This window comes from Thalassophryne amazonica, chromosome 9 (assembly GCF_902500255.1).
Source record: "Thalassophryne amazonica chromosome 9, fThaAma1.1, whole genome shotgun sequence".
NCBI lineage: Eukaryota > Metazoa > Chordata > Actinopteri > Batrachoidiformes > Batrachoididae > Thalassophryne > Thalassophryne amazonica.
The window spans coordinates 62,241,472-62,818,187 of record NC_047111.1 but is presented as its reverse complement, the minus strand read 5'-3'; the positions used below and the strand labels follow the sequence as shown (position 1 = coordinate 62,818,187).

Sequence of the window (576,716 nt, the reverse complement as noted above, 5' to 3'; positions counted from 1 at the left end):
GGCTTCATCCTGGACCCGGCCCTCCTGGCCGACTTCTACCGTCGCCATCCGGACAAGCCCGGTCGTGCGCCAGGAGGCGCCCGTTGAGGGGGGGGTCCTGTTGTGTGAGCCGCTGAAGAGGAGGTACTGCTGGCCCACCACCACAAGAGGGCGCCCTGCCTGGAGTGCGGGCTCCAGGCACCAGAGGGCGCTGCCACCTTACGGGAGCAGCCAGGGTGACAGCTGTCTCCCATCACTGGACACAGCTGTTCCACTCAACACAGAGGTATATCAGCAGAACGGCGTCTCCACCTCAGTGCCGAGATATCGCCTTGAGATTAAGGTAACCTTCTCTGCAAGCATATACTGAAGACTCTGATAAACCTTGTTAAACCTTTTCAGGACAGCTGACTACAGAAAGCTACTTGCTTGGATAAGTACTCACCTTCCTGCTTCATTGTGACAAGAGGTGGAGGCGGCTTCTCCCCTCTCCGTCTACTGGGTGCTGTCGCATCCATACCTGTGTGTTTGTGCTCTTTCCCGCCAGCAGTACCGGATCCGACGAGCGGAGGCAGTGGCCACCTGGGGATTCGGGACTTGGCGGTTCCAGTACTTCTGGGGTTCGGTGGCAGAGGAGATCTGGGTGGTTCCGGTTCGACTAGGACGGACGTCTCCTACCTTCGAGCCTGCCCACACGACACCAGCAGATTTCGGCTTTAAACTCCAAATTATTAATTGTTGTATTGGTTGTGCTCTTTTCACAACAGTAAAACTTGTTATTCACCTTTCTCCATTGTCCGTTCATTGCGCCCCCTGTTGTGGGTCCGTGTACCTACACTTTCACAACAGGTTGGAGGGGAAACAGTTTTGTACAACTGGAAAAGTTCTGCAGATGTGGTGAGGGAAACAGCTAGGACAGTACTGGGTATGACATCTGGACAGTGGGAGGAAGACAAGGAGACTTGGTGGTGGAATGAAGAGGTCCAGGAAAGCATAAGGAGAAAGAGGTTGGCGAAAAAGTTTTGGGATAGTTGGAGAGATGAAGAAAGTAGACAGGAGTACAAGGAGATGCGGTGTAAGATAAAAAGAGAAGTGGCAAAAGGGAAGGAAAAGGCATATTGCGAGCTGTACAAGAAGTTGAATAGTAAGGAAGGAGAAAAGGATTTGTACTGATTGGCCAGACAAAGGGACAGAGCTGGAAATTATGTGCAGCAGGTTAGGGTGGTAAAAGATGCACATGGTAATGTGATGCCAAGTGAGGAGTGTGTGCTGAGAAGGTGGAGGGAATATTTTGAAGAGCTGATGAATAAAGAAAATGAGCAAGAGAAAAGGCTGGATGATGTGGTGAGAGTAAATCAGGAAGTACAAGAGATTAGTAAGGAAGAAGTGAGGGCTGCTATGAAGAGGATGAAGAGTGGAAAGGCAGTTGGTCCAGGTGACATTCCAGTGGACGCATAGAAATGTCTTGGAGAGATGGCAGTAGAGTTTCTAACCAGATTGTTTAATAAAATCTTGGAAAGTGAGATAATGCCTGAGGAGTGGAGATGAAGTGTGCTGGTTCCTATTTTCAAGAACAAGGGTGATGTGCAGAGCTGCAGTAACTACAGAGGCATAAAGTTGATCAGCCACAGCATGAAGTTATGGGAAAGAATAGTAGAAGCTAGGCTTAGAAAACAGGTGAAGATCTGTGAGCAGCAATATGGTTTCAGGCTGAGAAAGAGCACTACAGATGCAATGTTTGCTCTGAGAATACTGTTGGAGAAGTACAGAGAAGGCCAGAAAGAGTTACACTGTGTGTTTGTGGACTTAGAAAAAGCTTATGATAGGGTGCCAAGAGAAGAGCTGTGGTATTGTATGAGGAAGTCTGGAGTGACAGAGAAGTATGTTAGGGTAGTGCAGGACATGTACAAGAATAGTGTGACAGCGGTGAGATGCACAGTAGGAATGACAGACTCATTCAAGGTGGAGATGGGATTACACCAAGGATCAGCTCTGATTCCTTTCTTGTTTGCAGTGGTGATGGACAGGTTGACGGATGAAATCAGACAGAAGTCCCCATGGACTATGATGTTTGCAGATGACATTGTGATCTGTAGTGAGAGTAGACAACAAGTTGAGTCTAGTCTGGAGAGGTGGAGATATGCTTTGGAGAGAAGGGGAATGAAAGTCAGTAGACGCAAGACTGAGTACATGTGTGTGAATGGGAGGGAGCCCAGTGGAATAGTGCAGTTACAAGGAGTAGAAGTGGTGAAAGTAGATGAGTTTAAATATTTGGGGTCAACTGTTCAAAGTAATGGAGAGTGTGGTAGAGAGGTGAAGAAGAGAGTGCAGGCAGGGTGGAGTGGGTGGAGAAAGGTGGCAGGAGTGATTTGTAACCAAAGAATATCAGCAAGAGTGAAGGGGAAAGTTTACAAGACAGCAGTGAGACTAGCTATGTTGTATGGTTTAGAGACGGTGGCACTAACAAAAAGACAGGAGGCAGAGCTGAAGATGTTGAGATTCTCTTTGGGAGTGACAAGAATGGACAAGATTACAAATGAACATATCAGAGGGACAGCTCAGGTGGGACGGTCTGGAGACAAAGTCAGAGAGGCAAGATTGAGATGGTTTGGAGATGTGCAGAGGAGGGACCCAGGGTATATAGGGAGAAGAATGATGAGAATGGAGCCACCAGGCAGGAGGAGGAGAGGGAGACCAAAGAGGAGGTTTATGGATGTGCTGAGGGAGGACATGCAGGTGGTTGGTGTGACAGAGGAAGATACAGAGGACAGGGTGAGATAGAAACGATTGATCTGCTGTTCCGACCCATAACGGGAACAGCCGAAAGACAAAGAAGATGCAATAACTGTAGTAAATTAAATAAATCAAACTCTAACAACCTCAGATAAATAGTCTAGAAGACATAGGCTGCTGTATTTATTTATCTTCATTAAAAAAGTAAACAGTTTAACAAGATGGAGTGCTTTTAAAGATTGAACTTTAGCTCCTAGATATTCATCTACCTTTCCAAACACTCCTTCTAAATCACTCATCTTTTCACGTGTATCCGACTAACCCATGTATCCAAACCATCCTACCCTTCAAACCAAGGGCGTAGGTTTGGTCTCAGCTTTGGTAGGGACAATACCACCCCCCCGGCCCCCCTGCCCACCACCACCACCCCCTAACCCACTCATACCATTAGACGCACAAGTACAGCATAATACATAACATATGACAACATAATGCTGAATAATTTAACACTTTATTTACAATATTAAGCGTGTAGGCAAACAAATAGCTTAAATAACAAAATTGCACCCAAAATCACAAATCTATTCGATAGGCCTACACCTGAGAGAACAAGACAACAAAAAAATACTTGTGGAGCTAACAAAAAAAAAAAAAGTTTTTGCAACCAAGATGTATAATCTATTCTCTTCATCAATAATGCAGTTGTAGGTATCTGGCAACCTAATTTATATAAAAAAAAGGGATTTCCAATGATATATATGGTGTATTACGGTAAACGAAGCCTGTGATGTCATAACGCAGAGGAAAAACACGGAAGTTTCACACTAATGCGCCGCTGATTCTCATTACCGTAAGTTCTCATGTAAGCCCTCACTCTGAAAAATTTAACACTGACAGCAAGCCAAGAACCCGTGCTTTCCAACAGCATGCTATATGTTGCATATATTACGGTAAAGTGCGTTCGGTGACTTTTGAAACGAGGCAAAAGTATGAAAAAGAGCGCAAAACTGACAAAAAAGTACAGAGACAGACAGCAAACATAAATGTAGTAATTTCTGAGGAAAAGGCAGGATGTTAGTGTAATTTGTGAAGGTGTGTGTGCGTGTTTGTGTGGGTGTGCAGTTTATTTTAAGTGTGGCGCACAGCATTGTTCGCAAGCCCTCCACCCCGCCCTTCTTGTTTTTCTGCACCGGATCAGTGTTGCCAGATATGAAATATGAAAGTATCATACCAAAACCTCAAAATTAGCGTATTTTGGGAGAAATGATCGTACACAAACAAAACGCATACAACGTAGCTATTTTAGTGTTTTTTTAATTTCCAAAGAATTTTATGTCACATTTTTAAACAGTAATTATAGTAATGGGGAAACTAGAACACACTACTAGAAAGATTTTTTTTTTTCTGTGAAGGGACACAAACGTGTTAATTACCAGACTAGAAAGAGTCGAATTCAACCTCGAGGTCGCTGTCGTCATCCGATGCCATGGCCACTTGTGCAGATTTTGTTGAACACAGAAAAAATGTTGACACCTCCATAAGGAACTTTTTTTTATTTTTCTTGTATATCTCTTTGCTCTTGTGTTTTGTTTGTTTGTTGTTGCATTTGTTCAAATAAAGTTTCAAAAAAAAAAAAAAGATGTTGGTTGGGGAATCTTCCTGTCCTGCAGAGATTGGATGGGAACTCATTACTTTGTATGAGAGGGGGCGGGCTTTCAAATGACGTTGTCCCGGGCGGCCAAAGCCAGCAGCAGCCCTGTGTGTGGTGTGTCTTTGATGCCGCCTGAGTGCAACGCCTGCAAAATGATTCTTGGGTGTCAGAGAGAGATGCGTGTTTGGGCAACAATTGAAATGATTGTACATTTTGGATTTTTTCCCATTATTGATCGTACATCGTACAGAGGGCAAAACTATCGTACAAATACGATAATTATCGTACATCTGGCAACACTGCACCGGAGCCACCCATCCTCTGCGCTCTGGGACCTCCCACTTTACAAATGAAGCACTGCCTGCCACAAGATGCGCTTTGTTTACGTCCATGTGAGAAGAACGTGAGCCAATGAAATTGCAACATGGGTAACCCTGTCACTCTGGCACGTCGAAAATACAAAACGTGATGACTAAAATTATAGTATCGAGTTCGCAAAAAAATAGTGAATGATTTTGTTATATAAACAAAAATGCTAAATATTGGTAGGGACTATTTTGCCATCCCAAAATAATGGTTGTGACTTGTCCCTATGGTCCATATGCAAACCTACGCCCCTGCTTCAAACCACTGATTGTATCTATGACGCAGCAGCATTTCAAACCTCTTGTCTGTCAGCCTGTTTCTCTTTGGGGTGAAGACCAGCTTCCCCCGGCTGATAGTCTCTCTACAGGGGCACTGGATGGAGTGGCTGCATTGTATTTGAGTGAAATTTTCTTTATTAGTGGGAATCTGTTAAGACTGTCCATCCCTTGTGCTCCTGATTTTAAACAGTCAACCACTTGGCTTTCCACAGAAGCAGTGGTGTCCTCCTCATCCTCAAAGGAAAAGAATCCATCCTCTATGGCTGAGTCGGATTTCATGGACAGTTGAAAGCAGTTTACATACACCATATGACGACACACATTTGATTTTGTTTTGGGTTTTTTTCTCTCTCATTGTCTGACATGAAATCAGAATAAACAGCTCTTTTCGGTCTACCGAATCTAATTACCAAAATTATTTCTATTTGCTAAATGTCAGAATAATGAGAGAAGGATTTTGAGGCATTTTTTTAATGACTTTCTTTATACACTGAGATTTTTATACCTTTAAAAAAAGGAATGAGCTAAAATTCCTGCCAACTATTGTGAGAAGCTGTGGAAGCAAATCCAAAATGTTTGACCCAAGTCATACATTTTCAAGGTAATGGGACCAAATACCAATTAAATGTAGGTCAACTTTTGACATTAAAGAAAGTGATAAAATTTTTGTCTGAAAAAAAATCTCTCTCTCATTATTCTACTATTTAGCAAATAGAAATAATTTTAGTAATCCTAATTTATCAAAAACAGGAAGAGTTTATACTGATTTCATGTCAGCAGTGAGACAAAAAAGTGTCTTTGTATATAGTGTATGTAAACCTCTGCTTTCAACTGTGTGGGAGTATGTATTCAATGTATTTTAAGAAATACTACCTCTTACTTTTACAACAGCCTCTGGAAAGTCACCAATGATTTGGAGGCCAGGGTCTTGGAGATGAATGTCTCCAGTGTGGGTAGAAGGGTGCCATAGAAACAATTGTCTTCACCCTGAAGAATGTCAAGGGCTACTGTTTGTCAAGGGTTACTCAGAGAATACTGTGCAGTATTCTCTGAGGAACTGGTACTCCCGATCTGCGATGGCCTTCAATGCAAAATTGTAGGAAATGGTGTTCAGCTCAGCGATTGGGAATTCACAGACACGAGCTGCGGCATCATGAAAGGAGTTCCATCTGGTCGTACATGGGACAAGGAGCTTCCGTTTAAGGACTTTATCCACGATCTCTGCAGCCACTGTGGAACGGCTGGCTTTGTTCCACAAAGCTGTGCATTTGGAGGTGACACTTCTGTATACAACTTTTATGCCTGGCATTGAAAGTAGCCACTTGTCCACATCAGAGCATGAAATAAGGTTTGCTGTGTGCGATGCACATCTGTGGTGTGGTGGCAAAGTCACAACATCCTCTTCCAAATTCATGCCTTGTTGTTGTAAGGCATCATGAAGGTCAACAAAAGTCACATCATCATTATCCTCCTCCTCCCCAGAGTCATCACCCTGAACGGGTTGGTAAACTTGAAAGGCTTTTACAAAATTTGAACCAATGTCTGTGACAGTAGCTGTGATTTTGTTAGAAATACTAAAGGATGAGCCGATATTGTCCAGTTCTGTAGCAATGCTGTCATACATATGAAGGCCCTTGAAACGTCTGCAGGCCAAGGCTGCTTTCTTTCGCTCTAGGCTGTGTGGATCTAACCAGTGGGCAGTCACACCGAGGTAACTGCGGTTGTGCACAGTCCAAATATCTGCAGTTATAGACAAAAAGTCCAACTCTTCAAAACTTTGGCATACTCTTCATCAATGTATTTAGCAAAGGTCTTTGAACATGGTGTACAGACCCCTGATTTTCTTGGTATTTTAACAATAATGGCTCGGAATGAATTATCCTTCACCGTCGATAATGGCAACATACTTTTAACAACATACCTGCCTATAGTTGACTTCAGCCTGTGTCATAGGTTTTTGTTGTGAGGCAGAAAGATCTAGCTTTTGCTTCTTGGAGGACTTTGCTCCAAGTCTTTCTTTGCTAGTGGATGGCGATTATTATTATCTGTGGTGGAGGTATTGCTGTTTTTACCCACTAGCTTTGTAGATGCGTGTATTGTGAGATGCTTCATTAAATTAGAGCTGCTTACAACGGATGTTGACAAAGTCTTCTCTCCTGGACAAAATGTACACATTACATGCACATTCTTGCCTTTAACCACAATGAATTTGAAGTAGTGCTTATATCTCCACTTTGAAAATGAAAAAAATTTCATCGGAATACTCCTGACATGCCATCCCTGCTGCTTCATGGAATCTGTTTAGTTGTGTGTGTGAGGCGCATCTGCTGCCATGTGTGTAAAAACACTGGCTCTGATTGGCTACCATGAAACATGATTCTGCCTTAGCCAATCGCGTACCTCGTTATTAAACTCATTTCCTTGCTAGCTGTGAGCCCGGGGTGCTCAGATTACACAGTTTATTCAATCATTGTGTAGTAGCGCACCACATTTAACGTCCAGTAATGTTAACCGGTTCATGATACTCATTCCTCGCCCACCGGGGCACGCCTCACAGTCTGAAAACCACTGACCTAGATGAATTGGCCAATGCACACATAAACCTCTGTGTTGTGGTCTGTCCTCTGTCAATCATTCAATCAATTTTATTTATATAGCACCAAATCACAACAAACAGTTGCCCCAAGGCGCTTTATATTGTAAGGCAAGGCCATACAATAATTACGTAAAAACCCCAATGGTCAAAACGACCCCCTGTGAGCAAGCACTTGGTGACAGTGGGAAGGAAAAACTCCCTTTTAACAGGAAGAAACCTCCAGCAGAACCAGGCTCAGGGAGGGGCAGTCTTCTGCTGGGACTTGTTGGGGCTGAGGGAGAGAACCAGGAAAAAGACATGCTGTGGAGGGGAGCAGAGATCAATCACTAATGATTAAATGCAGAGTGGTACATACAGAGCAAAAAGAGAAAGAAACACTCAGTGCATCATGGGAACCCCCCAGCAGTCTAAGTCTATAGCAGCATAACTAAGGGACTAACTCTGTCTGTATGTTTTTTTATTGTCATTCTCTTTCAGTCCTGTGTTCAGGTCTGTTAGTCTTGTTATTTCCATATTTGCACTCTTTTACACCTTTGAGTTCCTTCTTAGTTTTCTGCCTTTGCTTTCTTGGTTTTGTACTTGATTATATTTTGGTTCTCCTCTTACTTTGATTATTATGATATAATGCTTTTGGTTTTTGGATGTATTTGTTGGTGACTCACCCCCCAGAGATCTCTTGAGGTTTGTGTCACTTTGTGTTTGTCACAGTTTGTGTGTGTTTGTAAGCGTGCCTTGTTTTCTGGCCTCCCCTACTCCTGTACATTCTACACTTGTAGCTCGTCTGTTCATTTGTGTTTCAGTACTTAAGACTGCACTGTTTCCTTTTCCGTTTGCCTGATTATTCTTTGTCTCCTTACTTTCATGAGTTGGAAGTACTGATTATCCTTGACACATCCGTGAGTCTTTTTGCTGTTGTTTGACATTCCCTGTATTCTTGGCCCTTCTTTTAACCCGGTTGTGCATTACCTGAGTTGTTTTTCTTTGTGTTCCACATTACTCCTGTTGTTCTCTTTGAACTCCCTCGGTTTGTTTGGACTGGACTCCTGTGTTTTCAGTTAATAAATCGCCTTTGTTTTCCACTTACCTCCAGTGTAGTTACTACCTGCATTTCTGGGTTCACCCTGTACCTGTAAACCAAGCACTATGCTTGAAAATGTTTGAGTTGAAAGAACACAACTCAGATTTCTGAGAACATACATTACACTTTGATAGATTCTGCATTAAAAAGGCTTTGCTTTTCTGGTTGTTGTCATCATATATTTCATTCCTAAACACGTTCCAAGAAAAGTGGGAATGAATTTTTCACAGAATGCATCATTCTTTTGTGTATGACTTAAATCTCACATAACCTGATATAAACATCACAAAAGACAAGTAGACACCTCTTTAATAAAGACCTTGAAGATATTAATAGCTTAAACAAAAATATACTTTAATTAAAAAAATGAAAAACAGAAATGAATAATGAAATGCATAACACATTTTATATATATATATATATATATACAGTAGTGATGAAAATAAGTATTTGAACACCCTGCGATTTTGCAAGTTCTCCCACTTAGAAATCATGGAGGGGTCTGAAATTTTCATCTACGTCATCACGTCTACTGTGAGAGACATAATCTAAACAAAAAAAAATCCGGAAATCACAATATATGATTTTTTAATAATTTATTTGTATGTTACTGCTGCAAATAAGTATTTGAACACCTACCAACCAGCAAGAATTCTGACTCACACAGACCTGTTAATTTTTCTTCAAGAAGTCCTCTTATTCTGCACTCTTTACCTGTATTAATTGCACCTGTTTGAACTTGTTACCTGTATAAAAGACACCTGTTCACACACTCAATCAATCACACTCCAACCTGTCCACCATAGCCAAGACCAAAGAGCTGTCTAAGGACACCAGGGACAAAACTGTAGACCTGCACAAGGCTGGGATGGACTACAGGACAACAGGCAAGCAGCTTGGTAGAAGACAACAACTGTTATGATTATTTATTAGAAAGTGGAAGAAACACAAGATGACTGTCAATCTCCCTCAGTCTGGGATTCCATGCAAGATCTCACTTCGTGGGATAAGGATGATTCTGAGAAAGCTCAGAACTACACAAGAGGACCTGGTCAATGACCTGAAGATAGCTGGGACCACAGTCACAAAGATTACATTAGTAACACATGATGCTGTCATGGTTTAAAATCCTGCAGGGCAGCAAGGTCCCCCTGCTCAAGCCAGCATGCCCGTATATAGAGGGGGTTCAGGGGGTTCAACCAAACCCCCTGAACCCCCTGAGAATTCTGCTGATTTTTTTCTGCTGATTTTTTTCTGATCTGGATATCAACGTTATGTATTTTCTTTTCATTGATAATAAGCAACAAGCACTAACTGTTACACAGCTATTATCACACACCCTCAAGTTTCAATTTCCTCTGCCAGAGTAATCCTTTAAGTGATGAAAGGGGAAACTGCTAGATAAACTTTTCCCATGGGGGTTGAGAATTTTTGCTCCCTGGTTCCTGTCCTCATCTGATATCAAACAGATTAGTAGGCTTGTAAATACCCATGTAGACAAACAATTACACTTGTCTGGTTTGTAAAAACATGTTTGTATGTATAAGCTGAGAAATAAAGGGAGCTTCTCCTTCCTGTTGCAAATACTGTAAAGGTGCAAATATTCGCGTGGGATTTATTATGCGAATTTCGCGAGTTAAACAAGGTCGCCAAATTAAATACCGCTATTTTAATACATAACGTACGTATACGTACATATTCATAATGTAAACGCGAATATTAATACCGCTAAATACGAGGTCTGTTAGAAAACTATCCGACCTTTTTATTTTTTGCAAAAACTATATGGATTTGAATCATGTGCGCTTGCATCAGCGAAGCTTGAACCTTCGTGTGCATGCGTGAGTTTTTTCACGCCTGTCGGTTGCGTCATTCGCAACCGACAGGCAGGTATAAAGTTTGCATTAATGTTATCTTGGTTCTTCCTGGGTGGTTCTTATGGCAACTGATCCAATCCCAAGCAAGGACTATTTGTATATAAAAATGTATTTCCTAAAATGATACATTTTGGGTTTCAAATGAAATTTATGTAGCTTTTTACCCCTCAAAATCCTCAAAAAGCTTCTGCTTCGGGGGGCTTTGCCCCCCCTGAGCCCCCCACAAGGGCGTTGCCCCTTGACCCCACCGGGGGCCCTGCGGCCCACTGGACCCCCAACTCAAGGATTTGAACCCCCCCTTTCACATTCACAAGATCCCCCTACTCAAGCCAGCACATGTCCAGGCCCGTTTGAAGTTCACCAGTGACCATCTGGATAATCCAGAGGAGGCATGGGAGAAGGTCATGTGGTCAGATGAGACCAGAATAGAGCTTTTTTGAATCAACTCCACTTACCATGTTTAGAGGATGAGAACAACCCCAAGAAAACCATCCCAACCGTGAAGCATGGGGGTGGAAACATCATACTCTGGGGGTGCTCTTCTGCAAAGGGGACAGGACGACTGCACCATATTGAAGGGAGGATGGATGGGGTCATGTATTGTGAGATTTTGGCAAACAACCTCCTTCACTCAGTAAGAGCACTGAAGATGGGTCATGACTGGATCTTCCAGCATGACAATGACCCCAAACACACAGCCAGGGTAACTAAGGAGGGGCTCCGTAAGAAGCATTTCAAGGTCTTGGAGTGGCCTGGCCAGTCTCCAGACCTGAACTCAATAGAAAATCTTTGGAGGGAGCTCAAACTCCAAACCTGAAAGATCTAGAGAAGATCTGTATGGAGAAGTGGACCAAAATCCCTGCTGCAGTGTGTGAAAACTTGGTGCATGACACAGCTGCATGACACGGTAGTGCAATTTACTCCTTGCACCATTATATATATATATATATATATATATATATATATATATATATATATATATATGGCGAAGTGGATCTATTTTTGCCGTTATGTAAATCAAATAATGAATGTTTTTACATTCTTTCAATGGAACAAATATTTAATTCGGTGAAAGCTGAAACATACAACAAGCCAAAGCCTCGTTGAATGGTATGTTCCAACTTTCACCTCATGAAATAATGAAATATTCATACCATTGAACTCATAAACATTAATTATTTGTATTTTATATATATATGTGTGTGTGTGTGTGTGTGTGTATCTTGTTCACCTTCTGTACTTCTGTTAGTTGGATAGCTTTCAAGATTTGGGCTTCCATTCATCTACTCCACTGAGTGCTCTCCCTTTGGGGTAAGTACAAGAAGTACAACAAGATATGCATAACTGAGGCCCTGGAAACTGCCAAACAAAGGTTCACAGCTCAGGCTACTCAGCTGAAGAGGTTTACCAGAGAAGCAGAGGCCAAGAAAATAAATGCCCTGTTCTTCAATGACCCACCCAGGGTATACCAAACAGTATCATAAGAACAGACCTGCCCAAAACTGACACTGACCAATACTGGAAGAAAATATGGGAGAAAGAGCCATCACACAACACCAATGCCAAGTGGCTAGAGGACCTAAGTGCACACCACAGCCACCTCCCAGAACAAGAACCAGTCAACATCACAAAGGCAGACATCCAACAATGAGTCTAAGGGGTGGAGAGCTGAAGAGCTCCAGGGCCTGATATGATCCACACCTACTGGCTGAATAAGCTAACAGCACTCCACGTGTGCCTAGCACAGATGGGCGCAAATGGGTGGGCTACTAACAGCAGGTACTCACCCAGACTGGCTAACACAGGGCAGGACAATCTTGATAATGAAGGACCCCTACAAGGGTATGACACCCTCAAACTACCAGCCAATTACCTGCCTCTCCACAACATGGAAGCTCCTATCAGGCAGCTTTGCAACCACGTTTAGTAGGCACATGAGTCAACACATGAGCACACTTGACGAGCTGAAATGTTCAAAAAATCTTTCACGCATAAATGTCATGTGACCTGGCGCGATCTAATCGCCAACACGATGTGCAGCTCATCAAGTGGAGTAAAGAAGTGAACAGAGAAAGTGGTGACGTCAGCGGATCGCATCAGTGCGCAGCTCGTCTGAGCATTACAACAAGACGTTAAATCTGTTATAAAGTAAGGATTAAACAACTCAAAGCCATGCATTATACGGTTTGAATGCACGACGCAGAGGCTAAAACACCACGACACAAAGTGGAGTGGTGTCACTCCGCGAAGTGCATCCAAACCGTATAATGCACGGCTTTGTGTTGTTTAATCCGCTTATACCATGGTCCCACACAGTGAGCTAACACACAAATATTTATTTAAGTTAACAGAACTTGATAAAAATGCGTACATATTTGAGACTATTTTATGCCAGTCTCAAGATATTTTCATCCTTGGTGACCGTTCTCTTCTTCTTTCCCATCTTCAGTCTTGTCCAGTGCGTCCGATGTTAAATCTTTATGCCGTTGCTTTTGCTGTTCTTCTCGTTTGCTCTCCTCCTCTTCCCATTCCTCAAACATTTTATTTTGGCCAAAAATATTAAAATTCACTTGGAAATCCATGTTTTATTGCGTTTCTGTCATTCACCTGTCAAAACACACCTGATCTGCGCCAACTGATTTGCGCATTGCTATGGTGACAACCAGAGCAGAGTGATATTACAGTGACTTAACTGTTCGAACTATGTGTGCATATACACGAAAATAATGCACGCCAGTTAGACATGGAATTCTCACTGACCATGGTATAAACATATTTAACAGCTGCACACAAGAAGGACAGAACACGCAACTGCTTTTACCAAGCCATGACAATGTAAACATGATAAATAATTACCTTTTTAGATGGCTCAAAATACTTTCTGTAGCTTGTTAGGCGCGTGTGTGCACGTGTGCACGCGCATGAGAATGGCTGAAGTTGGAGCGATCCTGTGTGATTCAGGAAGTGATTACAGCCATTTTCAACAGCCAATTTGCGGAGAAAATGATTAATCCGACACAAAATTATTTTATATACGCAGCGTCTAGCGCAGAGTGCAAGGCAGCCAGTAGAACAAACAATGGTGTCCAGCTGTGAACACAGGGGGTGGGATCATCACGATGACGTGTGTGCTACTGCGTGTCAGGGGCCTTTACTTGGCTCTCCTCTGCCCCGCTGAATCCCACACTCAGATGCGTGTTTAGGTTTGTGGGGGCGTGGCTTTGGATGGAGCACTGACGGGGTAGGGGGGAGGGGGTGGAACCTAGAGGAGGTGCTACTTTCAAATCTTCCTAGCTCTCTTGCTAGCTCTCCAAGACTACCAACTCTATCTTTAAATTGGCTGTAGGTGTGAATACAGTTGAGTTTGCTTGGTTATATGTGGCCCTGCAATAGACTGGTGTCTTGGTCAGGGTGTACCCTGCCCCTTGCCCTAAGTCTGCTGGGATAGGCTCATTTGTTAGAAACACCTATAAAGGCGCAGCTTGGACACATCCTCAGTGATGAACCCAGGCTCACAGGGTGTTTCGGGTCTTAGATCATCAGACACCCTCGCCTGGGCGACCCAGCCGGGGTCGATCAGACTCTGACTTGTGTCCAAGCAGCACACTACCCCATGTGTCTTCCCTCTTAATCCACAGCCACCTTGAGGCTCTCTCCACTGCCTTGCTGATGTTCTTGATGGCTTTCCTCTCCTGTAACCCTCTAATCCCAAGAAGCCTGAGTGTCCGGTGCAGGCTCTGTCCTCAGAATCCCTTGCAGCCGACCTCAATTGGCTCACATCAGGCCCTCCACCCATTCCACCTGCAGGCCTCCACCAGTTCCAGGTACTTTGCCTTCTTCCTCTCGTGTGCCTCCTCAATGCGGTCTTCCCAGGGGACAGTTAGTTCCACCAGCACCACCTGCCTTGAGCTCTCCGATGTTAAGACCATGTCTGGCCTGAGTGTTGTGCTGGTGATGTGCTCTGGGATTTTCAACTGCATCCCCCAGGTCCTCCTTCAGCTGCCAGTCATGCGCTGAAGACAGCAGCCCAGTTGAGAGTTTTCACTGTGACTGGGGCTTCTCTCCAGCCCTGACAAATGTTGTGTTTAGCCTTGCTGGAGGCTGGTGACTGCTCTGCTGGATTCCAGTGCAGATGGTGTCAGCAACTGCCTTCAGCACCTGGTCATGGCGTCATCTGTACCTCCCCTCTCCCAGGGCCTTTGGACAGCAGCTTAAAATGTGCTCCAGAGAACCTCTAGCAGGGCACTGCGGACATGCTGGGGTTTCTGCCAGACCCCAGCAGTGCAGGTTTGAAGGACTTGGGAGGACATCATAGACTGACTGAATCAAAAACTTGAGTCTTGCTAGTTCTGACTTCCAAAGTTCTGACCAGGTGATCTTCCTAGCCGATGCGTGGTCCCAGTTAGTCCAAGCTCCTTGTTGGCACATGGTCATGGTCATGCTACGGCGTTCGTCCTCCACCTCTGCCCGGATCTCATTCTGGATGAGCTGACGTCTCTCTCTCCCTTGGGCTCTGTCGTAGCGTGGTGTTGAATGGCTTTCAAGCCCCATTCGCCCAACTGCCACCGACCCCACCAAAACGCCATAACGCAGCCTTGCTTCTGCCCACTGGACTGCATCCTGTGCCTGCCACTTCCTTCCAGTTCTGACCTCTATCCCTGCAGAGGACACTCTGGTGTCAGCTGAGTCTCTGTACAGTAACACCTCCCTGGCTCTTGTTACTTTGAATTCCTCTGTCAGGCCAGAGAAAGGAAGCTGCAGCTTGTTGGAGTGTCCATACAGTGCAATGCAGCTCAGACTCTTCGGCAGACCCAGCCACCTGCACAGGAACTGGCTGATGTTCCACTCCAAACCCTCCACTGCTGTTACTGGGACTTGATACATCAACAATGGCCATAGGAGTCTTGGCAGGATGCCATGTTGGTATATCCAGGCTTTGAACTTCCCAGGAAGGCCTGACCTGTCCACTGCTGATAGCCAGGTTTTGAGCTCTTCCTGCATGGACTCAATTGCTGCTGTGTCTCTCAGTGTAGCGTTGAAGATCTTCCCCAAGCTCTTCACAGGCTTTTCAGACACCGTTGGAATTGGGAGTCCATCCAAGTGGAAGCGGTGCTTGTCCTCCACTCTGCCCTTCCTCAGGACCAGTGACCTGCATTTGGCTGGCTTGAACGCCATTCTTGCCCATGCGATCAGCATTTCCAGGCCCCTGAGGAGCCAGCGACATCCCGGCACTGATGTTGAAGTGACAGTCAGATCGTCCATAAAAGCTCGAATTGGCGGTTGCTGAATGCCAGATCTGGAGAGAGGACCTCTGCACTCTACTTCCGCTGCCTTGACAAGCATGGTCATCGCTAGAGCAAACAACGTCACTGATATGGTACAACCCGTGATGATGCCTTTTTGTAGTCGATGCCACGCAGATGTTATTGCCCCAGAGGTGAATCTCATGCAGAAACTGCTGTAATAGTCCTGTATGAGTTCTGTGACCTTCTGTGGAATGTTGTGGGTTGTCAAGGCTCTTGTCACCAGTTTGTGAGGGATGGATCCGTAGGCGTTTGCCAAGTCAAGCCAGATGACTGACACATCTCCCCAGCTCTCCCTTGCCTCTCGGATTAGCTGGGTGACCACTCCCGTGTGTTCTATGCAGCCTGGGATGCCTGGAACTCCACCCTTCTGTACACTGGTGTCTATATGTTGGGTATTTTCTCCTCCAAGCATTTTTAAAACCTTTAACAAGACAAACAGAGTCAAGAAACACCAGTGAGACAGAAAATCAAATATTACGCGCGGAGTGCGGCCAGGCTGTACACCAAGGCTACACTAAAGTCTGGCCTGCTTTTCCGCTCTTTTTATTAAGAGACGCCCTCATCACATAAACAAGAAACTTGTCCTAAGGGTGGGGGTAATGACGCAAGACAAGTTTCTTCCCATAACATAAACGCATACGTCAATAAGTGCAGCTGTAAGGAAGAACACTTCAGGTCAGCACATCTCGTTCGTCTGTTGCAGGTATCAGCTGTTCTGCATCTGCCTGAAGTGTCCTGTCTTCCACACTCCTTCACACTAAACACCACATCACAAACGTCAAAACAAAATTGAATTCTCAGGATTGCATTAAGACAGGTGCAAAACAGCACATCTCCGTTCTCATGAGAAAGAAGACAAAGCTAAACAAGGTTGAATAACACGTACGTTCTCAGGGTGAAGTGCAAAACAGCACAACACCGTTCTCATGAGAAAGAAGACAAAGCTAAAAAAGGTTGAATAACACGTACGTTCTCAGGGTGAAGTGCAAAACAGCACAACACCGTTCTCATGAGAAAGAAGGCAAATGTACAAACGTTTAACAGTGATAACATGTATACAAAATCTCTAACATTCCCCTCCTGTTTATCGCCTGTTAAAACATACAGTAGGCATCACTCAGCTTAGCACTTCTTTTTGAGATTTTCACTAAGAGGTTCATCATGGTATGTTTTCTCTAGGCTTACACCCCAGAGGTGATGTCATCATTGTCACCATCATCGGTGTCTGGGTCATCATACTTCCATTGGTCTGGGTACAGGTCAGGAGAGCCATCGTCCTCCTTGTCGTCATCTGTCCCCAGAAGTGGATATGATGCTGGACCCCCTCCTGGTCCTGGACTTATTGCTGTGGTTATCATTCTATTTACAAGGCCTGGGAGACATGGAATACAACAACATCCACACAATGTTAGAATTGCAGCAAATACTGCTATAGACACTAATAGTGAAGAAATCAAAGACCTCCATTTTCCCATCCCTTCCAGCCACCAATCCCAGCCTTCGGTGTTTACTCCACTGTGCTCTTTCATCTTCCTGTTCAACGTCCTCAGCCCGTCAATGGCTTGAGTGAGACTGCCGTCTGCAGCTGTGTTGTTGGGAATGAATGTGCAGCATTGTTCTCCGAACATGGCACAAACACCTCCTTTCTCTGCCAACAACATATCCAGAGCAATGCGATTCTGGAAGGCCATAAGGGACGTGGCTTCTAACTGTGAATGGACAGCCTTAAATCCTTCCTCAGTCCAATTTCCTAATTTCTGTACATTGTAGTGGATGTAGTTTATTCTGTCCACGTTTTTATTAATTGAGCACCACCAACAGATGGAAGATTCGAATCCAGCTGCTATTTGATTAACCAGTTTATACTCGTCAGGCACTCCCCTGGGGACTCCTATTGCGTCAATATATGTTGGATTTCCCACTCCTTTCCAATCTCTTTTCACTCTATGTCTGGCTACGCCTTTCTGCCAATCTTCAGGAATAAGAGAGGCTGCATATGTCGTAACGTCTTCAGGGGTCATGGGTATGGCTTCAACTGGTAACAATAATGATATTAATGCACAATAACCTGACACATTTCGTGGCAGTCTGGGGGGCTGTCGCTTGCAAGACGACATCTTTACCCCATCCTGCAGCATCTTCTTCTGAGATGTCAAATGTATAGTAATAGTGGAATGTGGGGTCAGCGCTTTCTTCTCTTACCATGTTAACGCCTCCTGTGCGTTCAACAACTAATTTCCCTTGTTCCACAATTATGGACAAGCCCAATGCAGTCAATCCGTCTCGTCCTAGGAGGTTAACTGGACATTGTGGCATGCTTAACACTGACATAGTACACGTCAGGCCAAATGGATCTGTCAACGTTATGGGTTTGGTGATAGGGACGTCTGATGTTTGTCCATTTGCAGAGCGAACCCTAAAGAGTTCGTTGCTTAATTGATGGACAGGTATGTTGTCATTACATGTGGTTCTACATGCTCCTGTATCACAAAGGAATGTCACTGGTCGTCCATTTACCAACAAAGTCACTTCTGGTTTTGGTACCGGATTTCCCAGCAAGGCACACAGATCCATACATACAGATTCAGACTGCCTATCTGATATGGAATCATGGATTATGGATTCTAGTCATTGTGGATACTGTGGCTGCGGAGGATTATTCCGTTGTGGAATTCTCCCTGCTGCTCCCTCAGTAGGTGGATTTGGACAATTTCTATACATATGTCCCTCTCTTCCACAGTTCCAACAAATCAGGGGACCACGTGGTGGCCCTCCCTGCTGTTGTGGTTGCCATGGTCCTTGACGTTGTGGCTGTCCACCTTGTCTATTTTGCCATGGCTTTTTGGGGCGTTTGCACTGCTTCTGCTGTCTTAAGTTGCCCTGCTGGTAATATATTTCATCATCTCCATGTGCTACATACACTCCTTTGTCGCTGTTTCTTGTCTTTTTCTGTTTTAAGACTTCTTCTGCATGACAGCAGTGTGTATGTGTGTCTTCCAATGTGCCTGTAGGCAATCCAATCCAATGTTTCTGTATCCAAGCTTTTATATCCTTATTGGAATGTTGGATCAGAGCGTTTTTCAATTGTTGTTCATACACAGGTGTTTCTGGCAATATGCCACTATGGACCCTAAACACATTCTCAAATCTGCACCTAAACTCTGTCCATGGCTCTCCTTCTTTCTGAGTTGTCCTGGTAATTTCAGTATAATTTATCTTTGGTCCTAACACTCCTTTTGCACGTGTAATCATAGCTTCCACTCTTGTTTTCAAGACTAGATCATCATGTGTCAGTGGTACGCCTTGTTGATCTGCAGGATTCCAGTCTCCGCGTACCTGACTCCATTTAGGGCCACATGCTTTCATCCACACCTGTTGGACTTCAGGTCCATTAAGGTGGTAAGATGTTCTAATGTTTTCTATATCCTGCATAAATCCCTCAATATCGACATGTGGCGATGGTATCATGTCGACTGCTGCTTTGATATCATCAGCATTCCATGTCCGATAAACGAGCATGGTTGGTAGCTGTCCTGCTGTTCCTGCACGAGGATTTGGTACTTCTATCATAGGATAGGCACCTCCCTGATCACTATGTTCCACCATGGGAGGGGCTGTAGGCACTTTCGCTTGACTGCGTGTTTGTGGTTTTTCTGGTTTTTCTCTTTTTACCTTAGGTTTTACCGCCAAATCATACTGTGGTGGCGGTACATCGTCATCCTCTGGTAGAGGAGATAAAGGTCTCTTTGTCACCGACGATCCAGCCGGCGGTGATTGTTGAGGCTGTTCTGGCTCTCTGTGCTGAATTATCACATCTTCTTCTGCCTTACCTACAGCTTTCTTTTTCCTTGCTTTCTCTAATCGTCGCTTCTCTGCTCCTTTCTGTCTGTTCTCTGCTTCTTCCTCCCAAAATGCCACTAAATCTGCCCCTACTTTCTGCATCTTTTTCTCATCACCTTTATGTTCCCGTTCTAACTCCTTCTTCAGCTTTTGTATGCTGATCAGGTTCAGTCGTCCGTCAAAGTCATGTTTATTTATCCAGGTCTCCAATTTCTTTGTTGCTTTTGGATTTTTTGCCTCCATAACCTTCCAGTCGTCAGTTGATAAATTTTCCTTATTTTTAGACGTCTTACCCCCCATTTTTATTATCCCTTGTTATAATTTGGACTTCAGACGGGGGCACACCTAGGGTGTTCTAAATCTGAAGTTTTCACACTTTCTTTGGACGTGACAATTAATTTGCCGTCGTGTGGTTGATTCCTTTCACCTCCCCGTAGGAAGCGGAATCACTTGCCTCTGCTTCCACACGCACGGTTGTCACTAACGTTGTCCAAAGTATTACACTTTCACACAGTTATTTACACTTGCGCAAAACACTATTTACACATAGAAACACTCCTAATAATCGTACGCGTATTCTTATGTCAGGGGAGCTCGCCCTCCCGTGAAATTTAACTAATGTCCTGCCTTAGGGGACTCTGCCGTCCCTGCCAAATTTAACTGCCTTTTTACAGTGCACATATTTCTACCCGGGATTTCCTGTACGTATTAAAACAGAGGAGTCCGTATCCTCCTTCCGGAATTTAACTACTTGCGTCCCTCGCAACCGTAGAGGAGTCCGTCCTCCTTACAGAGTTTAACTGTGTTTCATTAACAGACGATTCTGTATCATCGCTTACGGAGTTTAACTGTTTTATGTGATCACTTTTATCCCCTACCGGTACGCGTATTAAAACAGAGGAGTCCGCACCCTCCTTACAGAGTTTAACTGCTTTGCATTAACAGGCGATTCTGTATCATCGCTTGCGGAATTTAACTGTTTTATGTGATCTGATCACCACTCACTCAGTACTGTTTACAAAGAAATTTTACTCACTGATTCGACTTCCTGTCTGTCTTCTTCGGGAAAATCTCGTCAACCAGACGATGCCAACGGTGGTCGACAATTGCAGACACGATCAATCGATCGGACCTTGGCCAAGGATTTACGTCTGGACTTGACGACCTCCGCCGGACACCTCCGGTGTTGTTGAGATCCCGGACGTAGCCCCCAGTCAATGTTGGGTATTTTCTCCTCCAAGCATTTTTAAAACCTTTAACAAGACAAACAGAGTCAAGAAACACCAGTGAGACAGAAAATCAAATATTACGCGCGGAGTGCGGCCAGGCTGTACACCAAGGCTACACTAAAGTCTGGCCTGCTTTTCCGCTCTTTTTATTAAGAGACGCCCTCATCACATAAACAAGAAACTTGTCCTAAGGGTGGGGGTAATGACGCAAGACAAGTTTCTTCCCATAACATAAACGCATACGTCAATAAGTGCAGCTGTAAGGAAGAACACTTCAGGTCAGCACATCTCGTTCGTCTGTTGCAGGTATCAGCTGTTCTGCATCTGCCTGAAGTGTCCTGTCTTCCACACTCCTTCACACTAAACACCACATCACAAACGTCAAAACAAAATTGAATTCTCAGGATTGCATTAAGACAGGTGCAAAACAGCACATCTCCGTTCTCATGAGAAAGAAGACAAAGCTAAACAAGGTTGAATAACACGTACGTTCTCAGGGTGAAGTGCAAAACAGCACAACACCGTTCTCATGAGAAAGAAGGCAAATGTACAAACGTTTAACAGTGATAACATGTATACAAAATCTCTAACACTATATAGGAATTCCTCAGGAGAAACTCAGTCATCCGGTTGGCAAGGATCTTGAAAAAGATCTTGCCCTCCACACTGAGCAGAGAGATAGTTCGGAACTGGCTGATGTCGCTAGCGTTCTCCTCCTTTGGTATCCAGACACCTTCAGTGTGCCTCCACTGCTTGGCTACCCTTCTCCTCCACCAGACCACCCTGATAATCTTCCACAGCCTCTCCAGGAGTCTTGGGCAGTGTTTGTATACTTTGTACAGCACACCACTCGGCCCTGGTGCTGCACTAGTCCGCGCAGCCCTGACCGTTTCCCTGACTTCTGCCAGAGTAGGCTCTTTGATTTTGAATTGGGTGGTGGGAGCAGGTGGTGTAATTAGCTCCCTGCAGGGACCAAGATCTTCCTCTCTATGCTTGTCTCTGTATGTGTCATTGAGGTGTTGGTTAATGACCTCTTCTGGGCATATTAAGGTTCCGCTCCGCTTCTGCCCAAGCAGTTTTCTGGTATATCTGAATGGATTTGCTATGAAAGCAGTGCGCTTGCAGGCCCTCTCTCTCCCCTTCCTCCTGTGCCATTCTGCACGATGTAGGGAGATGAGCTTCTTCCTGAGGATACTCTGGAGTTCTGCCAGGGCAGGCCTTTCTTCCTCACTCGCCCTCCTGAAGCGCTGTTTCAGGGTCTTCAGGTCTTTCCTCAGGTGGGTGATCTTGCTCTCCCGTCGGTTTGGCCTAGCTATACTCTTGACCTTTGGCTGCTGGATGCCAAAACACTCAGCACCGATGCTAATGATGAAGGTGCACATCATTTGGAGCTGCTGTTCCACTGCTCCTTTTGATGACGCCTCCAGTGCCGCGTTGATGTCTTCATCAAACTGGCGCCACTCAGTCTCCTTGTGCGCGGCTGGCCACAAGACCCGGCGATGTTCAGATGGTTTGCTAGGTGCAACACACTGAGCTTGGAGGTTCTGGATGCTGTGGGGTGACTCTGGGTCCGGCTCCTCCTCCGTCTCACCAGGGGCAGTCTTATGTGCTGCCTCTGTGCGTTTCTCAGCTTGCTTCCTAGTGCAGCCCATTTTGGTCTGGTGGATCTTCAGACCCTTCAGGTTCTTGCAGTTCTTGCCACACCAACAGGTTGCTCTCATTGTTGATAATCCATTGATCATGTCTCAGACCAGGAAATCCATCTATCTGGGGTGCTCATTGTCCCCCCTCTCGGTCACCCCTGGGGGTATCTTTCAGTAGGGCTTTCTGTAGCTTGGTTGGGTGCTCCCTCACGGGGGCTGCAGTTCGGGGTGCTAACCCTTACTGCTCCTATTGCCGTCTCTCCGTGCTGTCCACTGTCTCTCCAGTTGTCACCACCCTGTTCGTGGTCATCATCCAGCCTTTCCTGGGGGTCACTGGCTACGCCAGTTGTAGAGAGTTAATAGAAACACCTATAAAGGTGCAGCTTGGACACATTCTCAGTGATGATCCCAGGGTCACAGGGTGTTTCGGGTCTTAGATCATCAGACACCCTCGCCTGGGCGACCCAGCCGGGGTTGATCAGACCCTGACTTGTGTCCAAGCAGCGCACTACCCCATGTGTCTCCCCTCTTAATCCACAGCCACCTTGAGGCTCTCTCCGCTGCCTCGCTGATGATCTTGATGGCTTTCCTCTTCTGTAACCCTCTCAGCCCAAGAAGCCTGAGTGTCCGGTGCAGGCTCTGTCCTCGGAATCCCCTGTAGCCGACCTCGATTGGCTCACATCGGGCCCCCCACCCATTCCACCTGCAGGCCTTCACCAGTTCCAGGTACTTTGCCTTCTTCCTCTCGTGTGCCTCCTCAATACGGTCTTCCCAGGGGACAGTTAGTTCCACCAGCACCACCTGCCTTGAGCTCGCCGATGTTAAGACCATGTCTGGCCTGAGTGTTGTGCTGGTGATGTGCTCTGGGATTTTCAACTGCATCCCCAGGTCCACCTTCAGCTGCCAATCACGCGCTGAAGACAGCAGCCCATTTGGGACTTTTCGCTGTGACTGGGGCTTCTCTCCAGCCCTGACAAATGTGATGTTTAGCCTTGCTGGAGGCTGGTGACTGCTCTGCTGGATTCCAGTGCAGATGGTGTCAGCAACTGCCTTCAGCACCTGGTCATGGCGTCATCTGTACCTCCCCTCTCCCAGGGCCTTTGGACAGCAGCTTAAAATGTGCTCCAGAGAACCTCTAGCAGGGCACTGCAGACATGCTGGGGTTTCTGCCAGACCCCAACAGTGCAGGTTTGAAGGACTTGGGAGGACATCACAGACTGACTGAATCAAAAACTTGAGTCTTGCTGGTTCTGACTTCCAAAGTTCTGACCAGGTGATCTTCCTAGCCGATGCGTGGTCCCAGTTAGTCCAAGCTCCTTGTTGGCGCATGGTCACGGTCCTGCTATGGCGTTCGTCCTCCACCTCTCGGATGAACGCCATAGCAGAACCGTGACCATTCATCTATCTATCTATATATCTATCTATATATCTATGTGTGTGTGTGTGTCTGTGTATACACACACCAACATACTTCAGAAGACTTTCTTTTGGGTTGCCAATTGTCCTTTTGTTAATTTTGTTCATATAAGGGATCCCTGATTTTTATGGGAATAACATACTGATGTACTGTAGGATGAAAGCAGTTTGACATATTTAGTGGGTTTAAAAAAGAGCAATAGTATATGTGTGTTTGAGGTGTGTGATCACCATTATGCAGACCACAACACAGAATTGGAACATCCATATAATGTAGGTTAGCACTTATGAGGAAGGAGGACTATTTGTCTGGGATGCATCATCAGCGAGTGTGTGCGTGCACTAGGTTTATGTGTACAGTGAGTACACACATACTACCCACAATTCCTGAGAGAGCACATGAACTGAAGATGCAGCAGTAAGTTAACTGTCAGGAGTAAGTAGCTGCCTGTGGGGTGCTGGGATGCTAAGCAAGGCAATCTAATGAGAACTGTAGACAGAGCAATCACTTGTGCTCCACTTTCTACTGGACACAGTGTTGCGGGAAAGAAGGGTTTAGGTGAGCCTTGTGTCAGAACCATAAATAGGGCAATATTTGTGGATGTTATGTTTGTGAGAACAGAAATGAGCAGTCTGTGTTCTCACTGGATCAGCATTATTCAAATACAATATCATAAAATCACTGGGCACCAGAAAAAAAAAGAGAATTTTGTTAAGGAACAGTATGGTTAATAAAAGGTGCTTAATAATGAATTTGCCATATTTACTACTTTAACCACATGTATTAGTGAGTATCCTTTGTCTCTCATGCCATGCCAGACAGCAAATAGATCCGGGCCAGATGCAGTCCAACATCTGGTACCAATCCTGAAAACACATCCGGTCCAGACAGTTTTTGCACCCTGGCCCAGATCCGGCACGGCTCCGCTTTACAGTTCTGGAACAGATCCGGACCAGATCTGAACTGGATCCGCAAAACACCAACCATTTACAGACCATATCTGGCACGGATCTGGGACAGATGTGGTCCGCATCAGCACTGTGGCAGGAACATGGGGCATAACGATAAGCAATTTTATCTGCACTCGGTAGAAACTATCCATTAGCGGTTGTAAACTCTGTACTCTGTAATTGTGATCGTCACTGAGGCTTTTTTAAATGCTTATTGCAAAGAGGTTTGTTTCTTTACGACAGTCAAGTTTTATAAGTCCAGGGACACTGATCTGTGTGTTAAACGAGTAGATACAAATCAGTTTCCTCGGATCCACGGAACTTACCCCTGTAAAACTTGTTCGTGCCACGGTGCTGTGATGCAGTCCACATCTGCCCCAGATCCGTGCCAGATATGGTCTGTAAACGGTTGGTCTTTTGCGGATCCAGTTCAGATCTGGTCCGGCTCTGTTCCAGAACTGTAAAGCGGAGCCATGCAGGATCTGGGCCAGGGTGCAAAAACTGTCTGGACCGGATCTGTTTTCAGGATTGGTACCAGATGTTGGACTACATCCGGCCCGGATCTATTTGCTGTCTGGGATCAGACTGTACAGCTCCTCACTCAGGGGGAGGAGGAGTAACAGGAAGACAGAGGACGGGAAGGAGAGGAAAAGTAGTAGCCAGTAAACCAGTATTGCTCAGTGTGTCTGGTATTTATATTTATATTTGCAAACTGTTTTTTTTTTTTTTAACTTTCACTGTGTGCTTCTTACCCCGTGTGCTGCTATACATTGTTGCTGGAACCTCAATTTCCCTGAGGGATTCTTCCCAAGGGATCAGTAAAGTTCTATCTAATCTAATCTAATCTAATTTAGTTTACTCTTTCAATCATATAAAAGTGTAGTCCTGCAGTGTGCAAAAAAAGGATATATTTCAGTTTGCCTTGTGAGCTGACAAGCACTATCTTCTTTGCCTTACAATTAAAACATGCTTATTTTTGTATCTCAGTTTGAAATTTCAGGCAGTCATAGCAGCTTACTGTAATTACAGTACTGTAATCTTTTTACAGTAATACACTGTTGTATTTTACAGTAGGCACACTGTAGCATAACAGCATAATGCTGGCAAATCTAGCTGCCAGTAGGTTACTGTAAATTAAAACAGAAATTTGTCATAGTGTATGAGTCTGCGTGAGTTCTTGGTACATTAAGCACCACACAGTCATATTTTGGGAATCATAATGTTGATATAATTAGGCTTAAGTACACAATTACAGGGGAATAGAGGATCTTATCCCAGTCTAACTGGGAGTGAAGTGAAGTGCAGAGACTTTAGAATAGGACACAGTTTTTTGCTTTGGGGTGATCAACATTTTGTACATTTCTGCAAGCTGTAATACTTTATTTATTTTCCAGTACGTATTTATTTATTTATGAGGATGAGATGTTGGTCAAGTGGTTAAGGTAGTGGGCTTGTGACCAGAGGTTCAGACATGTTACAGTGAAAAACCACTCAGGGCCCTTGGGCACAGTCCAAAATAGTCACATTGCTCCTGGTGTATAATGAGCACGTTGCATGGCAGACATCAGTGTGTGAATGGGTGAATGTGAGTCATCACTGTAAAGTGCTTCGATCATTACGTCAAGGACTGTCTGTCTGTTAGGTAGATAATGTCAAAACTACTGCATGGATTTTGACAAACCTCTCACCACAGATAGATGTTAGACCAAGGAAGACTCCATTAAATTTTGGAGGTGATCCACATCCAAATCCGGATCATGATTCTGGATCAAGATTTCACTTTATATAGGCTTTGAAGGATTACATCAAAACTACTTCATAGATTCTCTCAAAATTTTCACCACGGACACATATTAGGGCATGAAAGACTCCACTGAATTTTGGAGATGATCTGGATCTGTATTGGCAGACATCAGAAATCTGTGATTGCTCTTGTTAAGACTGCAAGCATCGTTCAGTTCCTATTTTCTGTCATTTCCAATAGGTGTGAACAAGTTGTTGTGTATCTGTACAAATTAATGTTCTGATTTGTTGTTCTTCGTTATGTGACAGCGGAGTTGATGACCATTCCCCAAAAGTTTTGCCTGTGGTGTAACATGCTGAGATGGTGTCGTCAGCTGTGAGCACAGCTTACTTCTTTGCACTCTTGGATTCAGTCAGCATGTTTATGTGACTGTTTGTTTTTTGTGCATTAAGCGTTGAAATGTGTGTGTTTGCAGAACAAATGGTTTAGTGGAATGTACAAGCATGGTAAGCTGTGTATTTGTTGTTTGTAAACCCACACTGAGTCGCCCAGTGCACGTTTAGTTAAGTGGCTTAAGCTCGGATATTGTGAATTGCAGAAAAATGTTGCAGGAAAAGCAAATGCTGGGTTTGAGGAGACGCTCACATGTGGCCGTTAGGAGGATGACGAAGTTATTGGATGCGGTGGCACGGCTCTTGGAGTGAGGGCAAATATCATTTGTTTGAACAGCTTTAGAAAAAACACAAACACACAAATCCTGCAACAGTGACAGACTGTGTATATGGCCTGTCTTTGTACAGGTGAAGAATCTTGAGGGGATCCAGGTTTGGGAGGACTTCAGCTACTGTGCATCATGACTGGCAACCACCCTCTTAAAAAAGCAACTGCTGTCTCAAGGAGAAAAATGTATGTAACAATTTGCATAATTTTTTATTATTATATTTCAACTCAGTTATTTCAACTTTCAACTGAGTTAATGCCGCAAGGCTTCTCTAGTTAAGGTGAAATAACTTTAGTTAAGTTGAAATAACTTAAAAAAATCTATGCAAATTGTTGCATCACGTTTTCTCATTGAGACAGCGGTTCATTTTATAGAGTGCCATCCCTGTCGTTCAAAAGTAGTCATCTATCTGCATCAAGCAGGATGCACGTGGACTAGTTGACCTCTTCCAGTTGCTGTGTTCCTCAACCTGAGGGACCTGTGTGCTGGATCATTGTCAGAGAACCACTACACATGGCCATCGTGTTGAAAATATCACAAAGTGCAAATGGTACACCTCATCTGGGTCTCCATAATGGCCACTTTTTCCTGCACATCACCATCAATTCTGACAGATGCAAAGAAGAAATTATGGGAAACATTGAGGAGCTCAATGTTTACATTAAAAAGATGCTGAAGAATTTGATACTATCAAGCTGGAATCTCCTGCTTCTTCTGCTGGGCTTCTTATACCATGCACTTTCTGGTAGTATATGTATCAAAGCCCGCAGTCAAAACTACAATGGAGAGTAGACCTTGTGTTTGACAGTCAAACCAGCATTGTCATGCAACAGCACAGTAGTGAAAACAAGAGCAATCAGAAATTTCTGATGTCCGCCAATCTGGATCCAGATCACCTCCAAAAATCAGTGGAGTCTTCCATGCCCTAATATCTATCTGTGGTGCAAATTTGGTGAGACTCCGTGAAGTAGTTTTGATGTAATCATTGAAAGCCTATGTAAAGTAAAACTTGATCAGGATCCAGATCACCTCCAAAATTTAATGGATTCTTCCATGGCCTAATATCTATCTGTGGTGCAAATTTGGTGAGAATTCGTGAAGTAATTTTGATGTAATCCTTCAAAGCCTATATAAAGTGAAATCTTGATCCAGAATCCGGATCCGGATCTCTCCAAAATTCAGTAGAGTCTTTCATGCCCTAATATATATCTGTGGTGCAAATTTGGTGAGAATCGTGAAGTAGTTTTGATGTAATCCTTGAAAGCATATATAAAAGGGAAATCTTGATCCAGAATCTGGATCTGGATCACCTCCAAAATTCAGTGAAGTCTTCCATGCCCTAATATCTATCTGTTGTGCAAATTTGGTGAGAATCCATGAAGTAGTTTTGATGTAATCCTTGAAAGCCTATATAAAGTGAAACTTGATCCAGAATTTGACTGCGGATCCAGATCACCTCCAAAATTTAATAGAGTCTTCCATGGCCTATTATATATCTGTGTTGAAAATTTCATCAAAATTTGTGCAGTAGTTTTGATGTAACCCTGGTAACAGTAATCCTTCAAACCCTATATAAAGTGAAATTTGATCCAGAATCTGTATGCAGATCCAGATTACCTCCAAAATTTAATGGATTTTTCCATGGCCTAATATGTATCTATGGTGAAAATTTTTTCAAAATCCATGCTGTAGTTTTGATGTAATCCTGCTAACAGACAGACAGACAAATAAATAAACACCGATGATTTTATTACATCCTTGGCGGACGTAACTAGGTGCAACTGCTCAACTAACACATAGTCATTCCAGATGACATGGTTTCAAAGTAATCCAATTGTCACCTTAGGTCCCTGGTTAGAGTCCAAGTCTCACAAGCATCCAAAAAACAAGACACACCAGAATGCTAAAGACTTCAACTGTGATCCGCCTGCATAGAATTAACCAGCACCCCTGTCTCTCACCTCATAAGCCAAGTTCCTAGGGACATGAATGTCACTTCTACGATAAGTCATTCTCTTGACAAGTTCAACAGTTTTACGACATATCAAGCCTTTCTGACAGTGTTGGACACATTTGGGTTTCATCAATTCGTGCAGTGTCCTACTTGCAGCAGTAGAAACACTCTAAACTTTCTTACCTTGTACAACAACACAAAATGGGAGGCACAGATGTGGATCTGTCGCTCATTACATCACCCAGGAGGGTTACGTTGCTGTGTTCCAGCTAGCCTGATTTCAGTGGACACCTTGCTCTGCCCCCATCTCACATGCCTCGCTCTCCCACGTCATGTCCCCCCACAATTCAGCCCGTCTTGCGCATCCTGTCTTGTTTTCTTTCTTCCATCGGTTTCAGCAACTGTTTTCCTGCCATCTTTTACGATTCTAAATTGATTCAAAACATTCAAACATTGATCTTGAAAATAACATTCTTGTTGTGGTTCATGTCCCTGTTGTTTGTCTATCCCTGATGTTTTTTCACATCTAGTGGTCCATTCTCAGTTTTGTATTTACCTTACTTCCTGTTTTACTTTGACAATGTATTCTCTGTTCTTGTTTGGTTTGCTTTCTTCCTGTTTGTGCTCACGCCTGAACTCTTTTAGCCATCAATGCACCTGTTGTCAACTGTAATCACCTCCAGTCTATTTAAACTCTGTTTGCCGGGTTCCTCTGGTTGCTGGTTTGTTAGTTGTTTTTGCTTGAGTGTTTTCTGTGTGTTTATGTCTCCCAAGTCAGCTGTCCTGCTTTAGACCTGTATTTTCTTGTGACCTTTGGCCCTGCAGTTAGATTTTTTTTTTTTTTTTTTTTTGGCCCCTGTATATGACCTTTAACTAAAATCAACTTTGATTAAAGAACACTGTTTGAACATATCTTGCTGGCATTTGGGGTCACATCAGAATCCAACTGTAACAATTATCTTAATTTTATTTCAGTTTTTATTTTCAGTTTCATGAGATTTGCACAAAACTCAAATGTACAGTTGTGCTCAAAAGTTTATATACCCTGGCAGAGGTTTTGCTTTTTTGGCCATTTTTAATAGAATATGAATGACAACACAAAAACTTTTTTTTCACTCGTGGTTTGTGGTTGGGTGAAGCCATTTATTGTCAAACAAGTGTTTCCTCTTTTTAAATCAAAATGACAAGCGATCTACCCAAATGGTTGTGTTCGAAAGTTTACATGCCCCTGTTGTTAATACTGTGTATTGCCCCTTTAACATCAACGACAGCTTGGAGTCTTTTGTGGTAGTTGTGGAGGAGGCTCTCTGATGGTGAAGCTGCCACTGAATGTTTCGGACTTTATGTACATCAATTACAAAGAAATACAAACAATATGGTACTCTGTGGTAAATCACATGGAGTAGACAGTTCTCAAAAACTGAGTGACTGTGCAAGAAGTAGAAGAGTGAGGAAAGCCACCAAGACACCCAGACAACCCAGGAGAAGTTATAGGCTTACGTGGCTGTGATTGGAGAAATTATGCACAGTGCAAGCTTTGCATTTTGTATCACCAGTTATCCATCTTCATGATGAAGTGGTATAGACACCATTATTAGTGCACAGGTGTGCCTTAGACTGCCCACAATAAAAGGCCACTCTGAAAGGTGCAGTTTTATCACACAGCATAATGCCACAGATGTCGCAAGATTTGAGGGAGCATGCAATTGGCATGCTGACAGCAGGAATGTCAACCAGAGCTGTTGCACAAACTGTCAGAAACCATCTCAGGGAAGCTCATCTGCATGCTCGTCGTCCTCATCGGGGTCTCGACCTGACTCCAGTTCGTCGTCGTAACCGACTTGAGTGGGCAGATGCTCACATTCGCTGGCGTTTGGCACGTTGGAGAGGTGTTCTCTTCACGGATGAATCCTGGTTCACACTGTTCAGGGCAGATGGCAGACAGCGTTTGTGGCATCGTGTGGGTGAGCGGTTTTCTGATGTCAATGTTGTGGATCGAGTGGCCCATGGTGGCGGTGGGGTTATGGTATGGGCAGGCATCTGTTACGGATGAAGAACACAGGTGCATTTTATTGATGGCATTTTGAATGCACAGAGATACCGTGAGGAGATCCTGAGGCCCATTGTTGTGCCATACATCCAAGAACATCACCTCATGTTGCAGCAGGATAATGCACGGCCCCATGTTGCAAGGATCTGTACACAATTCTTGGAAGCTGAAAATGTCCCAGTTCTTGCATGGCCGGCATACTCACCGGACATGTCACCCATTGAGCATGTTTGGGATGCTCTGGACCGGCGTATACGACAGCGTGTACCAGTTCCTGCCAATATCCAGCAACTTAGCACAGCCATTGAAGAGGAGTGGACCAACATTCCACAGGCCACAATTGACAACCTGATCAACTCTATGCGAAGGAGATGTGTTGCACTGCATGAGGCAAATGGTGGTCACACCAGATACTGACTGGTATCCCCCCCCCAATAAAACAAAACTGCACCTTTCAGAGTGGCCTTTTATTGTGGGCAGTCTAAGGCACACCTGTGCACTAATCATGGTGTCTAATCAGCATCTTGATATGGCACACCTGTGAGGTGGGATGGATTATCTCAGCAAAGGAGAAGTGCTCACTATCACAGATTTAGACTGGTTTGTGAACAATATTTGAGGGAAATGGTGATATTGTGTATGTGGAAAAAGTTTTAGATCTTTGAGTTCATCTCATACAAAATGGGAGCAAAACCAAAAGTGTTGCGTTTATATTTTTGTTGAGTGTACATGCCTCGCAACGGAGCACCAAAATGAACTGTAATAAATTGCATAAAACTGAATTTATTTAATTTAAATATTTAAAAAAATATTACTTTATTTGGAATAAATGGCACCTCACGCAAGCACCAGTTTAATGTAGTGAATAAGTAGTTAAGCCCCGCAATGTTATTGGCCTCACGGAGAGCAACAAATAAGTATTGTTAAACTCCCAAATTGAATTAAATTGGTCTAGACCTCATTTAATGGGTCACCAAAATAATCAACAATTTTAGGGTTTAATAATTATTATTTAATTAGAATAATATCTAACTACCTCAGGGCACCACCTATTTAAAGCATAGGTACTTTAATTTAAACAACCATTAATTAATCAGTCTCAATTTAATGAATCAGTCTCGGGTGTAAAAGTCTGAATTCTGCGATACGATTGACCAAGGGTTTCCTTCTGAACACGAAATGAACCACAGCAGAAATATTTACATTTTATTTGCAATTATACAAGAATTGAACAGTTTACTGGCATTTTTGTGGACAGTGATTAAGTAAGTTTATTTATGGACACAATTTGCTTACTCATGAAATGTTGAAAGAAAGTAAAGAGATGAAGCTTAAAGACTTTAAGTAAATAAATCTGATTAGAATTTAGTGATGAAATTTGAAGCCAATTATTTTTAAGAAAATTATTAAACAAACATATGAATATGTTTAAAAAAGAAACCACTTTGCATCCAAACCCTTTTTCTGGAACCTTTAACTGGATCACTTAGCTGATCCGCTGAAGAGATGGTTCGGATGCACCATCCATCCGTCGTTGATGTTTTAGGCTCTTTGCAGCGTGAGCTCACTTGGGTCAGGGGTTAAACCAGCGGTCTCCCTGGTGATCCCAAAGGCTTCGTGTCAGCTGGATTTACCAACTGGATGGCTGCTTGCAGTTCGTCGTCAGCTGGCTGGACCCCAAAGGTGGAAGGCGTTTGCTGAAAATGGGTTCTGGTAGCTTTTAAAAAGTTTGTTGGAGCCAGATTAAAAATCTTTGTGAAATTAGAAAAAAAAGATAAAACTTTAAGTCGCGTTGTAAAGTACAGAAAAGGAAAGTCGCTTTTCTGTAAATTCACTGTTATTTTGAAAAGTTCAGCTCGGAAGTTCTCTTAAAAATTCGACATACTTGATGAACCTTAAAAACATCAGGCTTGGTAAATTATCAAAGAATAACAATGAATGAAACCACGTGGTAGCTTGTGGTAGCTTAGCTTGGCTAGCATGGGGCCTTGTTGACCCAAAAATAAAGTTAAGCGGTTTGTTGTGTGTTGGGGGGGGGTGTGGCTTGACATTTTGGTGTTCTTTTCTTTTCTTTGCTCTCCAGGTGGTATGAAAACTGATTTGTCTGTGGAGAAGGTGCTGGCTGAAGAGTCCTTCACCCTCATCAACATCATGTGCAGCACCTGTGGATGGTGCTCACATGCAACCTTAAAGACTTTCAGCTGAAGCAGATAATTAGATGGCATTCTGCATTTAAGCCATGTGTGATTCAAGCAGAATTGCCAGGAACTCGACCTTGTGATGTTCGTTTGTGAGACGCTGAGGACCGCGCCTGGGTTTGACACATCATGCCTGTGAAGCAGGAAGGGTGAGGGACACATGCTGTCAGCACACATCAGAGGTGATTAATTGTTTGACTACTTGTTAATAGTAACTTGGTATTTTGTTACGCAGTAGATTTGAATTGTGATGAGAATTGTGCAGCTCGCTTCTCACTGCTGTGGCGTGCGGACAAGTGATCCTTCACCTGTTGTGAGAGGCTGCTCATTTGCATAAAGCTTAAAATACAGACCTGAATGTGTTGCTGATGGTGTGTGTCTTTTGAAGGATATTGGTTGTAACTGCTGACTTATCTCACCTCTTCTATCCTTCACAGAGAGTCGGTTTGTCGTGTCCACCTGGGGGGTGTTTGGCGGTAACAGTGAGTCCAGAAGCGCCGGGCTTCAATCCTTTTGGGCGCTGGAGAGCGTGCCAGCCTTCACTCCACCAGAATGACGCTGTTTTAGTTTCTACACTTTGTTTAGCACCAGAGGGTGACTCAATAAATTGTTTTTGTTATTGGAACCGCTTTCTGGTTATTTTAGTGCTGGGTTCCGTCAGACGCAGGTCCGCTCCTCAACCCGCGTCGACACATAACACGGTTAAAAGAAAGGAAGGGATAGGCAGAAGGAGCAAGAGGCGAGACAGAGCGAGAGACTCCTTTCTGAAACTTTTAAAGGGGGCTTACGTCATTAAACTATGCCCATTTAGGGTGTGTAATTTCACCGAAAACTTCATGTGTTAGAGAGACAAAGAAATGATTCAACTATTTAAACACATTAACTATTTTGGCATACTATTTGTTCTAAGACAATTTTGGGATGAATATAACATTATTAAAGGCTTAAACACATCCTACACACACCACTTGGTTAACAGAATATTCCATTATCAAAACATGGATAAGTCAGAAACATCACATTTAAACACAACAGCAGTTACAAAGAACGCATGTCAATTAAATGGAATAAATGCAAAGCATTTACTTGAATAAACAACACAGACAACCTTAGAAGTTTTTATATATGAATAAAAGAATACTGATGCATTTTTTTATTTTAAGCAAAGGTGTTTTCCTTCATTTAGACCTAGAGATAATAGCTGGTTGTCAAGGCTCAAAGTTTATGGCCACATCTTATCATGGAAGAGATCTTTTTGCAGTGTCTGGAGAAGTTCTATCCTTGGCGTGAAGCCATAAAACGTGGATTGTCCTGGCCTGGAGAAGTTCAGATTCTGATGTGAAGCAATTATAATGTCATGTAATTCACAATGACAGAAATTTAACCGATAAACAAGCAAGAGCTCCTTTGAAGAACTCTGAGTTACAGTTCTGTTGTGATGTGAAGCCACAGTGGAGGCCCTTGGGGGAGGTGTCCGAAGCTTATCTCCAGATAGGAACAGGAATTTCCCAGTTAGGAGTTAAAGGCTGTCTTTGTTCTCAGCTCAAAACCTCAAGTTTTCATTGAGAAAGCATTAAAGTATTTTTTTTAATTCTGACGAAGCGAGGCCATGCGCTACACATTTCATTATTTCACACATAAAACTGCCCTATTTTCTTGCCAGCACCCTGCCCTTTTTGAAAGTTAGCTGTAATGCTGAACTGTGACACCAGGAAGTAGCGGGATTATATGTCAGAAAATGTGCGAAGTGGCCCTTTCTTGTTTGTAGCAAAACCATCAGGTTGTTTTGTTTGTGGCCTGGGAAAAGGAAGTCTGGGGTCCCCTGCTGGAGCTGTTGCCCCCGGGACCCAATCCCGGATAAGTGGTTGAAGATGACTGAATGAGTGAGCATAATACTCCTGCCTTCTGTTTAATATTTTTTAGGTATAACTTTATTTGTTGTTTCATTATTCTAAATTTCCTTTTTTATTTTATTATTATTTTCACTCCCCATGTCAACACAGGTATTAATTTGTCAGAATTATTCATATTTCTCTAACCTCAGAACATTCAACCAAAGATCATAGTAATTTTTTTTTACTTTTATTTATTTATTTATTTTGCTACATATGCCAAGTGATGGCACAGTCCAGACAGATGTCTGCTGTACCAATAGGCTTGCTACTCTGATCAGAAAGGCCGATCCTCATGTCCAGATATTGGACATCTCTTTTTCCAAACTGCTATCTCTGACACTTTGAAGGTGGTGAAAACTGAGAGCAAGAAAGGCTGAAGGAATCTGTGGTATCAGGACTGAACTCCTCCAGGTGGGTGCACATGCAAGAAACCTGTCATTTCATTTAGGAGATAAGTATCTTTTCAGCAGATTGTAAGAATGGATTTGTTTTCTTCCTTGGAAAGGAAAGGGTAAATTGTCTGGACTGACAAAACAGAGAAGGCCTGACCTGACCTGTGTGTATCCTCCAGATGCTGCGTCTGTAGCTCCTGGAGCTGAACCATTAAGTGAGTTTGTATTGTTGTTGCAACAAATCATTAATGTAATAAACATACCATGAGGGCCGTGTTAAAGTGAGATGGAATTCATTAAATTATTTAAGCCCCAGAAGTTAACAAAATGCAAAGACCAGGGCGGCGTGTGGGCAGGCTTTTTCCTTTCAGTTGTTCATGTGGAGTCATAGAGCGCTTTTAGTCTTCAGACATTTCACCTGTTTTTAAACAATTAATCTACTCATTAATCATGAATCCACTTGTGTGTTAGTAAAAACAACCCAACACATTTGTTGTGTGGCAGTACTCCAGCTTGAAACGAGGACCAATTTTTGAAGCAGAGTGCAGAATACAGCAGGTAAAATAAGTATTGAACACATCACCATTTTTCTCAGTAAATAAATTTCTAAAGCACATAACCCACATAATCCACACATACAAAGAAATTGAACCATTAATGTCCATAATTAGGTTATATGTAATAATGTGAAATGACATAGGAAAAAAGTATTGAACATCTGAAGAAAGGAAGGTGCAAAAACACATGGAAAGCCAAGACACCAGCTGAATTTGATCAGTAATTAGAAAACAATCCTGTCCCTTGTCAGTGCAAATTAAAATTTGGGGCAGGATTGTTGGGACCAGTGGTGGGCACAGTTCTGCTAATCTGCTAACCATTAATTATTGAAGCTAATGTTTTCATTATCGGATTAGCTTTTCAAATAACTTTGAAAACCATCATCGGATCAATTATCTTCCAATAAATTTTGGTCTGATAATTTTTAGACTGCTAACATATTATTGCAAGCTTAGTGAATGAAGCTTCAGGAGAAACTGTTCTGTCCTTTGCAATCACAGGAGAGTTGGTCACAGAAAAGAATCAAAATGAAAGCCAAAAAATATATATATATATAATTTCTCTTGACACCCTACTAACTAGCCAGCAATATCACCCAAGTTATCCAGAGGCATACAGTGTAACTTATGGTTAAAATTTTAACCAAACTAATTTTGGACAAGTTATTTAAGTTAATGTCACGTCTGAAGTTTTATAAAGTGAAAATATCAGCTATATGTTATAGTTTTAAAGTCTTGCACTAAATTTAAAGGTTTTAATGTGGACATAGTGTGTGCACAGTGCATTCTGGGTACCGTAAAAGTTCATGACAGAAGAAATGCATTTGAGACACTCTGATCAGGCTCGACACGGACAACAGCATTCAACCCTTTGTATATTGTGCCTAAAACTCTTGTGAATATATTCTCTGGGTTTATAGAATAGGATGAATGGAAAAACATTCCAAGACATTCTTGATAATAATCTACTGGGATGATGAAAATTAATCGAAGGTGGGCATTTTAGCAAGACAATGATCCCGAACACACAACCAAGGAAACTCTCAACTGGTTTCAGAGAATGAAAATAAAGCTGCTAGAATGGCCCAAACAAAAACCTGACTTGAATCTAATAGAAAACCCATGGAAAGAACTAAAAATCAGAGTTCATAAAGGAGGTCCACGGAACCTCCAAGTTTTAAAGACTGTTTATGTGGAAGAATGGGTCACAATCACACCTGAGCAATGCATGCGACTAGTTTATCCATGCGACTAGTTTATCCATGCAAGAGGCATCTTGAAGCTGTCATTATCAACAAAGGCTTTTGTACAAAGTATTTAATAAATTTCAATAAATATGTTCAATATTTTTTCCCTGTATCATTCAATTTTATTACACATCACATAATTTCTGTACTTATTTGTTTTGATTTCTTTGCATTTATTGATTACTTCAGTTGTTACAGACATCTGGTGAAAATTTCATGTCGGTAGCACTTTTTAGGAATATATTTACGCAGAAAAGTGGGAGTTAGGTCATCCGTGGGGAGCTTGGAGTAGAGTCGCTGCTCCTTCGCGTTGAAAGGAGCCAGCTGAGGTAGTTTGGGCATCTGGTAAGGTTGCCTCCTGGGTGCCACCCAAGGGAGGTGTTCCAGGCATGTCCATCTGGGAGGAGACCCCGGGGAAGACCCAGGACTGGGTGGAGAGATTATATCTCCACACTGTCCTGGGAACGCCTCGGGATCCCCCAGTCATGTGGCACGGGAAAGGGAAGTCTGGGGTCCCCTGCTGGAGCTGTTGCCCTTGTGACCCGAACCCGGAAAAGTGGTTGAAGATGACTGAGTGAGTGAGAAAAGTGGTGATGTGTTCAATACTTATTTTACCTGCTGTGTGTCAAGCAATTTTTTATTATTAAGCAATACACAACAAAATTCTATAACTACTTAAGATACAACCACAGAGCAAGCAAGTAGGCGGCCAAAGACTGTAGTACTTACAGTGGGAGACACTTTGATGTCGCACCCAATCACATTACTATTTTGAATAATTTAATTTTTTACTCCACATTGTAAACCCGAGTAGGTTACACGGAGTCGTGGGTGCAGCTAACTTAAAAGCTAACTTTGATAACAGCTAATTCGCTTACTGAAATCTCTAAACTGATAAACCACTAAAACATTTAGCTGAAATAACTGCTAAATTTTATTACATAAATTTAGCTCTGGCTTGCTTGGCTGTAAAACTCTCAAAAACAGTCCTAAAGACCTGAAATATTTATATGTTGAAGCATAAACATGGAGGTTCCCAACCATGCCAAGATCAGATGATGATCAAATGGACATAAATAATTAAATGAACAAATGAAATTAAACAAGAGTTCAGTCAACATACAGTTTATTCAGAAATAAAAAAACAATTGACTGCTGGGGTCAAAGGGATTTTTTTTATTTTATCATACCTTTAATTAAAGTTCAGCTTTGCCATTTATTTATTTATTTTTAAACCATGCAGACACAGCCCCTGCAGTCTGACGTGCTGCTAAATCCGACCAAATCTAACCTTTTTTTTAATGGACATAATGTCCACCGATTATTGAAGGCAGGCTTTATTATTTTCAGAGGAAGTTTTGACCCGGTCATTATGAGGCAGGTCCCGATTCAGGATTCCCATCAGGATCCAGGATTACCATCAGGAGGTGCTGAACCTCCTGATGGTAACTAATCCATTACATACATATAACGGATTTTGTCTGTTTTATACATATAACAGATTTCGATTATAACGGCCAAAAATCACTGGTCCACCTGAATCTATTATATGCATGTTTTACTGTACCATGGCATCCATCTCTGTTCAGAATTTGTCACTAATGCTGCATTTACACATAAGGACGACAAGTCACGAATGCCACAAAGTACACATTCTTGGCCGCTGATCACGAATGTGATGATTCGGGGCAGAGGCGTCAGGTGTCCTCAGGAACTGCTGCAACCTGTTACCACACATTACGATTAATGGCACGTGTTGCTGGAGAATTATCAGGAACCATTATGCACCGTCAAGAATAGTGTTCCACGTTGTTGCGTGCTATTGTGCGTAACAGCGCATCGTTAAGTTCTGTCACGTTGTGAACAAGCTGAATTGTCTCCACACACACACCCATATTCATCCAACCGAATTCAGATCGCTCCAGGTTTTCATAAGATCTTTGTGACTGCATGCGAAGTTGGGTTAACTGTTCATGAGTTGGGGAGCGGGAGGGGGTAAGCCACTCAGGGTGTGAGACGGTGTTTTTTTTTTTTTTTTCTTTTTTTTTGAGAGCCTCACAGAAAACAGGCTTCAGCGTGAGTTGTGGCTATAAACAGCAACTCTTCCTGTTGTTGGTGTTAAATAAAAGTCCTGGATTGCAGCAGCTATTACGTCTTTGTGGATCTACACAGCCAGACCGGCACTGACTGGCAGGTATGTCGCTTTCTGCCACATATAGTAGTTTGGGTTTACGTGACGTGTTTGTTATGCATTCACAGATTGTCCGCAAAGCAGGTGTAATACAAATGCTTTATTCGTGGCCAATCTGTATGCATTCGCTACAACATATTTTAGTTTGTGATGTGGATGTGTTAGGCACGATATATATCTGTTTTACACACTGTCCCAGTCTGCTGTCAAGACGCAAATCCCCATCAGTTGCGGATATCAGCGGTTAACGGCAGGTATACAGTGCATAGAGTGAGTATGTATTGTGTATGAATTGAGTATGTATGGAGTATGTAAGGCGGATATTATCCGCATCCAGATTTTTGAACAGATCAAAAATCCTGGCTGCGGACAGGCGTGCTTCTGCGGATGATCACAGGCGTGTTCGGATGACGGCCGACTCATACAGGCATGTTACACGGATATTGCGGATGTTTGGCGAATATGGGCAATTTTGTGCGCAATCCATACGCAAATCCTCCTAAACGCCAGTGGGACAGGGCCCTTAAGTACCACAACAACAACAATGATGTTGTATTTCTGCCTCGAGGATTTACATGAACTTTCCAAAAATCTTTACGGATACATTGTGTTGTCTCGTGAATCCAATTTGAGGCCATAAACAGCGTGTTCTTGAAAAAAAAAAAAAAACAGCCCCCTGCTGCCTAAAGCCCACCGAGTGGAAGGCATCTGTAGCACACTCGGCTTAGGCTGGCTCATAAAAGCAGATTAAAGTGTTGGATCAGACTATCAGCAGCAAGAAGCCAGGTAAACAGGGAGAGGTTATGAGGAAGAAGATAAGGAGAAATATGACAAGAAGCTCTTTTGTTTCTCCTTTGCAGCTCTATTCCCACAATTCCTCTGCATTGTCCTCCTAACCTACCAGGGTGACCACATTATTCACTTGCACACACATACGTGCACACACGAGGCCACCAATGTTGAAGTCACTGTTCTGCTGGTCTCTCTGCTGCCGTGGTCTTAATTTTCCTAATGCACAGGCTTTAATTAATAAGGGAAACAGATTCCCTTAATTGAATGCATTCCTGAAAATACCAGCTCCTGCTCCTGAGGACTGTTCCATTTTCTCCTCCATGACAACACTAAAAACATTCCACTCTCAGTTCTGATGCTGGATTTTTAAAGGATTAATAAATTTATTTATTTATTTTTGTTCCCAGCACTTGCCAAATTAAAATGTTGGGCTTCATGGGAAAAAGTTTAAAATTAAAAAGCTAAAATTTCTTGCAATCCCAGCTACACATTAACATTGTCTAAACATTGCTACAAATTTATGGTAACATTGTGACATTACGATTTTACATTGCTACAGTGAATTTCGTAAAGTTTACAGAGGTTGCTACAACACTGCATTTATATGTTATTAAACACTTCAGGACCTTCAGCGTGCACTGGGGCGGTTTGCAGCCGAGTGTAAAGCGTCCGGGATGAGAATCAGCACCTCCAAATCCGAGGCCATGGTTCTCGACCGGAAAAAGGTGCTTTGCTCTCTTCAGGTCGGTGGCGTGTCCTTGCCTCAAGTGGAGGAGTTTAAGTATCTTGGGGTCTTGTTCACGAGTGAGGGACGGATGGAGCGTGAGATTGATAGACGGATTGGTGCAGCATCTGCAGTGATGCGGTCGCTGTATCGGACCGTCGTGGTGAAGAGAGAGCTGAGTAGGGGGGCAAAGCTCTTAATTTACTGATCGATCTACGTTCCGATCCTCACCTATGGTTATGAGATTTGGCTCATGACCGAAAGAACGAGATCGCGAGTACAAGCGGCCGAGATGAGTTTCCTCCACAGGGTGGCTGGGCGCTCCCTTAGAGATAGGGTGAGGAGCTCAGTCACTCGGGAGGAGCTCTGAGTCGAGCCACTGCTCCTCCACATCGAAAGGAGTCAGTTGAGGTGGCTCGGGCATCTTTTCCGGATGCCCCCTGGACGCCTCGCTGGAGAGGTGTTCCGGGCACGTCCCATTGGGAGGAGGCCCCAGGGAAGACCCAGGACACGCTGGAGGGACTACATCTCTCGGCTGGCTTGGGAACGCCTTGGGGTTCCCCCGGAGGAGCTGGGGGAGGTGTGTGTGGATCGGGAGGTCTGGGTGGCTTTGCTTGAGCTACTGCCCCCGCGACCCGACTCCGGATAAAGCGGAAGAAAATGGATGGATGGATGGAAATAATCATATTCATAATAACAGAATTATGATGCTAGAAAATGACGTTGCCACAGTGTAGTTCTGTGGACTATCACCAACATTGCCACAATATTGTAGGATGACTAAGTGCAACCAATATGTTACTGGAAAATATTTGCTAGGTTTGGGTTTTACTCAAATAATGCTCAAACATTTATTCACCTTGAAAGTTCTGTAAAGTTTTCTGTGTCCCCACCCAGGACTGAACCAGGGATCTGTTACACAGTAGTGAAATGTCTTAACCTCTGCCCCACATAACAAAAAATGTAATTTTGGAGAACATACAGAGGTTGCCATAACACTGTATTTTTACATCATAGCACAACATTCCCAGCAAACAAGTATTCATTGTCACATCACTTTTTAGTAAGGATGACCTCTCACACATGTCTTCCCATTGCTCCACACTGGCTCTCAGTGAGGAGAAATGGCTCAGAACTATGTGAACTTGTACACATTTGATCTTAAACATTGTACATTGTAGCAATGTTGCTAAGAGTCAACACAGTGATGCTGTGGCAACGTTACTTTCTAACATCATTACTTTAAAAGTGAGGTGACAACACAGAATTTTTTGTTTTTGCTGAGAACATTATGGTATACCGTTAAAACACAATGTTGTGTGCAACCTCTCTAAACTCTATGAAACTGTTTCAGCAGTGTTAAACCTCAACCAAAATGCAACAACGCATTTAAGGAGTGTGTTTGCTGGGATGTAACACACCTGACTGATCTGATTACTTCTGGCACAAATGGAGAATGTGCAGTACTTTGAATCCCAAGGACAAGGACTGGGAAACACTACTGTAAATGATGTGTGTACTTGCTGAATGCCACTTGTCTGGATAGTGAAGGATAACTTATCACATGTCTGTTTTTACATAACGGCTGAGTGGATCCTCTCATTTGATTACTGCTTTGTATGTCACATGACATGAATTATTCCTCCCATTTGTTTTGCATTGCATTTAGAGTGCAATTTGGTTCCATACGTTTAGTACCATTGCACTCTGCACACACACCTACACAACGCAAATGCGCATGCACACACACAACAAATCCACTGCTCTTTAAGCTGTCTGGAGGCTCTTAGCAGGACCTCAGAATGAAAAGCTAGACTAATTTCTGGTGTGATTTTTTTTTTTTTCGCTGCACTGAGGAAGTGCAGTTTTTTTGTTGTTTTGTTTTTTGGTAGTACACGTGCAGTCGTGCACACTGCGTGCACACAGAACAATGACACAAGCAGGATGACGATTTGATTGAGCTAACTGATGGCGCGAGCAGCAGTGGAACACCAAAATGTAAGTCCCTTTTCTATTTATAAATTAATAAAATATCAAATGACAAGGATATATTTTAGCCATTATATAAAACAAATAATGAACATTTTTACATTCTTTCAATGGCATGAATATTTAATTCAGTGAAAATATTAATATTCAGATAATGAGGCTCATCTCTGAGCATGGTACTAATTTCAAGAAGTTCAAACTTTAGCAACTACAGTGTGGGGTTTGTGTACAAGGTACAACCCCAATTCCAATGAAGTTGGGACATTGTGGAAAATGTAAATAAAAACAGAATACAATGATTTGCAAATCCTTTTCAACCTATATTCAATTGAACACACCACAAGACAAGATATTTAATGTTCAAACTGAAACATTATTGTTTTTGTACAAATATTTGCTCATTTTGAAATGGATGCCTACAACACATTTCAAAAAAGCTGGGACAGTGGTATGTTTACCACTGTGTTGCATCATCTTTCCTTCTAACAACACTGTAAGTGTTTGGGAACTGAGGACAGTAATTGTGAGTGCCATGATTGGGTATAAAAGAAGCATCCCCAAAAGTCTCAGCTGTTCAAAAGCAAAGATGGGATGAGGATCACCACTTTGTGAACAACTGCATGAAAAAACAGTCCAACAGTTTAAGAACAATGTTTGTCAATGTTCAATTGCAAGAAATTTAGGGATTCCATCATCTACAGTCCATAATACAATCAGAAGATTCAGAGAATCTGTAGAACTTTCTACACATAACTGGCAAGGCTGAAAACCAACATTGAATGCCTGTGAACTTCAATCCCTCAAACAGCACTGCATTGAAAACGGACATCATTGTGTAAAGGATCTTACCGCGTGGGCTCAGGAACACTTCAGAAAACTATTGTCAGTTAACACAGTTCATCGCTACATCTACAAGTGCAACTTAAAACTCTACCATACAAAGCGAAAGCCATACATCAACAACATCCAGAAATGCCACCGCCTTCTCTGGGCCCGAGCTCATTTGAAATGAACAGACGCAAAGTGGAAAAGTGTGCTGTGGTCTGAGTCCACATTTCAAATTGTTTTTGGAAATCATGGACATCATGTCCTTGGGACAAAAGAGTAAAAAGACCATCCAGATTGTTGCCAGCATCTGTGATGGTATGGGGGTGTGTTAGTGCCCATGGCATGGACAACCTACAGACCTGTGATTTCACCATAAATGCTGAAAGGTACATCCAGGTTTTGGAGCAACACATGCTGCCATCCAAGCAATGTCTTTTTCAGGGACGTCCCTGCTTATTTCAGCAAGACAATGCCAAGCCACATCCTGCACGTGTTACAACAGTGTGGCTTCATAGTAGACTAGAATAGAATGCCTTTTATTGTCATTATACGATGTACAGCGAGATTAAAAGCCAACTCCAAAATCAGTGCAGGCAAGTAAGAAGAAAAGCAGCAATATCAAATATATATCAGAAAAAATATATGTACGATGTAAACATTAGAAGGTAAGGTCCTGGATGGTATGTACATTGTAGAATAAGTATGTTATTATATACATTATTAAAAATAATAAATATTGCACATTATGGGATGGAATGTTGCACATTATCATCGATGTATGCGGGAATTCAGGATGGTTACCACTTTGGGAAAGAAACTGTTTTTGAGTCTGTTTGTTCTGGTATTAATACACCTGTAGTGCTTACCTGAGGGCATCAGGTCAAACAGTTCAAAGCCAGGGTGGGAGCTGTCTTTAGTGATGTTTAGGGCTCTGCTAAGGCAGCGGGAGCTGTAAATGTCCATCAGGGAAGGGAGAGGGCAGCCAATGATCTTTTGGGCTATCTTTATGACTCTCTGGAGCCTCTCCCGGTCTGCAGCAGTACAGCTGCCGTACCATATTGTGATGCAGTATGTCAGCAGGCTCTGAATGGATGCTCGATAGAAGGTCAGCAGCAGGTTGGAGTCTAGCTTGTGCTTCCTGAGGACTCCCAGGAAGTGTAGCCGCTGCTGAGCCTTCTTGGTGACTGCTGTGATGTTCACAGACCAGGAGATATCATCGGAGTAAGTAAAAGAGTTGTAGAACAACTGAAGTCATACATCAAGCAAGATTGGGAAAGAATTTCACCTACAAAGCTTCAACAATAAGTGTCCTCAGTTCCCAAACGCTTATTGAGTGTTGTTAGAAGAAAAGGTGATGTAACACAGTGGTAAACATACCACTGTCCCAGCTTTTTTGAAACGAGTTGCAGGCATCCATTTCAAAATGAGCAAATATTTGCACAAAAACAATAAAGTTTATCAGTATGAACATTAAATATCTTGTCTTTGTGGTGTATTCAGTTGAATATAGGTTCAAGAGGATTTGCAAATCATTCTATTCTGTTTTTGTTTACATTTTACACAATGTCCCAAATTCAATGGAATTGGGGTTGTACTATGAGGATGTTAGAGGCATGTTTGTAGTGAGGACGAGGCTGTTAAAAGCCCATTATCTGAGCACCTGGCGGGTACGAGGATAGGACAGGCTATTTTGGCTCCGGCCTCTCACGCACTTTGTTGTGACAATCCCACCTGCTTTGTGTGCTTGGACACTGTATATAAAATAATTATTTTGTAGCGGATTAATCATTTTCTGTCAGAGTTTGGCTGTTGAAAACACCTAATTGCTTCAGGAATCACTGAGGTTTCATCTGTAGCTTTTCTTTCTCTTTTTCCTGTGCTGCATGAGGTGGAGAATGCATTTGAAACAGTCTAAAAGATAATTATTTGTAATGCTTACATTGTAATAGCTTGGTAAAACAGTTGCATGTTAATTTCTTTTTATGAGCAGCTGTATGTTTATGATAGATTTAACACCTCATTGATCAGCTGAGCTGCGCTGTGTGCGCTGACGCAGTTACTCGCACTCACTTGCAGTGTTTTTAATTGTTTGTGCAATGTTCATATACGTGGCTCATTATTGGAATAATCACTGAAATTTCTGACAAATCCATACGTGGCTCATTATTCATGGCTTTATTATTTCATTTCATTTATTTGTGCAAGGACAGCATACAATTACATTATGCTCATTGAGCAGAGATGTTTGTACCAGATTATAGCTGCAACAGCTAATTTCCATCTGTAGTTCTTGAGGGTCAGGGGGATACACATAGGGCTATTAAATACATCACAAACAACACCTACAAAATATGTAATACTAAATTCATAAAATATATAATATTAAATTCATTCTTATGTCATTCATCTCTAAAATACTGTGCCATATCAAAACGTTTAAAACAGTCATTCATAATTCACCCTGTCACTCATATCATGCAGCATCAAAACATCAAAATTATCAAGACATTTATAAATTCATCTAAGCCTCTCAATTACTGTACAATATCAAAACACTTATGAAAGATATTCACCATTCATACAGTTCATCTCTCAAATCCTATGTAAAATCAGAACACTTATTACACATGTTCAATGTTACCTTTAGCAGTGCTGTATATTTAGTGCCTACATCTTTGGTTTTGAAGGAGCCATGATTTTACCTTTACAGAAAATGTCTTAAAGTCTGGTTGTGTTTTTATTTCTTCTGGTAATATGTTCCACTTCTTTGTGGCTCTGTAAGAAAACGTTGATTGTGCAAATGCAGTCTTACATTTGGGAATGGTACACTGCCTCCGAGTGGTTGCTCTTGTTACCCTTGTTGTTGTATCAGAGGACAGGTGAATTAAGTTCTTGAGAGGTGGCGGAGCTTGATTATGTACTATTTTGTATACCATTTGAACCTCATGGAGATAGATAAAATTTTCAAAGCTGAGTAAGGCGTATTTGCTCAATATATGACAATGGTGATATTGAATGCTTTTTTGATCAAGGATTTTAAGGGCCCTTTTGTACAGGGACTCCAAGGGTCTTAACATTGTTGGATTTGCTTGGGCCCAACTTGTTATACAATAAGTGAAATGAGGTGTTATCATTGCATTTAGAAAGCATTTTGCAGCCTCTGTTGTTAATGTATTTCTGATGCTTTTAAAAGTAGCTAAATTAAAGTTCAAAGTGTTTGAGATCTTTTTTATATGCTTCTTAAAGCTGAGAGTTGAATCTAATGTAAGCCCTAAATATTTAAATTCAGTTACATTTTTTATAATTTGATCATTGATAATACTATTTGGATATACTGTTGTTTTATTCTTAATAGTGAAGTACATGGCTGCTGTTTTTTCTAGGTTTAGTGTTAGACAGGATTTCTGAAGCCAGGCAGAGACTCTTCCCATGGCTATAGTTAGTTTGTTCACAAACTCAGTCATGTTTGTTCCATGTGTGTATATTATTGTGTCGTCTGCATACATTTGTATGCTCACATTGTCACATGCTAAAGGTAAATCATCTATATACAAAGAAAATAGGGCCCAAAATTGACCCTTGTGGTAAACCTATATTACATAGTTTTGTCTCAGATACTACATTATTAATTCTGACACATTGATTTCGCCCTGATAAATAAGATTTTACCCAACTTATTGTATTATCTGATAGTTTGAATCTTTGTAATTTTGAATAGAGAAGTTCATGATTTACGGTATCGAATGCTCTGCGTAAGTCTAAGAAAATTGCTCCAACAACTCCTCCTTTGTCTAAATTTGAGAGATAGCCGCAGGCTGTATCTATAGAATGGTACTTTCTAAAACCAAACTGCATAGGATGTAACAACGCATTTGATTCTAGATGATCGATTATTTGCCTGGACACTACCTTTTCTATGATTTTAGAGAATATTGGAAGGATGCTAATTGGTCTGCAATTTTCCATTTCTTGTTTGTTACCAGATTTGTGTATAGGAAATATTGCTGCAATTTTCATTTTATCTGGGAAATAATTTTGTTCAGTTGAAAGATTCATTAACCTTGTTAGTGGTTTAATTAAGTGTTTCATTACAACATTTGCTTTGTATAATTTCACGTTTTTGATGATCTTTGCCCATCAATTTATTGAGTGTTTCCCATAAGGCTTTATTATTGCCTTTTGCTTCTTTTATTATATTTAGGAAAAAATTTGCTTTAGCTTTTCTGAGTTCTGATGTTACTTTGTTCCTCATCCCTTTAAATACTATGTGATCTGTATTCCGGCCTGATTTTAAAAAGATTTTTAACGCCATAGCTTTAATTTTCATCATTTGCCTCAAGGTCTCATTTAACCAGGGTATATTTTGCTTTTTATTTTGTATTGGTATTGTCTTCCTGTATTTAGACATTATGTCTTGGATTGTGCTTATTATTTGATTTGCCACCTCTTCACAATCAGGTCCTGCAATTTTTCAATCCCAGTTAATCAGCCCACGATCATTTTCCAAAGGTTCTAAATTTCTTTTTGGAATAATTTCTACACATTTTACCTTTATTTCTCTATTTTGGTTTTTAGTCCTAAGTCGGGATAATTTACGTGCAACTAATGTAAGATTGTGGTCAGACATTCCAGTTATTAAATTGTACGTTTTAGAGATACGGTCTACTTTATTACTAAGAATTAAATCCAGTAACGTTTGTGATTTATTGGTGATTCGGGTAGGCTTATTGATTCGAGTTGAATTGTGACAGTTGATATTTAATGCACGTCACTCAATTTCTTTCTTGTTTTTTTGTCCATCCAATTTAAGTTGAAATCCCCCAAGAGGATTATTTCTTTTGCACTGTAAATTTTTTAACAAATTGCCCAGGTCATCATAGAAATTTTCCTTAGCGGATGGTGGTCTGTAGAGGACAAATACAAGAAAGGACATTTCAGGTGATAATGTAAATTTTACACCAATACACTCTAAGTTGTTATTGGGTAAATCCAGTTGTTCACATTGCAGATGTTCTTTGACATATATCATAACCCCACCACCTTTGCGATTTAATCTATCGTTTCTATATATTTTGTATCCAGGTACTGTTATATGGCTTAAGGGGGAGTGAGGTTTTACCACCGCTGAAGAAGTTGAAGGCCTCGCCACTGCTAGGCTGTTGTTAGCCGTGGGCAGGTTCCTGTCAAGGGCCTCTGGCGGTGTTTGCTCCCCTGGTAGCACCGCCGGAGAAGTTGAAGGCCTCGCGACTGCTAGGCTGTTATTAACCGTAGGCGCAGCTCCATCTGGAGCCGCTGGACCGCTACTAGTTGGTGTTAGCGCTGGTAATAGGACCCACTCAAGCACTTGGTATGTCTTGAGAGCTGCTGGTCCTCTGCTGCAAGCCAAGCACATGTCCGCACAATGACTGATCCCATGCTTACTCAGGTCCGCCGCTTCATCAGTATGATGGACTGAACCAGGACCCCGATGGAGGAACATGACTGCTAAAAATGCATAGTATTCAGTGGGACCAAAGCTTTACTTATCAGCACATAACCATCTGCATTTTTTATCGCACCAACCTACTACACATCCTTTCCAGTTCTATCTCTTTGTTTAGCTAGCCAATTGGTACAAGTCCTTTTCCCCTTTTTTAGTGTTTAACACTTCCACTATATGCTGTTTCCTGAGCCTTTGCCACTTCTCTTTTCACCTTACACTGCATCTCCTTGTACGCCTGTCTACTAGACTGTCTGGTGAATTAATTGCTTCATTTGGTTCTATAACTCTCTGGAATAAACTGGTGAACACTCCAGTGAGAAAGACAGCTCTGATTCCCAACACTAACCAATACACAATACCAAACAGCATTTTACAGTTGAAAATCAATAAGATGGTTTTTGTCCTTTGTTACAGGAACAATAAATAATAGCAGTCAGCCGGGACGACATTACATTCAGGTGCGAGATTTTGTGAACTAAGCATCTGCTCGAGGAGGATTTGCAGCCTACATAAGGACCTATTTGAGAGTAATTGTTTAATTTTATGTTAATGAAGAGCATGAGCCTTTTTTTTTATAGTATCAGCTTTTCTATTGGCTACCAATATTAAGTCCTGAAATGCTTTGTTTGGTGATGATAATGTCACTTTAATTGACCTGCTTGCCCAGAGCACTCCTTCAGAAACTTCTTGCATGACATGGGAGGGGTCAGACCTAAGTCCTTCTGCCAGAGGCAGGTTGTTGTTTTAACACCTCAGCACTGGTGAGTTGGAAATCAGTTCAACTTATTTACTTATATAGTGCCAAATCACTACATAATTCAACCCAAGGCACTTCACATGAATAAGATGTAACCATGCCAACCCCCCCCCTCCCCCCCGCCCCCCCAAGCAAGCACATAGGTGGCAGTGGTAAGAAAAACCTCCCACTGGCTTTTTTTTTTTCAGGAAGAAACTTCAAGCAGACCAGACTCAGAGGGGTGACCCACTGCTTAGCCCATTCTAACAGACACCAAATAAACAAAGTACAAACAAAGAATCATCAAACACACAAAACAAAATCTAAAGTCCAATTGTGAGTTGTTGCAAATGTCCCTGTCAGCAGGAGTCATGGATAAGTATGCAGCTGGGTCCTCAACCAGGGGTCCAGCAGGTGGCACTAAAACCTGACGTGTCCTTGGTGGCAGCAGCACCTCAAACAGAGGGAAGGACGACGGAATCAATCAGCCAGAACTAACAGCACATAAAGGTACAAATTCCCACCATTAAACCAACAGAGTAACACAGAGAATTGTAACTGTTAAGCCACTTTCACACCGGACCTGCTGCGTCATGACGACGCAGGAATGTCTTTGTCAGGTGCGTGCAGCAGGGGGGCAGAGAGGAGGTGACAGCACAGAGGAGGACCTGCAGGCAGTTTGGTGGCAGCCAGATTGTGCATTCTGATTTCTCTTCTAGTTTATATTTGTTCTTGTGCAGGTCTGCAGGTCTGCGCTCTGATTTCTGTTACAGTTTATCTTTCTTCCTTTGACTGCAAGCTACATTCGCGCAAGCGCAAACAAACCGTCCGTGAGTAAATGTGGAGATGTCTGGAGTTGTAGAAATGTCTTGTCTTTGTCCTTTATGTTGGGAAAGTGTAGGAACACGGACCCACAACAGGGGGCGCAAATGAACGGACAATGGAATAGGTCAAATAACAAAACTTTACTGTTGCGAACATGCACAACAAACACAACAAATTACAACAATGGACAAAGTTCAATTCACAAAGGTGTCGTGTGGGCAGGCTCGAAGATAGGAGACGCCTCTCCAAAGTAGAACCGGAACCACACGGTTTCCTCCGCCACAGGACCCCGGGAATACTGGAGCCGCCAAGTTCCGAACTCCCAGGTGGCCACTGCCTCCGCGTGTCGGACCTGGTACTGCTGGCGAGGAACAAGAACACAATTAAACGTGGGCGCGTTTGCACCCAGCAACCTGTACGGCAGGGAAGCTACCTCCACCTCTCGTTGGAGAAAAAAGTCTGCAATCACTCACAAAAATCACAAAGGTTACTGTCAAGCAGTCAGCTGAGATTATTACCTTCCAGGTAGAACGATATCTCGGCGATGAGGTGGAGATGCCGTCCTGCTGATATACCCCAGTGATAATTGCCGTCAGCTGTCTCAGGTGATGGGTGACAGCTGTTACAGAGGCTGCTCCTGTGGGGCGGCGGCGCCCTCTGGTGCCTGGAGCCCGCACTCCAGGCAGGGCGCCCTCTGGTGGTGGTGGGCCAGCAGTACCTCCTCTTCAGCGGCCCACACAACAGGACCCCCCCCTCAACGGGCGCCTCCTGGCGGGTGGCGACGGTAGAAGTCGGCCAGGAGGGCCGGGTCCAGGATGAAGCTCTTCTTCACCCAGGAGCGTTCTTCGGGACCATACCCCTCCCAGTCCACCAGATATTGAAAGCCCCGGCCCATCCGACGGACGTCCAACAACCGGCGCACTGTCCAAGCCGGCTCGCCATCGATGATCCGGGCAGGAGGTGGTGCCGGACCGGGTGTACAGAGGGGCGAGGTGTGATGGGGCTTGAGCTTCGACACATGAAACACAGGATGGATCCACAGTGAGGCTGGAAGCTGAAGCCTCACTGCGGCGGGATTGATGACCTTGAGGATTTTAAACGGTCCTATGTACCTGTCCTGTAGTTTAGGGGAGGCCACTTGTAGTGGGATGTCCTTTGTGGACAACCACACTTCCTGCCCGGGGCGATACGTAGGGGCCGGGGTCCGCCGCCGGTCTGCATGGGTCTTCGCCCTCATCCGGGCCTTCAACAAAGCAGAACGGGCGGCGCGCCACACCCGACGGCACTTACGCAGGTGGGCCTGGACCGAGGGCACACCGACCTCCCCCTCAACCACCGGGAACAACGGGGGCTGATACCCCAAACACACCTCAAAGGGGGAGAGGCCGGTGGCTGATGACACTTGACTGTTGTGGGCGTACTCGATCCAGGCCAGATGAGTACTCCAGGCCGCCGGGTGCGCGGCTGTCACACAACGCAGTGTTTGCTCCATTTCTTGATTGGCCCGCTCTGCTTGCCCGTTGGTCTGGGGGTGATACCCGGACGAGAGACTGACCGTGGCCCCCAGTTCCCGGCAAAAGCTCCTCCAGACATGCGAGGAGAACTGGGGACCGCGATCGGAGACGATGTCTGATGGTATCCCATGCAGGCGGACGACGTGGTGGACCAGGAGGTCCGCTGTCTCCTGGGCCGTAGGGAGCTTCGGGAGGGCCACGAAGTGGGCCGCCTTGGAGAATCGGTCCACTATCGTGAGGATCACGGTGTTTCCCTGGGACGGCGGGAGGCCCGTGACAAAATCCAGGCCGATGTGGGACCAGGGGCGATGAGGCACGGGTAGCGGCTGTAGCAGTCCCGGAGCCTTGCGATGGTCGGCCTTGCCCCTGGCACAGGTGGTACAGGCCTGGATATAGTCCCGGACGTCGGCCTCCAGGGACGCCCACCAGAAGCGCTGCCGGACAACTGCCACGGTTCTTCGCACCCCTGGGTGACAGGAGAGCTTAGAGCCGTGACAGAAGTCCAGGACTGCAGCCCTTGCCTCTGGTGGGACGTAAAGTCTGTTCTTTGGTCCAGTCCCGGGGTCCGGGCTTCGTGCCAGGGCCTCCCGGACGGTTCTCTCTACGTCCCAGGTGAGGGTGGCCACGATAGTGGACTCCGGGATGATGGGTTCCGGTGGATCCGACAACTCCGCTTTGACCTCGTCTTCGTGTACCCGGGACAAGGCATCCGACTTCTGGTTCTTGGTCCCGGGCCGGTAGGTGATGCGGAAGTCAAAACGGCCGAAGAACAGTGACCAGAGGGCTTGCCTGGGATTCAGCTGCTTGGCGGTCCTGATATATTCCAGGTTCCGGTGGTCAGTGAAAACCGTGAATGGCACGGACGTTCCCTCCAACAGGTGTCTCCACTCTTCAAGAGCCTCTTTCACCGCAAGGAGTTCTCGGTTGCCGACGTCATAGTTCCGTTCAGCCGGGGTCAACCTGCGGGAAAAATAGGCACACGGATGAAGGACCTTATCGGTCTTCCCACTCTGGGACAGCACAGCTCCTATCCCTGAGTCCGAGGCATCCACTTCAACCACTAACTGGCGACTAGGATCGGGCTGCACCAGAACGGGTGCAGACGAGAAGCGCCGTTTCAACTCCTTGAACGCGGCATCACAACGATCCGACCAGGTGAAGGGGACTTTTGGTGAGGTCAGGGCTGTCAGGGGGCTAGCAACCTGGCTGTAGCCCTTAATGAACCTCCTGTAGAAATTCGCAAAGCCGAGGAACTGTTGCAGCTTCCTACGGCTTGTGGGTTGGGGCCAGTCTCTCACCGCTGCAACCTTGGCCGGATCAGGAGCGACGGAGTTGGGGGAGATGATGAACCCCAGGAAGGACAAAGAGGTGCGGTGAAACTCACACTTCTCGCCCTTAACAAACAGCCGGTTCTCCAATAACCGCTGCAGGACCTGACGTACATGTCGGACATGGGTCTCAGGATCCGGAGAAAAGATGAGTATGTCGTCTAAATATACGAAGACGAATCGGTGCAGGAAGTCCCGCAAGACATCATTAACCAATGCTTGGAACGTCGCGGGAGCATTTGTAAGACCGAACGGCATGACCAGGTACTCAAAATGACCTAACGGGGTGTTAAATGCCGTCTTCCACTCGTCTCCCTTCCGGATCCGAACCAGGTGATACGCATTCCTAAGATCAAGCTTGGTGAATATCTTGGCTCCATGCAGGGGCGTGAACACCGAATCCAACAAGGGTAAGGGGTATCGGTTACGAACCGTGATTTCGTTCAGCCCCCTGTAATCAATGCATGGACGTAATCCGCCATCCTTTTTCCCCACAAAAAAGAAACCCGCACCCATCGGGGAGGTGGAATTCCGGATCAACCCGGCAGCCAAAGAGTCCCGGATGTAGGTCTCCATTGATTCGCGTTCAGGTCGTGAGAGGTTGTACAGCCTGCTGGACGGGAACTCAACGCCTGGAACCAAATCAATGGCACAATCATACGGGCGGTGCGGGGGAAGGGTGAGTGCCAGATCCTTGCTGAACACCTCCGCAAGGTCATGGTACTGCACCGGCACCGTCCCTAGATTGGGCGGGGCTCTGACCTCCTCCCTGGCCTGGGAACCGGGAGGAACCGAGGAACCTAAACATACCCGATGGCAGGTCTCGCTCCACTGGACCACTACCCCGGACGGCCAATCGATCCGGGGATTGTGTTTCAACATCCAGGGAAAACCTAAAATCACACGGGAGGTGGCCGGAGTTACAAAAAACTCGATCTCCTCCCGGTGATTCCCCGACACCACCAGAGTTACTGGTGGTGTCTTGTGGGTGATTGGAGGGAGTAGGGAGCCATCTAGTGCCCGTACCTGCACAGGCGAGGTAAGCGCCACCAGAGGGAACCCTATCTCCCTGGCCCATTTGCTATCAAGCAAATTCCCTTCTGAGCCCGTGTCCACCAGTGCTGGGGCCTTCAGGGTTAAATCCTCATAAAGGATTGTAACTGGGAGTCGTGTGGCGATGTGGGTGTGTCCCACGTGAACGTCTCGGCCCGCCCCTAGCCCAGTGTCTAGGGGCGGGCGTTGGTGTTTAAACCGCTCGGAGGCAGTCTCTTACCTGATGCTCAATCGAGCCACAAACAAAACACGCTCCGCGGGCCAGCCTCCTTTGTGTGACCGGTGCCCTAAATGTTGCCCTACTCGTGTCCATAGCTTCGTCAGCAGGGGGAGCTGTGATCGCACGGAGCGCAGGGGCCGTGGAGCGTGGGGAGGGCGGAACGCGGTTGGAACCGGAAGGGAGAGGGACGACGCGTGCCTGGCCACGCCCTTTGTCTCGTTCCCGACGGCGCTCATTTAACCGATTGTCTAATCGTATGACAAGATCGATAAGCCCATCCAAATCCCGCGGTTCGTCCTTAGCCACCAGGTGCTCCTTGAGGACCAATGACAGTCCGTTTACGAAGGCGGCGCGGAGGGCAGTGCTATTCCAGCCGGACCTCGCAGCCGCGATGCGGAAGTCGACTGCATAGGCAGCTGCGCTCCGGCGCCCCTGTCTCATTGACAGCAGCACGGCTGAAGCGGTCTCTCCTCTATTAGGGTGATCGAACACTGTTCTGAGCTCCCTCACAAACCCATCATATGTCAGAAGGAGCCGTGAACTTTGCTCCCAGAGCGCTGTAGCCCAAGCGCGTGCCTCACCACGAAGCAGATTTATCACATAAGCTACTTTGCTAGCGTCTGTCGCGTACATGACGGGACGCTGTGCGAAGACGAGCGAACACTGCATAAGGAAATCCGCGCACGTCTCCACACAGCCTCCGTACGGCTCTGGGGGGCTTATGTATGCTTCAGGGGATGGTGGGGGGGGTCGTTGGACAACCAGTGGAACGTCGCTGTCACGCACAGGGTCTACGGGAGGGAGAGCCGCAGCGGCGCCTGCGGTTCAGGAGGGCGTTCTGCTCGGCCATCAAGTCTAACCGAGTTGTGAAAGCGGTGAGGATCCGCTGCAACTCACCGATTACCCCTCCTGCGGACGCCTGTGCGCCTTGTTCTTCCATTGGCCGTTCAACAGCCGGTTGACGCCCCTCGGGATCCATGACGCTGGCCGAGATATCCTGTTGGGAAAGTGTAGGAACACGGACCCACAACAGGGGGCGCAAATGAACGGACAATGGAATAGGTCAAATAACAACACTTTACTGTTGCGAACGTGCACAACAAACACAACAAATTACAACAATGGACAAAGTTCAATTCACAAAGGTGTCGTGTGGGCAGGCTCGAAGATAGGAGACGCCTCTCCAAAGTAGAACCGGAACCACACGGTTTCCTCCGCCACAGGACCCCGGGAATACTGGAGCCGCCAAGTTCCGAACTCCCAGGTGGCCACTGCCTCCGTGTGTCGGACCTGGCACTGCTGGCGAGGAACAAGAACACAATTAAACGTGGGCGCGTTTGCACCCAGCAACCTGTACGGCAGGGAAGCTACCTCCACCTCTCGTTGGAGAAAAAAGTCTGCAATCACTCACAAAAATCACAAAGGTTACTGTCAAGCAGTCATCTGAGATTATTACCTTCCAGGTAGAACGATATCTCGGCGATGAGGTGGAGATGCCGTCCTGCTGATATACCCCAGTGATAATTGCCGTCAGCTGTCTCAGGTGATGGGTGACAGCTGTTACCGAGGCTGCTCCTGTGGGGCGGCGGCGCCCTCTGGTGCCTGGAGCCCGCACTCCAGGCAGGGCGCCCTCTGGTGGTGGTGGGCCAGCAGTACCTCCTCTTCAGCGGCCCACACAACACTTTATTTAACACAAATATGAGAGAATTTGAGGGGAGAGTGAGGAACTGCCTGCAGCCAGCCATTTTTTTTTTCTTTTAATTGTTCACATGTGCGCGTGCGAACGAATAATCCATGGTGGACTGGAGATGTCTGGACTTTTTAGTGGATGTGGACATGTCCTGTCTCTGGCAATCAGTCTGTGAGCAGGACTTTTATGGACTTTATTTAAACACAGTTGTGAGAGAATTTAAGAGCGAGGAGCTGCAGCTCTTTGCGCGTGTGGGTTCACTGCTTTGTGTACACGGTATACAGTGGGGCAAAAAAGTATTTAGTCAGCCCCTGACTGTGCAAGTTCTCCTACATAGGAAGATGAGAGAGGTCTGTAATTTTCAACATAGGTACACTTCAACTGTGAGAGCCAAAATGAGAAAAAAAAAATCCAGAAAATCACATTGTAGGATTTTTAAAGAATTTATTTGTAAATTATGGTGGAAAATAAGTATTTGGTCTCCCACAAACAAGCAAGATTTCTGGCTCTCACAGACCTGTAACTTCTTCTTTAAGAATCTCTTCTGTCCTCCACCTGTATTAATGGCACCTGTTGGAACTCGTTATCTGTATAAAAGACACCTATCCACAGCCTCAAACAGACTCCAAACTCAACCATGGCCAAGACCAAAGAGCTGTTGAAGGACACCAGGAACAACATTGTAGACCTGCACCAGGCTGGGAAGACTGAATCTACAATAGTCAAGCAGGTTGGTGTGAATAAATCAACTGTGGGAGCAATTGTAACAAAATGGAAGACATACAATACCACTGATAATCTCCCTCGATCTGGGGCTCCACACAAGATGTCATCCCATGGGGTCAAAATGGTCATGAGAACGGTGAACAAAAATCCCAGAACTACACGGAGGGACCTAATGAATGACAGAATGCAGAGTGCTGAGATCAAAGTAACAAAGGCTACACACAAGGCAGAGAGGGACTTGAATCCTGCAGTGCCAGGCGTGTCCCCCTACTTGAGCCAGTATGTGTCCAGGCCTGCCTAAAGCTTGCCAGAGAGCATATGGATGATCCAGAAGAGGGAGAATATCATGTGGTCAGATGAAACCAAAATAGAACATTTTGGTAAAAACTAAACAAGTCATGTTTGGAGGAAGAAGAATGCTGAGTTGCATTCCAAGAACACCATGTCTACTGTGAAGCATGGGGTGGAAACATCATGCTTTGGGCTGTTTTTCTGCAAAGGGGACAGGACGAATGATCTGTGTTAAGGGAAGAATGAACGGGGGCCATGTATCATGAGATTTTAAGCCAAAACCTCCTTCCATCAGTGACAGCATTGAAGATGCAACGTGGCTGGGTCTTCCAACATGACAATGATCGTAAACACACCGCTGGGGCAACGAAGGAGTGGCACTGTAAAAAGCATTTCAAGGTCCTGGAGTGGCCAAGCCAGTCTCCAGACCTCAACCCCATAGAAAATTTGTTGAGGGAGTTGAAAGTCCGTGTTTCCCTGTGACAGCCCCAAAACATCACTGCTCTAGAGGAGATCTGCATGGAGGAATGGGCCAAAATACCAGCTACAGTGTGTGCAAACCTGGTGAAGACTTACAGGAAACGTTTGACCTCTGTCATTGCCAACAAAGATTATGTTACAAAGTATTCAGTTGAATTTGTTATTGACCAAATACTTATTTTCCACCATAATTTACAAATAAATTCTTTAAAAAATCCTACAATGTGATTTCCTGGATTTTTTTTCTCATTGTGTCTCTCATAGTTGAAGTGTACCTACGATGAAAATTACAGACCTCTCTCATCTTTCTAAGTAGGAGAACTTGCACAATCAGGGACTGACTAAATACTTTTTTGCCCCACTGTAAAAACAATCCTGCGTGATTTATACTTTGGAAACAATGGAACACAGCAGGAATCATAAATTGGCGTTGGGTAACGTATTGTGAGGGTGTGGCTTCCAGTCATGCTGAGTCCTGTTGCTTTGTCCTGATTTGCGTTGAAACCTCTTCCTTTCTGTGTCCTGTGCTCGACGCAGAAAAAAATCAAACATGTTTAATTTTTGGTGTCCGATTCGCTTTGTCCTTTGCGTCCATCATGGTGTTCTGGCATTGAGCTACATGGTCTCAGCACTAGGTTGCACCCATGTGGCATCGTCATGATGCCACATGACGCAAGTCGAAGTGGGTCCAGTGTGAAAGGGGCTGTAGCAGTTAAAACTGTGAGTGCGCCATTCACATTTGTTGATTGCCTTGTTTGCAAGAATTCTTCCTGTGAAAAATTACTTTCGAAATCTGAGAGACAAGGGGGCAACGGTATGGGGAGTTACAAAGTCAAAACAGCAGTGAAATGTCTTGGCCAGTTTATGGTTTTCTTTGTTCTTTCAGAATATATCAGTTTATTTCAATCCTGCATCAGTCTTATGTGATAGTTTAGGTCTATTTGTTTACTGCACATGTGGCACACAGAAATGTTCCCTATGGTTGAATGATATCACGAATATATGTTGCAAGTAAGTATAAATTGCAATATTAACAATAATTATGATTCGTATTATTTATAAAGTGATTTTGTATGACATTTCAAAAGCTTGCACTACACACACAAAATTGAACAATAAAACAAAGAACATATCAAAAGACACAACCACGTGGAAGAACAAGACAAAAATCAATGTCAGAGTCGAACATGATCACAGAGATTTACCGTACTTGTCCTGTGTTGGATGAATTCCTTCTAAAGTGATACTCTTCCTGATGCATGTGGAGACACGTGTTAAGAGTTACGCCTGTTTCAAAGACTTGAAGTTGTTAATTGGAACAGCTGTCCTCATGGTTTATAGAGTGTGCACTGACAAATGACTGAGAGTAGATTAAATCAAGCCACAGGCCACATCCAGTAAGGACTTCACTCAATGAACTGAGGATACATCAGATACGTACTTTAGGGGCCCTTTTACTCACAGAACTACACCGATGGAGGAGTCAATGCAGGAAAACACGATTTGGCAGCTAATTTGTGGAAGGAAATGTAAGTTGTTGATAAAGAGGATAAGGACTGTGTATGTATCAGAATGACAAAATGATGCAATTGAAACCTGCACTCTAGGCTAAGAGGATTACAGCTGAACACCATCCAGCAGTGTTCATGGTCAGATCGAAGACAGCATTGTCCTTAGGCCTGGTTCACACAACAGGATTTTAAAATTATCTTTAGGTTTCCAAAACCTGAGAGACCACACACGTGAAGATAAAAAATCATGGATCTAACAGGTTTGGTCGTACAGTGTGTGGTGTCCAGCCACACGGTAATAACAACACCACACACGAACAGATTTAACACACGAACATTCACAACTCAGACAGGAAATCTCGCAAAATCTCTCGAGATTAAATGTGACCTCAGAGTAAACAAACGGAGGTACTTTGTGGACTATTTAAAACAGAGGGAAAAAAAACAATGCAAAAAGAAAAAGAAAAGGCGTTCTTTAAAGGAGTGGGGACAGCACGACCACTGGATTTTCTGGTAAGTCAGAACAGCTGTTTTGATTTTATTTTCCGCTCCGTATGTCCGTCACCTCGCTTTCTGATTGGCTGAACGTCACATTCAGCAGGCTGCGTGCTCGTTTGTGGTCGGAGGACACAACACGCTGCAATATCGAGCCAAGAAAATCCAACATGTTGAATATCCCCGATTTGTAATCGGAGCGCTCCTGACGCCCTTCCGAGCAGATCAGAGCGCACTTAACACACCACACATGGGAGGAATATCTGATAAGATTATCTTTGACGTCATCACGATTGTTGGGGCGTCCTTAAGATTGTCGGAAGGGGAAGATCGGGTCCGATATCGGCCTAATTATCCTGCCGTGTGAACCCGGCCTTATGAAGGGCAGTGTCTGTATTGTGTTCTCAGGCTTGCTTTGTTCCATTCTTCATGTGCGTATTATACTTTCAAACACTCAGAGTTGTAGTTCTTCTTAGCACTTAGTCTGCTAACTAAAGATTCATTGTCATTCAGAACATTTGGAGGAACTTGCTGAGTTTTATTGTACATTAGACATGTAATCACTTGCCATTGTTACCAACTGCTGCACTGGAACACAGCCCTTTTCACGTTGGGTTTATGCATTTGAGTTTGGTCCAGAGTTGTTTCACCTGCTCAGCTTTTAGTCCCCCAGTTCTAATCTGCAGCCAGTCAAAACAAACAAAGGCATAGAAACAAACTGCAGCTGCTTTTCCATTGTTGCTAGCAAATGCTGCTGGAAATATATCAGGGGCAGAGCAGTTCAACAAACAGGCAAATTTCTGACAGTGCACCTAGAATCAGATTTTTGGACAGGTGGTCTATTCATGAGTTTGGTGTTCAGTTATTCCCAACATACATGTCCACTTCTCTTCTGCGTTGTATCACTAGAAATGGAAAAGTTTGTATTTAACTGTCATTCTTTTTTATTTCTCCCCTTTTGTTCAGTGTATCTCATCAATGGAAGTGACTGACCTGTCACAGAAACACACTGGGGGGTTATTCACAGATCACAGTCTCAAGCAGGAACTTAAGAAAAATGTTTAATTGTATCAAATAGAATAGAGCCTTTATTGTCATTGTACATATACAAATGTGTCCTCTGCATTTATCCCATCCTAATTACAGTTATTCACTAGGAGCAATGTGCAGCCACAGTCCGGCTGGCACCCGGGGACCAACTCCAAATGTAGAGACACTGCCTTGGTCAGGGGCAGCAACAAGAGCAGACCCTAAATAAGCATGTTTTTGATTCTGGGAGGAAACCGGAGTGCCTGAAGGAAACCCACACAGACACGGGGAGAACATGCAAACTCCACACTGAAAGGGCGGGAAGCGATCTCATGACCTTCTTGCTGTGAGGCAGCAGTGCTAACCACTATACCACTGTGCCACCCGAAGAATACTTGAGTATTCTATGGCTGAGTAACTACAAGCCAAAATCTGCTCTCTGGATTCATTAGATTTGAGTAGGGATTTAAGGGAATGTTGTTGTTGTTGTTTGTTGTTGTTTTGGTCAGTACCATTGCAAAACTTAAATTTTGGAACTGACATGGCCATCAGCATTTCCTGAAATATAGCATATTGTCTGTTGGCACATTGGGTAGACAGAGGGACCATTAATGCACTCAGGTCAGGTCTGGGAGTATGCAGTGGTGTCACAGATCACCACCATGTGTCGGGCTGGTGAGGTAGGAGACAATTGCAGGACACACTTACACAGCTCTGTTTGGAAATACGCTTTAATGAGGACGGAAGCAATGGTCGGTGCACGGGAAGGCAGTCCAAAAAATACAGCAGCAGTACCAAAAACATCAGGCAAAAACGAGGTCGGTATAAACAGGCAGGAGGTCGAGTCAACACAGAAGCAGGCCGATCTAGAGGATACAAGAACAAGAGCTGGTATGAAGGCACAGGGTGCAACAAACTGGCAAACAGCTGGTACAAGCTGTGAGCTAATAAAGCCCCAGGTGGTAATCAATGAATCACACACAGGTGTGCACAGCAAGAACCAGAAGAGGGGCATGGCCCGAGAGAGAGAAAGAACCACAGACAGGCCCCAGCAACAAACCTCACAAACCCAGAAAACACAGAAAAGAAATACAAAAGCAAGAAGAAAATAAAACAATCCAAAACCCCAGCAACGGAATACATAAACAGTCAAGACATGACAGTACCCCCGCCCCCACGGCCGACCCCCGACGGCCCAGGGGAGGAGGGATGAGCCACATGAAAGGCCCGAATGAGACCAGGGTCCAAAACAAACCGGGAGGGAACCCAAGACCGCTCCTCGGGGCCATAACCCGCCCAATCAACCAGGTACTGGAAACCACGCCCACAACGGCGAGAGGCCAAAAGGCGACGCACGGCGTAAACCGGGCCACCATCCACGAAGCGGGCGGGGGGAGGGGGACCGGCAGGAGGCCACAGCGAACTAGATTGGATCGGCTTGACCTGACTAACGTGGAAAGTGGGATGGACGCGCATGGACCGGGGAAGGCGGAGATGCACAGAAACAGGATTAACAACCCTAGACACCGAGAAGGGACCAACGAACCGGGGAGTCAGCTTTTTGGGAACCCCTCGTAGGGTCAAGTGACGCGTCGACAACCAAACCTTCTGTCCGAGAGCGTACGGTGGCGCGGCAGACCTCTTGTAATCTGCGGCAGTCTTATAGGCTGCGGAGGAATGCAATAAAGCGCACCTAGCCCGCTCCCAGGTTCGTCGGCAACGGAGGATAAGACTAAGGGCCGAAGGAACAGACGAGCTGTTGTTAATTGAGGGAAAAACGGAAGGTTGGTGACCGAAAACCACCTGGAACGGGGAGTAACCGGAGGATGTGGAAGGCAAACTATTGTGCGCGAACTCGATCCAAAGAAGCTGTGATGACCAGGATGCAGGATGTTGGGAAGCGAGGATGCAGAGACCTTTTTCTAACTCCTGGTTAAGCCGCTCCGACTGCCCATTGGCTTGCGGATGGTAGCCTGAGGTTAAACTAGACGTGACCCCGAGAAGGCGGCAGAACTCCCTCCAGAAATGTGACACAAACTGTGGAACCCGGTCAGACACAACATCCTGTGGCAATCCATGTAATTTGAAAATATGTGTTAACATGACTACTGCCATCTCCTTAGCGGACGGGAGGCGTGGCAGCGGGACAAAATGAACCATCTTGGACAGGCGATCAACAACTGTTAAAATCACTGTGTTACCCTTTGAGGGTGGGAGACCACTAACAAAGTCCAAGGTGATGTGCGACCATGGACTAAATCCTGAGAGAAAATGAGTATATCGTCCAGATAAATGAAAACAAACTTATTCAGGTAGTTACGTAGCACATCATTCACTAAATTCTGAAAGACGGCGGGAGCGTTGGTGAGACCAAAAGGCATGACTAAATATTGGTAATGACCGGTCAGGGTGTTAAAAGCTGTTTTCCACTCATCTCCTTGTTTTATTCGGACTAAATGATAAGCATTACGCAAGTCAAGCTTAGTGAAAACTGTGGCTCCCTCCAACAACTTGAATGCAGAGGAGATGAGTGGCAACGGATAATGGTTCTTAACGGTGACGTCATTTAGACCTCGGTAATCGATACAGGGACGGAGCGTCTTGTCCTTCTTTTCAACAAAAAAGAACCCCGCCCCTGCAGGAGAGGAAGAGGGATGAATTAGTCCTGCTGCCAGTGATTCCCGTATATAATCATTCATCGCGTGGCGTTCAGGTGCCGACAGAGAAAAGAGTTTTCCCCGTGGTGGACTCGCCCGGGGAGGAGTTCTATGGCACAATCATATTTGCGATGCGGAGGTAAGGACTTGGCTCTTACCTTACTGAATACAGTGGCTAGATCGTGGTAACATTCAGGTACCCCCACAAGGTCAGTATTAGTGCCCTGCGGAGAACGTTCGGGTTTTGGCAGGCATGAGTAGCTACAGGCTGGACCCCAGGACGTGATCTCGCCCTTGATCCAATCGAAATTCAGGCTGTGCCGTTGCAGCCTGGGATGCCCCAAGATTAGCGAGTGAGTCATGTTATCCAACACATGAAAACTGATTGACTCTGAATGTGTATGGGAAATCAGTAATTTGACAGACTGAGTACAATGTGTGATTTTGCCCAGGACGTGACCGTCCACAGCACGTACCACCAGAGGCTGAGTGATCCTATATAGTTTCAGACGCAGGTACCTGGCAAGAGAAGAGAGAATCAGGTTGGCGTCAGAGCCAGAATCAATAAAAGCCGAAACGGATATGGAGGTATGGTCAGACGTTAATTTGGCTGGAATTATATTATGTGTAGAAACAGTGGAGATGGAATTTTGACTCACCCGCAATTCAGCGTTTGACCGCTTGGTGGCACCCCTGGCTTTACAGTTGGCTATCAAATGTCCTGCTTGACCACAGTAAAAACAGAGGCCGTCTACTCGGCGTCGCTGTCGCTCAGCGGGAGTGAGGTGCATGCGCCCGAGCTGCATTAGCTCCTCAGTGCTGTGCTGGGAAGACTCAGGCCGGGCTTGGAAGGAAGAGGTGGAACGGGCAGGAGGCGTGTTGGAGGAGTAGTCTGGATGGCGATTCCCACGGCGAGGACGGTCTTGTAGGCGGTGATCTGTGCGGATGGCAAGCGCAATCAGATTGTCTAACTCTTCCAGTAAGTCTACGGCCACGAGCTGGTCTTGGATGTCTGCAGACAAACCCTGGAAAAAAGCATAATGGAGTGCAGCCGGGTTCCATTCACTTTTCGCCGCCAGGATCCGGAAGTCTACGGCGTAATCTGCGACTCGGCGGCTTCCTTGTTTCAGTTTGAGGAGGGATTGTGCTGCTTCACGTCCCGGGGCTGTGTGCTGAAAAACCTGCTCGAGGGCTCTTGAGAACGCCGGGAGCGAAGCACAGGCGGGTGATTGACGCCCCCACTCGGCTGTTGCCCAGGCTGCTGCTCGAGCGGAAAGGTGAGTGATGATGTAAGCTATCTTGGATCTGTCAGTCGGAAACATTGAGGCCATGAGTTCAAAGTGTAATTCACATTGGGTGAGGAATGGTCTAACGTCTCCTGAGTCGCCTGAAAAACGTTCTGGACGTGTCAGCTGGTTGCACACAACTGGCGCCGGAACGGTGGCCGACGAAACAGCTGGCAGCCCCGGTGGTTGGCTGGGATTGCCGGTGGCTGCATCCGACGTAGCCTGATGATCGAGGCGGGACAGTAGTTTGTTCATTTGATCACTAACTGTTGCCATAAAGGTCTCTTGGCGAGTAACAAGCTCACTAAACCCAGAGCTTAGCGTATCTATCTTGTCCCCCTGTTGTGCGAGCTGCTGGCTGTGGTGGCAAACTGCCAGGTGGAACGGGTCTGTGTCTGCTGTCTCCGTCGTTGGCCAGTTTGTTCTGTCGGGCTGGTGAGGTAGGAGACAATTGCAGGACACACTTACACAGCTCTGTTTGGAAATACGCTTTAATGAGGACGGAAGCAATGGTCGGTGCACGGGAAGGCAGTCCAAAAAATACAGCAGCAGTACCAAAAACATCAGGCAAAAACGAGGTCGGTATAAACAGGCAGGAGGTCGAGTCAACACAGAAGCAGAGGATACAAGAACAAGAGCTGGTATGAAGGCACAGGGCGCAACAAACTGGCAAACAGCTGGTACAAGCTGTGAGCTAATAAAGCCCCAGGTGGTAATCAATGAATCACACACAGGTGTGCACAGCAAGAACCAGAAGAGGGGCGTGGCCCGAGAGAGAGAGAGAACCACAGACAGGCCTCAGCAACAAAACCTCACAAACCCAGAAAACACAGAAAAGAAATACAAAAGCAAGAAGAAAATAAAAATCCAAAACCCCAGCAACGGAATACATAAACAGTCAAGACCTGACACCATGATATTCGTTTTTTGTTTTTTTTTCCCTACAAATCTTCCGTTGGATTGAGGTCTGAAATGTTTACATGCAGTGTCTTCAAGTTGATTTGCTTTTCCTATAGAAAACCTTCATTTTTTACTCAGCTGGATATTGGGGCCATGTTTCCTTTTACATCCTGAAATCAGAAATGGGATGGTATAGTATGGAAAATGCAAACAGTAAGGAACAGTATTTGAACACCCTGCGATTTTGCAAGTTCTCCCACTTAGAAATCATGGAGGGGTCTGAAATTATCATCTTAGGTGCATGTCCACTGTGAGAGACATAATCTAAAAAAATAAATAAATCTGGAAATCACAATGGATGATTTTTTTTAAATAATTTATTTGTATGTGACTGCTGCAAATAAGTATTTGAACACCTAGCAACCAGCAAGAATTGTGACTCACACAGACATATTAATTTTTCTTTAAGAAGCCCTCTTATTCTGCACTCTTTACCTGTATTAATAGCACCTGTTTAAACTTGTTACCTGTATAAAAGACACCTGTTCACTACCGCGTGCTGGGTAATCGGGAGAGTCGGGAGTTTTCCCGGTGGGCTGGTCCAACCTGGGGCCGTTGTGAGGGGGTGTTAATATATGCATACATATATGACCACCGCTAACTGTTAGGCTACACAGCAAGACACTTGGGCTGCTGTATCTTAAAGAGAAGACATTAAGTGTTATGAATGTTTTACAATCACAAAAATAACTTAAGACTGCTTCTTTTGCAACGCTGTTATCTTTTCCAAAGCCTAAGGTAGGGATATACCATTACACGTTTAACACCCCTATGCATTCATTACAGTTAGTTCAGTCCAATCAAGCCCTCTGCGTTCAGATGGGACATGCGCTACTAGGAAGTATAGGAGGAGTGGCCCGTGAGTGAAAAGATGGATAGAAAAAAGCCAGGTGGAGCTGAAAAAGCTAGATTAAGAAAAATAAAGCTTTCGAGGAAGATGCTGCCAAGTGTGCAAAACTCACAGATATTTTTTCAAGAAGACAGAGCGAAAAGGGAAATGGTAAATAGGGCCGGGCATAACAGGCTATATGCCAGTTGATGCAACATTTGTAGTACAGTACGACCTCTTCCAGCTATTTACAGACTTCACTGATGATATTTTCAATCGTACTGGCTCCAGCTCAAACTGTGCGACAAAACCGCAGTGTTTAAAAGTTCAGAGCGCACGGTTCATGTTCTCACACTGTACGGCCCGATGCTCTGATGCGATCTGACTGCTCACGTTGTACGTTCAAAAACCACACTTCGGGCTCGTGTTTCCAAAAGCAAAACGTAACAGAAGCTTTTTTTTTTCTTCTTCTTTTTCTGCGCTGTTGAAGCAGCGCTACAAGCGTCTACGCGCTGATTACCTCGTGCACTAGTGTCCATGTGCAAACACCGGAGAGAGCAAACGGTGATCTCATGTAAAGTCTTGTTTTTTTTTTTTTATTATTATTCCATTCCCTAGCAATAACCTAATATCATATTAAAGTTCATGCCTATCAGCACGCGCACACACAGCAGACAGCAGCGTGATTCACGAGAGGACGGTAAAAAAAAAGAAAACAAACATTCATAACAGGTGTTGCTACTTACACTGTTGTATAAATAAACTATATTTCATACAGAGTCATACAGCTGTGCTCATCTGTCGTAAATCCTGTTGTTGTCTACTGTGTGTGTGTGCGCATATGTCTCTGGTGTTTGCACATGGACAGTGCGCGACGTAATCAGCACGTAGACGCTTGTAGCGCTGCTTCAACAGCACAGAACCCTCACGAGCAACGACCGTCGACCAAAATATCAATCAGGTTTAATTTTCATCCGACCATATGATTCCCGATCGGGAGGTGGTCGTGAGATGTTAAACGCAGCTCGTTACTCCATGTAGACTGCACGATGCAGGACGCACAATTAAGCTGAAACTCGGCGCAATCCAAAAACTTCTTGCGCGAGTGAAAAATCGGCTGAAAAAGGGCCAAAACTCGCACAGTGTAAGCCCAGCCTTAACTTTTACTTTCCATTATAAGCCACCCAATTTTCAGTATCAGTCAGCACATAAATGCTGGATTTAAATGCCACAGCAGAACTCTTATTTACTGTGCACTGGCGGTTTGTGGGACGGTTGGATATGAAACTCCGGGGCTGAAAAATGTTCCCAGCACGCCCCTGCCTGTTCACACACTGAATCAATCACACTCCAACCTGTCCACCATAGCCAAGACCAAACAGCTGTCGAAGGACACCAGGGACAAAACTGTAGGCCTGCACAAGGCTGGGATGGACTACAGGACAACAAGCAAGCAGCTTGGTAGAAGACAACTACTATGATTATTTATTAGAAAGTGGAAGAAACACAAGATGACTGTCAATCTCCCTCGGTATGGGATTCCATTGAAGATCTCACTTTGTGGGGTAAGGATGATTCTGAGAAAGCTCAGAACTACACAGAAGGACCTGGTCAATGACCTGAAGAGAGCTGGGACCAGAGTCACAAAGATTACATTAGTAACACATGATGCTGTCATGGTTTAAAATCCTGCAGGGCAGCAAGATCCCCCCTACTCAAGCCAGCACATGTCCAGGCCCGTTTGAAGTTCACCAGTGACCATCTGGATAATCCAGAGGAGGCATGGGAGAAGATCATGTGGTCAGATGAGACCAGAATACCAACTTACCATGTTTAGAGGATGAGAACAACCCCAAGAAAACCATCCCAACCGTGAAGCATGGGGGTGGAAACATCATACTCTGGCGGTGCTCTTCTGCAAAGGGGACAGGACGACTGCACCGTATTGAAGGGAGGATGGATGGGGTCATGTATTGTGAGATTTTGGCAAACAACCTCCTTCCCTCAGTAAGAGCATTGAAGATGAGTTATGGCTGGGTCTTCCAGCATGACAATGACCCCAAACACACAGCCAGGGCAACTAAGGAGGGGTTCCGTGAGAAGCATTTCAAGGTCCTGGAGTGGCCTGGCCAGTCTCCAGACCTGAACTCAATAGAAAATCTTTGGAGAGAGCTGAAACTCCAAACCTGAAAGATCTAGAGAAGATATGCATGGAGGAGTGGACCAAAATCCCTGCTGCAGTGTGTGAAAACCTGGTGAAAAACTGCAGGAAACGTTTGACCTCTAATTGCAAACAAAGGCTACTGTATAAAATATTAACACTGATTTTCACAGGTGTTCAAATACTTATTTGCAGCAGTAACATACAAATAAATTATTAAAAAAATCATACATTGTGAGTTCTGGATTTTTTTTTTAGATTGTCTCTCACAGTGGACATGCACCTAAGATGAAAATTTCAGACACCTCCATGATTTCTAAGTGGGAGAACTTACAAAATTGCAGGTTGTTCACATACTTATTTTCCTCATTGTGTATAATATACATACATACACACACACACGTATATATATATATATATATATATATATATATATATATATATATATATATATATATATATATATATATATATATATATATATGTATGTATGTGTGTGTGTGTGTGTAACTAATTTATTGATTTATTTTTAAAGCAGTGATCCTCACATTAACTTCCATTTCATTGCAGACAGCGTGGACCCATGATATTTCATGTTTTGTGGTCAACTTGATTTCATTTGTTGATATGGGAGAGGTGATGGGCTAGAGGTTAAGCATGGGCTTCAGACCAGAGGATCCTCTGTTCAAAATCCAGCCAGACAAGAAAATCACTAAGGGCCCTTGGGCAAGGCTCTTAATCCCCTAGCTGCTCCTGGTGTATATTGAATGCCTTGTATGGCAGCACCCTGACATCAGTGTGTGAATGGGTGAGGCATAACTGTAAAGTGCTTTGAGCTTCTCATGCAGATGAAAAAGTGCTATATAAATGCAGTCCATTTACCATACATCCATTCCTTGATTTCAGCCCTGTAAAACATTCACCACTTTATAATGTTGTCATTCCTTCTCAAAACACTGAAAAGATGTTGTGGCATGGAGGATACCATGCAATGAAGGATTCCAGGTGTTACTTTGTCCAATTTTCCTGCAAAGTCATCTTAAGGTACCTCAATTCCAATGATGTTGGGGTGTTGTGTAAATGTAAATAAAAACAGAATACAATGATTTGAAAATCCTCTTCAACCTATATTCAATTGAATACACCACAAAGACAAATATTAATGTTCAAACTGATAAACTTGATTGTTTTTGTGCAAATATTTGCTCATTTTGAAAAGGATACCTGCAACACGTTTCAAAAAAGCTGGGACAGTGGTATGTTTACCACTGTGTTACATCACCTTTCCTTCTAACAACACTCAATAAGCGTTTGGGAACTGAGGACACTAATTGTTGAAGCTTTGTAGGTCAAATTCTTTCCCATTCTTGCTTGATGTACAACTTCAGTTGTTCAACAGTCCGGGGTCTCCATTGTCTTATTTTGCACTTCATAATGTCCCACACATTTCAGTGGGTGACAGGTCTGGACTGCAGGCAGGCCAGTCTGGTACCCGCAGTCTATTACTACGAAGCCACACTGTTGTAACACGTGCAGAATGTGTCTTGGCATTGTCTTGCTGAAATAAGCAGGGACATCCCTGAAAAGATGTTGCTTGGATGGCAGCAGGTGTTGCTCCAAAACCTGGATGTACCTTTCAGCATTGATGGTGCCATCACAGATGTGTAAGTTGCCCATGCCATGGGCACTAACACACCCCATACCCTCACGGCTGCTGGCTGTTGAACTTTGCGCTGGTAACAATCTGGATGGTCTTTTTCCTCTTTTGTCCAGAGGACACGACGTCCATGATTTCCAAAAACAATTTGAAATGTGTACTCATCAGACCACAGCACACTTTTCCACTTTGCATCTGTCCATTTCAAATGAGTTTGGGCCCAGAGTGTTTCTGGATGTTGTTGATGTTTCTGGATGTTGTTGATTTATGGCTTTCACTTTGCATGGTACAGTTTTAACTTGCACTTGTAGATGTAGCGACAAACTGTGTTAACTGACAATGGTTTTCTGAAGTGTTCCTGAGCCCACGCGGTAAGATCCTTTACACAATGATGTCGGTTTTTTTAATGCAGTGCTGCCTGAGGAATTGAAGGTCATGGGCATTCATTGTTGGTTTTCGCCTTGCCACTTATGTGTAGAAAGTTCTTTCAGATTCTCTGAATCTTCTGATTATATTATGGACTGTAGATGATGGAATCCCTAAATTCCTTGCAATTGAATGTTGAGAAACAGTGTTCTTAAACCGTTGGACTATCTTTTTCATGCAGTTGTTCATAAGTGGTTGATCCTCGCCCATCTTTGCTTGTGAACAGCTGAGCCTTTTGGGGATGCTCCTTTTCTACCCAGTCATGACACTCACCTGTTTCCAATTAATGTCTTCAACTGTGGAATGTTCCAGACAGGTGTTCTTTAAGCATTCATCAACTTTCCCAGTCTTTTGTCGCCCATCCAAGCTTTTTTGAAACGTGTTGCAGGCGTCCATTTCAAAATGAGCAAATATTTGCACAAAAACAAAAGTCTATCAGTTTGAACATGAAATATCTGCTGTATTCAATTGAATATAGGTTGAAGAGGATTTGCAAATCATTCTGGTTTTATTTACATTTCACACAACGTCAGTGTTGTATAAAGTACCAGGAAAATCACACTTAAGTAAAAGTACAGATACCCATTAAAAAAATGACTTTGGTTGAAGTTCAAGTCACTGATTGAAATGCTACTCAAGTAAAAGTCTTAAGTATCTAGTATTATTGTACTTAAGTATGACAAGTAATGTACAACTAAATGTACTCAGTATTGAAAGTAAAAGTACAAGTAAATGTTAATAATCAAAACGGACTGATTTGTTTTTTTTTATATTACAAAGTTTATCTAGGCTTGTAAATGACTGGTAGCATTAGTCAAAATACCGAAAATTGTGCACATCACACAAACACTCAGAAACAAGGTTTCAAAACCTAAACGAGAGTAGGCTACTCACTAGGGTTCACAGGAAACATTTATTTCTACGAGGGTAGGCTGAAAAGTTCTAAGGCTCACTATGATACAGTTAATGCATTAACTGCATCACAGTGAGCCTTAGAACTTTTCAGCCTACCCTCGTATATGTATTTATTTATTTTCATTGTTACATGTTTTATCTTTTCTGTTGTTTTTGTTTCATTAGTTCTTTTTGTCTCAATCTCTAAAATTGTATGTAACATTATTAGTCTATTATTTATTGACTATTATTGTCTATTATGTAGACTATTGTTGTCCTATTATTATCAATATATGAATAAAAATAAATTAAAAAAAATTACAATTTGACTCTTACGGCAACGAACACTGAGCCATTAATTATACAGAAAACAAATCAACACAAATGTGCTGATGCGAACAGCTTAATGCTAATTTTAACATTGAAAACGCCATAGATATGCTAATGTGTTAGCATCTGTCCCGTTTTTAAGTTATAAAATACATCTATCAACTGTTTCAGAAGACCATAACAGGTTGGTTTAACATAAAAATATTAAATATTACTCACAGACATATGCTGTTCAGGGTTTTAGCGAGGAAGAAATTTAGGATAAAGCGGAAATAGCAATGATTCCAAGAATCGTATATCCGAAGCAACTGCTGCGAACTGTATCACTGCTTCGATTGGTTCAAGGTTCAAGGAAAGCCACGCTGCAGAAAGATGATTATAGACCCCACTGGCGGTCTGTATCAGTGTAGAGAAATGATCATTTTCATGACAAAGTGCTGGCAACTGCAAAAAGCCTGCCAGACGCCTGTCTCTGGGTGAAAACACAACTTTTTTCATGTGTGTGTGTGTGTGTGTGTGTGTGTTTTGTAATGAGTAACGGCATGGCGCATAGAAAATGTATCAGAGTCGAAGTATGCAATTAAGGTCGGAAATGTAGTGAAGTAAAAGTGAAAGTAAGCCGAATTTAAAAAAAACTCAAGTAAAGTACAAAGTCTCCCAAAACGTAATTAAGTCGTAGTGAAGTATTTTTACTTTGTACTATACAACACTGCACAACGTCCCAACTTAATTGGAATTGGGGTTGTATGCAGCAGCACAGGGTCATCATTGTTGCAGTTTTCATTTTAGATTTTTCCACACATTCTCTGTTGGGGACAGGTCAGGACTGCAGGCAGGCCAGTCCAGTAGCCATACCCTCTTGTTCCACAGCCATGCCTTTGTAACATGTGCACAGTGTGGTTTAGCAACATCTGAAAAATGCAATTTACTGTACATCACCGGAAATGTTGTCTTGAAGACGCCCTTTGTTGCTCTAAATCTCAATGTACTTTTCTTCATTAAGCTGCATGATAGAAGTGTAAATTATCTTTGCCAAGGACATTGACGCAACCCCATACCATGACACCCCTGGCTTTTGGACTTGTGCTTATAGCAGTCTGAATGGTCCTTTTCATCTTTGGCCTTGAGCACACAGCTCCATTTCTTCCAAAAAAGATCAGGAATCCTGATTTGACGACAATGCACTTTTCTACTGTGTGATGGTCCAACCCAAATGCATCTGAGTCTGGAAGAGTCTGACACATTTGGACAAGATTTAACAGAATGCTTTCTTATTTGCACAGTAAGGAGCCTCTGTGAATGTAACTCCGTATAGTAGTGCTTGACTCAGGATTCCTAAAGTAATCCTTGCCCATGTGGTATATCAGCTATTGATGAATGAATGACTGTTCTTGATGCAGTGCTGTCTGAGGTGACAACCAGCAGAGGGAAACATACATGTCTCATGTAGTGCAGGATAAGTGCAAGGGTTAGGGTTAGGGTTAGCACAGCAACATAAAAGCTGTTTTTACATGCTTGTAGAAACTATGATGTATTGAGGTTTTTTGCAATATCATCTTTCTAAAGAATTTATTTTTGATTGCTCATCAGTAGAAACACTTGATTAACATGTCGTTAAGGTAGACATAAAGTTATTGAGAGGTGCCTTGAAATTTATGTGATACTGCAAAAGGAAATACTCACTTCTGTTGTATTTTGTAGTATTTGTATTCTGACTTGGTTTATTGCTTTGCTCCATGGTTGCTGTATTACTGCTGATGGCATTTCATGAGAAGCCCACTTATTAGCAGTCACATCACTTCGGCAATGAGGTTTGCGCTGTGTTTTATGCTACCAGCAACAGCAGCTAGTGTTTATTCATTGCTCTGCGTCATATCAGCTGTCAGCCTCAAACGCTTCAAGCAGTTTCCTATACTACTACACAGTGGCATTCTTCACAAATCATAACGCAGATACTGTGATCACTGCTTCCATTTCAAGTTAACTGATTTATTTGTTGCTTGTGCTAAAACGTGACTGTTGTGAGTCAGCACATGGCCTCTGTTCGGTGATTGTGTTCTCAGCAATGCATCGACTAATGTGACTGCTTCTTTGTTCCCACAGAGTTATGTCTTGGTTTGGTTTATGTCTTTCCATCTGATTTTCTACAGGTTTCTTTTGCCTTGTGCACGGTTGCCTCTCACAATAGCTTTATTTCTTCCAAAGAAAAAACAACATATTTCACTGACAGTTTCCTGCCGCCTTCCACTTCAAGATCTTGGTTGATCCTGTGGTCCATTTACAGTACACTCACTCACTCATCTTCAAGCACCTACTCCAATTAATGCTCACGGGGGGCTGGAGCTTATCCCAGCAGCCATAGGGCGTGAGGCACCTACAGACAATTTAATGTTCCCGGTTCACCTAACCTGCATGTCTTTGGATGTGGGAGGAAGCCGGAGCACACGGGGAGAACCCACACTAACATGGGGAGAACATGCAAACTCCCCACAGAAAGTTCACAGGTGAGAATCTATATCATGACTTTGCCATGACTGGTGCTATGAGGCATCAGTGCTAACCACGCAGCCACCGTGCTGCCATTTAGACTCCAGTATTTGGAAAATACCATACTTTGTTCAACATGTTATGCAACCATGTTGACCTGGGCTCAATCCTCAGTCACTCTATCTGTCTGTGTCCTTGCACAAGACATCATCTGCACTGTCTCAGTCTATCCATCTGGGGAAGTAATGTGCATCGGACTGGTGTGCCATCCGGATGGACTCTCACTCCTGTTATGTTACACATGTAGCGGCTGCACTCTGCGTTGTTGTTATGACTCCGCCCATTCGCTCCCCTCGGGACGCGAACTCACGAGCTCTGGCATGGGAGTCAGACTCTCTAACCAGAAGGCTAAACCCAGGGCTCTGGCCTTGTGACCAGATAATCCTTTTTGAGCTGTTGGGAGTGAGATTTACTAACTACACTCAACAAAAATATAAACGCAACACTTTTGGTTTTGCTCCCATTTTGTATGAGATGAACTCAAAGATCTAAAACTTTTTCCACATATACAATATTACCATTTCTCTCAAATATTGTTCACAAACCAGTCTAAATCTGTGACAGTGAGCACTTCTCCTTTGCTGAGATAATCCATCCCACCTCACAGGTGTGCCATATCAAGATGCTGATTAGACACCATGATTAGTGCACAGGTGTGCTCTTAGACCTGCCCACAATAAAAGGCCACTCTGAAAGGTGCATTTTTATCACACAGCACAATGCCACAGATGTCACAAGATTTGAGGGAGCGTGCAATTGGCATGCTGACAGCAACCAGCCTCACAATCGCAGACCACGTGTAACCACACCAGCCCAGGACATCCACATCCAGCATGTTCACCTCCAAGATCGTCTGAGACCAGCCACTCGGACAGCTGCTGGAACAATCGGTTTGCATAACCAAAGAATTCTGCACAAACTGTCAGAAACTGTCTCAGGGAAGCTCATCTGCATGCTCATCGTCCTCATCGGGGTCTCGACCTGACTCCAGTTCATCGTCGTAACCGACTTGAGTGGGCAAATGCTCACATTCGCTGGCGTTTGGCACGTTGGAGAGGTGTTCTCCTTCACGGATGATGCGAAGGAGATGTGTTGCACTGCATGAGGCAAATGGTGGTCACACCAGATACTGACTGGTATCCCCCCCCCCCCCCAATAAAACAAAACTGCACCTTTCAGAGTGGCCTTTTATTGTGGGCAGTCTAAGGCACACCTGTGCACTAATCATGGTGTCTAATCAGCATCTTGATATGGCACACCTGTGAGGTGGGATGGATTATCTCAGCAAAGGAGAAGTGCTCACTATCACAGATTTAGACTGGTTTGTGAACAATATTTGAGGGAAATGGTGATATTGTGTATGTGGAAAAAGTTTTAGATCTTTGAGTTCATCTCATACAAAATGGGAGCAAAACCAAAAGTGTTGCGTTTATATTTTTGTTGAGAATACATCTGCACAGCGGCACCTGCTGGCCTTCGTTACACACATACCAGGGTAAGCAAAGGTGCCAACTGGCCTCAAGGTGTGTTCTCTAAAACACCCTGTATTTAAATGGCTGATGTCCAGAATTCAGGTGGCACTGTGGCTTAGTGGTTAACACTATTGCCTCAACGCAAGAAGGTCATAGGATCGATTTGTACCTGGTCCCTTCTTTGTGTTCCTGTGATTTCCTTCTGGGTGTTCCAGGTTCCTTCCAAAGACATACATGTTAGGTGAGTTGGAAACTTTAATTTGACTCTTTGTGTTTGTCTGTCTATATGTGGCCCTGCGATAGACTGGAGTTGTGTCCAGGGTGTACCCTGCCTCATGCCTTATGACTGCTGGGATAGGCTCCAAAAATAGGCTCCTATTCTGCAAAAATCTATGCACACTTCAGACATCAATATTCAGTAATGAGAAATATATATATATATATATATATATATATGTACAGCAGTAAATAAGAAAGGTCTTTTTTAATGATGCCATTCAGTTTTTTTCCAGAATCTAGTTGGTTGATAAGAATTACTCTGAAAATAAGAATGATGTGTGTTTGTATTGTTGCTGATGCTGTTGTTTAAAAAAATACACTATTTAAATTTGTCAGTGTAAACATGTTTACCTCTAGAGTTAGTTACAGTGACTACCCTTGAACCAATAGAAAAATAAAATGAGTTTTTTTCAACATTTCACAAAAATATTATACTATTATTGTACATATATTTATGGGCCCTGAAACTAGATATCTAGATGCCAGGATCACTTCATTCCAATAAATACAAGTAAAGAGAGGCCATTTTTAGGTTTTCCAAAAATGGAATCGAGGCCATATTGGATTTATGTGAATTAGATGACCTTCCACCATCTCCATTTTTCTCCACTTTAATGTAATTTAAGTAGGCATTTTGAGTAAAGTACAGCAAAATTACATTCTGTTCCATTAATTACTACCTTTAAACCACAGATTGGACTATTGGGCTTCATGACCAACACAACTTAAACCACTAGACTGGTTATTGATGTTCGTGGAATATTATAGAATGTCTGTCTCCCAACCAGCAGGTTTATTACCATTTCCAGTGCATGAGCACTGTAAATGTCCCTGTATATATACAGTATATGTATTTTGTACACTAAGCTATAGCTGCTAAAGTGCTGTGGCTCAGCATCCAGTTGGTCTGGTTGCATATTAAGCTGTTAAGAAAGTGTCCATCAGCTGAAACGAGTCCGATGATGACACCCAACCACTAATAACCAATATATGTTTGACCCAGAGGAGTTAGTGGTGGTCATGTTTGGACACATTTTACAAAACTTTTAATTCCATTTTCCAAAGTACCATCGTTGCGATCTCATTAACTGCTGTATTTTTTGTTTGTTTTTCCAGAAGCAGTAGAAATGAGGAAGGAATGGGTAACATGGGACTATTAAAACAAATATTCTCTTATGACACTACTGTATATTCAACCCGTAACCTACTTTTCCTGGACTATACTGCACTGGGTCATATTTTAATAGTGGTCAAACTAAACACCAACTTCACTGACATCTGCAGTGTATGTACAGACTGTGTGAAAAGAGGGACTAATGAGCCAGACCAAGTGACATTACAGCTGCTGTGACAGCCGACGGTTTGTGCAAAGGTCATTGTTGGACCACCAGCCAGTCACAGGGTTACCAGAGGCTACCCACGATTGTGGGTAGCCTCTGGTAGTGATGGGTAATCTTATGAGATTTAACTGAATGATCAAGTGCAGCGTAAACAAAATGCAAGCATTCAGTGCTCATGCACCAACACTGTTTAAATAAAAACATGCTTCTATTTATTTGCATAAAGTAGCAGCACTGCTTACATACGTAAGCACATTCAGCAGGATCTCGACAACGGACACAAAACCAAACTGTACCCCAAATCCATTTGGGGCTCCTTTAAGCACACACTGCTGTTTAAGCAGCAAAAGATATTAGTGCAAGCAAGGGTGGAATGTGCAGAGGGGCTGGTTTAATGCTGGACATTATCAGGGGCGTTTGTAGATATTTCATTAATCAACCAGAATTGTCATCAGCCTTCCTGAGACACCTGGGAAGAATTTGTGGAGTCATGAGATCACTGGACAGGGGTGTTTGGCAATGCAGATGTGAAACTTGGATGCTAACCAATGACCTAAGTTGACAACCAGATGTCTTTGGTGTTTCGTCTCTTTGGAGTATCCTTGAGTACAGCTAGAAGACTCTGTGTCAAAGGTAGGGGTCTATACCAGTTCACGATATTATCGAAGCACTGGTATAAGATGGGTTTTCCATTCTTCCTGCTCACAGACTGTGCAGGGCAATGGCACAGCCAAACCAAAAGAGAACTGGAATCCCCCCAACACCCTTAGAGTAAAATTCCACTTTTGAAGACCTTTTATTGAAGATAATACCACTACTAATACTACTGCTACAGCAAATAATAGTAATAAAATAATATGTTGTAAAATGTTTATTCATGCCTCTACTCTGTGCCCAAGTTTTATTACAGTTTTGCACAATGTGGAACTGATGAGCCATACAAAAATATGTTTATGTAATTGTACTTTTCTGCATCACTAAAGTGGGATTTAAAGCACTATGTTTTTTTTGTGATGTCTAAGCTAGGGCATAACTGGGTCTTTTTTGGGGTTGTGGCTTCAAAATCAGGTCAGTTAGGGAGAGGGAAGCCATAAATATGAAAATGATTTGTAATCTTATCAAACAAACGTGTAGATTATGATGTCAAATTGGGGTAAAGGCAAAACTTGACTTCCTGTTTCTGGATTTAATGTTTTCTGCGTGTTTGTGATTAATTGTTTGTTTGCCTTTATAACCACTGTTAGAGCATTCCCTCATTGCCAGATTGTCTGGGTTCATTCCTGCTTTCTCACATTCTGATTCCCACTGCTTTCCAGTGTTTTGTCTCTCTGTTCCAGACCTTTTCTGCTGTACCAAGTTCACTAATTTTTTTTCGGCCATCTTTGGATTTGTTTACCTTGTATATCTCTATGCACTGAACTACTGCTTGTGTGTTGGATCATCCTCCTCTGCTCCCTTGAAAAACTGTTACTTGTTGCACTGATCACCCCTGTGCCTGACCTCTGCCTGTTTCAAGTCCAAGCCTGATGACGATTAGTGCACACTTAGGGAATAACCCTGTTGTGTCTGATTTGCGGATGTTCATGCTGTTATACTGTCGCAAATAGAGCTTTACTGGTGACGTGTTAGCAGAGCCGGTAAGAGTTTTATGGCTCCGCTAATGCATCCCCATAACGGGTATTTGCGACCGTATAATGGCATGGCTGTCCGCAAATCATCAGACATAAGGGGGTTATTCCCATTCTAATCATTTGCACGGTTTATTTTTCTGTAGATAATTAGGCAGTGTCACTCCAACAGCGGTCAGGGCGTGGAGTAATCCATCAAACATGAAAATCCATCAAATCCATCAAATGTGAAAGGTTAATTCTGTGTCAGAATCCACCTCAATACTTTTGTATGGTAGCTTAAATTGACCCATTTTGGTGGCGTTGTCGGTATGCAACTTTCGCTCACTCTCAGCTATAAGAGCTAGCAGCACGCACAGCTGGTGTTCTGTTGAATTGTGCGTCTTGTGGCATAAATCAACAGTTCCACATCCTGACAGTTGCGCAGAGGACAGGAATGACATCTTGTCAGAACACCGGTCAGGGCGTGGAGTAATACATCCAAATGTGAAACGGTCGAATAGTTTGCCACCGTTATCCCAATATTATACGGTCTGAAATCTCCCATGCTTAACCAATCATATGCACGGAAAAAAGTAATTGGATTAGAATGTGCATTAACTATTCATGGAACAATAAAATGAGCTTTACCTTTCATTGTTGTGGATCTCTGCATTGGAGCCCTCTGTGCTCAGTTTGTTACAGTTGTGTGTGTGTGTGTGTGTGGTATCCATCTAATTGTCGTATGCATTTTGCTCAAATGGAAAGGCCTCACTTATTTAAGTCACTATTTCAGATGATGAAATACTGACAGTATATCTGATGCAGCATGTATGAACTGGCAGACTTCAAACAAACATCAATCATGTTTTTTGTCAGTGTGCCTCATTTATTACTCATGTGCAAATGAGGACTAACTCCAGCTGTGTACATATTTTTGCAATCAAACATAAATGTTTCCTCTTAAACGCTTATGTTGGACTTGAAAGCAGCTTCAATATGGAGGCATACTGAATAAAGTCGATGCTGAGCGTGGCATGTTGGAGTGTAGAGAGCTGTCAGGAATTTTTAAAAGAACTATGATGAAGTTTTGACTGGAACAGACAGAAGGCTGTTGTTTTTTTCTCTCTCCGATTTATGAAGTCAGAAAGCTGCAGGCTTGTGGTTTCATGGCTGCACATCCCTGCTGGCTCATTACAGTTCCACACTTTGACCTTCTTTCTAATTAGAATCAGATATCTGCTTATAATGAGTGTAATGTAGCCTGAAAAGAAGCCTGCTGTGAAATGGGCCTTACAGTAAGGTAAAGGAGTCAGTGCATGATACACACCACTGCTCGGATGGCAATGAAAACACAAATCAATTGATTCTTTCTTTGAAAAAGACTAGGTAATACTACCTGAGGACATGAAGACAGTAAGGGCTACAGTCTGACGTTTGACCCCTTTTATCTTGACCTTCTGCCAAATAATCGAGCTCTGGGTGATCTTGCCAGAGGAGTTCTGGAATCTACCAAAGTGTGTGCCGCATTTGGTCAAAACTGAGTTAAAATTCCAATTCTTTGACAATTTTGGAGTCAACCTTTTATTGACATACCACGTTTGGTGGGAATCTGCCAAAGAACCTGGAGGAAGGACACAGCCAAGCGGTATTCTCAACTGTTTTTTCTTTTTCCCTCTCGGCCCCCCTCGTTTCTGCTTTTCTTGAACGCAGTCTTAACTCTGGGGACTCACACAGAGAAATCAATTTTGCCTGACCTCTTTGGCTTTGGAAAGGAACATAGGCATCTATAAATATTCACATGCGGCTATGTACTGTATTTCAGATCCCCAGCTCAGGGACTGAACTAGTGGATGAGCTCTTCTACTGTTTGATTATGAAGCCTGTGTACAAGTGTCGCCATCCTTTTCCATGTGCATCCCTCTTCCCACACTTTCCAATTCCCATAATTCTTTCCTTAAACATTCATTATTCTTCCATTGTCTTTTAAATTGATATCGGTGTAAATAATCCAAGAGGAAATTAAGAAGGAATGAGAAACATAAGTTCACCTATAGCGCATTCGGAAAGTATTCACAACACTTCACTTTTTCATGGCTGTAAGCATTGAGTCTGGTAACACTTTATATTTACTGCATGCTATAAAGCATTAGTAAGCATTTATAAGTGTAAGTAAATGCTTAAATAACCACTTGTTTTTTAAATGTGCTTTTAAGAGATTGTTTTAATTTCACTGTCATGCACAGTATTTTTTTTCTGGTGTCATGTACAATGATAATAAAAAATCTATTCTATTCTAATAAATTCTGTTCTATTGTAAAGCATTTACAAAGCATTCTTTATTAGCAAATCATTGGTAAGAACATAAAGAGATGGCTTAATAATTATTAACAAAATATGTAATGTCTTTATAAAACATTTTTAAATGATTTTTTAATTCTCTATAAACCATTCAAGAAAAGTTGATCATTAATAGTTCATCATTTACAAATGTAAAATCAGACACTATTCATTAGTGATAAAAATACTTTACAAATCACATTTTTATTGTCTTAACATTTTTTACTCACAATTAAGCATTCTTTTTTATTAGCTACTTATTGGTAAGAACGATAGAAGTAGAGAGATGGAATGCCAACTCCTGATCTCGGGGGCTGAGGTTGTGCCGCGCATGGCGCGAGAGGAGTTGGGTTCTTCATTTCCGGTCTTTTGCTATGCAGCCAACACTTCATTCACAGGAATTATAAACTCCAAAATTCTGCTGGGAATCAACGATATCAAACATCACAAAATAAGGTTAAAGGTTTTGATCAGTTATTCTGAATATTTTACCAAGCCTTACATTTTGTAGCTGCCCCGATTATTGCTCAGAGTCACACTGCTCTCAGAATAAAAGTGCTTCGTCGGTGCTGCGCTGTTATTGCTGCGAAGGTTTGCAAAGAACTGGTTAGGTTGAAAGATCATGATATAATCCACGGATTCTCCATGTCAGAATTATTGAGATAAAATATATCTTATTTATATTTATTTATATTTATATAGTTTATTCAGTCAGCTAAGGGAAGAGGATCACGCCACCTTTTTATTTATTTTTATTTTTAATGTGACTTCTGGTCCAAAGATGAGCTTATCTTCTCATCCATTATTTTCTTGTCCAAAACGTGGTGCTAATTTGTTGTCTACATTTCTACAGGGATACAGTTGCTATTTATTTAATTTGAGATCTTATTGTTCTCTGTTCAATTTGTACTTATTTTATTTATTGATATCCCAGTGTAAATTGTGTGTGTGTGTGTATATATGTGTGTATATACACACACACACACATATATATATATAAACTATACACTTATTGCTAGTTACATTCATTGATGAAATTATAATGTCTTTGCAAATCTTTACATATTTAATTGAGCTTGTCAGTGTTGTCAAGTTTTAGTCTCACGTGGACCACAATGGAATAAGTTTTTTTTATTTTTGTCATCTGTGTATCATTGATATATTCACCTTTTTGTCTTTATAATGTTTTTACAAAAATTAACTCAATCAATTCTGTAAATACTGATGATTTTTGTTTTACTCTAAATGCTATTTTATCTGAGGGAACAGGGCTGTCCACATTGCCAGACTGAGAACTGCTCGACTCAGCATCCAAGAGCCAGCTGCTGGTCTCCTGTCACCTGCATCCTCCTGTCAGCCGCCGTCTGGTAGAATGCCGCCTGTGAGGCCTCGCAGTTGATCCCAGATATCCTGGACATCTTCATGATGGAAGAACTAACAATGAGCGCAGTTCTGAAACTACAAAACCTTCATGTAATTTTAAATTCTGTAATATCATACAAACCTGCTGGGCTTGCTGGTGATTTTTCCACAGAGTTGGCAGCTTGATAGAAACTGAAGACGGGTGTCAGGTCCTTCATGATGCCTCTCATATTTTCTTTGATTTGTGTAGACTGAAATAAATGATGCATATTTCATCGTATTGACCGTGTGATACCTCAGTGATATCAAAATAATGTATGACTGAAAATAAAATGTGAATTGTTCTCAACAATGAGTTTTGTTATTCAGCAAAAGAACGTGGTTCTTCTGGAATAATATCAGGATCTCCAAGATTGATGCCAGCCAATATTTCTTTGAAATCCTGGGGAAAAAATAGAAATTGCTGCAGTGAGGACAGCAACCTTCTGATATCGCACACATCTCTGCATGTTGCTGTTTGACTTACTAAAATCCATCCCAAATATGTGTGTGTGTGTGTATATATATATATATATATATATATATATATATATATATATATATATATATATAGTGTGTGTGTGTGTGTGTGTGTGGTCTATTAGAAAAGAAACGGACCTTTTTATTTTTTTCAAAAACTATACGTGCGATTACATCAGACAAGCTTGAACCCTCGTGGACATGCGTGAGTTTTTTCACGCCTGTCGGTTGCGTCTTTCGCCTGTGGGCAGGCTTTGAGTGAGGAGTGGTCCACCCCTCCCGTCTATTTTTTCATTGTTTAGGAATGGCTCAGAGACTGCCGCTTTGCTTGATCAAAATATTTTCAGAAACTGTAAGGCACATCCGAGTGGACACCATTCGAGAAATTCAGCTGGTTTTCGGTGAAAATTTTAAGGGCTGATGAGAGATTATGGAGTGTTACTGTCGCTTTAAGGACAACCCACGGAGCCGGAGGGCGCGCCACGCTCCGAGCCGCCGTCGTCAGCCTGTTTCGAGCTGAAAACTTCCAAATTTAAGCCTCTGTTGACCCAGGACATCGTGAGAGAACAGAGAAGTTTCAGAAGAGGTCGGGATCAGCAGTTTATCAGGACATTCCACTGTTAAAGGAGATTTTGTAATGAAACACGTGCGGACGGATTTGCGCGTCGGCAGGCAGCCGCTCATGGCCCGGCGCCACAGAGAAACACTTCCGTGTTGATAACCATTCGTAAAATTCAGGCGGCTTTCGATGGTTTTCAGTCGAGTGAGTATCCAAGAAACTGTTTAACAGCTGGGCATGTTCAAACTTGTCCCGTAACGCTTCCAACGGAGGTTGTTCTCTGCAGAAAAAGTGAAGTGCTGTGAATACTTTCCAGATGCAATGTACTGCATGTACAAGAGACCAAGCTGAAGGGAAGTAGAGCCAGGAGCATCAGAGGTGTGTTCAACAATTGTATCATGGTGTGAATGGGAGGAGAAATCGTGCTGGAGTTATTTGAAGGAAGGGTTATATTAAGACTGTGATGGAGGTTAGTGAGAGTGTCTGACAGGGTGATGAGTGTGAAGCTGGAACTGAAGGGGTGATGATGGATGTCAGCATGTATATGCCACACATGTAGGTTTGAAATATGAAGGGAGAGAATTCACTTCAGATTTCTGGAGTGAGTTAGATGAGGTGGTAGAAAGTGTACCCAAACATGAAAGAGTGGTTTGGAGCAGACTTCAGTGGCCATGTTGGGGAAGGGAACAGAGATGATGAGGAAGTAATGGGCAGATTAGCTATCAAGGAGAGGAATGTGGAAGGGCAAAATCCTCCACCACCAAAGGCTGTGAATAACGCACGTGATTCCTTAGGTTTTTATTTTTAATAAATTTGCACAAAAAACAACCTTTTTTCAGATTGTCATTATGCGGTATTGTGGATAGAATTTTGAGGAAGAAAAATACATTTCCTCCATTTGGATAAGGCTGTAACATAACAAAATGTGGAAAACGTGAAGAGTTGTGAATATTTCTGGACGCACTGTACATTTGTGTTTGTGAATTAGAAAAAGCTTACGAAAGGGTGCAGAGAGAAGAGTTGTGGTATGTATGAGGAAGTCTGGAGTGGGAGAGAAGTGTGTGAGGGTTGTGCAGGATATATACAAGGACAATGTGACAGCAGTAGGACACAGTAGGAATGACAGATACATTGAAAGTGGAGTTGGGGATTACATCAAGGATGGGCTCTGAGCCTTTTCTTGTTTCCACTGGTGATGGTCAGATTGACGCTTAAGATTCAGACTGTAGTCTCCCATGGACTTCATCTTTGCAGATGATGTTGTAATCTATAGTGAGAATAGAGAGCAGGTTGAGATGTGCTCTCAAGAGAAGGGAATTAAAATTTTGAGGCAGTGGCGCTAACAAAATAGAGGTACCACACATCGATCATGCATCTCCATCTCATCTTATCCATCTGCGTCTTCTTCTGTCACACCAATCACCTGCATGTCCTCCCTCATCCCATAACATCCTCTTCGGCCCTCTTCTTCTTCCAAGTGTCTGGTGGCTCCATCATCAGCAATGTTCTCACTACATACCCTGGGTCCCCTCCTCTGTACAGTAGTGTTCATAATAATAGTAGTGCTATGTGACTAAAAAGATTAATCCAGGTTTGAGTATAGTTCTATTGTTACATGGGAAACAAGGTACCAGTAGATTCAGTAGATTCTCACAAATCCAACAAGACCAAGCATTAAGGCTATGAAAATGGCTATTTGTAAAAAAAAGTAGAAAAGGGGGTGTTCACAATAATAGTAGCATCTGCTGTTGACGCTACAAACTCAAAAATTATGTTCAAACTGCTTTTTTAGCAATCCTGTGAATCACTAAACTAGTATTTAGTTGTATAACCACAGTTTTCATGATTTCTTCACATCTGCGAGACATTCATTTTGTTGGTTTGGTTTGGAACCAAGATTTTGCTCGTTACTAGTGTGCTTGGGGTCATTGTCTTGTTGAAACACCCATTTCAAGGGTATATCCTCTTCAGCATAAGGCAACATGACCTCTTCAAGTATTTTGACATATCCAAACTGATCCATGATACCTAGTATGTGATATATAGGCCCAACACCATAGTAGGAGAAACAAGCCCATATCATGATGCTTGCACCACCATGCTTCACTGTCTTCACTGTGAACTGTGGCTTGAATTCAGAGTTTGGGGGTCGTCTCACAAGCTGTCTGCGGCCCTTGGACCCAAAAAGAACAATTTTACTCTCATCAGTCCACAAAATATTCCTCCATTTCACTTTAGGCCAGTTGATGTGTTCTTTGGCAAATTGTAACCTCTTCTGCACATCTTTTATTTAACAGAGGGACTCTGCGGGGGATTCTTACAAATAAATTAGCCGCCGTTAGTTTCCCTCTGGCAGATCCCGAGCAGCCGGGAAAGCAGGCCAACTGGGTGACTGTGAGAGGAAGCGTAGCCCTAACAGACCCCCCGTGTACACCGCCAACCAGTTCACATTTCTAACCGTTTTCTCCCACATCGGCGACACACCCGCCGAGGACAAACAACTCTGGTTATTGGCGAATCTGTTTTGAGAAATGTGAAGTTAGCAACCCAGCAACCATAGTCAATTGTCCTCCGGGGGCCAGAGCAGGCTACATTGAAGGAAATTTGAAACTGCTGGTTAAGGCTAAGCGTAAATTTGGTAAGATTGTAATTCACGTTGGCAGTAATGACACCCGGTTACGCCAATCGGAGGTCACTAAATTAACATTGACTCGGTGTGTAACTTTGGCAAAAACAATGTCGGACCTCTGTAGGTTTCTCTGGGCCCCTCCCCAATCGGACCGGGAGTGATAGGTTTAGCCGCATGCTGGCTGTCTGAGTGGTGTTCAAAAATGAGGTGGGCTTCATAGATAATTGGCAAAGCTTCTGGGGAAAACCTGGTCTTGTAGGAGAGATGGCATCCATCCCACTTTGGATGGAGCAGCTCTCATTTCTAGAAATCTGGCCATTTCTTAAATCCTCCAAACAGGACTATCCAGGGTTGGGACCAGGAAGCAGAGTTGTAGTCTTACACACCTCTCTGCAGTCTTCTCTCCCCCTGCCATCCCCTCATTACCCATCCCTGTAGAGACGGTGCCTGCTCCCAGACCACCAATAACCAGCAAAAATCTATTTAAGCTAAAATTCAAAAAGAAAAAATAATATAGCACCTCATCTGCACCACAGACTAAAAAAGTTAAATGTGGTCTATTAAACATTAGGTCTCTCTCTCTAAGTCCCTGTTAGTAAATGATGATATAATTGATCAACATATTGATTTATTCTGCCTTACAGAAAGCCTGGTTACAGCAGGATGAATATGTTAGTTTAAATGAGTCAACACCCCCGAGTCACACTAACTGCCAGAAACGCTCGTAGCACGGGCCGAGGCGGAGGATTAGCAGCAATCTTCCATTCCAGCTTATTAAATAATCAAAAACCCAGACAGAGCTTTAATTCATTTGAAAGCTTGACTCTTAGTCTTGTCCATCCAATTGGAAGTCCCAAAAACCATTTTATTTGTTGTTATCTATCGTCCACCTGGTCGTTACTGTGAGTTTCTCTGTGAATTTTTCAGAACTTTTGTCTGACTTAGTGCTTAGTCTCAGATAAGATAATTATAGTGGGCGATTTTAATATCCACACAGATGCTGAGAAATGACAGCCCTCAACACTGCATTTAATCTATTATGAGACTCAATTGGCTTTGCTCAAAATGTAATGAGTCCACCCACCCACTTTAATCATATCTTAGATCTTGTCTGACTTATGGTAATGGAAATTGAAGACTTAACAGTATTCCCTGAAAACTCCCTTCTGTCGGATCATTTCGTAATAACATTTACATTTACTCTGATGGACTACCCAGCAGTGGGGAATACGTTTCATTACACTAGAAGTCGTTCAGAAGGCGCTGTAACTAGGTTTAAGGATATGATTCCTTCTTTATGGTCTCTAATGCCATATACCAACACAGTGCAGAGTAGCTACCTAAACTCTATAAGTGAGATAGAGTATCTCGTCAATGGTTTTACATCCTCATTGAAGACAACTTTGGATGCTGTAGCTCCTCTGAAAAAGAGAGCTTTAAATCAGAAAGTGCCTGACTCCGTGGTATAACTCACAAACTCACAGCTTAAAGCAGATAACCCCGCAAGTTGGAGAGGAAATGGCGTCTCACTAATTTAGAAGATCCTTCCACGTAGCCTGGAAAAGAGTCTGTTTGCTCTATAAAAAAAAAGCCCTCCGTAAAGCTAGGACAATCATACTACTCATCACTAATTGAAGAAAATAAGAACAACCTCAGGTTTCTTTTCAGCACTGTAGCCAGGCTGACAAAGATTCAGAGCTCGATTGAGCCGAGTATTCCTTTAACTTTAACTAGTATGACTTCATGACTTCTTTGCTAATAAATTTTAACTATTAGAGAAAAAATTACTCATAACCATCCCAAAGACATATCGTTATCTTTGGCTGCTTTCAGTGATGCCAGTATTTGGTTAGACTCTTTCTCTCGCATAATTGTTCTGTTCTGAGTTATTTTTCATTAGGTTACGTCTCCAAACCATCAACATGTCTATTAGACCCCATTCCTACCAGGCTGCTCAAGGAAGCCCTACCATTATTTAATGCTTCGTCTTAATATGATCAATCTATCTTATTAGTTGGCTATGTACCACAGGCTTTTAAGGTGGCAGTAATTAAACCATTACTTAAAAAAGCCATCACTTGACCCAGCTATCTTAGCTAATTATAGGCCCATCTCCAACCTTCCTTTTCTCTCAAAAATTCTTGAAAGGGTAGTTGTAAAACAGCTAACTGATCATCTGCAGAGAATGGTCTATTTGAAGAGTTTCCAGTCAGGTTTTAGAATTCATCATAGTACAGAAACAGCATTAGTGAAGGTTACAAATGATCTTCTTATGCTCAGGCAGTGGACTCATCTCTGTGCTTGCTCTGTTAGACCTCAGTGCTGCTTTTGATACTGTTGACCATAAAATTTATTACAGAGATTAGAGCATGCCATAGGTATAAGGCACTGCGCTGCGGTGGTTTGAACATATTTATCTAATAGATTACAATTTGTTCATGTAATGGGGAATCTTTCTTCACAGACTAAGGTAATTATGGCGTTCCACAAGTTCTGTGCTAGGACCAATTTTATTCACTTTATACATGCTTCCTTAGCCAGTATTATTAGACGGCATTGCTTAAATTTTCATTGTTACGCAGATGATACCCAGCTTTATCTATCCATGAAGCCAGAGGACACACATCCAATTATCTAAACTGCAGGATTGTCTTACAGACATAAGGACATGGAGACCTCTAATTTCCTGCTTTTAAACTCAGATAAAACTGAAGTTATTGTACTTGGCCCCACAAATCTTAGAAACATGGTGTCTAACCGATACTTACTCTGTATGGCATTACCCTGACCTCTAGTATACTGTGATAAATCTTGAGTCATTTTGATCAGGATATGTCATTCAAGCGCATATTAAACAAATATGTAAGACTGCTCTTTTGCATTTACGCAATATCTCTAAAATTAGGAAGGTCTTGTCTCAGAGTGATGCTGAAAAACTAATTCATGCATTTATTTCCTCTAGGCTGGACTATTGTAATTCATTATTATCAGGTTGTCCTAAAAGTTCCCTGAAAAGCCTTCAGTTAATTCAAATGCTGCAGCTAGAGTACTGACGGGGACTAGAAGGAGAGAGCATATCTCACCCATATTGGCCTCTCTTCATTGGCTTCCTGTTAATTCTAGAATAGAATTTAAAATTCTTCTTCTTACTTATAAGGTTTTGAATAATCAGGTCCCATCTTATCTTAGGGACCTCATAGTACCATATCACCCCAATAGAGCGCTTCACTCTCATACTGCAGGCTTACTTGTAGTTCCTAGGGTTTGTAAGAGTAGAATGGGAGGCAGAGCCTTCACCTTTCAGGCTCCTCTCCTGTGGAACCAGCTCCCAATTCGGATCAGGGAGACAGACACCCTCTCTACTTTTAAGATTAGGTTTAAAACTTTCCTTTTTGCTAAAGCTTATAGTTAGGGCTGGATCAGGTGACCCTGAACCATCCCTTAGTTATGCTGCTATAGACTTAGACGGCTGGGGGGTTCCCATGATGCACTGAGTGTTTCTTTCTCTTTTTGCTCTGTATGCACCACTCTGCATTTAATCATTAGTGATTGATCTCTGCTCCCCTCCACAGCATGTCTTTTTCCTGGTTCTCTCCCTCAGCCCCAACCAGTCCCAGCAGAAGACTGCCCCTCCCTGTGCCTGGTTCTGCTGGAGGTTTCTTCCTGTTAAAAGAGAGTTTTTCCTTCCCACTGTCGCCAAGTGCTTGCTCACAGGGGGTCGTTTTGACCATTGGGGTTTTTACGTAATTATTGTATGGCCTTGCCTTACAATATAAAGCGCCTTGGGGCAACTGTTTGTTGTGATTTGGCGCTATATAAATAAAATTGATTGATTGAAATTAGCTTCACACAGTCGTCTTCTGTCACAGCACTTACAGGCAGTGGTGGGCACACTTGCGATAATCCGATAACAGATAATTACCAAAGATAATGTTTTCATTATCGGATTATCTTTTTAGATAAATTTAAAAACCACCATCGGACTAATTATCTTCCTATGAATTACCATCCGACAACTTTCAGACCGATAATGTACTAAACAAAGCTGAACAGTGAAAAATATTTTTGAAACTGTTAAAGCTGTTGAGACCTACTTGTTAAAAGTTTCCTAATAGGCATGTTATTCTACTCTATGCAATCAGAAACCACTCTATCATCTGTAAGCAAAGGAGAACTGGTGACCAAAAAAAAAAACTCACTTTCTTTAACACCATGCTAACATAATCGCAATGTCACCAAGTCATCCAGAGGCATACATGTTTAACTTATGGTTCAAATTTTAACCACTCATTTTAGACATTATTTAAAATTATTGTCATGTCTGAAGTTTATAAAGTGAAAATATCAGATATATGTTTTCGTTTTAAAGTAATGTGCTAATTTTTAAGGTTTTGTGAGCACATGCATTATGGGTAGCATAAGGTAATCTCAGACGTTCATGACAGGACAAATGCATTTCAGACACTCTGTTCAGGGTCCACAGATAACAGCATTAAACTCTAGTGCCTAAAACTCTCGTGAATATATTCTCTGGGTTTATAGACGTTAGTGTATTTGCGTTTGTTAAATTCCACGCATCTTAAATGTAGCAGACACGGATTATCTGGAATTTTGACATTTTTTTCAAGGCCGCTACTGCCATCTACTGGCCAGGAGTGTTCATGGCAGTATTAAACGTCTGGGTACATGGCTGCTCTCAAAGTGTTGGAACTGTCCATTGTTGTCCAGGCGCTTTTTGTGTGCATATATGTTAACTTTGTATTCTAAAACTACGGTTAGAAGTAATTCCGACTCCTTATCGGTCCACACGAACGAGGTTGGCGCCATGTTTTTAATATCATTATATCATTTACATTTATATCATCATATCTATGAAGCCCACCTCATTTTTTGGACACCACTCAGACAGCCAGCAATTCAAGGAGAACATGCGGCTAAACATGTCACTCCCGGTCCGATTGGGGAGGGGCCCAGAGAAAACTACAGAGTCCGACATTGTTTTTGCAAAGTTACACACCGATTCAATGTTAATTTTAGTGACCTCCGATTGGCGTAACCGGGTGTCATTACTGCCGTCGTGAATTACAATCTTACCAAATTTACGTTTAGCCTTAGCCAGCAGTTTCAAATTTCCTTCAATGTCGCCTGCTCTGGCCCCCGGAAGACAATTGACTATGGTTGCTGGTGTCGCTAACTTCACATTTCTCAAAACAGAGTTGCCAATAACCAGAGTTTGATCCTCGGCGGGTGTGTCGCAGAGTGGGGAAAAAACGGTTAGAAATGTGAACGGGTTGGCGGTGTACACGGGGCTTCTGTTTAGGGCTACGCTTCCTCCTCACAGTCACCCAGTCGGCCTGCTTTCCTGGCTGCTCGGGATCTGCCGGAGGGAAACTAATGGCTAAGCTACCTTGGTCCGCACCGACTACAGGGGCCTGGCTAGCTGTAGAATTTTCCATGGTGCGGAGCCGAGTCTCCAATTCGCCCAGCCTGGCCTCCCAAAGCTACGAATAAGCTACACTTATTACAAGTACCATTACTGCTAAAGGAGGCCGAGGAATAACTAAACATTTCACCCACAGCAGAAAAGTGCGGGAGGACAGGAGAAGCCGCCATGCTAAACCGGCTAAGAGCTAGTAGCTGCGCTAAGCTAGCGGATTCCTAAAAACACACAAAGTGAATAATGTGTAAATAATTTAGAGGTGATTCAGCAGAGGGAGTGCTTTAGTTAAGGCACGTGAAGACTACACTGTGAAACAAATCGTTATCTAGTTAACTAGATCAATCTAACTGCGCAGATTAAACAGCTAACAGATACAGCAAAACACCGCTGTGGTCCGGAACAGGAAGTGATACAATACCGCAGTGAGAGCCAACCACCAGTAGAGGCAAGCAAGAGCCCTCTTTGAAGAGTTTCAGTCAGGTTTTAGAATTCATCATAGTACAGAAACAAGATTAGTGAAGGTTACAAATGATCTTCTTATGGCCTCAGACAGTGGACTCATCTCTGTGCTTGTTCTGTTAGACCTCAGTGCTGCTTTTGATACTGTTGACCATAAAATTTTATTACAGAGATTAGAGCATGCCATAGGTATTAAAGGCACTGCGCTGCGGTGGTTTGAATCATATTTATCTAATAGATTACAATTTGTTCATGTAAATGGGGAATCTTCTTCACAGACTAAGGTTAATTATGGAGTTCCACAAGGTTCTGTGCTAGGACCAATTTTATTCACTTTATACATAAAGTAATTTATGTAATTACTAATACGTAATTACGTACATAATACGTAATTATTGTATGGCCTTGCCTTACAATATAAAGCACCTTGGGGCAACTGTTTGTTGTGATTTGGCGCTATATAAATAAAATTGATTGATTGATTGATGTTTTTAGTTTTTGTGGAAGTGACGACAAGAGAATAAGGCTCCTGATTGGATAGAATTTTAATCAGTTACCACCACCCAAAGGTTTGGCAAGACTAATTACAACACATTTATACGGTTTCAATGTGGATGGATTTTTTTTTTAAAACGACGTAGTGTGGATGAAGTTTTTTCCCCAAACTGAAGGGTAAGATATTCGGTTTACAAATACCCAACAACGTGTGTACATGGCCTTATGTCTGTGAAAGGCACTATATAAATAAATTTACTTACTTACTTACTAATATTGAGTGCACGTTTACAACATCATAAAACTTTTAAAACATGCAATTGCGATGACACTTCCAGGCTCCGTAAAAATGCCTGTTTTTACAAATAAAAATGGAATATTTTACAAAAGCACATTTATCTTTAAACCAACACACGACACACGTCACATTGTGTTGGTTTACATAATGGATTACTGAACCAATCACTGTTTAGCACTTTTACCCAGAATGCTTTGCGGTCTGTGTTTGTTACAAAACCTCAGAATTAGTGCCTTATTCAAGATTAAAAGATATATGTTATATTTTATCTTTTTACAAATGACAGAATTGACATTAATGGAGTTATTCTATCAGTATTTTGAATAAACCATAAGTTAGTATGAGTTTATTTTTCAAGACCTCCGCTTGACCAGAGTGTTGAAATTGATAGGGAGCTGGTCTTATGGCTGCTCTCGGTGTGCCTCTGTGGTGGGAGCGCTTTTGTAAACAAGAGCTTCTAGAATGTTGAAAGAAAAATGATTATGATTAGTAAAGAGTTGATTTTATTGGTGCTTTCAGTTTTTATCTGTGCTGCTTCCTTCAGAGGGCAGCATGGTCAAACATTCTGTCCTATAGTCAACACTCGAATTTATCAGTTTATCGATTATCTGTAACTTCCGATACATTTTTGGGTGGCTTATCGGTTTATCTTTATCAAAGATAACTTTTCAGTTATCTTATTATGTGTTATCGAAGCAAATTTTTTGGTTATCTGTGCCCACCACTGCTTACAGGTAACTCCAGACTGTCTTTGATCATCCTGATGCTGATCAGTGGGTGAGCCTTTGCCATTCTGGTTATTCTTCTATCCATTTTGATGGTTATTTTCCATTTTCTTCCACACGTCTGGTTTTTTTAAAGCATTGGAGATCATTGTAGGTGAACTGCCTATAATTTTTTGCACCTGCGTATAAGTTTTCCCCTCTCCAATCAACTTTTTAATCAAACTACGCTGTTCTTCTGAACAATGTCTTGAACGTCGCATTTTCCTCAGTCTTTCAAAGAGAAAAGCATTTTCAACAGGTGCTGGGTTCATCCTTAAATAGGGGACACCTGATTCACACCTGTTTGTTCCACAAAATTGACGAACTCACTGACTGAATGCCACACTACTATTATGGTGAACACCCCCTTTTCTACTTTTTTTTTACTAATAGCCCAATTTCATAGCCTTAAGAGTGTGCATATCATGAATGCTTGGTCTTGTTGGATTTGTGAGAATCTACTGAATCTACTGGTACCTTGTTTCCCATGTAACAATAAGAAATATACTCAAAACCTGGAATAATCTTTTTAGTCACATAGCACTACTATTATTCTGAACACTACTGTATGTCCAAGCCATCTGTCTTTGACTGTGCCTCCACATTGTCCGACCTGTGCTTTCCCTCTATGCTTATTCCTAATTCTGTCTATCACTGACACTCCCAAGACAAATCACATCTTCAGTTCTGCCATTTTGAGCTCCACCTTCTTTCTTCTTGTTATTGCCACCACCTCTAAGCCATTGTCATAAATCACTCCTGATACTTTTTTCCATTCACTAGAACCTGCCTGCACTCAGTCACCTCTCTTCCACACTACATTACTTTGAACAGTCGTCTCCAAGTATTTAAACTCATCTATCTTGACCATCTCTACTCCTTGCAGCCTCAGTATTTCACAATTCGCCCTACTGACGTATCCCATAATCCCTTGCATGCCAGAGAGTCGCTGCAAACAACATATAATCTACATGATGACAATTGTAAATGAATATTATACTACAAAAATGTAATGTTTTAGGGCTTTTTCATCACGTTAATAAGAAACTACATGCATGATACCCTGAAAACTTGATAAAACAATTATAACAAATAATCCGTGTCTGCTATCGTTTAATCTGCATGGAATTTAATAAACGCAAACCGAATATCAGACACATTATATATATTAGTCTGGAACAAAGAGGACAAACAGTGTTGTAAAGAACAATAATCAAGACATTAAAGAGCAAAACAACATAAAATAACATACATAAAACAAACGCAATAACAACGTCTATAAACCCAGAGAATATATTCATGAGAGTTTTAGGCACAATATAAAAATAGTTTTATGTTGCGATGTTATGGTGTTGTCCGTGTGCAGCCCGATCAGAGCATCTCAATGCAGTTCTCAATGTTACTGAGATCTTGCAGCGCTGCGACCTCTTCGAAGTTTTGCGGGATTTGAAACGTCAATAGGGCGAATGGTCAGTCTCATTTAAGCACATGCACTCCTTCTTGCTCCTACTGACTGTCATTCCCCTTATCTCTAGAGCCTATCAAAGGGAGGTGGTGGCCTAATGCTTTGTATGCTGGACTGTGACACCGGTGATCTGTGGTTCATTTCCTGATTGCAGCTAACTTCAAACCAGGAACTGCCAGAACTGAGTGTGGTGTTGTCTTCAATAGTTTGAACTTTGAAATGGAATGCTGGGGAGGTGGACAGACTCGTGCCATGGGTCCTTCTGGAAGTAATCTTAGAGCTTTCCTTGGCTACCCATGTTCACAACCTTTACCATCGCCACCTCTCCAGGCTAATCTCGGTGTGCGCTCTACTCTCACAACAGATGACAATCTCACCTGCAAAACTATCCACCATGGAGACCCTTGATTTGTCTTGTCCATAAGCCTGTCCATCACCACTAGAAACAGCAAAAGGCTCAGAGACGATCATTGATGCGATCTCACCTCCCTTGAACACATCCATCATTCCTACTGTGCATCTCACCGCTGTCACGCTGTCCTTGTACATATCCTGCACCACTTTCACATACTTCTCTGCCAGTCTGCACTTCCTCATACAATACCACTACTCTTCTCAAGGTACCCTGTAATAAGCTTTCTCAAAATCGCACAATGTAGCTGTTTTGGGCTTTATCTATACTTATACAGTGGCATTCTCCGAACAAACTTTGCCTCCGTGCTCTTTCTCAGTATGAAACCATATTGCTGCTCGCCTCTTTTCTAAGCCTCACTTCCACTGCTCTCTCCCATAACTTCATGCTGTGGCTGATCAATTTTATGCCGCTGTAGTTACTGCAGGTCTGCACATTGCCTTTAATCTTCAAATTGTTACCAGTACAATTCTTCTTCATTCCTCAGGCATTCTCTCACTGGCCCAGACAGCATGTATTGTATACAAGTATATCTGATGTGAAAACGACAGCTGAAAGCCCTGATGAGTTATTGCAGTGACAAGGGCTGTGACAGACAAATGGATGGATGCAAAGCATTTTAATGTTCCCTTTCTGGAGGGTGAGAATAGAAAAACAAAATAACAAATAGAAGCTATCAAGTAATGCCACATAGATTTACAAATGTGGGTATGTAGTCATATTTTAAATTTTCTACAAATATAAAATAAAAAGCCAATTAAAAAAGTTAACTTGTCATGACCGTCCTACTATGAAACCACAAAATCTGACATGCACTGAAGGTGTTGCCAGTTCAGTACAGCCAGATATTATTCTGCTGATGCACAAACAATGTTGCTTCTTTTTTCTAAAATTGGTAAATTTATACTGCAAGCTATACTACTGGTAAACATATTCCATAAACAACAGATTTCAACATAAGTTTGTGAAAAGATGCTCCTTGGCTCAAGTACAAGTTTCTGAAGTTCTAGTGGTGATCTGGAGCTGCAACTTTTTAAAATTACTTCGTTACCTCATTCTCAAGAAAATATAAATTTTGAGAGAATCTCAGTGGATTCGGGACAAATATTTTGGTGGCAATCTGGATTTGCAACAAAGTTTATGCTTCATATTTTACTGTATTTTTTTTATACTGGCAGATTTTTTTTGTGTGTGTGTGTGTGACATCCTGGCTTTATGATATCATAAATATATGATATGGATAAAAGTCAGAATCCCAACTTCCTTCCTTTGACAGTTGAATGTCACTCTAGTTTGAGGGCTGTTTGTTTCTTTTCTAACATGGCCAGTTTATGGATTTTGCTTCTTTGTATGTACCGTATTTTCCGGACTATAAGTCGCACCGGAGTATAAGTCGCACCAGCCACTTTATCCATTATAAAGAAAAATAAACCATAAATAAGGTCCACTGGACTATAAGTCCCATGGACATACAGGTATGTTAACATGAAAAGTTCAGATGATAATATTGTGACGGCTACCGTTTTCGGATGCATATTTCACCAGTCGCAACTTGTAATCTGCAGAGTATGATTTTCTTTTGGTGGCATTTTTTCGGGCCTTCTCCGTTGTCTTATGTTATCAGTAACGTTAAAATTTTTATTTTTCTATGGTAGTCAGAAGTCGCAGGAACAGTTACACAAGCCTCGAGTGCCCTCTCGTGAGCTGCATTTTACCTACGGATATGTTTGTATTTTGCGGACCACATTGCGAGCCGAACCATGCAGCGCCTACCTGCGCAGCTCATGACCACCCAGCGGTGTCGATCCAGCTCCTTCCAAGTGGAGACGTTAATCCTCCGCCGTCGCTCAGTGCTCCCATGCAGCTCCCAGCGTCAACTCTGCTCACACTGATATCCAAGGGTTGAAGCTGTCTTGTTAGCCGTCCCGGAATAAACACCATGTTCGTCTGCTTCAAACGCTTTTCACAATCATCGACGCCAGCTCCTTCCAAGTGCACACGCTAATCCTCCGCCGTCGCTCACCCGGTGCTCCCACGCAGCTCTCAGCGTCAATTTAAACACTCTGCTCACATTGATATCCAAGGGTTGAAGCTGTTCTGTTCGCCATGCTGGAATAACAGCAAGCACCGAGTTCGTCAGCTTCACACGCTGTGGGTGAGGTGAGGAATATGCATCCAAAGTTCTGTTCTCTGATTGGTTATCGCGACCAGCGTGAACTATAGGATGGCCGTCATACTACAGTGCCCATGATGCATTGCATTTCAATATGCATCCAAAGTTCTGTTCTCTGATTGGTTATCGCGACCAGCGTGAACTATAGGATGGCCGTCATACTACAGTGCCCATGATGCATTGCATTTCCTTTTCCGGTGGCCATTTTAAAACATAGATCGACTCTGTCACGTAAAATTGTTTTGTTACAGTAAATTAATTGAGATCCTACCGGTATATTTTTCATTTATAAGTCGCACCGGAGTATAGGTCGCACCCCCGGCCAAAACATGTAAAAAAGTGCGACTTATAGTCCGGAAAATACGGTATCATTTTACACCCTTTATTTGCTCTCCTTTCACTTTGCAACCTGTCACACTACAGCATTCGTCTATTCAGCATCTCTGGGCCGTTATTGTGCTTATAGTGCTTCATAATTGATGCAGCTTTAACCATGCAACTTCTATTTTTGAAAACATATGAATTTTTCATAACTCTTTCTGAATTCGGAGACGTTCCTGAAGCAGAAGGTCTGTGCTCATCACAAGCAGTACATCTAGATGCACCAACTGACCAGATACGACTCAGTCTTACATTTTACAGACAATGCACCTGCATGTGCACATCTCCTCACCTCACCGCCAGTCTGTTTGGTTCAGATGACATCAATTTCATTCCATTATCGCCCCATGGTCTCCACATCCTTGGGACTCACTGAGTGTTTTCTCTTTCTTTCTTCATCAGCTGTTTTCCAGGGTGTGGTGATCTCTCAGAAGTGTGCCTCTCCTTTCACCTGTTCTCTGGTTGGGTCTGGTGTGACAGTGGGCATACGCGGCACACCGGTGGACATACAAATGCATAAATGCAGACACAGAAACAAGCTGGCGTGCTCGATCTGACCTCGCCCTGACACGCCTCCTCACATGCTCACAGCTAATGCAGCTCGACAGGGGAGTGAGCATTTCCCAAGCTTGTATGTTTTATACAAGGCTTGTGATTGCACGAGAGAAACTGGGACATGAAGGGGGCCAAACGTATATTAAATGCGAGCGTGTTTCTCCCCCAGCAGTAGATGAATGAGCATCGTTATTCCATTACCTTTCTTACTTTTTAACCATTTTTCCTTCCTCTCATCACCTTATCACTCAGCCTCAGGGCTCATTTTGGAACTCTATTAGCTGCAGACAAAGCATGCATGCGCCATGACAAAAGGCAGGCGAACAAACACAGTCCACCTCAGCCATTTGAGGACACTTTCTGTTTAATGTTATTTATAAACAGCTTTTGAGTCTGGCATTGTTTGATAAGCACATAGAAAACATTTGGTTGTGCGCAGAAAGAGGGGAGAGAAAAGCAGTTAAGGAGATAGCTGGGGGAAACAGATGAGGAGAGGGAGAAGATGGATGAACAGAAGGAAAGAAACAGGACTGACAAGGAGACAGTGTGGTGTCTAAGCATGTTGTTCATCTTACATGGCTAAAAAAAAAAAAACTCCCACAAAACAAATAAAAATTAAAGTTCCAAGCTTCGAGCTCCCTGTGAAGTTTTCAGAAACTGTAAAGACATGACAGTCATTTTTTTTTCCATCTTTCAGCTTTTTTTTTGTTTTGTTTTGTTTACAAAAGTCCTCACATCAACAAACACAATTTACATCACCTGTGGAGTCACAGCAGCAAAAACAAGGTCACCAATAGGGAGCACTAATCCTACATAGCGGAAGATTGACGCCAGTGACACCAGGCGGTTGTTCATCCCCAGTATTTAGATAGTTATGATTAAAAATAATAATTGCAGGGCTCAGCAGAGAACACAGACAAGCACGGTGCAACACATCCCCTCCCTCGGATTACAACCCAAACGGTATTTTTAGGTTGCCAGCGAATAAAGTCGGGCAATGATTGTGCTTTTGTGAGCATCTGAAGATTGTAGGTTTTTAGCTAGGTCTACATTTGCATACATGAACAGCTCTTGTTTAAATATGTTTAATAACTTTGTAAAGCTGTAAGAAACAGACCTACAGCACTTCATTTCATTATAAATGGCCCGACTAATGTCCTCCAGTGCTTCTGATGGACATGTGCAATGTTAGTTAGTGTTAATATTGGCAACGCCTAGAAATGTATTCTACTCATGTGGGGAGGTGATGGTCTTTAGGGCAGGTGATGGTCTAGTGGTTAAGCGTTGGACTTGAGACCAGAGGATCCTCGGTTGAAATCAGCTTGACCGGAATATCACTAAGGGCCTTTGGGCAAGGTCCTTAATCCCCTAGTTGCTCCCAGTGTGTAGTGAATACCTTGTATGGCAGCACCCTCACATAGGGATGAAAGTGAGGCATTATTGTAAAGCGCTTTGTGCGTCTGATGCAGATGGAAAAGCGCTATATAAATACAGTCCATTTACAATTTAATCAGTTGTAACTACTGTGAAATTGATACTGCTGCTTTTTGGATGACCTATAAATGGCAAGTTTCTACAAGGGACAAATTTGGAAAATGCTGAGATGTTGTTGAAAACCATACCAAAGTACTACTTTTGTTATAATATTCAGCAAAAAAAAAAAAGTATAACTTGACCCATTTGCAATCAGTGTTGATAAGGCTACTTTTACAAATATAATGGGTTACAGATTACTAGTTAAAAGGTTAAAAAAATGTAACATGTAAGTAATGCAATTGTTTTAAAGATTCTTCAGAGTAATGTAACTTATTATTTTTGGTTATTTTTCTAACAAATATTATAAACTGGACAATAAAGCTGAAAAATCATTTAACTTAAACCTAGCAGTGGAGCCCTCACAACGACTATTGTCAACCTATGTTTTACAATATAACCTAAATTAAGATTGCATTGTCATCTGCAGAGAACATCTGCTGCTCCCCAGCATCTCCCAGTTCTCCTCTTTTCTGTTCCCCAAGCAACATTCCAAACAATCCCATTGTGACAAAGCTGACCCGATTGTGGAGTGAATTCACTTGATTTCGCGTCAAGTTTGCTGGGTGTTACAATTCCCTCACTTCAGTTATAGGGTATTGCACGTGTCACGTGGATTTTGAACAATTCAAAGTTGGCGAGGTAACAGAGGTCCTTGCCACACACTCGCAAAGCCCTTGGAATGTAGTCTCCATGACTCATATTGTGCAAGAATTGTGAGAGAACCTTGTGAGGGGTTGGAGAGCCATGAAACTATATTGTGAGTGATTTGAGGAAAAATATGACAATCTGACATTCTGGGTGTGAGACACACACGAGCTGCCCTGGGAGGCACCAACAGAGTGGAGATGATTGGAGAGGAACAGCACTTCTGGAAGTGGCCCAGCGTGTCTGGCAGCCCCACCTGTGCTGGCCGTGGCCTGGCAGTGCATGCAGTTGCAGTGGGCTTCTGGAATCCACTCCACGTGATCTGGACTTATACTTTAAATTCTTTTTCTTTTAATAAAGGAGCCCAGTGGAAACATTTTCTTTATTGTTGTTCTCTGTAATTTTATATACTCATTCACTCACCTTCAACCGTTTACTCCAATTAAGAGTTACGAGGGTGGGGGGGAGCTGGAGCCTCTCCCAACAGTCACAGGGCATGAGGCAGGACCCTGGACATGATGCCAGTCTGTTGCAGGGCCAATTTTATATACTGTATTGTTACTGACATATTTCAATTTATTTTCAATTTATTTTCATTTATATAGTGCCAAATCACAACAGAGTTGCCTCAAGGCACTAAAATCTAACCTTACTAACCCCCAGAGCAACAGTGGTAAGGAAAAACTCCATCTGAGGAAGAAACCACAAGCAGACCAGACTCAAAGGGGTGACCCTCTGCTTGGGCCATGCTACAGACATAAATTGCAAAACAATTCACAGAAACAATTCATAGTATAAAGTAGTATGTAACTATGCTTTTTACCCTTTTAAATTCATTTTATTAGGAAATGGAGCAGGCCGTAGCCTCAACTTTATCTACACTCAACAAAAATAAAACGCAACACTTTTGGTTTTGCTCCCATTTTGTATGAGATGAACTCAAAGATCTAAAACTTTTTCCACATACACAATATCACCATTTCCCTCAAATATTGTTCACAAACCAGACTAAATCTGTGATATTGAGCACTTCTCCTTTGCTGAGATAATCCATCCCACCTCACAGGTGTGCCATACCAAGATGCTGATTAGACACCATGATTAGTGCATAGGTGTGCCTTAGACTGCCCACAATAAAAGGCCACTCTGAAAGATGCAGTTTTATCACACAGCACAATGTCACAGATGTCGCAAGATTTGAGGGAGCGTGCAATTGGCATGCTGACAGCAGGAACGTAAACCAGAGCTGTTGCTCGTGTATTGAATGTTCATTCTCTACCATAAGCCGTCTCCAAAGGCGTTTCAGAGAATTTGGCAGTACATCCAACCAGCCTCACAACCGCAGATCACGTGTAACCACACCAGCCCAGGACCTCCACATCCAGCATGTTTACCTCCAAGATCGTCTGAGACCAGCCACTCGGACAGCTGCTGAAACAATCGGTTTGCATAACCAAAGAATTTCTGCACAAACTGTCAGAAACCGTCTCAGGGAAGCTCATCTGCATGCTCGTCGTCCTAATCGGGGTCTCGACCTGACTCCAGTTCGTTGTTGCAACTTCGCACAACCATTGAAGAGGAGTGAATCAACATTCCACAGGCCACAATTGACAACCTGATCAACTCTATGCGAAGGAGATGTTTGCACTGCAAGAGGCAAATGGTGGTCACACCAGATACTGACTGGTATCCCCCCAATAAAACAAAACTGCACCCTTCAGAGTGGCCTTTTATTGTGGATAGACTAAGGCACACCTGTGCACTAATCATGGTGTCTAATCAGCATCTTGATATGGCACACCTGTGAGGTGGGATGGATTATCTCAGCAAAGGAGAAGTGCTCACTATCACAGATTTAGACTGGTTTGTGAACAATATTTGAGGGAAATGGTGATATTGTGTTAGATCTTTGAGTTCATCTCATACAAAATGGGAGCAAAACCAAAAGTGTTGCGTTTATATTTTTGTTGAGTATAAAATCTGGGTGTTTTTGTGAAGCTTAAGGCTAGTGGTTGGCGATCACCTTAGTATTTCTTCTGTTTTTCATGTTGCTTAATGCTGACAAATTATACTCTATTTGTTGTCTTTCCGATGCATGATTCTGTTTTTTCTCTCTGTTTGAGGTGCGGCTCCATCCAGAGATGGGTGTGGTGTCTGTTTCTGAAACCCTCACGTTCTGTTGTAAATTATTTTGTCAATTGTGTCGGTAGCGTGGCCCAAGCAGAGGGTCTTTGCGTCTGGTCTGCTTGAGGTTTCTTACTCAAATCATCAGAGGGAGTTTTTTTCTTAGCGCTGTCGCCTGTGTGTTTGCTCTGGGGGTTGGTAAGGTTAAACCTTACTTGTGTGAAGTGCCCTGAGGCTACTTTGTTGTGAATTGGCACTATATAAAATAATAATAAATAAAAAAGACTAACAATTTGAAGGAATATTTTTTTAACATGTTACAAGTTTCTGACATTTTTCACACCCACTGTGACTTTTAACCTTTTCATTTATAATCCAAGAACCGTACATCACTTTCTGAATCTTTATGACAAAAGGAATGTTTTGGTATGGTTTCAAACACCATTTGTGCAATTTGGAAATTTACACATATAAATTCCACCCCTGTCATCTATCCCCTTAAGGGAAAAGAAGAGGCAACATTAGTTTTATGGTTAGTAGGACTGAGTAGACTATATTTATATTTCTTGCCAATAATTACAATATACTAAGCACAAATGCCACACCTGACACTATAGTAGAGAAGCTTGAATCTTCGACCACCTGGAACCACTTGGAAACCACCTGGACAACTGAGAGCCTACACAGAAAGCTGACACTATAGACCCTCCACCTTTGAGATTTTTTGTTGTTGCCACTGTGGAGTTTTGCCGTAGACTGTATAAGGGGCAGGAAGACTGTGAAGATGATTGGTTGGGTTGAATTGTAGTTGCATGTGTTTGACCTGCTCCAGTTTGTTTTGAATCAGTTTCCAGAAGAAGAACCCGAAGCATTCAGATTTCAGCCTCCATCAGAATCTAAATATCCAATCGGGGGTTGGAGCTCATCGGGCCCATCTGCTGTGGAGTGTGACAAACACACCATAGATGACATGAAAAAATCCTGCAGCAGTGTGTCAGTACTTTTACCCTGTGCAGTGCTTTTGTTTCCTTCATCTTCAGCAACGGATTATCCGTCATCACTCCCTCAATGAAAGACTCACTCTGACTCATCTCTGCTTGAAGGACATAGACTTCCACAACAGGTCTGGCAGCAACATAGAAATGTGTGGGAAAGTTTTTCAATGTTGGGCACAGGCTGAAGCGTATCCCAGGCCTGACTGTTTGGTAGTCAGTGAGGTTGAAAAGGAAATGAAACCATCTGATTGCTCCAAAATCAGCCCTCATTGGCCGCTGGCTCTCATTAGGCACTCTTACAATCTAGCTGTGAACTACCTTCATGGCTTTAGTGGTTACAAGAAAAGAAGCAAACACACAGAGACTAACACGATAATCCTCACTCACTCATATCAGAGATCACTCAGCCTGAACGGCAGTAAGTTACTTCTGGATGGCTTTTAAATGTTTGGATAAAAGGGTCACCTCTCAGCAGGGCAGGTTTTAAAGTAACATTACCGACACCGATAGATGTGCCTCAACTCCTGTTTGAGAGTTTAGACAGAAATCAACGATCAGACGTGCACAAACTGAAGCTAAATCCGCTGTTTTTAGCTGGTCACGAGAGTTATCACAGCTGAACAGCTCTTCTGATGGCTTGCGCTGCTGCCACAGTCTTTTGTGTTTCGTTTCTAGATGTTGAAAGTAACAATGAGTGTGCGTGATGGTGCTGCATGACTTTTTCACACTCACTGTGTTTGTTGTGTTTTCTATTATTATTTGAAATAATCATTAGCTTATCATTAGACATGGCTGTACAGGTTTAAGACAACACAAAATGAGTGATGAAATTGATACCATGGAGAGAAATGTAAAGTTTTCCTGCTGTTTTCCCTTGGTGACATCATCACTGCAACAGGCTGAAGTTTTCCCTGACTTCAATGCTTAATTATGACTCATAAAGATCCCTGCTTCACACCACAGGCATACTTCAACAATAGCTATTTGATGATGTTCTTTATACACAGTCATGTACAAGCACAGTTATGCACACATGCCTCATTTAAAGAGCCAGGGCGAACAAAAATTAATCAGAAGGTTGCATCATTGGCACAAAAATGTCAATGGCCTCTCTCAGCGTGGGATCACTGAACTGAGTGACAGCAGCAGAGCCAAAGGGAAGCAGATAATAGAACCCAGAAGGTGGGACACTGATTTATTATTTACTCTCTGGACCCCACTTGGTGGACCAACAGAAGTTCTCAGGATGCACTCCCTCTTTCTGGCAGTTGTCAGTTCATTTTTACCTCCATCAGGGGTATAGTCTTTCTCACCCCCCTCCCTTAGTACCTGCACTTCATTAAGCCCCCCTTTTGCCTTGCGGCCCCGCCTTGTACAGTTTCTGCGGCCTCCCTTGGGTGGTCGAGGCAGGGGCGAAGGTGAAGGCAGACTGTACTGGTCACCATGGGGCAAGTACGGCTGCTGATGGTGATTGTGATGGTTTCTGTGACGATTCAGGTGGTTCAAGGACTCACCCTGCTCCAGCTCCCCACCCACGCTGCCATGTGCATGGCCCTCTCCTGACAAGCAACTTGGCAGCTCTTCTTTCTTCAGTGTTTTCAGGTCTTTCCCGGCTATCTCTGGTGGTGACGCGCACATGACCGAGGAGGTGGAGCCTCTGAATCTCCGTAGCCAATCCATTAACCAATCATATGCACGGAAAAAAGTAATTGGATTAGAATGTGCATTAACTATTCATGGAACAATAAAATGAGCTTTACCTTTCATTGTTGTGGATCTCTGCATTGGAGCCCTCTGTGCTCAGTTTGTTACAGTTGTGTGTGTGTGTGTGTGTGGTATCCATCTAATTGTCGTATGCATTTTGCTCAAATGGAAAGGCCTCACTTATTTAAGTCACTATTTCAGATGATGAAATACTGACAGTATATCTGATGCAGCATGTATGAACTGGCAGACTTCAAACAAACATCAATCATGTTTTTTGTCAGTGTGCCTCATTTATTACTCATGTGCAAATGAGGACTAACTCCAGCTGTGTACATATTTTTGCAATCAAACATAAATGTTTCCTCTTAAACGCTTATGTTTGGACTTGAAAAGCAGCTTCAATATGGAGGCATACTGAATAAAGTCGATGCTGAGCGTGGCATGTTGGAGTGTAGAGAGCTGTCAGGAATTTTTAAAAGAACTATGATGAAAGTTTTGACTGGAACAGACAGAAGGCTGTTGTTTTTTTCTCTCTCCGATTTATGAAGTCAGAAAGCTGCAGGCTTGTGGTTTCATGGCTGCACATCCCTGCTGGCTCATTACAGTTCCACACTTTGACCTTCTTTCTAATTAGAATCAGATATCTGCTTATAATGAGTGTAATGTAGCCTGAAAAGAAGCCTGCTGTGAAATGGGCCTTACAGTAAGGTAAAGGAGTCAGTGCATGATACACACCACTGGCTCGGATGGCAATGAAAACACAAATCAATTGATTCTTTCTTTGAAAAGACTAGGTAATACTACCTGAGGACATGAAGACAGTAAGGGCTACAGTCTGACGTTTGACCCCTTTTATCTTGACCTTCTGCCAAATAATCGAGCTCTGGGTGATCTTGCCAGAGGAGTTCTGGAATCTACCAAAGTGTGTGCCGCATTTGGTCAAAACTGAGTTAAAATTCCAATTCTTTGACAATTTTGGAGTCAACCTTTTATTGACATACCACGTTTGGTGGGAATCTGCCAAAGAACCTGGAGGAAGGACACAGCCAAGCGGTATTCTCAACTGTTTTTCTTTTTCCCTCTCGGCCCCCCTCGTTTCTGCTTTTCTTGAACGCAGTCTTAACTCTGGGGACTCACACAGAGAAATCAATTTTGCCTGACCTCTTTGGCTTTGGAAAGGAACATAGGCATCTATAAATATTCACATGCGGCTATGTACTGTATTTCAGATCCCCAGCTCAGGGACTGAACTAGTGGATGAGCTCTTCTACTGTTTGATTATGAAGCCTGTGTACAAGTGTCGCCATCCTTTTCCATGTGCATCCCTCTTCCCACACTTTCCAATTCCCATAATTCTTTCCTTAAACATTCATTATTCTTCCATTGTCTTTTAAATTGATATCGGTGTAAATAATCCAAGAGGAAATTAAGAAGGAATGAAGAAACATAAAGTTCACCTATAGCGCATTCGGAAAGTATTCACAACACTTCACTTTTTCATGGCTGTAAGCATTGAGTCTGGTAACACTTTATATTTACTGCATGCTATAAAGCATTAGTAAAGCATTTATAAAGTGTAAGTAAATGCTTAAATAACCACTTGTTTTTTAAATGTGCTTTTAAGAGATTGTTTTTAATTTCACTGTCATGCACAGTATTTTTTTTCTGGTGTCATGTACAATGATAATAAAAAAATCTATTCTATTCTAATAAATTCTGTTCTATTGTAAAGCATTTACAAAGCATTCTTTATTAGCAAATCATTGGTAAGAACATAAAGAGATGGCTTAATAATTATTAACAAAATATGTAATGTCTTTATAAAACATTTTTAAATGATTTTTTAATTCTCTATAAACCATTCAAGAAAAGTTGATCATTAATAGTTCATCATTTACAAATGTAAAATCAGCACTATTCATTAGTGATAAAAATACTTTACAAATCACATTTTATTGTCTTAACATTTTTTACTCACAATTAAGCATTCTTTTTTATTAGCTACTTATTGGTAAGAACGATAGAAGTAGAGAGATGGAATGCCAACTCCTGATCTCGGGGGCTGAGGTTGTGCCGCGCATGCGCGAGAGGAGTTTGGGTTCTTCATTTCCGGTCTTTTGCTATGCAGCCAACACTTCATTCACAGGAATTATAAACTCCAAAATTCTGCTGGGAATCAACGATATCAAACATCACAAAATAAGGTTAAAGGTTTTGATCAGTTATTCTGAATATTTTACCAAGCCTTACATTTTGTAGCTGCCCCGATTATTGCTCAGAGTCACACTGCTCTCAGAATAAAAGTGCTTCGTCGGTGCTGCGCTGTTATTGCTGCGAAGGTTTGCAAAGAACTGGTTAGGTTGAAAGATCATGATATAATCCACGTATTCTCCATGTCAGGAATTATTGAGATAAAATATATCTTATTTATATTTATTTATATTTATATAGTTTATTCAGTCAGCTAAGGGAAGAGGATCACGCCACCTTTTTATTTATTTTTATTTTTTAATGTGACTTCTGGTCCAAAAGATGAGCTTATCTTCTCAGCCATTATTTTCTTGTCCAAAACGTGGTGCTAAATTTGTTGTCTACATTTCTACAGGGATACAGTTGCTATTTATTTTAATTTGAGATCTTATTGTTCTCTGTTCAATTTGTACTTATTTTATTTTATTGATATCCCAGTGTAAATTGTGTGTGTGTGTGTATATATGTGTGTATATACACACACACACATATATATATATATAAACTATACACTTATTGCTAGTTACATTCATTGATGAAATTATAATGTCTTTGCAAATCTTTACATATTTAATTGAGCTTGTCAGTGTTGTCAAGTTTTAGTCTCACGTGGACCACAATGGAAATAAGTTTTTTTTATTTTGTCATCTGTGTATCATTGATATATTCACCTTTTTGTCTTTATAATGTTTTTACAAAAAATTAACTCAATCAATTCTGTAAATACTGATGATTTTTGTTTTACTCTAAATGCTATTTTATCTGAGGGAACAGGGCTGTCCACATTGCCAGACTGAGAACTGCTCGACTCAGCATCCAAGAGCCAGCTGCTGGTCTCCTGTCACCTGCATCCTCCTGTCAGCCGCCGTCTGGTAGAATGCCGCCTGTGAGGCCTCGCAGTTGATCCCAGATATCCTGGACATCTTCATGATGGAAGAACTAACAATGAGCGCAGTTCTGAAACTACAAAACCTTCATGTAATTTTAAATTCTGTAATATCATACAAACCTGCTGGGCTTGCTGGTGATTTTTCCACAGAGTTGGCAGCTTGATAGAAACTGAAGACGGGTGTCAGGTCCTTCATGATGCCTCTCATATTTTCTTTGATTTGTGTAGACTGAAATAAATGATGCATATTTCATCGTATTGACCGTGTGATACCTCAGTGATATCAAAATAATGTACTGAAAATAAAATGTGAATTGTTCTCAACAATGAGTTTTGTTATTCAGCAAAAGAACGTGGTTCTTCTGGAATAATATCAGGATCTCCAAGATTGATGCCAGCCAATATTTCTTTGAAATCCTGGGGAAAAAATAGAAATTGCTGCAGTGAGGACAGCAACCTTCTGATATCGCACACATCTCTGCATGTTGCTGTTTGACTTACTAAAATCCATCCCAAATATGTGTGTGTGTGTGTATATATATATATATATATATATATATATATATATATATATATATAGTGTGTGTGTGTGTGTGTGTGTGTGTGGTCTATTAGAAAAGAAACGGACCTTTTTATTTTTTTCAAAAACTATACGTGCGATTACATCAGACAAGCTTGAACCCTCGTGGACATGCGTGAGTTTTTTCACGCCTGTCGGTTGCGTCTTTCGCCTGTGGGCAGGCTTTGAGTGAGGAGTGGTCCACCCCTCCCGTCTATTTTTTCATTGTTTAGGAATGGCTCAGAGACTGCCGCTTTGCTTGATCAAAATATTTTCAGAAACTGTAAGGCACATCCGAGTGGACACCATTCGAGAAATTCAGCTGGTTTTCGGTGAAAATTTTAAGGGCTGATGAGAGATTATGGAGTGTTACTGTCGCTTTAAGGACAACCCACGGAGCCGGAGGGCGCGCCACGCTCCGAGCCGCCGTCGTCAACCTGTTTCGAGCTGAAAACTTCCAAATTTAAGCCTCTGTTGACCCAGGACGTCGTGAGAGAACAGAGAAGTTTCAGAAGAGGTCGGGATCAGCAGTTTATCAGGACATTCCACTGTTAAAGGAGATTTTGTAATGAAACACGTGCGGACGGATTTGCGCGTCGGCAGGCAGCCGCTCATGGCCCGGCGCCACAGAGAAACACTTCCGTGTTGATAACCATTCGTAAAATTCAGGCGGCTTTCGATGGTTTTCAGTCGAGTGAGTATCCAAGAAACTGTTTAACAGCTGGGCATGTTCAAACTTGTCCCGTAACGCTTCCAACGGAGGTGTTTCTCTGCAGAAAAAGTGAAGTGCTGTGAATACTTTCCAGATGCAATGTACTGCATGTACAAGAGACCAAGCTGAAGGGAAGTAGAGCCAGGAGCATCAGAGGTGTGTTCAACAATTGTATCATGGTGTGAATGGGAGGAGAAATCGTGCTGGAGTTATTTTGAAGGAAGGGTATATTAAGACTGTGATGGAGGTTAAGTGAGAGTGTCTGACAGGGTGATGAGTGTGAAGCTGGAAACTGAAGGGGTGATGATGGATGTCAGCAGTGTATATGCCACACAGGTAGGTTGAAATATGAAGGAGAGAGAATTCACTTCAGATTTCTGGAGTGAGTTAGATGAGGTGGTAGAAAGTGTACCCAAACATGAAAGAGTGGTTTGGAGCAGACTTCAGTGGCCATGTTGGGGAAGGGAACATGATGAGGAAGTGGGCAGATTAGCTATCAAGGAGAGGAATGTGGAAGGGCAAAATCCTCCACCACCAAAGGCTGTGAATAACGCACGTGATTCCTTAGGTTTTTATTTTTAATAAATTTGCACAAAAAACAACCTTTTTTTCAGATTGTCATTATGCGGTATTGTGGATAGAATTTTGAGGAAGAAAAATACATTTCCTCCATTTTGGAATAAGGCTGTAACATAACAAAATGTGGAAAACGTGAAGAGTTGTGAATATTTCTGGACGCACTGTACATTTTGTGTTTGTGAATTTAGAAAAAGCTTACGAAAGGGTGCAGAGAGAAGAGTTGTGGTATGTATGAGGAAGTCTGGAGTGGGAGAGAAGTGTGTGAGGGTTGTGCAGGATATATACAAGGACAATGTGACAGCAGTAGGACACAGTAGGAATGACAGATACATTGAAAGTGGAGTTGGGATTACATCAAGGATGGGCTCTGAGCCTTTTCTTGTTTCCACTGGTGATGGTCAGATTGACGCTTAAGATTCAGACTGTAGTCTCCATGGACTTCAATCTTTGCAGATGATGTTGTAATCTATAGTGAGAATAGAGAGCAGGTTGAGATGTGCTCTCAAGAGAAGGGGAATTAAAATTTTGAGGCAGTGGCGCTAACAAAATAGAGGTCACCACATCAGATCATGCATCTCCATCTCATCTTATCCTCTGCGTCTTCTTCTGTCACACCAATCACCTGCATGTCCTCCCTCATCCATAAACATCCTCTTCGGCCTCCTTCTTCTTCCAAGTGTCTGGTGGCTCCATCATCAGCAATGTTCTCACTACATACCCTGGGTCCCTCCTCTGTACAGTAGTGTTCAGAATAATAGTAGTGCTATGTGACTAAAAAGATTAATCCAGGTTTTGAGTATAGTTCTTATTGTTACATGGGAAACAAGGTACCAGTAGATTCAGTAGATTCTCACAAATCCAACAAGACCAAGCATTAAGGCTATGAAAATGGGCTATTTGTAAAAAAAAAGTAGAAAAGGGGGTGTTCACAATAATAGTAGCATCTGCTGTTGACGCTACAAACTCAAAATTATGTTCAAACTGCTTTTTTAGCAATCCTGTGAATCACTAAACTAGTATTTAGTTTTATAACCACAGTTTTTCATGATTTCTTCACATCTGCGAGACATTCATTTTGTTGGTTTGGTTTGGAACCAAGATTTTGCTCGTTTACTAGTGTGCTTGGGGTCATTGTCTTGTTGAAACACCCATTTCAAGGGTATATCCTCTTCAGCATAAGGCAACATGACCTCTTCAAGTATTTTGACATATCCAAACTGATCCATGATACCTAGTATGTGATATATAGGCCCAACACCATAGTAGGAGAAACAAGCCCATATCATGATGCTTGCACCACCATGCTTCACTGTCTTCACTGTGAACTGTGGCTTGAATTCAGAGTTTGGGGGTCGTCTCACAAGCTGTCTGCGGCCCTTGGACCCAAAAAGAACAATTTTACTCTCATCAGTCCACAAAATATTCCTCCATTTCACTTTAGGCCAGTTGATGTGTTCTTTGGCAAATTGTAACCTCTTCTGCACATCTTTTATTTAACAGAGGGACTCTGCGGGGGATTCTTACAAATAAATTAGCCGCCGTTAGTTTCCCTCTGGCAGATCCCGAGCAGCCGGGAAAGCAGGCCAACTGGGTGACTGTGAGGAGGAAGCGTAGCCCTAAACAGACGCCCCGTGTACACCGCCAACCAGTTCACATTTCTAACCGTTTTTCCCCACTCGGCGACACACCCGCCGAGGAACAAACTCTGGTTATTGGCGACTCTGTTTTGAGAAATGTGAAGTTAGCAACACCAGCAACCATAGTCAATTGTCCTCCGGGGGCCAGAGCAGGCGACATTGAAGGAAATTTGAAACTGCTGGTTAAGGCTAAGCGTAAATTTGGTAAGATTGTAATTCACGTTGGCAGTAATGACACCCGGTTACGCCAATCGGAGGTCACTAAAATTAACATTGAATCGGTGTGTAACTTTGCAAAAACAATGTCGGACTCTGTAGTTTTCTCTGGGCCCCTCCCCAATCGGACCGGGAGTGATATGTTTAGCCGCATGCTGGCTGTCTGAGTGGTGTTCAAAAAATGAGGTGGGCTTCATAGATAATTGGCAAAGCTTCTGGGGAAAACCTGGTCTTGTTAGGAGAGATGGCATCCATCCACTTTGGATGGAGCAGCTCTCATTTCTAGAAATCTGGCCAATTTTCTTAAATCCTCCAAACAGTGACTATCCAGGGTTGGGACCAGGAAGCAGAGTTGTAGTCTTACACACCTCTCTGCAGCTTCTCTCCCCCTGCCATCCCCTCATTACCCCATCCCTGTAGAGACGGTGCCTGCTCCCAGACCACCAATAACCAGCAAAAATCTATTTAAGCATAAAAATTCAAAAAGAAAAAATAATATAGCACCTTCATCTGCACCACAGACTAAAAAAGTTAAATGTGGTCTATTAAACATTAGGTCTCTCTCTTCTAAGTCCCTGTTAGGAAATGATATAATAATTGATCAACATATTGATTTATTCTGCCTTACAGAAACCTGGTTACAGCAGGATGAATATGTTAGTTTAAATGAGTCAACACCCCCGAGTCACACTAACTGCCAGAACGCTCGTAGCACGGGCCGAGGCGGAGGATTAGCAGCAATCTTCCATTCCAGCTTATTAATTAATCAAAAACCCAGACAGAGCTTTAATTCATTTGAAAGCTTGACTCTTAGTCTTGTCCATCCAAATTGGAAGTCCCAAAAACCAGTTTTTTTGTTGTTATCTATCGTCCACCTGGTCGTTACTGTGAGTTTCTCTGTGAATTTTCAGAACTTTTGTCTGACTTAGTGCTTAGCTCAGATAAGATAATTAGTGGGCGATTTTAATATCCACACAGATGCTGAGAATGACAGCCTCAACACTGCATTTAATCTATTATTAGACTCAATTGGCTTTGCTCAAAATGTAAATGAGTCCACCCACCACTTTAATCATATCTTAGATCTTGTTCTGACTTATGGTATGGAAATTGAAGACTTAACAGTATTCCCTGAAAACTCCCTTCTGTCTGATCATTTCTTAATAACATTTACATTTACTCTGATGGACTACCCAGCAGTGGGGAATAAGTTTCATTACACTAGAAGTCTTTCAGAAAGCGCTGTAACTAGGTTTAAGGATATGATTCCTTCTTTATGTTCTCTAATGCCATATACCAACACAGTGCAGAGTAGCTACCTAAACTCTGTAAGTGAGATAGAGTATCTCGTCAATGGTTTTACATCCTCATTGAAGACAACTTTGGATGCTGTAGCTCCTCTGAAAAAGAGAGCTTTAAATCAGAAGTGCCTGACTCCGTGGTATAACTCACAAACTCACAGCTTAAAGCAGATAACCCGCAAGTTGGAGAGGAAATGGCGTCTCACTAATTTAGAAGATCTTCACTTAGCCTGGAAAAAGAGTCTGTTGCTCTATAAAAAAAAGCCCTCCGTAAAGCTAGGACATCATACTACTCATCACTAATTGAAGAAAATAAGAACAACCTCAGGTTTCTTTTCAGCACTGTAGCCAGGCTGACAAAGATTCAGAGCTCTATTGAGCCGAGTATTCCTTTAACTTTAACTAGTAATGACTTCATGACTTTCTTTGCTAATAAAATTTTAACTATTAGAGAAAAAATTACTCATAACCATCCCAAAGACATATCGTTATCTTTGGCTGCTTTCAGTGATGCCAGTATTTGGTTAGACTCTTTCTCTCAGATTGTTCTGTCTGAGTTATTTTCATTAGTTACGTCATCCAAACCATCAACATGTCTATTAGACCCCATTCCTACCAGGCTGCTCAAGGAAGCCCTACCATTATTTAATGCTTCGATCTTAAATATGATCAATCTATCTTTATTAGTTGGCTATGTACCACAGGCTTTTAAGGTGGCAGTAATTAAACCATTACTTAAAAAGCCATCACTTGACCCAGCTATCTTAGCTAATTATAGGCCAATCTCCAACCTTCCTTTTCTCTCAAAAATTCTTGAAAGGGTAGTTGTAAAACAGCTAACTGATCATCTGCAGAGGAATGGTCTATTTGAAGAGTTTCAGTCAGGTTTTAGAATTCATCATAGTACAGAAACAGCATTAGTGAAGGTTACAAATGATCTTCTTATGGCCTCAGGCAGTGGACTCATCTCTGTGCTTGCTCTGTTAGACCTCAGTGCTGCTTTTGATACTGTTGACCATAAAATTTTATTACAGAGATTAGAGCATGCCATAGGTATTAAAGGCACTGCGCTGCGGTGGTTTGAATCATATTTATCTAATAGATTACAATTTGTTCATGTAAATGGGGAATCTTCTTCACAGACTAAGGTTAATTATGGCGTTCCACAAGGTTCTGTGCTAGGACCAATTTTATTCACTTTATACATGCTTCCCTTAGGCAGTATTATTAGACGGCATTGCTTAAATTTTCATTGTTACGCAGATGATACCCAGCTTTATCTATCCATGAAGCCAGAGGACACACTCCAATTAGCTAAACTGCAGGATTGTCTTACAGACATAAGGACATGGATGACCTCTAATTTCCTGCTTTTAAACTCAGATAAAACTGAAGTTATTGTACTTGGCCCCACAAATCTTAGAAACATGGTGTCTAACCAGATACTTACTCTGGATGGCATTACCCTGACCTCTAGTAATACTGTGAGAAATCTTGGAGTCATTTTTGATCAGGATATGTCATTCAAAGCGCATATTAAACAAATATGTAAGACTGCTCTTTTGCATTTACGCAATATCTCTAAAATTAGGAAGGTCCTTGTCTCAGAGTGATGCTGAAAACTAATTCATGCATTTATTTCCTCTAGGCTGGACTACTGTAATTCATTAGTATCAGGTTGTCCTAAAGTTCCCTGAAAAGCCTTCAGTTAATTCAAAATGCTGCAGCTAGAGTACTGACAGGGACTAGAAGGAGAGAGCATATCTCACCCATATGGCCTCTCTTCATTGGCTTCCTGTTAATTCTAGAATAGAATTTAAAATCTCTTCTTACTTATAAGGTTTTGAATAATCAGGTCCCATCTTATCTTAGGGACCTCATAGTACCATATCACCCCAATAGAGCGCTTCACTCTCATACTGCAGGCTTACTTGTAGTTCCTAGGGTTTGTAAGAGTAGAATGGGAGGCAGAGCCTTCACCTTTCAGGCTCCTCTCCTGTGGAACCAGCTCCCAATTCAGGATCAGGGAGACAGACACCCTCTCTACTTTTAAGATTAGGTTTAAAACTTTCCTTTTTGCTAAAGCTTATAGTTAGGGCTGGATCAGGTGACCCTGAACCATCCCTTAGTTATGCTGCTATAGACTTAGACGGCTGGGGGTTCCCATGATGCACTAGTGTTTCTTTCTCTTTTGCTCTGTATGCACCACTCTGCATTTAATCATTAGTGATTGATCTCTGCTCCCCTCCACAGCATGTCTTTTTCCTGGTTCTCTCCCTCAGCCCCAACCAGTCCCAGCAGAAGACTGCCCCCTCCCTGTGCCTGGTTCTGCTGGAGGTTTCTTCCTGTTAAAAAGAGAGTTTTTCCTTCCCCACTGTCGCCAAGTGCTTGCTCACAGGGGGTCGTTTTGACCATGGGGTTTTTACGTAATTATTGTATGGCCTTGCCTTACAATATAAAGCGCCTTGGGGCAACTGTTTGTTGTTGATTTGGCGCTATATAAATAAAATTGATGATTGAAATTAGCTTCACACAGTCGTCTTCTGTCACAGCACTTACAGGCAGTGGTGGGCACACTTGCGATAATCCGATAACAGATAATTACCAAAGATAATGTTTTCATTATCGGATTATCTTTTTAGATAAATTTAAAAACCACCATCGGACTAATTATCTTCCTATGAATTACCATCCGACAACTTTCAGACCGATAATGTACTAAACAAAGCTGAACAGTGAAAAATATTTTTGAAACTGTTAAAGCTGTTGAGACCTACTTGTTAAAAGTTTCCTAATAGGCATGTTATTCTACTCTATGCAATCAGAAACCACTCTATCATCTGTAAGCAAAGGAGAACTGGTGACCAAAAAAAAAAACTCACTTTCTTAACACCATGCTAACATAATCGCAATGGTCACCAAGTCATCCAGAGGCATACATGTTTCACTTATGGTTCAAATTTTAACCACTCATTTAGACATTATTTAAAATTATTGTCATGTCTGAAGTTTATAAAGTGAAAATATCAGATATATGTTTTTGTTTTTAAAGTAATGTGCTAATTTTTAAGGTTTGTGAGCACATGCTGTGCCAGGCAGCAATGCATTATGGGTAGCATAAGGTAATCTCAGACGTTCACGACAGGACAAATGTATTTCAGACACTCTGTTCAGGGTCCACAGATAACAGCATTAAACTCTAGTGCCTAAACTCTCGTGAATATATTCTCTGGGTTTTATAGACGTTAGTGTATTTGCGTTTGTTAAATTCCACACATATTAAATGTAGCAGACATGGATTATCTGGAATTTTGTTTGACATTTTTTCAAGGCTGCTACTGCCATCTACTGGCCAGGAGTGTTCATGGCAGTATTAAATATCTGGGTACATGGCTGCTCTCAAAGTGTTGGTATTGTCCATTGTTCCAGGCGCTTTTGTGTGCATATTGTTAACTTTGTATTCTAAAACTACGGTTAGAAGTAATTCCGACTCCTTATCGGTCCACACGAACGAGGTTGGCGCCATGTTTTTAATATCATTATATCATTTACATTTATATCATCATATCTATGAAGCCCACCTCATTTTTTGGACACCACTCAGACAGCCAGCAATTCAAGGAGAACATGCGGCTAAACATGTCACTCCCGGTCCGATTGGGGAGGGGCCCAGAGAAAACTACAGAGTCCGACATTGTTTTGCAAAGTTACACACCGATTCAATGTTAATTTTAGTGACCTCCGATTGGCGTAACCGGGTGTCATTACTGCCGTCGTGAATTACAATCTTACCAAATTTACGTTTAGCCTTAGCCAGCAGTTTCAAATTTCCTTCAATGTCGCCTGCTCTGGCCCCCGGAAGACAATTGACTATGGTTGCTGGTGTCGCTAACTTCACATTTCTCAAAACAGAGTTGCCAATAACCAGAGTTTGATCCTCGGCGGGTGTGTCGCAGAGTGGGGAAAAACGGTTAGAAATGTGAACGGGTTGGCGGTGTACACGGGGCTTCTGTTTAGGGCTACGCTTCCTCCTCACAGTCACCCAGTCGGCCTGCTTTCCTGGCTGCTCGGGATCTGCCGGAGGGAAACTAATGGCTAAGCTACCTTGGTCCGCACCGACTACAGGGGCCTGGCTAGCTGTAGAATTTTCCATGGTGCGGAGCCGAGTCTCCAATTCGCCCAGCCTGGCCTCCAAAGCTACGAATAAGCTACACTTATTACAAGTACCATTACTGCTAAAGGAGGCCGAGGAATAACTAAACATTTCACACCCACAGCAGAAAAGTGCGGGAGAGACAGGAGAAGCCGCCATGCTAAACCGGCTAAGAGCTAGTAGCTGCGCTAAGCTAGCGGATTCTTAAAAACACACAAAGTGAATAATGTGTAAATAATTTAGAGGTGATTCAGCAGGGGAGTGCTTTAGTTAAGGCACGTGAAGACTACACTGTGAAACAAATCGTTATCTAGTTAACTAGATCAATCTAACGCGCGCAGATTAACAGCTAACATACAGCAAAACACCGCTGTGGTCCGGAACAGGAAGTGATACAATACCGCAGTGAGAGCCAACCACCAGTAGAGGCAAGCAAGAGCCCTCTTTGAAGAGTTTCAGTCAGGTTTTAGAATTCATCATAGTACAGAAACAAGATTAGTGAAGGTTACAAATGATCTTCTTATGGCCTCAGACAGTGGACTCATCTCTGTGCTTGTTCTGTTAGACCTCAGTGCTGCTTTTGATACTGTTGACCATAAAATTTTATTACAGAGATTAGAGCATGCCATAGGTATTAAAGGCACTGCGCTGCGGTGGTTTGAATCATATTTATCTAATAGATTACAATTTGTTCATGTAAATGGGGAATCTTCTTCACAGACTAAGGTTAATTATGGAGTTCCACAAGGTTCTGTGCTAGGACCAATTTTATTCACTTTATACATAAAGTAATTATGTAATTACTAATACGTAATTACGTACATAATACGTAATTATTGTATGGCCTTGCCTTACAATATAAAGCACCTTGGGGCAACTGTTTGTTGTGATTTGGCGCTATATAAATAAAATTGATTGATTGATTGATGTTTTTAGTTTTTGTGGAAGTGACGACAAGAGAATAAGGCTCCTGATTGGATAGAATTTTAATCAGTACCACCACCCAAAGGTTTGGCAGACTAATTACAACATTTATACGGTTCAATGTGGATGGATTTTTTTTTTAAACGACGTAGTGTGGATGAAGTTTTTTCCCCAAACTGAAAGGGTAAGATATTCGGTTTTACAATACCCAACAAACGGTGTACATGGCCTTATGTCTGTGAAAGGCACTATATAAATAAATTTACTTACTTACTTACTAATATTGAGTGCACGGTTTTACAACATCATAAAACTTTTAAAACATGCAATTGCGATGACACTTCAGGGCTCCGTAAAAATGCCTGTTTTTTACAAATAAAAATGGAATATTTTACAAAAGCACATTTATCTTTAAACCAACACACGACCACGTCACATTGTGTTGGTTTACATAATGGATTACTGAACCAATCACTGTTTAGCACTTTTACCCAGAATGCTTTGCGGTCTGTGTTTGTTTACAAAACCTCAGAATGTAGTGCCTATTCAAGATTAAAAGATATATGTTATATTTTATCTTTTTACAAATGACAGAATTGACATTAATGGAGTTATTCTATCAGTATTTTGAATAAACCATAAGTTAGTATGAGTTTATTTTTCAACCTTCCGCTTGACCAGAGTGTTGAAATTGATAGGGAGCTGGTCTTATGGCTGCTCTCGGTGTGCCTCTGTGGTGGGAGCGCTTTGTAAACAAGAGCTTCTAGAATGTGAAAGAAAAATGATTAGATTAGTAAGAGTTGATTTTATTGGTGCTTTCAGTTTTTATCTGTGCTGCTCCTTCAGAGGGCAGCATGGTCAAACATTCTGTCCTATAGTCACACTCGAATTTATCAGTTTATCGATTATCTGTAACTTCCGATACATTTTTGGGTGGCTTATCGGTTTATCTTTAGCAAAGATAACTTTTCAGTTATCTTATTATGTTGTTATCGAAGCAAATTTTTTGGTTATCTGTGCCCACCACTGCTTACAGGTAACTCCAGACTGTCTTTGATCATCCTGATGCTGATCAGTGGGTGAGCCTTTGCCATTCTGGTTATTCTTCTATCCATTTTGATGGTTATTTTCCATTTTCTTCCACACGTCTGGTTTTTTTAAAGCATTGGAGATCATTGTAGGTGAACTGCCTATAATTTTTTGCACCTGCGTATAAGTTTTCCCCTCTCCAATCAACTTTTTAATCAAACTACGCTGTTCTTCTGAACAATGTCTTGAACGTCGCATTTTCCTCAGTCTTTCAAAGAGAAAAGCATTTTCAACAGGTGCTGGGTTCATCCTTAAATAGGGGACACCTGATTCACACCTGTTTGTTCCACAAAATTGACGAACTCACTGACTGAATGCCACACTACTATTATGGTGAACACCCCCTTTTCTACTTTTTTTTTTACTAATAGCCCAATTTCATAGCCTTAAGAGTGTGCATATCATGAATGCTTGGTCTTGTTGGATTTGTGAGAATCTACTGAATCTACTGGTACCTTGTTTCCCATGTAACAATAAGAAATATACTCAAACCTGGAATAATCTTTTTAGTCACATAGCACTACTATTATTCTGAACACTACTGTATGTCCAAGCCATCTGTCTTTGACTGTGCCTCCACATTGTCCGACCTGTGCTTTCCCTCTATGCTTATTCCTAATTCTGTCTATCACTGACACTCCCAAGACAAATCACATCTTCAGTTCTGCCATTTTGAGCTCCACCTTCTTTCTTCTTGTTATTGCCACCACCTCTAAGCCATTGTCATAAATCACTCCTGATACTTTTTTCCATTCACTAGAACCTGCCTGCACTCAGTCACCTCTCTTCCACACTACATTACTTTGAACAGTCCGTCTCCAAGTAATTAAACTCATCTATCTTGACCATCTCTACTCCTTGCAGCCTCAGTATTTCACAATTCGCCCTACTGACGTATCCCATAATCCCTTGCATGCCAGAGAGTCGCTGCAAACAACATATAATCTACATGATGACAATTGTAAATGAATATTATACTACAAAAATGTAATGTTTTAGGCTTTTCATCACGTTAATAAGAAACTACATGCATGATACCCTGAAAACTTGATAAAACAATTATAACAAATAATCCGTGTCTGCTATCGTTTAATCTGCATGGAATTTAATAAACGCAAACCGAATATCAGACACATTATATATATTAGTCTGGAACAAAGAGGACAAACAGTGTTGTAAAGAACAATAATCAAGACATTAAAGAGCAAAACAACATAAAATAACATACATAAAACAAACGCAATAACAACGTCTATAAACCCAGAGAATATATTCATGAGAGTTTTAGGCACAATATAAAAATAGTTTTATGTTGCGATGTTAATGGTGTTGTCCGTGTGCAGCCCGATCAGAGCATCTCAATGCAGTTCTCAATGTTACTGAGATCTTGCAGCGCTGCGACCTCTTCGAAGTTTTGCGGGATTTGAAACGTCAATAGGGCGAATGGTCAGTCTCATTTAAGCACATGCACTCCTTCTTGCTCCTACTGACTGTCATTCCCCTTATCTCTAGAGCCTATCAAAGGGAGGTGGTGGCCTAATGCTTTGTATGCTGGACTGTGACACCGGTGATCTGTGGTTCATTTCCTGATTGCAGCTAACTTCAAACCAGGAACTGCCAGAACTGAGTGTGGTGTTGTCTTCAATAGTTTGAACTTTGAAATGGAATGCTGGGGAGGTGGACAGACTCGTGCCATGGGTCCTTCTGGAAGTAATCTTAGAGCTTTCCTTGGCTACCCATGTTCACAACCTTTACCATCGCCACCTCTCCAGGCTAATCTCGGTGTGCGCTCTACTCTCACAACAGATGACAATCTCACCTGCAAAACTATCCACCATGGAGACCCTTGATTTGTCTTGTCCATAAGCCTGTCCATCACCACTAGAAACAGCAAAAGGCTCAGAGACGATCATTGATGCGATCTCACCTCCCTTGAACACATCCATCATTCCTACTGTGCATCTCACCGCTGTCACGCTGTCCTTGTACATATCCTGCACCACTTTCACATACTTCTCTGCCAGTCTGCACTTCCTCATACAATACCACTACTCTTCTCAAGGTACCCTGTAATAAGCTTTCTCAAAATCGCACAATGTAGCTGTTTTGGGCTTTATCTATACTTATACAGTGGCATTCTCCGAACAAACTTTGCCTCCGTGCTCTTTCTCAGTATGAAACCATATTGCTGCTCGCCTCTTTTCTAAGCCTCACTTCCACTGCTCTCTCCCATAACTTCATGCTGTGGCTGATCAATTTTATGCCGCTGTAGTTACTGCAGGTCTGCACATTGCCTTTAATCTTCAAATTGTTACCAGTACAATTCTTCTTCATTCCTCAGGCATTCTCTCACTGGCCCAGACAGCATGTATTGTATACAAGTATATCTGATGTGAAAACGACAGCTGAAAGCCCTGATGAGTTATTGCAGTGACAAGGGCTGTGACAGACAAATGGATGGATGCAAAGCATTTTAATGTTCCCTTTCTGGAGGGTGAGAATAGAAAAACAAAATAACAAATAGAAGCTATCAAGTAATGCCACATAGATTTACAAATGTGGGTATGTAGTCATATATTTTAAATTTTCTACAAATATAAAATAAAAAGCCAATTAAAAAAGTTAACTTGTCATGACCGTCCTACTATGAAACCACAAAATCTGACATGCACTGAAGGTGTTGCCAGTTCAGTACAGCCAGATATTATTCTGCTGATGCACAAACAATGTTGCTTCTTTTTTCTAAAATTGGTAAATTTATACTGCAAGCTATACTACTGGTAAACATATTCCATAAACAACAGATTTCAACATAAGTTTGTGAAAAGATGCTCCTTGGCTCAAGTACAAGTTTCTGAAGTTCTAGTGGTGATCTGGAGCTGCAACTTTTTAAAATTACTTCGTTACCTCATTCTCAAGAAAATATAAATTTTGAGAGAATCTCAGTGGATTCGGGACAAATATTTTGGTGGCAATCTGGATTTGCAACAAAGTTTATGCTTCATATTTTACTGTATTTTTTTTATACTGGCAGATTTTTTTTGTGTGTGTGTGTGACATCCTGGCTTTATGATATCATAAATATATGATATGGATAAAAGTCAGAATCCCAACTTCCTTCCTTTGACAGTTGAATGTCACTCTAGTTTGAGGGCTGTTTGTTTCTTTTCTAACATGGCCAGTTTATGGATTTTGCTTCTTTGTATGTACCGTATTTTCCGGACTATAAGTCGCACCGGAGTATAAGTCGCACCAGCCACTTTATCCATTATAAAGAAAATAAACCATAAATAAGGTCCACTGGACTATAAGTCCCATGGACATACAGGTATGTTAACATGAAAAGTTCAGATGATAATATTGTGACGGCTACCGTTTTCGGATGCATATTTCACCAGTCGCAACTTGTAATCTGCAGAGTATGATTTTCTTTTTGGTGGCATTTTTTCGGGCCTTCTCCGTTGTCTTATGTTATCAGTAACGTTAAAATTTTTATTTTTCTATGGTAGTCAGAAGTCGCAGGAACAGTTACACAAGCCTCGAGTGCCCTCTCGTGAGCTGCATTTTACCTACGGATATGTTTGTATTTTGCGGACCACATTGCGAGCCGAACCATGCAGCGCCTACCTGCGCAGCTCATGACCACCCAGCGGTGTCGATCCAGCTCCTTCCAAGTGGAGACGTTAATCCTCCGCCGTCGCTCAGTGCTCCCATGCAGCTCCAGCGTCAACTCTGCTCACACTGATATCCAAGGGTTGAAGCTGTCTTGTTAGCCGTCCCGGAATAAACACCATGTTCGTCTGCTTCAAACGCTTTTCACAATCATCGACGCCAGCTCCTTCCAAGTGCACACGCTAATCCTCCGCCGTCGCTCACCCGGTGCTCCCACGCAGCTCTCAGCGTCAATTTAAACACTCTGCTCACATTGATATCCAAGGGTTGAAGCTGTTCTGTTCGCCATGCTGGAATAACAGCAAGCACCGAGTTCGTCAGCTTCACACGCTGTGGGTGAGGTGAGGAATATGCATCCAAAGTTCTGTTCTCTGATTGGTTATCGCGACCAGCGTGAACTATAGGATGGCCGTCATACTACAGTGCCCATGATGCATTGCATTTCAATATGCATCCAAAGTTCTGTTCTCTGATTGGTTATCGCGACCAGCGTGAACTATAGGATGGCCGTCATACTACAGTGCCCATGATGCATTGCATTTCCTTTTCCGGTGGCCATTTTAAAACATAGATCGACTCTGTCACGTAAAATTGTTTTGTTACAGTAAATTAATTGAGATCCTACCGGTATATTTTTCATTTATAAGTCGCACCGGAGTATAGGTCGCACCCCCGGCCAAAACATGTAAAAAAGTGCGACTTATAGTCCGGAAAATACGGTATCATTTTACACCCTTTATTTGCTCTCCTTTCACTTTGCAACCTGTCACACTACAGCATTCGTCTATTCAGCATCTCTGGGCCGTTATTGTGCTTATAGTGCTTCATAATTGATGCAGCTTTAACCATGCAACTTCTATTTTTGAAAACATATGAATTTTTCATAACTCTTTCTGAATTCGGAGACGTTCCTGAAGCAGAAGGTCTGTGCTCATCACAAGCAGTACATCTAGATGCACCAACTGACCAGATACGACTCAGTCTTACATTTTACAGACAATGCACCTGCATGTGCACATCTCCTCACCTCACCGCCAGTCTGTTTGGTTCAGATGACATCAATTTCATTCCATTATCGCCCCATGGTCTCCACATCCTTGGGACTCACTGAGTGTTTTCTCTTTCTTTCTTCATCAGCTGTTTTCCAGGGTGTGGTGATCTCTCAGAAGTGTGCCTCTCCTTCACCTGTTCTCTGGTTGGGTCTGGTGTGACAGTGGGCATACGCGGCACACCGGTGGACATACAAATGCATAAATGCAGACACAGAAACAAGCTGGCGTGCTCGATCTGACCTCGCCCTGACACGCCTCCTCACATGCTCACAGCTAATGCAGCTCGACAGGGGAGTGAGCATTTCCCAAGCTTGTATGTTTTATACAAGGCTTGTGATTGCACGAGAGAAACTGGGACATGAAGGGGGCCAAACGTATATTAAATGCGAGCGTGTTTCTCCCCCAGCAGTAGATGAATGAGCATCGTTATTCCATTACCTTTCTTACTTTTTAACCATTTTTCCTTCCTCTCATCACCTTATCACTCAGCCTCAGGGCTCATTTTGGAACTCTATTAGCTGCAGACAAAGCATGCATGCGCCATGACAAAAGGCAGGCGAACAAACACAGTCCACCTCAGCCATTTGAGGACACTTTCTGTTTAATGTTATTTATAAACAGCTTTTGAGTCTGGCATTGTTTGATAAGCACATAGAAAACATTTGGTTGTGCGCAGAAAGAGGGGAGAGAAAAGCAGTTAAGGAGATAGCTGGGGGAAACAGATGAGGAGAGGGAGGGAGAGATGGATGAACAGAAGGAAAGAAACAGGACTGACAAGGAGACAGTGTGGTGTCTAAGCATGTTGTTCATCTTACATGGCTAAAAAAAAAAAAACTCCCACAAAACAAATAAAAATTAAAGTTCCAAGCTTCGAGCTCCCTGTGAAGTTTTCAGAAACTGTAAAGACATGACAGTCATTTTTTTTTCCATCTTTCAGCTTTTTTTTTGTTTTGTTTTGTTTACAAAAGTCCTCACATCAACAAACACAATTTACATCACCTGTGGAGTCACAGCAGCAAAAACAAGGTCACCAATAGGGAGCACTAATCCTACATAGCGGAAGATTGACGCCAGTGACACCAGGCGGTTGTTCATCCCCAGTATTTAGATAGTTATGATTAAAAATAATAATTGCAGGGCTCAGCAGAGAACACAGACAAGCACGGTGCAAACACATCCCCTCCCTCGGATTACAACCCAAACGGTATTTTTAGGTTGCCAGCGAATAAAGTCGGGCAATGATTTGTGCTTTTGTGAGCATCTGAAGATTGTAGGTTTTTAGCTAGGTCTACATTTGCATACATGAACAGCTCTTGTTTAAATATGTTTAATAACTTTGTAAAGCTGTAAGAAACAGACCTACAGCACTTCATTTCATTATAAATGGCCCGACTAATGTCCTCCAGTGCTTCTGATGGACATGTGCAATGTTAGTTAGTGTTAATATTGGCAACGCCTAGAAATGTATTCTACTCATGTGGGGAGGTGATGGTCTTTAGGGCAGGTGATGGTCTAGTGGTTAAGCGTTGGACTTGAGACCAGAGGATCCTCGGTTGAAATCAGCTTGACCGGAATATCACTAAGGGCCTTTGGGCAAGGTCCTTAATCCCCTAGTTGCTCCCAGTGTGTAGTGAATACCTTGTATGGCAGCACCCTCACATAGGGATGAAAGTGAGGCATTATTGTAAAGCGCTTTGTGCGTCTGATGCAGATGGAAAAGCGCTATATAAATACAGTCCATTTACAATTTAATCAGTTGTAACTACTGTGAAATTGATACTGCTGCTTTTTGGATGACCTATAAATGGCAAGTTTCTACAAGGGACAAATTTGGAAAATGCTGAGATGTTGTTGAAAACCATACCAAAGTACTACTTTTGTTATAATATTCAGCAAAAAAAAAAAAGTATAACTTGACCCATTTGCAATCAGTGTTGATAAGGCTACTTTTACAAATATAATGGGTTACAGATTACTAGTTAAAAGGTTAAAAAATGTAACATGTAAGTAATGCAATTGTTTTAAAGATTCTTCAGAGTAATGTAACTTATTATTTTGGTTATTTTTCTAACAAATATTATAAACTGGACAATAAAGCTGAAAAATCATTTAACTTAAACCTAGCAGTGGAGCCCTCACAACGACTATTGTCAACCTATGTTTTACAATATAACCTAAATTAAGATTGCATTGTCATCTGCAGAGAACATCTGCTGCTCCCCAGCATCTCCCAGTTCTCCTCTTTTCTGTTCCCCAAGCAACAACATTCCAAACAATCCCATTGTGACAAAGCTGACCCGATTGTGGAGTGAATTCACTTGATTTCGCGTCAAGTTTGCTGGGTGTTACAATTCCCTCACTTCAGTTATAGGGTATTGCACGTGTCACGTGGATTTTGAACAATTCAAAGTTGGCGAGGTAACAGAGGTCCTTGCCACACACTCGCAAAGCCCTTGGAATGTAGTCTCCATGACTCATATTGTGCAAGAATTGTGAGAGAACCTTGTGAGGGGTTGGAGAGCCATGAAACTATATTGTGAGTGATTTGAGGAAAAATATGACAATCTGACATTCTGGGTGTGAGACACACACGAGCTGCCCTGGGAGGCACCAACAGAGTGGAGATGATTGGAGAGGAACAGCACTTCTGGAAGTGGCCCAGCGTGTCTGGCAGCCCCACCTGTGCTGGCCGTGGCCTGGCAGTGCATGCAGTTGCAGTGGGCTTCTGGAATCCACTCCACGTGATCTGGACTTATACTTTAAATTCTTTTTCTTTTAATAAAGGAGCCCAGTGGAAACATTTTCTTTATTGTTGTTCTCTGTAATTTTATATACTCATTCACTCACCTTCAACCGTTTACTCCAATTAAGAGTTACGAGGGTGGGGGGGGAGCTGGAGCCTCTCCCAACAGTCACAGGGCATGAGGCAGGACCCTGGACATGATGCCAGTCTGTTGCAGGGCCAATTTTATATACTGTATTGTTACTGACATATTTCAATTTATTTTCAATTTATTTTCATTTATATAGTGCCAAATCACAACAGAGTTGCCTCAAGGCACTAAAATCTAACCTTACTAACCCCCAGAGCAACAGTGGTAAGGAAAAACTCCATCTGAGGAAGAAACCACAAGCAGACCAGACTCAAAGGGGTGACCCTCTGCTTGGGCCATGCTACAGACATAAATTGCAAAACAATTCACAGAAACAATTCATAGTATAAAGTAGTATGTAACTATGCTTTTTACCCTTTTAAATTCATTTTATTAGGAAATGGAGCAGGCCGTAGCCTCAACTTTATCTACACTCAACAAAAATATAAACGCAACACTTTTGGTTTTGCTCCCATTTTGTATGAGATGAACTCAAAGATCTAAAACTTTTTCCACATACACAATATCACCATTTCCCTCAAATATTGTTCACAAACCAGACTAAATCTGTGATATTGAGCACTTCTCCTTTGCTGAGATAATCCATCCCACCTCACAGGTGTGCCATACCAAGATGCTGATTAGACACCATGATTAGTGCATAGGTGTGCCTTAGACTGCCCACAATAAAAGGCCACTCTGAAAGATGCAGTTTTATCACACAGCACAATGTCACAGATGTCGCAAGATTTGAGGGAGCGTGCAATTGGCATGCTGACAGCAGGAACGTAAACCAGAGCTGTTGCTCGTGTATTGAATGTTCATTTCTCTACCATAAGCCGTCTCCAAAGGCGTTTCAGAGAATTTGGCAGTACATCCAACCAGCCTCACAACCGCAGATCACGTGTAACCACACCAGCCCAGGACCTCCACATCCAGCATGTTTACCTCCAAGATCGTCTGAGACCAGCCACTCGGACAGCTGCTGAAACAATCGGTTTGCATAACCAAAGAATTTCTGCACAAACTGTCAGAAACCGTCTCAGGGAAGCTCATCTGCATGCTCGTCGTCCTAATCGGGGTCTCGACCTGACTCCAGTTCGTTGTTGCAACTTCGCACAACCATTGAAGAGGAGTGAATCAACATTCCACAGGCCACAATTGACAACCTGATCAACTCTATGCGAAGGAGATGTGTTGCACTGCAAGAGGCAAATGGTGGTCACACCAGATACTGACTGGTATCCCCCCAATAAAACAAAACTGCACCCTTCAGAGTGGCCTTTTATTGTGGATAGACTAAGGCACACCTGTGCACTAATCATGGTGTCTAATCAGCATCTTGATATGGCACACCTGTGAGGTGGGATGGATTATCTCAGCAAAGGAGAAGTGCTCACTATCACAGATTTAGACTGGTTTGTGAACAATATTTGAGGGAAATGGTGATATTGTGTTAGATCTTTGAGTTCATCTCATACAAAATGGGAGCAAAACCAAAAGTGTTGCGTTTATATTTTTGTTGAGTATAAAATCTGGGTGTTTTTGTGAAGCTTAAGGCTAGTGGTTGGCGATCACCTTAGTATTTCTTCTGTTTTTCATGTTGCTTAATGCTGAAAAATTATACTCTATTTGTTGTCTTTCCGATGCATGATTCTGTTTTTTCTCTCTGTTTGAGGTGCGGCTCCATCCAGAGATGGGTGTGGTGTCTGTTTCTGAAACCCTCACGTTCTGTTGTAAATTATTTTGTCAATTGTGTCGGTAGCGTGGCCCAAGCAGAGGGTCTTTGCGTCTGGTCTGCTTGAGGTTTCTTACTCAAATCATCAGAGGGAGTTTTTTTCTTAGCGCTGTCGCCTGTGTGTTTGCTCTGGGGGTTGGTAAGGTTAAACCTTACTTGTGTGAAGTGCCCTGAGGCTACTTTGTTGTGAATTGGCACTATATAAAATAAATAATAAATAAAAAAGACTAACAATTTGAAGGAATATTTTTTTAACATGTTACAAGTTTCTGACATTTTTCACACCCACTGTGACTTTTAACCTTTTCATTTATAATCCAAGAACCGTACATCACTTTCTGAATCTTTATGACAAAAGGAATGTTTTGGTATGGTTTCAAACACCATTTGTGCAATTTGGAAATTTACACATATAAATTCCACCCCTGTCATCTATCCCCTTAAGGGAAAAGAAGAGGCAACATTAGTTTTATGGTTAGTAGGACTGAGTAGACTATATTTATATTTCTTGCCAATAATTACAATATACTAAGCACAAATGCCACACCTGACACTATAGTAGAGAAGCTTGAATCTTCGACCACCTGGAACCACTTGGAAACCACCTGGACAACTGAGAGCCTACACAGAAAGCTGACACTATAGACCCTCCACCTTTGAGATTTTTTGTTGTTGCCACTGTGGAGTTTTGCCGTAGACTGTATAAGGGGCAGGAAGACTGTGAAGATGATTGGTTGGGTTGAATTGTAGTTGCATGTGTTTGACCTGCTCCAGTTTGTTTTGAATCAGTTTCCAGAAGAAGAACCCGAAGCATTCAGATTTCAGCCTCCATCAGAATCTAAATATCCAATCGGGGGTTGGAGCTCATCGGGCCCATCTGCTGTGGAGTGTGACAAACACACCATAGATGACATGAAAAAATCCTGCAGCAGTGTGTCAGTACTTTTACCCTGTGCAGTGCTTTTGTTTCCTTCATCTTCAGCAACGGATTATCCGTCATCACTCCCTCAATGAAAGACTCACTCTGACTCATCTCTGCTTGAAGGACATAGACTTCCACAACAGGTCTGGCAGCAACATAGAAATGTGTGGGAAAGTTTTTCAATGTTGGGCACAGGCTGAAGCGTATCCCAGGCCTGACTGTTTGGTAGTCAGTGAGGTTGAAAAGGAAATGAAACCATCTGATTGCTCCAAAATCAGCCCTCATTGGCCGCTGGCTCTCATTAGGCACTCTTACAATCTAGCTGTGAACTACCTTCATGGCTTTAGTGGTTACAAGAAAAGAAGCAAACACACAGAGACTAACACGATAATCCTCACTCACTCATATCAGAGATCACTCAGCCTGAACGGCAGTAAGTTACTTCTGGATGGCTTTTAAATGTTTGGATAAAAGGGTCACCTCTCAGCAGGGCAGGTTTTAAAGTAACATTACCGACACCGATAGATGTGCCTCAACTCCTGTTTGAGAGTTTAGACAGAAATCAACGATCAGACGTGCACAAACTGAAGCTAAATCCGCTGTTTTTAGCTGGTCACGAGAGTTATCACAGCTGAACAGCTCTTCTGATGGCTTGCGCTGCTGCCACAGTCTTTTGTGTTTCGTTTCTAGATGTTGAAAGTAACAATGAGTGTGCGTGATGGTGCTGCATGACTTTTTCACACTCACTGTGTTTGTTGTGTTTTCTATTATTATTTGAAATAATCATTAGCTTATCATTAGACATGGCTGTACAGGTTTAAGACAACACAAAATGAGTGATGAAATTGATACCATGGAGAGAAATGTAAAGTTTTCCTGCTGTTTTCCCTTGGTGACATCATCACTGCAACAGGCTGAAGTTTTCCCTGACTTCAATGCTTAATTATGACTCATAAAGATCCCTGCTTCACACCACAGGCATACTTCAACAATAGCTATTTGATGATGTTCTTTATACACAGTCATGTACAAGCACAGTTATGCACACATGCCTCATTTAAAGAGCCAGGGCGAACAAAAATTAATCAGAAGGTTGCATCATTGGCACAAAAATGTCAATGGCCTCTCTCAGCGTGGGATCACTGAACTGAGTGACAGCAGCAGAGCCAAAGGGAAGCAGATAATAGAACCCAGAAGGTGGGACACTGATTTATTATTTACTCTCTGGACCCCACTTGGTGGACCAACAGAAGTTCTCAGGATGCACTCCCTCTTTCTGGCAGTTGTCAGTTCATTTTTACCTCCATCAGGGGTATAGTCTTTCTCACCCCCCTCCCTTAGTACCTGCACTTCATTAAGCCCCCCTTTTGCCTTGCGGCCCCGCCTTGTACAGTTTCTGCGGCCTCCCTTGGGTGGTCGAGGCAGGGGCGAAGGTGAAGGCAGACTGTACTGGTCACCATGGGGCAAGTACGGCTGCTGATGGTGATTGTGATGGTTTCTGTGACGATTCAGGTGGTTCAAGGACTCACCCTGCTCCAGCTCCCCACCCACGCTGCCATGTGCATGGCCCTCTCCTGACAAGCAACTTGGCAGCTCTTCTTTCTTCAGTGTTTTCAGGTCTTTCCCGGCTATCTCTGGTGGTGACGCGCACATGACCGAGGAGGTGGAGCCTCTGAATCTCCGTAGCCAATCCCAAAGTGACAGGGCCTTGCAGTCGCACTCCCACGGGTTGTCATTCAGTCGTAAGTACTCCAGTGCCGGCAGCAGAGTCAAGGTGGCACCAGAAAGCTCGTTCAGAGAGTTATTAAACAGATACAGTGTGGTGATACGCCGCAGGTCATGAAAAGCCTGGCGGTCAACCCACTGAATTTGGTTGTGGTGAAGAAGCAGGCGGTCCAACACCCCTAGACCACGGAAGGTGTTTTGGCGTAGGCTCCACAGACGGTTACCATGCAGAAAGAGATGACTGAGGTTCAAAAGGTCAATGAACAAATCATCCTCCAAGAACTCCAACTGGTTGTCCTAAAAGGATGCAAAGAAAGGTGGAAAAAAATAGTTTAAATCGGTGGCATAGAGAAGGAAAAGTTACAAGTTACAAATAGAAAGATGGATTGATGTGACAGGAGGATGACAAAACAGCAAAGATGATGAATATGCTTGAAAAGCATGAATGATAAGTCAACTCTGAAGTGAAAGCAAAAGTTGTTCAAACCATTTATTTACACATTTACATATTAAGTGCTTAAGAAATTATGCATTTTTAGATTTTGGATTTACATTTCAGTAATGATGACAGTCATGGTCATACTTAAAGACTCAAGCTGCCAACATCAGGTAATGTCCAAACAGTGGTGGGCACAGCTAACCAAAAAGTTAGCTTCGATAACTGGTAATCAGCTAACTGAAAAGTTATCGTTTTTAATGCTAAACTGCCTAAAAACCTACCAGAAGGTACAGATAACCGATGACTTTAAATTTTACCTCCCATACGCTCTTAGCTACTAAAAAGCTGATTTTGAGTTTAAACACCACCAAAGCTTCTGATAGAACCATTGGTGATCACAAAACAAAACAGCCAATGAGCCAGTGCTTGTCTTGCCAGGGCAGAGGACAGAGTGCACAAAGCACTGTGCCCCTTCCTGTAGGAAAACATCATTTACCTTGACAGGATACAGTGGTCCCGCGATGAGGCAGAGGTCTTGAAATGGAAAGCAGATTTGAATTATGGTTTTGCTTTAAAAATAAAATTATTATGGATAGAATAACTACATTAATGTAACGTCTTAAAATGTACAAAGTGATATATAACACATCTGTTAATTTTAAAATAATGCACTAATTCTGAAGATTTGAACATTAACACACAGATCCCCAAAGGGAATTATGGGTAACTAAGCCTCCGCTCATACTGATTGGTTGATTCATTTATTCTATGTAAAAACCAACACAAGTGAATCAATGTAATGTGTTGGTGTTTACAAATAAATGTGATTTTGTAAAATGTAATTTTTTTCATTTGTATAAAAAAAAATTTTCAAGATCCAGCTAGACAGCGCCTAAGTGCACGCGTGATGACATCACAACTCTATCCAGTTAGGGAGACAAGGTTTCTTTCACTAACAAGAACTGTCAAAAAACTTTCTCGTGTGTTGGAATTGTGTGGCTATTGGAATCGCCGTTAACGATGTCAATCGCACAAAGAAATCAAATAATAGTGAAAACATGTTCGGTGCGGTGTTATAACAGATCAATCAGTCATCATAACATCAAGCCTGGTTCACATGGCAAGATAATTAGGCCGATATCGGACCCAATCTTCCCCTTCCGACAATCTTAAGGACACCCCGACAATCATGATGATGCTAAATATAAACTTATCAGATATTCCGGCCGTGTGTGGTTTGTAAGAGCGCTCTGATCTGCTCAGAAGGACGTGAGGAGCTAAATGTGACATGCAGCCAATCAGAAAGCGAGGTGTCTGACCTGGGAATGTTCGTGTGTGAAATCTGTTTGTGTATGTTGTTTTAACCATGTGGCTGACACCACACACTGTACAACGAAACCTGTCAGATCTATTATTTGTTTTTATCTCCACGTGTGGGGTCTCTCAGGTTTTGGAAACCTACACATAATTTTAAAATTCTGCGGTCGACAACACTGTGATATTACTGGTCGCCAGTAGATGGCAGTGTTCTATGCATTTTGGCCTGGTTATATCACACAACTTGAATCACAATTTCGGCTTTTGGAAAAGCAACCTGGGCTTCTTCTGGCATTTTTACATAACAAACACAATAACAACGTCTATAAACCCAGAGAGTATATTCACAAGAGTTTTAGGCACAATATACAAAGAGTTTAATGCTGTTGTCCGTGTGGAGCCTGATCAGAGCGTCTCAAATGCATTTCTCCTGTTGTGAACTTTTACCCATAATACACTGCACACACACCATGTCCACACTAAAACCTTCAAAATTAGTGCATTACTTTAAAACTAAAACATATATCTGATATTTTCACTTTATAAAACTTATGACATGACGTTAATTTAAATAACTTGTCCGAAATTAGTCTGGTTAAAATTCTAACCATAAGTTAAAACTCTATGCCTCTGGATGAGTTGGGTGCTATTGCCAGCGTATCAGTATGGGATCAAAAGAAATGAGTTTTTTTCTTTTCTTTTCTATGACCAGTTCTCTTTTGTCTGCAGAGGATAGAGCAGTTTATTCTGGAACCAGCTCTTCTCTGTTTATAGAGAATAGAACTGCCCATCTACTACAAAAAACTATATCTGCAAAAATGTTAGCGGTCTAAAAATTACTTATCGGAAGATAATTGGTCCAATGATGGTTTTCACAGTTATCTGAAAAGCTAATCCGATAATGAAAACACTGTCTTTGATAATAAGCGGGTTAGCAGAACTGTGCCCACTACTGTGTCCAAAGGTCTAAAGCACTCCATTGTTTCTGCATCAATGTTTTTTTTTCCTGTATTGTCAGTAATAGTGCATTCGATCTGATACTGTAGAATCGCAGTTTCTACCAGTACAGGTTGCAATCACAACTTAAACACTGAATGTAATTTAAAGATTGTAACACTGCAGTAACTGTGTTCATTGGGAGTACTGTCCTTAGTAACTCACACTATTCCACAATTAATACACATAGATGACCTTACTGTATTTTGAGTAGCACATACAGTACAATTTTTGGGAGTTACATCATGTGGCTATAATGTACATGTCCTTCAAATGTGGAACTTCGTATTTTAAATTCTGCAACAAAAAGTACTGTTATGTTATGAATACTTTTTTATCATTGGACTGTTGTTGTTGTTTTTTTTTTTTGGTCTGTAGGCAGTATGTTTGAATGGGAAGTAGATAAAAACTTGTTCTGCAAATTATTATTGAGGGCCCGGCCAGTAACTGCTGATGATTTAGTCCCAAATGGCAATCGGTTTTTAATAACACTTTTTATAGGCTTCTATATATAGATGATGTGAACTGTTAGTAATTCAGGCTGGAGCCTTTCCCTCCTCACTCAAAGGTTTCACTGTCAATAGTATGTCAATTTTAAAATGGTAACTATCATGGAGGCTTTATGAAAATATTGTGAAGTTGAAGAGACCATAAGAGATGGGCCCATAAGTTTTTGGACAGTGTCACAATTTTCATTTTGTCTCTACACCACTATAATGTAAATCAAGATGAACTTGTAGTGTGGACTTTTAGTTTTAATTCAAGGTTTTTAACATCATATTTTGCATTTAAGATTTGCTGCCATTTTTACGCACAGTGCCTCCATTTTCAGAGGCCATAAGCAATTAGGCAAAATCAATATATTATTGATTGTTAATAGAAATCATCCTCTTTTACAGACCATTTTCTTTAGACAAGTCAGAGATCATACCAGTTATACAGCTTCATGATGGAAAGATTTTCAAATAAGGAAGCCATGAAATTTCAGCTTCAGTTACACATGGGAGTATTGAGCGAACATTTTATCGATTCTCTTGTGTTAAAATCCTTTTTGGGAACACTCCACCATAAACCTGTGGATGGTTGTGGACAAGGAAACAGTTGCACTTTCCACATTTTACTCAATCACAGCCACGAAGCCTGTAACTCAGTCAAAGTTGTCATGGGTATTTTGGTGGCGTTCTTCACTGCTCTCTTTCTTGCATGGTCCCTCACAGTTTCTGAGAACTGCCCACTAAAGTCAGATTTACCACAGAGTACCAAAGTGGTTCCCACATGTATTCCTCAGGGACCTCTAACCTGCACATTTTTCACCTCTCCCTACAATGCCAAAAACTGATTAACTTATTCAGGTGTCTTTTAGCTCTTGATTAAATGAGCAAACCTGAATAAGCTAATCGACTTATGGGGGGAGCGATGAAAACTGCACGTTCCTGAGGACTACGTTTGGGAACCACTGGAGTACTGTGCTACATTTCTTAATGATTATTGTAAATGGTATCCAAATCAAGAAATGTTGATGTATCCAACCATTCCCTGATTTCTAATATTTTTGGAGAAATTAACAATATTAGCTAAAAACAACAATGGATGTTGTGCTGCAATGCACCATGGGAGTATGGGGTTTTAAATGTTAATGTGTTTCAATATTAGTTCAACAGTGTTGTTTAGTGTTATAGATTTATTGTGTTTTTGCAGCTCAATTGGTTTAGACAGTTTAGTTAAGTGTCATGTTGCCATTACCATGAGTGAGAAGTGTAGTGCGTTTGATGTCTTCTGTCACCATCTGTGTTTGTGGGTGTGTAAAAATAAAAGTTCCTTCTGGAGACAGAATGCAGGAAAGTTTGATGTTTGGTATGCTTATGTATTTGGGTCAAGGATGAACACTGTCAAAATGAAACATTGATAGGACTAATATTTTTGGAGTAATGATGGATATTACCTAACAAAACCAAACAATGGACTGTGATAATTACATTCTGGACTGTTGCCATTCCAACAGTAGATCATCTACAGTTATGCTCAAGAGTTTATATACCCTGGCAGATTTTTTGTTTTTTGGACATTTTTCAGAGAATATGAATAACACAGATCCCCCCCCCCCCCCCGGAGCTAGTGGTTGGGTGAAGCCATTTATTGTCAAGCAACAGTGTTTACTCTTTTTAAATCATAATGACTACAGAAACTATCCAAATGACCCTGATCAAAAGTTTACATACCCCTGTTCTTAACACCATGTGTTGCCCCTTTTAACATCAATGCCAGCTTGGAGTCTTTTGTGGTAGTTGTGGACGAGGCTCTCTGATGGTAAAGCTGCCACTGAATATGTCTTGGACTTTATTTACATCAATTATAAAGAAATACAAACAGTATGGCACTCTAAGGTAAATCTGCATGGAGTAGACAGTTCTCTAAAACTGAGTGACTGTGCATGAAGGAGAAGAGTGAGGAAAGCCACCAAGACACCCAGACAGCCCAGAAGAAGTTATAGGCTCATGTGGCTGTGATTGCAGAAATTGTGCACAGTGCAAGCTTTGCATTTTGTATTTATTGTCAAACAGATTTATCAAAAAAAAATTTTTTATCATTTTTTTATTCTTACACACCTAGTAGCATAAATGTGTGGGACTTGATGCTTAATCAGCATTTCGGTAAGAGGGCGCACGCTGAGAGTAACAGGGCACGGCGTACCTGTTACCCAGTGTTGCCGACCGAACGGTCCCCCCTCAAAATCGGTCCACTCTGCCTTCACTGCACATGCGTCATCAGCCGCGGTTCACCAATTATCACCTTGTTTCTGCTTAAAACTGCACTCCAAGTATCTGTCGCTGAGATAGATTATGACTGAAGCTTTTGTACAACAATCATTTCCATATAAATTCAGCATTATTTCATCATAAAAGACAGAGGAAGCAATCAGAGTGCTGCAGCCACACGAGCTGCTATTTGTTGTGTTCACTGCGCCTCCGTCATTTCAAAGCATCACCGAATATCAGTGTTGCCACAGTGACTTTGAAAAAGTAATCTAGTTACTGAGTACTCCTTGAAAAAGTAACTTAGTTACTTTACTGATTACTCAATTGGACAAGTAACTAAATTAGATTACTAGTTACTTTTTTAGTTACTTTCACCATCTGCCGGCAACACCCCCCCCCCCCCCCCCCCGGTTTGCCAATAGTTACTTTATAGTCACCCTTTCTTGACTTCAGTGAACATAAATATTTGTTTTATAAAAAGGAAAATAAAGACATTTGTCCTGACCTCATATTTAACTGTTGACAGCACTGTAACAGTAAAACTTGCCATTTCTAACCTACATTGTTCATAAATGTAGCTATTAAATTCTTTCTAACATTTAAATTCTCTCCAAACATTTTAGTTGTTGAAATATTATTATTATTATTATTATTATTATTATTGTTATCATAAGTAGTATTAGTAGCTGTAGTAAAAAAAAAAGGCTTCAAAACTGGACCTTTAATCTAGGGGTGTTGTGGGGGGGGGGGCGCATCCCTGCCTCGCCCCATTTCCATCTGAATTCACCCCTGCTTGGCATCTGAGCACAAAGAATGGATAACATTTATTTATGCAGAGAACACGATCAGATTTACAGGTAAGAAAGTTTTATTCCTCAGAGTTTAGGCGCATCTGAGTGGAAAAAAGTGTTAGTTGTTGACACATCACGGATCAGTAGTTTTTAGCGAGCACACATGGAGCGGACTTCTAAATAAAGGGGGGGGGGGGCATAAATATGTCTTTGTAAAGCTCAGTGCAGGTGTGTTGTTGTCACTGCACTTTGAGAGATGAGGATGAGCTGTAGCTGCTGCAGGAAACTGTGGACAAAAAGCTCGCAGCTCGCTTAAAGTATGCAGTTCAGTCGAACCCTGACCCCAGGCTCATGGACCAAGTTTAATGCTGCAATCGACCCGCAATGCAAAAATGATAATAGCAGACAGTGACTTGGAGATGTAACTTTTGTTTAATTAATGATTTGGAAAGATTAAGGCGTTAGATTACTCCTTACTGAAAAAGCGGTCCAATTAGAGTAATGCGTTACTATCAATACTGTCTCAGACGGTCCCAAATGAAGCATGCGCAATGGAGGCAGGGCGGAGCAATTTTTTTTTTTTTTTAGAAAAACGCACCCTGATTTATTTAAACACACATAAGTGCATCTCAAAAAAATATTATTATGAAAAGTTTCAAGATACTCAGTTTTTCCAGTTTCTGAAATAACTGACAAAAGTAGCGAAACATTTCACAATATTCTAATTTTTTGAGTAGCAGTGAAGTGGAACTGGTTGTCAAGTCCCAACCCTAGTCCAAATACTTACATATCTGTAGTATTTTCCATTCATAAGTACGAGGGCTGTCAATAAAGTATAGGTCCTTTTTATTTTTTTCAAAAACTACATGGATTTCATTCATATGTTTTTACGTCAGACATGCTTGAACCCTCGTGCGCATGCGTGAATTTTTCCACGCCTGTCGGTGACATCATTCGCCTGTGAGCACTCCTTGTGGGAGGAGTCGTCCAGCCCCTCGTCGGAATTCCTTTATCTGAGAAGTTGCTGAGAGACTGGCGCTTTGTTTGATCAAAATTTTTTCTAAACCTGTGAGGCACATCAAAGTGGACACGGTTCGAAAAATTAAGCTGGTTTTCGGTGAAAATTTTAATGGCTGATGAGAAATTTTGAGGTGATTCTGTCACTTTAAGGACTTCCCATGGTGCGAGACATCGCGCAGCGCTCTCAGGCGCCGTCGTCAGCCTGTTTCAAGCTGAAAACCTCCACATTTCAGGCTCTATTGATCCAGGACGTCGTGAGAGAACAGAGAAGTTTCAGAAGATGTCGGTTTCAGCATTTTATCCAGATATTCCACTGTTAAAGGAGATTTTTTTAATGAAAGACGCGTCGGGACAAACACCTCCGTGTTGATAACCATTTGTAAAATCCAGGCGGCTTTTGATGGCTTTCAGTGGAGTGAGTATATGAGAAATTGTTTAACAGCTGGACATGTTCCAACTTGTCCTTAAGGCTTCCAACGGAGGTGTTTTTCCTGTGGCGGAGCATCGCAGCGGCTGCGAGGCGACGCTGCAATCCATCCGCATGTCTTTCATTAAAAAAATCTTCTTTAACAGTGGAATATCCAGATAAAATGCTGAAACCGACTTCTTCTGAAACTTCTCTGTTCTCTCACGACGTCCTGGATCAATAGAGCCTGAAATGTGGAGGTTTTCAGCTTGAAACAGGCTGACGACGGCGCCTGAGAGCGCTGCGCGATGTCTCGCACCATGGGAAGTCCTTAAAGCGACAGTATCACCTCAAAATCTCTCATCAGCCATTAAAACTTTCACAGAAAACCAGCTTAATTTTTCGAACCGTGTCCACTTCGATGTGCCTCACAAGTTTAGAAAAAATTTTGATCAAACAAAGCGCCAGTCTCTCAGCAACTTCTCAGACAAAGGAATTCCGACGAGGGGCTGGACGACTCCTCCCACAAGGAGTGCTCACAGGCGAATGACATCACCGACAGGCGTGGAAAAACTCACGCATGCGCACGAGGGTTCAAGCATGTCTGACGTAAAAACATATGAATGAAATCCATATAGTTTTTGAAAAAAATAAAAAGGACCTATACTTTATTGACAGACCTCGTACTGCAGGTGATGTACTACAATTTGTACTACAGTGTATTCAAAAGGATGCATGTCCCTTTAGATAAGTGTTTGATCAGAGTCCAGCTCACATGGAGTAAGTGGTGAGCCAGGCTGATGGTCAGTGTAATGTGATTGTTGTGACAGATGCTATACACAGTAGGGATAAATGAAAGCTGCTATCAGTGTACCTGTAGGTAGAGATACTGGAGATTATGGAGTCCTGCAAAAATCCCAGGAGGCAGACTTATCAGCCCACAGCGGTGCAGGTGTAGGTCATGCAGCCGTCCAAGTCCCAGGAAGGTGTCTGAAGCAAGGGCCCTCAGGTGACGATTTTCCCCGAGGTCGAGCTCCTCCAGGCGGTCAAAGCCGTGGAAGGTGGTTGGTTGTATGTAGGAGATGTTGTTGGAGTAGAGCCACAGCATTGTGGTGGTGGGCGAGAAGTGGCCACGGAGCAGCCGCTGAATATTGTTGTTCTGCAGGAAGACTCGCTCGCTCTGAGGCGGCATGCCCTCGGGCACATCATGGAAGTTGTGTGCCTGGCAGGAAACAGTGCTCGGTTTAGTGTAGCAGATACAGTGTCGAGGGCAGGGCAGGGAGAGATCCAGGCCACACAGCACCAACAGCAACTCCACCCCGCCACAACCTGCACAGAAAGACAGGAAAAAAAGAGAGAAAGAACGTGAGAGAGATAAGTAATTGCATTCACATGACATAGCTTCTGTTGTCAGGGACATCTCCAATGAAATACTCATGCTCTTGGTTTACAAGGACAACAATAAGCATGGCTGAATTGAGACAAATTCCAATAGGATGACACATACTCATATAAACACGCACACGTCCATTGTTCTGTGAACCCATTCTTCATTTCTCATCATTTCCAGCAGTTTACCCTCAACCTTCAATTTAACCTTCTGGAGTCTTTTGGGCGTTTTTGACTACTTTTGGTTTTACCTTCATAATTTACCTTAAACTGTTTACCTGGCCTTGTTTGGTGTCATTTTTTTCAGCACAACCTCACCTGTGTGACTTTACAGTTTTTCTTTCATTCTGACATACTGCATTAAAACAATGACCAAATATTCACCCCAAAACAAACATTTGAATCAGAAAAAAGTTAGTTTTTTTACTGTGAAAACCAGAAATATTTTTACCAAACCATTTTCATAATGTAGAATGAAATATGAATTATAAACTTCAAGAATATATGTAAAAATGTAGCATAAACAAAGTTATATACAACAATTCACATTAAAATGCAGGAAATGCTTCAGGCATTTTTGATGCTATTTACATGCTATTTACTCTCATTGACAATATTTTAACTAACGTTATATCCAGTAATCTTAGTGGGGGACTACTGGTCAGTGATATCAGTGATCACTTGCCAGTTTTCTCAGTCTTTGCATTGGAGGGTTGTTGTATGTATCGAAGCAATATCAAATTCATGAGTAGAAAAGTAACACCTGAAACAATTGATAATTTAAGGGGGATTTATCAAGTCAGAATTGGTCAGATGTTTTTGTTGATGATGTTGACAGGTCATATGATGCTTTCATTTCCATTTTTTCCAGTCTGTATAATAAACACTGTCCATTTGTTGACAAAAATATATAGAAATCAATATAGCAACAAACCATGGATAACTAAGGGACTTCAGAGGGCATGTAAAAAGAAAAACGTACTATATAAACAATTCATAAAACTACGAACTAAGGAAGCTGAAAGTAAGTATAAAACATATAAGAATAAGTTAATCAATATCATGAGACTCAGTAAAAAAACATATTATAATGAGTTACTTGTCAAAAATAGAAATAACATCAAAAACACATGGAACATATTAAATGAAATAGTAAAAAAAGAATAGAGTAACTAGAGATTATCCTTAATTTTTTCAGAGTAACAACTACATCACGATTGATAACGACGAGTCTATTGCTGAACACTTTAATGAATACTTCGTTAATGTGGGTAAAAATCTTGCCAGTAAGATTGACTCATCAACTAATAACTTCTGGGTAAATAATTCAACGTTTAACAAATCTGTTTCAATGTTCATTGGTGGTACTCATGAAAGGGAAATACTTGATCTGGTTCATGGTTCAAAAAGTAAGAAATCGACTGATTTTAATCATTTGGATATGGCTTTATTAAAAAAAGTTATTGATTGTATAGTAAAACCGTTCAATTATATTTGCAATATGTCACTAAGTACTGGTAAATTTCCTTCTCAAATGAAAATAGCCAAAGTAATTCCTCTGTTTAAAACTGGTGACAAACACACATTTTCTAATTATAGACCTATATCACTCCTGCCACAATTTTCCAAAATTTTGGAAAAAATATTTGCTAAAAGATTAAATGATTATTTACTGAAGCATAACATCATTTGTGAAGAACAATATGGATTCAGAAGGTCTCGAACTACATCACATGCTTTGATGGACTTTGTGGAAAGTATTGCAACTGCAATTGATAATAAACAATACACAATAGGTGTTTTTTTTTTATTTACAGAAAGCGTTTGACACAATTAACCATGGAATACTATTAAGTAAACTGCTGAAATATGGAATCAGAGGTCTGGCATATGAATGGATAGCTAGTTATTTACAAGGCAGATTTCAGTATGTTCAATTCAATAATACAAATTCTGAACTCAGGGATGTCACATGTGGGGTGCCGCAGGGCTCAGTGCTGGGTCCTTTGTTGTTTATAATCTATATAAATTATATAAGTTGGGTGTCGAGTTCACTGAGATGTGTCCTTTTTGCAGATGATACAACTGTGTTCTGTAGTGGTGAAAATCTTGAACAGCTTCTGGACATAGTGGAGAAAGAACTGGAAAAATTTAAGGTTTGGTTTGACGCTAATAAGTTGTCACTCAACCTTGGGAAAACTAAATGTATTATATTTGGAAATAAACAGGCACCCAAATGTAAAAATTTAACTATAAACAATAAGGAAATTGAGTTAGTAACAGAGAATAAATTTTTAGGTGTTATAATTGATAATAAACTTAGCTGGAAACCACATATAAATTATGTGAAATCAAAATTGTCAAAAACTATAGCCATTTTGTATAAAGCCAAAGACCTACTGCCGCAAGAAGGGTTACTTACTTTATATCATTCTCTGATGGTACCATATATGACATATTGTGTTGAGTCATGGGGAAACAACTACAAATCAAATACCAATCCAATATTCCTTTTGCAAAAACGAGCCATACGAATCATCTGCAATAAACAATATCGTGAACCAACTCATTCTCTATTTGTGTCTTTAAATTTATTAAAATTCATTGATTTGGTCAATTACATTACAATTCAAACTTTATTTCGAGCGAAAAACCAAGCCTTACCGAGACATGTCCAGAGTCTGTTCCGATTGAGGGAATCCAGATATAGTTTAAGAGGTTGTGAAATTTTTATGAAACCACCAGTAAGAACAAATGTAAAGGGTTTTTGTGTGTCTGTGGTTGGGGTGAGGAAATGGAACAAATGTTCAACAGAGGTTAGAATGAGTAGTACCTTAGTGAGATTTAAGAAACTACTCAAAAAGAGCATTATGTCTAAGTATCATAAAGAAGCAAATATAATTTGATTTATATGGAATGTTCAATTTATAAGTGGGACTTATTGTATATTTGAATGTGTGGGTATGTATATGCGTATGTAGATATATAGATATGGGTAGGTGTATATGTATATAAGTGACTGTGTATATGTATGTATATATTTATGTTTGTAAAGTATATACGTATGTATATAGGTATATGTGGCACAGCCCAAGCAGAGGGTCACCCCCAAGAGCCTGGTCTGCTTGAGGTTTCTTCCTTATAGGGAGTTTTTCCTCACCACAGTTGCCTAGTGCTTGCTCTGGGGGTTGGTAAGGTTAGTCCTTACTGGCGTAAAGTGCCTTGATTTGACTTTCTTATGATCTGGTACTATATAAATATAATTATAAGTGAATAGTATATTGATGTGTATGTCTGTGTGTCGACATGTAGTAGTGAATTTATATTTATGTAAATATGACTGATTAGAATTGTTGGACTTGTACTAGCAGGGGTGGGCGCTAATAAGCTTTGCTTCAGCCCACACCCTTTCGGACTCACTAGTTTTGTCTGTGTTTGTTTGTGGAATTGTTCATTTTTTTCTATTTGAATATTTTGTGTGCCGAATTAAAAAACTTTGTCACTTTGTCACTTGTCACATGCAATAAGATGCCACAAATTATATTTGTGCCACTCAGAAAAACAATTCCTGTTCAATGCATATCAGAAGCTCCAACCATTTGTAGATATTCCACCTCAATATCCATACGTATTTTTTTCCCCTCATTTCTTGTTTTTGTAGCATTTTTTTTTTTTTTGGTATTGGTACAGACTGTCAGTGGCTAAAAAAAGGAAAAGATGTTTTGGACTTGTGTGTGTGTGTGTGGGGGGGGTTGTCTCTTTATTGGTCTCTACTTGAACTCCTGTGTTCTCTGTCCCTGGAGCCTGCTCACTGCTGGGGCAGTGTGTGTCTCCACCCTGCTGCTGCAGCACTCAGCGCTGGAGCAGAAACGCATGAATCCTTGAGCAGAAGGAAGGAGAGGGCGTGTGATCTGATTCACAGTGCAAATCTGTGCGCACAGATCGGTGAATCCACCTGCTCTCGTTCATCCACACAGAACAATAAATTCCACTTCATCAGCACTTGATCACGCTCTGCTTCACACTGATGATGTGCTCCGCGCTTCAATTGTCTTCATGCAGTTCAAAAAAAAAAAAAAAAGACAGAGACTGGCTTGCTCCAGATGGCTGATTATTTTGACACACCCACTAAATAAAAAAAACTACACCACACACTAACTACACACGCTAAAACACTCCACCACACACACTAAAACACACTCCAAGCATGGCAAATAACACACAACTTTCAAATCTGATCACTTTCTGTTACCAACTAAATTACGTGGACTGGGGATCATTGTTTATTTGGTAATATATTTTACACCAGTGATATTTCGTGAATTTCTTTTTACTTGTTTGCTGTTGCAGAGAGAGAGAGAGAGAGAGAGAGAGAGAGAGAGAGAGAGAGAGAGGTCCCCTTTGCAAAATGCACACACACACACAAACCCACCCATGGGATTTTCTAATATTAACCAGTAAACTATTCCATAAAGTGAGAGCATGTTAAGCCTAGGGTCCTGTCTTGCTGACGACTTCTTAACCCAGAAGACACAGAGTAAGCTGTGTTAAGTTAAAGGGAACCAGTGAAGATGCCCTGGCTCCTGCAGCATGAGCCAAGTAAGAATCCATACAGATATTCCCCAACCCTGTTTTCATAGAATTGTGAGATAGGGTCCTCTTTATTTTTTTACATTTTCATTAATTCTTCAGGAAGCACTACATGGATATTCATGAAATAAAAAAAAAATCAGGCATACATATACAGTGTTGTATAGTAAAAATACTTCACTACTGTACTCAAGTACGTTTTGGGAGACTTTGTACTTTACTTGAGTTTTTTTTTAATTCAGCTTACTTTCACTTTTACTTCACTACATTTACCGACCTTAATTGCATACTTCTACTGTGATACATTTTCTATGCGCCATGCCATTACTCGTTACAAAAAAAACCACACACACGCGCACACACATACACGAAAAAGTTGTGTTTTCACCCAGAGACACCACTGATTACTAGTGACTGCAACGAAGTCAGGCCGATTTGTCATGAGGCATGTCTGGTAGGCTTTTTTGCAATTGCGCACTTGGGGGGTGTTTGTCAGGAAAATGATCATTTCTCTACATTGATTACAGACCTGCAGCGGGTCTGTAATCAACTTTTCTGCAGCGGCTTTGCTTTGAACCTTGAACCAATTGAAGCAGTGATTCGCAGGTCGAAGCAGTGCTTCGATCTACGATTTGTGGATTTTTATTTTGTTTTATACTAATACTACTATTTTTTTCCCGCTAAAACCCTGAAGAGCATATGTCTGTGAGTAATATTTAATATTTTTATGTTAAACCGACCTGTTATGGTCTTCTGAAACAGTTGATAGATGTATTTTATAACTTAAAAACTGGACCGATGCTAACGCGTTAGCATGTCTATGGCGTTTTCAATGTTAAAGGTAGCATTAAGCTGTTCGCATCAGCACGTTTGTGTTGATTTGTGTTCGTTGTTGTAAAAGAGTCAAATTGTAATTTTTTTAATTTATTTTTATTCATATATTATAGCAACAACAATAATAGTCTACATAATAGACAATGATAGTCAATAATAATAGACTAATAATGTTACAATTCAATTTTAGAGAAAGAGACAAAAAGAACCTAATGAAACAAAACACAACAAAAAAGATAAAACCATGTAACAATGAAAATAAATAAATACATATAGAAATAATTGTTTCCTGTGAACACCTAGTGAGTATCCTACTCTCGTTTAGGTTTTGAAACCTTGTTTCTGAAGTGTTTTTGTGTGATGTGCACAATTTTCAGTATTTTGACTAATACTACCAGTCATTTACAAGCCTAGATAAACTTTTATAAAAAAAAATATCAATCCGTTTTTGATTATTAACATTTACTTGTACTTTTAATACTTGAGTACATTTATTTGTACATTACTTGTACTTGTACAATAAATACTAGATACTTTAAGACTTTTACTTGAGTAGCATTTCAATCTGTGCCACGCACCTCATCTTGACAGAACACCGGCTGCCCTTCCTGACAACTCCAGATGTGTGTGGACATTGAGGCACGGGTGATTTTGAACCATGGACCTTCTTGTCGGGAAGCTATTTTACCTCTACAAAACACATGGACATATCCAACTGCTGTTATGGTGTACTCAGATTTTTTAATACTTTCATGTATTTGATTGATAGTCAGGGGGCACATTCTTATTTCTGAGCTCCGCTGACCAATCTGGACGACATGGCACGCTCATAGACCGCAGTGTTGTATCCTTTGGTTATCCTGTGAAAGGGGACAGAAAATCAATGTTCCTCCTGCTTACAAGTGAACACAAACCACACCTGGAATACATTCCCACAATGAGGGAAACTGAGGAAGAGGGTTAGTAAGAGAGCAAGTACACGATAAAGTGGAAGGAATTTGTGGCGTGCTTCTGAAGTGGATATTACTTTTTGTTTCTCAGATTCCTCTCCTTTCACGCTTTTGTTTTTTTTTGTTGTTGTTGTTGTTTTCAATATATATTTTTCCCCATCTTGGAGCCTTCCAGTTTCTGAAGTATTGCAGTGCTGCAGAGATTCAAGGGGTAAAAATAAAATGAGAATAATCAGGAAAAGAGAGTGACAAGCAAATTGTAGGAGGAATTTCCAAACACGACTGAGAGAGATGCAGCAGAAATAGTGTGCAGTTATCTGTCCAACCTGGTGTGACTGTGATGGACAGATGTGGCACAGGCATGAACCAAACATGTTCTGAAATGTCAGCAGAGGGCAGAGAAGTGTTATCCTGTGTGTACCTGTGTCTTTGTGTGGTAGTATATGTGACTGTGTGTCTGTAAGCAAGTGACATTTCATCCATAAAAGAACACTGCTTGTTGACAAGGTTGACCTTTTCTTCAACGTGGGAAAAAATAAAAATAAAAAATCAAACCTGCTGTCGCCATGGTAACGTGACTTCAGTCCCTTCTGCACCATTACATTTTGGGGTAGAATCAGAAGAACTGTATCTTGTTTCAAAACAACATAAGACTGTTTTACAAACACAACAATTTCAACAAAATGTGAAAATCCATCCACACGTGATTTATCTCTTACGCTGTCCTTGTGGTTTAGCATATGTGGGCAAGACCATAAGACAATTCAAACAAAGAATAAGTGAACACAAAAGTTCAATTCGCAGAAATTACAGGAATTATCGAGTAGCCGTTCATTTCAATGATGCACATCATAATGTAAGCACTCTTCGTTTTTGTGGCATTGAACAGGTCCCTCCTCCCCTTAGAGGGGGAGACCATGATAAACATTTGAAAAAAGAAGCCTACTGGACTGAAACATTACAAACTTTGGCACCTAAGGGGCTTAATGATGAACTGATTCTCAATATCTTATGACATTTTTCTATTATAGTCCTATGGTATATGCTCCATTTCCTCTGTCTAGTTTATTTATTGAGGCAGGTCTCTTGATGAATGGGTATGTGCGTGTATATGTATGTGTATATATGTATATGTGTGTGTATGTCTATTGAGCTGTCTTATATATCTGTTTTTTATGTAATATGTTTCATTGTGACATACATTATTGTATGAGTTTTATGGAAGTGTATATTAAAAAGGTTATGTTTTTTCTATGACAACATCCTGTGATGTAATCAGCCACACCCTATTTAAGATGGCTTTTCATTCATGGAAATTATTTGCCTGATGATGGCCTTTGGCCGAAACGTTGCTTGCTTGTTTGCTTGATTAAATTCACCCTTGTGTTGTGTTGCAAGTGAGGCAGTGTGCGAGAGTTTTTTTGGTTTGTTTAGCAGCCTTTGTGCCTTCTCTTACGCACCTGTCGTCAAGGGATGTGCGAAGTGATTTCTTTTTTAACAAAATGTGGTGTAAAAATCTTGGATTAACTACTGTGAAGCACAGAAGAGCATTTGCATAAATATGTGGAAGATTAAAATGAAAAAAGTACTTAAATGTGCGGGGAAGGATTTTGAGCATGAAATGCTATTAAATAAACTTTATTTAATAGCATTTAAGATGATTTAGCAGAAGGCAGAGCAAACAATACATGTTATGTTGCAAAAATGTTTTTCAACTAATCTTTTTTCACCTTTATAAGAGCCCAGAACTTAATGTTCTTCAGTCTATAGTTATGACTATAAAACTTAGCAGAAGACCAATCATTGGAATCACATCATCAAGGCCCAAAATGGTCCATTTTACAAACACATACATACATGCTTTAGCGCGCGCACACGTGCGTGCGCACACACACACACACACACACACACACACACACACACACACACACACACACACACACACACACACACACACACACACACACACACACACACACACACACACACACACACACACAGTTTTCAAGAAGTTGGCCCATTTTAATATGCCTTTAAAACATGAATTAGATTTCATGTCACTTCACCCAAATTTGCCTCAGTCTCTTCAATCTTCTGTGCCATGCTCTGTGAAACATCTTTTTATTATTATTGTTATTATTATTATTATTATTACATCCGCCAAGGACATAATAAAATCACTGGCTTTTATTTGTCTGTCTGCCTGTTAACAGAAAACTACTGCATCCACCCTTTTCAGGTTTCAAATCCCGCAAAACCTGGGAGAGGTCGCTGCGCTGCGATAACTGCAGTGAGACGCTCTTTAACCGCTGCACACGGACAACACCATTAACATCGCAACATAAAACTATTTTTATATTGTGCCTAAAACTCTCATGAATATATTCTCTGGGTTTATAGACGTTGTTATTGCATTTATTTTATGTAAACATGCGAGAATCACAGGCTGTCTCTCCGTTATTTTCAACGGGAGCTGCTGTGAGCTACGCTCACTTCCTGATCATGTCGTTCTGGGGGAAAGTGAAGTTTGCTCTTTAATGTCTTTATTATTGTTCTTATTGTTCTTTACAACACTGTTTGTCCTCTTTGTTCCAGACTAATATATATGTCTGAAATTCGGTTTGCTTTTATTAAATTCCACGCAGATTAAACGTAGCAGACACGGATTATTTGTTATAATTGTTTTAGCAAGTTTTCAGGGTATCATGCAGCAAGCAGTCTCTTATTAACGTGACGAAAAGCATAAAAAAATTACATTTTTGTAGTGTAATATTCATTTACAATTGTCATCATCTATGTTGTTTTGACTGCAGCGACTTTCTGGTGAGCAAGGGATTATGGGATCCAAGAAAACCCTGGATGGATTTTGACAAAATTTACACCACAGATATTTTAGGGAATGGAAGACACTATTAAATTTTGGATTCTGCATCAAGATTTCACTTTATATAGGCTTTGAAGTAATTCTGATCTTGTTTTTATTATTATTATTTGTAGTAGTAGTAGTAGTAGCAGTAATCTTGCCATCAAATCAGCAGAGATGTGGATGAAACCACACAGAGGTAACAACTTGTTAGGCAATATTAACAAAAAGCTTTAAACTTTTTTTAACATGATGATACAATTTAAAGGCAATTTTTAAAATCAATGATTAATGTACACTAATGTCCACTGTCTCATGATGTATACACGGTGATAATTTTACACATTTTGTCAGTCACTATCTGTTTTGTTTTCTCTTTACTGCAGCTTCATCATGCTGACATGAATGAAACATTAAAACATTCATAATTTTTGCATTTTTACCCATAGTTCCACATTGTGCATGTTTAAACCGTTTAGCTCGAAGGTATGCTTGTATCGATGGACCCACTGGCAGAATGTTGAAGAATAAATATTTTACAGTGCTCATTTCACATTTAATATTAATTACACTGAAGAGGTTTGTGCAGAGTTATACTTGTTTTGCACGGAAGGGTGAACGGTAAAAAGTTCAATAGAAGCTGTAACAATACAGTGTGCACTATTGGCCCGGTTGTTTTATCGATAATAAACAGATCACTGCTTTCCGGCTATGTCCCTCAGTATTTTAAACAGGCAATTATTCACCCTCTTTTAAAAAAGCCTAATGCTGATCCTTCACTCCTTCAAAATTTTAGACAAATTTCTAAGTTGCCTTTTATTTCCAAAGTCTTAGAGAAAGCGGTGGCCAAACAGCTTAATGAGGTTTTAGCTGAACATAATATTCTTGATAAATACAAACACCTCAAAACACCTCATTTATTTGTGCCTTTCAAATAATACTGGCAGTCAGCTGCATGTGTCTGTCAGGTCCCTTGGCCTCAAGATTTGATATGTGAAGTCTAACAAAATATTGAAATTATAATCCACATTATAACACAAGAAAAGCTATTACAACCCCAATTCCAATGAAGTTGGGACATTGTGTAAAATGTAAATAAAAACAGAATACAATGATTTGAAAATTCTTTTCAACCTATATTTGAATTTGAATTTATTTATTTATCCGGCACACAGCTGAGCAACAACAAAGGCAATAACAAAACATAAAAGAAACAATGTACGAAAAACCTGTGTGGCCGAAAGGGTGAAGGCAGAAGCAAAGCTTATAAGCACCCTCCCCTTATACCATTAAAAATAAAGAATGTATATATACATATACACATACACATACATACATTCATATATACATACACACATATATACACCTACACATATGGTCATAATTACTGTACAAGAGAAGAGATAAAAAAAAAAGGTGCATAAACAATTTAAATTAATCACAAAATTTCAAAATACAACCAAACAAATAAGAGTGAACAGTGACAAAATGTTAAACCTAATCCTTCAACCTATTAACGGGTAAATATATTCTTTTTGTAAAGCCTTTTAAAACCAAACAGTGTACCAAGTATTTTAATATTATCAGGACAATTATTCCAAATATTAACACCGCTGACGGAAACACAATGACTTTTAACAGTAGTACGGATCTTCAATTTCTCAAATAATAATGTTCCTCTCCAACTGTAGCTGGAGTCTCTCATTTTAAACAGATTCTGGACATGTAGAGGCAAAAGCTTATTTTTAACTTTATATATAATCTGTATTGTACTATAATCAACCAAGTCCCAGAATTTTAAAATTTGCAGACAAGCAAATTTTAAAATTCATTATATTCACAAATATTCAATTGAATACACCACAAAGACAAGATATTTAATGTTCAAACTGAAACTTTATTGTTTTTGTGCAAATATTTGCTCATTTTGAAACGGATGCCTGCAACACGTTTCAAAAAAGCTGGGACAGTGGTATGTTTACCACTGTGTTACATCACCTTTCCTTCTAACAACTGTAGGAAGAAAGCCACAGGATGACTATAATAATGTTTGGAATATTGAAAATTATCACTTGTGGATAATTTTACCTCTAAAAGGGGGCACCACCTATCGCTGCCTTAATGTTATTACAACCAGGTTATAATATCATTGGTTTTAGGGTCAGTCAATAGGAAATATTAAAATCAGTCTCAAACTTTCAGGCGTAAGCTACGCAGGTCAGATCCGACACCTCTGTAAAACCATACAAAAATCCTAATTTAACAGGTAATTTACTTTGGTATTTATTAACTTGAGAGAAGATTAATGATTCTGAATAGCGTTAAATAAAGCCACTCTGTTTATCTGACAACATAGCCTGGTCTTACTTTGCACAGTGCAGCGGGTCTCCGTGAGGTCCGATGCTGGACGCTGCCTGGTTCAGTCAACGCTCCGTCCGCCACACAGCTTCTTCAATGACCTTGACAAAGAGGCTCTGCTGGTCCAACCCGCTTGGTTTCGTCAGTTGCGGGGATGATTTCTGTTGTTGTGCTGTGATTTCGCGACGGAGGTTCAAGTCGCTGTTGAACGTCTCAGCTGACCTGGATGTTTTTCTCTACAGCGCTCTGGAGTCTGGCTCATCAGAATAAAGGTTTGAGCATCTTTATTCTCTATCAGAAATCAAAAATTCATCTTTCATCATCGTCTTTTGGAAGCTGGGTCAAATCAAAGCTCAATGCAAAAATAGCTGACTTTAGAATAAAAATGTTCGTGAAAGGAATTCTGAGTTGAAGAAAGAAAAAAGGTTTAATTTGAAAAATTGAAAAAAGGAAGTTAAATGCGCCTGTGCATTTAACTTGACAAAAGTTATCTGTCGGAAAAAGGAAATTCTTGTCAGTGCGTCAAAACAAGAATGAGTCTTAAATAGCACGTGGCTTTAAACAAAGTCAAATTGTTTTGTTGACGGATAGGCCGCTTCTTTAGACTCAAGAAGCGCACGGCAAACACAGAAGAGAAAAGAGCGAAGAGTTAAGAACGTGAATTCCCAGGCGCGAGCTCTTTTAAAGCTCCACCCCCAAGAATTCTGGGTAATGTAGTTTCTGGAGTTTCCTTCGTCTAGGTGTGTAAGTTGTAGTCTTACACACCTCTCTGCAGCTTCTCTCCCCCTGCCATCCCCTCATTACCCCATCCCCGTAGAGACGGTGCCTGCTCCCAGACTACCAATAACCAGCAAAAATCTATTTAAGCATAAAAATTCAAAAAGAAAAAATAATATAGCACCTTCAACTGCACCACAGACTAAAACAGTTAAATGTGGTCTATTAAACATTAGGTCTCTCTCTTCTAAGTCCCTGTTGGTAAATGATATAATAATTGATCAACATATTGATTTATTCTGCCTTACAGAAATCTGGTTACAGCAGGATGAATATGTTAGTTTAAATGAGTCAACACCCCCGAGTCACACTAACTGTCAGAATGCTCGTAGCACGGGCCGGGGCGGAGGATTAGCAGCAATCTTCCATTCCAGCTTATTAATTAATCAAAAACCCAGACAGAGCTTTAATTCATTTGAAAGCTTGACTCTTAGTCTTGTCCATCCAAATTGGAAGTCCCAAAAACCAGTTTTATTTGTTATTATCTATCGTCCACCTGGTCGTTACTGTGAGTTTCTCTGTGAATTTTCAGACCTTTTGTCTGACTTAGTGCTTAGCTCAGATAAGATAATTATAGTGGGCGATTTTAACATCCACACAGATGCTGAGAATGACAGCCTCAACACTGCATTTAATCTATTATTAGACTCTATTGGCTTTGCTCAAAAAGTAAATGAGTCCACCCACCACTTTAATCATATCTTAGATCTTGTTCTGACTTATGGTATGGAAATTGAAGACTTAACAGTATTCCCTGAAAACTCCCTTCTGTCTGATCATTTCTTAATAACATTTACATTTACTCTGATGGACTACCCAGCAGTGGGGAATAAGTTTCATTACACTAGAAGTCTTTCAGAAAGCGCTGTAACTAGGTTTAAGGATATGATTCCTTCTTTATGTTCTCTAATGCCATATACCAACACAGTGCAGAGTAGCTACCTAAACTCTGTAAGTGAGATAGAGTATCTCGTCAATAGTTTTACATCCTCATTGAAGACAACTTTGGATGCTGTAGCTCCTCTAAAAAAGAGAGCTTTAAATCAGAAGTGCCTGACTCTGTGGTATAACTCACAAACTCGTAGCTTAAAGCAGATAACCCGTAAGTTGGAGAGGAAATGGCGTCTCACTAATTTAGAAGATCTTCACTTAGCCTGGAAAAAGAGTCTGTTGCTCTATAAAAAAGCCCTCCGTAAAGCTAGGACATCTTTCTACTCATCACTAATTGAAGAAAATAAGAACAACCCCAGGTTTCTTTTCAGCACTGTAGCCAGGCTGACAGAGTCAGAGCTCTATTGAGCTGAGTATTCCATTAACTTTAACTAGTAATGACTTCATGACTTTCTTTGCTAACAAAATTTTAACTATTAGAGAAAAAATTACTCATAACCATCCCAAAGACGTATCGTTATCTTTGGCTGCTTTCAGTGATGCCGGTATTTGGTTAGACTCTTTCTCTCCGATTGTTCTGTCTGAGTTATTTTCATTAGTTACTTCATCCAAACCATCAACATGTTTATTAGACCCCATTCCTACCAGGCTGCTCAAGGAAGCCCTACCATTATTTAATGCTTCGATCTTAAATATGATCAATCTATCTTTATTAGTTGGCTATGTACCACAGGCTTTTAAGGTGGCAGTAATTAAACCATTACTTAAAAAGCCATCACTTGACCCAGCTATCTTAGCTAATTATAGGCCAATCTCCAACCTTCCTTTTCTCTCAAAAATTCTTGAAAGGGTAGTTGTAAAACAGCTAACTGATCATCTGCAGAGGAATGGTCTATTTGAAGAGTTTCAGTCAGGTTTTAGAATTCATCATAGTACAGAAACAGCATTAGTGAAGGTTACAAATGATCTTCTTATGGCCTCAGACAGTGGACTCATCTCTGTGCTGCTTTTGATACTGTTGACCATAAAATTTTATTACAGAGATTAGAGCATGCCATAGGTATTAAAGGCACTGCGCTGGTTTGAATCATATTTGTCTAATAGATTACAATTTGTTCATGTAAATGGGGAATCTTATTCACAGACTAAGGTTAATTATGGAGTTCCACAAGGTTCTGTGCTAGGACCAATTTTATTCACTTTATACATGCTTCCCTTAGGCAGTATTATTAGACGGCATTGCTTAAATTTTCATTGTTACGCAGATGATACCCAGCTTTATCTATCCATGAAGCCAGAGGACACACACCAATTAGCTAAACTGCAGGATTGTCTTACAGACATAAAGACATGGATGACCTCTAATTTCCTGCTTTTAAACTCAGATAAAACTGAAGTTATTGTACTTGGCCCCACAAATCTTAGAAACATGGTGTCTAACCAGATCCTTACTCTGGATGGCATTACCCTGACCTCTAGTAATACTGTGAGAAATCTTGGAGTCATTTTTGATCAGGATATGTCATTCAAAGCGCATATTAAACAAATATGTAGGACTGCTTTTTTGCATTTACGCAATATCTCTAAAATCAGAAAGGTCTTGTCTCAGAGTGATGCTGAAAAACTAATTCATGCATTTATTTCCTCTAGGCTGGACTATTGTAATTCATTATTATCAGGTTGCCCTAAAAGTTCCCTAAAAAGCCTTCAGTTAATTCAAAATGCTGCAGCTAGAGTACTGACGGGGATTAGAAGGAGAGAGCATATCTCACCCATATTGGCCTCTCTTCATTGGCTTCCTGTTAATTCTAGAATAGAATTTAAAATTCTTCTTCTTACTTATAAGGTTTTGAATAATCAGGTCCCATCTTATCTTAGGGACCTCGTAGTACCATATCACCCCAATAGAGCGCTTCGCTCTCAGACTGCAGGCTTACTTGTAGTTCCTAGGGTTTGTAAGAGTAGAATGGGAGGCAGAGCCTTCAGCTTTCAGGCTCCTCTCCTGTGGAACCAGCTCCCAATTCAGATCAGGGAGACAGACACCCTCTCTACTTTTAAGATTAGGCTTAAAACTTTCCTTTTTGCTAAAGCTTATAGTTAGGGGCTGGATCAGGTGACCCTGAACCATCCCTTAGTTATGCTGCTATAGACGTAGACTGCTGGGGGGTTCCCATGATGCACTGTTTCTTTCTCTTTTTGCTCTGTATGCACCACTCTGCATTTAATCATTAGTGATCGATCTCTGCTCCCCTCCACAGCATGTCTTTTTCCTGGTTCTCTCCCTCAGCCCCAACCAGTCCCAGCAGAAGACTGCCCCTCCCTGAGCCTGGTTCTGCTGGAGGTTTCTTCCTGTTAAAAGGGAGTTTTTCCTTCCCACTGTAGCCAAGTGCTTGCTCACAGGGGGTCGTTTTGACCGTTGGGGTTTTACATAATTATTGTATGGCCTTGCCTTACAATATAAAGCGCCTTGGGGCAACTGTTTGTTGTGATTTGGCGCTATATAAAAAAATTGATTGAATTGAATTGAATAGTTTTATATATATAAATCAGCGTGGCTCCAAAATTCCCACTTCAAAACCCAAACAAGTCCTGTAGAATAAATCCTGTAACTGGTTTACCTGGAATTATATACCACACACATAAGTAAATGTTACCCAATGAACAGAGTATAACACATTAAATATAATACTTTCATGAAAATTCAGTAAGGTATGCATGGTATGCAAAAGGTATCATGCATGAAGTGAAAAGAGTCACATGTCATTTTCTTTTCTCCTTTTTTTTTTTGTTACAATAGAATGAAATTTTCTTTTAAACATGGTTACACTTTTAAGTCTGCAGGAGTCGGTCACCTGCCCTTCCCCAAATCCTCCAACAAGGGTCACTCTTGTTCCATGGTTGAATTTTGTATTTATTCGTAGAGACTGGGAAAAACGTAATACTGAGTCGATTTCAACCAAAAAACCTTTGCCATAATCAGTGGACTGACGGTAATCCTTCAGTGACTTGTTTTCTTTTGAGTCTAGTGTAAAAACCTCTTTTTAAGACTTTTGGTGAAGAAAGTGCCTTTCTGTGGAGGTTTTTTTTATGTGAGAGGGGAGTTGAGTTGCATCTGGTTTGGGGTACTGATAAGAATTCACAGCTCCGTGAGGAATGCACTTTGGGGAGTCTTAAATCCTGATTAGTGGTGGTGGTTTGACACAGATCCAAGCTGTGCCTGGCTTGGAGCGTCTCCTCTTTGACACCTGGAGATATACCAGGCCTTGCTGTATGGAGTTTAAACTTCGTGGCCTATGCTTAATGCAAGGTTAAGATGTTGGTTGTTTGATCACAGCTTTCCGCTATATAACACTCAATAAGCATTTGGGAACTGGGCACACTTACCTCCACAAAAGGTCTGAAAATTCACAGAGAAACTCCTGGTCGTTACTGTGAGTTTCTCTGTGAATATTCAGACCTTTTGTCTGACTTAGTGCTTAGCTCAGATAAGATAATTATAGTGGGCGATTTTAACATCCACACAGATGCTGAGAATGACAGCCTCAACACTGCATTTAATCTATTATTAGACTCAATTGGCTTTGCTCAAAATGTAAATGAGTCCACCCACCACTTTAATCATATCTTAGATCTTGTTCTGACTTATGGTATGGAAATTGAAGACTTAACAGTATTCCCTGAAAACTCCCTTCTGTCTGATCATTTCTTAATAACATTTACATTTACTTTGATGGACTACCCAGCAGTGGGGAATACGTTTCATTACACTAGAAGTCTTTCAGAAAGCGCTGTAACTAGGTTTAAGGATATGATTCCTTCTTTATGTTCTCTAATGCCATATACCAACACAGTGCAGAGTAGCTACCTAAACTCTGTAAGTGAGATAGAAAAATTGTATCAGCAAAGAAAGTCATGAAGTCATTACTAGTTAAAGTTAAAGGAATACTCGGCTCAATAGAGCTCTGACTCTTTGTCAGCCTGGCTACAGTGCTGAAAGGAAACCTGGGGTTGTTCTTATTTTCTTCAATTAGTGATGAGTAGTAAGATGTCCTAGCTTTACGGAGGGCTTTTTTATAGAGCAACAGACTCTTTTTCAGTGAGACGCCATTTCCTCTCCAACGTACGGGTTATCTGCTTTAAGCTGCGAGTTTGTGAGTTATACCACGGAGTCAGGCACTTCTGATTTAAAGCTCTCTTTTTCAGAGAAGCTACAGCATCCAAGATGCACCACTCTGCATTTAATCATTAGTGATTGATCTCTGCTCTCCTCCACAGCATGTCTTTTTCCTGGTTCTCTCCCTCAGCCCCAACCAGTCCCAGCAGAAGACTGCCCCTCCCTGAGCCTGGTTCTGCTGGAGGTTTCTTCCTGTTAAAAGGGAGTTTTTCCTTCCCACTGTCACCAAGTGCTTGCTCACAGGGGGCCGTTTTGACCATTGGGGTTTTTACATAATTATTGTATGGCCTTGCCTTACAATATAAAGCGCCTTGGGGCAACTGTTTGTTGTGATTTGGCGCTATATAAATAAAATTGATTGATTGATTGATTGATTGAAAGAGTGGTGATAGGAGCAGACTTCAATGGGCATGTTGGTGAAGGGAACAGATGTGATGAGGAAGTAATGAGTAGATATGGTATCAAGGATAGGAATGGGGAAGGACAGATGGTAGTTGATTTTGCAAAAAGGATGGAAATGGCTGTGGTGAATACCTACTTTAAGAAAAGGGAGGAGCACAGGGTAACATATAAGAGTGGAGGAAGGTGCACACAGGTGGACTACATTCTTTATAGGAGATGCAAGCTAAGCGAAATCAGAGACTGTAAGGTGGTGGCAGGAGAGAGTGTCATTAGACAGCATAGGATGGTTGTTTGTAGGATGACTTTAGAGGTAAAGAAGAAGAAGAGAGTGAGAGCTCAACAAAGGATCAGATGGTGGAAGCTGAAGGAGGAAGACTATTGTGTGAAATTTAGCGAGCAGGTGAGAGAAGCACTAGTTGGAGGGGAAGCAGTTTTGGACAACTGGAAAAGTACTGCAGATGTGGTGAGGGAGACAGCTTGGGCAGTACTGGGTATGACATCTGGACAGTGGAAGGAAGACAAGGAGACTTGGTGGTGGAATGAAGAGGTCCAGGAAAGCATAAGGAGAAAGAGGTTGGCGAAAAGTTTTGGGATAGTTGGAGAGATGAAGAAAGTAGACAGGAGTACAAGGAGATGCGACGTAAGGCGAGAAGAGAAGTGGCAAAAGCAAAGGAAAAGGCATATTGCAAGCTGTACAAGAAGTTGAATAGTAAGGAAGGAGAAAAGGACTTGTACCGACTGGCCAGACAAAGGGACAGAGCTGGAAAGGATGTGCAGCAGGTTAGGGTGGTAAAAGATGCACATGGTAATGTGCTGACAAGTGAGGAGTGTGTGCTGAGAAGGTGGAGGGAATATTTTGAAGAGTTGATGAATAAAGAAAATTAGCAAGAGAAAAGGCTGGATGATGTGGTGAGAGTAAATCAGGAAGTAAAAGAGATTAGCAAGGAAGAAGTGAGGGCTGCTATGAAGAGGATGAAGAGTGGAAAGGCAGTTGGTCCAGATGACATTCCAATGGAGGCATGGAAATGTCTAGGAGAGATGGCAGTAGAGTTTCTAACCAGATTGTTTAATAAAATCTTGGAAAGTGAGAGGATGCCTGAGGAGTGGAGACAAAGTGTGCTGGTTCCTATTTTCAAGAACAAGGGTGATGTGCAGAGCTGCAGTAACTATAGAGGCATAAAGCTGATCAGCCACATTCTGAAGTTATGGGAAAGAGTAGTAGAAGCTAGGCTTAGAAAACAGGTGAAGATGTGTGAGCAGCAATATGGTTTCATGCCAAGAAAGAGCACTACAGATGCAATGTTTGCTCTGAGAATACTGTTGGAAAAGTACAGAGAAGGACAGAAAGAGTTACATTGTGTGTTTGTGGACTTAGAAAAAGCTTATGATAGGGTGCCAAGAGAAGAGTTGTGGTATTGTATGAGGAAGTCTGGAGTGGCAAAGAAGTATGTTAGGGTAGTGCAGGACATGTACAAGAATAGTGTGACAGCGGTGAGATGCGCAGTCGGAATGACAGACTCATTCAAGGTGGAGGTGGGATTACACCAAGGATCAGCTCTGAGTCCTTTCTTGTTTGCAGTGGTGATGGACAGGTTGACAGATGAGATCAGACAGGAGTCCCCATGGACTATGATGTTTGCAGATGACATTGTGATCTGTAGTGAGAGTAGAGAGCAAGTTGAGTCTAGTCTGGAGAAGTGGAGATATGCTTTGGAGAGAAGGGAAATGAAAGTCAGTAGAAGCAAGACTGAGTACATGTGTGTGAATGAGAGGGAGCCCAGTGGAATAGTGCAGTTACAAGGAGTAGAAGTGGTGAAAGTAGATGAGTTTAAATATTTGGAGTCAACTGTTCAAAGTAATGGAGAGTGTGGTAGAGAGGTGAAGAAGAGAGTGCAGGCAGGGTGGAGTGGGTGGAGAAAGGTGGCAGGAGTGATTTGTGACCAAAGAATATCAGCAAGAGTGAAGGGGAAAGTTTACAAAACAGTAGTGAGACCAGCTATGTTGTATGGTTTAGAGACAGTGGCACTAACAAAAAGACAGGAGGCAGAGCTGGAGGTGGAAGAGCTGAAGATGTTGAGATTCTCTTTGGGAGTGACAAGAATGGACAAGATTAGGAATGAACATATCAGAGGGACAGCTCAGGTAGGACGGTTTGGAGACAAAGTCAGAGAGGCGAGATTGAGATGGTTTGGACATGTGCAGAGGAGGGACCCAGGGTATATAGGGAGAAGGATGCTGAGGATGGAGCCACCAGGCAGGAGGAGAAGAGGGAGACCAAAGAGGAGGTGCATGGATCTGCTGAGAGAGGACATGCAGGTGGTTGGTGTGACAGAGGAAGATACAGAGGACAGGGTGAGATGGAAACGTTTGATCTGCTGTGGCGACCCCTAACGGGAACAGCCGAAAGACAAAGAAGAAGTTATTCTTACTGTGTAATCACATGCCTGATCCTGTCAGATTTCAGAAGCTAAGCAGGGTCCTGGTTAGTACTTGTTTGAGAGTCTTCTTTGGAAAACCAGGAGCTGTGTCTGCTTCTCCAGGAAAAACTGGAGTTGAGTCAGGAAGGGCATCCGGGGTAAACCTTGTGCCAAATCCCAATGCAGCTCTGTGCTGAATCTACTGCGGTGACCCTGAGTAAATGGAAGCAACCCAAAGACAAACAACAAAATTAAAAACTAACATCTAAACATTAATTTTCTGCTGCTTGTTGGGTTGCTGTGGCAGTCGACCGAGCAGCTCATCCCACAGTATCCACCCTTTTTAGACAGATGGCCATGTTCTCAAGCTTTGGAGGTGCTGATCCTCATCTCAGTTGCTTCACACTCTGCCTCAAACCTGCCCAGTATGCATCAGAGGTCACAATCAGATGAAGCCAACAGAACCAGATCATCTACAAAAGCAGAGATTTAATTCTGATTTAATTCTAACAAAACTGAGCACCCTCCAATCTCTGACTGCAATGTCAAATCCTATCCATGAAAATTATGAACAAGATTTGTGACAAGGGACAGCTGACATGACAGTGTATTTCAGCATGTTGTAGTGCACGTAGCTCAGTATGTTAAAGAGTTGACCTCCCAACATATATACCTGGGTTTGATTCTCAGTCTCTGAGTACCTGTCTGTGTCCTTCAACAAGACACTTCAATTGCATTGTCTCAGACCATCCAGCTGTAAATGAGGACCGGACCTGGATGGGGAAATAACCTGCACTGGAGTGGCATGCAATCCATAGAAAAGTGTCGTCTCATCAGCTTCACACTGCAAAAGCATCAGCGCTAAGGGCCTCAGACACATGTAAAACATTACAGTTTTGCAGGGTTTTGTTGCATCCCTAATGTGAAAACAGAATGAATTTGTGACCCGATATTGAAATGTGGCAAGGGGGATTTTCATTTTGTCAGTTGAATCAAATACAAAGTTAGGGTCTCTGAGTAATATACAAGTAAGTCTGAGATCTGCTCTCTAAGCTCAGCGGCTGCTAAGACCCCAGCAGTGTACACATTTTGTGGTTTTTGACCATTACCATGGTAATGTTTCAGTTTTTGGCATATATTTCATTTGAGTCTATAGAAACTTCTAGTTTGTTCAAATAAAATTAATTCTCAAGTTGAGTTAATAATTGCAAATTTCCCCATTGTTAGCAGAAAGTTGCACTCACAAGTGAGACATCCCGGCTGTTCCTACTAACTCTATATACTCAAATTGTCTTGACTGTAATTCTGGTCTATTGGACATAAGATTGTGATTCTAGCATTAGACTGCATTTCTAATTGTTCGTTTCTCATCTGTCTTTTGTGTTTCGCCCTGCAGACTTTCATTTCTAATCTCTTTGTGCTTTTTTAATTCAGATCTGGATTCGCTGTCTGCCCTATCTCATATTTTCAACTGACAGAGTGTACTTTGTTCAGTGTGAATGTGTCCAGACTCATGCATAAGTCCATCACTTCATCATCTATGATATAAATGTTTTCACACAATCAGTGCATTTTTTTTACCCTTGCTGTAAGATTGTCTGTGTCCTACTTTAAAGCACACTGTGGTATCCACAGAAAAAGTCCTAATTGCAAGTTTGCAATTAGCAGATGCATCACGCTGGCATTAGACCAAGCCTCAAACCTGTAACAGCTCCCATTATGGAGTGTCAAGGTTCATAAAAATCTGTTTTGCTAGTAATTTTTTGCAACGCAATTCCCCTGCTACTTAAATGAATTAGAGCGACTTTCCATTAAAGTAATCTGTGCTGTGTGTGAATCTCCCATGCAGTGCTGTAATGGTTTAACGCTCATTTGATACCTAACACCTCAAGATTTAAATATTTTTAATGCTCGTGCCAACCATATGCTCAGTGTCACAATGACAGAGAACAGAAGGACAGATGCAGTAAAGCTCTCAGAATGTTTTCTTGTACTTAATCATTTGCAAATCTGATTACTTAATGAGGGAAACGGGGATGGGGGAGGGTCAATTTGAAAGAAAGTTTTAATTGCTTTTGCAATATAAATGAAATACTTGCAGAAATAATGATGCTGCCGGTGGATTAGTGGTTAGCACCGTTGGCTCACAGAAAGCAGCCTTTCTATGTGGCTTTGCATGTTCTCCCATGTTTGTGTGGGCTCCCTCCAGGTGCTCCGGCTTTCTCCCACATCCAAAAACATGCATCTTAGATGAATTGGAAACTTTAAATTGACCTTTGGTGTGCATGCTGGTGTGAATGTGTTTGTGTCCCGTAATTTCGGGACTATAGAGTGCACCTGAATATTAACTGCACCCACCTGTCGGACTTATGAATTGACGCACATCCGAAATTTGTCAGATTTCAGTTCCAAAACGTTCTGACAGCCATCTGCAAAATTTGACACAGCTGGTCAAAATCGGCTGGCACCCCAGAGTGTGAAGCACATGTTCATAATTCTCCGGGTGCCGTCGAGATGGGACACCTATCCAACGGCGGTCCATGTGTAATCTAACAACCATCTGACCACAATTTACATATTCTGATGGCATCAAAACAGCATCTGAAACAATCTGAACCGGTCTGGAAGGTTGGGGGGGAGAAGGCTCTACTCCCTTAACTGATCTGATGGCGCAAAGTGTCGGAGAGTGACTCTTCTTCACTAAAATGAACGGGTAAGACCTTATATTTATACTGTGTGTGAATTTACACCGCATGACGAGTGCAGCTTTCAGGAAATCAATTGACAACATCAACCGACATATTTCGACTTGTGAAAAAGCCTGTAAAAATCCATAAATTAGCCGCATCATTGTAAAAGCCGCAGTGTTCAATGCATGTGAAAAAAGCAGCAGCTTATAGTCCCGAAATTACAGTATATGTGGCCCTGCAAAAGACTGGCATCCTGTCCAGAGTGTACCCCACCTCACGACCTGTGACTCCTGGTATAGTCTCCAGTCCCCCTGTGACCCTTAACTGGAGCAAGTGTGTTTTGAAAATGGATGGATAATGATGCTGCCCAATTACATGCTTCGCAAAAGTAATTCCCTTTGGCTTCTTTTTTCACTCAGGGTCAGCAGATCCGAGATGGACCTGTATGTTGATTTGGCACAAGTTTTACACTGGATGATGCCCTTCCTGATGCAACACCATATTACATGGAGAATGGGTAGGAGTGGTCTTGAACTGGGAACCTTCTGCTCCAGAAGTAAATGCACTATAGACCACGCTCAGACTAGGGTTGGCAATTCAGACTTAGCCAGATTAAATCCAGACAGCTTTCAAGATGGACAGTGTTCAGACCTGTTCATCAAATCTGGCTCATCCCACATATATGTCCAAACTGAATCTGGCTCACGCTGAATTCAACCTGTGTGTGTGTTTGGATCTGGGCGTCAGAGCGCAGGTGTGTGAATCTGTATGGTTAAAGTGTGTGTGTGTGTGTCGATCTGGACATCAGAGTGCACCCAGCAGATTTCCTTGGTGAAAAGGTGCCACAGAGAAAGAAGGTTGTTTGCTGTCCTCGCCATTGTAGCCACACTGAACGCTGCCACAGTGACCCCAAGCTAGCCAGATTCTAGCCACATTTGTGTTCAGACCTCAGCGCATCTCATTAGGCTCATCACATCTACAAGGGGTAGGTTCAACTGGATAGAAAACAATCCATCTTAAATCCCATTAGTACTGTTCAGATTTAATATAAAAACGAAACAAAACATTTATCCGGTTTGAGCAGGATACGGCCTGAATTCTGCTCAAGCTGGATTGTGAACCCCAATCTGAAAAGGATCTAACCGCTTGGCCACCACTCCTGCCCTGACCGAACATTTCCTGAAAAGAAGCATAGCCCTTCAGCCCTGCACAAGTCTGTGCATCATGTGCATCACACCCGCTTTATAAGCTGTGGAGAAGTGGTTGCTAGTTTGATTCCCAGAGCAGATTCACAAGCCTGGGTAGAGAAGGTGAACAGCATTTTTCCACACTCATTATGACAGTTGTGGCATCCTTAATACAAGAGTGGAGCTGCTCAGGAGCCAGCAAAGCAGACTGCGGCTGCACTCTGCAGCATCCAGGTGAGACTGAGACGTGCCTGGAAAATGAAGTTTTCTCAGTGCAGCTTCTCCAGAATAAACACAACGCTCCTTTGTTCAAAGCATTGCAGGTTGACAATCAAATGTTACATGGACTCAGCTACCTTCAAAACAGGTGTGGATGAACAAATCTAGCCTTGACTTTGCTAGATGGCACATAGGAGCTGTGTGTCTCTCTCTGAAGATTTTCTTGGATATGCATCCTGGAAACTCGGGCATCCGGTGTAAAACCTGTGCCAATTCAACATGCAGATCCACCTTGGATTTGCTGTGGCGACCCCGAGTGCAAACAAGGGAGCAGCAGAAGGGACTTACTATGCATCCTGGAAGCTCATGGTTCAAAACTCAGTCTTTAACTTGGAAAACTACGAGAGATATTTCATCATGTTTTGTTTTAACCGTAGCTGAATTTTCCAGATATTTGTACATGTCTTCATACTACCTTTGACATATTTTGGCAATCCCTTGCATTTCTGTGGAGCCCGCAACATTATTGTACATGCTGTGACATTGCTGGGAGGTTTTTTGGAAGCACCATGGCTATACTATGGATGTGTTACAATGCCCACAATTATGCAAAGGTTGCTTTGGCACACACCACATGGCACAAGCCCAGTGCATTGCATCATCAAACTACACAATAGACAGGCACTTTCCACAAGCTGGTTTGTCACGATTATAGTCTGTGATCTTCTGAGCTGTATATCCTTGAAAATGCAAACAGGGCCTAACATAATACTGTGACTGATGAAGCAAAGGCAAAAGTTGATGTATGCACAGTCAGTCTATCCAATTACAGCCATTGAAGTCCGAAACCCTTTTAGACTTATCGTGGGTGTCTTGGAGGCTTCCTGTGTGAGCCTGCACAAGACACATTGAACACATTGCATTATACTCTGCATGTGTTAATGGCTGAGTTGAGTTGACAACACTTCAATCAACTACAAATCTAGACACAGACACAAAAATATGCTTAAATAACACACATCTGGCCTCAGTAGTCAAATGTTCCTTAAACATGAGGGACCAAACACCACAACTGCTGTATTTGGTACAATGTTTAATGGATTCAAATGTCATTTCTCTCAATTTAAGGCCTATAGTATGCACTGCAAGACCACAATACACATGGCCTTTAGCCTTTGACCTGTGTCAGAAAAGTAAAAGAAAAAAGTTTAAATGTCCAAATAATTATTTGAATCAACACAAATGACATTTTATTAGAGAGATATAAGATGAACAAGGTTGGTTAGGATTACTTTGAAAGAATACATGTGGATTACATGTATGTATGCACATACATCTGGATTACTTGTAATCTGATTACATTTCAAAGTAATCCTACCCAACTTTGAAGCTGAACTAGGTTACAGTGTTTTCCAGAGTATAAATTGCAGTGGGAGGTCCAGCGACTTATACTCTGGTTGACTTATATATCGAAAAGCATGCATTTGTTAATAATAATAATGCCAATAATACCTATTTATGTTGGGCTTTCCCAGGAATCAACACACAAAAGATTCTCTGATAATAAAAGTATACTACAAAAATCCTAAATTAAAAAGATGATAAAAAAAAATCGAATAGATTTCATGGTTATTTTTGTAGTCTTTCCAACGCTGTGAGTCAGCAATTCATGTCCATCTGATGTTTTCTGTTGTCCAAATGGTATCAAATGTCATTCAATATGTTGTCTATGGCACATTTATCTGTCCTTCTTGCTTACTTCACATACAGACAAAAAATGAGCTATACTACAAAGAAACTTATATGTTTCTTCATCTTCCCGAGATTTTTTTTTGTTGTTTTTTTTTTTTTTTTGGACAGGTGGAACTTATAGGAATATATGAAAGGGCAGCCCTCGGGTGTGGGAGCATGCACTGGTTACCATAGAACCACCCTGGGACCTGGATGGCAATCACCCAGACAGACAACCAGCCCATCCCCATGTCTTGAAAGTAGCCAACACTCCACCACCAAGGCACCTGCCTCCTGGATCGTTCCCAAAGAAATGCACCACATGACCAAAACATCGTAGCTGATGTCCTCCCACAATGCATGTGATACTTCTCATCCCACCATACACCATAAATAATTAACTTAACATAGTCATTCCATTTGTACCCAAGAATCCTCTGAAGAGCCCTAATACCAAAAACATCCAGTCATCACAATTCGTCACTGCCATACAGTAAGTCAAAGATACTGGCATTGCAAAAAAGAACCTCTGTCCATTGACTTCATGAGTCCATTTGTTTACTCAGACATTTTGTGTCATGTTTTTCTGTTTGTTCTGCTTAGCTTAGGTTTGATTGTTTTTTCAGTTTGTGATTTTTCTTGTTGGGGTTTTCCTGCTTGGGTTCTGTCTTTCCCTATCTCTCTTGTTTGTCTCTCTTTGTGCTTGGTGGTGGGCGGTGCACACTGTTTGGGCCACACCCTATTCTGGAGCTTTCCACACACCTGTTTTTAATCTGTAGCTCATCACCAGGGTGTATATAAGCTTCACTAGTTGCACTAGTCCCTTGCCAGATTGTTGTGCTTTATGCCATTGCTTCCAGCTCTGTTATTGTGTTTTCCTAGTCCTGCTTGCCACGTTGTGTTTTTGACCACCTGCCTATTTTTTTCGACCATGCCTTATCACCTGATGTACTTGATTTGTTTGCTGTTTTTGAACTGCCTTTTTGTGTACCAGACCCTGCTTAATCATACAGTAATTGATCTTAAAAACCAGACCTGCTTTGTTGAGTCCTGCATTTGTGTCCAGATGTCTCTGTCCACCCAGCCTGATACAGACATCTCTTAATCTTAAAGGCTGAGGATCCAAAGACATGAACATTGCTGCTTAGATAAGGGCATGACCTTGCAAGTTCAACACTTTCACCACATACAGATGCACTTCTAATAGCTCAGTCCAGGAAGTCCCTGAAAGCATGGATCTTAGTCTTGATCCAGGACAATCACAAATCCAGACAATCCAATCCTCATTCAGCTTCTCAAGTACTGCAAACAGGGTATCCATCACTTTTGCAAACATCACAGCATCATCCGCAAAGTCAAGTTCAATAAACATTTCTTTGCCAACAAAGGCACCCAAGCTGCTGGTATCCCCAACAAATGCCAGTGTTCACTGGGAAAAATGTAGATTCTCATCTGGGATGGAAATGGAAGTAGCATGCAGACAGGTCTTATTTACCAATGGTTATTATTAATATTATTAACAACCACTATTAAATACACTGTGTGAGAAGGATCAAGGATTTTTATTTGTCACATGCACAGAGACACAAAGTAAAATATGCAATGAAATGAAGTAGGGTGCTCTGTTCCAGTCTGTTCATATCAAGTAAAAATAAAAGGGTAGAAAATAAAAAGGTAAAAATAAATGTTCGAAAATAAGACAACAATAACACCCAGCCAATTGTGTTGGTGTTCAAAGTCTAATTTGACTGGATCTAAGCACATGGGTGGCGTCGACCTTTTGTTCTTCGAGTCAGTATACAGTCGTTAGCAAGTGCAGCTGTGTGATTAAGCCTCTGTATCTAAATCCACGTCTCTCCTTCTCTTTTTCTGTCTCTTTCCCACTGGCTGTTTCTCTAATTTGTCATCTTAACTTCAATTACAAGTACTGTCCCCACTTCTGCCTGCACCCCCCACCCCATGGCTCTGTACCAGTCATAAACTGCACCTTCTTGCCCTCCACATGTACAAAAAACATAAGACAAATACGCACACAAAACATGCACATACAACCCCTGGCAAAAATTATGGAATCACCGGCCTCAGAGGATGTTCATTCAGTTGTTTAATTTTGTAGAAAAAAAGCAGATCACAGACATGACACAAAACTAAAGTCATTTCAAATGGCAACTTTCTGGCTTTAAGAAACACTATAAGAAATCAAGAAAAAAAAATTGTGGCAGTCAGTAACGGTTACTTTTTTAGACCAAGCAGAGGAAAAAAATATGGAATCACTCTGTAAATTTTCATCCCCCAAATTAACACCTGCATCAAATCAGATCTGCTCATTGACATTGACCCTATGCCATGACATTGACCCTATGTGTCTTTTTGCAAGGAATGCTTTTGCAGTTTTTGCTCTATGGCAAGATGCATTATCATCTTGAAAAATGATTTCATCATCCCCAAACATCCTTTCAATTGTCCAAAATATCAACATAAACTTGTGCATTTATTGATGATGTAATGACAGCCATCTCCCCAGTGCCTTTACCTGACATGCAGCCCCATATCATCAATGACTGGAAATTTACATGTTCTCTTCAGGCAGTCATCTTTATAAATCTCATTGGAAAGACACCAAACAAAGGTTCCAGCATCATCACCTTGCCCAATGCAGATTCGAGATTCATCACTGAATATGACTTTCATCCAGTCATCCACAGTCCACAATTGCTTTTCCTTAGCCCACTGTAACCTTGTTTTTTTCTGTTTAGGTGTTAATGATGCCTTTCGTTTAGCTTTTCTGTATGTAAATCCCATTTCCTTTAGGCGGTTTCTTACAGTTCGGTCACAGACGTTGACTCCAGTTTCCTCTCATTCATTCCTCATTTGTTTTGTTGTACATTTTTCGATTTTTGAGACATATTGCTTTAAGTTTTCTGTCTTGACGCTTTGATGTCTTCCTTGGTCTACCAGTATGTTTGCCTTTAACAACCTTCCCATGTTGTTTGTATTTGATCCAGAGTTTAGACACAGCTGACTGTGAACAACCAACATCTTTTGCAACATTGCGTGATGATTTACTCTCTTTTAAGTTTGATAATCCTCTCCTTTGTTTCAATTGACATCTCTCGTGTTGGAGCCATGATTCATGTCAGTCCACTTGGTGCAACAGCTCTCCAAGGTGTGTTCACTCCTTTTTAGATGCAGACTAACGAGCAGATCTGATATGATGCAGGTGTTAGTTTTGGGGATGAAAATTTACAGGGTGATTCCATAATTTTTTCAATGTCATGGCCTGCAAATAGTCCGGATCTTAATCCAATTGAAAATCTTTGGTGGAAGTTGAAGAAAATGGTCCATGACAAGGCTCCAACCTGCAAAGCTGATCTGGCAACAGCAATCAGAGAAAGTTGGAGCCAGATTGATGAAGAGTACTGTTTGTCACTCATTAAGTCCATGCCTCAGAGACTGCAAGCTGTTATAAAAGCCAGAGGTGGTGCAACAAAATACTAGTGATGTGTTGGAGCGTTCTTTTGTTTTTCATGATTCCATCATTTTTTCCTCAGAATTGAGTGATTCCATATTTTTTCCCTCTGCTTGGTCTAAAAAAGTAACCGTTACTGACTGCCACAATCTTTTTTTCTTGATTTCTTATAGTGTTTCTTAAAGCCAGAAAGTTGCCATTTGAAATGACTTTAGTTTTGTGTCATGTCTGTGATCTGCTTTTTTTCTACAAAATTAAAGAACTGAATGAACATCCTCCGAGGCCGGTGATTCCATAATTTTTGCCAGGGGTTGTACACATGCTGCTTGTCAAGGCATCACCGGTAACTCGCAACTCCGACGTGGCATTTGGAGGAGACATCTGCCACTCACTCTTCCGAATGCAAGGAGAAAGTAAAAGGAAAGTGAAGACGGGGGGGAGTAGGGAAACCGGCAAAGGGGAGGAACAGGCAATATCTCACTCAAAGGGATGAGAAACTGTTAAAACATGAAAGACGAAGCAAGGAGAGAGAGGTTCAGCATGGTGTTGTGGGAGGAGAAGAGAGCAGAGCGAGTGAGTCTGCAGCTAAAAAAAGCACGACAGAGCTGACAGGTATCTACTGCGATGAGTCTACACTGATGTGTGCAAATGAATAAACATGACCGTGACTTGCACTGAGCGACCGGCTAATTTCACGAGCCTCTGAAAGGTGTGTGGGATGAACATCTGTAAAACACTAATTGGATGCAGAGGCCAGTAATGATGTGCTCTGGCATGCAGGTTGCATCCAGGTGAACACACACATAAATACATGCAGGCTACGCACACGCACGCACACACGCACACACACACACACACACACACACACAAAATCATCCTACTGCTTTTTAATTGCATGATTAACAAGCAGTAGGATTTACATTTTTTTAAACGGAGCTAAACTGTGTAAAAAAAGGAGAGAGAATAGAGCTCCATCAGTCAAACTGACTAAAATGATGAGGAGGGAGAGAGAGAGAGGGAGGAAGGGACAACATCCAGCTCAGAAACTCAATATGGATGCAGCTCCTCTCTTGTTGATGGTTGATTTAGTTAAGCATAATCCCAAAGATCTTTTAGTGTTGCTCATTCAAATGGTGATAAATCTCTGGCTGAGTTAATGAGAGATTTAAATGGCGTCACTGCCTCAAAGACACAAATGAAATATCTGCACTGCATAATCCTCCCCTCTCATGTAATATAATACTAAGTAACCATAAGATCCATCTTCATAGTGGAGACAAATCAGGTCAATACTGCCGGCTCTGCACCGGTGCCTGTCTGTGGCCTGGGAATCACTGTTTTGTGGTTTTGAAATGTTTTTTTTTTTTTTCTACGTTCCACTTCTCTGACTGCAAATAAGAACTCTAACAAAGCTTCCAAACAAACCTACAGACCAGACAGAGGAGTATTAAATGATTTCTTGAACCAATCATTGCAGCAGACACATTTTCTTGATCCTTAATTGTCTTATTTTTGGGTTTCCTATTCAGAAAGCAGCTGAAACTTTAGGTAATTACACTTAGACAGCAAATAATGTTACAAATCCAAAGTTATGCATAAGTATCCCATGTGCCTTCTGGCAAACTGCAGCTGAATTTCACTTCTTCCTTTTGGGAAAAAAAAAAGTAAAATCCCTTCTCCTGTCTACGCAACCATACAAAGAGAATTATTGGACCAACCTAATACAAGCAACGTGCAGGCTAGTGCACATACAGACCAAGCAGTGACTGGGCAGCACGGTGGATTAGTGGTTAACACTGTTGCCTCACAACAAAAAGGCCATGGGATCGATTTCCATGTGGGGCCTTTCTGTGTGGAGTTTGCGGATTCCGGCTTCCACCCACATCCAAAGACATGCAGGTTAGGTGGACTGGGAACTTTATAAATTGTCCATAGGTCTGTGTGTATCTGTGAATGTGTCTGTCTATATGTGGCCCAGCAATAGATTGGTGTCTTGTAGGCTCCACCCCCCCCGCCCCCCCATGACCTTTAATTGAATTAAGTGGGAAAATGGATGGATGCACAGTCCTCAAATGTCCAGCAGGTGCCAGTGGCAAGCTGAGATCATAGAATGTAAGATATCCTGAGAAAGCAATTTATGACACATTACAAGTCCTTTGAGACACTCCTGTACAATATGAGGTGGTATATACCTAATGTCAGGTGCAACTTTATAGTTAATTACGAGAAGATGGATTCAAACTGTTTATTTGGTGTGCATTTTTAATGTATGATTGAGAGATTGCTGCGTACACAGTTATGGTTTGTTGTGTCATTATAGTGTGTAGTATGTTTAGTTTTACTTGGATGTAACAGATCAACGGCACCTGCTGCTAATTGCTTCACTCCTAGTCTGAGTGGCATCTGCGATTCTACTGGTTCATTATGGATCCAACGTCTGATAAGAATGACTCTCGTAGTCTTCCTGGGGAAGAAGGCGGGCTTCCTGGTGTGGCTGAAGGCTGCTGCAAGGTTGCTTTCCTAATTTTCATTGGCAGGGCTCGGTCTGGACTGACTGAACATCTGAACTGCATGCTCAATGCTAGGGCTGTACGATATGACCTAAAATTTATATAGCAGTATAAATTGAATCTCTTCATGGTAACAATATATATCGCAATATAAGCTTAAGTGTAAAAATGATGTGTTTCTGAATGGGTCCCTTAGCAAAGGTAAATTAATCAAAATAAAGAAATAAAAATGACAATAACAACAACAAAAAAACAGATATAATGTAATTTTGAAAACATTTATTATGCAGATCTCAAAACTACAGGTACAATTTGCCAGAAGGTACATCTAAGATGCAAGCTTAGATTTGATGTTTTGGTGAAATAATTAAATTTATGGTCAGTGAAGTTTCATCTCTTCAACACTAGATGGCACACCCACTCTGAATACATGAAGCGCTTTCAGGATGGTCACGTCCTCATTTACAAAACTCAACACGAAACCATCAAAAAAGTTTATAAAAAATACTTAATTTACTACAGTCTGGGTAAATTGACAATATCTGACTGATTTTATCTTTCTAATCTGGTTTAAAAAAAACTCTTGCGTTATTTAACGTGGTGCATTTTCAAATATTTGATTCAGGTTGGGACGGAAATAAATAAACAATGGCTTTGCAAATATCAGCAACAGAACAAGTGTCTCACGAACTCACAAACTCTCACTGAACAGCAGTGAGAGTCACCTCAGGTCAGAACACCCCTCTCTGCCGCAACAAACTGGTTCTCACACACACACACACACACTTCACAGAAGAGACTTCCTGGATCGAAAAACTCTGCGGGTGTTATCGCGATTAGTCGGTGGAGTCCAAACCTCTACAGTCGTCAAGATTACACCGGTGTACCGGTTAAACCGGCTATACCACGCAGGCTTACTCAACGTTCGCTATCGCCTCCAACTGCAGGGAAGTACTGTTTATAATTGATTGTGTGTGGTGTAGTTCATTCCACTATGTGATCGGGTAATCTGAAGACCCGTGTGTTTAGGGTGCTCCAGCCCATCTGAGGACCCATCCCGTGTGTTAAAGGTGCTCCGACCCGGAAGGAAGGGCTGACGTTGATATCAACAATGTTGTATAGATGAGACTTCTGTTACATGCACGGAAGGGACGTAGCCAAATTTAGGCTGAAACGTGTGATTATGGAGTTTACCTGGGCTGTGTTCATGCAGCACTGATTTTGTTCTTCTGTTAGCTGGGCGGAATTCCGATGTTAGCTTCGGGAAGCGCTGACTGGATTCCACTGTCCATCACAAGGGTCGTTGTCCCCTACTGGCTTGGCTTGGAATGGCGAGATGTCCCTTCTTTATGGAACTGAAGTGGATTACTGTCCTTGGCGGACACTGTGAACTGGGTGAGCTGGATGAGCTTTAGACTGTTTTAATCTAGAAGAAATCTCTATTTTTCACAAAATAATTTTTATTAAATTTTACATGTTAAAAATAACACAAATAAAGAAGGTAAATCAAATTTTCCTCCTTGATTCTCATTGTGCAGGTGTGATGGGGAATGTGAACCTAAAGCTTTACCCAGTTTTTGAGTAAGTTGTGCTGCATTAGCACTGCAGTACTGCAGAAAGGTTTTGACACCGTCCCTAGCCACACATTCTATCTATTCTTTTATTCAGGTTTTAATTCACATTCGGTTGTGTATTGCAGCTCACATTGTGATATGCGGAAGTGAGAACAATGTTCAAACCAAGTGTTTCTTAAAGTTTTTTAAAATTTCTTAAAGCAGTGTTGCAAGTTATTAGTAATAATGACAAAATTAAAAAGTTTTGGCACCATCCACACCCATATGAGTTCTGGAGTGCATCCAGAAAGTATTCACAGCGCTTAACTTTTTCCACAATTTATGTTACAACCTTATTTCAAAATGGAGTAAATTCATTTTTTCCCTTCAAAATTCTACTCACAACACGCCATAATGACAACATGAAAAAGTTTTTAGAAATTTTTGCAAATTTATTAAAAAATTAAGAAATCACATGTACATATAAGTCTTCACACCCTTTGCTCAGTACTTTGTTGATGCACCTTTGGCAGCAATTACAGTCTCAATTCTTCTTGAATATGATGCCACGAGCTTGCCATACCTACCTTCAGGTAGTTTTGCCCATTCCTCTTTGCAGCACCTCTTAAACTCCATCAGGTTGGATGGGGAGCATCGGTGCACAGCCATTTTGAGATCTCTCCAGAAATGTTCAATTAAATTCTGGTCTGGGCTCTGACTGGGCCACTCAAGGACATTCACAGAGTTGTCCTGAAGCCACTCCTTTAAAATCTTGGCTGTGTGCTTAGGGTCATTGTCCTGCTGAAAGATGAAACGTCACCCCAGTCTAAGGTCAAGAGCACTCTGGAGCAGGTTTTCATCCAGGATGTCTCTGTACTTTGCTGCATTCATCTTCCCTCAATTCTGACTCATCTCCCAGTTCCTGCCGCTGAAAAACATCCACACAACATGATGCTGCCACCACCATGCTTCACTGTAGGGATGGTGCCTGGTTTCCTCCAAACATTAAGCCTGGCATTCACGCCAAAGAGTTCAACTTTTGTCTTGTCAAACCAGAGAATTTTGTTTCTGATGGTCTGTGAGTCCTTCAAGAGCCTTTTGGCAAACTCCAGGTGGGCCGCCATGTGCCCTTTACTAACTCATTTCTCAAGCATTAATATTTTGAATAAATAATTTCTTGCGGTGACCTCTTCTGTTGTTTTCTCATAATGGTAGATACACTCAACAAAAATATAAACGCAACACTTTTGGTTTTGCTCCCATTTTGTATGAGATAAACTCAAAGATCTAAAACTTTTTCCACATACACAATATCACCATTTCCCTCAAATATTGTTCACAAACCAGTCTAAATCTGTGATAGTGAGCACTTCTCCTTTGCTGAGATAATCCATCCCACCTCACAGGTGTGCCATATCAAGATGCTGATTAGACACCATGATTAGTGCACAAGTGTGCCTTAGACTGTCCATAACCAAAGAATTTCTGCACAAACTGTCAGAAACCGTCTCAGGGAAGCTCATCTGCATGCTCGTCGTCCTCATCGGGGTCTCGACCTGACTCCAGTTCGTCGTCGTAACCGACTTGAGTGGGCAAATGCTCACATTCACTGGCGTTTGGCACGTTGGAGAGGTGTTCTCTTCACGGATGAATCCCGGTTCACACTGTTCAGGGCAGATGGCAGACAGCATGTGTGGCGACGTGTGGGTGAGCGGTTTTCTGATGTCAATGTTGTGGATCGAGTGGCCCATGGTGGCGGTGGGGTTATGGTATGGGCAGGCATCTGTTATGGATGAAGAACACAGGTGCATTTTATTGATGGCATTTTGAATGCACAGAGATACCGTGACGAGATCCTGAGGCCCATTGTTGTGCCATACATCCAAGAACATCACCTCATGTTGCAGCAGGATAATGCACGGCCCCATGTTGCAAGGATCTGTACACAATTCTTGGAAGCTGAAAATGTCCCAGTTCTTGCATGGCCGGCATACTCACCGGACATGTCACCCATTGAGCATGTTTGGGATGCTCTGGACCGGCGTATACGACAGCGTGTACCAGTTCCTGCCAGTATCCAGCAACTTCGCACAGCCATTGAAGAGGAGTGGACCAACATTCCACAGGCCACAATTGACAACCCGATCAACTCTATGCGAAGGAGATGTGTTGCACTGCATGAGGCAAATGGTGGTCACACCAGATACTGACTGGTATCCCCCCCCAATAAAACAAAACTGCACCTTTCAGAGTGGCCTTTTATTGTGGGCAGTCTAAGGCACACCTTTGCACTAATCATGGTGTCTAATCAGCATCTTGATATGGCACACCTGTGAGGTGGGATGGATTATCTCAGCAAAGGAGAAGTGCTCACTATCACAGATTTAGACTGGTTTGTGAACAATATTTGAGGGAAATGGTGATATTGTGTATGTGGAAAAAGTTTTAGATCTTTGAGTTCATCTCATACAAAATGGGAGCAAAACCAAAAGTGCTGCGTTTATATTTTTGTTGAGTATAAGTACATTCACTTGCAGTAGGCACCTTGCACTTCATTACGCACAAACCCCGAAACATAACTGTCCCTGTTAATACACTGCTAAAAAAAAAAAAACAAAGAAAGAAAAATCTCATATTTCAGAGATATTAATTATTCTTTTATCCACAGTAGGGGAGGTGATGGTCTAGTGCAGGGGTGCTCAAGTTCGGTCCCCGAGAGCTACCTTCCTGATACTCTTAGTTGTCTCCCTGCTCCAACACACCTGAATCCAATGAAAGACTCGTTAGCAGGCTTTTAATAAGCCTTTCATTGGATTCAGATTTGTTGGAGCAGGGAGACAACTAAGAGTATCGGGAAGGTAGCTCTCGAGGACTGAACTTGAGCAACCCTGGTGGTTAAGGTGTTGGGTTTGAGACCAGAAAATCCCCACCTAACTGGAAAATCACTAAGGGCCCTTGGGCAAGGTCTTTAATCCCCTATTGTTCCCGGTGTGTAGTGAGCGCCTTGTATGGCAGCACCCTGACATTGGGGTGAATGTGAGGCATAATTGTAAAGCGCTTTGAGCATCTGATGCAGATGGAAAAGTGCTATATAAATGCAGTCCATTTACCATTCACAGTATGTAAGCAAAATGGTGAAAAACTATGCTGCATAGAGACCCCAAGATGTGTGGGACACATCAGTGACTGTGTGCTGCTGGGGCACCATTCATTCATCATTCGCCATCATTTCATCCCAAGGTTTCAAAGTCGCAAACCACAGACAATATCAGCACCTGCTAAATTTTTTTTTGACCTTGATAAATCATGTGTGTAAATCTCAACTATATCCATGCTCCCTCCAACAATTTTGCACACTGATAAACAAACCCCAAACTGCACATTCATGAAGGCAAATGCACTAAATGGACAATCATGCTATGATGTGCATTTGACAATCTTCATTACAAACTGTTGGTCCTTCAGCATGCAGGTGTATTTGCAAGTGCAGCGGTGTTTGCAGATGTTTTACACACATCTCTTGTAAATCAGGGTTTTAAGTGTGCATGCAGAAAGGAGACTCGTGAGGGAAGCCACCAAGACACTCATGACAGCTACAAACACCAATAATACTGAAGCAGTTATAGGTGTTTTTGGCAGTTATTGGAGACACTGTACATAGTACAAGTTTTGTCTGTTGTGTCACCAGTAACAGCTTCACAATGAAAAAAAGAAACCCTGAGGAAACTGCTTAACTTGTTAGCACATAAATGAATTAACTGGTCCAAATTAAATTAACAAGTTGGTATAAATATTCCTTGTTCAGCTCATTTAGATCAATCAAATTAATTTAACTTTTACCAATTAAAGGACTTCTCTCTGTGCTGGTAACAGTGGCAGGATTTTGAAAGCATACATGTAGACGAGTGGGTGACTTAATTCGTCCCAGCCACCTTGTGTAGACAATATTTCAAACACAAACAAAAATGCTATTATCCTGTAAGGCACCACATTATAAAGCACGCATAACTAGGACGAACTGATTTTTTTTTTTTTTTGTGATGAACTTTGATGCACCCAATAAATCCCAAAAGCAACTCTGTTATGCCTGTGTAATATCCATGGATGTGTTCGTTCCACTCCTCATGTTAGTGATGGCTAATGAGTAGAGTTAAGATAGCAGCTTAAGAAACATGATGCCCACTTTGTGGGCAAATCTGGGACAAAATATGCACCAGAATGGGAAAGTAAAACCAGAATTAAAGAACAGCTACAGTTATGTTACAGCCTTATCTCAAAATGGATGAAATTATTTTTTTCTCAAAATTCTCACACAATACCCCATAATGACAATGTGAAAAAAGATTTTTTAGATTTTTGCAAATTTATGAAGAAAAAAAAAAAAATAAGAAATCAAATGTATAAGTATCCACAGCCAAAATTCACCGCTAATTTCCAACCAGATTTAGTCTTATTAAATTTCTATACTTCGTTCTTTAATTTATCCTGCTTTCAATGTTTCATCATCAAGAGATGGTCTCAGTAATAAAACTATGAATCATTATTCATATTCTCAAAATCTCAGTCAGATGTTTGTACCTGTACATATGTAAATAAATGTGTAAATATTACGCCAGTTTTTCTTGTGTTCAGTTGAAGATATATGTTTGATCAATGGTATTCCGAATTTATGACTTTCAGATCAAAGACTGATTAATATCGATCATAACATCATCAGGTTCGTGCGGTATGCAGGTAGTGCCCCTTTCAAGGTATTTAATTAAATTTCATATTTAAATATTTGAATTTATATCCGTTACATTTTCTGGTGCCCTGGTGTGAGGCGATTCAATACGTGAGACATGTTTAGGTTTTACTTCCTTTTAATGTTCCATTATGTAAATAACATTGATCACAACAGCAGAAATAACTGTCATGATGATTAAACTCCTTAAGAGTGTAACAAGTGATACTGTCTGTAGTAAGTTCTCTTCATTTTGATAGTGAAGAATTGAGTTGCTGCCGTTAAAAACGAGGAATTCCGTATCATTTGTCTATTGAAGGCGTTTAACAGACCACCTCCGTGATGGATTTTATGGGTGACCTGTGGATCTGTCATACGGCTCTGTTTGTACCTCTGTCCAGCAATGAATCAGGTGTTGAATGTTGAAAGAAAAATCAATTCTCATTATTAATTATCACTCAAGTAACACGATCAAGATGTAGTATTCTATGTGAGGTCTGTTTTCTACAGTCAGACACTCGCCATGGCTTCCTCAGTCTCCAGTGCCTTGTTTTTCAGCACATAACATATTGGTCCATTAAAAATACATAAAATCTCCTCGGATCAGGCCAAATTTTTGTGTGCTTATGACAAAGCCACACATACAGACAGAAAATGCAAAAATAACCTCTACCATCTTTGCATGCAGTAATTGGGTCATTTGAAAGGCTTAGCTTATCTCAACACTAATCAAGCTCTAATTATTCTCAGAAAAGTTTGCCTGCCCCTCCCTCCGTGTGCATAATCAGATGATGCAGGTCACAGCTCTTCTGCTCCTGAAGGAGCTGCTGCCGTTCCCCATCACATCCTGCCTCAGTGAAGACGAGACAATAACACAAAACGACAGGGTGACACATGTCAATGAGAAGCAGGAGCAGTGTTCGGTCTTTGATAAGGAGGTGCGGCACTACCTCCTTGGGCTGCACACACCAATGCATTCAGGCATGCAGGCAGTCAGGAGGCCTAGACTCATACACACGTAAGGAAGGCACAGAAAAAATAACATATGGACACAACAGTACAGTAATCTCTCTACAAGGTCAACATGTTCACTGCCCACCTGAAACACCACTGATGGCTTAGTTCATTCAAAGCCTGGATCTTCATTTTGATCAAGCGCAATCGCAAACTCAGACACTTCAACTCCTCACTCCTCAAGTGCAGCAATCTGGGCAACCATTGATTTTGCAAAGACCACAGCATTGTCTGCAAAGTCAAGGTCAGTAAAGCTTTTCTCACTGATAATGTCAACTAAGCTGGTGGATTCTACAACCCTACCCAACACCCAGTCCATGCAAATGTTACTGTGCATTATTATCACTTACTGAGGCGTTGCTGGGCCAGTAGCATAGATTTACATTTACATTTACGCTACCTGTCGGTACCTGCCCGCAGTAACGGGCAAGTATTGGGTAGCAGGCATGTATCCCAATACCCGCCCGCTGTGCATAAAGTGATGAAGTCATAGCATGCGCAACCCAAGAACTGTCCGCAGACGATAACATGAAAAGGCGACAAGTGTGTGTTGGTCCCAATATGGATATTCTAGATGATTTTATCATGGATAGTACGACAATGAACAGCAGCCAAAGCAGCCAGCTTGATGAGGATGCCCTGGGGAATTTGGAGAGCAGCGCGGTACCAGCCAACCCGACAAAATTTAAAGTGAGTCAACTTTTTATGTACGCGTTTGCTGGGTGTTGTGTGCTTTGAAGTGACATTAAATATTGTTAATGTGATTCCACGTGTGGTGTATCTCAGTAAAAAGTGATAATAATGCAAATAACATGCAGTTGTCGTACGGTATGCATTTTCTGAGTCCCTCCGTCCATGCCCAGTCGCCCAAAATGACATATTGGAATATCTGTCATTCTGGGCGACTGGGCATGGGCGTCTGGCCTCTGAAAATGCATACCACCCTCCAAAAGCATGTAATTGTATTAATATATCTTTCTAACTTCGGATGGGATTCAAACACCAATATTCTCACATATGATATCAATACCCTACAAGATCAGCCAAAGGGGTATCTCCACTAGCCAAATGGTAAATGGACTGCATTTTTATAGTACTTTTCCATCTGCATCAGAAGCTCAAAGCGCTTTACAATTATGCCACACATTCACCCACTCACACCCCGATGTCAGGGTGCTGCAATGCAAGGTACTCACTACACACCGGGAGCAACTAGGGGATTAAGGGCCTTGCCCAAGGGCCCTTAGTGATTTTCAGGTCTGGCTGGGTTTTGAACCATGGATCTTCTGGTCTGAAGCCCAATGCTTAACCACTTAACTAGTGATGGTCCTATTAGCCAAGCTAATAGGAACTGTTCAACAAATACTTAATATAGTACGAGCTAGATGAAGACCACAATTCACTGGGAAGAAGAAGTTGCTCTACCATTGAATCCCAAGGTGTGGGCAGAGGCCCCTTGGTGGGCTGTAAAAGGTGTTTGCGAGAGTTCATAAAAATAAACTTTGTTTCTGAATTCCTATTTTTTTTCCAAAGTTTGAAATTATGAACAAATATTGATGAGTTTAAAAATGTAATTAAATGTATTAAAACAAAGCCATGGGATTTAAATTATATGTTATTCTTCATTTCTCTGAACTGTCTTAATATAATGTGTATACATAAAAGCACTTGATCATTGGGATTAAAGGCTTGTGTGAGCTGCAGAAGATTTTCAGATTTCAAAGAAGACCATGTCATTCTTAAGGGCCCCTTCACACATAGTGCAAATTTGGTTGATCTACACAGAAACACACAGCCGATCGGTGCACCAAGCTTGTGGCATCATATTCAAGAAGACCTGAGGCTGTAATTGCTGCCAAAGGTGCATCAACAAAGTATTGCGCAAAGGGTGTGAATACTTAAGTACATGAGATTTCTTAGGTTTTAATTTTTAATAAATTTGCAAAAATTTCTAGAAACTTTCATGTTGTCATTATGGCGTGTTGTGAGTAGAATTTTGAGGAAAAAAATTCTTATGTATACTTATGTACACGTCATTTCTTAGGTTTTAATTTTTAATAAATTTGCAAAACTTTCTATAAACTTTTTCATGTTGTCATTATGGCGTGTTGTGAGTAGTATTTTGAGGGGAAAAAATGAATTTACTCCATTTTGAAATAAGGCTGTAACATGGCAAATTGTGGAAAAAGTGAAGCGCTGTGAATACTTTCTGGATGCACTCCAGAACTCATGGGTGTTTTTTTTTTTTTGAAAATAAATTTACAACAAAAAAACTAAACTTTTTTTCATGTTGTCATTATGGGGTGTTGAGTAGAATTTTGAGGGGGAAAAATTAATTTACTCCATTTTGGAATAAGGCTGTAACATAAAATGTAGAAAAAGCGCGGAGCTGTGAATACTTTCTGGATGCAGTGTACATGGCTGAATGACCCTGATCTGGCAAACTACATGTGTGTCTTCTGAGATAATGTGTTTATCTGCACATGCATCACTGTGAATGTGTGCATGTTGGACACGGCAGATATCCTCAGTGGACAGCGTTCAAAAATGAGTCTGTCCAGTAAGCCAATGAGAAGAGTAAAACAAAGATCAGCACGGGGGGAGCTGGATCTCCTCTTTATAGTCTGATTCCCTCCACCATGAGGATGATGAGCTCCCCTTCTTTTTTGGTGACTAAACCATTTTCCTCTTTCTCTTTACACTGCAGGTATGAATCACCCCTTGCCACCCTCCTCCGCTCAACACACTGTTGTTCTTTAGTTTGCCATCTGCCTCCATTAACACTACTGTTAAAAGTACATCAGGGCTTCTTATTCCATAAATCTTTCAGAGCAGCAGCCATCTCAGCTCTTCTTTCCACTGTATTTGTTTTGCACACCCCCACAGCAAGAAATCTGTCATTCTCAGAGACTGTAGTTGTAAATAAGACACTCAGATCCAAGAAAAGAGCAGACAAGCTGAACATTCACAAAGCTAAAATTTGCAGAATGACAAGTGAAGTGAGTGATTTTTAGCACAGTGACATGTCTGTGGGATCATCTGTCACCGTGGATGTTTCAGGGGACACGCCGTTACCCCGCGCTCTTCTCTGCCGAAACCAATCACAAGTCACGCTTTGGCCATTTTTCAGCCTGACTGGTCAAAACAAAAGCAGGGGATCGGCATCAGTTCTTTCATTTAACAGGCTCCCTGCGGAGAGCCAGTTTAAGCTCGACAGAGCTGTCAGCGCTCGATGCGATCAGGTCTATTCCAAAATGAGTTATTCACCAGCTGACAAATGGCAAGACCCACTGCAACAAAAATGATTAATGGCTTCCGAGTGGAGCTACATATACAGTACACTGCACCGGGATGGAATTGCTGGATCAACGCGCTTCATCTAAATGTGTCAAACTGAATGGTTTCTAATCGCTTTCAACTGACAGCAATTCAGGCTTTCTCGCAACACCATTAGCATGACATTAGCGTGGTAAAGTGCTACATTTTGCCTTCGGCCTGCTTTGCTTGTTGACATTTTCCATACTGTGCTGCGGGAGGAAAACACACTCAGGTGGAATGACAGAGAAATACCAGAGAGGAGACATCAGTCAGGAAATATGGGAAGGGCAGTGAAAGGCAGAGGATGTATGAGGGGACAACGGGACGATGTGTCGCAGCTTTTCTCCATCAGCTAAACACAGATGGATGAAAAGAAGGGAGCGTGTCGGTTAAATTCCCCCAATCAGTCATCGCACGTGGCTAATCCGAAGGTTGCTGGTTAAACTCCACCATCAGTCATGGTGCCTGGCTCCTGTGAAGGTTAAAATAATCCAGAAATGTCAAGTCCTGCTCTTCTTCCTTTGACTTTGTTGTCCTGATCCTCTCTATAGTGTTGCCAGGTTTCAGCTACTATTTTTCTGTCTCATTTTTATATAAGAATGAGATTTATAAGACTAATATATTAGTTATATTATATTGAATTACTTTTTCCCCTCCATCTTAATTTATGCCAGTAAGATGGGAGTAGGACTCAGTCACATCTTATCTAAATTCTGGGACTGCAAATGGCTAGCTGCCCACAATCACATTAGTTAGTATCTTGTTTCTGTTACTTAGCTGTTGAAAATTAGTGTCTGAGAGTTGTGTGTTCTGGCTGATTGATTTCTGCTCTGTCTTTATTTTTTGGAGGTGCTGTTGATCTTGATGATGGCTGAATAACCTGCTGGCCTCCCACCTGACCATGTCATGTCCGGGCTGAAGTTGCTCAAACGCTGGTTGATTGTGATGAACTGTGGGTCACGCTGGCTCTATCTCGGGGACCTTCTGTGTGGATGTTCATCTTTGTTTTTGTATTTGACCATTTTTGTGGTATTTTGTTAACCTGATGCTTGTTGGTCTGCTTGAGATTTCTTCCTCAAAATGCCAGAAGGATGTTTTCCTTACCACTGTTGCATACGTAATTGCTCAGGGGGTTGATAACTTAAAACTTTTGTCCATGTGAAATGCCTTGGGGCAACTGTGGAGACAAACCTGTTGGCTTATATTGTGGAAGCCACGGCATCTGTACAGCTTCAGCATTTAAGGGCTCTATCTTGTCAGAAGTTCAGATAATGAAGGCAAATGTGTCTAACGCAGTACTATTAAGGTGTACCTAATAAAGACTGGTCAAACACACAGGTACTGTGAATGTGCAATGTGTGGGCAGCATCACTGACTTTTTTCCCCCAGTGAATTCTGGCATCCATCAGGAATGCATTCTGGCTCTTACTCTGGGTGTTGGATTGTGAATTCAGTAATTTGGGTGGCGTCGTCAATGAGGAAAGGTTCACTAATCCTGACTTTTCAGATGCTGCTGTGATCTGATGAGTGGACTGCAGTAAATGAGAAGATGAGTGATGAGTTGGAGTGTCTAGGTCTGTTGACGGGACACGGCCTTAGTCTTAATCCAGGTTCAATTCAGGGCCTGCACCCTTCAAAGAGCTGTGCCCCACAAAACTCTTCAGGCTTACACAGACAATGGAATAAATGGTTCTGAAAGGAGACAGTCTAGCCTATGAAGCCTTTTGCTGTTGCGTTATGAAGTTTCCCCTCCCCTCTTCCCTGCCAATCTTGACAGCAGTCATTTTTCAGTACTTACAGGGATGGATCCAGGTTTCTTAGAAGGGGGGAGGGGGATTGGCTAGGGGGCTGTGGGGGCACGCCCCCCTGGGAAATTCTGAAATTAATGGTGCATTTTCCTGTACTCTCAGGCAATTCAAGCATGTATTTTGGACATTTTGAAAGGGTAATTGCTATAATTTTATTAACAAGTAGAGATGGAAGATACATAGAAAAATTAATTCATTTTCTGACATTAAATGTCACAGTATTGTTTTATACTCTGCATATTGGTCAGGTTCCACACTAACAACCAGGCAGGCAAGTACAAAGTTGGAAATAGCACATCATTATTTGGAGATACTATTCCATTTATCAATCCTATTAGCACAAACAATAATTTGCACCACTTTTTAACCAAAAATGAAAAACTTTTGAACCCTGTACAAACTGAAATTGACCTTTGTCATTTTACCCCCTTAATATTCATTCATAGATTGTCCAAACTATACCTTTTGGAATCTTTGTGATCAAACAAATAATGTGGTATAGTTTTCAATATGATTGGAGCATTTTTAAATTTTGACCCCTGTGTAATTCTTCTATTGACCCCTACCTGGCTGCCTATTGAAAATATAGGTGGCTAACATGCTTTTACAAAAGAGTAATATCTAAGGAGTATTTGTGCCAAATTTGGTGCTTGTTTAGCCATTTGAAAGATTCCTCTGTAAATATTCTGTTATCTGCTTCACTATCCTGTCTTAGTGTATGGTTGTGAGACATGATGTCTTTCATGCTAGCTTTCTTCACAGGATACTTGGGGATTGCTGTAATCAGTTCTTGTCAAAGGAAAGGTTATGTAGGGAGACGTAGGAAAGGTATACTACAGCACCTGAACCATGAGGAAACATCAGCATGACCTTATGGCCATGTGGTACATTTCTCTGTGTGTGATCCACCATCTACCTGCCCTAGTTTGGAGGGCCTTCACAAGTGGAAAAGGCTACAAGGGGGATGCCCACACCATTTATCACATGGTTGCAGCAGACATATGGCTACCTTAGGGAGGTGGGTATGGACCAGTTGTCTATTTGGGTGGTTGCCAACCAGGACACATGATGGTTCTCTAGTGTGGACCTGACAAGATCTGAGACTTTCAGGCCTAAATTTAGCTTATAAGGAGAAAATGTCTACATGTTCAACAAAGCCATTGTGGTAGTTTGTGAATTTCAAACATGAAACCCCATTCTAAGTGTAAAACAGTTTGCGCAATAGGCCCTTCTTACACAGCTAAAACACCATTCCTCCTCTGGCTGGTGCTTCTCAAATGTAAACATTTTTTGTTTTTATATATTTTTTTATTGCTCTGCAAGTTGAATGTGTTTAGGTATTGAACTCTAAGGAACAATTTATAGAACAATAAATGAAAAAGGAATGTCAGAACAGGAAAAAGATGAATTGTGGTTTTCTTTCTATTGATTTCATTGGATTTTCATTTCAGCAGATGGATTTTAACAGCCAGATTCACATTTGCTTTTTATTTACCTCCATTTTATATTTCATAGCATCAACTTCCTCAAGATTCATTTTGATTCATAATCTGTCTGTGGGCCATTAACACAAGGGTGAGAATAGTAGTAGATGAAAGTGTGGAAATTAATGTGATTATGTGTAGGTCAGAAATGACATGACATGACATTACTTTGGATAATTTAGAATATGCTTGACACTTTTAACAGCTAATGTTCCCACACACGGATACAAAACAGAAATCAGTCTCTTCTCCTATGTAATGAAATTTATTACCATCGTCTTCTTACTGACATATAGTAGCACATTCTTTTTCCACTCTTTTACTGTCTGGTCTTGCCACATCTTCATTAATGAATTTAATATATTTTCCATATTTGCCAAATTTTATTTTTTGTTTTTTTTTCAGCTATCTGACAAAATATTTTGTGATTTTTACTGAAGGGATTTTGACTTAGGCCTCTCAAGCAGGTGACAGTACAAACCTAGTGAGGTACACAGTTCTTAATTATTCCTGCTGAGCCAGACAGGTACTTTTAGTTTTATGCATGACTTTTATTTCTGGAGCATAAAATAGTTCCTATCAAAGTTATGGATTATCCTGAATAACTGAGGAAAAAATTCAGTATACAAATATACAACTATTATGCGGAACTGTAAAAAATCATACTTTGAAAAAATACTAAAATATAATAAAAACAACATAAAGGAAACATAGAAAATACTAAATAATATTATAGCAAATAAACGTAAACAAATAACTACCCAACATACCCAACATAACATGAGCGAAGTAGTGACTAGTTTCAATACATTTTTTGCTAATGTTGGGTCAGATCTGGCAGCTGAAATTCCACACAGCCCATGGGAAAATCAGCAATTAATCACCAGGAATCCGCAAACAATATTTCTTGGCCCAGTAGATGAAAAGGAAATTATTAATGTAGTTAGTACATGTAAAAGTAAAAAGTCAACGGATCATAATGAGGTACATGTGTCCCTAGTAAAGCAATTACTGAAATCGCAAAACCACTACCATATATTTTAAATAAATCTTTTCAAACTGGAATTGTTCCTAATGGTATGAAAGTGGCAAAAGTGATACCTTTATTTAAATCTGGTAGCAAGCATCTTTTTATCTAACTACAAGCCTGTGTCTCTATCATCACAATTTTCTAAGATATTGGAAAAACTTTACAACAGCAGACTGGATAAATTTATAGAACGAAACAACTTGTTTGAAAATCAATATGGTTTTAGAGTGAAAAGGTCCACTGCACTGGCATTGCTCGATCCAATAGAACAGATCAATAAATATGTGGACCAAAGGGAAATAGTATTAGGTTTATTTATTGACCCAAGAAAGGCTTTTGACAGAATTGATCACAATATATTATTTCAAAAGATGGAACTGTATGGGATCAGAGGGGTGGCTCTGTGTTGGATTAAAAGTTACTTACAAAACCGGAAGCAGTTTGTTAAACTCTGGGACTACTGTTCTTCATGCCTGGACATCAATTATGTATTTTATACATCAACGAGTTATGTAAAGTTTCAGATCTGTTTAAAGCAGTTCTTTGCAGATGACACAAATCTGTTTTGCTCAGGAGAAAATCTGCAACAATTATCTGATTTAGGAACTGAAATGATAAAGTTAAAGCAATGATTTGATATTAACAAATTATCATTAAATTTGTCAAAAACTAAATTAATGTTATTTGGAAATTATAAAAAAGACATACAAATACAATTAAATATACATGGGGTAAACATAGAATGTGTCAAAGAAAATTTTTTAGGTGTCATTATTGATGAAAAAAATTAATTGTAAAGCTCATCTTTAACATGTTCAAAAGAAGGTATCAAAGAGTACTGCAGTATTAAATAAAGCAAAGCATGTTCTTGATTGCAGAGCACTACATACTTTGTATTGTTCATTGATTTCACTGTACCTGACTTACTGTGCTGAAGTTTGGGGGAACAATTATAAAACTACAGTGCAACCATTATTTATTCTTCAGAAAAAGAGCATTAAGAACAATTCATAATGCAGGTTGAGACCACACCAACCCATTGTTCATTAAATCTCAAATATTAAAACTCCACGATATGATTTTGGTCAAGAATGTTCAATTAATGTACAAAGTGAAAAATAAACAAGTGCCCTTTAAAATTCAAGAATTTGTTTACTGAGAGAGAGGGAAAATATAGTTTACAGGGCTTGTATCATTTTAAAATTGCTGGCGCTCAGATGACCAGGAAAGGTTTCTGTGTCTCCATGTGTGGCCACAGAATATGGAATAACCTGATGGAGGAACTCAAAGGATGTCCAAAGATCAATCAGTTTAAAAAGCAATATAAACACATGTTTTCAAGATATGTATCTGCTGAAGAAGGTTGAGTTTTGTGTGTTGCTAAATTGTAAATGTAAATTTGTTTGGTAGCATTCAAATTGTGTCCTTTAAGCTGAAGAGTTTGAAGTGGTTGAAAATGGGAGTGGGAATAGATGGGTTTTTTACTTCCCCCCACTCCTTTTGAACTAGATAATTTTATTTTGGTTAAAGGGGTAGGTGTAAATAAGCTTTGCTTCTGCCTATACCCTTTCAGGCACACGGATGCATTGTTAATTCATTTTCTTTCTTCGTTGTAAGTTTTTTTTTGTTGTTGTTTTGGACTGTGTGTGCTGAATAAATTCATTCATTCATTCACGTACCACTTTTTTCTTTTCTTGTCTCCAGTATGAGTCACAATTGGCTGATGCAATTATGAATATATACAGTTCTAATATTTCTGTAGGAATTTGATGTTCCTATATTACTCCATAAATTAAGGGGAGAACACATAAACAGCAATTAGGCAAACAATAACAGTGACAGATGACAACAAAGGCCGTGTCTCAAACAACATGAGTGAGAACAAAGACTGTGGAAACATAAAATAGAACAAAAGAAAAGATGAACATGTTCACGATGACAGCAGCAAAAAGAAGAATGTGTCACAATTTTACATGAATTAAGGAGTATAATGAGTAAACGTGAGTTACAAGAATGTACGTGTGTGTGTGTGTGTGTGTGTGTGTGTGTGTGTGTGTGTGTGTGTGTGTGTGTGTCAAAGCTATGAAACTACGTGCACAGTATGGTAGGTGGAATGAGGTGTATGATATTGGGCATTATTATCTCTTTACTGAGGCATTGCTAGGCCGGTAGCGTAGATTTACGTCGACGCTACCTGGCTATACCCGCCCGCTGTGCGTAAACAAATAACATCATAGCGCGCAGCCCAAGAACTGTCTGCAGAGGAAAAGATAAAGAGGCGAGAAGTGTGTGTTGGTCTCAATATGGATATTCTGGATGATTTTCTCATGGATAGTATGACAATTAACAGCAGCCAGAGCAGCCAGCTTGATGAGGATGCACTGCCGAATTTGAATGAATGAATGAATGGATTTATTTGGCACACACACACAAATCCGAAAGAACAGATACATACAAATAACATGAATGTTATATAAAAGCCTGTGAGTCCGAAAGGGTGTGGGCAGAAGCAAAGCTTATCAACGCCCACCCCTGCTAGTACAAGTCCAACAATTATAACAGTCATAATAACATAAACACAAATTCACAACACACTACATATCAACACACAGACATACACTTCAATATTCAATTACACTTCAATTCATGTATAAGTATATTATGTATATATATAAAGCGCCAAATCACAACAAACTTGGCCCAAGTCACTCCACTCAAATAAGGACCAACCTTGCCGACCCCCAGAGCAAGCACTAGGCAACTGTGGTGAGGAAAAACTCCCTCTTAGGAAGAAACCTCAAGCAGACCAGGCTCTAGGGGGTGACCCTCTGCTTGGGCCGTGCCATATATACCTATATACGTACATACACAACAAAAATATAAATGCAACACTTTTGGTTTTGCTCCCATTTTGTATGAGATGAACTCAAAGATCTAAAACTTTTTCCACATACACAATATCACCATTTCCCTCAAATATTGTTCACAAACCAGTCTAAATCTGTGATAGTGAGCACTTCTCCTTTGCTGAGATAATCCACCCCACCTCACAGGTGTGCCATATCAAGATGCTGATTAGACACCATGATTAGTGCACAGGTGTGCCTTAGACTGCCCACAATAAAAGGCACTCTGAAAGGTGCAGTTTTGTTTTATTGGGGGGGATACCAGTCAGTATCTGGTGTGACCACCATTTGCCTCATGCAGTGCAACACATCTCCTTCGCATAGAGTTGATCAGGTTGCCATAAGCCATCTCCAAAGGCGTTTCAGACAATTTGGCAGTACATCCAACCAGCCTTACAACCGCAGACCACGTGTAACCACACCAGCCCAGGACCTCCACATCCAGCATGTTCACCTCCAAGATCGTCTGAGACCAGCCACTTGGACAGCTGCTGAAACAATCGGTTTGCATAACCAAAGAATTTCTGCACAAACTGTCAGAAACCATCTCAGGGAAGCTCATCTGCATGCTCGTCGTCCTCATCGGGGTCTCGACCTGACTCCAGTTCGTCGTCGTAACTGACTTGAGTGGTTAAATGCTCACATTTGCTGGCGTTTGGCACGTTGGAGAGGTGTTCTCTTCACGGATGAATCCCGGTTCACACTGTCCAGGGCAGATGGCAGACAGTGTGTGTGGTGTTGTGTGGGTGAGCGGTTTTCTGATGTCACTGTTGTGGATCGAGTGGCCCATGGTGGCGGTGGGGTTATGGTATGGGCAGGCGTCTGTTACGGACGAAGAACACAGGTGCATTTTATTGATGGCATTTTGAATGCACAGAGATACCGTGACGAGATCCTGAGGCCCATTGTTGTGCCATACATCCAAGAACATCACCTCATGTTGCAGCAGGATAATGCACGGCTCCATGTTGCAAGGATCTGTACACAATTCTTGGAAGCTGAAAATGTCCCAGTTCTTGCATGGCCGGCATACTCACCGGACATGTCACCCATTGAGCATGTTTGGGATGCTCTGGACCGACGTATACGACAGCGTGTACCAGTTCCTGCCAATATCCAGCAACTTCGCACAGCCATTGAAGAGGAGTGGACCAACATTCCACAGGCCACAACTGACAACCTGATCAACTCTATGTGAAGGAGATGTGTTGCACTGCATGAGGCAAATGGTGGTCACACCAGATACTGACTGGTATCCCCCCCCAATAAAACAAAACTGCACCTTTCAGAGTGGCCTTTTATTGTGGACAGTCTAAGGAACACCTGTGCACTAATCATGGTGTCTAATCAGCATCTTGGTATGGCACACCTGTGAGGTGGGATGGATTATCTCAGCAAAGGAGAAGTGCTCACTATCACAGATTTAGACTGGTTTGTGAACAATATTTGAGGGAAATGGTGATATTGTGTATGTGGAAAAAGTTTTAGATCTTTGAGTTCATCTCATACAAAATGGGAGCAAAACCAAAAGTGTTGCATTTATATTTTTGTTGAGTGTACATACACCCACATATACATACACACACACATACATATATATATATATATACACACATACACTGATTGATTATTTATTTCGAGCTGGCTTATTTCAAAATAAGCATTTCTTTCACATTTACATTTACCCACATTAGGTTGAAAGGAACAGGAAATACATACGTACAAACATACATACACGCGCATTTAGCCCGAAAAGGGGTGGGAAGAAGACGAGCTTATTTAATCCCACCCCCAAACACCCATACATTACTACCACTACCGAGTGTGACCAATATTCCTTTTTTATTATTATGTAATTGATGTCATATATTAGTGATGAATATCTATTATAATATTAATAATAATAATAAGAAGAAGAATTCCCACCATAGTAGTTAGTAATAATGACAATAATAATATTATTATTATTGTCAATCTTTTTTTTTTTTATTGATATTGCTGGTGTCATTCCTTGAGTCATTTTCATGTCAATAAGTTCCCCACATTTATTCAGAGAATGACTATTTAGAAGAATTATTATTGTATGCGTCGATGGTAGTTCTCTCTCTCTCTCTCTCTCTCTCTCTCTCTCTCTATCTATATATATATATATATATATATAGAGAGAGAGAGAGAGAGAGAGAGAGAGAGAGAGAGAGAACATATATATAACTTGGAGAGCAGCACGCGCCAGCCGACACGACAAACGTTAAAGTGAGCCAACTTTTTATGTACGTGTTACGTGTTGTGTATCTCAGTAAGTGATAATAATGCAAATAACATGCATTTGTCGTGCGGTATGCATTTTATGAGTCCCTCCGTCCATGCCGTCGCCCGCAATGACAGATATTTGCCCTCGTCTAACTCAGGCGAATATCTGTCATTCTGGGCGACTGGGCATGAATGTCGGGCCTCTGAAAATGCATACCGCCCTCCAAAAGCATGTTATTGTATTATCATGACTGATTGTGAGGAGTTGTTTTCATGCCACCATAGCCCCAAAACTGAAGCCATGGACCCACTGGTGTGTGTGGGGACCAGGACAAGGCCACCCAGCACAGAGTACTCTGCGCCAATGGGAGGGGATGTGCACAGGCATAGTATCTGTATTCCATGCTATGAGGAGGCGACAAGGAATGCAGAGCAGCCACTCAACAAGAGGAAGCATCCACCCACCATGGACACAGGCATGAGGCAGCCCTGTGACCTTGCAATAGGACACAAATGCCAAGCCAAAATATCAGAGCCAAAGAACACGCATGTGCCAATGCCCCACCAGAGATAGCCCACCAAGGTATGTGCCCAAAGGGGATGCTCTCCCCGCCGCCCCCCACCACCACCTCTGCTGGCAATGGGCATGCATGGAATCAAGTCACATGGGAGGTGACCGATACCACATAGAGGGGAGCATGGACAGCCTTGCGAAACACCACCCCCAACAACCAACAACACCCTCAACCAAATACACGCAAAAATGATCAATGATAGAATGGAAGCAGGGATCAAAAACTCAAGGACAAACACAAAATACACAAGAGAGCTGAAATAGCAGACAATCTGGCAAGGAGGTTATACTCTAGCAACGGTTTAAAAGACCAGTGATTAATTACTCTCAGAAGTGCTGAGAATCACAAACACAGAAGGGAGAGATGGCAAGTAAAGTGACATAAAGAAAACACGAAGGCAATGTCAGAATGAGTGCACCTGAACTCAAACACAAAGAGAAAATCAAAGGAGAGCACAGAGAGGAGTAAATACAACATTCTAACAAGACAGGGGACAGAACAGAATACAAAAAAACATGAACCATAACATTGTGTTTTAAGAGATCACAACCATAAATGACACCTATGTACAAGACAACTAAGGTACAGTATGTGGACATTCCTTCACCCATTATGAACCAGAATATAAGTATGCTTTCACCTGAGCCTTCACCGTGGAGGTTGGAAGACGAGTTTTTTAAGAGGAGATTACATTACAGTGTCTCTTTGGTGGCACAGCAAACAATTACATAACTGATTTAGATTTTGGAATAAAAACTGAGGTCAGATGTGACCAGACTAGCTTGTTCTCCATCTTTCATGCTTTCAAGTACTCCAAAAACAGGTGGTGCTGCCCTTCATCTATGCATCTCTGCAGTTGCAGAGGTGCTGTGTGCTTTCTCCACCCAGTTTGGAGCAGACTGGCTGCATGAAGTTGTTACTGCAAATGTACCTAATTAAAAATGAAGTGAGTAACAGTAGAAAATGAAGTTTTTAAAAAGGAACTTGAATAGTGCTTGTTCCTCTAAAATTAAACACCTTTTTTAAACGTATGTGCATTATTAGGACGCAGTGCATTCAGATGGCAGGTGTTAATTCCACCTTCCTTGAGGTCAACAAAGGTGTTCCTCAAGGCTCAGTTTTAAGACCTATTTTGTTCACAATTTATATTACTGACCTGTGTGCAAACCTATCAAACAAAGATTCTATCATCTTTATGCGGATGACACTATAATCTATTGTTGTTCAAACTCAGTGACACAGGCATTTGAATTTTTGCAGCCTGCTTTTGATGTAGTGCAGTGCCATCTGGAGAAATTCAAACTGGTCTTGAATGCAGAATAATCCAAAACAATGTTTTTCTCAAAGTCACATATTTCCTTGGAGCACTTACCATCAATTCAAACTGCTCAAGGTAATATTCTTGAGCTAGTCAGCAGTTACAAGTATTCGGAAATAACTATTGACACGGAGCTTTCTTTTAAAGTTCATCTTAAATAATTGATTTCCAAATTAAGGGTGAAACTAGGCTTCCTTTTTAGAAATAAGTCATGTTTATCCTTAAATGCCAAGAAGCTCCTGATATCTGCTACCCTCTTGCCCTTACTGGACTGTGGTGATGTTGTATATATGTGTGCTTCACTCAGTTGTCAACAGACCTTGGCCCCGCTATATCATTGTGCCTTGAGTTTCATCACTGGTTGTACCCACCTCACACATCACTGTGACTCGTATGCCAAAGCTGGCATGCCCTCTTTTACTGTAAGGCGGTATACACATTGGATGACGCTGGTTTACAAGACTCATATCGGACTGGTTCCGACCCATTTATCCACTTTACTTCAGAGATATGAAAGTCGTTATCCTCTGTGCTTGAATGACATGCTATGCTTTCGTGTATCTTGTATCCGCACTGAAATGGGAAAGAAAGCTTTTAGTTTTTCTGCATCCCTCTGATTGGAATGTCCTCCAATCAGAATTGAAACTGTCTGGGTTGACTTCTTTGAATGCCTTCCGCTCTATTATAAGAGATTGCGAATAAAATTCTTTAGCACAATAACCAAGATGACTATATTGTATATGTTATTAATAGGGGTGTAACGATACACAAAAATCACGGTTCGGTACGTACCTCGGTTTTGAGGTCACAGTTCGGTTAATTTTCGGTACAGTATGGGAACAAAATGCAAAACCTAAATTTGCTTGTTGTTTAAATCAACAATTTATTGTAACATTATACAAACAGAAAAGTAAAATAGTTGCAAAGTGCTGCCTGGTAATAAGTTAAATAAAATGTTCTCAAATAAATAACAAATGTATGAAATATTATAAAAAATAAATTTCTAGTAAACAGCTTTTAACAAAACCTTTCCACGAGTAAAGCGTAGCACAACAGTAAGGAATTTGATAAGGGATTTTTAAAGAGAATTAATGTTAAAGAATGCCTTTACTTATTTATTTTATTTTCTATCTTTTTCTTTTAACTGGTCATTTAGTGTTTGTTAATATATCTTTTTAAATAAAGTGTGAGAGACAAAAAAGTGAATAAAACCACCTTAAAATATTTAGAACCACAAATAAACTTGATTCTTGGTTTGTTTCTTTATTTTGCCATTAAAATTGGCCATTACTTGTTAAAATAAAATAACTTCTCAAGGCCAGGGCTTCTCAAAGTCTGTGGACTATTTAATCACTGCACAGCAAACGAGGTCAGTAGGCTGAGCGAGTCCAAGTGAGGAGGACTGTAGATATCCCTCTGCTCAGTGCTTTACAGACAGGCTGCAGGCTGCGGAGGAGGAGGTGACCCGCTGCCGCTCGGTGACAACAGAGACTTTCACTTTCAATTGCCAAACATCAGAGAAGTCTCCGGTAATGCCAGGGAAAATAGCTAGATTTGAGGCTTGTCGCTTTTGAGAAAATAAGTCATTAAGAGGGTTTGGAAAGTCGCCAGATTTAGCAAGAAAGTCGCAGAGTTGGCAACACTGAATGTAAACACACGCAACGTGAACTCACCCGTGCACAGCCCTGTCCGAACCGAACATCCCGTACCGAAACAGTTCAATACAAATACATGTACCGTTACATCCTTAGTTATTAACGTTCTCTTGATGATGTTAACCTGTCTATCATTACGTGTGTTGCTGCCTTTCATGGCCAGGTCACCCTAGAAAAAGAGGTTTCAATCTCAACGGGCTCTTATCTGGTTATAAATAAAAGTTATGATTATTGTTATTATTAATATTTATAACACATTGCTACTCTCACCCCTGGATATAACTAAATGAGTAAAAACAGTACATTTCAAATATCTATATTTCAGGGGAACCAAAGGTTTTTAATAAAAGCCTTGAGTTTTGGACAGAAATGGGATTTAGCCTGACAGGGAGTGATTTGGGCCTTAATGGTAAAATTCAGTGCAACAAATTTTCAATGAATGCCTCTTTTGCTTTTTACTCCACTAGAAATTCCATCTCTTTTTATACACAAGGACAAGGTTTCTCCAACAAAAGACATGTACGTAACTTTTAAATTAAACTGAAACATTTTATTCCAGGCAGTGTGGCTGCAATTCATACTTCACCTCAGGCGAGTAAAGAAGACAGGAGTGCACCCACAGCACACCGCGTCCCTGATCTCTCCGGGCACAGGGGCAACAGTACTCATCACCACTCCAGAAATGTTTTGATTTGCTTCCTCAAGGCCGCAAACGTAGCACACAAACATCTCCGTGCATGCACAATCTAGCTTCTGTTCAAAGTACACACGAGCACACCCACACAATAGTACACTCAAAGCCGGGCCCCTATGCGGAACACAAACACATAAAACTCTATGTGTGCACATCAATAAGTGACCTCAAAGATACACACACACACACACACACACACACACACGAGGACCCAGTTGGTTTCTATAATAGATGCAGCTCACGTGCGTTGCGATGAAACTCACTCACCATCTGAAAATGAATTATACAGTAAATGTATGTTTCCCCCCTCCATCCTCCTTCAGAGCTCACTGTGTCTTGTCCACTCTAACCAGCCTCTCCTGGACACGTAATCCTCTCAATTTCTCACCCACTTTGTGCCACCTTCCTTTGACCCCTCTCTTTACTCCTCTTCCTCAGCTCTCCCACCTTCAAAATGTGTTTCTGCATCTGAATTTAGGTCAGGTTCTGCAAAGTGGCTCAAAATTCTGACACCTCATTACCTTCCATAAGGAGGAAATGTTTTTATTTTGTTTATTGGTTGGTTAGATTCGAAGCAGGATTGCTGGAACACTGCTGGGACTATTTTCAGAAAACCTTATGAAATGTGTGGGTCTGACCGGGAATAGAAACCATTAATTTTGAAGTAGATTAGGATAAAAATGTAGTCTTTTTTTATCCTCCATATTTGTGTTGAATATGTGCCATCATGTTGTTCCTGAAGGTGTTTCACAATAACACACTTGTACTGTATGCCTCTCACTATTTACAAGAAGGGACACTCAGTGCAACACTTGCACGTAACATGTTTGACACTAATCCACGCAAACTGATCGATTGTGATTCAGTGATGCCATAATACATGCGTTGCTCCAGGATCACCATAATGCAGCCAACAGCTATCTGGAATCTGGGATAGATTCATATTTGACTTTGATCTGTGTCCTTGACATTTGATCAATTTTGTTTAACATCCCAGCAGTAGGATTAGCCTTCTACAACTGCTCAGAGTAGCTGGCCCAATGCGACAGCACAGCAGAGGCATCTGACAGGGCCAAGCTGTTTACCCCCCCCGACTGTAATGAGATGAGGCACATGGTTTGGATGTGCTGTTTTTCCTCCCTAAATAAAAATCACCCGCGATCAATGTTCTGTCACCTGTAGCCAGTTGTTAATCACAAAGTGAAGATGTGAGTACGAAGTATAACTCACAGTGACATCACTCACCACAGCTGGATTGCAGATTGAGACAAAAGACAAGACATCCAGAGAATCTGAGCCTCATAATACACTTATTCACAGGGATGATAACTGACACCATAGAGCCGGTTCACCACAGCAACTGCCATTCCCTCAGCATGCCGACCCTCAGGGCAACCACAGGGTACATACCCACTGACATCTGGCCATTTCCAGGTTTCCAAACCTCAGACAGCTCAGCCTCTTCAAACTGAAGCTGTCCACGTTTACTTGACAGCAGTAGAAGATAGACATCATTACTGAGAGAAAGGATACTCCAGGTGCCCATCCACATGAGCCTCCTCAGGTTGGAACCTGGATGGCGTCATGCTGTGGATGACAGCATGAATATGAACAACAGCAGTTGTAGAGAAAGTTCAATACAAGATTTAGCTTGTTACTGAAGAAAAACTACAGCTCTTGTGGAGGATCAGGTTTTCTGACAGATACACTGCCAGAAGGAACCAACAAGGATGTGATCAAACTAGTACAGCATGACACCAAATACATTTAAATAGCTTTAATGTAATCTTAAAGTTCATGACTGTGCTGTTCAATCCAATCAAATATGGAAAAGAAATTAAATAAAAATATTTTAACAGTACAGTGTTTGATTTAGCTTAACTTTACACAAATAATGAATGTTCATGAGTTCAATGGTACGAATATTTCATGAGGTGAAAGCTGGAACATACCATTCAACGACGCAATGGTACCAAACGTATGGAACCAAATCTGCACTCTAAATGCAATGTAACACAAATGGGACGAATAATTCATGTCACGTGACATACAAAACACCAATCAAATCAGCCGTTATATAATAATAATTATTAGATAACGGCTGAGTGGATCCTTGTCATTTGATTGGTGCTTTGTGTGTCACATAACATGGATTAATTCATCTCATTTGTGTTGCATTGGATTTAGAGTGCAGCTTGGCTCCATTTAGAGTGCAAATTTGGTTCCATACGTTTGGTACCATTGCACTCTGCAATCAGATGCACACATGTCCTCGTGCACATGTGCTCAGGCACGCACGTCCTCGTGCATGCGTGCCCACGTGCTCGTGCATGTACTACAGCCCGACCGATATGGATTTTTTGAGGCCGATGTCAATAACGATATTTGGATGAAAACAATGCCGATAATCGATAAATCGGCTGATTTGCCGATAGCCGATATATATATATATTTTTTAAATGAATAAAATGTTCTTTTTTTGGGCCCATAACAAAAAATGTATGAGCTAAAAGCTGAAGCTTTGTCCTCATATTGATTAACTTTATAACAGAGAAGAATTTTCAAGTTCAAAAAATGCAAAAATGCAACTGGAGCAGTTAGGGGGCTATTCAAATGGGCCAACTAGTAAGATATCACTCCTGAAAACAATCTTTGCCATATCACGTGAGGTAAATCTGCCCTACGACTGAATTTTGGAAAACCACGTGACGGAGAACCAATTCTGATTGGACACTAACATTGCGCACGTCATCACACATCTTCTATGAGGAGTACCAAGATGGCTGACGGTGGATTGAAAGTCCGCAGAGTTAACTTTTCAGCAAAAAAAAAAAAAGTAGGTTTCTATCTCATATCATTAAAAAGTTATTTACAATTTAATAAAGCGGCGTCGGCCCCAGAGGGTTAATGGTGAATGGCAGTAATTCCCACAACCCTTCCGGACGACCAGTGAATCTGAATATTTCATCCTCTAAGCAGTAAACAAAAGTTTTTCATGCTAGAAATAAGGTCTACACAACGTGGGCTTAATAAAAAGCGGGACCGACGCAATGAAGCGCATTTGACACATTACTAGAGATTGAAACGTGTCACCCATTATCCAGGAAGAATTCATCAGACAAACCTACAGTCATCATGAGGTTTGTCAACAGGAAAGACAAAACAACTCTGCTCAAACAAGGATATAAACTTAAAGGATCCAATGTTTACATAAATTAACATCTCACTAAACACAACGCAGATATAGCAAAGAAGGCAAGATACTTGACAAAACAACAAAAAATTCAAAACACATGGACTATAAACTGAACGGGTCCCCAGAAGAAGCTAAAGTGTTATGATATGAATATTCAACATGAATAAAACATGGTAAGTGAACACAACCAACTTTCATAATGACTGACAAACATACAGACCATTCATCGGTGCTTCTGAACAGTAATAGTATAACTGAGATCATACATGGTTATGAGAATTACAACCTTTTCAGTACACTGAGCATCATATACAGGATCTGGAATATGAGATAGAGCCGGACAATCATTTCTGTTCCTTCATAGATAGTAACTGTCAGTATTATACAGAGGAACAATACAATAACTGCATTTCAAGTGATGCGAAATTATAAATAATCCACTTTAATAGCAGGAGTCTGTACAAAAATTTTGGAAGTATCAAAGACTATTTAAAACAATTTTATCAACCATTCAGTATAATTGCTATAACAGAAACATGGCTTACAAAGGGTGATGACACGAACTATGAGTTGGAGGGTTATGAATTCAATCATCTGAATAGATGAAATAAAGGAGGAGGAGTGGCTTTGTATGTTGACAAAAGGATTAACTACAAAATTAAAGATCAAATGACAGTGGCTGTGGAAAATCTTTTAGAATCCATCACAATTGAAACAGGTATGGAAAAAGGCAAAAATATAATTATTAACTGCATATATAGAGCTCCTGGCTCTAAAATTGAAGAATTTCAAAATTGGACAGAGAAATTGTTTTCACAGATGGGTAATAAGCAAGTATTTGTTTGTGGAGATATAAACATTGATCTCTTAAACCCGCATCAGCATATAGTAACTGAGGGTTTCATTAATACTATGTACAGTCTAAATCTATATCCAAAAATTACTAGGCCTTCAAGAATCACTTCACATTCAGCTACTCTCATTGATAATATATTTACAAATGATAGATACCAAAACACTAAGTGGCTTATTAATTAATGATATTAGTGACCGTTTGCCAATTTTTATAGTAACTGATTTGAAGTTTAATAAAAAATGTACTGAGAAAAAACAATATTGCAAGCGCCTGCAATCTGAAGAAGCTATCACTGCCTTACAAAATGATTTACTTTTACAGGATTGGGGTCCCATTTACAATAAGCAAGATGCAAATGTATCATATTCCAAATTTGAAATCATATTTCTCAATATATATAACAAAAATTGTCCAATTATACAGTATAACTAGAAGCAGTCAGAGAGTGCAAACCTCCGCCAAGGCCATGGGGTCACTGACGCCATAACATCTACACGCCGTGGAATCACTGAACCTAAAAAAGTGTAACAATGATGTTTGCTCAGTAGTAAAAAAAGTTTCATCTGCTGTGACTGGATAGAATGTATCCTTAGCCCTTGGCATCACAGTTTATTGCGACTTGCACCTTTCCCAGAAGCTACGGTCATCTGAGCACTGATATTGATATTGCATGTGCTTATAGACAAAAACAAATAAGAGACAAAATTCCCTCCTTGGCACAGTGATCTATTTCTTTTTGTCTGTTTCTCTAAAATTGTATATAATAATCATTAGATTATTAATATATAAACAAAAATAAATTTAAGAAATATTACAATTTGAAAACAAATGCACCCGAACGTGATGACAGCTGCAACTGCTTAATGCTAACTTTTAACATTGAAAATGCCATAAACATGCTAACGCATTAGCATCGGGATCTGGATCGTGATCCGGATCACCACTAAAATTTAATCACTTGTTCCTCTTGTCATTTCCAACCTCCTTGGCGGAGGTAAAAATAAATTTAAGAAATATTACAATTTGAAAACAAATGCACCCGAACGTGATGACAGCTGCAACTGCTTAATGCTGACTTTTAACATTGAAAATGCCATAGACATGCTAACACGTTAGCATCGGGATCCGGATCGTGATCACCACTAAAATTTAATCACTTGTTCCTCTTGTCATTTCCAACCACTCCACAAAATTTTATCAAAATGCGTTCAAAACTTTTTGAGTTATCCTGCTGACAAACAGACAAACAAACAAACAAACCCGACCAAAAACATAACCTCCTTGGCGGAGGTAATGAAAATAATAACTATAAAGCTAACCCATGGATAACAAAAGGTCTTCAAAAGGTGTGTAAAAAGAAAAATAGGCTATACAGAGAATTCATTAAAAGTAAATCAAGAGAGGCAGAGGTTAAATATAAGGACTATAAAAATAAACTAACAACTATTATGCAGAACTGTAAAAAATTATACTTTGGAAAAATACTAAACGATAATAAAAACAATATAAAGGAAACATGGAAAATATTGAATAGTATTATAGCAAATAAACCCAAATCAGATCCAACATACTTTATTTATGACAACAAAGATGAATATAACATGAGCCAAGTAGTGAATAGTTTCAATAAATTTTTTGCTAATGTTGGGCCAGATCTGGCAGCTGAAATCCCACACAGTACATGGGAAAATCAGCAATTAATCACCAGAAATCCCCACACAATGTTTCTCAGCCCAGTAGATGAAAGGGACATTATTAACATAGTTAGTACATGTAAAAGTAAAAAGTCAACGGATCATAATGAGGTACATATGTCCTTAGTAAAGCGAATAATCACTGAAATCGCAAAACCATTATCATATATTTTTAACAAATCATTTCAAACTGGGATTGTTCCTAGTAGTCCCAGTATGAAAGTGGCAAAAGTGATACCTTTATTCAAATCTGGCAGCAAGCATCTTTTTACTAACTACAGGCCTGTGTCTCTATTGTCACAATTTTCAAAGATACTGGAAAAACTTTACAACAGCAGACTGGATAAATTTATAGATCGACACAACTTGCTTGATGAAAGTCAATATCGTTTTAGAACAAAAAGGTCCACGACACTGGCATTGCTTGACTCCATAGAAGAGATCAATAAACATGTGGACCAAAGGGTAATAGTTGCAGGTTTATTTATTGACTTAAGATAGGCTTTTGACACAATTGATCACAATATATTATTTCAAAAGTTGGAACTGTATGGGATCAAAGGGGTTGCTCTGAGTTGGATTAAAGGCTACTTACAAAATCGAAAGCAGTTTGTTAAACTCTGGGAATACTGTTCTTCATATCTGGACATCATTTGTGGGCTACCACAGGGTTCTGTGTTGGGCCCAAAATTATTTATTTTATACATTAAATGATTAATGATTAATGACTGTCTCAGATCTGGTTAAAACTGTGCTCTTTGCAGATGACACAAACCTGTTTTGCTCAGGGGAAAATCTGCAACAATTATTATCTGATTTAGGAACAGAAATGATAAAGTTAAAGAGATAGTTTGATATTAACAAATTATCATTAGATTTGTCTAAAACTAAATTGATGTTATTTGGAAATTATAAATACAATATAATTACAAATTCAGTTAAATATACATGGGGTAAACAGAGCGTGTCAAAGAGAACAAGTTTTTAGGTGTCATTATTGATGAAAACATTTATTGGAAAGCTCATATTCAGCATATTCAAATGAAGGTATCAAAAAGTATTGCAGTATTAAATAAAGTAAAGCATGTTCTTCATTGCAGAGCACTACATACTCTCTATTGTTCATTGGTTGCACCCTACTTGACTTATTGCACTGAAGTTTGGGTCAACAATTACAAAACTACACTGCAACCATTATTCATTCTTCAAAAAAGAGCATTAAGGACAATTCATAATGCAGGTTATCGAGACCACACCAACCCACTGTTCATTAAATCTCAAATATTAAAACTTAATGATATGATTTTGTTCAAGACTGTTCAATTAATGCACAAAGTGAAAAATAAACAAATGCCATTCAGAATTCAAGAATATTTTACTGAGAGAGAAGGAAAATATAATTTATGGGGCTTGTATCATTTTAAAATTGCTGGCGCTCGGACGACCAGGAAAGGTTTCTGTGTCTCCATGTGTGGCCCTAGATCAGGGGTGGCCAAGTTCGGTCCTCGAGAGCCACCTTCCTGACACTCTTAGTTGTCTCCCTGCTCCAACACACCTGAATCCAAAAAAAGACTCGTTAACAGACCTTTAATGAGCCTTTCATTGGATTCAGGAAGACAACTAAGAGTGTCAGGAAGGTGGCTCTCGAGGACCGAACTTGGCCACCCCTGCCCTAGATTATGGAATAAACTGACGGATGAACTCAAACGATGTCCAAATATCAATCAGTTTAAAAATCAATATAAAAAATGTTTTCAAGATATGTATCTAATGAAGTACGATGAGTTTTGTGTTGTCAGTTGTAATTGTGAACTTGTTCAGTAACATTCATTTGTGTATGTATATGTGCATGTATATCTATGTATATGTATATATGTATGTATGTGTGTATATATGTGTACATATGTGTGTAATTATGTATGTATGTGTAGGTGTATGTTGGTGTGTGTATACATGTATACTATGTATGTATGTAAATATGTATGCAGACGAAGACACGGTGTTCACTTGATATGTTTATGATAATGGGATTTGAGTTTGTGTTGTTAAATGTGTTTGTAGCATGGCCCAAGCAGAGGGTCACCCCTTAGAGTCTGGTCTGCTTGAGGTTTCTTCCTCAATACATCAGACGGAGTTTTTCCTTACCACTGTCGCCTGTGTGCTTGCTCTGGGGGTTGGTAATATGTATATATGTATGTATGTATGTATATATGGGGTGGGCGTTTTGCTTCAGAAGCTTTGCTTCTGCTCACCCCCTTTTTGGTCACACATCACTGTGGAATTGTCTTGTGTATCAGTTTTTGTTATTGAGGAGTTGTGTGCCAAATAAATAAGTTCAAGTAAGTTCAAGTACTACATAAACTGAGTTAATCAAACTGAGTTGAACTAAAATGAGAGAAATGTGGGGTGAATGTATTCATAAACTTATTACAAACAACATCCTTATAAACTTACTTGTATGCTTTTGTCAGCCGATCAGTAGTGCAGTGTGACGGCGAACTACGGGGGCCGGTGATTAACGCATTTAAGCAGGGGTGTAAGCAGTTGAATGGAGCTCCATCTACTGGACAAACAGTGCAAGGACATTTTACAATGCTGACACAAACATTATAGCAGTAAATGTTCTGTTTATGAGAAATTATCGGCGTTCTATCTGCAAAATTTTGGCAAATAGTGAGTACTTTGAAAAGGGCTTATATCGGCCGGCCGATATATCGGTCGGGCTCTAGCATGTACATGTGCACATGCGGACGCACACACAAAACAAATCCACTGTGCTGTCTTGAGGCTGTTGGCAGGAAGTTGAAATGAAAAGCTGGACTAATTTCTGATGTGATTTTTTTTTTTTTTTTCGCTGCACTGAGGACATACAGTCTTTTCTTGGTAGTACATGCACGCATAAGCGCCAACCAGGTTGCGTGTGTGCGCACGCGTGGGACAACGACTCTCCCGAGAAATAATTTGATTGAGCTAACTGACACACACACCCACACAACAAATCCCCTGTGCTGTCTGGAGCCTGTTAGCAGGAAGAAAGAAGAAAAGCTGGACTCATTTGTGACGTGACTTTTTTTCGCTGCACTGAGGACGTACACAGTCGACCGACCCGGTTGCATGTGTGTGCGTGTGCACGCGCGGGGAACAACGACAAGATAATTTGATTGAGCTAACTGACGCTGCTAATTCTTGCAATGCACACACACACACATATCATATATATATATATATATATATATATATATATATATATATATATGTGTGTGTGTATATATATATACACATACACAATCCACTCCGCTGTAAGCAGTCTGGATGCATGAAGACCTGTTCACACGAAAAGCTGTCGTGATTTTTGGCTGGACTGAGGAACTACACAAAGTCTTATTTCTTTTTTTATGGAAGTCTGAAATCAGTGCACAGCATCACTGGACTACAATGTAAGTCCCTTTTCTGTTGTTTATACATTAATAAAATGTCAAATAACAAGGATCTATTTTAGGCATTATATAAAACAAATAATGAATGTTTTTACATTCTTTCAATGGAACTTGTATTTAATTCAGTGAAAGCTTTCACCTCATGAAATATTCGTACCATTGAATTAATTATTTGTATAATAGTAAAGGACTTGGATTTGATGCCCAAACAACATGACTGTGAGATCCAAAATTGATACAATTTTTTGTTAGCTGAAAAATGTTCATTGTTTTCTCTTTTAACATTGCGAGATAGGCTTTCCTTGAAACTTGACCAAGGTCTCTAGCTACCTGCCTACCTTTACCAATTGGTGAAGGTAACATTGTTTTCTGTCTATACAAACATTTTCAATTCAAGCCCTTGTCTTGATGGTGTTTTTTTTTTTTTTTAACTGTCTTTTGATTGTATTCTCAGGAGAAAAAAGCAGTAAAGAATGGTTGCTCAGGGCCGTACATCAGTACAAAAATAGAAGCATCTATACAAAAAAAAAAAAAACAAAAAAAACAACACGTCTACATCTTGGGAAGATATGAATTCCATTTTCCCAGTCTTTTAAGCAATGCTCAATTCTCAATCTCAAGGTGTAAGTTTATTTCTCCACACAATATATTTCTCCCACAATTGCATTCCAGTCATCCTTTGATGGCGAGTTTACCTGCAGCCACTTCTTTGTGATGGTTTTCTTGCTTGCAGTCAAGATTATTTTGTAAAGGTATTTGTCTTGAGATTTCAGTCCATCTACCATTTTGCCCAGGAACATGGTAACAAAACAACGAACGAACTTCAATACCAAAAATTGTCCTTATTTCGCTGGGTAAATCTTGCCAATATGAATAAATTAGAGGGTATTCCCAAAGTATATGAAAGTGGTCAGCCTTGGGTGAGCCGCATTTTCTCCAGCAGTCCATCTGTCCCTGGGAGGCTCCCTGCTTAAATATCAGTTTTGGAGTCAGAAAATCTTGCATAATACTTTTCCAGCAAAATTCTCACCATGAGCTCAAGTTGGTGGTCTTAGCTTGATTCTCCCAATTGTCACATCAGTCCTCCTCAGATATCTCCAAGCCAGAGTCCCTTGCCCACTTCTGTTTGACATAGTGAGTTGAATATGTTTTGGAGCTTTGTATTATTTAAAAATTTGTGAGATAAGGTCTGCTTACTTTGGATTTAATTAAATTTGCATCTTGGTGATTAGTTTGTTTGATTTCTTTGTTAAAATGATATCTAACCTGGAGATACCTGAAGAAATCATTAATCCCCAGGTTGTACTGTACACATCTGAGAGATGGTAAAAGGAGTACAAACCACTGTCACAGATTATAGTACAAAAACGCTGTGGTACCATTACATGCCCACTCTCTCAATCAATTATTTAAACTCGCTGGTATAAATTCTGGGTCGAATGCTACCCACTTAAACAGTTTTGCACCTTATTTTCCACCTGTATTTTGCACCTAAAACAACTTGACTCCCATAACTGGAGAACAAGTGTGCTCCTTAGAACTGAGGGGATGGCCTAATTTAAAGTAAGGGAGCTGAAAGTATTGCTCCTAAAAAGACAGCAAATAACATCTGCTTAGTTTTGGTGGTTTTCCAACAGAAACACTTTCACAGTTACTTTTTCCACTTAGTGATACCTCAAACTACAAAGCAATCAAAATATTCATAATCATAAATTTTCAGGATAGGACAGAAAAAAAATAGTATTTCAGTCTTGTCCAAAATATAACTCTTTGAGCTGAATAAGATCAGCCCTGATCAGTCAGTGCTCTTGTGAGAAGCGGTGGAATGTGCGGACCCTCTCATGTAGCTGGTCTGGGTGTGATGTCTGCTCCCGAATCTTTATCTTTATAGTAAACCGCCTTCTTCCACACAGTGGACAGGATTCGTTCTTTGGTTTCATGTTTATGAAGATTTATGATTATGGATCTTGGGGGAGCATCTTGGGGTGACGTTCCAGGGCTCTGTGACAGCGTTGTATTTTCATGTCAGTTTCGGAAACTGACATGAAAATACACTGTCGAACTCCAAAATCAGTAGTTTAGTCATAAGGTGCACCACACTGTTATCTTCCTCACCCTCTAGCATTCTGTATATGCAGATGTTATTTTGCCGTGCCCGAGCTTCCAATTCTGTCGCTTTTGTTTGCAGGGATTCATGTGCTTGTTTCATTTGTTGAAATGCACCTTCGAAGTCCATGCTGCATCTCTCTAATTCAGCCACACACCAGCACTGTGCCTGACCACCCCGCATTATTAGACCACACCCCTCCTTATTTGTTATTGACATAACGTGTTCTCTGGGTGTGAAAACCACAACTGGATTTTGTGAAAGTGACAAACAACCCTCGTGTTGTGCTGTGGACTCCTTCTGTGCTGACTGGAAAATGGTATCATGAAAAATGTATGTTAATAATACACACAAACCAAGGTTAGCCTGTTAGCCCTCATTTGTTTGGTAATCCTGACATGACATTTCAACCTACCATCCCTGGTTCTCAAGACCAGGCACCTAAGTGGCTCTGCTCTTTTTTTTTTTAAAGATATTTAGGTGTACCTTAGTATACACTAGTAGGGTTCCATCTTAGATTTGGAATGTATAATAGAAGATATACCTTACTGAACTTTCATGGAGGTGTGTCAAATGGTAAATGGACTGCATTTATATAGCGCTTTTACATCTACATCAGAAGCTCAAAGTGCTTTACACTAATGCCTCACATTCACCCCAATGTCAGGCTGCTGCCATACAAGGGACCCACTACACACCGGGAGCAACTACGGGATTAAGGACTTTGCCCAAGGGCTCTTAGTGAGTTTCCGGTCAGGTTGGGATGTGAACCAAGGATCCTCTGGTCTCAAGCCTGACGCTTAACCACTAGACCATCACTCCCCTGAAAAATCCTGGGTGTCCTGGCTTTGTTGGTCCTAGGTAGGTCATGCAGGTCCACGCTCCACCTCTTTACCCATTTATGTCTTGGCCGCGAGTTGGGCACAGTCAGGTGTTGCCAAGATCGCGCCATTTGGAGCCACCCTATTTCAGCTTCAAACCTACTCTTTGTCAGTGTAGCTACACTGTGTGGTACCAATCTATTTTTGTGTATGAGATTAAGATAAAGACAAAGATTTGTTTTGGTTTCCTGTTGTCTCCCTGAGAGAACTGGATATGGAGGATGCAAAGATAGCGAGAGAAAAAGATGGGTGACATTTGCCTCCAACTAACAAAGGGGTCAGTGTGCGATGCTGGAAGGCTGATAACACAAATCTCCCTACGTGTGTGTGTTTATGTGTGCACTTATGCGTTTCACCAATGTGAAGACTGCCAGCGTATGACAACCCTGAAGAAAACAAATGAAAAAATTAGTGCGCGCACACATACACACAGAATAAGGGTTGTTACAACTGTTCTCTGCTCCGGGGTTTTGCATGATGCTTAAGTGTCTCGCTACACCGAGACAAACTGTGCCAGCATGTCCCCTGTCCCCTCTCTGTGTCTTTATCACTCTGTTTGTCTGTCTTGCCTTCAATTAGAGCCCATATGCTAAAAGGCCCCCAGCTCTCCGTGTGCCCCTTTGAAGTGAAGTAGATAAAAAAAAAAAAACGTTTGGAAGACCATATATGAGAACACACAGAGCTGACAGTGAGAGGGAACACATGCACATAAACTCACACATGCATGCATGTATACAGAAATGTGCACACTCTGGCTATCTACATATAATATAATATTCGACAGAATAGCCCATCTGACCTTTGGTTACTGTTTAACGTTAGTGTTGCCAACAGCAAAAGTGTGCGCTGATTGTACTCTTAAAAAAAGGTTTTGCAGCATTCAGGAGACAGCAGTCCCTCCTGCATGCAGAGCAGATTGGGAAATTGGATTTTGAAGTCATTCACTTCTTTAACTCCATAGATTTCTCTACTCAATGTATTCACTGTGCAGTAGGGTTGCCAACTCTCTGAAAAATAAATAAGGGACACCTCACTGGCAGGGCTGACCGGCCCATGGAAATATAGACTGGAATGGACATGCGCACCTCTATCTATTAGCGTCACTCAGGACAGGAAGGCACCATTACTAAGGGTGGAAATGTGCAGCTCATCAATAATAAACTGACCGCTTTTTTTGCACTAGCGTCACTATTTAATGGATTTTAATAAATGTAGGCTTGTTTCAAAGCCCTTTGAAAGCTCTTTCCAATGCACCTATGCATGTGTGGGTTAAAAAAAAACTTTTATGTAAAATGCAGAAATTTGGGGAAATTACGACAAACTGTGCTGCTTTTCTCGCTCTATTGTCGCTATTTGTTAACAGATTTTAATAAAAGTAGGCTTGTTTTAAAGCCCTTTCATTGCTCTTTCTAATGAACCCATACATGTCTAGGTAGAAAAAAATGTTTTATGTAAAGTGTGGAAATTTGTGGAAAATATTCCATTCTGTTCATTTACTGTGATTTTTTTTTTCCTGTCATCATAATTCTCGATGGATTTTTATAAATGAAGCCTTGTAAGTTGTATTAATGCTAATTAAAAGGTCTAACAAACCCATACATGTCTGGATAAAAAAATCCTTATGTATTAAAATATAAATCTGAAGTATGCCTTGCCATTGTGCTCATTTACCTTGCTGCTTTTTCCACTGTAATATTACTGCTAGTCTTTTAATGACAACAACATATATATGATTTTTACTAACATTTTATTCCAAGTAGATATACAGCCATTCAGAATTTATGACTTTTGACCCTCAGTCAGGGTAAAAAGTAACTCCTCCATCCCCTCCAACCACACTGTTAAAATTTAAATGCCTCCTGTGACCACCATGTACATATCATATTAAACAACAGCGGCAAGTATATATATAGACATAAATATATTTAAACATTTTTGTTTCCGCATGTGAACGCAGCTTAATGAAAAGAACTTATGGCATTGAGTTATAGTCTCAGTATATTGACATTAAATTGCGGCATAACAACTTTAAAATAGACATTTGTTTTACATAATTACATTAAGGCTATTGTACAGTTAATTTTAGTATTGGAGAATTTGTTTTTGTGGTTCGTGCAGTTGATGATGAAGCACTGGCTGCCTTTTTTCTCCTCATATCGCTTCTGTTTAACAGGATCAAGGTCTCTCTCCACCCTCAGTAATGGCCACCGTGGGGCACGCCGCTAGTCACGTGACGTCCATTCCAGTCTCTATTTCCATGGACCGGCCAACTGATCATTGCCTTCACTCTTCCCAGCGTGTGTGTGAAACGATTTTTAACCATTTGACTATTGACTTGACCCTGAATTTAAGTAGATGCACACATGCATTTGTTATGATATGAACATGCGGAAAACAAATTATTATTTAGCAATTTATTTTTAGTGCAAAATAAATTTTCACTTACAATTTCAATATGAGCATCCTGGCCTGCTTCAAAGTATAAAAAAAATATGTCTTTAAAAATAAATCTTTCTCTGTTGTGTTATTGTTATAAAAGTGTATAAATTAACAAAAAAAATATATATAATCCAAAACAATGTAACAGTGAAAGTCTGAAAAAGTAAACAATACTTACAATACTTATAGCTGTTGTCGCGCACCTTTTCCCATTTGCCCATGTATTTTTGCTTTCTTTTTTGTTTTGTTTTTTTTTGTTTTGATTAACGAGGTGGGCAAGACAGTACAATTTCAGACTGCGTTAACTTTTGAACTTAGGAATTGATGTTGGAGACTGGTGAATATTCACAACTGGACCTGAACAGTTAAAGAGAGGCCGTATTGGAATTCTGTGTCTCTCTGACTAACCCAAACGTGGCAGCCTTATCAGGTACCGAAGGTCAAAATGTTTTCCTCCAGAAGGATTTCAACGGCCTTGATGAAGCATTTGGCTCCCCTTTCATTTTGCCCTCCCCTACAGACTCTACGCACACACGAACAGAGACTGATATGAACTCATCTGCACACATGACACGTGCCCCTCACCCCTACCCCTCCTTTGTATTTCTGTCCCCACCTCCGCTCTGCCACTCAGGGAGGCCGCGCGGCAACAGGTGCAGCACCCTCACCCCCCAAGCTCGGCTGCATAGCACTCTGCTGTGGCCTACACTCACTTTGCCTCAGTTCTGATGACAGACTGCTTCAAAGTTTAGCGTACATAAACAAATCAAATGTATATGTGCGGTTGTTTTAATTCTGATGTGTGCCATTATTACGTTCAACCAGTAATAATTGTAGATTAATTACTGTATTTCTGAGGTAAGTGGGTGTGAAGATAATTTCATTGCACTTGTAATAACAATAAATCATCATTTATTCATTCACTCATCCCGGGACCTTTATGGAAAACTTGTGGGGCTGATATTACACCACTGAGAACTTTCCAAGTCATTTCTAAAGTCAGGTCCTGCTTAATTGGTACTGTGCCACAAGATGTGTAACACTTGACCTCTAACCACAACAGAAGAATCCGGCCAGAAATATGGACTTAGTGGGAGCGATTTCAGTCCAGCAAGGCTTTTGAGTCAAAACCAAGAAAGGCAGAGGAATTGCGGAATGCAGTCCAATAGTCCTGGGCTGGAATACCTGTTCACATGTGCCAGCTGGTCTACTCTATGCAACAAAGATGTGAAGCAGTTCTCAGAAACAGTGGTCATACAACTAAATAAACAAATTAATTCATTCATTCATTCATTAAAATATTTGTTCAGTGATTCACACGAAAGCTAAATCTTCAAGCATTTTTGAGTTTTATACAGTAAATGCTTAACAAAACAAAAAACTCTCGCACACTGCCTCACTTGCAACACAACACAAGAGTGAATTTAATCAAGCAAACAAGCAAGCAACGTTTCGGCCAAAGGCCATCATCAGGCAAATAATTTCCATGAATGAAAAGCCATCTTAAATAGGGTGTGACTGATTACATCACAGGATGTTGTCATAGAAAAAAACATAACCTTTTTAATATACACTTCCATAAAACTCATACAATAACGTATGTCACAATGAAACATATTACATAAAAAACAGATATATAAGACACACACATATACATATATACACTTCGTTTTTGTGGCATTGAACAGGTCCCTCCTCCCCTTAGAGGGGGAGACCATGATAAACTTTTGAAAAAAAGAGAGGCCTACTGGATTGAAACATTACAAACTTTGGCACCTAAGGGGCTTAAAGATGAACTGATTCTCAATATCTTCTTATGACATTTTTCTATTATAGTCCTATGGTATATGCTTCATTTCCTCTGTCTAGTTTATTTATTGAGGCAGGTCTCTTGATGAATGGGTATGTGCGTGCATATGTATGTGTATATATGTATATATATGTATATGTGTGTGTATGTCTATTGAGCTGTCATATATCTGTTTTTTATGTAATATGTTTCATTGTGACATACATTATTGTATGAGTTTTATGGAAGTGTATATTAAAAAGGTTATGTTTTTTTCTATGACAACATCCTGTGATGTAATCAGCCACACTGTTGTGGCTGGCGTGTTTGGCTGGCTTTTGTGTGTCTTTTGTTTGTCGTTTGGTTTTCCTCCCAGGTGGTGCGCATTTGGGACTGAGTGGCTGTGTAGCTGAGTTTATCAGAACCTCACCCTGATCACCTGAGGCTGATCACCTGCGGCTCGTCAGGACTCACAGCTGTGGTGCATCTACATGGATTGGAACATGGTGGCATTTAAGACTGGAGTACACAGTGTGTATTTGCCAGAGACTCGACCTTGTGACCAGACGGGTGAGATCGTCGTCTCGAGAGCCATCTCATCATCAGTGGATGCAGAGAACGTCCAGGTTTGATGCATGGTCTGTGAAAGAGGAGGGGGTGAGGTCTCACGCTCGTCAGCACACTTCCTGAGGTACGTTAGATTTTGTGACTAACATTTATACAGTCAGTAAATGTGGTGTCCCTCACACCTTATTATATTGAGCTGTATGTAGTCGTTTAATCAGCTTCCACTGCAGTGGAGTTTTGTGAACAGGGTGTTCTATGCCTGCAGGGTGGGAAGCTGATTAGTAATTAAGCCAGGAAGTGTTTGCTGTTTGTACACCTTTGAGCGGTCCCTCTGTGTGTAGAGTGTGGACTCACATGATTTCTTCTTTCACAGACTCGGTTTGTCGCGGCCACCTGGGGGGTGTCGGCGGGGTCCTTGGGTCCGAACTGGTTCTGGCTCCGGACCGTTTTGTGCTGCTGGGAGCACACCGCAAATCCGCCACGCCAGACCGTGCACTTATTTGTTTGTATTTTTTCACATCACTGTTATGTTTATTAAACCCTGTTATCCTTTGTACCGTGCTCTGCTTATTTTATACTGGGTCCTTCAAACGCTGGTCGGTTCTCCGGGCTGCGTCCGACACATAACACACACCCTATTTAAGATGGCTTTTCATTCATGGAAATTATTTGCCTGATGATGGCCTTTGGCCGAAACGTTTCTTGCTTGTTTGCTTGATTAAATTCACTCTTGTGTTGTGTTGCAAGTGAGGCAGTGTGCGAGAGTTTTTTTGGTTTGTTTAGCAGCCTTTGTGCCTTCTCTTACGCACCTGTCGTTAAGGGATGTGCGAAGTGATTTCTTTTTTTTACGTTTTATACAGTAAATGCTTGAATTTGTAAAGAAAAATGCACACACTGCTATTTTTTTGGACAGCCTAATATTATTTTTCTTCACTTTCTGGGTCAAACAAATGTGACATTTTCTTCATGTTTTGATTTGGAATACAATGGGTAGTGTTCCCAATGCCTTTGTGTGTATGGAATTAAAAGCTATTAGGATTTTGAGCTTTACTTACTTTTTTAAACATATTATTTTGAACACAACTATACATGCAAAACTGGCACATAAAAAAACCTTGATACAACTTGAGATCCAAGGCTGAACTGTCATTACCTGTCACTCATGGAGTTACAGTACAGATGGAGGCCCTGTTTCACCAAAAGACAACAAAGAAAACAATGAGACATTATATAAAAATTATCTCAGATCTGCATTTCTCCAAAGAGCCAATTTTGTATTTTTTGACACAATGTCGACCTCTCCATCTGAAATCTATTAATTTATTCAGAGTTATGCTGCTGATAAATAGATACAAACAAAAATGTAACCTTTTGGTGGAGGTCACTATATGCAGTCAGTGTAGCTTCATTAGAAGTAAACTACTGCCACAAAACAAAGTTGTGCAAAAATATACTGTACTTAAGAATTAAAATCCATTTTATTGCATTCTGACGGGAACTCAGAAGTTAAGCATTGTATGTCCCGATGATACTTGGCTGCAAGACTGTTTGAGAACATCACAAGGTATATATGTGTTTTCTCAAGTTGAAATGGAGTTGTGCTAAGAAAGGTCTCTGGTGTAAAATATGCCAAAAGCCCAGTGTAAAGTTCTACTAGATCTGCTGCAGTGACCATGAGCAACTGATGGTAACTGAAAGCAATTGTCATAAGATAAGTATACAAACAGTGTGTTACAACAATACTACTATGTATGCAGCAGGGGTGCACGATATATCCAGTTTAACCGGTTCACGGTATAAATTTGGTTGACGGTAGAGATTTGAACCCCACCGAGTAATTGCGATAATGCCCGCAGAGTTTTTCAATTGGGGGAAACTCCTCTGTGAAGCACCTGTGTGTGAACCACAGCTTGGGGGGGGGGTTCTGAGCTGAATGTCTCTCACTGAGAAGAGAAGTAAGACGCCTGAGTGTCTTCCACACGTAGCGGTTCTGTCGCTGAACACCACAAAACCGAGACAGTGACGTGCAATATTTGTAAAGCCGTTGTTTGTTTATTTCAGCGGATGCTCCGGGCGGAGGCTCATGACCTGAATCAAACATTTGAGAAAGTATGACATTAAATAATGCAAGGATTTTTTTATCCGAAGTAGAAACAAAATCAGCCAGAGAATGACGATTTACCCAGACTGATTTCAAATATGAGTAAATTGAGTATTTTTATTATTTTTTTTGGTGGTTTTGTGTTTTGTAAATGAGGAAAAGCGCTCTTTGACAGTCCTGAAAGCACTTCATGTATTCAGAGTGGGTCTGCCATCTAGTGTTCAAGAGATGAAACTTCTACCACTGACCCAACAATAAATAAATTTATTGAATTCTTTCACCAAAACATCTAGCTTTGCATCTTAGATGTACCTTCTGGCAAACTGTAGCTGTAGTTTTGAGATCTGCACAATAAATGTTCTCAAAATTACATTATGTCTGTTTTTGTCCTTTTTAAAAAAAATCAATTTACCTTTGCTAATGGACCCATTCAGAAACACATTATAATTTTTACACTTAAGTATATATACCGTTACTATGAAGGGATTCGAGTAATACCACAATATGAATTTTAGGTCATATCGCCCAGCCCTAATAAGCAGGATAGCTGTTTGGACTATGTTGGGCTACTTTTTAGTTTAAAGATTTGCACTTTACAATACAATTTTAAGTCAGCAAAGATTCAGACTACTGAAATTGATGTGCTAAAGCATACATAAAATAAACTTTATTGTATGTTCCTGAAGGTTTCCACACATCAAAACATAGCTCTGAATCTGTGTGGATTTTTCAGATGATGTATGGCTAATTTTATTTTTATCAGCTACAGGAGGACTCGCGCAAGTTAAAGAGTTGGAAGCAATGATTCAGAATCTGGTATAGAATTTTTTTTAAAGACAGTGTTGACTGGAGTAAAATACGAGGGCTGTCCATAAAGTATAGGTCTTTTTTATTTTTTTTCAAAAACTATACGGATTTCATTCATATGTTTTTACGTCAGACATGCGTGAGTTTTTCCACGCCTGTCGGTGACGTCATTCGCCTGTGAGCACTCCTTGTGGGAGGAGTCGTCCAGCCCCTCGTCGGAATTCCTTTCTCTGAGAAGTTACTGAGAGACTGGCGCTTTGTTTGATCAAAATTTTTTCTAAACCTGTGAGACACATCGAAGTGGACATGGTTCGAAAAATTAAGCTGGTTTTCGGTAAAAATTTTAACAGCTGATGAGAGATTTTGAGGTGATACTGTCGCTTTAAGGACTTCCCACGGTGCGAGACGTCGCGCAACGCTCTCAGGCGCCGTCGTCAGCCTGTTTCAAGCTTAAAACCTCCACATTTCAGGCTCTATTGATCCAGGACGTCGTGAGAGAACAGAGAAGTTTCAGACGAAGTCGGTTTCAGCATTTTATCCGGATATTCCACTGTTAAAGGAGACTTTTTTAATGAAAGACGTGCGGGCGGATTGCAGCGTCGGCTCGCAGCCGCCGCGACGCTCCACCACAGGAAAAACACCTCTGTTGGAAGCCTTAAGGACAAGTTGGAACATGTCCAGCTGTTAAACAATTTCTCATATACTCACTCCACTGAAAGCCATCAAAAGCCGCCTGGATTTTACAAATGGTTATCAACACGGAGGTGTTTTTCCTGTGCCGCCGCACCGCGTCGGCTGCGTCCCGACGCGCGGACCCGTCCGCACGTCTTTCATTAAAAAAATCTCCTTTAACAGTGGAATATCCGGATAAAATGCTGAAACCGACTTCTTCTGAAACTTCTCTGTTCTCTCACGACGTCCTGGATCAATAGAGCCTGAAATGTGGAGGTTTTAAGCTTGAAACAGGCTGACAACGGCGCCTGAGAGCGTTGCGCGACGTCTCGCACCGTGGGAAGTCCTTAAAGCGACAGTATCACCTCAAAATCTCTCATCAGCTGTTAAAATTTTTACCGAAAACCAGCTTAATTTTTCGAACCATGTCCACTTCGATGTGTTTCACAGGTTTAGAAAAAAATTTGATCAAACAAAGCGCCAGTCTCTCAGCAACTTCTCAGACAAAGGAATTCCGACGAGGGGCTGGATGACTCCTCCCACAAGGAGTGCTCACAGACGAATGACGTCACCGACAGGCGTGGAAAAACTCACGCATGCGCACGAGGGTTCAAGCATGTCTGATGTAAAAACATATGAATGAAATCCATATAGTTTTTGAAAAAAATAAAAAGGACCTATACTTTATGGACAGACCTCGTATTCCCTTTAACTGCTATAGTGATCTCTGTGAAGGTTTTCTAATGCTGACATCGAGCATGGGTGTGTGCATGTGCCTTTCTGTGTAGTGAGTGATAAGCCACCACAGAGAAAGACAGTTGTTTGCTTTGCTGAGAGCTTTACATTGTTCAATTACTGACCATGGCAAATCCACCTTAAATTGGACTCTAAAGAGTTGTCTGCACTTGAAACTGGTACACTGATGTTTAGAGGGTGGACTTGGTACCTGCCCATCTTTGTCAATGCAGTGTTTAAGATTACATTTTGAAATAATTGTTCATTTTTAATTTTACGTGAAAAAAACAAATTTAATTAATTATTGTTATAGTACAACACAAAAGGCACATCATACAGTAGTGTTCAGAATAATAGTAGTGCTATGTGACTAAAAAGATTAATCCAGGTTTTGAGTATATTTCTTATTGTTACATGGGAAACAAGGTACCAGTAGATTCAGTAGATTCTCACAAATCCAACAAGACCAAGCATTCATGATATGCACACTCTTAAGGCTATGAAATTGGGCTATTAGTAAAAAAAAGTAGAAAAGGGGGTGTTCACAATAATAGTAGTGTGGCATTCAGTCAGTGAGTTCGTCAATTTTGTGGAACAAACAGGTGTGAATCAGGTGTCCCCTATTTAAGGATGAAGCTAGCACCTGTTGAACATGCTTTTCTCTTTGAAAGCCTGAGGAAAATGGGACGTTCAAGACATTGTTCAGAAGAACAGTGTAGTTTGATTGATTAAAAAGTTGATTGGAGAGGGGAAAACCTATACGCAGGTGCAAAAAATTATAGGCTGTTCATCTACAATGATCTCCAATGCTTTAAAATGGACCAAAAAACCAGAGCCGCATGGAAGAAAATGGAAAACAACCATCAAAATGGATAGAAAAATAACCAGAATGGCAAAGGCTCACCCACTGATCAGCTCCAGGATGATCAAAGACAGTCTGGAGTTACCTGTAAGTGCTGTGACAGTTAGAAGATGCCTGTGTGAAGCTAATTTATTTGCAAGAATCCCCCGCAAAGTCCCTCTGTTAAATAAAAGATGTGCAGAAGAGGTTACAATTTGCCAAAGAACACATCAACTGGCCTAAAGAGAAATGGAGGAATATTCTGTGGACTGATGAGAGTAAAATTGTTCTTTTTGGGTCCAAGGGCCGCAGACAGTTTGTGAGATGACCCCCAAACTCTGAATTCAAGCCACAGTTCACAGTGAAGACAGTGAAGCATGGTGGTGCAAGCATCATGATATGGGCATGTTTCTCCTACTATGGTGTTGGGCCTATATATCGCATACCAGGTATCATGGATCAGTTTGGTTATATCAAAATACTTGAAGAGGTCATGTCGCCTTATGTTGAAGAGGACATGCCCTTGAAATGGGTGTTTCAACAAGACAATGACCCCAAGCACACTAGTAAATGAGCAAAATCTTGGTTCCAAACCAACAAAATTAATGCCTCGCAGATGTGAAGAAATCATGAAAAACTGTGGTTATACAACTAAATACTATTTAGTGATTCACAGGATTGCTAAAAAAAAGCAGTTTGAACATAATAGTTTTGAGTTTGTAGTGTCAACAGCAGATGCTACTATTATTGTGAACACCCCCTTTTCTACTTTTTTTTACTAATAGCCCAATTTCATAGCCTTAAGAGTGTGCATATCATGAATGCTTGGTCTTGTTGGATTTGTGAGAATCTACTGAATCTACTGGTACCTTGTTTCCCATGTAACAATAAGAAATATACTCAAAACCTGGATTAATCTTTTTAGTCACATAGCACTACTATTATTCTGAACACTACTGTATATACAATCTTAAAATTTACAACAAGCAAGTGAGCGGTAGCAACATCAATCAACTCATTAACAAAAAGAAAAAAATACAAAAAAGGTAAATATACTGAAAGAATAATGAATAAATAATAAAAATACAACAAAAAAGTGACCAATCAGGGATTAAGATATACATAGATATTCATAAAGATATTAGCATTTTAAAATTAATTTAATGACAATATATTTTATGAAATAATGTTCCTGTTTCCCACAGAGAATGGCAACTGTGACCCAAAACTTCCCAGTGGAATCAAACTCCTCTCCTTATTCAAGGGACATTCCATGGCAGTGAGTGTGATGTCACACAGCGTGACTGGAGTCAGGGAGTGTGGACAGAGTAGACTGGAAATGAGCCAAAGGGAGTGGCAAGTACAAGCTCCTTTCCATTAAAATGACAGACATGTTAGCAGGTTGTGTATTAGTGACATGAAAATAGGAGGTTTTAAAGAAACATCACCTCATCATGTCTACAGTGTAGTTTTTCTACAAACTTTTATAGCTGTTTTTAATACACCAGGTGATCTACAACCCCTGGCAAAAATTATGGAATCACCGGCCTCGGAGGATGTTCATTCAGTTGTTTAATTTTGTAGAAAAAAAAGCAGATCACAGACATGACACAAAACTAAAGTCATTTCAAATGGCAACTTTCTGGCTTTAAGAAACACTATAAGAAATCAAGAAAAAAAGATTGTGGCAGTCAGTAACGGTTACTTTTTTAGACCAAGCAGAGGGAGCAAAATATGGAATCACTCAATTCTGAGGAAAAAATTATGGAATCATGAAAAACAAAAGAATGCTCCAACACATCACTAGTATTTTGTTGCACCACCTCTGGCTTTTATAACAGCTTGCAGTCTCTGAGGCATGGACTTAATGAGTGACAAACAGTACTGTTCATCAATCTGGCTCCAACTTTCTCTGATTGCTGTTGCCAGATCAGCTTTGCAGGTTGGAGCCTTGTCATGGACCATTTTCTTCAACTTCCACCAAAGATTTTCAATTGGATTAAGATCCGGACTATTTGCAGGCCATGACATTGACCCTATGTGTCTTTTTGCAAGGAATGTTTTCACAGTTTTTGCTCTATGGCAAGATGCATTATCATCTTGAAAAATGATTTCATCATCCCCAAACATCCTTTCAATTGATGGGATAAGAAAAGTGTCCATAATATCAACGTAATCTTGTGCATTTATTGATGATGTAATGACAGCCATCTCCCCAGTGCCTTTACCTGACATGCAGCCCCATATCATCAATGACTGTGGAAATTTACATGTTCTCTTCAGGCAGTCATCTTTAAAAAGCTCATTGGAACGGCACCAAACAAAAGTTCCAGCATCATCACCTTGCCCAATGCAGATTCGAGATTCATCGCTGAATATGACTTTCATCCAGTCATCCACAGTCCACGATAGCTTTTCCTTAGCCCATTGTAACCTTGTTTTTTTTCTGTTTAGGTGTTAATGATGGCTTTCGTTTAAAATTCTGTATGTAAATCCCATTTCCTTTAGGCAGTTCCTTACAGTTTGGTCACAGACGTTGACTCCAGTTTCCTCCCATTCGTTCCTCATTTGTTTTGTTGTGCATTTTCGATTTTTGAGACATATTGCTTTAAGTTTTCTGTCTTGATGCTTTGATGTCTTCCTTGGTCTACCAGTATGTTTGCCTTTAACAACCTTCCCATGTTGTTTGTATTTGGTCCAGAGTTTAGACACTGAACAACCAACATCTTTTGCAACATTGCGTGATGATTTACCCTCTTTTAAGAGTTTGATAATCCTCTCCTTTGTTTCAACTGACATCTCTCGTGTTGGAGCCATGATTCATGTCAGTCCACCTGGTGCAACAGCTCTCCAAGGTGTGATCACTCCTTTTTAGATGCAGACTAACGAGCAGATCTGATTTGATGCAGGTGTTAGTTTTGGGGATGAAAATTTACAGGGTGATTCCATAATTTATTCCTCAGAATTGAGTGAGTCCATATTTTTTTCCCTCTGCTTGGTCTAAAAAAGTAACCGTTACTGACTGCCACAATTATTTTTCCTGATTTCTTATAGTGTTTCTTAAAGCCAGAAAGTTGCCATTTGAAATGACTTTAGTTTTGTGTCATGTCTGTGAGCTGCTTTTTTTCTACAAAATTAAACAACTGAATGAACATCCTCTGAGGCCGGTGATTCCATAATTATTGCCAGGGGTTGTATACTGGCTTGCAGGAATCATGTAAAACTGATTCCCTTTAAAATAACTACTGCACAATGATTGTGTTGCCAGGCAGTCACAGGATTCAGTTTGTGGTATGTGACTAGAAAATGTAAGTGGAGATTGGACACATTATAAAAAAAAGAATATGAATTTCAAAACTTTTTTCCGAAAAATATCTTAAAATCAAACATCTTTCCAATCTGGGCAACAGCAATAAATCTCCCCACCCCCCATCCCGGTTTCCTGATTGGCTAGTTTATTGTGTTGGTTCCTCTTTGAGAATACAATTTATCATATCCAGGATGCTACACTGCTCTTATGGAGAGCCGAAAATACTGCACAGTGGGTTTTCTGCCTAGAGACAGACACAGAGAAAGAGTGGGTAAGAGTACAGATGAAAGGGAGAACAGCACAAGGCAGGATGGGCCTGAATGAACAATAGGCAATCTATAATGGATGACAAGTTGACCAACTTCTCCTCTTTCTGCCTCTCTCTCGTATTCTGTGTTTGTGTTGTCTGTCATTCTTGTCTCTACTTTTCTTCAGCTCCCCCTCTCTTCTCCTCTTTCCCCGTTGACACCATGTGATTGCTTTGAGTCATACACTCTGGAAGAAGATGTCGACTGCCATCCACCCCTGAGCCTCTTAGCTGCATTTGGAAGAGAGCGGCTCTATGGTATTTGTAAATCTCCTGCAGAATCTCTTGTCTGCATCTGAAAAACAGTCTGATTAGAGGACTGGGGATGTAAGATGGAAAGCGGAGACATGCACTGGGAGAAGAGAAAGAGCAGGAAAATGATCAGACAATACAAATGCTAGTTCGTTGTTGTTGGAGAAAGACATTCAGGACACATCTTTCTTGTAGACACGCACCTATTTATGCTGTGTAGCAGCTGGTGCGATTTGCAAGGCAATGTCATAATCCACCTAAATGTTTTCATGTATAAATAAATAAGTGCATCTTAAAATGCACAGCAAGTCATTTGCTGTATGAGAACAGTAATGGGTGCCCATAATTTAATGGCATATTTTGTTATTTTCCACAGCAGACCTGATATTTTATGTGAAAGCCATTTCACAACATTTGAAGTAGTCCTGCTAACAAATATACAGTAAAAAAATAAATAAAGAAAGAAAGAAAGATTCACGAGGTTATTAGACATTGAGATCAAATTTATATTTTTTCAAAAATTTAATTTAACCCACTGTATTGGACACTTGGGAATTGTGTCTGGGTTATCAATCATCGCTTAATTCAAGTCTATAATTTATAAGATTATTTATAAGATTTATAAGGGGAGGTGATGGTCTAGTGGTTAAGGTGTTGGGCTTGAACCCAGAAGATCATTGGTTCAAATCCCTGCCTGACTGGAAAATCACCAAGGGCCCTTGCGCAAGGCCTTTAATCCCCTATTGCTCCCAGTGTATAGTGAGCGCCTTGTGTGGCAGCACCCTGACATTGGGGTGAATGTGAGGCAATGTAAAGCGCTTTGAGCGTCTGATGCAGATGGAAAAGCGCTATATAAATGCAGTCCATTTACCATAAGATTATTACACCCATGTGCAAAGATAGTGTATACGAAAATATTGTTTTTGTGCCATGTTCATTTCTATGGGAACAAATTAAGTTGAGTTTTAATCTGGTTTGGACCAAATTTGGTGGGATAATTCAGAGTTAGCAAAGGATGAAGTGACTTGAATTTGAGTAAAATTTGTTAAAAGTCAAGGTGACATCCAAAGTCACTTTGGCCTAATGCTTATATGAAGGGGACATTTAAAATGTCCATTTCAAAGGATCAGTTGAAAGTACAGTGCTATGGTTGCAATGAAACCTTTCATCTTGGGAGACCTTGACAGATTAAACTCAAGATCATACCCGTTTAACCCAAACAGGTTGGAGGCAATATGGGTTAAACCTTAGAGGCCTCATGATGTACCTCTGACTCATGAGATTTTCTTACTTACTTACTCTTACTCATATTTGGCCGTAGTTTTAACTCTATTTTTGGCCTGCAGGGGGATCTTCCTTCATCTTACAGAAACAGATGAACATGTATGAGGCCAGCTATAATATGCGCCTGCCCTACTGAATCAGTGGCTGTCATAATTTGGTGGCGTATGCTGACAAAACATTAGTGAGATAGGTAGCGTCTATGGCGCCAAAGCTTTTTTTTTTTTTTTAGTTTAATGTGACATTGGCATAAGCTATATGCCAGGGGTGGCCAAGTTCGGTCCTCGAGAGCCACATTCCTGACACTCTTAGTTGTCTCCCTGCTCCAACACACCTGAATCCAATGAAAGACTCGTTAGCAGACTTTTAATGAGCCTTTCATTGGATTCAGGTGTGTTGGAGCAGGGAGACAACTAAGAGTGTCAGGAATGTGGCTCTCGAGGACCGAACTTGGCCACCCCTGCTATATGCCTTTCCCGATATCCGCTTCATTCCAAGATTGATATGCATAATTACAGTGAGTAAATTAAGTATTTGAACACCGTGCGATTTTGCAAGTTCTTCCACTTAGAACTCATGGAGGGGTCTGAAATTTTCATCTTAGGTGCATCCCTACGCCTTCGGGTCGGGGACAGGTCTCTCACCGTTGTCTCGGCCTATGGGCCGAGCAGCAGTGCAGAGTACCCGACATTCCTGGAGTCCCCAGGAGGGGTACTAGATAGCGCTCCGACTGGGGACTCCATTGTTCTCCTGGGGGGATTTCAACGCCCACATGGGCGGCGACAGTGAGACCTGGAGGGGGGTGATCGGGAAGCACGGCCTCCCCGATCTGAACCCGAGTGGTGTTCAGTTTTTGGACTTCTGTGCTAGTCACAGTTTGTCCATCACGAACGCCATGTTCGAGCACAAGGGTGTCCATAAGTGCACATGGCACCAGGAGACCCTGACCCTGGCCGAAGGGCAGATGATACGACTACAAAGTCTATCATCGACCTCCGGCCACGTGTCTCGGACACTCGAGTGAAGCGAGGGGCAGAGCTGTCGACCAATCACCACCTGCTGGTGAGTTGGATCCGCTGGGAGGGGAGGAAGCCGGTCAGACCTGGCAGGCCCAAACGTATCGTGAGGGTCTCCTGGGAACGACTGGCGGAACCCTCTGTCAGTGAGGTCTTCAACTTCCACCTCCGGGAGAGCTTCTCCCAGATCTCGCGGGAGGTTGGAGACATGGAGTCCAAGTGGACCATGTTCTCCACCTCTATTGTCGATGCGGCTGCTCGTAGCTGTGGTCACAAGGTCTCTGGTGCATGTCACGGCGGCAATCCCCGAACCCGGTGGTGGACACCGGAAGTAAGGGATGCCGTCAAGCTGAAGAAGGAGTCCTACTTATCTTTGTTGGTAGGTGGGACCCCAGAGGCAGCTGACAGGTACCGGCAGGCCAGGCGTGCCACAGCCCGTGCGGTCGCAGAGGCAAAAACTCGGGTCTGGGAGGAGTTCGGGGAGGCTATGGAGGAGGACTATCGGTCGGCCTCTAAGAGATTCTGACAAACCGTCCGACGCCTCAGGAGGCGGAAGCAGCTCTCCACCAGCACTGTTTACGGTGCGGGTGGGGAGCTGTTGACCCTGACTGGGGATGTTGTCGGACGGTGGAAGGAGTACTTCGAGGATCTCCTCAATCCTATCGTCACTTCTTCTGAAGAGGAAGCAGAGACTGGCGACTCAGAGGCGGACTCATCCATTACCCAGGCCGAAGTCACCGAGGTGGTTAGAAAGCTCCTCGGTGGCAAGGCTCCTGGGGTGGATGAAATCCGTCCTGAGTACCTTAAGTCTCTGGATGTTGTGGGACTGTCTTGGCTGACACGCCTCTGCAACATCGCGTGGCGATCGGGGACAGTGCCTCTGGATTGGCAGAGCAGGGTGGTGGTCCCTCTGTTTAAGAAGGGGGACCGGAGGGTGTGTTCCAACTATAGGGGGATCACACTCCTCAGCCTCCCCGGTAAGGTCTATTCCAGAGTACTGGAGAGGAGAATTCGACCGATGGTCGAACCTCGGATTCAGGAGGAGCAGTGTGGTTTTCGTCCTGGTCGCGGCACACTGGACCAGCTCTACACGCTCCATCGGGTGCTCGATGGTTCATGGGAGTTCGCACAACCAGTCCACGTGTTTTGTGGATCTGGAGAAGGCGTTCGACCGTGTCCCTCGGGGCACCCTGTGGGGAGTGCTCCGGGAGTATGGGGTCCGGGGCCCTTTGCTAAGGGTTATTCGGTCCCTGTACGACCGCAGCAGGAGCTTGGTTCGCATTGCCGGTAGTAAGTCAAACCTGTTTCCAGTGCATGTTGGCCTCTGCCAGGGCTGCCCTTTGTCACCGGTTCTGTTCATTATTTTTATGGACAGAATTTCTAGGTGCAGCCAGGGTGTAGAGGGGGTCTGGTTTGGGAACCACAGAATCTCGTCTCTGCTGTTTGCGGACGATGTGGTTCTATTGGCTTCGTCAAATCAGGACCGTCAGCGTGCACTGGGGCGGTTTGCAGCCGAGTGTGAAGCGTCCGGGATGAAAATCAGCACCTCCAAATCCGAGGCCATGGTTCTCGACCAGAAAAAGATGCTTTGCCCTCTTCAGGTCGGTGGAGTGTCCTTGCCTCAAGTGGAGGAGTTTAAGTATCTCGGGGTCTTGTTCACGAGTGAGGGACTGATGGAGCATGAGATCGATAGACAGATCGGTGCAGCATCTGCAGTGATGTGGTCGCTGTATCGGACCGTCGTGGTGAAGAGAGAGCTGAGTAGGGGGGCAAAGCTCTCGATTTACCGATCGATCTACATTCCGACCCCCACCTATGGTCATGAGATTTGGCTCATGACCGAAAGAACGAGATCGTGAGTACAAGCGGCCGAGATGAGTTTCCTCCGCAGGGCGGCTGGGTGCTCCCTTAGAGAACAGGGTGAGGAGCTATATCACTCGGGAGGAGCTCAGAGTCGAGCCGCTGCTCCTCCACATCGAAAGGAGTCAGTTGAGGTGGCCCGGGCATCTTTTCCGGATGCCCCCTGGACACCTCGCTGGAGAGGTGTTCCGGGCACGTCCCATTGGGAGGAGGCCCCGGGGAAGACCCAGGACACGCTGGAGGGACTACATCTCTCAGCTGGCTTGGGAACGCCTTGGGGTTCCCCCAGAGGAGCTGGGGGAGGTGTGTGTGGATCGGGAGGTCTGGGCAACTTTGCTTGAGCTGCTGCCCCTGCAACCCGACTTCGGATAAAGCGGAAGAAAATGGATGGATGGATGGATGATACATGTCCACTGTGAGAGACATAATCTAAAAAAAAAAAATCCGGAAATCACAATGTATGATTTTATAAATAATTCATTTGTATGTTACAGCTGCAAATAAGTATTTGAACACCTGTGAAAATCAATGTTAATATTTGGTACAGTATCCTTTGTTTGCAGTTACAGAGGTCAAACATTTCCTGTAGTTTTTCCACCAGGTTTGCACACAGCAGCAGGGATTTTGGTCCACTCCTCCATACAGATCTTCTCCAAATCTTTCAGGTTTGGAGTTTCAGCTCCCTTCAAAGATTTTCTATTGAGTTCAGGTCTTGAGACTGGCCAGGCCACTCCAGGACCTTGAAATGCTTCTTACGGAGCCCCTCCTTAGTTGTCCTGGCAGGGTGTTTGGGGTCATTGTCATGCTGGTAGACCCAGCCATGACCCATCTTCAATGCTCTAACTGAGGGAAGGAGGTTGTTTGGCAAAATCTCGCAATACATGACCCCATCCATCCTCCCTTCAATACGGTGCAGTCATCCTGTCCCCTTTGCAGAAGAGCACCTCCAGAGTATGACGTTTCCACCCCCATGCTTCACGGTTGAGATGGTTTTCTTGGGGTTGCTCTCTTCCTCTAAACATGGTAAGTGGAGTTGATTCCAAAAAGCTCTATTCTGGTCTCATCTGATCACATGACCTTCTCCCATGCCTCCTCTGGATCATCCAGATGGTTACTGTTGAACTTCAAACGGGCCTGGACATGTGCTGGCTTGAGCAGGGGGACCTTGCTGCCCTGCAGGATTTTAAAACATGACAGCATCATGTGTTACTAATGTAATCTTTGTGACTGTGGTCCCAGCTCTCTTCAGGTCATTGACCAGGTCCTCCTGTGTAGTTCTGAGCTTTCTCAGAATCATCCTTAGTGCACAAAGTGAGATCCTGCATGGAATCCCAGACCGAGGGAGATTGACAGTCATCTTGTTTATTCCACTTTCTAATAAATAATTATAACAGTTGTTGTCTTCTACCAAGCTGCTTGCCTGTTGTCCTGTAGTCCATCCAGCCTTGTGCAGGTCTACAGTTTTGTCCCTGGTGTCCTTAGACAGCTCTTTGGTCTTGGCTATGGTGGACAGGTTGGAGTGTGATTGATTGAGTGTGTGAACAGGTGTCTTTTATACAGGTAACAAGTTCAAACAGGTGCAATTAATACAGGTAAAGAGTGCAGAATAAGAGGGCTTCTTAAAGAAAAATTAACAGGTCTGTGTGAGCCAGAATTCTTGCTGGTTGGTAGGTAATCAAATACTTATTTGCAGCAGTAACATACAAATAAATTATTAAAAAATCATACATTGTGATTTCCGGATTTTGTTTTTTTTTTTTTTTTTTAGATTATGTCTCTCACATTGGACATGCACCTAAGATGAAAATTTCAGACCCCTCCATGATTTCTAAGTGGGAGAACTTGCAAAATTACAGGGTGTTCAAATACTTATTTTCCTCACTGTATATATCATGTTTTTTCACTCTGTGAAGGCTTGATCCATATATCTGCATGCTCTGTTGGAGCATCCATCCTTTTCTGTACTATGAGTGTGACTTGTACATGAATCCTTCAGTTATCTCTCAATGATGCTCATGAAATGTCTTTTTTGTAGTTTGTTTTAAATCAAAGCCTTTACAAATATTGGTTTCATGGACTTGATCTTGAGTGATTTTGTGGAGTTCATCAACAAAGCCTTTTTGCATTTTAACTTTTTTGCCATATGGCATAAGGCCACAGAGATGCTCACCTATCACCTAGCTGTGGCAGATAAATGGCTACCTTAGGGAGGCAGGGATGGACAGGCTGCCTGGGTGGTTGCCAGCCAGGACCCTGTGGAGTCAGTTGGAGTTAGGTGGATGCAGTGATGCACAGGTTCCAAATCCTGCCTGACCTGACCTGTTGAAGTCTGCTAATCAACATTTGCAGTTTCACTGTGAAGGCCAACAGAGCTGTAATACTTTTGCCGAGAAGCACATTGTGCAACTTATGAAATTAATGAGCAACCAAATGGAGCATGTCCATGGTCTAAAAAACACATCTTCAGCTTGATCTGCTTCAAAATGTTATGATCTATATTCCAGGGAACACAAACATTTTCAGTATGTTTCACGATATTTGGTTCACAAACAGAAAATTGCTTACAAAAGATGATTTTTCTCCCTTCTCTGCAATAGTGTGATTTATAACATCACCAGCAACTGAAATTATCATAATATAAAATGATTCTGTTTTACAAACTAATTCATAAAAATAACACATTCACATAACATTAGTAACTAAACTTGCATCTGCCAAGATTTAACACAGGCAGCAGTTCATGTGCTTGTTTCTAGTGCGGAAGGTTCCCGGTTCAAATCCCACCCCTACGCATTCACCATGTAATATGGAGTTGAGTCAGAAAGGGCATCCGGTGTAAAACGTGTGCCAAATCAACATGCAGACCCACCTTGGATCTGCTGTGGTGACTCTGAGTGAAAACAAGGCAGAAGCTGAAGGGACTTAAGTGTTAACCACGTTTCTCCCATGCTGATGTGTGTTATGTATTTGCTCACTGGCTGCACCACATGAGAAAGCAGCCCTGCATCATTCACCGTGTTTGGCACCAATCAGGATGCAGAACATTGCAGCTCCATGCTGTTGTGTCTGTGCAGCTGTGTTGGCCGTCCCTAAGCTTCTAAGCTGTATTCCTACTGTGCCACTCCTAGCGGTGCACAGACCTCCTGTGGTGCTCCTCTGGTAAGTTTATTGTGCACATCTAAACAGTACGCTGAGCGCATTACAACACAGAGAGCACACAAATCTGCAACCGTTTTGTGCTGATACTGGAGCAAGAATCCACGTTGCTGTCAGGCAGGTAAGACTTTCATCACAGATTAGGTTGCTTTTTGGTACCGTAAAGTAAAAGTTCATATCATATTCATGTCGGGGTGAGTTCAGCAAGAATGATCACAGCCCTGAACGGAAAAGATTAAATAATGGAGTGAGTGAGATCAACTCATTAGAGTGCATAGGATCAAAGAAACAACAGCTCAGGTGATTTTCCACATCAACTCGTCCCTGTTGGTATAGCAGCCGCACAGCTGAGATCCAAAACCCCAAAGCACTCTGGGAAACTCCCTGCTTTTTCCATCACTCCATCTCAGTACAAAACATTTGAGGTTATTTTTTTTGTTTGTTTTTCCTGTCAACCTTTCACTGTGGTGGATCAAAAATTTTAACAGTGAGAAGCAAAGGCTTGAAACCACTTCAGTAGTGCTTCTTTTTACAATATACAACCCCTGGCAAAAATTATGGAATCACCAGCCTTGGAGGATGTTCATTCAGTTGTTTAATTTTGTAGAAAAAAAAAGCAGATCACAGACATGACACAAAACTAAAGTCATTTCAAATGGCAACTTTCTGGCTTTAAGAAACACTATAAGAAATCAAGAAAAAAAATTGTGGCAGTCAGTAACTGTTACTTTTTTAGACCAAGCAGAGGAAAAAAATATGGAATCACTCAATTCTGAGGAAAAAATTATGGAATCACCCTGTAAATTTTCATCCCCAAAACTAACACCTGCATCATATCAGATCTGCTCGTTAGTCTGCATCTAAAAAGGAGTGATCACACCTTGGAGAGCTGTTGCACCAAGTGGACTGGCATGAATCATGGCTCCAACACGAGAGATGTAAATTGAAACAAAGGAGAGGATTATCAAACTCTTAAAAAAGAGTAAATCATCACGCAATGTTGCAAAAGATGTTGGTTGTTCACAGTCAGCTGTGTCTAAACTCTGGACCAAATACAAACAACATGGGAAGGTTGTTAAAGGCAAACATACTGGTAGACCAAGGAAGACATCAAAGCGTCAAGACAGAAAACCTAAAGCAATATGTCTCAAAAATCGAAAAATGTACCACAAAACAAATGAGGAATGAATGGGAGGAAACTGGAGTCAACGTCTGTGACCAAACTGTAAGAAACCGCCTAAAGGAAGTGGGATTTACATACAGAAAAGCTAAACGAAAGGCATCATTAACACCTAAACAGAAAAAAACAAGGTTACAATGTGCTAAGGAAAAGCAATTGTGGACTGTGGATGACTGGATGAAAGTCATATTCAGTGATGAATCTCGAATCTGCATTGGGCAAGGTGATGATGCTGGAACTTTTGTTTGGTGCCTTTCCAATGAGATTTATAAAGATGACTGCCTGAAGAGAACATGTAAATTTCCACAGTCATTGATGATATGGGGCTGCATGTCAGGTAAAGGCACTGGGGAGATGGCTGTCATTACATCATCAATAAATGCACAAGTTTATGTTGATATTTTGGACAATTGAAAGGATGTTTGGGGATGATGAAATCATTTTTCAAGATGATAATGCATCTTGCCATAGAGCAAAAACTGCAAAAACATTCCTTGCAAAAAGACACATAGGGTCAATGTCATGGCATAGGGTCAATGTCAATGAGCAGATCTGATTTGATACAGGTGTTAATTTGGGGATGAAAATTTACAGGGTGATTCCATAATTTTTTCGTCAGAATTGAGTGATTCCATATTTTTTTCCTCTGCTTGGTCTAAAAAAGTAACCATTACTGACTGCCACAATCTTTTTTTCTTGATTTCTTATAGTGTTTCTTAAAACCAGAAAGTTGACATTTGAAATGACTTTAGTTTTGTGTCATGTCTGTGATCTGCTTTTTTTCTACAAAATTAAACAACTGAATGAACATCCTCTGAGGCCGGTGATTCCATAATTTTTGCCAGGGATTGTACTAATTACAGGCATCTCGTCTTTCACTTCGTCCATGTGTCTCAACATCACTGCAGAGGACATCAGTTGAAACACTTGGCAGAGCTCCTTCTGAACCCACAGTACAAAATATTAGGAGTAGCATGTTAGCAGGATTAGCCACCCTCCATACAAGGTTCTCACTGCTACACTGCACCCACTACCTATCAATAACTGGCACTGTTGAAAAATTACAAGGTCGGAACTTGGCCAAATAATCAATTGTCACCGGTTCTGTTCATTACCTTTATGGACAGAATTTCTAGGTGCAGCCAGGGTGTAGAGGGGGTCCGGTTTGATAACCACAGAATCTCATCTCTGCTGTTTGCAGATGATGTGGCCCTGTTGGCTTCGTCAAACCAGGACCTTCAGCGTGCACTGGGGCACTTTGCAGCCAAGTGTGAAGCATCCGGGATGAAGAACAGCACCTCCAAATCCGAGGCCATGGTTCTCTACCGGAAAAAGGTGCCATGCCCTCTTCAGGTCGGTGGGGTGTCCTTGCCTCAGGTGGAGGAGCTTAAGTATCTCGGGGTCTTGTTCACGAGCAAGGGACGCATGGAGCGTGAGATCGATAGACGGATCGGTGCAGCGTCTGCAGTGATGCGGTAGCTGTATCGGACCGTCGTGGTGAAGAGAGAGCTGAGTAGGGGGCAAAACTCTTGATTTACCGATCGATCTATGTTCCGGCCCTCACCTATGGTCATTAGATTTGGCTCATGACTGAAAGAACAAGATCGCGAGTACAAACGGCTGAGAAGAGTTTCTTCCGCAGGGTGGCTGGGCGCTCCCTTAGAGATAGGGTGAGAAGCTCTGTCACTCAGGAGGAGGTCGGAGTTGAGCCGCTGCTCCTCCAAGTTGAAAGGAGCCAGCTGAGGTGGCTCAGGCATCTTTTCCGGATGCCCCCTGGACACCTCACTGGATGCCTCGCTGGAGAGGTGTTCCGAGCACGTCCCATCGGGAGGAGGCCCCGGGGAAGACCCAGATCACGCTGGAGGGACTACGTCTCTCAGGTGGCTTGGGAAAGCCTCGGGGTTCCCCCGGAGGAGCTGGGGGAGGTGTGTGTGGATCGGAGGTCTGGGCGGCTTTGCTTGAGCTGCTGCCCCCGCGACCCAACCTAGGATAAGCGGAAGAAAATGGATGGATGGATGGAACTTGGCCAAATAGTAATTACACCCACACATGGTACAACACGTGAGGGTTTTGATTTCACTCCAATGTGTCCATCTGTCTGGATGTATCCAACACATCTGGACATTCAACTAGACTGCTGCAAGACGTTACCCAGGGGTGCTACAGGTCACATTGATATTTACAGCTGTTTCTACACTATTACTACTACTACTTCTACACTATACAGATGGGAGCATGACTTGATGATGATGCATTGGTGTTGTGCATCATCACATCTATCACACATCGCAACAATCTTGAGTCTTAGATGGAAACCTGGATGGAAACCATCGGCCAGAGTTGTAATATTATGTCAACCAATTAGAGTGGCACCTTACTGTTAAACTGTAGGGTGCCAGATGCACAGTGCTGTGGTATAAAAAAAATGGATGCAAGTGAGGAATTTGTGGTGAAGTAACAGATTAGTGCTAGGCTGTCAGACTGCACATTGAGCAGCAGCCACCAATGTTCCCCGAGATGAAACAGTAAAGCAGCAAGATATGTTTTTGTATCTTTACCATAACACGTATGAGTATGTATCTGTGTTATGGTTGTTTCAACCAGTCTGCATCAAGTGGAAACTAGCAATGGTGACCTTTTGAAATAATAGATTTGGACCCAACTTGGTAGAATATTTCAAAGTCAGCCAAGAACAAAGAATTAGAATTTGAAAAAGACTGGTTCAAGTCAAGGTCACAGAAGGTCAAAACAACATGACTTCTGTCACCATGGCAGTGCTTTGAGCATTTCAAAAATAATCGTGCCAACAAAACTTTGCACAGTACTGTGTAATGCACATTTGAAATTGGTTTTTCAAACAAATCAAGCAACATGAGTTAGGTCAGGTCTGGGAGCACGCACTGGTCCTGTGCATCGCTGCATCGACCTTGCTATGGACACATTTTGGGTCCTGGCAGGCAACCATCAAGGCAGACAACTGGGCCATCCCTATTTCCTGAAAGTAAACATCTATCTGTCACATCCAGGTGAAACATGGGCATTCAATTGGCCTTTTCTAGTTATTGTGGTCCTCAACACTGAGGCACCTGTTTGCTGGATGATGCCAGGAGAAACATGCCATATGGAAAAATGTTGGAGGTTATGATGGTGGAAGTTGGTACTTCTCATCTAGGTCTCCCTAAATAACCACTCATTTGACAACAAAGTCATTCCAGCTATACTCAAAGATCCTCTGAAGAAACCATGAAGAAATCATGGGGATGACATTTTAATAATAATAATAATAATAATAACAATAATAAATGTAAAGTATTGCATTATAGAACTACGTTTCTGGGGAATGACAGGGTTTATCTGTAATCTGGTAAGAAACAGCAGGACCTGGTTTTTGTTTTTACTGTATTTTTCTCTACATCACTGCCATATCACCAGAATGCCTCCCTGTTGAAAATCCCATTCACCATTACACTATTACCAAATCCCTGACCTGCAGATATTTTGTTCTACACCAGTACACCCACTGCTATCCTAGCGCAGCCTTAAAGAAAAACTACTTCCAAATTATCATCTCAACTTCCTCATTAGCCGATGCCTCAAGGATTCTGCATGCAGAAAGAGAATCTAAAAAGCTGACCTTTGATAAACTCCTAAGAATGACATCGATGACTCAGCACAGCCAAATCTACCCGGCAGTGAAGTTTCAAATCTAATACACACTCGGGTGCATAAACAGGAGTAAAATTTAAATACTACTCATGAGATAATTCTCCTTGTGTTTCGGCATCAGAAGTGGGACACAGCTGGATACTGAGCAGAAGCAGCAACAGCTGTATTCTTACACACAGCAAAAACAGACATGCAAATATACAATTACACCTCTGGGATATCACAAGGGATGGTGTAATGTATGTGTGCGTGGACATACTATGTTGTGACTGGCGGCTGCTTTAATTATAATTCCAGAGTGGCAGTAACCCATGACCTTACAGGCCGAGTCCTCGTACCTCAGGACTGATGAACCCCAGGACAGAGGCTAATGTCAAAATGTACTCTCCTACTGAAAAGATATGGCTGTTACATAAATGTCTCGGGGGGGGCAGCGTGACGGAAGAGGGAGGAAGAGGCGAGATAAACAAAAGCAGTCCTTGGAAGAAGGCTTACAAGTTGGATAAGACAGCTTTGACCAACCAGAGGGGAGACGTGCTCAAAAGAGAAAGGTAGAGATGGAGATTAAGAGGGAAGAAAAATTTTGGGTGGTGGAAAGAGGAGGGAAGGAAAGAATGTGGATGGGGAGCAAAGTGGATGAAGAATTGGGTATAACCATCCATGTGCTGTCATACTAACAGGCGCGCACCCAAAATGAACCTGCAAGATGGAGAGGAGGTGAGAAGAGGCAACTATTGTAAATAGAGAGTGTGTGTTGGGGGGAGAAAATGCCATCTGTGTGTTTATAAGCAACAGGACTATGAAACGTGTTGCAAAACAAGGCAAACAGAAGACACGAAAGTGAAAGGAAAAAATGTGTCCTCCCTCGCTCGCTTTCCCTTCACTGTTCCAGGACCTTGTGGGTTTGATGAAATATTCATCTTCTCCTGACGTTGCCTTGTTCTTTCCCCCACCCTTCTCTCCACCTCTTTCTCCCGTTCTCCCTCCACAGCGCTGCCTCGTCTGTCACAAGAATCCAAATCGCACTGATCTCCTTCCTTATCCCACTCCTATCTGCACAGCCCTCCTCCTCCATCATTCAGAGCCCTTCATCTCTTCCCACCTCTCCCTTTCTGTAGCGTTTCTCCTTTTGCCTTAATCTTTTTTAATATTCTGTAATCTGCAGTTTTCATATGCGTGCTGACTCCTGGAAGTACTCACTGTGCAGCATCAGAGAAAATTGTATACGTTAATATGATGTACAGGAGCAGAGCTGATATGTGGAGCACCGTTAGTGGAACATCTGATGGAAAGCAGAGTGAAACGCACACTGCCTAAGCGCATATGACTCCACCGACGGATGATACAGAGAGTGTACGTCAACAGAATAACTTATCTGGGTGTGGAAGTCCTTTTTTTACTGTTTGTATAGTATATTTTTCTTTATACCTGCAATAAGTAAATCATAGTCCAAACCCAAATAATGCACACGTTTCACATTATTAGATTTGATTTGTCAAGGATGCAAGTTTGTGGTCCTGGATAGTTGAATTCTGTAAACTTTGGGTCTACTCAATTCACAGCTAATTTATGCTACACTGGTAACTTTGCTGAACTTTGCTGAGGCCTGTTAGGTTCAAAGTGGAACGCACTCACAACACATCCACCAAGGCTGCACAATCCAACATTTACATCATTATGCTGCATTTACACATAGGCAGGACACGTTACGAATGTCATTTTTTTGTCATTCGTGGCACATTCCTGAAATTCTTAACATGACTTAACGCATCTGAATATGTTTCTTAACAGTGCGTGTTGGCGCATTATTTTCGTGGCGCATGTTTTTGGCTGTCAAAAATCTTCCACAAATCTCACGCACCACCCTCACTTCGCCTCATGTCGTGGAGTTCGCAACTGAGCGTGTTGATCCGTCTTGATTAGTGGTGATCCTTAATAGAGCGTGACTGCATTCGTAGTGGTTCCTGTGATGGTTCTTGGAGCCCATACACGCGTCATTAAGAATTGTCACGAAAACTGTCAAGTTTTGACAGGAAAAACGGGACACGGGAAAACGAGTCTGAGCCAGAGGAGAGCCGCATGCTGGCTCTCTCCGTCTCCTCTGCTTCCTTTCTGCACAACTCAGTAGCTGACGGTAACGTGAATATGGGGGGGGGGGGGGGGGGGGGGGGTTGAGACAATTCGCCTGATTCACAGTGACAGAACGTAACTGCGCGCTGTTACACACAATAGTGCGGGACATTATTCTTGACCATGTGTAATGGTTTCTGATAATTTGTCAGCAACACGTGCCATTAATCGTAACGTGTGGTAGGACTCTTGACGCGTCTGCCCTGAATCATCAATTCTTGATCAGCGGCCAAGAATGTAGACTTCGAGGCATTTGTGACTTCTTGTCATTATGTGTAAATACAGCTTTAAGAGTGGAACAGTGGGTCATGTGCTACACACACTAATATATGTTTAAAGCCGAAATAATATGTTTATTTAGACTTTAAAGTTGGATGTTTTAAAATGGCCTTCTATGGGAATGCATTCTGTTTTGGGGCCAGCCTCAAGCACAGTCAACAAACTGCACGTGCTGGTTGGTGTGAAAATGCAAGCTCAAGTGTCACTGCTTGGACAAAGCTAGAGGTGTGTATGGATCGCAGCTCAACTATGAACCGCTATCAGCTAATACTATGTTCAGACTACAACGAGCCCATGCCAAATGAACAAGGTAAAACCAACCCCTTTGAATTCAGCAGCTTGTTTTGTGCTAGTATCTGGTGTCTGCTCACGTAATTTTTTTAAAAATATCTGTGAATTGTATATATGAGTTGGACTACTTGTCTGCCTGGGTGGTTGGCATCCATGTCCCAAGGTGGTTCTTTGGTGTTGTGGATATGGTGAAGTGCGGCCAGGCGCATGCTCCCAGACTTGAACTGATCTGACTTGATTCTATGAATTGCACTCTCCGGTGCTGTCATCCAGCTGACTTCAAATTATATCCATCTGTTTCCAGAACAATTTATACTTTAGGGAAGAACTGATAAACTGACAGATGTTTGAACAGTGTTTATTAATTCTGCCAGGTCAATGCTATTCGCCTCCTGTCTTGTCAGCCTGCACCTCCCATAACAAAGCAATGCAGTAGAAAATAATCTACACCTTTCTTTACAAAAAATATTTTTTGAAATGTTTTAGGTGTATTGTGACTCCTGCTATAATTGCAATCCCACCAACAGCATAACAGCATTATTCTGAAATGATCGGAGTGACCTGACTTGGATATTTGCTGCAGTATTGTGCTGTGCTGAGTAATGTGACATTTCATAGCCTGTAAGAAATTAAACAGGCAGAACAAGATGACTGCCAAAATGACATGATGGACCCGATGCAAACAGCCCCCATCTCTGCTTCACATAATTAGTTTGGGGAATAGAGCGCAGGTATGACTCCAGTTCAATTATTTAAATGGAATAGCCTTGAACAGTGTAACATTGGAGTGTTTAGCTGAAAACAGGAGGAAGCAAAGCAGAAAGCCAGCCTGCGTGTGATTGTGTGCATGCTTGTGTTCCATGAATTGGCCGACGTTTGTGCAGTTCTCTGATAAAGAGCTCTAAACCTGTTTCTCCAAATGACACAAAAACATATTGGAAGTCAAAGACAATATTCAATACAGGAGTTTTTCCAGTCATAGCAGTTTAGGGCCATAAGCAAGTTAAACAGATGCAAACGCTTACGCTCAAGAGAAAGTCTTTGCACTTGGAACAGCAAAAACCAGGTGAGAAAGTCAAGCGTTGTCTCGCGCTGTATAATGAGCGCAACAGTCAAACACACCTAACATCAGCACTTTCTCAATGCACATGCCCTGTGCCTGTACGCCTTCAACAATCACCTGTAATGGTGGAATATTAATATGAGAGCATGTTATGGCCACTGTAGCCAAAAAGAAAAAAAAAAAAAACTGAGTGGGAGGAAGGAGAAAAAAAAAATCATATTTAATGAGGAAACTGTCTTTTTTCTCTCTCTCTCTTTCTCTCTCTCTTTAATAAGGTTTCGTGTTACTCAATAATGAATTAAAGAACAGAATGTGATTACGGTGTCTTTTGAAGACTGGAAATAATTTATCAGGCTAAATGTTTCAAGATAAATTAAAATAATAATTTATATCAAAGGGGACTAGGGGGAGAATCAGCTCAATTTTGAGAAAATATACGTATAATTCTGGCCATGTTGGCCAAGTGGTTAATGCGCTTGGTTTCAGTGCAGAAGGTTCCGGGTTCAAATCCCACCCCTGCCACATTTTTCCATGTAATGTGGAGTTGCATCAGGAAGGGCATCCAGCGTAAAACCTGTGCCAATTCAACATGCAGATCCACCTTGGATTTGCTGTGGCGACCCCGGGTGCAAACAAGGGAGCAGCCGAAGGGACTTACTATGTAATTCTGGCCATGTGGTGCATTTCTCAGGTAGACAATTGTTCTACGCCCATGCACACGCAGGGATGGGTACTGATGAGATTTTATTGATATCGATGCCATTATCGATTCTGCTTATCGATCCGATTCCTTATCGATTCCCTTATTGATACCTCTTGTGAATTTTCTGTCTACTAAAAGTAGGCTTTACAAGTTTTCTATGTCAACAACATTTTAAATTGGTCACTGTATCCTTGATCTCTGGACATAAATAAATAAAATCTGTAGCTTTGGTCAAAAGCATTTGCTTTCAGATATTTTGGCATGAATGTCTCCCCATACCTCTGAGCTGAGTCCAGCCGGCTGCTGCACATCAGCACAGGGCGTCTCATTTTGGAAGGAAAAAATATGTTTTGATCGATTGCAGCTTGTTTGTATTACAACATTTGGAAAGAGGTGTCAATTTAAACGGTGTCTGGCTTTGAATTTATTAATTCCGACTGGACTCTATCGATCTAACTTGACTCGGCAGAGAGCCGCACAGCGTTTGGAACTGTGTGAAAAGAACAGAGGATGATTCTCGTTTCTTTGTTGCAACAAGACAGGAGTCCCAGTTAGTGACTTTAATCCGCACAAAAGTGACTCACGATTGACATATTCGATGAAACTGGTGAAAAACAAAAAAAAAGCTGAAACCCCAAATTAGACCCCCCCCCAAACACCACCCACATGAAAATGTTTGAATTCTAGAAGCTCTGAAATGCAATCTGGGGCTATTCCAGACAATAAACTACAGTGTGTGCAGCATCCATTTTGGTGAGAAAAACCCAACTTTCCTTATTCAAATTCATTCCAGTAGTATTCTGCTCTTACTAGGATGCACCAGTTTTTTAGCTTGTCAGATAGTTCTGGAGGAAATCGCTGAAGAAATGAACACATTGAAAATATGGTTTGACCGAAACAAACTGTCATTAAACTTAAATAAAACAGGGATAAAGGTGTAAGTGTCACTTGGTGTTCACAGGAAACATTTATTTATTTCTATATGTATTTATTTATTTACATTCATTGTTAGTTGGTTTTATATTTTCTGTTGTGTTTTTAATCAGGTTCTTTTTGTCTCTTTCTCTAAAATTGTATTGTAGCATTATTAGTTATTATTACTATTATTATTAATATAGAAACAAAAATAAATTAAAAATTTACAATTTGTATTGCATTTGACTCTTTTCGACAACTAACACTGAGCCATTAATTATACAGAAATTATACAGAAAACAAATTCACACAAACGTGCTGAGATGTGAACAGCTTAATGCTGACTTTAACACTGAAGATGCCATAGACATGCTAACGCGTTAGCATCAGTCCTGTTTTTAAGTTATAAAATACATCTAACAACTGTTTCAGAAGACCATAACAGGTCGGTTTAACATAAAAAAGGAAAATATTACTCACAGACATATGTTCTTTGGGGTTTTAGTGGGGAAAAATTAAGATAAAGCAAAATAAAACAAAGAACCATGAAGCAGCGGGTCAGATCAATGCTTCATTGCTTCAAGCTTCAAAGAAGAGCTGCGCTGCAGAAACGGTTGATTACAGACCCTGCATGGGTTCTGTAGTCGACATAGAGACATTATCATTTTCCCGACAAACACCCCCAAAATTAACGGCCACGCTGAAGGACCGATAAAGGAATCGTTAAACAAAAAGGCTATTGATGTCGGTGGATTGAAACATTTATTAACGATACCCGAAAAGAACCGGTTCTTGAAACCCAACCCTACGCACAAGTATCCATCTATCTGCCACAGCCACGTGAAATTTGTATCTCTCACACACACAGGCACAGGTGCCTCAGTGTTGAAGACCTTAGCAGCTGGAGAAGGCCAAGGGGACATCTGCAGTGTAACATTATGCCCTCTCAAAGCATGACGCTAAACTGCATCCAGGACTGCAGGTGGTACTCCTGCCTGTAGAGCATTCTTCTTTTAGGGTTGGTGGTGGGGCTGGCATTGTAAGTCAAAAGGTCTTCCAGAACCAAAGAAGAAGGTTATGTTTTGTTTTACACTCTGTGAGCGTTACCCTACTCCGAGAACAGTCCCATTACTGGAAAAGGACAAAACTATGGTGTCTCTGGAGCAGGAGTGGGTAAAAGTATGTCATGAAGGGCCAAGGTGTTGCTGTGTTCCTTAAAAGTGGCCGCCTCAACAGGTGGTTTTACTGATGAGCTCCTACCCTCAACTTAAAGACCTGGGCCTGTATCCACGAAACAGCCTCAGACTAAAAATAGTTCCAAATGACGTTATTCTAAGAAAAATGTTAGAATTCCTTGAATTCTTAGACGTTTCTTAGAATTTTCCTTTGGTAAGATGAAAGTTGTCCACCATGCACCTTAGGCCTTAAGAAAGCTCCTAAGGTGTCAAACTGGTAAGAGTAGGGAGGAGGACTTTTAAGAAGCCTAAGAGTGTCTTAAGCAGAGGAGATGGCATAAAAGACAGAGAGGAAGGAGAGATATTCTCCAAATGTAGGATGACAGTGATCCAGAAACACGCTACCAGCTTGATCTACGAAATTATTTTATGTTAATTTACTGTCTTAATGTATTTATAAATTGTTTAGGTTCTTGTCATGATATACACACTGTTAATATTATCATTATTTTTATTATTATCATGATCATCACTATTATTAATATTGTTATTTTCTTTTATTATTACTTCTATTTTGTCTTTGATTCTTAAATGGACTACAATGGAAATAGTGTTTCACTTTTTTGTGTCATGCATGTATTTTTAACATATTTACAATTATATTATACTCAACAAAAATATAAACGCAACACTTTTGGTTTTGCTCCCATTTTGTATGAGATGAACTCAAAGATCTAAAACTTTTTCCACATACACAATATCACCATTTCCCTCAAATATTGTTCACAAACCAGTCTAAATCTGTGATAGTGAGCACTTCTCCTTTGCTGAGATAATCCATCCCACCTCACAGGTGTGCCATATCAAGATGCTGATTAGACACCATGAGTAGTGCACAGGTGTGCCTTAGACTGTCCACAATAAAAGGTCACTCTGAAAGGTACAGTTTTGTTTTATTGGGGGGGGATACCAGTCAGTATCTGGTGTGACCACCATTTGCCTCATGCAGTGCAACACATCTCCTTCGCATCATCCATGAAGAGAACACCTCTCCAACGTGCCAAATGCCAGCGAATGTGAGCATTTGCCCACTTAAGTCGGTTACGACGACGAACTGGAGTCAGGTCGAGACCCCGATGAGGACGACGAGCATGCAGATGAGCTTCCCTGAGACAGTTTCTGACAGTTTGTGCAGAAATTCTTTGGTTATGCAAACCAATTGTTTCAGCAGCTGTCCGAGTGGCTGGTCTCAGACGATCTTGGAGGTGAACATGCTGGATGTGGAGGTCCTGGGCTGGTGTGGTTACATGTGGTCTGCGGTTGTGAGGCTGGTTGGATGTACTGCCAAATTCTCTGAAACGCCTTTGGAGACGGCTTATGGTAGAGAAATGAACATTCAATACACGAGCAATAGCTCTGGTTGACATTCCTGCTGTCAGCATGCCAATTGCACGCTCCCTCAAATCTTGCGACATCTGTGGCATTGTGCTGTGTGATAAAACTGCACCTTTCAGAGTGGCCTTTTATTGTGGGCAGTCTAAGGCACACCTGTGCACTAATCATGGTGTCTAATCAGCATCTTGGTATGGCACACCTGTGAGATGGGATGGATTATCTCAGCAAAGGAGAAGTGCTCACTATCACAGATTTAGACTGGTTTGTGAACAATATTTGAGGGAAATGGTGATATTGTGTATGTGGAAAAGTTTTAGATCTTTGAGTTCATCTCATACAAAATGGGAGCAAAACCAAAAGTGTTGCGTTTATATTTTTGTTGAGTGTATGTAGGGGTGATGGCCAAGTGGTTACTGCACTTGGTTTCGGTGCAGAAGGTTCCCAGTTCAAATCCCACCCCTGTCACATTTCTCCAAGTAATGTGGAGTTGCGTCAGGAAGGGCATCCAGCGTAAAATCTGTGCCAATTCAACATGCAGCTCCATCTTGGATTTGCTGTGACGACCCTGAGTGAAAACAAGGCAGCAGCCGAAGGGTCCCTCTCTGTCTCTCATTATATACTCACAATGAACGTACTAAATAAACTCACGGACTCATGCACGCTTTTAATATATAGATATTCAGCATGTGAATGAGGTACATTCAAACATTTTCAAGCTGTGTAACAATTCAACATTCCTCCCTCCAGCTTTGGAGGGAGGAATGTTTTGGCTCACCTATCTCTCTGAGCAACAAAAATCTATAGTCAACTACATAATTGCTTGGACAATGTGAAAATCTTTGCAATTCTGTCACTGTACATGACAGTGGAGCTGAAATGAAACAATCAACATGTGCTTGTACCATATGGTAAATCTGTCTAGAGAAGGCCATTTTCAAAAATGGAATGACCATGCAAGAAACAGACCAGTGAGGGAAGCCATCAAAACATGCACAACAATGGACACAAGCCTAGATTTGATCAGTATTCTTGTTTTAAGTCTTTCTGTGTTCCACTTCACCATGAAACTACAATTCCTCCTCTACCATCTATATCATTCATCGTAGTCATCTTATATCTTAACTCTCTTTATTTCACATATATTAGTATGAGACATAAACTTTACATTTCTTTGTGGCTTTGACCTTACTGGTTCTTCGCAAGATCACATCAATTAGACTATAACTTCATGACTTATACTGTACAATGATAGAATGTGAAAAATGTTAAGGGCTTCTCAGTTTGGAGACTCCACCATACATGCACGTAAAAGAAATACCTTCTCTCTGCACATCACAGTAGTTTTTCATGTTAGATCGGGCATTTTAATTGACAAGACGGCAACTCAGTCCTTTGTTTCGCAAAATTTACACTAGTATCTGTAAAAGAGGACTTTGGGTATTCTTGTTTCCTCACATTTCAAATACTAACAGTTATTGGTAATGACTGGGCATACATCACTGACACTGCTTTCTGTGGAAGAATGTTGTCTTCTTCTGTTGACATTTAGTCTGAACAATAACTGAAGCTTTTGACAATGCATTAATTTCTGCATTGACTTACTGTCACATGGCCAGACCACAGAGCAGGTGACTTTGTAGTAAGGACTACCAACTTATTTGATTTCAGGTATGACCACAACCTGTCTGTGTCCTTGGACAAGACACTTAATCTGCATCAGCTAAGTCCACCCAGCTGGTAATGGGTATCAGCCTTAGGGCGATTCCATATGTGTCGTACAAGACATGCAGAGATGCATTTCCAGCCTGGTCAGACAGTGTTAGAGCAAGTACCTACATTTGGGTGCAGATAGGTTGCAATACCACTGGGCAATATTGCCTTGTGCATACTTTTGATCAGAAATGTTTTTGGGGGAAACAGGCAAAAAAAAAAAATCAAACATGTCGTACGGGACACAGAAAATTGGTAAAATTCTTTCCAGTAAATTCAACACAAAAAAGTCTGTGAGCTGAATGGAGAGATTCATGTAACTATGCTGGAAATGTTCCCTAGAGTCTGAAAAGAAGCCAAATAAAACCTTTTCTCATAGAAGACTATTTTTTATTAAATGCAGAGACTTTACAAAAGTACAGGTCAGTGTGTCGTATGGGACATCATAAATGTGTTGTACGGGACGCTCTGAAAAATGATACGGTTTATCCCAAAACAGTTCTATAATCTGTCATTTCAGTTAAGGTTGTTGCAGCATATGCTGTAGAATATCTAAATGACTGATTTTGTGCTTAATAAATTATCTTATTACCATGTGTGGAGGAAAACTGAGGTTGTACGTTGTACGGGACATAAGAATGTGTCGTATGGGACAAATGACTTAACATGTAGGTTACAAGGCTACAAATATCTCAATCCTAGCAGGTTTTCAAGCAACGTACATTTTTAATACAATGGTCTTGAACCTAGAATAGAAAATAGTTTGTTTTTGGTAAGAAGACAGATAATTATAACTTGAATTCTTACACAAAATGTGAACATGAGAACAAACAAGATTTTAAAAATCTATGAAAAACTCAACTTTCATTGTCTACCTGTATTATGGTATGTCAAGGGTACACATAAACCCCTTTCACACCGTGGCTGCTTCGAGTTGCTTCATGTAGCGTCATGAAAATGCAGGAATGTCTGCGTCAGGTGCGCACAGCAGCGGGGCAGAAAGGAGGTGAGGACGCAGCCTGCAGGTCCTCTGCACATAGAAATCAGAGTGCACAGTTTGGCTGCAACCAGAGTGTGCACTCTGATTTCTCTTCTAGTTTATGTGTTCTTGTGCTGAGCTGCAGGTCTGCGCTCTGAGTTCTGTTATAGTTTATCTTTTTTCCTCTGACCGTGAGCTGCGTGTGTTACACCCTGAAGAGGGGGAATATCAATAAAGATGCTCAGGCAGCTTCATTGAGAATATATTTGTTTCAAAAGTTATTTACAAATATACAAAAGTTCCACATTCATTCTGTCCTTTAACAGGTAAATATGTTTTTTCTTTAACAGTGAAGCAATTTAAGTTTTCTACTTTCTGCTCAACAGGTTAACTGAAATACCACAGGCAAAAACTATGAAATTGTCCTTTACAATAATGAACATCAAATTATTCAAAATGACATGTGTCCTAAGTTAATAAAGTATATTTTAACATTTGTCTTTGTTAAGTTCTTTAAACAGTCACTCGATGAAATAAACCCACAAATACTGTGGTAACTATAAAAACACAACAGTAGCAGCAGCATTCCATAAAACACAGTCCAGCGTCACGTGTTTAACGAGGTGCTGCTCCGTGTGTCCACGAGGTAGATGAAGTTAAGATAACTACCTCAATAGTACACCAGTTAAGGATTAACACGTAAGAAAACCCTAAAACATACTCAAGATCTTCATAAAACACATATACAGAATATCCCAGAGATCATAAACGTTTTTTACATACCTGAAGAGGGGGAATATCAATAAAGACGCTCAGACACGATGTTTCCTCTGGCAGGTTCATTGAGAATGAAGCATCGTGACCGTGAGCTCCCCCTCCTAGTCCCTGCAGGAATAACTAATCAATCACCATCAATTACTCTGAAGGCTCAACAAGTGGATCCCAGATAAAATAACCTGACATGTATATTTATGGCCATTTTAACCTTGTTTTAGCCCATTGTTAGTTCTTTCCTAGCACTTAATATTTTAACAGCTCTCATAGTATTAATGTGACTCAAAATGAATTCTAAAATCATTAATGATGAAAGAGTCTTACATTTCAGGCATTTGTCCATAGATTAACTCCCAATTTTACTGTGTTAACTGACTGATTTTAATTGTGTATTCTAAAACTACTTTTAATGACTGTTTTGCTGCCTTATGAAATTATCACTATCAATTATCGGTTTCTTAATAAAATTAATCTATCACACACTCCCCCGCAGAAGTTGATGTTGTCCCGACATCACAAACATTATGAACCAACAGCTCTTTACTAGGTATAGTTTAGTTGCCTTGACTACTATGGAGGCAATGACAACATAATAGCTAGTTCTGGTAATAATACCTTTATGCAAACTGACAAAATTTACTTACAGATTATCTAAAGTGTAGCAGTGTTTGTCTGTAGTGTTATACTCAGTATCCCAGCGTGAGTAAGGGTTGGTAAACTGGAAATGGGCTCATCCACATTGTCACTGGCTGCACTTCTCTGTATGGTATGGGCTGGATCTGATAAAGCATGTCATTTGCATGTGCAGCACTATAACATGCAGGGGTTCCAAGCTGGTCGTAGGTGAAGATCTTGGGAGCTCGCCTTTCTCTTTTTGGTAGGTCATAACCTTGTTGTATGTGGTGTTCGGGTGGGTCTGGGAGCAGGGCTACAGGGTCCTCATCCGTCACAGGTTCATCCGGTTGAATGACTTCACTCTGATTATCATTGTCCTGCTGTGGCCCATTCTTCTGTTGTGTCTCAAATTTGTCCGTGTCTGTCACAGAGCTTTCCTCAAGCACCGGCTCGTCAGTACTTGATACTGACTCGTGGTCACTGTTCATATACTCAAGGGGCTCGTCGACCATGGGCACTTCAGACTGAACAACTGGGTTGTGATAGTAGTCACATTCATCCTCATCCTCCTCCTGAGTTGTGGAGTCCTTAGTTGTCTCTGTCATATGTTTCTTGTGATTAGGCATTCCTTTTGGCTGGATTTCCAATGGCAAGTGATCACATGGTAGCAACAGGTTGCGATGCAAGATTCTTGACCGTCCTCGTCCTACCTCAGGTCTAACATCATAGACAGGGATGTCCTCTCTAACCTGGCGGGTCACAATGTGGATAGTGTCTTCCCAGTGGTTACGAAGTTTACCAGCACCTTCCCTGGGTGTCAGATTGCGAACAAGGACACGATCACCGGGATACAGCAATGAGCTCTTTGCTTTCCCATCATGATGCCTTTTACCTCTCTCTGTTGACTTCTTTGCATTCGCTTGAACAATTTCATATGCCTCCTGCATTTCATTTCTCCATTTTTCCATGTACTTCCGGTGGTCAAGTTTTCCTGTCTCAGAGGTGAGACCAAACAGGAGATCAATAGGTAGCCTTGGGGACCGTCCAAATAAGAGGTAAAAAGGAGAGAAACCTGTTACCTCACATCGCGTGCAGTTGTATGCATAGATCAACTTGTTCAAGGATTCTTTCCAGTTTGTCTTCTGCTTGTCAGTAAGTGTCTTCAACATCTGTAGCAATGTTCTGTTGAATCGCCCGACTTGCCCATTTCCCTGCGGGTGGTAGGGCGTCGTTCTTGATCCAAGTACACCACAGTTCCTTTTCAGCTGGGCGAAAAGCTGGTTCTCAAATTCGCCACCTTGATCGTGATGTATCCGTGCTGGCAGTCCAAACTTTAGGGCATAATCATTGAATATTCGATCTGCAACTGTTCTCGCAGACTTAGAGGTGGTGGCATAAGCCTGTGCAAAACGAGTGAAGTGATCAACGATTACCAGTATATACTCGTATCCACCCTTACATTTATCCAGGTGCAGGAAATCTATCGATACCAATTCAAATGGCTGTGTGGTTACAATACTGGTCAGAGGTGCCCTTGTTTCTTTGCTCGGTGCCTTTTGTTTCAGGCAGGTACATGACCTTGCGACATAGTTTTCAATTTCTTTCTGCATGTATGGCCAGAAGAATCTGTCTCTGACTAGTGATGTTGTTCGATCGATGCCTTGATGGCCCATCTCATCATGCAACTCTCTCAACATGGTGGACTGAAACACCTCAGGTAATACAAGTTGTGTTTTGGTTGCTGTCTTCCTGCGAAGAATGCCATCTTCATCAATGTGAAGCCTCTCCCATTCCCGCAACAGACACTTACTTGGCATACTGAAGGCATTAAGTTCATGCACTGCTGGCTTAGTGTCTCTCAGTTTGTACTGCATCACCGGACCAATGTTCTTGTCATTGAGCTGTGCTTGTTGGACCTCGGTTGCTGAGAATGGCTTGTGCACCTCCTTGCTCGCAGCTGTACAATGGAAGGGAGTAGGCACTGAATAGACAAATGGTAAGCTGGAGTCTTGAACGTTGATAACTTGGGCCATCGCTGCAACGCAATCTGATGCCAGTTCCTCGGTACACTGTCCCATCACCTCCTCAATATTTACAGGCATCCGTGACAGGCTATCGGCATCCACATTTTCTTTACCTGGACGATACCGAATGGTAAAGTGAAAGTCTGAAAGCTCCGCCACCCATCTGCATCCAGTTGCGTTGAGCTTGGCACTTGACATGACATAAGTGAGAGGATTATTATCACTGAAAACAGTGAATGTAGGTGCATAGTACAGGTAATCCCGGAATTTTTCTGTGACTGCCCATTTTAAGGCAAGGAACTCCAACTTCCCTGAATGAAGATGGTAATTCCGTTCAACAGCAGTCAGTGTTCGGGAACCATAAGCTATCACACGGAGTTTGTCATTCTGTCGTTGGTATAGAACTGCCCCAAGGCCTTGGTTTGAGGCATCTGTGTGGAGTACAAAGGGCTGTGAGAAGTCTGGGAATCCAAGGACTGGTGGCTCGACTAGACATTCTATTAGCCGCTCCAAGACGTTTTGATGTACCTCAGTCCAAGTGATTGGTTTATGTGATGGCACTCCTTTTGTCTTTCTTGTGACGTGTCTTGTGTTTGTTGTGTTTTCTGTCACATTGGTGTCTGTTTCTGTGCCTTTCAACAAGTCATAAAGTGGCCCTGCAATACGGGAGAAATCTTGTATGTACTGCCTGTAGTAACTTAACAAGCCCATGATAGCACGTAGCTCTCCTACATTGCTTGGTTTTTTGTCTTTCAAAGCTCTCACTGCAATGGTGTCAGCAGGGTCAATCTTGCTACCTTCAGCAGAAACAACTCTTCCCAGGTAGCGGACTTCTCGCTTGAATAGTTCGCATTTGCTAGGCTTTAGCTTTATCCCATGCTTCCTCAACAACTGAAGCACTTTGCGGACATGGTTGACATGCTCACCAAAAGATTGACTATACACAAGTGTATCATCCAGGTAGGGCACACAGATGTTGTCTCTCACGTCCTCTAAGCACTCCTCCATGCACCTTTGGAAGGCAGCAGGTGCGTTCATCAGCCCAAATGGGATTCTTATCCACTCGTAGAGGCCCCATGGTGTCACAAATGCAGTCAAAGGCTGGCTGTTCTCATCCATGAAACCTTGATGGTAGGCCTTTCCTTGGTCTAGTAATGAGAACCATGAATTGCCACCAAGGCTGTCAAGGATGTCCTGCACTCGAGGGATCGGTTGTCTGTCAGGGTGGGTCTTTCTGTTTAGTTCTCGGTAATCTATGCAAAGTCGAAGGCTCCCGTCCTTCTTCCTTACACAAACCACCGGTGATGCATAAGAAGAGTTCGATTTCCTCACCCATCCCTGTGCAATAAGATTGTGAAGATAATCTTTCATCTCCCTATATAGTGGTTTTGGCACAGATAGGTAGGTGCGTGCTACAGTATCCATATCTTTCAGCGATATGCTCAACTTCAGTTTCTGTATACATCCGATGTCATTGTCTGATTTTGAAAAGGAGGAGCATTCATCGCGAAGCATGTCCCGCACCACTTCTCTCTCAGGTTCATTCAGGTGGCTCAAATCAATTGGTGGATCCCATGGAGTATCAGTAACTTGGTCACTGTCTGCATTAACTTGACTCACTGATACTGGGGGGCAATTATCAGGTTTCTCCAAAACAGTAGCTGGATACACAGCCTGAATCTGATAAAGGGCACCCACAATAGTCTTCCCTGGCAGCTCAATATCATGATCAGTGGGGTTTTGCACATCAAGAACTACATAAGGTGAAACACCACTTCTGAGCTTTATCAAAGTTTCAGAGAACTCAAGGCCCTCAGACCACTGGGGATTTATGTCGGGCTCAAATAGGAGTGTAGTGTCTTTCTTAGGTGGCTGTGTCTGCACCTTACAGTCAAGCCGAACAGAACTATGTTTTGGAACTGTTACTTTCTCTTTTGTGGTTTTCACGACATAGCCGTAAGACTGTTCAGTTGCCACCAGGTCAATAAGGGTTACGACATTTTCCTTGTCAAGACTAGGAAAGGCTGCTTCAAGCACCCCATGCAACTGCTCGTTTCTTGCAGCATCCAGTTGTTCTTTCGTGTTAGTTTTCACTACTTGCTCGATGACATTATAGCCTAGTATTGGCTGTGAAAGGCTTTTGCCTTTCATCATGAGCATGGGCACAGCAAGTTCTTTGGGGTCAGCTCCCTCTGCAGCCAACCCAAAGGTGACCTCAATGAAACCTTTGTAAGGCATATTTTGTCCATTAGCAGCAATGATTTTCAAATCATCAGGTGCATCAAGTAGCTCAGAGACACTTCTTAACTTTTCATTTGGTAAATGACTCTTTTTCCACTCTTCATCCATAATACAGACTTGGGAACCCGTATCCCACAGAGCTTGTGTCATGCGACCTTGTATGTAGCACTCAACAATGCACCGTTTCCCTACCAGTGCAACAAGTTGAGACTGTCTGTCCTCTTCCTTGGTGTGAGTAGACCGGGAACATGAGTGAGAGTGGTGGTTTACTTGTGCATGAGATTTTTGGTTGCACTGTTTTTTGTGTCTTGGCCAATGCTCAATTTGACAGTTTTTGGAACAGTAGATGTCTCTTTTACATGATGCACATTGTCGAAATCTTTGATGTTTTTCAGAGACACCACAGTAGGAGCAATACTTGTGGGACAATCTATTTTTGGTGGTTACTCCCTGTCCCGTGGGGGCAACCCTCTTTCGTTTAAAGAACCATCCCCGTCTTTTCTGTTGTCTCTCACCTTACAGCCTGCGAGGTAATGTTCATTGCTACCACATCTGAAGCAATGGGTGCAGTATTCATGTCCACTTTGATGGCAGCCACTGCACTTTCTCAGGTGTGCACGATTTGTGGCAGAATAATGGGGTTGTGGGGCAAACCGCTGTTGATGTTGTGCTGTGGGGGAGGCCAAATACTGGGTCTGTGTTGAACTGGGCCGGCGAATCGACTCTCTGATTTGTGCGACTTCAGCGCCCAGGTGTTTCAGTACTGTCATATCAGAACGTAATTCTTTCAGTTCATTTAGTACATCAGTTTGGATTCTGTTGGTGGGTTCAGTATTGTGACTTTTCCCTTTTGTTTCTGCATGTGATTCGTTCGGCTGGACTGAGTGCACAGTGGCTGGTCGCTGTTGGGTTAGTAATTTCTTTTTGTTTTGTCTCTCTGCTTCGTTTGCACAGGCACGGTTAATTTTTTCGAGGAGAAGCTCATCACTTGATGTAATTTGCTGCAGGTAAGGTTGGAGGTCACTTCTAATACTATCATTTTGCAGACCTGTTAGCACGGTATGAAGAAACATGCTTTGCACAAGGACAGGATCATACCTAAGGCCAGATTCTGCTTCCTTTGAAGCAAACAAGATTTTTTGTCTCAGGTCTAGAGCACGGATCAGGAATGTTTGAGGAGTTTCCTTGCTGCTTTGGACCTCTGATGTTAGTTGTTTGTACAGTTCTGTTGCATTCTTTTCTTGATAGTGAGACCTCAGAATTCTTCTTAAACTTGGTAGGGTAAGATTGGCTTTGCCCTCAAGATAACTGCGTAGTTGCAGGCCCGGTGCTATGGCTCTAATCACTGCGTCCACTATCTCAATTTCGGGAAATCCTTTGCTGATGCCTTGTTCAATCTGGTGTGCTAGGCTTGAGAAAGTAAGTTTGTCTTTTTGTCCTGGCTCACCAGTTTGTCCTGATATTTTGAACTCTTTGCTCCACTGTACTGACAAATGGGGTTGGGAGAACTGTTGCGTGTGTTTCACTTCAACAACGTTAACCCCATCATCCACCGACCTTTTGGCTTCACTGCTTGGGTTTAGTTTCTCTTGTTGTGAGAGTGCCAGTGCTTGTTGTAATCTCTCGATTTCTTTTTTCAACAACTCTTCTTCTGATAGTTGAACTACGTGTTCTTGCATCACTTCCGTTTGTTTTGCATCTTTGGCTGCCTGTTCTGGTGCAGTATTTTGAGGGGAGTGTTGCAATTCAATAACTTTGTCTTTTAGGCCAAGTAATTCAGACATGCCTTGGTCCTCCAGTTCATGTAACTCTGCCCTCTCCAGATGACTGGTGATATATGAGATAAGAGAAGAGCGATTCTTGCCTGATACCTTCTCAAATTTTGTACCAGCAATAGTTAAAAAGTCACAGACTTCAACCAAGGCATCTTTTGTTAGTGTGTACAACGCACTGCCGACTTCTAGTTTCAAACTCTCAAGCTCCGAAAAATCCATCCTAGTCGCTGGCCTGTGGACAATGTTAGGGTGATGTAGATCCGTCTCCTGGCAGAATGGACAACACAGCTCTCCTGGCACCAGCGGTTAGCCTCAGATTGCATGGAAGTCTCTCTCCACAGATGGAACACCACACGCTGTCATCCACCCTGGCTGAAGATATGGGGGACTGAATGATAACCAGGGACGTCTATCTGAGACAGCTGGCCCTCGTCACACTCTATCCCAGCGGTGCCTCCAAAATGTTACACCCTGAAGAGGGGGAATATCAATAAAGACGCTCAGACACGATGTTTCCTCTCTGGCAGCTTCATTGAGAATATATTTGTTTCAAAAGTTATTTACAAATATACAAAAGTTCCACATTCATTCTGTCCTTTAACAGGTAAATATGTTTTTTCTTTAACAGTGAAGCAATTTAAGTTGTCTACTTTCTGCTCAACAGGTTAACTGAAATACCACAGGCAAAAACTATGAAATTGTCCTTTACAATAATGAACATCAAATTATTCAAAATGACATGTGTCCTAAGTTAATAAAGTATATTTTAACATTTGTCTTTGTTAAGTTCTTTAAACAGTCACTCGATGAAATAAACCCACAAATACTGTGGTAACTATAAAAACACAACAGTAGCAGCAGCATTCCATAAAACAAACACAGTCCAGCGTCACGTGTTTAACGAGGTGCTGCTCCGTGTGTCCACGAGGTAGACGAAGTTAAGATAACTACCTCAATAGTACACCAGTTAAGGATTAACACATAAGAAAACCCTAAAACATACTCAAGATCTTCATAAAACACATATACAGAATATCCCAGAGATCATAAACGTTTTTTACATACCTGAAGAGGGGGAATATCAATAAAGACGCTCAGACACGATGTTTCCTCTCTGGCAGCTTCACTGAGAATGAAGCATCGTGAGCTCCCCCTCCTAGTCCCTGCAGGAATAACTAATCAATCACCATCAATTACTCTGAAGGCTCAACAAGTGGATCCCAGATAAAATAACCTGACATGTATATTTATGGCCATTTTAACCTTGTTTTAACCCATTGTTAGTTCTTTCCTAGCACTTAATATTTTAACAGCTCTCATAGTATTAATGTGACTCAAAATGAATTCTAAAATCATTAATGATGAAAGAGTCTTACATTTCAGGCATTTGTCCATAGATTAACTCCCAATTTTACTGTGTTAACTGACTGCTTTTAATTGTGTATTCTAAAACTACTTTTAATGACTGTTTTGCTGCCTTATGAAATTATCACTATCAATTATCGGTTTCTTAATAAAATTAATCATGCACGCACGCGCCAACGAACAGTCCGTGTGTAAATGTGGAGATGTCTGGAGTTATACTTGATGTGGACATGTCCTCTGGCAATCAGTCTGTGAGCAGGACTTATGTGCTTTTTGTCCTTTATTTAACACAATTATGAGAGAGTTTGAGGGGAGAGCGAGGAGCTGCAGCAGCCAGCCAGTTTTCTGTTTATTGTTCACATGTGCACGCAAACGAACCATCTGTAAGTGGACTGGAGATGTCTGGACGTTTTACTGGATGTGGACATGTCCTGTCTCTGGCAATCAGTCTGTGAGCAGGACTTTTATGGACTTTATTTATACACAGTTGTGAGAGAAGAGTGAGTAGCTGCAGCAGCTGTCAGGCTGCAATCAGCATTTTTTTTTCTGTGCTCTTTTTGAGCGTGTAGTTTCACTGCATTGTGTACATGGTATAAAAACAATTCTGCCTGATTTATACTTCAGGAACAACGGAACACAGCAGGAATCATAAATTGGCATCAGGTAACGTTGTATTGTAGGGTGTGGCTTCCAGGCATGTTGAGTACCATCGCGTTGCTCTGACTTGCGCTGAAATCACTTCATTTTTGCGTCCTTTGCTCGACGCAGAAAAAATGGAACGTTTAATTTTAACTGCTTCTGCAAAAACTGAGTGTGATGTGTCGTACGAGACATCTTTTAAAAGCCAATTATACAATAACTAATTAAAATAATTAACTAAGGCTACGTCAAATGAATAGTTTTGGCCAAAGTTAGAGAATCTGTAGTTGTAAGCTTTGGTCTTGAAAAATGAGATGTGGGGAATTTTTTTTTTACATTTCTGTATGTCGTACGGGACATAACCCCAAACCCCCATTGAATATGACAATTTCTGCCAAATGCAGTGAAGTCACATGATCAGGGGGTGGGGTGGATACAGCCAGTGCCCTCCCCTATTGAGTAATAACAATGAAAAAGCTGCAGCAATTAACTGTTAAAAAATGTGGGACAAAAAGTTACAATAATCTTATTTTTCAGAATTTGAGAAAAATTCAAAATTCTGTCATTTTGCCCCAAAAGATCCAATTCCTGGTGACTGGCAGGAAAAATCTATTTGGTCTTTGAAGCTTAAGTATTTAAGCACACAATGCATCAGTCATCAGTTATTTTTGAATAATTTTTAAATTACCATTTTTTTTGCCCCTTAGATGGGGAAGTAACCTACGATGGACTGTCATCCTGTCCAGGGGGAGCTTTGACTATCCTTTGTGTCATGTTACAGTATTTTTGGAAAAGCACAGTGTAAAGAATTTTAATAAATATCTGCATGAACAAATCAGGTCAGGTTCAGCTGTACCTACTAAAACTGTCAGAGAGTATAAAAAGCCATAAGTGTTGTATACCTACAAAAGATACAAGCAACAGAAAGAAATACCACCTAACAAACAGTCATTTGTTGTTCAAATTGTGACAAGTGAAAGAGGCTGACTGTGACGAGAATCTTGTCAACCCTGCAGTAGCATCACATCTGAAATATGTGTGTCATTGGCCTGACTGTCCGGTGCATTAGTCATAGTTGTGACTGGGGGCCAGGGCTACAGTGGAAAAGCCAAACCACTGCAACCAGTGCTTAATGAGGTGTGTTCAGCACACTGGCAACACTAACCATTATCTAGCATACAAAGGAACAAAGCCACAGGAGGCTATTGATTATCTATTTGACATGCTGCTGAAGCTGCAAGAACAGGAAACACGAGGGACAAGGACAAAAAAAAAGGAGACAGTCTAACAAAATGATGCAGAAAAACAACAACAGACAGAAATCTATCTCATCTGTAATCAGCTTTCACCAGGTTGTAATTGTTTTTGCAGGGGGAACACATTTTTTTTTTTTTTTTTTTTTTGCCAGGATTACTAATAAGTACATTAGGAGAAGGCTGATATAAAAATCGGTACTGTTACGTAATGTGCCCTATATTAATGGTGGGCACACAGAGAAACTGTGCAGCAAGTGCAAGCCCATGTGGGGCATATGTGGCCCCACTTTGCTGTTTAAGCACTGGGAAAGACTAATGTTATATTGTATTCATTATTCATGGGCGTTTGTAGAACAGGTACCCGGCAGTGCAGAAGGTTCCAGGTTCAAACCCCACCTGTGCAACATTTGGAGACTTGTGGCAGTTCAACATGCAGCTCCACTTTGGGTTTGCTGTGGCGACACTGAGTACAAAACAAGGAAGCAGCCAAAGAGGCTTACATTTTGAGTAGATAAGGAGCTGGCTGGCCAATAACTAGTCTTAGGGTTGAAACCTGGTCATGTTACCTCTCTGCGTCCTTGAAGAAGACACTTAATATAGATTGTCTTAGTCCACCTAGCTGTAAATGGGTACCTACCTCAGTCAATTCAATTTATTTATATGGTGTCAAATCAGGAAAAGCAGGAACAGCTGTATTTTAACAAATGTGATGAAGTTGACCAGACAAACTATGAAATATCTTCATATGGTCAGCAATGAAATAGAAGTCAAGGAAAATGTAACAATCACTCTGAGCCTTTTTTTTTCACATTTTTCCACATCATCTCAACTTTTTCTAATTTGGGGTTGTATAATCCTGTGGTGAAGTAGTTAATGTTACTACAGCAAAAGAGACAAAAACATAAGCAGCAGTAGAGACAGTGGTAGTCTGAGAGGCCACTGTTACGACTTCAATTGTCACCATGTTTGATGTCATCATAAACTTTCAAGATGTTCTACAGTGTGACTGAATGGACATTTTTCTTAAGATGCATGGTAATTAATCAGCGTATTGAAGTACTATGTGGGCAGTGACCATTACTGTCATGGTTGGGGTTGGAGGGGATGTTTGATTTGTTTTGGTGTTTATTTCAAGTGTGGGTTTTTCTGTGTCTTTGGTTTGTATTTTTCTGTCTGCACACTCTTGTTATTCTGTTGGGGCTTTGGTCTGGGTGTGTCTGGTCCCTTTTGTCTGCCACGCCCTCTTCCTGCTTGCTCCCTACACCTGTGTCTGATTATCCTTCATCACACCTGTTATTTAAGCCTCAAGTTTCCCTCATGTCACTGCCAGATCGTTTGTACTCCATGCCAGCATTTCCAGCCTTTAGCTACAGTGTCCACATTTTCTTGTCTATGTCCTGCTGTGTACCGCTTTTCCGCTCACTTTTTGACCTCGCCTATCGCCTTATGTTTTGGACACTTTTGCTTATCTCCATGTGCTATCCTGTGTACCAAACCCTGCCTGGTAATCAAGTAAAGCCTTTTGAATGTACCTTTTTGTGTCTGAGTCCAGCCTTTGTGTCCAGCCAGTTTTTGTCTGAAACCCTGACACACTGCACTGTTTGAAACACACAGGTAGATGAATGTATGTAAATAGAGCATTAATAAGGGTTAAGAAGGCTTATCGTTCAGGAAAACACAGCATGAGGCAGTTGCAACCAGAAAGATGGCCAAAGTGGCCATAGGACCACAGTCCAGAATTTATATTCTAATAACATACCTACTTTTTGTCAGACTGTTTTGTATAAGCTACACTGATTTGCATAACTGTTTAGTTCTTGTTAGAATCTGCAAATTGACATGTTTACTAATCACCTGACCCCACTTTGCCCATATTTTATGATTCCATTAACCTTTGGTAGCACACCAGCTACTTAGTTGATCTATTGCCTCTACTTTGGACAAGAGACTTTAATTTTCTTTTACTGTTTGATAAGGAATAGATGGGAATTTCCCAATATTGATGCCATTATCAATTCTGATTTTTGGCCTGATTCGGTGTCAATTCCTGTCCCAGTTTCAGATCAATTTTCTGAATGGAAAAATGTAGATCAACACAAGTTTTCAGCATTAATGCAACCTTTTCCCTTGTTGCTCAATGCAGTGTTTTGCATCTAATGTAATGGCACATGATTTGTTGAAACACGGAATTGTCACAAAAATATTGCAGCACTGATAAGTAGAATTGTCTGAGGCATATGAGTCTGATGGATTAAATAGGAACCACTAGTCAATTGGAACGGGTTCTCAATTTCCATCCCAAACCAAATCTTCAAGTTTTTTTCCAATGATCTATGTCCAACTTGCATAATATAACAACATATACAACTTATATACAACCTTTGTTTATTCTGCAGAAAAGGGCTTTAAGGGTGATTAGCAACAGTGGTTTTAGAGATCCATCTAATCCATTGTTCATTAAGTACAGCGTACTTAAATTTCGTGATTTGGTCGATTTGAAAATATTACAAACAATGTACCAAGCAAATAAAAATACTTTACCAACAAACATTCAAAATATGTTTGAGAAAAGAGTAAGTAGTTATAAACTGAAAGGAATAGAAGTCTTTAGAAAACCAAGATACAGAACCAGAGTAAAAGAACAGAGTATTGCAGTAAATGGTGTAAAATTATGGAACAATCTCAACAAAGAAATTAAAGAATTAAGGTTGCTTAAATTATTTAAAAAACGTATTAAAGTAGATGTATTAAGTAAGTATGAAACTATAAAATAAGTTAGTGGGCTGTAAGGAAGTTAAAAAAAATGTAATTTGTTAATAATGTATAAAATGTTTTAAGTTTAAAAATGTAACCTGTCAGAGATGTAATCTATTTAATAATGGTCATAATTATGAAATAAGTCAGTGGTATGTGACAAGTTAAAGAAATACAATCTGTTAAATAATGTTGAAAAATGACCCTGGATATTGAAAGATTGTATTGTAAAAAGGGGCAGAAAATATAAGACTTGTTGTTCTCTCTGCTCCTTTTCATTCTGGTAATGGAGATGCTTTATTTCTGCTTTTCTGTTTTTGTTTTTTTTCTTTTAAATGAATGAAATAAATAAATAAATGAAATGAAATGAAATAATCTGGGCTGTCTTCTTGTAATACTGCGTCAAGCTCGTCTTGAATTTCTACAATACAAAAACATCAACATGACCAACTCCCAAAGAACACGTTTTTAACTTTTCAGTCCCCTGTTATAACCTGAGTATGATGAAACGTGCTAGATTCATATACTTCAACTTGAAACATAATTCAGTAAAGTTGCTGTGGGCAAAATGCATAATAAGCATGTTGTGGATCTTTATGACTGTCCCTCTACAACTCCCTGCTGATTGATAAGACAAAAAAGGCAAAATATAATTTTAACAGTGAACGCTTGCAGCATCTGAAAGAAATGTTGTTCCAAGGCATCCTCCCCATCCCCACCTGAAACACCTGCCAATGTCATTATCTTGAGAGGCGAATGCCAGACACAGACTTCACTCCTGTGTCTCACTCAAAGAAGATCATTAAAATGGCAGTGTTCAGGTTTCTGGCTTTTGGCAAAAATCATGGCAGGTCATTTAATGCTAATGATGAAAGCTGACCACAATATGGCTGCAAGCATAAGTGAAAAGGGCATTGCTTCGTAGCCAATATGATGATAATGGCGCAAATGTGCTATTTCAAGGGTTTCTGTGTGCACAGTGTGTGATGATTCTAAAGTAACCATTAGTACTCCTGTGAGAGAGTATCTGTCTGCCACAGCTGGAAACCAGAAAAACAAGACCTTTGTCTGTAATGGTATTCTGTTTTACGTACATTATGCTGTTGCAGTTTGTGGCTTCATGATTATTTCTGTATCTTATCAACATAATTTAAATGTAGCCATGCATCATGAATGTAGTCTGGGAGTCACCCAAGTTTTAATAATTCTAGATATCAACTAAGTGTTGTGTTTGGCCACTTTTGGTTGTTTGCTTTTGTTTTCAGAATTTCTCAAAACAGCTGAACCAATTTTCAAGGAACTGAACATGGGGGCAAGAAAGAACCCATTGTTTTTCTTGCACATCTGGGAACAAAACTGAACCAGGAATGTTTTATTTTATGACATCGCCCCAAGGCACTTCACACAAAACACAAAACAGTTCAAAACAATTTAAAATGAATTAAAAAACAAGTTAAAAACACAGGTAAAAAAAACAAAATTGAAAAGAATAAAATTTAAAAAGAATTAAAAAGAGTAGAATAACACACTATATTGATCATAGCACTGACAGAGAAAATATGTCTTTAGTCTCGACTTGAAGGTCTCCACAGTATCGGGACTTGTCTTATCGACACTGGGAGACCATTCCACAATACTGGTGCACGATATGAAAAGGCCCTTTGACCGACAGACTTTTTCTTTACCCTCGGAACACAAAGTAGTCCTGCATCATGTGAGCGCAAGGCCCAGGACGGTACATAGGGTTTAATCAGATCAGCTAAATAAATCGGTGCCAGTCCATGAACAACTTTATAGGCTAATAATACAACCTTAAAGTCTGATCTCACAGAGACAAGTAGCCAATGGAGGGATGCCAGAACAGGTGTAATATGGTCAAACTTTCTGCTCCATGTCAAAAATCTGGCAGCAGCATTCTGAACTAATTGGAGACCCCTGATACTGGACTGCAGCAACCCTGAAAATAGGACATTACAATAATCGAATCTGGAGGAAACAAAGGCATGAATCAGGCTCTCAGCATCAGCCATGGACAAAATGGGAAGACTCCTCGCTATATTTTGCAAATGGAAGAAATCACCTCTCGTAACATGCCTAATATGAAGACCAAAGGACAACACAGTGTCAAAAATCACTCCAAGGTTCCTCAACCTGTCCATATGATGCACGAAACACGAACCTAAGCTGAGTGCTAGCTGATCAAATTGATGCCGATATCTTGCTAGACCAAGAACCATCATTTCAGTCTTATCAGAGTTTAGATGTAGGAAGTGACTAGACATCCAGCCTCTGACTGATGCAAGGCAATCCTCTAGTGTTTTTATAGAATTGAAATTACCAGCAGTTATCAGCATATACAACTGAGTATCATCAGCATAGCAATGAAAGGCAATCCCAAAATGCCGCAGTATATGGCCAAGGGGTGCTATATAAAGGGAGAAGAGCAGGGGGCCCAAGAGAGATGCCTATAGAACCCCAAATTTCATAACACTAAGGTTAGAAGTAGTGTTATCGTATAAAACACAATGAGAGCAACTGGATAGATATGACATCAGCCATGCAAGGGGACTTCCAGTAATCCCAAAGTAATCTCCAACCTATGAAGGAAAACATGATGATCCGCGGTATCAAATGCAGCACTAAGAGCTAACAGCACCAAAACCGAAGTGGTGCCTGAATCCACTGCAAGCAGAAGATCAGTCACCACTTTAGTAAGAGCTGTCTCCATGGAGTAGTATTTTCTAAAAGCAGACTGCAGTGGCTCAAAAAGATCATTATCGTTAAGGTGGTCCACAAGCTGCTGTGAGACCACTTTTTCCAGAATTTTAGAACAAAATGATAGATTTGATATCAGCCTATACTTTTTCAGTACAATAGGATCAAAATTAGGTTTCTTACATAAAGGTTTAGTCACTGCAGTAATGGGTAATAAGTTTGCAAAACATATCCCCCTATGAACCTGAGGGACACGTCTGCGAAAACAAGCCACAGTCTCAACTTGATAAACTTCCCTCCCTAAAAGACCACTCTCGCCACCATGGATTCTCCGCATTAAATTTCCCGTCGAGTTAATTAATTCCACACCCATATTTGTTACATGCTCTGCAGAGTCTCTAATCCCCTGCTCCGTGGCCTGCTGTGAAGTCCTAATATTACCCCCCCCCCCCCATAGAGCTCTATCTATGTTCACAGACAAAATGGCAGCGACCTCCCCAGTAGGGTGAAGGCCATCCTGCATCAGCAAGTCACGACGGCTCCAGAACAAAGGCCAGTTGTCAACAAAACTAAAGCTGTGCTGTCCACAAAACTGTGCCAGCCACCTATTTAACAAAAACAACCTGCTAAATGCCTCATCACTACCCTGAAAGGAGAGGGGACCAGAGACCACCAGCCGATTCTGTCACATCTTTCCGGCAAGATCACGTCATCTCTATATCCATTTTAGTGACTTATGAGTGCTTCATTTTGACATCATTAGCACCGACATGAATAACTAGGTAGGGTGTTTTCAAAATGTTTAGTGTTGTTGTTCTTCATTCTACTTGAAGTTGTGTGAAAAAGAAAATGTCGCATTTTAGAGTAGATTCAGGCAATGGAGACCATCCAAATATAGTTTTCTACTTTCATTAACATTGTGAGTTAATGAAAAGTAAGTAAAGTAGCAAACTATCTAATGCAGCCACATAACACGTGAGTATCGCTTTGACCTTTGCCACTTGCCGAAGTCCTCAGATCTAAGACTAAGATCCAAGTTTTGAATGACTTCCTGGACTCTGCCATCAGAAGCATAGCTGTACGTAGCAAAAGTTTTGATGGCTAGATATTCACGTATCTCGACAGTGTCATTCATGTCTCTGGGTCCTTGGCCTTTGAGATCAATCCTGGGAAGAGCTTATGGAGCAATGAGGTTGCTGAACAGAAGTGTTTGGTAATGCTGATATCTTTGCAGGAGAATGAAGGTCCAAGTGTTGTCATCTTGTCTTATTGTATGATTGTGAGATTTGGATGCTACCCAGTGACCTAAGGCGATGACTGGATATGGGTAGTGTTGGAATGACTGTCAAAATTACATAGGGAGGCTCAGATGAGAAGTGTCACTTGCACTGAGATGGACCATCGGGTATAACATTTTGGCCAAGTGGTGTGTTTTACTTAAATCCAGCACATAGGCACTTCAGGGGAGGTGATGGTCTAGTGGTTAAGGTGTTGGGCTTGGATCCATGATCCAGAAGATCATGGGTTCAAATCCCCGCCTGACTGGAAAATCACCAAGGGCCCTTGGGCAAGTCCTTTAATCGCCTATTGCTCCCGGTGTGTAGTGAGCGCCTTGTATGGCAGCACCCTGACATTGGGGTGAATGTGAGGCATAATTGTAAAGAGGTTTGAGCATCTGATGCAGATGAAAAAGTGCTATATAAATGCAGTCCATTTACCATTTTACCATTCAGTGTTGACGACCCCAGAGACTGGAGAAGGCCAAGGGGGTGATCACATTTCACCTGGCTGTGGCAGACAGATGGCTACTTTTGAGAGGTAATGATGAATCTGTTGTTTGCCTGAGAGGTTTTATCCGGGACTATGGTGTGGTGGATGCAGCAACATGCAGTATAGTTATAGATGCAATGTGCATGCTCCTAGACTTGATTTGAGGCCCACATCACTGAAGGCAGCTGTGCATTAGATCATGCTCAGGGAAGTGCTCTGCATGGTTGTCGTGTTGTTAAAGAATTTCCCTCACAAGACTGGTACCACACCTCACCTGAGTTTCCCTGAGTAATTCTCCTTGTGGCACAGTACCCTAGAATTCTCTAGAAAGACCCAGTATCTAACATAAGTCGTCTCCAGCGGTTGTGTTCAAGTTTCACAACATGGAAGGATTGGAAGAACGAGCTATCAGCATTGCTAAACACCTCTGTCCAGCAATGTCATGACTTCATAACTCTAATGAGATGGGTACAATAACCTGAAGGTGACACTTCATACTGGGAAGTAAGTCTTTAAGTAAGTTCTCTGATCCAAAGGCTGTTAACACAAAACTATGAATATGAAAGTGCTGATCTAGAATTTGAGACTATAGCCTTAAGTAGAAGATAAGATGCCTATACATAAGTTGACTGTCAAATGACGTCACATGATTAGGTGATGTGGGATTTCCACTCTGGTGTATGTATGGAGATGCTCCTTCTACACAGAGTCAAATAATCACCCCCTGCTACACTGTTTTGTGTATGTCTACCTCATCCAATCTATAAAACGTTATGTTTGTGTGCCTTGCTTGTGTTCTGGTAAAATATCACAACTGTACCTTGACATTGATTTTTGTATGGCCTTTTTGACACTCTTTGTAAATTACCTACCTTTTACCTTGTAGATTTTGACCTTGAGTATGCCTAGTCTATTACAACTTATTAGCTTCCTACTGTGAAACAGCATGGAGAGGTCCTGGAGAACATGACCTACTTTCCATACCTGAGCAGCCACATGTCAATAAATGCTGACATTGATAATGAGTTCCAACACAGACTCAAGTGCACAGGAACTGCCTTTGTCAAGCTTTGCACCTGTGTTTTCAACATGAGAGACCTTCAACATGAGAAGAAAATCCTCATATAAAAAGCTGTTCTCATGCCAACCCTGCTGTACAGATCTGAGACCTGGACCACCTTCCACCATCACCTCAAGGCCCTCGAGCAATTCCACCAATGCTGCCTGAGGTACTCCTCAGGCAGCACTGGTGGAATTTGTGGAATTGCATTCCATCGCATTGCATTCCTGCATTATGCATCAGGTGGGAAGACTAACGTACCAGCACCAGCATCCTGGATGAAGCCAGGTTCCAGAGCATAAAGTGTGTCATTATCAAGAACCAGCTTCAGTGGGTGGGTCACATTGTTAGGATGGATGACAACCAACTTTCCAAGCAGACCATCTACTCGCAGCTAAACTAAGGAAAACCGTCTACAGGAGAGCAGACGAAACTCTACAAGGGCCTTCTGAAGCACAACCTTAAGAACTGTTCCATACACTGGAACACCTGGAAAGAACAAGCAAGGGACCAAGCTAGCTGGTAAGCAATGATCCACAGGATAGTGGAAATCTTCAAAAAATGTGAATGAACAATACAGAGATGACCAGGAGAACAGGGAAAGAGTGAGAGCAAGATCCTGACGGGCAACCATGTGTAGTGTCTCTCAGAAACAGTGCGCGTGAAGAGTGGGAATGTTCAGTTCTCTGCATCCACCATCCCATCTGGGAATCGCTCAAGAGACAATCTTCCTCACTACCAAGGGACTACCACAATGGCAATGTTGGTCTAGTGGCTTTCTGTGTGTGTAAGCTGCCACCTCTCTCCATGGAAAAAGTCCAGTACACAGTTCTAAGACATTATCTTTTTAAAGGGGATAGAGAATCAAAATCATCTTTTTCATGTTTTTGGTGTTAGTTCAGAGTTTCCCCACTGTGGGGAATACACACGAAGTGCCAGCAAGTTTCAGAACCTCTGTTTCAAGTAATTCTCCTTTTTTGAATTGCCGCCAGAAAATAGGCCAATTCGTGTTTGAGGGAAACATTGCGTCACATTTTCACCAATAGCCCCCCCACACACACACTCACACCCACCCCCTTTCACACACGCCCCTTCGAAATTAATTATTCATAACGTTGTGCCCACCCATTCCTACCACTGGAAGAGGAGCAATGGCGAGCTACAGGTGTACCTTCCCAGGCTGTCATAGCGGACTACGATGTTTACATATTCTTCCCACGGAAAGCAATGTATGCGATCACTGGCTTTTATTCATTTTTATCCGCATCCCCAGGACATACAACCGCTGACTATTTCTTTGCTCTGCGCATTTCACGGAGGACTGTTTCACCAACCTTGCTCAATTTCGAGCTGGCTTCAGTCAGCATTTAATACTCAGCAGAGGGTCAGTTCCGACTTTACGACAAAATCAACCCCAGCAATCAGTACAGCCTGTAAGTATCACATTTTCTTTTGTTTTAAAATTGTGTTGCACTATATTCCTGTTGTAAGAATTGCACGTTAGAATGGCACGTTAGCTCTGGTTTGTTCCTCTAAAGGGAATGAGCTAACCCCTTAGCAGCTAGCTATTTGCATTATTATGCTGGCAGCAAGTAAGCCTGCAAAGGGCAGCTTGCTTATTTCAATGCATAACCTTTGGAAGTCACAGTAACCGAAGTAAAACAAAACAAATGAAGTTTTGCTGATTTTTTTTAGTCCAATTTTGCATGTTTTTTTTTTTTTACGTCTTCATCAAGCAGCCGGTCACGGCGCCGAGAAGGGAGAGCACGCGCATTGTGTTCTGCGTGTGTCTGTTTATAAGAACCTTCTCGCCCAGAAGAAAAAAGAGCGCCAACAACTACCAGTGATGCCGGTAACGGCACTGAGCTTTACAAAGACATTTTTATGCTTTTTTTTCTCCGAGCCGCTCCGCATCTGCTGTTAAAAACAGCTTATCCGCCGCGCTTTCTTTTCAGTGAGACCAAGGGCAGCCAATCAAACAACGGCAACCGATCAGCGCCAACACCTACGTGCATTTCATAATGAGGTTGCCAAATAAGCTCCGAAACGACGTCATTAAGGGCAAAAGATGCATTCTAAACCCAGCATAGTAACATAGCTGTTTCAGAGAGCCTTTTAGGAAGGTTCTGAGCCATTACAGACCCAACCAATTTCTTTTGGGCTACATATCACATCACAGAACAAGGATTAATGCCCCATTCAACCTCTCTCTATCACCTTTAACATTAACGTCAAATAAATGCACAACAAGCCATACTGTTATAGACGTTTGTCATAAAATGCTCACATAGGAGCCATTTGGTCATACTAACATTAGCATAGCATCACATACATGAATAAGGATTAAATTTGTTCTTTGGTGTTTGTCTTTGTGTTCATTGGTAAATCTCAAACCAGCTTTAGAGGTGCATGCTGCCACCAACTGTATCGATGTGGGTGTAATTATGGCATTAAGTATTCTAAGTCAATATAGTAAATAACGTGAAAAAATAAAGTAAAAAAATGTAAGCTCATTAGTTTGATAGTTTCATCTCAATCATAGTGGAAACCGAGGCACAGTGAATCAGTAGCTAGTATATCTGCAAAACTACATATATATTTGCCGCAGTTATGCCATGCATAAAGACAATCCCCCTTATAAATTAGTGTTTTGTTTTTGGATACATTAAGGGTAAAACTAAGTGGCAAGTGAAATCAGTTTTTTCCTATCAAAAGTAAATTTTGTGGATGCCAGTGTCTTTGTGTTTATTTCTCACAACAGAGGAAAGGTGGCTCAAAAATTGTTATTAGTTAGACGATTACCCCATCCAACTGATGAGCATGTGTTATGTCTTCCCCAGACTATCAGCTATTTGATAACATGACTCATGTGTGTCACATGCACCTGGGGCACAGTGAATCGGGGCACAGTGAACCAGTCTAGAAAGTGATTTCCTAAGCCCCAGTATCAAGTGGATGATGTTGTGAAAGTGTAGTGACACGGACTCACAACAGGGGGCGTAAATGAACGGACAATAGAAGGAGTTAAATTTGAACACTTTACTGTTGTGAATGCCACAACCACACACAGAAGATTATAGAATAAATACAAAGTCAATGGATAAAGGTGTCGTGTGGGCAGGCTCGACGATAGGAGACGTCCGTCTAGAGAAGAACCGGAACCACACGATTTCCTCCGCCACCGAACCCGAAGGATACTGGAGCCGCCAGGTCCCGAGTCCCTCAGGTGGCCACCGTCTCCGCGTGTCGGATCTGGTACTGCTGGCGAAGAGCAAAGACAGTCAAGTGTGGGTGTGTGTACACCCAGTAACAACAACGGTGGGAATTCCACCTCCATCTCTAACACACACTCGTGCAGCGTCTGTCTATTCACTTATCTGGCGGAAAGCAGAGCGAAGCAGTCGCGGCCCACGCCGGTCCTCCGGGGAGACAGCTGCAACAATGTATCTACTGGAATCAATATTGGAATATTCAGGCTGAGAGTATTACCTCCGTAGAAGAACGATATCTCGGCGACGTGGTGGAGGTGTCATCCTGCTTTTATCCGGGGTGAAGTGCAGATGATCGGTGACAGCTGTCATAGTTGATGAGTGACAGCTGTCACCTCGGCTGTTCCTGTGAGGCGGCAGCGCCCTCTCGTGCCTGAAGCCCGCACTTCAGGCAGGGTGCCCTCTGGTGGTGGGCCAGCAGTACCTCCTCTTCTGGCGGCCCACACAACAGATGACAAATATTACTTCTTGAAGCTTATACATTTATTTTTCCATGAATTAGTTCTATAATTTGTGTATATAAACAACTGTTTTCACGTTTGAACAGAAATTATGACAGTTGTATGTATAATAGTTTCTAAAGGACTTATATCACTATATAAGACACTCACACATTACATAGCTGGTTTGCTGGATTATAGTTTATATATGCATCAGCATATATTTAATAATTTTGAAGAAATCTTTATAATCATGTGTTTTGTCATTATATTCTAAGTTGATTCACTGTGAATTACTGTCCGGGGCACAGTGAATAAAAAAATGTTTAAATAAATTTTAAACACTTGTAAATTACACTTGGGGAGACAGAAATAACACAGCCTTATTAAACAATAAATTGCTGTATTAAATCCACAATAGAATGACCTGAACCTATGCATAATGTGTTTATGCTGCCACAAAACAACATTTCTGATCCATTCTACCCCGGTTTCCCCTACAGGACTTTTAAAAGACTGAACAACACATCTGTGAGTGTTGTAGTTTATTTATAGCCTAAAACCAGCAGGTTGATACACTAATTCCAGTGGTGCACTTCCTTTTTTCCTTTTCTTTTTAACGAAAACACAACTTGATAACTACTCTTCACCCGGGTGAAGACAGGTACCTCTGCTAGTATCACCAAAAATCCCTTCAGATGCACAAACTGCTCCGGAAACACTGACATTTAAAAATAGCAAACCAAGAAAATGATTCTACTCTAGACAGGATTAACAGAAATACTGCATAAAACATATGATGATCAGCTGTGACTTCCACGATTGTGCTGTTCTGTGACAGTTGCACCGCTGGTATACAGAGGATGGGATTCAGTTTTCATTGCAACATTAAGTTCCTTCAGCTGCTCCCTTGTTTTGCACTCAGGGTCACCACAGCAAATCCGAGGTGGATCTGCATGTTGAATTGGCACAGGTTTTGTGCCGGATGCCCTTTCTGACACAACTCCACATTACATGGAGAAATGTGGTTTGAACCAGGAACACTCTGCACTGAAACCAAGTGCACTAACCACTTGGTCACCACCCCTACTCAGTTTTCATTACAACAAGATGCTTATATTTTCATCCATAGGACCCAACTTTATATTCATTTATTTTCTGCTATTCATAAAATTCTTATAGGACTGTGCTGCTTTGAGCAGCTACGAGGGCAGGCAGGAGTGCAAAGATCACTGGGTCATCATTACTACAACTATAACAGTTTTGTTTAAAATGTGACAAACTATCCATTTCCTCTCAGAGCAACTGCTTCCACAGAGATGAAATCTCCTCCTAAAGTCTTCATTACACAAAGCTTCCATTATGGAAGATGCCAGCGAAAGATTGACATCAAACACCGGACGAACTAGTGATGTCAGAGTGTAGTGGCTTTACTTCAAGGTCACAGAATCACATTTGTGTTAAGCCATGAATCTTAAAGCCATAAATCATTAATGAAGCCACGGCAACAGAGTTAGTTCAAATACCATTTCTTTATAAATAAGCCTGCTAAAATGAAAAGTTTGCATCCTGACAAAGCAGCTGAGGCACTTATGACTGCACTAACTTCATCAATGTTCTGTGTGTTCTCTGTGAAACGATGATTGCACACCAAGGATAGTAAAAATGCACAACTTAGTGGTATTTTAGAGCTCATGTTTTTCAAGGTAAGTTAAAAACTGATAGTCTGCTTCTGTTATGTGCACGAATCAGCTGAATCAGCTTTCTTTTTCTGTTGTTGCAACGAGTTATTACTGCGTTAATGTTTTTAATGATGTGTTATCAGCAATCTATATTTTCACTTTAAAACATGTTTAAAGTCCAGACCATCTGTGAAAACTGACAATCAATCTCAAGGGTCAAGGAGCCAGAGATATGAATATCACTGCCAGGAACAGGAAGAAAATCAGCATAAAAATGTGGCATGAACCACAGTTATGAAAGGTTTTCCTATTTATTTGTTGTTGTTATTATTATTATTATTATTAGTAGTAGTAGTAGTAGTCTTTTTTTCAGTTTTAGGTTCATGGTCTACTAATGCACTTTCTGTACAGGTGTTGCAATGACAGACATTTTAAAATGGTTCCTAGTACTTGATAAATGTATATTTGTAGTTGTACAATACCATGGCCACTCGGACATCACTACCATTTTCATGTATGTCCACTATCTTCCTTGAACTTTCCCAAGAACTCCTTCTCCAGTTAGCAAGCTCCAGTTACCTCATGGGATTGCATAATGTGGCCAGTTTGCACACTATGGAAGTTGTATATCATCTGGGTACTGTATGACTGCTACTAAATGCAAAAAATGGAAGTATTATTCTAAACAATGGGGGAAAAAATCAATACCACATGACATACAATCCACCAATGAAATAACAAGGATGTATTTAGGTGTTGTACAATACATGTCAATAGTATGAATATTGCCAAAGTAAGAAATCCAATTATAATTGTAGAATCATGAAAATAGCAGATATGTACATAAAATAGAAGACATGAAAATAAAATAATCATGAAAACAATGCCAACGTAACAATTAGGGAATAACTCTGTTGTGTCTGATGATTTGCGGATGTTCATGCTGTTATACAGTCGTAAATTGAGTTTTACAGATTCAGCAAAACGGATATTTGCGACCGTATAACAGCATGAACGTCCACAAATCATGAGACATAAAGGGGTTATTCCCATTCTAATCCAATTCCACCGTTTGCATTGTTTATTTTTCTGTAGGTAATTCGGTCAGCAAGGCTTACCGTGAAGCAGGCGTGGAGTGAAAATGTGAAAATCCATCAAATGTGAAACAGTAATTCTGTATCAGATTCCACATCAATACTTTCGTATGGTATCTTAAATTTACCCATTTCAGTGGTGGTATGTGACTTTCTCTCGCTCTCAGCTAACAGTGCTAACAGTTAGCAGCACGTGCAGTCGGTGTTCTGTCGATTTGCGTGCCTCGTCGCATAAATCGACAGTTCCTCGTCCCAACAATACTGCGCATGCATACGCAGTTGCGTGGAGGACAGGAATGACATTAAACAGGAATGACATCTCGTCAGAACACCGGTCAAGACGCGGAGTAATACATCCAAATGTGAAACGGTAGAATATTTTGCCACTGTTACCCCGATATTATATGGTCTGAAATCTCACACAATTAACCAATCAGAATTGCAGAAAAAAATGGAATTGAATTAGAATGTGCAATGATAATCTTAAAAAGTGCTGCCAAGTAGTTATTGGAAAAAAATTCACGTCCAAGTGAAAAATGAACAGAGACTTGAACCAGAAACATTTTTTATGCATGAAAAAGTACTTAATTCTCAGAAGAAGATTTGCATACTGGTTTAAGTTGAAAGACCGTCTCTGTACAGTTGGAAGCTGAGGCATCAGACAGTTGGAAGAATCAAAGCACTGACTCTTGCATTATGCAGCACTGCATTTTCTGAACAATAATAATTCTATAATATCCCTTTTTAACAATTCCCTGCTCTGGCTCTCTCGCAGCACTTACTTCAAATTCACAGTTGAGCATTAGGTGCCTCATGTCACTTCATCTTCACACAGTTACATCTCAGGCATCTGTTTGATGAAATATTTTGTGCACAAAAGATGACTTTAAAAACCCAGCAGAAACAGATTTTGTCTGGTTCTGAGCAGGGCTTTGAACCGGTTCAAGGAATGAAAACAAAAACCGGGAACTTTTCCTGTTTTACATGGAACAGAAATGAAACCAGAAACTTTATTTTTCATGTTCCGGAACAGAAACACTTATTTAAAATAATGGTAACCGGTTAATACCGGTTTTTATTTCATTCCTCAAAGTTTCTGTAGCCTACAAATAAAAAAAAGTCATTCTTCTCCTGCGCAAGTTTCTATGACCCGCTGGGGTTCACTTCCTGTGTGACGTCGTTCGCTGACTGAATGGAGAGAGCGGGAAGGTGGACTACTATCACGTCTCCACATCTTAAATAAGAGGTAAATATTGCAGTCTATTGTTATTCAAAAACCTGATGACTGAATGGGCTGAGGGATTTTGTGGTTGCACACCGAGTGGCATAGCCACGTGACTTTATAATGTCGTTGACGTTTGTGTTGACAATCCTTCGGTTTACAATAAACAACACATTTGAAATAATAATTGTTTTGAATTATTTCTTGTCTAATTTAATGAAGGTTGTAATAGAATTTGCCTACATTTGGCTTAAGCTGGATGAGACAGAGGCATAATTTTATAGACATTTGTTAAACAGCTGACGGAACGTAATTAACCGTTCCGGGAACAAAATTTTTTTGTTCTAACCAGTTCGGGGAAGTCTATTTAATGGTGGAACCCAAAACCAGAAACATTAAAATTCCATTTCTGTTCGGAACGAAACAACTGGAAAAAAAATCTGGTTCAAAGCCCTGGTTCTGAGACTTTTTTTTTAAATCCCCCCACTGAGAATATCATGGAAAGGAAAGTGAAAGTGAACGGGTAATTTTAATGAATGAGTAATGCACTGTCCTGCTGTCTTTTATCTAAGTTCTCATTTTGACAGAAATCAGCTTTTACCTCCACAGTGGCACCAAATTAACTTAGCAGGACTGCACCATATCTTTTCAATGCCACAAGACCACAAGAGCAGTCACATCTCAGCAAGCAACTATTGGAAGCACTTTTGACATGTTAAAAAAAAAGCTCAAGAAAACTGCCTGCAGATTTTTCTGTTTGGTACCATACCAAGCAACATGAGTCACACCTGTGTGAAAGCATGAAGCATGTAAGAATTTGCATTCCTACCCGGGAACCCTTACAGGGATTTCCTCTGCACTGAAGAACATACCACAACTGCCAAACTGGGGTAAGTGCACCTCCAACATTGGAAGTGCTGAAGAGGTATATAAGATTTTTTTTTTTTAAATTGACTCATTTATCACTGTCTTTCTTAAATATAAGGATTTGTTTCTGAAACGCTTTAATATGATGTGAATCAAGGATAAAATGCTGCCATTTTGTACTAAAAGGGTCATGTTATCTCAAATCAGTTTTAACCTACATTTATCAGTTATATGTGGATAGCTCTTTGTGAAAAACACCCTCAAATTCCCAAAGTTCCACTGTCAGGTCCATTGACACAATTTTTGTAATTTTGCTTCTGCAGACCACCACAATGAAGTTGAAATGAAGCCATCAAGACGTGCTCTTAGAGTAGACTTTCAGCTTTAATAAAGGGAGTTAACAAAAATATTGCATTAGAGACATTTTTACCCAAGGCCATCAAATATGGCTTTTGGGAATTGTGAAGACTATGTCTGTGCTCAGTATATGTCCAGTCCTATTACTGCCAGAGTCTTCTAATTCACAGGGAACATTCTTGGGACACAGACATTAGACAAGTTCAAAGATGGCTAACCTTGACCTATTTTAAGAGGTTAAACACTTGTGCTATGAATCATGCAATTTTTTTTAATTTTTTTTTTGAGGGGCAGGGGTGACAGCCAATCAGAGTAGAGCGGCACCGTGACATTACTGGCTGGTCTCTCTCCCAAAATCACTTTATATGTAAATATAACATGTTTCTCATATTATGCAAAAGCTAGCAAGACATAAATTCTTCTAAAACTGAAAATGCTGTTTTTGTAACCTGATAACACCTCTGGAGTGATTTACAAGACATTTCACGGACGTTAGCGTGGTGACGTCACTGCCTGGTGTAGATGGACTGCATTTATATTGTGCTTTTCCATCTGCATCAGACACTCAAAGCTCTTTAGAAATCATGCCTCACATTCACCCTGATGTGAGGGTGCTGCCATACAAGGTGCTCACTACACACCGGGAGCAATAGGGGATTAAAGCCCTTGCCCAAAGGCCCTTAGTGATTTTCCAGTCGGGCTGGGATTTCAACCGAGGATCTTCTGCTCTCAAGCCCAATGCCTTAACCACGAGACCATCACCTCCCCTAAACCTCAGTGTCTTGTTGAAAGATCCAGCTCCGGTGCAACTTCAACTTTGTCACTGATTCATGAACACTGTTATCAAAAATCTGCTAAGATTGACTGGAATCCATGTAACCGTCAACTTTAACAAGATTCCCAGTACTGCACTGGCCACATAGCCCCACAACATGATGGAACCACCTCCAAATTTTACTGTAGATAGCAAGTGTTTTTCTTGGAATGCCGTGTTCTTTTTCGGCCATGCATACCGCACCTTATTATGTCCAAATACCTCAATTTTAGTGTCATCAGTCCACAGCACCTTATTCCAAAATGAAGCTGGCCTGTCCAAATGTGCTTTAGCATACCTCAAGCAACTCTGTTTGTGGTGTGTATGCAGAAAAGGCTTCCTCTGCATTACAGCATCATACAGCATCTCTTTGTGCAGAGTGCGGTGTATAGTTGAACAATGCACAGAGACACTATCTGCAGCAAGATCATGTTGTAGGTCTTTGGAGCAGGTCTGTGGGTTGACTATGACTGTTCTCACCATCCTTTGCTTCAGCGTATCTGAGATTTTTCTTGCCCTTCCACTTTGGGTCTTAATTAGTACTGTGCCTGTGGTCTTCCTTTTCCTCACTATGTTCCTCACAGTGGAAACAGAGCTGAAATCTCTGAGATATCTTTTTGTATCCTTCCCCTAAAACATGATGTTGAACAACTGTTGTTTTCGTGTCATTTGAGAGATGTTTAGAGGCTCCCAAGTTGCCACTCATTGGAAGAGATGCAAAGAGGGGAAACATTTGCAAATGGCCACCTTAAATACCCTTTCTCATGATTGGATTCACCTGTGTAAGGAGGTCAAGGGTCAATGAGCTTACAAACCAATTTTGTGTTCCAATAATTAGTGCTAAATGTATTCAAAACAATAAAATGACATGGGTGCCCAAATTTATGCACCTGCTTAATTTTATTTTAATAATTATTGCATACTTTCTATAAATACTAGAAACTTCACTTCTCAAATATCAGTGTGTTTGTCTGCTATATGATATATTTAACTGAAATTTCTGATCCAGACAACCAACGATTTATAAAAGAAAATCATGAAAATTATCAGGGGTGCCCAAACTTTTGCATACAACTGTGTACATTATATATATATATATATATATATACACACACACACACACTCATGAACAGGATCCCAAGGTACTTGAACTCCTTCACATGGGGCAAGATCTCATTTCCTACCCGGAGTAGGCAGTACATCGGTTTCCTGCTGAGCACCATGGCGTCAGATTTAGAGGTGCTGATCGTCATTCCAGCCACTCTACACTCATCTGTGAACCGACCCAGTCAGTACTGGAGGTCACAGGCGAATGATGCTAACAGGACCACATCATCTGCAAAAAGCAGTGATATACGAGGTCTATTAGAAAAGTATCCGACCTTATTTAAAAAAAAAAAAACATATGGATTTGAATCACGTGTGCTTGCGTGAGCCAACCTTGAACCTTCATGCACATGTGTGATTTTTTTCACGCCTGTCGGTTGCGTCATTCGGCTGTGAGCAGGCTTTGAGTGAGGAGTGGTCCACCCCCTCGGCGGATTTTCATTGTCAGGGAAATGGCTGAGAGACTGCTGCTTTGCTTGATCAAATTTTTTTTAGAAACTGTGAGGCACATCCATGTGGACACCATTTGAGAAATTCAGGTGGTTTTTGGTGAAAATTTGATGGGCTTCAAAGACATTAAGGGATGTTACTGTCGCTTTAAGGACGCCCACAGCAGCTGTGGGGCGCGCCGCGCTCCAGCTGCCATCGACAGGCTGAACGACCATTTCATTTCTAAACGTATCGCTCTGTGGATCCGTGACCATCGTGTGCACTTTCTCTGGTTATCACAAGAGCTGGACATCACCCATTTTCCTGCAGATTTCACTTTTAACAAGAGACTTTGTCGTGGAAAGCCGAGCGGACGCTTCGCGCGTCATGATGAATTCACTGCTGGACCGACACAAAACCACCTCCGTTTTGGTCTCACAGGACGACTTTGAGATGGCGTTCAGACAGCTGTCGGTGGTTTTTCAGTCGAGTGATTATCCAAGATAATGGGACATGCCTTCTCTGATACTCACTCGACTGGTAAACGCTGAAAGGCATGTCCCAGCTTGTCCTTCTGGCACTCCGAAACGGAGGTGTTCTTTGTCTCGCTTGTTGTCGTGACGCGCGAAGCGTCCGCTCCTTTCCATGACAAAAACTCCTCGTAACAGTGGAATGTGCCGTTAATTTCCAAACTGGACGCTGTGTTTTATCCGGGACGTCGTCTGGACTAGCACAGGAATTGTGAAAAGACGTGGACATCAGCACTTTTTTGGCAAATTGAGACAGACGTGCGGAGGAATTCCGCGCGGTGCCGCGACGCACAAAGCAAAGCCGTGATGAAGCATCACAGAACATGTTCTGGCATGTCCAAGCACATCCACAATTTCTTGGATAATCACTCGACTGAAAAACCACCGACAGCTGTCTGAACGCCATCTCAAAGCCGTCCTGTGAGACCAAAACGGAGGTGGTTTTGTGTCGGTCCAGCAGCGAATCCATCATGATGCGCGAAGCGTCTGCTCGGCTTTCCACGACAAAATCTCTTGTTAAAAGTGAAATCTGCAGGAAAATGGGTGATGTCCAGCTCTTGTGATAACCAGAGAAAGTGCACACGATGGTCACGGATCCACAGAGCGATCCGTTTAGAAATGAAATGGTCGTTCAGCCTGTCGATGGCAGCTAGAGCGCGGCGCGCCCCACAGCTGCTGAGGGCATCCTTAAAGTGACAGTAACATCCCTTAATGTCTTTGAAGCCCATAAAATTTTCACCAAAAACCACCTGAATTTCTCGAATGGTGTCCACATGGATGTGCCTCACAGTTTCTAAAAAAAATTTGATCAAGCAAAGCAGCAGTCTCTCAGCCATTTCCCTGACAATGAAAATCCACCGAGGGGGGTGGACCACTCCTCACTCAAAGCCTGCTCACAGGTGAATGACGCAACCGACAGGCGTGAAAAAAATCACGCAGGCGCATGAAGGTTCAAGGTTGGCTCACGCAAGCACACGTGATTCAAATCTATATGTTTTCTTTTTTTTAAATAAGGTCGGATACTTTTCTAATAGACCTCGTATATATATATATATATATATATATATATATATATATATATATATATATATATATATATATATATATATATATATATATATATAATATGGATTGCCTACTCCGGGTAGGAAATGAGGTCTTGCCCCACGTGAAGGAGTTCAAGTATCCTGTTCACGAGTGAGGTGACAATGGAATGTAAGACAGACTGCAGAATTGGCACAGCAGGGAAAGTGATGCATTCCCTCTCATGTACTGTTGTGATGAAAAGGAAGCTGAGCCAAAAGGCAAAGCGCTCAATCTACCGGTCAATCATTGTTCCTACTCTCGCCTATGGTCATGAGTTTTGGGTCATGCCTGAAAGAACTAGATCGCAGGTACAAGCAGCCAAAATGGGTTTCCACAGGAGGGTGGCTGGGGTCCCCCGTAGAGATTGGGTGAAAAGCTCAGTCATTCATGAGGAGCGCGAGTACAGCCGCTGCTCCTTCTTGTTGAGAGGAGCCAGCTAACGTGGTTCAGGCATCTGGTAATGATCCTTCCTGGGCGCCTCCCTAGGGAGGTGTTCCAGGCAAGTCTAGCTGGGAGGAGACCCCCGGGGAAGACCCAGGACTAGGTGGAGAGATTATATCTCCACACTGGCCCGTGACCCTTAATTGGACAAATCGGTTGAAGATGAGTGTGTGTGTGTGTGGGTGTGTGTGAGAGAGAGAGAGAGAGTTCAGCTCATGTAAAATGGGAGCAAAAACAAAAGTGTTACATTTTTGTTCAGTCTATGTCACATGTTATAGACTACAATGGACGTCGACATACTTTGAACTTTACTTTACAGACAAAGCATTCAATACAGTCAGAACTATTCCATGTATTAATCTTATTAGCTCCACCAATAATTTGCACCACTTTTTTTTTTACCAAAATTGGAGCAACTTTAACTTTTGACCCCTATATAAACTGAAACTGAACTTTGCCACCACTCTTGCTGTTTTTACCCCGTAACTCCATAACATTCAGTCATAGATAGTCCAAACTACACATTTTTGGAATATTTATCATCAGACAAATAATGCAGTATACGAGGTCTGTCCGTAAAGTATCGTACCTTTTTATTTTTTTCAAAAACTATATGGATTTCATTCATATGTTTTTACGTCAGACATGCTTGAACCCTCGTGCGCATGCGTGAGTTTTTCCACGCCTGTTGGTGACGTCATTCGCCTGTGAGCACGCCTTGTGGAAGGAGTGGTCCCGCCCCCTCGTCGGATTTTCATTGTCTGGAAATGGCGGAATGAAAAGGACTTTTTTCCATCAGAATTTTTTCAGAAGCTGTTAGAGACTGGCACCTGGAAACCATTCGAAAAATTTATCTGGCTTTCAGTGAAAATTTTACGGGCTTCACAGAGAATAAGGACTTTAACTACAGGTTTAAGGACCCCTTTAAAGGACAGTCGGTGCGCCGCGCTGCGAGCTGCGACGATGCGGCACAAACCACTGGATCATTTCTAAGCTGATGGCTCTGTGGATACGAGACCGTCGTGTGCTCTTTCTCTGGTTATCACAAGACCTGGACATCAGCCATTTTCCGGCAGATTTCACTTTTAACAAGAGATTTTGTCATGGAAAGCCGCGCGGAGGCTTCGCGCGTCACGACCGATTCGCTGATGAAGTGAGACAAAGGAACACCTCCGTTTCGGAGTGTTAGAGGACAAGTTGGGACATGTCTATCTCGGCTTTCAGTGCTTACCAGCCCAGTGAGTATAAAAGAACTTGTGGAGAGCTGGACATGTCCCAACTTGTCCTCTAACACTCCGAAACGGAGGTGTTCCTTTGTCTCGCTTCATCAGTGAATCGGTCGTGACGCGCGAAGGCTCCGCGCGGCTTTCCATGACAAAATCTCTTGTTAAAAGTGAAATCTGCTGGAAAATGGCTGATGTCCAGGTCTTGTGATAACCAGAGAAAGAGCACACGACGGTCTCGTATCCACAGAGCCATCAGCTTAGAAATGATCCAGTGGTTTGTGCCGCATCGTCGCAGCTCGTCCTTAAAGGGGTCCTTAAACCTGTAGTTAAAGTCCTTATTCTCTGTGAAGCCTGTAAAATTTTCACTGAAAGCCAGATAAATTTTTCGAATGGTTTCCAGGTGCCAGTCTCTAACAGCTTCTGAAAAAATTCTGATGGAAAAAAAGTCCTTTTCATTCCGCCATTTCCAGACAATGAAAGTCCGACGAGGGGGCGGGACCACTCCTTCCACAAGGCGTGCTCACAGGCGAATGACGTCACCGACAGGCGTGGAAAAACTCACGCATGCGCACGAGGGTTCAAGCATGTCTGACGTAAAAACATATGAATGAAATCCATATAGTTTTTGAAAAAATAAAAAGGTACGATACTTTACGGACAGACCTTGTACTATACAAATAATGAATGTTTATGAGTTCAATGGTACGCCTCGTTAAATGGTATGATCCAGCTTTCACTGAATTAAATATCTGTTCCATTGCAAGAATGTAATAATATTCATTATTTGATTTATATAATGGCTAAAACAGATCATTGTCATTTGATATTTTATTCATTTATAAACAACAGAAAACGGACTTACATTTTGGTGTTCCACTGCTGCTAAAGTCCAACATCCGGTGATACTGTGCACTGACTTGGTACTTACAAAAAAAAAGAAAAAAAAAAGACTTTGTGTAGTTCCTCAGTAGGGATGGGCTTGATAAGATTTTATTGATATTGATGCCATTACCGATTCCTCTTATTGATCCGATTCCTTTTCGATTCCCTTATCGATACCTCTTGTGAATTTTCTGTGTATTAAAAGTAGGCTTTACAGGTTTTCTATGTCAACATTTTAAATTGGTCCTTGGATCCTTGACCTCAAGACATATGAGCAGTGGTGGGCACAGATAACCAAAAAATTAACTTCGATAACAGATAACTGAAAAGTTATCTTTGATAAAGATAAACCGATAAACCACCTAAAAATGTATCGGAAGTTACAGATAATCGATAACTGATAAATTCTGGTGTTGTCTATGGGACATTTGCAGTTACTAAAGAGCTGAAACTGATTTTTAACACGATCGCTTTTGAAAGCATCAAAAGACCTAAAGAATAACTAAGAATGTTTGACCATGCTACCCCCCCCTGCAGGAAACAGCACAGACAAATCCTGACACCACCCACGAAATCAACTCTTTACTAATCATAATCATTTTTCTTTCAACATTCTGCTCCTGGAAGCTCTTGTTTACAACAGCACTGTCACCACAGAGGCACACCGAGCACATCCATAAGGCCAACTCCCTATCAATTTCAACACTCCGGTCAGGCGGAGGTCTTGAAAAATAAAGTCATACTAACTTATGGTTTTTTGAAAATACTGAGAATAACTCCATTAATGTCAATTCTGTCATTTGTACAAAGTTAAAATATAACATATATCTTTTAATGTTGAATAAGGCACTAATTCTGAGGTTTTGTAACAAACACAGACCGCAAAGCATTCTGGGTAAAAGTGCTTAACAGTGATTGGTTCAGTAATCCATTTTGTAAACCAACACATTAATGTGACATGTGTTGGTATAAAGATAAATGTGCTTTTGTAAAATATTCCATTTTTATTTGTAAAAACAGGGATTTTTACGGAGCCCTGGAAGTGTCATCGCAATTGCATGTTTTAAAACTTTTATGATGTTGTAAAATGTGCACTCAATATCAGTAAGTAAGTAAATTTATTTATATAGTGCCTTTCACAGACATAAACCATGTACACACGTTGTCGGGTATTTGTAAAACCGAATATCTTACCCTTTCAGTTTGGGGAAAAAACTTCATCCACACTACGTCATTTAAAAAAAAAATCCATCCACATCGAACCGTATAAATGTGTTGTAATTAGTCTGCCAAACCTTTGGGTGGCGGTACTGATTACAATTCTATCCAATCAGGAGCCTTATTCTCTTGTCGTCACTTCCACAAAAACTAAAAACATGGCGCCAACCTCGTTCGTGTGGACCGATAAGGAGTCGGAATTACTTCTAACCGTAGTTTTAGAATACAAAGTTAACAAATATATGCACACAAAAAGCGCCTGGACAATGGACAATACCAACACTTTGAGAGCAGCCAGGTACCCAGATGTTTAATACTGCCATGAACACTCCTGGCCAGTAGATGGCAGTAGCGGCCTTGAAAAAAATGTCAAACAAAATTCCAGATAATCCGTGTCTGCTACATTTAAGATGCGTGGAATTTAACAAATGCAAATACACTAACGTCTATAAACCCAGAGAATATATTCACGAGAGTTTTAGGCACTAGAGTTTAATGCTGTTATCTATGGACCCTGAACAGAGTGTCTGAAATGCATTTGTCCTGTCGTGAACGTCTGAGTTTACCTTATGCTACCCATAATGCATTGCTGCCTGGCACAGCAAGTGCTCACAAAACCTTAAAAATTAGCACATTACTTTAAAACGAAAACATATATCTGATATTTTCACTTTATAAACTTCAGACATGACAATAATTTTAAATAACTTGTCTAAAATGAGTGGTTAAAATTTGAACCATAAGTTAAACATGTATGCCTGTGGATGACTTGGTGACATTGCGATTATATTAGTATGGTGTTAAAGGAAATTACTTTTTTTTTTGGTCACCAGTTATTCTTTCTTACAGACGACAGAGTGGTTTCTGTTTGCAGAGGGTAGAACAACATGCCTATTAGGAAACTTTTAACAGGTAGCTCTCAACAGCTTTAACAGTTTTGAAAATGTTTTTCACTGTTCATCTTCGTTTAGTACGTTATCAGTCTAAAAGTTATCAGAAGGTAATTCATCAGAAGATAATTAGTCCGATGATGGTTTTTAAATTTATTTAAAAAGATAATCCCATAATGAAAACATTATCTTCGATAATTATCTGTTATCGGCTTATCGGAAGTCAGAGAAATAAATACTCGTTCTCTAATTGTTTCATATCAGTTAGGCTTTAAAATTAAAATAATCCACACAACCCTACGGGAATACAACTAGCTTGAAGCCCCTGGAAAAGGCAACAGCCATGACATGCAACATCTTCACAATTTTATTCATAATGCTAATGGAAGTGGCCATCAGAGGAGCGAGAGATACAAGCAAAGGTCTAGGTGAAAGACTATCTCCTTTACAAGCTTTCAAGGAAGACATTACTATCGTTGAAAAATCACAGGTGACTGCAGTGCACAGTAGACAGGAAGATCTGAGTACATGGAGACGAATGAGGTTCAAGCCTACAAAAGAGTAAGAGTCCTCATTATCAAGAAGGGCAAACTTACCCATTAGTCATTGGAGCTAAAGGCAGACAAGATGCCTTCTGTGAAGCACCAGAGCGTGAAGAGTTTGGGGAGAATATATGCTAAGAGACTATTAGATACAGTACGTCAAAGGACACTGACACTCAGGGAAAGGCCAAGGGAGGGATAGTAAAGATCAATGGCAGCCATTTGCCAGGAAAATTCAAGGTCTGGTCTACCAGCATTGTTTATTATCTAGGATGGTATGGCTCCTAACAATATACAAGATAGCCTTGGAGGTGAAAATCAACTGTCACTAATGCACTATAGTCTTCCAGCAGTAAACTTCAATTACCTTTTGTATTGCAAGTGGAGGAATACAAACTTGGAAAGGTTAGACTCCAACTGATGAGGAGGGATTCTAGACCTAGATATTAGAGACCACTGCCCATCTCTCAAAGCTGGGAAGAAATTAAATTTCAAGAAAGCTGTAAGCAAAGCAGACAGCAAAGAATAACATAAAGACATGATGTGAGTAGTGTGACAGAGAAGTAAAAGGTTTAGATGGAGCAAGTGAGAATTGTGGTCAAAGTGTGACACCAACCACAAGAATCAACTGACAGTAGCAGAAGTGAGAGCTGAGGAAGTTGAGGACAGGGTAACACCCACATTACAATAGAGCCACCAGGGAATGTGGACAAGCTGGGACGATGTCCTGGTATGTAGTCTGACCTGGACAGACTTGTGGAAAATACACCAAGCGAGCCTTAGCTTCACAATGGGGCAGTTGATATTTATCGCCTACCAATCTGGTCAAATGGAAGCTGAGAAAAGATAAAACATGTTTCTGTGGTGATAGACTGTCCATGCAACATGTATTTTGTCATCTTGCAGCAGTGCCCTAGGACAAGGCAGGCATACATGGCAACATAATGAAGTACTAGAAGTACTAATAAAGATGGAAGAAAAAGCCATTAAAACGGCAGCCCAAAAAATAGAAAAATATGCAACAGGTTTTGTCAAACCAGAGGCATCTGTCAAACCTACAACTTGAAGTGGTAGTGCACTGGATGGATTGTAAGACTGGCAAGTGCATGCTGACCTCATAGCTCACAAAAGATACTTTCCATGACAGATAGTAGTGAGCCATAGAATCTACTGTAGTTGTGTGGTCCCCAGCAGCCAACTATTTTTAAGCATCAAGTTGACTGTGCCATGGAAAGATGGAACAGATGCTGCCCATGAAAGAAAGAGGTTGCACGATGAGGACTTTCAGCAAACACGTGTAGAGAAGGTGTAGACGTGCACAGTATAACCTGTTGAGGTTAGCTGCAGAGGATTCCCAGCCAAGTCAAAGGAACAGCTATTAAAGACCCTTGGAGTGACTGGTGCCAAGCTGAGGCTTGGGCTGAAGATGTATGAAGCAGTTGAAAAGGCATCCGCATGACTGTGGATGAAATGTGCTGATGCATGGGAACAAGAGCCCACGGTGGCCAGCTGTGGGCCTGCCAGCTTTAAGAAATCCTGAACTTAAAGCGTTGAAACTTTGCTGGAGAAGATGGTGTTCAGCTGATGATCCTACTGCAGGGGTATTCAACTCGTTCCAGAAAGGGCTGAGAGAGTGCAGGTTTTCTTTGCAACCACCCACTCAGCCTTTTCTGGAATGAGCTGAATAACCCTGTCCTACTGGGTGGCATCATTGAAGATCTTAATGTAAGTAAATGGACTGGATTTATATAGCGCTTTTCCATCTGCATCAGATACTCAAAGCGCTTTACAATAATGTCTCACATTCATCCCGATGTAAGGGTGCTGCCATACAAGGCACCCACTACACACCGGAAGCAACTAGGGGATTAAGGACCTTGCCCAATGGCCCTTAGTGATTTTCCTGTTAGGCTGGGAAGGAACCTTGTTTGGCATTTTCTTCAAAAGCCCAGGGGTTTCATGTACAAAGACTTGTGTGGATTTCCTACTGAAACATGGTGTACACTAAAACCCAGAAACTGTCGCATGCACAAAAATATCCAGATGTATCAAAGTGTGCGTACGCGTCAACCCAAGCACATACCAACTGCACATTCCAATCAACGTGGAATTGAGCGCACACGCAGACGTACCAAACGCTTCCCTTTCCATGCCCTTATTTAAATATGCATATTCATTTAAATAGGCCCTGGGAGCTGTGATTCTCCACTCCATCAGATCACTCAACATGAACACAGGCAAGAAATTATACCGAATGTGAGCTACAGATGATGGAAATGAAGTGGAGACACGCAGGGATAGTTTATTTGGTACCCTGTCAAACAGAATAAACATAAAACAGAAAAAAGTTAGTGGGAGCGTGTGTGTGTGAGGTTATAAACGCTGTGGGCTGAGAGCAGTGCACACACGCTGAAGTAAATAAAATGAGGTGCACCGCGATCGATAGTGTGTGACATCCAAAACTTTACGCAAGCACAAACATCAATAATAACAAAAAACATATTTGAATGCTCACTTGTCCAAATGTTTCCTATTAACAAAAACACATTTTTTTAAAAACAAATTTGATGGTGCCTTTATAGCAATATGTGTGCAGTCAATAGCTCCAATTACATTAAGGAAACCAGCTCTCACAGCAAATTGTGCTTTATCACTGGAATGTGATGTACCTGGATGATGTTTGGGTGATTGAATTCCACATAGCTTCCATGGCTCAGCTCAAGGTTGACTGGCATACTCCTGACTGATCGGCTAGCTCCTGCCAGAATGCCCTGTTGCCAGGAAGCCCAGTGTGGTCAGCACCTGTGTGGGCACAGACAACCCCTGGCTTCTCACTGTATTGCGCTCTAGGACTGGCTGCAGTTCTGCGCACAACTCCAGTAACACTGGCCTTGGTAATCGAAATCAGCTCACGAGCCAATTATCATCATTTGCAAGTAAATCCTCACGTTCCCTGAATACATACTCATGTCAGATTGCACCATTTTCAAGGTCCTCTAACAACGCTAACACAGCCATTGTTAATGCAATTTTCCTCAACGCTTTGCACATTCTTTTATATCCACCCATATAATTACAAACACGTGGGTGTGTTAATTGTTCTTATACCATGGTCAGTGAGAATTCCATGTCTAACTGGTGTGCATTATTTTCGTGTATACGCACACATAGTTCAGCGAGTTAAGTCACTGTAATATCACTCTGCTCTGGTTATCACCACAGCAATGTGTAAATGAGTTGGCATAGATCAGCTGGGTTTTGACAGGCGAATGACAGAAATGTGATAAAACATGGATTTCCAAGTGAATTTTAATATTTTTGGCCAAAATAAAACGTTTGAGGAATGGGAAGAGGAGGACAGCAAACGAGAAGAACAGCAAAAGCAATGGCATAAAGATTTAACATCGGACGCACTGGACAAGATTGAAGACGGGAAAGAAGATGATAACGGTTGCCAAGGATGAAAATATCTTGAGACTGGCATAAAATAGTCCCAAATACTTATGCATTTTTATCAAGTTCTGTTAACTTAAATAAATATGTGTTAGCTCACTGTGTGGGACCACAGTATAAGCGGATTACATAAGTGTGTCTCCGGTGTGCACATCACTCTGATGACTTCATGTTTTCACATCTATTAGTAGTTTCCCAGCATCACCTCTACATGTCACCAGTGGACCAATAGCTGTAGAAACGTACGTACAGTACACCAGCCACGAACTTGGAGTGACACACCGCACATTTCCAATGTATCTTTTACTTCATGTACTGTTTTTCTATCTGAAGTAATCATAATATTCTGAATCTTGTTGACATCACAAGCATCAAAGTGATCTTGTTTACATTTCTAATAAAAAAAATCACACCTTCATTCAACTTTTGCAGCAATTTGCATGGTCCTCCATGTAGTTCACAGCCCCCATGCAATGGCTCTGCATCCTCAGTTTGGAACTGATCCCACGTGTTGCTGAGTCATGTCACTCTGTAATTCAACCTCATTTTACTTTCTCCTTCCTGGTTTTAAATGTAATTGCCCAGCTGTTTATTTTATTAAAAACAAAGAAAATCGAATAAAAGTAATTAAAAGTTAATTCAAAGTGGATGTGATTCCATCTAAGTAGCAAGATTTAGATCTACTAAGTGAATTTCTTTCCAGATCAAAAAATTTAATCAAGTCTTCTTTGGCTCAGCGTTCATCAGTCAGCAGAGTTTAATGGAAATCCAATGCAATCTTTTGAGAAAACCTGCTTATTTAGGAAGAGACAGAAAAAATAAGGCGCTGCTGCTACTGCCCCTACTACTATTATTTACCACTACAACTGCCACTACTAGTACTAGTACTAACTGGTGCTACTACTGTGTACTACTGATGGTGTTATATTAGCTCAAAGGGAATTAAAACATCTGATTGGAAGGAAACAGCCTATCTTGATGATCTATGGGGAATGGTCTAATACACATGGCATACATGCATTTGGAGCATGTCCAACTATTATATAAATAATGAATGTTTATGAGTTCAATGCTGCGAATTATGTAATTTCCTGTTAGAAAAGTTTGTTGCTGGACTACGGTGCTGGAATATCGCATAAAACATTGGAATATGCTCTTTTTCTGCTCTTTTGCTGCTTTTTTCTGATGGGACTGTACAGTGGAGGCACTTTGATGAAGTAAGATCGAAAGCAGTGTGGCTTTGTGGAAAGGTCAGTGATGGGAGGAAAGGGTTAGCTCACGCTAACATCTTTAGCTGACTCCCAAAAACATCTGGCTACATGGGACCAAAGAAAGTCCCCACGGCTGAGGAAGTCGATGACATTAAAAGGTCGCTCAAATTTCTTGCAGAGGAAATTTCTGCTGTCAGGCTGCAGCAGAAAGGTATCCTGGAGCTGGTCAAGGAGGTGAAATCGCTCCACATCCAGAATGCAGAGAAAGAAAAGCGGATCATCTTTTTGGAGAGCAGAGTTGCAGAGCTGGAGCAGTACACCCGGATAAATGACGTGATCGTCACAGGACCCCCGGTAAAACCCCACACGCACGCTAGGGCAGTGAGTGGCACTGCTGAGGGAGAACCTGACAAGCTGGACGTCCGATCCACAGAGGAGCAAGTTGCTGCTTTCGTGGAGTCCAAAGGGATCGAACTGGACTGTAACAACATTGAGGCGTGTCACCTGCTGCACAGGAAACGTGCCACCGACAAGCCAGCTATCACTGTAAGGGCCCTGTCCCACTGGGGAGAGGATTAATTGCGCATGAACTGAGTATACAAAGAACGGGCGTTCGTTGTCGTCTGCAACAAAAATGGCCAAAAATGACAAATGTCCCAGTATGAATTATGGATATATTAATAATATATAGCGAATATATGATGAACAATCGGCTGTAGAACGCATGTAGTGAGGAAACTGATCCGACACATTGAGATTATCACGGCAGTATTACGGGTGTATTATGAATGCATCACACAAGTGTTGCGCGTGCACGGCATCTGCATTGCGGTCATAAAATAAGCTCACTCGGGCCGTCGGCATCACTATTCACACCAACAATACAGGCTCTGGAGCATTTGCTGGACTTTACAAGTTGATCACAGAGTTAATGTTCTTGTTGTCATGCGAGGGTTAACTGTTCATGAGTTTGGGGAGCGGGAGGGGGGAAGCCGCTCGGGGTGTGAGACGGTGTTTTTTTTTTTTTTTTAAGAGTGTCACAGAAAACAGACTTCAGCGTGAGTTGTGGCTAAACAGCAACTCTTCCTTTTGTTGGTGTTAAATAAATGTCCTGGAGGAGACGCAATTGCAGCAGCTATGTCTTTGTGGATCTACACAGCCGGACCGGCACTGACTGACAGGTATGTCGCTTTCTGCCACATATACAACCCCTGGCAAAAATTATGGAATCACCGGCCTCGGAGGATGTTCATTCAGTTGTTTAATTTTGTAGAAAAAAATCAGATCACAGACATGACACAAAACTAAAGTCATTTCAAATGGCAACTTTCTGGCTTTAAGAAACACTATAAGAAATCAAGAAAAAAAAATGTCGCAGTCAGTAACGGTTACTTTTTTAGACCAAGCAGAGGGAAAAAATATGGACTCACTCAGTTCTGAGGAATAAATTATGGAATCACCCTGTAAATTTTCATCCCCAAAACTAACACCTGCATCAAATCAGATCTGCTCATTAGTCTGCATCTAAAAAGGAGTGATCACACCTTGGAGAGCTGTTGCACCAAGTGGACTGACATGAATCATGGCTCCAACACGAGAGATGTAAATTGAAACAAAGGAGAGGATTATCAAACTCTTAAAAGAGGGTAAATCATCATGCAATGTTGCAAAAGATGATGGTTGTTCACAGTCAGCTGCGTCTAAACTCTGGACCAAATACAAACAACATGGGAAGGTTGTTAAAGGCAAACATACTGGTAGACCAATGAAGACATCAAAGCATCAAGACAGAAAACTTAAAGCAATATGTCTCAAAAATCAAAAATGCACAACAAAACAAATGAGGAACGAAGGGAAGGAAACTGGAGTCAATGTCTGTGACCAAACTGTAAGAAACCGCCTAAAGGAAATGGGATTTACATACAGAAAAGCTAAACGAAAGCCATCATTAACACCTAAACAGAAAACAACAAGGTTACAATGGGCTAAGGAAAAGCAGTCGTGGACTGGGGATGACTGGATGAAAGTCATATTCAGTGATGAATCTCGAATCTACATTGGGCAAGGTGATGATGCTGGAACTTTTGTTTGGTGCCGTTCCAATGAGATTTATAAAGATGACTGCCTGAAGAGGACATGTAAATTTCCACAGTCATTGATGATATGGGGCTGCATGTCAGGTAAAGGCATTCGTTAGATGGCTGTCATTACATCATCAATAAATGCACAAGTTTACATTGATATTTTGGACACTTTTCTTATCCCATCAATTGAAAGGATGTTTGGGGATGATGAAATCATTTTTCAAGATGATAATGCATCTTGCCATAGAGCAAAAACTGTGAAAACATTCCTTGCAAAAAGACACATAGGGTCAATGTCATGGCCTGCAAATAGTCCGGATCTTAATCCAATTGAAAATCTTTGGTGGAAGTTGAAGAAAATGGTCCATGACAAGGCTCCAACCTACAAAGCTGATCTGGCAACAGCAATCAGAGAAAGTTGGAGCCAGATTGATGAAGGGTACTGTTTGTCACTCATTAAGTCCATGCCTCAGAGACTGCAAGCTGTTATAAAAGCCAGAGGTGGTGCAACAAAATACTAGTGATGTGTTGGAGCGTTCTTTTGTTTTTCATGATTCCATAATTTTTTCCTCAGAATTGAGTGAGTCCATATTTTTTTCCTCTGCTTGGTCTAAAAAAGTAACCGTTACTGACTGCCACAATTTTTTTTCCTGATTTCTTATAGTGTTTCTTAAAGCCAGAAAGTTGCCATTTGAAATGACTTTAGTTTTGTGTCATGTCTGTGATCTGCTTTTTTTCTACAAAATTAAACAACTGAATGAACATCCTCCGAGGCCGGTGATTCCATAATTTTTGCCAGGGGTTGTAGTACTTTGGGTTTACGTGACATGTTTGTTATGCATTCACAGATTGTCCGCAAATCAGCTGCAAAGCAGATGTAATAAAAACCCTTTATTCGTGGCCAATCTGTATGCAGTCGCTACAACATATTTTAGTTTGTGATGTGGACGTGATAGGCACAATATATATCTGTTTTACACACTGTCCTGGTCCGCTGCCAAGCCGCAAATTCTCATCAGTTGCGGATATCAGCAGTTAATGGCAGATATACAGCGCATAGAGTGAGTATGTATTGTGCATGAATTGAGTATGTATGGAGTATGTAAGGCGGATGTCATCCGCAGCCAAATTCTGTGCAGCTCAAAAATCCTGGCAATGGAAGAACGTGCCTCTGCAGATAATTGCTGACGTGTGTGGCTGTCAGCCGACTCATACAAGCATGTTTCACGCATATTGCGGATGTTAAGCGAATATGAGCCAGTTTTGTGCGCAATCCATACGCAAATCCTCCTAAACGCCAGTGGGACAGGGCCCTAAGATTCGTTAACAGGAAACACAAGTTGGGGCTGCTGAAACAAGGGAGAAACTTAAAGAGAACAAATGTTTTCATGAATGACCATCTAACAAAATATAATGTTGACATAGCCAGAAAAGCACGCTATCTGAGGAAGCAGGGCAAAATAATGAACACATGGACAAGCAACTGTAAAGTATTCATAAACCTGAACGGGCCACAAGACAAAGTACTGGTCTTGAGGAGGATGGAGGAACTGGAAAAATACCAATGATCAACATGAACTGGACGATTAGGTAACAACCATGACACACACCAGAGGATCTCAGCCATCTTTATCTAATATTAAGCACTTAACTGAGAGGATAAATGATCATCATCATCTAGAACTGAGAACCTTTGAATTCACTGAACACAATGCACAGGATTTGGAACAGAATATTGACCCAGGCAATAATTTTTTTCTATGGCATTAACAACAATTGCACCTACTACAGTGACAAACAATTCAACCAGAACATTACATCAAAATCTTGATTATCCATTTCAACAGCAGAAGCCTCTACCCCAACTTCAATAACATTAAGGAATATTTACAAACTTTTTCACAGCCATTTAGTATAATTGCAGTATCAGGGACCTGGATTAATACAGAAAAAGGGATGGACTTTGAGCTGGAAGGATACAAATTACGGACTATAGACAGAAAAAACAAAGGTGGTGGAGGAGTTGCCATATATGTGGATAAAATCTTGAGCTACAAAGTGAATGAAAGTATGACAACTGTGGTTGATAACTTACTAGAACGTATAACTATTGAAATATGTGAAGAAAAGAAAAAGAATATTGGAGTTAGCTGCATATACAGGACACCAGGTACAAATATTAATACTTTTAGGGAATGGATAGAGGGTACATTTGCAAAACAAAGCAACAAAGTAGTTTTCATATGTGGTGATTTCAACATTGATACAACGTATATTAAATCCATATAAACATAGTACAACAGATGATTTTATCAGTGCAATGTATAGTATGAGTCTATTTCTAAAAATCACCAGACCAACCAGAATCAGAATTGTGCCACCTTATTGACAACATATGCACTAATGAACTTGATGATAAAACAATAAGTGGTATTCTAATTAATGACATCAGTGATAATTTACCAGTCTTTATCATCTATGATTACAACCACACCAATAGAAAGAAAAATAATCAAAAAAGAATATCGGCGAATAAGGTCAGGGGAATCAATAAACGCATTCAGGAATGAATTGGTGGCACAAAACTGAGAAGCAGTATACCAAGAAAACAATGTGGACAATGCACATGAAATATTTCTGAAGGCATTTAAGCAATTATATGACAAATGTTGTCCAATTAAAGAATACACAAGAAAACTGAAGTATGACAACTGTCCATGGATCACAAAAGGTTTACAAAACACCTGCAAGAAGAAAAATGCGCTATACAGAGAATTCGTAAGACTGAGAACTAAAGACGCAGAAAATAAATATAAATGATATAGAAATAAGTTAATAAATATCATCAGGTCTAGCAAAAAAGATTATTATAGGACATTATTAGATAATAAACATAATATAAAGGGAATATAGGGTATACTAAACAGCATTATAAGAAGTAGTTCTAAACCGTTACAATATCCTGAGTATTTTATTGATGAGGGTAATGTAATTTGTAATAAAAATGATGTGGCTGACAATCTAAATAATTTTTTTGAAAATGTGGGACCTGATCTTGCCAGAAAAAAATCTCTGATCCTGGGACAGTTGGGAAAAACATGGATGTATTGATAGAACAAAATTATAGTTCAATGTTTCTCAAAGCGGTGGAGGAGAAAGAAATACTATATATTGTTAAAAAATGTAAAAAAATAAAACATTAACTGATTATAATGACATTGATATGACAAAAGTAAAAGAGGTCATTGAAGGGATCTCAAAACCTTTAACATACATCTGTAATTTATCATTTCAAACTGGTTCATTCCCAAACAAGATGAAAATAGCCAAAGTCATTCCACTGTACAAAACTGGGAACAAGCATCATGTCAACAACTACAGACCTGTGTCTTTACTTCCACCATTTTCCAAAATACTGGAAAAACTCTTTAATAATAGACTGGATATATTCATTGAAAAGCACAACTTACTCTCCGATAACAATATGGTTTTAGATCAGACAGTACAACATCATTAGCAATAATACAAGCAATTGAAGAAATCACAAATGCCATTGAACAAAAGAAATATGCAGTTGGAATATTTATTGACATTAAGAAAGCCTTTGACATAATCAACCATGAAATATTAATTTAAAAACTGATCTGATACAATACCTCTGATGCCATATGTTTCCAGACTGGGTTAGAAGCTATTTACAACAAAGACAGCAGTTTGTCAGGATGGGTGATGTCAGTTCTGAATGTTTGGACATTGTTTGTGGAGTACCGCAGGGGTCAGTGTTGGGGCCCAAACTATTTATATTGTATATTAATGATATTTGTAAGGTGTCACAGATACTCAAACTGATGTTGTTTGCTGATGACACAAATATTTTCTGTTCTGGGGAGAATTTAAAAGAAATGGTAGAGGAAATCACTGAAGAAATGAACAAATTGAAAATATGGTTTGACCGAAACAAATTTTCAATTTCAATTTCAATTCATTTTCATTTATATAGCACCAAATCACAGAGTTGCCTCAAGGTGCTTCACACAAGTAAAGTCCACAAATTGTCACTGAACTTAAATAAACCAAAACTATTGTTATTTGGGAACTGCAAAACCAATGAGCAAGTACGAATACAGATAGATGGGGTGCAGATTGAAAGGATTGATGAAATTAAATTCCTTGAGGTAATAATAGATGAGAAAATCAGTTGGAAACCACACATGAAATATATACAAACCAAAGTATCAAGAAGCATTTCACTGTTAAACAAAGCAAAACATGTTCTGGATCATAAATCACTCTGCATCTTATACTGTTCCATTGTCTTACTGTATTTCAATTACTCTGTAGAAATTTGGGGTAATAACTATATGAGTTCAATGTAATCACTAATTATTCTTCAAAAAAAAGGGCAATTCATAATGTTGGCTATCAAGATCATACTCACTCACTCTTCTTAAATTCCAAACTATTAAAATTAACATAGTAAAATTCCACACAGCACAGATCTTGTACAAGGCAAAAAATGACCTTTTACCAAAAAACATACAGAAAATGATTAAGGATCGAGAGGGGGATATCAATTATGAGGGAAATACTTCAAAATGAACAAAATCCGCACAAACAAGACACGATTCTGCATTTCATTCTGTGGGGTGAGACTGTGGAATGGTATGAATGAGGAGTTAAAGCAGTGCACAAACATTCAACAGTTTAAAATAAAATATAAGGAATGTGTTTTCATGGGATACAGAGATGAAGTGTGAGTTACTAGGTGTTCACGGGAAACTGTTATTGATTATTTATTTCCATATTTGTTTATGTATTTATTTATGTTCATTGTTAGTTGGGTCTGTCTTTACTATTGTGTTCTGTTTTGTCGGGTTCCTTATGTCTGTCTTTTTTCTAAAATTGTTTTGTATCATTGTATCATTATTATTGTTACTATTAGTTGTTGCTATTATTATTATTATTATTATTATTATTGTCATGATTGTCAATAATATTTTTAAGGAAACAGACTGATATGTAAATCATTATACAGGGAGAAGGGGTGGGATTTGATACGTTTCAACTTCTCACTCCTTTTTGAACTAATTTTAATTTATCGTTGTCTGTTTTTATTTTTTCTTTTATGTTCAAAATAAATCTTGAATTCAATTCAATATTTCGTGAGGTGAAAGATGGAATGTTCCATTCAACGATGCAAAGCCGAGTGGAATGGTATGTTCCAGCTTCGCTGAATTACATATTTGTTTCATTGAAAGAATGAAAAAAACATTCATTATTTGTTTTCTATAATGACTAAAATAGATCCTTGTCAGTTGATATTTTATTAATTTACAAACAACAGAAAAGGGACTTACATTTTGGTGTTCCACTGGTGCTTAACAGTCCAACACAAACTTTAAACAGGAGTCCAAAACTGCAACGATGTAGTCCGTGATGCCGTGCACTGACTTTGTGTAAAAAAAAAAAAACTTTGTGTAGTTCCCCAGTCTAGTGAAAAATCATATCAGAAATTTGTCCAGCTTTTTACCCTAACAGCTCTTCATGCCTCCAAATGGCTGACAGAGGAGTGGATTTGTTGTTTTTTTTATTATTATTATTTTTGTGTCAGAAGAATTAGCAACATCAATTAGCTCCTTCAAATCATCGTCCGCCAGCAAAACAAACTGCAGTGTTTAGCTAAACGCCACCCCCAGTAGTGTGAGCATGCATGGTGGCCGGGGCATGCAATAGCACATTTCATATAACACCAAAATCACATGCAAAAAAAAAAAAAACATTGCACGGTCAATGAAACACAATGGCAAATGGTACGAATAATCCATGCCACGTGACGTACAACCCAACAATCAAACTTGTTTTGGACATCTGGATTTATTTTGTTTTGGAATTTTACATTTTGCATCACCACTCAGCTTCACAGTGGAGTAGAGCAGAGAAGGATTTTCTTTCACCCAAACAGATCAAATCTAGGCTTGCATCTCAGATGTACCTTCTGGCAAACTGTAGCTAAACTATTTAAGAAAATCCTCCTCTATACCACTTCATCATGAAGCTGTATAACTGGCAGTGGTGGGCACAGATAACCAAAAAATTTACTTCGATAACAGATAAAAAGTTATCTTTGATAAAGATAAACTGATAAACCACACAAAAATGTATCGGAAGTTACAGATAATCGATAAATTAAGGTGTTGTCTCTGGTACATTTGCAGTTACTAAGAAGCTGAAGTTAATTTTTAACACGATCGCTTCTGAAAGCATCAAAAGTGACAAAAGACCCAAAGAATGAGCTAGAATGTTTGACTACGCTGCCCCTTGTAGAACACAGCACAGACGAATCCTGAGAGCCCCCACAAAATCAACTCTCTACTAATCATAATCATTTTTCTTTCAACATTCTGCCCCTGCTGGAAGCACTTGTTTATTACAGTGCTACCAGCACAGAGGCACCCAGAGAGCAGCGATAAGGCCAGTTCTCTATCAAGTACACCGCTCCGGTCAGGCGGAGGTCTTGAAAAATAAAGTCATACTAACTTATGGTTTTGTGAAAATACTGATAGAATAACTCCATTAATGTCAGTTCTGTCATTTGTACAAAGTTAAAATATAACATATATCTTTTAATGTTGAATAAGGTACTAATTCTGAGGTTTTGTAACAAACAGACTGCAAAGCATTCTGGGTAAAAGTGCCTCTGCTAAACACTGATTGGTTCAGTCATTCATTATGCAAACCAACACATTAATGTGACGTGTGTTGGTTTACAGATAAATGTGCTTTTGTAAAATATTCCATTTTATTTGTAAAAACAGGCATTTTTACAGAGCCCTGGAAGTGTCATCGCAAAATGTTTTGCATGTGGAGAGAATGTGCACATGTTTTATTAATGGCATGCACATGTTTTATGATGTGTGCATGTTTTAAAACTTTTATGATGTTGTAAAACGTGCACTCAATATTAGTAAGTAAGTACATTTATTTATATAGTGCCTTTCACAGACGTAAGTCACAAAGCACTTCACAGGTTAAAATGCAATAATAAATAATGAAAACAGATAAAACAAAGGACAAGGTTAACAATTGGTCAGTTCCGAAAAGCCTTATCTTGACACATAAATGTTGGCTTTACACTGTGCGTGTTTTGGCCATTTTTCAGATGATTTTTCATTCGTGCGAGAATTTTTTGGACCAAGTTTCAGGTTAATCGCGCGTCCTGCATCATGTAGTGGAGTAACAAGCTTTAACATCTCACGACCACCTCCTGCTGCTGAAGAGCTTCATGCATCCAACCACAGAGCTGTCTTGTAATGGTTTTTGTTGTTGTTGTTGTTGTTTTGTTTTTAAACTTAATTTGTAGAAAAAGAAAAAAAAAGCCAAAAAGTTGATTTGACCACCATCTGATATAACCGGGTTAAAATAAATAGAACACTGCCATCTACTGGTACCCAGACGCTTAGTACTTCTTGGGGCGAATACTGCCATGAACACTACTGGCCAGTAGATGGCAGTAGCGGCCTTGAAAACATGCCAAACAAAATTCCAGATAATCCGTGTCTGCTACATTTAACTTTTAAGATGCGTGGAATTTAACAAACACAAATACAGTAACGTCTAGAAACCCAGAGAATATATTCACGAGAGTTTAATGCACTAGAGTTTAATGCTGTTATCCGTGGAGCCTGAACAGAGTGTCTGAAATGCATTTATCCTGTCGTGAATGTCTGAGATTACCCTATGCTACCCATAATGCATTGCTGCCTGGCACAGCATGTGCTCACAAAACCTTAAAAATTAGCACATTACTTAAAACGAAAACATATATCTGATATTTTCACTTTATAAAGCTTCAGACATGACAGTAATTTTAAATAACTTGTCCAAAATGAGTAGGTTAAAATCTGAACCATAAGTTAAAAATGTATGCCTCTGGATGACTTGGTGATATTGCAATTATATCAGTACAAGGTCTATTAGAAAAGTATCTGACCTTATTATTTTCCCCAAAAACCATATGGATTTGAATCACATATGATTGTGTCAACCAAGCTTGAACCTTCGCGCGCATGCGTGAGTTTTTTCATGCCTGTCGGTTGTGTCATTCGCCTGTGAGCAGCCTTTGAGTGAGGAGTGGTCCACCCCTCTCGTCATTTTTTTTCCATTGTTAAGGAATGGCTCAGAGACTGCTGCTTTGCTTGATCAAAATTTTTTTCAGAAACTGTGAGGGACATCAAAGTGGACACCATTCGAGAAATTCAGATGGTTTTTGGTAAAAATTTTATGGGCTTCAAAGAGATTACGGAGTATTACTGTTGCTTTAAGGATGGCCCAGAGCGACTGGTGGTGCGCCGCGCTCCGAAGCCGCCATCGACAGGCTGAGCGACCATTTCATTTCTAAACGGATGGCTGTATGGATCCGTGACCATCGTGTGCAATTTCTCTGGTTATCACAAGAGCTGGACATCAACCATTTTCCGGCAGATTTCACTTTTAACAAGAGATTTTGTCATGGAAAGCTGAGCGGAGGCTTCGCACGTCACGATGGATTCGCTACTGGAACGAGACAAAACCACCTCTGTTTTGGTCTCACAGGACGGCTTTGAGATGGCGTTCAGACAGCTGTCGGTGGTTTTTCCATCGAGTGATTATCCGAGAAATTGTGGATGTGCCTGGACATGCCAGAACATGTCCTGTGAGGCTTTATCACGGCGTTGCTTTGCACCATGCGGCACCGCCGCGACGCGCGAAGCCTCCGCTCCTCTTTCCATGACAAAAACTCCTGTAACAGTGGAATGTGCCATTCATTTCCAAACTGGACTCTGTGTTTTATCCGGGATGTCATCTGGCTAGCACAGGAATTGTGAAAAGACCTGTACATCAGCACTTTTTCGGCACATTGAGACAGACGTGCGGAGGAATTCCGCGCGTCGCGGCGGTGCCGCATGGTGCATTGTGAAAAGTGAAATCTGCCTGAAAATGGTTGATGTCCAGCTCTTGTGATAACCAGAGAAATTGCACACGATGATCACGGATCCATACAGCCATCCGTTTAGAAATAAAATGGTCGCTCAGCCTGTCGATGGCGGCTTCGGAGCGCGGCGCACCACCAGTCGCTCTGGGCCGTCCTTAAAGCGACAGTAACACTCCGTAATCTCTTTGAAGTCCATAAAATTTTCACCAAAAACCATCTGAATTTCTCGAATGGTGTCCACTTTGATGTCCCTCACAGTTTCTGAAAAAATTTTGATCAAGCAAAGCGGCAGTCTCTGAGCCATTCCTAAACAATGAAAAAATGATGACAGGGGTGGACCACTCCTCACTCAAAGCCTACTCACAGGCGAATGACGCAACCAACAGGCGTGAAAAAACTCACGCATGCGCACAAAGGTTCAAGCGTGGCTGACGCGATCACACGTGATTCAAATCCATATGGTTTTTGAAAAAAATAATAAGGTCGGATACTTTTCTAATAGACCTCGTATGGTGTTAAAGGAAATTTTTTTTTTTTGGTCTCTAGTTCTCCTTTGCTTACAGAGGATAGAACAACATACCTATTAGGAAACTTTCAACAGGTAGGTCTCAACTGCTTTAATAGTTTTAAAAATGTTTTTCACTGTTCAGCTTAGTTTACTACGTTATCGGTCTAAAAGTTATCGGACGGCAATTCATCGGAAGATAATTAGTCCGATGATGGTTTTTAAATTTATCTAAAAAGATAATCCGATAATGAAAACATTATCTTCGATAATTATCTGTTATCGGATTATCGGAAGTGTGCCCACCACTGATAACTGGTGATACAAAATGTAGAATTTGCACTGTGCACAATTTCTCCAATCACAGCCACATAAGCCTATAACTTCTTCTGGGTTGTCTGGGTGTCTTGGTGGCTTTCCTCACTCTTCTGCCTCTTGCACAGTCACTCAGTTTTTGAGAACTGTCTACTCCATGCAGATTTAACATAGAGTGCCATATTGTTTGTATTTCTTTGTAACTGATGCAAATAAAGTCCAAGACATATTCAGTGGCAGCTTTACCATCAGAGAGCCTCGTCCAGAACTACCAGAAAATACTCCAAGTTGTCACTGATGTTAAAGGGGGCAATACACAGTATTAAGAACAGGGGTATGTAAACTTTGGATCAGGGTTGTTTGGGTAGTTTCTGTTGTCATTATGATTTAAAAAGAGTAAACACAGTTGTTTGACAATAAATGGCTTCACCCAACCACTAACCATCAGTGAAAAAAAGGTTTTTGTGTTATCATTCATGTTGTCTGAAAAATGGCCGGGAAAAAAAAAATCTACAATTCTGCCAGGGTATGTAAACTTCTGAGCACAACTGTATGTGTCAGCCATGGAACAGACCTGTCCTGAGTAGTTTGCATCTCGCTCAATGACTGTGGGGATAGGCTCCAGCCCCTGTGACCCTAAAGTGGAATAAGCAAGTTTTGAAAATGAATCAATGAATATTGCATCATGAAAATAGCAGAAAACCGCACTCAAGTTAAGACCAGGTTTTTGTAGGTCTGTGGTACAACTGCATCCTGCTACCACACAGCAGCAATGCACCAGCACTGCGTCTGATCTCACCTCATTTTTAGACCAACACGCCCATGGCTGCATGAATTAGCACAATTACAATTGTTACTTTAAGCCAGGTTCAAGTCATATGACTGTAGGATTAAATCGCAGAAAAAAACCTTAAAAAAATAAACAGGATGTGGCATTACACTACTGTAGGATACACGCAACCGGACATTTCATACGCATTTTCTCCATTTTACATCCCTAAACCACACAATCTGCTGCTTTTCTGAGCTGTTTAGTATCATGCTCAGTTGCCAAATAAAACAATCTGGAGCTGTAATATCAGAGCTCAGGTTAATTCTGATTTTCTTTGTGCAAAAGCAGCCTCCATTTGATTAAAATTGATCAAACACACCCTCCATTAATCTCACTACTGATTTAAAAAAAAAATTCTCTCTGCTCCCAGGAGTGTAGCCCGTACTAAAACATACATATGCACAAACGAGACATATGTTTGCATGTGCACACGTGTGTGTGTGCAGAGACTCAGGAGCGCATGCAGAGCGGGTAAGCTGTGTGATTGAAAGAGCTTTCAGATGGCTAATTAAATTTCCCAATGATCCGCTGCAGTGACTACACATGAATCCGGCTTTTCAAACGGGAGCAGACGACCGAGACCCACAGCACAAATACACAGCTATCGCCACAGGCAGAGAGAGAGAGAGACACACACACACACACACACACACACACACACACACACACACACACACACACACACACACACACACACAGAGAGGTTATATGTATTTCATGTTGACAAGGACAAGATAAACACTGGAACATTTAATGTCCATTAGATCAACTCTAACCTTCATCTTCAGCACTTCTGCTTTCTCAACGTAATCATCACATACACACACACACACGCCCAGACATTCCAATCAGCACTATCTTATAATCAGTAATGACCACAAACACAAAAGTCATTTCAGAATACCATTTCTACACACAAATGACACACAAACAATCATAATACACTCCAGCTGCAGCTACATGATGCTCAGTGATTTTGGGTACAATTTTTTTTTTCAGGAAATTGATTTGAGTTTCACAATCAAGAAAAAAAAAAAAACTCACAATAACCCCTCAGTAAAGCAGTTACTCCCAAACTGGGATTCTGCAGATCCTCTTGAAACACATCTCACATTAATATGATATGAGAATAATAAACAACTGCGATGATACTAGTGAGATTACAATGACAGTTTGGCAAGATTAGTGCAGAGAAACAACATGTAGACTTCAACATGGACATATTTGTGGAAGGCCAAAAAAAAAAAAAAAAAACCCAGCTAAACGTCTCAGAGAGAGAAAATCAAACTCAAATCACATTCATCTTGCTCTCAGGCCCCTATGCAGGGTTGCGAGTATGTATTTGCATGTCTGTGTAACAATTAACACATATGAATCAAAAAACAAGTTCAAAGTAACAGATATGACTCCACAGATAGACGCACCCCTGAATCAGTTTACATGTACTATGAACTGGTCAATGTACTGATTTTCATGTTATGAAGCTGTTTTGCTGCTTCATCCGTAGCTTCGAGCTCTCATAAAAGTTCAGATGTTGGTGTCAGGCTGTCACGAAACTGGCCACAGGAATACTAACTTTGTGAGGTAAAATTAATTCATTAATTAAAAAGCAACATGGCTGATAGTGGTCTTAATGACCCATATGAAAACTGGAATTGTAATGCAGGTGTATAGATTAGCCTGATATGGATGACCTTGGTGTTGAATCATACAATTTTTTACAAGACAGAATTTAATTTTGGAACTTAATTGTCCAGAAACCTCCTTCTGTCTCAAAATGCAGGGTTGATAAACAGTGCTTTTCAAGATGGCAACCACGCCATTCATAAAAAAAGAAGTATGGTTTGACAAGCAGGATCATCCACAGTGGACTCGTTTCTGCAACTTCATTGAAATTACCATAGTGTTACCAGTAATGGATAGCAAGTCCCTTCAGCTGCACTCTTGTTTTCACTCAGGATTACATGTTGATTCGGCACAAGTTTTACGCTGGATGCTCTTCCTGATGCAACTCTACGTTACACAAGGAAATGTGGCAGGGGTGGGGTTTGAACCTTTCGCACTGAAACCAAGCACACTCACCACTTGGCCAGGAACCCTCCTTCAAAAATGGTGGCCATCTTTCATTTTCAATTACTTGCATGTAGTAACCCAATCGCAATTGCAAATATTGATGGGTCAATATCCAGTTATTCTGGAATGTCTTTGGCACCAAGTATGCCACATTGGATGCTTTAAATAACAAAATGAACCAGTGCTGCGCTCAGATAGTACATGCACCTCCACCAAGAGAGCAGTTACTTTTGATGTCACACTATGAAATAAACGCTGATGACTGAACTGGAACTTCAAAATCGTAAAATTCTAATTGGATCAAACATTTCTGAAAGAGTTATGGCATGAAGCCAGTAATGTCCTGCAAGTGGTTCCACTTAAAAATTCTAACTAATCGTTGACCAAAATGGCATTTTAGAATGGAAAAATTCAAGTCGGATCAAACATTTCTGAAATAGTTCTAGCATGAAGCCAGCAATCTCCTGCAAGTGGCTCCACTTGAAACGTCTAACTAAACGTTGACCAAAATGTCACTTCAGAATGGTGAAATTCAAGTTGGATCTAAATTCATTATGCATTTGTCATGTTTTGTGTGACCTTAACTTTTAAATCTGAACTGGGACAAGGACAAAGTCAAAGGCCAAGGTCAATCAGAAAGTGTCACCCTAAGAGGAACAATATGAGCCAAAGTGGAGGTTTCTATGATGAAAAGTTCTGAGGGGGCATCATATGCTGTACATGAAACCACATGGGTCCTTGAAGACAGACTTTTAAATATGAGGGACGACTGAAGAATGGGTAAAATGATTTGCTAGTCACTGCAACCTTCAAGACCACCAAGACAGTGATCTTATGATCTAATGACATCCTCACACCCTGGGCACATTTCATTCAAATATTACAAAGTAAAAGCAGTAGGAAAATAAGATAAGTGTACTAATTCAAAACAGAAAGTTTGTTTTTAAAAAGACAAAACATAACAAGCTAGGCTTAGTTCATCAAATAGAGACACTTGGGTTTTGGGTAAAAAGACATTTTCTTCTGTTTTTCTGTACATCATCTGTTCTGCAGGGAGCTGGTTTCAGTTACATGAATGTCCTTATCGATGTAAACAAATGAGCGACATTTGCAGAACAGGTTGTCCGCTCATAGCAAACACAGGCCGATATTACAATAACAGCCACCCATTGGGATAAATGTGGCGCATCGGCACAGATGAGAAGAACTGAGGTAATAAAAGCACCAGTGTGATTTGATCACCGACTGGAATGGCAACCTGCATTGTTAAAGCGGCCTAAATTAATTGAGGTCTTCCATGTGAAACAAAGGCCAAGTCAATGGGGTAAGACCGGTTGTGTGTTTAGCTTAAATAGGCGATAAGCGCATGTTGTACACAGATCTGGATCCGTCATCAAATATGTTTCACTCCAGTGCTGCCGCTGAACTGGTTATCATATCTGCTTTCGCGATCCCTGTAGGGAAATCCTCATCATTATCAGCCTTTGCACAGGAAGGTCACAGCGGAGCATTAAGAACAGATCAGCACCCAAAACGGCCTTGCTCACGGGCACTTTGGTCTGCGTCTGGTATGTGTGGGTCAGAAGAGAACAGAACAGATGATTTTGGTTGATTTTCTTCTGCATTGTCATTCAGCCTGAAGACTGTAAAGGGCAGGTGAACACGCACACGGTTTACGCACGAACACACTGAGAAGACAAACTCCCCTCCCTGTTTCTTTTCTCTCGTCTTTCATGCAGTTACTCAAAACTGCTGATGACAACAGCTCATGTCTTCAGTTTCCTCGCCCATCTGGGCAATATGTGCACAGCATTCACAGCTCGATGTGTCGCTGCATGGTGTGTGCGTGACAGAGGAGGAGAGAATAAAATGAAAGCAGAGAACAAGGGGAAAGGAGGTGGAGAGAGAGGGATGTTTCTTGTTCTTTTTTGTTCTGTGCTTTTTGTTTTTTTTGTTTGTTTTTCTTTTCCGTGTAATTAGACAGGTATGCGTGAGCAGCATAGCAATCAGAATAACAGACGAGCTACAGGGAAGTGGACAGAAGGAATTAGTCATGATGAAGCCAAATTCGAGAGCAGTGCAGCACGATTAGATCAAAAGAAAAGTGACAGGACACCCAGTAAACAGCATCAAACTCAACACTGAGGCCAGACCAGCCACAATTACAACAAATAAAGTGTAACAGTTATTGACACTTATGCAACGTGATGACCCCAAATGTGACAGGTGGTGTGTGTGTGTGTGTGTGTGTGTGTTCAGTGTTAGTTTGACTAGTTAAATGCATTTTTACTACTACAAAACACCATTAAAAACTTACACAACATTGTTTTAACACTAAGTTTGCCATGTGCCTTCTGGGAAACTGAAATGTGTCATTTCAATTTCTCATGTTTTTAGGAAAATCCTTCTTGGCCCTCTCCAATGTTAAGCTGTGAAAATAGTGGTGCAACAAAACATGTCGCACTATTCGCAGTTTTCTCAATTACAGAGATCTGGGTGTCTTGATAGCTTCCCTCACTCATTTCTTTCTTGCACAGTGATTCAGTTTTTGAGAAATGCAGCAGAAGTTCTGCAGGAAGATGCAGACTTTATATCTATCAATCAGCATCCGCTAATCACCGCAAGTAGAAAACAGCTGGTCACCATTTGCTTATTAGCTGACAAAAAGCAGGAGATCTGCACATTATGTAAGAAAGTCAGTGGTATCTCATCTCACTGTTGTTTGTACTACACAGACACTCCCTCCTCTGCTCCGCTGCCACCAGTCAGTCCCTGTTTGATGCCCAGGGTGTAGGCCACCCTTGCCTTCTACCAGTGGCAGGATCTGAGATCTTGAAATGCATTATTTTGGTGACCTCCACAAAAGATCTTCTAAAGCCCCCGTCACACATTGAAAGAATGTGCAGGAACCAGCCCGACACGGCAAATATTGCCATAATCTGACGCAGTCTGGAGGAAAAGAGGCGTGGTCAGCAGTGTCAGAACGCATCCAGATTACCTCGTCCACTCTGCCTGGCATCCAAAGCGCATGTAGACAATAGTTTAGATGATACAGACTGCTGTCAGATGGCCATAAAAGGCGCTGAAGACTGACGGATGTCTTAACGTCTGGATGGCAAACACGGGACCGGAGGGGGAGGGAGCGCTGTGTTCCTCACATGCAGTGTTGCCACAGTTACTTTGAAAAAGTAATCCAATTACTGATTACTCCTTGAAAAAGTAACTTAATTACTTTACTGATTACTCAATTGGAAAAGTAACTAAGTTAGATTACTAGTTACTTTTTTAGTTACTTTCCCCAGCTGCCGACAACAACCCTCTGCCACCTCAACATGACAATGATACCTGTTTTGCCAAAACTCACTTTATAGTCACCCTTTCTTGGCTTCAATGAAAATAAATACTTGTTTTATAAAAAGTAAAATAAAAACCTTTTCTTGACCTCATATTTAACTGTTGACAGCACTGTAACAGTAAAACTTGCAATTTCTAACCTACATTGTTTATAAATGTAACTATTAAATTCATTCTAACATTGTTCTAACATTTAAATTCTCTCTAAACATTTTACTTGTCAAAATTATTATTATTTTAAGTAGTATTAGTAGTTGTAGTAAAAAAAAAGGCTTCAAAACTGGACCTTTAATCTAGGGGTGTTGTGGGGGCACATCCTTGCCCCACACCCCCATCCCATCTGGATTCGCCCCTGCTTTGGCGTTTGAGCACAAAGAATGGGTAACATTTATTTATGCAGAAAACATGACCAGATTTACAGGTACGAGGGTTTTATTGCGTTTTCACATCATGTGGTCCTCAGAAAGAGAGTTTAGGTGCATTTGAGTGGAAAATAGTGTTAGTTGTTGACGCGTCGCGGAGGATCAGATGTTTTAGCAGCAGATACGGAGCGGCTCGGAGAAAAAAAAGCATAAAAATGTCTTTGTAAAGCTCAGTGCAGGTGTACTGTTGTCACTGCGCTTTAAGAGGTGAGGACAAGTCATAGCTGTTGTAGAAAACCGCGGATGAAAAGCTCACAGCTCGCTTAAAGTGTGTAGTTCAGTCGAACCTCGACCTCCTGCCCACGGACCAAGTTTAATGCTGCTAGCGACCCACAATGCAAAAATAATAGTAACGCACAGTGACTTGGAGAAGTAACTTTAATCTGATTACTGATTTGGAAAGATTAACGCATTAGATTACTCGTTACTAAAAAAAGTGGTCAGATTAGAGTAACGCATTGCCGGCATCACTGCTCACATGCACGTGCGTGCGAGTGCACACGCATGCCACTGGACAGCTTTGCTGAAAGTTTGCGGGCAGTGGGCCATGCTGTCCCATGAGTCAGACGGAGCCTTTCCAGGGAGCGTTAATTTCTTTCTTTTGTGTTTTGGCTCATTTCAGCAGCACAACGCAGCTCTGGCCATCGTGATGGTTGGATTATCACATGGGATTTATTTTTGCATTGTTGATTCCAGCACACAGCAGCCGGGTGAGAGGATTTTAACCACAGGATGCGATCTTGGCTCCACGACCGCTGTTGGAGGTGAGATTCATGATTATTAATCCTGTCACGGCCTGTTACAACAGTTCCATGTCATAGCTCCTACAGAGTTAGAAGATGATAATATATTTCAGTGGTCAGATCTGTTCAGCTCCGAGCCTGACACGTGCAATGACGCATTACTGCGCACCACGGAGACGTGCAGCTGCCCGTGTTATATATAGATATGATGGAGACAATAGTTCCCATTATTTACGTCACCCATGGAATGGAATTGACAAATATCTGTACTGTAAGGTCTATTATGGATATAACAACCTGTTCAGATTTGCGGCAGCATGCGCACAGTAGCGCACGGAGCATTCGGCTTGATAGCCACTGTTCACATTCACTGTACTTGATAATAATTCGTAATTATTATCATGATGAAGCGTGCCACATACATTTCAACAGTTCCTTTGTGCTCCGGGGGGAGATATTGGAGGTGTACATTATTATACATGGCACTTGCAGGTCATACCGTCAGGCTTTGCTGTGCCAGATCCATTTCAAGGTTCCCTCGTATGCGCTGAAATCATTTCGGATCCTGTTTTGCCGCCATCAGAATATGTAAATTGCAGTCAGATGGTCCTCAGATTGCACATGGACCACCGTCAGATAGGTGTCCCATCTCGACAGCGCCCAGAGGGTTTTGAACATGTGCATCACACTTGGGGCCGCTGGCTGATTTTGACCAACTGTGTGGACTCTCGCAGATGGCTGTCAGAGCGTTTTGAAAATGAAACTCGACACTTATTGGATGTGCGCCAATTCATCATTCTGACACCATTCTGTGTGATTCTGTCTATGTGTGACGGGGGTATAACATTTTGTATATCTTCATGGATTCAAATCTTTAACTGGAATCTTGCTGCCTGCGTCCTTCTGGTAGAACTACCTAGACCACACAGATTTACCAAGTGGTTAGTGTGCTTGGTTTCAGTGTGTGAGGTTCATAGTTCAAACCCCCTTCCTGCCACATTTCTCCATGTAATGTGTTGTTGCGTCAGGAAGGGTATCCGGTGTAAAACTTGCGCAAAATCAACATGCAGATCCACAATGGATCTGCTGTGGCGACCCTAAGTGAAAACAAGGGAGCAGCTGAAGGGACTTACTTTTTACTGTATTTCTTAATGATTGAAGCAAACTACCAACGCTCCCCCGAGGTGAAGCAGTAAGACATTTTCAATTTGTATTTACTTTTATTTTTTTTTATTGTTTTCAATACAGTTTGTTGTGTGTACAAGCAGACTATATGCATATTGAGAATCCGCCTATGTAAGGCATATATGAAGGTTGACTTCACCACTGATGACTCACACAAAACTCACAGACTTGGCTGAATAAAAAAAAAACAAAAAACAAACAAACAAAAAAAAAAAAAACAGAACAACAAATATAAATTTCTCTATGAACATATCAAATTAGTTCAAATTAATCAAACTGCCTGATCAGAATGATACACTTGATTCAGCATGATACACTTATAGTCGGCGTACTTTATGCTGCATAGAGTTATCTTAATTATTACAATTTATAGAGCACCACTTCAACAATAAACAATACAGTGACATTTAGGTGACACTTTAAGCTACACTAAAGCAAAGAGCTGAAATAAGTGGCAAAATTCACTCTGTGTCTCTCTGCTGTGCGTGTGTGCGCTGTATTTCTACATCACTTTAAAGCCACACAGCACCAAAACAAAGACTTCTGATTGTTGGAATTAGACACAGAATCATAATCAGATCAGAGCACACAATGTCAACAGCAATACCTCCAATCAGGACATGATTTAAAGCACTGGGTTAAAAAAAAAAAATCCACATTTTGGGATGTTGTCAGAGAGTTGATGACTGCTATTCCTGGAGCTGTCCGACTGACAAAAACAAAATGGGAAACCCCGAAAGCAGCATAACTGCCCACAACAGCTCTGACTGCTGCCATTATTCTTCCACTTTGAACATTTTTGTGCAGTTTTGGGAAATGTGTACCAGATGCACATAATGCACAACAGTCCGTGAGCCTCTGGCAGAGGTGGGACGAAGTCACTCTCAAGTCATGAATCAGCAAGTCCCAAGTCAAGTGTCAAGTCATAATGACCACCAACTGTTTGCAAGCTGACTTGAGACTTGACTTGGGCCTGCAGACTGATAAATTGAGAATGACTTGACAGTGACTTCATCCCACCTCTGCCTCTGGGTGTGACGAAAATTCACTCCTCATTTTAATTGCATGTACACAAATGTGGCACGTTAATCTGACAATCAGCAGAGGTGGAGAAGTGTTGAGCCTCAACCACTTAAGAGACTCTGTCTCTGGTGTTTGTCTGGTGTCTAATTCCAAGTGTAATGTGAAACTGGGACATAAGAGACTGGTGCAGTAAATGAGTGGAAAGAGGGTAGCTACCAGGCAGAGAGGTGTGCGCTGCTGAAAAAGAGAGAGAACGTTACAGACGTGAAGACGGGTGGGACTGGGAGCAATTGACAAGCTTGTTAAAATAGCACTAATTATCAGCTGGCCTTCCAGAATAATGAGCATACCTGCGAGCTGAGGGGCAACCATGAGGCGGATATAATAGCAGGAAGGGAGAAGAGCTCAGAGACGGATAAAAAGGAAGGATGTGACAAATAAGGGTCAATGAGTGCCCGTGTTAAACAGAGGCACCTAAATCGGTGCAGAAGAGTGTATAATGTGAATGTGTCTTTTAAAGACAATGTACAGAAAGCAGGCTGCAGTTACAGCAAGATAACTGATGGCGTTGTGCACTGCTCAAACACTGAACCGAGCAGAACTGCATGAAAAAGCAATCCATCATCCAATGCAGAGATTATAATGTGCAAGATAAACACAAATCTTGGCACAACACAATTATCTCAGCAGTGTCATTCATGTCGCCGGATCCTCAGCCTTTGAGAATGAGAAGCTTCTGGGAAGAGATTATAGAGTTTGGAGGTCACTGGACAGAGTTGTTTTGCAATGCTGATACCCCTCCAGGACAATGAAGATCCAAGTCTTTACGGTCTTGGTGTTTCCTCTCTGACTGTATGCTTGTGACACGTGACTGATGCTAACCAGTGACTTTAACTGTCGACTGGATATCTTTGGTACTATGTGTCTCTCGAAGATCTTTGGATGCTGCTGGAATGATTATTTATTTATTTATTTATTTCAATTTAGGGAGACACAGGTAAGGAGTATCACTGTCACTGCGATGGAACATCAGCAATTTATCAGCTATTTTGGCCATGTCGTGTGTTTCTTTGGGTACGATCCAGCATACAGGTGTCTCACTGTTGAAGACCTCAGCAGCTGGAAAAGACCAAGGCCACACCATTGTTTCTTGTGATTGTGGCAGATAGATGACGACGTTCAAGAAGTGGCGATGGACCAGTTATCTGTCTGGGTGGTTACCAACCAAGAACCAAGATGTTTCTGGTGTGTGGTGGATACAGAGATGTAGTACATGCCTGTGCTCCCCGACCTGACCTGAATAACTACAAGTATGAGATGACCGGACCAACACTAACTGGAGAGTAAGGTTTCTGTTCACTCACCAGTGTAAGGTACAGGTCCATGTGAGGGATTTAAAATGGTCAGTGCTAAGAGCAGCATTCAAGGCACCAAATGCTTCCTCCAAGCCAATGTGCATGAGAAAGTCCCATTCTCACTTGCACAGATCTGCATCCCAAAAGATCAAGGGCCATAACTGTGACCGACCGGCTGCCATGTGAAGATTGCAGTTGTTGGCAAATCTATTATAGCTGGACTCTCTGGTGACGGTGGCAGAGAAGAGAACAGTGGACAAAGTGTTGGACATTGTGGAAGATGCCAGTCACCGTCTGCTCACCGTCATCAGCAACCAGAGAAGCCTCTTCTGCCACAGACTGCTCCTGCAGGGCCACCAGACTGAAAAACGCCTTTGTCCCTCAGGCCATGAGACTGTACAACTGCTCACTCAACAAGAAGAGACAAGAAGTCAGGGGATGGGAAGGAGAGGAACAGTAGTAGCCTGTAAGCCAGTAGCGAGCAGTATTTCTGGTATTTAAATTTGTATTTACATTTTGCAAATTGTTTTTATTTCTGCTTTTGATACTGTGTGTGCTTCTTGCCCTGTGTGCTGCTATACAATGCTGCTGGAACGTCAATTTCCCTGCAGGAGTCTTCTCAAGGGATTAATAAAATTCTATCTAATCTAACATATTATCTAGCATATAGTTTGATGATGTAATGCACCTATCTAGTGTGTAGTGTGATGCCGTAACATTGCTTTTACCAAGTGATATATATGCAAAAAATAAATAAAAATAAAATAAAAAATAAAACGTAGCACAACCATGGCACTTCCCAAAAACCTCCCGGTGATGCACAACATCAATAAGGGCTCCGCAAAAATGCAAAACATTTGCAAAGTGTCAAAAGTCACAATAACATAAGAGAAATTTTCAAACAACTTCAAAAATCAGCCATGGTTAAAAACACCACTGTGCAATGAGAGAGCAGGTAGTTCAGTGGGATAAGGACTTGGGCTCCCAATATGTAGGCTTGGGTATGATTCTTAGCTACATTACTTGTGTCGTTGGACAACATGCTTCCTCCACATTGTCCCATTCCATGCAGCTGTAAATGGATTCTTAGCTTGTCTCTGAAAGTAACCTGAAATGGACTGGTGTCCACTTCAGTGGGAGTTGCAGACTCATCTGCTTTGTGCTACAAAATCCAGGGTTAAGCACCAGCACCAATGGACCTCAAGGTCTGTATAGGACTAGACATGGGCCGATAACCGGTTTCACAGTATACCGTGGTATGACAAAGCCACAGTTTCAAAACCACTAAAATTTTCCGTTATACTGTCTCTACGGTATGAGCGGGTTATGAGAATTCTTGACAGAATTCCCCCTTCCCTCTGTCTCTGTTTACAAACAGGCAGCTAACGTTAGCTAGCTCTAAATCATGGCTGAAGGAGGCGAAGCCTGCACTGAACTTTTCCCTCCGTCTAAAAGGACCAAGCTGGCTTTTTCATTTTATTTTCCATGGAACAGCCGTTCAAACCAAAAACGGTGGCAACAAAGCACCGTAGCTATGGCCTCTGTCGGACATGGAGCGATTCAAGATACCCGCAAAGGATTACATGGAAACAGTAAACTTTATCCCATCTTTGAAACCACTGAGAAGTACAAGCGGTGGACTCGAGTTGTGCTTGTGGTCGACCAAATTTCTCCCACAAACATGTCAAGAAGGACAAATACATCTATTCCAAGCACTTTGTTGGTGAAGCTGGGCCAAGTATTGAGTATCCGAAGTTCCGGACCTTATTCCAGCCACGTTTCTCCCTAAGCAAGTAAGTCATGTTTCCCACGGGGCAGAGGCTACATGTCTAAAAGAGAGACTATCATTTTGGTATTTTCTCTAAAGTTATCAGTGGTATAGTGTTTGTAGTGGTAGATATCGCGTCAATTATCATCGCGTGCACCTGAATCACACGCGCTTCATATGTAAATAGCCATAATGTTGTTAAAGCACATTTTAAAGCTATGCATAATACAGTGAAACTGCAAAACCACTGTATTTTTGCCCACGATTATCATACTGTCCAATTCTCATACCAGCCCATGCCTACAGTAGTGTTCAGAATAATAGTAGTGCTATGTGACCAATAAGATGAATCCAGGTTTTGAGTATATTTCTTATTGTTACATGGGAAACAAGGTACCAGTAGATTCAATAGATTCTCACAAATCCAACAAGACCAAGCATTCATGATATGCATACTCTTAAGGCTATGAAATTGGGCTATTAGTAAAAAAAAGTAGAAAAGGGGGTGTTCACAATAATAGTAGCATCTGCTGTTGATGCTACAAACTCAAAACTATTATGTTCAAACTGCTTTTTTAGCACTCCTGTGAATCACTAAACTAGTATTTAGTTGTATAACCACAGTTTTTCATGATTTCTTCACATCTGCGAGGCATTAATTTTGTTGGTTTGGAACCAAGATTTTGCTCGTTTACTAGTGTGCTTGGGGTCATTGTCTTGTTGAAACACCCATTTCAAGGGCATGTCCTCTTCAGCATAAGGCAACATGACCTCTTCAAATATTCTGACATATCCAAACTGATCCATGATACCTGGTATGCGATATATAGGCCCAACACCATAGTAGGAGAAACATACCCATATCATGATGCTTGCACCACCATGCTTCACTGTCTTCACTGTGAACTGCGGCTTGAATTCAGAGTTTGGGGGTCGTCTCACAAACTGTCTGCGGCCCTTGGACCCAAAAACAACAATTTACTCTCATCAGTCCACAAAATATTCCTCCATTTCTCTTTAGGCCAGTTGATGTGTTCTTTGGCAAATTGTAACCTCTTTTGCACATGTCTTTTATTTAACAGAGGGACTGCGGGGATTCTTGCAAATAAATTAGCTTCACACAGGTGTCTTCTAACTGTCACAGCACTTACAGGTAACTCCAGACTGTCTTTGATCATCCTGCAGCTGATCAATGGGTGAGCCTTTGCCATTGTGGTTATTCTTCTATCGATTTTGATGGTTGTTTTACGTTTTCTTCCACGCGTCTCTGGATTTTTTGTCCATTTTAAAGCACTGGAGATCATTGTAGATGAACAGCCTATAATTTTTTGCACCTGCGTACAGGTTTTCCCCTCTCCAATCAACTTTTTAATCAAACTACGCTGTTCTTCTGAACAATGTCTTGAATGTCCCATTTTCCTCAGGCTTTCAAAGAGAAAAGCATGTTCAACAGGTGCTGGCTTCATCCTTACATAGGGGACACCTGATTCACACCTGTTTGTTCCACAAAATTGACGAACTCACTGACTGAATGCCACACTACTATTATTGTTAACACCCCCTTTTCTACTTTTTTTTTACTAATAGCCCAATTTCATAGCCTTAAGAGTATGCATATCATGAATGCTTGGTCTTGTTGGATTTGTGAGAATCTATTGAATCTACTGGTACCTTGTTTCCCATGTAACAATAAGAAATATACTCAAAACCTGGATTAATCTTTTTAGTCACATAGCACTACTATTATTCTGAACACTACTGTATGTAGGACTTAATTATTCACAAAGATGGAATATCCCCGTTCACCACACACACCCTCCAGGATCCTCTGAGGTTTTCAAAGGTAAGGACAAGTTTCAAACTGTGAGCATCTTGGATCCATATCTGTGAAAGTGAGAAGGGAGCTTTAACATCAGAGAAGAGGCTGCAGTACCTTGTGAGAGGCACAAAGTTTTGGAAATCCTGTGTGTTAACTGTAGTGTTGGAGAAATGTTTTGATAAATTCCCTACAGAGAGAATTTTAATTTTGTTAAGCTGGAGTGTGTTATCTTGCAGATTTTTGTTTTTGTGACAATCTCCTGCACAGTAAAGACAGGAAAAATGTACCGGTGAACAGTGGTATGTGTTAAATGCTGAGACAAGAATAGCCTGAGATCCGCATGTATGACATCTTATTCCCAATGATAAACGTTTGGAAAAATGAAGTGAACATCTGTTCTACATTTTAATTTGCATATCCCAAATAAAAAATGTGAACGTCACTTCATATTTTACCAAAGCACAGAAACACATTTCATGTCTTGAACATGATGTACAATGGAGCAATTGGAACAAAAAAAAGATGCATCATGCCGAAAGCCACAATTTTCCAGCAACACACAATTTATACCACAGTGATGCAACAGCTGAGTGGATTTGTGTCGGTGACTTGCAATTGTCATTTTCAGCATCATTTAGGTTAATCGGCACACTTAAATATACACACATTTAAATATACACTATCTACAACAGGGGTGGCCAAGTTCGGTCCTCGAGAGCCACCTTCCTGACACTCTTAGTTGTCTCCCTGCTCCAACACACCTGAATCCAATGAAAGGCTCATTAAAAGTCTGCTAACGAGTCTTTCACTGGATTCAGGTGTGTTGGAGCAGGGAGACAACTAAGAGTGTCAGGAAGGTGGCTCTCGAGGACCGAACTTGGCCACCCCTGGTCTACAACTTAGCCTTTGAATAATACTGTAGCCGGCGAGAGGACACCACCCCTCTTGTGAAACTGGTGATGATCATTTTTACCATAAACAATTTTGGCAGATTAAGAAAAAGCAGTGTTGACCACCAGACCTTGTCTATGGAAAGGAAACAAACTGACAAACATCAGTTCAAACTCTACATAATCACACATATATTCAGAGAGACAGAGAGAAAGAAGGAAGAAGTGTCAGCTGCAGCAACATTCATGCAATTTCCTTTCTGCATGTTTGTGTGTGTTGTGTCAGAATATATCAGAATATCTGTTTCTCGATATCCATATTATAACATTTAGGTGTGGAAATGGTCTTTCCCCACTCACTGACAACCACACCTGTTTCAAAGTAACTAAGTTCCTTTGGCTGCTCCCTTATTTATTTACTTTTTTTCCCACTTTTTTTTCACAACATCTGCATGTTGAATTGGCACAGGTTTTACGCCGGATGTCCTTCCTGACGCAACTCCACAGTGCATGGAGAGATGTGGCAGGGGTGAGGTTTAAACCGTAAACCGTGAACCTTTCACACTGAAACCAAGCACAATAAGCACGTGGACACCACTGCTGCTACAACCACACCTGCTTCTAATCCATGATAAATGACAGCTGACACACTGACTGGTTTCAGCCCAAAGATGATAAATCCAGCCCCTTTGCCCCAATGGGTTTGCTGTTTTTGCACTAAAATGTTGATCAAACTGTTATAGCCTATGCTGTCTCTGTATGTTATATGTTACAGGACAACAGAGATTTTTGCTCAGGATACTGTGAGTATAAAAGGGATTTAGGTCAGTTAAAGGACCATTTCTGTTTTTTGTTTTACCATTTTACGTGGTACAAATGGCACTTTATTTTGAATTGTTGGTTGACATTTGTTTACCATTTAAAACCAGTATTGCTCTGTTGCAAAATAAATGATTTGTTGTTTAAATGGATGCATGTATCTATCATTTGACTCATTAATACACCAACATCCATTTAAATTGAAAAATGTTGCTTCTTGCAGCAAATATTGTTATGCCATTTTAATGTGATTCATTGAGATTAATTAATTACAAAGCCTCCAATTAATTAGATTAATTTTTTAATCAAGTCCCACCCTTAATATATATATATATATATATATATATATATATATATATATATATATATATATATATATATATATATATATATATATATATATACACACACACACATACCATTAAAGTTCCTATGAGCTACCAAGGCAGGCACTTTTTCAGTGTATCATTGCAGCCCAGTCTCACGTTTAGTTTTTTTTTTGTTCTCCTGTCACGAAATGAGTCAAATCTTCGTGATTTATTTTTTTTTAACTCACTATTACTAAAGGTCTGGTCCCACTGGGGAGAGGATTAATTGCGCATGAATTGAGTACACAAATTACAGGCGTTCGTTGTTGTCCGCAACAAAAATGGCCAAAAATGACAAATGTCCCAGTATGAATTACGGATATATTAATAATATATAGCGAATATATGATGAACAATCACGGTTGTATAACGCATGTAGTGAGGAAATGGATCTGACACACTGAGATTATCACGGCAGTATTATGGGTGTATTATGAATGCATCGCGCACGTGTTGCGTGTGCACGGCATCTGCATTGCGGTCATAAAAGAAGCGCACTCGGGGCATTGGCATCACTATTCACACCAACAATGCAGCCTCTGGAGCATTTGCTGGACTTGAACAAGTTGATTGGTGTAAACAAGCAGTGAACAGGGCGAGTGGTGATGTCAGCGGAACGCACCAGAGTGCAGCTCGTCTGAACGATTATAACAAGAAGTTAAAACGGTTATAAACATAGGAATAAATACTGTAACAGCTGCAAACAAGAAGGAAAAAACACGCAACTGTTTTATCAAGCCTTGACAATGTAAACACATCAAATAATTACCTTTTTAGACAGTTCAAAATTCTTTCTGCAGCTTGTTAGCCTTTCGCGCACAGCTGCAGCTTCCTCTGTGATTCAGGAGGTGATCAGAGCCGTTTTCAACAGCCAATTTGCAGAATAAAATGATTAATCTGCCACAAAATAATTATTTTATATATGCAGCATCCAGCGCAGAGCGCATGGTAGCCGGTAGAACAAAGAGCGGCGTCCAGCTGTAAACACAATGCATCTGATTTGCATCCGCTGCAAATCAGATGCAAAGCAGACGTAATAAAAATGCTTTATTTGTGGCCAATCTGTATGCAGTCGCTACAACTTATTTTAGTTTGTGATGTGGACATGGGCACGCAAAATATCTGTTTTACACACTGTCCCAGTCCGCTGCAAAGCCACAAATCCCTGTCTGTTGTAGATATCAGCAGATGACGGTGAATATACAGCGCATAGATGGAGTATGTATGGAGTATGTAAGGCAGATGTCATCCGCAGCCAAAATTTTGTGCAGCTCAAAAATCCTTGCAACGGAAAAACGTGCCTCTTGGATAATTGTGGACGTGTGCGGGTGTCGGCCGACTCATGCAGGCATGTTTCACGCATATTGCGGACGTTAAGCAAATATGAGCCAATTTTGTGCACAATCCATACGCAAATCCTCCTAAACGCCAGTGGGACCGGGCCCTAATCGTACTCCTTCCCCCACCCTAAGCATAACCACCCCCAACCACCCCGGTTCACTTTTAATTTTGTGCAGCCATCATGGAATGAATTAGAATGAATTTGTGCTGCCATGACAAAAATGAGGCGCTTTTTGTCACAATATCACAAACCAACAGATTAATGTATATTTTGTGCTGCTGAATCACGACTTGCCGTGAGACCAGGTTGATCATTGACAATGTCAGAAAAACATGGCAATAAACAAGAGTAGTCTGGATTTAAAGCCTGTAACATCACCAAAAAATAACCTAAGGATTTGATTTCCAAAAAATCAATAAATAAAAAATGGCTTGAATATGCAAAATGGACGCAGCTCTTAAACAAAAATTAATTCATGAACAGCTCTGTGCTTCTGTTACATAATTAATAGTCCTGCATTTATTTGCCTAATAAATTCCACATTGTTTTTGAGAAAGCAGTTTGTACCAGAAGTGAATATTGATTTTAGTGTATTTCTGTCCCCCAATGCTGTTGAAGCATACATGATCCAACTTTGTTTCTACAAGATCAAGATTTCTTTCACTGGTTCAAAGCAGCGTGCTCACACATGGAGCACACATAAATTATCACACCTGATTTACTGAAAAGATTCATAATGAACTAATTGTTGATGAATCACCCGTTATTAGACGAGATGAGAATATGATTGCAAATGCATGCAAATGTACCAAGTGATTAATGCATTATTAAGTTTAAATTATCTCACAAGTCTTTACTGTGCAGCAAATGCAGTGCACGCAGGCACCCAGATTTCAGTACAATACAGGATCCACATTTTCATAGGGTCATCAGCTTGTGCAAACTATCTGCTTCACTACTGTACATCCAGCGCTGCTATAAACAAAACAAAATGCTTTTTTTTTAATCATCCCTGCCAATAAGGGTTTGGATGCAGCAAGGATTTTGCCACACTGGGAGACAGATCAACATTTCAGGGTGAAGAGACAAAAACGTGATATTGTCCATCTGCTTGGCATGCTGCACCACGAACCCAGGATCAAGGCAGCTTATGCGTCTGAGAGTGACACGCAGCAGAGCAGCCATTTCAATCAACTTTTCATTTGTGGTGACACAGAGGATTCGCTCAGTGCTTCTCTAATTTAAGATGCTTTGTCCTGTACATTTTTTATGCTTTATAAATTGCTCCATCAACAGCCCGAGAATTGTAAGAGTCCGAGAACGTTTAAAATGAAACCTCATACATACGAGGTCTGTTAGAAAAGTATCCGATCTTATTATTTTTTTCAAAAACCATATGGATTTGAATCACGTGTGATTACATCAGACATGCTTGAACCCTCGTGGGCATGCAAGAGTTTTTTCACGCCTGTCAGTTACGTCATTCGCCTGTGGGCAGTCTTTGAGTGAGGAGTGGCCCACCCTCTCGTCATTTTTTTCATTGTTTAGGAATGGCTCAGAGACTGCTGCTTTGTTTGATAAAAAATTTTTCAAAAACTGTAAGGCACAACTGAGTGGACACCATTCAATAAATTCAGCTGGTTTTCGGTGAAAATTTTAACGGCTGATGAGAGATTTTTGGTCTGTTAGTGTCGCTTTAAGGACGGCCCACGGCGCCTGATGGCGATCTGCGCTCCGATGCGGCGGCGTCTCGCAGTTTCAAGCTGAAAACTTCCACATTTCAGACTCTGTTCACCCAGGTCGTCGTCAGAGAACAGAGAAGTTTCAGAAGAGGGCGGCATGAGGAGTTTATGTGGACATTCCACTGTTAAAGGAGATTTTGTAATGAAAGAACGTGCGGGCAGATTCGCATGTCGGGCCGGACCCGACCGCGGGGGATCGCGACAAGAAAAACACCTCCATTGGAAACCTTAACGGACAAGTTGGAACATGCCCAGCTGTTAAACAATTTCTCATATATTCACTTGATGAAAGCCATCAAAAGCCGCCTGAATTTTACAAATGGTTTTCAACACGGAGGTGTTTTTCCTGTCGCGGCGCAGACGGATTTGCGTCGTCGTCACGGAACCGACTCGGCGAATTTGCCCGCACGTTCTTTCATTACAAAATCTCCTTTAACAGTGGAATGTCTGCATAAATTCCTCATGCCGACATCTTCTGAAACTTCTCTGTTCTCTGACGACGACCTGGGTGAACAGAGCCTTAAATGAGAATGTTTTCAGCTCGAAACAGCCAGACGGATGCCACCTCCGACCGCGCCGCGCCGATCCGCTTTGTGAGCTGTCCTTAAAGCGAAAGAAACTCCACAATCTCTCATCAGACGTTAAACTTTTCACCAAAAACCAGCTGAATTTCTCGACTAGTGTCCACTCGGATATCCCTCACAGGTCCTGAAAAATTTTGATAAAGCAACGCGCGCCGTCTCCAGCAGCGTCTCAGACAAAGGATTTCAGCCGAGAGGGCTGGACCAGTGCTCACTCAAAGCCTGCCCACAGGCGAATGACGTCACCGACACGCGTGAAAAAACTCACGCATGCGCACGAGGGTTCAAGCATGTCTGGTGTAATCACACGTGATTCAAATCCATATAGTTTTTTTTATAAAACTGCCGGTTAGTTTTCTAATAGACCTCGTACGAGGTCTGTTAGAAAAGTAACGGACCTTTTTATTTTGTTCAAAAATTATATGGATTTGATTCATATGTTTTTACGTCAGCCAAGCTTGAACCTTCGTGCGCATGCGTGACTCTTTCCACGCCTGTCGGTTGTGTCATTCGCCTGTGGGCAGGCTTTGAGTGAGCACTGGTCCACCCCTCTCGTCGTTGTTTAATTGCGAGGAAATGGCGGAATGATTTGGGCTTTTTTTCCATCAGAATTTTTTCAGAAACTGCAGCTGGAAACCATTCAAAAAATTTATCTGGCTTTCGGTGAAAATTTTACTGGCTTCAGAGAGAATAAGGAGTGTTACTACAGCTTTAAGGACAGCCCACAATGGCGCACGGCGCGCCGCGCTCCGAGCCGCCATCGAGAGGCAGAAACCACCACATCATTTCTAAACGGATGGCTGTGTGGAGCTGGGACAGTCGTGTGCAATTTCTCTGGTTATCACAAGAGCTGGACATCAGCCATTTTCAGGCAGATTTCACTTTTAACAAGAGATTTTGTCATGGAAAGCCGCGCGGAGGCTTCGCACGTCACGACCAATTCACTGATGAAGCGAGACAAAGGAACACCTCCGTTTCGGAGTGTCAGAGGATAAGTTGGGACGTGTCCAGCTCTCCACAATTTCTCTTATACTCACTCCACTGGTAAGCACTGAAAGCCGAGATAGGCATGTCCCAACTTGTCCTCTGGCACTCCGAAATGGAGGTGTTCCTTTGTCTCACTTCATCAGCGAATCGGTCATGACATGCGAAGCCTACGCGCGGCTTTCCATGATAAAATCTCTTGTTAAAAGTGAAATCTGCTGGAAAATGGCTGATGTCCAGCTCTTGTGATAACCAGAGAAATTGCACACGATGGTCCCAGCTCCACACAGCCATCCGTTTAGAAATGATGTGGTGGTTTCTGCCTCTTGATGGCGGCTCGGAGTGCGGCACACCGTGCGCCACTGTGGGCCATCCTTAAAGCTGTAGTAACACTCCTTATTCTCTGTGAAGCCCGTAAAATTTTCACAGAAAGCCAGATAAATTTTTCGAATGGTTTCCAGCTGCCTGTCTCTAACAGTTTCTGAAAAAATTCTGACGGAAAAAAAGCCCAAATCATTCCGCCATTTCTTCGCAATGAAACAACGACGAGAGAGGTGGAGCAGTGCTCACTCAAAGCCTGCCCACAGGCGAATGATGCAACCGACAGGCGTGGAAAAACTCACGCATGCGCACGAAGGTTCAAGCTTGGCTGACGTAAAAACATATGAATCAAATCCATATAGTTTTTGAAAAAAATAAAAAGGTCTGTTACTTTTCTAACAGACCTCGTATATAACTGTACACGGTTGATAAAAACAGATTCTGCAGCATATAATTCCCAAAATAAATGTTTTGCATGATTGATCTACATTTCCATTCTTTGGTTTGACCAAAATGTCACTTCATTATTGTCTCCTGCCAATCATAAAGCCATAACGAAGATATATTCAATCTGTTGGGGCATCAGTCACACTTTCTTTTGCCCAAGATAATCTATACATTAATTTTAGGCAAACATTGTTTTCTGACATCAGTACAGTTTTGTTAAGGATGTCAAAATTTGAATGAGACATTTTAGTTAACAGCAGTGTTTAGTCTAGACCTTGACATAATGCACCATTTCCTAATACTAAAACTGCATGCAACTGCTTCTGGGGTGTCTGCTACAAAGGGTACACATGATCCTGGGGAATGTGGACATCTCCATGGGGTAAACAAGACACTTTCAAAAATAATGACACTGTTTCCAATTAAGTATTGCATAACTGTACACAGTGGCCAACAGATTATGTAGTATGTAACATCAAAATAAAAGATCTGCATGTTAACCATTTACTAGAGCTACAATAATTAATCGACTATCAAATTAATCAACAACTCTTTTGGGAATTGATTACTCATTTTGAGTCTTTTTAAAAAAAAGACAAATTCTTTAATTCTAGTTTCTTGATTGTGAAGATTTGCTGTTTTACTTAATGATTTATGCTTATCTGTCAGTAAACTGGGGCAGCACAGTGGCTTAGTGGTTAGCACTGTTGCCTCACAGCGAGAAGGTCATGGGTTTAATTCCCGTGGCCTTTCTGTGGCCTTTTGCATGTTCTCCCCGTGTTTGCGTGGGTTTCCTCTGGGTGCTCCGGTTTCCTCCCACATCCAAAGACATGCGGGTTAGGTGGATTGGAATCTTTAAATTGTCTGTAGGTGTGTGTGTGTGGGTGGGTGTGTCTGTGTTTGTTTGTCTGTCTGTGGCCCTGCGACAGACTGGTGTCCTGTCCTGGGTGTACCCCGCCTCGCGCTCTATGGCTGCTGGGATAGGCTCCAGTCCCACGCGACCCTTAATTGGACTAAGCAGTAGAAGATGAATGAATGAATGAATGAATGAAAGTCAGTAAACTGAATATTTTTGGGCTGTGGACAGTTAACAAGACAGTTTTGACCTCTAGATAACACTGATTGACATTTATCATACTTTCAGTGATGAAAGTGAGCCATGGAAAAAAAATCCTGAAAGTTTTTCGTAAGGGCTGAAGGCTTTATGCCCCTGGTGGGGGGTCTGGGGGTTCTCCCCCAGAACAATTTGAAATCTCAGATGCATTCTAGCGCATTTTGACATCTATTTACCCACAAAAAAAAATCTCCAAAAATTTTTATTTTTTGTTGTGTCAGGTAAATTTTTCCACTCCATAGAAGAGTCTTTTCACACAACTTGTATCATCAAGACTCCACTTTTCCATATTGGCAACATGACATAGCTATAACATACAGTCTGCCACATGGATTACAATGCAGTGTTATTACTATTTGATAAGACCACATATTCACGTTGACTGTTATCTCTCTACATTTATCTAAACATCTGACTTTAGCAATTTGTGATTTTATAACAACTGATAGTGTCTTAAAATAAACAAAAATAAAATTTGATACAAGTAAAGCTGCATCTACTGCTCATTAAATCACCAATATAACTTATATTTCTGAGGAACAACAATTTAGGTTTAAATTAGATTCTTATTCACTTCTGTGAATAGGAAACAACACGGTTTTTCTATCCAGTGCTGACATCACCATTTCTGGGATACTCACAACTTAAGTGTTGTGCTAATCATTTTTCACATCAATATCTGAATTCTATGAGCATGTTAAATACGAGGGCTGTCCGTAAAGTATAGGTCCTTTTTATTTTTTTCAAAAACTATATGGATTTCATTCATATGTTTTTCCGTCAGACATGCTTGCACCCTCGTGCGCATGCGTGAGTTTTTCCATGCCTGTCGGTGACGTCATTCGCCTGTGAGCACTCCTTGTGGGAGGAGTCGTCCAGCCCCTCGTCGGAATTCCTTTGTCTGAGAAGTTGCTGAGAGACTGGCGCTTTGTTTGATCAAAATTTTTTCTAAACCTGTGAGACACATCGAAGTGGACATGGTTCGAAAAATTAAGCTGGTTTTCAGTGAAAATTTTAACAGCTGATGAGAGATTTTGAGGTGATTCTGTCGCTTTAAGGACTTCCCACGGTGCGAGACGTCGCTCAGCGCTCCCAGGCAGCGTCATCAGCCTGTTTCAAGCTTAAAACCTCCACATTTCAGGCTCTATTGATCCAGGACGTCGTGAGAGAACAGAGAAGTTTCAGAAGAAGTCGGTTTCAGCATTTTATCCGGATATTCCACTGTTAAAGGAGATTTTTTAATGAAAGACGTGCGGACGGGTCCGCGCGTCAGGACGCAGCCGACGCGGCGCGGCGGCACAGGAAAAACACCTCCGTGTTGATAACCATTTGTAAAATCCAGGCGGCTTTTGATGGCTTTCAGTGGAGTGAGTATATGAGAAATTGTTTATCAGCTGGAGATGTTCCAACTTGTCCTCAAGGCTTCCAACAGAGGTGTTTTTCCTGTGGCGGAGCGTCGCGGCGGCTGCGAGCCGACGCTGCAATCCGCCCGCACGTCTTTCATTAAAAAAATCTCCTTTAACAGTGGAATATCCAGATAAAATGCTGAAACCGACTTCTTCTGAAACTTCTCTGTTCTCTCACGACGTCCTGGATCAATAAAGCCTGAAATGTGGAGGTTTTAAGCTTGAAACAGGCTGATGACGCCGCCTGAGAGCGCTGCGCGACGTCTCGCACCGTGAAAAGTCCGTAAAGCGACAGAATCACCTCAAAATCTCTCATCAGCTGTTAAAATTTTCACTGAAGACCAGCTTAATTTTTCGAACCATGTCCACTTCGATGTGTCTCACAGGTTTAGAAAAGTTTGATCAAACAAAGCGCCAGTCTCTCAGCAACTTCTCAGACAAAGGAATTCCGACGAGGGGCTGGACGACTCCTCCCACAAGGAGTGCTCACAGGCGAATGACGTCACCGACAGGCGTGGAAAAACTCACGCATGCGCACGAGGGTTCAAGCATGTCTGACGTAAAAACATATGAATGAAATCCATATAGTTTTTGAAAAAAATAAAAAGGACCTATACTTTACGGACAGCCCTCGTATTTATCATATTTTCCTCTACAAGAATAGTTCACGCACATGTAACAGAAGAAACTATAAAATGCAGATTCAGCAGGCAAACATCACATTTGCATGGAGACAGTTTGAAGTAAATTCATTCCAAAGACAGATTTTGAATTGTGTGAAATAATTTTATTAACGTCAACTGACAATGAAATATGATATAAGACTTACTGGGGGTGTTAGCTTTCTGTATGATTTTTAAAAAATCAGCATCAGCTTTTTGGTCCTTTTGGTCGATTTTTGAGACATATTGTTTTAAGTTTTCTGTCTTGACGCTTTGATGTCTTCCTTGGTCTACCAGTATGTTTGCCTTTAACAACCTTCCCATGTTGTTTGTATTTGGTCCAGAGTTTAGACACAACTGTCTGTGAACAACCAACATCTTTTGCAACATTGCGTGATGATTTATCCTCTTTTAAGAGTTTGATAATCCTCTCCTTTGTTTCAATTGACATCTCTCGTGTTGGAGCCATGATTCATGTCAGTCCACTTGGTGCAACAGCTCTCCAAGGTGTGATCACTCCTTTTTAGATGCAGACTAACAAGCAGATCTGATTTGATGCAGGTGTTAGTTTTGGGGATGAAAATTTACAGGGTGATTCCATAATTTATTCCTCAGAATTGAGTGAGTCCATATTTTTTTCCCTCTGCTTGGTCTAAAAAAGTAACCGTTACTGACTGCCACAATTTTTTTTTCCTGATTTCTTATAGTGTTTCTTAAAGCCAGATAGTTGCCATTTGAAATGACTTTAGTTTTGTGTCATGTCTGTGATCTGCTTTTTTTCTACAAAATTAAACAACTGAATGAACATCCTCCGAGGCCGGTGATTCCATAATTTTTGCCAGGGGTTGTAGTTTCAACATGACGTGGAGCTCATTTTAGAATCTGTAACAGCGTTGCTCATTCACTGCTGTGTGGTCAAGCGGCACCGTGTTACATTATCCTTCAGTTTCAGGTCAGGACGTGAAAATGTGAGTCTTAAAATCCAGTGTGACGTCTCATCAGAGATGTTTCCAAACAATTTTACAAATATGAACATTGTGACGACAGACCACAGACTAAGTTCGATGTAGGCCAGTAAAATAAAAATAGTCTTTCTTCTTCTTTTGAGTTTATTGGTAGTTTGCAAACCAAGATGGTGGATTACTGCCACCAACTGTGTGGGTGTGGAGCATTAGTGGTTTGTGATGTATGCTGTCAAAAAAAAAAAACCGAAAAAGTTGACCAGGTCGGCGAAAACCCGGGAATTCCCAGAAAACTTCCATTACTGGATTTTTTTTTTTTCTCCATTTTATGGACCTAGCAACTTGTCTAAGAAAATAATCAGTCGATTAATCAATTATGAAAATAATTGTTACCTGCAGCCCTACCATTTACTCTCACTGGTTTCAAAAAACATACTCATTAAAAAAAAAAAAATCATTATAATACCAACAATACCAACCTCCAACAGTACTGTCAGAAGGGGGACACACTGAAATGCAGTTTGTCCATGCATCAATCACACTTTCTTATTTACATGTTAATGAACAAAATGTAGCAGATTTTCTGCTATTTGAAGTGGAAATCATAATTGAGTGCAGAATACATTTTCATTTACGTAGGATTGGTTTTCACTAAAACTCTTGAAAGACTTCCACCTTACTGAATGGAGTATTGATTCTTATGCCCACAATAACTTGAACTAAATGAGCTGCACATTGCAAATGAATCGTATGTTAGATGACTTCAAATTTGAGTTTATTTTAACATGACCTTGTTCGGACCACTCACTGCACTGAACAGGGCACTGATTTTTCACCCAAGGCAATTTTAACAAAATGTATCAGATTTTACCATAACCGAAGTGGACATCCTAAAATAAGTGTATCTCACTCAAGTTTGAATTTGAGCATGATCAGGGTTCACCAAGACCCTCTATGGACCATAAGGTCTAAGGGCTATAATTAAAATTTTTTGGATTTAACACAAATGATGTAATTGTCAAAGTTGAGTAACACACCAACTGTGGATGTAAAAACATGGACATATCCTTGAGGTAATATGACCATTTTCATGATCCATTGAAATACAAGACCTATTTTACCTCATTTTAACTTGTTGGATGTGGTAACAGTTGCTTGTATGGTGGGGGATACTTGACGTCAACTTGGGAACTGGAGTCAACAATGGCTGTAAAACACTAGTCTACAGGACTTGACAGAATGCACCATTTCCTATTACTAAAACTGATACTAAGGTGAAGGTGAGGTGAAATTCTAGAAATGTTGTTGCTGCAATGCAACAAAGGAAAAACGTGTCTCTGCTTCAAACAGTTGTGCATGTAGGGGGCCTGCTGTCATACCAGTTGTGCAGAAGTAGTATTGGCTTTTTTGCAGTACTGTAGGATGGTGCTTGGATGAGGCTGTTTTGACTTTTCTTTGTTTGTAAGCTTTTTTTTATGGCTTTGAATATATTCCTGCATACTCCACGTCTGGTAAAATTTTCAACTGTGCATTGAGAAAAACTTTGAGGGAAGGTTGAAAGAAAATAGCTATGTGCAAAAACATCTACTGGTGTTTGAGAGAAAAGATGTTAAGTGGTTCCCATGGCTCTCGATGTTTGTGGTTGCTTCAACTGTCTAAAAATGATGCTGCCATTCATCTGCTCTGATTTTCTGTACATTTTCAGTCCTCCATCATCCAACTCTAGAGTGATCAACTGAAAACTAAATCTATACTATAATTCTCAAAGGCCCAAATCTGTGTGTCTATGTTAGTTAGCTAGTTAGTTAGTTGGTCTGTCGGGCGAAAAAGTAAAAGACACACATAGTGAGACTGTAATTTTCCTATTTTTCAGGCAACATGTAAAATGACCTGAAAGTGTATAAGAGTTTTCTAAGCAAAATTGTAACTCTGAGTATGTTTTTTAAAAGCACATTATAAATCCCATCGCTCAAAATAAAGGCACTCAGCTCATGCTAACGTAAGACTGTTAGCATCCTGCATTATGTAACCTTGCAAATTTTCATGCTACCACTAATCGGTTATTTGTGTAATAATATTATGTAGGCAAATACGGGAGGGTCCACTCATCCTAGGGTTCACTGGTCCTAACCTCTTCATATTATTTGATGGTGTATATTATAACCCCAAACTGATTTTAAAGTTCACAAATAAATGTAATACTTTCAAATAGCTAACAAACCAGATCCAGTTTTGTTCAATTTACAAAAATACAACATATGATTCTGTTGACATACACCATTAATCACCTTTAATTGTACAATTGTCTTTAAATCTGTTGAATTGCAAATTAACAAATAATAGTAATTCACCATAATTAAATGTCCTTTTTTTTCATTGTCACACTTTCATTGTCACACTGCAGCTCTGCCTTCACTTCCTAAAGTTCTCTCACAATTGTGGCATGTTAAATAAAGCCTATTCATTCCTGGAAATAATGTATTCTGACTTTATCCAGTATCAAATCCATCTGCCTGTCCAGGCAGTCTGTAAAAACAGTGTCATGGAGCCAAGCTTCTCCCCTCTGTGCGCATTCCTGCCAAGTTCCTTGCACAGCCATTCCTGTGTACTAGACATGCAGAACAATGCAACTCTATGCAGGTGTAAAAGGAGCTTTAATGTTGATCACCTGGATTAATTTACACATTAGCTTCTGTTGCTAGCTCTGCCATGAAGTTTACCTTCCTCTGCACAGACTATGATCTTAACTGAAAGTTAGCACTTTCACATCACACGTAACACCAAACAAGTGCCAAGTCAACACATAAAGACTATAACTTTAATAAAATAAGGAAAAAGTGCTGCAACAGAACAACAGCATTTCCCAGTTATGAACTGCAAAAGGATTAAATACTCACTGGCCACTTTATTAGATACTTTATTAAGTTCAACTGCTTGTTAACATAAATAGCTAATCAACCAATCACATGGCAGCAACTCAATGCATTTAGGCATCTAGATATGGTGAAGAAAACTTGCTGAAGTTCAAAAGGAGCACTAGAATGGTGACAAAATGACTTTGAACGTGGCATCGTTGTTGGTGTCAGACGGGCTGGTCTGAGTAGTTCAGAAACTGCTGATCTACTGGGATTTTTATGCACAACCACCTCTAGGGTTTACAGAGAATGATCCAAAGAAGACATCAGGTGAGTGGCAGTTGTGTGGATGAAAATGCCTTGATTATGTCAAACGTCAGAGGAGAAGGGCAACTGTGTGATGCTATCATGCCATTATTATCACTTTACTGAGGCGATGCTAGGCCGGTATCGTAGATTTATGTCGACGCTACCTGGCTATACCCGCCCGCTATGTGTAAACAAATGATGTCATAGCGCAAGAACTGTCCGCGGGGGGGGCGCCAGCCGACACAACAAGAGTTAAGTGAGCCAACTTTTTATGTACGCGTTACGTGTTGTGTATCTCAGTAAAAAGTGATAAATAAATAGCAAATAACATGCTTTTGGAGGGCGGTATGCATTTTCAGAGGCCCGACGTTCACACCCAGTCGCCCAAAATGACAGATATTCGCCCGAGTTAGACTCGGGCGAATATCTGTATTAGTATGGCTCAACATCGCTGAGGAATGTTTCCAACACCTTGTTGAATCTATGCCATGAAGAATAAAGGCAGTCCTGAAGGCAAAATGGGTCCAACCCAGTACTAGCAAGGATTTTGGAACATGGTTCTCAACATTTTCCTAATAACTGCTCTAAGGAAAGATTATTGATTCAACAGATTACCGCCTAATTTATTGGCTGTGATCACAATATATTTTATTGATGAAATTATATTTCATAAGTACTGTGATTAAAGACACCTAATAAAATTGTTTGCTGTTATTATTTGGGAGATTTTAGATAATTAATTTAATTAAAGAAATGTACTAAAATATACCATTTAAGTATTTTCATTTTGGGGAATTTCAGCTACATTTGAGTGAATTTGTCCATGGATTTATTCATAGTTTTGTTTTAAAAGGCTAATGCTGAATATTACAAATTACTGTATATTACCAAACATCGAGTGAGGCAAATCAAGGCCACCTGCACCCATTTCTCTGTGTACATCAGGAAGGGCATTTGGAATTAAACTTGTGCCAAATCAATACCAGATCCTCTGTGGTGACCCTGAGCAAAACAGGACCATGTAAAAGAAAGATATTTCTGAACTATGTAGAATAAATTCAACAGAGCCCTGACACAAAGCAGAGATCTCTGCTACGCTACTGATATTAAAACTTTGCAGTGTAGTGATATGTGTTGTTGTATTTTTATGGTTCTAACAATGTCACTTTCCAGCTAAGGCATGGACAAATCTTTGGCTGCGTGGATGAAATGGCACGTAAAAACCTCCAGGAAATTTAATGCTCCATAAATTGGTGCACTGCAGTGTTTATACTTAATCTACGAGGACATATGGGGGAACGTGATGATGGCTTAGAGGTCTGAGAAGCTAGCTTGTGACTAGAGGATCCTCAGTTTGATTCCTCATGAAACAGGAAAATCACTGAGGTACCCTAGAGCAAGGCCATTAATCTCCAAGTTGCTACCGGTGTGCTGTGGATTGTTTCACATCAGTATGTGAGGTATTGCTGTAAAGCACTTTGAGTGTCTGCATCAGTTGAAGAAGTGATATATATATATATATATATATATATATATATATATATATATATATATATATATATATATATATATATATATATATATATATATATATATATATATATACATATACAAATAGAGAACTTCACACATTGGAGTATTTCTTCCAGCATAAAACATAGGTCTTTTTCCTTTTTGTTCATGATAACTGCCCTGCAGCTTGAATTTCAGATTCACAGGCAGTTCCAATCTGCCATATCTGTGTCTTCATGACTTATGACGTGTTACAAAATATGTAAAAAGTCAGGTATAGACATGGGAACAAAGGCAATTCAAGAATAAATTTCATACCTTAAGATATTAAAAGCTACTCTATGACTCCCCAAAGCCCCTAAATCCAGGTGATGCACAGCAGTCTTTTCTGCTTTTACTCCCCTGTAGTATAAAACCATGTTTTTGCTTGGTGTCACTTTGTTTAAACAATCTTCAAAAGATATGACATCGCTCTCTGACAACCTTGTATAGTTGAGTGGCTATCCTCTGAAATGAGATGACAGAACAAAACATGAAAGGGAGGCAGTTTCTGTTGCACAACATGAGCCCAGTAACTGGAAGTTCACTGTCTGGAAACATTTGATTATGAATATCTGAGTATGACTTGAATGAGAAGTTTGACATAAACGTGTTGATGACCCACAGAGTCACGGCTTCATGCCCTGGTTGGTCTGTATATACGAAATCCTTGAAGTAAAACCGCACTGCAGCTGTGCCAAGATAGTGAGTGATTACTTTATTCCATTTGTATTCCAAAAATATTGCAGCAGTTGTTTTTCTCTGCTAAGGTAACCTGAAGCGTTACATTTATATGAGCTACAGTTACCATTTTCAGCTTTGGACTAACAATGTTCTTATCAGGTTTTCTTACCCAAGTCAGTCATTTCATATTAACTGCAGATGCAGAGCCACATTCAGAAAGTTGCATTTTCCAACATAATACACTTACGCAGAGCACACTGTAAGCACATTAAAGTCAATCCGGTGTGCCGGTGTTGCAGACTGAACGGCCCCCCCTAAAAATCGGTCCGCCCTGCCTTCACTGCATGTGCGTCATTAGCCGCAGTTCACAGATTAACACCCCGTTTCTGCTTCAAACTGCACCCCAGTCATAATCTATCTCAGCAACAGATATCTGAAGTTTTTGTATGATAATTATTTCCACATAACTTCAGCATTATTTCATCATAAAAGATGGAGGAAGCAATCAGAGTGACACGGTTACACGGGCTGCTCGCTGCTGCATTCACTGCGTGTCCGTCATTTCAAAGCGTCACGGAATATCACCTTGTTTCTGCTTAAAACAGCCTCACTTCTGCTTAAAACTGACTGTAGAATGATTGTAAGAGGTTTTACCTTGTCATCTGATGGTTAATAATCCCATTAATCCTTCTGATCACTTTGGGTGAAGAGACTCTGCCTCAGATGAGCTGTTGTGGTCCGAAATGACGCATGTGCAGTGGAGGTGGGGCGGACCAATTTTTAGGGGGGACCATTCGGTCTGCGACACCAATATATGTGATAATTGAGCATGCGTTAAAAAGTATTTTCAATCCAAACAGCTCATAATATTTTTATTTATTTACGAGGTCTATTAGAAAAATATCCGACCGTATTATTTTTTTCAAAAACCATATGGATTTGAATCACGTGTGATTGCGTCAGACAAGCTTGAACCCTCATGCGCATGCGTGAGTTTTTCCACGCCTGTCGGCTGCGTCATTCGCCTGTGAGCAGGCTTTGAGTGAGGAGTGGCCCAGCCCCCTCGGCGGATTTTCATTGTCAGGAAATGGTGGAATGATTTGGGCTTTTTTTCCATCAGAATTTTTTCAGAAACTGTTAAGAGACTGGCAGCTGGAAACCATTCGAAAAATTTATCTGGCTTTCGGTCAAAATTTTACGGGCTTCACAGAGAATAAGGACTGTTACTACAAGCTTTAAGGACGGCTTTAAGGACGGCTTTAAGGACGGCTTTAAGGACGGCTTTAAGGACGCTCGGCGCGCCACGCTCTGTGCCGCCATCGAGAGCCACAAACCACAGGATCATTTCTAAACGGATGGCTCTGTGGAGCCGGGACCGTCGTGTGCACTTTCTCTGGTTATCACAAGAGCTGGACATCAACCATTTTCCGGCAGATTTCACTTTTAACAAGAGATTTTGTCATGGAAAGCCGAGTGGAGGCTTCGCGCGTCACGGCCGATTTGCTGATGACGTGCGGAATTCCTCCACACGTCTGTCTCAATGTGCCGAAAAAGTGCTGATGTCCACGTCTTTTCACAATTCCTGTGCTAGTCAGACGACGTCCCGGATAAAACACAGCGTCCAGTTTGGAAATGAACGGCACATTCCACTGTTACAGGAGTTTTTGTCATGGAAAGAGGAGCGGAGGCTTCGGGCATCGCGGTGGTGCCGCATGATGCACAGCAACGCCGTGATGAAGCCTCACGGGACATGTTCTGGCATGCCGAGGGGGTGGACCACTCCTCACTCAAAACCTGCCCAAAGGCGAATGACGCAACCGACAGGCGTGGAAAAACTCACGCATTTGCACGAGGGTTCAAGCTTGTCTGACGCAATCACATGTGATTCAAATCCATATGGTTTTTGAAAAAAATAAAAAGGTCGGATACTTTTCTAATAGACCTCATATTTACCAAAACGTAAACAAATAAAAACCATTGCATGGCTCTTATCAATCCCACTTGGGACAGTATTATAGCAGTAAAACTGGAACAGTCAGTAATATTGACTGAATGTCTGTGTTTTAGTTGTTAAAAATATTTTTGATCCTAGCAGTTTTTGATCAGTAGTTCTGCTGCTGTTGTTGTTGTAGTAGTTGCAGTAGTAGTACTTGTTGTATTAGTTCTTGTTGTAGTAGTGGTTGTTAGTGGAGTAGCCAATGTAGCAGTAATTGTGGTAGCTGTAGTTCAGTTACACAAATCATTTTGAGAATCTTTACTGTGGCAGCAGCATATAGTTAGAGTTTGGCATCTAGACTCCAATGTCATCAATCCTTGCAGAGTATTACTTGAGACACTGGGGAGTGACGATTAGATATACAAATTATTCCCCCTTGTTGGAGCCCACAGGTGGATGCTGGGGTGGATGCGGGGCTGACAGGAGGCACCAACAGTGTTCCAGTGGTGGTGGCTGGGAAACTGAATCTTAAATGACTCTCTCAATTAGCAATAAATGTTTGGTAGATTATGAGGAGAGTGATGCATGACATGTGACTGTAGCATGAGTCAGCTTGAGTTGTCTGTCAGAACTCTATCATGGGTTTGCTGCATTTGTAGTTGTAGCAGTAGTAGTGGGATATGGAATATCAACTATTTTACTGGGTATTGAAATATTTGGTATTGACAACCCTAAGGGCCCCTTCACACCGAGTACGAACAAGTAGGGCGACTCACGCGAAACAGCCCGCACAAAAACATGGAGCCGACATCAGGAGGGGCACGTAGTCGGGCAGGCATGAACGTTGCCGCTGTGCACACGGGCATCCAAGAAACCATCGCAGTGGGAACACAGTGCGAGCAGCTAGAGCATGTGGAATGACATCGCGCAGTTGCTGTGGCAAAAAATAAAAATTAAAAAATACATGTCACCCACAGGATTCGAACCTGCAATTTACAAAAGCTCTGATTAACAGACAGAAACTTTACCACTGCACTACCATCACTGTCCAATAAAAGGTGCATAAGGTGTGTAACCACACACCATAAAAAAACACTGCATTTTATTGAATCCCTCTTATCAAGCGGGCAATACAAGTATGATCCATCTGTTCCTCTGTATATGATCCATGGTCACAGACGTACAGTCATGAAATGACATGAAGGAAACAGTTCATTCGCTCTTATCATGTCCACATCTGCTGGCCTGGTGTGTCTTGTGGATGGTATGCCTCAGGACAGACACTGCATCATGCAGAACAGAACTCATATGGGTGACGTGACACTCAGATCGCAGTTGGGACGTCCAGAACCAGAGATCTCAACAGCTGCTACTGTCGGTGGCCACACCACCTGTCCGTCCAGTGCACACACCAATGTGTCACTCTGTTTCTGTGTTATATCAGCGGTTCACGCAAGTTCGTTTTGCCATTTTTATTGTATTCACTTTTCTGTACTGGTCAGTAACAGTTCCATGCTAGTTTTAGTTATAATCATTAGTTTTCTTGTTTTCCCCTTTTTGACTTGTCAGGTTAGCTCTTAGGTTTGCCCCTTTTGTTTTGCTCATGTTAATTATTTGTCTGTCTTGAACACATCATGTTTCTCACAGTCAGTTTTTCCGTCTCTCACTTCTCTTGCTTTGCACCGCTTTGTTTTGCCCTCCTGCACTCTCTCGCCTTTCTTCCCTCTTCTTTGTTCACTAAACCACACCTCTTTCCAGAACCTTCCACACATCTGCTTCACATCACCCTGATTAGTTTGATCCTTATTTAAATCCTCACAGTTCCACAGCCCTCTGACCGATTGTTGACTTGGTACACTTTCTCGCCTTTAGTTCATGTCCTATTTGCTTCTTACTGTTTTGACCTTGCTTGTTTGCACCGACCTCTGCCTTGCCTTAATCCTGAACTCAGCTTGTATTTTGACTCTGTCTCTGTTTTTGCCTGCTATACTCCTTGATGCCATTGGTATGACCTCATCTCGTATTGTTGACCACGTCCCAGCCTGTACCCTGTCTGATACCTCTGCCTCGTTACATGACTACCTGTGTACTGAATCTACTGCCTGGTTACAAGATAAAGCCTTTTATTCATCTCAACCAGCCATGTCTGGGAGTCTGCATTGGTCTCCTACTGCTTCCAATGTCAATCCATCACGAGTCCTGACAACTATTTTCAGCCCAGTCTCACGTTTTTTTTTTTTTTTTTTTTTGTGCTCCCGTGACGTAATTAGTCAAATTTTCATGACATGGTTTTTTTAAACCCTCTGGGGTCCGAGGGCATTTTTTGGACAGTTCACTCGCCTGGCATAAATGTTTTATTATTGCTGTTAACAGCTCTCCCTGCATCCCACAATCAAGTTTTATGTCTCTTTTTTTCATGACAACCTGTACGTTCAGAATATATATGCTATAGTGGTGTTTTATAAGTGTAATAAAGGCTTACAATCAGAAATAAGAAAGGAAAAAGTAAAGCGGAAAATAATTTTACACACACATTTATTCAAAACACAGAGCAAACTATAATAAACTGTTTTGACACTTTATAAAGGTAATTTGGGGTCTTGTGTAAAAGACTGTACAACAAAAAGATTTTAACAATAAACACAAATGCACATTTTGAACAATATATTCAAAATGGTCTATGCATTTTGTTTGTCTTCATCTCAAAGCAATTTCTGTCTGCTATTACACAAAGGTCACATCACAGACTTCTACTTCTACTGTGTTTTGGAGTGTTCTGTCCTGCTCTGAAAGCAGCTTTCACACTTTGGCCCACTTTGGCTCCTTACACTCTGAGGAGCGGCCCCCCCCCCCCCCCCGCGCTGCATTGATAGGGTAAACGGTGCTTTACACCAGAGTGAGAGAGCTTGCCACAGGCTTATTCAATAACATTCACAGGCAATGAATGACTAGTCCACAATGACTAGTGGAGCATCTCTGAAACTCACACACTCTGTGTTTGAGCACGTGAGATTGTGTGAGAGGCCCTCCGTCTGCTCCCTCTGATGACTTTCACTGATCACTGTGCATAATGACAGAGGGCGCACTGGAGCCAAGAGCCAGGGGGCTAGTCAAATGAGCCAACTAGTAACACATTACTGCTATAAACAATCTTTGGTTTATCACGTGAGGTAAATCTGCCCTATGATTGGATTTTGGAAAACCATGTGACGGTGAACCAATTCCGATTGGACACTTACATTGCGCATGACACGTCATCACACAGCTTCTATGAGGACTGCTGGCTCGAAAGTCTGCAGAGTTAAGTTTCTATCTCATATCATTAAAAGGTTATTTATAATTTAGTAAAACTTGGTCTCAGCCGTCGTATACAATGGCATCTGCCCCAGAGGGTTAACGCACTATTCCTAACCATACTCCTACCCCTGACCCTAACCTTAACCATAGCCTAATCTTACTCTCCCCCCCACCCTAACCATAACCACCCCCACCCCTCTGTTTCACTTTTAATTTTGTGCAGCCATTACAGAATGAATTAGAATTAATTTGTGCTGCCGTGACTAAAATGAGGCCCTTTTTCGTCACAATATCACAAACCAATAGATGAATGTATATTTCGTGCTGCTGAATCACGACTTGCCGTGAGACTGGGTTGCTATTTTCGTGCTGACAGCGCGAATGGCCACACATTTTCTAAGTGTCAAGCGAGCGGTGTTAGAAGTCCATGTGTGTTACCTGAAATCTGGCTGACACCTGCTGGGATCGAATGGTCTCTCACAGGGCACACTCTGTCTTTCAGCTGTGATTGTGCGCAAATAGTTGTAGCGACACGTGTACAAGGCGTTGGAGGCAGCTCAGATTTTTCACGAATGGCGTACGATTCCTTCTTTGTGCGCTAGTCGGCTTAAATCATGTTATGTGTCAAGGGGCCCTAAGATAAATGCAAGTTTGTCTCGTGTCCAGTGTGCACAGCAGCAGACACCAACAAGCCTTGGGTGCACATACAAGATTGTGCATGACCTAATCAGGCAAGTGAGTGCTAAGTAATTATTTTGTACCTATGAAGAGATGCAGATAAATACTGTGGTCACAGCTGCATTGGCCATCATCACACATCCACTGGATAGACTGGTCATTGGTTGGAGGAAAGGATTTGGAAAGGAAACATGCTGTATGTGTGCTGCTGTGAGAGAAATCTTAACATGAGTTACATTTGCGCGATTTTTCCGCATGTGATTCAGTGATGAACAAAAATGGACAAAGCTGTCACACATGAGGAGTCCTGAAATATCTGGCTGCAGTTATGCAGCTGTGCACTACATGTGCAAATTATTAGAGGTGAAGGCTGGCTGCTTTCATCAGGTACACTGATAGGCTGAATGCCGTTCACTGCTGCTATCCTTTATAACGTTTTTCTTTAATTAAATGAACCAATTACAAAGTGAAACTAGAAATCGGTGAGCAAGCTCACGAAATGATCCCCCACCCACACTGCTTGACTGGCGGTACTAAATTTTTTGTGAAAAATCTGAATTAACAAACTGGTCAATATACAGTAGTGTTCAGAATAATAGTACTGCTATGTGACTAAAAAGATTTATAGATTAAGTATATTAAAGTATGTTAAAGATTATAGATTTAGTATATTTCTTATTGTTACATGGGAAACAAGGTACCAGTAGATTCAGTAGATTCTCACAAATCCAACAAGACCAAGCATTCATGACATGCACACTCTTAAGGCTATGAAATTGGGCTATTAGTAAAAAAAAGTAGAAAAGGGGGTGTTCACAATAATAGTAGCATCTGCTGTTGACGCTACAAACTCAAAAATATTATGTTCAAACTGCTTTTATAGCAATCCTGTGAATCACTAAACTAGCATTTAGTTGTATAACCACAGTTTTTCATGATTTCTTCACATCTGCGAGGCATTAATTTTGTTGGTTTGGAACCAAGATTTTGCTCTTTTACTCGTGTGCTTGGGGTCATTGTCTTGTTGAAACACCCATTTCAAGGGCATGTCCTCTTCAGCATAAGGCAGCATGGCTTCTTCAAGTATTCTGACATATCCAAACTGATCCATGATACCTGGTATGCGATATATAGGCCCAACACCATAGTAGGAGAAACATGCCCATATCATGATGCTTGCACCACCATGCTTCACTGTCTTCACTGTGAACTGTGGCTTGAATTCAGAGTTTGGGGGTCGTCTCACAAACTGTCTGTGGACCTTGGAACCAAAAAGAACAATTTTACTCTCATCAGTCCACAAAATATTCCTCCATTTCTCTTTAGGCCAGTTGATGTGTTCTTTGGCAAATTTTAACCTCTTCTGCACGTCTGTTATTAAACAGAGGGACTTTGCAGGGGGATTCTTGCAAATAAATTAGCTTCACACAGGCGTCTTCTAACTGTCACAGCACTTACAGGTAACTCCAGACTGTCTTTGATCATCCTGGAGCTGATCAATGGTTTTTTTGTTGTTGTTGTTCTTGTAAAGTAAACACTCTTACATTATACCTGACAGCACACTGTCATCTCACTTCTTAAATGCTGTTTTTCGAACCTCAGAAAAAAGGATAAAGGATATATTGCTGGATGTTCCAATGAGGTTATTGCAATAAACTTTAATCTCTGCATTTCTCTCCTCTTTAAATCACATATCACACCTGTGTACATGCACAATCCACGCAGACTTCACGCGCTCATGTGTCTCAGTGGGCTACTTAAACATGAATGTGCACGTGGTGTTGCCACAGCTGTCTTATCATTTCTACATTGCACAAATTTGTTTTGCCGCTACCTCTCATTGGTTGTCAGTGTTGACACGCGGTATGCGTGATTGTCCCTGACTGTGATGCAAATTCATGCATGTGACAAAAAAAAAATAACTAGATGTAAAATGAAAATCATTTTAGATGGAAAACATTTATTGCAAACAAGTTTTAAATCGGCCTATATGTTTTGTAAAACTGCTGGAATAACTGTCTCCAATTTTGTTTTCGCTGTTTTGAAAAAGTGACAAAGTACGCCTGGGTGCACATGTGCGTGTCAAAGTTCTTGTCACTATTTTTCCGTACAGCTGGACGAGGCCTGCTTTACATAAATGCCATCCTCCTGTGGCCCTGTGAAAGGAGACGTGGAATGGGACAATAAAGGAGGATTAGATTGTGTGTGTGTGTGTGTGTGTGTGTGTGTGTGTGTGTGTGTGTGTGTGTGTGTGTGTGTGTGTGTGTGTGTGTGTGTGTGTGTGTGTGTGTGTGTTGTCTGAAGCATATGGGAAAAAAGATTTAATGTGAACCTCCGGGCGGTGGAGACTAAAAGATGATGAGAAAGCAACTCGCACAGAGACATTAAATTGCCAATATTACAGTATTGGAAACGTGCTGTATTTGATTAGAGCAGGAGCACTAAGGTGTGGAATATACTCTTCATTCTCTTCTCTTTAAGAAATAATACATATACTGTACCTTAAAGAGCAGCATACTGTCTGTTTACAATAAGAGAAAGATTATCATTACAATATATTCCTGTGGTGTTGATCGCTGGGAATGGGATCAGGGTCTGATGAATGTGACAGCTAAACAATATCCACTGAAGGTTTGAATGTTCTGCCTCTTCCTGCTAGTGTCTTTATAGGATTACAGGCATGATGTCATATCAAAGAGACTGCTTTTTTTCCATTTAGCGCTCCAACAACCTGGCACAAATCAGATTTGCAGAAAAATAGAATTTGTGGTATGTGGGGTGTACACAAGGGATGGGCAGTGTGACCTAAAATATGGATTACAGTATAATTTGAAAGCACAGATGGTAACGGAATATATCACAGAATATTCAGTAGTCTTAAAATTTCAAGATAAATGCTTAGGGTAAAGAACATCAGTGGCAAATGCATAGCAGATAGGACTGCACTGTTAACTCTATTAGGAGAGCATATTTCACACAATAATGTAGCAAAACGAAAAAACACAAAACCTTTGTCCCAATACAGCTTTCCTAAACAAAATACAGAATGCAACACTCATAACACTATAATTTGAAAAACATTTGTTTATTTATTTTTCAACTACTCCGAGGTGCTTGGGCAAATTTTTACCAAATTTGCTGACCCCAGAATTGCCATTACGGGGTTTGTTTTGATGCTAAATCAAGCTCATTGGGGTCAATGGTCAAAATTATGTTTTTTTTCTCCCAGCAGAAAGATTGTTCTTGCATTATTTTTCAACATAAGCTCCTCTCACACAGAAAGTGTGTGTTTCACATGTTATTGGCAACCAATGGTGTACTAGCTGGCACTCACCGCTTAATGTAGCATGTAAACAGGGCGTGGTCTGCTGTTTCCTGGCCAATGGTTTATCTACTTTGTCTCTGTTTTTTTTTTTTTTTTGTTTGTTTTTTTTTAGGGTTTTTCTACTTTACATGGATTAGGAAGTCAAGTTAAGCAGGGTTCTCCCCAGACAATGGAACAACGGCACCACGCCATCCTACTGCCATCTAGCGCCGCTATAGTGTAGTGTCATCTCATGATGTTTTAGCAGGGGACTTTGTGGGAATCGAACGGCACGCAAACTTGCTTTTGCGGGAAATTTCACATAAACAACTTTAGCTCTTTATTTTATCCTGTTTACATCCAGATGACAGAAACCATAACAAAACAAGCCTTACACAAAGCCAGTTCTCTGAATTTTTTGTTTTGTGTTGGCGGGGGCGCAGTAATCACCGGGCCGTCTGGGGAGGAGGCACACGGGCGCCGAGCTTCACGGAGGCAGATCGCGCGATCGCCAGCCGGTTTTGCTGAGCTCCACACAAAGTTCTCTCACGGTTAGAGAACCATTATCTCCTGAAAATAACGTATTCCGACTTTTTCCCGATGTAAAAAAATCCATCTGCATGTCCAGCCTGTAAAGAAACCGTGTCGTGGAGAGATACCACGTGCACGCTCACGGCTGGACTAAAATAGTGTTCAGCGACACAAACAGCAGTGTCACCACACATTAGAATCCAAAATATGACAGAATCTGAAAAAATTAAGAATTTTGGGGTGAAGTGTGTCGCCTCCTGTCTCTATGTACAGCCTCTGTAAATCCGAACCTTTACTTTCGAATGAAAGCTCACAAGCTTTGTTATTGGATGAAACAATGCTTGTATCTTAACTGTGTCAGCCTGATGTTTCTGCTTTTCCTAAAATGTGCATCACACTCACACACAAATCACACAAAAATGCCGACAGATGCAGAGTAAAAAACGTTTTTCAGAAATGCACCTGCTGACTCTGGGAGGAAAGCTGGACCTTTTGTCTTTCCATTTTAATTTTATTTTTTGACAATATAGAGAAGTGTCAAAATCTGAATCACAAGGACAAGCTAAGAATTTTCACACTTTGAAGTGAATGCCCCCAGCCTGGTGTTATTGTGACTGTTGGGAAAGTGTAGGAACACGGACCCACAACAGGGGGCGCAAATGAACGGACAATGGAGTAAGTCAAATAACAACGCTTTACTGTTGTGAATGTGCACAACGAATACAACCAATCACAGAAATGGACAACAGTCAATTTACAAAAGTGTCGTGTGGGCAGGCTCGAAGATAGGAGACGCCTCTCCAAGGTAAGACCGGTACCACACGGCTTCCTCCGCCACAGGACCCCGGGTATACTGGAGCCGCCAAGTCCCGAACTCCCAGGTGGCCACTGCCTCCGCGTGTCGGACCTGGTACTGCTGGCGAGGAACAAAAACACAATTAAAGGTGGGCGCGTTTGCACCCAGTAATCCACACGGCAGGAAAGCTACCTCCACCTCTCGTTGGAAAAAAAGGTCTGTTATCACTCACAAAAGTCACAAAAGGTTACTGTCAAGCAGTCAGCTGAGAATGTTACCTTCCAGGTAGAACGATATCTCGGCAATGAGGTGGAGATGCCATCCTGCTGATATACCCCACTGATGATTGCCGTCAGCTGTCTCAGGTGATGGGTGACAGCTGTCACCGAGGCTGCTCCCGTGAGGCGGCGGCGCCCTCTGGTGCCTGGAGCCCGCACTCCAGGCAGGGCGCCCTCTGGTGGTGGTGGGCCAGCAGTACCTCCTCTTCAGCGGCCCACACAACAGTGACTTGGGAATTCAAACTTTTCAAATTGAAAACTATGCAGGGGAAAAGTGTAAAAATGTCTGGAATCTCCCACATTCTTTCTGTACATTATTTTTTTCTTTCAAACAAGTTTATTGCACATTTGTTACACACAGTGTCAACAAAACACAACCATTGTAGATTAATTTAACTAATTAACAATTCAGCACAATCAGACCAGAAACAGAACTAAAAGATTTTCATTTTTGTCTTTGGGATTCAGGACATAAGGTTGGATAGGTCGCCAAGTGGAAGCGTGGCACGCGGTGACAGTTCCCAACCACACCACTATACTAAAAATTTCTGGGGAGAACCCTGTTAAGACAAGTTATGTCAAGTAGGGGAGTTGATGGTCTAGTGGGTAAGCGTTGGGCTTGAGACCAGAGGATCCTCAATTCAAATCCCAAGGCCCTTGAGCAAGGTCCTTAATCCCCTAGTTGCTCCCGGTGTGTAGTGAGTACCTTGTATGGAAGCACCCTCACACTGGGGTGAATGTGAGGCATTATTGTAAAGCGCTTTGAGTGTCTGATGCAGATGGAAAAGCGCTATATAAATGCAGTCCATTTTAAGTCAACTTTCTCAGTTCTGCAATGCATACACAGCCATACTGAGAACTTGAAATTTCATTACTCTGTCACCTAGACAATACAGAGTAAAAAAAACAAAAACAAAACACAACAGCAGAATATAAAATGAATATATAAATACGGTAGACAGTAGAATGTGGTCAGTGAGATACCTGGTGGTAGCAGTACCTCTTGTGCAAATTGAGCAGTGATTCAACAATGATGAGCTTATTCAAACTAAATCTGTTCTTTTTTATTTCATTTATTTACATTATTCTTAAACACAGAGGTGCCCAAATTCCTTTCTTTGAAGGACCAAAAATTAAACTGAATGGTGTATAAGGTGTATCTGAAGATGTGCTATAATTAGGGCATCCATTGTTTCTGCAAAAATCAAAGCATCATCCACAAACGTCTTGTTGTTCTTTTTGCTGTCCTGGTTTTGTTCATGGTCACCTTAACACATTCAGTACAGAGCCACATTGGAATTTGGCACAGGTCTTACACAGGATGCTCTTCATGACACAACGCCACTTTTACCTGGGGAAACAGCCCCTGGTCTTCTTCCTAAGAGGTCTCAAATAAAAGTACTAATCAGGACCTAATCTCCTTAGCTTCTGAGATCTGACAGGCTCAGACGTGCACAGGGCAAAGTGGATGCAAAGCATCACCCACAAAGTCAATTGCAGTACATCTTTCCTCTCCAAAAAAAGAGACCTAATATGCTTGCTTTTCACACCCAGCAGAGGTTTAAAAAATTAATTAATGAAAAAATGCACAGCATAGGGTCAGGGTCAGTTAACAATTCAAACTCATTCATATGCTAAGAGCACTACACTGCACTCTACATGTAGTCTACATGAGTCGACTTACTGTCCTCTCTCAATCTTTCCCTGTATCCACTTTTGTTAATACATTTTTTTGTTTGTTTGGATCCAACTAACAGATAAATCGGTGGAGATGAGCACCACCTCTGTAGCTACTCAGAGCCAATCACACTGTTGCAATTTAAAAAAAAGATGTAGATCTTATTTTCACTTTGTTTTTCCCCTTGGTATGAACTGTGTAGGCGTTTCACATCCATACAAATTCACAGCTTAAATAAAGGGAAAATTCCGACTGCAGCACGGCTGTCAGGGTATTGTGCAAAAACAACGAAGCCATCACAGCCCCATATTCTTTTTACACCTCATCAGTTCTGCTTCAGATTCCTCTTTTCTCACTCCTCTCCCTCTCTCTCTCTCTGTGATATTAATTCACAGTCTACTTAGTTTGTCACAAAGAATACTGAGCTTGATTTTGCTCTTACTGCACAAGCAATGTCATAATGTGCACGATGATCAAATATAACCAAAAAAAAAATGAATGTCTTTTTAATATGCAGTAGCTGGATACACTTGCAGTAATGCACACCCTAAGAAAATCTCAGAAGTCAAAAACTATTTGAATATTTATGATGGCGTCTGTTACCTTTGGACGAGGGATATCAAAAATTCAATTAAAACTGTGCTTCAGTGGAGTTTCTGCAGCACAGCAGCCTCAAAAATATCTAAATTAACTGAACAGTCAAATATACACAAATACACACAAACCAGTTATCCAAATGGTCAGTGCACTGATATCAAAAACAGATGGTTCAAGACCACCTGTGCCATTCTTCAGGGCCCCTTCACACATAGTACGAATAAGTACAAATCAGGGCGAATGATGGTGGAACAGCTTGCATGAGAGAACCACAAAAACTTCGGGCCGATGGGCAGGCATGAAGGATCATGCTGTGGCGGTTTCATGCACAAGCATGCACAAAACTGTTGCAGCGTGAACACAGTGCAAGCAGCTGGGATGTGTTGCACCACATCGCGCTGCTGATGTGGAGAAAAATAAAATAAAAACCAGCTGTACAATTAGTGAATATCACTGGGGAATCCTGCGGTTAAATCAAAAGTAAATGCTCTGATTACCAGACGGAAACTTTATCACTGTGCTACAATCACTTTTTTATAACAGTGTGAAATGACTAAAATCAACAAGCAGATAAACATATTTTTTAAAAATTGAAAAAAGCGCCATGATAACTGACCAAACGGTGTTTGTTACAGCGTATTTCTGCTGATACGTGACTGAAAGTGGTGTATTTGTCGCACTGTTGGCTTGTCACATAGTCCTGCGGCATGCCACACACAGGACACGTGTGTCCTGTCAGACAGACGTAACATTCAGATGTCCACATGAACTGATGGTCCGTATCACCTGGGGCATTCTGTCAATGGGCGCGCTATGCGCGCTCTCCAGCCTGTCACAAAAATGATATGTTTTTGTTTTATGTATTTCCACATGAGGACAGCAAGCATACACACGTGCGTGTCCGTCAACATGGTAGGTGTTCTGCAGCTGTGACGACCAGGACCAGAGATGTCAACTGCTGCTGCTGTTTGCAGCCAGCCACGCCCCCTGTCCATTCAGCACACAGACCAAGGTGTCACTCTGTGATCAGATGAGAGGCACCATGCCTGTGTGGGGCATGCGAACCACACGCATGGCATGTGTTGGGGGGGAGCGCCCAAATCACATGCACGCCATGTGATGGGGAGGGGGAGCGCACAAAACACATGCACATGTGTTGTGGGGGGAGCTGACACTCTGGCACACCACATGTGTACAACCCCAATTCCAATGAAGTTGTGACACTGTGTAAAATGTAAATTATAAACAAAATACAATGATTTGCTAATCCTTTTCAACCTATATTCAATTGAATACACCACAAAGACAAGATATTTAATGTTCAAACTGATTAACTTTATGGTTTTTGTGCAAATATTTGCTCATTTTTAAATGGATGCCTGCAACACATTTCAAAAAAGCTGGGACAGTGGTATGTTTACGACTGTGTTACATGACCTTTCCTTCTAACAACACTCAATAAGCATTTGAGAACTGAGGACACTAATTGTTGAAGCTTTGTAGGTGGAATTCTTTCCCATTCTTGCTTGATGTACGACTTCAGTTGTTCAACAGTCCGGGGTCTCCGTTGTCATATTTTGCGCTTCATAATGCGTCACACATTTTCAATGGGCGATAGGTCTGGACTGCAGGCAGGCCAGTCTAGTACCTGCACTCTTTTACTTCGAAGCCACGCTCTTGTAACACATGCAGAATGTGGCTTGGCATTGTCTTGCTGAAATAAGCAGGGACGTCCCTGAAAAAGACATTGCTTGGATGGCAGCATGTGTTGTTCCAAAACCTGCATGTACCTTTCAGCAATGATGGTGCTATCACAGATGTGTAAGTTGCCCATGCCATGGTCACTAACACAACCTCTTATCATCACAGATGCTGGCTTTTGAACTTAGCACTGGTAACAATCTGGATGGTCTTTTTCCTCTTTTGTCCGGAAGACACGATGTCTATGATTTCCAAAAACAATTTGAAATGTGGACTCATCAGACCACAGGACACTTTTCCACTTTGTGTCTGTCCATTTCAAATGACCTCGGGCCCAGAGAAGGCGGCGGCGTTTCTGGATGTTGTTGAAGTATGGCTTTCGCTTTGCATGGTAGAGTTTTAACTTGCACTTGTAGATGTAGCGACGACCTGTGTTAACTGACAATGGTTTTCTGAAGTGTTCCTGAGCCCATGCGGTAAGATCCTTTACACAATGATGTTGGTTTTTAATGTAGGGCCGATTGATGGATAGAAGTTCACTGGCATTCAATGTTGGTTTTCGGCCTTGCTGCTTACGTGTAGAAAGTTCTCCAGATTCTCTGAATCTTCTGATTATATTATGGACTGTAGATGATGATGTTCTTGCATTGTTCTTAAACTGTTGGACTGTTTTTTCATGCAGGTGTTCACAAAGTGGTGATCCTTGCCCCACCTTTGCTTGTGAACAGCTGAGATTTTTGGGGATACTCTTTTATACCCAATCATGACACTCACAATTAGTGTCCTCAGTTCCCAAATGCTTATTGAGTGTTGTTAGAAGGAAAGGTGATGTAGCACAGTGGTAAACATACCAGTGTCCCAGCTTTTTTGAAACACATTGCAGGCATCCATTTCAAAATAAGTAGAGCCCGACTGATATGGATTTTTTGAGGCCGATGCCAATAACAATATTTGGATTAAAAAATGCAGATAATTGATAAATCGGCCGATAAATCAGCCAATATTATTATTTTTTTTTTTTTAATTAATAAAATGTTCTTTTTTGGACCCTTAACAAAAAAGGTATGAGATAAAAGCTGAAGCTTTGTCCTCATATTGATTAACTTTATAACAGAGAAGAATTTTCAAGTTCAAAAAATGCAATTGAGAATTAAACCTTTGTGAAATTAGCAAATACATATCCTTAAAAAGAGTTGTGAAATACATCTGAGCTTGTACCTCTTGTTGCTGCAACTTAGATATAGGTTATATTACAGGTAGAAAAACCTTTTCAGTTGCAGACAGTAAGAGGAAAGAAACACAAACACTAAGGAAACATTTTCACAAGACTCCTTTATTTTTCTATTCTGCAACTTTCAAGAACAAAAAAACTTTCAAACAACCTTAGTGCAAGCAGAGGTTGGTTTTAGTGCTGGAAGAACATTTTAACAAGAAAACATGGACCCTGATATAACATGTGAGGAAACTATCATATAACAGTAAAATCAGATTCTTTTCACAAGACCCTGTAGTATGTTTGTGCAATTTTCAAGAACAGTAACAAAGAACTGTCTAGTACAAAAAAATCTGTGCAAAGTTGCATTAATCTCTAAGGAAAAGATAAATAACATTCTAAAAAAAAAAACTCAACTCTACAAAAGTTATTAAACAAATCTTGAAACATTCGTCCTTCATTCTTGGTCCCTTTGGGTGGAAATCAAAAACCTATTTTATTATCTTTGTTATGAGTAGTTTTTATTTTATGTTTTATTCTTTTACTTCTGTTTTTAATTAGGTATTTGATTTTTTAAATTTATTTTAATTTTTTTATGTTGAACTGTTCTGTGTGAGGCACCTTGAGATGTCTTTTGTTGTAATTTGGCGCTTTATAAGCTGATTACATTGAAACTGAACAACATTTTGAGTCTTGAAGTAAATAAATATGAAATTGGTTACTGGATCCTTAAACTCTGGACATAATAAACTCTACATGGTGGATCCTTGATCTCTGGACATAAACAGAAATAAAATCTGTTAGTTTTTGTCAAAAGCATTTCCTTTCAGACATTATTAGTGGCATGAATGTCTTTCCATACCTATGAGCTGAGCTTTACAGCTCATAGACGTTTCATTTTGGGAGGAAAAAAATGTTTTAGTCAATTGTAGTTTATTGTCTGTATTGCAACGTTTGTAAGAGGTGTCATTTTATTTAAAGCGGCAATTCGTTTTGAAGTTATTAATTCCGAGCGGACTCTGTTTCAGCACAGAGCCGTGCAGCATTTGAATCTGTGACAAAGGAACGGAGGACGATTCTTGTTTGTTGACTGCAACAAGACAAAAGTCCCAGTTAATGACTTTAATACACACAAAAATGACTCATGATATTTTAATGGCTTTCAGAGGGGTTAAGAAGCAGACTTACCGCTTCTGAAGAGCAGTGAATCAAAGAGCCATGAGCCATTGAATCGAAGCATTGCTTCAGTGATTCACGCTTCAAACTGGAGTCGCACTGCAGAAACGGTTGATTACACGGTCCAAAATAAGCGTAATGGTCCAAAATTATATCGTAACGGGCCGCAACGCAAGGCGAATGGCAGTAATTCCCAGAACCCTTCCGGACGACGAGTGAATCTGAATGTTTCAACCTCTTAGCAGTAAACAAAGGTTTTTCATGCTAGAAATAAGGTCTACACAACGTGGGCTTAATAAAAAGTGTGACCGACACAATGAAGCACATTTGACACATTACTACATAAACTGAGTTAATCAAACTGAGTTGAACTGAAACGGGAGAAATGTGGGGTGAATGTAATTGCAAAGTTATTACAAACAACATCCTTATAAACCTACTTGTATGCTTTTGTCAAGCCGATCAGTGCAGTGTGACGGCGAACTATGGGGGCGGTGATGAACACATTTAAGCAGGGGTGTAAGCAGCTCTCAGTTGAATGGAGTCAGCGCTCCATCTACTGGACAAACGGTGCAAGTACATTTTACATTGCCGACACAAACATTATTTCAGTAACTGTTCTGTTTATGAGACATTATCTGCGTTTTATCGGCAAATTTTCGGCCGATGGTGAGTACTTTGAAAAGAGCTTATATCGGCCAATAATATTGGCCGGCCGATATATCGGTCGGGCTCTAAAAATAATAAAATATTTGCACAAAAACAAAGTTTATCAGTTTGAACATTAAATATCTTGTCTTTGTGGTGTATTCAATTCAATATAGGTGTAAGAGGATTTGCAAATCATTGTATTCTGTTTTTAATTTACATTTTACACAACGCCATACTTCATTGTAATTGGGGTTGTACATGGCAACTTCACAGACGTGGGGGCAGTTAGATAAATTTCAGCGCCAGCTTGAAAGTGATTGTCTGCTGACTGTGTTCGTGCTAACAGCACGAATGGCCACACATTTTTGAAATGCCAAGTGAGCGATGTTAGATGTTTGTGTGTTTCACCTGGAATTTGGCTGACACCTGCCGCGAGAGGGATCAAATGGGCTGTGACAGGGCACACTCTGTCTTTCAGCCACTGGTGTGCGCAAATAGTTGTAGCAACAGGTGTACAAGGTGTTGGAGGCAGCTCCTATTTTACACGTATTGCATCCGATTCCTGCTTCATGCACAATTCTGCCACATTCGTACAATGTGTGAAGGGGCCCTCATGTAAAGTTGAGTTGCATCCATCTTAAAACCTGTGACAAGTCAACATGCAAATCCATGTCCGCTCTGCTGTGGTGACTGAGCATAAAGGAGGAAGCTGAAAGAATTTAGCATTCAAGCTATGTTCTTTCAGTCTTAGCAATCTGTGCCACAGAGTCAGAAACACAAAGTGTGGGTACATTTGGGACATGTCCAATAACACCAGTGGTTTAATGGACCCAGTTCACATAATAGTGTGAAATACAGATTCCTTGTAATGGTAAACAATGTGTAAATCTTGATGCAGAGTTGCCGTGGCATCAAAGCAGTTATGAGCAGGGGAAAAAAGCAGTTATGTGTTCACATGAATTGAGCGTGTTAAAAACAGTCTGCCTTTGCTGCTTTGCACCCTGCTGGAGACAGTCTTATTGTATGTAAGCTCGAAGCAAGTCAGGGTCCAAGCAAGGAAAAAAATAACTCAGAAATATCAGGAGTCGATGGTGTAATGTGTGTACTGATCAAATCAGAGAGGATGTTGCTGTTGTGAAAGTGTAGTGACACGGACCCACAACAGGGGGCGCAAATGAACGGTCAATAGATGAGCCAAAAAGTAACAATTTAATGTTGTGAAGGTGCACAACGAATATACAGACAATCTCAGTATCTGATAACAGTCAATCCACAAAGGTGACGTGTGGGCAGGCTCGAGGATAGAAGACGTCTGTCCTGAGAAGAGCCGGAACCACACGATTTCTGCTGCCACCGAACCTGGTGAATCAATCAATATAGGCAGAGAAAGTTACCTCCATAGAAGTACGATATCTCGGCGATGAGGTGGAGATGACGTCTGGGTTTTATGGAGTGAGATGATGAAGAATGAGTGACAGCTGTCAGGAAATAATGAGTGACAGCTGTCACTCCCGGCTGTGTCCGTGGCGGCAGCGCCCTCTCGTGCCTGAAGCCCGCACTTCAGGCAGGGCGCCCTCTGGTGGTGGGCCAGCAGTACCTCCTCTTCTGGCGGCCCACACAACAGGACCCCCCCCTCAACGGGCGCCTCCTGGCGCCCGACCAGGCTTATCGGGGTGTCGACGGTAGAAATAGGCCAGAAGGGCCGGATCCAGGATGAAGCTCCTCTTCACCCAGGAGCGTTCTTCGGGTCCATACCCCTCCCAGTCCACCAGATATTGGAACCCCCGGCCCATTCGACGGACGTCCAGGAGCCGGCGCACTGTCCAAGCGGGCTCCCCGTCAATGATCCGGGCAGGAGGCGGCGCCGGACCAGGAGCACAGAGGGGTGAGGTGTGGTACGGTTTGATCCTTGACACATGAAAGACTGGGTGGATCCGCAGTGAAGCCGGGAGTTGGAGCTTCACTGCGGCAGGACTGAGGATTTTGAGGATTCTGTACGGTCCAATATACCTGTCCTTGAGTTTCGGGGAGTCCACCTGGAGGGGGATGTCCTTCATGGATAGCCACACCTCCTGCCCGGGCAGGTAAGCAGGGGCCGGGGATCGCCGGCGGTCCGCATGGGTCTTCGCCCTCGTCCGGGCCTTCAACAAGGCAGAACGGGCGGAGCGCCACACCCGACGGCACTTCTGCAGGTGGGCCTGGACCGAGGGTACACCGACCTCTCCCTCCACCACGGGAAACAATGGGGGCTGATACCCCAAACACACCTCAAACGGGGAGAGGCAGGTGGCAGAGGACACCTGGCTGTTATGCGCATACTCGATCCAGGCCAGATGTTCACTCCAGGCCGTCGGGTGTGCGGACGTCACACAGCGCAGGGCTTGCTCCAATTCCTGATCGGCCCGTTCTGCCTGTCCATTGGTCTGCGGGTGATACCCGGACGAGAGGCTCACAGACGTCGGCCTCCATAGACGCCCACCAGAAGCGCTGCCGGACAACTGCCACGGTCCTTCGCACCCCTGGATGACAGGAGAGCTTGGAACCGTGACAGAAGTCCAAGACTGCAGCTCTGGCCTCTGGTGGGACGTACAGATGGTTCTTCGGACCAGTTCCGGGGTCCGGGCTCCGTGCCAGGGCCTCCCGGACGATCTTCTCCACGTCCCAGGTGAGGGTGGCCACGATAGTGGACTCAGGCAGGATGGGCTCCGGTGGATCCGACAGTGCAGTTTTGACCTCCTCTTCGTGTACCCGGGACAAGGCATCCGACCTCTGGTTCTTGGTCCCGGGGCGATAGGTGATCCGGAAGTCAAAACGCCCGAAGAACAGTGACCAGCGGGCTTGCCTGGAATTCAGCCGCTTGGCGGTCCTGATATACTCCAGGTTCCGATGGTCAGTGAAAACCGTGAACGGCACAGACGCTCCCTCCAACAGGTGTCTCCACTCCTCAAGAGCCTCTTTCACCGCAAGGAGTTCTCGATTGCCGATGTCATAGTTCCGTTCAGCCGGGGTCAACCTGTGAGAAAAGTAGGCACACGGGTGAAGAACCTTATCGGTCTCTCCGCTCTGGGATAGCACAGCTCCTATCCCTGAGTCAGAGGCGTCCACTTCAACCACGAACTGGCGGCTAGGGTCGGGCTGCACCAAAACTGGCGCAGTAGAGAACCGTCGTTTCAACTCCTTGAACGCGGCTTCGCACCGATCCGACCAGGTGAAGGGGACTTTTGGAGAGGTCAGGGCTGTCAGGGGGCTAACTACCTGACTGTAGCCCTTAATGAACCTCCTATAGAAATTAGCGAAGCCGAGGAACTGTTGCAGCTTCCTACGGCTTGTTGGTTGGGGCCAATCTCTCACCGCCGCAACCTTGGCCGGATCAGGGGCGACGGAGTTAGAGGAGATGATAACCCCAGGAAGGACAAAGACGTGCGGTGAAACTCGCACTTCTCGCCCTTCACAAACAGTCGGTTCTCTAACAACCGCTGCAGGACCTGACGTACATGCTGGACATGGGTCTCAGGATCCGGAGAAAAGATGAGAATATCGTCCAGATATACGAAGACGAATCGGTGCAGGAAGTCCCGCAAGACGTCGTTAACCAAGGCTTGGAACGTCACGGGGGCGTTGGTGAGGCCGAACTGCATGACCAGGTACTCAAAGTGACCTAACGGGGTGTTAAATGCCGTCTTCCATTCGTCTCCCTTCCGGATCCGAACCAGGTGATACGCATTTCTAAGATCCAGCTTAGTAAAGATTTTGGCTCCATGCAGGGGGGTGAACACGGAATCCAACAATGGCAACGGGTATCGGTTGCGAACCGTAATCTCATTCAGCCCCCTGTAATCAATGCATGGACGGAGTCCGCCATCTTTCTTGCCCACAAAAAAGAAACCTGCACCCATCGGGGAGGTGGAGTTCCGGATCAGCCCGGCAGCTAATGAGTCCCGGATGTAGGTCTCCACTGATTCGCGCTCAGGTCATGAGAGGTTGTACAGCCTGCTGGACGGGAACTCAGCGCCTGGAACCAAATCAATGGCACAATCGTACGGACGGTGCGGGGGAAGGGTGAGTGCCAGATCCTTGCTGAAGACGTCAGCAAGATCGTGGTACTCAACCGGCACTGCCGTCAGATTGGGAGGAACCGAGGATCCTAAACACACCCGATGGCAGGTTTCGCTCCACTGAACCACCACCCCAGATGGCCAATCAATCCGGGGATTGTGCTTCAACATCCATGGGAAGCCCAAAATCATGCGGGAGGTAGAAGGAGTTACAAAAAACTCAATCTCCTCCCGATGGTTTCCAGACACCACCAGAGTTACTGGTTGTGTCTTGTGTGTGATTAAAGGGAGGAGGGTGCCATCTAGTGCCCGTACCTGCAATGGCGAAGGAAGCGCCACCAGAGGGAGCCCTACCTCCCTTGCCCATCTGCTGTCTAGCAAATTCCCTTCTGACCCCGTGTCCACCAGTGCTGGGGCTTGAAGGGTTAACTCCCCGCTCAGGATTGTAACTGGGAGTCGTGTGGCAATCTGTGTGTGTCCCACGTGAATGTTATGACCCCCCCTTAGCCCAGTCTCTAAGGGCGGTTGTTGTCGTTGTGGCCGTTTGGGGCAGTTTTTCTGTATGTGCTCCTTTGAGCTGCAGAGAAAACACTCCCCGCGGACCAGCCTCCTCATTTTGGCCCTGTGCGTTTCCCAAACAACGTCAGCAGGGGGAGCTGTTGCCCCACGGAGCGCTGCGGCTGTGGAGCGTGGGGAGGGACGGCGCGTATCCGGCCACGTCCTTCGCCTCGCTCCCGACGGCATTCCTCCAACCGATTGTCTAACCGTATAACGAGATTGATAAGCCCATCTAAATCCCGCGGTTCTTCCTTAGCTAACAGATGCTCCTTCAGGACCGATGACAGTCCGTTTATGAAGGCGGCGCGGAGCGCAATGTTATTCCAGCCGGACCTCGCAGCCGCGATGCGGAAGTCGACTGCATATTCGGCTGCGCACCGGCGCCCCTGTCGCATTGACAGCAGCACTGTTGAAGCGGTCTCTCCTCTGTTAGGGTGATTAAACACTGTTCTGAACTCCCCCACGAACCCAGTGTATGCTGATAACAACCGTGAGTTCTGTTCCCAGAGCGCCGTAGCCCAGGCGCGTGCCTTACCCCGAAGCAAGTTAATAACATAAGCCACCTTGCTAGCGTCAGACGCGTACATCACGGGTCGTTGTGCAAAGACAAGCGAACACTGCATCAGAAAGTCCGCGCACGTCTCCACACAACCCCCGTACGGCTCTGGGGGACTTATGTATGCTTCAGGGGATGGTGGCGGGGTTCGTTGAACGACCAGTGGAATGTTAATATCCGGCACCGGGTCGGCAGGAGGAGGAGCCGCAGCAGCACTCTGATCGCGCGCTTCCACCTGTGCGGTGAGAGCCTCCATCCTGCGATTAAGGATGACGTTTTGCTCGGACATCAAATCCAGCCGAGTGGTAAAGGCGGTGAGGATTTGCTGCAACCCACCGAGCACGCCTCCTGCAGACGCCTGTGCACCCTGCTCTTCCATTGGCTGTCCAACAGATGGGTGACGCCCCTCGGGATCCATGACGCTGGCCAAGATATCCTGTTGTGAAAGTGTAGTGACACGGACCCACAACAGGGGGCGCAAATGAACGGTCAATAGATGAGCCAAAAAGTAACAATTTAATGTTGTGAAGGTGCACAACGAATATACAGACAATCTCAGTATCTGATAACAGTCAATCCACAAAGGTGACGTGTGGGCAGGCTCGAGGATAGAAGACGTCTGTCCTGAGAAGAGCCGGAACCACACGATTTCCGCCGCCACCGAACCTGATGAATACTGGAGCCGCCAAGTCCCGAATTCCCAGGTGATCACCGTCCCCGACTGTCGGATCTGGTACTGCTGGCGAAGAGCAAAGACAGTCAAGTGTGGGTGTGTGTACACCCCGTAACAACAACGGTGGGAATGCCACCTCCACCTCTAACACACACTCGTGCAGGGTCTGTGTAACCACTTATCTGACATAGGACGAAACAGTCGCGACCCACGCTGGTCCTCTGGTTGACAGCTGCAACACAATAGCACTTGGAATCAATCAATATAGGCAGAGAAAGTTACCTCCATAGAAGTACGATATCTCGGCGATGAGGTGGAGATGACGTCTGGGTTTTATGGAGTGAGATGATAAAGAATGAGTGACAGCTGTCAGGAAATAATGAGTGACAGCTGTCACTCCCGGCTGTGTCCGTGGCGGCAGCGCCCTCTCGTGCCTGAAGCCCGCACTTCAGGCAGGGCGCCCTCTGGTGGTGGGCCAGCAGTACCTCCTCTTCTGGCGGCCCACACAACAGTTGCCTCATCTTCCCAATGCTGTCCTAAACCAGTTTTAGGAGACCACTGACCTCCGGAAATAAAACAATTTTTCCCAACTTTTTAGAAATGGTGTGCCTGCTAGGGAGGAAGTTATTTACCCTGAACGTGCTAGATAATTAACATTATTATTATTATAATTACTACCCTTTCACCATGCAGACATCTTCATCTTTTTGAAAAAGAATTTGAAGGTACAGTATAACCTCACGCCTGCTTTGTTTCTTTACATTTTATGACACTGACAATTCCCACTTCCCCTTATTAAAATGAATCCCGTCCCTTGTCAGATGGTTTTTTATTTTTACTTTATTTTTTTATATGAAGAGGCGGGGTAAAGTAGTTATTACCAGAATTAATAAGTGATTTGTTTCCACTCCGAATGTGCCATGTCAGTTATTTTTACTGAGTGCTTGTTCAACAAGCAGTAAGCTTCAATGGTTGCAAATGAGGCACACCAGAAGAAGAAAAGGTTGCAGTTCCTTGACTGGTGCTTTTTCATGTTGTCATTATGGGGTGTTGTGAGTAGAATTTTGAGGGGAAAAAGGAATTTACTACGTTTTGGAATAAGGCTGTAACATAACAAAATGTGGAAAAAGTGAAGCGCTGTGAATACTTTCCAGATGCACTGTATACATTGATGGAGGCATGATTAATAAAGAAAATTGCTTCTTTTGGCTCCCTCCTGCTTTCCACTTCCTTAAAAGGTTGAGTTCTACACAGAATATGTGAGTGGTGCAGCAACATGTGAGTCAGCCCATTAACTTTGTATTTCGTGCATTTCTTTGATGCCCTTCACTAGTAGTCTTTGCAGGCGCTAGCCTTCAATCTGACTTCAATCCCTGCTGTACTTTTAAACCTTCTTCTTTGCACCCTCTTGATCTCCCTTCCCATGGTAGCATTGCCAGGTCGTATCCAAACAAGCTCCTAATGAGGGCAAAACTTTCACACACATCCCCATGCAGGCGTGCACACTCACACCCGATCAGTTATCAGGATGGTGCTGTGGACAGGCCCGGCGCCAGAAAAAAAATATTAAGGGGGCAATGAGTTTATCACAGGGGGCGGGGTCGCTCCCCCCCCCCAAAAAAAGTGTGCACCAGAGGGTACCTGGCTCTGAGCGTGCATAATGAATTGGGTGCGCTCCTAGAAAGCTCCTGTATTTAGGCTACACCGTTGTAAGAGACTGACTGAGTAAGAATAAAGAGTATAGACCCTTGGTCTCCTGCATACCACAAAACCAAACCAACTGATCTGAGAAACGACACGAGACAGTAGATTAACCCCATATACAGCCCTCCATCACAAGCGCAAACACAGCGCAATTGGGCATGACAGTCACACAACGGGTCAAAGATAAACCTTTCATGTAGATATACAGTGGTCCCTCGTTTATCGCGGGTGTTACGTTCTAAAAATAGCCCGCAATAGGTGAAATCCACGAAGTAGACGTTATTTTTTACAATTATTATAGACGTTTTAAGTCTGTAAAACCCCTCACTACACACTTTATACACTTTTCTCAAACAGGCATTAACATTTTCTCACTTTTCTCTCGTGTGTAAACACTCTCAAAGTTCAAACTTTAGTAGAAAAATTAGACCAACCTGTTTTCAGGCCCAAACATTTGTTTGAGAAATAAAAATAGAACGTTTTCCTATAAATAATTATGACTTTTAGAACTAACGAATTTAATTTTAACGATCAACCTACGAGGTTGGACACATAAGAAATTATTAATAGTGACTCACCAGTATTTTACAGTTCCTCTGATCGCGCCACTGTCACGCCTTTTTCCCACTCACACCTCGCTGCAGGTGTCTTTTTCCGAGTGAAGAACACAGTTATGGGTAGTTGTTGGCGCTCTTTTTTCTTCTGGGTGAGAAGATTCTTATAAACAGACACGCAGAACACAATGTGCGTACTCTCCCTTCGCGGTGCCGCAACAGGTGTCCCGTCATCTCGACAGAACACCGGCCTGCTTGATGAGGACGCAGAGCACAATGCGCTGTAAAAAAAAAAAAAGCATGCAAAATTGGACTAAAAAAATCCGTGAAACTGCGAGGCGCTATATTTTCCAGTATTTCTTTTTCTTTCTTTTTTATTTTTATTTTTGATAACTCTCATATCCGAGGGGGCGAGGTTGATGACGTGAGGGGGCGTCGCCCCCAAACGCCCCCTCGTGGTGCCGGGTCCGGCTGTGGACCCTTGTATTTGTAGTGCAAAATCTACACTCCATCTGTCAATGTTTTACACATCTCACTCCCTCGCTCACTCTATTGCTCCCTTCATTTCCACCACCGCCTCTGGGGACCCAGGCATGAATGTGCCTGCAGGTTTAAAGTGTCTGCAAAGTAGGGCAGCGACAGGCAGCGACATCACAAGTGGAGGTGATGCAAACGGGCTGGACACTGTGGCATAACGTAAACATCCTTTGCCCTGCATGTATCCTTGTTTTTAATTCCGCTCTCTCCATGGCATTTTTCAGTGGTCTGTTCTTTCCAGCCAAGAAGCAGCAGATGTTGTGGAGTTAAGCTGTAATCGTTCTGCTTTAGCTGTTGGCGACAGCTGTGCTTATATATTCAAAAACAGCAGCATCTTCTCCACGGTGCTGCCTCCTTTCCCACTGATTGTTATTAGACCATGCTTTTACCACTGCAAAACCCCCCTCTCTGCTACACTCAACTTTAATGCTGCTCATTTGCATCAATCTCTGCTGCTGCTTGATGAGTCGCCATCCTTTTCTATGCATATGATTCTTTGTTACATCACATTTTTATACATGAGCATCAAACTGACTCGTCTCTCTGCAAAGTTCTCGGACCTGATTTCATTCTTTTGTGTATGCGTCTCCTCCGCATCCCGGGTTCTGGCTCTGTTTCTTAATTGGTTTGTCCATAATGCATAATGCCACTCTGTAGACAGGCTTAGTGCCTCTCTAGCTCCCAAGCAGATGAAGTAGAATTGATTGCTTTATCCCAGATACCGTGGTGACACAGTCAATGAACATACTCAGTAGAGTGAACTTCATTCAGTATGGCCAAGTCCAGTGTGTGTGCACGTGTACAGCAATGGATTTTTAAAATACTAAAAATAATGCAGTACAGTTTTGTTGAACCCTGTTCTACAATACATACAGCGGACAGTTCCGGTCTTGCTATGTCACTAATTACTGTGCTGATGCTCTTAATCTGAGCCTTTAACCATCTGGGGTCTGAGGGCATTTTTTGGACAGTTCACTCGCCTGGCATAAATGTTTTATTATTGCTGTTAACAGTTCTCCCTGCATCCCACAATCAAGTTTTATGTCTCTTTTTTCAGGACAACCTGTGCTTTCATAATATATATGCTTTTGTCATGTTTTATAAGTGTAATAAAGGTTTACAATCAGAAATAAGAAAGGAAAAAGTAAAGCCGAAATAGTTTTCCACACACATTTATTCGAAACACACAGCAAAATATAATAAACAACTGACACTTTTGACACTTTATAAAGGTAATTTGAGGTCTTGTGTGAAAGACTGTACAACAAAAGGGTTCAAACAATAAACACAAGTGCATATTTTGAACAATACGAGGTCTATTAGAAAAGTATCCAACCTTATTATTTTTTTAAAAACCATATGGATTTGAATCACGTGTGATTGCGTCAGACAAGCTTGAACCCTCGTGCGCATGCGTGAGTTTTTTTCATGCCTGTCGGTTGTGTCATTCGCCTGTGAGCAGGCTTTGAGTGAGGTGTGGTCCACCCCTCTCGGCGGATTTTTATTGCGAGTAAATGTCTGAACGATTTGGAGCTTTGCTGCATCAATTTTTTTCCAGAAACTGTGAGAGACCTCCAGGTGGACACCGTTCGAAAAATTAATATGGCTTTCAGGGATGGTTTTATGGGGATTAAACAGATTACGGAGTGTTACTGCTGCTTTAAGGACTGCCCACAACTCCTGAGAGCGCGGTGCGCTCCCAGCCCCCATCGACAGGCTGACACCCCGCTGAAACAACCAGATTATTTCCAATGTGAAGGCTTTGTTGATCCGGGACCTCGTCTGACTTTCACAAAAAGGCAGAAGATGTGGACATCAGCACTTTTTCGGCACATTCCACCATTACAGGAGTTTTTTTCATGGAAAGAAAAGCGGAGGGATGCGCCACGGAGCCGTTCATTACGCGGGACAAAACCACCTCGGTGTTGGTCTCACAGGACGGCTTTCAGGTGGATTTCAGACGGATTCCGGTTGCTTTCCAGTCGTGTGAATATCCGATTGTGATTGTGCATGAGCTGGACATGCCCCAACATGTCCTGTAAGATTAATCATGGTGTTTCTTTGCGCCGAGCGGCTGCACCGCGACGCGCGGAACTCCTCCACACGTCTGTCTTAATGTGCCAAAAAAGTCCTGATGTCCACGTCTTTTCACAATTCCTGTGCTAGTCAGATGACATACCGGATCAAGACAGCATCCAGTTTAAAAATGAACAGCACATTTCACTGTTACAGGAGTTTTTGTCATGGAAAGAGAAGCGGCTCCACCGCGCGTCGCGGCGGAGCTGCATGGCGCAAAGAAACGCCGTGATGAAGCTTACAGGACATGTTTGGGCATGTCGGATACTCACACGACTGGAAAGCAACCGGAATCTGTCTGAAATCCACCTGAAAGCCGTCCTGTGAGACCAACACTGAGGTGGTTTTGTCCCGTGTAATGAACGGCTCCGTGGCGCGTCCCTCCGCTTTTCTTTCCATGAAAAAACTCCTGTAACGGTGGAATGTGCCGAAAAAGTGCTGATGTCCACATCTTCTGCATTTTTGTGAAAGTCAGACGAGGTCCCGGATCAACAAAGCCTTCACGTTGGAAATGATCTGGTTGTTTCAGCGGGGTGTCAGCCTGTCGATGGGGGCTGGGAGCGCGCCGCGCTCTCAGGAGTTGTGGGCAGTCCTTAAAGCGGTAGTAATACTCCGTAATCTGTTTAATCCCCATAAAATCGTCCATGAAAGCGATATTAATTTTTAGAACGGTGTCCACCTGGAGGTCTCTCACAGTTTCTGGAAAAAAAATTGATGCAGCAAAGCTCCAAATCGTTCAGACATTTATTCGCAATAAAAATCCGCCGAGAGGGGTGGACCACACCTCACTCAAAGCCTGCTCACAGGCGAATGACACAACCGACAGGCATGAAAAAAACTCACGCATGCGCACGAGGGTTCAAGCTTGTCTGATGCCATCACACGTGATTCAAATCCATATGGTTTTTTAAAAAAATAATAAGGTCGGATACTTTTCTAATAGACCTCGTTGGGACCGTTGGGGTTTTTACGTAATTACTGTATGGCCTTGCCTTACAATATAAAGCGCCTTGGGGCAACTGTTTGTTGTGATTTGGCGCTATATAAATAAAATTGATTGATATACAAAATGGTCTATGCGTTTTTTGTCTTCATCTCAAAGCAATTTCTGTCTGCTATTACACAAAGGTTGCATCACAAACTTCTACTTCTAGTGTGTTGGAGTGTTCTATGCTGCTCCTAAAGCCGCTTTCATTCACCATTTGGCCCACTTTGGCTCCTTACAGTCTGAGGAGCGGCCCTCCCCCTCGCTCCATTGATATGGTAAACAGCGCTTTACGCTGAGAAAGCAACAGAGTTATCCAGTAACATTCACATGCAAACTAGTGGAGCAATCCTGATAGTTAAACACTCTTTATTTGAGCATGTGAGATTGTCATCAGAGGCTCTCCGTCTGCTGATCGCTGTGCGTAATGGCACAGGGTGCACTGGAGCCCAATAGTATATACTCATTGGAGCACCCATTGGGCTATTCAAATGGGCCAACTAGTAACATATCACTCCTGAAAACGATCTTTGGCTTTTCATGTGAGGTAAATCTGCCCTACGATTGGATTTTGGAAAACCATGTGAAGGTGAACCAATTCCGATTGGACACTCACATTGTGCACGTCATCACACAGCTTCTATGAGGAGTACAAAGATGGCCGATGGTCTGCGGAGTTAACTTTTCAGCAAAAAAAAAGTAAGTTTCTATCTCATATCATTAAAAAGTTATTTATAATTTAGTAAAGCTTGGTCTTAGCCGTCGTATACGACGGCGTCGGCCTCAGAGGATTAAGGTGTGTTTGAATTTTAGTAGTCGGTGGAAGGCCTGATGTTCCATTCACTGGCTAGGAGGTTAAGGATCACATTTCAGGTATTCAGTATTTCAGTGAAACTATCAGGCCTTATATTGAAAAGTTTTATTTGTGATATTGATTGCCTATTGCAATACATCGCCATTATTTTGTAATCCAGACCCAATTAGCATCACAGCAAATGAAGCTCTGAAATTCTTGTCTATATAGCAAGGTGGTTGATGATCAACCATATCTGTGCACCTTATTTCTATGGTGAGTGACTAGTCACAATCGATTGTACTGTTTATTGTTAGCTGGTGGTTAACTCATTAGTTTATGTCCTCAAGCTGGGGCCAAACTGTTTTAAACCTTTTTTTTTTTTCCCAGTTTCACTCTCGACTCTGGTATGATATAAATATTGCTTCAGTCGATTGGACATTTACAATGACTGCAAGCCCATTGAGACATTCCCATTTTTATGGCAGTACAATGAATTTTTTTAATGGGTATACGTGTGTGTGTGTGTGTGTGTGTGTGTGTGTGTGTGTGTGTGTGTGTGTGTGTGTGTGTGTGTGTGTGTGTGTGTGTGAGAATTCATGCCCAAATTCTCCATTACAAAGGATTTACAGTATTCAAAAAGCAATTTCATCGTTTGCTGTGTTTGTCATTACGTCTTAACATTTATTTCAGCAGAAGCTAGTATATATACAGTACTACAGATATTCTGTAGTAAAGTAAATGAATGTTATTTTATTTCACCTACCAGACATTTTATGGCATCGGTCCTTGTGGGCGACTGTCCAAAATCCATTGGTAACACTTTAAGATGTTTCATTGTACAACAGTATCATACACAGTATTCAAACTATGGTTAGTGGAGGAGTTATTATCTCAGCATCTTTAACAATATATTAATTTCCTTATAAGCATTGCCACTGCATATTTAAGCATTCTGCACCTCATTTGTCACTGAAATATTTGATAGATCAGGTCTAGTCTAAGAATACACACTGATGCCACACTTCACTGCATCCACCACACTACGTAAACACCTTGGGTCCTGGACAGCCACCACCCAGGCAGATAACTGGTCCAACACCACCTCTCAAAAGAAAAACTCCCTCCAGTGATAATGAGGAAGAAACCTCAAGCAGACGAGAGTCAGAGGGGTCACCCACTGCTTCAGCCATTCTAAAAGTTACAAGGTTTTTACCAGTTTTACAAGAATTTCTTTACAAACAAAAGAAACAGAAAACAGAAACAGAAAAAAAAAAAAAAAAACAGAAAAGTAACAAAAACAGAGTCCTTAACTGAAATCAAAAAGAAGTCCATCTTGGGTTTTTAGGTGGTTGAACAGGCAGGTCTTGGAAAGGTAGGGCTTCCTGGAGTCAATCTGACGTATTGGGGTGCAGTGCCAGCACAGGATTCGTCAGTGCCTCGGACAGACGGATACAAAACCATTTTTGCTTTCAAATAGTGTTCTGTGAACACGGCAGCGCTTCAACATTTATCAGTGTCCATACTAAAATGCTCAAGTCGACCCAAAAAGCTGTAGGACATATGCCAGGCCTGTATGTGGCGCTGTATGTTGTGTGAGTGTGCGCACATGCATTTTTACATCATCCACTGGACTTTCTATGGCTTGAAAACAACACACAGCGAGAGAGAGAGAGAGAGAGAGAGAGAGAGAGAGAGAGGCTACAAGCTAAAAATAAGCTAAATATTAAATGATTCATTTTCCACACATCCTGTGTGCATGCACATGTGCTAGCCTGTCATTCCAGCTGATGGTCCATCCATCCATCCATCCATCCATTTTCTTCCGCTTTATCCAGAGTCGGGTCGCGGGGGCAGCAGCTCAAGCAAAGCCGCCCAGACCTCCAGATCCACACACACCTTCCCCAGCTCCTCTGGGGGAACCCCAAGGCGTTCCCAAGCCAGCCGAGAGATGTAGTCCCTCCAGCGTGTCCTGGGTCTTCCCCGGGGCCTCCTCCCAGTGGGACGTGCCCGGAACACCTCTCCAGCGAGGCATCCAGGGGGCATCCGGAAAAGATGCCTGAGCCACCTCAACTGACTCCTTTCGACGTAGAGGAGCAGCGGCTTGACTCCGAGCTCCTCCCGAGTGATGGTGTCAGCAGAAAAGTAACACGGGCAATTAGCATCTTTCCATGGCTGGAAAACAACACAGCCATGAAAAATACAGTTTGTTTTTTAAACCATTGCAGTAACTGAAAGAAAGTCAAGCGTCTGCTGCCCGGTTCAGAAAACTCACTTTTGTTCTCTTCTGACTGGATTGCCACATGGAAAAACTTCATGTTTTACAAAAAATAAACCACCACACGGAAAAACTTTTTCCATGATTCAAATCATGGAAAAAAAGAAAGTGGATAGTGACTGCACATAAACTTTAATGCACCTATTAATATACGAGGTCTGTTAGAAAAGTATCCGACCTTTTTATTTGTTTCAAAAACTATATGGATTTGAATCATGTGCGCTTGCATCAGACAAGCTTGAACCTTCGTGCGCATGCGTGAGTTTTTTCATGCCTGTCGGTTGCATCATTCGCCTGTGGGCAGACTTTGAGTGAGCACTGGTCCACCCCCCTCGTCGGATTTTTATTGTCAGTGAAATGGCTGAGAGGCTGCCGCTTTGCTCCATAATTTTTTTTTCAGAAACTGTTAGAGACAGCCAGTTGGAAACCATTCGAAAGATTCAGATGGATTTGGTGAAGATTCTGTCAGTATCACATGGATTAAGGACCATTAAAGCTGGATTAAAAACGTCCCACGGTGGCGGAGGGCGCACCGCGCCCCGAGCGGCCATTGACAGGCTGGAACGAGCAGATCACTTCCAAATTTAAGGCTCTGTTGATGCAGGACGTCGTGTGACTAGCAGAGAAGTTTCAGAAGAGGTCGGGATCAGCACGTTATCGGCACATTCCACTGTTAAAGCAGATTTTGTAATGAAAGATGTGCGGACGGATTCGCGCGTCGGGATGCAGCCACTCACAGCTGCTGGACAAACAACACCTCCGTCTTGGAAGTCTCACAGGACAAGTTGGAATATGCCCAGCTGTTAAACAATTTCTCGGATACTCACTCGACTGAAATGCCATTAAAAGCAGTCTGAATCTTCTGAATGGTTTCCAACACGGACGTGTTTTTTTTGTTGTTATGCGCAATGAGTGGCTCCGTGCCGACGCGCGAAATCCTCCACACGTCTTTCATTACAAAATCTCCTGTAACAGTGGAATGTGCCACAAAAGTGCTATGTCCAGCTCTCTTGCCATTTCTGTGATAGTCACACAATGTCCCGGATCAACACAGCGTTCAGTTTAGAAGTGATCTGCTCGTTCCAGCCTGTCGATGGCCGCTCGGTGCGCCGCGCGCCCTCCGCCGCTGTGGGCCGTCTTTAAAAAGGTTTTAACACTCCTTAATCCGTGTGACGCCGACAGAATCTTCACCGAAATCCATCTGAATCTTTCGAATGGTTTCCAACTGGCTGTCTCTAACAGTTTCTGAAAAAAAAATTCATGGAGCAAAGCTGCAGCCTCTCAGCCATTTCACTGACAATAAAAATCCGACGAAGGGGGTGGACCAGTGCTCACTCAAAGCCTGCCCACAGGCGAATGACGCCACCGACAGGCGTGAAAAAACTCACGCATGCGCACGAAGGTTCAAGCTTGTCTGATGCAAGTGCACGATTCACATCCATATAGTTTTTGAAAAAAATAAAAAGGTTGGATAGTTTTCTCACAGACCTCGTAATTAACACATTCCACACGAGGTGTTTTGTGCAGGTACTTCAGGCTCACAGCAGTTGAAAAAAAAATGTGCACGATAAATTCAAACTGAATGCACTGTACAGAAATGTGGAAGAAGGATTCATTTAATATTTAGCTCATTTTGTCTGCCGTGATGACACCTTGTTAGTTGATGCAACAGGTTGTTGTCCTAAAAGTCATCTGGGATTACAAATTACAGTTTAATCAGAGGCTTTCACCACAGTGATGATTTCTTCAGCTTTCTGCTGCCTGCAAAAAATCCATTTAATGATCCACCAACAGAAAAAAGTAGTTACACTATTAACAACATCAAGTTACAAATTACTGTATGAGCTGCTGTTGTTAGACAGGTGGTACTGTGGCATAATCATTTCAGGAACATTCCATATTACTTATCCACACAGAGACACAAATCAAGTGTTTTTAGATTTACCCACTCTGGGACCCGTATTCAAATACTATCATTTTCCGCCGCCCAAACCTCAGTTTACGTGTGGATGAAACACCAAAACATTACAAAACCTATGCAGATACACTTAAATCTGTTCCTGTGAGGACGGTGCCTCAGTCCATCCGAAATAACTGCACCTAAGGTGTTAGGGCATCAGCAGTAAATCAACAGAGAAGCAAAGAGATTACTAAAGTGGTCAACAGCAGCTAGCCCTGTGCTTCACTATCAGACCCTGAATTTAGATGTAGTGAGACTGAGACGTGTTGCCTTGATAGTAAAGTAAGTCCCTTCGGCTCCTCCCTTGTTTTCATTTGGAGTCGCCACAGCAGATCCAACATGATCTACAAGTCATAATATGAATTAAAAGGAGAGGAAGCTTGATTCCATACTACACCAGTATGCTTGTCATATGAGAGGATGATAAAAAATAAAATTATATATACATACATATATACAGTGGGGTAAAAAAGTATTTAGTCAGTCCCTGATTCTGCAAGTTCTCCTACTTAGAAAGATGAGAGAGGTCTGTAATTTTCAACATTGGTACACTTCAACTGTGAGAGACAAAATGAGAAAAAAAAAAAACCAGGAAATCACATTGTACGATTTTAAAGAACTTATTTGTAAATTATGGTGGAAAATAAGTATTTGGTCAATAATAAAAGTTCAACTCAATGGTTTGTAACATAATCTTTGTTGGCAATGACAGAGGTCAAACATTTCCTGTATGTCTTCACCAGGTTTTCACACACTTTTGCTGGTATTTTGGCCCATTCCTCCATGCAGATCTCCTCAAGAGCAGTGATGTTTTGGGGCTGTCGCTGGGCAACATGGACTTTCAACTCCCTCAACAAATATTCTATGGGGTTGAGGTCTGGAGACTGGCTAGGCCACTCCAGGACCTTAAAATGCATTTTACGGTGCCACTCCTTCGTTGCCCGAGTGGTGTGTTTGGGATCATTGTCATGCTGGAACACCCAGCCACGTTGCATCTTCAATGCTCTCACTGAAGGAAGGAGGTTTTGGTTTAAAATCTCACAATACATGGCCCCGTTCTCAGGCTTCTTTTTGGGAAAGAAGGATGGGTCCCTTCACCCCTGCATTGATTCTGGATTCGGCGTTTAGCTCTTTGCATGGGGCGACCATATTCACGAAATTGGACCTTCGTAACGCTTACCACCTGGTGCGTGTCCGAGATGGGGACGAGTTGAAGGCCGCCTTCAACACCCCGTTGGGGCTTTTCGAGTATCTGGTCATGCCCTTCGGTCTCACCAACGCCCCGGCTACATTCCAGCCACTGGTGAATGACGTTTTGAGGGACTTCCTTAATCGTTTTGTCTATCTAGATGACATTCTGATCTTCTCTCCTAACCCACAGGCTCACACCAAGCATGTTCAACTGGTGCTCCAGTGACTATTAGAGAACCGCTTGTGTGTCAAAGTCGAGAAGTGTGAGTTTAGTCTAGACACCGTTTCATTTCTGGGATTTATCATCTCTCACAACCAGGTAAAGCCTGACCCGGCCAAGGTCAAAGCGGTCGTTGATTGGCCGGTCCCGTCGTCTGTTAAACAACTTCAGCAGTTTTTTGGGTTTGCAGACTTCTACCAGCGTTTCATTCGTGGATTCAGTCAGGTCGCTGCACCTCTCACAGCACTCATATCCTCTAAGAATACTTTTTAGTGAACCCCTCAAGCTGACAAAGCTTTTTCTTTACTACCGCACCAATACTCACACAACTGGACCCAGAATGTCAGTTTATCGTTGAGGTTGATGCCTTGGATTCCAGGTTAGGAGCAGTCTTATCCCAGTGGTCAGAGAAGGACAACTGGGTACACCCTTGTGCCTATTTTTCACGGTGCCTGACCCCCGTTGAACAAAACTATGACGTGGGTAACCAGGAACTCCTCGTTGTTAAAGAAGCCCTAGCCGAGTGGAGACATTGGCTGAAGGGAACCACAGTCCCATTCATCGTTTGGACAGACCATCACAACCTCAAATATATCCAGTCTGCCAAACGGTCACTGTTCTTTGGTTGGTTTAACTTCACCATCTCTTATCGTCCGGGTAGCAAGAACATCAAGCCAGAAGCTCTGTCTCGACAGTTTGCCACCCCGACCAAAGGGCAACCTGAAGCACCGGACACCATCTTACCCTGATCCATGGTTTTCGGGGCCCTGACCTGGGATGTTGAGCAGGCCATCCAGGAAGCCCTCACCCACCATCCAGAACCTGGGGGTGGGCCCAGTCGGCTTTTCGTCCCACCTGAGGTTCAATCACAAGTTCTTCAATTCTGTCATGCCTCCAAACTGTCCTGCCATCCAGGGATGACCAGGACGCTAGAGCTCCTCCGTTGCCGCTTTTGGTGGCCCTCTGCACAAGCGGACATGAAGGAGTACATCCAAGCTTGTACCGTCTGCGCCCGAGGGAAGACTTCTCATCGACCTCCTGTGGGCCTGATTCCTGGACATCCGTGGTCACACATCAGAATGGACTTCGTTACGGGACTTCCTCCATCCCAGGGTACCACAGTGGTCCTCACACTCGTGGATTGGTTCTCTAAGGCAGCCTACTTCATGCCCCTGCCAAAGATCCCAACTGCCCAGGAGACCGCCGACCTCCTCACCTCAGTTCACCTCACAAGTGTGGCAGAGCTTCTGTAATGCACTGGGGACCTCGGTCAGCCTGTCATCCAGGTTCCATCCTCAGACCAACGGGCAGGCAGCGCGGGTCAACCAAGAGCTAGAGACCACCCTGCGGTGTGTATCCGCCACCCACCCAGAGGACTGGAGCCTACAGCTGCCCTGGGTGGAGTACGCACACAACACCCAGGTCTCCTCTGCAACCAGACTTTCACCTTTCGAGGCCTCACTGGGTTACCAGCCACCCCTCTTTCCGTCACAAGAGGTGGAGGTCTCTGTACCGTCGGTGGAACACCACCTCAGGAGATGCCATCAGGTGTGGAAGACCGCCCGCTCTGCCCTGTTGAAGAACCGAATTCGGACGCAGGGCCATGCTGACCGACATCGGACCCCTGCCCCCAACTATTAGCCCGGGCAGGAGGTGTGGTTCTCATCTCGGGACATCCCTCTCCAAACAGACTCCCCGAAACTGGCTCCCTGGTATATCGGACCTTTCGTGGTTGACCGGGTGGTTAATCCTGTAGCTGTCCGACTCCATCTTCCTTGCTCCCTGCGGATCCACCCAGTCTTCCATGTCTCCAGACTGAAGCCAGTTTGTTCGAGCCCTCTGTGTCCTCCTGCTCCTCCACCACCCCCTGCCTGGATGGTGGACGGCCATCCGGCCTGGACCGTCCGGAACATCTTGGATGTTCATCATCAGGGGCAGGGCTTCCAGTATCTGGTGGACTGGGAGGGCTACAGCCCTGAAGAACGCTCCTGGGTCAAGCAGGGGCTCATTATGGACCCTTCCCTCATCCGGGACTTCTACTGGGACCATCCTGATCGCCCTGGTCATCCTGGTAGGTCACCTGGGGGCTCCCATTGAGGGGGGGTACTGTTGTGGGCTGCCTGCTCTGTTTTCCTGTTGCTGCTGGTTCCTCCCTCTTCTCTGCACAGGTGGCGTGCCTCAAGCTGATTGTCACACCTGTTCCACATGACACCAGCATCTGTATATGAACCCTGGCTTTGCACTCCATCCTTGCCACAAACTGCAAACCTTCCATGGTAAGCCTGGCCCCTTTGCTTATACTTGCATATTTTTTTATCTCTCTGTGTTTCCACACACCAGCCTGAAGAGCTGCAGCTTATCACTGAAGCAACCTGATTGCTATCAAGACTCTTCTGCAGCCTGTTATGAAGCTCCCAGGCTCCACATCAGCCAAGCCAAGTGTTTGCTCTCCTTTTTGCTCATATGAGCTGCTGCTCACTGAACACTGCCTGTAATAATCATATGAACTGAAATGTGAACTTTTCCTGATAAGAACCACTAGAAGAAGCTGAACTGAACCATTCTGTCTAATTGCCTGCACATCTGGACCAGCTGTGATAGTTGTCTCTGACTGACAGTGAAAACCACTTCAGTGACTGGCTCAGCACTCACCCTTCTATGTATCTTCCTCAGCCTCGTCGACAGATTGCAGGCGGCCACCTGGCTCCAGATCCAACCACTGGGACTGAAGTCATCTGGACTGCAGACTCCCTGGTTCCACCGTTCAGCGGGCCGGTCTCCACTCGGCTAGGCGGCCTAGTTTATTTTGCACATTCTGTACTCTCATATTCCGAGCAATAAATCTGTGTTAACTGCTCATTTCTGCTTCCTGCTTCTGGGTTCGTCTTCCACTCATGCCCGAACCATAACACGTTCATTCTTCCGTTTCTTCCGTTTCCATTTCTTCAGGAGTCCTGTCCCCTTTGCAGAAAACAGCCCCAAAGAATGATGTTTCCACCGCCATGTTTCACAGTAGGTATGGTGTTCTTGGAAAGCAACTCAGTATTCTTCTTCTTCCAAACACGGCTAGTTGCGTTTTTACTCATAAGTTCTATTTTGATTTCATCCAACCACATGATATTCTCCCAATCCTCTTCTGGATCATCCATATGCTCTCTGGCAAACTTCAGACGGGCCTGGACATGTACTGGCTTCAGCAGGGGGACATGCCTGGCACTGCAGGATTTGAGTCCCCTCTCTGCATGTGTAGCCTTTGTTACTTTGGTCCCAGCTCTCTGCAGGTCATTCATCAGGTCCCTTCGTGTAGTTCTGGAATTTTTGTTCACCGTTTTCATGATCATTTTGACCCCACAGGATGACATCTTGTGTGGAGCCCCAGATCGAGGGAGATTATCAATGGTCTTCTATGTCTTCCATTTGTCTTCCAATTGCTCCTACAGTTGATTTATTCACACCAACCTGTTTGACTATTGTAGATTCACACTTCCTAGCCTGGTGCACATCTATGATTTACTTCCTGGTGTCCTTCAGCAGCTCTTTGGTCTTGGCCATGGTTGAGTTTGGAGTCTGACTGTTTGAGGCTGTGGATAGGTATCTTTTATACAGATAACAAGTTCAAACAGATGCCATTAATACAGATAACAGGTGGAGGACAGAAGAGCTTCTTAAAGAAGAAGTTACAGGTCTGTGAGAGCCAGAAATCTTGCTTGTTTGTGGGTGACCAAATACTTATTTTCCACCATAATTTACAAATAAATTATTTAAAAATCCTACAATGTGATTTCCTGGATTTTTTTTCTCTCATTTTGTCTCACAATTGAAGTGTACCTATGTTGAAAATTACAGACCTCTCTCATCTTTCTAAGTAGGAGAACTTGCACAATCAGGGACTGACTAAATACTTTTTTGGCTCCACTATATATTATATATATATGTATGTATGTGTGTGTGTGTGCGTGCGTAAGGATTATTAACCAACCGTGAGGTCTGGAAGGAGGAAATATCAGAGTGACGTGTTTTCAGTACGGACCGATTGTTAATACGGAGGTCTGATATCCTCATACAGACCGAGCAAGCAAGGTTAATAATTGGTTTATTTTATGGCTATTAAATATATAATTTCGCAAACTTACAGTATCGCCCAAATATGAAAGTTGCTGACAGATCGTAGTCAGACTTGTTCGCTTTACCTCCATGAAGAACTTGCTAACAGATGGTCAGTCATTAGCTGGTAGCTTTCAATCTGTGTGTTTTTTCAGATGCTGTTTAGATATTTATGGAGTATGTTTATATCCTTCTTGTTTTTTTTCATCATGTTTTTGGCTTCCTGGTTTGTAATGAAAATACGCGTTGTGGACGGACTGTCATGGTAAGGACTAATGACCCTTGGGCAACGTCCTTAATCCCCACTTGCTCCCTATGTGTAGTGAGTGCCTTACATGGCAACACCCTAAAGCCCCTGTCACAATGGCATATTCATAGAGCTACTCATTACAGCGTATCGTCTACGCTGTAATGAGCAGCTCTCCGCCCACTTCATGTGGAGTTTTTTTCTCAATACACAGCAGCATGTTGAGGGCTACGCACGTAGGATGGAAGAAATTAAACATGTTTCATTTTCTTCGGCGTACAGTACAGCATGGAACCTTCACGTGAGTACACGCAGCGCCGTGCTACTGTCCGCTATTGTGAGCCCGCCCACGCTTTGACACGGTACTGTGCGCCATTTCACATCTCCCTGTTGTTCTTCTGGAGCTATAAATACTGCAAGATAGTTGCTTCACTTTATCATACTGGACTCATATATGAGGACTGTCTGTGTCGCATCATTTCATAAAAGCGCTCTGTCGTGCGCGGTGTCTCTCTCTCTCTCTCTCTGTGACACAGAGAGAGAGAGAGAGAGAGAGAGACATCGCTTTTATTTTAAGGAGTGTAATAGTGCGCGGTCTCTCTCTCTCTGTCTCTCACAGAGAGAACGAAACGCTGTGACTCGTTAAACTGGAAGCGCTTTTATTGATAGCATGCGCGGTCACAGCGTTTCGTTCAGGGCAGCCTTTACCACAGCCAGACTCAGCAGCATCTGGACACAATGAAAGTGATCCACCAAAACAAAACAAAAAATAATAATAATATTAAATTACTCTGTTTTTGAGCCGCACCACACCATGCAGTAGGGAACAGAGCGCACTTCCACAGAGGCAGAAAATAGCACTGAAACTGGTGCAGCATGGCACACGCGATTGTGTGCACACATTAAAACGTGAACACACGCAGCTGCAAGTATGAACAAACACTGTTAAAGGCTGAGTACGCGTGTATTTCAGGCGTATTTAAATGTATTTAAATGCGTATTTAAACAACACCGCACTGAGCAGCTCTACAAATACGCCACTGTGACAGGGGCTTAACATCGGTGTGTGAGTGTGTTTGTGTGAATGGGTGAATGTGAGGCATTGTAAAGCGCATTGAGCATCTGATACAGATGGAAAAGCCCTATATACTGTAAATGCAGTTCATTTACCATTTAGAGAGAGAGAGATACACACACACATATACAAGTATTATATCCATTTTGAAAAGGCTTTTAAAGTGTAAATAAAGTACTCAGATGTGCAAAAGCTTTTAACCAGTAATATAGTATGTGTAACCTAACATCATGAACATGCAAGGAACCATGGAAAAACAGGCGTTTGCTGATGCAGAGACTATAGAGCTGAGAGACCTGAGTATTCTCTGTTACACACAGGAGAGGTCTTGTAAAAAGTTATCACATGGGACAGGAAAAATTTCATGTAATGTCTGTCCACTGGGTGGTGGAAAAGGTGGTCCGGGTTCAAACAGTACCAAAGACATCCATGCATTGCCTTAGCTCAATGGTTAGCATCAAAGTCTTACAACCACGCAGTAAGACAGGAAGCACCAGGTCCATAAAGACTTTGGTTTTCATTCTCTTCCAAAGGTATCAACATCACCAAACAACTCTGACCAGCCACGCCATGACTCCATAAGGTCTTCCCAGTCATTTCTTAATCTCAAAAGCCAAGTTCTCAGAGATGTGAAGACATCACAATGCACATCTTGCTGCATCATGATGTGCATCGTGATGTCAGTCTGATTTCCGCGAATGATCTTTGAAAGCCACTGGCATTCGTGACAAAAACTGAATTGCCAATAGTTGAGTTGCTTGATTTACAGTATATCATGAAATAGGCAAACACATCTTCTTGCCTCCCATTTTCTGAGACTCAACATGAACGTGCTCAGATGTACACTGTGAGGATACGTCTAACGTTGAGTTTGAATGTGATTGCAGCTGAATGGCTCAGTGAAGTACATGCACATATGGTGTGCCATGTGTGCTTGTGGCTTTGACACTGGTGGCTTATTTGGAATAATTTGATGTTGATAAGAAGCTTATCGCAGAGTGACCATCTCATAATTAAAACAGACTCTGAGAACATGTTTCATAAATGTGTTTAACACTTTTGTATCACACGTAACAATGTCTACGTCATCTGGTAATAATATCTGTGTCAGGATATAAAAACAAACGCCTGAGTGCTCAGGCTGATAATTCATCCAAACAAAATGATGCTGTTCCCCTAAACATCATAGTATTGGCTGTTTACCAAGGGCACAGATATGACAATGACAGTATGTTGTGGTCTGGGGAATTGGTCTGGCTCCTGTTTTATTTTTCTCCGCCCCGTCCTGTGTCTCCCTGCCAGTGGAGCTGATCACCACCAGCACCTGTGGCTGTGGCACACCTACATCAAATTAGCGACTCATGCTTAAGCCTTGACTGAACAGAAGGACGTCGCCAGATAATTCTGTTTCTTGAAGTGATAAAACTGGAGGCCCAGTTTTATTCCTTGTCTTTTTGAAGGAATTCTTGGCCTGTCGTTTTTTCTTAGCCTTTGGAATGAATTCTAATTTTGGTTTTGTGCAGTCCTCAGCAACCACCAGTTCCACTGGTCCGCATGGTTTTCCCCACACCTGCAGCCTGTCCTCCAGTATCTCTGCCTCTCGGTCTCCGTCATTCGGTGTATCAATATTTGGTTGTCCAGCAGTATTATAGCAAACCGTTTTTCTTTAACACCTGCCTTGCAGCATCTTGAGTCTGCTTTTAGTTCCTGGTACCACCACAAGAGAATTCTTTGGCCAACATAGACTCAGCTGGGGCAGGCTTGATCCACCATGCGCTCTCCTCTCAGGTCAACTTACTTGGTCAACACAATGAACAGATCCAGGAATTCCGTGACGGCAAACAACATCTACCAGATCAGGTATCGCAACTATGTGCACAGTTCACCGCACTCTCTGACCGACTCATAAATATGATTCCTACATCTAGTACAGACCCAACCCCGAGTAATATCCACACCCCGCTGTAGTTATCATCCACCAACACATCAGTTCCATGATTCATTAGTTTGTGACCCGGAACTGTTGTCTGGCCAATTAACTCATTAATCATTATTTTTGCTTCAGTGCTCTATTGTTTTTCTCAGAGACCCACCAGATTTACAACCCCAATTCCAATGAAGTTGGGATGTTGTTTAAAATGTAAATAAAACCAGAATACAATGATATGCAAATCCTCTTCAACCTATATTTGGTTGAATACACCACAAAGACAACATATTTAATGTTCAAACTGATAGACTTTATAGTTTTTGTGCAAATATTTACTATTTTTGAAATGGATGCCTGCAACACATTTCAAAAAAGTTGGGACGGGGCAACAAAAGACTGGGAAAGTTGATGAATGCTCAAAGAACACCTAATTGGAAACAGGTGAGTGTCATGATGGGGTATAAAAGGAGCATCCCCAAAAGTCTCAGCCATTCACAAGCAAAAATGGGGTGAGGATCACCACTTTGTGAACAACTGCGTGAAAAAGTAGTCCAACAGTTTAAGAAAAATGTTTCTCAACATTCATTTGCAAGGAATTTAGGGATTCCATCATCTACAGTCCATAATATAATCAGAAGATTCAGAGAATCTGGAGAGCTTTCTTCACGAAAGCGGCAAGGCCGAAAATCAACATTGAATACCCATGACCTTCGATCCCTCCGGCGGCACTGCATTAAAAACCAACATCATTGTGTAAAGGATCTTACAGCGTGGGCTCAGGAACATGTCAGAAGACCACTGTCAGTTAACACAGTTCGTCGCTACATCTACAAGTGCAAGTTAAAACTCTACCATGCAAAGCAAAAGCCATACATCAACAACATCTAGAAATGCTGCCTCCTTCTCTGGGCCCAAGCTCATTTGAAATGGACAGACGCAAAGTGGAAAAGTGTGCTGTGGTCTGATAGGTCCACATTTCAAATTGTTTTTGGAAATCATAGACGTTGTGTCCTCTGGACAAAAGAGGTAAAAGCCCATCCAGATTGTGACCAGAGCAAAGTTCAAAAGCCAGCATCTGTGATGGTATGGGGGTGTGTTAGTACCCATGGCATGGGCAACTTACACATCTGTGACGGCACCATCAATGTACATCCAGGATTTGGAACAACACATGCTGCCATCCAAGCAACATCTTTTTCAGGGGCATCCCTGCTTATTTCAGCAAGACAATGCCAAGCCACATTCTGCACGTGTTAAAACAGCGTGGCTTCGTAGTAAAAGAGTGCAGGTACTAGACTGGCCTGCCTACAGTCCAGACCTGGTGCCCATTGAAAATGTGTGATGCATTATGAAGCACAAAATATGACAACGGAGACCTGGGACTGTTGAACAACTGAAGTCGTACATCAAGCAAGAATGGGAAAGAATTCCACCTACAAAGCTTCAACAATTAGTGTCCTCAGTTCCCAAACGCTTATTGAGTGTTGTTAGAAGGAAAGGTGATGTAACACAGTGGTAAATATACCACTGTCCCCACTTTTTTGAAACGTGTTGCAGGCATCTATTTCAAAATGAGCAAATATTTGCACAAAACAATAAAGTTTATCAGTTTGAACATTAAATATCTTGTCTTTGTGGTGTGTTCAATTGAATATAGGTTGAAGAGGATTTGCAAATCATTGTATTCTGTTTTTATTTACATTTTACACAACGTCCCAACTTCATTGGAATTGGGGTTGTAATTTTGTGTTTGTTTTGTGCAGTCCTAAGCCACCATAAGTTCCACTGGCCTGACTGGTTTTCCTACACAAAAAGAAAAACAAAGCACAGCACAACTTTCTCATCTAAAATTAATTAATAGATTTTCAAGCATTCAATGAAATATGTATGTCCGTGTGGATGGTAACAGCATGAACTGGCTCATATAAAAGCATGACTGATAAACGATAAGGTGTCAGTATAAAATGTCTTTAAATAAAAAGCACAGTTCATAAAAATGGGTCACAACAGCCAAACACAGCCACACTGTACACACATACACAACACTCACTCACCTTACACACAGGCAGTAGAACATTAGAGAGCTTTACATTTGAATTGAAGCTGCCCATCGTTGGTCAGCCCATAAAACTCCCCCAAAATCACAGGTGCGAACCACAAAATTTCCCATGATAAAGAGAATATACGAGGTCTGTCAATAAAGTATAGGTCCTTTTTATTTTTTTAAAAAACTATATGGATTTCATTCATATGTTTTTACATCAGACATGCTTGAACCCTCGTGCGCATGCGTGAGTTTTTCCACGCCTGTCGGTGACGTCATTCGCCTGTGAGCACTCCTTGTGGGAGGAGTCGTCCAGCCCCTCGTCGGAATTCCTTTGTCTGAGAAGTTGCTGAGAGACTGGCGCTTTGTTTGATCAAAATTTTTTCTCAACCTGTGAGACACATCGAAGTGGACACGGTTCGAAAAATTAAGCTGGTTTTCAGTGAAAATTTTAACGGCTGATGAGAGATTTTGAGGTGATACTGTCGCTTTAAGGACTTCCCACGGTGCGAGACGTCGCGCAGCGCTCTCAGGCGCCGTCGTCAGCCTGTTTCAAGCTGAAAACCTCCACATTTCAGGTTCTATTGATCCAGGACGTCGTGAGAGAACAGAGAAGTTTCAGAAGAAGTCGGTTTCAGCATTTTATCTGGATATTCCACTGTTAAAGGAGATTTTTTTTAATGAAAGACGTGCGGACAGATTGCAGCGTCGGCTTGCAGCCGCCGCAACACTCCGCCACAGGAAAAACACCTCTGTTGGAAGCCTTAAGGACAAGTTGGAACATGTCCAGCTGTTAAACAATTTCTCATATACTCACTCCACTGAAAGCCATCAAAAGCCACCTGGATTTTACAAATGGTTATCAACACGGAGGTGTTTTTCCTGTGGCGCCGCACACGCGCCGGCTGCGTCCCGATGCGCGGACCCGTCCGCACGTCTTTCATTAAAAAAAATCTCCTTTAACAGTGGAATATCCGGATAAAATGCTGAAACCGACTTCTTCTGAAACTTCTCTGTTCTCTCACGACGTCCTGGATCAATAGAGCCTGAAATGTGGAGGTTTTCAGCTTGAAACAGGCTGACGACGACGCCTGAGAGCGCTGCGCGACGTAAAATTTTCACTGAAAACCAGCTTAATTTTTCGAACCGTGTCCACTTCAATGTGTCTCACAGGTTTAGAAAAAAGGTTAAGAAGCAGACTTACCGCTTCTGAAGAGCAATGACTCAAAGAACCAACGAGCCAGCGGATCGAAGCATTGCTTCATTGATTCATGCTTCAAACTGGAGTCGCGCTGCAGAAACGGTTTATTACAGAGCCGCTGCAGGGTCTGCAATCAATGTAGAGGAATGATCATTTTCCCAACAAACACACTCAAAAACAATGGCTGCTTTGAAGTACCAATAAGGGAATCATTAAGCAAAAAGGCTACTGATGTCGGTGGATCAATTAATTTCTTAACGATACTCGAAAAGAACCGGTTCTCGATACCCAACCCTATAAATCATCCTGATAAAATAAAAAATCTGGGTGTCATCTTTGATCTGACACTGTCATTTGATCTACATATTAAAGAGATTACAAAGATTGCTTTCATTTGCATAATACTGCAAAGATTCATCCTATGATGCCCATAGCTGATGCAGAGACTTTGGCACATGCATTTGTTTAATCTATGTAGAAGAGATTACTGTCATGCTTTGCTTTCTGGCTTTTCTCACACTAATATTAGAGGTCTTCATCTGGATCACAATGCTGCTGCTGGGGTTCTAACTAGGATCAGGATGTTTAACAACATTACCCTGGTTTTGGCTTCACTTCATTTGATCCCTATTCATGTGAGACTTGATTTTAAGGTTTAATTATTAACATAACATTTTAAATGGATGAGCATCCTCCTTCCTAGTAGATCTAGTAAAACCTTATGTGCCAGCCCGTGCTCTGTGCAAGACTGTTGTATGTGTAAAAGGTAAAGAAAAAGACTGTGAGCCAGGGCTTTTTCTTACCATTCACCTGTTTATGGAATAACTTGTCACTTGGGATAAAGACAGTATACAATACTGTTGATGTGCCAAGAATCAGAACTGTTAACTGATGAAAACAACTGTGTTCCACTTCACGGGATAATGTTCATTATTATCACTTTACCGCGCCGTTGCTAGGCCGGTATCGTAGATTTACATTGACACTATCTGGCTATACCCACCCGCTGTGCGTAAACAAATGACGTCATAGCACGCAACCCAAGAACTGTCCGCAGAGTGGGGAAAAAAAAACTGTCCGCAGAGGTAAAGATCAAAAAGCGAGAAGTGTGTTTTGGTCCCAATATGGATATTCTGGATGATTTTCTCATGGATATTCCGACAATGAACAGCAGCTAAAGCAGCCAGCTTGATAAGGACGCACTGCCGAATTTGGAGAGCAGCGCACACGCCAGCCGACACGACAAAAGTGAGCCAACTTTTTATGTACGAGTTATGTGTTGTGTATCTCAGTAAAAAGTGATAATAATGCAAATAACATGCTGTTGTCATGCGGTATGCATTTTCAGAGGCCCGACGTTCACGCTCAGTCGCCCGCAATGACAGTCATTTTGGGCGACTGGGCGTGAACGTCGGGCCTCTGAAAATGCATACCGCCCTCCAAAAGCATGTTACTGTATTATTACTGTTGGACTGTTTGTGCACTTGGTTAATATGAACACTGGACTTTGAGTAACTGGATGCTTAGCGTCATCTGCTCTCTTTTGCATGTTTGACAATTTTTTGGTCTGCTTGAGGTTTTTTATGACAGTAAAAAAAAAATGCCTGAGGGAGTTTTGCTTTTCTACTGTTACCAATGTGCTTGCTCAGGGGTATGGTCAAATACTGCCATAGTCTTGATCAACCAGCCCCTCTCTCTAACCCTGCCCATTAAAACAAAGGCCTAGATCCACACCTGAAGGTGAAAACCAAGGATCTTACCTCAAGTGGTAGAGAGCTCTTAAGGTATCATTGCAAACCAGTTGTTGTACAGCCATGGTGGACTTTTTCTATGGCATGGTTTAAAACAAAAACACGTCAAACAATTGCAGTCATTGTTGAATAACAGCACCATCGTGTAACTGGTTCACCATGTCCTGTAAAGTGCAGCACACTCTGGCAGTCAAAACTGAAAGGGACCCATGTCACCCTCTATTGTAACTGTATTGTGACTCCTGTCTTGGAGGTGATCTCACATACTTGGGGTGAGTCTTGTATCTTTTTGAGGGCATGCCATTGTGACTGAATGTAGTTTTCATCCATCACCTTCTTGTTCAGACTGTCATGTTGTGAAGATAGCTAAAGACTATGCTCTGACACCACAGGGGGCTTCGTGTGGACATGTGTAATATGGCTACAGTTTAATCCTGTTCTTCTGTCACTGAACTGTGCTTCCTATTATTACAGTAACAACAAACAAGCATCCAAACAACAAACAGCACACATCCACATGTGGCTACACGAAAAACCTCTTTGGTGAAAGTGTCTGGGGAAATCCCAGCAAAATGGCATTTGAGAAAGCTGTAGCTGTCTTGATATGTTGCCAAAAGGACTGTGTTAGGTATGTCAGACTAGCAGAGGAGAAAGATGGGATGAGATGGGGCAGGTAAGAACAGGCAGCACAACCAGACCAGAACACATCCTGATAGGTAAGCAGGCAGCCTGGCACTCCATATTACTGCCACTCTAGTAATTTATTTTTTATTAGTTAGTTATTTTTTGTTGAGGCTATTTGTCATGACAAGGGATTTCCAACTGTCAGAGTTGTGTGCAGGTACTATACCCCATAACATTCGTTTAAAATTATTAACATTATTTGAATGGAAAATATGAATTTGGCACTTATTTCTTGAATTGGGACATATTATGGAATATTAGGGATGTTCTGATCAAATTTTATGCTGCCAATATCGATCAGCTTTGAGTACCAATCACAGATACCAATTACTGATACCGATCACTGACACGATCACATGGATTGGCTGTAAATTTTTTGATTTAGTTATGATGAGTGCTACCGACTACATAAATCACCATAATTTAGACAAAAACACATTTTTACCTAATTCTTCAAGGAAAATTACAAAACCAATGCAGGCACAATGCAGCAACTATACACTCAAAAGGACAACTGAAAAACACCTAAATTTACCTGCTATCAGTAACACAATCTTTAACAGATTGATAAAATTAGGGCTCTCAAAAGGTGCAGAAAGTCAAATAAATAATAGGTAATACATCTCACAACATCACATAAATCACAATAATGTTAAGTAAAAAGGGATATATTCAAAGTCAAATGCAGATTGCATTCAAATAAACTATCATAAGTTACTAAATCAAAAATACCTGAGAGCAGGGCTTCGTGTTTTGCGCATGGGCAAACTCTGTTGTGCATTGTCAAATAAAAATAAGCGTTTACCTTTCTTTCTTTATATAAGCAGGGGTGGTGGCCAAGTGGTTAATGCCCTTGGTTTCAGTGCAGAAGGTTCCGGGTTCAAATCCCACCCCTGCCACATTTCTCCATGTAATGTGGAGTTGCGTCAGGAAGGACATTCAGCGTAAAACCTCTGCCAATTCAACATGCAGATCCACCTTGGATTTGCTGTGGCGACCCCGAGTGCAAACAAGGGAGCAGCCGAAGGGACTTACTTTTACTTTTTGTTTATATCCTGGTATCATGTAGCAGGGCTCCAAGTGAGAGAGCAGGTAGCAGAACCCGGTGTCTTCCACCAATGAGAAAGACTGGTCATCTAACCTGATGATTTCAACTATTTTTCAAGTTATTTGTTTAGCTTTCTGATTGTCACGCTTAGTGTTGTTAAGTGTGGGCTGCGTTAACTGCTGTCTGACCATTGCTGCTCTGGCTGTCTTTTCAATCTCTGTCATGATCCTCAAGTATTTGTTCTTTTCTGTCTGATTAAATTAGTTGTATTGAAGCATTTTTACTGCACTTCCCCCACGAGAATGCAAACTTTACATCACTCTCACAAACCATATAAAAATTCCACAGGGCAGACATGTTTGTTGGGGTTTGACGCCGCACACCTGCGCAACACTACACACAGGTCCTTGTTCTTCTTTCGAGTTTATTTCTGGTTTGCAAACCAACACGGTGAATTACTGCCACCAACTGTTTGGGACACAGAGGGTCTCTACAGGCTGATAAGTGTGAGGTACAGGAGATTGGTTTTTGTGCTCAGCAATGAAACGCATTGATCGGCAGATGCCGATCACATACTTTTTCATGGAAATTGGCCAATTATGACCAGTGGCCGATCAATCAGAGCACCACTATGGAATATCATTTTATGTTCGACTTTTATATCTAAGTTGTACAAAGATGTGCAACTGTATGAAATGCATGAAGAATTCTGTGTGTCTTGCCTCAGTACTACTGAATAAACAAGTTAGTTGTATCACCCCTAGCTAGTATATGAAAACAGATAGAAAAAGTGACAACAGGGGGTTGGTATTTAAACATACATCGTGTCATATGTTAATGGGGTTATTAATAAGCTGAACCGGCACAAATGTCTGTTGGCCATTTAGTTCAAAAAGTGCGTCGCCCATCATGTAGTCACCACACTCACTGTGATGCAGTCACTACAACAGTGTATGACCTCAGGTAGACCTGAGGGTAGTATCTTACTGTGTGACATTCCCCACATTCAAGGGACAGGAGCTAATGTCTCGGCAGTACCAGAGATTACAACTGAAAAACTGTCACTAATTTGCATCTTTTGTTGTGATTTTCTGTATTCAACTACTCTCCAACAGACATCAGCAAAAATCATCACAGTGAAAGTACAGCATGACAGTATCACACTGCAGCCTTGACTACACAGAGGAAAGCACATCAAATGATACATGGACAAGAGGAAGAACATCAGCTATCATGTAATCTTGACCAAGTCATGGCTGGTGGACTTCATGCTTCATTTTTGGCTGATTTTGTTATCTGTAAACAATTCATTAAATTTCCAGAAACTCTGCCGTATAATGAAAGCACACAAACCACGTAAGAAGACTTCCCACAAGTTTCATCTCATTCTCTGTTAAACAATTTGCCATTTGACTTGTTCACATCTTCTGTTTCACTATACAAACACCTGCTTTTGGCTCTTGCGATTCTCTTTAGTGATTAAAACTGATTAGACCTCTGTTTTCTGATATTAAAAGCAGCTTGTGTAGATTTTGATCTGCATTATTTGCAAAAAAAATTAGTACAGCCAGGTAATGCCTTATATACAGTAGTGATCAGAATAATAGTAGTGCTATGTGACTAACAAGGTACCAGAAGATTCAGTAGATGTATGGGCATGTCTCTCCTACTATGGTGTTGGGCCTATATATTGCATACCAGGTTTCATGGATCAGTTTGGATATGTCAGAATACTTGAAGAGGTCATGTTGCCTTATGCTGAAGAGGACATACCCTTGAAATGGTCATTTCAACAAGACAATGACCCCAAGCACACTAGTAAACGAGCAAAATCTTGGTTCCAAACCAACAAAATTAATGCCTCGCAGATGTGAAGAAATCATGAAAAACTGTGGTTATACAACTAAATACTAGTTTAGTGATTCATAAAATTGCTAAAAAAGCAGTTTGAACATAATAGTTTTGAGTTTGTAGTGTCAACAGCAGATGCTACTATTATTGTGAACACCCCCTTTTCTACTTTTTTTTTTTACTAATAGCCCAATTTCATAGCCTTAAGAGTGTGCATATCATGAATGCTTGGTCTTGTTGGATTTGTGATAATCTACTGAATCTACTGGTACCTTATTTCCCATGTAACAATAAGAAATATACTCAAAATCTGGATTAATCTTTTTAGTCACATAACACTACTATTATTCTGAACACTACTGTAAATAAATGCAGAATCTGCAGCAGTACAGCATGTTTTCTGAAATGACCATACCAATTAGTATTTACAAGTTTGTAATCAATAAATGGGAGTGCTGCTGTGTCTGATCGGTATGAATTTGTAGCCAACAGCACAGATCAATGACTGCTGATGGATTATGTTAAGCAAAGACTCATTTCACTCAAACTACATTAATAACAAGCTAAGTATACAATACGGTGCAAATTTTCCAGGCAAGATAGAATTTTCATTCAAATGTAGTGTCTATTTTTTTCCCACAGTGGGTCAACAGAACATCAAATCTAAAATATTTAAGCATTTAGCATCCAACAAAAAATAATTTGGATTTTACATAAAGAAACGTATTAATTACCAAGTTACGAGGAGTGACTGAGAAGTTTAGAGCCTGACCCAGAAAAAGTAGGGCATGGTTGTCCATCTTTTGCATTCTGAGGCACCAACAATTCTCAAGAATCTTGTTTTGACTCACTGGGTACAATGTTGAGAAATGCTGGTTAGTTGAAAGGTGAAAAGTGGTGACACATTTTACTTATTTATATTTGCTTATTAGCAGGGCTGTAACAGTTAACTAATACCACTCAAAAAATCTGTTTGAAAGTCATAAATACGACTACATCGATACACGGACCCCTGAACAAATCAACTGACTTAAGGGCCTTTCACATTGGATGTGACAAACGCGGTATTTTGCCAAATGCTGTCTCTGAACACGCAAAAGGAGCAGAGCTTTCTGTCACCATGTTTCTGGGATGGATGTTGAACAAGTCCAAAAGTTGACGTGTTTGTGAAGAGGCGTGTGATCACAAAAAAAGAGAGCGAGAGAGAGAGAGAAAAAAAGTAAGCACTTAGTCTGCATGTGATGTATAGAAGAAAAAGAACAAACAGAAAATAAAAGAAGCAAAAGCAGAAGAACCAGTTTAGTTTGTGATGGAGGTCAGACTGCTACAGCGACCCATCGTCAATGAGCCCCACTGAGCCCACAGCATTGAGGGGGCGCAGAGTCAAAGCACGCGGCCTCATCAGGCCAACACATTAAATGTTGAAATTACTAAAAAAAATCTATTTCATCTTGAACTTTCATCACATGATTACGAACCATCATGCGTTAGCTGTGTGACTGCAGCAAATATGTATACTTTAATCTTTAACAGACATACTGCAGTAATTGCAATGTAATTTGCTGTTGTGTTTATAATATTCCTATGTATATGAATGAATCTACTCAAAAATGTACACATGACTTTTCATGCCATTTTATAAGTCGAAAAGAAATGTTCAAGGTACATTATGTCAATCAAGAAATCATTGTATCATTTGAAGCAACAACAACAGACAAGATGTTAATTTAGAGAAGAACATAAAAGTTTTCTGATGTAAGAAACGTTTTTCAATTTCAAAATGGTAATTATTAATTACGGAGGAACATATCCCATAAAAATTCAATTTTTTTAAGAAACAGACTAAAAAAAAAGTTCCAGATGTATATTTGTGCAAGCCACTGCCCCTTTGGTGCCACTACCATTTTCATATATGTCCATCAACTTTGAATTTTCTCAGGAGATTCTCTTATTGGGATAATAGGCTGCAGCTGTCTCATGGTATAGTGTCGTATCATCGATTTGCACACTATGGAGGTAGATCATTGGAGCACACTTCAAAATGAATGAATAATCAGATTGTGACATGCTACTTTTTGCCTACTGTACACCGTAAGCTAGTTTGAGTATTGGTCATATAGTATATGGCCATAATCTCAATCATCCAGCCCCTCTATCCCTTGCCTTTCAAACAAGGGCCTACATCCATACCTGGAGGTGGGGATCAGGCATCAGGCATCGATTGGTTGAGAGCTCTTAAGTAATCATTGCAGACTAGCTGTCTTACAGGCATGGTGGATTTATATATGGCATAGTTTAAAACAAAAACACTTAATGTTTGCAGTTAATGTTGAATGAGATACCCATTGTGCAACTGGTAAACCAAACTGCATCAACTTTTTCCATAATTAAAAGTATTGTTCAAGAATCAAATCAGATACACATCATATCAATTTATGAGGGAGAAATGCATATGCGTACTACTACTATTACATACTGAGAAGCTTGTCATTCATTTTAAAACTTATTCATATTTAATGTGCCTACATTTTGCCCTGCTCTGTATACTGTTTTGTTTTTTTTTCTCTTTCCGAAGTTTATCTCATGAACAGCCTCTGCAGTGATCATCCCTTTGGCCTCTACTGACAGCATGAAGACAAAACATAACCTGTCCTTCCTTAGAATATAGACAAATGTACTGTTCATGGTTCCCTAAATCTGAAAAGGTACAGTGCAAATCTGCCCAGGGGAGGGATGATTTGCTTTAAGACTCATTGCCTGTCAGACCGTTAGTCACCCATACAAACCCTGGCAAAAATTATGGAATCGCCGGCCTCGGAGAATGGTCATTCAGTTGTTTAATTTTGTAGAAAAAAAGCAGATCACAGACATGACACAAAACTAAAGTCATTTCAAATGGCAACTTTCTGGCTTTAAGAAACACTATAAGAAATCAGGAAAAAAAATTGTGGCAGTCAGTAACGGTTACTTTTTTAGACCAAGCAGAGGGAAAAAAAATATGGAATCACTCAATTCTGAGGAAAAAATGATGGAATCATGAAAAACAAAAGAACGCTCCAACACATCACTAGTATTTTGTTGCACCACCTCTGGCTTTTATAACAGCTTGCAGTCTCTGAGGCATGGACTTAATGAGTGACAAACAGTACTCTTCATCAATCTGGCTCCAACTTTCTCTGATTGCTGTTGCCAGATCATCTTTGCAGGTTGGAGCCTTGTCATGGACCATTTTCTTCAACTTCCACCAAAGATTTTCAATTGGATTAAGATCCAGACTATTTGCAGGCCATGACATTGACCCTATGTGTCTTTTTGCAAGGAATGTTTTCACAGTTTTTGCTCTATGGCAAGATGCATTATCATCTTGAAAAATGATTTCATCATCCCCAAACATCCTTTCAATTGATGGGATAAGAAAAGTGTCCAAAATATCAACGTAAACTTGTGCATTTATTGATAATGTAATGACAGCCATCTCCCCAGTGCCTTTACCTGACATGCAGCCCCATATCATAAATGACTGTAGGAATTTACATGTTCTCTTCAGGCAGTCATTTTTATATATCTCATTGGAACGGCACGAAACAAAAGTTCCAGCATCATCACATTGCCCAATGCAGATTCGAGATTCATCACTGAATATGACTTTCATCCAGTCATCCACAGTCCACGATTGCTTTTTCTTAGCCCATTGTAACCTTGTTTTTTCTGTTTAGGTGTTAATGATGGCTTTCGTTAGCTTTTCTGTATGTAAATCCCATTTCCTTTAGGCAGTTTCTTACAGTTCGGTCACAGACGTTGAGTCCAGTTTCCTCCCATTCGTTCCTCATTTGTTTTGTTGTGCATTTTCGATTTTTGAGACATACTGCTTTAAGTTTTCTGTCTTGACGCTTTGATGTCTTCCTTGGTCTACCAGTATGTTTGCCTTTAACAACCTTCCCATGTTGTTTGTATTTGGTCCAGAGTTTAGACACAGCTGACTGTGAACAACCAACATCTTTTGCAACATTGCGTGATGATTTACCCTCTTTTAAGAGTTTGACAATCCTCTCCTTTGTTTCAATTGACATCTCTCGTGTTGGAGCCATGATTCATGTCAGTCCACTTGGTGCAACAGCTCTCCAAGGTGTGATCACTCCTTTTTAGATGCAGACTAGCGAGCAGATCTGATTTGATGCAGGTGTTAGTTTTGGGGATGAAAATTTACAGGGTGATTACAAAATTTATTCCTCAGAATTGAGTGAGTCCATAATTTTTTCCTCTGCTTGGTCTAAAAAGTAACTGTTACTGACTGCCACAATTTTTTTCCTGATTTCTTATAATGTTTCTTAAAGCCAGAAAGTTGCCATTTGAAATGACATTAGTTTTGTGTCATGTCTGTGATCTGCTTTTTTTCTACAAAATTAAACAACTGAATGAACATCCTCCGAGGCCGGTGATTCCATAATTATTGCCAGGGGTTGTATTTAGAGAAAGAAAGAAAGAAAGAAAGAAAGAAAGAAAGGCAAAGCCATAAGAGCCCAGATATGTAAACAGATGCACTATATCCCTTTAACTTCTTCACATTTTTCAATAAAATACGATACGATACAATACACTTTATTGTCCCCTCAGGGAAATTTGTCTTGGACTCATGCTAAGTGCCTTTACAAAAGGAAAACAAACAGATAAGTAAAAACACAACCACATCCATAACAAATTAACATGACAGGAAGTCAGGAGAAACACCATAAGTATTGCACAATTCCAGTTTTAGACATTATTGTTTAGCAATTTGATGGACATGGGGACGAATGAATTTTTGAGTCTATTCAGTCTGCTTCGAGGGACTCTATACCTTCTCCCAAAATGTAGTAAATATCAATATGCACTACAAACTACAACTATCAATATGCACTACAAAATGGTTGAGTTGACAATTAAAGGGATAACAGTGACAAATTGAAAGGGTCAAAATTGTAACTCAAAGTTTGTTTGCTTTGCATTTCTTCAGTTCATTAAGAGATGCAAATGTAATCTGAGCAGCTCAGGTTCATACCTCAGCAGGTAATAGAAGGTTGCAAACTTGCAGCTCGTGTCTGACAAATACTGTACTACATTTTGCTCTTACAAGACCGACTGCAGAAGTATTGATCGGTGGCTGAGTAATCGACCTAAAACATCTTTGACATTATCTTCACCACCTTCCCTCTCTATCTCTTTCACACAATACCCTCTCTCCTTTTCATCATTTCACACGGTAGGCCCTTTTCCTTCACGTTAGCTCCCATGGTTCTTTCAAGAACTCCACTACCTTTCATCCTCTCCTGCTTTCACTTACGCTGCCATCAATCTCCACCTGGCACTCCCTTTCTACCCTTCCATCTTCTGTCTAGGCTTTCCAGTCAGTTTATTGTGCCTTACACCTCTTTCTTCTTCTTGTATATCCATTCTTACACATCTGTAGGAGTGACTCTTTCCATCTATCCCTCTTCTCCTTCACATTCGTGCATCCGCTCACTCACATCACTGTCCATGTACTCCAGCTGGTCTCACATTTGCATTTGGTGCAAAACATAATTTCATTGTGGGATGAACAATTTTTGCTCTACTCTACTATTGCTCTACTATTTACTCTACTCTTGTAGAGAAGAAAGCCTTCTTCTCTACAAGAGTCAAGACAGAAGTCAGATTACCAGAGCAAGAATTTTAGCTGAGGAAGCTTCTGTGATTTGAAGCGAAATGTCCTCACATCAAGCAACCCAGTCCAGTCGAAGATTCAAGCTTCTCTACTATGGAAACCACCTGGACAACTGAGAGCCTACACAGAAACGCTCAAAGAACACCTAATTGGAAACAGGTGAGTGTCATGATTGGTATAAAAGGAGCCGCACGCCTCCACACTGGAGCGTCGGACGCACTGTGGCATAAAGCTCCTGGTAATAAAATGCGAGGTCTCCCCGTGGAGGATGGGCAAGCCTCGTGGGTCTGTCCAGATCCAGGTGGGCTGGCTTAACGCAGTCCACCAAAATGTGATCAGCTTTACCGCACATGTTGACCACAAAGGGTTTGTTTTTTTACCGGCTCTATTCTATTTTCATTATGAAACGACGTCTTATTCATTATATTATTTATAGTGTTCTTACTTTTGATTACAATGGAGAAAATAAATTCAAAATTCTGTAGTGAAAAGCACTCAGCGCGGGATGCTGATGTCTCAAACCACAAGTGTCCAGCTGCTTCCTTAGAGCTGAGTCGCTTCGATTTCTGACCAGTCACAGCTCATGTAACTAGTTTGTCTGTTTTGGTTTCATTCAGGAAATGGCGCTTATAGTATTGAGCAATGTCCACTCACAATTCTTTGGTTTTCACTTGTTTTGTTAAGAAAAAAAAAATGAAAAAACACAATATTAATTTTGACTTTGATGGGAAACTGTCATAAAATGGATGACTAGCACCCCTGCATTTGCAATATTCGCTGAGACATCTAGCTAAAGCAGATCCGCTGTCGGATGAAGAGCTGTTGTGAATTTTGGCTGGACTGAGAAAAGCAGAAGAGCACAAAGTAATCAATGCAAGGCATCAGCTACGGACCACATCGTTAGGACTGTTTTTGAACTATCTGACTGTTTTTGCAAGTTAACGGAGAACAATTCTGGATTGAATTGGACTGCTATTTATAATTCATGTTGGAGTGTTTGGAATCTCTTGATGTCAAAGGACCAGTGACGCACACCAAAATGTAAGTCCCTTTTCTTTATAAATGAATAAAATATCACATTTTTCGGCGCTATATAAAACAAATAATGTTTTTTCATTCATTCAATGGTATGAATATTTCATGAGGTGAAAGATGGAATTTTCCATCTTTCACCTCATGAAATATTCATGAGGTTCATTAATTGTATACTAAACACTCATTGCTCCTTCACTATGTCTGTCATGAGTGTGCAACAGTTAATTATGCCCAAATGCAGTTTTCCCCCTCTTTGTAGTGACCCTACAAACTAACACCCTCACCACCTACACGTTCTTTCTGTCATCTCATACCTCATCCTACCGTTCCCTCCCGCCTTCCCTCGCAGGGTGATTAAGTGATGGTTGGGTTGGCACAGCTGGTGGAGTTGGGCAGGCGGCCCATCTTCATGACAGCTGTGCTGCAGTGGAGCCGCCAGATCCTTACTAGGGCAGTAGCATCGTAGTAATCATAATACAGTCCCCACAGGCCCTCACAAAGATATTTTGTCATTATTCCAGCAAAAGCTAGCTCAATTTGTGCAGATTTTCCAAATTATTAAGTGTGACATAATTCATGGCTTTGTTCTTGTTATTATTGTTGCTGCTGCTGCTGCAGTTGGTTTGCAATACTTTGTAATAACCATTTAAAATAGCAAATCAGACAGAAAAGGTTTCTCTAATATGTAAGATATTTCAGTAAATTAAACTTGAGATAACAGCATTACAACCAATTACTTAACATGCATGCAACCAATACTCATTTATACAGGTCAAATCATTTATATGCAAAAGAAAGCACAGTGGTGGTTAGTGTGCTTGCTTCCAAAACAGAAGGTTCACAGTTTAAGGCCACCAGTGCCCCATTCTTTGTGTACTGGCTGTGTAAGTCAAGAGACAAATTTTACTTAATTTGTATTCCAAATGCTCACAGTTTTTGTGCTGCGGGTTGGTTGGGTTTCTGACATTGGATGGTAACTGGAACACATCCAAATACCCCCATTCATTTATAAATATTCCCCTTAAAAAGTTCATTCTCCAATTTGGACCTGTATTAACTGCAAAAAATGTCTAACATTTCATTCAGTACAAAATGTTTGATGAATTCAAATAGCACAAGATTGTGTAAAGCTTTTCTTTTGCAAAAATGCTACAATGTTCCTCCTTATTTTTGTTACATGCCATCCAGAGTACTATGCACTGTAGTACAGTGTAAACAGATGGCTTGTCAGAAGTTAAGGAACTTTTCTGAAGTATAGTAATGAAAACATGCCATTGTCTCTTTGAAAAACCAAGGAGGAAGCCGAGGAAAGTGCTGTGATTTGTGTGCCCGGTGAAATGTCTGTCAGGGAAGCTTTAAATCAGGTGTCGCACTGCAAACTAACTTAAAGAAACCTGCAATTTGTTTGATTTGCCATGTACATTTATTTAAAAAAAAATGTTTTCTTAAAATATAAAATAAGTAATGGGTTTGGTAAAATCCATTTGCAGAAAATGGTGATCAGTATGAGCTTGAACAAGTGCGGGCACCATGCAAGGAAAGAATTTCTTCAAATTTGCATAGTTACAAGTAAGTCTATTTGCTTATATTGAGGATTTCGGAAAAAGAAATGTCATGGTAAAGCTTTGACTTTTTTCTTTTTTTTTTTACACATTACATACAAACTGCAACACCCCACAGAATATACATCATTTATTTGAATTTACACATTGCAGTCAGGGTGTGCATCTCTCCCTTATAAAATGATATGGTGTGCATCTAGATACATGGGCTACGTTATGATTCATGGGTGATACTTTTTAATATGGAACAATCAGTTTTGGTGCAACATGATGCAATTCAACACAGTCATTTAATAATGTAGACACTTTCCATGAGAAACTAAAGCAGTGCCAAAAGTACATACATATATCATGACAAACCAGGGACCGTTTTCCAAGTTCAAACAAGTACATTTATCCGTTATCATGCCAAAACACAATTAGACATGCTGATTTTGTTTTTATCTCACAAGGTTAAATTCTTGTGTCCAGTCTTGAGCCTGGTGCCAACTGTTGAACTTCTACAAGAGTTTGAAAATGCAGAAGTAAAAGCAGCTTAACTTAGCTGATTTATAACATTAAATTCATTTAGCAGTTTAGCAGCAGAAGGTTCTGGGTTCAAATCCCACCCCTACCACATTTCTCCATGTAATGTGGAGTTGCGTCAGGAAGGGCATCCGGCGTAAAACCTGTGCCAAGTCAACATGCAGATTCACCTTGGATTTGCTGTGGCGACCCCGAGTGCAAAAACAAGGGAGCAGCTGAAGGGACTTACTAAATTCATTTAGCAGTTCATAGTACATCTGGATCGATTCAGAGAGCCGTGTATTGATGTAGCTGTAACTATTACTTGAAATTGATTTCTGATTCATACTGGTTTGCTGTTATACACAGAGTTGTAGTCCATACTGGTGATACCGATTAGAACAACAGCAACACACATTATACAGGCTATTTGGGACTTACTGTGTTATATAGGAGCTGAGCCTTTCGTGTTGTGATTATTTGTAATGCATTACTATAACACCAGCTAACACACACAGGCAAAGGTGTAAAAAAAAAAAATCTGTCATGTTATGCAACTTGACCATAAGTGTTTCCTTTAGTGCCCACATAGATTTTTTTTTTTTCCATTCCCAGGCTTTTTGCACATACCCTGTAATATCGCACTTGGTTCACGCTTCTTCTGGACGCACACCTTTAAAAAAAATCATTTGTATAAACATGTTGGGTTGTGTTGACATGAGTTCACCAGCCAGTGGTGCCATCTGTTTAATTGCACATTTGGAAAATCGACCTCAGGAGTCATGGTTTATAGGCTCACCCTCTGCGTGGTTCACAGGGAGGTCACACAGCATGCGGAGTATCGGAGGTGGACTGTCTCAAGAGTTAACAGAAACGCCTGAGGTAAGCACCTTTTTTCAAAGTGGCAATTGAATTGTGCTGAGATGATGGTGCTACAACTCAGTTATGAGGTCACTGAGCTGTGCTAAACTCACTGTTATTCCCAAGCTGTTGTCGACTTGGCTGAAGTTTTTCCTCCGCAGTGCTCACTTGTGCATCAGTTTTACGTCACGTTGACAGCTTAAGAAGATTAAAGCCGTCTTGGTTAAAGGGGGAGAGGGAGTTGTGAAGGTGCACTGTAGATGACTTAACCCTTCCACTTTCTCGCTGCTGTAATACATGTTGGTCTCTGTGTCATAATCACCTTCTAACAGACCTTTTACCATGAATGGTACCCTGCCTCAGATGCTGCAGGGACAAATCTCCCTAAAATACCATTTACACAAAATTCCCACTCACCTGTACAACAGCTCCATCAACAGTCACTACCGTCTTGACATTTTTATTTTAAAACTCACTTCATCTAATGCCTCTTGCGACACATACTGCAAATCCAAGGCAAAAACTCTGGTCCAGACTCCTGATAATAAACCTGTAATAACGTTTCCATGAATCAAAAACAAATGTACAGTGCAGTTATGAACTTGACACAAATGAAGGCTTTAATATCCAGCTGTAGTCCACCATTTGGATGATTACCACATAAAAGAAAGCTCACAATGGGGGGAGTTGCATAACAATATCACATGTAATTCATATAAAATATGTTGAAGAGAAAGCAACAGCTAACAGAATGAGTTTAGTGGTATGTGATGGCCAAAGGTTTAGCAAAGTGGCATTGTAACTGGAGGGTCATAGGTTCAATCCTTTGTCTAGGCAAGCACTATTATTAAAGTGTTGCCTGCCAGCCCTGAATTGAGCAGCACTAAGGGCCCCTTCACACATAGTGCGAATACGTACAACGCAGGGCGACTCACGGCGGTAGAGCTCATATGAGCGAACCACGAAACATCGCGCCGACAGGCAGGCGTGCACAATGCTGGTGCGACGGTTCATCCACGCGACGTGTCTTTCGAGCAGCAACACAGTGTTCCATGGGATAAGGTGCACATTGTGCCGCTGATTTGGAGGAACATAAAATAAAAATTAGTTGTAAAATTAGTGAATATCACTGGGTTGATAAAAATATGATACAATACAGAACCCTGCAGTTAAATAACCCTGGCCACTCACGGGATTTGAACCTTTACGCTCGGATTACCAGACAGAAACTTTACCACTGTGCTACACTCACTGTCTTGTAACAGGAGCATGAAATGGTTAAAATCAACAAGCAGATAAACCTATTTTCTAAAAAAACAAAATAAGCGCTGTGATAACTGACCAAACGGCGTTTGGTACGGCGTATTTCTGCTGATACATGACTGAAAGTACAGTATTTATAATACTGTTGGCTTGTCCTGATCCTGCGGCACGCCGCTCACAGCCCTCACGGCCTGACACACGTGTCCTGTCAAACGTGATATTCAGATCGCCTGCTGCATGTCCAAAGACTGACGGTCCGTTTTTATGTATTTCCACACAAGCACACACACACGCGTGTCCGTCAAAACATGGGATGTGTGCTGCAGCTGTGACACACACACGCACACACACACACACACACACACACACACACGGAAAGTAATCACAGCGCTTCACATTTTCCACATTTTGTAATGTTACAGCCTTATTCCAAAATCTATGAAATAAATTTTTTCCCTCAAATTCTACTCACAACACCCCATAATGACATGATTTTTTTTTAAATTTGCAAATTTATTAAAAATGAAAAGCTAAGAAAAGCCTTGTAGATAAGTATCACACCCTTTGCTCAATACTTTGCTGATGCATCTTTGGCAGCAATTACTGCCTCAAGTCTTCTTGAACACAAGTGTGGTTCATCTATCTTTGGGCAGTTTGTCCATTCCCTTTACAGCACCTCTCAAGCTCCATCAGATTGGAGGGAAGCGTTGGTGCACAGCCATTTCAGATCTCTGTAGAGATGTTCAATTGGATTCAAGTCTGGGCTCTGGACCACTCAAGGATATTCACAGAGTTGCTATGAAGCCACTCCTTGATAGCTTGGCTGTGTGGTTAGGGTCGTTGTGAACTGTCACCCAAGTCTGAGGTCAAGAGTGCTCCGGTGCAGGTTTTCATCCAGGATGTCGTTGTACATTGCTGAATTCATATTTCCCTCAATCCTGACTAGTCTCCCAGTTCCTGCCACTGAAAAACATCTCCACAGCATGATGTTGCCACCACCATGCTTCACTGTAAGGATGATGCCTGGTTCCTCCAAACATGATGCCTGGCATTCACGCCAAATAGTTCAATCTTTGTATCATCAGACCAGAGAATTTTGTTTCTCACGTCAGAGTCCTTCAGGTGCTTTTTGGCAAACTCCAGGTGGGTTACCATGTGCCTTTTACTAAGGAGTGGCTTTCATTTGGCCACTCTACGATTGGTGGATTTGTTCAGTGTTCTGGAAGGTTCTCCTCTACCATAGAGGAAATCTGGAGCTCTGACAGAGTGACCATCAGGTTCTTAGTCACCTCCCTGACTAAGGCCCTTCTCCCCTGACTTCTCAGTTCAGATGGGTAGCCAACTCTAGAAGGAGTCCTGGTGGATCCAATCTTCTTCCGTTACAATTGATGGAGGCCAATGTGCTCATTGGGACCTTCAAAGCAACAGAAATGTTTCTGTACCCTTCCCCATATTTGTGCCTTGAGACAATCCTGTCTTGGATTTCTACAGACAATTCCTTTGACTTCATGCTTGGTTTGTGCTCTGATATGCACCGTCAACTGTGGGACCTTATATGTAGACAGGTGAGTGTCTTTCCAAATTATGTCCAATCAACTGAATTTAACGCAGGTGGACTCAATTAAGCTGTAGAAACTAACTACATTAAGTTGTAGTATGTATGGCATAGGCTATGAATACTTATGTAGACGTGATTTTTTTTTTATTTGCAAAAAATCTTTAAAAAAACCTTTTTCATATTGTCATTATGGGATATTGTGTATAGAATTTAGAAAAAACTAATTTCATTCATTTGGGGAAAAAAGGCTAGAACATAATGTGGAAAAAGTTGAAGATGCGCTATACATATACATATAAAATTAATACATGATGAGTACTGATATCTACATGATCTCATGAGAAATTCACAAATGCAAAACAGAAAAAGAAAATCCTGGATCCACCCTCTTAATTGAATCCTCCCCAATGGTTTCTTCTTTGGTTCACACCCCACCCTCTGACCAAGTTTGAAGAAAATCAGTTCATTTTTGTGTACTCCTGCTAAGAGACTCGATGGCTGAGGTAACAATTAGAAAATAATGGTTTATTCTCTGAAGCAGTAAATTTGTGCAGAAACAATTTCACTGTCACAAACGCCATTCACTGATTAGTTCGCTTGACCATCTTCTCCAGTGTTGTCTTCATTAACAGCTAAAATTCATACAAAATCTCAATTGTTCTGCACAGAAACAATGCCTCTCTCACTGACAACCACACCATCCTCTAATCCATCATTAACCCAACATCCACAAACCATCCTGGCAGACACATCTATGACATATTACTGTCAGGATACGTGGTGAACATGGCACAGAAGGTGGGTGGACAAAAGTGCAAACTCTCAGACAAGCGTAGGGTGTAAAGAATAAGCTTTAACTAAAAAAAAACAGTCCAGGGTCTGGTACACTGAAACGCAGGCAGCGTGGGCAAAGGTACAGATATGGGCAAGGTAAAAAATATGTTGTCAGAAACAGGCTGGGGTCAAAGGACATGGAGAGACACAATATCAGAGGCTGAGCAAAGGCAAAATCCGGGTAACAGAACGAGGTCAAAAACACTGTGAGGCAAACGAGACGAGAACAAGGCTTGGAACGAAGGCACAGAAGATCAAAGAGGCTGGCCCCGCATGAGGGAAAGTGATGGCTTAAATAACAGGGTGATGTAACAAGGTGCACATGTAAGTGAGGGTTCTCGAAGGAGGTGTGGTCTGGTGAAGCAAAGAGTTGGAAAGAGAGGCAAGAGAGAGAGAGAGCGAGTGAAAAATGAAGCAGATCAAAAGCAAGAGGAGTCAGTGAATGAAAACTAATGGTGAAAGTATAATGTGCCCAGAGAAGAAATAAAGAAAACGTAGAGCAAAATAAAGGGCAAACTAAGAAACAGAGTGACGGACCTAAAAAGAGCACAATAATAATAAAAGGCTAGGATTAAGACTATAACCAAATCTGAATATGTCAGAAGCATAAATCTTATCACAAACACAGAAAATAATAGAAAAGATAACCAAAAAAACTAGAACAGAACATGGCTGAAGTATAACTGTAATAACCATCATAGAAAATAAGAAACCAAAGCAAACTATGGAATGACCAGAAATAAAGAATGAACAAAAACCAAAGCCTACAGCAAAACACATAATGCAATGAATGACTAGAACAAAAGATAATTGGTAACAGGTAACCAGCGTGGAAAAATCACCTTAAGAAGCTGGGGGTTCGGGGACCGTCTTAGGTCTCGACCTCACTGAAAGCTTTTTGCTTTTGTGCTTATAAAGGGCCTTCTTTGGTGTTATTTAAACTTCAAAATTGTAATCAAAATTAATCTTGAAGTTAAAAACATTTGTAAGGATTTTCTGTAAGTAAACTGCAGTGTGTAAATTGGCTCCTGTTGCAGTGACACACATTTCTACACTCTTCCATGTTTTGGTCTGAAGCCTCTTTCTTTTGGCTTTAAGTAAGGCTGTAACAAAGATTTAAAAAAAAAAACTATGGCTTTACTTAAATTTTACCCTCAAAATGCAGGCAACAGTGTTTCAGGGTAATAAATGTAAACAATTACTTGGCCCCGGGCCTTCCCTACAATACTCATGCCTGGAGCGCTGGAGCGCAGCTGTGCTCAGACTGACTCCAAGATAAGTTCTCCCCGACGGAACGAAGGATGTCTCACTTTAGGAAAAACAGATTTGTTCGGTTGTAGTTAGTCTGTTTTAACAATGTTTGGAAAGAGGTGTCATTTGATTTAAAAAGGGGATTCGCTTTGAAGTTATGGATTGCGGAATGATCCGTCTTTCCGCCTCGGCAGAGAACTGCAACAACTCCCACAACACACATGGAACAGATGATATTATCATCATGATATATTTCATGAGGAGAGACTAACTTTAGTTTAGAAACCAGAGAAGCGGGAAATATTAATGTTACAGTCCAGGTAGTGGGCACAGATAACCAAAAAATTAACTTCGATAACAGATAATCAGATAACTGAAAAGTTATCTTCGATAAAGATAAAACAATAAACCACCCAAACATTTATCGGAAGTTACAGATAACCGATAACAGATAAATTCCAATATTATCTCTGGCACATTTACAACTACTAGTAAACAAATTTAATAGCTTCTAATAATATTAAAGTAACAACAGACTCAACAATAAGACCACACTTTTTTCTTTCAACAGTCCACCCTGTTGGAAGCTCTTGTTTACTACAGCACTCCGAACACAGAGACACCCCAAGACCCAAACAATGAGACCACACTTTTTTCTTCAATATTCAGCCCCTGCTGGAAGCTCTTGTTTATTACAGCCCTCCCAGCACAGAGGCATTCTGAAAGCAACTGTAAAGCCAACTCTCTATCAATTACAAAGGTCGGTCATGCGGAGGTCTTGAAAAATAAAGTCATATTGACTTATGGTTTTAATTTATAAATAACATTAATACCGATAAAATAACTCCATTAATGTCAATTCTGTCATTTGTACAAAGTTAAAATATAACATATAACCTTTAATATTGAATAATGCACTAATCTGGGGTTTGTAACAAAGAGACAGATTGCAAAGGATCTGGGTAAAGGTGCCTGCTAAACACTGATTGGTTCAGTCATTCATTATGTAACCAACACGTTAATGTGACATCTGTTGTGTGTTGGTGTTTAAATGTGCTTTTGTAAAATATTCCATTTTTTTATTTGTAAAAACAGCCATTGTTACGTTGCCCCTGGAAGTGTCATCACAAAATTTTTTGCATGTGGAGAGAATGTGCGCATGTTTGCGCACATTCTCTCTACATTCTCTCTTTACAACATTCATTTGATGTTGTAAAACGTGCTTTACACTGTGCGAGATGATTTTTCATGCAGGATTTTTTGGACCAAGTTTCAGGTTAATCGTGCGTGCATCGTGTACTGTTCATGGAGTATCAAGCTGCGGTCAACATCTGACGCCCACCTCCTGATCGCTGATCGTATGGTCGAATGAGAATCAAACCTTGATATATTATTGTGGTCGGCCGTCGTGAGGTTATCCTGCTGCTGAAAGCTACAAGCAGCATCCAACCGTTCACACTGCAGAACTGTCTTGTAATAATGTTATTATTATTATTATTTTGAAGTTGTTTTGTTTTTAAATTTCATTTGTAAAAAAAAAAAAAAGCCATTTGCAAAGCAAAAATTTGATTTGGACAATCATCTTTCTTTCTTTCTTTCTTTAATATTTATTTCATTCATTTAAAAGAAAAAAAACAGAAAAAAAACAGAAATAAAGCATCACAATCACCAGAATGAAAAGGAGCAGAGAGAGAACAAGTCTTATATCTGACATAACCGGGGTCAAATAAATAGAAACAGTGCCATCTACTGGGTTCCCAGACACGCCATTAACACTACTGGCCAGTAGATGCTAGATGGCAGTAGGCTTTCAAAACAAATTCTAGATAATCCCTGTCTGCTCACATTTAAAATGCGTGTAATTTAACAAACGCAATTAAAAAATCAACGTCTATAAATGCAGAGAATATATACAAGAGAGTTTTAGGCACTAGAGTTTAATGCTCTTGTCCTTGGAGCCTGAACAGAGTGTCTGAAATGCATTGTTCCTGTGTGACCTACTGAGATTACATCATCCTACCCATAATGCAATAAAACATATATCTGATATTTTTCTTTATACAACTTCAGACAATGACAGTAATTTAAATAACTTGTCCAAAAATTAGTTTTGGTTAAAATTTGAACCATAAGTTAAAGATGTATGCCTCTGGATGACTTGGGTCATATTGCCAGCATATTCGGTATGGTGTTAAAGGAAGTGGTTTTTTTTCTTTTTGGGGCTGTTTTCCTTTGTCTGCAGAGGATTAAGATGCTTTTTATACAAGCAGTTCTCTTCTGTTTGCAAAGGTTATAACTATGCGTCTGTTACAAAACTTTTAACAGGTGGGTGCTGAATTAATTTTAAAAATGCTTGTTGCTGTTCAGCTTTGTTTATTTTATCGGTTTACAAGTTATCGGACAAAAATTCATCGGACATAATTAGTCCGATGATGGTCTTTAAAGTTATCTTAAAAGATAATCCCATAATGAAAACGTTATCTTCGATAATTATGTTTATCGGATTATCGGAACTGTGCCCACCACCGAGTTACAGTCCACAGCGGAGATCCGCGTCATTGGTTGCCCAACAAAAAAAGGCACGTTAATGAAAGACTTTAATCAGCCGAAAAGGCAGAAATGGCTTTGATGAATAATTGTGGATGCGCTGCTTCTATATCAGAACCACGGCTCCACAATCAACATAGAGAAATTATTATTTTCCCATTACATACCCTCAAAAACAATGTAACGGCCCAACTGCAGTGTAATTTTTTATTATAACAGTGTAATGGACCGTTAGCTGTCATAATGCTGGTGAAACCCTGGTAATAATACCAAAAACAAAAGGAATGCACAAGATAATAAAATGCAGAAGATACATAATAAACAGAACCAGAGAAAACATAATACAAGCTAATCATATAAGTGCAACAAAGAGGATCAAATAAGGGGAGGGCGGACGTCAACAGGGTACAACTCATAACCTTGCCCCGGGCCAGGACCCACCCTGACAATACACATTAAAAACAAAGTTCCTTTTCCCTGATCTCATGCATCAAAGTTGGCCAGATGTGACAGTGTTTGTCATCATTTTACAACCCCAATACCAATTTAGTTGGGACGTTGTGTAAATTGTCAATAAAAACAGTGTTGTGAAAGTGTAGGAAACAACGGACCCACAACAGGGGGCGCAAATGAACGGACAATGGAGAAGGTAAATAACCAAGGTTTTACTGTTGTGGAACGTGCACAACCAATACAACAATTGACAATTTGGGGTTAAACCGAATTCCTCTGGTGTCGTGTGGGCAGGCTCGAAGGTAGGAGACGTCCGTCCAAGTCGAACCGGAACCACCCAGATTTCCTCTGCCACCGAACCCTGGAAGTACTGGAACCGCCAAGTCCCGAATTCCCAGGTGGCCACTGCCTCCGCTCGTCGGATCCGGTACTGCTGGCAAGAGAACAAACACAGGTGTGGATGCGGCTGCACCCAGTAACAGAGAGGGGAGAAGCCGTCTCCACCTCACGTCACAATACTGCAGGAAGGTGAGTACTTATCTTTAAGTAGACTGCTGTCCTGCAATGCTCAGAAAGGCAATATAATGTAGCAGAGAAGTTACCTCTATCTTAAGGCGATATCTCGGCATCGAGGTGGAGACGCCGTCCTGATGATACCTCCGTGCTGAGTGGAGTCAGCTGTGTCCGGTAATGGGTGACAGCTGTCACCCTGGCTGCTCTCATCAGGCGGCAGCGCCCTCTGGTGCCTGGAGCCCGCACTCCAGGCAGGGCGCCCTCTGGTGGTGGTGGGCCAGCAGTACCTCCTCTTCAGCGGCCCACACAACAAACAGAATACAATGATGTGCAAATCCTCTTCAACCTATATTCAATTGAATACACCACAAAGAGAATATTTAATGTTCAAACTAATAAACTTTATTGTTTTTGTGCAAATATTTGGTCATTTTGAAATGGATGCCTGCAACACATTTCAAAAAAGCTGAGACAGTGGTATGTTTACCATTGTGTTACATCACCTGAGGGATCAAAGGTCACAGGCATTCAATGTTGGTTTCTGGCCTTGCCGCTTACGTGTAGAAAGTTCTCCAGATTCTCTGAATCTTCTGATTATATTATGGACTGTAAATGATGAAATCCCTAAATTCCTTGCAATTGAACTCTGAGAAACATTGTTCTTAAACTGTTGGACTATTTTTTCACGCAGTTGTTCACAAAGTGGTGAGCCTCACCCCATCTTTGTTTGTGAACGGCTGAGCCTTTTGGGGATGCTCCTTTTATACCCAATCATGTCACTCACAATTAGTGTCTTATTGAGTGTTGTTAGCAGAAAGGTGATGCAACACAGTGGTAAACATACCACTGTCCCAGCTTGTTTGAGATGTGCGCTTTGTTATGTTGCCTGCAAGAACTGCGTGGTTTCTGAGGAATTCCCTTTGGCAACAGAATGTAAACAAAACAATGTTGACCCTAGCCTTGCTTTCAAAAACCCTTCATAGCAATGAGAGCATAGCATGCATGCAAACTTTGAGCTGCTTGGAGTGTCTAAAAGCTGAGATAACTGTGGCTGTAGAAACCTTAACAGGTTTATATATACAGATTATTTGTTTAAAGAAAAGGAAAATGTATCAGGTTTGTATCAGCAGTTGCGTAAGGTTCCAGTATCGTATCGGACATGATAAAGTGGTATTGTGCCATCCCATTCCCAACTCAGTTGTTGCTGTCCATTCGGCTGCCCCCATTTTTGTTGGGGTCGCCTCAGCAGATACAGCCAGATCCGCTCTGGTATTTGGCACAAGTTTTACGCCGGATGCCCTTCCTGATGCAACTCCAGCGTTACCTAGAGAAACATACACAGCCGCTGGTGTTCCAAAGAGGTCTCCCATCCAAGTACTAACCAGATCCTGCATTGCTTAGCTTCTGAGATCTGACGGGATCAGGCTTACACAGAGCAGACTGGCTGCTTGCCATCCCAACTCATTAAAATGTTTAAAACAAATAATCTGTAAATGAAAGCTGATTTTACTCAAAGATAACAATCTCTGACAACTTTTTCAGTTGTGTTCCAGAAATCTCTGCACTAGAGCCAATAAAATGGCACTGTGGGATTTGTCTGTATAGTGTCCCATCTGAGCATCTGATTGTATATAAGTGTGTGTCACACACACATATATGCACGCACGCACGTCTGCACACAGTTTCCCACTGTGCTTGTGCAATAATGAGACTCAGACTCGAGACACAAACAAGCTGTAGCAGCAGGCAAACAACACTTTCTCACTCATCCCTCGTCTCTTGTTCTCCCACATCACTCCATCTTTACTTCCGCTCATCACTCCAAACCGCACAACAAACACTGACTCCCACAAAATAAGAGCTTTGTCAAATTTCAGTCATTGCATGCGTCAGTGTCTTTTTGTGACATGTTTGTGCAACTATGAGCCCCTAGGCATAGGCCTCGTTAAGTGCAGTCATTTTGCCTATTTGCTTGAAGCATAATTTAGTCATAATTTAGATCAACCATGAATGAAAATCATTCCAGATAAACCTTTTTCTCTTTTTTTAGCCCCACTGCTGGGTTTTGGGCAGCACGGTGGACTGGAGGTTAGCACTGTTGCCTCACAACAAGAAGGTCATGGGATCGATCTCCACCTGTGCCCTTTCTGTGTGGAGTTTGTATGTTCCCCCTGTGTTTGCATGGATTCCCTCCGGTGCTCCGGCTTTCTCCCACTGTAGAGTAGTTTTTGTCAAAGACAGATGACATGCTAATTACAAACTTATCGATGATATGCAAATGCCAGAAGATGGTTTTGTGTATTTCTGATGACAGTGAACAGATGTTTAGAGGGACCATATATTGTGTGCAAAATGTATGCTCTCTTTCAAAGGAAACTATAAGACCAGAATTTAGATTTAAGAGTGTAATTTGAGTAAAGCACTTAATATTTGAAGAAAATGAATATTGGATTAAAAACTTGAGTTTAACAGGAGGGGGAGATTTCCATGACTCTGGATGTAATGATCCAGAGTTGAACTCACAGGCCTGGGATTTCCAAGACATGAAGTCATTACACCGGCATATTAGGGCTGCAGCTATCGAACATTTTTGGAATTGAGCATTCTATCGATTATTTTATTGATTAAATGAGTAATCGGATAAAAAGTACGTTTGTGTTTTAAACAATATCAGTAGTGACAGGGTTCCCCCTAACCAATGGCACAATGTCGCTGTGCCATCGTGTAGCTTTTTAAGTTTAGGGTGTTCCCTCTCTCTCTGTTTTCCTGTGTAATTATTCTTTTTTTGCATTATTAAGAGTTTTGGAGCTTTGCCAAACCACAAGCCCAGGCGGTCTCTGAAATCTTCTGTCTCCGGACAGGACATTCTTTTTTTCCTCTTAGTTCTGCATTGCAAATGTTACTAAACAATTATGATATCTGAAGTACCAAAAGAAAAGCACTTGGATTTACTGGCCCATTTCTGAATAATAAATATTACTGGATTATAATGATGGATGCTTTCATATATTCATCACTTTTTGATAGCTGATAAAAGTGCAGCTAATTTTGCATTACTTATATAGTTCAGATATTTTTTTTTATCTGAAGCTGGGTAGCTTGTGAATGCCCCCCTGTGGTCTAATAAAACCTTATTGTTACAGTACATTAGTAGGATTTATGTACTAATAATGTTTTGTGTTGCTAATTTGAGTCTACAAAGGAATTATATATAGAGTAGAACCACAAGTAGCAGAAAAAGTACAAGCAGCTGATATTTATACTGATTTATACTTATGACCATATTTATGTGTGGTTCTGAGACTGAGATGCTAAACTACCCAAAGGGGTAACGATGGGCTGCCCGTTGTACTAGGTCTCCAGAGGATTACTGGGTACTTAGGGAGACTCAGATGAGTCATACCACTTTGATGGTGAAGGAACATCATCTACAGTGTTTTGGCCATGTGGCTCATTTCTCTGGGCATGAGCCAGCGTGCAGGTGCCTCAGTGTTGTGGACTGCAGTAAATAGAAAAGCCCAAAACGACAGCCAAATTCCACCTGGCTGCAGCAGATAGATGATTAGGGATCATGACCTCAGGCAGTTCCAGAGTGAGGTGGATGTAGTGACGAACTGCACATGCACACAAATACACACACACACGTACACACAGTGTATTATTGACATGATGACCCAAACCTCTTTGCTGAATTCAAGGTAATGTTATTTTGAAATTAAGTCGACATTAGTTGACTCTACCATCACGAAGAAGGCACATAACACTGGTAATCACCAAGCACGTCAGTTAATTTTTTTTCTTCTTCTCACTATAGTCAGAGAAGAAAGCAAAATGCCACAGAGTCAACAAGCTGTTTCACAAAATGCATTATGCTTCTGAATCATCCCAGACTGCTCTAACTTGCCGGTGGAAAATTATTTCTGTCAAATGTAGAGTGGGTGAACGTTTTCTTTTTTCACAAACAACACAATTAAATGACGCTTTGCTTTGAATTAATTCCAACAACATTCTGACAGTGGTGGAAGCGCAAACCAAGCCAGACTTAACCATTCCGACCTGTACCGTACTATGCAGTACCGACCCAAACTGCTTGGTGGAAACAGGGCCATCACCATACGCTGGCTAAATCATTATGGTGTGACAGCTGCATGTATTCAACGTACTCAGCGTATTTGGTGTATTTTTCACAAGGCATACACTGGCTAAATCATGAAGGTGTAACAGGACAGTAATGGTTTACGTACGTGGATATGAGACGAGAGAGAGGAGAAAGAGAGAACGTGTATATCAACAGTGGCATAATGTCTCCATGAAGCTGTGCATTACTGTACTGTATATAATACAGTGCAGGTCACCAAATTGGCACAATCTGACCCATGATACAGTTTACAAATTAATTTCACTGCTTGATCCACATTGAAAAAAACCACACACACTTGAAAAATCCATGACCTCTGATATGTTAATGTATTTACAAATAAAATGCATGGAACCTTTCAAATTCTGTTTCTCCCATTTTCCCTTGAATGTATACAATATATAGAGGACCCTTAGAGCTTGTATACAGGCCCTTCCCCAGGACCCTTCCTGGGGAATATATATATATATATATTAAAACCCTCAATGGTAGCACTTAAAAAAAGAGTGTTGCTGGGATGGGGTCGATTATTGTCATCTACCTCCTATGTTTGAAATATGAAGTCCACAAATTTTGCACTATTATGTTTGACAAAACTGATCTACATTTTACCTATTTAAAATTATCACTTGACTTCACTTTGATACAACTAGCAGGACCCCAAGGATAGGACAAGATCCCAGGCAGGACCCTTCCTGGGGAAGGGTCCTAGGGAAGGGCCTGTATACAAGCCCTAAGGGTCCTGTATATTGTATACATTCAAGGGAAAATGGGAGAAACAGAATTTGAAAAGTTCTGTGCATTTTATTTGTAAACACATTAACATATCAGAGGTCATGGTTTTTTCAAGTGTGTGTGTGTGTGTGTGCGGATCAAGCAGTGAAATTAATTGTAAACTGTATCATGATTAGGCATGGGTCAAATTGTGCCAGTTTGGTGACCTGCGCTGTATATATACAGTACAGTAATGCACAGCGTCATGGAGACATCATGACAGTGTTGATAGTGTGATGTGAGATATATATATATATAAGTACTTTGTAATCTATAATTATTTTCCAACATGGTTTACTTCACTTTACCCATCCAAAAATGCAACAGGAAATATCATTACATTATCTGCTAATAATAATTTTCATCAAATACATGGTATAAATTTTCCCCCTTTCTCCTCCCACCCCCACTGTAGATGCAAGAAAATACCTTGCAGTACTTCACAATAGTTTGGATAATGTTCTCAATCAATTTCAATCATCAACAGGATGATCTGTGGAAAACATTAACCACAATACACTTGATGTATCATAGGAAAACATGCGTTTTCATCAACTGTACATCATAAATTCATGAGCAGAGTGTGGACATTGATACTCCTGATCAGGGACAAGTTACCTACAAAGGCTTATGTTGCCCCCACCATTGTTGCACGAAAATGAAAAATTAGGCATATATTCATAACATGTCCCATGGCCTACAGCCAAGCCATAAATGTTTAAAGGGATAAAGAGTGAGGAAGTCTGACATTGACCTCGGTCGGACGATCGAAGCCCAAACACCCCCATCTTCCTTAAAAGCATCATGTTGGCTTTAACCAGCTTGATGCCTTTGAGAAAGATGGGTGTGTTTTGGACTCCATTCATCCCACAATCCCACAGCAGCGTACACAAAATTCAATAAAGTTGTGTCATTTAAGCTGTTGTCTATATGCGCTTTGGATGCCATCGTGCAGGTGTGGACAAGGTAATCCGGATGTGTTCTGACAGCTGACCACACCTCTTTTTCTCCCAACTGCATCCGATAATGGTAATATTTGCCGTTTCGGCCTGGTTCCTGCACATTCTTGCTATGCGTGATGGGGACTTTACTCATTTCATTACAGAAGCCACGATGGGACAATAAAAAAACTCAGCTGGGTTTTGCTCCACAATCTCACAGCAGCATACACAAATTCAATCAAGTCAACAGTCAACAAAGAAAACAACACGCCCGGTGCTGTGTACAAATGTCCAAAATTGCAATTTTCTCCTTGTACCGCTGTAATTCTGCGCCAGACAGGTGCCTGGTATGTTCACTTACTCCACTATCAGGTTCAGACATGATGAGTTTATCTCTTGTCCCACACGTCGCAGTATGTAGGTTGTTTCTCATGTAAATAATCCTGGACACGCTGCGCATGACAGTTAACATGGCGATGGGGAGTGGTCGGGTCTCGTGACTGCAAGGGGTCTATTGATACCTGCTAATTACTGCTAACGGTGCTAACATACAAAATTAAATAATACTAAGATTTCACAAGTGAAGGCAATTAACTACACAGTAAGCCATAATATCTCAAAATATTTGTAATAAAAGCTCAGAAAGGACAAAAATGGTGGACTCAAAGTGACCACACATCTAATTATTCTGAATGTATCCCTGCCCAATTTTCATGAAGAAGGAAGCTGATTATAAAGACCAAAACTGTTTTTGCACCACAATGTAAACATGTTTTTTCTACTGTAAAGCAGAAATACCTGCTTGGTTTTTAACTTACTGCCTACAGTTTTAATGAGTTTAAATACATGATTATGCTACAGCTACACCACTTTCTCTCTCACCCTTAAATCAGCCTGCTGGCCAACAGGGTGCAGAGATTTGACTGTCAGGTCCAAAACTATAAGCTGTCTAATAGATAACAAAAACACTGCCACTGGGAAGTGGTGGCATTACCACCATTATTCCCTTGAGCAAGGGCTTGAATCCCATACTGCTTTGAACTCCGGATGGCGGTTGTATTGAATAGCTTCCAGGTGTGAACGTGCAACTGTGTGAATGTGAACAAGGCATTTCAGATAAAGCAACCAGTGCTCTCAGCACAACGCCCTTTTGCGACAAAGGTTTCCAAAAAAAAAGTTGTATCTGTCCGGAAGGTTTTTGAGAAAAGTCTGCTTAATACTGGCATTCATCCTGCTGCAGGGTTAATATATCAATGCCAAATTGGGAATTAACCCCTAACTACTTTCAGATGGTCACTTTTTAAAGAGCTGTGGCCTGTAATTCATTGAAACACAAACAGTACAACAACTATCATCACCACAGCGTCACACAGTATTTCCTGACTGCTAACCTGCTACGCTTTGATTTGACTGTTCATACGTTTGCGAAACAAGTTTCTGTGTGTGTGACAGACTCTTAAGTGGCACTGCTACATGGACAGCAATCATATTCTTCTCAGTTCAGGTTTTGACTTATATTGTGATTTACTCTTAGTGTCATTGTTTTGTATTGTGATGTATGATTCCGCAGTGCAATGTTACATTTGCAGCATAGTCCATCAGACTGTGACACTTCACGGCTGTGCAGTGTCGTCAGAAATCCAGACACCTTTTTTGTTGTTTCAGATGCTGAATTTACTGACACCATTTCTTGGACAGACTCAGCATCCATATGATGACAAACAGATCACAACAATGAATGAGAATAAATACACCAAAAATATGTGACCACAAGCCACTTTGCCCTATGTAAGGTTGCATCCCGTCAGAAACATCATACATATGAGTATGAATGTCTTTCTAACATGCTTAAATCAAGTCAAGTCAGATTTATTTATAGAGCACCAATTCACAACTAACATCATCGAAAGGCGCTTTACATATAAAGAAGGTCTAGACTCTATACTACAGGTCAGACATGACTCATGCAACCACTGTCTTTATGTTTCTCCTTCTATGTATATATCATGCTAGTATGAATCACAGCTGGCTCAAACCATTGATTTTTCACCATAAATTAAGAGGATAACACACAATCTATGACCCAAATAATGACAGCGACAGTAACAGTGATCGTAACAAATAGCAATAAAAACAGTGTCTAAACACAACACAGATGCCAGCAAAGGGAATGACGATATACAAAGGCAAATTATTTTAAAAAACACACACAAAAAAACAGGAAGGTGAACATGTTTCATAGGGGAGCAGCTCAGGATGATAGCAGGAAAAATAGAATGTACAGAATTTTACAAGTTATGGAGTATATTGTATGATGTGAGTTACATAATGTACATGTGTGTGTTTATGTGGGAAAACTATGAATCTATGGCCTTATGATATGGATAGAAGACAATCTTTGTTTAAAGTGTTCCGTAAATAGCAACTTTCAAGATTTATCTGCATCTACAATAAAACACTAAAATCGGACATTCAGCGTAAAACCTCTGCCATTCAACATGCAGATCTCCTTGGATTTGCGTGGCGACCCCGAGTGCAAACAAGGGCAGCCGAAGGGACTTACTTTACTTTTTGTTTATATCCTGGTATCATGTAGCAGGGTCCAAGTGAGAGAGCAGGTAGCAGAACCCGGTGTCTTCCACCAATGAGAAAGACTGGTCATCTAACCTGATGATTTCAACTATTTTTCAAGTTATTTGTTTAGCTTTCTGATTGTCACGCTTAGTGTTGTTAAGTGTGGGCTGCGTTAACTGCTGTCTGACCATTGCTGCTCTGGCTGTCTTTTCATTCTCTGTCATGATCCTCAAGTATTTGTTCTTTTCTGTCTGATTAAATTAGTTGTATTGAAGCATTTTTACTGCACTTCCCCCACGAGAATGCAAACTTTACATCACTCTCACAAACCATATAAAAATTCCACAGGGCAGACATGTTTGTTGGGGTTTTGACGCCGCCACACCTGCGCAACACTACACACAGGTCCTTGTTCTTCTTTCGAGTTTATTTCTGGTTTGCAAACCAACACGGTGAATTACTGCCACCAACTGTTGGGACACAGAGGGTCTCTACAGGCTGATAAGTGTGAGGTACAGGAGTTGGTTTTTGTGCTCAGCAATGAAACGCATTGATCGGCAGATGCGATCACATACTTTTTCATGGAAATTGGCCAATTAGACAGTTGCCGATCAATCAGAGCACCACTATGGAATATCATTTTATGTTCGACTTTTATATCTAAGTTGTACAAAGATGTGCAACTGTATGAAATGCATGAAGAATCTGTGTGTCTTGCCTCAGTACTACTGAATAAACAAGTTAGTTGTACACCCCTAGCTAGTATATGAAAACAGATAGAAAAGTGACAACAGGGGGTTGGTATTTAAACATACATCGTGTCATATGTTAATGGGGTTATTAATAAGCTGAACCGGCACAAATGTCTGTTGGCCATTTAGTTCAAAAAGTGCGTCGCCCATCATGTAGTCACCACACTCACTGTGATGCAGTCACTACAACAGTGTATGACCTCAGGTAGACCTGAGGGTAGTATCTTACTGTGTGACATTCCCCACATTCAAGGGACAGGAGCTAATGTCTCGGCAGTACCAGAGATTACAACTGAAAAACTGTCACTAATTTGCATCTTTTGTTGTGATTTTCTGTATTCAACTACTCTCCAACAGACATCAGCAAAAATCATCACAGTGAAAGTACAGCATGACAGTATCACACTGCAGCCTTGACTACACAGAGGAAAGCACATCAAAGATACATGGACAAGAGGAAGAACATCAGCTATCATGTAATCTTGACCAAGTCATGGCTGGTGGACTTCATGCTTCATTTTTGGCTGATTTTGGTTATCTGTAAACAATTCATTAAATTTCCAGAAAACTCTGCCGTATAATGAAAGCACACAACCACGTAAGAAGACTTCCCACAAGTTTCATCTCATTCTCTGTTAAACAATTTGCCATTTGACTTGTTCACATCTTCTGTTTCACTATACAAACACCTGCTTTTGGCTCTTGCGATTCTCTTTAGTGATTAAAACTGATTAGACCTCTGTTTTCTGATATTAAAAGCAGCTTGTGTAGATTTTGATCTGCATTATTTGCAAAAAAAATTAGTACAGCCAGGTAATGCCTTATATACAGTAGTGATCAGAATAATAGTAGTGCTATGTGACTAACAAGGTACCAGAAGATTCAGTAGATGTATGGGCATGTCTCTCCTACTATGGTGTTGGGCCTATATATTGCATACCAGGTTTCATGGATCAGTTTGGATATGTCAGAATACTTGAAGAGGTCATGTTGCCTTATGCTGAAGAGGACATACCCTTGAAATGGTCATTTCAACAAGACAATGACCCCAAGCACACTAGTAAACGAGCAAAATCTTGGTTCCAAACCAACAAAATTAATGCCTCGCAGATGTGAAGAAATCATGAAAAACTGTGGTTATACAACTAAATACTAGTTTAGTGATTCATAAAATTGCTAAAAAAGCAGTTTGAACATAATAGTTTTGAGTTTGTAGTGTCAACAGCAGATGCTACTATTATTGTGAACACCCCCTTTTCTACTTTTTTTTTTTACTAATAGCCCAATTTCATAGCCTTAAGAGTGTGCATATCATGAATGCTTGGTCTTGTTGGATTTGTGATAATCTACTGAATCTACTGGTACCTTATTTCCCATGTAACAATAAGAAATATACTCAAAATCTGGATTAATCTTTTTAGTCACATAACACTACTATTATTCTGAACACTACTGTAAATAAATGCAGAATCTGCAGCAGTACAGCATGTTTTCTGAAATGACCATACCAATTAGTATTTACAAGTTTGTAATCAATAAATGGGAGTGCTGCTGTGTCTGATCGGTATGAATTTGTAGCCAACAGCACAGATCAATGACTGCTGATGGATTATGTTAAGCAAAGACTCATTTCACTCAAACTACATTAATAACAAGCTAAGTATACAATACGGTGCAAATTTTCCAGGCAAGATAGAATTTTCATTCAAATGTAGTGTCTATTTTTTTCCCACAGTGGGTCAACAGAACATCAAATCTAAAATATTTAAGCATTTAGCATCCAACAAAAAATAATTTGGATTTTACATAAAGAAACGTATTAATTACCAAGTTACGAGGAGTGACTGAGAAGTTTAGAGCCTGACCCAGAAAAAGTAGGGCATGGTTGTCCATCTTTTGCATTCTGAGGCACCAACAATTCTCAAGAATCTTGTTTTGACTCACTGGGTACAATGTTGAGAAATGCTGGTTAGTTGAAAGGTGAAAAGTGGTGACACATTTTACTTATTTATATTTGCTTATTAGCAGGGCTGTAACAGTTAACTAATACCACTCAAAAAATCTGTTTGAAAGTCATAAATACGACTACATCGATACACGGACCCCTGAACAAATCAACTGACTTAAGGGCCTTTCACATTGGATGTGACAAACGCGGTATTTTGCCAAATGCTGTCTCTGAACACGCAAAAGGAGCAGAGCTTTCTGTCACCATGTTTCTGGGATGGATGTTGAACAAGTCCAAAAGTTGACGTGTTTGTGAAGAGGCGTGTGATCACAAAAAAGAGAGCGAGAGAGAGAGAAAAAAAAGTAAGCACTTAGTCTGCATGTGATGTATAGAAGAAAAAGAACAAACAGAAAATAAAAGAAGCAAAAGCAGAAGAACCAGTTTAGTTTGTGATGGAGGTCAGACTGCTACAGCGACCCATCGTCAATGAGCCCCACTGAGCCCACAGCATTGAGGGGGCGAGTCAAAGCACGCGGCCTCATCAGGCCAACACATTAAATGTTGAAATTACTAAAAAAAATCTATTTCATCTTGAACTTTCATCACATGATTACGAACCATCATGCGTTAGCTGTGTGACTGCAGCAAATAGTATACTTTAATCTTTAACAGACATACTGCAGTAATTGCAATGTAATTTGCTGTTGTGTTTATATATTCCTATGTATATGAATCTACTCAAAAATGTACACATGACTTTTCATGCCATTTTATAAGTCGAAAAGAAATGTTCAAGGTACATTATGTCAATCAAGAAATCATTGTATCATTTGAAGCAACAACAACAGACAAGATGTTAATTTAGAGAAGAACATAAAAGTTTTCTGATGTAAGAAACGTTTTTCAATTTCAAAATGGTAATTATTAATTACGGAGGAACATATCCCATAAAAATTCAATTTTTTTAAGAAACAGACTAAAAAAAAAGTTCCAGATGTATATTTGTGCAAGCCACTGCCCCTTTGGTGCCACTACCATTTTCATATATGTCCATCAACTTTGAATTTTCTCAGGAGATTCTCTTATTGGGATAATAGGCTGCAGCTGTCTCATGGTATAGTGTCGTATCATCGATTTGCACACTATGGAGGTAGATCATTGGAGCACACTTCAAAATGAATGAATAATCAGATTGTGACATGCTACTTTTTGCCTACTGTACACCGTAAGCTAGTTTGAGTATTGGTCATATAGTATATGGCCATAATCTCAATCATCCAGCCCCTCTATCCCTTGCCTTTCAAACAAGGGCCTACATCCATACCTGGAGGTGGGGATCAGGCATCAGGCATCGATTGGTTGAGAGCTCTTAAGTAATCATTGCAGACTAGCTGTCTTACAGGCATGGTGGATTTATATATGGCATAGTTTAAAACAAAACACTTAATGTTTGCAGTTAATGTTGAATGAGATACCCATTGTGCAACTGGTAAACCAAACTGCATCAACTTTTTCCATAATTAAAAGTATTGTTCAAGAATCAAATCAGATACACATCATATCAATTTATGAGGGAGAAATGCATATGCGTACTACTACTATTACATACTGAGAAGCTTGTCATTCATTTTAAAACTTATTCATATTTAATGTGCCTACATTTTGCCCTGCTCTGTATACTGTTTTGTTTTTTTTTCTCTTTCCGAAGTTTATCTCATGAACAGCCTCTGCAGTGATCATCCCTTTGGCCTCTACTGACAGCATGAAGACAAAACATAACCTGTCCTTCCTTAGAATATAGACAAATGTACTGTTCATGGTTCCCTAAATCTGAAAAGGTACAGTGCAAATCTGCCCAGGGGAGGGATGATTTGCTTTAAGACTCATTGCCTGTCAGACCGTTAGTCACCCATACAAACCACTGCAAAAATTATGGAATCGCCGGCCTCGGAGGAATGGTCATTCAGTTGTTTAATTTTGTAGAAAAAAAGCAGATCACAGACTGACACAAAACTAAAGTCATTTCAAATGGCAACTTTCTGGCTTTTAAGAAACACTATAAGAACTCAGGAAAAAAATTGTGGCAGTCAGTAACGGTTACCTTTTTTAGACCAGCAGAGGGAAAAAAAAATATGGAATCACTCAATTCTGAGGAAAAAATGATGGAATCATGAAAAACAAAAGAACGCTCCAACACATCACTAGTATTTTGTTGCAACCACCTCTGGCTTTTATAACAGCTTTGCAGTCTCTGAGGCATGGACTTAATGAGTGACAAAACAGTACTCTTCATCAATCTGGCTCCAACTTTCTCTGATTGCGTTGCCAGTCATCTTTGCAGGTTGGAGCCTTGTCATGGACCATTTCTTCACTTCCACCAAAGCTTTTCAATTGGATTAAGATCCCAGACTATTTGCAGGCCATGACATTGACCCTATGTGTCTTTTTTGCAAGGAATGTTTCACAGTTTTTGCTCTATGGCAAGATGCCTTATCATCTTGAAAAATGATTTCATCATCCCCAAACATCCTTTCAATTGATGGGATAAGAAAAGTGTCCAAATATCAACGTAAACTTGTGCATTTATGATAATGTAATGACAGCCATCTCCCCAGTTGCCTTTACCTGACATGCAGCCCCCATATCATAAATGACTGTAGGAATTTACATGTTCTCTTCAGGCAGTCATTTTATATATCTCATTGGAACGGCACGAAACAAAAGTTCCAGCATCATCACATTGCCCAATGCAGATTCGAGATTCATCACTGAATATGACTTTCATCCAGTCATCCACAGTCCACGATTGCTTTTTCTTAGCCATTGTAACCTTGTTTTTTCTGTTTAGGTGTTAATGATGGCTTTCGTTAGCTTTTCTGTATGTAAATATCCCATTCCTTTAGGCAGTTTCTTACAGTTCGGTCACAGACGTTGAGTCCAGTTTCCTCCCATTCGTTCCTCATTTGTTTTGTGTGCATTTTCGATTTTTGAGACATACTGCTTTAAGTTTTCTGTCTTGACGCTTTGATGTCTTCCTTGGTCTACCAGTATGTTTGCCTTTTAACAACCTTCCCATGTTGTTTGTATTTGGTCCAGAGTTTAGACACAGCTGACTGTGAACAACCAACATCTTTTGCAACATTGCGTGATGATTTACCCTCTTTTAAGAGTTTGACAATCATTCCTTTGTTTCAATTGACATCTCTCGTGTTGGAGCCATGATTCATGTCAGTCCACTTGGTGCAACAGCTCTCCAAGGTGTGATCACTCCTTTTTAGATGCAGACTAGCGAGCAGATCTGATTTGATGCAGGTGTTAGTTTTGGGGATGAAAATTTACAGGGTGATTACAAAATTTATTCCTCAGAATTGAGTGAGTCCATAATTTTTCCTCTGCTTGGTCTAAAAAGTAACTGTTACTGACTGCCACAATTTTTTTCTGATGATTCTTATATGTTTCTTAAAGCCAGAAAGTTGCCATTTGAAATGACATTAGTTTTGTGTCATGTCTGTGATCTGCTTTTTTTCTACAAAATTAAACAACTGAATGAACATCCTCCGAGGCCGGTGATTCCATAATTATTGCCAGGGGTTGTATTTAGAGAAAGAAAGAAAGAAAGAAAGGAAAGAAAGAAAGGCAAAGCCATAAGAGCCCAGATATGTAAACAGATGCACTATATCCCTTTAACTTCTTCACATTTTTCAATAAATACGTACGATACAATACACTTTATTGTCCCCTCAGGGAAATTTGTCTTGGACTCATGCTAAGTGCCTTTACAAAAGGAAAACAAACAGATAAGTAAAAACACAACCACATCCATAACAAATTAACATGACAGGAAGTCAGGAGAAACACCATAAGTATTGCACAATTCCAGTTTAGACATTATTGTTTAGCAATTTGATGGACATGGGGACGAATGAATTTTTGAGTCTATTCAGTCTGCTTCGAGGGACTCTATACCTTCTCCCAAATGTAGTAAATATCAATATGCACTACAAACTACAACTATCAATATGCACTACAAAATGGTTTGAGTTGACAATTAAGGGATAACAGTGACAAATTGAAAGGGTCAAAATTGTAACTCAAAGTTTGTTTGCTTTGCATTTCTTCAGTTCATTAGAGATGCAAATGTAATCTGAGCAGCTCAGGTTCATACCTCAGCAGGTAATAGAAGGTTGCAAACTTGCAGCTCGTGTCTGACAAATACTGTACTACATTTTGCTCTTACAAGACCGACTGCAGAAGTATTGATCGGTGGCTGAGTAATCGACCTAAAACATCTTTGACATTATCTTCACCACCTTCCCTCTCTATCTCTTTCACACAATACCCTCTCTCCTTTTCATCATTTCACACGGTAGGCCCTTTTCCTTCACGTTAGCTCCCATGGTTCTTTCAAGAACTCCACTACCTTTCATCCTCTCCTGCTTTCACTTACGCTGCCATCAATCTCCACCTGGCACTCCCTTTCTACCCTTCCATCTTCTGTCTAGGCTTTCCAGTCAGTTTATTGTGCCTTACACCTCTTTCTTCTTCTTGTATATCCATTCTTACACATCTGTAGGAGTGACTCTTTCCATCTATCCCTCTTCTCCTTCACATTCGTGCATCCGCTCACTCACATCACTGTCCATGTACTCCAGCTGGTCTCACATTTGCATTTGGTGCAAAACATAATTTCATTGTGGGATGAACAATTTTTGCTCTACTCTACTATTGCTCTACTATTTACTCTACTCTTGTAGAGAAGAAAGCCTTCTTCTCTACAAGAGTCAAGACAGAAGTCAGATTACCAGAGCAAGAATTTTAGCTGAGGAAGCTTCTGTGATTTGAAGCGAAATGTCCTCACATCAAGCAACCCAGTCCAGTCGAAGATTCAAGCTTCTCTACTATGGAAACCACCTGGACAACTGAGAGCCTACACAGAAACGCTCAAAGAACACCTAATTGGAAACAGGTGAGTGTCATGATTGGTATAAAAGGAGCCGCACGCCTCCACACTGGAGCGTCGGACGCACTGTGGCATAAAGCTCCTGGTAATAAAATGCGAGGTCTCCCGTGGAGGATGGGCAAGCCTCGTGGGTCTGTCCAGATCCAGGTGGGCTGGCTTAACGCAGTCCACCAAAATGTGATCAGCTTTACCGCACATGTTGACCACAAAGGGTTTGTTTTTTTACCGGCTCTATTCTATTTTCATTATGAAACGACGTCTTATTCATTATATTATTTATAGTGTTCTTACTTTGATTACAATGGAGAAAATAAATTCAAAATTCTGTAGTGAAAAGCACTCAGCGCGGGATGCTGATGTCTCAAACCACAAGTGTCCAGCTGCTTCCTTAGAGCTGAGTCGCTTCGATTTCTGACCAGTCACAGCTCATGTAACTAGTTTGTCTGTTTTGGTTTCATTCAGGAAATGGCGCTTATAGTATTGAGCAATGTCCACTCACAATTCTTTGGTTTTCACTTGTTTTGTTAAGAAAAAAAAAATGAAAAAACACAATATTAATTTTGACTTTGATGGGAAACTGTCATAAAATGGATGACTAGCACCCCTGCATTTGCAATATTCGCTGAGACATCTAGCTAAAGCAGATCCGCTGTCGGATGAAGAGCTGTTGTGAATTTTGGCTGGACTGAGAAAAGCAGAAGAGCACAAAGTAATCAATGCAAGGCATCAGCTACGGACCACATCGTTAGGACTGTTTTTTGAACTATCTGACTGTTTTTGCAAGTTAACGGAGAACAATTCTGGATTGAATTGGACTGCTATTTATAATTCATGTTGGAGTGTTTGGAATCTCTTGATGTCAAAGGACCAGTGACGCACACCAAAATGTAAGTCCCTTTTCTTTATAAATGAATAAAATATCACATTTTTTCGGCGCTATATAAAACAAATAATGTTTTTTCATTCATTCAATGGTATGAATATTTCATGAGGTGAAAGATGGAATTTTCCATCTTTCACCTCATGAAATATTCATGAGGTTCATTAATTGTATACTAAACACTCATTGCTCCTTCACTATGTCTGTCATGAGTGTGCAACAGTTAATTATGCCCAAATGCAGTTTTCCCCCTCTTGTAGTGACCCTACAAACTAACACCCTCACCACCTACACGTTCTTTCTGTCATCTCATACCTCATCCTACCGTTCCCTCCCGCCTTCCCTCGCAGGGTGATTAAGTGATGGTTGGGTTGGCACAGCTGGTGGAGTTGGGCAGGCGGCCCATCTTCATGACAGCTGTGCTGCAGTGGAGCCGCCAGATCCTTACTAGGGCAGTAGCATCGTAGTAATCATAATACAGTCCCCACAGGCCCTCACAAAGATATTTTGTCATTATTCCAGCAAAAGCTAGCTCAATTTGTGCAGATTTTCCAAATTATTAAGTGTGACATAATTCATGGCTTTGTTCTTGTTATTATTGTTGCTGCTGCTGCTGCAGTTGGTTTGCAATACTTTGTAATAACCATTTAAAATAGCAAATCAGACAGAAAAGGTTTCTCTAATATGTAAGATATTTCAGTAAATTAAACTTGAGATAACAGCATTACAACCAATTACTTAACATGCATGCAACCAATACTCATTTATACAGGTCAAATCATTTATATGCAAAAGAAAGCACAGTGGTGGTTAGTGTGCTTGCTTCCAAAACAGAAGGTTCACAGTTTAAGGCCACCAGTGCCCCATTCTTTGTGTACTGGCTGTGTAAGTCAAGAGACAAATTTTACTTAATTTGTATTCCAAATGCTCACAGTTTTTGTGCTGCGGGTTGGTTGGGTTTCTGACATTGGATGGTAACTGGAACACATCCAAATACCCCCATTCATTTATAAATATTCCCCTTAAAAAGTTCATTCTCCAATTTGGACCTGTATTAACTGCAAAAAATGTCTAACATTTCATTCAGTACAAAATGTTTGATGAATTCAAATAGCACAAGATTGTGTAAAGCTTTTCTTTTGCAAAAATGCTACAATGTTCCTCCTTATTTTTGTTACATGCCATCCAGAGTACTATGCACTGTAGTACAGTGTAAACAGATGGCTTGTCAGAAGTTAAGGAACTTTTCTGAAGTATAGTAATGAAAACATGCCATTGTCTCTTTGAAAAACCAAGGAGGAAGCCGAGGAAAGTGCTGTGATTTGTGTGCCCGGTGAAATGTCTGTCAGGGAAGCTTTAAATCAGGTGTCGCACTGCAAACTAACTTAAAGAAACCTGCAATTTGTTTGATTTGCCATGTACATTTATTTAAAAAAAAATGTTTTCTTAAAATATAAAATAAGTAATGGGTTTGGTAAAATCCATTTGCAGAAAATGGTGATCAGTATGAGCTTGAACAAGTGCGGGCACCATGCAAGGAAAGAATTTCTTCAAATTTGCATAGTTACAAGTAAGTCTATTTGCTTATATTGAGGATTTCGGAAAAAGAAATGTCATGGTAAAGCTTTGACTTTTTTCTTTTTTTTTTTACACATTACATACAAACTGCAACACCCCACAGAATATACATCATTTATTTGAATTTACACATTGCAGTCAGGGTGTGCATCTCTCCCTTATAAAATGATATGGTGTGCATCTAGATACATGGGCTACGTTATGATTCATGGGTGATACTTTTTAATATGGAACAATCAGTTTTGGTGCAACATGATGCAATTCAACACAGTCATTTAATAATGTAGACACTTTCCATGAGAAACTAAAGCAGTGCCAAAAGTACATACATATATCATGACAAACCAGGGACCGTTTTCCAAGTTCAAACAAGTACATTTATCCGTTATCATGCCAAAACACAATTAGACATGCTGATTTTGTTTTTATCTCACAAGGTTAAATTCTTGTGTCCAGTCTTGAGCCTGGTGCCAACTGTTGAACTTCTACAAGAGTTTGAAAATGCAGAAGTAAAAGCAGCTTAACTTAGCTGATTTATAACATTAAATTCATTTAGCAGTTTAGCAGCAGAAGGTTCTGGGTTCAAATCCCACCCCTACCACATTTCTCCATGTAATGTGGAGTTGCGTCAGGAAGGGCATCCGGCGTAAAACCTGTGCCAAGTCAACATGCAGATTCACCTTGGATTTGCTGTGGCGACCCCGAGTGCAAAAACAAGGGAGCAGCTGAAGGGACTTACTAAATTCATTTAGCAGTTCATAGTACATCTGGATCGATTCAGAGAGCCGTGTATTGATGTAGCTGTAACTATTACTTGAAATTGATTTCTGATTCATACTGGTTTGCTGTTATACACAGAGTTGTAGTCCATACTGGTGATACCGATTAGAACAACAGCAACACACATTATACAGGCTATTTGGGACTTACTGTGTTATATAGGAGCTGAGCCTTTCGTGTTGTGATTATTTGTAATGCATTACTATAACACCAGCTAACACACACAGGCAAAGGTGTAAAAAAAAAAAAATCTGTCATGTTATGCAACTTGACCATAAGTGTTTCCTTTAGTGCCCACATAGATTTTTTTTTTTCCATTCCCAGGCTTTTTGCACATACCCTGTAATATCGCACTTGGTTCACGCTTCTTCTGGACGCACACCTTTAAAAAAAATCATTTGTATAAACATGTTGGGTTGTGTTGACATGAGTTCACCAGCCAGTGGTGCCATCTGTTTAATTGCACATTTGGAAAATCGACCTCAGGAGTCATGGTTTATAGGCTCACCCTCTGCGTGGTTCACAGGGAGGTCACACAGCATGCGGAGTATCGGAGGTGGACTGTCTCAAGAGTTAACAGAAACGCCTGAGGTAAGCACCTTTTTTCAAAGTGGCAATTGAATTGTGCTGAGATGATGGTGCTACAACTCAGTTATGAGGTCACTGAGCTGTGCTAAACTCACTGTTATTCCCAAGCTGTTGTCGACTTGGCTGAAGTTTTTCCTCCGCAGTGCTCACTTGTGCATCAGTTTTACGTCACGTTGACAGCTTAAGAAGATTAAAGCCGTCTTGGTTAAAGGGGGAGAGGGAGTTGTGAAGGTGCACTGTAGATGACTTAACCCTTCCACTTTCTCGCTGCTGTAATACATGTTGGTCTCTGTGTCATAATCACCTTCTAACAGACCTTTTTACCATGAATGGTACCCTGCCTCAGATGCTGCAGGGACAAATCTCCCTAAAATACCATTTACACAAAATTCCCACTCACCTGTACAACAGCTCCATCAACAGTCACTACCGTCTTGACATTTTTATTTTAAAACTCACTTCATCTAATGCCTCTTGCGACACATACTGCAAATCCAAGGCAAAAACTCTGGTCCAGACTCCTGATAATAAACCTGTAATAACGTTTCCATGAATCAAAAACAAATGTACAGTGCAGTTATGAACTTGACACAAATGAAGGCTTTAATATCCAGCTGTAGTCCACCATTTGGATGATTACCAACATAAAAGAAAGCTCACAATGGGGGGAGTTGCATAACAATATCACATGTAATTCATATAAAATATGTTGAAGAGAAAGCAACAGCTAACAGAATGAGTTTAGTGGTATGTGATGGCCAAAGGTTTAGCAAAGTGGCATTGTAACTGGAGGGTCATAGGTTCAATCCTTTGTCTAGGCAAGCACTATTATTAAAGTGTTGCCTGCCAGCCCTGAATTGAGCAGCACTAAGGGCCCCTTCACACATAGTGCGAATACGTACAACGCAGGGCGACTCACGGCGGTAGAGCTCATATGAGCGAACCACGAAACATCGCGCCGACAGGCAGGCGTGCACAATGCTGGTGCGACGGTTCATCCACGCGACGTGTCTTTCGAGCAGCAACACAGTGTTCCATGGGATAAGGTGCACATTGTGCCGCTGATTTGGAGGAACATAAAATAAAAATTAGTTGTAAAATTAGTGAATATCACTGGGTTGATAAAAATATGATACAATACAGAACCCTGCAGTTAAATAACCCTGGCCACTCACGGGATTTGAACCTTTACGCTCGGATTACCAGACAGAAACTTTACCACTGTGCTACACTCACTGTCTTGTAACAGGAGCATGAAATGGTTAAAATCAACAAGCAGATAAACCTATTTTCTAAAAAAACAAAATAAGCGCTGTGATAACTGACCAAACGGCGTTTGGTACGGCGTATTTCTGCTGATACATGACTGAAAGTACAGTATTTATAATACTGTTGGCTTGTCCTGATCCTGCGGCACGCCGCTCACAGCCCTCACGGCCTGACACACGTGTCCTGTCAAACGTGATATTCAGATCGCCTGCTGCATGTCCAAAGACTGACGGTCCGTTTTTATGTATTTCCACACAAGCACACACACACGCGTGTCCGTCAAAACATGGGATGTGTGCTGCAGCTGTGACACACACACGCACACACACACACACACACACACACACACGGAAAGTAATCACAGCGCTTCACATTTTCCACATTTTGTAATGTTACAGCCTTATTCCAAAATCTATGAAATAAATTTTTTCCCTCAAAATTCTACTCACAACACCCCATAATGACATGATTTTTTTTTAAATTTGCAAATTTATTAAAAATGAAAAGCTAAGAAAAGCCTTGTAGATAAGTATTCACACCCTTTGCTCAATACTTTGCTGATGCATCTTTGGCAGCAATTACTGCCTCAAGTCTTCTTGAACACAAGTGTGGTTCATCTATCTTTGGGCAGTTTTGTCCATTCCCTTTACAGCACCTCTCAAGCTCCATCAGATTGGAGGGAAGCGTTGGTGCACAGCCATTTTCAGATCTCTGTAGAGATGTTCAATTGGATTCAAGTCTGGGCTCTGGACCACTCAAGGATATTCACAGAGTTGCTATGAAGCCACTCCTTTGATAGCTTGGCTGTGTGGTTAGGGTCGTTGTGAACTGTCACCCAAGTCTGAGGTCAAGAGTGCTCCGGTGCAGGTTTTCATCCAGGATGTCGTTGTACATTGCTGAATTCATATTTCCCTCAATCCTGACTAGTCTCCCAGTTCCTGCCACTGAAAAACATCTCCACAGCATGATGTTGCCACCACCATGCTTCACTGTAAGGATGATGCCTGGTTCCTCCAAACATGATGCCTGGCATTCACGCCAAATAGTTCAATCTTTGTATCATCAGACCAGAGAATTTTGTTTCTCACAGTCAGAGTCCTTCAGGTGCTTTTTGGCAAACTCCAGGTGGGTTACCATGTGCCTTTTACTAAGGAGTGGCTTTCATTTGGCCACTCTACGATTGGTGGATTTGTTCAGTGTTCTGGAAGGTTCTCCTCTACCATAGAGGAAATCTGGAGCTCTGACAGAGTGACCATCAGGTTCTTAGTCACCTCCCTGACTAAGGCCCTTCTCCCCTGACTTCTCAGTTCAGATGGGTAGCCAACTCTAGAAGGAGTCCTGGTGGATCCAATCTTCTTCCGTTTACAATTGATGGAGGCCAATGTGCTCATTGGGACCTTCAAAGCAACAGAAATGTTTCTGTACCCTTCCCCATATTTGTGCCTTGAGACAATCCTGTCTTGGATTTCTACAGACAATTCCTTTGACTTCATGCTTGGTTTGTGCTCTGATATGCACCGTCAACTGTGGGACCTTATATGTAGACAGGTGAGTGTCTTTCCAAATTATGTCCAATCAACTGAATTTAACGCAGGTGGACTCAATTAAGCTGTAGAAACTAACTACATTAAGTTGTAGTATGTATGGCATAGGCTATGAATACTTATGTAGACGTGATTTTTTTTTTTATTTGCAAAAAATCTTTAAAAAAAACCTTTTTCATATTGTCATTATGGGATATTGTGTATAGAATTTAGAAAAAACTAATTTCATTCATTTGGGGAAAAAGGCTAGAACATAATGTGGAAAAAGTGAAGATGCGCTATACATATACATATAAAATTATACATGATGAGTACTGATATCTACATGATCTCATGAGAAATTCACAAATGCAAAAAAGAAAAAGAAAATCCTGGATCCACCCTCTTAATTGAATCCTCCCCAATGGTTTCTTCTTTGGTTCACACCCCACCCTCTGACCAAGTTTGAAGAAAATCAGTTCATTTTTGTGTACTCCTGCTAAGAGACTCGATGGCTGAGGTAACAATTAGAAAATAATGGTTTATTTCTCTGAAGCAGTAAATTTGTGCAGAAACAATTTCACTGTCACAAACGCCATTCACTGATTAGTTCGCTTGACCATCTTCTCCAGTGTTGTCTTCATTCACAGCTAAAATTCATACAAAATCTCAATTGTTCTGCACAGAAACAATGCCTCTCTCACTGACAACCACACCATCCTCTAATCCATCATTAACCCAACATCCACAAACCATCCTGGCAGACACATCTATGACATATTACTGTCATGATACGTGGTGACATGGCACAGAAGGTGGGTGGACAAAAGTGCAAACTCTCAGACAAAGCGTAGGGTGTAAAGAATAAGCTTTAACTAAAAAAAACAGTCCAGGGTCTGGTACACTGAAACGCAGGCAGCGTGGCAAAGGTACAGATATGGGCAAGGTAAAAAATATGTTGTCAGAAACAGGCTGGGGTCAAAGGACATGGAGAGACACAATATCAGAGGCTGAGCAAAAGGCAAAATCCGGGTAACAGAACGAGGTCAAAAACACTGTGAGGCAAACGAGACGAGAACAAGGCTGGAACGAAGGCACAGAAGATCAAAGAGCTGGCCCCGCATTGAGGGAAGTGAGGGCTTAAATAACAGGTGATGTAACAAGGTGCACATGTAAGTGAGGGTTCTCGAAGGAGGTGTGGTCTGGTGAAGCAAAGAGGTGGAAAGAGAGGCAAGAGAGAGAGAGAGCGAGTGAAAAATGAAGCAGATCAAAAGCAAGAGGAGTCAGTGAATGAAAACTAATGGTGAAAGTATAATGTGCCCAGAGAAGAAATAAAAAGAAACGTGAGCAAAATAAAGGGCAAACTAAGAAACAGAGTGACGGACCTAAAAAGAGCACAATAATAATAAAAGGCTAGGATTAAGACTATAACCAAATCTGAATATGTCAGAAGCATAAATCTTATCACAAACACAGAAAATAATAGAAAAGATAACCAAAAAAACTAGAACAGAACATGGCTGAAGTATAACTGTAATAACCATCATAGAAAATAAGAAACCAAAGCAAACTATGGAATGACCAGAAAATAAAGAATGAACAAAACCAAAGCCTACAGCAAAACACATAATGCAATGAATGACTAGAACAAAAGATAATTGGTAACAGGTAACCAGCGTGGAAAAATCACCTTAAGAAGCTGGGGGTTCGGGGACCGTTTAGGTCTCGACCTCACTGAAGCTTTTGCTTTATGTGCTTATAAAGGGCCTTCTTTGGTGTTATTTAAACTTCAAAATTGTAATCAGAAATTAATCTTGAAGTTAAAAAACATTTGTAAGGATTTTCTGTAGTAAACTGCAGTGTGTAAATTGGCTCCTGTGCAGTGACACACATTTCTACACTCTTCCATGTTTTGGTCTGAAGCCTCTTTCTTTTGGCTTTAAGTAAGGCTGTAACAAAGATTTAAAAAAAAACTATGGCTTTACTTAAATTTTACCCTCAAAATGCAGGCAACAGTGTTTCAGAGGTATATAAATGTAAACAATTACTTTGGCCCCGGCCTTCCCTACAATACTCATGCCTGGAGCGCTGGAGCGCAGCTGTGCTCAGACTGACTCCAAGATAAGTTCTCCCCGACGGAACGAAGGATGTCTCACTTTTAGGAAAAACAGATTTGTTCGGTTGTAGTTAGTCTGTTTTACAATGTTTGGAAAGAGGTGTCATTTGATTTAAAAAGGGGATTCGCTTTGAAGTTATTGATTGCGGAATGATCCGTCTTTCCGCCTCGGCAGAGAACTGCAACAACTCCCACAACACACATGGAACAGATGATATTATCATCATGATTATTATTTTCATGAGGGAGACTAACTTTAGTTTAGAAACCAGAGAAGCGGGAAATATTAATGTTACAGTCCAGTAGTGGGCACAGATAACCAAAAAATTAACTTCGATAACAGATAATCAGATAACTGAAAAGTTATCTTCGATAAAGATAAAACAATAAACCACCCAAACATTTATCGGAAGTTACAGATAACCGATAACAGATAAATTCCAATATTATCTCTGGCACATTTACAACTACTAGTAAAACAAATTTAATAGCTTCTAATAATATTAAAAGTAACAACAGACTCAAACAATAAGACCACACTTTTTTCTTTCAACAGTCCACCCCTGTTGGAAGCTCTTGTTTACTACAGCACTCCGAACACAGAGACACCCCAAGACCCAAACAATGAGACCACACTTTTTTCTTTCAATATTCAGCCCCTGCTGGAAGCTCTTGTTTATTACAGCCCTCCCAGCACAGAGGCATTCTGAAAGCAACTGTAAAGCCAACTCTCTATCAATTACAAAGGTCCGGTCATGCGGAGGTCTTGAAAAATAAAGTCATATTGACTTATGGTTTTAATTTATAAATAACATTAATACCGATAAAATAACTCCATTAATGTCAATTCTGTCATTTGTACAAAGTTAAAATATAACATATAACCTTTAATATTGAATAATGCACTAATTCTGGGGTTTTGTAACAAAGAGACAGATTGCAAAGGATTCTGGGTAAAGGTGCCTGCTAAACACTGATTGGTTCAGTCATTCATTATGTAAACCAACACGTTAATGTGACATCTGTTGTGTGTTGGTGTTTAAATGTGCTTTTGTAAAATATTCCATTTTTTTATTTGTAAAAACAGCCATTGTTACGTTGCCCTGGAAGTGTCATCACAAAATTTTTTGCATGTGGAGAGAATGTGCGCATGTTTGCGCACATTCTCTCTACATTCTCTCTTTACAACATTCATTTGATGTTGTAAAACGTGCTTTACACTGTGCGAGATGATTTTTCATGCAGGATTTTTTTGGACCAAGTTTCAGGTTAATCGTGCGTGCATCGTGTACTGTTCATGGAGTATCAAGCTGCGGTCAACATCTGACGACCACCTCCTGATCGCTGATCGTATGGTCGAATGAGAATCAAACCTTGATATATTATTGTGGTCGGCCGTCGTGAGGTTATCCTGCTGCTGAAAGCTACAAGCAGCATCCAACCGTTCACACTGCAGAACTGTCTTGTAATAATGTTATTATTATTATTATTTTGAAGTTGTTTTGTTTTTAAATTTCATTTGTAAAAAAAAAAGCCATTTGCAAAGCAAAAATTTGATTTGACAATCATCTTTCTTTCTTTCTTTCTTTAATATTTATTTCATTCATTTAAAAGAAAAAAAACAGAAAAAAAACAGAAATAAAGCATCACAATCACCAGAATGAAAAGGAGCAGAGCGAAGAACAAGTCTTATATCTGACATAACCGGGGTCAAAATAAATAGAACAGTGCCATCTACTGGTTCCCAGACACTGCCATTAACACTACTGGCCAGTAGATGCTAGATGGCAGTAGAGGCTTTCAAAACAAATTCTAGATAATCCCTGTCTGCTCACATTTAAAATGCGTGTAATTTAACAAACGCAATTAAAAAATCAACGTCTATAAATGCAGAGAATATATACAAGAGAGTTTTAGGCACTAGAGTTTAATGCTCTTGTCCTTGGAGCCTGAACAGAGTGTCTGAAATGCATTTGTCCTGTTGTGACCTACTGAGATTACATCATCCTACCCATAATGCAATAAAACATATATCTGATATTTTTACTTTATACAACTTCAGACATGACAGTAATTTTAAATAACTTGTCCAAAATTAGTTTGGTTAAAATTTGAACCATAAGTTAAAGATGTATGCCTCTGGATGACTTGGGTCATATTGCCAGCATATCGGTATGGTGTTAAAGGAAGTGGTTTTTTTTCTTTTTGGGGCTGTTTTTCCTTTGTCTGCAGAGGATTAAGATGCTTTTTATACAAGCAGTTCTCTTCTGTTTGCAAAGGTTATAACTATGCGTCTGTTACAAAACTTTTAACAGGTGGGTGCTGAATTAATTTTAAAAATGCTTGTTGCTGTTCAGCTTTGTTTATTTTATCGGTTTAAAAGTTATCGGACAAAAATTCATCGGAACATAATTAGTCCGATGATGGTCTTTAAAGTTATCTTAAAAGATAATCCCATAATGAAAACGTTATCTTCGATAATTATGTTATCGGATTATCGGAACTGTGCCCACCACCGAGTTACAGTCCACAGCGGAGATCCGCGTCATTGGTTGCCCAACAAAAAAAGGCACGTTAATGAAAGACTTTAATCAGCAGAAAAGGCAGAAATGGCTTTGATGAATAAATTGTGGATGCGCTGCTTCTATATCAGAACCACGGCTCCACAATCAACATAGAGAAATTATTATTTTCCCATTACATACCCTCAAAAACAATGTAACGGCCCAACTGCAGTGTAATTTTTTATTATAACAGTGTAATGGACCGTTAGCTGTCATAATGCTGGTGAAAACCCTGGTAATAATACCAAAAACAAAAGGAATGCCACAAGATAATAAAATGCAGAAGATACATAATAAACAGAACCAGAGAAAACATAATACAAGCTAATCATATAAGTGCAACAAAGAGGATCAAATAAGGGGAGGCGGACGTCAACAGGGTACAAACTCATAACCTTGCCCCGGGCCAGGACCCACCCTGACAATTACACATTAAAAACAAAGTTCCTTTTCCACTGATCTCATGCATCAAAGTTGGCCAGATGTGAAAGTGTTTGTCATCATTTTACAACCCCAATACCAATTTAGTTGGGACGTTGTGTAAATTGTCAATAAAAACAGTGTTGTGAAAGTGTAGGAACACGGACCCACAACAGGGGGCGCAAATGAACGGACAATGGAGAAGGTAAATAACAAGGTTTTACTGTTGTGGAACGTGCACAACCAATACAACAATTGACAATTTGGGGTTAAACCGAATTCCTCTGGTGTCGTGTGGGCAGGCTCGAAGGTAGGAGACGTCCGTCCAAGTCGAACCGGAACCACCCAGATTTCCTCTGCCACCGAACCCTGGAAGTACTGGAACCGCCAAGTCCCGAATTCCCAGGTGGCCACTGCCTCCGCTCGTCGGATCCGGTACTGCTGGCAAGAGAACAAACACACAGGTGTGGATGCGGCTGCACCCAGTAACACAGAGAGGGGAGAAGCCGTCTCCACCTCACGTCACAATACTGCAGGAAGGTGAGTACTTATCTTTAAGTAGACTGCTGTCCTGCAATGCTCAGAAAGGCAATATAATGTAGCAGAGAATTGTTACCTCTATCTTAAGGCGATATCTCGGCATCGAGGTGGAGACGCCGTCCTGATGATATACCTCCGTGCTGAGTGGAGTCAGCTGTGTCCGGTAATGGGTGACAGCTGTCACCCTGGCTGCTCTCATCAGGCGGCAGCGCCCTCTGGTGCCTGGAGCCCGCACTCCAGGCAGGGCGCCCTCTGGTGGTGGTGGGCCAGCAGTACCTCCTCTTCAGCGGCCCACACAACAAACAGAATACAATGATGTGCAAATCCTCTTCAACCTATATTCAATTGAATACACCACAAAGAGAAGATATTTAATGTTCAAACTAATAAACTTTATTGTTTTTGTGCAAATATTTGGTCATTTTGAAATGGATGCCTGCAACACATTTCAAAAAAGCTGAGACAGTGGTATGTTTACCATTGTGTTACATCACCTGAGGGATCAAAGGTCACAGGCATTCAATGTTGGTTTCTGGCCTTGCCGCTTACGTGTAGAAAGTTCTCCAGATTCTCTGAATCTTCTGATTATATTATGGACTGTAAATGATGAAATCCCTAAATTCCTTGCAATTGAACTCTGAGAAACATTGTTCTTAAACTGTTGGACTATTTTTTCACGCAGTTGTTCACAAAGTGGTGAGCCTCACCCCATCTTTGTTTGTGAACGGCTGAGCCTTTTGGGGATGCTCCTTTTATACCCAATCATGTCACTCACAATTAGTGTCTTATTGAGTGTTGTTAGCAGGAAAGGTGATGCAACACAGTGGTAAACATACCACTGTCCCAGCTTGTTTGAGATGTGCGCTTTGTTATTGTTGCCTGCAAGAACTGCGTGGTTTCTGAGGAATTCCCTTTGGCAACAGAATGTAAACAAAACAATGTTGACCCTAGCCTTGCTTTCAAAAACCCTTCATAGCAATGAGAGCATAGCATGCATGCAAACTTTGAGCTGCTTGGAGTGTCTAAAAGCTGAGATAACTGTGGCTGTAGAAACCTTAACAGGTTTATATATATACAGATTATTTGTTTAAAGAAAAGGAAAATGTATCAGGTTTGTATCAGCAGTTGCGTAAGGTTCCAGTATCGTATCGGACATGATAAAGTGGTATTGTGCCATCCCATTCCCAACTCAGTTGTTGCTGTCCATTCGGCTGCCCCCATTTTTGTTTGGGGTCGCCTCAGCAGATACAGCCAGATCCGCTCTGGTATTTGGCACAAGTTTTACGCCGGATGCCCTTCCTGATGCAACTCCAGCGTTACCTAGAGAAACATACACAGCCGCTGGTGTTCCAAAGAGGTCTCCCATCCAAGTACTAACCAGATCCTGCATTGCTTAGCTTCTGAGATCTGACGGGATCAGGCTTACACAGAGCAGACTGGCTGCTTGCCATCCCAACTCATTAAAATGTTTAAAACAAATAATCTGTAAATGAAAGCTGATTTTACTCAAAGATAACAATCTCTGACAACTTTTTCAGTTGTGTTCCAGAAATCTCTGCACTAGAGCCAATAAAATGGCACTGTGGGATTTGTCTGTATAGTGTCCCATCTGAGCATCTGATTGTTATATAAGTGTGTGACACACACACACATATATGCACGCACGCACGTCTGCACACAGTTTCCCACTGTGCTTGTGCAATAATGAGACTCAGACTCGAGACACAAACAAGCTGTAGCAGCAGGCAAACAACACTTTCTCACTCATCCCTCGTCTCTTGTTCTCCCACATCACTCCATCTTTACTTCCGCTCATCACTCCAAACCGCACAACAAACACTGACTCCCACAAAATAAGAGCTTTGTCAAATTTCAGTCATTGCATGCGTCAGTGTCTTTTTGTGACATGTTTGTGCAACTATGAGCCCCTAGGCATAGGCCTCGTTAAGTGCAGTCATTTTGCCTATTTGCTTGAAGCATAATTTAGTCATAATTTAGATCAACCATGAATGAAAATCATTCCAGATAAACCTTTTTCTCTTTTTTTAGCCCCACTGCTGGGTTTTGGGCAGCACGGTGGACTGGAGGTTAGCACTGTTGCCTCACAACAAGAAGGTCATGGGATCGATCTCCACCTGTGCCCTTTCTGTGTGGAGTTTGTATGTTCCCCCTGTGTTTGCATGGATTCCCTCCGGGTGCTCCGGCTTTCTCCCACTGTAGAGTAGTTTTTGTCAAAGACAGATGACATGCTAATTACAAACTTATCATGATGATATGCAAATGCCAGAAGATGGTTTTGTGTATTTCTGATGACAGTGAACAGATGTTTAGAGGGACCATATATTGTGTGCAAAATGTATGCTCTCTTTCAAAGGAAACTATAAGACCAGAATTTAGATTTAAGAGTGTAATTTGAGTAAAGCACTTAATATTTGAAGAAAATGAATATTGGATTAAAAACTTGAGTTTAACAGGAGGGGGAGATTTCCATGACTCTGGATGTAATGATCCAGAGTTGAACTCACAGGCCTGGGGATTTTCCAAGACATGAAGTCATTACACCGGCATATTAGGGCTGCAGCTATCGAACATTTTTGGAATTGAGCATTCTATCGATTATTTTATTGATTAAATGAGTAATCGGATAAAAAGTACGTTTGTGTTTTTAAACAATATCAGTAGTGACAGGGTTCCCCCTAACCAATGGCACAATGTCGCTGTGCCATCGTGTAGCTTTTTAAGTTTAGGGTGTTCCCTCTCTCTCTGTTTTCCTGTGTAATTATTTCTTTTTTTGCATTATTAAGAGTTTTGGAGCTTTGCCAAACCACAAGCCCAGGCGGTCTCTGAAATCTTCTGTCTCCGGACAGGACATTCTTTTTTTCCTCTTAGTTCTGCATTGCAAATGTTACTAAACAATTATGATATCTGAAGTACCAAAAGAAAAGCACTTGGATTTACTGGCCCATTTCTGAATAATAAATATTACTGGATTATAATGATGGATGCTTTCATATATTCATCACTTTTTGATAGCTGATAAAAGTGCAGCTAATTTTGCATTACTTATATAGTTCAGATATTTTTTTTTTTTATCTGAAGCTGGGTAGCTTGTGAATGCCCCCCTGTGGTCTAATAAAACCTTATTGTTACAGTACATTAGTAGGATTTATGTACTAATAATGTTTTGTGTTGCTAATTTGAGTCTACAAAGGAATTATATATAGAGTAGAACCACAAGTAGCAGAAAAAGTACAAGCAGCTGATATTTATACTGATTTATACTTATATGACCATATTTATTATGTGTGGTTCTGAGACTGAGATGCTAAACTACCCAAAGGGGTAACGATGGGCTGCCCGTTGTACTAGGTCTCCAGAGGATTACTGGGTACTTAGGGAGACTCAGATGAGTCATACCACTTTGATGGTGAAGGAACATCATCTACAGTGTTTTGGCCATGTGGCTCATTTCTCTGGGCATGAGCCAGCGTGCAGGTGCCTCAGTGTTGTGGACTGCAGTAAATAGAAAAGCCCAAAACGACAGCCAAATTCCACCTGGCTGCAGCAGATAGATGATTAGGGATCATGACCTCAGGCAGTTCCAGAGTGAGGTGGATGTAGTGACGAACTGCACATGCACACAAATACACACACACACGTACACACAGTGTATTATTGACATGATGACCCAAACCTCTTTGCTGAATTCAAGGTAATGTTATTTTGAAATTAAGTCGACATTAGTTGACTCTACCATCACGAAGAAGGCACATAACACTGGTAATCACCAAGCACGTCAGTTAATTTTTTTTCTTCTTCTCACTATAGTCAGAGAAGAAAGCAAAATGCCACAGAGTCAACAAGCTGTTTCACAAAATGCATTATGCTTCTGAATCATCCCAGACTGCTCTAACTTGCCGGTGGAAAATTATTTCTGTCAAATGTAGAGTGGGTGAACGTTTTCTTTTTTCACAAACAACACAATTAAATGACGCTTTGCTTTGAATTAATTCCAACAACATTCTGACAGTGGTGGAAGCGCAAACCAAGCCAGACTTAACCATTCCGACCTGTACCGTACTATGCAGTACCGACCCAAACTGCTTGGTGGAAACAGGGCCATCACCATACGCTGGCTAAATCATTATGGTGTGACAGCTGCATGTATTCAACGTACTCAGCGTATTTGGTGTATTTTTCACAAGGCATACACTGGCTAAATCATGAAGGTGTAACAGGACAGTAATGGTTTACGTACGTGGATATGAGACGAGAGAGAGAGGAGAAAGAGAGAACGTGTATATCAACAGTGGCATAATGTCTCCATGAAGCTGTGCATTACTGTACTGTATATAATACAGTGCAGGTCACCAAATTGGCACAATCTGACCCATGATACAGTTTACAAATTAATTTCACTGCTTGATCCACACATTGAAAAAAACCACACACACTTGAAAAATCCATGACCTCTGATATGTTAATGTATTTACAAATAAAATGCATGGAACCTTTCAAATTCTGTTTCTCCCATTTTCCCTTGAATGTATACAATATATAGAGGACCCTTAGAGCTTGTATACAGGCCCTTCCCCAGGACCCTTCCTGGGGAATATATATATATATATATATAAACCCTCAATGGTAGCACTTAAAAAAAAGAGTGTTGCTGGGATGGGGTCGATTATTGTCATCTACCTCCTATGTTTGAAATATGAAGTCCACAAATTTTGCACTATTATGTTTGACAAAACTGATCTACATTTTACCTATTTAAAATTATCACTTGACTTCACTTTGATACAACTAGCAGGACCCCAAGGATAGGACAAGATCCCAGGCAGGACCCTTCCTGGGGAAGGGTCCTAGGGAAGGGCCTGTATACAAGCCCTAAGGGTCCTGTATATATTGTATACATTCAAGGGAAAATGGGAGAAACAGAATTTGAAAAGTTCTGTGCATTTTATTTGTAAACACATTAACATATCAGAGGTCATGGTTTTTTCAAGTGTGTGTGTGTGTGTGTGCGGATCAAGCAGTGAAATTAATTGTAAACTGTATCATGATTAGGCATGGGTCAAATTGTGCCAGTTTGGTGACCTGCGCTGTATTATATACAGTACAGTAATGCACAGCGTCATGGAGACATCATGACAGTGTTGATAGTGTGATGTGAGATATATATATATATAAGTACTTTGTAATCTATAATTATTTTCCAACATGGTTTACTTCACTTTACCCATCCAAAAATGCAACAGGAAATATCATTACATTATCTGCTAATAATAATTTTCATCAAATACATGGTATAAATTTTCCCCCTTTCTCCTCCCCACCCCACCCCTGTAGATGCAAGAAAATACCTTGCAGTACTTCACAATAGTTTGGATAATGTTCTCAATCAATTTCAATCATCAACAGGATGATCTGTGGAAAACATTAACCACAATACACTTGATGTATCATAGGAAAACATGCGTTTTCATCAACTGTACATCATAAATTCATGAGCAGAGTGTGGACATTGATACTCCTGATCAGGGACAAGTTACCTACAAAGGCTTATGTTGCCCCCACCATTGTTGCACGAAAATGAAAAATTAGGCATATATTCATAACATGTCCCATGGCCTACAGCCAAGCCATAAATGTTTAAAGGGATAAAGAGTGAGGAAGTCTGACATTGACCTCGGTCGGACGATCGAAGCCCAAACACCCCCATCTTCCTTAAAAGCATCATGTTGGCTTTAACCAGCTTGATGCCTTTGAGAAAGATGGGTGTGTTTGGACTCCATTCATCCCACAATCCCACAGCAGCGTACACAAAATTCAATAAAGTTGTGTCATTTAAGCTGTTGTCTATATGCGCTTTGGATGCCATCGTGCAGGTGTGGACAAGGTAATCCGGATGTGTTCTGACAGCTGACCACACCTCTTTTTCTCCCAACTGCATCCGATAATGGTAATATTTGCCGTTTCGGCCTGGTTCCTGCACATTCTTGCTATGCGTGATGGGGACTTTACTCATTTCATTACAGAAGCCACGATGGGACAATAAAAAAACTCAGCTGGGTTTTGCTCCACAATCTCACAGCAGCATACACAAATTCAATCAAGTCAACAGTCAACAAAGAAAACAACACGCCCGGTGCTGTGTACAAATGTCCAAAATTGCAATTTTCTCCTTGTACCGCTGTAATTCTGCGCCAGACAGGTGCCTGGTATGTTCACTTACTCCACTATCAGGTTCAGACATGATGAGTTTATCTCTTGTCCCACACGTCGCAGTATGTAGGTTGTTTCTCATGTAAATAATCCTGGACACGCTGCGCATGACAGTTAACATGGCGATGGGGAGTGGTCGGGTCTCGTGACTGCAAGGGGTCTATTGATACCTGCTAATTACTGCTAACGGTGCTAACATACAAAATTAAATAATACTAAGATTTCACAAGTGAAGGCAATTAACTACACAGTAAGCCATAATATCTCAAAATATTTGTAATAAAAAGCTCAGAAAGGACAAAAATGGTGGACTCAAAGTGACCACACATCTAATTATTCTGAATGTATCCCTGCCCAATTTTCATGAAGAAGGAAGCTGATTATAAAGACCAAAACTGTTTTTTGCACCACAATGTAAACATGTTTATTTCTACTGTAAAGCAGAAATACCTGCTTGGTTTTTAACTTACTGCCTACAGTTTTAATGAGTTTAAATACATGATTATGCTACAGCTACACCACTTTCTCTCTCACCCTTAAATCAGCCTGCTGGCCAACAGGGTGCAGAGATTTGACTGTCAGGTCCAAAACTATAAGCTGTCTAATAGATAACAAAAACACTGCCACTGGGAAGTGGTGGCATTACCACCATTATTCCCTTGAGCAAGGGCTTGAATCCCATACTGCTTTGAACTCCGGATGGCGGTTGTATTGAATAGCTTCCAGGTGTGAACGTGCAACTGTGTGAATGTGAACAAGGCATTTCAGATAAAGCAACCAGTGCTCTCAGCACAACGCCCTTTTGCGACAAAGGTTTCCAAAAAAAAAGTTGTATCTGTCCGGAAGGTTTTTGAGAAAAGTCTGCTTAATACTGGCATTCATCCTGCTGCAGGGTTAATATATCAATGCCAAATTGGGAATTAACCCCTAACTACTTTCAGATGGTCACTTTTTAAAGAGCTGTGGCCTGTAATTCATTGAAAACACAAACAGTACAACAACTATCATCACCACAGCGTCACACAGTATTTCCTGACTGCTAACCTGCTACGCTTTGATTTGACTGTTCATACGTTTGCGAAACAAGTTTCTGTGTGTGTGACAGACTCTTAAGTGGCACTGCTACATGGACAGCAATCATATTCTGCTTCTCAGTTCAGGTTTTGACTTTATATTGTGATTTACTCTTAGTGTCATTGTTTTGTATTGTGATGTATGATTCCGCAGTGCAATGTTACATTTGCAGCATAGTCCATCAGACTGTGACACTTCACGGCTGTGCAGTGTCGTCAGAAATCCAGACACCTTTTTTGTTGTTTCAGATGCTGAATTTACTGACACCATTTCTTGGACAGACTCAGCATCCATAATGATGACAAACAGATCACAACAATGAATGAGAATAAATACACCAAAAATATGTGACCACAAGCCACTTTGCCCTATGTAAGGTTGCATCCCGTCAGAAACATCATACATATGAGTATGAATGTCTTTCTAACATGCTTAAATCAAGTCAAGTCAGATTTATTTATAGAGCACCAATTCACAACTAACATCATCGAAAGGCGCTTTACATATAAAGAAGGTCTAGACTCTATACTACAGGTCAGACATGACTCATGCAACCACTGTCTTTATGTTTCTCCTTCTATGTATATATCATGCTAGTATGAATCACAGCTGGCTCAAACCATTGATTTTTCACCATAAATTAAGAGGATAACACACAATCTATGACCCAAATAATGACAGCGACAGTAACAGTGATCGTAACAAATAGCAATAAAAACAGTGTCTAAAACAACAACACAGATGCCAGCAAAGGGAATGACGATATACAAAGGCAAATTATTTTAAAAAACACACACAAAAAAACAGGAAGGTGAACATGTTTCATAGGGGAGCAGCTCAGGATGATAGCAGGAAAAATAAGAATGTACAGAATTTTACAAGTTATGGAGTATATTGTATGAATGTGAGTTACATAAATGTACATGTGTGTGTTTTTATGTGGGAAAACTATGAATCTATGGCCTTATGCATATGGATAGAAGACAATCTTTGTTTTGAAAGTGTTCCGTAAATATGGCAACATTTCAAGATTTATCTGCATCTACAATAAAACACTAAAATCGACCAAAAAAGCTGTAGTACATATGCCAGGCCTGAATGTGGCACTGTGTGTTGTTTTAGTGCACACGCATGTATCCAGTCATTAACTGGACTTTCTATGGCTGGAAAACAACAGACAGAGAGAGAGAGAGAGAGAGAGAGGCTACCAGCTAAAAACGTGTGTGTGTGTGTGTGTGTGTGTGTGTGTGTGTGTGTGTGTGTGTGTGTGTGTGTGTGTGTGTGTGTGTGTGTGTGTGTGTGTGTGTCTGTGTGCGCGCGTGCACTTCTCCCTCATTCTGGCAGACAGCATCAACAGCAGAAAAATGACCACTGGATAATTAGCACCTTTCTCTGGACTTTCTACGGCTGGAAAACAACACAGCCATGAAAATAACAAACAATTTTGTTTTTAAAGTAGACCTGCATTGAAATAAATGCAGTCAGATCTTTGGACCAAAAAATGACATATTTACACATGAGATCCTTCTGAATGTAGTAAAGTAAATCTGCAAGCCCAGATCTGTCATTCAACCGGGAAATCTTCATTTGAAAATGACAAATTTACAGCTAACATTTAGCCCTCCGCAAATTGTCCCTCTCATCATGGACGCTGCCGAGACGTCAGGGACAAGACCCTCTCCCAGCATGCATTGTGCGTGCCAACTGTAATTTGTGGATTTACGTCAGTTTGCATCTGCACCTTTTTCTTGTCTTATACGGAAGGATCTACTTTTTAAAACTTCATATTGTCTTGTGGTATGCTTGGTGAGTACACATTTCTTTTATTTGTGCTTGAAAATTATTTTTGTGGACTTTTTCATAGGCTGTTTGATTGAGTGGTGTCGCATTGAAAATCTACTGTCTTACACCTCCGGTGTACCGTCGCGGGCTACGGAGGCGAGACCCGCAAAGAATTCAAGTCATTAAAAATATATAAACCTCTCTCAGCAGCCACGGAGCTCTGCGACTCAGCAAGAAGTCTGTCCTTGCGAGCAACAGGTGTCACCGCGCACACTGCATTAAAACGGCGAGCGTAGTCTCTGGACTTGTGCCAAGTTGGCTGCAACTCCATTCAGTAGACAGAGAGGTGGTGCTGGCTGCACAGCAGGCACGGGGGTGTGAGTGCCGCCGCGGCATTTAACGAGCGCATGCACTCGGTAAGCGTATCGGGGGCAGTGAGAGCGAGGCGTCGGGGAATAATGTCGCCCGCTGTCGATGCCGCCGCTGATCTGATCCCCGGATCTGAGCAAGCAGAACTGTATCTCACATTCATTGCAGCTTACTTTTGGATGTTGAAACCAGGATGTGTATAACAGTAACATTACTAAGAGATAAAATCAATTTCAATGCGGGATCGGACTGAAGGCGGGAACGCGTTGTCTTGTCACCGACGTCATGGAAATGATCCGGATGTACAAACTGTTTTCACAGAGGGCTAAATGTTAGCTGCAAATTTGTCATTTTTAAACGAACATGTCTCCGCTGAATTACAAATTTGGGCTTACAGATTTACTTTACTGCATTCACAAGGGTCTTATAAATACATATCAAGCTATTTCTTTTATGAAATCTGACCACATTTCTTTCAATGCAGGTCTCCTTTAACCATTGCAGGGACTGAAAGAAAGTCATGTGACTGTTGTCCGGTTCAGAAAACTCACTTTTGTCCTATTCTGAACACCAGATTGCCACATGGCAAAAACTTTGAATTTTACAATTCATGGAAAAAGATAAAGCAGATGGTGAGTCCACATAAACTTTGATGCACTTAGATGTAGATTAGACGTTCCACGCAAGATCTTTTGTGCAGGTGCTTCAGACTCACAGCAGTTAAAAAATGCACACGATAAATCCAAACTGAATGCACTGTCTCTTTTTCTCTCTCGTTCTGTCTTTCTGTCTCTGTGTCTCTCTCTCCCAGAGAGGAGACACAGCAGAGCTGTTCGAGTGAGAAAACACAACTTTGTGCTTCCAGAGTGACATACTCTGCTCAAATGTAGCATATTTGTTGAAAATACCAGTGTAACAGTATATATACCCCCCCCCCGATATAGGATATCATTCCCCCTACCCTGGAACCCCCCACCCCCTACCCCTGAAAGGCAACATTTCTACAGGGCAGCACTGATTACACAGCTTGATTGACAGTGAACAATAGTGGTATTCTTTCTGTATTCATCTATAGCTATCTACGAGGTCTGTCCAAAAAGTATTGTACCTTTTTATTTTTTTCAAAAACTATATGGATTTCAATCACGTGTGATTACATCAGCCAAGCTTGAACCTTCATGCGCATGCGTGAGTTTTTCCACGCCTGTCGATTGCGTCATTCGCCTGTGGGCAGGCTTTCAGTGAGCACTGGTCCACCCCTCCCGTCGGATTTCTTTTGTCTGAGAACTCGCTGAGAGACTGCCGCTTTGCTCCATGAAATTTTTTTCTGAAACTTTTAGAGACAGGCAGTTGGAAACCATTCGATAGATTCAGTTGGATATCGGTGAAGATTCTGTCGGCGTCACGCGGATTATGGACTGTTAAAACTTTTTAAAGACGGCCCACAGTGGTGGAGGGTGCGCGCGCGCGCCGAGCAGCCATACAACAGGCTGGATCGACCAGATCATTTCTAAACTGAACGCTGTGTTGATCCGGGACATCATGTGACTACCACAAAAATGGCAACAGAGCTGGACATAGCACTTTTGCGGCACATTCCACTGTTACAGGAGATTTTGTAATGAAAGACGTGTGGAGGATTTCGCGCGTCGGCACGAAGCAGCTCAGGACACGCAGCAAAAAAACACCTCCGTCTTGGAAGTCTCACAGGACATGTTGTGGCATGTCCAGCTGTTACACAATTTCTCAGATACTCACTCGACTGAAAGCCATCGAAAGCCGTCTGAATCTTCTGAATGGTTTCTAACACGGAGGTGGGTTTTTTTTTTGCTGCGCGTCCTGAGCTGCTTCGTGCCGATGCTCGAAATCCTCCGCACGTCTTTCATTACAAAATCTCCTGTAACAGTGGAATGTGCTGCAAAAGTGCTATGTCCAGCTCTGTTGCCATTTCTGTGGTAGTCACATGATGTCCCGGATCAACACAGCGTTCAGTTTAGAAATGATCTGGTCGATCCAGCCTGTCGAATGGCCGCTCAGGGCGCCGCACGCTCTCCGCCGCTGTGGGCTGTCTTTAAAAAGGTTTTAACAGTCCATAATCCGCGTGACGCCGACAGAATCTTCTCTGATATCCAACTGAATCTATTGAATGGTTTCCAACTGCCTGTCTCTAACAGTTTCTGAAAAAAATTTCATGGAGCAAAGCAGCAGTCTCTCAGCGAGTTCTCAGACAAAAGAAATCTGACGGGAGGAGTGGACCAGTGCTCACTCAAAGCCTGCCCACAGGCAAATGACGCAACCGACAGGCGTGGAAAAACTCACGCATGCGCACGAAGGTTCAAGCTTGGCTGATGTAATCACACGTGATTCAAATCCATATAGTTTTTGAAAAAAATAAAAAGGTCCGTTACTTTTTGGACAGACCTCGTAGTAATATTTCCTATTCTGAAAGATCGTATCCCCCTTCCAAATATACTCTACAAATATATGGACTGATTGATACCCTGAAATGTATTATAGAATATCTGTCCATGATGGGGGGGGTATCTCTTCCCCCCACCCCATCCTTATGTAGGAAGGTAGAATGATACATGACCAGGGAAGAAACTGTACCAGTCACTTCAGAATGGACCCTGAAGTGACCCTGCTTCTATAGTCAACCTTTGTGAGTGACTACACCACTATCTGTATCTGCAACCATCTAAATTATCTGTATCCGTATCTGTACTTGTAGCGGGCGTGGCCTAAACCAGAAGTGGGCGTGGTTTAACCCGAACTGGCTAGGGCTTAAATCAGTACATTATTTTAAGTCTGAAATTGATATGGATTGATCAGAAGTTGCTATATTTATTGTTTATTTGAAAACTATTTACAGAACAGCCTCAAAATTGAGATTCAAATCAATGTTTTTGATCACAAAAGTAAGAGAACTATTTATAGAACAAGTTTTTATGAACTCAGAACATGAATATTCTTAAGACTTTGAATGAATATTTTCAGAACAGGCTCAGAATTGAGATTCACTGTTTTTTATCACAACAGTAAAGGAACTACGTGAAGTAAAACCCAGTACTTAGCAAAAACCATCCAACCATCCCCTTCTATTCAAAATCATCTGGTCAATCTACTATAACGGACAGTGTAGTCAGTTCTGGTTTTGTTTTTGAGCTGAAGGATAGGATATAAAACAGCGTGTCCTGACAATACGTGCAAGCACCAGTCAGGCAGATGGGCTCGTTAATGCAGTGAGGTAGTTATGTAAGACATGATACTGCTGCTGTTCCTGTCCATCTTTGCTGCAGTGCAGAGAGACAGTAATGTCAAAGACAGCCTGTGAGGAAGTTGGCATATGAGAGCATGGTTCTTCTTTTGAGTACAGATGTGTTTGAAAAATGAGCAGGAGAGGAGGACTGATGTGGTAAATCATGATGAATTGACTTGTTGTCCAAGGTCTGATGAACTCCTCTCACTCTTTAACCCATCTCCTTTAATAGCCCACATGCTGGGTAACAGCCAGCACAGGCTTAAACACTTTACTGTTTGGAGACGGGGAGGTTTACTCAGAAGCAAGGAAATAACAGAGGAAGCAGTGGTGCAAAGCATCTTCTCTACATATTAACAAAACGCAATAAAGCCCTGGTCCCACCGAATAATGATGGATGAATAATGAGCCACATAGCATTTTTTTTTTTTTTTTTTTTGGTACGAGTCCAGTTATTCAACAATCGTGGGAGAACAGAGGCTCTTAGAGGCAAAATATTCAGCTTAACGAGCCTCATTTGTGAGCATGACGCCAATTTCAAGACGTTCAAAATTTAGCAACAACAGCATGGGGCAGTTTGTGTATGAGGTACTACGAGGACAAATAAGGATTTTAGAGGCATGTTTGTAGTAAGGACAAGGCTGTTAAAAGCCAATTGTCCCAGCACCTGGCAGCTATGAGGGCAGGACAGGCTATTTTGGCTCCACGCTCTTGCGCACTACAATTCTACCTGCTTTGTGCACCGGATGCCATATATAAAGTAATTAATTTGTAGTGGATTAATCATTTTCTGTCAGTTTGGATGTTGAAAACACCTCTAATTGCTTCTGGAATCACAGAGGATGTTTCATTTGGAACTTTCTTCCTCTCTCTGTCTCGTGCATTGAGGTGGAGAATATATTGGGAACAGCCTAAAAGGTAATTATTACCTCCGCCAAGGAGGTTATGTTTTCGGTCACGTTTGTCTGTCTGTCTGTCTGTCTGTAGGATAACTCAAAAAGTTTTGAACGGATTTTGATGAAATTTTGTGGAGTGGTTGGAAATGACAAAAGGAACAAGTGATTAAAGTTTAGTGGTGATCACGATCCGGATCACGATGCTAACGAGTTAGCATGTCTATGGCATTTTCAATGTTAAAAGTTAACATTAAGCAGTTGCAGCTGTCATCACGTTCAGGTGCATTTGTTTTCAAATTGTAATATTTCTTAAATTTATTTTTGTTTATATATTAATAACCTAATGATTATTATATACAATTTTAGAGAAAGAGACAAAAAAAATAGATCACTAAGCCAAGGAGGGAATCTCTTTAGGGTCAGTGACCCTATGGCCTTGTTTAGAGAAGTGCTTCATAAATGTTAAAAAATTCATATATTTGCAGTTTAGTTGAATAATAAATTGAATTTTGTCTCTTATTTGTTTTTGTCTATAAGCACATGCAATATCAATATCAGTGCTCAGATGACAGTAGCTTCTGGGAAAGGTGCAAGTTGCAATAAACTGTGATGCCAAGCGCTAAGGATACATGCTATCCAGTCACGGCAGATGAAACTTTTTTTACTACTGAGCAAACATCATTGTTACACTTTTTTAGGTTCAATGATTCCACGGCGTGTAGATGTTATGGCGTCAGTGACCCTATGGCCTTGGCGGAGGTTTGCACTCTCTGAGTGCTTCTAGTTTGTAATGTTTATATTGTAATAGCTTGGTAAAACAGTTGCATGTTCATTCCTTCTTTATAAGCAGCTGGAAAAGTATGTTTATGATCGATTTAACAGCTTGTTATAATGGATCAGATGAGCTCCGCTGTGTGTGCACTGACGCAATGACTCGCACTCAAGAAGAGCATTTACGCACAACACCAGTGCACAAAAGAGCGATTTTGCATACAATAATGGACGAACACAAAGTTAAAAGTTGGATCACTGGTGTCAAAATGACTGTAAGCCACGGAAGACATAAAGCCAGCGAGAAGAAGCGCAGAGACGACTGTCCAGGAATCCATGGTTCATTTCTAGCTGGTCTATGGATGTGTTTTGTTGGTTTTTTTTTTTGTTGTTGTTTTTGGGAAGTGATCCACACAGTCGCGGGTGTATACAATTAAAGCGGCCACCTCATTATGGTGTCTTTTTTTTTGTCACAGAGAGCTGGGTGAACATGCAGAACTGCTGCATTTAATGACTCTGGAACACAGGTGACCTGCAGCCTGACACAGCGATGCACACACCGATCGGACTGTGCCAAAGCTTTTTTTATTTGGATGGGGTTTAAATAAAATCTGGCAAGATCTTGAATGGATGCTGTGAACTGAATTGAAAACCCACACTTTAAAAGGGACCAAGTATGGGAGGGCTGGAGGTTTGGACCAAACCAATACCTAAACATGCACCAACATCACATCACATGGCGCTACATGGATCATATGTGGCTTGACATGGATCATATGCGGCAACACGAGCCGTTCGAGGCTGGAGACAGGTCAGTTGTGGCTGATTAGAGACTGATACCTGGCACATGCAAGGTACAGAGGCACATAGAGGCTTCTTCATAGCAGATACATGATAGATTTATACGTGGATCATTGTTCAAATAATCACTGACAAATCCATACGTGGCTCATTATTCATGGCTTTATGGGACCAAGGTTTAATGGAGTGATCCACTTCGCATTTTTTACCAAGGGCAGAAGAAAAAACAACATAAATCATACATGAAAATAATTAACTAGACATATGCTCACAGAAGAATCATATCACAGTAAAGTAAAGGCCAATTCATCAGCTATAAAAGGGATCTGGGAGGGCAAACACAACTACAAGGAGAAACAAAGTACTCAGCAACACTGTACATTCAGCAGACAGTAAGAAGCCATTTAATTATTTATGATAAAACAAGGAAATCAGAAAGGTACTCAGAGAGCACATACATCTGCCAATGCCCATCAGTCCTTTTAACATCTCTGTTGACATTATTAAAGATTATTCTTGTTTTGTGATCTTTGATCCTGATCAACAGGATTTGATCCTGGTACTTTGATCAGCAGTTAGTGATTAGGACTGAAGGTCACACACAGTCAGGATCAAAGTTCAAGATTAAAGGTCACTGAGCTCTGATCACTCATCACTGATTTGTGATCTTTGATCCTGATCAGCCATCTTTTGTCCTGATAACTATTTTTTTTGTCCTTACCAATGAGAACGTGTTTTCACTGCCGTCACATCTGTAGGTCTGTCTGTTGTACTTTGGTCCTCAGAATCAGAGGAAACAGGATGAAAAATCAAAGACATGATCCACGCCTTGATCAGAATCAAAGAGGTCACTCTAAAATTCAAATCAAAATTCACAACAATCTCTCTCTGTCCAGAACACTGAATGTAGAAATAATATGGCTCTAAATCTAAAAAAAGAAATTAATTTTCAGAAAATTCTTCAAATCTTTATTGAAAATATAACTTTATTCACATGTAAATAAATGTAAAATAAAATCAATCAATCAATCAATCAATTTTTTTTTATATAGCGCCAAATCACAACAAACAGTTGCCCCAAGGCGCTTTATATTGTAAGGCAAGGCCATACAATAATTATGTAAAACCCCAACGGTCAAAACGACCCCCTGTGAGCAAGCACTTGGCTACAGTGGGAAGGAAAAACTCCCTTTTAACATGAAGAAACCTCCAGCAGAACCAGGCTCAGGGAGGGGCAGTCTTCTGCTGGGACTGGTTGGGGCTGAGGGAGAGAACCAGGAAAAAGACATGCTGTGGAGGGGAGCAGAGATCGATCACTAATGATTAAATGCAGAGTGGTGCATACAGAGCAAAAAGAGAAAGAAACAGTGCATCATGGGAACCCCCCAGCAGTCTACATCTATAGCAGCATAACTAAGGGATGGTTCAGGGTCACCTGATCCAGCCCTAACTATAAGCTTTAGCAAAAAGGAAAGTTTTAAGCCTAATCTTAAAAGTAGAGAGGGTGTCTGTCTGTCTGAAACTCAAACCTAGGCTCGGTGATCAGGGACTCTAAGGCTTCTGCTGGCCTCTATGTCTGCCTTAAGGTAAATAATGTCCCAAGACCTCTTTAATTTAATAATTAATTTAATTTAATCAGCTTATAAAGCGCCAAATCACAACAAAAGCTGCTTCAAGGTGACTCACACAGAACAGTGCAATATAAAATTTTAAATAAGTAAACATTAAAAAATTCAAATTCATAATTAAAAACACAAGTAAAAGGTTAAAACAGATTTTAAAAAAAAGCTATTCATAAGAAAGAGACTAGAAATAGGTTTTAAGTCTTGAATTTAAAATGTCCACGGACTCCGACTGCCCCACGGTTGCAGGAAGACTGTTCCACAGAGCGGGTGCACAATAAAAAACAGCTCTTTGACCTGCTGACTTCTTCACCCTGGGAACACAGAGTAGTCCCACATCCTGTGACCGCAAAACCCGGGCCGGCACGTAGGGTTTCACCAGATCGGCCAGATAAGACGGCACCAGTCCATGAACAACTTTATAAGTCAATAACAAAACCTCTTTTAGCAGATGGAGACCGATCTTATTACTGCAGGTCCTGATGCGCCTCAGAGCTTTTCAGATTGTTCATTACCTCCCATCCGGAGCGAGAGTTACAAAAGTAGTTAAAAATGCTACCATATCAATCAATCAATCAATTTTATTTATATAGCGCCAAATCACAACAAACAGTTGCCCCAAGGCGCTTTATATTATAAGGCAAGGCCATACAATAATTACGTAAAAACCCCAACGGTCAAAAGACCCCCTGTGAGCAAGCACTTGGCGACAGTGGGAAGGAAAAACTCCCTTTTAACAGGAAGAAACCTCTAGCAGAACCAGGCTCAGGGAGGGGCAGTCTTCTGCTTGGACTGGTTGGGGCTGAGGGAGAGAACCAGGAAAAAGACATGCTGTGGAGGGGAGCAGAGATCAAGCACTAATGATTAAATGCAGAGTGGTGCATACAGAGCAAAAAGAGAAAGAAACACTCAGTGCATCATGGGAACCCCCCAGCAGTCTACATCTATAGCAGCATAACTAAGGGATGGTTCAGGGTCACCTGATCCATCCCCAACTATAAGCTTTAGCAAAAAGGAAAGTTTTAAGCCTAATCTTAAAAGTAGAGAGGGTGTCTGTCTCCCTGATCTGAATTGGGAGCTGGTTCCACAGGAGAGGAGCCTGAAAGCTGAAGGCTCTGCCTCCCATTCTACTCTTACAGACCCTAGGAACTACAAGTAAGCCTGCAGTCTGAGAGCGAAGCGCTCTATTGGGGTGATATGGTACTACGAGGTCCCTAAGATAAGATGGGACCTGATTATTCAAAACCTTATAAGTAAGAAGAAGAATTTTAAATTCTATTCTAGAATTAACAGGAAGCCAATGAAGAGAGGCCAATATGGGTGAGATATGCTCTCTCCTTCTAGTCCCCGTTAGTACTCTAGCTGCAGCATTTTGAATTAACTGAAGGCTTTTTAGGGAACTTTTAGGACAACCTGATAATAATGAATTACAATAGTCCAGCCTAGAGGAAATAAATGCATGAATTAGTTTTTCAGCATCACTCTGAGACAAGACCTTTCTAATTTTAGAGATATTGCGTAAATGCAAAAAAGCAGTTCTACATATTTGTTTAATATGCGCTTTGAATGACATATCCTGATCAAAAAATTACTCCAAGATTTCTCACAGTATTACTAGAGGTCAGGGGTAATGCCATCCAGAGTAAGGATCTGGTTAGACACCATGTTTCTAAGATTTGTGGGGCCAAGTACAATAACTTCAGTTTTATGTGAGTTTAAAAGCAGGAAATTAGAGGTCATCCATGTCTTTATGTCTGTAAGACAATCCTGCAGTTAGCTAATTGGTGTGTGTCCTCTGGCTTCATGGATAGATAAAGCTGGGTATCATCTGCGTAACAATGAAAATTTAAGCAATACTGTCTAATAATACTGCCTAAGGGAAGCATGTATAAAGTGAATAAAATTGGTCCTAGCACAGATCCTTGTGGAACTCCATAATTAACTTTAGTCTGTGAAGAAGATTCCCCATTTACATGAACAAATTGTAATCTATTAGACAAATATGATTCAAACCACCGCAGCGCAGTGCCTTTAATACCTATGGCATGCTCTAATCTCTGTAATAAAATTTTATGGTCAACAGTATCAAAAGCAGCACTGAGGTCTAACAGAACAAGCACAGAGATGAGTCCACTGTCCGAGGCCATAAGAAGATCATTTGTAACCTTCACTAATGCTGTTTCTGTACTATGATGAATTCTAAAACCTGACTGAAACTCTTCAAATAGACCATTCCTCTGCAGCTGATCAGTTAGCTGTTTTACAACTACCCTTTCAAGAATTTTGAGAGAAAAGGAAGGTTGGAGATTGGCCTATAATTAGCTAAGATAGCTGGGTCAAGTGATGGCTTTTTAAGTAATGGTTTAATTACTGCCACCTTAAAAGCCTCTGGTACATAGCCAACTAACAAAGATAGATTGATCATATTTAAGATCGAAGCATTAAATAATGGTAGGGCTTCCTTGAGCAGCCTGGTAGGAATGGGGTCTAATAGACATGTTGATGGTTTGGATGAAGTAACTAATGAAAATAACTCAGACAGAACAATCGGAGAGAAAGAGTCTAACCAAATACCGGCATCACTGAAAGCAGCCAAAGATAACGATACGTCTTTGGATGGTTATGAGTAATTTTTTCTCTAATAGTTAAAATTTTGTTAGCAAAGAAAGTCATGAAGTCATTACTAGTTAAAGTTAATGGAATACTCAGCTCAATAGAGCTCTGACTCTTTGTCAGCCTGGCTACAGTGCTGAAAAGAAACCTGGGGTTGTTCTTATTTTCTTCAATTAGTGATGAGTAGAAAGATGTCCTAGCTTTACGGAGGGCTTTTTTATAGAGCAACAGACTCTTTTTCCAGGCTAAGTGAAGATCTTCTAAATTAGTGAGACGCCATTTCCTCTCCAACTTACGGGTTATCTGCTTTAAGCTATGAGTTTGTGAGTTATACCACGGAGTCAGGCACTTCTGATATAAAGCTCTCTTTTTCAGAGGAGCTACAGCATCCAAAGTTGTCTTCAATGAGGATGTAAAACTATTGACGAGATACTCTATCTCACTTACAGAGTTTAGGTAGCTACTCTGCACTGTGATGATATATGGCATTAGGGAACATAAAGAAGGAAACATATCCTTAAACCTAGTTACAGCGCTTTCTGAAAGACTTCTAGTGTAATGAAACTTATTCCCCACTGCTGGGTAGTCCATCAGAGTAAATGTAAATGTTATTAAGAAATGATCAGACAGAAGGGAGTTTTCAGGGAATACTGTTAAGTCTTCAATTTCCATACCATAAGTCAGAACAAGACCTAAGATATGATTAAAGTGGTGGGTGGACTCATTTACATTTTGAGCAAAGCCAATTGAGTCTAATAATAGATTAAATGCAGTGTTGAGGCTGTCATTCTCAGCATCTGTGTGGATGTTAAAATCGCCCACTATAATTATCTTATCTGAGCTAAGCACTAAGTCAGACAAAAGTTCTGAAAATTCACAGAGAAACTCACAGTAATGACCAGGAGGACGATAGATAACAACAAATAAAACTGTTTTTTGGGATTTCCAATTTGGATGGACAAGACTAAGAGTCAAGCTTTCAAATGAATTAAAGCTCTGTCTGGGTTTTTGATTAATTAATAAGCTGGAATAGAAGATTGCTGCTAATCCTCCGCCTCGGCCCGTGCTACGAGCGTTCTGGCAGTTAGTGTGACTCGGGGGTGTTGACTCATTTAAACTAACATATTCATCCTGCTGTAACCAGGTTTCTGTAAGGCAGAATAAATCAATATGTTGATCAATTATTATATCATTTACTAACAGGGACTTAGAAGAGAGAGACCTAATGTTTAATACACCACATTTAACTGTTTTAGTCTGTGGTGCAGTTGAAGGTGCTATATTATTTGAGCTATTATCTGAGCTAAGCACTAAGTCAGACAAAAGGTCTGAAAATTCACAGAGAAACTCACAGTAACGACCAGGTGGACGATAGATAATAACAAATAAAACTGGTTTTTGGGACTTCCAATTTGGATGGACAAGACTAAGAGTCAAGCTTTCAAGCTCACCATTTCCAGCTAGATGTTTTCTGGCTTCCCTATATGCAGAAATGTCCATAAATATCTGCCATTGGATGAAAAGGTGAAAGTTCCTCACAAAAATTCCAATTTATTCCACTGGTGGGAGCTTGTATATCATGAAAAAGAATATGCTTGTCTGTCAAACTAAATAAAGAGTAAAAGGTGTTTTAGGCTGATTGAACTAGTTTTTAGCATTTATGAGGGTTTGGTGGCAGTGTGAATGAGTCTGACTCCTAAACAGAGTGATGGTGTGCTCTGAATAAGTGTGTGTGTGTGTGTGTGTGTGTGTGTGTGTGTGTGTGTGTGTGTGTGTGTGTGTGTGTGTGTGTGTGTGTGTGTGTGTGTGTGTGTGTGTGTGTGTGAGTGGGGGGGGGGGGGAAGCGCCATGTGACCTTCTCCTGGCTCTAGCATTAGCTGTGAAGCAAAGATTGTCTCGAACAAGGATAAAAACCAAAGTTGACACTGTAATTTCAGGAAGTAGCTGACTGAAGTCTCTATGACATTCTGTTGATGATTTATGAAGAGAAGCATGATGAAAAACAGCATCTGAAGCACGGATGTGCCCATCAGCCTCAAAGGGTTAAAAGATTTTAAAAGATTAACTTTTTGTGAGGTTATAGATTAATTTCTTGGTAGAAATAGGATTAAAGCGCAAAGGCAGGATTGGAATCAAAGGAAGAACAACTGAAGATCAAACAATTAATTATCAAATGTGGGATCCAATCCTTGAATCAAGATCAAAAATCAAAGGCAGGATCAGGAACAGAGGAATTGGGATAAAAGGTAAAGGATCAAAGGCTATGCCTACATTTTGATATAAATCGACCCAAACTTTAATCGGCTCATTCTTGACCCAAGGTCTACCTCTACCTCACATTTAAATGAAATCCATTCATATATTTTTTGAAATACCTTTGGCTATCTGGATAACTCTCTAAAAGGGAGACAAAAATGGCCACATAACAGCAACAATATTCTTATAATGAACTCTCTCTGTACCAAGGGTGCAATTTAGGACTAGAAATTGGGGGGGGGGACAAAGTGCAAGGCCAGCAGGGCCGAAGCCCATACGCCAGGGGTCTGGGGGCCGCTTTAGGCCAACGGTTTCTAGATAAGCTCAGATGCATTCTGAGCATCCAGAACAGTAATTTTAATGTTTTGAGAAGACCATAAAGTGGACACCATTTGACTTGTGCAATTTGAAACTGTGGATATAAGTACTTTATTCTGAGAATAGCCAGCATTGATTTTATTAACATCCTGGTGTAAATAAGGTATCACCACATGTGTAGAACTCAAAAAGAATGATAGGTTGAGTTTTCATTAAAAAACAACTGCAATGTGGTAAAATGTATTCATAAATATGAAAGAACACGCTCTTAATAATTATTAACTATTGCATACTGTATTTTTTTTCTCAACATTTGTTTTTGCATAAGTTTGAAAAACAACAGATCATAAGTTTAGGATAAATTACTTATCATGAATTTAATTTTTGAAGTCGCACTAATGACAACACTCATATTGAACATAATTTTGCTTGCATAGACTGATTTTGGAGATCAAGCAATAATTGCAGATGGGCTTTCTAAGGTCCCAGATAGCTTTTCTGATTTCCTTTTCTAACTTTCAGAATTTAGTAAATTAGCATATGGTCCATTGATACTTATGTGTAGACACTAGTCCCTAGACGCAACTATTTTTGGTTTCAAATCTGGGCAAATGCAGTCCCAGAAAATTCCAAATGTGACAAACAAGAAACAGGTGTTGTAAACAAGTCAATGCTGCTAAAAATACAAACTTGCAGAAACAAAGATAATATTCTGACATGGTTTTGCACATAAGACTGACATGGTCTGCACGTAAGACTGACATAGCATGTTTCAAGTACACACATATATGTCAGAAGGTGGGGGGGACATACCATATTCTGTCCAGCTCTCCAGCATGTCCAGCTCTCCACAAGTTCTCTTATACTCACTCGACTGGTAAGCACTGAAAGCCGAGATAGGCATGTCCAAACTTGTCCTATAACACTCAGAAACGGAGGTGTTCCTTTGTCTCGCTTCATCAGCGAATCGGTCGTAACGCGCGAAGCCTCCGCGCGGCTTTCCATGACAAAATCTCTTGTTAAAAGTGAAATCTGCCGGAAAATGGCTGATGTCCAGCTCTTGTGATAACCAGAGAAAGAGCACACGACGGTCTCCTATCCGCAGAGCCATCAGCTTAGAAATGATCCAGTGGTTTGTGCCGCAACATCGCAGCTCGGAGCGCGGCGCACCGACCGTCCTTAAAGGGGTCCTTAAAGCTGTAGTTAAAGTCCTTATTCTCTGTGAAGCCCGTAAAATTTTCACCAAAAGCCAGATAACTTTTTCGAATGGTTTCCAGGTGCCAGTCTCTAACAGCTTCTGAAAAAATTCTGATGGAAAAAAAGTCCTTTTCATTCCGCCATTTCCAGACAATGAAAATCCGACGAGGGGGCAGGACTACTCCTTCCACAAGGCATGTTCACAGGCGAATGACATCACCGACAGACGTGGAAAAACTCACACATGCGCACGAGGGTTCAAGCATGTCTGACGTAAAAACATATGAATGAAATCCATATAGTTTTTGAAAAAAATAAAAAGGTACGATACTTTATGGACAGACCCTCGTATATATATATATATATATATATATATATATATATATATATATATATAATTTTTTATCAATTCATAGCCATATAGCCTTGGTAGACAGATAGATGGGTGGGGCACACAAATAGATAATCATCAATAAACTAAAAATTCTAATTTCAAGATTTGAATTATCAGCTGGCAGAGCCCACAGATGACTTGTGAATTACCAAATTTTCAGCCATAAACACACAATTGACATGTCAACACGCCTCCATAACTGTGCACATAGTTTCCCTTTTGCCCAAAGTGGGACATGCTGCTCACCTGAGCTGCAGAAGAGGTCAGGCAAACCTCCACATCATTTCTGAATGCTTAAGGAGGCTTTCTTCAACTCTTCAATTTATCCTATCTGTGGGGAACCTACATAATCATGGGGGCCCTGTGTACTTCTGTGCACAGCATGAAATGTTCACAGGATGTACCCAGCAGAGAGATGGTGCATACAATCGTTATACTACTAATGATCAAACAGGACGATGCAGGCCAGTTTTCTAGAACTTTTGAAATAGGGTTTTAAGTTACTTCAAAGTTTATTTCCATTCTCATTATTATTATTTTCCTGCAATGTAAAGATGCCAGAAAGAAGCATGTATTCTGTCTAACAGGAGCTCTGGTGTAACTGTGGCTGCAGCCTGAGCGAGTGTATGGGGGAATGTCAAATTTCCTAAAAATGTTTCCGTTGTTGCCTTTTCCATTTCTACGGTGATACCCAGCACATTCCAATTACTTACTACTTTATTCACAGGGCTGTCTGTAATGCGATGAAGAAGATGGACATCACAACAGCTTCTATCAACGATATGAGCCATTTGGTGCAATACTGCACGTCCATGCACACAAGCATATGGAGAATGTGAGTGGGGAATAACAGGATACTAGGCAAGTGAAATATTAGAGGATGAGATAAAGATGGAGGGGGAGGCAATGTACCAGAGCATGAAGAAGGGGGAGAGAGGCAGTGAAAGGATAGACTGAGATGTGTAATCTGTTTTGAGGAAAGCACTGAGCCCAAACTGATAGCTGTGCACCCTGCACACCTTATTGGAAACCAAAACAGTAATCAATTATTCAACAGGTACAGAGTGAGAAGGCATGAGAAGAGAGGAGATACGTGCACAGTTAGACATACAGGATGAGAATTACTTTTTTGTGATTGGGTTCAGAAATATGCTCCGTGTGGTTTGCGGTCCTCAATACTGCAGATGTCGCTGCACCAGTACATGTGAATGAACACGGTAAAGTTAGCCTCAGTGACAGCTGTGCGGAAGCTGATGGTTTTGAATGATTATCATATACCTATAAATGATACGCCAATATGATTGGATAAAACACTAAAGAATAAACAGCAACACACACATCCTTTTCACGGACGGGTATTATTTTTCATACCACCTGAGTAATCAGCGAATCCGGACAGCGGAGCGGCGCCACGACGAAGAGGCGCGGTCAGAGGAACTGTGAAATACTGGTGAGTCACTATTAATAATTTCTCACGTGTCCAACCTCATAGGTTGATCGTTAAAATTAAATTTGTTAGTTCTAAAAGCCATCATAATTATTTATAGGAAAACGTTCTATTTTTTTTCTACTAAGGTTTGAACTTTGAGTGTTTACACAGGAGAGAAAAGTGACAAAATGTTAATGCCTGTTAGAGAAAAGTGTATAAAATGTGTAGTGAGGGGTTTTACAGCCTTAAAACATCTATAATAATTGTAAAAAATAACGCTGACTACTTCGCGGATTTCGCCTATCGTGGATTATTTTTAGAATGTAACTCCCACGGTAAATGAGGGACCACTGTATATGATAAAATCGTTATCAAGTTGTTCACCAATGAATATGGCTTTTTACACACTTCAGAAAACCATACAACATTTATCATTTATAGGCATAAGTGTAGGCCTTCGGCCTCAGGGTGTATGGTTTTCTTCAGGGTGTATAAAGCCATATTCATTGGTGAACAACTTGATAACTGATAATATCATCTGCATGGCCTATGGCTTGTGAGAGTATTTAAAAAAAACACAGACACACAACACCAGAATAATACCTAGTCTAACAGTACATGGGTATTTTGGCAAATGTAGCCTTTTCTATGCTTTTTGGCCTGTTGTCCACACAAATATTCTGTTTTAGGTCACAGAAACCAGAGCGTTTGCAAAATTACAGCCACTTGGAAGATTTTGGAAAATTCATCTTTTAGTGTTTGCATGTAGACTAGTAAAACAACTAGTTTTTGCATTTTTTTCCAGGCTTCTGATTGGTCACCACAGTGCTACGGTAATGCTGCATTCACATGTTGAGCACAGAAAAACCTCCATGCCAGTCATCACAGCAGAATTACTGTCATCTGTACAGGGTTCTCACCAGCATTATAACACTGTTAAAATGAAAAATTACACTGCAGTTGGGCCGTTACTTTGTTTTTGAGGGTGTGTAACGGGAAAATAATCATTTCATTATGTTGATTGTGGAGCCACTGGTTCTGATATAGAAGCAGCATATCCACAGTTTATTCATCAGCCTGTACCAAAGCCATTTCTGCCTTTTCTGTTGATTAAAGTCACTAAACGGGATTCTTTTTAAGTGAGAATCCTCCACCACTTCACACGGACAGTTTTTATTTGTTCGTTCATTAACGTGCCTTTTTTTGTGGAGCAGCTAACGACACCCCTCTCTGCTGTGGACTGGAACATTAATATTTCCCGCTTCTCTGGTTCCTAAACTAAAGTTAGTATCCTTCGTGAAAATAATAATAATAATAATAATAATGATAATATCCTCCGCTCCGTGTGTGTTGTGGGAGTTGCTGTGGCTCTCTGCCGAGGTGGAAAGACGGATCATTCTGCAATCAATAACTTCAAAGCGAATCGCTGTTTTAAATCAAATGACACCTCTTTCCAAATGTTGTAAAACAGGCAAACTACAACCAACCAAAGCTGTTTCCCCAAAATGAGACGTCCTCCGTTCCGTTGAGGAGAACTTATCCCAGTGAGTCTCAGCGCGCCAGTCTGAGCACAGTAGTGCAGCAGCTCTCCAGGCGCGAGTATTACAGGGGAGGCAGGGACCAAAGTAACATTATACATTTATATCCATCTGAAACACTGTTGCCTGCATTTTGAGGGCCAAATTTTGTTAAGTAAAGCCATCATTTTTGTTTTTTTCTTTGTTACAGCCTTACTTTAAAGCCAAAAGAAAGAGGCATCAGACCAAAACATGGAAGAGTGTAAAAATGTGTGTCACTGCACAGGAGCCAGTTTATACACAGCAGTTTACTAAAGAAAATCCTTAAAAATGTTTTTCTTTTTTTTAACTTCAAGATTAACTGTTCACATGTGCGCACACAAACAAATCGTTCGTGAGTGGACTGGAGATGTCTGGACTTTTTACTGGATGTGGACATGCCCTGTCTCTGGCAATCAGTCTGTGAGCAGGACTTTTATGGACTTTATTTAAACCACAGAAGGAGAGAGACACATTTATGAGAGAAGAGCGAGCAGCTGCAGTCAGGCTGCAATCAGCATTTTTTTCTGTGCTCTTTTTGAGCGTGTAGATTTACTACATTGTGTACACGGTATAAAAACAATCCTGCGTGATTTATACTTCAGGAACAATGGAACACAGCAGGAATCATAAATTGGCATCGGGTAACGTTGTATTGTAGGGGTGTGGCTTCCAGTCATGTTGCGTGCCGTCACGTTGCCTTACTTGCGCTGAAACCACTTAATTTCTGCGTCAAGCACAGGACACACAAAAAATTAAACATGTTTAATTTTTGGCGTCCGATTCGCTTCCTCCTTTTGTCCCTCGCGCTGCTGTGGCATTGAGCTACTTCATCTCAGCACTGGGTTGCTTCCACGTGGCGTTGTCATGACGTCGCACGACGCAACTCGAAGTGGGCCCGGTGTGAAAGGGGCTTAAGCAGTCCCCGAACCCCCCGCCTTCTTAAGGTGATTTTTCCATCCCAATACGCTGAGAAAAAAAATCCTGCTGAGAACTCTGCTGCAGCAGCAGACTGTAGTTGATGAGGTGAGACATGGTCATATTTCAGGGGCAATAATATTCTTCATTGAAGGAGATAAAAACACAGCCTATCCTAGCAATCACTGGGCAAGAGGCGGGGTACACTATGGACAGGATGTCAGTCTATCGCAGGGCCACATATAGACAAACACACACATGCACACCTACGGTCAATTTAGACTCAGCAATCCACCTAACCTGCATGTCTTCTCGGTAAGTGTTAGCCTACACAGTGAACCGGAGCTGCGTTCTCTTGCCTGCAAAACCGCCTCGACACGTTTGTGCTCCGGGTCATAAACAAACTGCAACACACGTCCACTTTCCCACCGCATCATCACTTTTTCTTTGCATTTTCACTTTGTTTGCGTGTAATTTGCCCAAAAACTCAGAGAAAATGCTGTGTTTTTGTCCCCGGAAGTAGAGAAATTACATCATATGTGTCATATTTTACCCCTTTAGCACCCGCCCTCAAACGAGACTGCGTGCTATAGTGCTAACCACTAAGCCACAGTCACCATGCGCTTTATAATGTGTTCTGCATTTTAATGTGGACATTTATTTTTCAAACCAAAGGCAGAAAATGCACTTTTTCAAAAATACCCATATACGTGTGGAATTCATCTAAGACTTGCAAAGATGAACCTTACAAATATTCGTTCAATCAGCAAATGAGAACGGTGTTGCAAGCCGCTGGTTTGTCCATCTATCTTGTTCTGCACTCACCAACCTGGCACTGTGTCTCTAGAAATACAAGGAAATACTAAATTTCCTGGACAAGTGAGGGAGAAACTTTAAAAAAACAGCCTGACAGACATATAAAAACACACAATCAGCTCCCGTCAATTCAATTTTCTGCAGCCATTGTGTGTGTCTCTCTCTCTTCCTGTGCATTCCTTTGTCTTCCATAAAGTCTGTCTCCAAATAATTGCTCATTTTCTTTCCGTGTCCATCTTACAGCCTCTATCTCATGGCCTCGTGCCTTTCTCTCTCTTTATGTCTGCATCTTTTGTTTTTTCCTGGGTTGCCATCTGTTACTCTCTCTACCTGTGTCTCCTTCTCCATCTCCCTCTCTCCCTCTCTCTCTCTCTCCTTCAGGTCTGAGAGCATCTGCCTGGTACGCAATAAGTCAGCCCTCCAGCTGTGACAATCGTCTTAACAGTTCTTGAAGCTAATATACCCACAATCCCACAAATTGTTCCTCTGTCAACACACACACACACACACACACACACTGATTTAACTTCCGTTCTCTCTTAGCTCTTCTCATTCTTGTTAGGTCCATAAATATTTTAACAAGGGCCACATTTTTATTTTTGCCCTCTAACACATGTTGGAGCAGAAAGCAAATAATGAGTGAGTTCAAAGTGTTAACTTGCAGCTTTCAACTAAGGCTGAATGTTATACAAAGTTACAAAGCACTGTTACAGCCAATATCCCCAACTGTGGGTCTGCTTCATTGTAAGTGAGGAAACCTTTTAATGACAGTGTAACATTTCAGACATTCTTTCCACCAAATGATTTAAAGTAGTGAGTAGTGTTGCTCCTCTTACTAATGTTTTCTGCAGTAATTGTAATCAGGAATGAATCACAGTAAAACCTACAAACAGTTTGTCATTTCACTCAATTTGATGGCAAGAACTAAACTTCATGCTATGGATTAAATCTTACATTTTGTGACTGTCTGTCACTGTCAGGTCACACTGATGATTGCAGTTCACAGAAAATAGCACTTTTTTTTTTTTAATTTTGCTGTTTTACTTAAAAATTTAATGTGGCACAATTAATTGTGGACTGCACTCAGCCTGCTGTCCCAACGGCCGCAAATGCACCTCGACACCTCTCAAATGTGGGTCGAATTTTCATTCAGCCGGCATTTGGCCTCTAGTGTGATGATGGGTATAAAGTGAAGCAGTGTCTGTATGTTTTAAAAAACACAACTTGCTGTGTTTTCCTCCAATGGCTGCTCTCCACCTTCCAGACGAAGTGAAATGAAGCGTACTTTTACTGAATCAAGTTTAATTGTTCAAAAAAAATGCCTCGATTTGGATTTGATCAGAGTTCTCATCTTTTGTGGAAAAGCTGCACGCCACAGCTCAGTTTTTCACAGGCTGTGTTCACATTCACACATAGTCTGCCTGAGGATTTTGCCGACCGCCTGAGCTTATGGTCCAGGAAAGCTCCGAAACTTGTAACAACATGAAAAAATAAATACCCGGAAAAACAGAGAGGGAACACCCTAAAATTGAAAATCTTCATGATGACACAGTGACATTGTGCCATTGCTTGAGGAGAGCCCTGGCACTACTGCTATTGTTGTTTAGGGCCCCTTCACACATAGCGCGAATTTGGTCAAATTGCGCATGAAGCACGAATCATATGCAATATGTGTAAAATCGTAGCTGTTTCCAACGCCTCATACACCTGTTGCTACAAGTATCTGCGCACACCAGTGGCTGAAAGACAGAGTGTGCGCTGTCAGAGCCCATCGATCCCTCTCGCCGCACGACACGACACAAACATCTTACACTGCTCGTTTGGCACTTAGAAAATGTGTGGACATTCGCACTATCATCACGAAAACAGTCAGCAGACGATAACTGTCGAGCTGGATGTGAAATGTGTCTAAGTTCCCCACAAGTGTGGAGTTGCAAAAAGCCTCACACATGTGGTGCATGTGTCTCGCACGTGTGCGTGTGTCGTGCCCCCCCCCCCCATTTGCATAAAATGCTTATATATATATGCGCAGATCTGATCACATGGGGGCCAAACAGTGAGGTCTGATCGCACACAGCACAGGGAGGTGCATGTCAGCTGATCGCATGATCGCAGCACGACAGCTAGACGACGGCTCAGTGCACACATTACAAACACAGAAACCGCAGCCAGGACAGTTATATAAATAGTTACACAATACCTACATATGTAATTACAGTGATGAAAATAAGTATTTGAACACCCTGTGATTTTGCAAGTTCTCCCACTTAGAAATCATGGAGGGTGTCTGAAATCTTCATCTTAGGTGCATGTCCACTGTGAGAGACATAATCAAAAAAAAAAAAAAAAAACGGAAATCAAAATGTATAATTTTTTTATAATTTATTTGCATGTTACTGTTGCAATTAAGTATTTCAACACCTGGCAATCAGCAAAAATTCTGGCCTTCACAGACCTGTTAGTCCACCTCTAAAAAGTCCTATTTGAGGCCGTTAGCTGCATAAAGACACCTGTCCACCCCACACAATCAGTAAGACTCCAACTACTAACATGGCTAAGACCAAAGAGCTGTCCAAAGACACCACAGACAAAACTGTAGACCTCCACAAGGCTGGAAAGGGCTACGGGGCAGTTGCCAAGCAGCTTCATGAAAAAAGATCAACTGTTGGAGCAATTATTAGAAAATGGAGGAAGCTAAACATGACTGTCAATCTCCCTCGGACTGGGGCTCCATGCAATATCCCACCTCGTGGCGTATCAGTGATCCTAAGAAAGGTGAGGAATCAGCCCAGAACTGCATGGGAGGAGCTGGTCAATGACCTGAAGAGAGCTGGCACCACTGATTCCAAGGTTACTGTGGGTAATACACTAAGACATCATGGGTTAAAATCATGCATGGCACGGAAGGTTCCCCTGCTTAAATCAGCACACGTCCAGGCCCGTCTTAAGTTTGCCCATGACCATTTGGATGATCCAGAGGAGTCATAGAAGAAAGTTATGTGGTCAGATGAGACCAAAATAGAACTTTTTGGTCTTAATTCCACTCGGCATGTTTGGAGGAAGAAGAATGCTGACTACCATCGCAAAAACACCGTCCCTACTGTGAAGCATGGGGGTGGAAGCATCATGCTTTGGGGGTGTTTTTCTGCACATGGGACAGGACAACTGCACTGTATTAAGGAGAGGATGACTGAGGCCATGTATTGCGAGATTTTGGGGAACAACCTCCTTCCCTCAGTTAGAGCACTGAAGATGGGTCGTGGATGGGTCTTCCAACATGACAATGACCTGAAGCACACAGCCAGGATAACCAAGGAGTGGTTCCCTAAGAAGCATATCAATGTTCTGGAGTGGCCTAGCCAGTCTCCAGACCTAAACCCAATAGAAAATCTTTGGAGGGAGCTCAAACTCCGTGCTTCTCAGTAACAGCCCAGTAACCTGGCTGATCTAGAGAAGATCTATGTGGAGGAATGGGCCAAAATCCCTGCTGCAGTGTGTGCAAACCTGGTGAGAAACTACACGAAACATTTGACCTCTGTAAATGCAAACAAAGGCTACTGTATCAAATATTAACATTGATTTTCACAGGTGTTGAAATACTTATTTGCAGCAGTAACATACAAATAAATTATTTAAAAAATCATACATTGTGATTTCCGGATTTTTTTTTTTCGATTATGTCTCTCACAGTGGACATGCACCTAAGATGAAAATTTCAGACCCCTCCATGATTTCTAAGTGGGAGAACTTGCAAAATCACAGGGTGTTCAAATACTTATTTTACTCACTGTACATAACAAATAAGGAAAATGAATGATCACATAACACAGAGTGACACGTTGGTCTGGGCACTGAATGGACAAGGGAGGAGCGTGTCCACCCACAGCCACAGCTATAAAGATCTCTGCTCCTAGACATCCTAGCTTGAGAACACATTCTGTGTTTGGAAGGACATGAACTTACAACATTCGTCCGTGAGGCGCATGTTTCTGCCTGCTGTACTCATATGGAAATATATAAAACGTTTTTGCACAAGGCTGCAGCGGCTGCACACAGTGCACCTACTTCATGTCCTTGTTGATTTCGGGCATTTTTCCACTCTGATTACAGGCCAGCGATGGTAGCGCAGTGGTAAAATTTATGCTGGTAATCAGAGTTTACAGGTTTGAATCCCATGAGTGCCGTTTTTCGTTTTTTTTAATAGCGGACGTCTGTAATTGCATCCCCATTTATGTATTATTTATATCAACTCAGTGGCATTCACTAATTACGAGGTATCTTGTAAAACTAACCGGCAGTTTATAAAAAAAAAACTATATGGATTTGAATGACATGCGATTACAGCAATCATGCTTGAACCCTCGTGAACCCTCGTTTTTTCACGCGTGTCGGTGACGTCATTTCCCTGTGGGCAGGCCTTGAGTGAGATGTGGTCCCGCCCTCTCGGCTGAATTCCTTTGTTTCACACACTGCTCGAGACGGCGCGCGTTGCTTTATCAAACTTTTTTCTGGACCTGTGAGGAATATCCGAGTGGACACTATTCGAGAAATTCAGCTGGTTTTCAGTGAAAAGTTTAACAGCTGATGAGAGATTATGGGGTGTTTCTGTCGCTGTAAGGACTTCCCACGGAGCGGGATGTCCTGCAGCGCTTCCAGGCGCCGTCGTCGGCCTGTTTCAAGCTGAAATCATCCTAATTTAAGGCTCTGTTGACCCAGGATGTCGTGAGAGAACAGAGAAGATTCAGAAGAGGCCGGCATGAGGAGTTTATGCGGACATTCCAGTGTTTAAGGACATTTTGTAATGAAAGACGTGCGCGCAAATTCGCTGAGTCGTTTCCGTGACGACTTGGTGAATCTGTGTGCGCCGCGACAGGAAATCCTCCTCCGTGTTGAAAACCATTTGTAAAATTCAGGCGGCTTTTGATGGCTTTCAACAAGTGAGTAACTGAGAAATTGTTTAACAGCTTGGGCATGTTCCAACTTGTCCGTTAAGGTTTCCAACGGAGGTGTTTTTCCTGTTGCGACCCCCCGCGGTCGGGTCCGGCCCGACATGCGACTCTGCCCGCACGTTCTTTCATTACAAAATGTCCGTTAACAATGGAATGTCCGAATAAACTCCTCATGCTTCTGTCTTTCATGTCTTCTGAAAGTTCTCTGTTCTCTGACGACTTACTGGGTCAACAGAGCCTGAAATGTGGAAGTTTTCAACTTGAAACGGCGAGATGCTGCCGCTTCGAAGCACAGATCGGCGTCAGGCGCCGTGGGCCGTCCTTACGGCGACACCACCAGACCAAAATCTCTCATCAGCCATTAAAATTTTTACCGAAAACCAGCTGAATTTATCGAATGGTGTCCACTCAGTTGTGCCTTACAGTTTTGAAAAAATTTTGATCAAACAAAGCAGCAGTCTCTGAGCCATTCCTAAACAATGAAAAAAATCGACGAGTGGGTGGGCGACTCCTCACTCAAAGACTGCCCACAGGTGAATGACGTAACCGACAGGCGTGAAAAAACTCTCGCATGCCCACGAGGGTTCAAGCATGTCTGATGTAATCACACGTGATTCAAATCCATATGGTTTTTGAAAAAAATAATAAGGTCGGATACTTTTCTAATAGACCTCGTATACAGCTGGTTTTTATTTTATTTTCCTCCACATCAGTGATGCGATGTGGTGCACCTCGTCCCAGCTGCTCACACTGTGTTCTTGCTCACACGATGATGGTCGGGCGTGCACAATCCCGGTGCAATGGTGTGGTGCACGCCTGCCCGTCGGCCCGATGTTTTCATGGTTCGCTCATACGAGCTGTTCCACCGTGAGTCGCCCAGATTTGTACAAAATCGTACTATGTGTGAAGGGGCCCTTAAGAACACAAAAGTATTTTTTATCCAATTACTCCTTTAAATAATCAATAGAATACTCTATTCAAAAATATTTGATAGCTGCAGCACTACAAACAACTATCGCATCAGTTTTGTTACACATCTGAGAGATGCATTAGGTTCACAGCAGGTTTTTCGAACGGAGATGGCTGGAGACAAATGCGGGACTCAACACAGTAGCTCTGGTTCAAAGAGGCGTTTACTAAATAAATCAGTGGGGTCCAGTACACAGAGAGGCAGTCCAAGAGAAGCAAACAGATCAAAATCATCAGGTAAGGGCGTGGTCAGTATAAACAAGCAGGTGGTCAAAACACAACGTGGCAGCCGGACTTGAGAACACAATGAATAGAGCTAGAAGCGAAGGCACAGGGCACAACGATCAGGCGAAAAACCAGTGCAACCAGTGGGGCTTAAATATACCAAGTGATGAGCTGCAGATTGGAAACACGTGTGGAAAGATCCAGAACAGGGTGTGGCCCAAACAGAGTGTAACACCCCCCCACCAAGCTACAAGAGAGACAGACAAGAGAAATGGGGACAGAAAAAAAACCCAAGCAGGAAACACCCAGCCAGAGAAGTCACAGACAACACAATCCAAAATCTAAACTAAACAAACAATAAAAACAAAACCCAAACTGCACAAAATCAGAACAAAATGAAACGAAGACCTAAACATGGCAGATAATTGGACAAAACATAGTACATGACAGTTCATACTTCAAATTTATGTGATTATGTGATTTAATTTAAAATCCAATATGCTGTGGCAGACAGGTTCTTTTTTCAGGTTCTCCTGTTAGAGGTTACACCAGTAGATCATCTGTTTCCATCTCAGTTGGTCCTCTGTCACACCAACTGCCTGCATGTCCTCTATCAGCACATCCATAAACCTCCTCTGTGGCCTTCCTCTTCTCCTCCTGCCTGGTGACTCCATCTTCAGTATCCGTCTCCTTATATAACCTTGGTCCCTCCTCTGCATAATCCTATCTGCATTGTCCCTCTGATATACTCATTTCTAATCTTGTCCATCCTCACCACTCCCAAAGGAAATTACAGGATCTTCAGTTCTGCCAACTAAAATAACAAAATCACAAATGACCAGATATTTATGAGCCTGACTGTGTGCACCCCCCCAAAAAAAATCAATCAATCAATCAATCAATCAATAAATTACACATAACCAGCCTACGCCGCTGATAAATGAAACTGCATTCAAAGGCCTCTATCAGGCTTGTGATAGGCAACAATGTCTTATTTGATTCGACACTCAGCTCACACAGGACCGTCCTGCTGAGTGTGCAGCAGGCTCTCAAGGTGAACCGCAGAGACTTAGAAACAAATTAGTGCACCAAATTTAACAACAATTCAGCAACAATTTGACGGTAGTGGCAATTAACAAGTGTCGTATCAGTCTAATTAGAGGAAATTGAGGCATAAACCACTTCCACTTTGTAATATTGCTGTCTCCTTAAGGGTTTAACTCAACATTTTTGTATTTGAACACTAAAACTACAGCAGGAGCAATGTTTCAATGTACCCACCTAGCAATAACTTATACCGTAACTTATGCTAAAGTATTTCAAGTGCAAAACAGTATGTTAGTAGATTTAAATCCTTAACAGTTTACTGGATAGATAGATAGATAGATCCCCTCCACTTTAATACAATAACTCAAAAGCAATACATATGATCATCTTGTACCTGACAATTAAAAATGCATATAATAAAAACAAGGTCATTAAAACCTGGTGAACTCTGATGCACCAGATCAATCCAAAACTCAGCTTTATTTTGCTTATGTAATGTCATATGGGCATGTCTTCCAGCTGCTGGATGGATAATGGAAGCTGTATTGATATTGGATTGGGAGCAGGTGTGGTTCTTATATAAAATTACTCTGCGACTGTTGCAAAGTGGTTTCTTTCTAAAACTCAAAAAGAATACAGTCATACCTCTACACAACCCTGCATTAATGACTTTGCCTGATTTTAGCTGCAAGAGGAGAATAAGGCAGACATTCAAGATGGGATCTGCGTGTGTGTATGTGAGAGAGAGAGAGACAGAGAGAGAGAGAGGGAGGGAGAACACACATTTTTGCACAGAAACTTAATCTGACAGATTTTTTTTTTTGATTGTTTAACAATGGTTATGTTCAAAAACTCAAATAACAAGGTCACAAGTCCACACCACTCTACGGAACAGATTTTGTAAAAAAGTAGCCAAAGCAGACGTCTTCTTTCTCTCTCTTGTCTCTCAAAATATTTGTGGTTTTAAAGTTACATGTAGCTGTTTTATTTTTTATTTTGTTTTTCTTAATACCAGTTTCTGTTATTTAGTAGTGAAGGACCAGATGATTCTTTGTTGGGAAGCAATTCCTTCAGTTCAGTTTGTATAAAACATTTGTTCTGATTCAGTAAACGGTAAACATCACAATCACGTCTCTCATTCACTCATTACCCTTCACTAAACCCGAGACTGAATATATAGCCTACACCCACGATGAATGAAGGAATGAGAACTGGTGAAAGACTGAAGGAGAGAGAGTGGGTCTCTTGTTCACAAACAAGAACTCACTGCTGCTGTGTCTCTCATTAAAGGGCATATCTCAGTACAGGCAACATTATTTTTTAACCGAGGCCATCAAATATAGCCATCAGGTATTGCAAAGACTTTGTGTACATCCGTATGTCTGTCTGTGCTCAGCATTAACGTGCCCTGACACTTGAACGGCTTTGATCCATGCCCTTGCACGCACTTCGTCGTGAAAATCCCACCCGCTGTGTTCCCAGCTGTATGCCGTGCTTTGTTCGGTTGGATGCTGCTCTTTGTGCGTTGGATGCTGTGTATATAAAATAATTATTTCGTAACGGATTAATCATTTTTTCTCAGAGTTGGCTGTTGAAAACACCCCTAATCGCTTCCGGAATCATAGTGGACCGTTTCAGCTGGAGCTTTTTCTTTCTCTCTCTCTCTGTCATGCGCTGCATGAGGTGGAGAACGTATTTGAAACAGTCTAAAAGGTAATTATTTGTTTATATTGTAATGGCTTGGTAAAACAGTTGCATGTTCATACCTTTTCATGAGCAACTGTAAAAGTATGTTCATGATAGATTTAACATCTCGTTATAATCGTTCTGATGAGCTGTGCTGTGATGCTGTGCGCTGATGCAATCACTCACATTCACACGCAGTGTCTTTTAATTGTTTGTGCCACGTTCATGTGAAGTTCACATAATTAATGCTTGATGGAGATGTTTAACATTTCAAAATTTTCTTTGCACTCTTGCACAAAGCTGTGCACAATTTACAACTGTTTACAATGAGTTTACTTTCTTGCATGGCAGAGTGCGTGCAAGTGTGCAGATCAAAGTCGTGCAAGTGTCAGGCCACCTTAAGTCCAGTCCTAATATGTATATATCGCAGACATGAACGAGAGAAGCTCTTCAGCATCTCACAGTGTCATTTATGTCCTTCAGACTTTTTTTTTTTTCAGTAAATGCTTCTGGGGAGCAATGGCATGGCTAAAACCCTTCAGCGTCCCCCCAGAGCCCCCCAAACTACAGCCATCTTAACCCCCCCATCACTTGAAGCATTTTTCTTTATTTGCCTCTCACATGCCTGGAAAGTACTCATCATCTCATTATAGGTCCTTCAGACTTTATTTTCAGTAAATGGTTCTGGGGACCATTAGTATGGCTAAAAACCTTCAGCTTCTGGGGACTTCACCAACTACAGCCCTCTTAACCCCCTTCTATTTTAAGCATTTTTCTTAATTTGCCTCTCACATCCCTGGAAAATCCTCACCATCTCATTTAGGTCCTTGGCTCCTGCAGCGCTTCCTCAGTGAATGATCCCCAAACCCCCAACTATGGCCCTCTTAACCCCCCCCCCCCCCCCCTTTAAGCATTTTTCTTTATTTCTTTATTTATCTGGAAAGTCCTCACCATCTCAATTAGGTCCTTCACACTTTATTTTCAGTAAATGCTTCTGGGGAGCATTAGCATGTCTAAAAATGTTCAAACGTAAATGAAATCAATCAATCAATCAATCAATTTTTTTATATAGCGCCAAATCACAACAAACAGTTGCCCCAAGGCGCTTTATATTGTAAGGCAAGGCCATACAATAATTATGTAAAACCCCAACGGTCAAAACGACCCCCTGTGAGCAAGCACTTGGCTACAGTGGGAAGGAAAAACTCCCTTTTAACATGAAGAAACCTCCAGCAGAACCAGGCTCAGGGAGGGGCAGTCTTCTGCTGGGACTGGTTGGGGCTGAGGGAGAGAACCAGGAAAAAGACATGCTGTGGAGGGGAGCAGAGATCGATCACTAATGATTAAATGCAGAGTGGTGCATACAGAGCAAAAAGAGAAAGAAACAGTGCATCATGGGAACCCCCCAGCAGTCTACATCTATAGCAGCATAACTAAGGGATGGTTCAGGGTCACCTGATCCAGCCCTAACTATAAGCTTTAGCAAAAAGGAAAGTTTTAAGCCTAATCATAAAATTAGAGAGGGTGTCTGTCTCCCTGATCTGAATTGGGAGCTGGTTCCACAGGAGAGGAGCCTGAAAGCTGAAGGCTCTGCCTCCCATTCTACTCTTACAAACCCTAGGAACTACAAGTAAGCCTGCAGTCTGAGAGCGAAGCGCTCTATTGGGGTGATATGGTACTACGAGGTCCCTAAGATAAGATGAGACCTGATTATTCAAAACCTTATAAGCAAGAAGAAGAATTTTAAATTCTATTCTAGAATTAACAGGAAGCCAATGAAGAGAGGCCAATATGGGTGAGATATGCTCTCTCCTTCTAGTCCCCGTCAATACTCTAGCTGCAGCATTTTGAATTAACTGAAGGCTTTTTAGGGAACTTTTAGGACAACCTGATAATAATGAATTACAATAGTCCAGCCTAGAGGAAATAAATGCATGAATTAGTTTTTCAGCATCACTCTGAGACAAGACCTTTCTGATTTTAGAGATATTGCGTAAATGCAAAAAAGCAGTCCTACATATTTGTTTAATATGCGCTTTGAATGACATATCCTGATCAAAAATGACTCCAAGATTTCTCACAGTATTACTAGAGGTCAGGGTAATGCCATCCAGAGTAAGGATCTGGTTAGACACCATGTTTCTAAGATTTGTGGGGCCAAGTACAATAACTTCAGTTTTATCTGAGTTTAAAAGCAGGAAATTAGAGGTCATCCATGTCTTTATGTCTGTAAGACAATCCTGCAGTTTAGCTAATTGGTGTGTGTCCTCTGGCTTCATGGATAGATAAAGCTGGGTATCATCTGCGTAACAATGAAAATTTAAGCAATACCGTCTAATAATACTGCCTAAGGGAAGCATGTATAAAGTGAATAAAATTGGTCCTAGCACAGAACCTTGTGGAACTCCATAATTAACTTTAGTCTGTGAAGAAGATTCCCCATTTACATGAACAAATTGTAATCTATTAGACAAATATGATTCAAACCACCGCAGCGCAGTGCCTTTAATACCTATGGCATGCTCTAATCTCTGTAATAAAATTTATGGTCAACAGTATCAAAAGCAGCACTGAGGTCTAACAGAACAAGCACAGAGATGAGTCCACTGTCCGAGGCCATAAGAAGATCATTTGTAACCTTCACTAATGCTGTTTCTGTACTATGATGAATTCTAAAACCTGACTGAAACTCTTCAAATAGACCATTCCTCTGCAGATGATCAGTTAGCTGTTTTACAACTACCCTTTCAAGAATTTTTGAGAGAAAAGGAAGGTTGGAGATTGGCCTATAATTAGCTAAGATAGCTGGGTCAAGTGATGGCTTTTTAAGTAATGGTTTAATTACTGCCACCTTAAAAGCCTGTGGTACATAGCCAACTAACAAAGATAGATTGATCATATTTAAGATCGAAGCATTAAATAATGGTAGGGCTTCCTTGAGCAGCCTGGTAGGAATGGGGTCTAATAAACATGTTGATGGTTTGGATGAAGTAACTAATGAAAATAACTCAGACAGAACAATCGGAGAGAAAGAGTCTAACCAAATACCGGCATCACTGAAAGCAGCAAAGATAACGATACGTCTTTGGGATGGTTATGAGTAATTTTTTCTCTAATAGTTAAAATTTTGTTAGCAAAGAAAGTCATGAAGTCATTACTAGTTAAAGTTAATGGAATATTCAGCTCAATAGAGCTCTGACTCTTTGGGGTTGTTCTTATTTTCTTCAATTAGTGATAAACATCAAATGTTTATGACTGATTGATTGATGGGCTTTATTGAACATGTACAAATTGTACGTAAGACAATAGGATTTTATTAATTAATGTAAATAACAAAAGTAATAATTATATATATATATATATATATATATATATATATATATATATATATATATATATATACACACACACACACACACACACACACACACACACACGGCACAAACCACAAACATGTTCCATTCCATGTTTTTGAGAGAAGTAGCACGCTTTGTTAGACTTCTGCAGGACATACAAATGGAAGGAATAACATTTTTGTTCAGACCAAAGTGTTTTTCTCACACTGTGCCAGCTGCAATTTCTCCACTCTTTCCGGGAAGCGTGTAGAAACCATTTCCAATTCAACCTCAAAAATCTTATCCTTGGGAAAACTGTGCAACTAATAAACATCAGGACTGGTGTTGCTGTACCTTATAAAAACACACCTGTTCACCATTTCGACATATTCACCGTCAAAGTCCACAAAACATTCCGAATTTAAACTGCAAATACAGTTTTCCCATTCATTTGGATGGAAAAAGCAAAATGGCTCTGGAGGGGGAGCTGATAAGGTGACGTGAGTGAAATCAACATTTCATGCAGGCTATTATTTCTGAGCATTTATTAGCAATAGTTCAGTGCAGCAGGGGTGGTGAACAAGCAGTTAAGTGTGCTTGATCTCAGTGCAAAAAGTTCCCATTTCAAACCCACTCCTGCCCATTCTTCAATATGGAGTTGTGGCAGGAAGGGCATCTGTCGTAAAACTTGTACAAAATCAACATACAGATCCACCTTGGATGTGCTGTGGCGACCCCAAGTGGAAAACAAAGGAGATGCTGAAGGGGCTAACTTTTATCAGCAGCAGATCAAATCAAAATTCTCCATGTTAATGGCTTAATAACTCAAGCATATGGCACCAAAAATAAAACATAAAACACCAATATTTCCCAAATTCTTTATTTACTGGGAATAGTTAGCTCATTTTGACATTTCATTTATCAGAGATATGCTCTTTAACCACTCCCACAACAAACAAGGAACAAGAGCGCTTGTAAACAACTGAAGGAGAGATAGTGAGTCTTTCACTCACGAAAGATAATCTGTTGCTTCTGGGTCTCTTGTTAATCACTCCCACAACGAAAGAAGGAATGAGAGCTGGTGAATGACTGAAGGAGAGACAGTGGTGATGGATTCATACCTTGTGAGTAGGTTCTTAACTCAGCATTCACAGGTGAACTAGATAATGGTTTTGTTGAACTCTAGCCTGGCCAGCTGATCTGCACTTAAACCAGAAGTCACACACAAACAAAAGGTGAAGACAAAAATAAGGACATATAAAACACAAATCCGGCTTAATAAAACACCACAGCCCTCCACCTGTTTGTGGACTTAAGCTCTGCTTTCAATACAATCAGCCCGGCCCTTCTGCAGAACAAGCTCTTTCAGCTTGGCGTGCCCGACTCCACCTGCAGGTGGATCACTGACTTCCTGTCCAACAGGAGGCAGCATTTGAAGCTGGGAGGGCAAGTCTCCCACACACGGTCCATCAGCAATGGATCTCCCCCCCCCAAGGCTGCATTCGTTCTCCTCTACTCCTCTCCATGTACACCAACAGCTGCACCTCCAGTCACCAGTCTGTGAAGCTCCTGAATTTCGCAGATGATACGACCCTCACTGGACACATCTCTGATGGGAACGAGTGTGGTTACAGACTGAAGATCGCCCACCTGGTGTCCTGGTGCAGTCAGAACAATCTGGAGCTCAACACTCTCAAGACAGTGCAGATGGTTGTTGACTTCAGAAAGAACCCAGTCCTAGCCACCCCCATCACCTTGTGTGACTCCCCAGTTGCCATTGTGGAGTCCTTCCTGCCAAAAGCAATGATGGTGAACTTCTACACTGCCATCATTGAGTCCAACATCTCCTCTTCCATCACCATCTGGTACGCTGCTGCCACTGCTAAGGACAAGAGCAGACAGTAGTGTATCATCCATGCAGCAGAGAAGGTGATCAACTGCAGTCTGCCATCCCTACAGGACCTATACACCTCAAGGGCCCTGAGGTGAGCAAGGAATATTGTGGCCGATCCCTCCCACCCAGGTCACAAACGTTTTGCCACCCTCTCCTCTGACAAGAGGCTGAGGTCCATCAGGACCAAAACCTCAAGAGACAAAAACATCTTCTTTCCATCTGCAGCTAGACTCAAAAATAATGCCAGAGACCCCCATTTACCCTGCCCCCACCCCACTACCATAAAGTACAGATTGGTAACCCTGCATTGAAAGGTACTGTACATCTGTACATCAATCACCTGTTTTTGCACAGTCCCATTCCATTATGTAATATTTATTTAACAGTGAATATAGTTTTGCCTATTTGACTGTTTTGTTTCTCACCTAAGTGTTTTTTTTTCTTTTCTTTTCTTATTGTTTATGCACCAATAACACCACAAACTCCTTGTATGTGCAAACTTACTTGGCAATAAATTCAATTCTGAATGTAATTCTAACTAAAAAAAAAAGCCAAGCAAATAAAAGAAATATGATGCAAGGAATAGTGCAGCAGATAACTGTCTACAAATGGCGATAGATGCACCAAATTCAGCACAAATACTCACATTACTCATTTGCAAAAAAAAAACAAAAAAAACAATTGGCCAGTTGAATTTTCAATAGGCAGCCAGGTAGGGGTCAATTGAAGAATTACACAGGGGTCCAATAATACCAATAATCTGCATCCCTTTTACTAAAATTAGAGCAACTTTAACTTTTGACCCTTGTCACCATTCTTGTTTTTTTTTTTACCCCATAACTCCAGAACATTCAGTCACAGATAGTCCAAACTATATCTTTTTGGAATCTTTGTGATCAGACAAATAATGTGGCATAGTTTTCAATATGATTGGAGTATCTTTTAATGTTGACACCTGTGTAACTGTTCAACTGACCCCTAGCTGGCTGCCTATTGAAAATTTAAGTGGCCAATCGTTTTTTTTTTTTGCTTTTTCAAAAGAGTAATGTCTAAGGAGTATTTGTGATTGCATTGCTATTTGCAGGATTCCTCTGTAAATATTCTGCTATCTGCTGCACTATAAGGTAGGAACAAAGTGTCCTTGTTAACTGAAACTATTTGTTCATGAAGACAAGACAAACACACTGTTTCCAAAGCCTATCTGATGCACACCAAGACCCCCCTACTTGTAAAGCAGGAAAAAACATAACATCCCATGTCAAGCTCTTTACAACATCATTTCAACAGTTTGTCTTGAGGTTCAAAATACTTAAAATACCATATTAACTTATATCGTGCAAAAACAGGGATTTGGCATCATTTTCTGTATTTTGTTCATGAAATTTCAGTAATTTAGCAGCAAAGAACTTTAAAACGTATGGAAAATCGAATTGCAGAACTTGAACAACAGACTAGGTCAAATGACCTTCTCATTACAGGTTTGGACATTAAGCCTCGAAGTTATGCAAGAGCGGTGGCTTCAGGAAGGGAGCCCTCTGAAATGGACAACCTCTCTGTAGAGGAACAGGTGATTTCACTTTTGAAGGACAAAGGAATTCTAATAAACCCTAATGATATCGATAGTAGTCACCTTTTACCGCGGAGAGGTCAAAATCAACCTAAAGTCATATTTTTGAGGCTTACAAACAGGAAACAGAAGATTGCAATTCTAAAACAAGCAAAGAATTTAAAAGGAACGAATGTATATATAAATGAATACTTGACCAAGAAAAATTCAGATTTAGCAAGACAGGCACGATTTTTAAGAAAACACAACAAGATACAGGCTACATGGACATTTAACTGTAAAGTTTATATTAAATTAAATGGAACACCTGAAGAAGCTAAAACCTTATGGATTAAAGATGAACATGATCTTAGTAAGTTTAACTGATGTAAGTTGTGAAGTAATACATAAAGAAATGTACTGGTTGATTGTGATGATGGAGGAAAATCTGTATATAATGAACACGGTTAATAATCAGTTTATTTCTGCCAAGGAGCTCTGTTTGGAAACATTTAATTATAGTCATCCTGCCTCTCGCCATTTTGAACTTGAATCAGATCCAGATTCTTTTTTTAGTGACAATATCGAGCGACAATGTAATTATTTTACAGAAGAACAATTTAATGATTATAAAATTAAAGATGGAGATTTTTCAATAATACATTTTAATAGTAGAAGTCTTTCTCGGAATTTTTCAAGGATAAATGATTGTTTAGATACATCTAGAAAAAGTTTTTCAGTGATCGCTATATCAGAAACATGGTTAACTGATGTCAATCAAGATCTTGTACAGTTGGAAGGTTATCAATTGTTCAGGTAAATCGACAGAAGAGAAGAGGCGGGGGTGTGGCATTATATGTAAGGTCTGATTACAACTGTAAATTAGTTCACAATATGTCATTCACAGTTGATAATATCATGGAATGTGTTACGGTTAAAATTACATCCATAAATTCAAAAAATACGGTTGTTAGTTGTTTAAACAGAGCTCCCGGAGCAAATATTGATACTTTTGAAGAAGTAATTATGGGAATGTACAACAAAATAAATAAGAATTCACATTTATTTATCTGTGGTGATTTTAATATCGATTTTCTAATCCTCACAATCATCCACAAACCACTTCATTTATAAATTCTTTATATTGTTTGGGAGTATTTCCGACCATCATTCATCCAAGTAGAATAACTGTGAATTCAACAACCCTTATTGACAATATTTTAACTAATGTCATATCTGGTAATGTCAGTGCGGGATTGCTGGTAAATGATATTAGTGATCACCTGCCAGTATTTACTGTTTTTGCATCACATGATCGAGTGTTTCAAAAGGATTGTAATAGATTGAGTAGAAATGTCACACCAATAACTGTTGATAATTTAAGGGTGGATTTATTATGCCAGAATTGGAATGATGTTTATGTTGATGATGTTGATGAATCTTATGATGGTTTTATTTCTATCATTTCTAAGTTATACGATAAACACTGTCCTCTTGTTAACAAGATATATACTAACCGATACAGCAATAAACCATGGATAACCAAGGGTCTTCAGAGGGCATGTAAAAAGAAGAACTTACTGTATAAACAATTTATAAAATCGAGATCAAAGGAAGCTGAAAGTAAATATAAAATATATAAGAATAAATTAATTCATATTATGAGATTTAGTAAGAAAAGATATTATAGTGACTTACTTGTTAAAAATAAGAATAATATAAAAAATACATGGAATATTTTAAATGAAGTAATAAAAAAGAACAAAAATGGTAGAGATTATCCTTCTTTTTTTCTTTCCAATAATACTGTGATAGAAGATAATGAGACCATTGCTGTCCATTTTAATGAATATTTTGTCAATGTAGGTAAAAATCTTGCCAGTAATATTGATTCATTGAGCGTTAAATCTTTTGAAAATAAGATAACATTTAATAAATCTGTGTCAATGTTTGTTGGTGGAACAAATGAAAAAGAAATAATTGATCTGGTGCAGAATTCTAAAAGTAAGAAATCAAAGGACTTCAATAATTTGGATATGGCTTTGTTGAAAAAAATCATTGATTGTATAGTAAAACCTTTCACTTATATTTGTAATATATCATTAAGTTTTGGTAAATTTCCTTCACAGATGAAGATAGCCAAAGTAATACCTTTGTTTAAAACTGGTGACAAACACACTTTTTCAAATTACAGACCTATCTCACTTTTACCCCAATTTTCTAAAATACTAGAAAAAATTTTTGTAAAAAGACTGGATAATTACTTACTAAAGCATGAGATACTCTGTGAAGAACAATATGGATTTAGAAAATCTAGGACTACTTCACATGCATTGATGGATTTCGTGGAAAATATAGCGACTGCAGTCGATAACAAGCAATATACAGTAGGTATTTTTTTTGATTTACAGAAAGCGTTTGACACTGTCAATCATGAAATATTGCTAACTAAATTACAGAAATATGGAATCAGAGGATTAGCATATGACTGGATAAATAGGTATTTACATGGTCGGTATCAGTATGTTCAATACAATAACATTGATTCCGAACTTCGGGAAATTACGTGTGGGGTGCCCCAGGGTTCAGTGTTAGGTCCTTTGTTATTTATTTTATATATAAATGATATATGTTATGTGTCACGGGTACTGAGGTGTGTTCTTTTTGCAGATGACACAACTGTATTTTGCAGTGGTGATAATCTTGAACAGCTTCTGGACACGGTGGTAAACGAACTGGATAAATTTAAGGCTTGGTTTGATGCTAATAAATTGTCACTTCATCTTGGGAAAACCAAATGTATGATTTTTGGAAATAAACTTGTGCCTAAATGTAAAAGTGTAACCATTAACAATATGGAAATACAGATAGTAACTGAGAACAAATTTCTAGGTGTTATAATTGACAATAAACTCAGCTGGAAACCTCATATAAATTATATAAAATTTAAAATGTCAAAATCTATCGCTATCATGTACAGGGTCAAGGACATATTGTCCCAGGATGGGCTACTCAGATTATATATTGTATCGAACTCTGGGGTAACACTTACAAATCAAATACCAATCATGTATTTCTTTTACAAAAACATGCCATCAGAATCATCTGTAATAAACCTTATCTTGAGCCAACGCATTCTCTGTTTATGACTTTAAATTTACTGAAATTTAGAGATTTAGTGGATTATATCACCATACAAACTTTGTACAAAGCTAATAACCAGGCCTTGCCACTTTATGTCCAGAGCCTGTTCAAGATCAGGAAATCTGAATACAGTTTACGAGGATGTATGGTTTTTAAGAAGCCTCCCGTACGTACTAATGTCAAGGGTTTTTGTGTTTCAGTTAAAGGGGTGAAGATTTGGAACAAATGTCCTGTGGAAATTAGATTATGTAGTTCTTTAGTCTGTTTTAAGAAACATTATAAGAAATTAATAATAATTTCTGGATATAAAGAATCATCATTCCCAGTAATTATTTAAACATTTCTCCACCTGTATATTGATTATGAATGCAGTGCATGTTCCAGAAAACTGCTGTGCAGCTTAATGATAAAATAGCATTCAGTGAGCAGGCTGAGCTGAGCTCAAGCTCCAGCAGAAGAAAGAGGGAGTCTGTGAGTGACCTTGAGATCAGGCAGGAGGCGTGGATGCAAAGGTCATTGATATGCATGGTCATCGCACGGACGCTCACGGCATAAGTGGTGATGCTTTTCATTCTTCTCTCCAAGAAGGCTTGCATTAGATGATAATTGATTAGCATTTGAATTCCAGTCATCAAGCACAGTTCACTAAAATAAATTCAGAGGTTTCACAAAAGGTCACATTTCACATTTAGAGTCCCACTGCCTAATCTGTGAAATATGTCCAGTGCCTCAGGATGTCGGTACTGCAACAGCAAATTTGAATCAATCTCAGCACTCAATTACCCCACCATTTGGCGCTTTACGACCCGAATAAACATTTTGTCACTAATCCATATGTTATTATCATCTACCAGGGTGAACATAGATGCTGGTAAACACACACACACACACACACACACACACACACACACACACACACACACACACACACACACACACACACACACACACACACACACACACACACACAGCAAAACAAAACAGCAACAGCAGCTTCTAACTGTGTGTCAAGTCTGCAAGTCTGTTTGACTTGCAGACTTGACAATAGCCTTTGGCCAAAACGTAAGTGTGCCAATGCAACTGTCAGCTCAGACTGTGACAGAGAGATAGCGCCATCAGATATTATTTGTGGAATTATGTTCATATCAGGCTGTTTAACAATAGCGACAATAAAATGCAGTCTATAAGAAAGCAAGTTAGGAGTTGTATAATTACTTCTGATTACCACTGGTTACTAATTGCTTGGAATTAGAGGTCATTTATAGAAAAATAATTTCAGCTAAAACTGGAGAGGAAAAAAATATGTATTTTTGTTTGCTCATTGTGTTGGGCAGAAATTCCATAATACTGCTGGAAAGTTTCATCATCTGTACTGGCTTTATTCATATTTGTGTCATAGAAAATCATTGCCCCTCAAGCAAGATTCAGGCTATCCACCTTATTCCTGAGGGTGCTGCTGCAGAAGCGATTATGGGTGCGAATTCCTGTTAGACACCGGAAGTGAGCCATTGTTTTCTAGTGGGTTTAGTTTCCCGGACCAGTTTATTTCTTTTCTAAATGATTATCAGCTTCTGCAGAATTTAAAAAATGTCCTTGCGCAACTCAGGAACACGTTGCGCTGTTACCTTTTGTACTAATAACCAGAAGAAGTTAAATCTGCGGCTACAACAACGTTTTTAACATGCAGCCGGACTGAGAGAGTTTCCTCCACTGACCGAGAGATGAGGAACCCAGAAGGATGTGGCTGAAAAAACTCAACTTGAAAAGACCACCTAAAACATTATACATGTGCTCTTTTCACTTTGTCGACAAAAAGCCACAGAGGAACGTCTTAGTTTGTGGTTGTGATGTGACAGACCACTGGAGAAGATAAAGATGATTGACACCAGCGTCAACCAGAATAACAGGTATGATTTCATGTGTCTGGAGGACAAATGACTGTAATATTAATCATTAGTAATGTGTATTACCATTTTCTGAACAGTAAAAATGTAATGTGCATTTGGGCTGCTGGTCAGTATGAACCTAAAAATGCCATAATTTCAGTACAGACATAAAATGTTAAAGAATACAATGTTTTAATCTTAATCTGAATTTAATTGTAGCTGTTATTAGGTACGAGGCTTTCCCTTGATTTCTGGAGCACAGAGGTGATGCTGTTACCAGTGTGAAGTAGTGGAGCTGATGGAAGGTTAATGGCGCAATTAAAGTGTTGTCATGAAAACCCAAATGCATCACTTCTTGATCATCATGTCCTTTATCGTTGCCATCAGATGAACAAGATGAGATGGATCAGGGTGAGGAAGCCATGTTGGAAGGAGGATCACACCTGTTCAAAAGGGCCCACCACCACCAGGACTGCCACACCCTGTAGTTGACTGCATCTTAGAGAGTGATGCAGACTCCCGTCTGTATGTAGGGATTCTGCTCACAGAATTTCAAACACTTCACCATCAAGTCACTATTATGCAAATAACACAGTTAAGTATTTAGTGGCTGTTTGCCTCTCTGGAGTAGTCATGTTTATTTCTGATGCTTATGGTGGAAAATGCAGAGGCATGTACATAACACAGACAGTTTTTTATTATTATTTGGAACATATATTGACATTGTATTGAAAACACCATTTTTGTTGTGAAAGTGTAGTGACACGGACCCACAACAGGGGGCACAAATGAACGGTCAATAGATGAGCCAAAAAGTAACAATTTAATGTTGTGAAATGTGCACAACGAATATACAGACAATCTCAGAATATGATTACAGTCAAATTACAAAGGTGACGTGTGGGCAGGCTCGAGGATAGAAGACGTCTGTCCTGAGAAGGGCCGGAACCACACGATTTCTGCCACCACCGAACCTGGTGAATACTGGAGCCGCCAAGTCCCGAATTCCCAGGTGATCACCGTCTCCGACTGTCGGATCTGGTACTGCTGGCGAGAACAAAGACAGTCAAGTATGGGTGTGTGTACACCCAGTAACAACAACGGTGGGAATGCCACCTCCACCTCTCACTCAATATGTGATGAGTACCGCAGTGATTCCTCAGGGGAAAAGAGTGCCGTCCTGCACTCACTCAGCTTCCACAGATAGAGGAACCGGTACTCCTGCAAACACTCACAATATACAGATATATTGTAACACAAAACGGCTGAGGATATTACCTTCAATGAAGTACGATATTTCGGCGATGAGGTGGAGATGACGTCTGGGTTTTATGGAGTGAGGTGATGAAGAATGAGTGACAGCTGTCAGGAAGTAATGAGTAACAGCTGTCACTCCCGGCTGTGTCCGTGGCGGCAGCGCCCTCTCGTGCCTGAAGCCCGCACTTCAGGCAGGGCGCCCTCTGGTGGTGGGCCAGCAGTACCTCCTCTTCTGGCGGCCCACACAACAATTTTCCTTGTAACAATAAAAAATAACAAACTGTCTTATTTCCTTCCATCCTTCTTTATTTTCCTTTGTACACTGCTCTTTTGTTGTATGTAACACACATTAAACCTGTTAAGTGATGAGATATTTGAGGCAGAGCAGAACCTTTTTTGCAACAAATTCATCCACTAATGTTGGAAGCATGTGAGAAAAGTAGAAATTCTGGAGGTGTTTCATGTGTCTGTACTTTGTCAAATGAAATGTCGAACTGCAGGTGTCCAGATAACCAGTTATAGACAGACACATCACTGTCAGATGGACCTGGAGGAATGTAAAATAACACGGAAAAAATGACTTAGAATTTATTTTAATGAAGGCTCACATGTATTCTGTCACATTAGTTCATACATTATAATTAACTAAAGTTACCCACCTGGACATCTGCTTTGACCTGCAATGCATGAACACCTGCTGTTTGTTTTTCACCTGATGCTGAAACTCAAACCCAGGCTCGGTGATCAGGGACTCTAAGGCTTCTGCTGGCCTCTATGTCTGCCTTAAGGTAAATAATGTCCCAAGACCTCTTTAATTTAATAATTAATTTAATTTAATCAGCTTATAAAGCGCCAAATCACAACAAAAGCTGCTTCAAGGTGACTCACACAGAACAGTGCAATATAAAATTTTAAATAAGTAAACATTAAAAAATTCAAATTCATAACTAAAACACAAGTAAAAGGTTAAAACAGATTTTTAAAAAAAGCTATTCATAAGAAAGAGACTAGAAATAGGTTTTAAGTCTTGAATTTAAAATGTCCACGGACTCCGACTGCCCCACGGTTGCAGGAAGACTGTTCCACAGAGCGGGTGCACAATAAAAAACAGCTCTTTGACCTGCTGACTTCTTCACCCTGGGAACACAGAGTAGTCCCACATCCTGTGACCGCAAAACCCGGGCCGGCACGTAGGATTTCACCAGATCGGCCAGATAAGACGGCACCAGTCCATGAACAACTTTATAAGTCAATAACAAAACCTCTTTTAGCAGATGGAGACCGACCTTATTACTGCAGGTCCTGATGCGCCTCAGAGCTTTTCAGATTGTTCATTACCTCCCATCCGGAGCGAGAGTTACAAAAGTAGCTAAAAATGTTACCATATCAATCAATCAATCAATTTTATTTATATAGCGCCAAATCACAACAAACAGTTGCCCCAAGGCGCTTTATATTATAAGGCAAGGCCATACAATAATTACGTAAAAAGCCCAACGGTCAAAAGACCCCCTGTGAGCAAGCACTTGGCGACAGTGGGAAGGAAAAACTCCCTTTTAACAGGAAGAAACCTCTAGCAGAACCAGGCTCAGGGAGGGGCAGTCTTCTGCTGGGACTGGTTGGGGCTGAGGGAGAGAACCAGGAAAAAGACATGCTGTGGAGGGGAGCAGAGATCAATCACTAATGATTAAATGCAGAGTGGTGCATACAGAGCAAAAAGAGAAAGAAACACTCAGTGCATCATGGGAACCCCCCAGCAGTCTAAGTCTATAGCAGCATAACTAAGGGATGGTTCAGGGTCACCTGATCCAGCCCTAACTATAAGCTTTAGCAAAAAGGAAAGTTTAAGCCTAATCTTTAAAAGTAGAGAGGGTGTCTGTCTCCCTGATCTGAATTGGGAGCTGGTTCCACAGGAGAGGAGCCTGAAAGCTGAAGGCTCTGCCTCCCATTCTACTCTTACAAACCCTAGAAACTACAAGTAAGCCTGCAGTCTGAGAGCGAAGCGCTCTATTGGGGTGATATGGTACTATGAGGTCCCTAAGATAAGATGGGACCTGATTATTCAAAACCTTATAAGTAAGAAGAAGAATTTTAAATTCTATTCTAGAATTAACAGGAAGCCAATGAAGAGAGGCCAATATGGGTGAGATATGCTCTCTCCTTCTAGTCCCCATTAGTACTCTAGCTGCAGCATTTTGAATTAACTGAATACCATATGTTATCTTAGGCAACTTCTTCATGTCGTCCTCCCGCCTCTCTATATTTGCAGACAGCTAGATTGTAATATAGTCTCGTTTGAGCTCTGACAGCTGCTGTTTATGTCTCTGCGCCTCGTAGAAAGTGGATTTGCGTGAACAGTTAAAATGTAAACAAATGCCAGTTCCGGTTCATACAAGAAATCTTGCCCATAATTCACGCAAAGCCTCACTGGGGCTAGGAATAAGGTGGATAGTCTGAATTGCAATTTTACCATCATACTGATTTTGATCTGTGAATTTGAGTACGGGGGCTGAAGTCAGTTATAGACTATCAAGGATGAAACTTTGAATGTGCCACATATGACAATTTTTTTGGAGTGAAAAAATGAAATCATATTAAATCACAATGACAGGAGAGTTGCTGCTGTGACTTTGTAAGTTCACAACCCAGGAATGTTTACATCTACAATTTTAGGCATAATTTCAAAAAGTCAAACATGTTGCAAAAAAATCCAAAATTAAAACTGCCAAAAAAAATATCAAATCGTACCCAAATATGCTGAATAAGTCATCTGTGGGGGGGACGACTTAAAATGTGATGTACATTTTTTAAAAATATGATTTATAATATATAGTCTTTAAAAGTCTATTGTTTTAACTTTTCTGTGGTGTAGTCTCACATAATGCAAACAAATCACCATATGTTATTATATCAAACTGTAATACTTCTAGAATTGCATTTCTCAAGTATCATGATGCATATCAAATCAGCACTCAAGTATTGTGATACTAAAGGATTATTAACCGAGTGTGAGGTCTATCTGGGGAAATATCAGACTGAGGTGTCAATACGGACCGAGCTATTTTATATATATACACTCAACAAAAATATGAATGCAACACTGGTTTTGCTCCCATTTTGTATGAGATGAACTCAAAGATCTAAAACTTTTTCCACATACACAATATCACCATTTCCCTCAAATATTGTCCACAAAGCAGTCTAAATCTGTGATAGTGAGCACTTCTCCTTTGCTGAGATAATCCATCCCACCTCACAGGTGTGCCATATCAAGATGCTGATTAGACACCATGATTAGTGCACAGGTGTGCCTTAGACTGCCTACAATAAATGGCCACTCTGAAAGGTACAGTTTTATCACACAGCACAATGCCACAGATGTCGCAAGATTTGAGGGAGCGTGCAATTGGCATGCTGACAGCAGGAATGTCAACCAGAGCTGTTGCTCGTGTATTGAATGTTCATTTCTCTACCATAAGCCGTCTCCAAAGGCGTTTCAGAGAATTTGGCAGTAAATCCAACCAGCCTCACAACCGCAGACCACGTGTAACCACACCAGCCCAGGACCTCCACATCCAGCATGTTCACCCCGAAGATCGTCTGAGACCAGCCACTCGGACAGCTGCTGAAACAATCGGTTTGCATAACCAAAGAATTTCTGCACAAACTGTCAGAAACCGTCTCAGGGAAGCTCATCTGCATGCTCGTCATCGTCATCGGGGTCTCGACCTGACTCCAGTTCGTCGTCGTAACCGACTTGAGTGGGCAAATGGCTCACATTCGCTGGCGTTGGCACGTTGGAGAGGGTTTCTCTTCACAGATGAATCCGGTTCACACTGTTCAGGGCAGATGGCAGACAGCGTGTGGCATCGTGTGGCATCGTGTGGCATCCACAGGCCACAATTGACAACCTGATCAACTCTATGCGAAGGAGATGTGTTGCACTGCATGAGGCAAAAGGTGGTCACACCAGATACTGACTGGTATCCCCCCCCCCCCCCAATAAAACAAACTGCACCTTTCAGAGTGGCCTTTTATTGTGGACAGTCTAAGGCACACCTGTGCACTAATCATGGTGTCTAATCAGCATCTTGATATGGCACACCTGTGAGGTGGGATGGATTATCTCAGCAAAGGAGAAGTGCTCACTATCACAGATTTAGACTGGTTTGTGAACAATATTTGAGGGAAAGGGTGATATTGTGTATGTGGAAAAAGTTTTAGATCTTTGAGTTCATCTCATACAAAATGGGAGCAAAACCAAAAGTGTTGCGTTTATATTTTTGTTGAGTATATATATATATATATATATATATATATATATACACATACATACATACACACACACACACATACACAGGGCGGGCCAATAAAATGTTACCACTTTTTGATCGTACACAAGTTTTTGAAATGAGAACTTAGTAGGGATGTGAATCTTACAACAACTCACGATTCAATTCGATTCCGATTCTTGGGGTGACGATTCGATTCAGAATCGATTTTTGATTCAAACAGCTCTGAGAAATAGCTATATTACTTAAAAATGTTTATGTTTAAGAAAATGCAGCTTTAGAAGGTCATGTGATTCTAAAGATGTAAATTTACTTATCTGCTTTGCTCTTTCAGAGTTGGCTGGCAGTTTGGCGAAGTGATGGAGTGTGTGCTGGTCAGTAGTCGGCAGAGACCGCTGCTCCGCTTCTTTTAGCTCCGGGTGATGGCGTCGCATGTGGGCTTGCAGATTTGAAGTGTTTCCGAAGTACTTGACTTTCATTTTGCAGATTTTGCACACTGCATAAGTCATGTCAAGCTCCTTCTTATGCAGCAAATAATAAAATCCAAAATGCACCCAAACATTTGCCTTCAGCAAAGACGGTGCTGGCTGAGTTAGATCTTCATCCACCATGCTAAGCTGCAGCTCACGAATGTTTGAAGCACGCCAGACCCTCCCCTCGCGGGGATGCTGTAGTACGGAGGCCGTTGCCTGACAAACAGTACACGCAGCGAGTAAGCAAGAAAATGTTTAGAAAAATGCTTTTTAAAAATCCATTCTTGACATTTTGGATCGATTCAGAATCTTAATAAATAAGAATCGTGATTTGGACGTGAATCGATTTTTTCCGGCACCCCTTGAACTTAGACTTGTAACAGAAGCATCAAATTAACATTTGATACCAAAGGTTTCCCACTTTGTCTCGTTTTCCACACAGTTACTACACACTGGGAGCAACTAGGGGATTAAGGACCTTGCCCAAAGGCCCTTAGTGATTTTCAAGTGAGGCTGGAATTTGAACCAAGGATCCTCTGGTCTCAAGCCCAACACTTAACCACTAGACCATCACCTCCCCTAAATTTCAAACATGTTCTGTCACTGATAATCTAATGAGGTAAAAATGTTAAAACCCATGTTTATATAGAAACACCAGCAGCCCTATGTTGACGATCTATAGCGCACAGTGTAAAGTGCATTGTGCAAGTGCATTTGGGGCATAGCCAACTCCACTTTCCCATTTACACAGCACCTAATCCAAACACACAGTTAGCAGTATGGCACAAAAGGGTTGTATTTACTTGTTTAATTATTCATGGATGCATTTGGACCATAACATAATTCTGTCAGTCCCCTTAAGAGGTGGGTGTGTTGGAACCTGGCACATTGCTATTTAGATTGTGGAGAAGTGAAAGGTTTTATTGACGGCCTATCTCATGGTCACCCTCTCTTTTTACACATGCCAGCAAGCCTGGGGAGAAGGAAAGAGAACCCACCATAAAAATAAAGCACAAGCCAGAGTTATTAAACTGATGTATTTTTATTACCTTTTATCTTCAATTTTTATTTTCAAATAATGACAACCAATAATGTACACCACTATGTGCACAAACAGAGTGTACAGGCATCATGAAACCTGTTATATGGAAGACATATGTGAATACTTCATTGCATAGTAGAATATGCATAGAAATAGAAATGCACAGAACAACAACTGTACCCTGGTCTTGAAGACCAAGGCCCGTATGCTCGGTGCATCTCAAAGTCCTCTCAAAGAGCTCCTAACTTTGTCTAAAATATCCTGGTAAGGACTCCCAGCCTAAGAGAGACCCAAGAGGTGTCTGAGAGCAAGTCTGGGCAAGGAACTGACAGAAACTCCTTAGTGAGGAGCCGGGGTTGACCCCATTGCTAGGTATGACGTGGTCTTATAAGAGCTGTGACTGGTTGTCACAGAAAGGGAAGGGGAAATAAAAAAAATAAACGCACTCTGCACTCCTACACATGAATGAACAGTAAAATCAACCAATCATATAACTGCATTAAGAAATGCGCAATCGTGAAAATAATTTAATGTCATGATGATGATACTCAGCATAATTAATTTGGAGCGATTGCCGTGCCGGTCACTAAACCTGTAAATTCTTGTGCTGCAAATGCATTATGGGATTTCTGGGTTTGGGGGTTTTAAATGTTGTTATTGTGGTTCATGTTAGTTTAACAGTGTTATTAGTGTTACTGATTTAGTGTTTTTGTAGTTCAATTGGTTTAGTGACTTAAGTGTCACCATGTTGTCACCATAAGTGAAAAGTGTATCGTGTTTGATGCCGCCCCTTCACCACCTGTCTTGTTTTATCTGAAAAATAAGAGCGCCTCCTAGTGGCAGAGTGCCAGAAAACATGCAGTTCACCACAAAATGAATTGTTACACAGCTTGGAGATGTTTGAACAAATCTCATTCACATGCTGATTATCTACATATTAAAAGTGTGCGTCAGTTTATAAATAAGTTCAATGTAAGTACATAATATAATTGTAAATATGTTAAAATTACATGCATGACACAAGAAAGTGAAAACACTTATTTCCATTGTGGTCCATTTAAAAATCCAATTACAAAATAGAAGTAATCACAAAATAAAATAATATCAATAATATTGATAATAATAATAAAAAGAATGATAATATTAATGTGTGAATATGATAACAGCAACCTAAACAATTTATAAATACATTAAGACAGTAAATTAACATAAAATTATTACGTAGATCAAGTCAGTAGTGTGTTACTGACTCAAGGTCATCCTACATATGGAGAATATCTCTGCTTCTTCTCTGTCTTTTCCACCAGCTTGTCTGCTTAAGACACGCTTAGGCTTCTTAAAAGTCCTCCTCACTACTCTCACCAGTTTGGCACCTTAGGAGCTCTCTTAAGGCCTAAGGTGCTTTGTGGACAACTTTCATCTTACCAAGGGAAAATTCTGAGAAATGTCTAAGAATTTGACAAATTCTAAGATTTTTCTTAGAATATCGTCACTAAGAGCTATTTTTAGCCTTAGGCTGCTTCATGCATACGGCCCAGGATTTTGTTGATTTAGGACTTTGGTTTCCTCATTTTAAGACCAACATACACTTGGGTTCTACAAAATGGTATAGATAAATTTAAAAAAGTGTATAAAAATGACTAATTATCCTATGTATCTTGCTATCTCTCACAAAATAAAATTTCTCCGGTTCTGGATTCAAATTAATCTCAAAGGTTTTGGGTTGGGGTTTTTTTTTGTGTGTGTGTGGGGGGGGGGGGGGGGGCTTTTTATTATTATTATTATTATTATTAGGGCAGTGTGTTGGCCAAGCAATTAATGTGCTTGTTTCCAGAGCATAAGATTCACGGTTTGGGACCACCTCTGCCCATTCTCCATGTACTTGGATCAGGAAGGCCATACGGTATAAAACTTGTGCCAGATCAACATACACATATTGGACTTGCTGTGACGATCCAAAGTGACAAAGGAAGAAGCTGAAAGAATTTTTTATTTTGTCAGTCTGTGGGGTAGGGTTGCCACGACTAGTCGACTAGTCACGACTACATCGACAATTGAAACCGTCGGCAACTAATTTAGTAGTCGACGAGTGATTTGCTTTGAACCTTCAACCAATGAAGCAGTGCTCCGATCCGCTGCTTCATTAAATCTTTGCTTCACTCCTCTTCAGAAGCGGCAACTCTGCTTCTTATCCCCTCTCAAAGCCATTAAAATATGTCAATCGTGAGTCACTTTTGTGTGGATTAAAGTGACTAACTGGGACTCCTGTCTTGTTGCGAGAAAGAAATGAGAATCGTCCTCCGTTCCGTTGCTCCAAACGCTGTGCCGCCGAGTCAAGTTAGAAAGATAGAGTCCACTCGGAATTAATAACTTCAAAGCGAATCGCCGTTTAAATCAAATGACACCTCTTTCCAAATGTTGTAATACAAACAATAAACTGCAATAGGTCAAAATGTTTTTCTTTCCTCCCAAAATGAGACGTCCTGGCTCACGTGCAGCAGCCCAAGACTGTATGGCTGCAGACCTGCAGACTCCAGCAGCCAGCTGAGCTTAGCTCAGACATATGACGTGACATCCATGCCGTTAATGTCTGAAAGGAAATGTTTTTGACAAAAACTACAGATTTGTTTTCTATGTCCAGAGATCAAGGATCCAGTGACCAATGTCATATTTATTTACTTTAAGACTCAACAAAATGTTGTTGACGTAGAAAACCTGTAAAGCCTACTTGTAGCACACAGAAAATTCACAGGAGGTATCAATAAGGGACTCGATAAGGAATCGGATTGATAAGCGGAAACGATAATGGTATTGATAGATAAAATACGATAAGCTGTAATTTATGCATGATCCAACTAGTCGACTAATTGAAAAAATAATCGTTGACTAGTTGACTATCAAAATAGTTGTTTGTGGCAGCGCCACTGTGGGGTTTACGTATATGTTTGATGGGTTTCACAAATAACATTTGTACAACTGGATGTCCTACTCACTCCAACCCTGCCAAATGCATTTTAAAATAATAAGAAAAAAAAGTCAATTGTTCTCAAACATACATTTCAAAAGTTCCTTTTCTCAGGGTACCTGACAACAATTGCATATGGACCAAACTCACCAGTTTTCAATAGTTTAGCTTGTCACTCAGTCTCCACAACTCATTCTGTCAATGTTTGTGTACTGATTTCAAAACTAATCCACAAATTCTAACCCACATAACACCCCAGAGAACAGCAATTTGATAACAAAAGCTGACAACCACCTCCACAGTATTCTTTATATGACTGTGCAATCATTTTCAAGTTGTATTTTTAAAAAGTTCTACTTTAGCAGTCATTTCGAAGAGCTACAGTAAAGTTTTACATTGATAGTATTTTCCTCTTCACAGAAAAGCCATTATTCAGATGTTTTTTTTAATCCACCCTAAATTGGTTTAAATTAGTGCTTAAAGGGTCAAAATGTGTAACATTAGTATTAAATCACCTTTTGCCAGTTAACTATGGCCTGGGTTATTGTCAAAGTCACATAAATATGTCTGTGCATGTAGAAACTAGCCCGCTATAAGAAAAATTATAAAATAATTGTAAAATTAAACATTTAAAGTCTATGACATATGTGAGTACAGCCACTGATTCAATGTCTGTGTGACACACCCACAATGTCTGTAGGAGACAGTTGGCATAGCAGAGCTTTCAGTTAAAAAAAAAATCTATGCAGTAAAAAAATCAGAGTCACACTGTGTCTGTAGAACAAAGGCACTAACTCGTACAAAGTTCATTTAAAAGCCGGCAGAAGGTCTGAGGGCCTTGGTGGTCCCCGGCCACTTAAGGCTTGTGGTTGTTCCAACAGCCCATTTGTGGCATTTTCTGCACTTTTTGGTTTAATTTACATCAATTTTTCCAAGGAACGAAATGGCATTCTGACACATTCTGACTGCTGTGACATCAGCACGTTCACCTCCAGGGCTTTTGGCACAGTATGTTTATAGATGTAATGAAAGCAGTTTACTGAAAGACAGCAATATCTGTGTGAAATCAGGCACTACTTGTGCTTGATGAAGTAAGTTGTGCACAGAAGGCTGCAAATGTAACTCAGTAAACAGTGCTCGGCTCCGGCTGGAATAATCAGAATCAGTAGATACACTAAGAAAGATTTGTAATTCAGCACTCCAGTCACAGTTTGGATCGGATCAGGGTAATATAGTCACGGACTGGATCATTTTTTTAACCCTTTACCTACTGAGGCTATAAATGGACGATTGGTTATAATTTTTTATTACAGCAATAAAATTAAGAAATAATGTTCTATGTTTGTGTGCTTTGGTACCCTTTTCCAAGAGTACCTGAATTTCAATTATATTACACCTGATTAACTATTTATACACATTATTTGTAAGTTTTAGCATTTAAAATGAGAAAAAACACAAAAACGAACTTGATTTTTTTTCAGTTTTTTAGTGAAAAATGATTATGTAAAGGAAGTCTGGATTTCACATTTTTAACAGGAAGCTGTAAGTGTTTACAATCAAAATAATTAATTTTGTGTGTCTAGAACTTAAACAGTGCAGAAACAGTGCAAAAGTAAACATTTTACAAGGCGAAAATGTGCAAAAAGTAACCAATTTTAAAGTGCAGAACCAAACAATATGAATAACAACAAAGTGCAAAACTATATATAAATATATCAATTATTATCTGTATTATTAAAATGTGCAATAAATCACTCATTTGATCACTCATTTTGTGCAAAATTATACAATATGAATAAAACAATAAAGTGTCAAACTATATACAAATATATAACCAAGAATCAAAATTAGATCTAAACTACATCAGTCCATTGTCAGTGTGGTACTGTTTGCAACAGTTTCTGTCTGGCTGAAGACAGAGGCCAATTTTACAAAGTTTGCACATCCAGCAGGTTGACCTCTTGCAAACCTTGCAAGAACGCCGCCCCTTTGTGGATCGCTGGCAAGTTGGGTTTCCACTGCTTGTTTGCACCGGGCAGTGTGGCTGATGGAGCCATCACACCCACACAAACACGCACACACACCTTCACAAATGACACTAACACCCTGCCTTTTCCTCAAAAATGACTACATTTATGTTTGCTGTCTGTACTTTTCTGTCACTTTTGCGCTCTTTTCCATACTTTTCCCTCGTTTCAAAAGTCACCGAACGCACTTTACCGAAATATATGCAACATATAGCATACTGTTGGAAAGCACGGGTTCTTGGCTTGCTGTCAGTGTTGAAATTTTTCAGACTGAGGGCTTACATGATAACTTACGGTAATGAGAATCAGCGGCGCACTAGTGTGAAACTTCCGTGTTTTTCCTCTGCGTTATGACATCACAGGCTTATGTTTACCGTAATACACCATATATCACTGGAAAGCCCTTGGTGTTAGCTTAACAATGCACTTTGAATCATTCGGATTGGACAAACTATGGCGGACTTACGGTAAAAAAAATATGCATATGGAAAATATGGCGTGGGCGCCATCGCCGTAGATAAAGGGTTAATCAGAAAAAATAAATAAGTAAATAAATATTTTAAAAAACAATATTGCTTTCCATTTCTGAAGAAAAACCATGGATGTGGGTGGGGGCGGTGACCACGGAGGCCGGGGTCCTAGGCAGCTCCCCAATTTTCGAATATCTCCGGTATATTCTTCTGCATTTTCTAAGGGTTTAACTGCTTGCTTTTGCTACCTGTATCAGCATAAATTCAGAGTTCCTACATTATATACATTAATAATGGAGAAAAACATCCCCTTAATATAAAGTATAAGAATGGAAATACTGGTGGCAGACTTGCCATAATCAGAGAATAACAAATAGAAAGTTAAAGTCTGATTTTTTCATTTAACTCAAAGCAGACATTGTTCTTCCTTATATGTCAAAGACAGCACTGAATACAATCGTTTAGATAATTGATCTAATAACCAGCTTTACAGTAAAATAATGTGCTGGATACAAAATCTGGCATACCAGCCTAAAACAATAACATATTGTCTTGATTTCAATATGGCAATGACTGTAATAAAAGATATTCTTTGTCCAGAATACAGGTATGCTGGCCATAATTTTACTCATCTGCTAGCGGTTTGAGATGGGATGTAGCTGTCTGCTGTCTGCGCTTCAATTGGATCCACCTATGCCTGTGAACTCACACGCACACTCTCTCACTCACACACACACACAAACACACTAATACCCTCAACTGTTGGCTGAGACTAATAACCAATCAATGTATTTCATGATCATGGCAGTGACTGCTAAAACAGTATTTTAAATACAGGCTGCCCTTTACTTAAACTCAGATCCTCTTCTGCCTGGAAATAAATGAGACAGCCGTGCCTCTGAGCAGATTCAGCTGATCAGAGTGTGTTTTGAAGTCTGATCGAGCTGAAGTACGGATGTGCTTTAAAACGCATCATTTGATGAAGTTGCCCAGTATTTTGTGCTGCCAATTCTCGTAATTTTTTTTCCTGTAGTTGGTGCGATTGTTTCAGTCCTACCATAATGGTGAATCAGCACACTGCTTCAAAATCATCGGTTAGCAACACAGTTTAAATTACGGCGTCTGATAACACAGTGGATTACCTCACGTTGCCTTGATATCTAACTTTATTAATCAAAAAATCTTTCCATGTTTGGACCTCGACGTGCATTGATTCTGCACCAGGCTGTGTTGAGCTTATGCAGAGCAGCAGGGGCTGTCTGCTTTTAATAGGCTCCCTTCACATAAACGTACAACTGGTTTTTCCTCACTTCTGCATTGATTTCACTACAATTCTGCATCACGATTAGGCAAGTATTACTTTAAAAACAAGTCATTCTGACAATAAATCTGTATTTTACACTATTATTTAAACTTTAGAATTAACCCCAGTTCATATGTGTTCCAAACTGTAGGGGGCAGATCACACGGCTCACCTATGTAGTCCATTACACTATTAATCCAGAAGAATTAATAAGTTGTTAGAACTGCATGTGGCAACAGAGCAGAGTCTTTGTTCAGAAGATATGAGGCTTTCTTTTTTCTCAAAAGGTGACAGTTGAGTATGTGCCGGAGAAAAACAAAACTGTAGATAAACAGGAAGGCAACCGAAAAAGTTGGAAACGGAGGCAAAGTCAAGTAAGTAAAGCAAATCCAGCTTCCATCAAGCAGGGAAACAAAGCTTCGGCTGCTGCCCAAAGCAGCGAACTAGTGGCCAATCAGCCTGCCAGGTCTCTTGCCTCTCAGACTCCCGAGTGACAGCAGAAACTGGCCAAGCAGAGAGATTGAGAAAGAGAGGCAGACAAAGAGAAGAGTCAGAGATTTTTCATTACACAAAAACACTTATCCTCCTTCTCCTCGCCGTCTCTCTTGTTTTATCCCAATACACAGAGATACTGTGAGTAAAGGTGACAGACACAGATAACGTATCTCAGGCAGACTGCAGAATTACTCAAAATTTTATTATTGTTACTGACAACCACATGTTTGTCGGGATAGATAGCGTGCAACCGCCATTTAACGTAGCTGAGTGCGCATGTGTGTTTGTTGTGGGTGCGTGGGCTATTCATCTGAAATTACAGGAAGATTTAAATTAAAACTTGTCTCCCTATAGCCAGCAACCTCCTTTTCTGTCTCTCGCTCACACACACACACATACACAGACAGCACTAACCAGCCCTTTGTCAACCGCATTAGTTGCCACCCTTAATGAGATTGCCCAGCTTGTGCCCTGACACGGGCAAAGCAGTGGCGTTAATAGACAAAGATGTGCTCGGATGTACACTTGTTGTTTCCCCTCTCTGCATTTGGCTGCAGAGAAATGACAAATGACAGACATCCAGTGTCTCTATTAAAGAACATTTTTCTATTATGTTCTCAGGGTTCAGTCAGCCGTGCACTCAACTCATCACAAAACAGCACCCTGACTGACAAACTGCTTTTCAAAGGCAGTCCCATTGTATTTTATGGGGACTGGCAGATGAGTCACCACTCCAAATATGCTCCTCCTCACAGCATCTCTGTGTATCTTGTTCCGTTTCAGATGCCATCAATTTGACTCCACAGTATCATGTTTTAAAAGACCGCAAGTTACTGTACTTTTCTGTAAAAGTCACACTGGCAATTTTAGGCCCACGGATGTATGGCTCTGCTCCCAGCTGAAGTGGTATAGGAATATATATCGGCAGGCCTCACCCTTCATTGGGGAGAAGCTCTATTGTGCCTTTTCCAAATACCAATGGGAGCCATTTCCTGCAACTTCGGCTGTCCATCTTATCTAAAATTACAAACTGAGGCCTTGTCCACATGGAAATTGATACAATCTTTTTGTCTTTTTCAAAAACATTCCATAAACATCACACCGTTTCAACTGAAAATGGTGTAGTATGTATGCCGGGCCTGTATGTGTTACTGTAATGCTCTCAAAAAAAAAATGGAGAAGAAGACATGCAGCGTGTGAGGAGCAAATCAATGTAACAGAAGAAGCGAGAACTTTGCAAAGTGGCACAGTGAGTAAAAGGAATCCTTTTAGTCTGACCTGTCGTGTCCTTTCAGCCAGATTTATCATCACAGCTGAAGAGTGTTATCCACATGAGACACCCGAGTTTTAGAAGATGACGTCGGGAAATGCTTTTGATTCCTTATCGTGGAAATTGCTTGTGAACGAACGCAGAGTGGAGGTGTTTTTAAAGAAGTCCCTCGGTGTTTGTCTGCTCCCGATGCATTTCTCAACCTGCCACTGCTAGTCCCGCCTTTTAAAAGCTGAAACTGTCACAATGGTCCCCTCATTAACGTCAGTGTTTACCACAGCCATTCTTTGTCTCTTCAACATTCTGCTATCGTCCAATATGAACGATGAATGGGACATGCTGGTATGTTCAGTGAGAAAATTCATTTTATATATACGAGGTCTGTTAGAAAAGTATCCAAACTTTTTATTTTTTTTCAAAAACTATATGGATTTGAATCATGTGCGCTTGCATCAGACAAGCTTGAACCTTCGTGCGCATGCATGAGTTTTTTCACGCCTGTCGGTTGCGTCATTCGCCTGTGGGCAGGCTTTGAGTGAGCACTGGTCCACCCCCCTCGTCGGATTTTTATTGTCAGTGAAATGGCTGAGAGGCTGCCGCTTTGCTCCATGAAATTTTTTTCCAGAAACTGTTAGAGACAGCCAGTTGGAAACCATTGGAAATATTCAGATGGATTTCGGTGAAGATTCTGTCGGTAACACACGGATTAAGGACCATTAAAACTGGATTAAAAACGGCCACGGGGGCGGAGGGCGCACCACGCCCTGAGCGGCCATCAACAGGCTGGAACGAGCAGATCACTTCCAAATTTAAGGCTCTGTTGATGCAGGACGTCGTGTGACTAGCAGAGAAGTTTCAGAAGAGGTCGGGATCACCACTTTATCGGCACATTCCACTGTTAAAGGAGATTTTGTAATGAAAGACGTGCAGAGGGATTCGCACGTCGGGACGCAGCCGCTCATGGCGCGGGACAAACAACACCTCTGTGTTGGAAGTCTCACAGGACAAGTTGGAACATACCCAGCTGTTAAACAATTTCTCGGATACTCACTCGACTGAAAAGCCACCGAAAGCCATCTGAATATTACGAATGGTTTCCAACACGGAGGTGTTTTTTTGTTGAGCGTTTTTTTGTTGTTGTTGTTGACGTGCGAAATCCTCCGCACGTCTTTCACTACAAAATCTCCTGTAACAGTGGAATGTGCCACAAAAGTGCTATGTCCAGCTCTCTTGCCACTTCTGTGGTAGTCACACGATGTCCCGGATCAACACAGCGTTCAGTTTAGAAATGATCTGGTCGTTCCAGCCTGTCAATAGCCGCTCGGTGCGCCGCGCCGCGCACCCTCTGCCGCTGTGGGCCGTCTTTAAAAAGGTTTTAACACTCCTTAATCCGTGTGACACCGACAGAATCTTCACCGAAATCCATCTGAATCTTTCGAATGGTTTCCAACTGGCTGTCTCTAACAGTTTCTGAAAAAAATTTCATGGAGCAAAGCAGCAGCCTCTCAGCCATTTCACTGATAATGATGCAACCGACAGGCGTGAAAAAACTCACGCATGTGCACGAAGGTTCAAGCTTGTCTGATGCAAGCGCACGATTCAAATCCATATAGTTTTTGAAAAAAATAAAAAGGTCGGATAGTTTTCTCACAGACCTCGTATATATATATATATATATATATATATATATATATACATATACACACACACAAACATACACAAACACATATGTGTGTGTGTGTTTGTGTGTAAGACATTGTTTCTTGTTACGGCCGGTGTCGCAGATCAAACGGTCCCCCCTAAAAATCGGTACACCCTGCCTTTACTGCGCATGCGTCATCAGCCGCGGTTCACCGATTATCACCTCGTTTTTGCTTAAAACTGCACTCCAGATATCTGAAGCTTTTGTACAACAATAATTTCCACATATATTCAGCATTACTTCATCATAAAAGACGGAGGAAGCGATCAGAGCACCGCAGCTACACGAGCTGCTAGCTACTGCGTTCACTGCGGGTCTTTCATTTCAAAGCATCACCGATTATCATCTCGTTTCTGCTTAAAACTGACTTTAGAATGATTTAAGAGGTTTTACCTTGTCATCTGATGGTTAATAATCCCATTAATCCATTTGATTGCTTTGGGTGAAGAGAGTCAGTCTCAGACCTGCTGCTGTGGTCGGAAATGACGGGTCGTCGTGTTGACAATAAATTCCACGTCAACCTTTTAAATAACAGCCAGCATGAATGTTATTTGTCCAAAGTATATTTAATTCACATTAAAAAGTTGGACCTGTAACTCGCAAACAGCTATGAAAGTATGTGTGGCCAGTCAAGGAACAGTGGAGGCAAGGAGAACCAATTTTTAGAGGGGGGCCGTTCAGTCTGTGACACCAGGTCTGAGGTTAGACAGTTGGGTCTATGACACATAGAAACATTGCGAGATGATGCCATTTCACAAGATTTTCTTAGAATGCTACCGCATAGCTGCAAACTGACAAATTTAGATCAATTTACGTAAATGTAACCAAGAAAACAGAGAGGGAAAAGCCTAAATTTTAAAATTGGCATGACTGTACTGAAAGCATGATGACACAGCACCATTATTCCATTGCTTAGGAAGAGACCTGAGAATTTGTTTACTTCATGCACATCTCCATGTGGTGCAGTATCACTGTGTGAAATTTCTTTAAAATCCATCAACCACTTAAGGCAAATTTGTACTTACAAAGTCAACATCATGTGGTACATCAAAAAAATCAGAAAAGGCCAATTAACTCTCCTTGAAGATGTCATACCAGAATTATTTCCTTCATACAGTGTGCTGCTGCCATCGCGTGAAGTGGCGGTAATTCCATAAAGACAACACTGAATTGGCTGTGGTTCAAGAGCCTAATTTTGAACCATTCATCCCATGAAAGAAAACTGGTCCAACATTAGCTGTGCAGTCAGTTAAAAATCTGCCTTTAATTATACCCTCCAGATTGCAAAATGAGTCTACCACATAGCCTAAAACCTCTTGAGTTTCCGGGAGCCCCCCTTCCCTGGGGTCCCCTCCCAGGATACTGCTCCTTGACCACACTGGGGACCTCGGCAGCGCCAAACCCCCAGGCTTACGGTTACCTCACATTTACACTGTTAAAAAAATCTTGGTGGAACCCTGCCCCATCACTGCGATTGGACACCTATTTTTTTGTGATGGAAAGCCTGAATCTTCATCTTCATCCAGGACAATTGCAAACTCAGACGTGCAATGACAGATGTTCGTTGGTAAAAGGTCCATTTCTCCAACTCTGTATGTAAAATTAACACTTTACAAATTTTTTGTTTGTTTGTTTTATTTATTTATTTTATCTGCTGTTGAAGCTTACAGAGTTAAAATGTGCGTAATGTGACCTCTTGAAAGTTAGTGATACCTGTGTTTTTGCTTCAGTGCCAAGTCTGCTGTGAAATAAGGGTCTCCTGGCGAGGTTAGGGGGTGAAACTTGTTTTTTTTTGTTGTTTTTTTATTTTAGTTTTTTGTTTGTTTTGTTTGTTTTTTACTTTTTTTTTAACCCACCATAAAACATGGTGTCAGTGCGAAAGTACACAGCAGCAGTTCTGCTGCTTTTCCACCGGGATCTGTTCTCTCCGGGCTCGTGTGTGTGTGTGTGTGTGTGTGTGTGTATGTAGTTGACATGTGCCGTCTAAAGGTGCGCGCGCACGCGCAGACACGCACGTATACACACAAAATGTGCCCAAACTTCAACCGTAAAACACCACAAACATCAACTTTTCTTGTTTTTTTTTTTTTTTAAATTTTCATATCTCATGTGTGAACATCATATGACGAGCGCGCGCGCGCGCGCAAAAAAAGGTGCCAGTCATCCCCAAATTGAAACTGCAGTGCGGCAACGCTTTGCTATTTTAGGATTTTTTTTTTTTTTTTTTTCCACCAAGTGGATAAATATTTAATTCCCTCTCCAGTCCCGCCCGGTTACGCGGAGCAGACGGATAAAACAAGTTGTTAAAACAGCACGGCTGGCCGTGACTGGCAGAAATGAAACGTTAAACACACACACACACACAGTTTTTGTCTTACCTCTCCGGAACATTTTGACAGCAGCTGTGCGGACCGTCTAGTGGAGTCCGTGCTGCTGGAGCAGCATTCCGCCTCCGAATCTCACCTCTTCTCCGAATAACCGCCTCCCCGCCGGCTCTGGTCTCGTCTCCTCGGTCCTTGGTGTCTTTTTTAAGTGCGGACACAAACAGAAAGCTCCGTCCACACCAACTTGGACAAAAACGTCTCTTAATTTTAAAGGTAACTCACCGCCAGTGGGCAAAATAACATCACCCACTTTATTTTATCAGCGTGAAAATTGTTGCCAGTTGCTGGTGGAATTTAGAAGCGTCGAAAACACAGAATAAAGTTATTTCCTTCTGTCTCATCGTCTTTCTGACGGTTTATCAGATTACAAAGTCTAAACCTGCTGTGAGTCGATCTGACTGCTGTCTCCGTTACCGAGAGATAACTCTCTCGCTCTCTCTCTCGCTCTCTCTCTCTCTCTCTCTCTCTCTCTACATCCTACATTCAAAACTAAACTCAGCGTGTTTAATGGCTACAGCATTTAGTACACTTCGTCCCTCCCAGACAGCTTGTTAAGACAATTAACTCAATAAATGAGTAAATTACATCATTTTCTACATCTCCAAAATTTACTTTGTGTTGAAATCTATTATAAATTGCCTTTATTTTCTGTAGTTTATCACAAAATTACTGCTAATTGTATTGGTGAGGCAGCAAGGTGACTTTAGCGGTTGGCGTTCACACAAAAAGGTCCTGGGGTCGTATGACTTTCCCCGCCAGGTCCTCACTGTGTTCAGTTTGCGATGTTTGTGTGGGTTTCCTCCAGGTGCTTGGGCTTCCTCCCACTTCCAAAGACATGCTGATTCGGTGAATTGGTGACTGAATTGACCGTGTGAATGTGTTTGTCTGTCTATACGCTGCCCTGCACCCTGGCGTCCAGTCCACGGTGTACCTTGCCTTTCATCCAATGACGGCTGAGTAGTAGAGGTGGGCGGATCGATCCTAATATCGATAATGTCGATACCAACGCTGGTATTGATATTGAACGATCCTCCTGTAAAAAGATCGATACTCAAGCTTTTTTCTCTCCTGCATACACTGACTGCTACGCACCCAGATTCATCAAAGTCTACGCTCTGTCTGTAAGAGCAGCGCTGCGCTGTGTCACACAACACAGAGCAGCGCACCCTTGTATTGTGGTTTGTCGGCCCTCTACCTCAGGAGATTTTGTTTTAAGTTGTGTTGAGTGATATTTTTTAAACAAAAATGTTGATTGTGATAATAAAGTATTTTGTTGTCACGTACAATGTTTGGCAAAATTCTATCCTAGGTCTTTTGGATCAATTGGCTCTATGAAGCTTTAATATGAAAAAGTATCTGTATCGGTATCGATACTTTTTCATAGGCAATACTGGGCCTGTATTTACTTGGTATTGGATCAATACCAAAATTCCCGGTATTGCCCACCTCCAGAGGTGTCAAGTAACGAAGTACAAATACTTCGTTACTGTACTTAAGTACACTTTTTAAGTATCTATACTTTACTCCATTACTTATTTTTCTGCCTACTTCTGACTTCTACTCATTACATTTTCACACAAGTATCTGTACTTTCTATTCCTTACATTTTTAAAACAAACAGCCTCGTTACTCTTGGCTTCGGTTTAATGTTATATATATTTCACGTCATGTGCGCCTGTAATCAACTTTTCTGCAGCACGGCTTTGCTTTGAACCGTGAACCAATCGAAGCAGTGGTTCACAGATTGAAGCAATGCTTCGACCTATTGCTTCGTTTATTCTTTCTTTCTTTCGCTTAATTTTCCCCCGCTAAAACCCTAAAGAGCATACTTCTGTGAGTATTATTTGCCTTTTTTATGTTAAACCGACCTGTTACGGTCTTCTGAAACAGTTGATAGATGTATTTTATAACTTAAAAACGGGAGTGTCACTAATGCGTTAGCATGTCTAGGGCATTTTCAATGTTAAAACTTAGCATTAAGCAACTGCAGCTCTCATCACGTTCGGGTGCATTTGTTTTCAAATTGTAATATTTCTTAAATTTATTTTTGTTTATATGTTAATAATCTAATGATTATTATATACAATTTTAGAGAAAGAGACAAAAAGAACCTGAATAGAAACACAACAGAAAATATAAAAGCAACTAACAATGAACATACATAAATAAATACATACATACATAAGTGTTTCCTATGAACACCTAGTGACTCTTACACCTCCATTTCATCCCTGTCTTATTTAATGACAGTTTGTTTCGGTCAAACCATATTTTCAATTTGTTAATTTCTTCAGTGATTTCCTCCAGAACTATCTGCCAAACTAGAAAACTGCTGCATCCTAGTAAGAGCAGAATACTACTGGAATGAATTTGAATAAGGAAAGTTGTGGGTTTTTTGTTTGTTTGTTTTTTCCTTTGTTGGGAAGGTGTCGTAGCACGGACCCACAACAGGGGGCGCAAATGAACGGACAATGAGTAAGCCAAAAGGTAACAATTTAATGTTGTGATAATACACAACGAAATGTGTCGTAATTTTCACAGTCAATAAACACCAGGTGACGTGTGGGCAGGCTCGAAGATAGAAGACGCCCGACGAGAGAGAAGCCGCGTCCCACACGGCCTCCACCACCAACGGTCTGAAGAACACCGGAGCCGCCAAGTCCCGAGTCCCCAGGTGGCCTCTGTCTTCGGCTGTCGACCCTGGTACTGCTGGCAGAAAACAGAAAGATGATGTATGAGTGTGAGTCCGCACACTCAGTAATTTACAGTCCAGACACCGTTAGGAGGGAGCACCTCCACCTCCAAATCACACACACTCGTGCAGCTCCTGATCAACCACTTATCTGGGAGGGGGTGCGAGGTGAAGCCGTCACTGTCACACCAAACGCCAATCCTCCAGACAAGGCAACACTTCAGGAAAAGGGCTGCAATAGAAGTTCAGTTGGTTACACAATGTGTCAGTCAGCAGAGAAATTACCTTGGTACTGGTAGTCGATTTCTCGGCGGGGAGGTGGAGTTGCAGTCCGGCTTATATGGTGGTGTAGATGAGTGACAGCTGGAGTAATGAGTGACAGCTGTCACTTCCTCTGGGTCTGGCGCCCTCTCGTGCTTGGAGCCCGCACTCCAAGCAGGGCGCCCTCTGGGTGGTAGTGGGCCAGCAGTACCTCCTCTTCAGCGGCCCACACAACAGGACCCCCCCCTCAACGGGCGCCTCCTGGCGCCCGACCAGGCTTGTCCGGGTGTCGTCTGTAGAAATCGGCCAGGAGGGCCGGGTCCAGGATGAAGCTCCTCTTCACCCAGGAGCGTTCTTCAGGTCCATACCCCTCCCAGTCCACCAGATATTGGAACCCCCGGCCCTTACGACGGACGTCCAGGAGCCTGCGGACCGTCCAAGCAGGCTCCCCGTCGATGAGCCGGGCAGGAGGCGGCGTAGGTCCAGGTGCACAGAGGGGCGAGGTGTGGTGTGGCTTGATACGGGACACGTGGAAAACAGGGTGGACCCGCAGTGAAGCTGGGAGTCGGAGCTTCACTGCGGCCGGGTTGATGATCTTGAGGATGGGGAATGGTCCGATGTATCTGTCCTTTAACTTGGGTGAGTCCACACAGAGGGGGATGTCCTTTGTTGACAGCCACACCTCCTGCCCGGGCTGGTATGTGGGGGCCGGGGAACGTCGGCGGTCCGCATGGGTTTTGGCCCTCGTCCGGGCCTTTAACAGGGCAGAGCGGGCGGTCCGCCACACCCAGCGGCACCTCCTGAGGTGGGCCTGGACCGAGGGCATACCGACCTCTCCCTCCACCAGCGGGAACAATGGGGGCTGGAACCCCAAACATGCCTCAAAAGGGGAGAGGCCGGTAGCAGACGAGACTTGGCTGTTATGGGCATACTCGATCCAGGCCAGATGGTGACTCCAGGCCGCCGGGTGCGCGGAGGTGACGCAGCGAAGGGCCTGTTCCAACTCTTGGTTAGCCCGCTCTGCCTGGCCGTTGGTCTGGGGGTGGTACCCGGACGAGAGACTCACAGTGGCCCCCAGCTCCTTACAGAAACTCTTCCACACCTGCGAAGAGAACTGGGGACCACGATCTGAAACGATGTCCGATGGTATCCCATGCAGCCGCATGACGTGGTGGACCAGGAGGTCTGCCGTCTCCTGGGCCGTCGGGAGCTTCGGGAGGGCCACGAAGTGGGCCGCCTTGGAGAACCGGTCCACTATCGTGAGAATAATGGTGTTGCCCTGGGACGGCGGGAGGCCCGTGATGAAGTCCAGGCCGATGTGAGACCAGGGGCGATGAAGCACTGGCAGGGGTTGGAGGAGTCCCGTCATCCTCCGATGGTCTGCCTTGCCCCTGGCGCAGATGGTACAGGCCTGGACGTAGTCCCGGACGTCGGTTTCCAGGGACGCCCACCAGAAGTGCTGCTGGACTACTGCCACGGTCCTACGCACTCCGGGATGACAGGAGAGCTTGGACCCGTGACAGAAGTCCAATACGGCAGCTCTTGCCTCTGGTGGGACGTACAGTCTGTTCTTGGGGCCAGTCCCCGGGTCCGGGCTCCTTGTCAGGGCCTCCCGGACGGTCTTCTCCATGTCCCAGGTGAGGGTGGCCACGACAGTGGACTCGGGGATGATGGTCTCGGTGGGGTTCGACAGCCCCGCTTTGGCTTCTTCTTCGTGCACCCGGGACAATGCATCTGGTTTTTGGTTCTTGGTCCCGGGGCGATACGTGATCTGGAAGTCAAAGCGCCCGAAGAACAGAGACCAGCGGGCTTGCCTGGGGTTCAGCCGCTTGGCGGTCCGGATGTACTCCATGTTCCGATGGTCTGTGAAAACCGTGAAGGGCAACGATGCCCCCTCCAGCAGGTGTCTCCACTCTTCAAGAGCCTCCTTCACCGCAAGAAGTTCCCGATTGCCGACGTCATAGTTCCGTTCAGCTGGGGTCAACCTGCGGGAATAAAAGGCACAAGGATGGAGGACTTTATCAGCCTCCACGCTCTGGGACAGCACGGCTCCTATCCCTGAGTCAGAGGCGTCCACTTCTACTATGTACTGGCGATCAGGATCTGGCTGCACCAGAACTGGTGCAGTCGAGAACCGGCGTTTCAACTCCTGGAACGCGGCTTCGCACCGATCCGACCAGGCGAAGGGGACCTTGGTGGAGGTCAGGACAGTCAGGGGGCTAACTACCTGACTGTAACCTTTAATGAACCTCCTGTAGAAATTTGCAAAGCCAAGGAACTGCTGTAGTTTCCTGCGGCTTGTTGGTTGGGGCCAATCTCTCACCGCCGCAACCTTAGCCGGATCAGGGGCGACGGAGTTGGAGGAGATGATGAACCCCAGGAAGGACAAAGAAGTGCGGTGGAACTCGCACTTCTCGCCCTTCACAAACAGCCGGTTCTCCAACAACCGCTGTAGGACCTGACGTACATGCTGGACATGGGTCTCAGGGTCCGGGGAAAAGATGAGTATATCGTCCAGATATACGAAGACGAACCGATGCAGGAAGTCCCGCAAGACGTCGTTTACCAATGCTTGGAACGTCGCGGGGGCGTTAGTGAGGCCGAACGGCATGACCAGGTACTCAAAATGACCTAACGGGGTGTTGAATGCCGTCTTCCATTCGTCTCCCTTCCGGATCCGAACCAGGTGGTACGCGTTTCTAAGATCCAATTTAGTGAAAATTTGGGCTCCATGCAGGGGCGTGAACACTGAATCCAACAGAGGTAACGGGTATCGGTTGCGAACCGTGATCTCGTTCAGCCCTCTGTAATCAATGCATGGACGGAGTCCGCCGTCTTTCTTGCCCACAAAAAAGAAACCAGCACCCATCGGGGAGGTGGAGTTTCGGATCAGCCCGGCAGCTAAGGAGTCCCGGATGTAGGTCTCCATTGATTCGCGTTCCGGACGTGAGAGGTTGTACAACCTACTGGACGGGTACTCAGCGCCCGGGACCAAATCGATGGCACAATCATACGGTCGGTGCGGGGGAAGAGTGAGTGCCAGATCTTTGCTGAAAACGTCAGCAAGATCGTGGTACTCCTTTGGCACCGCCGATAGATTGGGGGGGACTTTGACCTCCTCATTAGCCATAGTGCCGGGAGGAACCGAGGATCCTAAGCACTCCCGGTGGCAGGTTTCGCTCCACTGCGTCACAACCCCAGACGGCCAATCTATCCGGGGATTGTGCTTCACCATCCATGGAAAACCCAAAATCACGCAGGAGGTAGAAGGTGTTACATGGAACACTATCTCCTCCCTGTGATTCCCAGACACAACCAAAGTCACTGGTTGTGTCTGATGTGTGATTAATGGAAGCAGGGTGCCATCTAGTGCTCGCACCTGCAATGGTGCCGGCAGAGCCACCAGAGGGAGCCCTACTTCCTTTACCCATCTGCTGTCCAGCAGATTCCCTTCAGACCCCGTGTCTATCAGTGCTGGGGCATGAAGGGTTAAATCCCCACAAAGGATTGTTACTGGGATTCGTGCAGATTTGCGGGGTTTTCCCGCGTGCGTGTTATGACCCACCCTTAGCCCAGTTTCTAAGGACGGGCGTTGTAGTTTGACCGTTTTAGGGCAGTCCCTCTGCATGTGCTCGCAAGAGCCGCAGACGAAACACTCCCCGCGGGCCAGCCTCCTTTGTCTGATGTTTGATTTTAATTTGGCCCTGCTCATGTCCCTAGCCTCCTCAGCAGGGGGAGCTGTAGCCACACGGAGCTCTCTGGCAGTGAAGCGTGGGGACGACGTCATCTTATCGGAACCGGAAGGGGGAGGGACGACTCGTGCCCGGTCATGCCTCCCGGCCTGCTCCCGACGATGCTCATTTAAACGGTTGTCTAAACGTATAACCAAATTGATCAGCCCGTCCAATTCCCGCGGTTCCTCCTTGGCCAGTAGGTGCTCCTTAAGGACCGGGGACAGTCCATTTACAAAGGCGGCGCGGAGCGCAACGTTATTCCAGCCGGACCTCGCTGCCGCGATGCGGAAGCCGACTGCATACTCGGCTGCGCTACGACGCCCCTGTCTCATCGACAGCAGCACGTTCGAAGCGGTCTCGCCTCTGTTGGGATGATCAAACACTTGTTTGAATTCCCGTACAAACCCAGTATAAGACGTTAGGAGCCGTGAATTCTGCTCCCAAAGCGCCGTAGCCCATGCGCGTGCCTCTCCTCGAAGCAAATTAATAACATAAGCCACCAGGCTAGCGTCTGATGCGTACATGACGGGGCGCTGTGAAAAGACGAGCGAACACTGCATGAGGAAGTCCGCGCACGTCTCGACACAGCCCCCGTACGGTTCCGGAGGGCTTATGTATGCTTCAGGGGACGGTGGGGGGGTTCGTTGAACGACCAGTGGAACATCTGATACAGGCCCAGGACCAGCCAGAGGAGTGGCTGCAGCAGCGCCCTGATCGCGCGCTTCCACCCTGGCGGTGAGAGCCTCCACCCTCCGATTAAGGAGGACACTCTGCTCGGTCACTAATTCTAACCGGGCCTTGAAGGCGGTTAAGATCTGCTGCAGCTCACTCAACCCGCCTCCCGCTGACGCCTGCGCTCCTGGCTCTTCCATTGGCCGTTCAAGCTGGAGTTGATGCCCCTCGGAGTCCATGACGATGGCCGAGAAATCCTGTTGGGAAGGTGTCGTAGCACGGACCCACAACAGGGGGCGCAAATGAACGGACAATGAGTAAGCCAAAAGGTAACAATTTAATGTTGTGATAATACACAACGAAATGTGTCGTAATTTTCACAGTCAATAAACACCAGGTGACGTGTGGGCAGGCTCGAAGATAGAAGACGCCCGACGAGAGAGAAGCCGCGTCCCACACGGCCTCCACCACCAACGGTCTGAAGAACACCGGAGCCGCCAAGTCCCGAGTCCCCAGGTGGCCTCTGTCTTCGGCTGTCGACCCTGGTACTGCTGGCAGAAAACAGAAAGATGATGTATGAGTGTGAGTCCGCACACTCAGTAATTTACAGTCCAGACACCGTTAGGAGGGAGCACCTCCACCTCCAAATCACACACACTCGTGCAGCTCCTGATCAACCACTTATCTGGGAGGGGGTGCGAGGTGAAGCCGTCACTGTCACACCAAACGCCAATCCTCCAGACAAGGCAACACTTCAGGAAAACGGCTGCAATAGAAGTTCAGTTGGTTACACAATGTGTCAGTCAGCAGAGAAATTACCTTGGTACTGGTAGTCGATTTCTCGGCGGGGAGGTGGAGTTGCAGTCCGGCTTATATGGTGGTGTAGATGAGTGACAGCTGGAGTAATGAGTGACAGCTGTCACTTCCTCTGGGTCTGGCGCCCTCTCGTGCTTGGAGCCCGCACTCCAAGCAGGGCGCCCTCTGGTGGTAGTGGGCCAGCAGTACCTCCTCTTCAGCGGCCCACACAACATCCTTCACTAAATGGATGCTGCACTCACTGCAGTTTATTGTCTGGAATAGTCCCAGATTGCATTTCAGAGCTTCTACGTAGAATTGAAACATTTTCGTGCAGGTGGTGTTTGGGGGTAATTTTGGGTTTTGGGTCTTGGGCCACATGTAGAACGAATCAATTTTTAAATTAAGCTTTCAATTCATATAGTGGCATCTACCTTTTTTTTTTTTTTAAAGGTTACTTTATACTTTTATACTTTAAGTAGGTTTTGGAGCACATACTTTTTCACTTTTACTTGAGTAAAGAGGTCAAGTTGATACTTCAACTTTTACCAGTGTTTTTAAACTGCAGTATCTATACTTCTACTTAAGTAACAAATGTGTGTACTTTTGACACCACTGCCCACCTCTACTGAGTAGCCCCCATGACCCTTGACTGGAGAACGTGGTTATAGAAAATGGATGTATTATAAACTATTTGTCATGTCCTGTATCTAGTTTTGGGATATGCAATTCTATTGAAACCCAAAATCCTGTATTTGAATAATTTTCAAGATGGCACTATTCATAAATGTGATGAATATTTGGTAAAGATAAGGTTAAAAGCAACAGAAAAATGCATAATGAGAAAGTGGGGAAAGACGGATGTGCCATCAAAGGATCAATGGATAACAACAATAAAAGACATATTTTTAATGGAGAAACTAACTGGAGATTACAGGAATCACAAATGGACAAAAATGTGGAAAAAAAGGACATTGTGTAAGCAAAATAATTAATAATAATGTGCTACCCAGATAATATTTTATGTTGATGTTGTGTTGTATAATTGTGTTTACTAAAATATGAGTTTTAAAAAAATGGATGTATTGCTGGTACATTATTTGTTTTGGGGGCATTCTATGGCAAAACAACATGAAGGATGATGCACACGCGCAAACACTGGGTTCAAGTATGTCTCCTTTGAACTCAGTGTTCAAAGATGATGCATCTGCTTATAGGATTTCGCAAACATTTCTGTTTTGCAATGATAGACTTTTTTAAATGTTTCCTGATACTTAATAAATGTCTCTTTTGGACACCATGACCATTTTCATATATGTCTAAATAGCTTCTTTGAATTTTCTTGGCAAGTTCTTCTTCACTTACCAGGCTCAAGCTGCATAATGAATTAAGTTGTTTGAACTTAAGTTTGGAAGTTAGAGTTGATTTAACTTTCAAACTTAAGTTCAAACAACTTAATTCATTCAGGTTTTTACAAATTGTAACACTTTTTTAAGTTGGTTCAAACATTCTTTTTTCAGTGTAGTGTAGTGTTGTCCATTTGCACACTATCCTGATGATGCTCAACTCAGCCCCTGTCACTCAAAGCAACCACACCGACAGTAAGTCCCTTTGGCTGCTCCCTTGTTTGCACTCGGGGTCGCCACAGCAAATCCAAGGTGGATCTGCATGTTGAGTTGGCACAGGTTTTACGCCGGATCCCCTTCCTGACGCAACTCCACATTACATGGAGAAATGTGGCAGGGGTGGGATTTGAACCCGGAACCTTCTGAACTGAAACCAAGCACTGAGACCAACCAACTGAAACCACAAAGCAACCACACCAGCAATTATACAGAATTGATTAAAATGTCTTAAACTAAGAAGTTTGAAAAAAAATTCAGCCTTGCACAGGGCTACCTATAGAGACCAAAACTGTTTTTTGTATGAGGTTGTAAACATGTTTATTTCTGCTCTAAAGTGACATCGGGGTGAATGTGAGGCATTATTGTAAACCGCTTTGAGCATCTGAATCAGATGGAAAATTGCTATATAAATCCAGTCCATTTATCATTTAAAGTTGGACATTTTTAAAATAGGGTTCTATAGGAATGTGCTCTGTTTTGGCACCAGCCCCAAGTGGCCAGTCAGGGAACTGCACGTCCAGGTTGGGGTCAAAGTACAGGCTCGAGTGTGGATGTAATTATACCCTGGTTTGAAGCTCAAATGGGGTAGCTCCTGATGTCACTCTGCCTAACTCCTGGCCAACCCATAAACGGGTAAAGAAGTGGAGTGCAGGGAAATGACCTGGGCAAAACAAATAATGCCTGAACACACCCCCTATTTTGAAGTTGCCAAATAAGCTAATGCTAATAAGATAATCTTGATTTGGGTGTTTGATTAATGCAATGTTTGTGTGGAATGAGTGGTGGCTTTCATAAGGGATGGTTTTGGTGGTATTAGAAATTATGACGGACATATTGCTTCAGTAAACGTGGAGTAACAGTTATACGAGTATAATGTCACCATCCGACTGATACTAGCTATTTCATGCTAACAGTGCCAACATACAAATCACACTAAAATTAATTCAACTAACAAAACAAACAACAATTTCAATCAACTTCTTTGGTCCACTAGTACAACCATAGAAGTAGCGAGACTGGAATGCCAACTCAAGAGCTCGTTCCACTGAGTTCTGTTTGTGAGTTTGCGACCCCGAGATTTCAGCCACTCAGCCGCGAGAGTTGGTGTAATTTACTTCCGGTCGTCTGCCAGTAATAACACTAGATGTGTTTTTAAAGGACAGTTTCTGTGTGTTTTCTTGCGTTTTCTGTCGTGGCTTCAGCAAGTTATCCACTCGAAGTATGTTCAAAGTGTAGCTTGAATGAAGTTCTTGTTGATTGTAAATTGTATTCAGGACAAAACTTGATAATATTATTGATAAGAGCATGTTGACTGTCAGCAACAGTGGGGGAAATCATGGTCAATAATCATTAATTATTCATAAAACATGTATAAATACAATAAAAGCACACATCATTCGTCATTTATAAAAGCATCATAGTAAAACTCATAAAACCGTATAAAACTCATAAATAGCACAGTAAAAGTCATCAAACACCATAATAAAATCATCAATCAATAAAAATCAAACACCATAAAATAATCATAGTATTCCTTTGAAGTAATAACACTTGGAGCATTTACCACAGGATGAGGTGTATACAGTGGTGGGCACAGTTCCAATAATCCGATAACCGATAATTATCTAAGATAATTGTTGGGAAAGTGTAGGAACACGGACCCACAACAGGGGGCGCAAATGAACGGACAATGGAATAGGTCAAATAACAACACTTTACTGTTGCGAACGTGCACAACAAACACAACAAATTACAACAATGGACAAAGTTCAATTCACGAAGGTGTCGTGTGGGCAGGCTCGAAGATAGGAGACGCCTCTCCAAAGTAGAACCGGAACCACACGGTTTCCTCCGCCACAGGACCCCGGGAATACTGGAGCCGCCAAGTTCCGAACTCCCAGGTGGCCACTGCCTCCGCGTGTCGGACCTGGTACTGCTGGCGAGGAACAAGAACACAATTAACGTGGGCGCGTTTGCACCCAGCAACCTGTACGGCAGGGAAGCTACCTCCACCTCTCGTTGGGGAAAAAAGTCTGCAATCACTCACAAAAATCACAAAGGTTACTGTCAAGCAGTTAGCTGAGATTATTACCTTCCAGGTAGAACGATATCTCGGCGATGAGGTGGAGATGCCGTCCTGCTGATATACCCCAGTGATAATTGCCGTCAGCTGTCTCAGGTGATGGGTGACAGCTGTTACCGAGGCTGCTCCTGTGGGGTGGCGGCGCCCTCTGGTGGTGGTGGGCCAGCAGTACCTCCTCTTCAGCGGCCCACACAACAATAATGTTTTCATTATCAGATTATTTTTTCAGATAACTTTGAAAACCATTATCGGACTAATTATCTTCTGATAAATTTTTGTCTGATAATTTTTAGATTGATAAAGTGGTAAACAAAGCTGAACAGCTACAAACTCTTATAAAATTTAAAATCATTGAACACCTACCTGTTAAATGTTTTATAGCAGATGTGTAGTTCTACCCTCTGCAAAAAGAGAAGAGCTGCTTCTAGAAGAAACCGCTCTATCCTCTTCATGTAAAGGCAAACTGGTCATCAAAAAAAAAAAAAAATCATTTCTTTTAACCCCATACTGATATGACGGCAATATCACCCAAGTCATCCAGAGGAATACATTTTTAACTTACGGTTCAAATTTCAAGTTATTTAAATTAACATCATGTCTGAAGTTTTATAAAGTGAAAATATCAGATATATGTTTTAGTTTTAAAGTAATGCGCTAATTTTTAAGGTTTTAGTGTGGACATGCTGTGTCCACATGCATTATGGGTATAGGGTAATGGCAGTACGTTCACGACATGAAAAATGAGTCACTCTGATCAGGCTCCACGGATAACAGCATTAAACTCTAGTGCCTAAAACTGTTGTGAACATATTCTCTGTGTTTATAGATGTTATTGTGTTTGCATTTATTAAATTCCATGCATCATAAACGTAGCAGAGTAGCAGCAGACACAGATTATCTGGAATTTTGTTTTTGCAAGTCTCTACTGCCATCTACTGGCCAGTAGTGTTCATGGCAGTATTCAAACTGAAGCTGGGCTGATATTTTCAATCACTGTACTCGGTTCCAGCTCAAACTGTACCACAGAACCGCACGCTGTAAAAGTTCAGAGTGCACGATTTATGTTCTCACACACATTCTACGTTCAAAAACCACACGTCGGACTTGTGTTTCCAGAAGCAAAATGTAAACAGAAGCTTTTTTTCAAACTTAATTTACAAAAAACTCTTGATGGGAGAAATCAAAGTTAAAAAAAAAATTTACAAAACAGGTCTGCAGTGTTTGCACAGGCACAGTGCGAGAGGTGGTCGCAGCTTGTTATTTCATGTATACTAAACGATGCAGGACGCGCGATTAACCTGAAACTCAGTGCGATCCAAAAAATTCTCGCACCAGTGAAACATCAACTGAAAATGGGCCAAAACTCGCACTGGCACCAGTAGATCATGGCAGTGTTCTGTTTATTTTGACACAGGTTATATCAGACAGATATCTAATTACAACTTAGTTTTTTTTGTTTGTTTTTTTGTTTTTTGTTTTTGTTTTTTTGAAAATGCCTTTTTTGGCATATTTTACAAAAGCACATTTATCTGTAAACAGCAACACATGAGACACCTCACATTAATGTGTTGGTTTACATAAAATGAATCAACCAATCAGTGAGCAGAGGCACATTTTACCCAGAATGCCATCTGTCTGTTTGTTACAAAACCTCAGAATTAGTGCATTATTCAACATTAAAAGATATATGTTATATCTTAACTTTGCACAAATGACAGAGTTGACATTAATGGAGTTATTCTATCAGTATTCATTTTATTTGCACCAAACCATAACTCAGCACTGCTTTACTTTCCAAGACCTCGGCCTGACGGCAGCGCTGTGATTGGGTAGATAGTTGAGCTTTCAGTTTCAGCTGTGTTGGAAGTTGTGTAGTAAACAGGTGCTTCCAGCAGGGGGCAAGATGTTCAAAGATAGAAGTGCTGGCTCATTGTTTGGGTCTGTTGTCGCCTTTGATGCTTTCAGAAGCGATCATGGTGTTAAAACTCAAAATCAGCTTGTTAGTAGTTCAAGTATAAAGGAGACAATGCTGAAATTTATCAGTTATGTGTAACTTCTGATACATTTTTGGGTGGTTTATTGCTTTAACTTTATGAAAGGTAACTTTTCAGTTATCTGATTATCTGTTATCTAAGTAAATTTTTTGGTTATCTGTGCCCACCACTGGGTGTATGTGTGTGTATATATATATATATATATATATATATATATATATATGTATGTATATATATATATATGTATATATATGTGTGTGTGTGTGTGTGTGTGTGTGTGTATTGGGGGAGGCATTTTAGTCAGTCCAACGGCAACATGCAAGATGTGTGCGATATCAGATGGTTGCCGGTAACAATGCAGCATTTTTTTCCCCCCAGGATTTCAAAGAAATATTAGCTGGCATCAATCTTGAAGATCCTGATATTGTTCCAGAAGAACCACCTTCTTTTGCTGAACAACAAAACTCATTGTTAAGAACAATTCACATTTTATTTTCAGTCATAAATTATTTCGATATCACTGAGGAATCACACGGTCAATACAATGAAATATGCATCATTTATTTCAGTCCACACAAATCAAACAAAATATGAGAGGCATCATGAAGGACCTGACACCTGCCTTCAGTTTCTATCAAGCAACCAAAACTGTGGAAAAATCACCAGCAAGGTTTTATGATATAAATTGACATAAAAAGTTTTGTAGTTTCAGAACTGTGCACATTGCTAGAGAATCATCTGAGTCGTTGCATCATCAAGACATCCAGGATATCTGGGATCAACCGTGAGGCCCTACAGATAGCATTCTACCAGGCGGCGGCTGCCCGGATGATGCAGGTGACCGCTGTCACCGGAGACCACCAGCTGACCATGTGGCTGGCACTACGGGTGGTCACCAAACTGTTGGATGCTGAGTCGAGCAGTTCTCAGTCTGGCAACGTTGACAGCCTTGTTCCCTCAGATAAAATAGTATTTAGAGTAAAATAGAAATCATCATTATTATCACTTTACTGGGGCGTTGCTAGGCCGGTATCGTAGATTTACGTTGACGCTATCTGGCTATACCCGCCCGCTGTGCGTAAACAAATGACGTCATAGCGCGTGCGCGCAGCCCAAGAATTGTCCGCAGAGGGGGAAAAAAAACTGTCTGCAGAGGAAAAGATGAAAAGGCGAGAAGTGTGTTTTGGTCCCAAGTATGGATATTCCGGATGATTTTCTCATGGATAGTACGACAATGAACAGCAGCTAAAGCAGGTGAGGACGCACTGCCAAACTTGGAGAGCAGCGCGCGCCAGCCGACACGACAAAAGTTAAGTGAGCCAACTTTTTATGTACGCGTTACGTGTTGTGTATCTCAGTAAAAAGTGATAATAATGCAAATAACATGCTGTTGTCGTGTGGTATGCATTTTTCTGAGTCCCTCCGTCAATGCTGTCACCCGCAATGACAGCTATTCACCCGAGTTAGACGTCTGTCATTTTGGGCGACTGGGCATGGACGTCAGGCCTCTGGAAATGCATACCGCCCTCCAAAAGCATGTTATTGTATTAGTATTTGCAGAATTGATTGAGTTAATTTTGTAAAGTCAATATAAACACAGAAAGGTGTATGTAACAATGATACACGGATGACACAATAAAGCGTAAAAGCTGATTTCCATTATGGTCCATGTGAGGCTAAAACTTGACAACACTGAGGAGCTCGATTAAACATGTACAGATTGCAAAGACATGATAATAAATTAGTAGTTATTAAATTATAGTGGTGGAGAAGAAAAATTACTTTATGTCATAAGTCAACAAATCCAAAGGGACAACTTTGACAGGGCATAAGGGGGACACACTGATTAAAATCTTGTTCATCTGGTTCACAAGACTAAAATCTTGAAACTGTGGTGCACCAGAATAAAAAAAAACAAAAAACTTTTTTTAGCCTACAGTATGTACGAGGAGCAACAGAGAAGATTTGAGGCTGATCCAGAAAAAGTAGGGCATGGTTTTCCATCTTTTGTATTCTCAGAAACCAACATTTCTCAAGAATGTGTGAAATTTTGACTCACTGGGTGCAATGTGTTAAGGATAAGATGCAGATTGAGGAGCGGTCCAGTATCTGACTGAACCCAGCATGAAATAATCAGAAGCAGTTCCAAAAAGAAAACACATTTATTTTTCTCCCTTTGTGCTATACATGAAATACTAAATAATTAAAGTTCTGGTGAGGTGAAAAGGCGGCGCGCTCTCTCAAGCGTCTCAACAGTCGGTGTCCGAACGTTCAGGACTCAAGAGTTCCGCCAACACCCCCCCCCCCCAGGTGACTTTCCCAGACTGTACTCTGCGAAGGAGGAACAGAGATGAGATTATTCAACACTTATTACTACGAAATATTGTTTAGAGGCAAACTTATCAGCTACACGTTTAGGTCTGGTTTCAAAACTTAGTTCAAAGAGGCTGCTGCTCACAGCTAGTGGAGGATCATTAATCCGCACGCCACTGCCGTGAGGAGCACACCAAACAATTTCCACCAATAATTACTTATACCTGCGTATAAACGCCAATTTACAATCACGGATAAACTTTTCAGAATATTCACCTCTGTCGTGTGCTGACAACATTTGCCTCTCACCCTCGTCCTCCTTCACAGGCGCGATGTCAGACTCTGAAACGGCCCTCAGCGTCCCCACACAGTCGTCACAAGGTCGTATTCTCCGGCAATCTTATCCAACTCACTGCTGGTTTAAATGTAGTTCTTCATCACTACATTGGTACCAGCTGGAAGTCCTCAGATCTGCACGTGAACATCACAGGTGTCGTGGATTGTCCTGATAGAGAGCCGCACGAGAATGCAACAGGTGCAGCCAATCATCGTAACAGAGGAGAGAGACTCTTCTGCAGCACATTTTCCTCAGAGAACAGCCCCAAATCACCTGGGAAGGAAAATAAACACAAAACAACCCAACCTTGTCCAGCCAAACCCCCCGCAACACACAACACAATGTTGAGAAACTTCTCAATCGCCCCTCATAAGATCCCAGACATGTCTTCCATGGACATCTGTGACATACAGAAATATAAAGTAAGGCATTTCAGGCCAAAATTTTGCTTACATCAGCATAGTTTATACATGAAACGCTGGCATTTGTGGGACCTTCAATGTTAAAGAGTGACCACATTTAACTCAAATATAGATTAAAAATGATTTTGTGCAATGCGACTTCTTTAAGCTATCTCCAGTTTTAAATGAATGAACTTTACCAACAATGCTTGTAAAAGCGTCAAAGTGCATACATTTTTAGCTTTGTTGTTGTTGTCCATTCGGCTGCTCTCGTATTGTTTGGGGTCGCCACAGCGGATACAGCCAGATCTGCACCAGTATTTGGCACAGGTTTTATGCCGGATGTCCTTCCTGACGCAACTCAAATTTTACCTGGAGAACAGACCGGCTGCAAAATTTTTAGCTTTGTCTGGATTATAAATAATGCAGAATTTTTCTCTCAGACTGTAAACATTTTAAGAGGGTATTGTCAAAATAAATTATTTACTCTGCATCTGAAAAATATTCACAACGCTTCACTTTTTCCACATTTTGTTGTTACAGCCTTATGCCAAAATGGAGTAAATACTTTTATTCCCCTCAAAATTATACTCACAACACCCCATAATGACAACATGATTTTTTTTAATGATTGCATTTTTTAAATAATAATAAAAAAAAACCTAGGAAATCACATGTACATAAGTATTCACACCCTTTGTTCAGTACTTTCTTGATGCACCTTAGACAGCAATTAAAGCCTCAAGTCTTCTTGAATGTGATGCCACAAGCTTGGTGCACCTACGTATCTTTGGGCAGTTTTGTCTATTCCAAAGAATGGACATGTCTCAAGCTCCATCAGGTTGGATGGGGAGTGTTGGTGCACAACCATTTTCAGATCTCTCCAGAGATGTTCAATCAGATTCAGGTCTGGGCCCTGACTGGGCCACTCAAGGACATTCACAGAGTTTTCCTGAAGCCACTCCTTTGATATCTTGTGTTGGAGTTATTCTGTAGATACACTGTTTTATTTTATCATGCATGTTTTGTGTTCTCTGCTCTGGTAGAATGTAGTTCTCTCTGCTCTGATAAAGTGTATTGTACTGGTGTGATGGGTGAAGGTTACTTAAGATATGTGACATGACGTGTTTCTGCAAGTTGTGGTATTTCTGTGTGTACGCTAAGCTCTTTTTCAGGACATGTGAAGATGACCCAGGCAGGATGCAGCCGTAAGCGGAGCAGTGAGATAAAGAATAGAGAATTGAATGTTCCAACCACAGTGTGATTATGATACATTAGTCCTTGTGTCAGAAGAAGTGTGATTAATCGTTAGATGTCTTAAACACATCTTAATCGAGCCCAAGATTAAAAAGGTTCTGAACGTCCTGAATGTATTGTGCAATCAGCGGTTCTGCGGCAACAGCTCACGCGCTATCACTCTTCCCCTTAGGAGCTGTACCGCCCATGTATGTAGGGAAGTCCTAAATAAAAAGAGCGGGAGCGCAGGCCAGACTTTAGTGTAGCTTTGGTGTACAGCCTGACTGCACTCCTCGCGAGCTTAAAATTGAATTCTATCTCTCACTTGTTTTATTGCCTGGTTGTCTCTTCCTCTTATCAAAGATACAGTATTCTAAACCCGACAAAGACTGGGGGCTCGTCCGGGATCCCAACAGACCTGACGGTTCCAGCGAGCGTGATCGACACCAGAGAAATCCTTGGCCAAGGTAACTCAGACCCTTTGACGGGACTGGCTCAATCCGTTGGCTGGGATCTGAAAGGTTGACGGGATCACCGAGAGGGAAAGAGACAGACGGAGTGTGAGTATAGAATTTGATTCTGATAAAATTTTTGTTGTGAATGGTGGCAGTAGGCTGCGTAAAATAGAAATGTTGAAATAGTGAAAAGGCAGTTAAACCTCGCAGGGATGGTGGAGTCCCCTAATGCAGGACATTAGTTAAATTCCACGGGAGGGCGAGCTCCCCTGGCCTAAGAATACGCGAAATAAGTGCACAGTGAAAAGGCAGTTAAACCTCGCAGGGACGGTGGAGTCCCCTAATGCAGGACATTAGTTAAATTCCACGGGAGGGCGAGCTCCCCTGGCCTAAGAATACGCGAAATAAGTGCACAGTGAAAAGGCAGTTAAACCTCGCAGGGACGGTGGAGTCCCCTAATGCAGGACATTAGTTAAATTCCACGGGAGGGCGAGCTCCCCTGGCCTAAGAATATGCGTACGGTTATTAAAAGTGTTTCTATGTATTTGTGTAAATAAAATAACTGTGTGTGAGTGTAATAAAGGTGACTGAGTGAGAGTGTGGAGTCACTTCGACTCCCCTCTATGAAAATCTCACAGGAAAGTAAGTAGTAAGTTTTGAGAAGAAGCAAAGGCAAGGCCTTCCCGTGCCCTCCGGGGTGGCGAAAGGGAACGCACTTCTCAGAATAGTTGATTACTACCCTGTGATTGTAACAACACCAGTGGATTAGGACCCTGTAGGGGCAAAACCATCACTGGTCTAAAACGTTCTGAAAACACAAAATGGGAAAATCTAACAGTAAAAATGAGAGACCTAAGTCTCGGGACGATCTAAAAACAAAAGATTGGATATACATGAATAAAATTGATCCAAATTCAACAAAACACTTAGATAAGTGGATAAAAGATCATGGATTTGATGGACGCCTGCAGAAAGAGTCATTAACTAAACTAAAGAACAGTATTGAGAAGAAGTGTGGAACAAGTGAAAAAAAAAAGAAAAAGAAGGTCAAGGTGAAATTGTAGCATGGGAAAGAGAAGTTGAGAAACGAAAGAAGGGCCTTAGAGAAGCAAAGGAAAGACAGAAAGAAACAGTAAATGATAAGAAGGAGCAGGGGAACGTGATGTTTCACAGACAAGAAGATAATGAGACAGGGCCTGCGGCTCCAAAAGTAGAAATGGTAGTAAAATTGGATACTACAAAACACAGTTAGCCAGAAGCTGAAATAAAGGAGAATAAACTCTATCCAGATTTACCACAGGGACAACCCCCATCATATGTAGACCCTACACAACACGTCATGAGAACACGATCCAAAACACCAAAAGATGAAGAAAAACAACCTGGACCATCAGCCCCACCGGCTGATCAGGAACCAGGTGGATCAGGAGTCTATCCAATGATTCATGTGGCAAATCCACATACGTCAGGACCAAAAACTATTCTTGTGTACCGAACTTGGACACAAGCAGACGTTAAGGCAGCTGTGGAAGGTATAACTCCCCCACGAGAAGATGTAGCCCAGTACATTATTGACGTAACCGCTTTGGTTAAATCCTACAATCTTAGAGGGGATGAAGTTCAACAAGTCATAATGGCAACTGTGACAAAGGATTGGGCTGATGTAAAAGGAGATTGGGATCCTGCAGAGGCAGACCACACTCCATTAGCCCATGATAGTCAGGAATTGGAAGATCGATTGGCCGCACTATTGCTGAGAATTAAGCAGAAATACCAGCAGAAGTCAAATTACACAGAAATAAATCGCACAAAACAGAAAGATGATGAACCATTCGAAGACTATCGACATCGAATGGAAAAAGTTTTTAAAGTGCACAGTGGTCTTCTACCACTGAAAAATGATAGCGTGTATGAACAACAATTGAAAAATGCACTCCATGCCAACTCCAGATCAGATATCCGAGCATGGGTAGACAAACACATGATAACGTTCCCAACAGCTGGGTTACAAGAGTATGTAGACCACGCCATACACGCAGAAAGAAATCTGAAAACAAAAAAGGCAGCCCGCTACTGTATATACAAATTTGGCCCAGGCCTGGCAGTGCTCTTTGGATCTGTCGGAGTTGAGACAAACTGAACAATTATTGGAGGAAGGTCTGATGACCTGTGAAAACAGAGAACATGTAGTAATGATGTCACCTAAAGATCTACACATAACTATGCTATTCACTCCACGAAAGGATGAAAGGTATGGAGCAGGATTTCTGAAAATTCCATCAGAATTACAGACAGTAGCACACCTATACACAGACAGAAAAACCACCTCTGTGTGTAATGTAGTGCTGACCCAAAGTGCAGACAAATGGTACAGAGGAAAACCTGAGGCTGTGCCGCATATTTCACTGATAAGGGCAGACACTCAGTCCTGGAAGGACCTTGGAAGAATTGTTAAAATAGCTGAGGAAGCAACTGATTGGCATGAAGCAGATGCAATGTCGGTGTGGGATTTCAGTCCATCCACAGGCTTGTATCGGAAATACAAGTTTGTAAGTGCTTGGACGACACCGGTGATACATGAAGTAGATCTGGATGATTGAAATTTAACAACATCTGTGTTGTTGACACAGGAAGATGAGACTTTATTGGCCAAACTGCCTCCTCATCTCTGGGTGAAAGCACCCACAGATGTAGGACTGTTGAAAAATATTCCGCCAGTCAAAATTAAGCCACGATCTGATTGGAGACCACGGATCAAACAATATCCGTTAAAACCTGAAGCAGAAAAAGGAAATGATGACTTTTCTAGGTATCTGTAATTATTGCAGAGCCTGGATTCCATGTTATGCAGAGATGGTGCAGAAATTGCAGGATTTAATACACTCTATACCAATGGCTATGACTGACAAAATACAGTGGAATAAAGAAGCTGAAGAACAGTTTACAGCTCTTAAACAAGAACTTGTGAGTTCCACAGTATTATCTCTGCCCAATTATGCCAAGCCATTCACTCTCATGGTGGACGCAAAACGGGGATTCATGTGTGCAGTCTTGCTACAACAACATGGTAATAAAAATAAACCAGTTGGCTATTATTCCAAACGTTTGGATACATTCTTATCGCCTGCCAGACAGACAATGAACCATTAATAGATTCTGACCTTTTATTGGATATGCAAAAACAGGCACCAGCGCAGGAACGACATTTGTGGTTGAAAAATGGGGCAACCCCAAACCCCAAAGGACTTTATTGTATACATAATAAACCCATCCTACCCAAAAGCTTATTCAAAGCAGCTGCAATTGCGACACATGGGTGTGTCGACAGGGGGGATGGTATATATGGTAGACCAATACTTTACTACCTATGGATTTAATTTATACTCAAAAAATTTTGTAAAGCCTGTGTTACCTGATTGAAACACAACCCACAGGGAAGTATAAGACCCCGGAGAGGGCAATTCCCAAAACCACAGTATCCTTTTCAAATTGTTCATATGGACTTTATTGAACTAAATCGATGTGGACCTTATCAATACTGTCTAGTATTAATTGATGCCTTTTCAAAATGGGTAGAAATTGTTCCATCACAAAAAGCAGATGCTTTAACAGTAGCAAAAGCACTGTGTAAGACAATTATTCCGTATTATGGAATACCAGAGACATTGTACAGTGATAATGGAACACATTTGTAAATTAAGTTGTACAAAGAGTAGCAGAACACATGAAAATTAAGTTTAAAAACATCATTGTGCTTACCACCCACAAAGTGCAGTATTAGTGGAAAGGACAAAGGGCACAATAAAAATAAGATTAAGGAAATGTATAGAAGAGACAAAATGAACCTGGATTGAATGTTTGGACCTAGTAAAATTGTATATGAGAATAACACCAACACCATCAGGTTTAACACCATTTGAGATACTTTATGGACGACCATATCGTCTACCAATTTTTGACATGGATACTAAAACAGGAGATGAGGAACAAACATTAGCAGATTTTATGAAAAAGACATTAACACAGAAAGAGATAACTTAAACACATTTACTGCCGAATAATTTTGATCTTCCACAGGACGGCCTTCCAGTAGTCCAGCCAGGAGACTGGGTGTTCATCAGAGTGATTAAGAGGAAGAACTGGTCCAGTCCTCGTTGGGAAGGTCCATACCAAGTGCTGTTAACACCAACTGCAGTAAAGATAGCGGAGAGATCAACGTGGATACATCTAAGTCACTGTAAGATACAGCGTGTGTTGGCTGCCTCCACAGTGTAAGGGGAAGTCTGGCTACAAAGGGAGTCTATTTAATTAACAATAGATTGTCTCAATGCCAGTGAAGCAGGGAGATCCTTGCACTATTAGGTGAGGTTGGTTAACAACCCTGTATCCTAGCATTCATGACTGAACTACAGCAGACCCCGGAGCGGCGTGCTCAGCGCCGCCGCTGCCGGACTGTTGGTAGGGCAGCCGGTTGCGTTTTGATCTTAGTGTGTTTCGTGCTCCTCGGATTCCTGGCCTGGTGGTTGACCCAAGAATTGCAGCTCACTGTGGACTGAGCCAGAGAACAATGCAAGCAACGTCAGAAGAGGTTTATTCATAATGTGAATGAGACAGATGGACACCCTCATATATACCATACTAATTTGTGGTACAGAGATGTTCATTTATTGGCTATGGAATTACGTTACTAATTGTTATGTTTGTTCGCAAATGCCTATATCCTCAACACACCCAGCTCTGACGGCTAAACCATACCCTGCTAGGGTGACAGAATGTCTTATCATACGGATGCATAATCAAACTGTATTTCGGGGGCAGCAGTTCTCAGCAAATCTGATAAGATGTAACACCACTTGCCTCAGTGCAACCACTTATATGATAGGGATTTCAACAGAGGACGTACAAGCGTGCCCAAGTGCTGCTCCATTGACTAGACTGAAGGGAAATGCAAAAATATCATCACGTTAAATTGTCATCACAACGGCCATTCCCGATTTGCTTTTACGGGACAGGGAATAAAACTGTAGGTAAAATTAAGAAACGTCTGTGTACCCAAACGTATGTTTTATCAAATAATTTAAGCCTAACCAAAACATAATATGTGGATGGTACTTATCTTCATCACATTGGACGGGGATGTAATTATACAGGCTCCTGTCCATGGGGAACGGATGAAGCATGTGCTTATGTTAGTAAGTTTTTGCTACCACCTGTAAATGGTACTCCGGTGTATGATGACATCTATTGGCTTTGTGGTTCCAGACTGTACATGAGTCTCCCACCAAATTGGGGTGGTCTGTGTGCACCTACCCAGGTGACTGACCATACATATGTGGTAGTGCCAAGGACCTCCACAGAGAAGAATGGCAGCACCAGACGGAGGAGATTGATATACCCAGATGTGTTACCACATGATCACATGTGGGGCTCGGATGTACCAAAGGACCAAAAATTGTGGTCTGTAGGAGATAAAATAGCACATTCATTGTTCCCCTGGATAGGAGTGGAAAAAAAAAAAATTTCATTAATGATTGAAACTCTGAATTATCGATTGGGTCTGTTCATGAATGTAACTGAGAAAATAGTAGCAGCTCAAAACACTGAAATAGATGCTTTACGTACCATGGTGATGCAAAATCGCATGGTTTTAGACTTGCTTACTGGTTCACAGGGAGGAGTTTGTGTTCTGCTGAACACAACATGCTGTACTTTCATCCCAGACTCCATTCATTCAGTGGATGTGCAGGACGCATTGGAAGAGCTGAATAAACTTCGTGATGCAATGCATAAAGACACCCTAGCCGTGAACCGGTGGAATCCCTGGTCCTGGTTGACTTCAGGACCATGGTGGCAGTTACTATTGAAAATGGTGACACCAGTTATTATAGTCCTAATTCTGATTGGACTTTGTATGTGTTGTGTGATCCCTTATATCAAAACAATGGTTGGCAAAATGGTGTCAAATACATTTGTACAGTGTAATCTGGCTTTCCAACAAACTATGCCAAAATATCAAGCATTGAAACAGTCAGACCTTAGTGGAGAAAACTATAATGACTGTGCTGAGAATTATGATGATATTGAAAAGCTCACAACTCCAGTTCAAGCTTGAACTGTTGACGTGATGAGTTAACACACTCTTAGCCTACGAAGCCTTAGAAACTGATGAAGAAGACAACTACGACCACTATCTTCCAGATCTGTTCCCTGATCCAGGTGATTATGGTGAACCTGACGATGACCTCAACACCAACGATAAGACCTCCCGAGTGTAAATGTATTCTTACCATTGTTTAATGACCCTGCAGCTGAAAATCTGAATAAGAAGTGGTTGCTTAGTGGTTGCTGCATGATAAACAGAGGGGAAATGTTGGAGTTATTCTGTAGATACACTGTTTTATTTTATCATGCATGTTTTGTGTTCTCTGCTCTGGTAGAATGTAGTTCTCTCTGCTCTGATAAAGTGTATTGTACTGGTGTGATGGGTGAAGGTTACTTAAGATATGTGACATGACGTGTTTCTGCAAGTTGTGGTATTTCTGTGTGTACGCTAAGCTCTTTTTCAGGACATGTGAAGATGACCCAGGCAGGATGCAGCCGTAAGCGGAGCAGTGAGATAAAGAATAGAGAATTGAATGTTCCAACCACAGTGTGATTATGATACATTAGTCCTTGTGTCAGAAGAAGTGTGATTAATCGTTAGATGTCTTAAACACATCTTAATCGAGCCCAAGATTAAAAAGGTTCTGAACGTCCTGAATGTATTGTGCAATCAGCGGTTCTGCGGCAACAGCTCACGCGCTATCACTCATCCCCTTAGGAGCTGTACCGCCCATGTATGTAGGGAAGTCCTAAATAAAAAGAGCGGGAGCGCAGGCCAGACTTTAGTGTAGCTTTGGTGTACAGCCTGACTGCACTCCTCGCGAGCTTAAAATTGAATTCTATCTCTCACTTGTTTTATTGCCTGGTTGTCTCTTCCTCTTATCAAAGATACAGTATTCTAAACCCGACATCTTGGCTGTGTGCTTAGGGTCAATTTCCTGCTGAAAGATAAACTGTCACCCCAGCCTGAGGTCAAGAGCACTCTGGAGCAGGTTGCTGCATTCATCTTTCCCTCAATCCTGACTAGTCTTCCCATTCCTGCCACTGAAAAACATCCCCACAGCATGATGCTGCCACCACCATACTTCACTGTAGTGCTGCGTTCACACCGGGCGCGACCAGACGCCACAAATTCGCGGGGTTCGCGTGGCGACGGATGTGCCACCATCACCCGGTGAGTCGCTCTGCTTTTGCTGCGAGAATTCACCCCGGTGCATCATCAAACAGGAGGAGCTTCCATTCCGCTCGCCGGCTCCGGTTGTCAGTCAAGTTAACATGATGGACCTTGATCACACGGAGTGAGTTGTTGTGAAAAGCTGACAGATGTCATGAGACGTTCCCAATTCAGGGAGTATCATTATTTGCTGCAGGAGCTGCGTCTGGATGACGGCTGCTTTCAGCGGTCCTTCTGCCTCTGCGGGACCCAGTTTGAGGACCTCCTGTCCCGTTAACGCGCGCACATGTAAACAGTTTTTAAAAAAAAAACGCCGCTGCTTGCTGCGGGGCTGCAGCTCGCACTTCCCCAAAAACTCTGTCATAATTATGTTTAGAAACCAGTCACCATTTGTTTTATTATACATCTGTGTAGTTAATAAATAAAATAATCTTCACAGATGATTCGCTCCTGCGTGCACGTAAAAAAAAAAGAAAGAAACTCCGCTCCCCCTCCTGCAGGGTTGCTGATCGCTCCAAAAACTCTGTCATAATTGTGTTTAGAAACCAGTCACCATTTGTTTTATTATACATCTGTGTAGTTAATAAGTAGCTAAAATAATCTCCATGGACGATTCGCTCGCGCGCGCGCACGTAAAATAAAAAGAGAAAGAAACTCCGCTGCCCCTGCTGTGGGGCTGCTGTTCGCTCCAAAAACTCTGTCATAATTGTGAAATAAAGGACAAAAGAGACATAATTCCTGCTCACAGGCTGCTACCAGAGACAGGACATGTTCACATCTTCAGTCAAACTCCAGACATCTCCACATCACTACATATTCAGTCCCCGATTGGTCATCGCGGCACGACAACATGAAAAAGTTCAGATTTTTCAACTTGGAGAGGAGGGCAACGCAACGTGACGCAACGCAATATCGCGCCACAAACGCGCCAATCGCTCAAAATCGCTTCACTCGCGTCACTTCATTCACGTCCGTTGCGCTGCGTGACTTGGCGCCAAAACACATCGTCCCCTAGGGATTACATGGCAACCTGTTGCTGCTGTCGCTCGCGTCGCGCCCGGTGTGAACGCGGCATAGGGATGGTGCCTGGTTTCCTCCAAACATGATGCCTGGCATTCACACCAAAGAGTTCAATCTTTCAATTCAATTTCAATTTATTTCACTTATATAGCACCAAATCACAACAAAGCTGCCTCGAGGCACTTCACACTGGTAAGGTCTAACCTTACCAACACCTAGAGCAGGCACACAGGCAGCAGTGGTAAGGAAAAACTCCCTCTGATGATTTGAGGAAGAAACCTCAAGCAGACCAGGGGTGACCCTCTGCTTGGGCCATGCTGCCGACACACTTGACAATACAAATATACAGGAAATTTTGCGATTCCATGCTGGTGTCCAGGACGGGAGGCTTTCTTTGTCTCATCAGACCAGAGAATTTTATTTCTCACGGTCTGAGAGTCCTTCAAGTTCTTTTGGCAAACTCCAGATGGGCTGCCATGTGCCTTTTAGTAAGGAGTGTCTTCTATCTGGCCACTCTACCATGCAGGCCTGACTGGTGGATTGTTGCAGAGATAGTTGTCCTTCTGGAAGGTTCTCCTTTCTCCACAGAGGAATGCTGTAGCTCTGACAGAATGACTGTCAGGTTCTTGGGCACCTCCTTGACTACGGCCCTTCTCCCCCAATCGCTCAGTTTAGAGGGGCGGCCAGCTCTAGGAAGAGTCCTGGTGGATCCAAACTTCTTCCATTTATGAATGATGGCCACTGTGCTCATTAGGACCTTCAAAGCAGCAGAAATGTTTCTGTACCCTTCCCCAGATTTATGCCTTGAGACAATCCTGTCTTGAAGGTCTACAGACAATTCCTTTGACTTCATGTCTGGTTTGTACTCTGACATGCACCATCAACTGTGGGACCTTATATGTAGACAGGTGTGTGTCTTTCCAAATCACGTCCAATCAACTGAATTCACCTCAGGTGGACTCCAATGAAGCTATAGAAACATTTCTAGTATGATTAGTGGAAACAGGATGCACCTGAGCTCAATTTTGAGCTTTGTGGCAAATGGTGGGAATACTTATGTACAAATGATTTATTTGTTTGTTTGGTAATATTATTATTTTTAATAAAATTGTAAAAATAAAAAAAAATGTTATTGTGTTGTTAGCCATTGTATTGTGTGTAGAATTTTGAGGGGAAAAAAATTATCCATTTTGGAATCAGGCTGTAAAATAAATAAATGTGGAAAAAATGAAGTACTGTAAATACTTTCTGGATGCACTGTATAAACAGATGTTAAAGTTTTCCGCTACAAATACCCAGTTAATCCATTCCGTAGTTTCTGTTATTGACCAAAATCAGCTTTTTCTGAATTTTGGATGGATGGATTTTATTAAATCCGCTCTTTTGGTGAAAGTACAAGACATAGCTTTTGGATGAAATCCTTAAAACAGTTCTATAAAATGAAGAGAAACAGGATGATTCAGAGATTACAAGCCATTCATGGCCAGCAGAATTTTTGTATTTATTTAATGAAGTTGAATCAGTGGCCTGAATAAATATGTTTCCATACTAAAGTATTAATTAAGTAATTAATAATACATTTATTTAGACAGCACTCCAAGCAGAAAATGTACAAAGAGCTTAACCAAAAACAAACAAACAAAAAAGTTGAAATATGATGGACACCAGAGGCTTGTACAAATTACACTGTAATTACATTAGAATGATCCTGTGATGTGCATGTAAAGGAAATGATCACAGTCCCATAAATATAAATATGCAGACAACACTTAGTAGTAATATAAATGTCACAGAAAAAAGAACGTGCCCTTTGGGAACGTAATAGATAAGAAATTATTGAGCAAAGTAGAGATAATTTGCTGGCTTGCTTTATCTCACTCCAGAATAAGTTAAGAAAAAAATAATAAAAATTTTAAGTCTATGCTAAGGAACTGCACTTTTGATGATAGCTCTCATGTAATGTTGTTTCTTTAAACATTTTCAATTTTAATCCATTGCAAATGACAGGTTCGAGAGATTGATTAATGCATTAATAGCAATTCTGCATAAAAGATGGGGGTGGAAGTAATGATCCAGGACATGATGCATTCAGTTTGATTATGTTATAGTGAGACAAATCTGTGTGCCAGTTGTGTAAGCAGCAAAATGTGTGTGCATCTATAATTATAATACATTTCTGGAATTATATTCAATATTATGAAGCTTTTTTTTAAAAAGACAGCTGAATCACTCTCCTGTGTCTATGGTTATGCTACACATTAAGTCAAGCAGCGCTCTGTGAGCACAGTGAAGGAAAATGTGAATGAATAGCTAATGGGTACTGGATACTCTTTTAAGATGTCAATTTCATAGTTGAAAGTAATTTACTTGTCTGACTTTTTAGAATAAATCTGCACACACACACACACACACACATCTGTATGTATGTATGTATATACATATATGTGTGTGTGTGTGTGTGTGTGTGTGTGTGTGTGTGTGTGTGTGTGTGTGTGTGTGTGTGTGTGTGTGTGTGACCTTCCGATTTAGCTGTCTTTTTAAAAAAGACAGTTGAATGCCTCTCTTGTGTCTATGGTTATGCTATACTTTAAGCAAAACAGCACTCTGTGAGCACAATAAGGAAGGAAAATGTGACTGAATATCTAATGTGTACTGATTACTCTTAAGATGTCAGTTTCATAGTTGAAAGCAATTTACTTGTCAGACTTTTTAGAATAAATCTGCACACACACACACACACACACACATCTGTATGTATGTATGTATACATATATGTGTGTGTGTGTGTGTGTGTGTGTGTGTGTGTGTGTGTGTGTGTGTGTGTGTGTGTGTGTGTGTGTGTGTGTGTGTGTGTGTGTGTGTGTGTGTGTGTGTGTGTGTGAGACCTTCCGATTTAGCTGTCTTTTTAAAAAAGACAGTTGAATGCCTCTCTTGTGTCTATGGTTATGCTATACTTTAAGCAAAACAGCACTCTGTGAGCACAATAAGGAAGGAAAATGTGACTGAATGTCTAATGTGTACTGATTACTCTTAAGATGTCAGTTTCATAGTTGAAAGCAATTTACTTGTCAGACTTTTTAGAATAAATCTGCACACACACACACACACACATCTGTATGTATGTATATATACATATATGTGTGTGTGTGTGCGTGCGTGTGTGTGTGTGTGTGACACACATCTGTATGTATGTATGTATATACATATATGTGTGTGTGTGTGTGTGTGAGACCTTCCGATTTAGCTGTCTTTTTAAAAAAGACAGTTGAATGCCTCTCTTGTGTCTATGGTTATGCTATACTTTAAGCAAAACAGCACTCTGTGAGCACAATAAGGAAGGAAAATGTGACTGAATGTCTAATGTGTACTGATTACTCTTAAGATGTCAGTTTCATAGTTGAAAGCAATTTACTTGTCAGACTTTTTAGAATAAATCTGCACACACACACACACACATATATATATATATATATGACATGGTTCAAGTAGTGAGTTACATTTTACTGACATAGAAGCCAAAAAATAAACTTTCTTATAACACAATAAAAATACTGTTTCTAGCTGAACAAAATACTTATCAATATATAATCGAAAGAATTAATACAAAATCTTTATCCAAAAAAAAGGTTATGTGAATGTAACCGAAGCTATATCTAACCTTGGCAGAAACTAAGTTTTACAGACCTATGAGACAGTGGTCTCACCATAGGTTGCTTAAACTAAATTCATCAAAACATAACTTATTTTCTTGAAATTCTACAATATTCTATACATTATAGTCCTGTCTCAGCACAGACAGTGCCATATGGTAGAGGTGCAATGTATTTTAATCACGAGAAGCCCTGCTTGCATCAACTCTATTCTCAGCTAGGAGATCAACATTTGAAGACCTAATCCTGCTGAAGGTTCCATTTCCATACCACTGCACAATGACAGCATCATTGGTTGACCTGAGCAGTGTGCTCTTTCTGTAGTGAGCAGGAACATCATTCCTGGTGATAGATATATCTGTTTCAGAAATAGATCTAAACTCTCATGACATACACCATGTTTTCAAAAATACCTCTACAGCATCACGGTGAAGGTCTTTGAAAAGAAAAAAAAAATCGCAAAAAATACAGGAGATGCAGAAATCTAAATTCAATCTCATTAACTGACATATATTTGGCGATAGAAAGATATGTTTTTCATCGAGCTAGGATGAAAATCTTTTGAGATTGTTTTTTTTTTTACATAGGGCAGTATTTTTTTCACGCATTCACTTCTGATATGGCTGACTGTCTACATTGTAATATAAGCACGCTGTATTTACCAATAGATAAAAATTTATTATTTTGTGTATTAACATATTATGTTCACAATGTTTGTGTGAAATATCAAAATTTTACCATAAATAATTTGGAGTAGACAAGTATTAGAAGTTCCGCTTTTGGCTCCAATGTCTAAATTTTGTTGTGATTTTCAACTTTGCTTGTTTGTCATTTGGCAATGATTTTCTTAGACAAATTGTAATGGAATACCTAAAAACTGAAGTTTTGAAATTTCAAATATGGTTTGTGAGTTCCATGCCAACTTTTTGGTTGCCTATATAAATAGAAAATGTATAACAGGGCAAAATAGGTGGCAGTGTCTGAAATTTTCAACTCAAAAAACAGCAACTTCATGCGATTTTCACCATATATCAGTACTTTTTTTAATAACAACATATTTTCATGACTACAGAGAGGTTATAGATCGAAAGCCAACTATTTTTTGCTAATAATGCCACAAAAATGAAATAGATATCTAAAAAATTGTTTTCCTGAGATTTTTTCACACCCATGTCAGTAAAATGTAACTCAATGCTTGAAGCTTGTCATATGTGTGTGTGTATGTATGTACTGTAACCCCCTGGCCTTCTCTATGCTTCTTCTTCAGTATTTTCAGAGCAAACATGGCATTGTAGTGCTCTTTCTCAACAGGAAACCATATTACTGCTCACAGATCTTCACGTGTTTTCTAAGCCTAGTTTCTACTGCTCTTTCCCATAACTTCATGCTGTGGCTGATCAACTTTATGCCTCTGTAGTTGCTTCAGCTCTGCACATCACCCTTATTCATAAAAATAGGATCCAGCAGACTATGTCTCCACTCCTCAGGCATCCTCTCACTTTCCAAGATTTTATTAAACAATATGGTTCGAAGTTCCACTGCCATCGCTCTTAGACATTTCCATGCCTCCACTGGAACGTCATCTGGACCAACTGCTTTTTTATTCTGAATCCTCTTCATTGCTGCCCTCACTTCATCCTTGCTAATTTCTTGCACTGCCCGATTTACTCTCTCCACACCATCCAGCCTTTTCTCTCTCTCATTTTCTTCATTCATCAGCTCCTCATATTCCCCCCACCTTCTCAACATACTTTCCTCACTTGTCAGCACATTGCCATCTGCATCTTTTACCACTGTAACCTGCTGCACATCCTTTCCAGCTCTGTCCCTTTGTCTGGCCAATCGGTACAAGTCCTTTTCTCCTTCTTTACTATTCAACATCTTGTACAGCTCGCAATATGCCTTTTCCTTAGCTATTGCCACTTCTCTTTTCGCCTTTCTCTGCATCTCCTTGTACTCCTGTCTGCTTCCTTCATCTCTCTGACTATCCCAATTCTTTTTTGCCAACCTCTTTCTCCTTATGCTTTCCTGGACATCTTCTTTTCCACCAAGTCTCCTCGTCTTCCATCCACTGTCCATATTTCACACCCAGTACCTTCCTAGTTGTCTCCCTCACCATGTCTGCAATACTTTTCCAGTTGTCCAAAATTGTTTCTCCTCCATCCAGTGCCTCTCACCTGCTCACTGAATTTCACACAGCAGTCTTCCTCCTTCAGCTTCCACCATCTGATCCTTTGTTGAACTCTCACTCTCTTCTGCTTCTTCCCCTCTAACCACGATCCTATGCTGTCTAGCTACACTCTCCTGCCACCACCTTACAGTCTCCAATTTATTTTAGCTTGCATCTCCTACAAAGAATGTAGTCTACCTGTGTGCACTTTCCTCCATTCTTATATGTCATCCTGTGCTCCTCACCACAGCCATTTCCATCCTTTTTGCAAATCAACTACCATCTGTCTTTCCACATTTCTGTCCTTGATACCATATCTACCCATTATTTCCTCATCACCTCTGTTCCCTTCAGCAACACGCCCATTGAAGTCCGTTCCTGTCACCACTAGCTGTTTTGTTTTTACAGGTTTAATACTTCTGTTAGTTTTTGAGTGTAACTGCTGTGAATTATAGGTCATTATTTTACTCCTGTGGGAGTGGCTAGCATTTTTCCTAGGAGTTAGCTTGCGTTAGCTGATCGACACCCCCCCTCCCCATTTCTTTAATACTTCTGTTAGTTTTTGAGTGTAACTGCTGTGAATTATAGGTCATTATTTTACTCCTGTGGGAGTGGCTAGCATTTTTCCTAGGAGTTAGCTTGCGTTAGCTGATCGACACCCCCCCTCCCCATTTCTTTAATACTTCTGTTAGTTTTTTAGTGTAACTGTTGTGAATTTTAGCTTAGTATTTTACTCTTGTGTTAATCTTAGGAGTGGTTTACTAGTAGGAGTTTTTTTCTTTCTCCACAAGTCTAAAACTTCTACTACTTTTTCAGTGTAACTGCTGTGAATTTTAATTCATTTATCTATTTATGTCTGTGTGAATCCTGTGTGAGCCTTAGGAGTGGTTAGCTTATTCATTATTGGTTAGCTCGTGCTTGCTTGGCTATACTCTTGAATTTCTTAGTGCACAAAGTACACTACTTCACACCCTCCGTAAATCCTGTGTGATGTCGGAAGATAGGGTCGCTGTCTTAGAGAGCCGTGTCCTTAAGTTAGAACAGCTTCTTAGCTCAGTGGAGTTAGATGTTACGGGCACTCCAGATGAGGTTAGTGTTGGGCCAGCTAGTGTGCCCATTAGCATCAGCCTAGAAACGCCGGCTGTGGAAGGCAGGTTTTGAACTGTGGTGAGGCAAAGGAAGCCCTGTAAGGCTTGGTGCCCAGTTGTGGTACCCCGATCACACTCGCCACTGCGAACTGTGAATCGGTTCACCCCCTTGGATTTGCCTGATGTGAATTCTCTCAGCCCACAGGTGACTTCCACTCCTGTCTCCAGGCCGAAATGCCGGACTTTAGTGATAGGGAATTCTATCACCCGCAAAGTCAGGTTACAGACACCGGCTGATGTTAAATGTATTCCTGGGGCCAGAGCTCCCGACATTGCATCCCATCTTAGGGTGCTGACTATGCAGAAGGGAAGACAGACTAAGGAACATGACATGAGATATAGTCACATAGTTATTCACGTCGGCACCAATGATGTCAGGATGAAGCACTCAGAGGTCACAAAAATGGACATAGAGAGGACTTGTGACCTTGCCAGAAAGGTGTGTCGGCATTGATCAATAGTCTCTGGTCCCCTCCCAGGGTACTGATGAGGCATTTAGCAGGATGACACTGTTAAATAGGTGGCTGGTGCAATTTTGTAGACAGCAAAGCTTTAGCTTTATTGATAACTGGCCTTTGTTCTGGGGCCGCCATGGCTTGCTGATGCTGGACGGCCTCCACCCTACTGGGGAAGGCACGGCCATCTTGTCTGCGAACTTATATATAGCTCTACAGGGAGGGTAACATTAGGAATTTACAGCAGGCCATGGAGCAGGTGATTAGAGACCCTGCAAGGCATATGACAAATGTGGATGTGGAATCCATTAGCTTAGCGGGGAAATTAGTGCAGAAAATCCACTATTATATATACTAGTGCAGTTTATCTGCCAGGGAGGGAAATTCAAAAAGTTGAGACTATGGCCTGCTTCCGTAGACGTTTCCATAAAAATCATAGAGGGATACGCTTTGCAAACTTAATACCCATTACTACATTGGATGATGTTGAAATTGAGGATGGCCCAATGATTGTTCCAGCAATATCATGATTTCATGTCTGCTACCTACAACGCGCTTGGAATGTCGCAAACCTCAACCTACTTCTGCGCATCTTATATATGCCAAATCAGTAGACAGTCCTGTCGATAGTTTAAACTCAGTGCTCAAATCTACACTCGACATTATTGTGCCACCTGTGTTAAAACCATCCTCCCCGAAAACACAGTCACCTTGGTTCAATGATTACCTGCGTGACCTCAAGCATAAGGCTTTGTTATGGATTAGACGCGGATTGAGGAGCGGTCCAGTATCTGACTGAACCCAGCATGAAACAATCAGAAGCAGTTCCAAAAAGAAAACATTTATTTTTCTCCCTTTGTGCTATACATGAAATACTAAATAATTATAGTTCTGGTGAGGTGAAAAGGCGGTGCGCTCTCTCAGCATCTCAACAGTCGGAGTCCGAACGTTCAGGACTCAGGAGTTCCGCCAACACCCCCCCCCAGGTGACTTTCCCAGACTGTACTCTGCGAAGGAGGAACAGAGATGAGATTATTCAACACTTATTACTACGAAATATTGTTTAGAGGTAAACTTATCAGCTACACGTTTAGGTCTGGTTTCAAAACTTAGTTCAAAGAGGCTGCTGCTCACAGCTAATGGAGGATCATTAATCCGCACGCCACTGCCGTGAGGAGCACACCGAACAATTTCCACCAATAATTACTTATAGCTGTGTATAAACGCCAATTTACATTCACGGATAAACCTTTCAGAATATTCACCTCTGTCGTGTGCTGACAACGTTTGCCTCTCACCCTCGTCCTCCTTCACAGGCGCGATGTCAGACTCTGAAACGTCCCCACACGGTCGTCACAAGGTCGTATTCTCCGGCAATCTTATCCAACTCACTGCTGGTTTAAATGTAGTTCTTCATCACTACATTGGTAGAGCCACACGAGAATGCAACAGGTGCAGCCAATCATCGTAACAGAGGAGAGAGACTCTTCTGCAGCACATTTTCCTCAGAGAACAGCCCCAAATCACCTGGGAAGGAAAATAAACACAAAACAACCCAACCTTGTCCAGCCAAACCCCCCCCAACACACAACAGGCTTGAGTTCTAGAACGGAAATGGCGTAGTTCAAATTTAGAAGTATACCATCTTGCGTGGCACGATGCTTAGACTATAAGCATGCATTACTGGCTACGAAGCAGACCTATTACTCTGACTTGGTCAACAAAAACAAACAGAACTGAAAGGTCTTGTTCAACATGGTGGCAACACGTATTCATGGACAACCACCTGTAGTTCACTCTCCTTTTACAGCACAAGATTTCCTGGATTACTTTGAGGAGAAAATACAAGACATTTTGTTAAACATATCCTAGCATGCCTCAACCCAGCCACTACACCCTGCTATTGAGGTGGGTGCCATTACTGAGGTATTACCTAGATTTACAGAATTTGAGAGTATCTCACTAGGCATGCTGACGAAACTTGTAACGTCAACAAAAAGCACAATCTGTTTATTTGATCCTATACCAACAAAACTATTTAAGGACCTGTGACCCACTCTTGGGCCGACTGAGCTGGAAATGATTAATCTTTCTTTAACTTCTGGATCTGTTCCTAAATGTTCCAAATCTGCAGTGATTAAACCATTACTTAAGAAACGTAATCCCGACCCTAGTGTATTGAAAAACTATCGTCCGATATCAAATCTATCATTTTGTTCTAAAATTCTGGAAAAAGTGGTGTCACGGCAGCTCATGGACTGTCTTACTGAGAATAATCTCTTGTTGCCACTGCAGTCTGCTTTTAGAAAATATCATTCCACAGAGACGTGGTGAATGTGGTGAATGATCTTCTGCTTGCAATGGAAGATTCCCTTGCATCAGTGAGAGGTTGGATGTCGAGAAACTTCCTACTTTTAAACTCTGATAAGATTGAAATGATGGTTCTTGGTCCAGTGAGACATCGGCATCAATTTGACCAGTTAATGCCTAGCCTAGGCTGACAAAGTGAGGAACCTTGAGGAACCTTTTTGATCCTACATTGTCTTTTGACCTCCACATTAGAAATATTACGAGGACTGCTTTCTTCCACCTGCGAAACATAGCAAAGATTCTTCCCATCCTGTCTATGGCTGATTCAGAGACCCTGATCCATGCGTTTAGCTCTTCTAGATTGGACTACTATACTACTGCAATGTTCTATTTTCTGGTTTACTACAGTCTAGCATTAGGGCTCTCCAATTGGATCAAAATGCTGCAGCCAGTCTTTTGACACGAAGCAGGAAAGTTCGACCACATTACACCCATTTTGGCATCTCTTCACTGGCTTCCTGTCCCTGTGAGATCAGATTTTAAGGTTCTGGTACTAGTCTATAAAATTGTTCATGGACTGGCACCTCCCTACCTAGCTGACCTAATTAAACCTTACGTACCGGCCCGGGCTTTGCATTCTCAGGGTGCAGGACTACTTTGTATCCCTAGGGTGAATAAGAAGTCTGAGGGTCATAGAGCTTTCTCTTATTGTGCCCCTGTTCTGTGGAATGATCTCCCTGCCTCAATAAAACAGTCACATACTGTGGAGACTTTCAAGTCCAGACTTAAGATGCACTTATTTTCCCTTTTGTATGGCTAGCATACTGGCATAGTACAGTTCTGCGTGTTTTCCTCTTTTAATTCATGTTATTAGGAAACGGGGCGTGCCATGGCCTCAATTTTACCTAAATTCTGGGTTTTTTTAGTGAGGCTTAGGTCTAGTGGCCAGCGATCACCTTAGTATGTCTTGTTTTTTTGTTGTTTAATGCTGGCAAATTATACAGTATTTGTTTCTTTCTGATGCCTGATTCTGTTTTTTCTCTCTGTTTAAGCTGCAGCTCCATCCAGAGATTGGTGTGGTATTTGTGCTGGAGACATTCCTGTCCTGTGCACCAACAGCATTTTCTGTATATTCGTATTGTGAATTGTTCCGTAATTTATGTCTGTAGCATGGCCCAAGCAGAGGGTCACCCCTTTGAGTCTGGTCTGCTTCAGGTTTCTTCTTCAGAGTGACTTTTTCCTTACCACTGTTGCTCTGGGGGTTAGTAAGGTTAGACCTTACTTGTGTGAACCACCTTGAGGCAACTCTTGTGATTTGGCGCTGTATAAATGAAAATAAATTGAATTGGGCATTTGCACTGATGATGTACATCATCACTCCTTCCATTTCCATCTTCACACTCATCACCCTGTCAGACACTTGCTTAACTTCCGAAACACTGTTAACATACTCTTCCTTTAAAATGACCCCAACACCATTTCTCTTCCTATTCTCACCATGCTACAACTTGAATCCACCGCCTATGCTCCTGCTTTTACTTTTCTTCAACTTGGTCTCTTACACACACAATATGTCTGCCTTTTGTGTCTCCATCATATCAGCCAGCTTTCTCCCTTTACCAGTCATACTGCCAACATTCAAAGTCTCAACGCTCACTTCCACCCTTCTAGTTTTCCTCTTCTACCACTGTCTGTGGGCACCTTCTCCTCCTCTTCTTCTTCTTCGCTCAGCAGTAGCCCAATTTCTGCTGGCACCCTGTTGGGTAACAGTACCGGTGCCAGTCTTTGTGAACCTGGGCATCAACTGATCCGGTGTCACCGACCGAATGGTCCCTCCCAAAAATCGGATGCTCTGCCTTCACTGTGCATGCGTCATTTCAGAGCATCAGCAGCAATTCACTGATTATCACCTTGTTTCTGCTTAAAACTGCACTCTAGCCATCATCTGTCTCAGCGAGAGATGTCTGAAGCTTTTGTACAACAATCATTTCCACATAAATTCAGCATTATTTCATAATAAAAAACAGTGGACCGATCAGAGCGCCACAGCAGCACATCTGAGTCTGACGTGCTGCTGCGCCTGTCATTTCAGAGCATCATTTCTCCTTAAAACTGAATTTAGAATGATTTCAGAGGTTTTACTTTGTCATCTGATGGTTAATAATCACATTTTCCCCTTTGCTTTGGGTGTAGAGAGTCAGACTCAGACGTGCTGCTGTGATCCGAACTGGCTCATGCACCGTGAAGGCAGGGTGGACTGATTTTTAGAGGGAACCGTTCGGTCAGGGATATTCGGTATGGAAATTAATTTTGCACTCTGCATGGTTGGAGTGGTTTGTTTACACCAGATGCCTTTCCTGACACAACCCTACTCATTTATCCAGGCTTGGGACTGGCACTCAGAGTGTACTGGCTGCGCACCCCATGTGGCTAAGATTTGACAAACTTTAAGGTTAACGCCCTGCCTCCTTCTACCCTCCTCATTTATCTGGGCTTGGGACCGGTGTCACAGACCAAGCAGTCCGTCCCTAAAAATCGGTCTGCCTTTTTGATCTGTACATGCATCATTTCGGAGCACAGCAGCAGGTCATTCATTCAGTGTGTGTGCACTGCTTCAGTTTCATGTTTATTCCGACTGACAGGGTGCCACATAAAATACTCCTGCATATCTCCACTTCCTTTACTTCATTTACTCCACTTCATCCGTAACTCACACTCGGTAAAATTCCTTTTCTTACCATGATCATTCTGGACAGAGAGGGGAATCCCCAGGTCCCGGTGCCTATTTAAATACATTTGCATATTTACAGTTTGGTACATCTGCATGTGCACTCAATTCCATGTTGATTGGGATGTACAAAAGGAACATGCTTGGATCCATGCGTATGAACACTTTGATACATCTGAATATTTTTGTGTGTATGACAGTTTCTGGGTTTTAGTGTACACCATGTTTCAGTAGGAAATCCATGCAAGTCTTTGTACATGAGGCCCAAGGTGCTCACAGTAAAAATAGTTGTACAGGTTGTTTAAGTACCTAAATTATAGTTAAAAGTTGAAAAATTCCATATGCCTTGATTTTTCTTGACATGGCTGAGGCATTGAACCCCTTAAGCCCAAGGCATCCAAGGCGAAGGCCGAGGGAAAAAAAATGAGTGTTAGGGTGCCTTAAGGCTGAGGGAGAGCATCAAGGCACAGCAACACTGTGAGAGAGAGCGCGGGGGGGGGGGGGGGGGGGGGGGGGCAGGGTAGCACTTTTCAGTTTAAAACAATAACTGAAATACAACATATGCTGTCTTCTTGTAAATCTCCACAATAAAAGTGCATATCATGAGGACAAACAGATGACACTTTGGTTGATTTGATGCACCAAATTCATACAAAAAGAAAATTTATTTTGTTTATACCATGACTTAGAAGTGTGGAGGTTCCATAGTTCCAAAGCACAAACTTGCTTTGTTTTCAGCCTGAGCTGCAAAATGCTTAATGACTTTTTTCAGTAGATCTGTGTCATCATGACACAGAAATATGAGGTGAAAAGGTTACTCTGCATATGACTGAGCTAAACTGGGGTTTAAGAGTAATAAAAAAGATCTTAATCTGGATGCTTGAATTGCGATGGCATGGCATACTATGTTTTCTAGTAGTAGCTGCGCTAAGCTAGCGGATTCCTAAAAACACGCAAAGTGAATAACGTGTAAATAATTTAGAGGTGATTGAGCAGAGGGAGTGCTTTAGTTAAGGCACGTGAAGATAACACTGTGAAACAAATCGTTATCTAGGTAACTAGATCAATCTAACTGCGCAGATTAAACAGCTAACAGATACAGCAAAACACCGCTGTGCTACGGAACAGGAAGTGATACAATACCGCAGTGACAGCCAACCACCAGTAGAGGCAAGCAAGAGCAAAAAGCCAAAAAAAAAAAAAAAATGAGGTGGGCTTCATAGATAATTGGCAAAGCTTCTGGGGAAAACCTGGTCTTGTTAGGAGAGACGGCATCCATCCCACTTTGGATGGAGCAGCTCTCATTTCTAGAAATCTGGCCAATTTTCTTAAATCCTCCAAACCGTGACTATCCAGGGTTGGGACCAGGAAGCAGAGTTGTAGTCTTACACACCTCTCTGCAGCTTCTCTCCTCCTGCCATCCCCTCATTACCCCATCCCCGTAGAGACGGTGCCTGCTCCCAGACTACCAATAACCAGCAAAAATCTATTTAAGCATAAAAATTCAAAAAGAAAAAATAATATAGCACCTTCAACTGCACCACAGACTAAAACAGTTAAATGTGGTGTATTAAACATTAGGTCTCTCTCTTCTAAGTCCCTGTTAGTAAATGATATAATAATTGATCAACATATTGATTTATTCTGCCTTACAGAAACCTGGTTACAGCAGGATGAATATGTTAGTTTAAATGAGTCAACACCCCCGAGTCACACTAACTGTCAGAATGCTCGTAGCACGGGCCGGGGCGGAGGATTAGCAGCAATCTTCTATTCCAGCTTATTAATTAATCAAAAACCCAGACAGAGCTTTAATTCATTTGAAAGCTTGACTCTTAGTCTTGTCCATCCAAATTGGAAATCCCAAAAAACAGTTTTATTTGTTGTTATCTATCGTCCTCCTGGTCGTTACTGTGAGTTTCTCTGTGAATTTTCAGAACTTTTGTCTGACTTAGTGCTTAGCTCAGATAAGATAATTATAGTGGGCGATTTTAACATCCACACAGATGCTGAGAATGACAGCCTCAACACTGCATTTAATCTATTATTAGACTCAATTGGCTTTGCTCAAAATGTAAATGAGTCCACCCACCACTTTAATCATATCTTAGATCTTGTTCTGACTTATGGTATGGAAATTGAAGACTTAACAGTATTCCCTGAAAACTCCCTTCTGTCTGATCATTTCTTAATAACATTTACATTTACTCTGATGGACTACCCAGCAGTGGGGAATAAGTTTCATTACACTAGAAGTCTTTCAGAAAGCGCTGTAACTAGGTTTAAGGATGTGTTTCCTTCTTTATGTTCCCTAATGCCATATATCATCACAGTGCAGAGTAGCTACCTAAACTCTGTAAGTGAGATAGAGTATCTCGTCAATAGTTTTACATCCTCATTGAAGACAACTTTGGATGCTGTAGCTCCTCTGAAAAAGAGAGCTTTAAATCAGAAGTGCCTGACTCCGTGGTATAACTCACAAACTCGCAGCTTAAAGCAGATAACCCGTAAGTTGGAGAGGAAATGGCGTCTCACTAATTTAGAAGATCTTCACTTAGCCTGGAAAAAGAGTCTGTTGCTCTATAAAAAAGCCCTCCGTAAAGCTAGGACATCTTACTACTCATCACTAATTGAAGAAAATAAGAACAACCCCAGGTTTCTTTTCAGCACTGTAGCCAGGCTGACAAAGAGTCAGAGCTCTATTAACTTTAACTAGTAATGACTTCATGACTTTCTTTGCTAATAAAATTTTAACTATTAGAGAAAAAATTACTCATAACCATCCCAAAGACGTATCGTTATCTTTGGCTGCTTTCAGTGATGCCGGTATTTGGTTAGACTCTTTCTCTCAGATTGTTCTGTCTGAGTTATTTTCATTAGTTACTTCATCCAAACCATCAACATGTCTATTAGACCCCATTCCTACCAGGCTGCTCAAGGAAGCCCTACCATTATTTAATGCTTCAATCTTAAATATGATCAATCTATCTTTATTAGTTGGCTATGTACCACAGGCTTTTAAGGTGGCAGTAATTAAACCATTACTTAAAAAGCCATCACTTTATACATGCTTCCCTTAGGCAGTATTATTAGACGGCATTGCTTAAATTTTCATTGTTACGCAGATGATACCCAGCTTTATCTATCCATGAAGCCAGAGGACACACACCAATTAGCTAAACTGCAGGATTGTCTTACAGACATAAGGACATGGATGACCTCTAATTTCCTGCTTTTAAACTCAGATAAAACTGAAGTTATTGTACTTGGCCCCACAAATCTTAGAAACATGGTGTCTAACCAGATCCTTACTCTGGATGGCATTACCCTGACCTCTAGTAATACTGTGAGAAATCTTGGAGTCATTTTTGATCAGGATATGTCATTCAAAGCGCATATTAAACAAATATGTAAGACTGCTTTTTTGCATTTACGCAATATCTCTAAAATTAGAAAGGTCTTGTCTCAGAGTGATGCTGAAAAACTAATTCATGCATTTATTTCCTCTAGGCTGGACTATTGTAATTCATTATTATCAGGTTGTCCTAAAAGTTCCCTGAAAAGCCTTCAGTTGAAGGCTTCAGTTGCAGCCTTCAAAATGCTGCAGCTAGAGTACTGACGGGGACTAGAAGGAGAGAGCATATCTCACCCATATTGGCCTCTCTTCATTGGCTTCCTGTTAATTCTAGAATAGAATTTAAAATTCTTCTTCTTACTTATAAGGTTTTGAATAATCAGGTCCCTTCTTATCTTAGGGACCTCATAGTACCATATCACCCCAATAGAGCGCTTCGCTCCCAGACTGCAGGCTTACTTGTAGTTCCTAGGGTTTGTAAGAGTAGAATGGGAGGCAGAGCCTTCAGCTTTCAGGCTCCTCTCCTGTGGAACCAGCTCCCAATTCGGATCAGGGAGACAGACACCCTCTCTCCTTTTAAGATTAGGCTTAAAACTTTCCTTTTTGCTAAAGCTTATAGTTAGGGCTGGATCAGGTGACCCTGAACCATCCCTTAGTTATGCTGCTATAGACTTAGACTGCTGGGGGGTTCCCATAATGCACTGAGTGTTTCTGTCTCTTTTTGCTCTGTATGCACCACTCTGCATTTAATCATTAGTGATTGATCTCTGCTCCCCTCCACAGCATGTCTTTTTCCTGGTTCTCTCCCTCAGCCCCAACCAGTCCCAGCAGAAGACTGCCCCTCCCTGAGCCTGGTTCTGCTGGAGGTTTCTTCCTGTTAAAAGGGAGTTTTTCCTTCCCACTGTCGCCAAGTGCTTGCTCACAGGGGTCGTTTTGACCATTGGGGTTTTTACGTAATTATTGTATGGCCTTGCCTTACAATATAAAGCGCCTTGGGGCAACTGTTTGTTGTGATTTGGCGCTATATAAATAAAATTGATTGAAAATTGATTGATTGGTCTCACATTGGCCTGGACTTTGTCACGGGCCTCCCGCCGTCCCAGGGCATGACTTCCATCCTCACGATAGTGGACCGGTTCTCCAAGGCAGCCCACTTCGTGGCCCTCCCGCAGCTCCCGACGGCCCAGGAGACTGCAGACCTCCTGGTCCACCATATCGTGCGTCTGCATGGGATTCCATCGGACATTGTCTCGGATCGTGGTCCTCAGTTCTCCTCCCAGGTCTGGAGGAGTTTCTGCAGGGAACTGGGGGCCACCGTCAGTCTCTCGTCTGGGTACCATCCCCAGACGAACGGGCAGGCAGAGCAGACGAACCAGGAACTGGAGCAGGCCCTCTGCTGCGTGACCTCCGCACACCCAACGGCCTGGAGTGACCATCTGGCCTGGATCGAGTACGCTCATAATAGCCAAGTTTCATCTGCCACCGGCCTCTCCCCATTTGAGGTGTGTTTGGGGTACCAGCCCCCATTGTTTCCGCTAGTGGAGGGAGAAGTCGGGGTGCCCTCGGTCCAGGCCCATCTGAGGAAGTGCCGTCGGGTGTGGCGTACCACCCGCTCTGCCCTGCTCAGAGCCCGGACGAGGGCTAAGGCCCATGCAGACCGCCGGCGTTCCCCGGCCCCTGCATACCAGCCCGGGCAGGAGGTCTGGCTATCCACTAAGGACATCCCCCTGCAGGTGGAATCCCAGAAGCTAAAGGACAGGTACATTGGACCATTTCCCATACTCAAAGTCCTCAGTCCGGCCGCAGTGAAGCTGTTCATCTCATTCATTTATTCATCACATCACCACATCATAAAAAATGCTGCTTTTGATCAAAATCATATTTGTAGTTCTGCATCATAAATTCAAATCTTTTCATAAACTTAGTTTGCCCCCTTTGCATGTGAAATCTTCATGGCAAATATTTTCTGTGTCATGGTTTTAATGTCAGCGCGGCTTACTCACTCTCCATCCGTCTGCTCACTAATCTGGCACATGTTGCTTAATTTGATTTATATAACTGCTGAGTGGATCCTTGTCATTTGATTGGTGCTTTGTATGCCACATGATGTGGATGATTCGTCCCATTTGTGTTGCATTGCATTTAGAGTGCAATTTGGTTCCATTTAGAGTGCAGATTTGGTTCCATACGTTTGGTACCATTGCACTTGACATACCCACGCACGCACACTTGCACGTGTGCACACACACACAAACAAATCCACTGCGCTGTCTGGAGGCCATTAGCAGGAAGTTAGAATGAAAAGCTGGACTAATTTCTGACACCATTTTTTTTTCACTGCAACTGAGGATGTACACACTCTCTTTTTTTTTTGTAATACATGTGGACACAAGCACCGACCAAGAGGTGTGAGCTTGCATGCGCACACGCGCAGGACAGTGACACAAGTGAGACGACAATTTGATTGAGCTAACTGATGGTGCTAATTCTTGTAACACACATACACACACATGCGCACAATCCACTCTGCTGTAAGCTGTCTGGATGCATGAAGAGTTGTTTAGATGAAAAGCTGACATGATTTTTGGCTGGACTGGGGAACTACACAAAGTCTTTTTTTTTATGTAAGTCCAAAGTCAGTGCACAGCATCACCGGACTACACGTCACAATTTGAACTTTAGAAGCAGTGGAACACCAAAATGTAAGTCCCTTTTCTGTTATTTATAAATTAATAAAATATCAAATGACAGGGATCTGTTTTAGCCGTTAGTAAAAACAAATAATGCATATTCATGCAATATTCGTACCATTGAACTCATAAACATTCATTATTTGTATACTCATGCACGTTTTCTATGATTAAAATGGTAAAGGTTTTTTCTCCCCTCCACTGACGATGCCAGGATGGCGATAGAGAATCGTACTCTGTCTGTGCACATACCCATCTGTCGCATTTTTCTTTCAACACTATAACTTATGCATGCTTTATCAAATTCATTCCAAAATTGATATGCATAATGGTATACTGCAATCTCAAAAAATTTACATGTTCAATAAAGCCCATCGATCAATCAGTCAATCAATCATGAACAATATTTATGATTTAATGGCATCTGGAGGAGGGCGTGCATGTATGTGTACGAGATTTTGACAAATGCTGAAGTTAGCTTTGAGTTAGCAGAAGTTAGTGTTCACGCTGACGTCCGCGAAATGTTTTGTAAATTACTCCAGAGGTGTTACCAGGCTACAAAAACAGCGTTTTCACTTTTATAAGTATTTATTTTGCAGTAATTTTTACATAACATATGAGACAGGTGTTAAATTTAGCCAAAAACGAAGCGAAGTTAGCAGTAATTCTTTTGTTCCTGTTAGTATGTTCCCTGTTCAGCTCTTATTTTTCAGCAGTTCTCTCCAAATAGATTCCTTTAATTGCAGACAGGTTTTTTGGTTTGTTTGTTTGTTTGTTTTTGTGCCCATCTGCTGTTCTGCCATCTTTCCTCCAGAGTCTGTGGTTCTCTGCTACAAATTGCTTGGCTTCTTGTTATCTGCTCTTGTGAGGCTAATTTCTCTTTTGACCAGACAATCTCATGCCCACTTTGAGTAAACGGCGCGTTCCTCTGAACAAAACAAACGCACCTCTGAGACGTTTAATCTCTCTTCTCCCTCACTCTCACACCTCACCTTGTGAGGATAGGTCAGCAGATGAAATGATGGACAGGTGATATGAACCAGGCTGCTCTGACCTCTGCAACCTTTTAGTGACCTTTCGTGACCTTCTGACCAGACAAATAGTGTCCACACCGTCCCTGTCTGATTAGCCTGAAAAGCGGAGGTGTTTGGACGACCTTTTCAGCTGAAAGGTCCACTCCCCCTCCCCTCTCTCCCTCCTGCCTTTTGTAAACTCATCCTGCTTTTCCACCTCTTTCATTTGCAGCACTGCTCGCACAAACACAAAATCAGACACGCCACCTCAAGCAGCCTGTCTCCCATCTCCCTTTTTGCTTCTAAAGGGTAACATGATGAGGGTTATCGACCACTGTGTTGTTAACCACAGCAAATTTGTAGTCGTGTTCTTCTACATTTCACTGTGTTCTCACGGTGGACTTACACTCTTCTCTCACTTTATATAAACTCCTTTACTCACCTTGTTTCCTTCTCTTCTCATCTACATGTTCATTGTTGCCTTTTCTTATAGTGCAGCAGAAACTGAAACAGTCCCTCAAATAGAGACACAAGCACCAAATTTGGCACAAATACACCATAGACATTATTACTCTTTTGGAAAAACCGACTGGCCACTTTTCAGTAGGCCAGGGTCAATTGAAGAATTACACAGGGGTTAAAATTTAAAAATGCTCCAATCAAATTGAAAACTATACCACATTATTTGACCGATCATAAAGATTCCAACAAGGTATAGTTTGGATTATCTGTCACTGAATGTTATACAGTTATGGGGTAAAAACAGCAAGAATGGTGACAAAGATCAATTTCAGTTTGTACAGGGGTCAAAAGTTAAAGTTGCTCCAATTTTGGTAAAAGGTGATGGCAATTATTGGTTGAGCTAATAGGATTAATAAATGGAATAGTTTTGACTGTGTTGAATGCTTTGTCTCCAAGGTAAAGGTCAAATAAGTTCAACGTCCATTGGATTCTATGATTTCTGACATACCTCATAATGTGATAACTAAGCATAATACATGGTCCAAACTATTCCTTTTTAAAACCCTGTTAACTCAACTAATAATTTGCATCACTTTTGACCAAAATTGGAGCAACTTCAAGGGCCCCTTCACACATAGTGTGAAGTTTGGTCGAAGTGCGCACAAAGCAGGAATTGTATGCAAAATGTGTAGGATTGTACCTGCCTCTAACGCCTCTTGCGCCTGTTGCTACAACTATTTGCACACACCAGCGGCTGAAAGACAAAGTGTGCGCTGCGCGAACCCATCACACCCTCTCGCGGCAGGTGTGTGGAAAATTCCAGGTGACACGCACAAACATCTAACACCACTCGCATGGCACTTAGAAAATGTGTGGCCAGTCACACTCTTGGCAGGACAACAGACTGCAGACAACCACTGTCGTACTCGCGACAGTTTCCCACGAGTGTGACTTTGCAAACACACCCACTGACACGTGGGTGTGTGCAATCCACTAACAGGAGGTGAGGCTTCCGACAGAAGCAGCTGTGGTGATCTGTCATTCTGGACATCCCAGCTGGAAAACACCTACTGTGTTTGGACAGACATGGACTAACAACTGTCCACTGTGAGGCGCGTGTGTCTGATTGCTGTACTTACGTGGACATAAATAAAAACATATATCGCTGTGGTGACATGCTGCAGTGAGCAAGCGCGTGCACGGAGCGGACACAGCCTTCCAGGTTGAAACGCACCATCAGCAGGTTTTTATTTTTTATTTATTCCACAAAAGCGGCAGGATGTGGTGCACCCCGTACTGTTCCTGCTTGAAATACACTTTTGTACACGAACTCCCACACCAGGATCGTGCACACCTGCACATCGGTGCGATGTTTCGTGGTGCACTAATTCAAACTGTTTCACGCTGTTTCGCTGTATTTGACCAAACTTCACATGATGTGTGAAGGGGCCCTAACTTTTGACCCCTGTACAAACTGAAATTGACCTTTGTCATCATTCTGTTGTGTGGGCCGCTGAAGAGGAGGTACTGCTGGCCCACCACCACAAGATGGCGCCCTGCTTGAAGTGCGGGCTTCAAGCACGAGAGGGCGTCGGAGCGACCAGGGGTGACAGCTGTCACTCATCATCCGTACCAGCTGTCACTCATCCACTACTCATCACCACCACCATAAAGGCCGGACTGCAACTCCACCTCCCCGCCGAGAAATCAGCTACCATTCAGGTAATTTTCTCTGCTGAACAAAACCTTGTGTAATAGTCTGAACTCTTTTGCAGCCGTTTTCCTGTGATGGTGTCCTTATCTGTGGGATTGGCGTTTGGTGTGATCAGCGACGGCTTCGCTTCACACCCCAACCAGATAAGTGATTAGACAGGAGCTGCACGAGTGTGTGATTGGAGGTGGAGGTGCTCCCTCCTTACTGAATACAGACTGTGGGATTACTGAGTGTGTGAACTCACACTCATCAGGACTGTCTCTGTTCTCTGCCAGCAGTACCGGGTCTGACTGCTGAAGACAGCGGCCACCTGGGGCGCAGGGCTTGGCGGCTCCGGTGTTCTTCAGCTCCGTTGGCGGTGGAAGCTGTGTGGGATCCGGCTCTTCTCTCGCCAGGCGTCTTCTATCGTCGAGCCTGCCCACACGTCACCTGGTGTATGATTGACAGTCACCATATTGTTATTGTCTGTACGTCGTTGTGCGATTCATAACATTAAATTGTTACTTTTGGCTTATCCATTGTCCGTTCATTAATGCCCCCTGTTGTGGGTCCGTGTCACGACACTTTCACAACACATTCTTGCTGTTTTTGTCCCATAACTCCATAGAACTCAGTCACAGATAGTCCAAACTATACCTTTTTGGAATTGGAATGTGGTATAAATAATGTGGTTTTCAGTATGATTGGAGCATCTTTTAATTTTGACCCGTGTCATTATTCAATTGACCCCAACCTTATCGGCGATTGAAAATTCAAGTGGCAATTCGATTCAATTTCAATTTAATTAGCTTATAATGCGCCAAATCACAACAAAAGCCATCTCAAGGCGCCTCACATAGAACAATTCAACATAAAATTTAAATAAACAATTAAAAATAAAAAATTTAAAATACATAATTAAAAACAGAAGTAAGAATAAAACAGATAAAAAAAAATAATAAAAACTATTCATAAGAAAGAGAATAAAAATGGGTTTTCAGTCTTGACTTAAAAATGTCCACAGACTCTGACTGCAGGAAGACTGTTCCACAGGGTGGGTGCACGATGAGAAAAGGCTCTTTGACCTGCTGACTTCTTCTTCACCCTGGGAACACAGAGAAGTCAACTGTTTTTTTCAAAAGAGGAATGTTTAAGGAGTATTTCTGCCTATTTGATGCTTGTATCGCTATTTGCAGGATTCCGCTCTAAATATTCTCTTATCTGCTGCACTGTTACGTCTTTCCAAACACTGATGATGAAACCACAATTCCCGCTGCATAATTCACCAAGTAATTCCAGAAACAACAAAGGCTGTACATTGTTTTGTAAAAGCAGCGTGTGGCGAGAGTAAACAACAGCAATTTTTTTTTTTTTGTTACACAGGCAAAAAGTGTCCAGTCAGACAATATTAAAAGCCCACCAGTAGAGCTCACAATTAAACTTTGTTCCCTGTAATCAATCAACTGCTCAGTTGGGCTTAATTTCAGATGGGAACAATAGCACAGCAGCTGCAGAAGGAAATGTTCAATAGACTTCATAACGGGGTTAGAAAAGGCTCGATTGTAAACTGTCAGCAGTTCCTGCCCACACACTGCAGTTGTTCCTCTGAGACCCACCCCGAACCGAGGAGTTATTTTATCTCCCCGTCCATATCTTTCACTTGTCCGATTGTTTATTTTTTTCCTCTTTGTTGTATTTTATCAAAGTCTATCTTGTTTTACAGGGTTTGGGGAAATGAGATACAGAAGTGGAAAAAGTGGTGCATTTACATTGTAGCAATCTGCATCTGTTGGTCCCGATGGGAGACGTCCATTGGCCCTCACCTTGAAGTGTGCACTGACAAACATGCTCCTGTCCACAAAGTGATGAATGCCTAAGTGCTATTTGTGGTTGCAGGGGACAAATGGGGTCGTGCCAAAGTAACCCCCCCCCCCCCCACACACACACACACACACACTTTTCAATTATTATAATTTAATTAATACTGGGTTGTTCTTAGAGTGGTGGTTATTATACAAAGATGGCTGAAATTGGCTAATATTTCTAATGTGAGCTGCTCTGTGATATATCATTAATGATATTCCAAAAATAGACATGCACATTCATTGGCTCCCCAACAGAATAAGGGTTAAAGTGTTTATTTTGCCTCACAACATTGCATGACCATGTACCAACCACAAAAAATAAATTATGCACAGTGCAGCTTTCCACCTGATTGTCCATCGATATGTAAACATTTCTGTGGATGTTACCTCACACCAGTGCTGGTAGTACAGTGTTAATGTTGGTGTCAGATTACTTGAAAGATACTAGTCAGAGTTTCCTCTACAGGAGCGATTCCCAATCCTGGTCCGCCGGAGCCACAGTTTGCACAGCTTCCATTTGTCCCTGAACTACTTGGAACAGATCAGCTCAGTCAGGTGTGTTCAACTAATCAGAAGCTGATTCAGCAATGGAAAAGACGCTTAAGCTGTAAATGCATGTTGGCCTTGCTTGGAGATGGAAAGTTGGATGGACTGGTGTCCCATTCAGGGGGAGTTGTAGACCTCATCAGTTATTTACATGCTGTAGTGTTTTATAAGTACATGTAGCGGGATGAAGGCCCCAGGTCCTGATTGAAAAGACGTTCCCGCTAGCTTGGCTAACGGGGAATTCCCCTTTGGCTGACCTGGTAGAGGAATGGTCTTTAGTGCGAGCCATCTGGGTTCGATCCCACCGCCGTCCCGCCACAAAGGTCTTGTGGTCACAATCTGGCGTCACGAACAAGATGTGGGTAGTCACAGAACATGCTTAAATGCACCTGTGACTTTGGGAGAAAGTCAAAAATGGTGAGGAGATATGTAGCGGGATGAAGGTCCCGGGTCCTGATTGAAAAGACGTTCCCGCTAGCTTGGCTAATGGGAAATTCCCCTTTGGCTGACCTGGTAGAGGAATGGTCTTTAGTGCAAGCCGTCCGGGTTCGATCCCACCGCCGTCCCAGCCACAAAGGTCCTGTGGTCACATACAGACACCAATTGGCCTCAGGGCCTATACAGGACTTCTTCTTATTTTATTTCTATAGGTTCTGAAATCTTTGTCAACCGAAACATTACTACGATAATGGCCAAAATCCACAAAATTACCCGCTACTCAGAATTCACGGGTCTAAAATTATCCAATTTTAGAATGTGCCGAATTTCTGATTTTTTTCTTTTTTTCTTTTTTTTTTGCCATTTTTCAGAGCTATGAATAACACAAAAACATTTTTTTCACTCATGGTTAGTGGTTGGGTGAAGCCGTTTATTGTCAAACAACTGTTTACTCTTTTTAAATCATAATGACAACAGAAACTAATCAAATGAACCTGATCAAAAGTTTACATACCCCTGTTCTTAATACCATGTATTGCCCATACATGGTATTAACATCAATGACAGCTTGGAGTCTTTTGTTGTCATTGTGGATGAGGCTCTCTGATGGTAAAGCTGCTACTGAATATGTCTTGAACTTTATTTACATAAATTATAAAGAAATACAAACAGTATGGCACTCTGTGGTAAATCTGCAGAATAAGAAGAGTAAGAATTAATTTTTTTTAAAAATTTTGTTTAAGGTATGACAAGGTTACAAGATGAAAAAAGCATATGTTCATTTGAAAAATATACAAATTATTGATGAAAACCAGCATATATGTAGAAAGCATTGTGTCATGCACACTGACTCCTCTGTATAAATGCATGTTTTGCTTTTAAAAAAGCAAAAGATACAGGAAACACTTTAGAATACACTTTGGAGAAGACGGTATTCACCACTTCAGTGAAAGCTCCCAAAAGTAATCAATCAATCAACTTTTTTCTTGTATAGCGCCAAATCACAACAAACAGTTGCCCCAAGGCGCTCCACATTGCAAGGCAAGGCCATACAATAATTATGAAACACAGTCTACGTCTAAAGCAACATAACCAAGGGATGGTCCAGGGTCACCCGATCCAGCCCTAACTATAAGCCTTAGCGAAAAGGAAAGTTTTAAGCCTAATCTTAAAAGTAGAGAGGGTATCTGTCTCCCTGATCTGAATTGGGAGCTGGTTCCACAGGAGAGGAGCCTGAAAGCTAAACAATGTTATTGACAATCTCCTCAAATGGATAAAACACGCAGTTCTTTGTGTTTTCCAAAGGGAATCACAGCAACATCTAATGGAATATTGGAAATAACATATTTCATCCTGCACAGTCATTCAGTTCCTGCCACATACAGCCGTGAAGCTGTTACTTTATAGTGAAGTGGATTGAGGATTTTCATAAAAGAAAATAGATTAAACTGAGATTTAAGTCTCCCATGTGCCTTTTGGCAAAGGTCAGCTGAATTGGAACATCTTCATTCCTTTGCTGTGATGGTCTGGTCAGGTCTGGGAGCATGGGATGTGTCACCACATCCACTACACCATAGAACTGCCTTGGGTCCTGAATGGCAGGGAAGCAGGATGAAAACCAGTCCATCCCCACCTCTCAAAAGTATGAGGTCTGTCAATAAAGTAACGGTCCTTTTTATTTTTTTCAAAACTATATGGATTTCATTCATATGTTTTTACGTCAGACATGCTTGAACCCTCATGCGCATGCTTGAGTTTTCCCACGCCTGTCAGTCATGTCATCTGCCTGTGAGCACGCCTTGGGAAGGAGTGGTCCCGCCCCCTCATTGGATTTTCATTGTCTGGAAATGGCGGAATGAAAAGGACATTTTTTCAGAAGCTGTTAGAGACTGGCACCTGGAAACCATTCGAAAAATTTATCTGGCTTTCGGTGAAAATTTTACGGGCTTCACAGAGAATAAGGTCTGTTACTACAGCTTTAAGGACCCCTTTAAGGACACTCGGCGCGCCGCGCTCCGAGCTGAGAGAGAGCACACGACGGTCTCGTATCCACAGAGCCATCCGTTTAGAAATGGTCCGGTGGCTTGTGCCGCGTCGTTGCAGCTCGGAGCGCGGCGCGCCGAGCGTCCTTAATGGGGTCCTTAAAACTGTAGTAACAGACCTTATTCTCTGTGAAGACCGTAAAATTTTCACCGAAAGCCAGATAAATTTTTCGAATGGTTTCCAGGTGCCAGTCTCTAACAGCTTCTGAAAAAATTCTGATGGAAAAAAAGTCCTTTTCATTCCGCCATTTCCAGACAATGAAAATCCAACGAGGGGGCAGGACCACTCCTTCCCAAGGCGTGCTCACAGGCGAATGACGTCACTGACAGGCGTGGAAAAACTCACGCATGCGCACGAGGGTTCAAGCAGTCTAACGTAAAAACATATGAATGAAATCCATATAGTTTTTGAAAAAAATAAAAAGGACCATTACTTTAGTGACAGACCTCGTAGACATCTATCAGTCACAGCTAGGAGAAAAGTAGGGATTGTGATGGCTTTCTACCTACATGCAGGATCAATCCTAAACAATCCTAAACAAATAAACATGGCCAAAATGTCATAATTGATGTGTACTTCACAATGCAAGTGGTACTCTTCATCTTGAGTCTCCCTAATTAACTATTTGTTTAACACAAAAACATTCCTGCAGTAACTAAGGATTCTGCAGAGAATCCAAGCATCCAGTCATCACATTAGGTCACTGGTTAGCATGTAAGTCTCACAACAATACAGTAAGACAAGACCCTAAAAACCTGGACATTTGTTCTCCTGCCAAGATATTTCTATCCCCAAACACCTCAACTTGACACATTCACCACATTCAACTACACTTATGGTAGCAGAGTCCAGGAAGTTGCTGAATGCATAGATGTAGCGAAATAGCATGGCCCAAGCAGAGGGTCACCCCTTTGAGTCTGGTCTGCTTGAGGTTTCTTCCTCAAATCATCAGAGGGAGTTTTTCCTTATCACTGCTGCCTGTGTGCTTACTCTAGCTGTTGGTAAGGTTAGACCTTACTTGTGTGAAGTGCCTTGAGGCAACTTTGTTGTGATTTCGTGCTATATAAATTAAATAAATTGAAGTTGTACGTCTTGGTCCAGGTTGATCACAAACCCTGATACTCCAACTTGTCCCTTAAGGCTGAAATATAATACTGACAGAGTTGTGCAGTCTCAGAGAACACATACCAGCATATATTAAAACCATAGACAATGTATATTGGTCAGACCCTCCATGACGTCACCCATAGGTTTTCTGAAGAGTGGTTTTAATGCTGATATGGGGTAGCGCTCAATGTCCCCATCTTGGCAATGCCTTAATGCACCTTGACACTTGCACAAATTTGATCCTTGCACTGCCACGCAATTTCTTGTGCCAGTGCATCCCATTTTGTCCTGCTTGACACCACTCTATATAAAATAAAGCCTGCACCATATCATTTCGTAGCCGATGATGCATTTGCTCTCAGAATTTGGCTGGTGAAACCATTCTCTCATCACTCCCAGAATCACAGATAAATTATCTACAGCTGCAGGTTGTCTCCTGCTCATTGTGTGGTGGAGAACGCATTTGGACTCTCGTCTCAAAGGTAATTATTTATAATATATATTGTGATGGATTGGTAAAACAGTTGCATTTTCATTCCTTCTTATGAGTGAGATAATGTATCCGCAAAGTTATGTTTATTAAAGATGTATCTCTTCATAATCTAGTTTCAGGTTCAGGTGCGCTACATGCAATGACACCCAGTGACACGCAGTGTTTTTGAATAGGTTGCACAATGTTCACGACTAGTTCACGCAAGTGGAATGAAATTTATGAGTGGCAGAAATTTTGAACATTTCTAAATTTGCTTTGTGCACTGACATGCAGCCGCGCACAGTTCACACACGGTGTACAACAGTTTACGACAAGTTTACCCATTGGGATCAAATTCATGCAAGTGTCAAGCTGCCTTAACTCCGCCTCCTCACACCGAGCCAACTCATAAATAGGTGAAGAAGTTGTTCACAAAGTTACAAAACCTACCTTGGTGTGGGTGCGTTAGTAACATGCAGGTATTAAAATTATTACAGCTATGTTTCCTCAGTAAGTATGTCGGTGAGTAACAGTGGAGTTAACATCACCAAGCTGGTGCATTTTATTGATGGCATTTTGAATGCACAGAGATACCGTGACGAGATCCTGAGGCCCATTGTTGTACCATAAATCCAAGAACATCACCTCATGTTGCAGCAGGATAATGCACGGCCCCATGTTGCAAGGATCTGTACACAATTCTTGGAAGCTGAAAATGTCCCAGTTCTTGCATGGCCGGCATATTCACCGGACATGTCACCCATTGAGCATGTTTGGGATGCTCTGGACCGGCGTATACGACAGCGTGTACCAGTTCCTGCCAGTATCCAGCAACTTCGCACAGCCATTGAAGAGGAGTGGACCAACATCCCACAGGCCACAATTGACAACCTGATCAACTCTATGCGAAGGAGATGTGTTGCACTGCATGAGGCAAATGGTGGTCACACCAGATACTGACTGGTACCCCCCCAGGAGAAGTGCTCACTATCACAGATTTAGAGTGGTTTGTGAACAATATTTGAGGGAAATGGTGATATTGTGTATGTGGAAAAAGTTTTAGATCTTTGAGTTCATCTCATACAAAATGGGAGCAAAACCAAAAGTGTTGCGTTTATATTTTGTTGAGTGTATATATATATATATATATATATATATATATATATATATATATATATATATATAAATCTGTGATAGTGAGCACTTCTCCTTTGCTGAGATAATCCATCCCACCTCACAGGTGTGCCATACCAAGATGCTGATTAGACACCATGATTAGTGCACAGGTGTGCCTTAGACTGCCCACAATAAAAGGCCACTCTGAAAGGTGCAGTTTTATCACACAGCACAATGCCACAGATGTCGCAAGATTTGAGGGAGCGTGCAATTGGCATGCTGACAGCAGGAATGTCAACCAGAGCTGTTGTTCGTGTATTGAATGTTCATGTCTCTACCATAAGCCATCTCCAAAGGCGTTTCAGAGAATTTGGCAGTACATCCAACCAGCCTCATAACCGCAGACCACGTGTAACCACACCAGCCCAGGACCTCCACATCCAGCATGTTCACCTCCAAGATCGCCTGAGACCAGCCACTCGGACAGCTGCTGAAACAATCGGTTTGCATAACCAAAGAATTTCTGCACAAACTGTCAGAAACCGTCTCAGGGAAGCTCATCTGCATGCTCGTCGTCCTCATCGGGGTCTCGACCTGACTCCAGTTTGTCGTCGTAACCGACTTGAGTGGGCAAATGCTCACATTCGCTGGCATTTGGCACGTTGGAGAGGTGTTCTCTTCAACTCTACGCGAAGGAGATGTGTTGTACTGCATGAGGCAAATGGTGGTCACACCAGATACTGACTGGTATCCCCCCCCAATAAAACAAAACTGCACCTTTCAGAGTGGCCTTTTATTGTGGGCAGTCTAAGCCACACCTGTGCACTAATCATAGTGTCTAATCAGCATCTTGATATGGCACACCTGTGAGGTGGGATGGATTATCTCAGCAAAGGAGAAGTGCTCACTATCACAGATTTAGACTGGTTTGTGAATAATATTTGAGGGAAATGGTGATATTGTGTATGTGGAAAAAGTTTTAGATCTTTGAGTTAATCTCATACAAAATGGGAGCAAAACCAAAAGTGTTGCATTTATATTTTTGTTGAGTGTGTATATATATATATATATATATATATATATATATATATATATATATATATATATATATATACGAGGTCTATTAGAAAAGAAACCAACCTTTTTATTTTTTATAAAAATATTTGGATTTGAATCACGTGCGATTACATCAGCCAACCTTGAACCCTCGTGCGCATGTGTGAGTTTTTTCACGCCTGTCGGTTACGTCATTCGACTGTGGGCAGGCTTTGAGTGAGGAGTGGTCCACCCCCCTCGTCGGAATTCCTTTGTGTGACTTCTTCCTGAGAGACTGGCGCTTTGCTTGATCAAAATGTTTTCAGAACCTGTGAGGCACATCGAAGTGGACACCATTCGAGAAATTCAGCTGGTTTTCGGTGAAACTTTTAACGGCTGATGAGAGATTATGGAGTGTTACTGTCGCCTTAAGGACTTCCCCCAGAGCGGGACGTCGTGCCGCACTCAGAGGCGCTGTCATCAGCCTGTTTCGAGCTGAAAACCTCCAAATTTAAGCCTCTGTTGACCCAGGACGTCGTGAGAGAACAGAGAACTTTCAGAAGAGGTCGAGATCAGCAGCTTATCCGGACATTCCACTGTTAAAGGAGATTTTGTAATGAAAGACGTGCGGACGGATTGTGGTGCCGCCACAGGAAAAACACCTCCGTTGGAAGTCTTAAGGACAAGTTGGAACATGTCCAGCTGTTAAACAGTTTCTCAGATACTCACTCAACTGAAAGCCATCAAAAGCCGCCTGGTTTTTACAAATGGTTATCAACATGGAGGTGTTTTTCCTGTGGCGGCGCACCGCGCTGGCTGCCTGCCAACGCGCCAATCCATCCGCACATCTTTCATTACAAAATCTCCTTTAACAGTGGAATGTCCGGATAAACTGCTGATCCCGACCTCTTCTGAAAGTTCTCTGTTCTCTCACGACGTCCTGGGTCAACAGAGGCTTAAATTTGGAGGTTTTCAGCTCGAAACAGGCTGACGACGGCGCCTCCGAGCGTGGCACGACATCCTGCTCCGTGGGAAGTCCTTAAGGTGACAGTAACACTCCATAATCTCTCATCAGCCATTAAAATTTTCACAGAAAACCTTCGATGTGCCTCACAGGTTCTGAAAAAATTTTGATCAAGCAAAGCGCCAGTCTCTCAGGAAGAAGTCAGACAAAGGAATTCCGACGAGGGGGGTGGACCACTCCTCACTCAAAGCCTGCCCACAGGCGATTGATGTAACCGACAGGCGTGAAAAATCTCACGCATGCGCACGAGGGTTCAGGGTTGGCTGATGTAATCGCAAGTGATTCAAATCCAAATATTTTTATATAAAAAATAAAAAGGTCGGTTTCTTTTCTAATAGACCTTGTATATATATATATATATATATATATATATATATGTGTGTGTGTGTGCGTGTGTGATTATGTAGATATGTATTTATGAAATTTTGTTTGTGTGTATATGTTTGTTATTTTTTAGTATAAGGGGTGGGTATTTATAAGCTCTGCTTCTGCCCTCACCCTTTTGGCCACGCAAGACGTTTGTAAAGTTGCTTTGTTATGAGTTTTTTTGTTTTTGTTGTTGAATTGTGTGCCGAATAAACTCATTCATTCATTCATTCAGTTCTGATTAATGGTGTCACGATTCAATTAAAAAAAAATTTTTTTATTCTAAAATTGATTTTCAATTCAAAACGATAATCAATTCTAAATCAGTTCAGTACATAGTAAGTCCATAATCAGTGCTTTTAGATGTAACTACTGCATTTGACACAGTAGACCATGAAATCCTGATTTCTCACTTGGAGCAGTGGAGTGGTTCAGGTCGTACGTGGCAGACCGAACTTTCTGTGTCAGCCTTGGCTACTCTGTGTTCTCCTCTGCACTTCTCTCATGTGGGGTCCCACAAGGCTCAGTTCTGTGTTCTCCTCTGCACTTCTCTCATGTGGGGTCCCACAAGGCTCAGTTCTAGGCCCGCTTCTCTCTCCATATCCTCCCACTTGGTTCTATACTTAGGAAGCATGGTATTCCTTTCCACTGTTATGAGGATGACTGTCAAATGTATGTGTCTCTTAAAAAGAATGATGCACACTCTGTCATTGCATTCATTAGTCAAGTATGTTGGTTATATAAAAGCCTGGATGGCTCTAAACTTTTTAAAATTTAATGATACGAAAGCTGGAGTGATGGTTTTTGGTGGCACCACTGGAACCCCCCTACTCGGCCCAGTACAGTATATGAAGTCGACCATCACAAACCTAGGGGTTAAAGTGGACACAGATTTGAAATTTGACAGTCATATCAGGGCGGTTGTTAAATCAAAGTTTTTTCCATTTGAGGCAGCTGGCCAAAATAAAGCCAATTCTTTCAAGGCAACACTTTGAGACAGTAATCCATGCCTTTGTGACTGCTCAGCTGGATTACTGTAATGCACGGTATGTGGGGGTTAGTGCATCCCCCATTGCCCGTCTCAGATGGCACAGAATGCAGCTGCACATCTTTTAACCAGCGCATGTAAATATGAGCACATTCCCCCCATTTTAGTCACAGTTCACTGGCTGCACATACATTTTAGGATTCACTATAAAATTCTTTTGTTTTTAAATCTCTCAATGTTCTTGCCCCGCCCTACCTCTCTGAACTCCTACACCCCTATAAACCCACCTGCTCTCTCCGGTCTGCTTATCAGCTGCTCCTGAATGTACCTAAAGCTAAGCGGAAGCTCAGAGGGGACCGCATATTCACTGTTCGGCTCCAAAATAATGGAACAACCTGCCTCAGCAAAGCAGACAGGTCTCATCGCTGTCTGCTTTTAAATCTCTTCTGAAAACCAGTCTCCAGATTGAGCTCCAGAAGGTTACCAAAATGGCAGAGAACATCATTAGGTGCCTTCTTACTACACTGGGGGACCTTCATGGCTTTTACTCTCTCAGGAGAGCCAACACCATACTAAAGGACTCACCCTGGCCACTCTCTGTTTTAGCTGCTGCCTCATTACCTCATCCCCGTAGAGACGGTGCCTGCTCCCAGACCACCAATAACCAGCAAAAATCTGTTTAAGCATAAAAATTCAAAAAGAAAAAATAATATAGCACCTTCAACTGCACCACAGACTAAAACAGTTAAATGTGGTCTATTAAACATTAGATCTCTCTCTTCTAAGTCCCTGTTAGTAAATGATATAATAATTGATCAACATATGGATATATTCTGCCTTACAGAAACCTGGTTACAGCAGGATGAATATGTTAGTTTAAATGAGTCAACACCCCCGAGTCACACTAACTGCCAGAACACTCGTAGCACGGGCCGAGGCGGAGGATTAGCAGCAATCTTCCACTCCAGCGTATTAATTAATCAAAAACCCAGACAGAGCTTTAATTCATTTGAAAGCTTGACTCTTAGTCTTGTCCATCCAAATTGGAAGTCCCAAAAACCAGTTTTATTTGTTGTTATCTATCGTCCACCTGGTCGTTACTGTGAGTTTCTCTGTGAATTTTCGGACCTTTTGTCTGACTTAGTGCTTAGCTCAGATAAGATAATTATAGTGGGCGATTTTAAGAATGACAGTCTCAACACTGCATTTAATCTATGATTAGACTCCATTGGCTTTGCTCAAAATGTAAATGAGTCCACCCACCACTTTAATCATACCTTAGATCTTGTTCTGACTTATGGTATGGAAATTGAAGACTTAATAGTATTCCCTGAAAACCCCCTTCTGTCTGATCATTTCTTAATAACATTTACATTTACTCTGATGGACTACCCAGCAGTGGGGAATAAGTTTCATTACACTAGAAGTCTTTCAGAAAGCGCTGTAACTAGGTTTAAGGATATGATTCCTTCTTTATGTTCTCTAATGCCATATACCAACACAGTACAGAGTAGCTACCTAAACTCTGTGAGATAGAGTATCTCGTCAATAGTTTTACATCCTCATTGAAGACAACTTTGGATGCTGTAGCTCCTCTGAAAAAGAGAGCCTTAAATCAGAAGTGCCTGACTCCGTGGTATAATTCACAAACTCGCAGCTTAAAGCAGATAACCCGTAAGTTGGAGAGGAAATGGCATCTCACTAATTTAGAAGATCTTCACTTAGCCTGGAAAAAGAGTCTGTTGCTCTATAAAAAAGCCCTCCGTAAAGCTAGGACATCTTACTACTCATCACTAATTGAAGAAAATAAGAACCCCAGGTTTCTTTTCAGCACTGTAGCCAGGCTGACAAAGAGTCAGAGCTCTATTGAGCCGAGTATTCCTTTAACTTTAACTAGTAATGACTTCATGACTTTCTTTGCTAATAAAATTTTAACTATTAGACAAAAAATTACTCATAACCATCCCAAAGACATATCGTTCTCTTTGGCTGCTTTCAGTGATGCCGGTATTTGGTTAGACTCTTTCTCTCCAATTGTTCTGTCTGAATTATTTTCATTAGTTACTTCCTCCAAACCATCAACATGTCTATTAGACCCCATTCCTACCAGGCTGCTCAAGGAAGCCCTACCATTAATTAATGCTTCGATCTTAAATATGATCAATCTATCTTTATTAGTTGGCTATGTACCACAGGCTTTTAAGGTGGCAGTAATTAAACCATTACTTAAAAAGCCATCACTTGACCCAGCTATCTTAGCTAATTATAGGCCAATCTCCAACCTTCCTTTTCTCTCAAAAATTCTTGAAAAGGTAGTTGTAAAACAGCTAATTGATCATCTGCAGAGGAATGGTCTATTTGAAGAGTTTCAGTCAGGGTTTAGAATTCATCATTGAACAAACAGCATTAGTGAAGGTTACAAATGATCTTCTTATGGCCTCAGACAGTGGACTCATCTCTGTGCTTGTTCTGTTAGACCTCAGTGCCGCTTTTGATACTGTTGACGATAAAATTTTATTACAGAGATTAGAGCATGCCATAGGTATTAAAGGCACTGCGCTGCGGTGGTTTGAATCATATTTATCTAATATACTCAACAAAAATATAAACGCAACACTTTTGGTTTTGCTCCCATTTTGTATGAGATGAACTCAAAGATCTAAAACCTTTTCCACATACACAATATCACCATTTCCCTCAAATATTGTTCACAAACCAGTCTAAATCTGTGATAGTGAGCACTTCTCCTTTGCTGAGATAATCCATCCCACCTCACAGGTGTGCCATATCAAGATGCTGATTAGACACCATGATTAGTGCACAGGTGTGCCTTAGACTGTCCACAATAAAAGGCCACTCTGAAAGGTGCAGTTTTGTTTTATTGGGGGGGGGATACCAGTCAGTATCTGGTGTGACCACCATTTGCCTCATGCAGTGCAACACATCTCCTTCGCATAGAGTTGATCAGGTTGTCAATTGTGGCCTGTGGAATGTTGGTTCACTCCTCTTCAATGGCTGTGCGAAGTTGCAACGACGAACTGGAGTCAGGTCGAGACCCCGATGAGGACCACGAGCATGCAGATGAGCTTCCCTGAGACGGTTTCTGACAGTTTGTGCAGAAATTCTTTGGTTATGCAAACCGATTGTTTCAGCAGCTGTCCAAGTGGCTGGTCTCAGACGATCTTGGAGGTGAACATGCTGGATGTGGAGGTCCTGGGCTGGTGTGGTTACACGTGGTCTGCGGTTGTGAGGCTGGTTGGATGTACTGCCAAATTCTCTGAAACGCCTTTGGAGACGGCTTATGGTAGAGAAATGAACATTCAATACACGAGCAACAGCTCTGGTTGACATTCCTGCTGTCAGCATGCCAATTGCACGCTCCCTCAAATCTTGCGACATCTGTGGCCTTGTGCTGTGTGATAAAACTGCACCTTTCAGAGTGGCCTTTTATTGTGGACAGTCTAAGGCACACCTGTGCACTAATCATGGTGTCTAATCAGCATCTTGATATGGCACACCTGTGAGGTGGGATGGATTATCTCAGCAAAGGAGAAGTGCTCACTATCACAGATTTAGTCTGGTTTGTGAACAATATTTGAGGGAAATGGTGATATTGTGTATGTGGAAAAAGTTTTAGATCTTTGAGTTCATCTCATACAAAATGGGAGCAAAACCAAAAGTGTTGCGTTTATATTTTTGTTGAGTGTAGATTACAATTTGTTCATGTAAATAGGGAATCTTCTTCACAGACTAAGGTTAATTATGGAGTTCCACAAGGTTCTGTGCTAGGACCAATTTTATTCACTTCATACATGCTTCCCTTAGGCAGTATTATTAGACAGCATTGCTTAAATTTTCATTACATTACTTTAAAACTAAAACATATAGCTGATATTTTCACTTTGTAAAACAACAGAAGTGACGATAATTACATTGCTTAAATTTTCATTGTTACGCAGATGATACCCAGCTTTATCTATCTATGAAGCCAGAGGACACACACCAATTAGCTAAACTGCAGGATTGTCTTACAGACATAAAGACATGGATGACCTCTAATTTCCTGCTTTTAAACTCAGATAAAACTGAAGTTATTGTACTAGGCCCCACAAATCTTAGAAATATGGTGTCTAACCAGATCCTTACTCTGGATGGCATTACCCTTACCTCTAGTAATACTGTGAGAAATCTTGGAGTCATTTTTGATCAGGATATGTCATTCAATGCGCATATTAAACAAATATGTAGGACTGCTTTTTTGCATTTGCGCAATATCTCTAAAATTAGAAAGGTCTTGTCTCAGAGTGATGCTGAAAAACTAATTCATGCATTTATTTCCTCTAGGCTGGACTATTGTAATTCATTATTATCAGGTTGTCCTAAAAGTTCCCTGAAAAGCCTTCAGTTAATTCAAAATGCTGCAGCTAGAGTACTGACGGGGACTAGAAGGAGAGAGCATATTTCACACATATTGGCCTCTCTTCATTGGCTTCCTGTTAATTCTAGAATAGAATTTAAAATTCTTCTTCTTACTTATAAGGTTTTGAATAATCAGGTCCCATCTTATCTTAGGGACCTCATTGTACCATATCACCCCAATAGAGCGCTTCGCTCTCAGATTGCAGGCTTACTTGTAGTTCCTAGGGTTTTTAAGAGTAGAATGGGAGGCAGAGCCTTCAGCTTTCAGGCTCCTCTCCTCTGGAACCAGCTCCCAATTCGGATCAGGGAGACAGACACCCTCTCTACTTTTAAGATTAGGCTTAAAACTTTCCTTTTTGCTAAAGCTTATAGTTAGGGCTGCATCAGGTGACCCTGAACCATCCCTTAGTTATGCTGCTATAGACTTAGACTGCTGGGGGGTTCCCATGATGCACTGAGTGTTTCTTTCTCTTTTTGCTCTGTATGCACCACTCTGCATTTAATCATTAGTGATTGATCTCTGCTCCCCTCCACAGTCTTTTTCCTGGTTCTCTCCCTCAGCCCCAACCACTCCCAGCAGAAGACTGCCCCTCCCTGAGCCTGGTTCTGCTGGAGGTTTCTTCCTGTTAAAAGGGAGTTTTTCCTTCCCACTGTCGCCAAGTGCTTGCTTACAGGGGGTCGTTTTGACTGTTGGGGTTTTTCCGTAATTATTGTATGGCTTTGCCTTACAATATAAAGCGCCTTGGGGCAACTGTTTGTTGTGATTTGGCGCTATATAAAGAAAATTGATTTGATTTGATTTGATCAGACAGACTGGACAGGGCCATTAAAGCAAATACAAATAGACTGAAAAACAGTTTCTACCCAATGGCTGTTAGAGCTTTGAATGGCACTGGAACCAAACAGCCATGTCACATGCCACAAATGAGTGCAGTATTTGTTTATGTGCAGTACCCACTGACACTGAAATATCCACAGTTTTGTATATACTTGTCTCTTTTTATATATGTAATCTCTTTTTTACTACCATGTTCTTATATTTTTGCTTTTGTTAATTTATGCTCTGGACATACCCTGTTCATTCTATTCAATTTATGTTTATTTTCTTCTCTTCTTCAAGTCTGCCTGTGTGATTTATTCAAGTTTATCTTTGCACTGAAAGGCTTGCACCTTAGGGCCCTGTCCCACTGGCGTTTAGGAGGATTTGCGTATGGATTGCGCACAAAATTGGCCCATATTCGCCAAACATCCAGAATATCCGTGTAACATGCCTGTATGAGTCGGCCGTCATCCGAACACGCCCGTGATCATCCGCAGAGGCACACATGTCTGCAGCCAGGATTTTTGAACTGTTCAAAAATCTGGATGCGGATAATATCCGCCTTACATACTCCATACATACTCAATTCATACACAATACATACTCACTCTATGCGCTGCATATCTGCCGTTAACCGCTGATATCCGCAACTGACAGGGATTTGCGGCTTGGCAGCGGATTGGGACAGTGTATAAAACAGATATATATCCTGCCCATCATGTCCACATCACAAACTAAAATATGTTGTAGCGACTGCATACAGATTGGCCACGAATAAAGCGTTTTTATTACATCTGTTGGGAAAGTGTAGTGACACGGACCCACAACAGGGGGCGCAAATGAACGGTCAATAGATGAGCCAAAAAGTAACAATTTAATGTTGTGAATGTGCACAACGAACATACAGACAATCACAGAATATCATAACAGTCAATACACAAAGGTGACGTGTGGGCAGGCTCGAGGATAGAAGACGTCTGTCCTGAGAAGAGCCGGAACCACACGATTTCCGCCGCCCCAGAACCTGGTGAATACTGGAGCCGCCAAGTCCCGAATTCCCAGGTGATCACCGTCCCCGAGGGTCGGATCTGGTACTGCTGGCGAAGAACAAAGACAGTCAAGTGTGGGTGTGTGTACACCCAGTAACAACAACGGTGGGAATGCCACCTCCACCTCTCATTCAATATGTTGCAGCGGTCTCAGCTGAAAAGGAGCGCCGTCTTGTACAGCCTCCTCACAAACAACCGGTTCTCCTGCAAATTCTCACAATAACAGAGTTATAAATCTCACAAAAAGGCTGAGAGTATTACCTCCTATGAAGTATGATATCTCGGCAACGAGGTGGAGATGACGTCTGGTCTTTATGGAGTGAGATGATGTTGAGTAGATGGGTGACAGCTGTCAAGAGGTAATGAGCGACAGCTGTCACCCCCGGCTGTGTCCATGGCGGCAGCGCCCTCTCATGCCTGAAGCCCGCACTTCAGGCAGGGCGCCCTCTGGTGGTGGGCCAGCAGTACCTCCTCTTCTGGCGGCCCACACACAACAGGACCCCCCCCTCAACGGGCGCCTCCTGGCGCCCGACCAGGTTTGTCGGGGTGTCGGCGGTAGAAGTCGGCCAGGAGGGCCGGATCCAGGATGAAGCTCCTCTTCTCCCAGGAGCGTTCTTCGGGTCCATACCCCTCCCAGTCCACCAAGTACTGGAACCCCCGACCCATCCGACGGACGTCCAGGAGCCGGCGCACCATCCAAGTCGGCTCCCCGTCGATGATCCGAGCAGGAGGCGGCGCCGGTCCGGGAGCACAGAGGGGTGAGGTGTGGTGAGGTTTGATGCGGGACACGTGGAAAACCGGATGGATCCGCAGTGAAGCCGGGAGTTGGAGCTTCACTGCGGCAGGACTGAGGACTTTGAGGATCCTGAAGGGGCCAATGTACCTGTCCTGAAGTTTTGGGGAGTCCACCTGGAGGGGGATGTCCTTCGTGGAAAGCCACACCTCCTGCCCGGGCTGGTAAGCAGGGGCCGGGGATCGCCGGCGGTCTGCATGGGTCTTCGCCCTCGTCCGGGCCTTCAACAAGGCAGAACGGGCGGAGCGCCACACCCGACGGCACTTCCGCAGGTGGGCCTGGACCGAGGGCACACCGACCTCTCCCTCCACCACGGGAAACAACGGGGGCTGATACCCCAAACACACCTCAAAAGGGGAGAGGCCGGTGGCAGAAGACACCTGGCTGTTATGCGCATACTCGATCCAGGCCAGATGGTTACTCCAGGCCGTCGGGTGCGCGGATGTGACGCAGCGGAGGGTCTGTTCCAAGTCCTGGTTGGCCCGCTCTGCCTGTCCGTTCGTCTGTGGATGGTACCCGGACGAGAGGCTCACGGTGGCCCCCAGTTCCCTGCAGAAGCTCCTCCAGACGTGTGAGGAGAACTGGGGACCACGATCAGAGACGATGTCGGAGGGTATCCCATGCAGACGGACGACGTGGTGGACCAGGAGGTCTGCTGTCTCCTGGGCTGTTGGGAGCTTCGGGAGGGCCACGAAGTGGGCCGCCTTGGAGAATCGGTCCACTATCGTGAAGATGGTGGTTGTTAAAGATTTTGTATATATGTTATCACTGTTAAACATTTGTACCTTTGTCTTCTTTCTCATGAGAACGGTGTTGTGCTGTTTTGCACCTAACCCTGAGAATGTACGTGTTATTCAACCTTGTTTTAGCATGCTGGGGTCAATCTGAACTGGGAATGAAGAGCTGGATGTACTTATTATTATTATACAATGTTTTTGTAGCCGCTAACGACTGGGAGTGAAGCATGACGGGGTCAGGCTGAACTGGGAGTAAAAGAACTGAAGGTTGTTTTGACTGTTGTGATGTGATGCTTAGTGTTCCAGGCAGATGCAGAACAGCTGATAACTGCAACAGACGAACGAGATGTGCTGACCTTCGACGATAAGAGTAAAAGAAAGAAACTGTTTTTCCTTACAGCTGCACTTTTTGACGTATGTGTTTAGGTTACGGGAAGAAACTTGTCTTGCGTCATCCTTCCCCCACCCTTAGGACAAGTTTTTTTATGTGATGAGGGCTTCCCTAATAAAAAGAGCGGGAGAGCAGGCCAGACTTTAGTGTAGCCTTGGTGTACAGCCTGACTGCACTCCGCGCGTGATAAATTTGACTTTCTGTCTCACTGGTGTTTCTTGACTCTGTTTGTCTTATCAAGGTTTTAAGAATGTTTGGAGGAGAAAATACCCAACAGTGGTGTTGCCCTGGGACGGCGGGAGGCCCGTGACGAAATCCAGGCCGATGTGGGACCAGGGGCGATGAGGCACCGGCAGCGGCTGGAGGAGTCCTTGGGCCTTCTTATGTACTGCCTTGCCCCTGGCACAGGTGGTGCAGGCCTGGATATATTCCTGGACGTCGGCCTCCATAGACGCCCACCAGAAGCGCTGCTGGACAACTGCCACGGTCCTTCGCACCCCTGGATGACAGGAGAGCTTGGAACCGTGACAGAAGTCCAAGACTGCAGCTCTGGCCTCTGGTGGGACGTACTGACGGTTCTTCGGACCGGTTCCAGGGTCCGGGCTCCGTGCCAGGGCCTCCGGGACGGTCTTCTCCACGTCCCAGGTGAAGGTGGCCACGATAGTGGACTCCGGAATGATGGTCTCCGGTGGATCCGACAGCTCTGTTTTGACTTCGTCTTCGTGTACCCGGGACAAGGCATCCGATCTCTGGTTCTTGGTCCCGGGGCGATAGGTGATCCGGAAGTCGAAACGCCCGAAGAACAGTGACCAGCGGGCTTGCCTGGGGTTCAGCCGCTTGGCGGTCCTGATATACTCCAGGTTCCGATGGTCAGTGAAAACCGTGAATGGCACAGACGCTCCCTCCAACAGGTGTCTCCACTCCTCAAGAGCCTCTTTCACCGCAAGGAGTTCTCGATTGCCGACGTCATAGTTCCGTTCAGCCGGGGTCAACCTGCGGGAAAAGTAGGCACACGGGTGAAGAACCTTATCGGTCTCTCCGCTCTGGGACAGCACGACTCCTATCCCTGAGTCAGAGGCGTCCACTTCAACCATGAACTGGCAGCTAGGGTCGGGCTGCACCAAAACTGGCGCAGTAGAGAACCGTCGTTTCAACTCCTTGAACGCGGCTTCGCACCGATCCGACCAGGTAAAGGGGACTTTTGGAGAGGTCAGGGCTGTCAGGGGGCTAACTACCTGACTGTAGCCCTTAATGAACCTCCTATAGAAATTAGCAAAGCCGAGGAACTGTTGCAGCTTCCTACGGCTTGTTGGTTGGGGCCAATCTCTCACCGCCGCAACCTTGGCCGGATCAGGGGCGACGGAGTTGGAGGAGACCCCAGGAAGGACAAAGACGCGCGGTGAAACTCGCACTTCTCGCCCTTCACAAACAGTCGGTTCTCTAACAACCGCTGCAGGACCTGACGTACATGCTGGACATGGGTCTCAGGATCCGGAGAAAAGATGAGAATATCATCCAGATATACGAAGACGAATTGGTGCAGGAAGTCCCGCAAGACGTCGTTAACCAAGGCTTGGAACGTCGCGGGGGCGTTGGTGAGGCCGAACGGCATGACCAGGTACTCAAAGTGACCTAACGGGGTGTTAAATGCCGTCTTCCATTCGTCTCCCTTCCGGATCCGAACCAGGTGACACGCATTCCTAAGATCCAGCTTAGTAAAGATTTTGGCTCCATGCAGGGGGGTGAACACGGAATCTAACAATGGCAACGGGTATCGGTTGCGAACCGTAATCTCATTCAGCCCCCTGTAATCAATACATGGACGAAGTCCGCCATCTTTCTTGCCCACAAAAAAGAAACCTGCCCCCATCGGGGAGGTGGAGTTCCGGATGTAGCTCTCCATTGATTCGCGCTCAGGTCGTGAGAGGTTGTACAGCCTGCTGGACGGGAACTCAGCGCCTGGAACCAAATCAATGGCACAATCGTACGGACGGTGCGGGGGAAGGGTGAGTGCCAGATCCTTGCTGAAGACGTCAGCAAGATCGTGGTACTCAACCGGCACTGCCGTCAGATTGGGAGGGACTTTGACCTCCTCCTTAGCCTGTGAACCGGGAGGAACCGAGGATCCTAAACACCCCCGATGGCAGGTTTTGCTCCACTGAACCACCACCCCAGACGGCCAATCAATCCGGGGATTGTGCTTCAACATCCATGGGATGCCCAAAATCACGCGGGAGGTAGAAGGAGTCACAAAAAACTCAATCTCCTCCCGATGGTTTCCAGACACTACCAGAGTTACTGGTTGTGTCTTGTGTGTGAGTAAAGGGAGGAGGGTGCCATCTAGTGCCCGCACCTGCAATGGCGAAGGAAGCGCCACCAGAGGGAGCCCTACCTCCCTTGCCCATCTGCTGTCTAGCAGATTCCCTTCTGACCCCGTGTCCACCAGTGCTCGGGCTTGAAGGGTTAAATCCCCGCTCAGGATTGTGACTGGGAGTCGTGTGGCAATTTGTGTGTGTCTCACTTGAATGGTTTGACCCCTCCTTAGCCCAGTCTCTAAGGGCGGTTGTTGTCGTTTTGGCCGTTTGGGGCAGTTTCTCTGTGTGTGCTCAGTTGAGCTGCAGAGAAAACACTCTCCACGGATCAGCCTCCCCATTTTGGCCCTGTGCGTTTCCCTAACAACGTCAGCAGGGGGAGCTGTTGCCCCACAAAGCGCTGCGGCTGTGGAGCGTGGGGAGGGCGGCGCCTTATCGAACCCGGAAGGGAGAGGGGCGGCGCGTATCCGGTCACGTCCTTCGCCTCGCTCCCGACGGCGTTCCTCCAACCGACTGCCTAACCGTATAACGAGATCGATAAGCCCATCTAAATCCCGCGGTTCCTCCTTAGCTACCAGTTGCTCCTTCAGAACCAACGACAGTCCATTTACGAAGGCGGCGTGGAGCGCAACGTTATTCCAGCTGGACCTCGCAGCCGCGATGCGGAAGTTGACTGCATAAGCGGCTGCGCTCTCGCGTCCCTGTCTCATTGACAGCAGCACAGTTGAAGCGGTCTCTCCTCTGTTAGGGTGATCAAACACTGTTCTGAACTCCCTCACAAACCCAGTGTATGCTGATAACAACCGTGAGTTCTGTTCCCAGCCCAGGCGCGTGCTTTACCCCGAAGCAGAGCAATCCCATAAGCTATTTTACTAGCATCTGACGCGTACATGACGGGACGTTGTGCGAAGACGAGCGAACACTGCATAAGAAAGTCCGCGCACGTCTCCACACAACCTCCGTACGGCTCAGGAGGGCTTATGTATGCTTCAGGGGATGGTGGGAGGGGTTGTTGAACCACCACTGGAACATTCATATCCTGCACAGGGTCGGCAGGAGGACGAGCCGCAGCAGCGCCCTGAGCGCTCGCCGCCATCTGTGCGGAGAGAGCCTCCACCCTGCGGTTCAGGAGGATGTTTTGCTCAGTCATTTGATCCAACCGAGCCGTAAAGGCGGTGAGAATGTGCTGCAGCTCACCAATCACGTCTCCTGCAGACGCCTGCGCTCCCTGCTCTCCCATTGGTCGTTCAACAGCCGGGTGACGCCCCTCGGGATCCATGACGCTGGCCGAGATATCCTGTTGGGAAAGTGTAGTGACACGGACCCACAACAGGGGGCGCAAATGAACAGTCAATAGATGAGCCAAAAAGTAAGAATTTAATGTTGTGAATGTGCACAACGAACATACAGACAATCACATAATATCATAACAGTCAATACACAGAGGTGACGTGTGGGCAGGCTCGAGGATAGAAGACGTCTGTCCTGAGAAGAGCCGGAACCACACGATTTCCGCCGCCCCAGAACCTGGTGAATACTGGAGCCGCCAAGTCCCGAATTCCCAGGTGATCACCGTCCCCGACTGTCGGATCTGGTACTGCTGGCGACGAACAAAGACAGTCAAGTGTGGGTGTGTGTACACCCAGTAACAACAACGGTGGGAATGCCACCTCCACCTCTCATTCAATATGTTGCAGCGGTCTCAGCTGAAAAGGAGCGCCGTCTTGCACAGCCTCCTCACAAACAACCGGTTCTCCTGCAAATTCTCACAATAACAGAGTTATAAATCTCACAAAAAGGCTGAGAGTATTACCTCCTATGAAGTATGATATCTCGGCAACGAGGTGGAGATGACGTCTGGTCTTTATGGAGTGAGATGATGTTGAGTAGATGGGTGACAGCTGTCAAGAGGTAATGAGCGACAGCTGTCACCCCCGGCTGTGTCCATGGTGGCAGCGCCCTCTCGTGCCTGAAGCCCGCACTTCAGGCAGGGCGCCCTCTGGTGGTGGGCCAGCAGTACCTCCTCTTCTGGCGGCCCACACAACAACATCTGCTTTGCAGCTGATTTGTGGACAATCTGTGAATGCATAACAAACATTTCACGTAAACCCAAAGTACTATATGTGGCAGAAAGTGACATACCTGCCAGTCAGTGCCGGTCCGGCTGTGTAGATTCACAAAGACGTAATAGCTGCTGCAATCCAGGACTTTTATTTAACACCAACAAAAAGAAAAAGAAAACACCATCTCACACCCCAAGCGGCTTCCCCCTCCTGCTCCCCAAACTCATGAACAGTTAACCCTCTCATGACAAAATAAACATTGACTCTGTAATCAACTTGTCCAAATCCAGCAAATGCTCCAGAGCCTGTATTGTTGGTGTGAATTGTGATGCCGACACCCGAGTGCGCTTATGACCGCAATGCAGATGCCATGCACGCGCAACACGTGCGAGATACATTCATAATACACCCGTAATACTGCCATGATAATCTCAATGTGTCGGATCAGTTTCCTCACTACATGAGTTATACAGCCATGATTGTTCATCATATATTCGCTATAATTAATATATCCGTAATCATACTGGGACATTTGTCATTTTTGGCCATTTTTGTTGTGGACGACAACGAACGCCCGTAATTTGTGTACTCAATTCATGCGCAATTAATCCTCTCCCCAGTGGGACAGGACCCTTACCTTCCATTGTGCCTGTTAACAATGGCAATAAAAATCTGTATCTCTTCTCCTTGACCTTTGACACCAATTAAGACATTGACTTCATTCTGTTGTGTGGGCCGCTGAAGAGGAGGTACTGCTGGCCCACCACCACCAGATGGCGCCCTGCTTGGAGTGCGGGCTTCAAGCACGAGAGGGCGCCGGAGCCACTGGGAGTGACAGCTGTCACTCATCATCAGCACCAGCTGTCACTCATTCAAATCATCACCATAAAGGCCGGACTGCAACTCCACCTCCTCGCCGAGAAATCAGCTACCTTGGAGGTAATTTTCTCTGCTAAACCGAAAACACTGACTAATAGTCTGAACTTCTTTGCAGCCGTTTTCCTGTGGGTGTTGCCTTATCTGTGGGATTGGCGTTTGGTGTGATCAGCGACGGCTTCGCTTCACACCCCAACCAGATAAGTGGTTAGACAGGAGCTGCACGAGTGTGTGACTGGAGGTGGAGGTGCTCCCTCCCAAAAGAACACAGACTGTGGGATTACTGAGTGTGCGTACTCACACTCACCTGTACTGTTTCTGTTCTCTGCCAGCAGTACCAGGTCTGACAGCTGGAGACGGTGACCACCTGGGGACCCAGGACTTGGCGGCTCCGGTGTTCTTCAGATCCGTTAGCGGTGAGGGCCGTGTGGGATCCGGCTCGGTTCTGGACGGGCATCTCCTATCCTCAAGCCTGCCCACACGTCACCCAACGTAATTGACTGTAGTTCCAAACTGGTTGTTGTCTGTATTCCGTTGTGCACAGTTTACAACATTAAACTGTTACTGTTTGGCTTATCCATTGCCCGTTCTTTTACGCCCCCTGTTGTGGGTCCGTGTTCCTACACTTTCACAACAGGATTTCTCGGCCAGCGTCATGGATCCCGAGGGGCGTCAACCATCGCTTGAACAGCCAATGGAAGAGCGAGGTGCACAGGCGCCAGCAGGAGGCGTGTTAGGTGAGCTGCAGCACATCTTAACCGCTTTTACTGCTCGGTTGGACTTAGTTACCGAGCAGAGCGTTGTTCTCAATCGAAGGATGGAGGCTCTCACCGCCCAGGTGGAAGCGCATGCTCAGGGCGCTGCTGCAGCACCTCCTCCTGCTGACCGAATGCCAGAAACAGACATTACACTGGTCGTTCAACGAACCCCCCACCTTCCCCTGAAGCATACATAAGCCCTCCGGAGCCGTACGGAGGCTGTGTGGAGACGTGCGCGGACTTCTTGATGCAGTGCTCGCTCGTCTTTTCACAGCGTCCCGTCATGTACGCGTCAGACGCTAGCCGGGTGGCTTACGTTATAAATTTGCTTCGAGGAGAGGCACGCGCCTGGGCTACGGCGCTCTGGGAGCATACTTCACGGCTCCTAATGATTTACACTGAGTTTGTGAGGGAGTTCCGACAGGTGTTCGACCACCCTCATAGAGGCGAGACCGCTTCAAGCGTGCTGCTGTTGATAAGACAGGGGTGTCGGAGCGCAGCGAAGTATGCAGTCGACTTCCGCATCGCGGCAGTGCGAGCCGGCTGGAATGCTGTTGCGCTCCGCGCCACCTTTGTAAACGGACTGTCTCTGGTCCTTAAGGAGCACCTGGTGACGAAGGACGAGCCGCGGGATTTAGATGGGCTTATCGACCTGGTTATACGGTTAGACAACGGATTAACAGAACACCGACGGGAGCGAGACGAAGGGCGTGGTCAGGCACAAGCTGTCCCTCTTCCTCCCGGGTCCGAAAGGGAGCCGTCTTCCCCACGCTCCACAGCCAGGGCTCTCCACGTGACGGCAGCTCCCCCTGCTGACGTTGCTATGGAAACGAGCAGGGCCAAAGAGCGATCAGATCAGAGACAAAGGAGGCTGATCCGTGGAGAGTGTTTTCTCTGCAGCTCAACCAAGCACACACAGAGAGAATGCCCCAAACGGTCAAAACAGCAGCACTCATCCTTAGAGACTGGGCTAAGGGTGGGTCACAATTCCCACGCGGGGAGACCCCGAAAATCTGCACGTATCCCAGTCACGATCCTGAGTGGGGATCTAACCCTTCACGCCCCAGCACTGGTGGACACGGGGTCGGAGGGGAATCTGCTGGATAGCAGATGGGCAAAGGAGGTTGGGCTCCCTCTAGTGGCCTTACCGTCACCATTGTCGGTGCGGGCACTAGATGGCACCCTTCTTCCACTAATCACACACCAGACACAGCCAGTGACATTGGTTGCATCTGGAAATCACAGGGAAGAGATTGTGTTTTATGTAACACCTTCTACCTTCCGAGTAATTTTGGGTTTCCCATGGGTGTTAAAACACAATCCCCGGATTGATTGGCCGTCTGGGGTTGTGGTTCAGTGGAGCGAAACCTGCCACTGGGAGTGTTTAGGATCCTCGGTTCCACCCGGTGTGACAGCTAAGGAGGAGGTTATAGTTCCCTCCAATCTGGTGGCGGTGCCAGCCGAGTACCATGACCTTGCTGACGTCTTCAGTAAAGATCTGGCACTCACGCTGCCCCCGCACCGTCCGTACGATTGTGCCATTGATTTGATACCGGGCGCTGAGTACCCGTCCAGCAGGCTGTACAACCTCTCACGTCCGGAACGCGAATAAATGGAGACCTACATCCGGGACTCGTTAGCTGCCGGGTTGATCTGGAACTCCACCTCCCCGATGGGTGCTGGTTTCTTTTTTGTGGGCAAGAAGGACGGCGGACTCCGTCCATGCATTGATTACACAGGGCTGAACGAGATCACGGTTCGCAACCGATACCCATTACCTCTGTTGGATTCAGTGTTCACGCCCTTGCATGGAGCCCACATTTTCACAAAATTGGATCTTAGGAATGCTTATCACCTGGTTCAGATCCGGGAGGGAGACGAGTGGAAGACGGCATTTAACACCCCGTTAGGTCACTTTGAGTACCTGGTCATGCCGTTCGGCCTCACCAATGCGCCCGCGACGTTCCAAGCGTTGGTTAATGACGTCTTGCGGGACTTCCTGCATCGGTTTGTCTTCGTATATCTAGACGATATACTCATCTTTTCTCCGGATCCTGAGACCCATGTCAAGCATGTACGTCAGGTCCTACAGCGGTTGTTGGAGAACCGGCTGTTTGTGAAGGGCGAGAAGTGCGAGTTCCACCGCACTTCTTTGTCCTTCCTGGGGTTCATAATCTCCTCCAACTCCATCGCCCCTGATCCGGCCAAGGTTTCGGCAGTGAGAGATTGGCCCCAACCAACAAACCGTAGGAAACTGCAACAGTTCCTCGGTTTTGCAAATTTCTACCGGAGGTTCATCAAGGGCTACAGTCAGGTAGTTAGCCCCCTGACAGCCCTGACCTCCACTAAAGTCCCCTTCACCTGGTCGGATCGGTGCGAAGCCGCGTTTAGGGAGTTGAAACGCCGGTTCTCGACTGCACCGGTTCTGGTGCAGCCCGATCCCAATCGCCAGTTTGTAGTTGAAGTGGACGCCTCTGACTTGGGGATAGGAGCCGTGCTATCCCAGAGCAAGGAGTCCGACAACGTTCTCCATCCATGTGCCTACTTTTCCCACAGGTTGACCCCGGCTGAAAGGAACTATGACGTCGGCAATCGGGAACTTCTTGTGGTGAAGGAGGCTCTTGAGGAGTGGAGACACCTGTTGGAGGGAGCATCGGTACCATTTACGGTTTTCACGGACCATCGGAACCTGGAGTACATTCGGACCGCCAGGCGTCTGAACCCCAGGCAAGCCCGCTGGTCACTATTCTTCGGGCGTTTTGACTTTCGGATCACCTACCGCCCCGGGACGAAGAACCAACGATCTGACGCCCTGTCCCGGGTGCATGAAGAGGAGGTCAAGACCGAGCTGTCAGACCCGACGGAAACCATCATCCCCGAGTCCACTGTCGTGGCCACCCTCACCTGAGACGTGGAGAAGACCGTCCGGGAGGCCCTGACACGGAGCCCGGACCCGGGGACAGGTCCGAAGGACAAATTGTACGTCCCACCAGAGGCCAGGGCTGTGGTCCTAGACTTCTGTCACGGTTCCAAGCTCTCCTGTCATCCAGGGGTGCAAAGGACCATGGCAGTGGTCCGGCAGCGCTTCTGGTGGGCGTCTATGGAAGCCGACGTCCGGGAGTATGTCCAGGCCTGCACCACCTGTGCCAGGGGCAAAGCCGACCACCACAAGGCCCAAGGCCTCCTCCAGCCTCTGCCCGTGCCTCATCGCCCCTGGTCTCACATC

The 576,716-nt window shown here is 41.8% G+C and overlaps 1 protein-coding gene, 3 long non-coding RNA genes and 1 pseudogene across 4 annotated transcripts; 3 read left to right on the top strand and 2 right to left on the bottom strand.

Moving 5' to 3' along the window:
• Positions 1–14,097: 14,097 nt before the first annotated feature.
• On the bottom strand, positions 14,098–22,600 carry LOC117516554 (annotated as a pseudogene).
• Positions 22,601–100,888: 78,288 nt separating this feature from the next.
• LOC117517259 lies at positions 100,889–101,907 on the top strand. The gene is made up of 3 exons (XR_004562689.1): positions 100,889–101,136; positions 101,416–101,810; positions 101,846–101,907. It is a non-coding gene; the product is annotated as an uncharacterized LOC117517259 (long non-coding RNA).
• A 25,392-nt stretch (positions 101,908–127,299) lies between these two features.
• Positions 127,300–128,714, top strand: LOC117517258. Its single transcript, XR_004562688.1, has 3 exons — positions 127,300–127,418; positions 127,698–128,090; positions 128,126–128,714. It is a non-coding gene; the product is annotated as an uncharacterized LOC117517258 (long non-coding RNA).
• Positions 128,715–131,376: 2,662 nt separating this feature from the next.
• On the bottom strand, positions 131,377–499,851 carry LOC117517257 (reticulon-4 receptor-like 1). The gene is made up of 3 exons (XM_034178204.1): positions 499,699–499,851; positions 141,799–142,253; positions 131,377–133,496 (listed from the first exon to the last, which is right to left on the bottom strand). Exons 1-3 carry the CDS (start codon positions 499,709–499,711, stop codon positions 132,603–132,605), a joined length of 1,362 nt encoding a protein of 453 aa, XP_034034095.1. The 5' UTR covers positions 499,712–499,851; the 3' UTR covers positions 131,377–132,602.
• LOC117517260 lies at positions 432,244–443,909 on the top strand. Its single transcript, XR_004562690.1, has 3 exons — positions 432,244–432,359; positions 438,428–438,432; positions 443,898–443,909. It is a non-coding gene; the product is annotated as an uncharacterized LOC117517260 (long non-coding RNA).
• Positions 499,852–576,716: the final 76,865 nt, after the last annotated feature.

Bases quoted from the DNA above. Each gene is read 5' to 3' on its own strand.
- LOC117517257 (XM_034178204.1), bottom strand. The intron at 133,497-141,798 runs GTACACTGATAG...GCATCCTTTTAG, and splicing joins TCCAGTATCTCTACCTACAG to GACAACCAGTTGGAGTTCTT.